This window comes from Erpetoichthys calabaricus, chromosome 16 (genome assembly GCF_900747795.2).
Source record: "Erpetoichthys calabaricus chromosome 16, fErpCal1.3, whole genome shotgun sequence".
Taxonomy (NCBI): Eukaryota; Metazoa; Chordata; class Cladistia; order Polypteriformes; family Polypteridae; genus Erpetoichthys; species Erpetoichthys calabaricus.
In genome coordinates, this window is record NC_041409.2 from 39,577,809 (window position 1) to 40,154,524 (window position 576,716).

Below are 576,716 nucleotides of genomic sequence, written 5' to 3' on the forward strand. Positions count from 1 at the left end.
TTAGATAACATTTCTTGAATGACATGTGAGACTTAATTATGCACACAGTTTTTTATTTATTTATTTGTATGTTTCTTACTGTGCCAGCTGGCACCCTGTCCAGCATTAGTTTCTCCTCTTAATACTGCTAGGATAAATGGTTTTTCTCTGTCTTTCAGATCAATGAAGAATTTCAGAGGATCACAACTCTACGTTTAGAACCATCATTTATGCTGATGTTGGACCAATATACTCCAAAATTATTATTCATGTTTCATAGCAAGGGAGGAGCACTTGGACAAAGATTACAGATCCAAATGGCAAAACTTCATCAGGTACTCTTACATTAAACACTTTGAAAGATTTACTTAAAATTTAGGAGTTTGCATGTTCTCCCTGTGTCTGCGTGGGTTTCCTCCCACAGTCCAAAGACATGCAGGTTAGGTGCATTGGCGATCCTAAATTGTCCCTAGTGTGTGTTGGTGTGTGTGTGTGTGTGCCCTGCGGTGGGCTGGCGCCCTGCCCTGGGTTTGTTTCCTGCCTTGCACCCTGTGCTGGTTGGGATTGGGTCCAGCAGACCCCCGTGACCCTGTGTTGGGATATAGCAGGTTGGGAAATGACTGACTGACTGACTGACTTAAAACTTACCTAAAATGACAAAATATAAAAATGCTTTTTGCAGGAAAAATCCGAAAAAAGAAAATCTGTTCTGTTAAAAATTGCATAGTTTGTTTTCTAATTGACTATATGAATAAAATAGCAAATAACAAAATAATATGTATTTAGTCCAATAGGAAAATATGAGGTGTATATATTTGTTTCTCATTCACTAGTTCTTTATAAAATGTACTGTCAATTTGAAAAAACTGAATTGCATGTAGTTGAGTTAAATATTCTGTCTTATTCTAGATTTCAAACAATTCTCCCATTGAGAGGAAGCGAGAAGTGGTTTTATGTTGTTTGGTTGATTATCTGGGTGAGAAAGTAGATGACCTCATTAAATACTACCAAGTAAGTTGAAAGCTGTGGGATCACTGGGGATTGTACATAGTAGTTTGCTGTTTTCCATTACAGTATAATAGCTCCTTCTAACCGGCAACATATAAAATATGTATTGTACCTTAAACTGAAGATAAACCACTGTGTATTCAGCTGGCAAGTATGGAAACTTAATGAACCATTGAATATTATTGAATATTGTGCATCCTTATATTAATTACAGTATGTCAATTTAAAATGCATATGTCCCATTTAATTTTCACACATTTTCAAAAGCTGTTTCCTGATTTTTTTTTTTTTTTTTTATAGGATGCTGAAAGAACCAGTATATTGCAGGACCTCACCCAGCATGTGATGAAAATATATGTGATCAAAGAGGGTGAAAGCCCAGAGGACGTCGGCATTGTCCTGGAGGGTACCCAGGTTATGACTAATCTTGGAAGTGTGGCCAAGGCTTCCTCCATACTTCTAGGTTTGACTTATGCACTAAACCTCAGCTACCCAAAAGAGCTTAAATATACTTTTGAGGTGTTTCAGAAGCTCTTTTTGAATCTGGACAATTCAAAGCTCTCCTCCAAAATGCAGGCTCTTAAGAACAAACGTTTAGTCTAAAAGTATTGTATTGACTATTTCTTGCCTTTGTTATGACTTCTGTGCCCAGTTCAGTACCAATTAACATTAATGTGTTTATGGAGAAGTAATACTCTTATTTTGTTATAAAGAGTTGTGCAATAGGATTATTTCATTCAAAATGTCTGAAATGTGTTCTGTTCTGAAATGTGTATGTGTGATTTTATATCACATGGTACTTCAAGAAAATGCTGCTTAAAATTTTTGTTGACACAAAGTCCTGCTCCATTTAATCAAGTTGACATAGTTTTTAATCAGGTAAAGAAACCTGTCTTACAACTATACAGTGGCAGACCCTATCAAGATCTACCAAGACCCTAGTTTTTCTTAAATTACATTACATATGGGGTTTCAAGGGATTTTTGATTTTTCTGATTAGCCAAATAAGCTCTGCTAGTGGTTGTGGAAAATTGTGGGCCATTCGGGCACTTCTAATACAAGTTTGGTAGTAATTGTGTTATTTAGGATGATTCTTTGGATATTAAGTTATCCATTTTGTCATTTTTCTTATGTTCAATTTGAAAAGGAGTGTTAAGTTTAATGGATAGTTTTTTCACTGAAATGTTCAACTAATCAACACCAATTTAATGTATCATTGAATGTATAGGTTTTAGGAGGATGGAAAGATAAATTTGTCATATTATAACGTTAAAGTTGCTAAACATCTATTACCAAAACAGTGGTTAATACACAGAAAATTGAAGAAATTTTAAAAAGTCATGCAATCTCCTTAAAGATAAAAGTTTAATTTCAAAAGAGATTTCTGGCAAAGGTTCCTGGTGCTCAAGTATCAAATGTTTAAATTTGAAAATATAACTCAGTTTGTTTGACTATCTGGGTATGTTTGAATAAATCAAGATATATACAATTTTATCATTTGTTTGTTGTAGTCATTAATGTCGAGCACAGAATGTTGGATTATTACTCATTTTTTTTGTGTAACTCAAATGAAAATCTGAGTAAAAAAACTTATTTTTGCTACTACTTATGTTTAGTCAAACTCATTTATTTTAGGTAAATTTGAGTAAATTAATATATTAAGTTTACTCAATAGTGCAGTAGATTAAATCTACTCAAAAATATTGCTTATAATTTGTTGCCTTATTTTTTTTAAGTAATTTTAACACACTACTTTTTACAGTGCATGTTTAGAAGGCGCTGATTGGCTGAAACTGTGTATAGCGAATTGGAAGTGCCGATCAGAAACGAAAAGACACATTTAGGCATGCTGGACAGTAGTTTGTTTTTCTACAATACAAATTCAGTACGACACCAGGGTCTCCAAACACACAAATATGAACCTTATTACGTTTTACAGTGAAACTCTTTACATACACAATATAATTAGGGACGTGTACCCCCTGGCCGACTACGGCTGCCCAACCTTCCCTTGATAGCTCGATTTGCTCGCTATCCGTCCAAGTTGGAAATTTTTGTTAAATGGAGGAATTGAAAAAAAAACTTTTCACAACAGGAGAATCAACGACGTGAACCCCTGGTGTTTTTACTGAGGGACAGTTGCAATACCATTGAGCCACCTAATCGGGATAATTAATGAGCTCCACACAACTGAACTACTATACTGTTCGTACTGCAGCGGATGTAGACAATATATGTTGTTTGACGCAGAATGACAGTGTGAACCTTTATTGTTGCTTCACAGCATCTTCGTTTCAGTCAGTCATTGTCCTGTTAGACGATTTACTGTTAAGTGTTGCTTGAGCTACCGTTTATAGTACAACAGGAGGCCTACGGAGTTCTTAAATCGATATTGAAATGCACACACAAGCCTCCTAAATTATTTATTGAAATGCTTACGTTTACAGTGTCCGTTTTAGGAAGTCGTATTTTTTACTTGTTCCCGTTATCAGGAATTATAATTTCTTAGTGTCACATATTATTCGTTACTACTCGCGAGTCCCGCATCATTGAGATTCTATTTTATATTCTATATATGCAACATTTTTAAAAGGAGCGTTAATTGAACTGAGTATAGCAGCCTTGTCATCTTCGATCTTAAAATGATATTTGATATTGACAATTAATCATAAGGTCAAAAATCAAGGAGGATATAAATTTGCATGGACTGTGCTGTTTCCTTTTTTTTTTTGTGGTGTCAGTAGAGAGTGCGTGACATTAACATTATGTGAATTTCCCCCTGGGATTAATAAAGTATCTATCTATCTATCTATCTATCTATCTATCTATCTATCTATCTATCTATCTATCTATCTATCTATCTATCTATCTATCTATCTATCTTAACAATGCATTCTGTCCTAAATGACAGTGCACACGGTTTTTTATATTTCCTAAAGGCCAATGTGTCACAATTTTCTCATTAACATATTTTGACAGTGTATTTTAATGAGAATGATTATAAACATATTACCCATGTTCATTTCCCATGTAGATATGTAACGTTTGGTGAGAATAAATAAAAAAGTAACAATACATGTAATAGTTATGTTGCATTGTTTATGATTAACAGAACTCATCATTTATCTGAAATGCTCTACTCATACAGTCGATTTATTCCACTTCTTGCATACCAGGAGAAGGTGGGAGCGGAGGATGCCATCATCTATATGCTACACCGATCCCTCTCCCACTTGGACAGAGGCAGTGGTGCTGTAAGAATTATGTTTCTGGACTTCTCTAGCGCCTTCAACACCATCCAACCGCTGCTCCTTAAGGACAAGCTGACAGAGATGGGAGTAGATTCATACCTGGTGGCATGGATCGTGGACTATCTTACAAACAGACCTCAGCATGTGTGTCTCGGGAACTGCAGGTCTGACATTGTGGTCAGCAACACAGGGGCGCCGCAGGGGGCTGTACTTTCTCCGGTCCTGTTCAGCCTATATACATCGGACTTCCAATACAATTCGGAGTCCTGCCACGTGCAAAAGTTCGCTGACGACACTGCTATCGTGGGCTGCATCAGGAGTGGGCAGGAGGAGGAGTATAGGAACCTCATAAAGGACTTTGTTAAATGGTGCGACTCAAACCACTTACACTTGAACACCAGCAAAACCAAGGAGCTGGTGGTGGATTTTAGGAGACCCAGGCCCCTCCTGGACACCGTGATTATTAGAGGTGACTGTGTGCAGAGGGTGCAGACCTATAAATACCTGGGAGTGCAGCTGGATGATAAATTGGACTGGACTACCAATACTGATTCTCTGTGCAAGAGAGGACAGAGCCGGTTATACTTCCTTAGAAGACTGGCATCCTTCAACATCTGCAATAAGATGCTGCAGATGTTCTATCAGATGGTTGTGGTGAGTGCCCTCTTTGCTGGGGAGGCAGCATTAAGAAGAACGACGCCTCATGCCTGGACAAACTGGTGAGGAAGGCAGGCTCTATTGTAGGCATGGAGCTGGACAGTTTGACATCCGTGGCAGAGCGACGGGCGCTGAGCAGGCTCCTGTCAATAATGGAGAATCCACTGCATCCACTAAACAGTATCATCTCCAGACAGAGGAGCAGCTTCAGCGACAGACTGCTGTCACTGTCCTGCTCCACTGACAGACTGAGGAGATTGTTCCTCCCCCAAACTATGCGACTCTTCAATTCCACCCGGGGGGGTAAACGTTAACATTATTCAAAGTTATTGTCTGTTTTTACCTGCATTTTTATTACTCTTTAATTTAATATTGTTTTTTTGTATCAGTATTCTGCTGCTGGAGAATGTGAATTTCCCCTTGGGATTAATAAAGTATCTATCTATCTATCTATCTATCTATCTATCTATCTATCTATCTATCTATCTATCTATCTATCTATCTATCTATCTATCTATCTATCTATCTATCTTAACAATGCATTCTGTCCTAAATGACAGTGCACACGGTTTTTTATATTTCCTAAAGGCCAATGTGTCACAATTTTCTCATTAACATATTTTGACAGTGTATTTTAATGAGAATGATTATAAACATATTACCCATGTTCATTTCCCATGTAGATATGTAACGTTTGGTGAGAATAAATAAAAAAGTAACAATACATGTAATAGTTATGTTGCATTGTTTATGATTAACAGAACTCATCATTTATCTGAAATGCTCTACTCATACAGTCGATTTATTCCACTTCTGAAGGTGTACATTGTCGGTATTCTCCATTGCATTTTCCCCCAGTGTAACGTGTGCCAGTGCAACTGAGGGGCGGCAGACGAGCTCACGTAATGGGAGACAAGGCACCTGCCAGTTTACTATTATTATTGGACACGTATGTAGAGGAAATGTGTGTCTTATTTTATGTGTATGAAAGGAAGGACGGTAAAGCCTTGAATGAAACTGAGTGTTGATGCTTTGGGTAACAAGACAGGTTACGGAGCAGGGAACGTTAATTGTGAGTGACTGCGGAAGATTGTGTAACTGGAAGATAGTTTAAGAATACAGAAACGACAAAAGCTTAGTCTTTCAATAATTCTATTTACATCAATGATTTACTCTGTTGCGCTGCAGTTGGGAAGATTACTTATTTACCCCCCACCGCAGCCTTTGATAAGACGCATTCACAAGGAAAGGATGTTGCTGACCAGTGGCGTAGGAAGGCAGGTGCGGTGGGTGCGGCCCGCACCAGGTACCAACTCTGAGGGGGTGACAAAAAATTGCCGGTTTTGTATTAATGCGTCTTTTTGTTACATAAAATAACATGTCAAATAATTTACATGGGATTTAACAATCCCTAATTGCAGCAAATTGCGGGTGAACGATGTGAAGCTGTAATGATTTAGTATTATTGTGTGGTGCGTGGGGGGGGGGGGGGGGGGGGGGGGGGGGGTTCTGTCTTGTTTCTTTTGAACTGTGCTGGTGCGCAAGTAAACAAACAACCGGTCCTGTGACTCATTGTCTCATCCCTGCCACAAATATATCATCGCCCCAAGTCGTTCTGTGCAACAAGATGATATTTTTAACCCGAACATCACAATAATATAGTCGGCGCGAAACGTTTTAGACAGTGGGGTGGGTAGGTATTGTCCGCTCTAGAACTGACCATAATGTATCGTTCTACGAGCGAACGGACAATATCTCCCTCCCCATCCCACTATCTTAAGGCCCCTATATATACGAGCCGGGACACACGACGAAATCATGTGTCACAATTCTGGTTAATTGGCGATTTGGCGTAATTTTTGGCGACAAATCAGAGGCCACGAAGGGGCAGTATTGGGAAATTATCATTGGCGTTCTCTTGATCTGTTCTGTTGCATCATGTGAGAGGAGTTTTTCGAAACTCAAACTAATTAAGAATTATCTCAGATCCACTATGAACCAAGCACGACTCTCTAGCTTAGCCATTTTGTCAACTGAAAATAGTGTAGCTGAAGGTATCGATTTTGATGACGCAATTTCAAAATTTGCAGAACAAAAAGTTAGAAAGAAGAGATTCTAAGTATCATGTTAAAGTACAGTTTGTTGGATTAGAGCCTAGAGAACGAAACTTGTAAACAATTGACTTTTCATTAAATTGTATTATAATAATAATAAAGTTATGCACTAGGTACTATCACTATGAAAAAAGATTTCTTACATTGTACATTAAACTGGCTTATTAATAAAAACGCATTTTACTTTTTTTTATTCATAAAATATTGTTTACAAAATAATTAACATTATTGAATGTTACTTGTATTGAATATTGAATTGTATTGAATATTGAATTTACTTAACCAATTGAATAAAAAAATTGCTTTCTCAATAAATTTCATTTTATATTTTGGTGGACATGGGGGTGACAAGTTTAAACTCCGCACCGGGTGCCACCAGACCTTGCTACGCCACTATTGCTGACAAAGTCAGGTGTTTTTTTGAAAGTTTGGGTCCAGATGTGTTTAGCTGTTCATTCTTGTTAGTACTTGAGTGATCTTTATGTCCACCTCTGGATGAATTCGCAAAGTTTCTTTACAACTTTTTTGTCTCATTAACACAGAAAACCCGATCCTTTCCCTAAATTGCAGAAGACGCTGTTGATGGCGCTGATTCTGTTTTAAAGACAGTTGTGATTAGTTATGCAGCACACGCTTTTACTCACATTGCTTTTTGGAAATCAATAATACATATCAGCTACAGATCTGGAAATCACTGAATAGTAAAAACGTTTAATGAGGAGTAACTCGCGCATATACTGGTGTAATGACCACGTCGGCTTTAGTGAAGCGTTTCTTAGCCTCTCTGATATGATCGACATGGGGTAGAATAGATTCTGGATTGTTACGTTCTACCTTAAGCAAAATATGCTCATCAATTTGTTACAGATTCTAGGTGGACACGATTCCACACCAAGGAAAAAGGTGCCCCATGTAAATCGTTCATAATGTCTCCAAAATATATTTGTTAACTTACAGACAAGTACTACATAAGTGTTTTTCACAAAGTCCTTATTTTAACTTTAAGCAAGAACCATCCGCGAGCCCCAATTAGGACTGTAACTCGCTTCAGCGAACCTTACCGATACAGCAGGTACAACTGCTTTTACGCTTTGAGCCAAAGCAATTCGGCAGACAAATGAGTGACCAATCCGGCTGCTGACTGCGCGAATATCAATGACGTCATTACGCTAGCGTGCCTCAAAATCACGTGACGGGCGCTTTTGAAACAAGCCTCGAAGCGGCGTTTCAAGCTCCAGTGCTTCGAAAGCTAGACACAGTGTTGGTTGGATAATGGATAAATGGAATTTTTCAAACCTCTGTAATGTATAATTAAATGAAGTGATGGAGAATACAAAAACAGCATGGTATTTTCCATCCTTGAGGTATTCTTGTGGTCTCCCTTTGTGACTTTTTCTCCCACATTGACGTTTGTATTTAACTTTAATTTGACCGGCGGTGGGGTGCCCCGTCTTACTTTGCCCAAAACTATTAGAATAACTGGATTGAAAACGATTGGGTTTTAATAAGCACATCCCACCGTGCAACTATTTTCATGGACAATCACACACTTCTTCCACCATGCTATTATTCGTTTTACTTGGTCTATTTGTGTACATTTACATGCATATTAACATATTTTCTCCCCTTGAACATCCATTATTACCTTGCATAGACAGGCTTCTCAGCGAGTGCCCATCCGCGCTCCCGAGGAGGAGGAGCGCGCCGTTCGCGTCAATGAGAACGCAGTGTTTATGTAGCCAGCGCCACGCATGCGCACAGCGCTGCCTGTGTCATAGCAACCGGACAGAGCAACATGGTGAGTTACAACAGTCAATACTACTGCTATAAAATGAACGTTTAATCTCTGATTAAAACTGTATTAGTTGTATACAATTTCATTTCATCGTGTGCGTACTTTAATAAGTAGCTAGCAGTAAAAATGGAGACAACGGCTGAGCAGCCTTCCATAACTTATGTATTTGGGTTACTTCGCTTGAGAATCGAAGTGCCCCTTACGTCGCACACGCTGTCCGGCACAATTTAAAAAGGCCACTGGTACCATTAGAAATACAAAATAAACGAGTAGTTGATCTGCCAAATCAAAAGCAGATCTTATAGCGTTTAGTAATGTCGGCTGATTGGCGGGTGCGATTAGTCCGATCACTTTTATGTTCTTGCACATTTGGATGGTCTGACGTTATGATTTGTACATTTCATAGATCGTTACGTTCGTTGTATTGTTGCGCTGTTTCTGTGTCGGTACTCGTCGAAGGAGGTTCCAAATAAAGTGATTAATTCTGCTATTTTTGTGGATGCGACAATAAGTGAATCACATGCTATAGTATAGAAAACATAATGACCTGGGCAGACTTGTGTAATAATTTGATAACCAAAAAGTCAAGGTCTATACGATTTTTATTCGAAGAATTTCTAATCACGTCCTCATAGTCAATAAGGTTATGTCTCATACAAACGAGGAGCCAATTTTTCCTTTATGTGATTACTGTCGAATAAACCTGAAGTGTCTGAAATAGTTCAAATGATTTAATGGTTATTGAGCCATGCTGCCTCTCACCACCATCGTCTAGGGCAGGGGTAGGCAACGTCGGTCCTGGAGTGCCACAGTATGTGCAGGTTTTTGTTCCAACCCAGTTCCTTAACGAGAACTCAATTATTGCTGATGAAGCACATATTGCTTAAGTGACATTTTAATGCTTCATTTTAGTGGTCTCGCTTGTTAAGGTTCTCCAACCTTAATTGCTTATTTCAATCTTAAACTGCTGCATTCAGTGTTTTAATTGCTCCTTATTAGCAATAAGATGTAAAACAGGGGTAGGCAATGTCGGTCCTGGTGAGCCGCAGTGGCTACAGGTTTTCATTCCAACCCAATTGCTTAATTAGAAACCAATCATTGCCAATCTCAGACCTTATTTAATTTTATGGCTTGTTAGTCTGTGCAATGTTAGGCTTTTATATCGTAGATTTTTTTCCTTTCCAAGGATAACATCCAAATGATTTGAAGCCTAAAACAGATCATTTTCAGTCTGTCACATTTTTCTATTAAGTGTTTTATTAAATCAAACCGTGCATGATGAATACACACAGATGTAATTGGAAAAAAGCTAGCTGGAGAACTGCTGGCTGCTTTGTCTTTTACATCTTATTGCTAATAAGGAGCAATTAAAACACTGAATGCAGCAGTTTAAGATTGAAATAAGCAATTAAGGTTAGAGAACCTTAACAAGCGAGACCACTAAAATGAAGCATTAAAATGTCACTTAAGCAATATGTGCTTCATCAGCAATAATTGAGTTCTCGTTAAGGAACTGGGTTGGAACAAAAACCTGCACATACTGTGGCACTCCAGGACCGATGTTGCCTACCCCTGGTCTAGGGTTCAAATCCCAGGCCATGCACTGACTATTTTAACTTTTCATCTTCACCCAATGTCGCTGTGTCGGTGTTCTCTGGTGGCATCTTAAACAGGTGCCTGCTAGCTGATTTCGCATCTCTTAAGTGGTCTAACCCAAATGTGTGCCCCACAGTGGACTTCAACCCATTCAGGACCGGTGACTCTGCATTGCAATGAGAGGCTTTAGCTGTGCCGTTTTAAACATTTTACATTGCGTTTTCCAAACGTGTACAGTACTGTGCAAAAGGTTTAGGCAGATGTGAAAAAATGCTGTAAACAAAGAATGCTTTCAAAAATAGAAGTGTTAATCATTTATTTTCATTAATCAACAAAATGCAGTGAATGAACAAAAGAGAAATCTAAATCAAATCAATATTTGGTGTGACTACCCTTTGCCTTCAAAACAGCATCAATTCTTCTAGGTACACTTGCACACAGTTTTTGAAGGAACTCGGCTGGTAGGTTGTTCCAAACATCTTGGAGAACTAACCACAGATCTTCTGTGGATGTAGTCTTCCTCACATCCTTCTGTCTCTTCATGTAATCCCAGACACACTCGATGATATTGAGATCAGGGCTCTGTGGGGGCCATACCATCACTTTCAGGACTTCTTGTTTTTCTTTACGCTGAAGACAGTTCTTAATGACTTTGGCTGTATGTTTGGGGTCGTTGTCCTGCTGCAGAATAAATTTGGGGCCAATCATACGCCTCCCTGATGGTATTGCATGATGGATAAGTATCTGGCTGTATTTTTCAGCATTGAGAACACCATTAATCCTGACCAAATCTCCAACTCCATTTGCAGAAATGCAGCCCCAAACATTCAAGGAACCTCCTCCACGCTTCACTGTTGCCTGCAGACACTCATTATTGTACCGCTCTCCAGCCCTTCGACGAACAAACTGTCTTCTGCTACAGCCAACTATTTCAAATTTTAACTCATCAGTCCAGAGCACCTGCTGCCATTTTTCTGCACCCCAGTTCCTATGTTTTCGTGCATACTTGAGTCGCTTGGCCTTGTTTCCACGTCGGAAGTATGGCTTTTTGGCTGTAACTCTTCCATGAAGACCACTTCTGGCCAGACTTCTCCGGACATTAGATGGGTGTACCTGGGTCCCACTGGTTTCTACCAGTTGTGAGCTGATGGCACTGCTGGACATCTTCCGATTTCGAAGGGTAATAAGCTTGATGTGTCTTTCATCTGCTGCACTAAGTTTCCTTGGCCGACCACTGCGTCTACGATTCTTTGTGCTTCTTCAAAAGAGCTTGAACAGCACATCTTGAAACCCCAGTCTGCTTTGAAATCTTTGTCTGGGAGAGACCTTGCTGATGCAGTATAACTACCTTGTGTCTTGTTGCTGTGCTCAATCTTGCCATGACATGAAACTGTCTTCCACAACCTCACCTTGATAGCAGAGTTTGGCTGTTCCTCACCCAGTTTTAAGCCTCCTACACAGCTGTTTCTGTTTCAGTTAATGACTGTGTTTCAACCTACGTGTGACATTGATGATCATTAGCACCTGTTTGGTATAATTGGTTGATCATACACCTGACTAGAATCCTACAAAATCCCTGACTTAGTGCATGTGTACCTATAAGAATTGATGCTGGTTTGAAGGCAAAAGGTAGTAACACCAAATATTGATTTGGTTTAGATTTTTGTTTTGTTCGCTCACTTTGTATTTTGTAAATTGATAACAATAAACAATCATTATTTATATTTCTGAAAGCATTCATTGTTTACAGCATTTTTTCACACCTGCCTAAAACTTTTGCACAGTATTGTATATCTAGAGTAGTGTCATGGGGAAGCTGAAGCCTACCCCAGCAAGCATCAGGTAGAAGGCAGGTACTCTCTGTATGGAGTGCCAGTCTAACACAGGGTGAACAACCTCATACACAAACACACAGCAGAATCATCTGCAGTCCACCTTCTCTGCATGTCTTTGGACTGTGAGAAGAAACCCACATGGATACAGGGAGAACATCCAAACACCAGTATGGGACCACTAGGGACTTGAACCCTAGTCTCTGTGTTGTGAGGCACTTCCACTGTACCACCACGCTACCCATTTTAATAAATAATATTTTCACTTCCATTCATTTTGAAATTCATTTTTAGAAACTTTGTTAAACTTTTGTTAATTTTATCACGTAGTGCACATCTAGTACATGTAATACATGGATGAGGCAGAACTTCCTTCCACAAAAAATCAGTAGGTACACAGGCAAAGCTCTGATAATAATTAAGTTACCTTCTTAAACTCACTTAATTCAATGCAAAATCATTAGGGAGTCACATCCTTTCTTGGCAACGTCAGGCACAATGCAGGAACCAACCCTTAATGGGGCGAAGTACAAAATGAAATCTGTGCAGGCTGAAGAAAAAAAAACACCACGTATAAGGAGAATATGCACATCCTATACAGCTTAGGCTTCAAACCCAGGGTGCTGAATCTGTCAAAAACAACAGACAATTGTAGTAGGAAAACAAGTTGACTGTTTGTAATTGGGTATGACATCTGGGCTTATAAATAACATAAACAAGCGGAAGATAATCAATTAATAAAGCTCACAACAGAGGTAACCAGGAAGAAGTGATTAAAGAATATATATGAAGATAGGAAGATGGATAGATAGACAGATAGATGGAACTTCATTTGTATCCAGGGGGAATTTGGCTTTTTACAGAAGCTCTTTAAATAAATAAGTACATAAATAGATATAAATATATTTTATATATATATACGTGTGTGTGTATATATATATATATATATATAATATAATATATAAATATATATACACACAGTTTAAATTAAAAAGTATGTGAACCCCTAGGAATTATCTGTATTTATGTCTAATTCCCATATAGAACATGGTCCTATCTTCATGTCAGTCACAATAATGAACAAACACAGTCTCCTATAACTAAAGATACACAGATTTTCAGAGAATTTTTGCCCATATTGAATAAATCATTCAAACTGTGAAACTGAAGGTTGGAAAAAGTAAGTGAACCCTAAGCTAATGACTTTTTAAAAAGCTTATTGCAGTCAGAATTTAGCACACCTGGAGTCCATTTGATGAAACGAATTCAGAGGTGTGGTCTAGAATTACTTTGATTGATAAAAAACACTATACAGTTTGAGTTTGAGCTTTTGACAAGAAGCATATCCAGATGGGAATCATGCCTCACACAAAAGAGCTGTCTGAAGAGCTACGATCAAGAATTGTTAATCTATATAAGGCTGGAAAGGGTTACAAAGTCATCTCAAAGATTTTAGATATTCATCAGTCTACTGTTAGGCAAGTTGTCTATAAATGGAGACAATTTGGTATTGTGGCTACTCTACCTAGAAGTGGGCGCCCTGCCAAAATGACCCCAAGAGCACAACGCAAAGTCAGCAGTGAGGTAAAGAAGAACCCTAGAGTGACAGCAAAGGACTTGAAAAAGTCATTAGAACTGGCTAACATCTCTGTTCATGAGTCAACTATATGCAAAACATTGAACAAGAAAAGAATCTATGGCAGGATACCAAGAAGGAAGCCACTGCTATCAAAAAAGAATATTGCTGAACGCCTGAAGTTTGCAAAAGAGCACTTGAACACTCCACAATGGTACTGGGAAAATGTTTTGTGGAGTGATGAAACCAAAATTCAACTATTTGGGAGGAACAAGCAGAACTTCATTTGGCGTAATAAGTGCACTGCATATCAACATCAAAACGTCATCCCTACAGTAAAGTATGGTGGCGGGAACATCATGATTTGGGCCTGCTTTGCTGCATCAGGGCCTGGACAGCTTGCCATCATTGAGGGGAAATTAAATTCACAAGATTATCAACAAATTCTCCAGGATAATGTGAGGGTGTCTGTCTATCAACTTAAGCTCAGAAGAAGCTGGGTGATGCAACAGGACAATGACCCCAAACATTGCAGCAAATCCACAGAACAATGGTTTCAGAAGAACAAACTCCGCCTTTTGGAGTGGCCAAGATCTCAGTACTATTGAGATGCTGTGGAATGACTTGAAGAGAGCCATACACAGAAGATAACCAAAGAATAAGGCAGAGTTAAGGCAGTTCTGTAGGGAAGAATGGGCTAAAATTCCCCCCGCACGATGTGCAGGTCTGATATGCAGTTACAGGAAGTGCCTGGTTGAGGTAACTGCTGCCAAATGAGGGTCAACCAGTTATTAAATCCCAAGGTTCATTTACTTTTTTCCACTACCATTGTGAACGTTGAATGCGCTTTGTAAAATAAAGACATGAAAGAGTAGAATTCTTTGTGTATCATTGGCTTAAGCCCATTGTGTATATCAGTACCTGTGACTTAGATGAAGATCAGATCACTTTTTATGACCAATTCATGCAGTAAACCAGATAATTCCAAAGGGTTCACATACTTTTTACTTTGACTGTATATATTATATATACATATACAGTGGTGTGAAAAACTATTTGCCCCCTTCCTGATTTCTTATTCTTTTGCATGTTTGTCACACAAAATGTTTCTGATCATCAAACACATTTAACCATTAGTCAAATATAACACAAGTAAACACAAAATGCAGTTTGTAAATGGTGGTTTTTATTATTTAGGGAGAAAAAAAAATCCAAACCTACATGGCCCTGTGTGAAAAAGTAATTGCCCCCTGAACCTAATAACTGGTTGGGCCACCCTTAGCAGCAATAACTGCAATCAAGCGTTTGCGATAACTTGCAATGAGTCTATTACAGCGCTCTGGAGGAATTTTGGCCCACTCATCTTTGCAAAATTGTTGTAATTCAGCTTTATTTGAGGGTTTTCTAGCATGAACCGCCTTTTTAAGGTCATGCCATAGCATCTCAATTGGATTCAGGTCAGGACTTTGACTAGGCCACTCCAAAGTCTTCATTTTGTTTTTCTTCAGCCATTCAGAGGTGGATTTGCTGGTGTGTTTTGGGTCATTGTCCTGTTGCAGCACCCAAGATCGCTTCAGCTTGAGTTGACGAACAGATGGCCGGACATTCTCCTTCAGGATGTTTTGGTAGACAGTAGAATTCATGGTTCCATCTATCACAGCAAGCCTTCCAGGTCCTGAAGCAGCAAAACAACCCCAGACCATCACACTACCACCACCATATTTTACTGTTGGTATGATGTTCTTTTTCTGAAATGCTGTGTTCCTTTTACGCCAGATGTAACGGGACATTTGCCTTCCAAAAAGTTCAACTTTTGTCTCATCAGTACACAAGGTATTTTCCCAAAAGTCTTGGCAATCATTGAGATGTTTCTTAGCAAAATTGAGACGAGCCCTAATGTTCTTTTTGCTTAACAGTGGTTTGCGTCTTGGAAATCTGCCATGCAGGCCATTTTTGCCCAGTCTCTTTCTTATGATGGAGTCGTGAACACTGACCTTAATTGAGGCAAGTGAGGCCTGCAGTTCTTTAGACGTTGTCCTGGGGTCTTTTATGACCTCTCGGATGAGTCGTCTCTGCGCTCTTGGGGTAATTTTGGTCGGCCGGCCACTCCTGGGAAGGTTCACCACTGTTCCATGTTTTTGCCATTTGTGGATAATGGCTCTCACTGTGGTTCGCTGGAGTCCCAAAGCTTTAGAAATGGCTTTATAACCTTTACCAGACTGATAGATCTCAATTACTTCTGTTCTCATTTGTTCCTGAATTTCTTTGGATCTTGGCATGATGTCTAGCTTTTGAGGTGCTTTTGGTCTACTTCTCTGTGTCAGGCAGCTCCTATTTAAGTGATTTCTTGATTGAAACAGGTGTGGCAGTAATCAGGCCTGGGGGTGGCTACGGAAATTGAACTCAGGTGTGATACACCACAGTTAGGTTATTTTTTAACAAGGGGGCAATTACTTTTTCACACAGGGCCATGTAGGTTTGGATTTTTTTTCTCCCTAAATAATAAAAACCATCATTTAAAAACTGCATTTTGTGTTTACTTGTGTTATATTTGACTAATGGTTAAATGTGTTTGATGATCAGAAACATTTTGTGTGACAAACATGCAAAAGAATAAGAAATCAGGAAGGGGGCAAATAGTTTTTCACACCACTGTATATTGGGAGAGAGAGAGAAGAAGAAAGCAAAGTAGGACGAAGTGGTGGCTCTGCAGCTAAGGATCTATGCTGGTATCCAGGAGGTTGCCGGATTTGAATCCCCATCATTGCCAAAAGAGATCCTACTCTGCTGGGCCCTTGAACAAGACCCTTAACCTGTAATTGACGCCAGGGGCGCTGTACAATGGCTGACCCTGCGCTCTGACCCCAAGGGGTATGCAAAAACTAACAAATTCCTAATACAAGAAATTGTATAAGGTGAAATAAAGAACAAAAAAAAAATATATATATATTTATATAGGGAGGGAGGGAGGGAGAGAGAGAGAAGAAGAAAGCAAATTTCTGTCTTGGCAGTTCCAGTCCCAGTTATGTGTTCATTATGCAGATGTATTGCTGTTGGTATAAAGGAGCTCGCGTAGTGTTTCTTGACACACTTGTGATAAATAATTTGTTGGCTTCTCTCTGACAGAGTCAGTTTTGTTTTAATTCTCTTGCTACTTGCAAAGAGGCCAACTAGGGGTTATCTTTCTCTTTTGCGTCTGAAACTCTAATATTTATTACAGTTAATTAAAATTTCATTTGTAATTGTTTAGCGTGCTGTACCAAGTTCAAAAGTAAAATGCAATCACGACTTTACAAATTACTATGTATTTGCAGAAAGACAAAGATTAGTTTAAACACACAATAAAACCAAGCAGTTTCAAACTGAACCAAATAATATCTGTCCATTAAATTCATTGTTGAACTAAAAGCTCCAGTCAACAGCATCAGTAGGGAAGATAAACCTCTGGGTGGCCATTAAGAAGGCGAACAGAATGTTAGGTTATATAGCACAATGTGTGGAGTACTAGTCCAAGGAGGTTCTGCTCAAGCTTTATAATGCACTGGTGAGGCCTCATCTGGAGTACTGTGTTGTGTCAGTTTTGGTCTCCAGGCTACAAAAAGGACATAGCAGCACTAGATAAGGTTCAGAGAAGAGCGACTAGGCTGAATAGAGGGCTACAGGGGATGAGTTATGTGGAAAAATTAAAAAAGCTGAGCCTTTACAGTTTAAGCAAAAGGAGATTAAGAGGTGACATGATGTAAGTGTTTAAAATTATGAAGGGAATTAGTACAGTGGATAGAGACTATTATTTTAACTCTTTGAGGGCTGAATATTTTTTCCAGTTTTCAGAAAAGCACACAAACCAATGGTTTCACACATAAATCAATATAAAATGTCTTTTGCTGCATGCTGTGGCTGCTGTCAGCGCCCGTTCGGCGTCTCTGGCAGCACTTGGCGGCATGGGGGCAGCTCAGTGACCAGCAGGAATACGTGATGAGCAGGCTGCCTGACTGTCTTTGCGTTGCAGCAGCATTCGCAGTGTGACGCAATCTGGTTTATACCTCTTGTCATAGTAGGAGGCAGTCCTCCCAGGTGAACGTTGGTGTAGGTGCATTAGCTACACGGACATGTTCAGCACCACTATCAGCTGACGCTGGCCCCTCACTTTCGTTTTCAATCTCCAGATCAGTTACATCAAAATCCGACAACTCAGAGTCTGACTCAGCAATATGATATGCAAAACATCATCCATTTTGCTTTGCGCCTTCGCTTTGGTGTTTCGCCAGATGTCGATGCTATTTGAGGGGTTGTTTGCTCTTTGCTACTCATGCACGTGCAGGAAATCACCATCAGATCAACAAAGCTAACTTTAAAGAGAATTAAACTAAGACATAATGGAGAGTTTTGTCACCGTTTACAGCTGATTACCGTCCTCTACCCCTGAATATCGACAAAAGTCGACATCCGCCCTGAAAGAGTTAAAATGAGTTCATCAAGAACACAGGAGCACAGTTGGAAACTTGTTAAGGGTGAATTTCGCACAAACATTAGGAAACTTTTCTTTACATAAAGAACAATAGACACTTGGAATAAGCTACCAAGTAGTGTGGTAGACTGTCAGACTTCAGGGACTTTATAAACTTAACTTGATGGGTTTTTTTGGAAGAAATAAGTGGATAGGACTGGTGAGCTTTGTTGGGCTGAATGGCCTGTTCTCGTCTAAATTGTTCTAATGTTAGTTAGAACAGACACAGTCAGAGCCCTATTCAGGTCACACTATAGAAGTTGTCAGTGTCAGGCTGTCTAATCTGATGGCAAAATCTTTCAGTTTTTGATTCAAAAACGTCCAATGTCTCCAGTGTCTTTCCATGACCAGGAAAACAGCTTGGAGGCAAAGTAGTGGTACATCAGGAAACCAACAAAGACAGTGGGATTACCATTTCTGGAAATGAAATCTATGTGTTTTTTACTTTTTTTTAACACCATATTTAGTATTTGAAAATGAAAAAAACTCAATGTCTTTGTTTGTTTTTTTTCTTTTTTGTAGGCCAAATCGACCACAATAAAAGAAGCCCTAGTAAAATGGGTAAGTTTAAAAATAAAAAGAAAAAAAAAGAAATCAGTTTGACATTTATAACAAGTAAACAATGTGTTTCTTCTTATTGCCAAGTGAATAATGGGCAATAAAAACAATATTGAATATAAATAGACTATGTTAACTTGGACTTTAATGCTGTGCTACTGTCTGCCAGGCCATACAAGTGCCAACAATTTATAGTCAAGGTGGCTGTTGTCCCATATAGGGCACAGACCTCATTACACCAGTGTTTCGGTGTAGCTCCCCATAGCTGATTCAGGTTCAAGATTAGTTTTATGCAGATACCAAGAATTTTCTTAGTCTACGAATATACAGTTGGAAGCATTTGCTAACCTTCCCTGCATTCCCACAAGCTCACCAACAGAAAAGGAAGCCGTGGTTGTTATGCCAGGGCCCTGAAGATTTGTATCCCAGAAAATCTGAACCAGCTGATGACATCCACACTCACTTCACTGTTGCCTGGTTTGGTGTGACTATTCCTATGTCTGATAAAGTGTAACATGGCTTCTTTTGTGTCATTGATATGCAGGGAAATATTGGTGACACTACATTCCTTGATGAGATGTTTAATCTCATTTCTTGCTGAGTTACTGCAGCATTCAGAAAATGTGATGGTATAGTCTGGGAAGTCATATTTTAAGTGGATGAGGTCCTGTGATCTGCAGACTGGAAATTCTGGTATCATGTTGTAGCTGGTGAAGATGGTGTAGACCAGGGGTATCAAACTTAGATCCTGGAGGGATGCATTGTCTGCAGGTTTTCATTCCAGGTTGCAGAGACAGAGAGTGAATTTCACCAGTGTTAATGGATCAGACTTGTGTCTTCATTTTAAATGATTTCCTTTTTATGATACAGAACCGTTAAGTGTTACCTTTTTGAAGCAGATAATTGAGACATGTTGTCCTGTGCTGGTTACCAAACATTTTGATGGTTCTTTCAGAAAAAAATGAACAGTTCTGGAAAAGTCTGGTGTGGGAAAAAGCAAGCACAAAGAAGCCATTTGAATTAAATAAAAGGAATTGATATCATTTGGCTCACTTGGCTGCTGTTTAAGTAAAAAAGAATTAATTGAGGGATCTGGATATTAAAAAGCAACTGAGGATGTTTCATTAGCAGCAGTAATTAACAGCTAATTAAGAAAAGTGGTTGGAATGAACAACCACACAAAGTTTAGAAATGTCTACAGAGGGAATGCTGGGCCTTCAATTAAAGTTTGAACTAAAAGATTATTTTTATAAATTATTAGGTAGATGGGTTACATATTTGTTTACATGTCATTCGGAAATCTACCACAAGTTTATAGTCAAATGGCAAAGAGACAGAGACACCACCATTTTATAACCAGTCGGTAAAGTTGTGAATTTCAATTTTATATGCACTTGGCAAAAAAACACTATCTATGGGAGTGTGTTACATTTAAATATTTATATATTTCCCAGCTTTTAAGGTTATGGGTTATAATGATGGTAGCCTTTGTATCTCTTCCTGGTGCTATGCATGTGTGAAGGAAGTCCTCTCTTCTGCTCTGTTTTATAAATGAGGTGGAATAAAAATGAGGATGTTACTACTATGAAGCAGTGTCCCTTATTGGCACACCCCAGGAATGAAAAGGGCTTGTTAGAATATTTAATGGATTATTGGAAATTCATATACCTGCATTTTAATTTAAAATTTTGCAAGTAGAATTTAAAAATGTTAAGCTGAAAAATTAACATTTATTAAAATCTGCTTATGGTAAATGTGATCTCAAACTGCATATAATCTGTATGGAACTGTATGATTAAGAAGTACATTTGACAATAATTATACTGTATTTAAAAAATCATGCACTTGTTATTATCCCTAACTGTGCTTTTCACTCTTCGAATTAATTCATTTCATTCTTTTTCTGATGTATCAATTTCTATTTAATACTGTAGGAGGAGAAGTCAGGGCAGAAAGCGGCCGAGGCCAAAGAAGTTAAACTCTATGCACAGATCCCTCCTATTGAAAAGATGGATGCATCTTTATATACACTAGTTAACTGCGAGTAAGTAAAAAAGAAAGTTTGGTTTTATTGTTGTGTACTCGGTACAATAAAATTCTTACTTATACAGTATATCTCTTTAGAAAAATAACAACAAAGACACATACACACACATAAAATTATACATATCCTGCAACATATATGTATTGTATACTAGGGGGCTTCGCTCGTCAACCCCCTGGCCTGTGCTAAGTGCTAGCTTCTTTGCGTTTCTGCAGCTCGCATATGGGGATGTGGATGTACAATTTAAACAGATTTTTATTTTCATGGGAATTTTTACATATGCATCAACGCAATTTATAACTGCTCATGATTGAATTTTGTTTCTTTCTCTCTATTTCTGGCTATGAGATTCGTTAATTGTCTTTGCAAAAGCCATTCTAACCAGAAACTGTTAACGTTTTAATACGAATGGCATGTCAAGATCTCCTTTGTTGTCTAATGTTATCCGTGGAAGATGTACTACATTACCTTTCTTGGATACATCTTTCTTTCTACAGTAATTTGTGCCTTGCAAGACTGGACGTTGTTAATGGTTGTAGATACTCTTTGGGATATTGTAAGTTGTTTTCGTCTTCTGCACGATCACCGCAAACTGTTTCAGCATAGTCTATTGATACACATTTAACCAATTTGCCATGTAACCATTCGACATTTTTGGATGCATTTAACCAATTTGATGTGTAACCGATCAACATTTTTGCCGTTAATTCATTTGACTTCCTCATTTCTTGGTGCTAGGATTGTGCATGTACTCATTTTTTATGTTGATAATCCTTCATGATGAAATTCTTCAATAAGATTTGGACATAATACGTCTTCTTTAATTGGGAACTTAAAGTAAGGAAAACATTAAAATGTATAAGAGCTGAGGGCTCAGGAAGTGTGTCTGACAAAAGCATTCACACGAATGCGTGTTAAGGTCTTGTTTGAAAATGTTTTAGAGGAGAGCGTGATTTGAAAAAATTTCAATGTAAAAGTCTCGGCTCGTGGGAATTGAAAAAAAATCTCTCTTCCAAAAAGTCTCGTCGCATTGGAAGATTTTTTTTATATAATAGAGAGATATATAATTATGTAGAACACATATATCTGCAGGGTGGCACTGTGGCACAGTGGTAGCGCTGCTGTCTCGCAGTAAGGAGACCAGAGTTCATTTCTTGGGTCCTCTTTGTATGGAGTTTGCATGTTCTCCCCGTGTCTGCATGGGTTTCCTCACATGGTCCAAAGACATGCAGGTTAGGTGCATTGGCGATCCAGATTGTCCCTGGTGTATGCTTGGTGTGTGTGTCTGGGGTTTGTTCCTGCCTTGCGCCCTGTGCTGGCTGGGATTGGCTCCAGCAGACCCCCTTTGACCCTGTGTTAGGATATCGTGGGTTGGACAATGACTGGCTGACTGACATATATTTGGAAGTATATAATATAATATATAATATAATAGTGTTTGTAATGTTGCAGGCAAAATTTTTTCCTCTCTGTTTTATATATAAGTCTCTCAAGAAGCAATTTAGTAGAAGCACCATCCCTCAAGTTCCACTCATTCTCACATCTCCTTTCATCCATGATTACTCTGTACTTTAAAACATCAGTTGCTTATTCTGTCCTTACATGTCTTACTTTTCTCCTATACTGACAAGAAACCCAAAGGACCAACTTCAGAGTAATCATGGCATTACCAAAATGATCTGTGGTATTACATTTGACACCACAACTTTTTTGATTTCATTTTTTTCTTTGTCTCATAGTTTTGTAGTAGCTTTCACTTTGCCAGCCTCCCATGAAGCCCAGCTTAACTAATCACTCAGCAATTGTATTGTGTAGCTTCCTGAATTAAAGCTGCGGAAGACTGTAATTCCTCTACAGTTTCCATAAGCCACTTAGCTGCCTCTTGGACTAGTGCTTTTATCACTTGGATATTCAATCTCGATTAACAATGTAGTCGTCCTCTCTGCATTTCTTTACAATGGACTCTGCCCTGAGGAAGTTCAATGCATTGGCTATTTTTTTTTTCTACCTTCCATTTAGTGCTTCTTTTTAGTAACCTTCGTCTTGATTTGCTTTGAATGATTTAAGTCTTTACACTGTAGTTTTTGTTTGCATCTATGCTAAACAGGTATGCCCTTTCAGGTGGTCAGTTTCATTAGCCTTAGCCACTATATAATATTTCCAGAGTGCAGAAATGATACACAACTAAAACATAACTGGTTATATCAGGGCATACTGTATTCATATATACCACAAAAACAGGAACGAAAATCTCTAATATAATGTAACAATTGCATGTACATTTATATGTACACAAGGCTTCGACTCAAATACATTTCTTGTACATCAATGATACAAGTAAAATGGACTCGACCCCCATTTGTAAAGACATATTATTGTAAGAATGCAGTTGTTTTATTATTTATATTGTTAAAAAAACAGTGACTTTATTTTCCGTATTTTTTATTTTCAACAGGAAACTTTCTCTTTCAACAAACTGTATAGAAAAAATAGCAAATCTCAATGGACTCAGTAAGTATTGACTTTATGCAAATTATACATAACTTTAGGAACAGGCATAATAATAGCTTTGTGTCACATTGCGGGCCCTTCATGTTTCATTTAAGTGTTGACTTTCAAGTGATAAAAACTAAAGGTCTGATGATTATACTTAATATCTGAACATCTTCCACAAGATACGTTGGCTCAAGTAAGATGGTATGCTATATATCAGCTTGACTGCCTGTAATTAAAGATGTACTGTTGCAGTGACACAGACATGGCCCATTTAACAACTACAGAAACTAGGCACATGTAATTTTAAACAATTTTAATGACAGTAACAGCTAACATGTTAAATATTTTTTCTTCCTTTAATAGAAAACCTTCGGATTCTGTCACTTGGCCGGAACAATATCAAAAATTTAAATGGACTGGTAATTTTTGGCTTTCTTATAGAGAATTGACAGAGAAGTTATTTTGTTAAATCTATGCCTGTTTGTGTTTTTTAGTAACTTTCAACACAAATACACTAAAAAAATACTGATGTATGCATTCTTGTTCCAGTCAATTTAAGTGTGTTTTTATAATACCAACTACTGTATTTTATAGACATAAAATATAAGTATTTTGATATACCCAAATGATAACTGCAAAATCTATTTAGCAAGATCCTGATAACACAGGAGCATGGCTTAAAGATAAATGTGTTTCTCACTTCAGTAGCAAATAATTTATCTGTATTATCATACTCACTATAGTAGATATGTAAAAAAGGAATCTACTTCAAATATACTTTAGAAAAAATTTTAAAAAAGATTATTTTTATAGAAGACTTTTGCTTATGCTGTAGAATACAAAGCACATAAGCATTACATTCAAGCACAAAATCTTTACAAGATAACTGAAAAAGATACAGAAATATGAAAAAAACTTGCTTTTGACAATTTCTTTTTTAAAGACTTTTCTTAACAACCATAATGGGGTAACTTTATGGAGGGATCAAAAGGGATCTGGACACTGGGGTCTGTTTTATACTCACAAATGCTTAAACCAAACTGTGACACTGGCATCAGGCCCCATTTTTAGTTAAGTCAGTCTACTTGCTTAGGTCAGCTCATGTTCTTATTTCTATACATTATTAAAGAGAAATATGTTTTGAACTGCCTGCTCAAGTTCCAATTTCCAGGTTGACATAGTGGTGCAGAGCTTGGTGTTGCTTCCATAGAGTTCAATTCCTAGCCCAGTTACTGTCTGGCTGGACTTTGCACGTTCTTCATGTACCTGTAGGGATCTGCTTAGTTGTCATTTCCTTCATTCCTCACCCCAAACACATTTTCAGTTAATTGGCAAGCCTCAGTTGGCTTTGTATGCGTTAATGTGAGCGTGTGGCCTATTTACACGCCACACTATGTCCATACTGCTGCATTTTTAAGCTAAAATGATCTCTGTCCACAATAATATTTTCACATTGTTTATGAAAGTATCTGCACAATAGAATGGCTGGAAATGCGCAAGATGTAGACATTCGCCTACACTGGGCATGCATGCGTCGGTGGAAAAATCCTTGAAGGGACAGTAGCACTGCCTGCCACATGAATTATGGCAAAACTTTAGAAGTGGTAAATTGCTTTTCGCACGTGTATGCAGCATTTAGACTGTACAAAACCCAATTTAGATGCGTGCAGGTCTTTTATGTTCACTCTCTTGGAATATGTTTTTTTTATGTGAAAGGTGACCATTCAGGGAATGAGCGGTTGAAATGAGTAGTTGAAATGAGTAGAACCCAATTAGGGAAGAGTTGCATAAGAAGCGGAAAAAAATATCAGAGTGCGATAAGAGTCTATGTTTTTGAAAAAATGTGCGTTTCCATCTTTCTACATTATAATGCTGAGGTTGTGTTTTCAGAAGTATATGACTACAGAGAAAGCTTTGTCAAAATTCTTACTTTTAGGGGGTTGAAAAACACCATGATAGTGTGCACGAAAGACAATCTTGGAGACCAATGTCTATGTTTATTAACAGAAACATAGTGGTGTGGACAGAACCACAACATAGGCTTCAACTCATCATGACATAGATGTGGATTAACACACCTTCACAGTGAGCTGAAATAAATTGACAGATGCCTTATTTTTTTCACAAGTAAAATGGAAGTATAAGGAATATATTGCATGACAAATGTAAACGCCAACATTCAGTGCAAAAAGGGCAAACCTGGCATCATTCTACTGAATGTTTTTGTCTGTGCATTTACACCTGCTGTCAATGTGAATTTATTTTGTCTGTTTGTTTAGTACACAATTTAATTAGAAGAATCGCTGTTTGACTGAGTTACCCTGCTCAAGGTCTATAATTTTATGAATTTCAATTTCTTCACAGTAAATTTATATGCATCATTATGGTTAACTTACCTATCACGAGTAACTATCCAGACATATTCTCCAAGTTCAGTAAAGTTGTTACATGATTTCTTTGTACTGCTTGCAGCTATGAAATGATAGATAAAAGTAAGTACCAATAAATTAACTTGGGAATAAGAGATATACATTCTAGACTATTACTATAACACTTTTTTTTATTTCCCTCACAGGAGGCAGTTGGGGATTCACTAGAGGAGTTGTGGATTTCCTATAATCAGATTGAGAAGCTTAAAGGGATCAATGTGATGAAGAAGCTCAAAATTCTTTATATGTCTAATAATCTTGTCAAAGAATGGGGTAGGTTTAGTGTTTATTTTTTTTCTTATCCAAGTCAAATAAAATATATTATAAACATTTGGAATTGGACAATTTCGGATTAAGTGACTTACCATGTCACGTGGAGATTTGCTAATAGAGATAAAAACCTTTAAGTTTAATTTACATCCATCTTATTACTTGGCTAAATTGTAATTAAGTCTTGCAGATTTGGTTATGGTACTTGTTTGAAATGGTTTTCATAACATCACAAATGACAACCATCAGGACACTGCTAAAAGATATCAAACTTGGATGAGGATACGTAATGAAATTCTGCCCTGTGATCAAAGTGACGCATGAACTGTTAAGTCTCTTGGGATTTCTGAATTTGTAATTTTAGGCAAAATCCCCACATAATTCCCTCTCCACTTATTGTTACTATTGGGGGCCATCAGATTTCTAGAGTACTCTTTCAGAAAACAACACAAACACATTCATTTTACGAATTAAAATACTGTAATATGGTTTCATTTTTTTGTGCAATAAAGAAGCTCTGATAAATGAAAATGCAAGATAATGAACAAAACATAGAAAAACACAAACTATGAACTGTCTGGTTTTCTTTCTATACTTTTTTCTCTCAAGATGGTACAATCTTATTTACTTCCCTTTAATTCTAACTTATAAAATTAAACCATTCTGCAAATACTGATCAGGATCAGGCTAGAATCTTGTTACTAAATTTCTGATATATTTGCTCATAACTGTTGCTTAAGTTCGTTTTTACAATTTAATGCATTTAAGATTCGGTTGCGGTGTTATGTTGAATAAAGAGGAAACATCAGTTTAACAAGAGGAATAAGACAAAAAATTAAAAATTTAAACAGAACACGTGGAGTGCATTTACATGCACACACAAAATCCGGATAAGGTGAGTAGTCCTATTAAAAGAAAAACCTGACTTTTTTTTTAAAAACCACTGTTTACATGCGCAAATCCACTTATGGAGTTCTCCCTTGTCAAAACACTCCAGCGTCATTAAGCTGCAGAGTTAAAATGTCACCATCGGCCACCAAGCGTCCAAAAATAAGGATGGAGCCTTTTGTTTTCCAAAACAGTACATTCAGCTCATCAATTTAATATTAATCCATCCATTTTCCAACCTGCTGAATCCAAACACAGGGTCACAGGGGTCTGCTGGAGCCAATCCCAGGGCACAAGGCAGGAACCAATCCCGGGCAGGGTGCCAACCCACCGCAGGACACACACAACCACAACCACACACCAAGCACACACTAGGGCCAATTTAGAATTGCCAATCCACCTAACCAGCATGTCTTTGGACTGTGGGAGGAAACCCACGCAGACACGGGGAGAACATGCAAACTCCACGCAGGGAGGACCCGGGAAGTGAACCCGGGTCTCCTAACTGCGAGGCAGCAGCGCTACCACTGCACCACCGTGCCGCCTAAGTGAAAACTATGCCAATTTAAACTGAATCTTGTATAAGTTGTAAGTCACCGTGCCAAAAAAAAGGACAGAGAGCATCTCTGTTGCTAACAAACACTGACCCAATGATGTGTTATATTGCAGGTGAATTTGTAAAACTGGCAGACCTCCCCTGTTTAGCTGATCTTGTATTTGTTGGAAATCCCCTAGAGGAGAAGCATTCAGCTGAGGGCAACTGGAGTGAAGAGGCAACAAGACGTCTTCCAAAATTGAAAAAACTCGACGGTAGGTCAAAATGTTGTCTTATGTGAGGTGTATTTTACTACAACAAAGGTACACTACAAAAAAAAAAAAATCAGGTTTGGATATGCATTTTTAATTTGCTAATTTCTGAATTGTAATAGTTACATTTACAAATAGTTCTATAATAATGGCTAATCATGCTACAGTACCTCATATTTCCAGGGACCTCATTATGAGCACTTGCCCTGCTTCTGTGTGGAGTTAGCTTTTTCTCAAGATACTGCATTTTCCTTTCACATTCAAAAGAAATGTACATTATAGGGCTCAAAAACTTTTTAATCAATTGAATTTACTTACTTACAATTTATTTCCTTGATTAATGTCATACTATTAGACAAACTTGAGTCATATTTACACATTTTGCTTACAAGCTGCATGAGTCTGGCTCACAACTGACTTTGTGACGTCTGTTTAACTCAAAATCCATCCTATCAGCACCCACACTACAGAAATGTATTTTCTTCAACACAAAGAAAACTTAAATGTAGCATTTTATACTTGCTATAAATAAGCTAAGCTTTTGGATCAATGCTGTTAATCTAAAGGAATATTTACAGCTTTTGGAAGTTAAAATGGATTATTTCAATCGGGAGAAAAGCATTCGTGCCAAGTCTGGTAGATGGGAATTTAAATAAATAACCACCCACCTGTTGCCCTCAGTAACAGTGCCCACAGTATACACAGGCATCAGTCGTTGTTGAATTTAACAGAGGGGTTGTTTGAGGACTTAGCTCCATTGCGTAACTTTTTTTTTTTTTAAATCATTATGAGTGCACACAAATAACATGCCACACAAAACGCTTAACATTGAGTGTTGATTGGTATTGTGAACTTAGTATTGATACACAGGTGGACAATAGTGTTGGCATTTTCTGAAATACAGGGCTTTCCCTGGATAAAAAAACATAATCAGTTAATTTCAAATTTATTATCATGTGAACACTGTACAAAGAAACTCCAGTTGCTACGCTTGACCCACAGGCATTGCGTCACCACTTTTCTTAACCGACGGCCTGAGTCTTGCTCTGTAGGTTATGTAAAATGTAATGTAACAAAATATATAAGGGGAGGAAAACAGCCTGACTTCGCATACAGTTTTGAGAAATTGATGCTAAAATTCATTTTGTATGTGATTTTTGCCATTGTGAATGTAGTTAATAAGTGTTTTTTTTCTTGAAGGGGTGGAAAGAAAGGAACATTAGGCCCATATATTTATTTCAAAAGGGTCAGATCAAAATGAACCAGGGACAAGTGTCTTTTGGAAATACGACATGGCTGAACACAACCCATGATGAAAAAAAATGTACTCTTAAACAAAAACTGCAGTCTAGCAAGGCAACGAAAGTGATATACAAAGTGGTTGAGAAAAACACTATACCTGCAGCCTTAGATGAGACCCCGCTTTTGCAAGTGCTCATATTTAAACTTTATGTGTACTGAAGATGTCCACCCATCAGCCACAGTGCACACCTTCTGCCAGATAGTAATTGTAGTCCCCACATGAGTGCTGTTGCAAGGTTGCAGTTGAGATGAAAGTAGTTACAGAAAGGTTTCTGTATATATACTAAACACATCTCTTTCTCCGTCAATGGAGCAAATTTCACTAGTTGCAAAATGCCATGAAGTTTCCTGCAAATTCAATTTCACTGGATTCGCTGGTTCATCACTAATAGTAGACTAAACGTAACCTGGGGTTGGATGGCCCCTTTCATTCCAAAGTATACAAATGGGTGAGAAACAACTTATTTGCCTGTAGTATCTGCTCTGCTTTACATTGTCCAAAGGACACACTGCCTACTTTTTGCAGTAAAGTCACAGATTTAGTAAAGAAGCTCAATTGGATTATGTTTTGCCTGTACTCTCACTAACGCAGTTATATCATTTTACTATGAAGTCTCCCTCAGTCCATCCTGGCACATTTTAGAACATTTCACTTAGGGTCACAGTCTTGCTTTCTTTATAGTTTCTCTGTTCATTAAAGTGCTCTTCTTATTTGTCATACTAGTATTTATTTCGGTCATGCATACCTAATTAACCCAACTTGCCCTAATATGATCAACAGTGGGTTTTCCTACCAAGGACTCCATCGCAGGCTGATGGAAAATCCCATGTCACAGGATGGGTAAAAGCTATACTCTACTTTAAAAAGTAAGGTGGCACGGTGGCTCAGTAATAACGCTGCTGCCTCGCAGTAAGGAGAACAGAGATTGCGGACAATTTTACTAGTAAACAAATGAAAGTAGAGCTTGCATAGGTCCCTTGATACTTGCTCTTAAAAATACTGAAAACATAGGCAGTGCAAATGTATGTTGACTGACGGATAAATGGACAGATGGACAAAACTGCGCTGTAATAGCTGCATGATGGAAAAATGCAATTTCCATCTCAGACCAGTCACTGTGGAGAAAAGTACACAAATTTAACTTTATGCACACTTACATGTGCATGTTTAAATGTTATTAGTTTATGTTTTGCACCATGAAAGGACATGTTCCCTGCTTTTGTAGGGCTTGTGGATGTGTCAGTAATTGTATGACCTGGCATACTGGATGCAGTTCTTCTTGTGGTATGAATTTGGAAACATTTTACCAGAAGGCTTTAGAATATGAACTCTGTGTCAAAGAGCTATAAGGCAGCAGCCCTACAAACTAGCCTACCATGCTTTGTAAAGGTAAATCCTACTCTGTATATTCCATAGCCTCTCCAAGATTTATAAAACTACATGAGATAGTGTGTTGAAAAAAAATCCTCCATTATATTTTAACAACTCCAATATGAATAGAATTAAGTATCAGTAATATTAAAATAGTCATGTATTTTATTTAGTATAACTTTTTTTCACAAAAATTTAAAGTAAGGCCATTTTTAAGATCTTATATGAGATTATCTGAATTTTCTTCCTCCAGTTTATTATTTTATCCAACTCATGAAGTTAACTTCACATGTATCTTAATTTTCTGCTGCCATACACAGTGCTCCTTTTCAGCAGATGGCTGGAAAGAGACTATCAAACAAATCTGCTTGATGCAGAGAATTGTCCCTCTTTACTAATAAAATTTAGTGTTTCATTACCTTTTTGTATTCTTTGTGGTCCCTTCCAATTTCTGCACACCTTAGAACACAACGGGAGGAAGTTGCTCCTCTTTAGCATTCTGTGTCTGCACTAATTTTCAGTATATGAATCCAGTTAAGCAATCAAATCCCACCTAAAAACGTTAATATTTATAGCTATGGCAAAAACGCATATCTCTTGAGTTTATTTCAAATGTAAATATCATACTGGCACATTTTTCTGAAGGCAAAATGAGAAAAAAAGACATTTCAAGTGATTGAACAATTAAGTCAATTAGAAGTAAGACTGACCTATTGATCTGTTAAACTGTTAGCAATGAAAATCTGCAGCTACAGTGGGTCAAATTTGGAGGCTGAACTAGCAGCCTAGATTTTAAGCCCAATACCCTTTCCTTTGGGCTACAGTGACTGTCCAAGTTCTTCATCAATGCAGTTGAACAAATTTTCTTAAAACTATGTTGTGGATTGCTGCTGTTGGGTCTTGAGTCACTGTTGTATTTAATGGAAATGGCTCTTGTATGCTTTGCATAGCATGTCGTGTTGGGTAGCTACAGATTGATTAAGCCAGTGGTGCCCAACCTTTCATAATATGGGGGCCAAACTTGACTTTGCTGTGAATTTCGCGGGCCACAACGTATGCAAAAATTAAATATGGATATTTAAAATTATTCTAGTTACCGAAACGTGAGAAAAGAAAAGAAATGAAAAATCAATAATTGGTGGACTCACCATCCGATGCTTATTTTATTAGTGCGATGTCTGCAGTTGTTTTTCAGAAACCAGTTTCGGAATGTTTGGGTCAAGATTTGTCACATTGATCCTTAGCACAGAATGAAGATGATCGTCTGTAATGCGAGAACGTGACCCGGTTTTTGCTCTCTTCATCACGGAGAAAGTTTGTTCACAAACATATGTGCTCGCAAACGCCGTGGTCATTTTCAGTCCTTCCTTTCGCAAATTTGGAAAGTTCACTGGTAACAGTTCAGCATAAAACTCTGGTAGAGATTTTTCTCTAAATTTATCCTTCAGAGACGTATTGCATTGTAACTCGATCAGTTCCAGTTGTAAATCAGTTGGCGCAGTGGGAACATCAACTGAAAACGGATTTTCAAACAAACGGATTTCACTCCCGAGGTCATGGAAATCTGCAAATCTCTCCTCAAAATTGTCACTCAGCAGCTTCAGAAGTTGGACCATTCTTCTTTTTGGGAAGTGAACATTCATCTGTGCCTGTCATAGTGCAGTACACGTCAGAAAATGCACCAATTGCTCCCTTTCAGTGTGTTGCATGAAAAGTCTCAATTTAGCTTGAAATGCACTTATATCTGCATACACATGGCAGATAAGCTTGTTTTTTCCTTTCAGTTTTATATTGAGTTTGTTCAAATATTGCGTTAAATCGCACAAAATTGCTAAATCCCATAGCCACGAGGGATCGCTAAGCTCAGGAAGTTGCTTTGATTTTTCAGTCATGAAGATATCTATCTCATGCCACAGGTCAAAAAACCATTTTAACACTTTGCCTCGACTCAACCAATGAACTTCACTGTGATATACAACGTCATTATACTCAGATTCAATTTCGTTGAGAAATTCTCTGAAAGTCCTGTGATTAAGCGTGTGCGATCTTATGAAGTTCACAGTTTTAACAACGACCTTCATAACATGTTTTAAGTTCAATTGCTTTCCACAGAGATTCTGCTGGTGAATTATGCAGTGGAGCTGTAATGGTCGGGAACCATTTGATGCAAGCACTTTTTGACTTATTCTGGAAGCCAACCCATTGTGCTGTCCAACCATGCTTTTTGCACCATCCGTAGTCACTCCTACAAGTTTACTCCAGTCGAGCCCAAGGACGTCGATCACTTGTGATACTTCTCTGAACAAGTCTTCCCCAGTAGTTGTTCCACTCATACTTTTCATTGCTGCCAGCTCCTCAGTAATTTGAAAAGTAGTGTTTATACCACAAATAAACACCAACAATTGAGCAGTGTCTGTCACATCTGTAGATTCATCAGCAGCAATTGAAAACATTTCAAATTGACCCGCCTTCGTCTTCAGTTGCAGCTGAAGATTGCTTCCCAAATCTTCAACTCATCTTGTGATTGTCATTCGAGACAAACTAACAGTCTCAATTGCACTCTTTTTCTCTGGGCACAGTTCTTCTACCACTGCAAGAATGTTCTTTTTCACACATTCACCTTCGGAAAATGGTTTGGCTTCCTTACTCAATATGTGAGCAACCCGAAAACTCGCTCGAACTGCTGCTTCGTTTTCTTTTCTTCTTTTATTAAACAGTTTTGTTAATCCACCAACCTCTTCACGCAACTTGGCAATCTTCTCTTCACGCGGCAAACCAACATATTGATCATACTTAGTTTTGTGTTTAGTTTCATAGTGTCTTTTAATATTGTGCTCCTTGAATACTGCAACCGTCTCCTTGCAGATGAGACACAGTGGTTTCTCATCTTGTTGTACAAAAAAATACAAATTTGTCCACTTCTCCTGAAAATTTCTGCACTTCGAGTCAACCTTTTGTTTCCTCCTTTCTGGCATTTTCCACGGCTACACTGATAGCACCATCCACTCAAATCAAATGCCGAAGGCGAACTGTCTGACACGGGGAAATATCGCAATTACGATGACCCGTAGTATTTCTTGTAAGGCGCAGGGGGACGCCATACATGTTACGACGCGAGTTTCTGCTCCGTTCCTCAACATTCCTCAACGACGTTGAGTCAACGTGATTGGTCATTATTCGAAGGTAGGAGGGGCGTGGGGTGGGGGCTGACATTCCAGACCACATTAGCACCACAGATCAGAAAGAATTAACAAAATTTGTTCGTCTGGCTTCTGAAAACAGTTAGGGTTAAATAAAGAGCGACCCTCTGGCGCCATCAGGGATCATCTCCGACTGAAAGTTATTCTAATATTAGTGTACAGTCATAAATCACTAAATAACTATGTGAATATAGGAATAAAAGAGCGGGCCATATGTAACACCTTCACGGGCCGGATATGGCCCGGGGGCCGTAGGTTGGGCATCACTGGATTAAGCAATCACTGCTATGTTGATTGATGGCGATTCTCTGAGATTCCATTCAGCATGCAATGGGTTTCAAAGATACTAAAGAAGGGCAAGATCAGGTGTGAGAAAAAGTTTTAGAAACCCTGCCATAGAACATCCATCCATTCATTATCCAACCTGCTATATCCTAACACAGGGTCACGGGGGGTCTGCTGGAGCCAATCCCAGCCAACACAGGGCGCAAGGCAGGAACCAATCCTGGGCAGGTTGCCAGCCCACCGCAGTGTCATAGAACAATCCATCTCCATTGAGAAAGTATTCTAGTCACAGTTTACCTTGTGATGTAACCCAAGTGATGGCAAAAGCCACCAACAACATCTTCTGAAAAAAATTTAACATTCTCAAACCAGTTTAATCTCTTTAATTAAGGGTCTTGGGGTTCTGGTCTCTCCATAAGGCAGAAAACAATGCAGAAAGGGCACCAGTCCATTGCACTTTCACAACCATCACACTCTTAAATTTATAAGGCCTTTTAAAACCGGCATTGACTGTATAGGAGAGTATATTTTTACAGTATATACAGTATTTGCTACCAATCTCCTTCCATTAATTTATGAAGTTTGCAGTGCCATATACCATTGTTCATGTGTGTGTTTGATATTCATTTATTTATTGAGCTTCCGTAATATATGCAAATGTATGGAATACAATGTTGATTTCTGTATTTTTTTTTCTCTTTAGGGAACCCAATTATCAAACAAGAAGATGAAGAGGGAGAATAAAATGCCTTCAAATGACAATTTCAGTCTTCCGTATTTAAGAATTATGAAACAAAGTTCTTTTTTGTTCTTTTTTATATAAAAATGATAGTTTTGTCTTCAAGCATCGATTTATTGTACATGACCCTTTTAAATCCTTAGTCTTTTTTATTTTATTTATAATCTTGGTGCTTTCTTCTCATTCTACCTGTACCCAAACTAGCACAACAAAACAGCACAAATCATTGGATATCCTATTACAGAAAAAGGAGAATATTTTATTGTGAAAACAGTATTTGTAAAGTGATTATAATGTCTTGCAATAAATTATTAGAATTATATATATATATATATATATATTTATAATTTGTACATTATCTCACTAGAATAATCTATGTTGACATTAAAAAAGTAATGAATTCCATTTCATGCTTAGTTTGTTATTCATCTTTTCTAATTTTCATCAGACTCTCATAATATTACAATGATATGGTATAATGCAGAGCTGCCCCACACTGTTAAGACCCCATGTCATATGCAGCCTGGAATTGTTTTTGAATTGCCAATTGCAAATTCTATCCATTCCTGATTTTCCTTCCACTAACTACATTAACTATCCAAAGACTGACGATGAACAGGGCTTGAAATTCATTTTTGAATTCTTGGGGGAATCCCCCACTAAATCTAACACAAGATGGAACTTCATACTCCATGGGGGAATGTAAGAGTATTGGGGGTTCTAAAACCCACATTTTAACTTCCTTAGCGTTAAGCATAAATCGGGCTCTGAATTATACAAAAGTACAGTAATTCCTGAGTCAGATTCTAGGTGATGTGTAAGGCACAAATAACCTTTAGAAAAGTATTATGCTATTTTCAGCAAAAACATCATGAATATCTCTATGCATTTTGTCACTCTATGGTAACTCATCAATATTCATGACTGGGACAGAACCTTCAGTTAAAAAAAATGGTGTGCAAATGAGAAGAACAAACTAAAACTGAACCATTAGTTAAATCAAGAGATAGTGAAGACAATGTGAATTGGTCATCAGATGTTGATATGGATAGTAAAACTGATGTATATAGCACTGTATGACTGAACCACCGTAATATGCCTGGAGAATTCAGTCACATGAAGCTTTACCATGGTGTGATGGTAGCTGCGTGAGAAAAAGGTAAAATTATTGGAATCAAAAGAAAGGATAAGAAAGACATCAACTTTCTGTTCACAATGCAGCAGTTGTCAATATTCATGTCAGAGGAAACATGGAAATCACTAAAGTCTTGTGCCTACAATAACACATGGGGTGCATTGATTGTGTGGGTCAGGTACCAACATTCTACCCTTTCATGTGTAAGCAACGGAAAAAATATAAGAAAAGTGAGCAAACAAACACGCATCTACTGTCCTGATTGCAACATCGAGCTGTGCATTGGCAACTGTCTCAAAACATATCACACATGAAGGATGCCTAGTAAATCTGCATCTGAACAGCAGTGGACACCAGACAGACCATTCCTAATGGAGTTATGTAGATATTTGGGCATTTAAATGTTTCTATTACACTTTTTTTCTAGCAGAAAAAAAAATCAATGTTTTGTGTTAATAGGCGGATTGGAGGTGTATTTCTCTGATGGATTAATGAAATCACATTAATTCTGCTCTCTTGCTAAAATGATTAATAATAAAAATGGAAAAACAATAATTGCACTATGCCATTTATCAGTTTTAATCTATTACTGCATTATGCAGTATAATTTTGTGAAATGCATGATTCATTTTTATTTCTTCATGAATTGCATCATGGAGGGAGGCAAGGTGCATGGACCTGTAATGACATTTCAACATGTTTCTTAACAATATAGCAACAGGCAGATCTGAAAGAGAAAGTGCCAGAGCAGAGGAAAGGTATACATCATGTAGTGTAGAGCAGGCATGTCAAACACGCGGCCCCCCGGCCGCATGCGGCCCGCAACAGAAATCTGTGCAGCCCGCATGACAGATCCTAGTTAGCACTGAACTTGTACAAAATGATTACTATCGTTTGTGATTGAATCATTCTGCATCTTCGGTGTTACTTATTGACTTTTCTTACTTCTGCCTTCTGACAAAAGCGCGTTTTCCTATGGCATTACGGTACCGGAAACGTCATCTACAAGTATAGCCACGAGCCTTGACCAAAGTTAATGAGCCGCAGCGTTACAACTGAAGTGCTAGGCTGCAGCAGCGGGCAGCAGGGGTGGCCTTAGGCATGTGCAAACTGTGCACCTGCACAGTGCCGCCAAATCCCAGGGGCCGCCACGCCAATATATATTGAATATAAAACAGAAAGAGAAAATAACGACACAGCTGACGGCAATGTGGCTGAAAAACATTGCATTTCTTGTTAATTAGTATGCTGTATTTACAAATGTCGCTAGAGTCGGAGCAGTAAGCTATATGTAGTATTATAACGTTCTGCCATAATGAGAATATCATAGACCGCCACTTGGTTTTCAAGTTACGGGCATGCGTATATAGAAGCATGTCATGAGCACGAGGCGGCTATGCAGTATCCGCAACGGATGTGGCCACTGGCCATCCGGCATGCATAAGATACCGTATTGACATTGCCAGGCGAAGGGGCCACCGATTCTTTCTCTGCCCAGGGCCGCCACGAGCCGCCCCTGCTAAGGCTACACTACTGACTGGGCTGCTGAGACTGGCCACTGGGCAGAACTGACCATCACGAGTAGTAATAGCCCGCATATTTTCATGTTTTTTTGCTCTAGTTTCATGTAATTTTGTGCTAGTATTGTAACGAACAGTTAGTGCAGACTACAGCTGAAGATCTGAAGTGGACGCAAGAAGTTGGTGAGTTGTTTATTAACATATTTTTGTGATTTTGAGTTTGTAAAATTATTGTAGGTCAGGTGGCTTTTTGCATATCGGCTTATTTTACAATATAAACTTTGAAGTAAACTTAGTAAAGTAAAATTTGATTTTTGAAGGATTTGTTTTCCAACTTGAATTACTGAGCAATGAATTCAGTGAGCATTTTCTTGATTTCAGTTCGCACAAACAGGGCATTGCGCTGTTCTCTTACAATGTTGAGAATGCACCTGAGAATATCCAAATTTAATTGACTGAAGTGAAGTCAGATTCTATTCTGAAGGCAAAATACAACGAAGTTGGTGTGCCAGGCTATGTGCAGATCCGTAAGTTGGCATCGAGAGTACTGTCAATGTTCGGAAGCACTTACCTTTGTGAGCAATTGTTTTCGTTAATGAAAGCTACGAAAACCCCACATCGCTTAAGACTTACCATTGAGCACCTTTCATCCCTCATAAAAGTTGCAGCTGCACAAGGTTTCAAGCCTGATATTGACGAACTGGTTACTAACAAGAGATGCCAAGTGTTTTCAGAAAGGTCTGCAAATTTATTAAACATCAGAAATTGAAATCTCTCATTTACAGTATATAAGTATTCAGACCGTTCATTCAGTACTTGGCAGAAGCCCCTTTGGCAGTCCACTTGCTAAGTCTCTACAGGTGTTGCACACCTGGATTGGGCAGTTTATCCCATTCTTTCTTGTAGATCCTCTCAAGCTCATTTGATTGTATGAGAAGCATCTGTAAGCTGCCATTTTCAGGTTTTACCACATGTGTTTTATAGGGCTTAAGTCTGGGCTTTGGCTAGACCACTCATGTACACTCAAAGACCTGTCCTTAAGCCATCCATCATTGTCTTGGCTGTATGCTTTGGGTCATTGTCATGCTGAAAGGTGAGCCATCACCCCAGTCTGAAGTGGCTTGCAGGTTTTCTTCAAGGAACTCTCTGCATTTGACTGCATTCATCCTCCCTTAAATTCTGATCAACCTCCCTGTTCCCATTGCATGATGCTGCCACCACCATGCTTCATCATAGGGATCATATTAGGCAGGTGGTGAGCAGCGCCTCGTCTTAACCAGACACAATGCCATGAGTTTTGTTCCAAGAGTTCAATTTTTGTCTCATCAGACCAGAAAGTCTTTTTCCTCATACTCTCTGAGTCCAAGCAGTCTGTCATATGTCTTTTCCTCAAGAGTGGCTTCCACCTATCCATTCTACCATAAACACTGTTGTGATGGTTGTCTTACTGACAAGTTCTCCCATGTCAGCTGAGAACTTCTGTTAGAGTGACCATTGTGTTCTCAGTCAATCCCTGACTAAAGTCCTTCTTGTCCAGTTACTCAGCTGGGCAGCCACCTCTAGGAAGAGTCATGTTAGTTCCAAACTTACATTTCTTAATTCTTGAGGCCACTGAGCTCCTGGGAACACTGAATATTTTTAGAAATGGTTTGATCCCCTTGCCCTGAATTTTGCTTCACCACTATTTGATTGCAAAGGTCTACAGAAAGTTCCTTAGACTTCATGGCTTGAATTTTGTCCTGACATGCAGCATGAATTGCAGTTTTATACACAGGTTCATGGGTGACATTCTAAATGATGTCCAATTAGTTCAGTTTGCCACAGGTGGTCTCCAGTCAGGTTCCAAAACATCTCAGGGAGAATTGAAGCAAACAAAATGTGCCTGAGTACAATGTGGACTACCACAGCTGTCTGAATACTTAAAAGGAATGAGAGATTCAGTTTTTGATTTTTAATAAATCTGCAAAACTTTCTGGAAACATGTTTTCACTTTGTCATTATGGATTTCTGAGTGCAGATTGATGGGCAAAAATGGCAAATGCATCCATTTACAATTCAATCTACAACTCAATAAAATGTGGAGAAAGTGAAAGAGTCTGAGTACTTTGAATCCACAGTACAATAGAACTAATGAAAGCATTTCATTAAAAGAAATATGTATTTTGATATGCTATTTCCACTTTCTGTTTCCTTTTCTAATAATACTTCTGTGATCACCCTGCAGCTTTTGGGACATCTTTCTTTTCTTTTAACTTATTAGGAGTATCGACATGTTTGTTTTGGGAGACCATTTGTTTATCAATAAGATTCTGTGTATTCATCATATAGACTTATCCATAACTAATATGTCCATCTGTTTTAAACAATTGGAAGCACATTACAAGTGTTCTTAAATTAAGCTTCTCAATTTTAGAGAAAATGGTCTTAAAGCACAGAGGTAGGTTGAATTTATTAAGTCAAAGTTGGATTCCAGGTAACCAAATGTTTTAGTAAAAAAAAAAACAATCAAGAAAGGTTTGTTTAAGTTGGTTTACCCTATCCAAATGTTTTGTAGAATCAGCATGTTAATTCCTATGTCTGTAATCCTTTACTCCAGTCTCATCCTTAAAATATTTCCATATTCAAGATAGTCTTCTTGTCCTGGGTTATGACAATATGATATTACACATGTTTCACCTTCTTTATTGGTGGTGTCTGGGTGTTTCTGGCATTGCGATCATTATCACTGTCATTATAATTATCTGAACTGCAAAGCATGGTCACAACTCACAGGACTCACAATGTTAAAAATTAAATAAAAACTAGTACTATCTCTATGCAAAGGTCAACCCTTTAAGAATGAATAAGAGTCTGCCTGTTAACAGTCGTTGGACCCGCTATAACAATGGTCTTAATCTGAAATGACAGCGTGATGCAAAAATGGGCAACCTTTAAAATTGACAAATACTCACTGTTGCAAACCATGATAACAAATTGTGTGATTTTTATGGTGATCCTTTTGACTTCAAAAACAGCACTGATTTCAGTCTCTGTATTTTATTTTTAAAGCCACCGAATGTGGAATACCTTTAACCAAATAAACAGACCATAAAGCAAATTGAACAACTGTCCATAACCAGACTTCATTGTGAACTTCTCCCTCTGTTTACATAAACTGAAAACAAGGCATGGCTCCCTCAGGGAGTGTACACATAAACTAAAATGTAATACAGATGTTACATTTCCTTTCACACACTTTGAAGAAGTCCTGGATAGGTTTGACCAGGATATGGGATTTTGAGTGTCCAAAGTAGGATAATTGGTCACACTAAGAAAAAAATGCCAGGCCGAATATCGGATCCTCCTGGACAAATGGAAAATCACTGGCGGAAACAGCTTCTGAAATGCAAGCCTTGAACTGGACAATTCAGGAGAAGCAATGCTATTCAAATCCTCCGAGTTGTAACTTCATCCTTTAATTGCCTCAGTCAGCATTATAAAAACAAAAATAAAAAACTGGCTTAGCCAGAAATGGAGTTTTAGTGCTCAAATTGTACTGGGAATGGTAAACTTTTAATGCTGGTACTTTATTTCATGTAGAAGTTAATCTTATTTTATATGCTTTTTCTGCAGACTAATTTGCAAATCAGCAGCAACTGTTGAAATATATGACCGGAAATTCATGTGAAGGCAATACATCACAAGTGGTAACTCTGTAAACTCTCATATCAGACGAATGCAGCCCACGGCCAAGCATGGAGTGGCAACTAACTCCTCAAATGTCTTTAATTACACCATTTTGTCTCTCTCTTTGATGTGATACTCGTATAAGCCTTTACAATCTTTCTTCTTTATATTTTGACAGAAACAGGTACACCTGATTTTTCCTGCCCTGGCCACCTTCTCACCTCCAAAACAAACCTTTACTCAAAATCCTTGTTAAATGTTGTGTTATGCCAGCAGAACATTTCCATGCTGAGTAAGTCTTTGCAGAACAGGACTGGACCACATTTCTCTACATGTCTACAAGAATTCCCATTCTGCTCTGTTGGGTCAAAATGTAGAGAACATAAGACATGCTACACTCAGATTAACCTACAAGCTCCTTTACTTGGCAAAGGCACTTTTTACATCTGAGTGTATTTTAAATTATCAGATATTTTTAAGTGATTACATTGGGGTTTCATCATCAGGTGGTTTCTGCTGTGTGCACAATGCTGCCGAGTAGTAACATGGAGGCTTATACAAGAGCGATCTGGCAGCAGCTTTCTCTTGAAATTCTTGCTTTTATGTGGAGTTTCATTCTTTGCTTTCAAAATACTCTTGCCCAAAATCTGCCAGCTCTTTAGCCAAAGATTTTAGTGACATTTAAGTTTGCGTATAACCTATATTGCATCTATTAGTCACATGCTGTTATGTAATTAGACATTAATAAAGGCTTCTTTTGGTCTTCACACTTACAAATCATCAGTAAAGTGATCATTTATTTCTCTGCAATGCTGCCTAGTAAAATAACTTTGGTGGTATAAATGGCTGATAATTTGTCTCTTGATTTTGCATGCTTCAATATAAGACCTGTAAATCCATAATTAATGCTTAATAAGAGCAAAGGAATCACTGATATTTACAAGTAACTTTACTTGAATATCACAAGCTGCACAGAGACGAATAATCACTTTGCTGATGCTTCAAAAGTGTGAAGACCAAGAAGAAGCCCTTATTAAGGTCTTATTTTACAATAGTATGTGACTAATAGATGCATCATACGTAGTACCTAAAGTGTTGCCAAAGTCTTAATTATCTGTCTTGTTCTCACCCATAAACTTTCTGAACTGTTGTAGCATACTACCTATAAAACCATAATTCTGTTTTCTCTCAGTCCAGATGCCTAACAAAATCCCTGTCAACCCCAGTGTGAAGGGACATAATCCATCATAGATTTGTGGGCCTAAACTCAACCTCAAGTGACAACAATAATCCCTAAAGAAGAAGACCATATATCTGGATTGTAAAAATTTTGAATTATCTCTAGAAATAGACACCTTGGAACAAATAAAAACACTAATAAAAACCACTGCTATGAAAGATGCTAAGGGATAGCTCAAGAGGATTAAGTTATCAGTACCAAGGCTAAAGCCAGGGATATACTTAACTTTACGCAACGCGTGCGCCTGAGGATGTTGTGAGCTGAGGGAAGAAAGACGTTTCCAGGGCAAGATCCAACCTGCATTCCATCATTCTGGATGAAAATTTTTAAATGCCTATCAGACAGTCTTGGTGTCACAATCCATCCTAATCCACTAACAGGTGTGTTTGGTAGACTCCCAGATGGGCTTATAGTGGAGAAGGACAAAAAAACTGTGATTTGCCTTTACTACACTATTGGCATGTAGACTTATCTTGCTCAACTGCAAGAATCCTAACACTCCTATTTTAAGTCAGTGGATAACTGATGTTTTATACTAATTGAAACTGGAAAAAATCAAATTCTCGCGTAGAGGATCTTTTCAAAACTATTTTAAAAACCTAGCAGGACCTAATCAATAACATTTTAGAATAAACATTTATATTGTGGGAAAAGACTCCTTTCTCTCTTTACTACTCAGCTTTGCTGTAGTTGTTGGCCTTCCTCTGTTTCTCATGGGTGCGGGTTGATTTGATTTTAGTTTTGTTAAATTTGACTTGATTGTATGGAATGTTATATGCTTTAAATAAGTTCAATTAAAAACAATAAAGATAAAAATTCTACATCATTACAATGGGAAATATGTGACGCTTGCATTGTATATGTGAGAAATGGATGAAGAAAAGCACCATGAATACAATTTCATGTCTGCATTTAAGTTTGATTATTTGCTTCAATGCATCAAACCATTCATCAAACAATGAAGCACGCAGATTGATCCTGTTGGAGCTGCAATGCAGCTTTCTGACACATGTTGATAATAAACAACAGTGCTGACATGATATACCAAAAGTTGAACACATACGCCACCCATATTTTTACTGCTACTGCAACCCGTGCACATGTCTCTTTAATATCTGATGCTCAGAAGACGCATCAAAAGAATATTGGGAATGTGTGGCAGGCATGATGCACGCGCGTAAGCATTCTGAGCATGAAGTACAGTATACACTGGCCCTAACAGGAACAGTCTCACCCCTGTTATCATGGATACTGAAAGCCTGGTTACTGAAGCATGCAATGTTATCCTCTCAGTTGAAAGAGTGAAAAATCCTGTCCTGCAGTAATATACAACAAAAACAAGGTCAGCAAAAAATGTAAGATGCTGACTGTTCAGAAACAAAATCAAAAACAAGAAACATACCAATAAAATTAAAAATTATGGTCAAAAAGAGAAGCAAAATCAGACTAAGCAACAGAAACCAAGAATACAGTAACTGAGAGTCTGGAAAATGTGATTTAAATGGAAGTAATATGCACAGAAATTGGCTTTAGGTGATAACAGTGTAATTACTGTTAGCACTTAATGAAAAGCAGAGTGTGGCTAGTATTCTTTTTTTTAACAGGTGAATTGTAGAACCAAACTGCAAATTAGCATGCAGTCCATGGACTTTGAGCCTTTCTAGATGTCTGAATTTGCTGAAAGTTAACCTGATTATACTCATCCCATCCATCTAGCCACTGTCAAACCTGTTTCACTTTCAGTTATGGGGATGAGAATCTACCTCAGTAGAATCAGGAATTATGGCTCCACCATCTCTGGATTCCCACAGCATGGTAAATGTTTATTGATCCCTGTTGTTGAGAACCAGGGCTACAGGGGATGCACAAACCAGTGTGTTTCTTCATGCCAGTCCCAAGCCCGGATAAATGGGGAGGGATACTGAAAGCCTGGTTACCGAAGCATGTGATGTTATCCTCTCAGTTGAAGGAGTGAAAATTCCTGTCCTGCAGTAGTATACAACAAAAACTGGAAAAGTGTGCCTGGAGGTAGGAGGAGAGAAGGAAGGTTAGGAGAGTGGAAATGAGGGTAGGAACTATGAATGTTGGCAGTATGACTGGTAAAAGGAGACAGTTAACCAATATAATGGAGAGAAGAACAGTTGATACATTGTGTGTGCAAGAGAGCAGATAGAAGGGGAATGAGGACAGGTGTATTGGAGGCGGCTTCAAATTGTTCTACCATAATGTGGATGGGAGGAGAAATGGGGTAGGGGTTATCCTGCAGGAACAGTATTTTAAGAGTGTTTTGGAGGTGAAAAGAGTGTCAGACAGAGTGTTGATTGTGAAGCTGGAAATTGAAAGTGTGATGATGAATGTTATTGGTGTATATGCCCCGCAAGTTGGGTGTGCGATGGATGAGAAAGAAAATTTCTAGATTGATTTGGATGAAGTGGTAGAGAGTGTACCCAAGGGAGAGAGAGTAGTGATTGGAGGGGATTTCAATAGACATGTTGGAGAAGGAAACAGAGGAGACAAGGAGGTAATGGATTGGTATGGTGTCAAGGAGGATCAGCAAGCAGGAAGTAAGGACAGCTATGAAGAGGATGAAGAGTGGGAAGGTTGTTGGTCCAGATGACATACCTGTGGAAGCATGGAGAAGTTTAGGAGAGATTGCAGTGGAGTTTTTAACAAGATTATTTAATGCAATCTTGGAAAATGAGAGGATGCCCGAGGAGTGGAGAAGAAGTGCACTGGTACCGATTTTTAAGAATAAAGGGAAAGTGCAGAGCTGTAGCAATTGCAAAGGGATAAAACTGATGTGGCACAGCATGAAGTTTTGGAAAAGAGTAGTGGAAGCTAGGTTAAGAAGGGAGGTGATGATTAGTGAGCAGCAGTATGGTTTCATTCTGGGAAGGAGCACCTCAGATGTGATGTTTGCTATGAGGATGTTGAAGCAGAAGTATAGAGAAGGCCAAAAGGAGTTGCATTGTGTCTTTGTGGACTTGGAGAAAGCATATGATGTGGTGCCTAGAGGGTTGTGGTATTGTATGAGGAAGTTGTTAGTGGCAAAAATGTATGTAAGAGTAGTACAGGATATGATCAAGGGAAATGAGACAGTTTTGAAGTCTGTAGTAGGATTAATGGTGTTTAAGGTTGAGGTGGGATTACATCAGAAATCAGCTCTGAGCCCTTTCTTATTTGCAATGGCTATGGACAGGTTGACAGATGAGATTAGACAGGAGTCCCCGTGGACTATGGTGTTTGCTGATGACATTGTGATCTGTAGAGAGAGAAGGGAGTAGGCTGAGGTGACCTTGGAGAGGTGGAGATATGCTCTAGAGAGAAGAAGGATGAAGAACAGTAGGACCTAATGGGATCAGCCAAAAAAAGAAGAAAGTCGGTGAGAACATGAGCTTATTCCAGTTACATTGGGCATATGTTAGGAAGTAGGCCATCATAGGGCACCCTCATGTACCCATCATACTGGAATAATTTAGAGTGGCCAGTATGTGATTGGGGTTGTGGAACAAAGACTTACACAGCCACTAGGAGAGTATGAAAGCTCCACACAGATGGTGAGTAAACTGCTGCAGCACTAATCACTGTGCCACTTTGAAACTGTAAACAACACTGGCCAAACTGTTTAATTGCTCCTAAATAAATGCATTCTTTTTCAAACTGGCATATTCCAGTAAATGGTCATAGTAGAGCCAAAACATATGTCTGCAGCATTCATACCATTCTTATTCATTCATCTTGCTTTGGCTTTGTCATTCTGGGGTAACATAAAATAAAGTAAAAAAGTGAAGGGGTCTGAATGCTTTCTGAACCTACTTTATGTTGCATGGGGATAATTTACTGTTTTTTGTTTTTTTTAACTTGTTTTTTTTTAATTTTCTTCCTCCCCAGGTGTACTTTTCCAGGTGTTCCGGTTATTTAAAACAGTCATTTACTAAACATGTTAGTGGGTCTGACATTAATGTAGTTGCATTGTTTGAGCATTCAGTGTCATTTGCTCTGGTGTCAGCTCTGCTTGTTTCTAATTGATATTATTAGGATACAACTAAGGGAGAAAACCTCACAGGAAAAAGGCAAAGGAACAGGAAAATAACAAACATTAAAGATATAGCAAAAATACAAATATTTCTAAATGTCTTACAAATGTAAACATCCTGCTGCTGTGCTTTTGTAGATACAAAATAAGAGGAAAATACAAACAGACCAACAAATTAATTGTGATCAGTTAGAGGAAAAATGACTAACTGCTTGTGAAATTCATTGTAACTAAAACCTGCATCAACATGGGGGCAACAGGACTAAGCTTGAAAAGCACTGCTGTGACCCTATAAACCTATAAATGGATGGATATATAGATGCTTTGCTAAAAGTGGTCTGCCAATAAAAATTGTGAAAATTTAGGATTGTAAACGGACTGGAAGATGGTTTATAAATCTAAATACCAGAATATAGATGTAACCAGAAAGTCTGAATAACCATCACCAAAGCCCAAACTTTAACCTGAAATTGATGTTATAAGAGAATGCTGTATTATTGACCAGAATTAATAAAAAAACACAACACTCTTTAGTTTATCCACACTCTAGAATGACACATATTCTTTGATAGTGCTTTTTATATGTTTGTGACGTGATGTCATGCATCTTTCAGAGAGACACAGCTAGAAATGGACCGTCTCATCTAGACAATGGCACCACAAAATGTGATGTCCATAAGAAAATAAAATGGCGATGTGGTATACATCTAATGATATGAAAATAAAGTTTGGCTTTGATAAAGCCACATCTAATGCAGAAAATAAAGAGACTTACTGTAATTTTCCATATTTAAAACTCCCCAAAATCAGTTCCGAAGATGGAAGAAAAATTTATGTATAGATAGGTGAATTTTTAAAGTGCCATGAATTATAACAAAAAGGAATTCATGTTAACCAACTATATATTATATATGTAAAAGCACACCAAAATGGTAGAAAAGGTAGCAAAACATCAATGTGAGAAAAAGCTTCAGCACTACTGCATTCAATACAGATTATTGGACTATTTTTTTATAATATATAAAAATGTTATTACATTTGTCATAGTAGAAAAATATTCTTATACCTTTAAGGCATTTTATACCTCTTTTTATATTGTGAGAATTAAGAATATTTTTAACTTTTAGTATTTCTAGATTATTTTATTATGTTTTTCATAATCTACTACATTTAGTAAAAATACTGTGTATTTTCTAAAATCTTTAATGTCTGGGTGTACATTATTTAATTTAAAGTGCTAATTATGCAGTAACCGAATTAACTAGGTCTGATGAGATGGTGAGATGAATGGATGTATGAATGCATATAATACAGTTTACAAACATTTATGGCAGGTAATATCTAGAATCTTTTAAAATAATATTTAGTACATTTAACACAGATCGTACAATTTTTTTCTTACATGTTTCATAGTTTAAAAAAACATTTCTCACTATTTATTTTACCTTTTAAAAATGTGACTCTCTTAACAACATTTAAATCCTTCTTTTATAACATCTACCTTGCAATACTATAAAAAAATACTTTTGTCAGTCAAACTTTTACCCCGGTCATTTTTTCTGTAGATATGGAGGTCATTCACTTTTAGAGCAGCAGACCTGTCCACTATTGTATCCCATCATCCTCAGGTATGGCCAGAAGCCACCTTTAATCTCATTGGACCAATTTCTCTTATGACTGCATTCTGGCCTGCTACTTTACAATAAGAGCAGAAATCATAAGTGCTGGAAAAACTTACAGTACTTTTAACTTATGACACCATCCGTTCATAACACCTGAAAATCACAATGAAGACAAGAGCCTCCGCAGTCTGGAAAAGCAGGTAAATAAATGGAAAGAGAAACAAACTCCCTATCACATGTGGTGGGAAGGCCACCTTGAGGACAGCCGTGCAGAGTTGGATGTTTTGACAGCCGGTCTCCATAGCCACTGTTCTTTTGCACCTGGACATTGAAGCAAGAAAAAGTTATCAGCATATATTTTAGACCACCTATCCAACCATTTTATCAATTTCATTGTGGAACGACTTAAATAAAATCAGTCTTGGTTTATCTTCTGTCTGCCACATTTGTTATTTTTTTCATTTCACCATATCCCAATATATAATACACTCATCTTTACAAGATTAAAGTTCTGTGAACATCCATCCATCCATCTTGCTTACTTACGTATCCAGGATATTTGCATATATAACTAAAACAAATAAATAAAACAACATGTATTAAAAACACAACATGCACTATGCAATATGCATATACCCTAAGGTACAGAAGGAGTGCACTGGGCAACTGTGTGTAGTTTTTCAGGGTAAGGATACTGATTTTTGACTTCTCTAGTGCATTCAACATCATAATGCTGAGGAAGAAACTCTGGTCAATGAGGGTTGATACTACGACTGTGTCCTGAATAGAGGACTACATAACTGGTAGAGCACAGTCTGTGCAGCATAAGAATGCTGCATTGGACATGGACAGGAGCAACACAGGGGTTTCACAGGGAACTATACAGACTCCTATCCTGTTTATCCTGTCTTCCTCAGACTTTGGATGCAATACTGAATCCGATTATCTACATATATTTTCTGATGACACTACTATAGTTGGGTGTATCAGCAGTGAGTAGGAGAACAAATTCTTCACACTTGTGGAGGACTTTGTTGAATGGTGCAAAATGAAACCACTTACAGCTCAACATAAGTAAGACAAAGGAGATAATCATAGACTTTGTCAAGTTCACTCTGCCTCCTCTTCTCAATAATCCTCTCTTACATGTTTTTAACCAGTCTGTGTTGGCTAGCATCATTTTCTACATGGTAGCGTGCTGGGGAAATGGCATTGGTGCACATGATGCCAACAGATTACATACACTGATTAAAAATGCTGGTTCAATCTTGGGCGTCAAGATGGACTCACTGCAGGAAGTGGTAGAACAGATGGCTAGTCACTCAGGAGGCTGCTTTCTATCCTGGGCAATGACTCTCACCTCCTTCTATGAGGTCTTGTCTTAGCAGAGGAGCACCTTCAGTAAGAAGCTAAGAAAACTTTGTTAGTCTAAGAATTGTTTGTATCCTCAGTTATCAGGCTCTATAATGAATCACCCTATGGCCTAGGTGGTCTTGTTCCTTGTTTGTTGAATGGTACTAAGTGGGACTAGCAGACATCTTAACAAACAATAATGCCATGCGCAATATACAGTGATAATGATGGACATCGTGTACTGCGAAATTGTAACTTTTAAGTATTTGCAATGCTAATCACCTAGTCATCATTACTTATATATAATTTTCATAAACTGGTGTCTCAAAGCTCCTACTAATATAGTGATTTAGTACTAGTTTTTGTTTTTTTTGTATTTTTTTGTGTCACCTTGGTGATTAAGTCATTGTGTTCAGTCAAACTTTGCTGTGGGGCTTTTACACATTCATTAAATGATGAAGTTCCTGACATTATTTTATTTAACTGCAAAGGACTGCAGTCTTGTCTGAACTTGACCAAAAACAAAAGCAAACATTTCCATAAAGCAATGACTAAGTATGGATTTGTTGAAGAATTACAGATTTGTGATTGTACTCTCCGATTCTTTTTTTAGCCCAAATATAACAGTTCACTCATTTATTCTATGGTTAACAAATCTCTGCCACCAAAAAAAAATAATTTAATAAAACTACCAGCACTGGTTTTCATTTTTGAAAATGCTCTCAGGTTTCACAAATATATTTCTTTACACACTAGGTAATTAAGTATGTATGTTGTTTGGTATCTTTTTATCAATCAGATGCTACATACATTATAGCTGTATGTGGAAGCTTACTACTAACTGGTGATTATTATTCACGTTGCACCATGCCTCAATGTATGCATATTCATGTAGAGTTAATTCTATATGAGCAAATGCATTATAAATATTTGTACACTGAAGTGAACAGCAGTGCAGAAAAAAAAGCTGCATGAAATCAACATAGCTGTTGTTGGCATTGAACAAAACGCACAACAGTCAGTATTCATCACACCACAACAACACATTCTGAAAGCAGCAATCGTTTTCAACCTCCACTTCTTCAAATCCTCATCCCCTGCTTCGTGTAATTCCTTGGAATCAGCTGACACCTCTGCAGTATATTAACCTGCAGTGATCTTGGGAATGTTTTTTAATGAATTATTTATGACTTAAACTCCATTTTTACAATTATTATAATTAATTTTAATTTTGTTTCTGACATTTCAACACCACCATTTTGTGCATTGTTTTGGGTCACAGTCACCATTTTGTATTCTGTGCAGCAGCCAAGACTGTATTTAGAGTAAACTAATCCAGATAGGTGTACCTATATATAGGTGTCTGCAAGTGGGTTTTGAGCTTCTTGTCGGGTAGGAAGCAGTATGTGAGACTGGGCCCTTATATGCCAGATCTAATTGCAATTAGCATAGGCTCCCCCCAAGACTCTGTTCTTTATCCCCTCCTGTTTTCATTTTATTCAAATGACTGTAGATCCATGGACATATCTGTAAAAATCCTAAAGTTTGCAGATGACACCACCGTAGTGGGTCTAATTTCTAATAATGTCATCTTTCTATCAAAGAGAGGCATGCCATCTTGTAAAATCCAAATCATATTATGTGATATCATCTACTGTTAAATTCTGCTCCTACTTGTAAATTTTTTATTTTTATACTGTATTGAGGATTTGTTCTGTTCTGTGTATTGTATTACAATCATTGAAAGGAGTGACATCGGACACTATCGGAAGAAGCCAACCTGCTACAGCAACAGCTACTTCCCGAGTATGACAGCCATCACAGCGACCAGACCAATAAAAGGTGTTTCCACCTACAGAGATCTGGCCAGTCCCCGGTCTGCGCACCTAGGAGAGTACCGCCACTAAAATGTGGAGTTTATGCAGCTCCTCCGACAGCAGAGGAAGATGATCATTTTGCCGGAGAGACAAGACATTCCATGTGCCTACCCATATGGGCCACCTCAAATTGGGACCCAAATGCTGCCGTACAGCGGGCGATGCCTCAGCACCACACCAGTTCTGATCCCCAACAGACCTGACCCCATTGGCTTTTCAACGGTTTCGACTCTTCCGGGGATGGAGCTCCCAAGGGCTTCCCCCATTCCCTTCATAATGCGAGCAACCTTCCTATGGGCGGCTGCAGCAGAGCTACTCCTGCGAGTAGTTGCGAGTGTCCTGAAAAAAAACCAAGATCCAGGCCTTTAATGACCTCTTGGGCACAGCCATCAGCAGTGTGTCTGTTTTGCAGAGAGAGTGTCAACCTTGTCGAGAGGTTTACTTACCTTGGCAGTGACATTCATGTATCTGGGGACTCTTCTTATGTAGTCAGTAGACGGATTGGGAGAGCATGGATGGGTCATGAGGTCACTTGGAAGGCATGTGTGGTACTCCCAATATCTATGCAAAAGGACGAAGGTCTAAGTCTTTAGAGTCCTGGTACTTCCTGTCTTGCTATATGGTTGCAAGACATGGACACCATCCAGTGACCTGAGACGAAGACTGGACTCCTTTGGTAATGTGTTTCTCCGGAAAATTCTTGGGTACCACTGGTTTGACTTTTTGTAGAATGAGCGGTCGCTCATGGAGTCCCAAATGAGGCACATTACCTGCATTGTGAGGGAGCGTCAGTTACGGCATTATGGCCATGTGGCGCGTTTCCCTGATGGTGATCCAGCTGGTAAGATCCTCATTGTTTGGGACCCGAGCGGCTGGACCAGGCCAAGGGGTCGCCCACGTAACACCTGGCTGTGGCAGATAAAGGGTCATTTCCGGAGGGTGGGACTGGACCGCGTGTCTACCTGAGGGGTTGCTAACCGGGATCCCAAGTTGTTTCGTCGTGTAGTGTACCAGTGCATGCTCCCCAACTTGATTTGACTTGACTTGTGTATTGTATTGTATTGACCTCCTTCTTTTTGACACCCACTCCACGCCCAACCTACCTGGAAAGGGATCTCTTTTTGAACTGCCTTTCCCAAGGTTTCTTCCATTTTTTCCCTACAAGGGTTTTTTTGGGAGTTTTTCCTTGTCTTCTTAGAGAGTCAAGGCTGGGGGGCTGTCAAGAGGCAGGGCCTGTTAAAGCCCATTGTGGCACTTCTTGTGTGATTTTGGGCTATACAAAAATAAATTGTATTGTATTGTGTTAAGACAGTGGAAATGAGGATTGATTTCTGCCAACACGTCACTAATGGTCAACCTTTGCAAATTAATGGCCAGATTGTGTCTGTGGTTCAGTTGTTTAACATTCCTGGGTACTACTTTCACTAATATATTGAAATGGGACAAGCACATCACATTCATCATCAAGAAAGCCAGGTAGAAATTGTTCTTCCTTTTCTAGCTTAAGAAGCTTTGCATATTGAGGTGTATATTGTTAAATTTTTACTTGGCCATCACTAAGAGCATTGTGACCTCCTCCATCACTGATTGGTTTCCTTCTGTCTTCTCACTTTCTAAGACTCGGTTACAGCAGGTGATTTGTTCAGCTGAGAAAATCATTGGCTGTTGTCTCCCAACATTAAAAGATCTCTTCATCGCCAGAGCGAAAAAAGAGAGCAAGAAAGATTGTAGCTGACTCCATCCACCTCAGCAGCCATCTGTTCATTAAATTGCCATCATAGAGGAGGTACAGACATTCCTTCCTCAAATTATTCAGATTCTAAATAAACTTACATAGGGTTACTTCTGTTTTTGCAACATATAACTGTGCTGTTTGTCTATTTGTAAATACTCACACTTGTCTTGTATCCCATGTTTTGCACCTAAGCAAAGTCAATTCTGGTATGTTTCACATGCTACGGTAGCAATACAGTGATTCTGATTCTAGCAGTTTAATAGTGTATTTAATCTAAAATGAGTACATGATTCTTAAGAAAAACTGTATACTTCTGGAATTTATTTATTTATGATGGTATTCCTTAATAAAAAGACATATGACACTGGAGAGAAAGGAATTTCTGGAGCAATTTGTGTGGGTTTTAGAGTGAATAACCACACTGATTTACTAAACTTATCATCTGTATATCATGAATGTCTGTCATCAATTCAGGTGATTTTCAGGTTTTTCGATATGACCCTCTGACACACACTTACCAAATCATCTATGTCAGCTGCAATACATTTATCTGCATGTCTGTTAATCATCTGAAGCTTTTTTTAAAGTTTAAAGTTTGGTTTGTCAGCCACTAAACCAGGCAATAAAGCTGAAAGTGATGACAGACTGGATGATGCTGTGATAAAAGGAGATTATTTAAGATTATTATCTAGGAAAGGCATGTCAAACTCACTACCATTGGTGGGCCGCTTCAACTGCCATACATGCGTCAGCAGGCCGCACTATAACAAATACTATTATACTATTATACAAAGTTACTGTAGCTTTCTTTCCAATACTGAAAACTTTAAAAAATGTAACACTTAAAGTTTAAAGAAAAGCTATTTATTTCCATACAATTGCTGTACAACAGCGTACAATTAAAGTCTTAGTCTCTTAGCTAGGTCCTTATATAGGAGTCTTACAGTCTGAGATCTATTTCTTTTGTCCTGACACTTGGCATCTCTTGTTAGTAACCAGTTTGTCAATATCAGGCTTGAAATCTTGTGCAGCTGCAACTTTTATGAGGGATGAGAGGTGCTCGACACTAAGTCTTGAGCGATGTGGGGTTTTGGTAGCTTTCATTAACGAAAACAATTGCTCACAAAGGTAAGTGCTTCCGAACATAGACAGTACTCTCGATGCCAACTTACGGATCTGCACATACGAGGGTGGCAGGTAAGCATACAAGCCTGGCACACCAACTTCATTGTATTTTGCCTTCAGAATAGAATCTGACTGCAGTTCAATCAACTCCATTTGGATATTCTCAGGCGCATTCTCAACGTTGTAAGAGTATGGTGACGTAAACAGCACAAAGTCATATTCGTGTGAACTGAAATCACAAAAACAGTCACTGAATTCATTGCTCAGTAATTCAAGTTGGAAAACAAATCCTCCAAAAATCAAATTTTACTTTATAAGTTTACTTCAAAGTTTATATTGTAAAATAAGCCGATATGCAAAAATCCCTCTGACCTACAGTAATTTTACAAACTCAAAATCACAAAAGTTTGTTAATAAACAACTCACCAACTTCTCACATCCACTTCAGATCTTCAGCTGTAGTCTGCACTAACTGTTCGTTACAATACTAGCACAAAATTAACATAAAACTAGAGCAAAAAAACATGAAAATATGCGAGCTATTACTACTCGTGATGGTCAGTTCTGCCCAGTGGCCAGTCTCAGCAGCCCAGCCAGTAGTGTAGCCTGTGACGTTGCAACTCATTAACTTTGGTCAAGGCTCGTGTTTGGCGGTGGGGCAGTGTCATGCCTAGGGTATCAAGGAGCTGACGCCGCAGCTGCAACTATACTAGCAGATGACGTTTCCGGTACCGTAATGCCATGGGAAAACACGCTTTTGTCAGAAGGTGGAAGTAAGGAAAGTCAAAAAGTAACGCCGAAGATACAGAATGATTCAATCACAAACGATAGTAATCATTTTAGGTCAGTTTAGTGCTAACTAGGATCTGTCATGCGGGCCACACAGATTTCATGCGGCCCGCAGGCTGCGTGTTTAACATGCCTGATCTAGGGTATATCCTGATATATTTAGTCACTATTTCTACTTCCTCCCAAAGAACTATGATGGGTGAACTTGCAGACTTTTGATTCTTTTATGATGTTCAGAGTAAGATTCTTCTTATTGCACCAGTTTACCAAACAGTCCACATGATTTCAGTAATGGCTTTCATCATCCACATGTATGAGTCCTATCAACAAGGTGTCATCCACATACTTGATAGAGCAGTAGTCATTGGTGATAAAAACACATCCTTGGGGACTTTCTGTGTTTGAATGAATGTTGTAAGGTTTCTAAACTCTTCTGGGACTCCCCCCAATGGGACAATACGCTGAAGTGTGTCCCGAAACGTGATCACTGTGTCTGTGGAAGAAAGCCTATTAGTTGCTGGGGCAACTGAAGCATATCCGAAAAGACTGTGGTCACACTATAAACGCATGCCATCAATGGGTGATGCAAGGAGCATTGTAAATGCAGGGAGCAGTATTACTTGGTGTTGTGATGTGAGATTTTACATATAACTTGATGAATATTTTGTACTGTATATCTTTATTTGTAATTTAGACAAAGCAGTGTAATTTAGTGTTTACCCCCCCTACCCCCCCCTGCCCCCTTAGGAATATTTGAATTTTACGACAGGATTTGGGGGATGTGTGTTTTAAACCAGTTTGGCAAGTGTTTCCTTGCTAAAGTCATTTCTACCCCCGCAAATGGGCTAAGGTGTACTTTAACATATGGTTTGGGGGCAGGTGTTAAGATGTTCTATTTCCCCCATTGGTCTGAAGTATGGCTGTTTGGAATTGGCTTGGTTCAGAAGCCTTTAAGTACCATGATGTGCTATTGGCTCTCGGGGTTGGACAGAACATCTATAAATGTATGTGTTTAACCTCAGTATCTCTCTCTTACGAACCAATATATGATGAAGAAGCATCTCTCTTGCTAACCTGATGATGAAGACCACACAATGAAGAGAACAGCTCAGCAGCCATTTTGAACAGACATGTGGCTGAAAGCTGAGCACCAATGATGCCTTAACTAGAGACATTTAAGTAACTACAAGCCTGTGCCGCCTGAACTACATATCACCATTTAATCAGGTTGTATGGTTGCCAATATTCAAATATACTTTGCATTTTGTTATTATTTATGAATATTATCAATAATACTAATACACTGTTTAATCTGTAACTTAACTTCTGCTTGTTTTTTACTGCATCTAATTGCCTGAGGTTATAGATATAGAAGGGAAGGTAGGGATAAGTTATATACAATAATACCTTATAAACAGTGGTAAGTCTGTGAGATTAGGCATTCTAAGGCTACATATTAATAATACAATAGAGGAAAGTAGAGCAATATATATTACTCTACCAAGACAAAACACTTGGCCACTAACCTGACCACGACCCTGCCTGATTGCTGTGACTGTGAATGGGTAGATCCCACTGCAATAAATAACCGTGCTGTTCCTGATTCAAGCTGAATAAAGCTAGTTTTGCTACAGTACTGAGACTCAGCCTTGTGTTTTGGGGTGCAAGACAGGGACTTACACATCACAATATCTTTTGAAAAAGTGTCCTGTACTATGAAAATTTAAAAAAACGTCTTGAATCCATTATGTAATAAATGGGTTAACATTCACACTGTTCAGTTTCTCAACCAGTATGTGAGGCTAGATGGTATGGAACATTGAAGAAAAATTGCCAACTCCATCCCTTCAGCTTCCTACATAACCAGAATTGATACAGAAAGGCAGCATTAATTTGGGACATGGCTTCCAACAAGGATAGAGATAGCCCTCAGCTCCCTCTGGAAGTTATTCAAAGGCTAAAGAAGCCAATTACATATCACACATAAACTTTGCAACATTCTTCTTATTTTTTATTTCTCGTATATGAAGTATAGGGGAAAGTATTGTAATCGTCCAAAGATTTGATGTTGAGATTTTGATGAATCTCAACATTTTAGACCTCCCTGAGTCCTAAAATACCATTTTTGGAATTATGTCTGAGTGTCTGTCTGTGTGTGTGTAAACACAATAACTTGATTACGCTTTCACTTAGGTCAACCAAATTTTGCATACAAGTATTAGGTATAAAACGTAGATTTCTTTCAACTTTTGGGCGATTTCCGTTAACCAGAAGTGGTACTTTACTTTTTATTCATGCAGCTATAGAGTCTGATTTATTCAAGTTTACTTTTATAATAATCATTCAATTTAGTATTAATTTGATTTGATTTGTTGTTGATGGTTCTTTACTGTAGATAATATAAAAATATAATCATTGTCTTGTGGTTTACTCCTCAAATATCCATCCCCATATCTGAGTAAACGAGAAAGTCTAGGCGAGACCACTCCCGATTTTTTCAACATATTTTCTTATTCTCTCTTTCTGATTTGTTCACAGAAGCTATATAGGGAAAGGATAATCAGTTAGAAGTCAATTTTTTTATCTTTGTCTTAAGACCTTCAAGTACAACATATTTACAAATATACATTCTGTGTCTTCCTAAAAGGAAAGAATCATAACAGTTTATTACATTCTGAAACAAAAGCATACATCTTAATGTGCTAGAGAGTAAGATGTGTTACATTGCTCTAATACATAATTTTACCATGGAATCGGACTTTCAATTAGCAGACTTTCCACCCCTTGTGGTTCAACAGATACAAATATGGAGTTTATGTTTTAAGATCAAACTCTTTGATCAAAGCATCATGCTACTGAATTCAACAAACAGTGAAACTTTTGTATGTGAAAAAATCCTTTCTTATAACAAACAAAAATAGGTAATTCATTTCTTCCATTTCCAAGCATTAGAGACTCTGCTTCACATACGTTGTGGCTGCACCACCGTAAAAAAAAGCGTAATTTCAGACTTACTCCTCATTCAGGCAGAGCAGGCTGGACAGGATGTAGCCCAGCAGGTATCCAATGAGGGGCATCAGGGTGCATGTACTAATCAGTCGGGGTGAAAGTAATGTCCAGACTTCTTGACCAATTTTCATGGCTGCAATTATACCTACAGCCGTGGAAGCCAGGAGCATTATTGTCAGTCCAACCTAGTAAAAGAAAAAGATTCAGATTGTTAGAGTAGCTTAAAATTCAAATGTTATTGAAAAATATGAACTTTACCTTTTCATTAGATCAAAAGTGACTGCTTAAATTTTATTTCCACATTATGCTTACAGTCATATGAAAAAGTTTGGGAACCCCTCTTAATTCTTTGGATTTTTGTTTATCATTGGCTGAGTTTTCAAAGTAGCAACTTCCTTTTAATAGATGACATGCCTTATGGAAACAGTAGTATTTCAGCAGTGACATTAAGTTTATTGGATTAACAGAAAATATGCAATATGCATCATAACAAAATTAGACAGGTGCATATATTTAGGCACCCAACAGAGATATTACATCAATACTTAGTTGAGCCTCCTTTTGCAAATATAACAGCCTCTAGACACCTCCTATAGCCTTTGATGAGTGTCTGGATTCTGGATGGGGGTATTTTTGACCATTCTTCCATACAAAATTTCTCCAGTTCAGTTAAACTTGATGGCTGCCGCGCATGGACAGCCTGTTACAAATCATCCCATAGATTTTCGATGATATTCATGTCAGGGGACTGTGACGGCCATTACAGAACATTGTACTTCTCCCTCTGCATGAATGCCTTTGTAGATTTCGAACTGTGTTTTGGGTCATTGTCTTGTTGGAATATGCAACCCCTGTGTAACTTCAACTTTGTGACTGATTCTTGAACATTATCCTGAAGAAGTTGTTGATATTGGGTTGAATTCATCCGACCTTCAACTTTAACAAGGGTCCCAGTCCCTGAACTAGCCACACAGACCCACAGCATGATGGAACATCCACCAAATTTGACAGTAGGTAGCAGGTGTTTTTCTTGGAATGCGGTGTTCTTAACTTCTGCCATGCAAAGTGCTTTTTGTTATGACCAAATAACTCCATTTTTGTCTCATCAGTCCAAAGCACTTTGTTCCAAAATGAATCTGGCTTGTCTAAATGAGCATTTGCATACAACAAGCGACTCTGTTTGTGACGTGAGTGCAGAAAGGGCTTCTTTCTCATCACCCTGCCATACAGATGTTCTTTGTGCAAATTGCGCTGAATTGTAGAACAATGTACAGATACACCATCTGCAGCAAGATGTTCTTGCAGGTCTCTGGAGGTGATTTGTGGGTTGTCTGTACCCATTCTCACAATCCTCTGCATATGCCGCTCCTGTATTTTTCTTGGCCTGGGTTTAACAGCAACTGTGCCTGTGGCCTTCCATTTCCTGATTACATTCCTTACAGTTGAAACTGACAGTTTAAACCTCTGAGATAGCTTTTTGTAGCCTTCCCCTAAACCATGATACTGTACAATCTTTGTTTTCAGATCTTTTGAGAATTTCTTTGAGGATCCCATGCTGTCACTCTTCAGAGTAGAGTCAAAGGGAAGCACATCTTGCAATTGATCACCTTAAATACATTTTCTCATGATCAGACACACCTGTCTATGATCTATAATCCAACCAATTTGGTGTTGCAAGTAATCGGTATTGAGCAGTTACATGCATTCAAATCAGCAAAATTACAAGGGGACCCAAATTTTTGCACAGCCAGTTTTTCACATATGATTTAATTTCATACAACTAAATACTGCCTCTCTAAAAATCTTTGTTCGGAAAACACCCCAGTACTCAGATGTTTCTAGGAAATGAAAGACATACCACTGTTATCTTTTTTGTTGGAAGTAGAGTAAATTATTATGTAGGCTGAGAGGGGTTCCCAAACATTTTCATATAACATGTGTAACAGTTCAGAATGATCTTGTAAGTTCAGTTTGGTGCTCATGTAACTATTTGCCTGACAAAGTTACTTGGCACATTGAAGTGTCCGGTTATCCCTACAATTCTGACGATAAGGTTAGCGTACTGCCTACTGAAAAGAAAATGACAACATGCTAGAAAAAGAAAGCAAAAATATGGAACAGAAAAACAGATTAACATGCTGTTCAGTGCTCACCTTTGTGATGATCTTGGAGTAGCGTGGAGTCTTGGCATTGATGAAGATCCCAATTGCACATGGCACTATCGTCATGATGAGTGCAATAACAATGCCATTGTAAGGAATGGCATTCTTCGTGTTAGGAATGAGAGCTTTGCAGTAAAGGTACAAGAGCAGTGGCATCATGACCAAAGCCAGGGTACTGGAGCATGTGGTCATGACAATGCTGCAAAAGAAACACAAATTGAGCAGCTTTACTGGTTAAGGAGAGCCAAGGACAAAATGCATACTCCAAAAAAAAGAAGTATTATTTCTGTTATTTTTTTTGTTCTGAAAGTCTGCTGTGTTAAATTAGAAAGCAGGGCTGTCAAATAGTTTTGCATGCCGTTTCATGTTTAAGTGAACTGGACTACCTTTCATAGAACTGTTTTAAGGGAAGGAGGGATAGAGTGCATGCCACGTGCAGAACATAAGAGATGGGAGTTGTGAAAGGGTAGGAAAAAAGCTTTAAAAGAGTGAGAGAGGATTCCAATTGCTGCGTACGCACACTCATTATGTGGCTTTACAAAAGTGAGCGTGGGTGTGCATGTGAATGATGCCTGCATTACCCGTTGTTAATTCCTGCCTTGCACCCACTACCAGGATAGGCTCCTGTCCAAGCAACCTTGACCTGGATAAGGAAATGAAGATGGGTGAATGCAGATGCATGGATTAATGAGTTCATTAGCATACATGTCTGCTTCAGATGTTGTGATTTAGGTAAAGTTCTGCTTGTTTGGAATTCACTAGGATCTTTTGGATTTCATTGTATTTTATTATTGTACACAATTATTTTACTGTTTTGTGTGTTGCTTTGAATTGGCACTGCTGTCTTATCCTGTAGTGCTTAAGGGTAACTAGTGAGTGCAAATTTAGAAATTCGCTGTACACTAGTGTTGAATCGATACCAAAATGTTGACTGACACCAGCTTTCACACCTCAGTACCCACAGGGCCATCTTAATGCATGGGCACAGTGGGCAGTTGCGTGGGGGCCCCATGCTAATCTATATATGATGTGACTTGCTGAGTGGTTGTGTAGGTATGGGCCCCAGTGTACTGGGCCTATAATACTGTTAGGACAGCCCTCAATACCGATACCAAAATGATACGTAAGCAAATAATGGATAACTGTCCCCCCACCAAACCCCAGATTCCAGCTGCCTTGTCCTCTGACCCACAGGGGTCAGAGGCAACCCAACTACCACCCTATCCCCCAGTTCTGCCAGAGTCCACTCCAGTCTCACCGGTGGCTGTGTTCACAGCCCAATAGGTCTCAGAAATGGGGAGGCATGTATTAAAGTGGTTCTCACTGTGCTGGATCTACTGTACAGCTTCATGGTCAACGTGTCCCTCTCAGGTCCTCCTCAGATTTTTGAGCTTGTTATTATTTACAGTATATATTGTTTTTCGCTCCCTTGGAGTTTTGGGAATGCTTACATACACATATTATAGCAGTGTCTCCCTTAGGAATTTTAAGTGTGCTAATATTCAATTATTTCTTCGAAGAGCAGGGTGTGGAGTGGGCTTTAATATATTTTGTGCCACTATACCACACAACACTACTATACACTGGAGAAATTCCTAAGGACTTGAAGTTATCAAATGATATTCCAATATTTAAAAAGAGATTGAGCTGATCCAAGTAACTACAGGCAGGTAAGCTTTACCTGCATCACAAGTAAATCAACAGAAGGAATTATTTAGCTGCACGTGTCAAAAAATGATGTTATATAGTCAGTATGAGTTCACACATTGAACATTCAAATCTAACATTTTTACTTCGTACATGTAATACTTTACATTTATTTATATTAAATTTCTTCTGTCACAAATTTGACCAAGTCTTTATACTGTCCAAGTCCCTCTGTAATGAATTAACTGATTCTAGATGATCTGCCAATCCAAGTGGCTTGGTATCCTCTGTAAAACTTAACCAGCTTGTCATGTACAGTATATTCTTTTGTAGATCACTTGCTGTCTGTACATTAAATAGAGTAGCGGCCCCAGCACCGACCCCAGAGGGACATCATCTAGTTCTAAAAAAGTTTCTCTCAACATAATCCTCTGTTCTCCGTGTGTCAGCCAATTCTGACCCCATCTACACACCATACCCCAAATACCCACTTTTTTAGCATCAAGCATAGCCTCTTAAGAGGTAAATTATCAAAGGCTTTCTGAAATGCAAGCCTCACTGGCCGACAGTTACTTGATCTGCCTGATCACCTTTTTAAAAAAGTGACACAACATTTGCTGACATCCATTTCTTAGGAATTTCATCTCTGTGCAGAAGGACAATTTATGCTACAGGAATTATTTTGATCAAATTCTCAAAACATGACCTACTGATGCAGGCACTTGATGACAAATGCCTAAAGGCTGATTATTATTTTCATTATCATTTTACATGACACATGCATGATTGAAGATTATTTTGTTTATTAAATTATGGCATGTTGGTGCATATTGAACTAGAATGTATATCATGAATATGTAAATATTTTCTTCCAGAAAGGAAATGGCAGAAAAAAAATAGTTAGCATACCAGAAGGAATCCTAAGCAGTTAAGCTGGTTCACAGCATAGGCAAACCCACCTGCCTTTTTAAACCCAAACATATTAAAAGACCCTTAGCTTCCCTAACAGGAGGGTGGACAAGTGGCCTCTGAGCCAAACCTCTAAACCAGAGTCAAAAAACAGGTCAAGATAGTCATAAATCAGAGTTCTTTACAAATCTCAAGCACCGTGGGTCAAAGAAGTATCCACCTTTATGGATAAAGAACCAGGCACAACTCCAGCTTTGATAGCATCATGCTAATAACATTGCATGACACAATGATTGAGAGTGTGGCGAAGCACCCGAGGCCCGCTGCATACTAACCATTACCCAAAATGGGAACAACCATAGAGAAAAGAAAATGGCAAGATTTTCAAAACATAATGGTAAAATAGTAACTCTTAATAGAACTTGAAGGTACCATGAGATATTCCATGTTTCAAAACTAGAATATAAACATAGAACAGACAAAAGAAAAATGTATTCAGCCCAAAATAAATTTAAAAACATGCACTAACCTAATACAAAGTACTAATAATTTCTTGCATCCTGAAAATTTCTTTATGTCATGAGTCCAGTCGTGTGCATGATTAGTTTTATTAACACTAGATTAATATGATGCTGATTTCTGTTTCATACGAATCTGACTGCTAGGTCATATCTCTCTATTATAATTAAAAAATCTTGGGTCGAGACGTGATTTTCTCAGAGACACTTTAACATCCCGCGAGACAAGGAAGTGAGACAAAAGGACAGTTGCTGTACAGGCTTTTAAATGATCAACGCACAGTGCGACATGCAGATCACGCAGCACAGCATAAGCAGCAGCAGCAGCAGCAAGCCAGCTGATCCAGCATAGAGGAGGTAAAAAAAATATATTTGTTTCCCATTGTATCACCGTTTAAGAGAAGGTTTCGGAGCAGTGTCTTCTTAGTGTGCGTTCAGCCCCCCTCTTCACAACGCGAGAGGCAGAGATGCGAAGTGGCTGGCGCTTAGCGTGCTCCATTGGGGAGGGGGAATAACTCATTCACTACAGCTTTATTACTGGCAAATATCAAGAAATAAAAAATGAATGAAATGAAAATAACAATCTCTTTAAATTGTATATCCGGTTAACCAAACCCAGGGGTGGGTGAGCGAAGCATGCAGGGGGCAGAGCCCCCTAGTGACTCAGATAGTCAAGCTGCCAAATATAATGAACATGCACTGCTACATATCAATCAATTGCAACCAGTTTACTTGCCATTATTTAGATAGATAGATAGATATTTAACACACTGCTATGGCAAATCACTATTTTGTTTGCATGTTACCCCACCAGGCCTCTCATGCTCCACAGCATCTCAAAGCACTTTATTTTTTTTGCGCAAGACTTGTTGTATAATGACTCACACTTGCTTTACAGTGTGATTTAATTCTGCAAAGTTGTGGTTACACATCTGACACTTTGGCTACAAGACTGCCCATAATTAATCTTGTAATTAAATATACTGCGCTGCCTTGTGGGACTTTTGCTTTCAGATTTCTTTTCATTGAATCAATGATTTGCCCAGATGTCATCATTTAATTACTTTGTGTTTGCTAAAGTTACATGAAAATTGTGAATCCAATTGCCATGGTTACCTATCTTGCAAGAATCTCCACTTTTGATTCTTGATCATCTGTAGCATCATATTTTAGATAACACTTTGAAATCATTTGACAGCAGTATTGCATATATTTACCTGAGGTTCATGTCTCCTTTGAGGGCCAGAGAGAAGATATTTGACAAGTTGCCTCCGGGGCAGCACCCACAGATCAGCACTGCCACAGATTCAATGTCTTTAAGCTGAAAGAGCTTCGCCAGCAAAAAGGCAGAAAGTGGCATAACACCATACTGGGCCAGAACAGCAATGACTATTCCCTTTGGTTTAACTATATGGATTTTGATCTTGGAGAGCTCCATGGTGCACCCCAGTGACACCATAGTAATGAACAGGATGAGGATGGTGATGCCATTAACAATTTTGTCCAGGAGTGGAGGAAATAAAGAAATGGTGGAGTTATTCATGACAGTGAAACTGGGAAATTCTGTAGAGTTCATAGCTGAGAATGCAATCATTTGGTAGATGCCTATATTAAAACAAAAGATTCAGTTATTACCAGTTCCCAGATTTCAAAGAATAAGGCAGTCAAAATTGTCAAGAGATAAAAATGAAATATATAAAATAATTTAAATACTGTAATATAAAAATATCACATATTCTAATGAGGACTATCAACCTCAGCTTTCATTGTCCCTAAAACAGTAACACATCTATATTATGGATGATGTTTAGCTTATATGTTAGTGCATTTCACACATGTTACTTTTTTTTTGTAATACAGTTGGCACATAAATCAACAAAATTACAGTAAGCACCAAAAATGGAACAAAGAGACAAAACAAGATAGAAACATAACATAAAAACCTTGTAAGATCTTTGTACCAGTCATTGGAAGAGGAACTAATAGTTTTGACCTTACTGGAGAGCCCATATAGCTTGGATTGGCCAGCTGCATTGCTATGGACACACCCCAGAAACTGCATCACATGATATCATTGGTGCAATGCTTTTTAAGTCGGCACCATGTGGGATCTCGGCATCCTCTAAGCATTTTGTGTTCCAAATCTCCAAGGTCATTTCTGCTTAGGCTTTTTGTTTTTTTGTTATTTGCTTATATTCCCGGCTTTGGAGATTTTCTTTTGAGCTCCTATTTTTGACCTTAGCCCATTTCTTGACTTTGTTTTTATCCCCTGGTCCTTGTTCCTTGGCCTTATGGCCTGCCATTCTCCATTATTGTGGCAGAACAGCATACATTTTGAGAATCAGGCTAGAACTGTCACAGTACTTGACTTCAAGTCTGAGAGCATATCACACTCAATGACTGCAGTCCTGGATCTTGTTACCTTGAGAATGTTGGATTATATTATTGGTAATCACAGATGTCCTGGAGGGCTAAAGTCATCATTTTGGGATGGAAGGCATGCCAAGGCAGGCGGCTTTAGTGCTGTTCAGACAAGCTAGGAAGAACTGTATTTGAACAGTAGAGATTTACTGAAAATTTTTTTCAGAGGGAGAAGCGCTGTGAGACCCTGTGAGTAGCACTGTAAGAATATGTTTTCTTGTTGTTTGTGTTTTCAATTGTATGTATTTTGTCTATTTTTTTTTTACGCTATCTAAGTGTTTCTTGACATAAAGAATGGAAAGCCTGAAGGTGAGAGAGAGACTCCATTCACCTGGATGTCTATGACTGAATATCACTGAAACGTTGTATAGTGTGACACTGGCTTAATGTTGCTTTTGGTTACCTTTCCCTGATTTCTGTTAATGTAGAAACCAGTAGCGGCGTACTGAAGTGAATACACTTGATTTATTGTTTTCATCCTCTTTCTCTGTACATTTAGCATTCATTTGCTCAGAGGTTGATGCACTTGCTGCTTTCTGAGCAGCTCTTCTTTTCTCCACTCTAGCGGCCCGCTTCTTCTCTTCTTCCGTCGGCATCTTTCAGGTTAAAACTGATTAAGTCAGTGTTTGTGTTGCAATTACTTAGTACATTTTACTTAATTTTTCACTTAAGCTGGGACTTAAGATTTCAATCTGCCTCAAGAATGATTTAAGATATGAAGAGGTAGAGGAAGTATGCATGCGGCGCGCGGCTGCCCTGCTGGCTGCTGCCGAGAGTTGATTCTACAATAAAATAAAATAAAAATAAAAAGAATAATAAAAATCATCACCCCAAAAGTGGATAAAAGACGTCATGTAGTATATGTGTACCGAATTTCAGGTCAAATGGAATCAGAACCACCTGTAAAGAAAATCTCTGTTAGCCATTTGCAGATCTTTGCTATGATGCGTTTTTTCTTGTAATAACCTTCATTAAAGAGTATTGGTCAAACAGATTTTTCAGAAGAAGGTTCTCATTTTTCTCATTTCTTTTTTTTTTTTAAATTTCTGTTTTTCCCTTTAAATTTCGGTGAACATTTTACCAGGTTCATTGTTTAAAATCTTGGTAACTACAGTTTTCTGGTTTTACACTGAAAAGAAAGACCTCATGTTTTACACCGCTCATTTCAATATTTGTCTGTCACTCTTCTGCCATACTGGTTACAGTAGAAACTTTTGAACTTTATTCCTGTTTTAAAGCAGCCTTGTTTAACATGGATTGGCTTGTGTTTCTTTATCAGCTTTCAAGGTGTTGTAAGCACATTTGAATACCCAAAGATTGTTGTGAGTCTAGAAACAGTAAAGGATATGATACAGTAAATAGGAATAAAAAAATCATAGAGAAAGAGGTCAACACCAAGACGACATGACAACAAAGTAAAGGACCAAACAGAACCAAACAGAAAAGTCTTCAAACACAAAACCAAAGTCACAACCCAAAACAAACCTCTCTGCTTGAATCAAGAAGGTAAACTACTGAGACACGCAATGACAAAATTTTATCCACTGAGGGCTAACTCTGCATATTATTGTCATGATATTTATTTTGTAACTTCTGTTATAGCCTCAACACAATGATCTCAGTCAAGGTGACAAATTAAGATGGCTTTGCATAAACAAACTGAAGCACAAGGTTAACAGAAATTAACATTATGAAAATGACACAAAAGCAAATGCCTGAATTGAATTATCCATGACAAAAATATGAAAGGGTAAAGAAAATCCATATACTAGTAACACAACTGCCAGAAAATAAATAAAAACAAACCAGAATCATCGCAGGCTCATGACTGGCTGACTTCAAGCTGGCCACCCTCCAAACCATCCCTTCAGACTGCCTCAGATTTTAGAATTTAAATAGCTTTGTAAACATTATTCAATGTTTAAAGTTTACTTAACTTTGTTTAAACTTAACAATGTTTAAAGTTTATTTAACTTTATTTGTTAAGTAAAATAGTTGGTTAATAGTAATCAGTTGTACTCAGTTGTACAAAAAAACAAATGAGATCAATCAAAGTACTTTAAAACCCATGAGAGCTTCAGTTGCTGAATAAAGTTGGAATCCTAAAAGATCTGTAAAGTTCTTGTGAGAAATGCCATACTAGTTTACATTCAGCAGAAATACATTAAAACGTTACTTAGCCAAACTGTAGAGCCTGGGTTTCCTGTTGCTGAAACATTTACCAGTAGCACTCCATTCCGATCACCTCAGGTTGTGTGACTTTGTTCCCGTTTCCAGGGTACAGACAATCTTTGGCATCCTGGCATTGCTCTACTGGAACTGTCAGTAAGTGTTTGAAAGGCATTTTTCTCATCCAATCAGAAGCCCCCCCTCCAAACCCACAATTATTTCAAAGGCCCAGTGGTAACAAAGCTCCAGTGTGTTTGGAGCACTGGGTAAAGCCTGAGGCCTGGCAGACACTTTCATTTTTAAGGAACGGTGGGTATTGTGTATGTGTCTGGGCACTTCAATGGTGTGGAATTTTATTCATCCGTTAAAAAAAAAGGGTTATCAGTTTGAATCAACTCATTCTAACTTACTGAAAAGAGTAATAACAAGTAATATGTAGTGCAGCAAGATCACTTTAAAAAGAAAATTAATGATTGATAGAAATAAGCAAATAAACCCAAAGAGCTAAAGGGAAGCAGTCTTTTAAAATCAGTCCGTGATATAGCCATACCATTACAATTATTTCTTATCATAATGTGGCTTTAATGTTTTCCTCTGTAATCTGGCCTCTAAAAATGTTTTAACTATAGTTTTTGGGGTTTCTGAGGCAAGTAAATCTAGTGGTTATATGCATCTTTTGCTTCTTTGTGTTTTTAGCATTGTTTAAAAAGATGCTCATGTTCTCCCAACGGTGTCTTGTTATGCTTATGGGCGCCACCGTGTTAGAGACTGATTCTTAGGATACAGTGCCCCATTGCTAGGAGCCATTCCAGGAAGGTTTATAAAAATCTGAAGCTTCATGTCCCTTATCATCCAAGATTTGGATTTGTAAGAGACAAAACAAAACTATTTGCATCATTTGTATTGTTTGTTTTTTAATTTACTGCTTACGACACCTTTTTCTGCCCTCCGAGTTACAATTTACAGTAGGTCTCGTGTTTTTTGGCTCTGGTTTTGTGTACCTTTTTCGCCTTACGACTTACCATTCTGTTCTCTGACTACAAATCTAGCAACAAGTTCCGAGATTTGTTAATTAACAATTCTCTTCCCAGTTACGAATTCTGTGTGAATTCTGATTTCCATCCCAATTCCACTTTCTCACTAAACTGCGGCTGCCTTGCACAAACCATACATTTCTAGATAATCTCTTTTTACAATCCTCACAGTTGCCTTGAAATATGTGTCTGCTTTCCTTAGTTGGAAAATGTATGCCAAACATAACCATTTTAAACAAAAACCATGGTAACAAATCACAGAATCACATAGATATTTTTTCAACTCTGGTTTCATTGACCCCCTCCATTTTGTGTGTAGTCATCTGGCCATCTGTATTCAAGACTTAAAAGATATTGGGACAACTTAGCTGTCAGCTAACCAAAGAAGCTTAGCCTCCTTTCTTTTGTCATAAATGGCTTACATTCTTATTTTTTCTTGCTCAAAATGGTTCATTTTTTTCAATTACAATTTGTTTTATTATTTATTTTTATGATGGTGACATCTTTTTGCTGCCATTTTGTCTTTTGGTTTCATAGACACTGCCATGTTATTTACAGTTTTGAAGACCATTATGATCCACACTTTTGCTACCGGGTCACTGTTGGTCACATGACATTTAGTGGTTAGTACTTTATGAATGGGAGCTCATGAGTCACAATACAGAATATGACATTAAAGTTTCATTTTTCACTACCTAAGCTGTTCCTTGTCATTGTGTTAGGTACACTGCGTCTATCAAGTTAGTGCTTTGTGGAAGAATGGATTTGGCTGGTTTAAAGCTGATGTCACATTATGTGACTTCTAGTTGTAGGGTATTTCAGACATGTTTACAAATGACTACAGGAGTTCACACAAGGACAGACAAATCCTTAAATGTGCAGATGACTGTCATGGTGAGTCTTCTGCAAGATAAGGAGGTCAGATGTGAACCTGTGGTTGATGAATTTGTTCAGTTGTGTTCCTTTGTACAGCTAACTATCTCAGACAAAGGATATGGTTATAGATTTTAGGTGATCTCCTCCTTCCACTTTCTCAACATTAACTAAAGGGGACATTATGGACATGGTAGTACACTACAAATATCTGGGGGCAATCATTAATAACAGGTGTCACACGTGTGCAATTAGGAGGAAGCTGAGTAGACCAAGTGATGGTAATTACCTGCCAGGCCAGGGGGTGACAGGGTGCACTAAACCTACTTCTATTGTCTCTGCAGGCCAAATATGGGAAAACCTATCTGATTCAACATTGGCGATGTCACTTCCGGTTCCAGTGCTAAGACTGACGGCACTTCTGGTCTTGGCACATAGAACAACATCACTTCCGGTTCCGGCCATAAGATGACGCCACTTTCGATTTTGGCTTTTAAAGCTGCCATCATTTAACCAATCAAGTTAGTTCAGTCTGGAACTCAACGCATGCACATCAGTGCCTATTTCCAACCCTGTTTGCAGCCAGGGACAATATACAGGTGGATGCCCCAAATATTTTTCGACTGATTCTTTTACAGTGGCGTAGTCAGCAGGATATGGCCTCCTTTTGGAACCGGAAGTGACGTCGTCAATGTTGAATCAGATAGGTTTTCCCGTATTTGGCCAGCAGAGACAACAGAAGTAGGTTTAGCGCACCCTGCCACCTCCTGGCCTGGCAGGTAATTACCTTCACTTGGTCCACTCAGTTTCCTCCTAATCGCACACTTGTGTGACACAGGATAAACTTTAATCTCAACACAGAGCAAATTTTCAAGAAGGGACAGATAACAGCTTTTGAATCTGTTGTTATATTTGCTTTTATACTGTATGTTGGTTTGGCAACCTCAGCATTAAGAATATAAACCATCCTAACAACACAGTAAACAATCAGCAGCAAAATCATTGATTTTCAGCAGACCTCCGTCACCAAGCTGTGTCACAAACAAGTTAGAAATAAAGCCAACTCCTAAATTTCAGCTGTGACCATGAAGCTGCAGATTTAGGGTCCTGAGGGTAAAGAGCAGCAGATTTAAGAACTCTTGTAGTCGTAGAGCCAAGAGCATTTTGAATTCTATTACTTGTGGGGATGCTTCTAAATTCTGAATTATTATTTTGTGTATGGTTAAAGGTAATTAATCATCTTGTACTGATCTTGAACATGTGTACATACTGGTTGTCAGTTGGGGTGTCTTGGCTTATTTTCTTCTATTTGTGTAACAATATTTTATGTGTTTGTACTTTCCTATTGGAAACAAGTTTCTTCCTGGGATAATAAAGTCTACCCAACTTAGTCTATCCATGAATAATATCAAGGGGTTTATCTGTGCACATACTGAAAATTGTTTTTGACTTCACACTTGTGCTTCTGTATCCTGTTGCAGGTTCCTTTGGGTTTAACTTTCAGAAGACAATGATAAATGTGCCTGTGTGTTTTTGACGGCGTGAGACTCAATATTTACTTTATACAGTATCATTAACAGCGCACAACATCACTTGGCTTTTTATTAACAAGAGAGGCTAAATTATAGCATGAAGTAAAAAAAAATGACTGAAACAAGAAGAATAAAAAACAAAAACACACAGTGCTGAAGGAGACACAAGGAGGGCTGAAAAGTACAGAGGATTCAGAAATTATTCAGAGCCATGCACTTTCTGCACACGTTATTGTTATTGCCATTCAGTCTACACTCAATAATCCATAATGACAAAGTGAAAACATGTTTTCAGAAAGGTTTGCAAAATCATTACAAATGAGAAACTGAAATGACTCATTCATGGACATATTCAGACTCCTAAATTTAGAACTTTGTAGAAGATCCTTTGGCAGCTTAAAGCCTTCTTGGGTAATTCCCTACAAGCTTTGCCCCCCTTTGTAACACAGAAAGAAGACCTTGTATGCCATACAACATGCTTTACTAGCCAGCATCCTACAAGGATTTTTAGGTAGCTTGTTTCTGCTCAGACTGCCGGTTTCTTGTCACCTTTTACTGTTATTACTAGATCTGCTTGCTGCATACAAACAATAACATTTTAATTTCACTTTGCTGCATAAAAAGCAACTTTACTCTTGTACATATGTTAGACATACATCAAACATGTATTTCCTGTATATAACAATAGTCATTTCTTTAAATACAGTAAATATAATGGCGCAAACAGTTAGATACAAAAAAATGTGGTCTTACAAATTTCTTCAAATTCCAGACTGTACTGTATATTGCTAATCTGACTATCATAATCTCTTTTTTGTATCATTTTTCCTTTCCTTTGTGAAGACAAACCTGGCACCCGATCCATACTTGGCTTCTGCCATTAGTTACGCTTGCACACTGCTCTATACAAGAAGATGGCATGGCCATTTTTACAAAAAAAGGGAAGTTATTTTTGCATGTTCTCAGAATAATAGTAGGAATTTTGAAGAGCACCGTACGTTCCATGAGCTTCAGAGTTGCATTTGTTATTTTTAATTACTTAAAAGGTTCATGCCACCTGACTGTAGAAATTCCAAGTAAGTATTCAACAGTGTCAAATTTGAAATAACCTGCAATGCCAAAAGCTTGATTTTGTGAAAAATAAAAACACTTGTGAACGCGACCATAACAATGTACCAGACTAAACAGATGTCCTTATTCCCCAAATTTTCAGCACTGAACTTTTGTGAAAACTTTACAGTCTGGCTGACTCTTGGTGGCCTATGAGCGTAGCGCCTCTCTACCGCTTCTAAACACATTATGAAGTGCTGGCTTAAAGCCTGGTCTGGGTGTACTTTATCTGATGGTCAACATGATGCCTGCCATACTTAGAAATGAGATCTTAGCTTTTGGGGCAGACCAGTTAAAGCCAATTTATTATAATTGTACATTATTAATAAGCCAAGTATATTTTCTTCAGGTGCTCACTTCGTTAAAGTGCTATCCAATGTAGTACAGGTCAGTATATTCTTGCACTGTTTCGATTCTTCTCTCCGTGTTCTGCAAGAAAGTGGTAAAGGCTTCTTTCATGGAGGGTGAGGCAGCAGGGCATCTTGATTCAGATGACAAATTTTATGGAACTTGCAGAAGAGCAAGATTTTGGCTGCTTTTCTGCCTTTAAATCAAGGCATGGCCACACAATGCATTCTAATTTGGAGGAAGGGTTTAAGATCACAATGTTCAATTGGAACTTTTTGTGTATTGTTTTCCACTGGCATTGAAAGGACATTACTTCTCCTCTACTTGAGCTTTGGATGGGGTGTTGACATTGAGACAGTACTCCAAGTAGCTGAACAGTTAACCCTTGTGTACTGTAGAGTCAACTCTTAGAGATGAGTGAGGCCCAGGCCTCATCCGGTGCACCAGTAATGTACCTGTTTGGATGCAGAGTTGCTAGGTGGCATACAGTTTGCCTTGAATACCAGTTTTTAAAGGATATGAAGCAGGAACTGATGATAGTTACAAACCAATCTGTCTCCAGCACCTTCTATTCTTTTTCTGGCTTTATTTCTCTATTAAATGTTGCACCAGATTGACTTCCTTCAGCTTGTTGTCCGCATTGGTTTTTGGATCTAGGAAAGAAAAAAAAAACAATGATTTAACCAGCAGAAATCATGGCATTAGAGGATACAGTTTGTGTCGTAAGCTGAGGCGACTTCTTATCTAATTTACCTGTTTAGAAAAAAGAAGTGCTTGTGATTGTGTGAGGCTATGTTAAAGTTAAAAAATGCTTCATGTGCTAGCCAGTCATAACTTGTTTGGTCAGGCTGCTGTAGTTCAGGGGCCTCAAGTATAAAATCCACTTACGCTCGTAAACATGCATAAGCTATTTGTTCAGCAGGAGTTGGAATACATAAAACACAAACTTGGCATGGATATTGGCTTAAAGTTACAGAGAGCCTGACCATCCCTAAGTCCTACACATACTTTTTCGGTGTTGGCATTTTAGCAATTCCAGGTGGCAGGACAATGAAGTACAAAGAGAATCTTGTTTAATTGCACATTTCAGTGACGTGTCTGTCACATTCTGATATCCATGTATCAATTTTCTAAACCCAGTTGTACTAAACCTGTAACAGAACAGAGACTGTGTGATTTCTAAGTGGCTCCAGTTCAGCACACAACTCTAAAAGGACAGCTCCAGAACATCTAAATTGGTTTATAAGTCAGTCATCATCACAGAAAAGGACACAAATACCATTGACCATATTCAAATCACATTGTGTTTTTAAGTTTGTTTGTCTATGTATTTTAATTGTGGCAAAATATGTAATTTCTTATTTCAAGAAGTTAGAGAATGTACTGTACATATAGCGTAACATTCAGGCGCAACTTAACTGATTTGAAAGTTGGAGTTTTCCTGTTATTTATTTGCTTCATCAAAGAGAGAGATATCAAATTTTTGTTTTTTAAATATTTAGTAACAGGGGTGCATGTGACATGTGATGGAGATTTTCTCCAGACTGTTACTCTGCTGTTTGTATAGGCTGGCATTGGATGCAGCTACATGTACAGATCCTCTATGTCCTCACAGGTGGCGCAGTGGTAGTGCTGCTGCTTTGCAGTAAGGAGACTGTGGAAGATTGTGGGTTCGGTTCCTCCCTGTGTGGATAGCGCTTTGAGTACTGAGAAAAGTGCTATATAAATGTAATGAATTATTATTATTACATGTATTACCGTTTGAATCACTCATACTGACTCCTGAGGCAGCAGAAAGGAAACAAAACCTAACACTTGGCCTGCTTGTTTAGAAACTAACTACTCTAAAGTCGTCATTTGTTTATCCAAATGAGGGATACTTCAACATGGAAATTCTGCCTTCTTTATAATAATAATAATAATAATAATAATACATTTTATTCATTTAGCGCCTCTCCCATTCTCAAGGTGCTTAAGATACAAATATTTTCTGCACAGAACAATAAACAAATAAATACAGGATAAACAAAGAATTAAACAAAATAAAAGAAAGAAATAATCAGAGTATAATACTAAATTCAATAACAAAAGAAATGCCTGAACAAATCAATTCATTTGTGATATAACACACACAGAAGTTATCCTGAGCTTCTGGACAGAAAGGTTACCTGAAAGGGGCAGAATGTTTGGTTAGCTTAAAAGCCTTCCTGAACAGATGAGTTTTAAGTTGTTTTTTAAAAGAATGAATGGAGTCAGCTGATCTCATTAATTTCAGGAGGTCATGCCAAAGTCTGGGCGCTATACATCTGAAGGCCCTGAGGTCACCCACTGGGTGTAGGTTAGTGTGGGGCACAACAAGATGGCCAGAATCAGAGGACCTTAATGAGTGAACAGGAGCAGAGTGATGGAGAAAGTCACTGATGTAGTCCAGTGAGGCCATTTAAAGCTTTGTAGTTTATTAATAGAATTTTATAGTCAATCCTGTAAGGCACAGGGAGCCAGTGAAGGAGAAGCAGGATGGGTGTCATGTGCTCGCTGTTGCTGGTCTGTGTAAGGACTCTGGCAGCAGAGCTTTGAATTAACTGGAGATGTGATATAAGATTTGAAGGGGCACCTGCCAGTAGGGAGTTGCAATAATCGATACAGGATGTGATAACCGCATGGACAAGTCTCTCAGCATTAGAAAAGAAGAGGAATAAGTGAAAATGGAATATGTTACAGAGGTGGAAGTAAGAAAGTTTCTTAATGTGGTTAAAGTGGGTGGAGTAAGAAAGGGAGGAATCAAAAATCACACCAAGATTTGTTGCATTAGAAGAAGGTCTGATGAGATCACCGTCAAGAGTGACTGAGAAGGAGCTCATTCTCTTAAGTTGCGCTTTAGTGCCAATTTGCAGGAGTTTAGTTTTGTTGCAATTTCATTTAAAGAGTTACACTCAATCCAGGTTTTAATTTCACTGAGACAAATTATGAGCTGAGAAAGCCCTGATGAAGTTTCACTTTTAACATTGAAATAGAGTTGAGTATTATCGGCATACAATAATAACCCAGTCCAAAACTACGAATAATATGGCCGAGGGGAAGCATATAAATACAGAAGAGAAGAGGGCCGAGGACAGAACCCTGAGGAACTCCTTGTGAGACTGGCGCTGAGCTGGACCTGCTGTTGCCAAGACTAACAAACTCTGAAACCAGACTGAAAGGGTTCCATCAAATTATTAGAAGTTAAGTAATTGGTGAGTTGGGAGGCTACAACATGCTGAAGAGCTTTAGACAGAAAAAGTAAGTAAGAGAAAACTGTTAAGATTGTCAGCATCAAGACCAGACTTTTTTAACAATGGGGTTACAGAAGCGATTTTAAAATTGGCCGGCACAAAGCCAGTGTCAAGAGATGTATTTATTATTGTCGTAACATTCGGGATTATGGCATGAAGGCAGGATTTAAGAAGTGTGATGGGGATGGGATTCAGTACACACATAGTTTGCCTCATCTCACAAAGCAGGTCATTAACAAATGTAGGTGTAACTGGTGAAATTTTAGAAAAGGAGCTGGATGGAGTGGGAAGACAGTCGAAAATATAAATTGATTAAGGATTTTTGTTAGTTGAATTATTTAGATCTTTAATTTTATTGCGGAAGAAGTGGAGGAATTTTTCACAGACTTCAGTTGAGGAGGTAGTTGGGCCAGATGTGGGTTGAAGTAGTTTATTAACTACAGAGAACAAAACCCTCAGGTTATCATGGCCACTTTCTTTTATTCTGCCAAAATGTGTGTTCTTGGCTGCAGTTAGTGCATCCCTGTAAGCTCTTTGATGGTCAGAGAAAGCCTGGATGTGAACAGTGAGGCCAGACTTATGTGACATTCTCTCAAGGCATTGGCCAGCTGGCGTAGACCATTAATTCTAAATTATACCATGGAGCCAAATGCTTAAAGGAAACTTCCTTATGTTTTAATGGAGCTGTATTATCTACTGCTGAATTAAGGGCTGAGTTATAGTGGTCAACAAGACTATCTAGTGTGGATGGAATAAAGGAAGACAGAAAAAGATCAGAAATGGATCCAGCAAGGATAGAGGGACGGATATTTTTAAGTTTTCTGAAAGAAATTTGACTTTTACAGGTAAGAGGAGGGAGAGGTCATGAAACAGTGAAAAGTACTGTTTCATGGTCAGAGAGTCCCAAATCACTGCTATTAAGTATTGCAGACAGATAAGCCAGATGTGCAGATCAGGTCCAGTATATGACCACCAGAGTAGATAGGAAAATCAACATGGTCCATCACGTCAAAACAGTCCAGCAAGGACAGGAATTCTTTCCTCAGTTTACTTGTAGGGGTGTCAATATGGGTGTTGAAATCGCCAAGAGCAATGACCCTCTGGGAGAGGGAATTTAAGTGGGTTAAAAGATCAGTCAGATCAAATAAGAAAGACCAACTGTATTTTGGGGGACAATAGACAACAATAAATAAGGCAGCACCAGATTTCGTTATTAGTTTAAAATCCACACACTTGACAGACAATGGCCAGTCAATTGGAATTCTTTTAAAGTTTAATTCTGATCTAACAATTACTGCAATCCCTCCACCTTGTCTTGAGCTGCGAGCCCTTCATGAGGAAAATGTATCCAGATGGTGTCGCCCCCATCAGAGACGTAAAGTCATTCATTTTTTGCCAGATTTCTGTTCTGCATATCACATCAAGGTTGGCATCTATAATAAATTATGATTGCACCAATGCTTTGCCATTAAGAGATCTTGGGTTAAACAATGCAATTTTAGCTGATGAGGGTTTGTTGTGCACAGATCCATAGCCAGAGATTATTTAACATATTGAAAACTTGGCACACTGACTCTCTTATTTCCAAAGCCATGAGTAGGATGGCATATTCCTGTGCAAGTGCTGCTGGAAAACTTTTCCTTCGCAGCCCTGTGGTGATGTAAATATTTCAGGCTCTGCCCAATACCAGTGTCTTTCAGGACATTCCAGTCTGACCAGTCACATTAGAAACAGTCTAATGGGAAGGAGTTTGTCACGAGAATATTTCAGTATAGTTTAGAGCGATGCATATCTAATAGCAGCAAAGATACGGAGCAGCACAGCAGAGAAGGTGAGACGAGCAGGGTGGGATGGCGCAAATGAGCAAAGATAGAAATGCAGCAAAAATCCAGCAGAAGCATAGTAGGTTATATTACAAGATGCACATGAAAGACAGCTACCAGAATTCGCACATTCCAACATACAACCATATGCATACAGCACTGAGTATTACAGGTGTGATCATCTCAAGGCCACAAGCCGCAGTCATTCCTAGTCGAAGCACGCACAGAAGCAATCAACAGCAATTCAGCATATGCATCATAATCAAGGAGACAGAACATCTCCAGCTGCAAAGATCTCTAAGGTGCAAAGAAAAAATGTTTGGAGATCAAGCATCAGGCAGGAGGGGGCAATCAAAAGAAAGCCTCATCCAACAAACCATGGAAAAATTCAGTTGCTGCACACCCAGTCAAGGCAAAGTCTATAAAAATAAATCCAAAATCAATACTAATCCAATAGATTGCATCCATGAACTATACATACAATAAAAGAAAATGAAAGAAGTGCAAAAAGTGCAAAGTTAATGTGAATTTTAATGAAAAATCCTGTTAACAGGGAGGAGCGGCAGCAACGTGCATGTGCCAGTGTCTTTTCACCTGAGTCACTACCTTTGACATAAGGAACATGATGATTATGGTCACATGACTCAAGTCCCCTATCATATAAACAAGAAACAAAAACAAAATTAAACTTTGTAAAAATATTTAAAAATGGATATAAATCTCCATAAAAAGCACTAAATAACACAAAATGCAGGTTCAATCATGTACAATTACACCAAAGTATGTAACATCTTAAATTAAAATGACAGCTGACTGGGAGAGCACATAATCATGCTCATGCATTTTTATTTTTGTACCAATCCTATAAATGAATAAAAGTGTCAGTTATAAAAGCTTTTATTCTTTTTTTGCTTTGAAAATGTATCAGAATTTTCCTGGTTTATTAAGGTCATTCATGCAGGGGTTTTTACATAACACACGATTCCCACAATCCTGAATCAAAGTTCAACTTTGTGCTTTACAAACACACCAATAGAGAGAAGTAACAATGTTAACAATAGTATAAATATAAAAAAGGCAGTATAAACATACAGCACTTAGAATTTTAAGCTATATTTGAATATATTATTTTTAATATGAATACTCAAACTTTAATTTCCTGATCATATGATGACCCAACTGTGGACATAACACAGACACATAAACAAGGAAAAATGGACTTTGTTAACAGTCGCCATGGTACACAACCTCACTGCCTTTAGCCTCTGGTTCAAGGCCACACGTTCACATTTGTTCCTCTAAATGAAAACAATGCAAAAGGTCTAATACCAGAATACATTAAGACAACCACACACCACCAGGATTTTGTATTAAAATCCTCAAACTCAGATGTCCAGGAAATATTTAGCACTGACCTTTATACAAGCGCACAACTGATATTACGCACAGTGCACTTCTGGCCAATGTATCATAGGAATGCCAACAAATTAGCAACATCTGTAGTGCAAATAATAAGAATCCTGAGAAAGATGTTAAAAATATTCCACCAGTAACTCACTGGCACATAATTCAACATAGTTACTCTCATTGAACTCTCAGAGTATTAAAACTCTTACAGAACTCACAAAATAACAAAGACAACACAGAAAAGGGGGTAAAGATATAAACAAAACAAGATCATAAAATGGGAGTGTGCTGTAATAGACTGACTTCCCACCTGCAGTTTCGTCCTGCCATCTACCCAATGCTGCCAGCATAACCCCTGACTTTCACTGACTATTTACTTGAGAGAGATCAGAGATCTGATGGAAAACTGTTTGGATTTGGCAGTATATTGGAATTTTTTACCTAGCAACTATCTGTGCTACTTGTCTAAGATGGGTTGAAATCTAAGTAATCAACATAGACCTCAGTGTTTTAAGCATTAATGTTTGCAGTGCAACATTTATTGGAATTTATTTTGTAAAGCATGTAATAAAATGCAATTGATGTTTCATTTAAACTGACTGTGCATCACAGGTTCTATTCAATAAGGGCGCGCACAAAAAGGCGACCTTGAAAAGGGAGACCTGAATTGGGTGCGGAGAATAAAAGCGCACATAAATAAAAGCGATCTTCAAAAGGGCGACCTCAATTGAGCGCTGAATAAAGGCGCGCGTAAATAAAGGAGCGCTTCAAAAGGATGACCTTCGGAGCGAATTAAATTAATTGTCCTTGATTATGCTAATAGACCGCATCTCGAATATCTACGTGGCATTGCACATAATCTATAGCTTCAAGTGTAACTTACTTTCACCTTTTTATACATTCAGTCATTGCCTTAATCTAATTTTCTGTAATTTTGAAAACAACGAAATATGTTCAGTCATTGCCTTAATCGAATTTTATGTAATTTTGAAAACAACGAAATATAGAGAGCTTTAGAAATAGTTCGTTAGAAGTAGTTCGTTAGAAGTTCATGCATTAATTAATTGGATGTTTTAATATTCTTGCTTTCACCTTTTTATACGTTCAATCATTGCCTTTATCTAATAAATTTTCTGTAACTTTGTTGCGTTTGCCTTTATTCGCTGCGCCCAATTGACGTCACCCTTTTGAAGCACTCCTTTATTTATGCGCGCAGTTATTCGGCGCTCAATTGAGGTCTGCCTTTTGAAGCTCGCCTTTATTTGCGCGCGCCTTTATTCGGCGCTCAATTGAGGTCGCCCTTTTGAAGATCGCTTTTATTTATGTGCGCTTTTATTCGCCGTGCCCAATTGAGGTCGCCCTTTTGAAGGTCGCCTTTATGTGCGCGCCCTTATTGACGGATACCGCAAAAACCTCAGCATCGCTTTTATGTATCCCATTCCAAATGGCATATAACAGAGACACAGCACCTGGATGGACACACAGTTACACAGATACTTGTCCTTTTGTTAAGGTGGAAGTGTTGGATTATTAAATACAGTATACTGTGACCATGCTCTGGGTAAGAGGGGTTTAGAAATTTTATGGATGGATTTAACTTGGCTGTCACTTTTACCAAAAGCAACTTAGAAGATAACTATACATTAAAGTTTTTCATAGTTTGAGCACAGGCAGTTTAAGTGACTTATTCAGGGCCATGTGATGAGCTGAAAACTGTATTTGAACTAGGCGCCTTGGAGGTCAAAGTCCAATACAACCAATAGAGATTATGCTCATCATACCTAACAATTTGCAGAGTGAGTTAATATTGGAGTTCCTGATAGGATCTGAACCAGTCTCTTGCAGTTGTGGGGCAGCCGCAATCATCACTGTGCCATTGTTACAGAATTGTGTTCTGTAGTCTGTAATAAAACTATTACCATACGCATTGTGTAGCATCATGTGTGTGTATCGTTATGCTGCTAAATGTGAAATTTCAGTGATTACCATACTTCTGACCACTCACTCAACCCATGACAAATTCTAAGTTTCATTATGAAATTGCTTTTTATTTAACAAATGGCTCCAACACATTTGCAAATAGAGAAAAAAAACCCACTTACTATTCATTTTTGACTTGATCTTTTCATAACATCGGAACACCACAATAAATATCAGAGCTTCCACTGCCTGGAACAGGATGTAGATGAGCGGAAAGAGAAACAAACTGCCAATCAGCTCTGGCGGGAAGGCCACCTTGAGGATTGCCGTGCACAGCTGGGTGTTTTGACAGCCGGTCTCCATGGAAACTGTCCTCTTGCACCTGAACATAAAAGAAAGGCCAAGATACCCGCATTACACTTTCAGGATTTTTTTTCTTCTAAGCCCCATCAACCACATATTACAGCTGTGATGAAACCAAAATTGTTTAGATGATTCATCTTTACCCGTCATTATCCCTTTGTGCCACCGCTGATTCCTGATAAGCTGGAGTTATAACTGAAGTTAGTCCTTACCTGTTGTGAGTGCATCTGCTTATTTATGACCGATTCCAGAAAGATGCCATATACATGGTCAGTGGAGCATTCATTATGTTCAACTATCTCAGAACTTGTATGATTCTCTTTTGCCTCCCTCCACAGCAACCTGAGTTCTCAGAGGTATCTCTTGAACATGTCTGCATGGTATACTTATTAAAGTGTAGCCAACATGATTGCAAGGGTAGAAAATTTCTGATAATGAGCAGGTGGATATCATAAAGTGGAAGCTGAGAGCTTTTAAAAAATACAGTTAAATATGTGGCTAGGAAAGCAGATTACCTACGGTGCTGGAGACCTTAGAAATTTTGATTCCATAGCATTGCCCAATTCTTTCAGATCTTTTTGGCCACACAACCATGCTGTAAATCTTTTGTTTCACCTTATCCCAAATGCACTTTATTAGATTAAGTTATTATTTGTTATATACTTAACATGAGCAAGAAAGATATTAGAAATGTAGGCCTGGGATACTATAAATGATCTGATATGCTGCATGCAGATGATATAACATTAATTGCAATAAGTGAGCAATAGTTGGAAAGGAAATTAATAACATAAGTTGGTAAGACCAAGCTAGAAGCAAAAAGTATGATAATAAATTTAGAGAAAAGTAAAGCAATGAAAATAACGGGAAGAACAAGAAGAAAAATGGCAAAAGTGCATACAGATTGATGGAAAACAAGTACAGTATGTGTTACTGTATGAGTACCTGGGAATAACCATAAGCGAAGATAGAAAGATAGATGAAGAATTAATAAACCAAATAAAAAAAACAAATAATGTATGTTATCAAATTAACCATATCCAATTGGGGGAAGAAAGAATTAAGTATAATGGTGAGAATGCCTCTATATAAAACCATATACAGTATGTACCAACAACATCATATGTTGCAGAATCTTTGGCAATACTGCATAAACAACGATGCAAAATAACAGCAGCTGAAATTAAGTATTCAAGATGAGTAGAAGGTAAACCAAAAAGAGACAGGATAAGAAATAACATAATCCATAAACAACTGTAAATGCAACCACTCGTGGAAAGCACAGAGATAAAACAGCTACAGTGGTATGGCCATGTAGTAAGGTTGAGTGAAACAAGAAATCCCAAAAAAGGTATTTGAAATGAAGAGTGAAGGAAAAAAGACTGAGGGGAAGACCTAGAAGGGTATGGGGTTGACCATGAAACAAATGAAGATCCTGGCAAAAGACAAAAAAAATAATCAATGGCTCCACATAGTGCTGTATAATGGGAGAACACTAACCAAGTGGAGTGACAACTGAGCAGTCCAGTGCAGTAAATTGAAGTCATAGTCACAATAATAGACCAGCTTGGGAATATGTGTGCCTTTTGACATGATGCATTACTACACTGTGGCAGAACGGGAAGATCTGCAACAACAATGCTTAATACACCATGGAAGTCATATGACATTTAGCTTATATTAATAAGTGTGTTTGTCAATAAAACATTCTTCACAACCTTATAGCACCACCAGCAGCCTGTACCACTGTCCACATCAAATGTTAACCCCAGCACCTTCGTGTTCCAGTAAAAAAATAAACTCCTCATCGTACTGAATTTTACCAACCATTTTACACATCAGACAAACCTCAAATATATATAATTCTCCAATTCAAAGTTGACCAAATTAGAGATAGACCAGGGGACCTCATGTATAAACGGTGCATACGCATAAAAATGTTGCGTAAGCCCATTTCCATGCTCAAATCGCGATATATAAAACCTAAATTTTGCATAAAGCCACACACATTTTCACTGTAGCTAAAACCCTGGCGTACGCAAGTTCTCCATTTGGTTTTGCAAACTGGCGGCACCCAGCGTCAAAGCAGTGCTTTTGTTCAAGTGTGGTTTCCCTTTCTTTTTTAGATGCACATCCCTGACGCGGCTAAAATTAAATTAAATACACTGAAATTAACCGCATATTGTTTATTAGTTTAAGGCATCTGATTATAATTAACCTGTGTCACAGGTGGCTGGGGGGGGTGACCTGGCCGGGACGCCCCGGAAGGACCGGAGGAGGGCTTAGGCCTCCCCCAGACCACGTGGGGACGACCGCTCTGGTGGCTATGGGGACCACGGTTACAGAGCTTTGAAGCTCAACCCTGTAGGGGCCCGTGGTCACCGCCAGGGGGCGCCCCAATGCCTGGAGAGCCCTGGTCCTCAGCACTTCTGCCACACTCGGAAGTGCTGGGGGGAAGGGGATCAGGGACACCTGGAGTGCTTCCGGGTGCGGAGCCGGTACTTCCGCCACACTGGGGAGTGCCGGCGGAAGCTCATCGGAAGACAACTGGAGCACACCTTGGGTGTGTATAAAAGGGGCTGCCTCCCTCCATTCAATGGCTGGAGTCGGGTGGAAGAGGACGGAGCTCGGTGGAGAGGAGTGGAGGCAGTCAGGAGAAGCGAAAGGCATTGTCTTGAGGGCCTGGACTGAGGGTGATTGGTGCTGTGGCACTGGGTTGTGTTTGCACATTGTAAACAGTAATCTGTAAATAAACATGTGTTGGGTGACAAAATGATGTCTGCCTGTCTGTGTCTGGGCTGTTCCCCACACCTGTAACAATATAATGGTCCACAGAATGGCCAAACTATTCCAAATACCATAGCTGCTTTAGCGTTGTTACTCTCACTGCATCTTCTTCTTCTTTAAGCTGCTCCCGTTAGGGGTTGCCACAGTGGATCATTTTTTTCCATATTACTCTCACTGCACCACTCAGAGTATTTATATCACTGTGTCTGAGTGTGGAGTCACAGATCTACAGCAGCTGATTGGAAAGAGAATTATCGATATACAGCATCAAGCACACGCTGCCTCAGCCATGCTGTCTATTGAACTGCTCTAATACAACAAATGCTTCAGAGCCTTTCCTGTACAGACTTCACGGTTCAGAAACAGTTTCATCCCAAGAACTATAAATGCACTCAATCAGTCCATCAAGTGCTCCTTTTAGAACTGTTTGTATTTATAAGTACAATTACCTCACTGTAAACTTGTGATACAGTTATAATATTGCACAACCTGAGCCACTTTATAAATCGTGTATTTACATATGATGAAGACGGTATAATTTTTAAGATGAAATGCAGCAAAATATGTTTATTACATTATACAGGTAAAATGTTAACTTCATTTAAATAATCGATATTGTTAATAATTAAACATGATGACACGGTGTTGCAGTGCTAACTAGTTCAGGGATTGTTCTTGCCTCACGCTGTGTTCTCACTGGTGCTGGTGTGACACTGGAAGGATAGATGGATGGAATAATTAAACATGTACTACAAAGATATTTCAATGTTCCTTAAAAGTTTTGAAGAATCAGTGTTCTAAACTTACAGATGGCTTAACGTCTATTACAGAGCTGATTGTGTGGCGATTGGTTACTTGGAGAACGAAAAGGAAGGACAGGAATTGGAGGTTAGTATGTTTGAGAGACAGTACTGCTGCAATAAATTATTTCATCGAATGTCACACACAGCACAGCAAGCATCTTGCCGGAGGCAGGAAAAATCTCTGGACAGGACGCCAGCTCATCACTATCACTGTGCCACTGTGTTCCCATGTTTAATAACATACTTTAACTCCTATCATCTTGAAAATTATATCAAGTATACCTCTCAGTATTTTAATTATTCAGAGAGCTGTAATATCATGAATGTAATGGGTTCTGTGTCCAGTCGGAGGAAGAGAAAGCCTGTTTAAAAAGCATGTAGTGATTCACACACATAGAACACATACAATACAAAGCATTTAATGTGCTACTTTAGTTACAATGGTATTTGAGAAACTAGTAAATTAAATGATTTTAAGATAAAGTTTATGATGTTCTACTTTAATGACAAAATAAACTACTTGATTAAAGTGGAAATTTCGAGAATAAAATTGACATTTTGTGCTTTTTTATCACTATGTCCCTATTTTTTATCTTTTCTCTGTACCCTAATAAGCTTTCATATGACACTCAGACAGTGGGCTACGACTCTCCTTTTCATGGTGACTTTGATATCTGACTGCTTCTTTCTTATTCCGGGCACTGTGCGACTTTGTGAACTTGAGCTTTCAAGTTTCTCAGACACTATATGTCACTCGATCAACTATCTTTTGTTGCTTATATCACTGTTTAAACCAACAAATAATATGTTTTTCCGTGTCTCCACTTGGTATTTGCTGAAATTCTTCTGTTTTACCCTGTGCTTTTGCCATTGCCTTTTCACAGAACGCTGAGCTTAAGGGCTATTTATATTCATTTGCATATTCAAAGAGGCGTAATTCTGGGAGGAGTTTGGATGGGACAGCAGGCGCGTGCATGTGCATTAATTTTCACGCTGACCGGGATTTATGGAGCGGAAGAACGTGGAAGTTGGCGAACGCACAGATTTATGCATCTGGATTTTTTTCTGTATATGCACATTTCCGCTTTTGTCCTTACACCATGTATAGGTATGAATTCTACGCACGGTGTTATGCATGAGGCCCCAAGACTTTTTTTCTTGTCTTCAAATTATAATTTTTTGGGCCTTTTACAGGTGTGTATTGTGGTGCTTTGTCATAAAAATTCTGTTTGTATGATTTATTTTTCATTTTGATTTGATCTGATAAAGTTCTTTTTCGCTTTCTTGATTTGCTATTTTAGGCAAAGTTGTTTGGAAGTTGCATGTGACCACAGATGTTGCACTGGTGACATCATGGTGTTAACGTTAAGTTTAATTCTCTTTTTGTATAGTTAGATTCCTTTTCAAGCAGGCCCTAATGTCAGGTTTCTGCTTTTGGTTTTGACTTTTATTTTACTTACAACTTTTGAATTATGACTATGATGTCATCAAACAGGGCAAACAGTCCTGTAGGGCCACAGTGTCTGCAACTTTTCATTTCAGCCACTTTCTTAATTAATTCATTAATGTTTTAATTTTACTAATGCTTGCCTTCATTTTAGTTGACTTACTGTTCAAGATTCTGAACCCTTCCTTGTTTCTGTTTTTCCTTAACCAGCAACCAAACAATAAAGTGAGTGAGAAAACAGATGACTGGCTAACTTGGTCCCATTTGCACCTGCATGCTAACCATAAAACATCAATTTCACTAAAACATTTGGAAAGGAAAAGGTGTAGGTGTAGGAAATACTTATCTGTTCTGGTCTTAACAAATAATAATCTCAGGAAAAAAAGCAAATCAGCAGAAAAAAAGAAAAAACTGAGGGTTCTTAAAAAGCAAGACAATCAATCTCAATACAAAACAAGAATGCTCTGTTGGCAGCAGTCCTTAGCTGCTAAATAATAAATTGGCTGAAACAAAAACCCACAGCCACTGCAGATCTCCGGGATCTGAGTTTATCGGTCTCTGTTACCACATGTAAAGTTTACAGTGATATGCTTACAACGTGCAACACATCACCATTCTCTGTAGACATCATTAGCCTACCTTGAAACTTCAGTGTTCCTTTACTGAAATCATTACCTTCTGTCAAAGTTATAATACAAGTTTGATACCCATGTTGGGAAGACGTGGTTAATATTAGGCTTACTGGTCATTCAAGCAGAGCAGGCCTGACAGGAAGTAGCCCAGGAAGTATCCAATGAGTGGCATGAAGGCAGAGGTACCGATCAGTCGAGGAGAAAGCAATGTCCAGACTTCTGCACCAATATTCATTCCAGCAATGACACCAATGACAACTGTGGCTATCAACATCAGGATCACTCCAATCTGGAAACAGCAAAGGAAGAATTAATGAAGTAACACTGCTCCATATTTTATCCCATCATGACTACACTCAAGGCAGGAACCAGTAGACAAACTCTCTCAAACTAGGAAAACTTAGAGTAGCTAATTCACCTATGGGCATTGCAATGCCAGAGACACATTCCTGCTTTGCACCCTATGTGCTAGAGAGTAGAATAAGCTGAGAATGGTAGGGTATGTTTTGTATGTAATTTGCCTATCTTGCATATCCTTGGGATAAGAGAAAAAAAAAATGATCTTAAACAGGGAAGAAAACATGCAAACTCCACATAATCACTGACAAGGCTGAAATTTGAACTACGTATCCACAGTGCTGCCCATAAACTACATCAGACTTTTGCCTTTTTATGAAATATTTGTGACAAAGTAATTCTCCAAACGAAGTGATACTCCAAAATCAAAAATGATTATAAAAATGCCAAATAGGGTTTAAAAATAAGAAATCAGACTTTTTGGCCTATTCTGTTGTACGCAGCATTTACAATTTTTTTATAGCTGTAATGCTGACCCCTTGCAAAAGCGGACAACACTCCTTCCAGTTAGACAGAAGCAACTCTAAATACATAATGTTGAGATCTGGTGATTTGGTCTGTTAGTCTGGATATACAGGGTGCCCACAAAAACACTCCCTGATTTTAAATGGTTACAAAATCAAAATTTATTGCAATATTCTTTCACCTTTGAGGGTACAGTTTCATCAACTCATAAAGTTTCATATGGTATCTGTTGATTACATACACTCGATGTGCACCCCACCTGTTACTCGGCAAACATCGATGTGATAATCGAGCTCAAACCAGACTCTCTGAAGCATATCCGGCATGATCGTGTTTATAGCTTCAGTGATGCGTTCCTGAAGATCATCCATAGTTGCGGGTAGTGGAGGTGCGTATACTCTGTCTTTCATGTACCCCCAAAGGAAAAAGTCACAAACAGTAATGTCCGGTGATCTTGGGGGCCACTGGAGGAACACCTGGGGCCTCATGTATAATGCCGTGCATAGAACTCACACTATGACATGGCGTAAGCACAAAAACGGGAATGTGCATATGCACAGAAAAATCCAGATGCATAAATCTGTGCGTTCGTCAACTTCCACGTTCTTCCGCTACATAAATCCCGATCAGCGTGAAAAGTAACTCACATGCATGCGCCTGCTGCCCCACCCCAACTCCTCCCAGAATTACACCTCTTTGAAAATGCAAATCAATATAAATAACCCTTAAGCTCAGCATTCTGTGAAAAGACAATGGGAAAAGCATGGGGGAAAATAGAATAATTTCAGCAAATACCAAGTGGAGGCAAGGAAAAACTTACTATTCGTTATTTTAACAGTGATATAATCAACAAAAGGAAGTTGATCGAGTGACATAGAGTGTCGGAGAAACTCGAAAGCTCAAGTTCACAAAGTCGCACAGTGCCCAAAATAAAAAAGAAGCAGTCAGATATCAAAGTCGCCGTGAAAAGGCGAGTCGTAGCCCACCGTCTGAGTGTCATATGAAAGCTTATTAGGGTACAGAGAAAAGAAAAAAAAATAGGGACACAGTGTGAAAAAAGCACAAAATGTCAACTTTAATCTTGAAATTTCCATTTTAATCACATAGTTTATTTTGTCATTAAAGTAGAACATCATAAACTTCATCTTAAAATCGTTTAATTTACTAGTTTCTTATATCTCATCATAACTAAAGTAGCATGTTAAATGCTTTGTTTTGTATTTGATATTCTATGTGCTCTATGTGTGTGAATCACTACGTGCTTCTGGGCTTTCTCTTCCTCCGACAGGACACAGAATCCATTGCATTCGTGATATTACAGCTCTCTGAATAATTAAAATACTGAGATGTATATGTGATATCTTTTTCATGATGATAGGAATGAAAGCATGTTATTAAACATGGGAACATGGTGGCGCAGTGATTGTTCATGTCTCACACTAGATGCTTGCTACGCTGTGCACGACCTTCGATGAAATAATTTATTGCAGCAGTACTGTCTCTTTCAAATGTACTAATCCCCAATTCCTGTCCTTACTTTTCTTTCTCCAAATACCCAATCGCCACACAATCAGCTCTGTAATAGACATTAAGCCGTCTGTAAGCTTAGAACGACAATACTTCAAAACGTTTAAGGAACATTGAAATATCTTCGTAGTACATGTTTAATTACTCTATCCATCTATCCTTCCAGTGTCACGCCAGCCCAGCAAGAATACAGCACGAGGTAGGAAAAATCCGTGAACTAGCTAGGGCTGCGGCACCGTGTCCTCACATGTTTAATTATTAACAATATAGATTTTTTAAATGAAGTTAAAGTTTTATCTGTATAATATAATCAACATATTTTGCTGCATTTCATCTTAAAAATGATATCGTCATCATATGTAAATACATGCTTTATAAAGTGGCGCAGGTTGTGCAATATTATAACTGTAGTGCAAGTTTACAGTGAGGTAATTGTACTTATAAGTACAAACAGTTCTACAAGGAGCACTTGATGGACTGATTGAGTGCGTTTAAAGTTCTTGGGATGAAACTGTTTCTGAACCACGAAGTCCGTACAGGAAAGGCTCTGAAGTGTTTTGCCATGGCTGAGGCAGTGTGTGCTTGATGCTGTATACCGATAATTCTCTTTCCGATTAGCTGCTGCTGTGATTCCAAACTCAGATACAGTGATATTAATACTCCGAGTGGTGCAGTGAGAGGTAATATGGATAAAGATGATCCGCTGTGGCAACCCTTAATGGGAGCAGCTGAAAGAAGAAAAAGAAGATGCAGTGAGAGTAACAAGCAGTTATGGTATTTGGAATACTATGGCTATTCCCTGGACTATTATATTGTTGCAGGTTAATTACAATCAGATGCATTACACTAATAAACAAAATGCAGTTTGTTTCAGTGTATTTATAAAGCTGTGTCAGGAATGTGGATCTAAGAAAGAAAGGGTAACCACACAGGAACAGTAGCACTGCTTTGACACTGGGTGCCGCCAGTCTGCAAAACCGAACAGAGAACTTGCGTATGCCAGGGTATGAGGTACCGTGGAAATGTGCGTGGCTTTATGACAAGTTTAGGTTTTATACATCACGATTTGAACATGGAAACATTCGTATGCAACATTTCTGTGCGTACACACCGTTTATACATGAGCCCCCTGGTCATTTTGCCCAGCGTGACCAATTCATCCGTTTGACAGGCGCTTGTTGAGAAAATTACAGACAGCAAATTGCCAGTGCGGTTGTGCCCCATTTTCATGAAAAAAGTAGTCATCTACCTCACTAAGTTGAGGAAAAGAAGAAATGTTTTGAGTTAATGTATTTGCTGTCATCTTATTTATAAATATATTCCAATAAGTTTTGATTTTGTAGCCATTTAAAATCAAGGAGTGTTTTTGTGGGCACCCTGTAGTCTGTTCAGGTGTGTCACTTGCTGTAACCAAACAGGTGGAAATGGTGTGCAAACTGTAGCACATGGGAAAAAAAACACTGAGATCCCTACTGTCTAAATTTTAGGTTTCAAAGTAGTCTGTCTTGTCTGTATGGCCCAAGAGAGCAACTGTGCAAAATTTGGTCCAGATCAGTCAAAGGGTGAAGGATCATATAATCAGATAGACATTCTATTTTACATTTATAGATTGTAATGGTGTCAGCACCTCAACACTCTTCTGTGTTGTTATTTAGTGTGGGTGCTGCCACTTTATGTCTATCTTTGCATGGCAGTGGGCATGTTATTTAGTGTCACTTCCTAGTCACATTATGCACAGCGACATCAGGCTTCACCTATATAAGATGGAATTGGCCAGCAGTATTCAGTACGGGGATGCATTCAAACAATGATTTTGCTATGATCTGGTATCTGTTTACATTTTTAGTGGGAATTTTAGAGACCTTTTTTGATATTTATGCAATCATTTTGAAATATACTTTTGATGTCTGTTTGTATTATGAGACATGTAGTCTCTAAGGATTATAGCAAGCAGAGTGACTAGACGAGGAACTGTGAAATGAGATTGAAAATACGTAGTCAATGGTAGGCAGATGTCAGAGCTGGTTAATCAGAGAGAACAAGCAAAACAAAACAAAAATGGGCAAGACAAGAATCGGAAGTCGGCTACAAAAAGGTGTTCAAAATCTAACATTAAGGCCTGTTTCTTAAGAAAACAAACTGATGCTAAGAGATCTGAGATTCAAGAATTGTATCCACCAAGAGATAGCAAAAGCATACTTATAATGTAACTAGACAAAGAGCCCATTTCGACAACGTAAAATGAAACAGGCACGAGTTTGTGTCAGCAGTGTATGAAGAACAAATGATAAGTAACGATGAAGTTGTTTTGTAATGATTGTAGTCCACTTTACTCATTACTGTACAGGCTTGTACTGTTAGTTGATGAATTTTCCAGGCCTATAGTATAATATTGAATGATGAATGTTCCAGTACAATATGGAATAGTAATAAGTATAAGCAGCACAAACCTGATATAGGTGTATTGAATGAATGCGTAATTGAATCAGAATGCATAATTAGGCCTCGAGCTGTAGTCGAAATCGCCTTTCAGGCCTCTAGAGCTTTAATCAAAGTAGCCTTTCTCTTTGAATTTTTGCGGCCGTAAATCCGCCGCCTACCACGATGTTGGGGTTGGATGTCGATCTCGTAAGGTTTTTCGGGCAGCTGCGCATTTGGCGACTGCGCATTCGGCTTCGGACGGATGTGAGTGAGTGAGTGAGTGAGGAGGCAGGCGAATTATGTATTAAGATAGTCTGTGATGTCAGAAATGCAACTGAAGAAATCACGTGTTTCTACTTAGAGCATTGCATAAATAAATACAAATTAGATGAAAACAAAAATTAAATTCTTCAAAATACATTAAAAGGAATAATAATCCCCCAAAAAAGTAGTCAACTGGGTAAAAAAAACTAATATACAAATGATAATACACAAATAAAACATGCTTAATGTTAATTTTTTTCCCCAAAAGTTTCTGAAAATATTTGTGTTTTTATCATTCTATCGCACTGCTATGTTCTGCACATTGATGGTGTGTGATGTCACCAATACAACTGTATAAAGGGTGGCACAAGCATCTCTTGAATAAGATTGGATAAACTTTACGTGGATTAGTGAATTTCTAGTTCTTTTTTTGTGTTCCATGAAAAAAGTTTCTGGGTTATTGACTTTGATTGTTGATTAGTGTTTTGGATTGACGAATGATATTGTAGCGTCCCAGCCAGGTTGAAGCCTTTTTTTTTTGGAGTGACTGTTGGGTCCGATTGAGGAAGGGTGGAGTACAGTGTGGAAGACTGACAGTGGGGTATTGAAGTGTGCGGTAAGGGGGGGGCGGGACCAGGGACGGGAGGAGGGTGGAGAGGGAGCGAGAAGAGGTGTGTTGGGGTTACGAAGTCGGCGTTCTCTTCTTTATTGTTCAAGTAAACTTTTGTGAGACTTTACTACGTCTGTCTGGTTTTTTTTTTCTTACTTCTTCTCTTTTCGTACCTGATGCGTAGGTCGCTACAATATTATTGACTGCCTGGTAAATGAAATCAGCTTCACTTTCAACTTCATACACCTCCCAATTTTCTCTTTCAATCACAAGTCATAACAGACTTGTAGTGTGAGTAAGAGGGAAGCAAATCAAGCTGGAGTTAGTAATTGGAGCAAAGTTTTCTTGATATTTATTTTTTCTGTGTTTTGTTTTTGATATCTGGCACAAACAGCTCTTTTGATGTTTACACCTCGGCTTGTTCTCTGACTTCGACTTTGTGTTGACCCTTTAAATTGCAACCGCCGCCTGTTTCTTTTCCTATGGTTCATAATTTTTTGAAGATGGTACCTCTGTTAGGCTGTGCCTTTGCCTTTGTCTTGCTGTGCTCATTGCGGTTGTGGGATATTTTTGTGTTTTTTGTTTATTTTGTGACACTAGTCGTAGTATACGGTCGAATTTCATTGATCAACATTAGATCAGGAATGGAAAATTTTTCCTAGCATTACAACTATACCTTTTTCCCCCTCCCGTTTGTGAATGCTGCATTGGTTAACAGTGCCCATGTCAACCTGGGAGCCCGTCGGAGGAAACATGGAAAAAGGGCAGTTGTGCAAGCGAGGTTTCGGCATTTATGGTGCTGTGCTTTTGGTGTGGACTCGCAATCTCTGTTTGATTACCAGACCAGGCCGGCGTGTTTGAGATCTGTTCTGCCTGCCTGGATTACCCAATGTGTTGGTGTTCTGCCCCCCCGTCCGAGACGCCGAGTTCGCCGAGAGAGTAATCCCGGACTGCTCTGCACTATCTCTTGTATTCCAGGCAATGCTACTTTGACGGATGCTATTTTTATGACTCTACCAGCTAAGGTAGCACTGATTAATGCACACTCTATCACAAACACGTTATTTATTTTGAATGACTTTTTTACTAGTCATAAATTGGATTTCATGTTCCTGACGGAGATTTGGCAGCGCGATTCTGATTTTCCTAATCTGATAGAATTGTGCCCTGAGGACTGCTCTTTCATTAGCACACTGTGGCTCTCCAGCCATGGAGGAGGGATCGCCATGGTTTTTAAGAAGTTATTTTTATGTCATTCTGTTACTACCATTTCCTATTAGACTATTGAACTTCAGATTGTTAAAGTTGGCCGTGTAACCCCAATACATTGTATTTTAATTTATTGTCCACCTGGTACGATTAGTCCTTTTCTTGCTGATTTTCAAGACTTTGTATCCACCATTATTAAGCTGCATAGAATAATAATAATGCTTGGTGACTTTAACATCCATGTGGATGATATTTTATGTAGTGTGGCTTCCAAATTTTTGTGTATCACCAACTCTTTTAATTTTATACATATTGTTGGCCCTACCCACAGTGGTGGGGGGACACACATTGGATTTGTTTTTTTCATATGGAGTTACCTTGAATGATGTTACTATTTGTGATGTAACCTTTAGTGATCATTAGTGCGTTTTGTTTGACTTGTCACCTTCTGTTAACTCTAGGCATACTCGTTTCATTAATGAGTCAGTAATTAATCAGTTTGTTGATTTGTTTTTGGTATCTGATGCCGGTACTAATGTTGATAATGTTGAGTTAGCAGTTCAATGTTTTAATGACCATTGTACTGATATTTTGAATAATGATTGTTCCTTTTAAAATCAGGCAGTGTTCTTTACCCACTCAGTTCCTTGGATGAATGACTCCATTCGTGATCTTAGGCGTTCTTGTCGAAAAGCGGAGCGCCTATGGAAGTCTCCTATTCTGAAAGTTCATCATTCTTACTTAAAGCAATTACTTCTTTTAATTCTTTGGTTAAGGATGTTAGAACATCTTATTTTTCTAATCTTATTCAGACTCACAAGTGTAATCCCAAAGTGCTATTTGATACTATTCACAATATTATTTCCTCAACTCGATCTATTATTCAGGTTTTTTCTGATACTGACTGTAATAATTTTCTTAAATGTTTTTATTGGCAAGGTTAATGCTGTTTGGGATGATATTGTTCCAGTTGTCTTATCTAGTGATCTCATTCACTCACGTTCTGAGTTTTTTGTGTTCTCAGAAGTTTAACTTTCTGATCTTCCCAACTTGCTCAGAAAGATGAAATCTTCATCATGTCCCTTGCCAACGTCATTAATGTTAAAAACTTTGAGTTTTATAGGTCTGTGCCTTTTGAATGTCCTCCTTGAGATCTGGTGTGGTTCCATCGTATTTTAGCAGCTGTAATTCAACCACTGTTGAAAAAATCCAATTCTGATCCCTCTATTTTGAGTAATTACAGGCCAATTTCAAAACTGCCTTTTATTGCAAAGTTTTGGGAAAGGTGGTTGAACAGCAACTCTGTGCCTTCTTAGAGGAGCAGCGGTTCTTTGATTCTTTTCAATCTGGTTTTCGGAGCTGACATTCCACAGAAACAGCTCTTCTTAAAGTTTTTAATGATCTTTTAATTGCTGCTGATGCAGGCCAGTGAGCTGTGCTTGTACTGTTAAATCTTACCGCAGCCTTTGATACAGTGGACCATTGGATTTTAATTAATCGATCAGAGTGGTTAAGTGTCTCTGGCTTTGCTTTGGACTGGTTCTCCTCTTATTTGTTGAATAGGAGTTTCTCAGTCGGTGTGGCTGGCTTTTCACCTGACTTCTGCTCCTTTGACATATAGAGTGCCGCAGGGCTCGGTTCTTGGACCTTTTTTATTTTCCTCTTTATATATTCTTCTCTTATCACAGATTCTTAACTCTTTTAAGGTTATCTCGTATCATCTTTATGCATATGATATACAGCTTTATTTTTCATTTCAAACTAACCAAATTAATACTTTGGTCACTTTGGTTGATTGTCTGTCTCAGGTTAACAACTGGCTCAGTAGTAATTACCTGCAGTTCGGGAAAGACTGAGGTACTAATTGTTGCTCCTCTTGTTCTTTATTCTGAGATTATCTTAAAATTATCTTCTGACTCTCCTGTGATTAAGTCAAGTTTACGTAACCTTGGGGTTATTTTTGACCAGTCCCTGACACTTGATGAATATGTAAGATCAGTCAGCCGCTTGTGTTTCTTTCATTTAAGAAATCTTTCTAAACTAGGAAATGCTGTTTCAAAGTCAGAATTGGAGATGCTTGTTCATTCTTTTATTTCCACACGACTTGATTACTGTAATGCTCTTTATACGGGTCTGAGCAAGTCTTCTCTCTCACGTCTTCAGTTAGTCCAAAATGCAGCTGCCATGCTCCTAACTCGCCCTAGCCAGAGTGATCATATCACCCCCATTTTGCACACACTGCACTGGCTCCCAGTGTTTTATAGAATTAATTTTAAAGTTTTTGTACAAGCTCCTTTTTTCCACGTCCCAAGAGCCAGCTTCTGTAGCCAAGGATCGGACCGCCAAGGTCCCCGCCTTCGGCCACCACCCAACTCACACTGCACCCGACCTCCTTGGCCCCTCCCATAGGTGGTGAGCCCATGGGAAGGGGGACCCACGTTGCCTCTTCGGGCTGTGCCCGGCCGAGCCCCATGGGTGCAGGCCCGGCCACCAGGCGCTCGCCATCGAGCCCCACCTCCAGGCCTGGCTCCAGAGTGGGGCCCCGGTGACCCGCGTCCGGGCAAGGGAAAATGCCGTCCAAAATTGTTTTCCATCATAGGAGGTTTGTTTAAGTATCAAGAGTTCAAGTATCTCGGGGTCTTGTTCACGAGTGAGGGAAGAATGGAGCGTGAGATCGACAGGCGGATCGGTGCGGCATCCGCAGTAATGCGGGCGTTGCATCGGTCTGTCATGGTGAAAAAGGAGCTGAGCCGCAAGGCGAAGCTCTCAATTTGCCAGTCGATCTATGTTCCTACCCTCACCTATGGTCATGAGCTATGGGTAGTGACCGAAAGAACGAGATCGCGAATACAAGCGGCTGAAATGAGTTTCGTCCGCAGGGTGTCTGGGCTTTCCCTTAAAGATAGGGTGAGAAGCTCAGTCATCCAGGAGGGGCTCAGAGTAGAGCCACTGCTCCTCCGCATCGAGAGGAGTCAGATGAGGTGGCTCGGGCATCTGATCAGGATGCCTCATGGACGCCTCCCTGGTGAGGTGTTCCGGGCACGTCTAACCGGGAGGAGGCCCCAGGGAAGACCCAAGACACGTTGGAGGGACTATGTCTCTCGACTGGCCTGGGAACGCCTTGGGATTCTCCCGGAAGAGCTAGAAGAAGTGGCCAGGGAGAGGGAAGTCTGGGCATCTCTGCTCAAGCTGCTGCCCCCGCGACCCGACCTCGGATAAGCGGGAGACAATGGATGGATGGATGGTACAAGCTCCTGAGTACCTAACCAGCCTGTACTAACTCTATACAGCTCGTCGGACTCTTAGATCTGGGTAACAGAGCCTTTTAGTTGCTCCACGCACTCGGCTAAAAACCCGTGAGGATTGTGCCTTTCAGTCTGTGGCACCAAGACTATGGAATAGCCTGCCTTGTGGTCTGCGCACATCTGAGTCTTTTAAAAACAACTGAAAACATTTCTTTTTAAACAGACTTTTAATCAGTGCTGGGTAGATACTGTTTGTTTATTTATTATTTGTATTGGTTTTGCTTATGTTTTGTTTAACTGTTGTATTTGTATTGTATTGCTGTTCAGCACTCTGTGACCTTTTGTCTGTGAAGGGCGCTATCTAAATAAACTACTACTACCTGTACCATCCAGGGTGTTCATAACTCAATTAAAGTTCAGTTCTATTTTCCACGATGACAATGAACTTGTAATGATTTTGGGTTTCTATACTCTATTAAAAAATCACATGCACTAGTTTTTCTTTCTTTTATCCAAATGTTTTACTACCATGTTTATAATTTTTTCTGTGCCATCATTTGTTTTGCATTGTAAATTGCAATTGCCGCTGTTTTTTGTGCTTCTGCATGGACAAAGCCCTATGTTTATGGCCGCTAGTAATGTGCCTCAGGAAGGTCACAGGCATTTTAATTCTTGACTTTCCACCTCTGTTAGATGGCAGAACACTACCCCCTGTGTCCAAGTTAGTCCATACACTTTAAAATACCTGTTAGTAGTTAGTTCTTTGTCCTCTTCATTGTAAAGAGTTCCTGTGCATTCTCTTTCAACTTTGATTCTTGCTTTTTATATTCGGCAATTTTTTTTTTATTGTTTAAACTGTTTGGTTTTGACCTCTTTTTCTGTCTAAGATTTATGAAATGTTTGTCTGTCTCACTGTTTAGTGTGATAATCTTCCATCTTTAGGTGGAAATGCCTTGTTGATGTGAGAGGTCTGAGGAGAACAGCCATACTGGTTGTAGCTGACAGAAAGGCTATGCTAATGCAGAAAAACACTCTATATAATCGCAGAAAAACATCTCAGAATGTATTGTAAGTATGTCAGACGTTGAGGTGGATGGGCTATGACAGCAGGAGACCAGTTTGGATTCCACTCCTGTCAGCCAAGAATAAATAAAGCTAAGGCCTTAATGGCCACAAGTTCACTAAAACTGGACACATGAAAACTGGAAAAAACGTAGCCTAGCCTGATGAATCTCAATTTCTGCTGAGGCACACAGAGGATATGGTCAGAATGTGGCACAGACAGCATGAATCCATGAAGTCCAGACTGGTAGTGGTGGCTTAATGGTGCGGGGAATGATTTCTTGACACACTTTAGTCCTGTTAATACCAATCAGTCATTGCTTCAATGCCATGGCCTATTTGAGTATTGTTGCTAACCATGTGTATCCCTTAATGACCACAATTTGCACCATGTCACAAAGAACATTAGTTTCATGAACATAACTACGAGTTCAGTGTTCTTCAGTGGCCTTCCCAGTCCCCGGAGCTAAATCTGATAGAACTGGATGGCTTTTGTGGCTACAGATTTTCATTCTAACCCTTCTCTTTATTAGTGACCAGTTTTTTGCTTCTAATTAACTATTTTGCTGTAATTTTAATTTAAGCAAGTCTATTTTTCTTAATTAGCACCCAAACAATAATGAGGTACAAAATGAGCCTCCAACACATGACCACATAACCTGTGTCCATCATTTAATATCTGAGAACAGAGGAAGGTGAAGGTCTTAGTAATGTTCGTCTGCTCAGGTCCACAAGACATTTTGACGTTGCCCTCAGAAAAAAGAAAATGAACAGTTTTGGAAATGCCTGCTATGGCAGAATGAGAGCACCAGCAAGTCATGGAATTAAATAACATGTTTAATTTAACAATAATAATCGGCTTCTAATTAAGAAACTGGTTGGAGTGAACTTGGTTGGAGTTTGAGGCCCTGACTTGGCTGGTCATCTGTTGGCTCACTTTTTTGGGTGCCATTTAAGGTAAAAATGAAGCAATTCAACAAGTGAATTAAAATGAAGGAAATAGAAGCAGCAGAAAAAATGATCAGTAATTAAAAAAGGTTTACAATGAAAACCTACAGCAACAGTAGCACTCCATATCCGGAGCTGAGAACACCTTTGAGATGTGGTGGAATGGGAGATTGGCAACATGAATGTGCAGCTGACAAACCTGCAGAAACTGTGTGACGCAATCATGCCAACAGGGACCAGATTCTCAAAGGAATGTTTTCAGGGTCTGGAATCCATGCCACGAATCACTGAGGCTGTTTTGAGAACAAAAGTAGGCCCTTCCCTGTATCAGTATAATAACATTTCCTAATAATTTGCTTAGTGTATGTATTTCTTAAGATCATGGTTTTAGATGCCATGGTATCACAGAACTTAGCAGTGATGTCTTGCAATTGCAGAGCCCAGGATTCAAATCCCAATGCAGTCACTTTGTTTTTTTTCTCTAGGCTGTCTGCTCTTCTAGAACATTCCAAACACGCAGAGGTTACACTGGATGGTAATTGTAAGTGAGGCTGTCATGAGTGAGCTAGAGAGCTTTGCAAAGGCCTAGTGCCTCATTTTGAGTTAGGCTTTGACTTAGTGCAACTCTAAACCTGGAAGGGATGAATGGATATCATGGTTTGAAAACTTTTATTGCACAGACTACTGTTGACTTTTTTATGTTCCTTTCTTCTAATTACTTTGCATCTATTTTCTTTTGGTATGATATTCAATATGGTCAGTTAATGCTGGGTTGTCAAATAAGGATCTTTACACTGAGAAGGTTGCTTGCTATTCTAATAAGAGGAATATTATAGCCACAAGCAGTCCACGAGTTCAGAAACTACACCAGGCATGTACTATGATGGAAAACATGTAGGTGACTAAGGCTACTCCCAGCTTCCATCACTTCACCAGTTTTGGAAGGCACGTACCTTTGTAATGATCTTGGAGTAGCGTGGAACCTTGGCATTGATGAAGATCCCAATTGCACATGGGACTATCGTCATGAGGAGAGCGACGATGATGCCTGTGTAGGGAATGACACTCTCTGCGTTAGGAATGAGAGCTTTGCAGTACAGATAGAGAAGGAGCGGCATCATTCCTAAAGCCAGCACGGTGGAGCAGGTGGTCATGACAATGCTGCAAAGAAAACACAAAGGGCCGAGGTGAGCAACTCAACAGCCAGTCCTTTAGATAATGTCAGAAAGACAAATCACCTATTTGAAAAGGCGAGGAAGCCTTCGACAGATTTTCATGAGCATTTGCTCTCTTGAAGCTGGCACCTTCATTTACAAACCAAACATTTCCAGCATTTTCTCAGTTTCAAAAACCCATCTTTCTACCTGTGCTTTATTCTGTGTACTCAACTTCCTTCAGCACTGCCTTTCCAAGCCCCATATTACTGCTTTTGTGGGGTTTGTGTTCTTACCATAAGTCATCCAACTGCAACTCTGCTCAGTGACATTTTACATTTAACACTCAACCGAATTTTATGATATGATTGTGATGAACATTTTTTCTGAATTTTCTGTCACATTTTTTTCATGTGACATTTTTCTGGCATATATTTGGTTTTGAATTAAATAGCATATATGTTTTTCACTTAAAATGTGTTTATTATAGATGAATTATTTTTTGAGTCTTTTTTTGGATGCCATTTTGCTTATCACAGGCAACACAATTTTATTGCTACTGCATTGCTAAGCTCTTTAAGTCACATCATCAGCAAGGTGCACTTCCTCATCATCTGACTTTACATAGTGAAAAAAAGAAGATGTTAGTGTGTAATTCTTTAGATTGTGTTCTTGCCAAACAAATCCATGCAAAACAAATATTGATATACAGTACTGATTTTAGACTTGACAGCTGTGTGTTTGACTTCCTGGAGAGATTTGCCTGTTTTCTGGTTCACATATTATCTTCCACTGCTATTCTAAATTTTTTCTTCTTTACATTGTTATGATTATGTTTCATTTTAATTCTTAAACTTTGTGCATGCATTTTGCATATCTTGACTTCTAGTTTCTGGCGAGAACTTTGAGTTTAGTTGAGGGTTTTATTCTTGTTTTGGCTATCAGTTAGAACTAATGCTTAAAACCTTGTCATGTTATTTGACACATATTTATTCATTTGGTCACATCATTTTGGTAACGTCCATGTGCTCTGCAGAACACTACGTGGAGGACCTTGGGAGAAGAATCAGACTCTGGAGGGTGTCAGCAGTGTCGGACATTAAAATCCAGTCAAAACCACAGGAATTCAGGAACACAGAACAGTGTTCATTTTTCATGTTACATGCCCACACTGTTGCTATGTGGATTTTGCACATTATCTCTGTGTTATTTTTCATCAGTACTCCACTTTTCCTGTTTCATCCCAAGGATGTGTGTGTTAGGGTTAACTGGCGACTCAGACTTGGGAATGTGGGTGTGTGCGTGTAGGCAGTGAAGATCAATGATAATCAGTGCTGCATCACTGTGGACTAAGTATTCAGTAACGCCTACAAATGAAATATTATTCTTTCATATAGTATATATTATTTCTACTTGTTGTCAATATGTTACATCACGTAATGTTCCTTTCTGTTGTGCATTGTTTTAATTTTTTCACTATATAATTCCTGAACTCTGCCAGGAGAGGCATTAAGAAGATTCTGTGTTTACAGATGTTTTTATTATGCTGCATGATTAAGCTCCTAGTTAGATACTAATGTGATATAACTGATATAAGATTACAATATTATTATTTGACATTTGAGAACATCACCACTGCCGGACCTGCTTTTGAATTGTGTCCCTCCAAAGCCATCCACCCTCCGGACTTCTCAGGTGCTGTCAGTGCATGCAGGGAAAAACAAACCAAAACAGCAAGGGCATCAAACACACCTCAGTTAACAAAGAGAGGACGGCAGAGAGACAGTGAGGAGGGGCATTTTGACCACAGAAACATTTAGCCTGCTGTTATTCAAATGGAGTTTTCACGGCTGAGCCTGATGTGGGTAGCAAAATATCAGCTGGAATAAACTGTGTAAATAATTAACAAATTCTATTAACAGCTATAAAAGAGGACAAGTTTGAGACCCCCATGGCTAGACCATCAGTGTGACAGTGAATAAGCACCAATAAGATTAGCACTTTCTCTATCAGCCTGTTCTTTTTCCAATTATTTGTTTCTGTTTAAAATATCCTTGTATGTACTTTCAAATGGAGTGAAAAATACAATGCATTTTATTACTATATGCAACAATTGCCTTGGAATGGGCATGTTGAGAGTGATACCCCTGAGTGACAACATAGGTGTTGTGGCCTACTTTCCTACTCTGTTAACTTCATTTCAATTAGCTAATGTTTCTACACTCATATTTTTAGTGCTAGACCAACAATGATTTATCATAGACTGGGCCTGCTAATAACTGCTGTATTTACCTGAGGTTCATGTCTCCTTTGAGGGCCAGAGAGAAGATATTTGACAAGTTGCCCCCAGGGCAGCACCCACATATCAGCACTGCCACAGATTCAATGTCTTTAAGCTGAAAGAGCTTTGCCAAAAAAAATGCAGTAAGTGGCATAACTCCATACTGAGCCAGAACAGCAATGGCCACTCCCTTTGGCCTGACAATATGAACTTTGATCTTGGAGATCTCCATGGTGCACCCCAGTGACACCATAGTAATGAACAAGATGAGGAGGGTGATGCCATTAACAATTTTGTCCACAAGTGGAGGAAACAAAACCATGGTGGAGTTACTACTAACATTGACATTGGGAAAGTCGGTGGAGTTCATGGCAGAGTGTATTGGCTGATGGGTACCTGAAATGAGAAAACATCTTTAGTTATCAGTTGTCAGGGAAATGAGTGCATACATTTTAAAATGAATCTGTTTTCTTTTTATGCACAGATTCATGAGGCACCTGAGATAAGCACTGTGAACAAAGCCAGGATCAGCAGTGGACAGGCGGTGATCTTACCACCATCCCCACGTTCACTCCCATTGATTTGTCATAAGAAGCGCAAACAGACACAGGGAACATGTAAGCTCCACATAGAAGACACCCTGACGGAAATCAAAACTGGAGTCCAAGTAAGGTCCAAAGTACTTTTCAGAACTTTTACTTAGTAGAAAATTGTGGTGGGTTTTTGTCTGCACTGGGTTGTGTTTTCCTTCCTACACATGCTGTTGGCTTTAAAAGGTTTTTGATAGTTCACCATATGAGTTTTACCAACCATATTATACATCAGACGATTTTCAAATATACAACTCTCTTAAAGTTAAACCTGACCAAGTTAGAATGTCACAATATTCATTAATGATATGTAAACATCAGGAGGCCTCCAACTAAATCGGCTGGCTGAATCGGAGAAGCTAAGCTCTGTGAAGTGGTGGATTACTTTAGTCAGGCCTGATGCTGCACTGGCCAAAAATACTGCAAATACACAAAGAAAGTGAAATATTTAACTTAGCTGTGTGTGTGTAGTACTGCAACCTGATCACTCGGGTTGTTCTGCTTATCAGGATTTACCTTTACTGTCCACTTTCTAATGAACCCAAAGGCATGTGTGACTGATAGCATAACTGATAGTGTCAAGGACATGTTTGCTAAGCGTTATAATCAGTGGACTGTAGGCTGAGCAGGGTTGTCCTTCTGAATATCTGTTTGTACATTTTCATAATGTGTTGGCACAGCGCTATAAAGGGCTAAATGACCTGAGATGTTCTGATAAAGAGAGTTTTATTAAATATACCTAACGGGAGAATCTGCTGGCTCATCACTTAGAAACTCCAAAAGAGGACAGCTGCTAAAACTACATTTACAACTATTACCGTAGGTGTCTGTTAGAACCTTCTACATTATATGAACAGTATATACAGTATGCTCAGAATGTCCAGGCAGTGCTGTGTAAGGGAGCGTGAAATATCTGCTTTCTATTTGAAAGACACGGTATGTTAAGCTGAGCTCAAAATGTATGCTCAATTCAGGGCTGACATATCATGAGGGCGCATATTAAAATCCCACTGCTGACTTCCAGTATAATCTGAAACAAGCCAGTTAAAATGCAGCAGCTCTCAGAGGTAACAGTAAGCATCATAATAAATAATGTGGTGATCTGAAAGGTGCTATATAGTATCAAAGTGGGCAACAAACAACATTTACAGTATTTTAAAGTTTTGGTTAACATATACATTTGTTAACAGAAAAAAAACCAGAAAGATAGATGGATATGTAATGCACTATATAACAACAAACAGATATGAAAGGCACTATATAACAGATAGATATAGCTACATATGAAATTCACTATATATCATAGGAATGAAAGGAACTATATATGAAATAAACAGATAAATATGAAAGTATATAAAAGGTATAGCTAGATATCAAAATCACTGCTGTAACGGACTAACATGAAAGGCATTGTATAACAGAGAGATATGAAAAGCAATGTATATCAGGCAGATATAGCCAGCTATGAAAAACACTACATAGCATAGATATGAAAAGTACTGTATAAGAAATACGCAAAGAAATAAATATGAAAGACATTACAGATAGATAGACATCAAAGGCATTATATAACAAATAGAGATAGATATCAGAGGTAGTGTGTAAAAAACAAATATGAAAGACACTGAATAAGAACTGCAAAGAAAAATAGGAAAGGCACTATATATCAGGTGGATAGAGCCAGATATGAAAGATGACGTATGACGTAGATATGAAAGGCATTATATAACAACTATAGCTAGACATCAAAACCACTGCTTAACAGGCAGTTAATATGAAAGAAATTATATGATACAGTCAAACTGAAAAACAGAAAGATTGTAGAGGTGCTATCTAACAAACAGGTAGATCTGAAAGGTACTATTTTACAATGTAGATACTGCACTCGCAACAGATAAACATATGAAAGGCACTATATACAGTGCAGAAGGAGATGAGCGACACATTATACAGGATAGACAAGATAGATTTGAAAATACAAAGCAGTATGTGAACCCTCAGAGCCTGACACTTACTGTACTCACTTTGAATTTCATGTACCCCACAGCCTCTCTCATATACATTCTCCCCATTTTTGACATCAAATGTATATTTCTGCATTTATTTATTTTTAAGGGAGAAATGACTCCTGTTGTTATTTCTCAGTTCAGTATCCCTTTAGGTGCTCTAAATGTTTTTCCTATTCAATTTTTGCCCTACTAGTGACAGAACTCTGTTTTTTTATGAAATACAAAAGAATTAAAAAATAAACTAGTCATAATAATCAATCACTCTTTAAAAAAATCTTGCTTTGACATTTGCCATCCTTCCATTAAAACTTTCAATTCAATCACATCTGTAATCTTTCTCCAACAGCAGCATAAGCAGACATATTTGAATGAGGAGACTAGAAGGTGAATATTCCATCCCATAACTAATTTTTTAATAATTTCCAGATTTATTTTGTTATACACACACCCCCTCGTCCCTTTCAGCCGTTTAGACTGTCCAATCACATAGTTCAGTCATTTACCTTTAGTCTTTCGCCGTGTTCAGTAGCACTGAGGGTTGGTGCACTCTGAATCCCCCCTTTAAATAACTTTATTTTGCAAGGTGAGCACTAATTGATCGGGGTTAAACACCAGGCAGGAGTACAGCCAAGGTGCTATTAGCCTTTGCACTTAACTTTATATGCTCTGTTTATTTTTGCCCTAAATACTAGAACACAAGAAAGTATGCCTGACTGACTACTTATTTGTGTTATTTATGTTTTTTGTCAGATTATGATAAGGGCACACCTACATGACAGGTTATAAAGCTTGGACATTGGAGATTAGAGCAAAATCTGACTAGCAGGAGGCTGTTCACTTGATGGCAGCTACTGGATTAACAGTAACCTTCTGAGACTGCTGGTACTCTTTTGCTTATTAAACTGTTGTCTCCTGGAGGACAACATGTCTTGAAGGTGCCAATGCTAATCCTAGTTCTAGATGTCCAGTACTGAAGTGTTGTGATGCATTTGGGAACTTTGACTGTTGACAGTAGCAGTCCTTCACTGTCCTGTCACCCAGAAGGACATGCTTCAGCTTTCTGCTTTAGCTATTTTGATCAACCTCTCATTTGCTTGCTTTAATGACAAACACTACAGAAAGTAACTCAGACTTAAAAATACTGACATGAATTGGATCTTCTAATCTCTTGTAAAGAGGGTAATCTACTCAGATCTTCGAGCACAATAGAAGGGTATCGGTTTATGAGGCATTGGGACCTGTACAACCATGGCAGGTTACATTTGAACAGAAGGGGTTCCAATGTATTTGGGAGGTGTATCAGTAGGTTTGTTGAGTATATGAAAGGCCAGGTTTACAACTTTACATGAAGGAATGAACAGTAATATAATATCAAATATACATGATAACCTTTGGCACAAAGAGAAAGTCAGTCAGTCAGTCCTTCTCCAAACCGCTATATCCTAACACAGGGTCATGGGGGTCTGCTGGAGACAATCCCAGCCAACACAGAGCGCAAGGCAGGAACAAACCCCAGGCAGGGCGCTAGCCCACTGCAGAAAAAGAGAAAGTCCATCCATCCATCCATTTTCCAACCCGCTGAATCCGAACAGGGTCACGGGGGCCTGCTGGAGCCAATCCCAGCCAACACAGGGCACAAGGCAGGAAACAATCCTGGGCAGGGTGCCAACCCACCGCAGGAAAAAAGAGAAAGTGTAAAGGTAAAATAAGCAATACATTGAAGATTGCTTGCCTTAATGATAGGAGTATTAAAAAAAATAAGCTAAATGTATGTGGCTACACACTTCAAATAACAGTTATAACAGAAACATGGCTAAATATTAGAGATGGGCAGGAGTGTAACATAGACAGGTACACATTATTTAGGAAAGATGGGCAAAACCAAAAAGGTGGGGGAGTTGCTATTTATGGTTAACATAATTTAAATGCAAGGCTTCCTCAAGTAGATGGTGGGCCACACCTTAGTGAGGCTGTTTGGGTCCAACAAGACAGCACCAATTATCAAGGCCTCATATTAGGAGTGTGTTATAGATGCCCCAGTGTAGTAAATCATTTAAAGTTACATCTTTTTAACAATATTAAAAGACAAATTTAGAGGGGACATTATAGTCATGGTGGACTTCAATTTCCAAAATATTAACTAGGTTAGCCTTACAAAAAGAACAGGAGTGTTTAGATGTAATCAGTGACTGTTTTTTTAGTACAATATGTTACAGCACCAATGAGTAGTTAAATTGTTTAGATGTATTATTCTGTAATTATCAGAAGGGGTCAAGGCAATTAATCCGTTAGGGTCAAGTGACCATAATATGATAGATTTCAGTGTTTTGGTAAAGTGCATCATTTTAGTAAGGCAAACCTTCAGCAGATTTGGCAAGGCCTCAGTAAGATAAATTGGGATTGTCTTTTAAGTGTGGAGACAGTTGAGAAGATGTAGGGCAGGTTTTTACATATAATGCAGGACAAGTTCATTCCAACATTTAGAAACATTAAGAAATTAAATAGAACTCTATGATAGATAAGTAAGGAGCCAAAGAGGAAAAAAAAACTGCTGTATAAGGCATATAAGATTAGTGTCTCTATCACAAACTGCATATGAGAACATGAGATGAAAGGTTTAAAGTGATATTAGGAAGGCTAAAAAACCATTGGAGAGAAATATTACAGAAAAGGTGAAAGATAACCCATAGAAGATTTTTTTCAGTATTTTAGTAGTCAAAAAACAGTATTCAGAATGGTAAAGGTGAGCTCAAATATATGGAGAGTGATAATAGCAACTGCGGTGGGTTGGCACCCTGCCCGGGATTGGTTCCTGCCTTGTGCCCTGTGTTGGCTGGGATTGGCTCCAGCAGACCCCCGTGACCCTGTGTTCTGATTCAGCGGGTTGGAAAATGGATGGATGGATGGATGATAATAGCAAATGCTATTTGCAAATACATTTTCTTGAAGTTTGAAAAAGTTGATAAGCTCCAACAGTAACAGGGACTATTAAGGTTGTTGCAAGTTCAGCTTGAACATAAGGACATGGTTGGAAACCTGTTAAAAATAGATTTTGCACAAATGTTAGAATGTTTTTCTTCATGCAAAGAACCATAGATAGATGGAATACCAAATAGTGTGGTGGAAAGTAGGACTTCATGGACCTTCAAAACGTGAATTGATTTAGAGAAATTAAGGTAATAAGATTGGTGAACTTTGTTGGACTGAATGCCCTGTTCTTGTCAAACATTTTCCAGTGTTCACTATATCACTGAGCAAGCCATAAGGAGTCATCTGACCAGCCTTGCCTCCCAAAATGTTGAAAACACCAATATGACCTGAGTTAAAATGTTGCTGGACCATAATTTCTATGTGACATTTAACAGTTTAGATGGCATTATCCCTACATGTCATTCACACACATGCTTGTTTAGCTGAGAAGGCCACAAGATATTCAGAATCCTGCTGGAAAGGGTGAGATAGACAACACTCATCTCCAAGTAACACTAACCTGCCTTCTGAGGGGGTCACGACAGCCATAAACCTTCACTGTTCTGTTGGACTGAAGCATCCCAACCTTCTTCTGAATTGTCACAGCACTGGTGAAGCACATTATCAACATGATGACTGCTCACTAGTCCATTGTTCCTGTTGTTCTTACTATAGAGGTTAACTGGCAGGTGACATGTGCACGATATCTCAGCTGGTCATTCCCTAAAGCATTCAATTGATGAGATTTCTTTAGCCTTACATCTGGAAGAAATAGGACATAGCACAGCCAAAAGTATTTCTGGGTAGCAAAAGACTGGAAGTCTGAAATACGTCTTTTGAAATTCTCTAGGTAGTAACTTCTCTGAAATGAAATAGTTTTAGACCCTGGTAGATCTGACACCAGGCTCCTGTTGCTTATGGAGTCAGAACAAGGCTGTTATTCCAGGGTAGCCATTCAACTTCAGCCAGTCAGCTTTAAGGTTACCCCCTAACATCTTTAAGCAGGGGCCATATTTTTAAACAATATGCAATTTGAATGATGATCGATATGTTCTCTTCATAGTTTTTTTCATTCATATTATGGAATAATGAAAGTTTTTTTTTTTTTTAATTTTATATGTCTTTTAATAGGGCGGCACGGTGGCGCAGTGGGTAGCGCTGCTGCCTCGCAGTTGGGAGATCTGGGGACCCGGGTTCACTTCCCGGGTCCTCCCTGCGTGGAGTTTGCATGTTCTCCCCGTGTCTGCGTGGGTTTCCTCCGGGCGCTCCGGTTTCCTCCCACAGTCCAAAGACATGCAGGTTAGGTGGATTGGCGATTCTCAATTGGCCCTACTGTGTGCTTGGTGTGTGGGTGTATTTGTGTGTGTCCTGCGGTGGGTTGGCACCCTGCCCGGGATTGGTTCCCTGCCTTGTGCCCTGTGTTGGCTGGGATTGGCTCCAGCAGACCCCCGTGACCCTGTGTTCGGATTCAGCGGGTTGGAAAATGGATGGATGGATGGATGTCTTTTAATAATATCTGCGGCTTGATGTCAAAGACACATTTTAAATCTAATTGGCTTTATGAGTGACTGCCCAGAAAGGGCAACTTTGATGTGATTCCAGGAACAACAGAAACCCAGCAATATCAGATCCAATATCATCATTACTTATTACATATGTATACACCTTGAGGACTTTCATCTTGGAAAAACATCAGTGGTCACTCACCTTAGAGAGCAAGGCACACGATCCTGGTACTGTTGCATTTGCCTTAAATGGCTTTGTCTGAATTCATGATGATCTCTTCATCACTGGTTGGTTATGCATCAGTGTGGTTGACAATGGCAAATGCAAAAGCAATATGTACACTTCTCATACAGTATTTACTAGTCCATCCCACCCATTTTCCATTTCTGTGTCACAGAGTTGTAGCCTATCCCACTAGCAGGATCCATAGAGCAGAATGCAAACCTTGAAGGGACACAAGTCATTGTTCACATCAAGTCCTATTCAAATTCCACACAAACAGTGACTGGGATGGGAGTAGAGCCTAGGTCTGTGAATGCTGAAGTGTGGCAACCATTATGGCATTTTCAAATGTATTATAAAGGACATTTCATCATCTTAAAATCAAACTTTAAAGTCTAGTGAGTGAAAGGCTCATTCATGCACTAACGTGGTGTCACTTTAGATGCCATTTTATCTTTGCTTAAGCCTGTTCTTCTCCAAAGTGATCCAATGGTAGTTTTTATTCATTATTTTCTGGTTGTATTTGGATTTTTCATTTTGAGCTCCTCCACCTTACTATCCACAGGTTTCCTCCATCTAGGTTAAGCTCCTTAGTGTTAGACCCAAGCATCACTCGGGCTGTAAAAACAGTGCTAAAAGCATTAGTCCCAAGGGCAATGGTATAAACGCATGTTACGTAAGACCCGAAAATTACTCGGGGTGTAAAAGTGGCAACAATGTTAGTGCCAAGTGTTAATCGGGCAATGGTGTAGATCAGGGGTATCGAACTCCGGGCCTGGAGGGCTGCAGTGGCTACAGGTTTTCATTCTAACCCTTTTCCTAATCAGTGAGTAGTTTTCACTGCTAATTAACTCCTTTTCCCTTCATTTCAATATCCCTGTTTTTAAGGAGTCAGTCCTCTGAATTGATTCCTTTCTTCATTAAACTCTGATGGAACACAATGGAGAGAAGATTGCCTGGTTTTCCAGCAGGCATGGTGATATATCAGCCCCATTTAAAGACACAGAAAGGTTTGAACATGCCAACTCCAGCTAGAACAAAGGGTCAAGAATCTCCTGAGCGCAGCAGCTAAGCCTGTAAATGTGTAGGTTGGAATGAAGTAGGGTTGTTGTGTTGTTGTAACTCAGAATCTAGTCAAGTCAGCTGTGTGACCAGAGATATCATTCAGGTTGATCACAAGGCGCAGGTGACATAAATTTCTATGGCCAGCAGATCCACTCATTTTCTGAACCCATTAAATCCTTTATAGGACCTTAAGGAGCAGCAGCCTGTTTGCACTAAAGTGAGCACCAGCAAGTATCCTGTCAACAGAACAGAAGTTAATCACAGGGGGCCCACACTGTGGCAGTTTACATTTGCTAATTAACCTAATGTGTAGGTTTGGAAGATCATGCCACATCATAAAAGCTTTTTCCTTTGGGGCCAAGTAAACTCCTTACCTTTTGGATTTTCTGAAATACAAATTGAAGAAGTCCGTAATTCCATCCTGGAAACAAAAATACAGTTTGTTCTGCCTCAGTGAGTGGCAGTGCATAGTCAGAGCGCTGATAGTCTCTCAACCCTCCTCTATTTGCACACTCAAAAGGTCAGAGAACTTAAAAGTGCCTTGTGAAAGCTGATAAAAGTGTTAATATCAGTATAATGCTGTCCTGAACTACCGTTCAGTGACCTGACGCTTATCACCCATGGACAGATGCATTTTACTGGAGAGGGCAGACAGAAAGAATTATGGTGCCAGACCCACCACAGTGAGCCACCCATGTCAGAAATGGATGGACTGAGTTTTGATAAGGGAAAAGATACATTGGTCTGAAAGTGACCCATTCTGGAGATATTCTGGGCAATTTGGATTCTGCAAGAAAAAAAAAGCTTTATTCAGTAAAGAAAATATACAAATTGACAGAATGACACTACTAGTATAAAATAATAAATGACACCACCAAAGAAGAGCTAGCCTTGGCACAAATGAAACAAAGCGGTCATACTCTGTGAAAATGCATCTTTTTCAATTTAGAGAACACAATATTAAAATAAAGTACAATTTAAAAAAGTTAGCAGGTATAAAATATTCCAAAGACTTTCCATACAACAGAAACCTGGGCTTGGTACAACTCTGAGAGCCACACAACATTTGAGTGAAACTGAAGTGATGCTTTATAAACATTTTAAAAATGAAGCACAAAGTGGTGTATATGCCACCTCTGTTCATCCATCAGTTTTTGTTTTTTATTTTGCAGAGATCCAGAACCACATGCCCTGTCTAACTCAGAGCCATCTTCAATGTACCTATAAACCTATCCTGCATATCTATTTTTATAAACTAATTGGGGGTTTCAAAGTTTAATCAAAGACAGCTCTGTTGCAACGTGAAATATGGCAATGCCTCAAGGTAGCGTGTCAGTTTCAGGCTCCCATAGCTTTTTAGTGCACAATGATGATGCCATTGAGCATGTAGCCAGAACCAAGCCTGGATGGGAAAGTGAACAGTCAGTTTCAGTTACCTTAACATGGGAAAAGATTACAGTAACTGGGAGAAGACAAGTCACAGGGAAACCGAGAAAGTGCAGACCCCAAGCGGGCAGCTGGAGATGTTAGGCAATAACCCCAGCATCATCTTGCCACCCACCTATCAATCAATCTGTCATTTTTTATTTAAACTAATGTCCTGAAATGTGGCAACACCCTGCAGTATGGTAATGCAACTAAGAAAGTTGGCACAACTCTACAGAAAGTCATATGAGATGCCCTACAATCAGCTGACAAGCACTACAACAATAATAAAACACTTCCTGTGTCATAAAAACAGATGTATTCTTTATTTGCATTACTGCCACACTATTATTGATGAGAAAACACACAAACTAAGAAGTAAATCACATACCATTCTCATGAGTAAAATAACACTACAATATCCGGTTTACAGTCACAGCAATATGCCACCTTAAGGTATGCAAGAACACATGAGTTCAAGTTCAGACTCAACATCGCGTGCACTCAGAAAGATAAAATTCAGATTGGCATGACTCCTTAGAACAAGAACAAGAAAATGCTACCAAAAAAAAGATGCACAAGCATAAAAAAAGATAGCATGTGTACTTAAAATGAAACACATACAGTGGATTTAGAAAGTCTCAGACCCCTTCACTTTTCCCATTTTGTTGTTTTGCAGCTTTATGCTTAAATCATTTACGTTCATTTTTTCCCCTCATCAAGCAACACTCCATAGCCCTTTGGCAGCCATTACAGCCTGCAGTATTCTTGGGTCCGATGTGACAAGCTTCACACACACCTTCTCTACAGATTCATTGAAACTCTTTGAGGTTGGATGGAGGCTGTGAGTGGACAGCTGTGTTCAGGTCACTCCTGAGGTGGTCGAATGGCTTCAAGTCCTGGCTCTGGCTTGGCTACTCAAGGACATTCACAGAGTTACCTATAAGCCACTCCTGTATTGTCTTTGCTTTGTCTGCTGTCAGAGTTTGAACCTTTGGCCTAAATCTGAAGCGTTGAGTGTTCTGAGGAGGTTTTCATTAAGGATATCACCGTTCAGCTTTCCTTCACTCCTGTCTAGTCTTCTAGTCCCTGATGCTACCACCACCATGGTTCATTATTGGAATGGTATTGCGCAGGTGACAAGCGCTACCTGGTTTCCTGCAGGCACGTTGATAGTTTTGATTTCATCAGACCAGAGAATCTTGTTTTTCACAGGCCGAGTCCTCTAGTTTCCTTGCTGCAAACACACTTTGGTGTGTCTTTTACTGAGGAGAGGCTTCTCTCTGACCACTCTCTCATAAAGCCAAGATCACTGGAGTTTTGCAGTGATGTTTGTCCTTCTGGAAGTTTCCCTCACCTCCACACAGGTTTTCCAAAGCTCAACCAGAGTGATCATCAGGTTCTTGGTCACCTTTCTTAACAGTGCCCACCCACTCCGATTGTTTAGTTTAGCTAGGTGGTGTAATAAGTTTATATGTTTAATATGTCACTGTGCTCTGTATAAAAAATATTTTATAAATCTGCTTCTTCTCACATGTACAGCTAACACAAGGCCAGATTTAGCACAGGGGCTCATCATTTAGAACTGCTAGGCAAGCATTAGAAGACAAGAAAGGAACAACTAAAAAAATGGGCATTGTACTATTTCTGTGTGTTAGAGTCAGCATGACATTGGATCTTCTTTTCCTTGTTTGGAATGGCATGATTTACCTAAGTGGGGGCCTGCACATGGAGAAAGGGTATAAAACCTTGGAACATTGCCCGGCACACCTTTGAAGCCGATGGACGAACGGGAGATTACGTCATCCGATCCTGAAAATCCTTCCAACTCAGTGACGAAAATGGCAGACTCTACACAAGGTTTTGTCATGGCTTCCCGTCTGTTATGCCGCATAAGCCGTCATTAAAGAAGGCTAAGTTATTTCTCCTATGTGATTTCTTACCGCTTATCACTAAGGGAGGAGTATGGCCTTTTTATATATCTATATCGTTTCGGGTTATATAACATGTCGCAATTACAAAAGAACTTATTCCAACCAAGGAGTTAGCTCCCCCTGCTGGATAGAAGTGGCCAGCTCTAGGAAGAGTTGTGGTTGTTCCAAACTTCTTTTGTTTAAAAATGATGGAGGCCATTGTGTTCTTGGGAGCCTTCAATGCTGCAGGAAGTTTTCTGTAGTCTTCCTCAGATCTGAGCCTCAACACAACCCTGTCTCTGGGCTCTGCAGGCAATTCTGTTGACCTCATGGCTTGGCTTATCACTGAACTGGGAGTCTTTTTATAGACAGGTGTGCACCTTTCCCAGTCTGTCCAATGTATTTAACTGACCACAGGTGGACTCCAAACAAGGTGCAGCCACATCTTAGTGAGGATCAATAGAATGGGATGCACCTAAGCCAAATGTCAAATGTCATAACAACTGGTCTGAGGACTTCAGGAGTCAATGGGAGATTGCAAGGTTTTTTTTTTAATTTTTAAGATATTTGCAAACATTTTTAAAATCCTGTTTTTGCTGGGTCATTCTGGGGTTATTTAGTCTTTTGTGATGAGGGAAAACATGAATTGATTTTAGCAGAAGACATACAATGTGAAAGGGTCTGAATACTTTATGAATCCACAGCATACAGTATATATGTAAATAATCATATACCTTATATTATACATGTATATGAAAAAACATATCTTGTATTTGTTATTACAACTAACTTTTTAATGGTACTTTTGTCAATTGTTTTGAGGATACATATAAGCACAAAGTTCCTTGTACTATTTACAGGACATGCGCCAGTCAGCCTGACTTGACCTGTAGATAGAAGCTGTCCCTGAATCTACTGGACTGAGGGAGTACGCAATGCTACAATGAATGTCAGGACTCAAACTGGCAATACGCACACTCAGTTGCTTTCTACAAGTCTTTTAATTCAGTTTGTTTATTTATACAACTAGCATGTGGTGGTTGTATGTGGGAGAAAAACTGAAATACATGGAAGAAACCCACATTGCACTTTCAGACTCCATGCAAACAACGACTAGGGGTGGGTTTCGAAGATTCTGTATCTGTGCAGTGGCAGAGCTTCCCACTGCACCATTATACCGCCTAACATCCAAATTGTTATATTGTTTCAGAGGAGTTTGCCTGATACACAACATTCTGTTTCCACATCAGTCCATCCACTTTCTGAACCCTTTGCTGATGTGGTGGATGTTACAATTATAGATCAGACTCGCACTCCAAGCCAGTCATCATCTTGCAAGTATTTCTGGATGTGGACAGAAAATCCAGGCCCACACAGGAAGATTGTTCATCTCCTGTAGAATGACCAGGGCGGGCAATACTATCCACCTGCAGAGCCACAGCACCATACGTCACTGCAGTTTTAGACCCGCAGATGTAGACCCGCAGTTACAGACCCGGAAGTGGCGTCACCTTCGTTTCAGGACTGACTTCGTAAAATTACTTTTGGAAGGTTTCGACAGGTCTCGGCAAAGCCCGGAAAGTAATTTCGGGTCAAAGACCCGTTTAGAAACCAAATAATACGCATCATTGTGAAGTTCAGAAGGTTTCTGCCATCACGTCGTGTCATACATCAAACTAAACAATACGGATCGTTTCTGTGAAATACACTATTAACATTTACATTGTGTTCGGGTCTGTGGGAACCATTTAACATGTCAACAAAATTAAAATCATCAAGATCTGTGTTAATTGAAAATAGTTTTTCGTTTACATTCATGAAACGAAGTATACAATATAATTATAATGTTTATACCACGTTAGAGTTTAGTAAAACGTTAATAATAAAAGTGATTACGTTTTTTAAAATGTACTATGCATGTGTGCAATATTATTCTAAACCAATTTAGAATAAACATTTAAGCCAATCTAATATTTTTAAACATGTATGTGAAGAAAACGGCAATACATATTCTACACTGAATTATGCTATATATTAATTGCCTTATATAAGAACTGCTCTAGTTTTTGTCACTTATTATTATAAACAATGGGCCATCAAAAGAAAAAAATAAAAATAATAATAAGAACACAATTTATTTATATAGCACCCTGCCCAAAATTCAAAAAGAACAACAGGACCTGTATAACATTGGCTACAAATAATATCCTCACTAAATAAAGATAAATACAGGCTATAAAAAACATTCAAATAGAATAAAAGACAATAATGCAGACTAAAATACAACACATAATACTAGAAAAGAATCTTGAACAAATAACATAAATTGTGATAAAAATTCAAACCCTGAGTACCTGGACAGATAGAGGGGGTAAACTGAAAGAAAGGGCAGAATGTCAGGTCAGTTTAATGTCTTCTTAAACACGTGAGTTAAAACAAATGAATGGAGTCAGCTGATGTCATTAATTTCGGGAGGTCCTTCCACAGTCAGGGCGCTATATACAGCTGAAGGCGCTGCTGTCACCCACAGAGTGAAGGTTAGTGGGGGGCACAGAATGAGAGGACCTTAGTGGGCAGGTCAATAACAGAATTTGATATTCAGTCCTGTAAGACACAGGGAGTAGTGAAGGTGCAGCAGGATGGCTGTGATGTGCTCGCTGTTGTTGGTTCGTGTCAGGACTCTTGCAGTTGAGTTTTGAATCAGCTGGAGCTGTGATATAAGATTATATTATTATAAAATTAAGATAACTTAATTATTATATTATAAATTAAGGCATGAGGGTTGCCCTGGACATGACATAAGCTACATAGGGTCTTACAATGGGTTCAAGGATTTTATTCCGATACCTAATGGTAGTCCAGGTGTTGTGGTCTACCCTGTAGAGGTCTTTGTGTCCCTCCATAGATATGCCTCCCCAGACCATCACTGACCCACCACCAAACTGATCATGCTGAACGATGTTACAGGCAGAATAACGTTCTCCACGGCTTCTCCAGACCATTTCACATCTGTCACATGTGCTCAGGGTGAACCTGCTCTCATCTGTGAAAAGCACAGGGCGCCCACCAGTGGTGCACCTGCCAATTCTGGTATTGTATGGCAAATGCCAATCAAGCTCCACAGGACCCACTAAAGGATGTTGGGCCCTCAGGCCACCCTCATGAAGTCTGTTTCTTTTTGTCAGAGGTCAGAGACATTCACACCAGTGGCCTGCCTGCTGGAGGTCATTTTGTATGCTCTGGCAGTGCTCATCCTGTTCCTCCAGTCCTACTGATGGGTTAAGGACCTTCTCTGGCCCTGTCCAGCTCTCCTGGAGTAACTACCTGTCTCTTGGAATCTCCTCAATGCCCTTGAGACTGTGCTGGGAGACACAGCAAAACTTCTGGCAACTGCACGTGTTGGTGTGCCATCCTGGAGAAGTTGGACTACCTGTGCCAGCTCTGTAGGGTCTGGGTATGGCATCAGTAGTGACACTGACTGTAGCCAAATGCAAAACAAGTGACAAAACAGATGAGGAGGGAAAAATGTCAGTGGGCTCCCTCCACCTGTTAAACCATTCAATCCTGTTTTGGGGGTCGTCTCATTGTTGCCTCTCTAGTGCACCAAAGCAGCTGAAACAAGCCCCTCTGCTACTTAACTGACCAGATCAATAGTCCACAAGTTTCATTGACTTGATACTATACTCTCATTAAAAAGTGTTCCTTTAATTTTTGAGCAGTGTATTTTAATGTAATATTGTGGTTTTATAAGTCACTACACAAATTACTGAAATACACTCAAAGATAGTTTAGACAGCCCCCCACAATTCACAAATGCAGTAGTTTACAAACATCATATTTTAATTTTTCTTTGAGAAGCATGAAAAATAATTGTGTTGAATCTCAACTTATGATTCCATTTTTGCTACGTATGTACTATTGAGGGACTTTTTTTTTAAATCAGATGGTCACTTTATTTTAACAAGCAATGTAAATAACCTGATAACTCTTTACTCTCAGATCACATTCTATTTGTTTATCAAGCAGAACTGAATATTTTCATTTTCTACACAATACTGTAATAGCTGTACAGTTCACACAGTGAGACACACAAACACACACTCACTATGTATACATACTATTGGTGCCGTCATTGGTTCCCCTGTGGATTGGACTGTTGAATTGACACAATGGCTGTACATGCTGGGGTCTTTGGCACATGTTGTCCCAGTAGAATGCGAGGTGTCACCAATGGTTTACCCAGCTCCTCACGAAGGCTCCGTCTCCTTCTCCCTGTTCCAGTCTCGGTTCAAGGTTGTCGAGATGACAAAAGTATTTTTTTCTGAGATGTTCAATATGTTGAAAAAATTGCCTGTGGCCAGCATCCAGCGTAATGTTTTGTCTAAATTCTCCATTCCTCCTTATGTAGCATTATAGTCCATTATCATTTCTGGCCATGGCATCTCCTATCCCTGTGCAGATCACACTGTGCACCAAGTATGTGTCATTTGTTTAGACAAACTTTAATGTCTTCACTGGCCTATTCTGTGTGGCCAGCAGTTGAGATGAGAGCTCTGGCTTATTTTTCCTTATTGTGCTAAGCATTGTTACCTTCCTCTTGAGGAGCTACTGTCCCAGTTTGTGTAAAAGATATTGCATATGGCGTTGTGGCCATGCAGCTTATGTCATGTCCAGAGTAACCCTCACACCTTAATTTCTCACAGGAGTTCCTCCATCTGACTTCCCTTTGTTAATGAAATGACATCCTCTGCTCTTCTGTATCTCTTTGCTTCCCCTTGAGCAAGTTATTCGTAGCTTTGGTCTGGGTTATCATTTTTATGTAGATGATGCTTAGATCTATTTCAGTGTTAAAAATTACTCTTCATCACAGCTTTCTCAGCTCACAACTTGCCTCCGTGAAATTAAAGTAACATTAAAACCTGAACAGAGCAAAACTCTTTAAAATGAAATTGCAACATAACTGAACTCCTGCAAAGTGGCACTAAAGTGCAACTTAACAAAACAAGCTCCTCTTCAACCATTCTTGGTGATGATCTCATCAGACCTTCTTCTGCTGCAAAGAATCTCAGTGTCACTCTGATTCCACCTTTTCTTATTTCACCCATGTAAACCATATTAAGAAACTTTCTTACTTCCACCTGTGTCACATTTCTTATGTTTGCTCATTCCTCTCCTTTTCTAATGCTGAGAATCGTGTCCCTGCTTTTATCACATCCTGCATTGATTATTGAAAGTCACTACTACTTCATTACTCCCCGTGTCTTACAGGATTGAATATCAAATTCTGTTATTGACCTGCCCACTAAGGTCCTCTCATTCTGTGCCCCCCACTAACCTGCACTCTGTGGGTGACAGCAGGGCCATCAGCTGTATATAGCGCCCTGACTGTGGAATGACCTCCCAACATTAATGACATCAGCGGACTCCATTCATTTGTTTTAACTCATTTGTTTAGGAAGACATTAAACAGACCTGACATTTGGCCCCTTCTTTCAGTTTACCCCCTCTATCTGTCCAGGTACTCAGGGTTTGAATTTTTATCACAATTTAGGTTATTTGTTCAAGATTTTTTGTAGTATTGTAGTATTATATAGGGTGCTATATAAATAAATTGTGTTCTTATTAGTATTTTTATTTTTTTCTTTTGATGGCCCAGTGTTTATAATAATAAGTGACAAAAACTAGAGCAGTTCTATATAAGGCAATTAATATATAGCATAATTCAGTGTAGAATATGTATTGCCGTTTTCTTCACATACATGTTTAAAAATATTAGACTGGCTTAAATGTTTATTCTAAACTGGTTTAGAACAATATTGCACACATGCAAAGTGCATTTTAAAAAAACGTAATCGCTTTTATTATTAACGTTTTACTAAACTCTAACGTGGTGTAAACATTATAATTATATTGTATATGTCGTTTAATGAATGTAAATGAAAAACAATTTTCAATTAACACCGATCTTGATGACTTTAATTTTGTCGACATGTTAAATGGTTCTCACAGACCCAAACACAACGTAAATGTTAACAGTGTATTTCACAGAAACGATCTGTATTGTTTAGTTTGATGTATGACACGACGTGATGGCAGAAACCCTCCGAACTTCACAATGATTCGTATTATTTGGTTTCTGAATGGGTCTTTGACCCGACGTTACTTTCCGAGCTTTTCCGAGACCTGCCAAAACCTTCCAAAAGAAATTTTACGAAGTCAGTCCTGAAACGAAGGTGACGCCACTTCCGGGTCTAAAGCTGCGGGTCTAAAACTGCGGTGACGTATGGTGCTGTGGCTCTGCAAGTGGATGCTACTCAGGTCAGGACTAAGAGGCAGGATTTTTTTTGGAAGCATATTATTAAAAGTACTTCCCACAATCTGATGGGGACAAAAGGTAGGGTAAAGTAAAACCAATACAAATGCAGGCCAACTGAAGCACAAGGCAGCATTTAATGCAGCAATACCTAAAATATGCACTACATACCATACAATTCATTATTTAACAAACACAAGTGGTCAACATAAACACAGTCACTACACTTCTACAACTGACGCACAAATTTTAAGACATTACTTTGTGTTAAAATAAATTCTTAAACGTCAGCACTGTCGAAGTGCTCTGAATTGCACTTTACAGAAGGTTTGTAGTATTTCCATATACAAAATGGGGCTGTTGAATGGTAGATTTTGTTGCAGTCCCCACTGAATATCACTGGAGCACCAACTTGTTGTTTTCCGAGTGCATGTGGTAAACACCTTGTGATATACAAACATCCCATCAGTTCATCTTTGCTGGTGCCCGTTGATTCCTGCCTTGTGCTGCTAAGATGGGATCCCATCCACCTTGACTTGATTATGTTAGTTTGAAAATGGGTGGAGTAGTGCCAATTTCAGAGGCATGGGTGCAAACCCAGGAACATTCATTGTGTGATATTCTCCCTTGTCTGTCATCATTTTCTCTTCCCAAGCACAAGCTAGAAATAATCTGGGGCCTCGTATATAATGCCGTGCGTAGAACTCACACTGTAACATGGCGGGAATGTGCGTACGCATAGAAAAATCCAGATGTAGGAATCTGTACGTACGCAAACTTTCACGTTCTTCCACTACATAAATCCTGATCAGCGTGAAAAGTAACGTACGTGCACGCGCATTCTGTCCCGCCCCAACTCCTCCCAGAATTATGCCTCTTTGAATATGCAAATCAATATAAATAGCCTTCTGTGAAAAGACAATGGGAAAAGCACGGGGGAAATATAAGAATTTCAGCGAATACCAAGTGAGGCAAAGGAAAAACATACTGTTTGTTGGTTTAAACAGTGGTATAATCAACAAAAGGAAGTTGATCGAGTGACAGAGTGTCGGAGAAACTCGAAGGCTCAAGTTCACAAAGTCGCACAGTGCCCAAAATAAAAAAGAAATCACATATCAAAGTCGCCGTGAAAAGGCGAGTCGTAGCCCACCGTCTGAGTGTCATATGAAAGCTTATTAGGGTACAGACAAAAAAAATAGACACACAGTGGGAAAAAAACACGAAATGTCAACTTTAATCTCAAAATTTCCACTTTAATCACTTAGTTTATTTTGCCATTAAAGTATAACATCATAAACTTCATCTTAAAATCGTTTAATTTACTAGTTTCTCAAATCCCATTGTAACTAAAGTGGCACATTAAATGCTTTGTTCTGTATTTGATCTTCTATGTGCTCTACATGTGTGAATCACTACCTGCTTCTTAAACAGGCTTTCTCTTTCTCCGACAGGACACATAATCCATTACATTCGTGATATTACAGCTCTCTGAATAATTAAAATACTAAGATGTATACGTGATATCTTTTTCATGATGATAGGAATGAAAGCATGTTATTAAACATGGGAACACGGTGACGCAGTGCTTGTTCATGTCTCACGCAGGAGGCTTGCGACGCCATGCGCAACCTTCAATGAAATAATTTATTACAGAAGTACTGTCTCTTTCAAACGTACTAACCTCCAATTCCTGTCCTTACTTTTCTTTCTCCAAAAACCCAATCGCCACACAATCAGCTATGTAATAGACGTGAAGCCATCTGTAAGCTTAAAACGCCGATTCTTCAAAACTTTTGAGGAACATTGAAATATCTTCGTAGTACATGTTTAATTATTATATCCGTCTATCCTTCCATTGTCGCGTCAGCACCAGCAAGAATACAACGCAATGCAGGAACAATCCCTGAACTAGCTAGCGCTGCGGCACCGTGTCCTCCCATGTTTAATTATTAACAATAAAGATTATTTAAATGAAGTTAAAGTTTTATCTGTATAATATAATCAACATATTTTGCTGCATTTCATCTTAAAAATGGTATCATCATTTGTAAATACGCGCTTCATAAAGTGGCGCAGGTTGTGCAATATTATAACTGTAGTGCAAGTTTAAAGTGAGGTGATTGTACTTATAAGTACAAACAGTTCTACAAGGAGCACTTGATGGACTGATTGAGTGCGTTTATAGTTCTTGGGATGAAACTTTTTCTAAACCGCGAAGTCCATACAGGGAAGTCTCTGAAGCGTTTTGCCTTGACTCAGGCAGCGTCTGCTTCATGCTGTGTACCGATAATTCTCTTTCCGATCAGCTGCTGCTGTGATTCCCCACTCAGATACAGTGATATAAATACTCTGAGTGGTGCAGTGAGAGTAATATGGAAAAAGATGATCTGCTGTGGCAACACCTAACGGGAGCAGCTGAAAGAAGAAGAAGATGCAGTGAGAGTTACAATGCTAAAGCAGTTATGGTATTTGGAATACTATGGCTATTTCCTGGACCATTATATTGCTGCAGGTTAATTACAATCAGATGCATTACACTAATAAACAATATGCAGTTAGTTTCAGTGTATTTATAAAGCCGCATAAGGAATGTGGAGCTAAGAAAGAAAGGGTGACCACACAGGAACAGTAGCACTGCTTTGACGCTGGGTGCCGCCAGTCTGCAAAACTGAGCGGAGAAATTGCGTACGCCAAGGTATGAGTTACCGTGGAAATGTGCATGGCTTTACACCAAGTTTAGGTTTAATACATCGCGATTTGAGCGTGGAAACGTTCATACGCAACATCTCTGTGCGTACGCACCGTTTATACATGAGGCCCCTGGTCTGTACTGGTTCCTTCCTTGTCACAAGGCTCTAGCTCCCCACGACAATACATTTTTAAAAAACAATGAGTAAATTATTGGCTTTGCGATGTTTAGAGGAAAACAAAAATGAAAAACCTAAGGATTGGACTCTATTGGTTCAGAAAGCTACAGTTCTGTATCCACATGCTCCGTGTGCTCATATATTTCATTGCTTGGACTGGGTTATCATTATCATGTGGATGATATGCAGATATATTTCATTGTTAAAAGCGGTTCCTGAAGTGGTCCGGTAGTCACCAGTATTAGTAGTTATCTCAGTTTCAAGACAGAATGTCAACTTCGCTGGCTTGCTGTCTCTTACAGGACTGAATACAAAATTGTATTAATAACCTATAAAGCAGTGGACTACATCAGTAACCTCCTCCATCACTAGGCTCCTGTCCACCAATTCTGGCCATTTTGTGGTCCCCCAAACTAACCTGAGTTCTGTGGGTGACTGCCCCTTCAGCTCTATAGCACCCAGACTTTGAAACAACTTTACTAAATTAACGAGATCAGCTGATTGAATCCATTCCTTTAAAAACAACTTCACACTCATTTGTTCAAGGTGGCATTGAATTGACCTGACATTCTGAGCCTTCTTTCAGTTTACTGTCTGTCCAGGGGCTCAGGAAGATTTGTGTTTCTATCACACATCATGTTATTTGTTCAGGGTTTTCTTGTAGTATTTTTATTTTTGTATTTTATTATGTTTTTTGCCACTTTCACAAATTCTAGGCTTTGCCTATCCAGAATTTATCTTAATTTAGTGTTTTAAGCAGATGTCATTTCTACCCTGTTGTTCTTTCTGAATTACTGTGAAGTGCTTTAAGCATGTGAAAGGTACTATATAAATAAAATACCTGTATATTATTATTATTTCAATTAGAATACAGCTGACTATTGGTCATCTGGTTTATTGAAGCTCAGAGTTTGTCCAGTAGAGGGCAGTCATAGCTCATCAAAAGTAAGTAAAGGCGCTCAGAATCCCAACTCTAGAGGAGGGAGGCAGAAACATAAGGGAGAAACCGGAGATTCCCCACAGCACAGAGATAATGAAAATTGTTCTAACAGGATGAACTGTAACAACGGCAAAGTAAAAAACCAAGGGAGGCATTATTATGGGAACTTAATAAGTTACTATATTTAACAGGTAGGGAGAAATTATATGACAACAGTACAAGGACTGTGACTATGTAATAACCTCAGGTAATCAGAGCACAAATGGACACAGGTGTGAGGCCTGCAGACTTGTGGGACCCAATGCCAGCACGTCTGTTGTTATGATAGTTGGTGGAAGGCGGATGTAATTATAAATAATTGATGGGAGATTTATTAAAGATGATTTGAAGCAGCCTTATTATTCTAATGAGCAGGTGGTGTGCTGGGTGTACCTCAGCCAGTTTTAAAACTGTTGCAGTCACAGTGTCTTCCTTCCTGTTTAGCCTAAAAGAAGATTCTGTCCCAGAGAAGTCTTTATACATTAAGGCCTCTTTCCCTTAGAGTTTCCAGCACTTAGAATGATGGTGCATAATTCAAGTGGAATTTAAGAAAGGAGTTTCTAGGAAGTGAAGCTTTGGAGCTGAGTGCACAAAAAGCTGCAGTTAAATGACCATTGAACCTCAGAATGCCAGCCAAGTCATTCTGGCCAGTGATTAGGACCATTGTGAAGGTGCGACAGTTTTATACAGTCCATTCACCCATTTAGCATTTCTTGTTTCCTTTAAAGCCATCTTGGCAGTATCTAGAACAGGGGTGGGCAAACTTTTTGGCTCAGGGGCCACATTGACTTGTAAAATTTGACAGATGGGCTGGGCCAGCACTAGATGCATACATATCAAACATAAACATAAAAAAGGCATTACAGTGTTAATATTTACATTCAATTTTAGTTTGAACAGTATTGTTGATCACCCTTTTTTGCCAGTGCATCAAAGTCTGGTGTTAGTTTTGTTGTGGCAATTCTCAGAACAGATCTGAGGTGTTTATTGCTCAACTGGGATCTGTGGGGTGCAGACTAAAAGTCTGTTCACACACATACGTAGAGCCAAACAACACCAGCATCCTCTGTGACATCTTCTGGATGTTTGGAAATTTGGCTGCGCTTAATGAAGTTGTCCTCCTTCACCCTCTCCTGGATTCTTTTGAGCAACCCAACGTTTTTTCCAGTCAGATTTGGCGATCCATCTGTGGTAACGTTGGCGAGCGTACTCCAAGGTAGCTTGTGCCTATTTATGACCCCCGACACGCTGTCATACAAGTCCTCTCCCCGCGTTTCCCCTTTAGGGATTCCATGGGCAAAAACTCCTCCGTTATCTCAAAATTGTCATTAATCCCTCTGATAAAAATTAAAAGCTGAGCGGTGTCCTTTATGTCATTACTTTCGTCCAGTGCCAAGGAATATAATGTAAATGACTCTGCTTTTTTGTTTAACTTGCTAGCTAAGTCTTCGTCAATTAGCTCAACACGGCGAGTCACTGTCCTGCGTAATAAGCTAATTTTTTCAAATTTGTTCTTGCTCTCAGGACACAAGATGCCTGCTGTCTCTACCATGCACTCTTTGAGAAACTCCCCTTCGGAGAAAGGCTTGCTGGTCTTTGCTAATTTGAATGCCGGCACATAACTTGCCTTCATGCTTGATTCTTGGATGGCAGTTTGTCAGATAAAGGTGTTTTGCTGAGCCTGCAAACTAGCTGCCAACCTCTGTGCAGAAGCTGTCCGTTCCTGCGTTGACTGGTTGTTAGCGTAATTAGCATGCTTGGTGGAAAAGTGACGGCTGATGTTGTATTCCTTTAAAACCGCAACGGTTTCTTGGCGAATAAGACATACAGCCTTTGACCGGACTTCAGTGAAAAAGTATTTAATTGTCCATTCCTTATTAAATATCACTGTCGACTTTTCTTTTCTTTGGCCACTCGTTGTTGCAGATGGGTTCAGAGCAGTAGCAGAGTAATAACAGAGAGTAACCCGGGCTCCGCAAAATCAAGTCAATGTATCACTGCACCTAATGCGCCACCTGGCGGAACGCCAGGTATTACAGGACAAGGTCAAATGAATGCAGTCATAATTATGATATGATTTGATTTGGGCAATTTTGTACCAATCTTCTGCGGGCCGGATTAAAAAGACCAACGGGCCGGATGTGGCCCGCGGGCCGTAGTTTGCCCACCCCTGATGATTCTAGAACAAGACAGGAACCAACCTGGGATATTTTTCTATTTCAAGGCCTACTTCCCTCTCAATGTACCAGTTTTGTGTGGCCACTAAAATAAACCTACCTGTCATCAAGATGTGGGGGAAAATCAGAGCATCCAGACAGAAACTCCTGCAGACACAAGTTTCATGTCTGGTACGATGGCAGTGTTCCATCAGTAGATTACGTTGAAGAATTATAAAAACTGAGACTGTGAACATGCTGCAGGGAATAAATGGAACAGGCCCACTGCCAAGAGGAGACATCTTTACAGTCAATGGCCTGATTAGTTGCTTGAGGTCATGGGGCTCCACTTTGGCTAAGACGCTAAAGACATGAGGAGTGGACACGAGTTTGGGTCCCAGTTTGAATCCAGTGTGGAAGCATTGAGCAGGGGAGGCCTGATTGCATGAAATAGACTTGTGTACAATGGTGCTATTATTAGTAGGACTTCAGTTCATCAGTCTGGTCTGCATGCATGCAAAGTTATGGTCAAATGGTTCTATCCTGGTGTAATGGGCTAGAATTCAGTATTCTAAAGAAAATGACATTTCGGTGTGTTGCTTAGTGTAATGGGCTGTAAACCAGTGTTTTAAAGAAAAGGCAGAATTTCTAGAAAATTCTGCTACAGGTTATTGCTGATGGCTATCTACAGGACATAAATATTTACCTGTCTTGCTAAAGAGTCACCTGCTTTGAATAGTCAGACTGCTTTGATTTAGTATCTCATCTACACACAATGTGGGGATACAGAACTTTTCTGCTATACAGAGGAAATTGGCTTGCACCGTTGTTTTCACTGATTACCATGTTGATCTATGCAGAAATTGAAGCATATATATATTTATGGGAAAAGGAGAATAAAAAAGGAAGAGAACAGAGAAATATGGTCTGAGACTCGGGACTGCTGTCTGTTTCTTTCATGCTTTACACCAATGGTTCCCAAAGTTGACTGGGCTCCAACCCACCTAACAAAAACTGCCAAATTCAGGACCCACCTCTTAGCCGTCTTAAAAAGGGGGCATAAAATAATGGTAACGCTCAGATTCCCTAGTAGCGAGTCGCGGAACTACTTAACTCTTTCAGGGCTGATGTCAACTTTTGTCAAAAGGAGGAGTTGACGATGGTAATCGAATGTAAGCTTTGACAAAACCAACCGTTATGTTTTAGTTGGACGCTTGTTGCTAGAAGGAAAATTAGATTCATTGGTTTGACCGAGATTTCCTGCCCTCATGTGAGTAGTAAGGCGTAAACAATGGCAAAAATGGCACTGACATTTGGCAAGAGATCAAAAAGCAAAACACTCTGTGGAAGACGTTTTGCCTGTTATCTCTGAACTGGACATGTCGGACTCAGATTTTGATACAAGTGATTGGAAACGAATGTCAGGTTCCAGCTTCAGCTAATTGGTCCCCAGCTAATCGTTGTACTGACAATGTTCGCTACAGAGGACTGCCACTTAACAATGATAAGAGGTAGAAACCAGATTGCAATGCACTGTGACTTTGACTCAGCCATGCAAAGACAGCCTGGCAGCAAGCCTGACGCATATTCTTGGCAAACTGGAAGCCGCAGCATGCAGCAACAGATGTTTTATGTTGATTTCTGTGTGAAACCATTGCTTTTCAGAAACTGTTTTTTGGAGAAAATATTCAGCCCTCAAAGAGTTAATGGTGTCTTATTTGTTCGGGCTGTTTATTTTGTTTAAAGTATTTTTTTCATTTGACATTAATTTGTTATCATCACAGACAACATATATTGTACTTTAGCTCACAAACAGTCACTATGGAAATTTAAGCGTCACCAATATGAATGAAGGACTTTTCAAATAAGAAAAAAAACAACTTTAAGTTACAATTTTTTATTACTTAAATACCTACAAGGACTGTTATTTCAATGAGAAGGGTGTATTTGTTTCCTATTTTTTTGTCATTACAGCTTTAGCATCAACTTCAATTTTAGTTACTTTTAATTGCAGTGAGTTTGATACGTCCAATTTATTTCGGTATTTAGTTTTAATGCTGATCATAGCTGAAAATCCGGCCTCACATAGATATGAGGTACTGAAGGGGAGGAGGACTTTTATAGCTTCATCAAACAGGCAAGGATAGTTCCCAGCAACTGAGAGCCAGAATTTCGTTAACTGCTTGCGATTGAAACTATTTTTCAGTGACGTATCTTCTGATAAATCATTGAGTTCTTCACTTGCTTTTGTTGACATACTACTTGGTAGGCGGTCTTGAAATGGGTTACAAATCCAATTCAACGAGTCGAGCTTTTTCATCTCTTCCCCGAAATAGGTGTCAAAGTTATTTTTTAACAATGATAAATGAGTGGAAATTGCAGACAGTACGTTCGTCTTTGGCTGCACTTGGTTTTCTATAATACAAAGTTTCAAGAGTTTCAAAACAATCATACTTGCCATCCTCAATACAACTTTTCCACAACATAAGCTTTTTCATAAACGCTCGAATTCTATCGTGAACTGCAAAAATGTCTGATTCGTTTGAACCTTGCAAATACAAATTGAGTTCGTTTAATTTCGAAAAAATATCTGGCAAGTATGTGAGCTTGAGAATGAATTCTTTGTCCAGTAGAGATTCAATATATTCAGTTTTTCCTTCCAAGTAAATTGTAACTTCATTGCGTAATTCCACTAATCGTGTCAGTACTTTCCCCCTGGATAACCAACGTACCTCCGTATGCAGAAGAAGAGATGTATGAAGACTACCCATTTCTTCACACAGCTTTTGAAATAAACGTGCTTGTAAGGGTTTTGTTTTAATATAATTTACAATTTTCACAGCTGTATTTAGTACTGTTTTGAAATCATTAGGTGATGCTTTTGAAACCAGTGCTTCTCTGTGAAGGCTACAGTGTGTCCACAAAACACAGGGGCTTTGTTTAAGAACTCTTGTAACGACACTGCTATTTTTCCCGCACATAGCCCGTCAGTGCATATACCGAAACAGTTCTTCCACTGTAAACCTTTCTCTTTTATATAGGAATCAATTGCATTGAAAATTTCCTCGGCCGTTCCACGACTAATTGGCTTGCAGAACAAGATATCTTCATGCGCGTCGTTTTGCCATATATAACGCACAAAAACAAGTAGTTGAGATAGGCCTTGCACGTCAGTAGACTCATCTAGTTGTAGCGTATAATATTTACTACAAACTACCCTCCGGATTAATTCGTCCTCTGCCCATTCAGCCATTTCGTCGATTCGTCGTGCAACAGTATTATTGGACAGTGGTATGCGCTCGATTTCCTTTACTTCTTTTTCTCCAAACATCGCTCCAACAGCATCTTTAATCGATGGTAACACTAAATCTTCGCCAATGGTATGAGGCTTTCCTGCCCTGGCGATCCTTAAGCTAATGAGGTGCGAGGCATATACAGCATTTTCATTAATATTAATGAAATGTGAAACAATATTTTTTGAAGATTTCATATCCAACAATTTTCTTTGAAAAAAATCTACTGGCTTATTCGTAAAATGGGAATGCTTCGTTTCTATATGACGCGTCAACTTACTTGGGTGCATACTTTCGTTCGCTAATATTTCGTAGCAAATCACGCATTGAGGACGCGGATCTATCGTACCATGATTCCAAGTGAATCCTAGTTTTAGATATTCAGGGTCATATTTCCTTACAACTTTCCGTCGTTTCGATTCATGCGAACTCGTTGAGGGAGCTTGGAAGTCAGCCTCAGTGCCACTTTTGTCATTTATAAGAACATTAATAAAGTATCTATCTATCTATCTATCTATCTATCTATCTATCTATCTATCTATCTATCTATCTATCTATCTATCTATCTATCTATCTATCTATCTATCTTCTGTCTTTTCATCACAATCAACCGGCGGCGGCGACGTAGTTTTTGCTATCCGTTTCAACCACTTTTCCATTATTATATTCAAACGTTAATAATTGTTTTTAAAAGGATTATAAGGGCGTACGCTAATGAACAAAACACAACGCGATAAAGAATGTCACAAAAACAAAAGACGTCCGGCTGTTAGCCCGATCGGTTGGAATATCGTCTTATGTTTCAGGGCCCACTCAATATTCGCTCAGATTGGGAATTGCTGCTTTACACCATATCGCTGTGGCTATACCCTGTAGTGGCTTGTACCTGGCCCAGGTTCCTCTAGGCCTGAGGTCGGCAATACTGGCATCAGCTGGCACCATACTGGAATCCTGCCTGCTTGGGACTTCATTCCAGCTGATCAGATTACACACATTCACACATTTTATGTAAATTTCATGTGTTAATACCTGTTGCTGGAAACTTAAATACATGCATGTAAATATATCCATCCACCCATCTTCTAAACCCACTCATCAAGGGCATGTTCATGCGAGAGCTGGCACCTATCCCATGTAAATAAAGAGCTTGACTATTAAACAGAATTCTGTTTTTAATATGGCTGCTTTAATAGCTTGCACCATCACCAGGTGCCTTGCAGCCCAAGCAAGAACACAATAAAGCATTGCACTGGCAAACTACGTATTAAAGTAAAACAACTTGGTGCACACAAACAATGTGGCATTAACAAAACCAAACTGCATTATGGGAGGGCTCACTGCTCTGTACACTAATGCTCTCAACTAATGCAGACAATAAATGCAGTAAACCTGTTTCTCACTCACAGTGAGGCTTTTACTGGCAAATCGTTTGTTCTTGGTTGTAAACCTACAAATACACAATATAGAGGGTACAAAGCTCATACCAATCAATATAGAAATACATTTCTGTATAAGTTAGTTAACTCTGTCAGTTCAATGTCTTGACAGACAATTTTAAAATAACTGGTAACAGCACACTGCACGATAACGTGCAGTGAATACACTTGACTTCTAGTTTTCATCCTCTTTCTTTCTCTGTACCTTTAGCACTTGTTTGCTCAGCGTTTGATGCGCTTGCTGCTTCCTGAGCAGCTCTTCTTTTCTCCACCCTAGCGGCCCGCTTCTTCTCTTCTTGTGTCACCATCTTTTCACGTTAAAACTGATCAAGTCAGTGTTTGTGTTGCAATTACTTATTATGTTTTCTTTAATTTTTCACTTAAGCTGGCATTTAAGTCTTCAATCTGCCTCAAAAATGATTTAAGATATGAAGAGGTAGGGGAAGTGACAGCGAAGGAGGTAGGGATGAGAACGGCGCATGCACGGTTGCCGTGCTAGCCGCTGCCAAGAGTTGATTCTACAATAAAATAAAACAAAAATAAAAAGAGGAATAACCTTGGAGGTCAATCATTACACTGAAAGCAGATAGTACATGTCACATAGCACATGTGTACCAAATTTCAGGTCAATAGGTCAAATGGTTTGCGAGCTACAGGTGATTTAAAATCCTGGACAGACAAATGAATAGCTGCGGTAGCGTATTATACAAGAAGCTTATTTAAATGAGAACCACACAGGCATATCTTCGCCAAGGCTTAATGTGAAAGAATGGGTGGTACACTGAGTCTGGAATTTCACTAAACTTGCTTTGTAAGAATAGCGGATTGAACATACAAAGTTAACACTTGATATAATCACTTGGTGGCAAGTGTCAGAGAAAAGTGTCAACACAATGCTTTAACTTATTGATCTCATTTCTATACAGTAATCCCTCCTCCATCGCGGGGGTTGCGTTCCAGAGCCACCCGCGAAATAAGAAAATCCGCGAAGTAGAAACCATATGTTTATATGGTTATTTTTATATTGTCATGCTTGGGTCACAGATTTGCGCAGAAACACAGGAGGTTGTAGAGAGACAGGAACGTTATTCAAACACTGCAAACAAACATTTGTCTCTTTTTCAAAAGTTTAAACTGTGCTCCATGACAAGACAGAGATCACAGTTCCGTCTCACAATTAAAAGAATGCAAACATATCTTCCTCTTCAAAGGAGTGCGTGTCAGGAGCACAGAATGTCACATAGATAGAGAAAACAATCTCTAGCAAACAAATTAATAGGGTTGTTTGGCTTAAGTATGCGAAGCACCGCGGCACAAAGCTGTTGAAGGCAGCAGCTCACACCCCCTCCGTCAGGAGCAGACAAAGAGAGAGAGAGAGATAGAGAGAGACAGAGTTTGTTTTTCAAGCACAAATCAATACGTGCCCTTCGAGCTTTTAAGTATGCGAAGCACCAGCTGCACAAAAGATAGCAACGTGAAGATAATCTTTCAGCATTTTTAGACGAGCGTCCGTATCGTCTAGGTGTGCGAACAGCCCCCCTGCTCAAGCCCCCTACGTCAGGATCAGAGAAAGTCAACGCAAGAGAAAGAGAAAAGTAAGCTGGGTAGCTTCTCAGCCATCTGCCAATAGCGTCCCTTGTATGAAATCAACTGGGCAAACCAACTGAGGAAGCATGTACTAGAAATTAAAAGACCCATTGTCCGCAGAAACCCGCGAAGCAGCGAAAAATCCGTGATATATATTTAAATATGCTTACATATAAAATCCGCGATGGAGTGAAGCCGCGAAAGGCGAAGCGCGATATAGCGAGGGATTACTGTACACACTTAATCATGGTTGGTTTGCATTTAACATGTAATGCACAGAGGAGTCTGAAGAGGGCGCTACATCAGAGCACACACTCTGTTTTGCACAGCAAGCACAACCTGAGGCAAATTTCAACAACAACAACATTTATTTATATAGCATATTTTCATACAAAAAAATAGCTCAAAGTGCTTTACATAATGAAGAAAAGAAAAATAAAAGACAAAATAAGAAATTAAAATAAGACAACATTAGTTAACATAGAAAAAGAGTAAGATCCGATGGCCAAGGGGGACAGAAAAAACAAAAAAAAACTCCAGACGGCTGGAGAAAAAATAAAATCTGCTGGGGTTCCAGGCCACGAGACCGCCCAGTCCCCTCTGGGCATTCTACCTTATCCTCACAGGTGGTAGTGCTGCTGCTTTGCAGTAAGGAGACTGTGGAAGATTGTGGGTTCGCTTCCCGGTTCCTCCCTGTGTGGATAGCGCTTTGAGTACTGAGAAAAGCGCTATATAAATGTAATGAATTATTATTATTACCTAACATAAATGAAATAGTCCTCTTTGTATTTAGGGTTCTCATGGAAGGACTTGATGATAATGGTCATGCAGACTTCTGGCTTTTATTCCATCACTGTTGGAACATTACGGTGCTTTGAGTTGCGCCACCACCAAAAGGACACCGGAAAAGGAAACAGAAGAGAGAGTAGGGGTTAGTACAGATTTTAGAGTCACCATGAATAGTTATTATAATGAATTGGATATACAGAGTATCAGGATTAAATTACAGTGAAGTTATGAGAAGGCCATGTTAAAATAATGTGTTTTCAGCAGTTTTTTAAAGTGTTCCACTGTATTAGCCTGGCGAATTCCTATTGGCAGGCTATTCCAGATTTTAGGTGCATAACAGCAGAAGTTCGCCTCACCACTTTTTTTAAGTTTTGCTCTTGGAATTCTAAGGAGACACTCATTTGAGGATCTGAGGTTACGATTTGGAATATAAGATGTCAGACATTCCGATATATAAAATAGGGCGAGATTATTTAAGGCTTTATAAACCATAAGCAGAATTTTAAAGTCAATCCTGAATGACACAGGTAACCAGTGTAGTGACATCAAAACTGGAGAAATGTGCTCAGATTTTCTTTTCCTGGTTAGGATTCTAGCAGCTGCATTCTACACTAGTTGCAAACGATTTATGTCTTTTTTGGGTGTTCCTGAAAGGATTGCGTTACAGTAATCTAGTCGACTGAAAACAAACGTGTGAACTAATTTCTCAGCATCTTTCAATGACATAAGAGATCACTAAGATTTCATTTTTCTCTTTATTTAGCTTGAGAAAGTTACTATTCATCCATTCAGAAATACAAGTCAGACATTGTGTTAGTGAATCAAGAGAATCTGGGTCATCAGGTGCTATTGATAAATACAGCTGTGTGTCATTAGCATAGCTGTGGTAGCTCACGTTGTGCCATGAGATAATCTGACCTAACGGAAGCATGTAGATTGAGAAGAGCAGCGGACCCAGGATAGAGCCTTGTGGAACACCATATAGGATATCATGTGTCTTTGAGTTGTAATTACCACAATTAACAAAGAATTTTCTCCCTGCCAGGTAAGATTCAAACCAATTTAAGACACTGCCAGAGAGGCCCACCCATTGACTAAGGCGAATTCTAAGAATAGTATGATCAATGGTGTCAAATGCGGCACTCAGATCTAAGAGGATGAGAATAGATAAATGGCCTCTGTCTGCATTTACCCGCAAGTCATTTACTACTTTAACGAGTGCAGTTTCTGTGCTGTGATTTGTTCTAAAACCTGACTGAAATTTATCAAGAAAAGTATGTTTATTGAGGTGGTCATTTAACTGCATAATGACTGCCTTCTCTAGAATTTTACTTAAGAAAGGCAGGTTAGAGATGGGTCTAAAATTTTCAAGAGCAGAGGGGTCAAGATTATTTTTCTTAAGTAGGGGTTTAACTACAGCAGTCTTAAGACAGCCTGGGAAGACCCCTGTATCTAATGATGAATTTACTATGTCAAGAATATTATCAATTAGCACGCTTGATACTTCTTTGAAAAAATTTGTTGGTATTGGGTTAAGGACGCAGGTGGAGGGTTTCAGTTGAGAAATTATTTTATGTAAATCAGGTAAATCTATCCTAGTGAAAGAGTTTAATTTGTTTATAACGGAGTACTGGGATTTAGGAGGATCCTTAGTGTTGGGCATATATAAGACTCTGGGATTACTAGCATTGTTATTTATAATCTTAGAGAAATAACAGCGTCTCTCAAGACAGACTGTGTTATTGTATTCTGTTATTTTAACTTTTAATATTTCATAGTCGATAGTTAGTTTAGTCTTCCTCCATTTACGCTCAGCTCTACAGCATGTTCTCTTTAAATCAGACACTCTTTGGGTCTTCCATGGTATAACAATGCTAGAAGATTTTTTAACTGTCTTTTCAGGTGCAACTATGTCAACAGCAGCTCTCACTTTAGTATTAAAAATCTTTCCACCTTATTATTTACATTCTCCTCGCTATTATAGTTGGCACTATAAACGGACTGATTGCTTAGAATGTTTGTAAGTTTTAAAGGTGCTGATGAGTCAAAGAAGCGTTTTTTAACAATATGCTTCTCATGAGTGTTTTCTATCATTATTTCTGTATTAAAAAGTAGAAGAAAATGGTCTGATAGACCAATATCAATGACCTGCTTTATATCAACTTTTAGTCCTTTAGTAATCACTAAGTCTAACGTATGACCTGCTTTATGTGTAGGCTGATTAACAAGCTGTCTCAAATCAAAAGAGTTCAGGAGGTTCATTAATTCTTTTACTTTTTGGTCACACTGATTATCTATATGAAAATTAAAGTCGCCGACTATTAAGAGTGTGTCATAGTTCGTAATTAAAATTGACATTAAGTCAGAGAATTCCTCAAAGAAAGACGCGTTAAATTTAGGAGATCTATACACGGATAATACTAGAATGTGAGAATCTCCATGAATAACAACAGAGAGATACTCAAAGGATTTGAATTTACCAAAACTGACATCTTTACATTTTAACCGGCTTGAGTAAATGTTTGCTAGTCTGCCGCCTCTCTTTCCTTGGCGATCAGCACGAGTAAAACTGTAATCCAGAGGCACAGATTTGATTAAAACAGCTGCGCCATCTGAGCTAAGCCACATTTCACTTAGTGCAATAAAATCAATTTTTCTATCACTAATAAGATCGTTGATAAAAAACGTCTTGTTAGTTAAAGCTCTAATATTTAATAGTGCCATATTTAATGTTTCAGAGGGGCAGAGATGAATACTATGTGCGTTATTGATATTTGGAACAGGAACTAAGTTATTTTTATTAGCGCCGCTCTGTGTGTATTTTTTGTTTAATCTATAGTCTGTTTTTATAGTTTTAATACATTGTTCATCTAAAGTAGTAATTTTAATTAAATTATTGGTGTTTATGCCATATTGCCTAGATTTTCTATGTGCGTTGAGATTGGTTATTAGAGTGTTAATGTTGAGCACTTTTATGGAAGATTTTATTAAACAATTATCATGTCCTAGCACAGCAATAGCATTTCGGAAGGGGTTAAGAGTAGAGATAGATAGTCAAGATAAACAAATTACCTTAGATATGTTTTCGGAGAGGACCCGGGCGCTGAAACTGTTCGGATGCAGGCCATCTCTCTTGAAGAAACGCGGCCTTTCCCAAAAGAGGTCCCAGTTGTTGATGAATCTGATGTCTTGATTCTTGCAGAAGCCTTGCAGCCAGTTGTTTAATCCTAGCAGACGACTGTAGTACTCATTTGATCATCTGACGAGAGATAGTGGACCCAAAATGAAGATCTTTGCCAATGGGGTCCTCTCCTTCGTGTTTTTAATTAGTGCTGCGAAGTCAGCCTTGAGGATTTCCGACTGTCGGTGCCTTATGTCGTTCACACCGGCGTGCAATACAATCGCTCCAATTGACCTCTTCTTGTGTTTCTCGTAGATTGCCAGCGCATGTCTCATCACATCTCGGACATGAGCACCGGGAAAACAAGAAACAAAAGATTTTCAATTAGGGCATGCGATATTGAGGTTTCTAACAATCGAATCACCTACCACTATTACATCACAAGGGGTTGAAGGCAAACTGGGGACGTGGAGAGGGTCGAACCGGTTCTGAGTCGAGATGCTCTCCTGTGTCGATGGAGGTGTTCTAGCTTTGAACCCTCGCCTGCATAGCTGGAATACGCAGAGGTCTTCATCGGTGTCGTCATCGCTCCTATGAAGCACGGTGGTGAAGTTTACTTGAGTGGCACAACGCGGGGTTGATGTTACGCCGATTTCAGATGGCGAGGATGGTTTATCCAGCAGCCGAGCCTTCAGATCCCCAAGGTATCTTCGTCTGGACAGGAGTTTCTGAATCTGTTCGTCGAGTGCCTGGAGTTCTTCTACGACGACGGCAAAGCGATTCATCTCACTGTCGGCCATTGTCTGCTTCTGCTACCGCTTCGTGCCAATACTGTGTGAAGAAACAGCCACCATCAACCCTACTGGCATTCTTAGGACTGCAGCAGAACACCACACTATCTGTAAAGTCTCCATGTAGAACACATCAGGCTTATGTGAAGTCCACGCCACCAGATGCCGGGACTCATACTGGTCCATCGGAGAGTATTCAGTAGCAGTGGCTGTCACACTTACAGAGGAAAGGACAAATTCTTACAACATGCATAACGTCATCAGTTTCCAACATAATGAGAAACAAGAAGGCACTAAATCACAGAAGTTCATTTCATTTAATAGAAAATGTAATTCAGCTTATCACATATTTGAAAAGTAGGAGGAAACACTCAAAGTCATAGTGAAAATATTCAGATATATCCCAGCCATCAAATAAACTTGGGAGCACATGCATGGCGAACTACACACTACATGCTTGTCTCTTTTGACACTATCAAGTGTTTAGTATGTCATAACTCTGAAAGCCGCTGCACTGTCTTTTACTTTGCCATTTGATCGGCAATGATGAGTTTAATTTTTATTGACCTTTCTTCACTTAGTAGACACTTTTATCCAAATAAAATTACAAAAGCGGTCACCGTAAGTTAAGTAAACATCAGTCTGATGGACTGTTTAGGAAAAGTGTTACAAGACAAAGGTACAAAATTGATCATCACAGGTGAAGAAATTTAAACCAACTTATCTTAGCCTCTAAGAAGCTGGCGCCAAAGCCATGATCAATTTGACAGATATTCACAGAACAAGTGTGTGAAACACACTGAGGAACGCAGCTGTTCAGATGGAGGTGGGCAGCTCATTCCACAAGCTACACATGAAGACTTTGAAATGAGATTTGATGCCATGCATAGGGGGCATCACCAGACACTGTTCACTAGCAGACCTAAGTGAGTAAGAAGGAGCAGAGGACCTCACAAGTGGCCCCATATACATAGGTGCTGACCCACTGACTGCTCTTTGGCCAGGCATCAAGAATCTGAAGTTAATGTGTGCTGCTTCCACCTGGACGACAATATAGTGAACTGAAAACTAAAGTGACACCTGCCTGCCTCAGACAGTTGAACGCAAGACGTGCTTCTCAATTATGAATCATCTGCAGCGACTTGGTAGCACATGTAGGGAATCCGGACAGCAGAGAGCTGCAGTAGTGACAAGACCAAAGCCTGGACCAGGAGATATGGTCAGATATTGAGAATATTATACAGAGTGAATCTATGAGACAGAGGTACAGTTGTAGCATGGTCAGTGAAGGATAGCCGGTCATCCATCACCAGCCCACAGTCGCTTATTGACTTGGCAAGTGTTAGCTAGTGTAAGCCAAGCTGATCAGATATAGGGTGTTGATTGGAGGGGCTGGCTGGAGAACAAGGAACTCCAGCATTGTTAAGTTGACCTGGAGATGGTGTTCATTCTTCCATGTTGACATATAAGTGAGACAAGCCGAGATTCTAATGGAGACTATGTAGTCCTCAGGTACAGCTGCACATCATCAGCATAGCACTGATATAAGAAACCAAGGGACTGGATGATGGGGCCCAGTGACAAGGTCTACAGAGAGAAGTGGAGAGGACCCAGCACCGATTCTTGGGGCACCCCTGTGCTTGCCGTCTCTCCTCTCCAGGACACAGTTTTCATTTGGTGACCACATGTTCCAACTATTTTCTAAACCTGCCTTTCCATTACATGGGAAGCCAAATTCCACCCTGGCACTTTTCTGTGAAAGACAGGAAGCAACCCTGAACTAAGCTTCAAAGCATCACAGTTTACTCTCACGCACACACTCACCTTCCTTCCATCTCTGGAGTGCAGAAGTGGACCCACAACCAATGGAAAACAGGGAGTGACCAGGCCGAGATGATCCACATTCTCTAAAACATACAGGATGGCACTGCCAAGCTGCAGAATGAGCCTTACATGATCGACCAAACTGCTTGCCATCTACTGAAATAAAGGGGCTTCTTGAAAATGTGTCTATATTTATAATATATTGGGCCAGGTTAGACCCCCTGCTTCTCTGCTTTCCTTCTTAACCATCAAGCAGGTTGGGCTTTGAGTTCCAATTTCCCACTGAGGTAGTGTTACCGCTTGTTTGAATTTTGCTCTTTACTGCTAGTTAACTTTGCAGTTTCAAAACACTCAAATTTACTGAATTGCATTGAGTAAAGGCACCAGCTAAACAAAGCACAACAACAGTTTACTGTATGTAATTCAAATCTCTATAAAGAAGTCTCCATGTTTGGCATCTGAAAGTTTGCCCAGTCTTGTAAATTCCTCACTCACTCACCTTTTGTTTCACCAGTTAACCAAAATATATCTTTGGATGGATGGGAATACAATTAGAACACTGGGAGGGCATGCAAATGTCACACAGCCTAATTTAGATAAGTAGGAGTTTTCACTTGACATAATAGCACTTCTTGCTGTGGGAAGAAACCCACCGAACAAAGCAGAACAGCAGGGAATTAAGAGTGAAACTCGAGTGCTGTTTGGTAGCACTGCAACTGCTGTGTCACTTTGTGCTCTGCTGTTAAAAAAGATCCAATGGTGTGAAGGCAAAGCAACACATCTGATGTTAGTAAAAAGCTTGTATGAGTGGGCGAGGGCATTAAAAGGATGGATGGCATCCACAAGCCCACATTTCACCTGCAGACTCCTTTGAATGATCAACTTGGCGTGTCACCTGACTTACTTGTAGAGACGTGTCACTATTGCTCATATTGGCTTCAATTGCACTGACATCTGTGCACAAGCACTTCACAAGACATCACCAGCTGAGGCCAAGGGCCCATTAAAAGACAATAAAATGATTCCTTCGACCCAACTCAAAGACTCCCGTGATAACTCATTCAGCTAATAAAATGATAGGTGGGAACTTTTTTTTTTTTTTTTTTGGCAGATGTGGCTCAGTGCCAGCGAGCTCAGTCACAATTCTTTTGGCCTGTAGTCAGAATGAAGCCAAATTCACCCTGCAAATGATAGATTTTCACGCAAAGCTGTCAAGTAATGTAATCCAGACCCAGATAAAAGAGTTATCAGCGATTACTCCCTTGATGGCGGGGGGTGGTAAGAGTCGCAGATGTAGCTCGGTAGAAGCTCTCTTTGAGATTTCTTCCAGATTGTGGGTTCTCAACGGGGAGTTGGAGGGGCTGCCTTTCCACTGGAGGAAAGCCAGATGAGTAAGTCGTCTTCTTTTGTTTTCCCATCCATATGGTGGAAGGATTTCTGATAGGGTACGCTATCCTTTGGAATGATCTGAAGTGACCTTTGATTGTGCAATGATAATTGCCTTTTTATAACTTACCTAAAGATCGAAAAGTCTTTCTAGGTCATATCTGATGAAAATGTATCGTGTGAAGGAGGCTACATGTGTGATTGAAATGAACAGAAACTCAAGGAGCAAATCTGGCTACAGTGTTGGGTCTCTCCATAACAATAACAGTTTTGCAATTGTTGAGCCAATCCTAGCTACTTTTCAATTTGTGGACCACCTTCTTCTTCTTCTTCTTCTCAAAATGTGGGCTGTATTCTGCATTCCTTCATAAACTGTAGTGCTTTGTCATGTTACAAGAGGGTCCAGGGGTAAATCACTGTTTATTCAATTGCTCATTTGTACCAAAATAGCAAAATAATGGTATGGTGTTCAGCTACAGCTATGGGGTTCTCTAATTCTTTCTATTCTGTGTGTGTTCTCTGCATGTACTGTAACTTGCAAAGTGCATGTCATATGTCAACACACAGTCCAAATCCTGGATTTGCTATTTGTTGAGGGAATGATACACATCAAAACAATGACCTGTAACTCTTTAACTCATTAGGCCTACGCATTAGTTTTACAGAACTGGCAGGAAACTTAGGTTTTAATATAGTATTATAATGTATGCTTTAAAATACACTCTAGTTTCAAAAATATCGTCTGTTTATTTCAGCTTCAGAATACCGTATATACTCTCGTTTAAGTTCTCCTGCGTATAAGTCGGGACTTGGTTTTACTGTAATTTCTAGTATTTTTATAATGTCAGTCGTATAAGTTGAATGCAGAAAACTCATGGTATTGGTCCAAGATATTATGATATGCTAACGCCCGCCTGAGAGAGTAACCACTGAGCATGCTGCCTTTTTTCTTCTATGTATTGTGCCTACATGACCACACAGTAATACCCAAACTATTCTGAATCGATATTTGCACTGATTTGTGTTTTTTGTATCTCACACCCTCATACATCTTTATCGTAAGAGCATCCCTTATCTACAATGGAGTGTTCAAACAGAAGAAAATATGACGCTGGTTTTAAATTAAACGTTGTTGACGTATCGAAAGAAACTGGTAACTGTAACAAATTTTGATGCGTCTGAGAAACTGGTGCAGATTGGAGCAGGCAAGAAGATGTAAAAAAATTTTTTTTTAATTTAAGTATCACATTTTTGAATGGGCGTATAAGTCAGGTTTTGCTTTTATGATCAATTTTTCCAGTTTCAAGACCTGACTTATACGAACCAGAAGAAGTGCATAAAAATTAAACCAAAACAAATACAAATAAACCTAACAACAAATTTCCTAATGAGAGATAAGGATCAAAAGAAAGAGGCAAAGAGGTCAAACCAAGCAATATTCATGAGAAGCACTATCACAAAAGATTTCAAGAATATTCTTAGAAGGTTTGTATCTGTAGATTGGATAACAAAAGGAACCCCCAGTGAACCTTTCATTCTGTCACAAGACTAAAAGCCACACCCTTAGCAACATGGGAAGCGGCACCAATGACAGCTCTCCAAAAGGCAGTGGTAGAAGGACCTAAAGAAATAGCATTTAAGGCATTAGAAAACACCAAATAAATTCACACAAAACCTTCTAAAGCATATCAGTGTAGTGCAAGGTCAAGCAAAATGACACCTTTTATTGGCTAACTAAAACGATTACAATATGCAAGCTTTCGAGGCAACTCAGGCCCCTTCTTCAGGCAAGATGTAAAGCATATCAAGAAATTCATTCAAATTATTTTTTCCCCAGTAGGATTGACTATTAATTTTATTCACAAACTGTTCAAGCCATTCTCTATGCAACTTTCAGTTCATTCAAAACACTGCAGCAAGAATCATTACAAGAACTGCCATATCTGACCACATAACTCCTGTCCTTAAGCTGTTGCACTGGCTTCTAATTAGATGAAGAGCAGATTTCAAAATCTTTCTTCTTACTTATAAAGTTTTAAATGGCCAACGTCCTACTTAACTCACTGCAGATATCATTACTTATAAATCGGAGCATGCATTAAAATCTCATGATGCTAGACTACTAAACAGGCCAAGGATTAATAGAATTAACGCAGGAGATTTTGCTTTGAGCTACAGGGTCCCAAAGCTGTCTGCCGGGTTATATGGTATAGGAGAGGCCCATTCTGTCTCCGCTTGTAAATTCAGGTCGATGCCTCACTCCGTTAGTTTGCCATACCAGATTAGAGCTGCATATTAGCTGTGTATCCTGCATCTCTGTTAGTCATTAGTGCAAAAAATACAAGTAATGCAATATCACAAAACCCTTACCAACCCTTCTCTTCTCTGTCCCCTTCTGTGTTTCATTCACATTGTGCCATTACTCTACTTCCAAGCTGCTTGGAATAAAGAATCACTGTAGTGATTTGTAAAGTTAGCAATTGCATTTTAACCGTGAACCCATTATAGTACTCTGAACCTGCACTCCCTGAAGGGCACTACACAAAAATGAACAGTCACTTATGAATATAATCTCCCTCACTGAGCCACACACTGACAGACTTACTTGCTGGTAGTGAAGTTTTGTTCAGCTTGAATGAACCTTTAATCACGATTTCTGCTTGAAACTAGATGTCAGGATTTAATGATATCACAATGTATAGGTAGGTTCCATTTAGTACATTTGACAACAGCAAAAACTGATGTCACATTACTGAAATTTGAAAATGAGCAGCAAGTTAGAAGTAGCCAGTTAAAACATTATGAGAAGGTCCAAAATCAAGAACGCTGAGCGAGCACACGGTGCCTGCTGATTTGGGCACTTAAGGGGACAAGAACACCTCTACCTCCGTAATGGAAGAGCAGAATGTCAGTTAATTCATAATAGCTGTGAGGTCTTGTAAGAGCTTGTGTTTTGTTTTGAGCTCTTCACTTGTGATAAATGATTTTGTCTCCTTGTCTTATCACGCTTGTTCCTAAACAGACCTCCAGATTGATATTACTCAATTATGTTGACATTTTTCTAAGTTGCTTTGGATAAAAGTGTCTGCTAAACAAATAATTGTAAATGTAAGCAAGGCTGAGAGAGTAAATGCCAGCTGCTATACAAGTGGTGTCCTTGCAGTTAACAGCTGGTTGTTATACCTCACAGAATGACTGAGAAATGGAAACGTTAACCAAAGCCAATATCGAAACCAGAGATCTGTCCAATTGTTTTTCACAACCAAATTGCAAATCAAAGAATCATAGCAAGGAAAACAGAAGCAAAAGTCTGGAACTGGGAAACCTAAAGCTCTTAAACAATACAGACATGAAAGGCACTTTTTAAAGGATATTCTGCAAACTTGCAAGATGACATTTCTGATATGTCATTTTTTTATATAGCATCACGTCAATTATGTTAACTGCGTCACTTCTGGAGATGCGCTCAGTTGTAATCAACTCAACATGGTGGTGCCTCGAGAAAACCAAAATGGCGATGGGCATAACTGAAAGCACTGGGCCCCCTTTGTGTGCAGAGACACTGCCATTTGGACAGGCACCGGAGGCTCTCCTCCATGAGTAGATTGTAGGACCAAGCTAACTGCTGCAGCAGCGTGTTTGTTCTCTTAGACTTTGGCTCCTTTTCTCTCACTTATTTGGATTGTGTTAGCTATCAATGAAGAATCTATTAACTAAGATAAAAAAATAACAAAAATGCTTAAGAGTGCAAAAAAAGCTATGCCTATAAGACAATGTGAAGCTAATAAGTCTTCATACATTCATCTAACGTCAAAATCTAGAAAACAAAGCAACAAGTCACAGAAAATCGAAAGGAATTGCAAAACTTAAAACTCTAAACAGACACTCAGAGCACCACTGCTCAATCCGTCTCTCTGGTCAACACACAAAGCTTAGAGGGAGGAGCCAGCAGCAGTTACATCAGGGTGGTCCTGCCTTTTGGGGCTCCACCCAAAGTACAGGGAATGAAGGCAAATTTAAATATACAATATACTAAATCATGGACAAACATAACAAAAACAATCATTAAACACAGAGTAAATATCAGCCAAGGGAAAAAAAAGCCTGCAACACAATTGATTCCCTGTCCACGTATTTCATCAGGGATTCCACATCTTCTTGAAAATTTTCCAGTCTCAGAAATTGAGAATAATGTCATGTTCCACGGAACACCTGGGAATTATTGAATTAATAAAATAAAACGAGTTGTTTCTGAAATTATTTCAGTTTCTGACACAGCAAAACAAAATGAGTGATTGTATGGATGAACTAAAATACGGCAGGATGGTGAGGCTATGGCACAAACTGTAGAGGGGTCTGCCTTTGTCCTGCAAGACTTCCAGACACTCCCATTAACAGCAATACAGTGGTAAGTAAGAATGGAAAAAAATATCTGGAAAGTGGTGGGAGATGGTGTAGTCATAAAATGTGCAAAAGGTCAAGAATGGGGAGATCAAAATGAAAGAAATTGTAGTCTGAAGCTGGCAGGGGTCAAAACCTTAAAAATCAATAAACTGAGAGAAACCAAGCCAAATATATAAATCAAAGATTAAATTAATAATCACTAGCTATGTTCACACAGTAACCACCGACAACACCAAAAATATGACATTTTCAAGAGCCCAGAATCATGGGATACCAAAAACAGACCCTAAGTTGATGACATCGCAATGTCATGTCAAGAGATGGTGATTGCATGGACCTAAACGGCAGCCAAACATAGAAATAAAATTGTAATAAAACACAAAATAATCTACGATAACAATGTGAAAATGTTGCAAATTACAATAAAATTACTGCTCTTATACTACAATAAGATGCAGCCTAGTAATAATATTAGTAATGTTTGTGATAGACTCTTGACTTGTACCTGCGCTCTGGGTTTGTGGTGAGAGATGCCCGGTTTAGAGTAGCCAAGTGAGATGAGATATGCAATGAAAGGACATATGTGATCACTTAGGATGTAATCGCAGCCTATTGTCTGCCATCAGACTCCTCAGACTCCTCTGCTGTGTGCTTATAAAATAACATTTAGTTATGTTAGGCTGCAGAAGATTGAAAGTGATTTAGGTAATGCCTCCAGGAGCGTTTCCATTGATCTGGGAGGACTCAGTTGTGAAATGAAGGGCTAATCTTGACATCTAATTGTTCTGCAGTGTAAGAATTTTGTTAAAGGGGGGTCTGAGATTCAGAAGAAATTAAAAAAAAATCAAAGGAGAATGGAAGAGAGTTTGGTGGGGGGCAGCTGGGGTTGATTCAGAAACTGCAAAGAGTCTTCAAAGAGAGCAGACTGACTTGAGCCACATACTTTAAAAAAGATGAAGTGCATGCTGGTAAGATAATTGCCCCATCACAGTGACTTTTGTTAAACTCCTCCTGTTGCTTGTGGCAGAAGTTTTCCTTTGTTCATTTGTTCCAAGGCTGTGCATTTCAGCGTTGTTTTTATTGCTCAGTGGTATATCAATAAAACTTTTTGTTAAGCTGCCACTGTCAAATCATGGAGACAGCAAATACTTCGATCACTGTACTCACTCAGGTTTTGAAGACTGAAGAAAGATTTGTGCAGTTAATCATAACCTATGTGGGAAGGCAAAATGAAAGACAGTGTTGTCAAGTGCAGAGAACAGGGAACGTCTTACTGTACATGTACCAGTCAACATGAGCCCATCGCCACTCTCCAGCACCACTGATGGCAGCGCCGACTACATTGCCCTCTAGTGGTTTATAGATTGACAGGATTAGTAAACTTCTTACATTTGCTAATCAACATATAGCACTTCTCCACTCTAAGCCACCATGATTAGTGATTAGATCTACCTTACCTCAAAACATCTGTCTTCCACACCTGAAAAACCTCATAACATACATTATTTTATATCAACAGACATTTAAAAATATCCAAAGACAAGAACAAGCAAAAGGGTATGTAACAGGATATGCCTAAAAGGTCAAAAATATTCTTAAGACAGTTTAACAAACTTCTGTGTAGAAGCCCAGAGCACATATATTCACAGCATAAGGATAATTTACAGGTGGTAAAAGTAAAACACAATATTTGTGTGTGTGTGTATTTATATTTATATATATATATATATATTGTGACCACTAGGGGGTGTAGCTCCCCAGACACTCTTCCGGTATCACAGCACTGCACCCTGGAAGCACTCCTGGGTCGCATGGAAGGTTATAATGATCCCCTGCACCTCCTCCTGGTGATACCCAAGAACTTCAACAGGGCTGTCCCATGGGATTGCAATTCACGGCCTGCCCTGCGGGTATTCTTATGGATGTCTCACCTGTGGGATGCTGCCATCGTGTGCACAGTAAAAGAATGTAACTTTGGAAGGCAGACACTTCCTCTCCTTCCATTGTGGCCTCCTTTCCTTGCCAGAAACTAACTTCCATCCTGGCTGAGACGCCCCTCTATCTAACATGGCCTTCACAATAAACACACACACACGCACACACCCTAGCTGTGTTACCCAGCTTCACATAGGACAATTTCTAAGCCATCTGTTATAGTGCCATTGGTTGAAGGATGTATCAAAAACAACTAAATATTTTTCTGCATACAATATACTGCGTATATATATATATATATATATATATATATATATATATATATATATATATATATATATATATATATATATATATATACACACATTTGTACTGTATATACAAACAAAATTTTTAATATTTTTTTTAATTAGTTGCTAATATTTGTAGTTCATTTTAGCTGCTTACTGCTGGGCAGCCCTTGGTGGTGTTGGCTTGAAAGAGATTATAGCAGCACTCTGTATTCAAGCACAAAGCAGGAATGGTGCAAAGGTGATTTAAAACTGAGTCATTCAAAGCTTAAAACTACTACAAATATCAACTGTCTATTAGCATCACAGCCTAAAATGAGTCCTGCCTCAGTATACAGTGGGTATGAATAAATGTCTGCCAAGAAAAAAAAAGCCACTAATTATTTTTACTCACTCAAAAGCACTCACTCTTCTTCTCACATTCTGTAACAGAGCATCTCCATTAGCTGGAGAAAAAATAAAAATCACACTTTATTCTTCTCATTCATGGCTTGGCTCCATCAGGAACCTCAATGACCCCCCCCCCCCCCGCCCCCCATTAAATGCTGTCTGTGGTTCATCAAGAAACTTAAAAAGGTAAAACTGGGTCCCAAGGCCCTAGAGTTCACAAAGTCGCACAATGCCCAAAATAAAAAAGAAGCTGTCAGATATTAAAGTCGCCGTGAAAAGGCGAGTCGTAGCCCACCGTCTGAGTGTCATATGAAAGCTTATTAGAGTACAGAGAAAACAAAAAAAAAATAGGGACACAGTGGAAAAACGCTCAAAATGTCAAGTTTGATCTCGAAATTTCCACTTTAATCACGTAGTTTATTTTGTCATTAAAGTAGAACATCATAAACTTCATCTTAAAATCGTTTAATTTACTAGTTCCTCAAATCCCATCATAACTAAAGTAGCATGTTAAATACTTTGTTTTGCATGTGTTCTTCTATGTGCGCTATGTGTGTGAATCACTACGTGCTTCATAAACGGGCTTTCTCTTCCTCCGATAGGAGACAGAATCCATTACATTCATGATATTACAGCTCTCTGAATAATTAAAATATTGAGATGTATATGTGATATCATTTTCATGATGATTGTAATTAAAGCATGTATTAAACATGGGAACATGGTGGCGCAGTGATTTTTCATGCCTTCCGCAAGATGCTTGCTGCACAGTGCACAACCTTCAATGAAATAATTTATTGCAGCAGTACTGTCTCTTTCAAACGTACTAATCCCCAATTCCTGTCCTTCCTTTTCTTTCTGCAAATACCCAATCGCCACAATCAGCTCTGTAATAGAAGTTAAGCCATCTGTAAGCTAAGAACGCAGATTCTTCAAAACTTTTATGGAACATTGAAACATCTTCTTAGTACATGTTTAATTATTCTATCTATCCTTCCAGTGTCGCACCAGCCCCATCAAGAAAACAGCACGAGGCAGGAATCAATCCCTGAACCGCCAGCTCCTTGCTAGCGCTGCGACACCGTGTCCTCACATGTTTACTTATTAAAAATATAGATTATTTAAATGAAGTTAAAGTTTTATCTGTATAATGTAATAACATATTTTGCTGCATTTCATCTTAAAAATGATATCATCATCATATGTAAATACTCGCTTTATAAAGTGGCACAGGTTGTGCAATATTATAACTGTATCGCAAGTTTACAGTGAGTAATTGTGCTTATAAGTGCAAACAGTTCTACAAGGAGCACCTGATGGACTGATTGAGTGCGTTTATAGTTCTTGGGATGAAACTGTTTCTGAACCGCGAGGTACTTACAGGAAATGCTCTGAAGTGTTTGTCGAATGAGAGCAGTTCAAATAGACAACATGGCTAAGGCAGCGTGTGCTAGATGCTGTATACCAATAATTCTCTTTCCAATCATCTGCTGTAGATCCACACTCAGATACAGGGATATAAATACTCCGAGTGGTGCAGTGAGGAGTATATGGAAGAAGATGATCCACTGTGGCAACCCCTAACGGGAGCAGCTGAAAGAAGAGGAAGAAGGTGCAGTGAGAGCAACAACGCTACAGCAGCTATGGTATTTGGAATAGTTTGGCTATTCTGTGGACCATTATATTGTTACAGGTTAATTATAATCAGATGCCTTAAACTAATAAACAATATGCAGTTAATTTCAGTGTATATGATAAAGCTGCATCAGGGATGTGCATCTAAAAAAGCAAGGGAAACCACACTGAAACAGTAGCACTGCTTTGATGCTGGGTGCTTGGTTTGCAAAACCAAGAAGAGAATTTGCGTACGCCAGGGTTTGAGCTACCGTGAATATGTGTGTGGCTTTACGCCAAGTTTAGATTTTATACTTTGCAATTTGAGCGTGAAAACGGGGGTATGCAATATTTTTGTGCGTACGCACCATTTATACATGAGGCCCCAGGTGACAGGTGGTGCAAGATTCTGTTTGTCTGTTGTGAAAGTTATTTATGATTTGAAATGGATGTTCTGGAAGATGAAGGGATGGTAGACATGATTTGAACAAACTTTTGGACTGATCACCTGCTTGAATTTCACTGCCAAAAGGAAGATTAGATTTAGATATGCAACAACAAGATAAACTGGACACTGTAAGATGACCACATTTGACTGTCTGGTGCCCTATTTAGACTTGGTTTCTGGGTGTACTACGTTTAAGAGTTGGGACTCTGTGAATAGTGGAATCTTGTGAGGAGTCTTCTCATTCTTCTCCAGTCCTGGAGGGGCTCCTCATATATTCCAGAGATTTGTGCATTAGGCCAACTGGCGATGAACTCTAAACTGTTCTCTTTAGCTCAAGGATTCCTATAAAAGCACTGTCAGTAAATTTCTTGTCTCAGCAGTTTATACGATAACCATGTAATTGGATTAAAGCTGGCTGCTCTTGGGTGCCTGGTATAAACTCGATGGCAGGAAGGCAAGCTTGGCGAGCATGCTTACGGTGTTCTTATGCTGATGTTATCCTAACAAATGAATGCCAGCACGTAGCACTTTAGCAGTAGAACAACCTTTGTAAATGTCGCTGGCAGGTGACAAATTTCAGCACAATTCTGGGTACATGAGGTGAATATGATTTGTCACCTGTGTCAGACTTCATGGCCTGTATATGTCTTTATAGGATAATAAATTGAGTAACAAATTACCAGTCAAAATCTAACCCAATACTTTTAATTTAATTACATATTACTCAATTAAAGATTAGACTATTTTAAAAAAAGACAAGTGGAGTGAATTCAAAAAAGCCAAGGATCCAAAACTCAATAATCTGATTACCAAACTAATAATCAGAAAACCAGAGAGACCGAAAACCTTCACAAATGGGAGCCGAAGAACATGGTCAGAAAGTAACTACTGCCACAACAAAGTAGCAGAGGCAACAAGGGCAAGAGATGCTGATCAGGAGATAGGGACATGAATGATTCAGGTCAGAAGTGAAGATGAAAGACGACCTGGAGTGAGCATACCGAGGCAGACAAAGCCGATCGCCGGAACTACAATCTGCCTTCACACCTTTTGGTTTTGAATGCTAAAGAAGGTTTCTTATTCTTGTTCTTGGTGAATGACATTAGCCTAATTATTTTTTTCTATCATTGTAACTACAAAAAACAGATTAACTCAAACCTATTTAAAAAAAATAGTCAAAGTCAACAGCAATAGGAGCCCTTGGGTAACTACAGCCTACTGGCCTCATTTGAGGGCTGTAATTTAATTAACAGGCCACATCACAGAGCAGGAGCTCATGGCATGGGGATGACAAACACAAAGGAGAACTAAAGCAGAGCTGCGGTACAGCAACACCCCGGAAAAGATGCCGGTCACATTTTCCTTACTGTGCAGATCATTTCCATTTATGGAAATATGCAAATGGCCATGATATTATCCAATCAGCTCTTTGTTTTTACAGCCCTCCTCAGGAGGGTTATAGCAGTGCCTGCCATCTGGAGACACAATTGTGAGTTACACCTTGTACAAAGAAACAGATACAGTACGTGCCCTACTTTAAACTGTGTAACTGTGGTAGATAAAAGACAAATATGGCCCAGCCCCATCTATTTTATGGCTTTTTACAGTAATATAAAGCATGCCAACCAGACACAAGCACACAATTGTTAGGGTCGTCAGCAAGGCCTTTTAGCACTTGCTATTGTGCAGGTTGGCAGCTTGGTATGAGGTTTGGCAGCACAAACTAAGACTGGGGAGCAGATCTGGACAGGCAAGAACCAACAAAGACGCTCTGCAAAAGTATGAAATAAAAATGAATGGCACTTATTCAACTCAGCAAAAGTCAAAAAACAGGGTCAGAAAGAAAAGCACAGGTATCCAAACCACAAGCAAAAATGAGAAAAATTACAAAAAATCTAGCAAATAGGTCAAGGACACTAAACTCGGGGGCAAATTTACCTCAAAGTATTCCCAAAACACAAAGTCCAGGAGGTAGCTTTTTCCTGGCATCTGCCAAACTCCGATTCAGCAGTCAGACTGCCAGATTGGGAAGCACTTGATACATCACTCCAGAGAACTCGTTCCTGCTGCTCTACAGTCGAATCATGGCCTGCTTTCACCACAATGTGATCTTAGGCTTGTGTACAGCAGATTGATCAACTCAAAGTCTAACAGGTATAAGAGGAATTGCTAAAGATTCAAAACCAGAACACTAACACACCAAACTCTCTACATCCCGGATGAAGACTGTTTCATTGACTCTGGCTTTATACCAGGGGTCCCCAAGTTCAGTCCTGGGGGGCCGCAGTGGCTGCAGGTTTTCATTCTGACCCTTTTCTTAATTAGTGACCTGTTTTTGCTGCTAATTAACTTGTTTTGAATTAATTTTAATTGACTTGCTCTTGAAAACTCAGTCCCCTCAATTAACAGCCAAACAATAATGAGATACAATATGAGCCAAAACAGGACCAGCAAACTGTGTCCATCATACAAAATCTGAAAATAAAGAAAGATGAAGGTCTCAGGAATGTTGATCTGCTCAGGACCCCAGTGCTCTTAAAAAAGAGAAAATCAGCAATTTTGAAGATATCTGCTGTTGCATAATGACAGCAGCAACAAGCCATGGAATTAAAGAACGAGTTAAATTAACAAAAAGACACAGCGCCTAAGTAAGCAACTGGTTGGAGTGAAATTGGTTGGAGTTTGAGGCCCTGACTTAGGTGGCCTTCTGTTGGCTCACTCACTTCACGTTTCATTTCTGTTTGGGTGTCATTTAAGGAAAGAAATGAAGCAATTCAGAGGAACGATGAAGAAATTTAGGGGAACAAAAAAGAAAAAAGCAAGTAAATTAAAATTAATTCAAAAGAAGTTAATTAGCAGCAAAAACAGGTCACTAATTAAGAAAAGGGTTAGAATGAAAACCTGCAGCCACTGAGGCCCTTCAGGACCAGAGTCGGAGACCCCTGTTTTATACTGTCATGTTAACGATACAATCAAGCGCCTTCCAAAGTGACACCCTTAACAACAGATCATCATGTCCTGATGACAGTCCCACAGAATGATAGCATTAATGGTGGGATGCACAAAAATATTTAATGAAATGAAAATAAATTAATTCTCCATAGTAGATAAAAAAAACTTTTCTAAAGTGGGGAGAATAAAATTAAACATTATAAATCATAACAGTCATAAATCATCTTAGAAGTAGGACCCTTTGCTTGACTTCTCTGACCACTCTTTCAGTTTATCCCAAAAAAAAAACTGCGTTACAATAGCTGTAGTCTCAAGTAGGTTTGGAGTTGCCACCATATTAAAAAATTCAACACATCGTTGTTCATAACGACACAGCACATCTTCATAGAAAGAAACAGTGAAGCAAAGAAGTAAAGAATTACAATTACAAAGGAGATAGATAGATAGATAGATAGATAGATAGATAGATAGATAGATAGATAGATAGATAGATAGATAGATAGATAGATAGATAGATAGATAGATAGACTTACTGACCACCAGGGGGCATTTTAAACCCCCAAGCCTTGACACAACTACAAACATACAGTGCCAGGTTCAAATAAACAATGCTTAATTAAGTAAATAGCTTTTCACAGGCTCTTCACAAACAATTTCCCTCCTCCGTCTTTATTCATTCTTTCTTTTTCTCCTCCACTCCTCTGATTCCCCTGGAGGAGACAGCACAGTTTCTATTCAATCTGGACCCAGGAGTGTTTCCAGTGCATAAACATTGCCACCAAGTTGTACTTCTGGCTCAGGCAGAACTTCCCTTCTGCCATCTCCCACTGGCTGCACCAAAGTACCCCCAACAGGACCTCCAATCGGGACTACATTCACCATGCTGCCCTGTATCAGCATAAATGGAAGCTCCATCAGAGGGATGTACAGGGGGGCATGTCTCTGGGAGGCTGTCTCCAACTGTGCTTCCATTAGAAAGATCTCCTGACCAGGTAAGGGACCACCATTCACCCCAGCCAGGATGCATAGTGGTTCAACACAGATAGATAGACATACAGACAATATAAATAAATAGACGTATCCATTAAAGAAATGTATCCCTGACAAAATGACACATACTGTAACTTTAATTGTGTTTAAATTCACACAATCTTCAAGTCCCTAAGTGTTAAAAGCCGGGGATGATGATGGCAGGATGCTGAGGAAAATAAATATGTTGGGGTTCAAAACCAAGTAACTGCTCAGTCTCTTCTGGGCATCCCACAATACATAGATAGGAAATAAGACACAAGAAGAATCAACATGGACATAAATAAACAAACATGCAAGAGTTCAGCCTAGAATGGTGCCAGGAAAATGAAAGGAAGAGCTCAGTCTGACACTGACTTCCAAATAAGACAGTAGGTAACTGGGCGCATATCACCACTGCATCATAAATGAGAAGGGTCTACTTTTGCACTGCCATTTGATTTCTGCTAAATCCATGTGCAAAAAGAGAAAAACACAACATGCTGCATCATTTAGGAGATCCTTGTCACGTGTTACTCTGCTGCTGGCTCAGGCAGGACTGCAATTTTCAAAGGCTGCCATGCTTGAGGCTCATTACAGCACCAAAATTGCAGGCTTTATCAGATGACACGCGGCTAATTAGACTGAACGCCAGTTCCAACAATCAGGAAAATTGCCCAAATCAAGAGTGCTTTTGATTTAACTAAAGCGCAGGAGAAGAAAAAAGTCTGCTGTTCATCTGGAACTGACAGCTGTGAAGTTAAACCCTTCTCATGTCCCCAGACGATTAAAGAAAAAATGTTTTTTTGCACTATTATAAGATGGAGAAGGATGACTCAAGTGTAAATATACTGTGGGTCAGGCCGAGAATAACATTAAACCAATAACTTACAAAGTAATTAAAAAAATAATAAAATAAAACCGCAAATGAGGTCAAAAGTGTTGTGCAGAATGAACCACAAGGGGACCGCGTCCTCTGCATTTTCAATTGCTGTGTTCTTATCTGAGCTGATGGACGTAACCTTTGTATGTGCAGAAGAAGCTCCAACAAAACTGAAATGGCTCTTTGAACTTGTGTGCATTTTGAAAAGTTTAAGTTTTTAATTTACGTTTATACCTATATTGGGTTTTGAAGGATGCAGAATTCAAATTTGAAAAATCTTTTTGAATGTAACATTGCAAAAAAAATTTGTTCTTTGACATTATTTTGTTTTTCATGGTTGCCACCATGTTTTGAGCAGTTGGTACATCACTGGGGAAATGCATTGTTAGTGCTCAGTGTGTGAAGTCCGTGCCATGATGGGATAAAGATCAGCATCAGCACTTCCAGATCACCCAAGGTTACAGATAAAACCTCACGTTGGTGCAAAAAAATCTTTTAATGTTTTCTGGGAAAAAAAAAAAACTAGTAAAGCAATGGTTTGTCAGTTAAAAATTATGAGTTATCCATTAGGTTGTTTTGAATTCCTGGTTTCAAGAATCATCTTCAGGCCCTTTTCCCTTTTTCTCTGCTAGTTCCTCCCATCTAGCAGTTCGAGTGTGCATGCTGCTTTACAGGTCTCTCCAGAGATGTTCAGTTGGGTTCAAGTCTGGGCCCTGGCGGAGCCACTCAAGGACATTCACACAGTTGTCCCCCAGTGTCTTGTCTTTGTTTTAACCCGATGGAAGGCGAACCAATCAGAGGTCCAGAGCACTCAGGGGAAGGTTTTCATGAAGGATGCCTACTGTACTTTGCTCCATTCCCTCCCCCTCAATTCTGTCTAGTCTCCCAGTCCCTGATGCCATTGCCACCACCATGCTTCACTGTTAGAATGGGAATTGTGCAGGAGATGAGCGGTGCCCACCAGACATGAAGCTAATCTTGGTTTCGACAGACCAGAGAATCTTGTTTCTCATGGCCAGAGAGTCCTTTAGTTGCATTTTGCATACTCTAGCTAGGTCTTCATGTGTCATCTTTGACTCTCATTTTCACCCAATGTCCCAGATTCTGTTCCTTAACCTTTCTTTTATGGCAAATGTTCACATTTTCAGTCTTATGTCAACAGAATGGAAATCTTAAAGACTGCTGCTTTTTTTGCAGCAATGATAACAATACCTTGGCCTCATGGAAATTTACCTGTTATAGACACCTTGAAAAAAGCATGGCCAGGATTAGGAAAAAAGGAATGAAAAGACAAACAAAAGATGAACTCAAGCTAACTGGAACAGCATGGATAATGACAAAGACAGACCTAACTGATCATTGAAGCCAGAAACGCAGACCTAAAATTGTAGTTAAAACTGAGGCTGAAGAAAGTCCTGAGTCGCACTTAAGTTGAAACATCCTCAGTCGTCCCTTGAATTAGAAGAAGACGTAGTTCACATGCAAATCCAAAAGCTTGGAGGACCAAAGCCGTGGGCAGCCATCTTAAACAAGTAGGGAGCAATGGCATAATGCTTTGTGAGACTGGTGAGCAGCAACATCAATAGCAGAGCCTTGACCCTGCAAGAATAGACACAAAATGGCAACAACCATACCAAAGCTAGGCAAACAAAATGACATCCCTAAAATAAGAATAACAATTATAAACCAACACAAAACCACAAGCTAATAATAACTGAATACTGAGACCACAAAACCCCAAATTTAGTATGTGATGAATAAAAATAGGGAGTACCCAAAAAACTCCAGCAAAAAGCCTCACTGGAAGGCGTCACCCGACTGCACAGCAAAACCAAACCAAAGGACTCTTATCCCTGAATTGAAAAAAAGACTTTATGATGTTAAAAAACACTCATGAAAGATCTACATAAAACCAAATAGTGGCAAAAATGTAAAATATGAAAAAAAAAATCCAAAACCAACAAAACAAACAATAAAATCAACTTAAATAACGGGCACACAGTCTCTGTTGTGAGCAGGCAGACTAATGGTGACCTGAAAATGAGGGAATGTATAAACATGAGGCGGAGATGGAGACAAAATGCGGGCAAATCTACTGGGCTCTTAAATTTTTGGGCCTGCCAGTCGATTGTGTGCTTTGACTGTTAAACTGTGCATGTGTCATATCCTAATCCCTGGTAAAGCAGATGAAGCAGACCAGAATTATAACAGAATGAGTCAGTTAACCATCAGACATTTTCAAAGAAGGATCTTTTGCAATGCCTTGTAAGGCTAAATATTTATTCGCAGTCATGTGTGGTTTCTGAAACAGAGCAAATATTATAACATTAAATAACTCGCAAAAATAAATGCCTACAGAATACTGAACAGGTAATGCCCTAAAAGACCAGTAGATGGCGGCAGAAATTAACAGAGCTCTATGGTGTGCTGTCGTTGGCAAAGACACTGAAAAGAAGTTACTAAATGTGCTAAGGCCATATGGACATGCAGCGTAGTCACTTCTTAAACAGCGACCACCGTGTCGGTTTTCCTAGAAGTGTATCTATATGAATAAAGAAACAACAGTTAGCTGCACAGTTTTAAACATTAAACTGAGCACACTTCAACATTAAAGGTGGCCTGAACACTTTAGTAAAACATTGTTAGAAGGGGCCTGAGCTGCCTTGAAAGCTTGCATATTATAATCTTTTTTAGTTAGCCAATAAAAGGTGTCATTTTGCTCAACTTCTCACACCATCACTTACAGGAAAAATTGTGTTTTATTTCTAATGGAGCAAACAACAAAACAAGTAACTTACAGCAAAACTGACGCACACAAGTAAAACAAATAAACAAATGAGACAACCGTGCAAGCTCCAGGGAGAACTGCGTTTCAGGCCCAAAGCTAACACGTGCACGTGCTCACACGTAACCAGAATGTGTGATGACCAGGGGCCTCATGCATAACGCTGTGCATAGAATTCACACTAAAACATGGCGTAAGGACAAAGCGGAAATGTGCGTATGCACAAAAAAATCCAGATGTATAAATCTGTGCGTTCGCCAACTTCCATGTTCTTCCGCTCCATAAATCATGGTCAGCGTGAAAAGTAACGCATGTGCATGCGCCTGTCGCCACTCCCAAACTCCTCCCAGAATTACGCCTCTTTGAATATGCAAATCAATATAAACAGCCCTTAAGCTCAGGGTTCTGTGAAAAGAAAATGGCAAAAGCACGGGGGAAAATAGAAGAACTTCAGAGAATACCAAGTGGAGGCAAGGAAAAACTTACTATTTGTTGGTTTAAACAGTGGTATAAACAACAAAAAGAAGTTGATCGAGTGACATAGAGTGTTGGAGAAACTCAAATTCACAAAGTTGCACAGTGTCCGAAATAAAAAAGAAGCAGTCAGATATCAAAGTCGCCGTGAAAAGGTGAGTCGTAGCCCACCGTCTGAGTGTCGTATGAAAGTTTAAAAGGGTACAGAGAAAAGAAAAAAAATAAAATAGGGACACAGTGAGAAAAAAGCTCGAAATGTTAACTTTAATCTTGAAATTTCCAATTTAATCACGTAGTTTATTTTGTCATTAAAGTAGAACATCATAAATGTCATCTTTAAATCGTTTAATTTACTAGTTTCTCAAATACTATCGTTAACTATAGTAGCACATTAAATGCTTTGTTTTGTATGTGTTCTTCTATCTGCTCTATGTGTGTGAATCACTAAGTGCTTCTTAAATGACTGAATACAGAATCCTTTACATTCGTGATATTACAGCTCTCTGAATAATTAAAATGCTGAGATGTATACTTGATATAATTTTCATGATGATAGGAGTTAAAGCATGTTATTAAACATGGGAACACGGTGGCGCAGTGATAGTGACGAACTGGCGTGTAGTATGTTGAATGTTTGTGTTCTACCTTATTTCTTCTTATCCTTTCTTATCCTTTTTTTAAATTATAGTTTATTTATATTTTGACACCGCAGGGACTGCACCTAATTTTGTTGTATTTGTTACAATGACAATAAAGATATTTTGATTCTGATAGTACATGTTTAATTATTCTATCCTTCTATCCTTCCAGTGTCCCTGAACAAGGCACCAGATCGTCGCTAGCGCTGCACCACCGTGTCCTCACATGTTTAATTATTAACAATATAGATTATTTAAATGATGTTAACATTTTATCTGTATAATGTAATGAACATATTTTGGCTGCATTTCATCTTAAAAATGATATCGTCATCATATGTAAATATGTGCTTTATAAAGTGGCTCAGGTTGTGCAATATTATAACTGTATCGCAAGTTTACAGTGATATAATTGTACTAATAAATACAAGCAGTTCTACAAGGAGCACTTGATGGACTGATTGAGTGCATTTATAGTTCTTGGGATAAAACTGTTTCTGAACCGCGATGTCCCTACAGGAAAGGTTCTGAAGCATTTGCCGTTTGAGAGCAGTTCAATAGACAGCATGGCTGAGGCAGCGTGTGCTAGATGCTGTACAGTATACTGATAATTCTCTTTCCAATTAGATTGCACACTCAGATACAGTGGGATAAATAGTCTGAGTGGAGCATTGAGAGGAACAATGCTAAAGCAGCTATGGTATTTGGAATAGTTTGGCCATTCTGTGGATCATTATATTGTTACGGGTTAATTACAATCAGATGCCTTAAACTAATAAACAATATGCAGTTAATTTCAGTGTATTTAATTTAATTTCAGCCGCGTCAGGGATGTGGATCTAAAAAAGCAAGGGAAACCACACTGGAACAGTAGCACTGCTTTGACGCTGGGTACCTCCAGTTTGCAAAACCGAGCAGAGAACTTGCATATGCCAAGCATTTATCTAGCATGAAAATGTGCGTGGCTTTACGCCAAGTTTAGGTTTTATACATCGAGATTTGTGTGTGGAAATGGGAGGACGCAACATTTTTGTGCGTACGCACTGTTTATACATGAGGCCCCTGGAGACAGCACGTGCCAATGTTTGTACCTTCACCCTTGGCCTGTTTGCTGACTAGGGTTTAATCTTTGACCTTCTCTTGCCAGTCGGTGCACAAAACATAACGTTAAAAATATTTGTTAACTCTACCCACAAAAGACACAATGTAAAACTAATAACCCAGAGATTGTCTGACATTACAAACTCCACGCAGTGTAGAAGGAATTGTAAGAAAACAATAAAAAAATAAAAAATAATTTCCTTTGTGAAACAGTGTTCTGGAGGTTTTTTTATTTTAAAAAAACTGAACTAGATAAAGGAGAAATCATTAGATGAAGTATTTTTATGGATTTCCTAGTTATCCCACTGCGTATGGTTAAGATTCAACTTTCGTTTTGTAGAATTGTTCATTTTTTCTACGTTTGGTACACTTTCCCACTTCCTCATTTGTTGTTCGTTTCTGCTTTTGCTCATTCACTGCCGTCCCTGCTGATAGCTGGGCTATCTGTGCTCTTCAGTTGTCTGTCATGCTTTTCATATGTTTGTTGGTCTCTTCACTGTTGTCGTTTTGCTCTTGGCTTTTTCTTTGGATGGTTGAGATGGTAATTACATATTTTTTTGCTTATTTAGTATTTAATAGTTATGTTTTGTTATTTTGAGATTAAGATAGATAGATAGATAGATAGATAGATAGATAGATAGATAGATAGATAGATAGATAGATAGATAGATAGATCTTTATTGTCATTATCACTTTAACAAAGGAACAACGAAATTGAAGGTGCAGTCAACTCAGTGTGAGGCATAAGAGTTAAAAAGACAAGAAGAGAGAAAATAATGACAAACTGAATAGTAATTAAAGTACTTTGCAAAATATACAAATTGCACTTGTTAAATGTACAAATTGCACTGGTTGACTTAAGGTCTATATTGCACATTGGGAGAATGATAAGGAGCAGTTTTATTTGAGTTCAGGGCCATGATTACTTTTAGATAAAAGGTGGTTTGTCCTGGTTTTCATTGCTCTGTATCTCTTGCCCGATGGCAAAAGCTGGAAGAGGCAATGACCGGAATGTGATGAATCCTGCAAAATGTCTATTGCTTTTTTGCTGCATCGGGAGGTGTAGATTTGTTCCAGAGTGGGGAGGGTACAACCAATGCCCAGAAACCTGAACACCGGGGCCCTCTCCACACAGGCCCCACCAATGATGAGTGGATGATTAAGTCTTGGGCGGCACGGTGGCGCAGTGGGTAGCGCTGCTGCCTTGCAGTTGGGAGACCTGGGGACCTGGGTTCGCTTCCTGGGTCCTCCATACGTGGAGTTTGCATGTTCTCCCCGTGTCTCCTTCGGTTTCCTCCGGGCGCTCCGGTTTCCTCCCACAGTCCAAAGACATGCAGGTTAGGTGAATTGGCGATTCTAAATTGGCCCTTATGTGTGCTTGGTGTGTGGGTGTGTTTGTGTGTGTTCTGCGGTGGATTGGCACCCTTCCCGGGATTGGTTCCTGCCCTGTGTTGGCTGGGATTGGCTCCAGCAGACCCCCGTGACCCTGTGTTCGGATTCAGCGGGTTGGAAGATGGATGGATGATTAAGTCTTTTCCTTTGGAATATATGATTACTTTCAGTTTTGTGGTTGTCTGGAGATTTTTTGCATTCTTTTGTTTAGTTGGATTTTTCTTTATTTAATAAATTAAAGGTTTTTGTAACTTTATTTTTTTGCCAATTACCATTTATTTTCAAGCCCTTCTGAGTTGTCAGGCCCCTAAATGGGGTCTGCTGGAACTTTAGATAACTTCTCTTTTTCATTTAATTTTTTACGCCCTGGTACAGAAACTGTCCAACCATTTTATGCTGAAGAGCAGGGTCATGAGTCGCCAGAACAGTTGCCTTCATGTTTTGTTTTGGTTGTCAGTCTGCTCCCGTTTCCACCCTCACCACTTTCACATCTGTTCCATAGTGAGTCCCTTGTCCAAGGATGTCACATCAAAGTGTGCAGCCTTGTCTTTGTCAGATGCCTCAGGACACCTGCTGGACCGCTTCGCCTCCCAGTCAAACTCCAGCACTGAATTGACAGCCAAACAGAGAGCTGACCTTCGGCCTGCATGCCTGTGCAGATCACACCGACAGATGACTTTAACTCATTTACTGCTTCAACTTGAAACAACACCATGTGTGAGTACAGCCAAGCAGCGCAGAGCCTCCTACGCCACACCACGCCACCTACTAATGTTTCAAGTTGATGTCTGTGATGCAGCAGTGGCCATTTTGAACCCCAACTGTCATCTTATCAGCAGCACAAAGGCCGCAGAAAGGAGTTCACAAATGCAGGACATCTGAAGGAAAAAACTGAAAGTCAGGCATAAGAGAGCCCAATGACCATGTGGGGCTGGATGCCTACACAGGACCCATTAGTAAGTAAGCACCAGCACCTCTGTGCTGTCTCAGTTCAACACTTGTTTGTCAAACTGAGGAGAGATCAGAACTCACCTGATGCTGCTGGGAACCTAAACTTGGATTAAGTGGACAGAAAAGCACCCATCTGTGTAGGTGTAAAGAGCTGTTAGCAAGTGGGCTGTGTAAAAGCTCACAAACACAGGAGATATGGTGGCAGTGGCTAATGCCACTGTCACAATGGCAAGGACTTGGGTACAATTATATGACTATTCACTGTTTGGCTCCATGTTCCTTCCCCATCTATAGAGTCTTCATCTGTAATCCCATCCCAGTGTCACACGTCATCAGAAGCCCCTAAATCAGTTTGAATGGTGGAGGGGGTGCCCTCCTTGCAGTCATGACCAGAGGGTCAGAACTTCATGGGCCACACATGAAATGGCACCACATCCCTCCCTGTCATGTTTACCAAACTCCGCTGTCCACTTTAGATACACACACACACAAGATCTGATTGAGGAAATGTTTGTTGCTATTCCATCAGTCCAGTTGGGCCTAATGGATGTTTTAAGTGTAGGAAAGACAGGCAAAGAAATCGAGAGATGGGGCTGGACTCCATTGCTCACCAAAGTCCAAACCCAATTTCAAAAACAAAACCAATACTATAAGTGTCTTAAACTTGTACCTCCATCTGTATCAGGGCTACAGCACAGTGTCAGAGCAACCTGACATAATAATAGAAGTTTGGGGGTTGGGGAGGGGGAAGAGAGAAAGAGAACGAAACTAAAAATGTCCAGCTGTAGTAACCAATGCATTCTGATGTCTGCAGCTGTAAGGATTATGAACCTCCATTTGGCATTGTTGGGCTGCAGGGGCACAACCTCTCTTGGATGAGTGGTTCACACTACCATCCTGGTCTTGGGGATGATACATGGTGCAAAGTATGCCAACTCCAGACTGCCAACAAATAGACCAGGGTTTGAACTTGGACTCGGGAGCTTTGAAGTTAATCAGGCTGAAATGGCAGAACTGTCATTGGCAGGCATGTCTTTCCGACTGAAATCAGAGTGGAGGTGACCTTCAAACTCACTGCAGATATCCAGACTGGACCTCATTTCTGGATGTCCTTGCAGTTTCTCAGCACCCTGTTCACTGTCTTTATAAAGCACCTTTCACTCTTTCAAGCCACCTTCCAATGTATATCTAGCACCTTTCCCAGTGAACCCTATCAAAAACACAGCTTCACACACAGCTCTGGGGCCCTGGTCTAGAAATTTGCCTCAGTCAGACAGAGTGGATCAACCTGTGGACAAACTAGTAAAGGTGCTGTATCAGTTTAGCTCGACCATTAAAAAGAATCTACCCGACATTATTCCTTTTTGTTCCCATAGGAATGCATCGACAGCCCGGCCCACACAAACGCAGACACGCCAGGCACACGTGCGCTTCCCGTATCCCCAAGGAGCTGCACCATTAGAAGAGGCTTTTGAACTTCACACTTGATGTCAAATGCCACATGTGGCGACAGATGTGCTCCAGCTGTTCTGAGCTCTTACCGGTTAGTGGGAGGCTGGACTTCTTTTAACTGCTGCTCGAATCCCAGATGTGCATCAGAAGCACCACACGGCTCAAATGGCACAATTTGGCTTTCTAATGAAATCAGTGGTCCATTCGGAGAAATGGAGAGGGTTCTCCACCCCAAATACAGGGCGAGTAAACATTATTTTATCACTAATAGATTAGTTTTATCTCGACCACACCTTTCCAGGTCGATGGACCACTGCCATGGCCTCCACACTCCCCTGATTTGACACCCTGTGATTTCTGGTTATGGGGTATGGTGAAGGAACAAGTGTATAGCAGGAAAATTCGTGATATCAATGACCTGAAGGGGAGAATACGGACTGTGGTATTATCTATTCCCCACAAAATGCGTGTCCGGGCTTTAAATGGTACTGTTGCTCGTTGGTTTTTGTGTGTTGAACATGATGGCAAATAGATTGAAACATTCCTGTAAATCATCTTCCACATATGAAGTATGTTTTGTGAATAAATTGTTTCTGCCATTCAAATGTTAACATAATTTTGACTGGTACTGGTAGAAGGGGAAATCACACTATAGGACTGGGCAATAAGAAATCATCCTGGAAGGCCTTAGAGCTTCAAGGTCCCAGGCTCAGTCTCGGGAGGTCTCCCAAATGTGAAGTGGTGCCTCTGAAGCAGTTCAGTAGAAGTAGCGGAGTTCTGACACCCTCTTAGCGGGAACCTCACTCATACCTGATGACAGGCATGGGCATAGACTCTCTTCAGCCTTTTCTGAACAAAACAAACAAGCATACCAAGTCTGCAAATCCTCTTGTGCATGTGGGTTTTCAGTAGGATGTCCACACCCTGTCCTCTGGCAGCCATCTTTGTGTATGAGTGAGTGAGTTTGCCCAGATTTGACCCCCTCTCGAGTCTCATTTTGATGGGACAGGCCCCAAACTCCTTGTACTGTACTGAAGTAAGCTGCTTCATGTTATAAACAGAAGACATGCAATGAGACAGAGAGTAGCTCTCGAGTGGTCTTTTATGATTTTATCCCCAACAGATGGAAGTAACCGGACATCTCTTTTTGGGACATTTTCAGAAAATACTAAGGTGAGGTGTGGTGGATGCCTCTGCAATAATTGGGCAGCACAGAGAAGACATCTTGGGAGCTTCTTGTGTGGCACGATGGTCTTAGAAGCACTTATGAATTTGAACTGCAGCCTACCTGTAACTGTAAGAGCACTCATACCTGTCAATACTTCCATAGCACCTTTACTATCTGCAGTACATATAAAGTGTGGTGGATTGTTATTTAGCCCACACATTGTTCATTGTTAAATGGAGATAGAGAGCAGAGGTCACCAACAGTGAACTTGAGCTCTAATGAGAGAATTTATCACTGAGCTTTAAACAACAGCATAAACACAACAAACTGCAACAAATTTGCACAAAGAAGCAAATACAGACTGACCAGGTGGAAGGACAAACGTGCAAACTCTTAAAAGGCCTCTTAAACTGAATGCTACAAAATAAGGCTGTGAGGCCTTTCAACCCGTAAAAAGCCACACATTACTGACTGACCGGCAAGGATATAAGCAGACAGTCTAAGGACAAAATGGTATTCATTAATGACTCAATCTTGTGGTCCTGAGGCCCAATAAGTTAACCAAATCATGGAAAGAGAGAGAAAAAAAAAACACAGTAAAGTTCTTGATTTAATAGTCAGAGATGGCAAATTTAACGCTGATCTACAACATCATTGATGGTAGCAAGTCCAAATATACAGCAAAACTACCAAGGTTCGAGTCCTGATTGTATCCTTTTTAATCCTCATCGTAATTATGTTTTTTAGTGAAATATGTAAGCTGATGAAAACCTTTATCAAGAGTACGTAAGTGACATCAAAAACTGATCATAACTAGAAAATAATCTCTTACAGAATAAATATTGTTGAGCATTGTTCTAAACATTTGAAGATATTCACACTGTTAAGTCTTTAGTTCAATTCTGACAGCAGAAGCCATAGGCAGCTTCTTTTTGACTCCTGTTGCTTCCATCATTTGTAATATACAGTTTAAGTTCTACACAACAGAACTGAGGTCATTCAACTAGTAATGCATGGCAATACTGGCTGTCCACTATATGGTGCCTCTTACATCTATCAATCTGCAGTATGTACTTTATAGTACCTTTCCTCTGTCTGTCCATAATATACTGTTCCTTCATCTACACTACCAATCAAAACTTTTAAAACATTCCATTCGTTTAATTTATATTGAAATGTAAGCAGTTCAAATCTAATGATTAATCCAAAATGGTACAAATGGAAGTGGTAAACTAGAGAGGTTTAACAAAAAGTTCAAGTTACCAGAAGCTGAAAACAAATGTAATTTCCAGAGTTATACAAAAAGGCCTTTTTCACGGACAAATACAGGTGGAATCTCTTTATAATGAAAGTCAAGGGATCATAAAAACATTGTCATAACGGAAGGACAGCTCCACAGCTGCTCTGCTGCATCTGGTAAACAGTAAACCAAGGGCAAAGTGATTGGCTGTTCCCTGCAGGATCAGGTTTATCACGTACCATGCTTGTCACACAATGTTTATAACTTTTAACATCGGGATTTGACCTGCTTTTCCTCACACTCTCCTGGTCTACCACAGCGGTGACTCCAAGCCAGTGGTGTTCTAATCTGAAGATGGAAGCTAAAAGCAGGACGATCGCCTGTGCCACAGCTCCTAACAGCCCCTATTCTGAATGAAGCCTTTAGACTGCATCTGCCTTCTCTATACAGTAATAAAGTACCTGTATGTTCCTTAAAAACCTGGACTCCCCTTCCTGTCTCTTGTGTGACTCTGTAACCCAAGCTTGACAATACCTGTATAAAAAAAGCGCTTCTTAGACAGCATAAAACATTTTATTTGAAAACGAGACGTTAGATGTAACTTTTTTTTTTTAAATAGAAATAATGGGATTTGACCTGTACTGTATTAACAACTTACATCTTTTGTGCAGCAAGGGAAGGTGATGAAGACTTAAAGATCAATGCAAACAATTCCTACAGGCATCCCAACTACTTACAAACCCTCAGTCAGTATAAAAACAGTGATGGAACAAATGTGTATGGCTCCACCCCCTGAACTGCATGTTGCAATCATTATGGTGGGAAAAAGGCAATTAAAAGAAAACTGACAGACAGACAAGACCATTACAATCATTGAAAGTGTAGGTGTTGCCTTTACAGAAACTGCAAAGAAAGCTAAAGTGTCAGCAAGTGTAGGGTCCTACTCCATTAAAACAAACTCGCAGTCCAGAGGAAACTCTGACAGGTACAGGTTGGGTGGATCCAAAGCCACAGCATAATCAGAGGACAAGTTTGTGAGAGGCGTTTCACAGGACACCAGCCTAAGAGCTATGCAGTATCAATACCTATATTGTCTACTTGTTCAGTGCTTTAATTTCGGTGTACGCCGAGACTGGTCATGGCTCCTGGTCCAGGAAGGCCTCCCTGAAATTTTACCAATGGCTTTCTTACAGCCACTCAACCTGCCAAACCTGCAACTTCAAGTCTCTTGTGCAGAGCTGACGGTGACAGAAGACTATACTCATGGACACTTTGGCTTTCTGTGCAATTTTTCTATAATGTACCATCTCAGGTTATTCACTGGACTTCAACTGCTTAAATGCCCATAAAAACTTAAAAGATCTATACACTTCCAGTCAGAAGTTTTACAACACCCTCAGTTTTTAATTATTCATCATATAGCACCTCTCACATCCACCAATCCACATTCTAAATCAGTGCCTGGAGTTGGAATTGACAGGAGAATGACAGGAACATGAATTAAATTCCACTGAATCCAGTGAAATTCCAACTCAAGGAGAGGTGTCTTGATGTAAACATTACTAAACAAACATTATGAATCAAAGACAGTTCAACACAGTGAAACATTCAGGTTTAAGATGTGAATTGCAATTACATGATTTGCAAGATTCATTCTCCGCTCATTTTAACTTGTTTATTGTTCACTCTGAACAATTATTCTCCTGAGTAATTCTGTTGTTTGGAATTTGAATAAAACAACATTATACAAAATTACACACAATTACAAAGAACACTCAAGGTTCAGGAGTTTACACAACCATCTGTGTGCTGAACCTGTGAGATGTGTGAGACGGACTTGGACAGGACTGACTGATCGACATTTGTACTGGCATCCTAGTACCTGGCCATTCTGTGCAGGGCATTTTCAGTACAGCAGCCAATGATGAGAAATTTGAAAATGTAAGGAACAGAACAATATACATTTATCAATTTAAAAATATTTGATTGTATTTTAAACTTTGAGCCATCAGATTCTACAGTATAGTACAAAGGCAGCACACATTTTCACTACTTTACTGTATGTGGTAACTTTCATTTAAATGTTAAACTACTATATTTTTTTTAAATATTCACACAAGCAGTCTAATGAAGTCCAAACCCTCTACCAGTGTGTCCAGTGTACCGTAACACCATTCACTCCTCATTTCACAACTTCAGATTGTCATTTCCTTTTAATTCACTTTACATCTGCTGTTCTTCATATCACATGAAAGAGACCTTAAACATTTCACAACAGTCATTATCTGCAATCTCAGATGTGTGCTAATAGATCACAAAGACTGTACAGAATTTTGCCAAGTTCAATTCAAACTTCTGAAATTCAGATTCAATTCCAAATCCGATTCTGGAAGGTTTTTAAAATGTCCTTAGTCAAACTTGAACTGTGGAGTTCAGTCACAACTACACGGTAATACGACTGCTGTGATGGAAGAAAACTGTGAATTTGGAAAGCAGCATCAATGTTACATAATTGTATTAGGACAAGAACAAAAAAAATCAGGACAATTGGTTCCTTTTTTGACAACCTAAAGCAAAAATGCAGAGATGCTTTCATCTCTTTTAAGCCTAATACAGTACAACATCGCTCCTTTTATGTGTCTATTTAGACTTATGAGTGCTGGACATGAAGTACATTTTGCATTTCAGAACAGAGACAGCACGTCTGTTTTTTATTCATCACTGAAACTTTCGTGACTCAGTCAGCACAATATAAACACACACACATTTTCTGGAAGTATAAAGCAAACCTGGATTTCAACAGTGAGAGAGTAAGAGAAGGACAGGGGAGTAAAACGCATGCAGTGCAAAACAGAAAACCCTACAGGCCTACGATGTCAATGGGAAAAGGAGCGATGCTTCAATGGTCTAGGGAACAAGCCCACATGGGCCTGCTGCTTTCATTGGTCCTATATAGTCTAACTAGTTCTTATTAGGCAAAATTAAATAATGCAAAGACAAAAAATAAAGTGCAAGGCACAAGGAGTCTTGCCTTTTAAATTATATCTGGGAAGATCCAACAAACCCTTTGTGTCTACTTGCCCTCCTTTAGTATATGCAAAAACGCTGAAGTACACAGGCATGTCCATTGAATAAAGCCATGGCAATCTGGAACCCTAAGAAGTAATGAAAAGTAAAACCTATAACAAAAAAATGAAAAAATCACAGTAATACAATTTGACAGGAACAATTTTTCTCATGTGTCTATTTGAAAAAGAAATAAACAAAAGATAAACATTTAAACAGTATGCGAACATGGTAAAGCAAAAGCTGAACCTGGCAACACAACAGCTTTGTTTTCTTCTGAAGAAACTGCATCAACAAAGGGTATCACCTTGTCACAATGCTACCGGCACAGCCTGCAAGGTCAACTTATTTTGGATTACCTTTTCTGTCTTTTTGTTACCTTAATTACTGCATCACTTTTGTCCTTTCGTTGCTATGTTGATGCCACCTTTGACATCCTGGGATGCTTTCCTTGTGCCACCTGCTTGGTTGCTACCCTCTTGGCAACTGGTTATACATCTGCTGATATCTTGCTTAATAATTCATCTAACATGGCTTAAAAAGAAATAATAAACATTTTAGGAATTCAGTATATCTCCAACAATTTGGACTTTGTACTCTTTGAAAATGTCCTTTAAAGAACTGCCAATTTTAATTTCCCCTTGGGGACAAATAAAATATAATTTAATCTACTATGAAAAAGTCCCACAGTATTGACAGTTACCAATAGTCTGCCATGTGTTGAGATGTGCATTTATATTACCTCATTGTCTAGAAATTGAACATCTTCTTTTGATTTGCTTTGAATATTCTCTTCCCTTTTTGTGTATTCTGCCATTTACACTGACAACACTGTCCGTGTTTCTTTACATCGCCATCTTTATCTGTCCTGCACCGTTCTTCACAAGTTCACATGTCTGACTTGTTCCTGCCTGATTATTTTGCAGGGAGTTTAAAATTAAAACTCCTGTTTAGAAGTGCATCTTTAATCTCTTTTACAGTTTTATGTTCCTGCATTTTCTATCATGCACACTGGTTTTCCACTCCAAAAGAAAAATGACTGGGCTTGCAGAAAATGAGCTTGAATTACTGGGATTAAAGACATAAAGAAGTGTGGTTGTGTTTAAGGATCAGAGGTTCTCTTGTCACTGCAATTCATTGTTGTACAAATATGTACAGACACTCAAATTGTTCAAGTGCAGTTTTGTTCTATGATTAAAATTCCAAACCATTACCACCTGGGCAGTTAAATAAAACTACCAGCAAGTTGTTTGTGTGTAGACATTCAGACCCATCACAAAACTTTCGGTGGTCTCTGAAACCAAGTGATGTGTGCCTTATGGTAGCCTTTTTTACAATGAAAATACAGTTAGGTCCATAAATATTTGGACAGAGACAACTTCTTTCTAATTTTGGTTCTGTACATTACCACAATGAATTTTAAATGAAACAACTCAGATGCAGTTGAAGTGCAGACTTTCAGCTTCAATTCAGTGGGATGAACAAAATGATTGCATAAAAATGTGAGGCAACTAAAGCATTTTTTTTAACACAATCCCTTCATTTCAGGGGCTCAAAAGTAATTGGACAATTGACTCAAAGGCTATTTCATGAGCAGGTGTGGGCAAGTCCGTCGTTATGTCATTATCAATTAAGCAGATAAAAGGCCTGGAGTTGATTTGAGGTGTGGTGCTTGCATGTGGAAGATTTTGCTGTGAACAGACAACATGCGGTCAAAGGAGCTCTCCATGCAGGTGAAAGAAGCCATCCTTAAGCTGCGAAAACAGAAAAAACCCATCCGAGAAATTGCTACAATATTATGAGTGGCAAAATCTACAGATTGCTACATCCTAAGAAAGAAAGCAAGCACTGATGAACTCAGCAATGCAAAAAGACCTGGACGTCCATGGAAGACAACAGTGGTGGATGATCGCAGAATCATTTCCATAGCGAAGAGAAACCCCTTCACAACAGCCAACCAAGTGAACAACACTCTCCAGGGTGTAGGCGTATCGATATCCAAGTCTACCATAAAGAGAAGACTGCATGAAAGTAAATACAGAGGGTGCACTGCAAGGTGCAAGCCACTCATAAGCCTCAAGAATAGAAAGGCTAGATTGGACTTTGCTAAACAACATCTAAAAAAGCCAGCACAGTTCTGGAAAAACATTCTTTGGACAGATGAAACCAAGATCAACCTCTATCAGAATGATGGCAAGAAAAAAAGTATGGAGAAGGCGTGGAACAGCTCATTATCCAAAGCATACCACATCATCTGTAAAACATGGTGGAGGCCCTGTGATGGCTTGGGCGTGCATGGCTGCCAGTGGCACTGGGACACTAGTGTTTATTGATGATGTGACACAGGACAGAAGCAGCCGAATGAATTCTGAGGTGTTCAGAGACATACTGTCTGCTCAAATCCAGCTAAATGCAGTCAAATTGATTGGACAGAGTTTCATGATACAGATGGACAATGACCCAAAACATACAGCCAAAGCAACCCAGGAGTTTATTAAAGCAAAGAAGTGGAAAATTATTGAATGGCCAAGTCAGTCACCTGATCTTAACCCAATTGAGCATGAATTTCACTTGTTGAAGACTAAACTTCAGACAGAAAGGCCCACAAACAAACAGCAACTGAAAGCCACTGCAGTAAAGGCCTGGCAGAGCATTAAAAAGGAGGAAACCCAGCATCTGGTGATGTCCATGAGTTCAAGACTTCAGGCTGTCATTGCCAGCAAAGGGTTTTCAACCGAGTATTAGAAATGAACATTTTATTTCCAGTTATTTAATTTGTCCAATTACTTTTGAGCCCCTGAAATGAAGGGATTGTGTTAAAAAAAATGCTTTAGTTGCCTCACATTTTTATGCAATTGTTTTGTTCACCCCACTGAATTAAAGCTGAAAGTCTGCACTTCAACTGCATCTGAGTTGTTTCATTTAAAATTCATTGTGGTAATGTACAGAACCAAAATTAGAAAAAAGTTGTCTAAGTCCAAATATTTATGTAACCTTTCGACCCAAAATGAAAAGACAGCACACATTAAGATATAAAGCATTCCAAGAAGGTGAACCAAAAACAGAAAGGGGAGGATAAAGTCACAGCAGAAAGACACATACATGTGCGAACATTTACAAAGAACATAGGCTTATAGCAGTCTATAGGTACAGCAATTTTATTTATAATAAAAAAGCACAACCTTTACATTACAAAAAAGTCTAATGGTGAAACTGACAAACTGCAACTCCTCTTCAAACAAATCTATTTCGGTTTACACTTGACCTTCACATTTCCGGTACGCCCTATGGCTCCCAAAGGCCAGAGGATTTACCACTCAAGAACGTGGACTTGGAGCAAAGGGACAGAGCTGGCCTCTTGAGAAGTTTTAGAGAAGGTGATGAAGATGTAGTCTTTAACATTCTTCCTCAAGTCCTTCTTCCTGAATGGGGTTTTCATTTGGCACAGGAGGAAGCATGGGAAAAGGGTCGATGTCCGAGCCCCAAAACATTTCATTCATGGTAAGCCACCTCTGGGGTAACAGCTCTGAAACTTCTGCAGATTCCTCCTGGGGTGTTAGAAACGAGTAAGACTGGTGGCAGGCTCCCTTGTGAACCTCCCACCCATCATACAAAGGTCTAGAAGACTAATAGAAATCTATTTCTTTACAAAGAGTTATAAAAACATATTTGAAAGAGAAAAAAAAAAAGCAACATGCTTCATGGCCCTTCCTCATAACAGCAGGCAGTGCAGCATCAATGCAAATGGAGCTAAGCAATCAATTAGTTCTTCCTTCTTTTAAAGTGCAAAAGGTTTGACGCCTCTCCTTTTTAAGGCCTTGATTTTTCTTCTTTTTTTTTTTTTTTTTGTTTGGAGTGTCTACAGTTTGAAACCTGTGATCTCCTACGTTTCCTCTGCTCCTTCCTTCCATCACTCCATTCTCCTTGTTGCTGCTCAGAGGCCAGTTCTTCACACCAGACGTCCTACTGGAGTTGGGGAATGGGACAAGAGAAAGACACTGTCATTAGAGGCTCATGCACATTTAAGTCATTTAGCAGGACAAATTAGGCAGTTTGATGACACAGGGAGGAGAGGAGTGATGTATCACACAGGTGCAGGATTGAGGAGACTGAAATAATGGGAGGAGGGCAGGAAGTGGATCAGGTATGGCATGGGACTCACAAGGGTGGAAGCGGCATGGCATAGCCAAAATAAGAGCCAAGTATTTGCCAGATACAAAAAATAATACAATTGAGTAACTAACTATGATTTCCTTCTAAGACTTTACAAGTAAAGAAGATCGAGGTCTTAAGGTAAGTTAGTTCATGGCACCAAGACAGTTGAACTGTCAAACAACAATTTCTGTGGACCCTACAAACCCATGAGCTTATTAAAAGGCCTTCACTATCAAAGGGGGATTTCAGGAGTGGACATAGGTTCCATCCTTTTACCTCCAGTTTACCACAGGCCCCAAATCAGGCATCAGTGTCATGATGGAAAGAGTAATTCCTGCTTCTGTAAAGCCTCTTCTCAAGCCCCTTCTGTAACATTTGGATACATTTTTGGGGCTATTTTTGGATTTCCTATTTACCTCACATTTTACTTCCTTCTGTTTATTCTGATTGTGTATGACTATCCAATTATTTACTTTTGACTATACTTTATGATCAAGGACTACCTTATAAACATTAATGGCCTACTTTTGCATTAGGTCATCTAGATCTGTGTACCAACCAAGAATTCCACAATTCTGTCCTGCAGGAACTCTAGATGCGCCCATGATGCACTGTACTATTTCCATGGGCACATCTGATAGGCTTCAGCCTGACTGAGGAAATCCTCTACATTCGGTGTGGGTAGGTGCCAGTCTATGAGGCGAGTGCTTTCAGTACTCCAACATAAGATAGGCAATGAAGGTCAAGCAGAACTCCTCCTGTCAAAAAGGGGACAGCAAAGGCATGGCACCTCACAGGGAAACCTGCCTCTTGGAAAAGATAGGGACTCAGGTGTCAATTTCTGAAGGGACCTGTCCTGAAATGATTAGGATAGCAAAAGTAGGGTTTAAAGGACACTCAAACCCAGGGCATTGTTAAGGCTAAATTTAGGAGATGAGTTGAGCAACAGCCCACTAGCATGGAAGAAAAAGAAAGGGCCGAGGAAGCAAAAAATTAGAAAGATGAAATGGGAGAGGGAGAATTTTGTGTCATATTTACAAATGATGCTGTTGGAGAGCCAGCCCCCTTACCTGGCCGGGCAAACACCTCATGAAAACAGACCCAGTAGTGATGTAGGACTCGCTCAGTCTACTGTTTACTGCCCTCCCTCTATGCATGGTTACAAAAATAATCTTAACATTTTCTGGTTTCTATGTCATTTAATTTCTAGACTAGACTAATCAATCATTGCAGCTACCTCTCACTAAGTTAAAGCTCATGCCAATGCCCAAAATGCAGTACTTATAATCATAAGCCATGTAGAAAGAGACCAATGTTGTTTTGCAAAGGAGGAATCTTCAAGATACCAAAGAGGATGCCATCCAAGCCTCCACTGTGCCTTGACACCCAATCCATTAAAACACAGGAAGAAGCAAAGACGAGATGCACCGCTGGCAGTGCCCAATTTAAACTTTTTGCAAACCTAACCTTTACTCCAAACACTGGAGCTGACTGTCACACTTGCGAGTCCGGTCCAGTTCAAGCAGGCCAGGGTGGTAGAATTTGGGCCCAGTGTTGTATTCATTACAGTAAAGGACACTAAACTCGTACTCTTAAATTAAACGATTTAAGGAAAAGTGTGACTTGCAACTTCCAAGTAATTTTTCCAATAATTTTACAAATAAGCAGAGAACCAAGTGGCTTATCCTTAATGACTTTCCTCTCACTCAGAACACAAGGTGTGCTGCAGTGAGTAACCATTTGGCATGCGGCCTGTGCTGTTTTTAAAGTGCCCGTCTGTTTATGCTGGCAGGCCAGTGTACAATGGCTACTGAAAGACTTGATGCTTTACCCATCAGTGCTCATTAGTCACTTCAGACATGCAATGCCAAGGTCAACAAGTGAGCTCAGAAGCTCAAACTGGCACTGCCTGTGTTTATGGGTAAGCATACACCACGGCTGCATCTTTTAAGAGGGCCTTTGCAGAATTAAAGGTTTAATTAAATGGTCCTGCACTGGACCTGATGTGGTGAGGATAGGCTTGGCTCGCCAAAAAAATTACAAATAGATAAAGAGTAGATGGATTATGTGAACTTGAGCTATGTGCAACACAGCGTAAAAGCATACAAGACCTTTCATTAAAGATCTCTCAGGCAAAACCGTCCTAAGAAAAGTCAAAGAAAAGGCAAACAATAAAAAGCAGACGGAGGATATTTCAATATGTGATTTTGTTTTCCTTTTCCTCCTCTCAAAATTCAAGGAATTCAATTCAGTTAACTCTTAACTATCATGTAACGGACTGCATGCTTCCACATCAGCACGAATTTAAACAGCATGAGACATTTGTAAAGTGCTTGTATGGCAGAGAGTAGTTTTTTAAGAAATCTAAAGCTCTACAAAATTTTTGTTTGAAAAGCTTCAAAAAGTAAGAGGTAAGGAAACAAAAGCAAAAGTTCAGCAGAAGAAATTGGGCAGCTCAGCTCCAGGAGACATAGTGTAAAAGAAGGTGAACTGCAGACTGTGTGGAATTGTCTAAAGCAGTGGCCCTATGGCTACAGGTTTTTGTTCCAGCCAGAAACACAATGAGGGTCCCATTTTCCCCCTAATTGTTCTCTTGTTTTACTTTGCAGCTCCTTTAATTATTCTTCCTGTATTCCACTTTCAGAAAACTGCAACAGAGTGATATTTACATTTGTAATAAATTTAGTAATGTCTGTATTTTTACCACAGCACTAAGCTCTTTTATAATTTTCCAAACAATTTACTTTTTTCTGCTCCCTAAATTGTATTGTAATAATGAAAGCAAGTAGAATAGACATGGGGGCTTCTTGAAGAAACGCAGCAGCTCTCCAAGTGTCAGAGCCACTAACATTCATTAGGAAACTGAACAACTGGAACAGTGGAATGAAAATGAGGTTAGTAAAAACGAAAATAATTTAACAGTCATTCTTTTTTTAAAAAAAAACCTCTAATTTAACTTACACAAATGCCTGCAAAATTCCAATACAAATGAAGAAAGCCATGTTTCTCATTTTTATGTTGACACCAAAATACAGAAATTAGGAAACTGCATCTTGCTTAATTAAGGCAGGAACCCCAATAAAATCAGAAATTCGTGAAGAAGAAAATCGGAATCAACAAGGGTCCCCAAGACTGAACATGTGAACCACTGGTGGAAATGATTCTATCATGGAAGACCAAATCACAAAAAGGTTTTCTTATTAAAAATAGCCAATGAAAATGTATTGTACTTATGCAGCTCACAAGGACACCATGCTAGACTAAGTTGGTCAAAAACAGAAATAAGAGCCCAGATTAAAACAGCATGTGAGGAGAAAAAGCTGCTCCTTTATGCAGACAGAGTAAAAATAATAATTTAGCATGTTTTATTCTGAGCTGTAAGTCATTTCCATTCACAGTTACATGGCTGTTCGGAAAGCTCCAAGAATTGAGTACGATCAAACTTCACTTTCACACAAATCTAGCTTTTATTTTCAGGACTGAATACACATATGCATGGATACTTCTTGTATTTAAAACATGGACCTGTCACTCGGTCCCCTTCATAAGCTGACTGCCCCAGAAGTGATCAAGGTTGTTAAACAATGCAGTTTTCAAGCTTCAAGACAACATGTGAGTGGAGAAGTAAAATGTTTCTATTAATTGAGAAGAAAGAACTGTGTGCCTGTTTTCAAATAAAATAAATACAGTTCTGTTATTCAAAGCATGCACAGAGCCAGAAGGCTGTGAATAAAAAAAAAAAATTGGCACACTCATCTCACTCTCTTTTAATGCTCTGATTTCCTACTAACAGAAGAAAAATTATTTGGCTTAATTAGTATACCAATAAGAAAGTAGGGCAGCCAGTAGTTACAGTAATATGAAATAACATGGCTGTATTCAAGTGGCATTGAGCTCTGGGATGGTTCCTGACCTGTGCCCAGTGCTGTTGGGAAAGTCTGTGGCACCTGGTATGCACGATGTATACATGTGAACTGTAAATGCTGTGGAGTTTATAGAAAAAACAGTATGCGCTGCCAATTTTAAAAAGAATAAAACAGAAAAATTATCAGACAATTGACTGTTTTTCACTGCAACTCTGGGCAATTTTAATAGCTGTAGGTAAACTATTTGTGTCCCATAATAAACAGTTAAAATAAAAAAACAGGAAAACCCTGAGTTACATTACCTGTCAGTGAGAAAAAATGGAAGTGATTAAAACAGACAAGAGTGAGGAGAGACAGTGCAAAAGAACAGTGTGGCCTGATGGACAGCACACCAAAAGGACTCTGTGTGCCAACCGACCCACCAGTGCTCACTCGTAAAATAAAGTCTGTTTGAGCATCAGTTCACATGGCTTTAGGCAGGAGAGACTGCATTTTACTAATATTGAGATTTTATAAGGAAGCAGCAACAGCGTCAATACTGTTGACATCCTTTGGGACAAAGAGAGAGAGTTGGTCAAAATGACTGGGACTGCTCTGCAGAACACTAAATCCCAACAGTCAAATCTGGACACAGAGTTGAAGCGGGCAGCATTTGATAAGTGAATGTTAATGTCAATAAATCTAATCAATAATCTAATAAGTCTAGACTAGAGTTAGTAAAAAGATTCAATATCTTTTACATAAAACTTCTCCACATATTGTATAATAGAGATGCTAGTTAACACTCGATTCCCTGAAGCATATGAAAAAAGCCATAAAGCTGGGCCACCTTAAATTCCTTCGCACCTCTCCATCAGCGTCTTTTGTTTTGTAAATGTGTTGATCAGCACAAGCAGACCACTATCCCATCCTCCCCACCGCTGCAGCTCAACTCAGGCAAAAAGTTTTCCCAGCTCAAGTGTGTTTATCTGCGTGTGAGGTGCCTGCAGTTGTATAGGGTAAATAATATATCCCAATCTGGATAAATGCAGGATGACAGGAAATGCAAGGCAAGAAACGCATACCTAAAAGAGAATATTTTTCATGTTACAGTAAAAATTAATGTGTGAAGACTGAAGTCCAAATATCAAACACTTTCACAAAAGGTATAACAAAACAAGTGTGCCTTTATTCAAAAATATAACCAAAGAAAAAGTTATTATTCAATTTACATGTTGCTGGCAATATGTAAAAACCAAAGCCCATACACCAATTGCATTGGTGGGTTAGAAGTAAGAACGGCTGCTTCTAAATCAAGAGGTTGCAGGTTTGATCCTGGGTTGCTGTTTAGGTATGTGGTCAGCATTTCTTGCCTTGCATTTCCTGTAGAACACACATGAAATGCATATGTTCTACATAACGATACATTATTTACTCCAAGCACCTCACACCCAGATAAACAGACTTGATCTGGGAAAACTTCAGTTGCGTGAAGACTGAAGAGGTCAAATGGGCACATGCCAGTCAGTATTTTAAAATCAGAGAACAAGAAGTAAAGGCGGACCCCGGTGAAGAGTTTAGACTAATTTACTGTGGTTGACAGTGGCATGCTGAACACCATCAAATGTTGATGCATAAACATGTATTAAAAATGTAAAACAGAAAGGTATGTTTTAATCAGGCTGACTTAGGCTATGTCCACACTACTACACTTTCATTTAAAAATGGTGCTTTGATTACCACAATAAAACGACAAACAATGCATATGACTTAGGTGTTTGCCTACTACAGGCATGCACACTTACTTTGAAACAGGAAGAGGAAGCGTCCTCCTTAAGTGGAGAGTTATGCAGCTGGCCACAGGATTTATCTTAAAAAATCGTAGCTGCTGGTAAATTTGCCTTTTGCACATGCATGCAGCATTCAGTGTAAGCAACACAACAGGCACAATGGAAAGCAACTTCTCTACGTCCACCATGTTGGAATAGATTTTTCTTCTGGGAATGGTGGCCAATCAGTCAATGAGCTGGATCTAAGCATGAACCAATCACAGCACAATGTGAGTCAACATTTGTACCCATCCACACTCCAGTTTAAACTCTGAATTTTTGTAGAAATACACAGCTGCGAAGAGCATTTTCAGAAGTCTCCGTTTTTGAATGCTAGAAACTTGAGGAGTGTAGACAAAAGGCAAATACAAAAACTAATATGTGTTTTTAAGTGAAAAATTTAGTGGTGTGGATGTAGCCTTAATAAACAGAGCAGTATAGTAACAGATTAAAATGAAATTATTTAGGTAGAAAACAAGTAATAATGCCAGATTGGAGCTTCAGAGATTAAAGGCAGACTAGACTAGAGTAAATCATTCTGGTGTAGCCTAAGAACAGACAGTGAAAAATTAATCATATACAGGTTAAAAAATAATGGAAAACACCATCATCACCATCAGGATTTTTGATATACTGTAGATCAACAATGAAAAATGCTTTGTTTTTAAGTTTCATTTCATTTTTCAGCCCAATATAAACCTTTTTTTTCTTTTTGCAGATGCACACTAATTCTGCCCTTCTCTAACAAGACTAGAAAGACGATCAAATGCAGAAGAAATCTAAAACAGAAGGTTATAGCTGCTGCGTAATTAACAATAATCAGAAAACAAGGACAGATAAAGACTTTTAAATGGGTCATATGGAAGGACGAGTTAAATTATGACCAGGTTGTTAATCCTGACCTAAGAGATCAACACAATCAGCTGTGTGCAGAAATGTCTGTCATTATTCTTCATTATCTATTATCACTAGCAATTACCACAAACCCTAAATTGGCATGCCTGTGTAATGATCACCTGTGGAGAAGCAGGTGCTCAGAAATATTTCCTTTTTTATTATTATGAGCAACTGAAACATCAGGAGATTGAGCAAGCTAGCCAAAGTAAAAACCAAAGAACTGTCAGAGTTAATTGACAAAACCAAAACATTAAAGCCAAAAGTATATTTAAAAGAGACACAGCAGTTGGTCTTTTGTCTTTAATCCAGTAATCAAATAAACTGTAGGATGCAGCCATATTAAAGTCGTGTGTGATGACATAACTGATCATATGATCAACAACAAGAGTATCCAGACATGGCCATGAAGCAAACATTACAAAATGGTGGTGACACCAGAACAACAATAAAATGAACAAACAGAGAAGAAAAGAAGTAGCAAGTCCAGAAATGTCACAAATTGAACCAGAGAAGTTCACAATGTGGAGTGATAGCCGCCAATGTCTCACAACAATATCCTACTAAAGCAGTCTGCTCTTTGTGGGAGGGGGTCACGGTGGTTAACTGGTGGACTCTGTTTCACAGTACCTAGAACCCCAGTTCAATTCATTGCCCAGTCAATGGCCATGCAGTCCACGTCAAATTTTGTTGGTTACTTCATTCCATGTTAGTTTCATACTCAGTGTGACTGAATGTGCCCAGCAGTGGACTGGCATGCTGCCATGCTCTTCAAGGTCACTTCCTGCTCTCTGAGACACTTCTTTGCACCTGCTGTTTCCAGTGAACTGAATTTGTTGTAATTAGTTCCAATAAAGCACATTTACAGTTAAAAGTACCTCACACATTTATGAACATAGTATACTTAAACTACAAATAACAAGCAGCACCACACAGAAACAGCTTGCTGAACACCACATCTCCATGCAATATGCAGGCAAATAAGTAAACATACCAGTAATAGAAAAAGGTCAGATGAATAAACTAATGCCTAAAATACAAGCATTCATTATTTCCTTTTTAATGAGTATGGTCAAGTTGCTTTGCAGTCTCATTACCTTAATAACGTCTTTAAAATTCAAATGAATCCTCTGGTAACTCTATGGCACAAGACATTAAATGAACAGTAAAATGTTACCAGAAAGTGTTACTGTTGTGTGCCTATGAAATAACTACCTGGCATGTATTAACTTATCTGGGCAGACTTTACAAATTAGCTGACGTTCATGGCTACATCATTAAGGCATACAGACAACTAACGTTTGTTAATATTGTGGGAAGCCATGCTGGGCGAGTAGGTGGCTTTGTGCTTGTTTTTACGAGGGCACAGCAGTGGAGCATTTAGGGTGTTTTCAACTATAAAAGCGTAAAGAACGCTGGTTTAAGTTGTACTACCCAGTTACTGTGTAACATCGAGGGAGTACCTCGACAAACACATCAGACAACAACTTAACGTCTTGTGACGTTGTAGTTTGCCTGGGGTGAGGGTAAACATGCAATAATACAAAACAACAGAGAAATAATGGCACTGAAAGTGCCTCATCTCAATCCTTATTAAGACATACGCATTGGATTGTCAGGCAAAAACTGATTGCATTTTTGAATTTTATTAAATCGTTTTTGGGGAGGCAGCATTTCTGGTTATACTTGACGTTCGTTTTAATGTCAATATGAATTAGTAATATAATTTCTATCCTCAACATGGAAAACAGTTCGATAATTTATTTTTTAATGTTTAAAATATTACTAAAAATTTGTGATCTGTTTTGACTCAGGAGGTGTGTAAATTAAAAATTAATGATTAACCTGTAAAAAAACATTCAGGTCCAAATTTTGTTTTGTCATGTGGACAAATTCCAACGAAATCCTCATGTGTGTGTCTCCCACTGACTAGTAGAACATCAACAATGGACAAACACATACAAAGCCACACCATGAACACAACAGAAGACACGCACATCAGGTTCATGCAGGCAAACTGTCCTCGGATATGGCAGTGCAAGTGGAAAAGAAAGAAAAGTGACTGTGCAGGATGACAAAAGTCCTTCATAATACTACCTGCCTATTATCAGTTTGGGAAGTTTGAATATTGCAGAATTTATTTTTACTTTCAGTTTGTTTCTCTCCTGTCATTTTTCATTTACCATTTTGCTATTTTTTTGTTTTTTTCTTTTTGCCATTTGGACGTTCATGTATGTCACCACTTTGTGTGTCAGAAGCATTACTGTTGCTGTTAATGACAGCCAGAGGTCGTGAGGTGTGACACCCTTACTGCGATGACATTTATGCAGGTGTTGTGGTATGAGACAACCCAAGATTGTGCGCATTGTGAGGAAACCTTCTGTGGCATCAATTTAACCAAAATCTATTCAGGGAGTCAGGGCTTTGCCCATTTTCTAGTATGATTGTTGAGTTGCATATTAGGCTTTGATATTTGGGTTCACTTTAATTTGGGGGGGGCTGTACTGTTGCATGTCACGATTTTGGATCTTTATTTCCCAGTCTTTTTTAAACTTTACTCTTGCCGTTTTCACTTAGGCAGAACACAGCAATTTACAAGATGGGTTAGATACTGTATGTCCTGTTCTGCTGTTTGCTTCTAATGAGGTGTGTAAAACTTATCAATACAAAAACAAAGTACAGTAGACTGAAAATGAACTGTTTGTAAGAAATGATAACGGAGAAAGCTTTCTACAGCCAAATAATAAACATTTTTGACCCATTAACTAAAATAAGAAATGTCAATGGTTGTGTCTAAAGGACAATAGGACCGATCTAAGGGAGCAAAGATCAGGAAATGAAGAACACAAAAACTGATGGGATTAATGACAAAATCTGGAACTGCATTTAGAAAGGAGGCAAGCAAGAGGTCCTAACTATAACTGCTCATCCTTTTCTTTCATAACTACCACAGCACCCCCTATTATAATGATGGCACAATGACAACAGTCATCATAGTGTTGATAATCTTACTACTTATCCAAGAATGGCGTTAACACCTGGGATACCGTCAAGAAAATGGCAAGTGCCATGGTTTGACCATTCCTCTGTCCCTTTCTTTAGTTTATTTATTTTGCTAATTTTCATGAATTCTTGTGTAACTGAATGTTTCCTTCCATTTTGCATTGTTTTAATGAGTATTACCTCAATTGTTAACCTTCTTGGCATTAATGCCAAGCGTGACTTGGGCTCAATAGTCTGTGCAATTAACACTAGAATTCCTGAAGCCTACGAAAAAATATGTAATCCCAGCCCACCTTAAATTCCTTTACACCTCTCAATCAGCGTCCTGTAAATATGTCGATCAGCACAAGCAGCAAGCAGCCTGCTGTCCCAACCCCCCTTGATGGCGCTCAACTTGGACAAAATGTTCTCCCAGCTCAAGCCAAGGCACCTTATCTGTGTGTGAGGTGCCTGGAGTTGTATAGGGTAAATAATACAGTATATCATTAGAACAGCGATGACCACAGTTGGTACTGTGCTTAATTCTGCTCAGAACTATTCTGCTCAGTACTATTTGTTGTACCGACAATCAAAGATAAGACGTTAGACCCCTAAGCTCAATGACTGTGTCCTGGGAAATGTGGAAGTCACTAAGCCTTGTGCTGTGGTAGACAACAACAACACAAGGGGCACATCAATTGTACAAATAAGAAACTGACATTCTATTTTCTCATGCTCAAGAAACGAAAAATATTAGGAAAACGGCACAAAGAAACATGCATCTACTGTCCTGATTGTGAAGTCCGGCTGTGTATTGGTAACTGTCTCAAAACATGTCACATGATGGAAGTATACTAAATTCGCATCAGTACAGCAGTGGACACTGGACAGACCTTTCCTACCGGATTTATATGACATTTTCATATTTACATCTTTCTGTTACAAATAACATTTTTTTCTTGTTGAAAAATGTCAGTGTTTTCGGAACATTTTTTCCGGGGGTAAACATAACATTTAGGAGGGTAACTACTTTGTATTGTCTTCTTGTACTACTTATTGTAACCGTGTTTCATACAGTATGTTGAGCCAAAGGGTACAAGGTCCCCAGACACTGCAGATGTGGGACTGAATTTGCTAGTATAAGGTCTGTGACACCTCAGGTTTTGTATTAGTTATTCTGCTCATGTTCTTTGGCTCCCATTTTCATTAAAATGATTGCTGATCTTGCTGATCTTTTGACCATTGTCTTCATGTTATGGTTTCTAATATATATATATATATATATATTTTACATTTTATTTATTAATTTTATTGTAATCATTCAATACAAATAGATCAATTTATACAAAAAAGAATTGAAGTCAAATCAAACCCCACCCTTGAGAAGAAGAGCATGGCTAAAGGAGAATTGCTTAGGGCTTTTTAATAGGGCAAAAATAAACAAAAGAAAGAAAAATATATATATAGGTAGATAAAAAATGGAGAAGGGAAAGAAATGCGAAAATAATTATTTCTTCTTATTCTAAAATATTATTGATTAGATCCTGCCAGGTTTTGAAAAAATTCTGTAGGGATCCTCTAACTGAGAATTTGATTTTTTCCACTGACTTATCATAGGGGAATTAGGATTCTTCCAATTTAACAAAATAAGTCTGCATGCCAAAAGTGTAGTGAATGCAATCACCGTTTGCTTGTCCTTCTCCAGTACAAGTCCATCTGGAAGAACACCGAACACAGTTGTTAATGGGTTAGGAGGGATTGTGTCTGAAAGGCACTTAAACATTTTGGTCCAAAATGATGTTAATTTGGTGCAGGCCCAAAACATGTGACCCAGTGAGGCAGGAGCTTGGTTGCAGCGTTCGCAGGTTGGATCTTGCCATGGAAACATTTTGGACAGTTTTAAGCGAGACAGATGAGCTTGATATATAATTTTTAGTTGAATAATTCTATACTTTGCGCATATGGAGCTCGAGTGAATTCTCTGCAATGCTACCTTCCACTCCTTTTCTGATATATTGATTAAGAGATCTTTTTCCCAATATCCTCTTGGATCTTTGAAAGGAAGGGACTCTAATAAGATTTTATATAATGCGGAAATGGTGCCTAATTCCTCAAAATTGAGCAGTATTTTTTCCAGAATGGTGGAGGGTACAAGATGAGGAAAATCGGGCAGTTTCTGTTTAACAAAATTTCTAATTTGAAGATAGTGAAAGAAATGTGTAGCTTGGAGGTTGAATTTGGAACATAATTGTTCAAAGGATGCAAAGATATTGTCTATATAAAGATCTCTGAGCAATTTAATCCCAAATATTTTCCAGGTATTAAAAACTGGATACAGTATGTTTGCGAGGGTTGAAAGAGGTGGTTCTCTTGCAGAGGTGCCACAGATAAAAGATTTTCCATCTTAAAATGCTTTCTAAGTTGGTTCCATATTCTGAGTGAGTAAAGCACAATTGGGTTATTAGTATATTTGCGATAACTTGCATTTATTGGAGCGCAGAGCAGGGAGTATAAAGAAGTACTACAGGATTTTACTTCTATTGCGGGCCAGGCCTGTGTATGTTCATTTTTTGTGCCAGGTTTTTATGGCTTGTATGTTTGCTGCCCATTAATAAAACTGAAAATTAGGTAAAGCCATGCCACCTTCTGCCTGAGGTCTTTGTAGGGTCGCTCTTCGGATACGTGAGTGTTTTGAGTTCCAAATAAATGAGGTTATAGTTGAATCTAATTGCTTAAAAAATGATTTATTGATATATATTGGAATGTTTTGAAATAAAAAAAGAAGTTTAGGAAGGATATTCATCTTAACAACATTAATTCTTCCGGCTAGAGTGAGATGAAGGGTTGACCATCTATGCAAGTCTTGCTTAATTTTTTCCATACAAACGGCAAAATTTTGTTGATAAAGAGCTTTATGTTTACTTGTGATATTTACCCCTAGGTATTTAAACTGATCTGCTATGGTAAAAGGTAGGGTGTCCAATCTAATATTATTTGCTTGTGAATTCACTGGAAAGAGTATACTTTTATTCAGATTAATTCTGAGACCAGATATCTTTTGAAATTCTGTAAGTGCTGTTAAAACTGCAGGCACAGTGTTTTCTGAGTCTGATATATATAAAACCATATCATCTGCATATAGAGAAATTTTCTGTTCCAGTCCTTCTCTGATAATCCCCTTTATCTGATATGAATTTCGACAATGAACCGCCAGTGGTTCAATGGCGATTGCAAACAGCAGTGGTGACAAGGGGCATCCTTGTCTGGTGCCACGTTCTAGCTTAGTCTGAACAAATGTTGTTAATACAAACTGAAGCTTCTGGATTGGTATACAGTAGTTTGATCCATGCACAAATATTCGGGCCAAACCCAAATTTCTCCAATGCAGTGAAAAGGTAGTTCCATTCAATCATACTGTATCAAATGCTTTTTCTGCATCTAATGATAGTAATATCTCTGGGGTGTTTGACTTTGCTGGTGAATATATTACATTAAACAGGCGTCGGAGGTTGGAAGATAAGTGTCGGCCTTTAATAAATCCAGTTTGATCCTGTGATATTACTGAGGGCAGCACTTTCTCCAACCTTCTAGCTATAATTTTTGAGAGTATCTTAACATCATTATTCAGGAGTGAAATTGGTCTGCATGATGCACATTGTAACAAGTCCTTATTTTGTTTAGGAAAGACGGTGATTAATGCTTGATGAAAAGTTTGAGGTAGAATTTGATTGTCTCTAGCTTCTGTAAATGTTGCCAATAAGAGGGGAGCTAGCTGTGTGGAGAATTTCTTATAAAATTCTACGGGGTAACCATCAGGGCCTGCTGATTTCCCGCTTTGAAGTGACTTTATAGCATCTAGTAATTCTGATAGGGTCAGAGGTTTATCCAGTTCCTCAGCACTTGAAGCATCTATTTGTGGTGTCTGTAATGTATCCAGAAATGCATTAGATTGTGTGTTGTCTTCTTTGAACTCAGTAGAATATAAGGATTTATAATAATCTCTAAATGTGTGCATTATATTTTTATGGTTAATGATTTCTTCTCCATTCCATGTTGGTGATTACTGGGATTGCATTGCGAACTTCTTTTTGTGAAATTGTTGAGCTAAAAGCTTATTAGCTTTCTCTCCGTGTTCATAGTAATGATGTCTTGACTTGTAAATAAGTTGTTTAGTTTCTTTAGTTGTCAAGATGTTGAGTTCTGTATGCAGAGCCTGCCTTTTCCTATGAAGAGTTTTACTTGGATGCCTGGCTTGGTCTTCATCTATTCTAGTAATTTCGCTTCTTAGCTCTCACGCTTTCTTGGTTTCTAATTTATTTCTGTGGGAAAGATATAAAATAATCTGTCCTCTTAAGAAGGCCTTTAGAGTTTCCCCAGAGTGTTCCTGTAAAAACCTCTGAGGGTGTGTTTTTCTCTAGGAAGAAGCTGATTTGTTTGGATATAAATTCTGTGCAGTTCTCGTCTGCTAATAGAAGAGGGTTAAGATGCCATCTGCGAGGTGAGTGTGAGGGGCTTAATGATTTTAGCTCCAAGACTAGAGGGGCATGGTCGGAGATAACAATTGTGTCGTATTTGCATGATTTAATCGTAGGCAAGAAATTATTATCTATAAAAAAATAATGAATTCTTGAGTAGCTATGATGCACTGGTGAGTAGAACGAATATGTTCTTGAGTTTGGGTTAAGAAACCTCCAGGGGTCTGATAAGTTGTGGTCAGTTACAAACTGTGTAATTGTCTTTGCAGTGTTAGATGTCGTCCCCCCGTCACAGGAGTCCTATCTAAGAGTGGATTTAAAACAAAATTAAAATCCCCAGCCGTTATAATTTTATGAGCGTTCACATTGGGAATGGATGCAAATACATTTTGCATGAATTCCTTATCATCGACATTGGGTGCATAAATATTTATCAAAATCATATACTGTTAAATAAGTTGCCCATGACCATCACATATCTCCCTTCAGGATCCGATACTACATCTGGTGCTACAAATGGGACTGTTCTGTGTATGAGAACTCCCACACCTCTAGTTTTCTTTGTAAAGCTAGAATGGAACATTTGGCCAGTCCAGTCTTTTTGTAGTCAGGACTGATCCTTGCTTAGTAAGTGGGTCTCCTGTAAAAATACTATTTTAGCATTTAAGCCTGTTAGGTGAGAGCATACTTTCTTTCTCTTTAATTCATGATTCAGGCCTTTAGCATTCCAGCTCACAAAGTTAACTGTCCCTTCATGGAGATATTGATTCTGAGTTTTTAATGTCATTTTATAGTCTTAACTGGTAGTGAGGCAGTTTTAATCTTAATTTCACATTTCCCCACGAGTTATTGCCACATAGCCTATTGTTACGTTGATATTTATAGTTATAAGGTATATAGTTATAAGTTAGAAGAATAGATTAGATATAGCCTGCTCTCCTTCTCTCCCCCCTTTATCCCCCCCCCCATTTTGCCTCCCAGCATGAGGTTTGATCCCACTTCGCAGTGTCCCAGTCCTCTGACATACAAAGAGACAGAGCACATCCAAAACAAAACAAGCCCCCCATACACACACAGCGGTGTTTGAGAATTAAAACAAAGTAGAGATATCTATTGCAGCTGAAGTCTAAATACTATCTCCCAAAAATATAATCATTAACAGTCCATAAGCTTAAAATAATCTTCAGCAATTTTAAGATATTAAGATAATAAAATAATGAACCCTGGGAATGATTTTAAAAAGTGGTCTAGGATAAACATAGTAGATCCTAATGCAATAGTCAAAATAGCGATAAACCAAGGTATGATGTTAAACAGTCTACTTCAGGGTAGTAAAAAAAAAAAAACCCCTACTTTAATTACTTCCACACTTCCACACACTCATGTCTATAACTGTAATTAAGACATAAACATATTGTGTCCAAGTAAAGAAAAGGATGTATAATTATAATACCAGTCTCTTTAAAAGTGGATCCGACAGCAAATGATAGGTCCTTCCCATGCCATGACAGAATATGTCTCCTTATTGACTTTCAAAAGAGTGTCGGGAACAGCTTCTTTAATTTCTTTTCAGCTTCCTCCTTGCTTGAAAATACATAATATTGGTCTTGAACTTCCACTTTCAGTTTGGCGGGATACAAGAGGCTGTATTTGATATCGGCTTTCTGTAGCAGCTTTTTAATGTTAAAGTAGGCTGCGCGTTTTGCAGCTGTTAATGGTGAGAAGTCGGGGAAAATACGAATAAGATTATTTTCAAATATAATCTCTTGCTTGTGTCTGAGAAGTGCCATCACATCAAGCTTACATCGTAATCGCTCGAAGTAGACAATAAAAGACCTAGGTTTAAAGGTGCTTGATCTGAGTATGCGATAAGCTGCTGCTATCTTGGTATCTGGCTTAAAGTCATCTCCAATTATTTTAGAGAGTAATTCTACTGCAAATTTCACTGGGTTTGAGCTTTCTCGTTTCTCAGGTATACCTTCAATTCTTATATTACTTCTTCTGCATCCATCTTCCAGGGCCGCAAGTCTGTCTCCAAGTTTTTTGCATTCGGAATTCGCAGCTGTAGCTTTTTCATCGGCGTTAGATGCCAGTTGTTCCGCTGTTTCAACTCGAGCCATGAATGCCTGCTTAACGTCCTCCACCTGATCTCTAACGTCATTTATCTGATCGGCAAGTTTTTTCTGTTTGGATCTATTTTCTTCAATGTGTTCCTCTAGTTTCTCCACTAAGCCTTTAAAGGTCACGTCAAAACATTTAAAAAGATGCATTTCCCGGTCTTTGTTATCCTTCTTAAGCTCCTTCTTAAGCTCACTTATGGCTGTAGCAGTGGCCAGTGTAGAGATCATCTCTTTCATCATCTCTCTCAGTTCAGACAGTGACCTGTATCACTTGCACCTTCGCTCCTATTTTCACTCTCGACTGGAGACTGTACAGTGGAGCGGGGTCCTAGGAAATCTGCGCATTCATCTGCCTGTTCCAATCCGAGAGGCCATACCTCGCACTCAGGCCGGATGTCTGTCCAGACTTTGATGCAGTTTTAAGTTTCTTTTCCGGTTCTTTCTGACTTCTCTTCTTGTTACTCATGCTTATATATTGTAGTGGAAGTTCCTTGGGTTGGGTTAAATACAGGATACCTCTACATAATATGAAATACGTGGGAAAATTAAGCCGCTGCTAGCGGAGCTCTGCGTCAGACGTCCATCTCCTATAACAGACGGGACCAAAGTCAACGGACGAGACCAAAGCTTTGGTTTCTAATATTTTTGACTCTAGTTTTACAAACTTTTTAGTTGCCTTTTTAGAAGGTGTATTTTATTCTCTGAATTATTTTTGGTTAATTTCGTGAGTTTTGAATATCTGAATCTTTGAACTTTATTTTTTGAATTTTTGGTTTTTGAACTTTAATTTATTTTTTTTCTAGAAACTGTTTTTGTTCTTGGGCCATGGGTTTTAGCGTTCTTCTCTCCTGTTTGTAATTTATAGGCTTGGTCTGTGTGAGGATTGCAGGCCCAGACCTGCCTTGAAATTCTGGACCAAACCTAATTAATTTTTTTAGGCCTGTGTGGTAGTTTCGTCTTTTCTCGAATTTCATGGACAAAACATTACAAAAGTAATGCCCATGAGAACAATAACAAAAATATTAAAAAAAACTTTATGATAAATGAATATAATGGTTGAAAGGGTTTCTAAAGTGGCAGCTTGTACTCTTTTGACAGAAATACTGTAACTATTAATTATGGCAGAAGTATAACCATGCATCATTACAAACATAACAGACAGCAGAGTTACTGCTATTAGGCTATCTAAGGAATATCAGCTTGCATTTTATGAAAATGACTTAGAAATTGTAAATGAAAATATACTTTACAAAAGTAAAAAGGAAGTAAAGCTCTAATTGTAATTAACTTCTCCCTCTAGTTTTCTGAATTACAGAGTAGTAATAAAGTGTACTGAACTTATAATAAGATAGCAACACATAACACAACTCTCTCACCTTGACCTTTTTTCCTTTGCCTAGCAATTTATCGGTGCTTGTTCTTTTTTTTGACTTTCCTCAAACCAGGCTTCTGGATGTTGGCAGTGGGTCAGCTTTTTCCACTTGCCTCACTTTCTACTTTAAACCACTTGGAAACCTCAGATCCTCACATTGACACCCCACTGACTTGTGGGTGATGACCTTGCAACATACATGGTAATTACTGAATACACTAGCCATACTTAATTTCATTGAGTTTCTGAATGTGTGTACTGTAGTTACCGTACAATAATTATTACCACCTTTATTTAGTACACTTGAAAACTAAAAACCTGAGGTGTATTTATTTTTCCAATTTCAGGTCAAAGTGAATCAAAACTTAACCCTGGAGGCATTGTATAACCAGGCATTTATTTTGGATGGGAAGTTCAAAAGTAAAGTCATCAATCAATCCAAACATAAGACTGTAGGCTTAAAAGTTGTGACAAATCTATCATTGTTATCAACAAATGCATGATTAACTCCTATGATCTCAACAACAATACAAATCTTTGCTAATGTTTTTTTTTGAGATAGCCAAAGTTTACCCCCCCTACTAACAGATACGCAAGAAGAAGAATTATACAAAAGATGTTTCTTACAGCTCCAATGATATATTGGATTGGCTAAGGAAAAAATAGACTGAGGAAAGGAGGATTACCCCTCACAAACACAAGTAGTACAAGCAGCCACCATGCAGAAGGCCACTCTACCTTCATAACAACCTTTATTATATAGCACTCATCATTCATGAGCAGCATGGTGGTATGGTGGTTTGAACTGCTACTTTACATTTCTGGAGTCACAGGGTTGATTCTGGGCCTAGTCCCTGTCTGTCTGTGCATGGCTTTACCCCGGGTACTAATGTCTCCAATGACATACATTTTAGCATAGTTGTTCACTTTAATTTTGCCCAATAGGGCGTGCTGATATAAATGTGCTCTAATAATAAGGAGCATCCCTTCTGGTAATCGTTAACACCTAAGACAAGAAATTGCTGGGATAAACCCCATAATCACAAAAAATGGATGATCAAATGGATAAACAATGTATTAACAATAAATTCAGCAAAATAAACATTATTAAAAATTGTCAGTTATTTAAAGTTGTTCAAGTGTAAAAATGGCATGTCAAAGCAACAATTACCCTAAGTTCTTGTCAATAAGCCGCGGCTTATCTAAGGAAAAAAGTTGTGAAAATGAAAAAATAGAATATCGGCTTATACATAAGTCCGGCTTATACATCCATCGCGGGGGTTGCGTTCCAGAGCCACCCGCGAAATAAGAATATCCGCGAAGTAGAAACCATATGTTTATATGGTTATTTTTATATTGTCATGCTTGGGTCACAGATTTGCGCAGAAACACAGGAGGTTGTAGAGAGACAGGAACGTTATTCAAACACTGCAAACAAACATTTGTCTCTTTTTCAAAAGTTTAAACTGTGCTCCATGACAAGACAGAGATGACAGTTCCGTCTCACAATTAAAAGAATGCAAACATATCTTCCTCTTCAAAGGAGTGAAGCAAACAAATCAATAGGGCTGTTTGGCTTTTAAGTATGCGAAGCACCGCGGCACAAAGCTGTTGAAGGCGGCAGCTCACACCCCCTCCGTCAGGAGCAGACAAAGAGAGAGAGAGGGAGAGTTTGTTTTTCAGTCAAAAATCAATACGTGCCCTTCGAGCTTTTAAGTATGCGAAGCACTGTGCAGCATGTCTTTTCAGGAATCAGCTTTACAAAAGATAGCAACGTGAAGATAATCTTTCAGCATTTTTAGACGAGCGTCCGTATCGTCTAGGTGTGCAAACAGCCCCCCTGCTCAATCCCCCTACGTCAGGATCACAGATAGTCAGCGCAAGAGAGAGAGAACAGTAAGCCGGGTAGCTTCTCAGCCATCTGCCAATAGCGTCCCTTGTATGAAATCAACTGGGCAAACCAACTGAGGAAGCATGTACCAGAAATTAAAAGACCCATTGTCCGCAGAAATCCGCGATATATATTTAAATATGCTTACATATAAAATCACAATTTAAATGACCGCTACGCGCTCGTGTTGACTCGGCGACGCCCAGAGCAGAAAGAACGCGCTCCGGCCGCTCCAACCGCGCCATGCGGGGAGTGAGAGAGACGGCAATATCTCACACTCTCTCCCCCCTTAAAGAAATTAAATGGGCGCGAGTGAGACCACTGACCTCCCTCCCTTCTATTAGTTATAGGTTATAGTACGTTCGGCTTATCCATGAGTCCGGCTTATCTATGATACGATTTTATTTTAAAAATTCGTATGATTTTTGGTCTCCGGCTAATACATGAGTCCGGCTTATAGACAAGAACTTAGGGTACTGGGAAATTTTAAAACCTGCTTAAATCAGCTTAAGAACCAGCTGCCTGGGTCACTGGAATATAGAGCATGTCTGTTACAGGGTCTCTGACAATCATGTGTCCCATTTAAAATCGTCAAGCAACACAATACATGCCTTTCTGAAAAGGGGAGTGGGGGTGGCAAGTGGAGCATTAGAAAGGAAGACCTATGCAGACATAGGGGGGAAAAAAATCAGTTCAATGACCACATTTACTAGGAAGCCACCATGCTGCAACAATAACTTGAACTTGAACTCAAATTCCATAAAAGGCCAAGTTAACTCTTAAGGTTTACTTTTCTTACAACAAAAAAACTTTGTGAAATATTTTGTAATACGGGCATTACATTTTATAATGTGAACACACAATTACCATCAACTTATACCACAATTTGAAGTTTTTCTAGTCCCAAAATTACTCCATTTTTGCTTATATACAGTTATAAAAAAGAACATGTGAAACTTGACAGAATTAGTGTAATAACTCTAACGTGTCATTTTCCCTTTTTTAAATAATGTTTAATAAGACGACCGTCTTATACTTTATTCCATCAGGTGTTACCAAGTAATAGCCTTTCAGTCTTTCTTGGGCTTTTCAATCTCTTTGAATTAGATAAAGATAAAGTGAGCACCACACTTGTAAAGCACATGAACGCGGCTTCAGCTGTGAGAATGACAGAGACTGAGACTGAGACTGCGTCTTTCCAACATAAAGCCCCATGCTGAGTCCTTGGAATGACTGCTTAGTTGTTTGTGCAGGTTCGGTCTTTGCAACCACAAAAATTCAGCTTTATTTTGGTTCTTCGGATGTTAAGAGACCATTTTGGTGTACCTGAATTTTTCACATATTCTAATGCAAAAATCACAAGGAGTCAAAACCTTACCAATAACCTTAAGTCAATGAAGGAGCAAACCATGGAAGGAACAAAAGACCACTGCAAGACACCCTCTCTTACAAAGGGCTAAAATTAGCACCAGCGATTAAACTAAGGCCAGCATTAGACTGCAGGACCCAACCTGACGTCAACTTTTCATCACAGTTGCAAATCTCATACTGCACAATAAAAGTACAGTACCACCATTTCACCTCATTTTGGAAGTAAGTCAACATACAGATCATCAAAATAAGCCTATGGATAATGGAAGAACATGAAAGCTCAACACAAACCGTGACTGGGCAGAGAATTTAATCCAGGGGGCAGAAGTGCAAGCCACTTTGCCAAAACTCCTCTGTTTATGAGGCTTTATGTTGATTGCATCATGGTGCATGTTTTTTGTATTTAAGACTCGTCTTGGCTTTATTGGAGATGTTGTACTTGTAAACTGCATTGTATTATAACCTGCTGGAAATGTTTACATTGTAGCACACTTTGCCCCAAATCAGTTAGGAGTGAGTACTCAGAAATATTTTCTTATGAAGTGTAAACTTAAAAAATGTTCTCTGTTGGGGTACAAGGATAATTCTCAAATATGCTGCAGCATTTCAACAGCACAACACAAGCCAAGTTTTTAAACTCTAAGAAACAAACCTTTCAACTTTTTGTCCCACAAAGTGTGGAGCATTTTACAAGTCCCACATGTGGTTCAAAGTTAGTGTTTGGAAACAACGAAGCCCAGTACATAAGGCAGCGAGTCGCCTATTACCACAATGAAAAGTCATCTCCATTTCAGTGCTGATGTGGAGCCCATATATGTGAGGCAATCTGCTACCTGATACCCAAATAAACTACATTCCTTCTGGCATTAAGCAAACATTAACTCTGTCAAAATGCACTCCTCTGCCATAGCTCTTTCTTGAGCATATAAATCTGTGTAATATTTTCATAGGCACTAACCCAAAAACTGCATGCCACAGAATAAACGGTCTGCAGGCATTTCGTGCTGTCATCTCCTTGACCACAACTTTTCTTTATCTGGCCTTCTGCTTCGATTCATGGCATATTCACAGAACAGAAAACAGTTCCTTGCAAAAACAAAGCCACAAAAGAAATTATATTTCAAGTAATGTATTTATTTATTGTTAGTTTTCAATGTCATTCAAGTTCAGTGCTGTATTAGTGCTGTGTGATGGGAACTTTTTCAAAAAGAGAGGACCTTATTATGGATGTAAATCCCACTTGAGTCTTGCTGAGTCCCTAACACAGAGCCATGCCTATAATGAACTACAGTATGTTAAAACGCAAAATGGGCAATATGTCATTGCAATGTTCAATTTCTTGAATATGTGGAGTTGTCATGCTCTTCTTGTCTTTGTAAGGATCTTTTCTCCTTGAACTAACAGTTTTGCACTGTTCTGCCAAGTCATGCAATAGTAAATGACTGACATAAGCCTGTTTCATACATATAGACTTTCCCAGAAACGTATAGGTAGAATACTAGGTCAAGAATATATGTGAACAAAAGCTGGAGTCAAACCAGAAAACACAGTATGATTCAGAGAAATGTAATATTGGCATTTGTGTCCACAAAGCCAGAAACTGAGTTAAGCAGGTAAAACCTCACCACTACCTTAGCCTAATGCCAGTATGTATACCAATCATAGTTCTATGGATTTGTTTAATAAGGTGTAGTATTATAATCCTGAAACCAGTATGGGAGTTTTCATAAAAGCACAACACTTCAAGGTTTCCTGGTTTTGCAGCTTTTTGGAAAACATCTAGAAACCAAAAGGACACTGAAAAAAAGATACTATACCTATCTAAACTAAGAAGGACACCACTACAAAATGTCTGAAAATTCTGAAAAAAATATGCTCCAATGACAAACCCTGAAACACACATACCATAGTTAGGAAAAAGACAATAGGTTATTTAGTACAAGCAAAGTGTGATTCAGTTATATCATGCCTAGAAAATCTGATAATTAAACAAATGCAGCACTGGGCTGCTGCTGACTCAACTAACTAATATAATGTGAGAGGTCACAGAACATTTAAACTACTTTGAGAATCCTCTCACTATATTTGGGAATATAATGTCGGAATGCCATCAGACCTGAAATAAAAAGTGTTTTCTCAGTAAGTGTTCAACTATGGTATTGACTAGTACAGTACCAGAGGGTCTCGTTGAATGTCAGGATACACATCAGTATAGCTACCAAGGTAGCAGACACACACCTTTTTGCCAAGCTTTGCTACATGGATGGCTCCTGTCAGTACATCATCTGCTTTGCTCATTAAGATTCTTACCTTTGGTTTGCTCTGCTTGTCAAAGGCATGTTTCCGGTCTTACATACTGACATTTCTATGTGGCCTACGGCTGCTTTTTAGGGCCTGTTCTCTTTAAGTACTTACAGTAATGAATTCATTTATTCAATCATATTATAACTTGCAAAATGCAGTGAATTTCTCTAAAATAAACATGAAGATATATATATATATATATATATATATAATTATATACAGTACAATATATAATTAATTTAATATTTTCTTTATCAGTATGCTGCTGCTGGAGTATGTGAATTTCCCCTTGGGATTAATAAAGTATCTATCTATCTATCTATCTATCTATCTATCTATCTATCTATCTATCTATCTATCTATCTATCTATCTATCTATCTATCTATCTATCTATCTATCTATCTATCTATCTATCTATCTATCTATCTATCTATCTATCAGCAATGACAGCCCTTTCTCAAAGGTGATTTTGCTCAAAGCTAAGTCCCATAATCCTCCCAAACCACATAATCCCTGTCTGCTCAGAAAATGATACATTCTGTCACCCCTTCACTCTATAAAGAAAGAAATAAAAAACTGGGTCTTACGGAAGGAACTCACTCCTTGTCTCTTTCCTTGCTGACCACCTCCATTTGTGCTGCCTAGAGAAGGAAGGAAGAAACAAGAATATCAGCAGCTGAAATGCTGGTAAAAAAAGGGACTGCAGTGTTTTTGAGGGTTTTTGTCCCCTTGTTTTGAAACTGCTATGCATTTCAGTTTCCAGGTATCAAAAGACAGAGCATGATATCTAAATTAGTCAAAATAAATCATATTCCAAGAGAAGAAGACAGGTGACAACAAATATAGGTAATGTTGAAGGCTGCTTCTCTTCTATCACAAAAGGATGGTACACTGAAATGTAAAGTGGCATCAAATAAACAATAAGATGCTTCCTAATTCTATTTTTTATCTGGGTATCCAAAACTGAGTGCATGAAGAACTTTAATACATGGCTTATAAACTTACCTTAAATATCTGTATTGGATAAAAGGTACTCCATAAGGCATTGAACTTATTGATAAGAAAAGTAGTTGCCATACCCTGTTGATAGCTGTCTGCCATTTAATTAAAAATTCCACCCAGTCTTGTTCCAAACCAAGCCACTAGTATACGGATGTACACACAAAAATTCAGAAACAGAAAAGAAATCCATTTATGTTCCTGTTGACGCACAGATGAATCTTCTGATAAAAATGATATGCTTGTCTCTTGGTCTGTTTGTGCCTGTAACATTATATTGACATTAAAACTCAAGCTTAGTGCTATTTTCAACTGTAACATTTGAGTGTTTTGTCATTCAGGGCCCCATTTGAGGTGCCATTTGTATGTGTTTGTAGGCTTGCAGTTGGGTATAAATAAAAGAGCCCATGCTTTGGGGAATGTGTGCACCCTGAAAAATACACAGATATGCACAAACACAGGTGTATTGGAGATTTTAACAGCCCACTAGGCAGAAGATCTCCAAACGCTTTGGCAAAAAAAGGTGGGAGAGAAAACTGGAGAATGTTAGTAATGACATCAGAAAATGCAGCAATTCTATACTTTGAAAGAAGGAAAAATACCAACAAGACTAATTACCATCAAGCTTACAGTATCTACATTACTAAACGAAGGTTGTATATATATATATATATATATATATATATATATATATATATATATATATATATATATATATATATATATATATATATATGCACGGATGCTAGACACCAGAAGCAAGCCATGCCGAAAGCGCACGCGCACAGCGCCTCAGCGCCCCAGAGTCAAGCAGAATGCACGGATGCCAGACGGCAGAAGTAAGCTGTGTCGAAAGCGCACGTGCACAGCGCCTCAGCACCCCACAGTCAAACAGATGCCAGACGACAGAAGCAAGTCAGTGTGGCAGCTGTCAGTGTCGCTTATTTGAATCACATTAGGGTAATTCAGTGTTAAAAGAACGTTCAATTATGATTCCTAACAGCAAACGACTTCTAGCTAACAACACAGCCACAGAAAAACAAAAACGAGACCGCATGGATAAAAACAATGAACGAAGGCGCCTACAACCCCTCTTCTGAAACACCAGAAGCAAAGGAGTCACGGCTCCAAAACGAAAGAGCTCAACAATCGGAAATACAATAGTCATGCTATTAAGAAACCTTAATACTAAACAAGGTTTATGCAACGGTACACAGTTGGTCATGAACAGCATGAGACAAAATGTTATTGTTTTAATTCCCAGAATTGACCTTACAAGTTCTGACCTGGAATTACCTTTTAAACTTAAACGACGCCAATTTCCCATTAAGGCTGCATTTGCCATGACGATCAACAAATCCCAAGGACAAACCATGGACAAACTAGGGATTTACCTATCTGAGCCTGTATTTGAACATGGACAACTTTATGTTGCCTTTTCAAGAGTCCAGCGTTCGTATGACGTTAAAGTGAAGGTTTTAACTACTCCATACCAGGGACAGCTGATTCAAGGACAGGAAACCATCTTTACCAAAAATATTGTTTATAAGGAAATTTTTGATTAACTATTTTGAATTTACCATTTTATTAATTTTTTGTTTCCAATTTACTTCATTTAAACCTTTGCACTCCGATATTTTTTTTACTTATGAGTGCAGCAACTCAAAGACATTTTGAACTAAAATGATATAAACAATTAAATTTCAATTTTACTTTTAATAAATTGGTTAAAATTAGTACAAATATATTTATTTAATTAAATGAAAACTTTCCCAGGACACTCCCACCCTCCATGATTTTTCATCCCTCCAAAGATCGGAGGGAACAGAAAGTGATTGCCATTCTTGGATTTGCGATTCTTTAGAGAATCGGGGGTTTACTGGTGTAATTTATAATAATGGCTTACCTATTTATCATAAGACACTGGGTTACTCAAAGTACAACACCAAACTGACATTGCAGAGTCATTTCCTACTACACTTGAGTTTCCTGAGACATGTTGTTGCTGTTCTAAATATAAAGAAATTTGGCTTGCTGTTCATTGCCTAAAAATACTCACAAACACAGACGTATGCACCATGAATTTTGAATACTGGAAGACATGACAAGTGTGGCAGGAGACTGGGGGGCAGACCCAGCCGGGACACCTGGAAGGAGGTCTATACGTCCCCCGGGCCACGAGGGGGCAACCTCCCTGGATAAAGAGGGGAGCACGGGGACGGAGCAAGGAGGCTCAAATCCATTGGAGCCCGTGGCTGCCACCAGGGGCCGCCCCGAGCTTCGTGGAGCCTGGGAGATCAGCACTTCCGCCACACCTGGGAAGGTGAAAGAAGGACCTTCCAGGGACGCCCGTGGTGCTTCTGGGTGCTCATGCAGCACTTCCGCCACACCAGGAAGTGCCGCAGGAAGCTCATCAACAAGCACGTGGAGCACATCCGGGTGACAATAAAAGGGGCCGCCTTCCTACAGTCGAGGAGCTAGAGTTGGGAACTGGAGGTGGACGAAGCTCCAGCGACAGGAGGAAGAGAAGCGGCCCACGGACATTGAAGGCCCATAGAAGGGTATTGTGGTGCTGGAAGCACTGTGTATGTGCGGGACTTGGGTGTTGGGACCTTTGTTATAATACACGTGTATGTTTAGAACTGCCGGTGTCCGTTTGGTTTGTGTCCAGGCTGGTTATCTCACACAAGGTAGTCAGTATGTTGACTGGCAATTCTTTGCTCACTCACCATCCACAAGTCTGTATATCCAGCTATCCATACACACACCACTTTTTTCTGGCCTTCCTTTAGAGCTGCTGTCTCTTTTGCGAAATGAACACAAAAACTGTACATAAAACTCCACATTAGCCTCACAAATATATTGCATTGTCTTGTACGCTACACACTATGCTAGATAATCTGCCATCCTGTTAACCTTCCCTTTCTACCATTTTGGTTTTGGTTTGGTTTTTCCCGTTTAACCTCTACCACTGAGATTGGCAAAAAAATCACGAATAAAATGACCTTTCTTAAGTGTTCTATCACCAGTTCTGATACTGTCCACTGCAGCCTGTATTTTTGTAGTAAGACAGTGTCCTCTTCTTACACCCTAAAAGGATTAAGCTGCTTTAATTTTAACAAGAAAACATTGTCACAGTACAAAATTCAAAGGTATCTGCTCTGCCTGCTTATGCTAAACTGCTAAATAGGAAAGACCTTAGGGGAAAGACTGAGAATTCTAAATGCCAGAAGTCAATTCAGATCTCAGAAAGGCTACAAGAAATTCAGGGAGCTAAACTCTGTTCAAAAAGGTAAAATCACCTTCAGAGCATCACCTCTTCTGGTTACGCTTGCAAATAAACAAAATGGACTCCTAGCGAACACTGCATTGATAAAGTAGCATTCTTTCATTTACATACTAAATTGTAATATTGACCACACGTAAAACCGTAAAACAGGACATGCATTCAAAACGGAAACCAAGAAAAAAGTCTTTACACTAGAGGTGGTGGAAATCTCCAACAAACTACCAAGTCATATAGTTAAAGCAGCAAAATATCTGAGTGACATGTAAAAGCGACTTAGGTATTAGCCAACCAAATGAGACTGATGGAATGAATAGTCCCGTCTCATTGGTAGAAGTTCCCGTTCATATTTATTTTTGTGTTTACATAGAAAATAGTTCATATAAAAATTCTTACATGTCTCCTCAGAGCAATACCAATAATATGATGCCAACAAAGACACACAGACACAAAAATTAAACATATCATGCAGTTTTCTATATAGCATTTTATATACACACAGACACACACATGCACATTTATGTATAAGATGGGCTAACTTGCCCTAAGCGTGTTCTGTGACATTCTTACAGAAGACTGTTCTGTCTGACAAATGTACATCCTTTGGTACTTAATGATCACAAGAATGACAGGACATTCTAATTTTTCCTCCTTGTATCTTTCTTCACTTCTGAATAAATATGTATTATTTGCTTTGCTTTAGGAGTGTATGCCCTTTGATTTCTTTGATTTTTATTTTGTTACTGCCCAATCTGGAAAATGTGCTTCTGCGATGTCCCTAAATCGGCCTCATATGAGTATTGCCAATAAAGAACTGGCATCTCATCCAGAGTTAATTCCTGCCTTACTCTTGAGGATACCAGAAAGGGCTTCAATGCACAGCGACTGTAATAAAAAGGCAGTGCCAAACATTTGTACATAAGTTAAAAAGTATTACAAAAAAGGTGTCAAATGGTCCTTCAAGTCTCTGTAACTGCTAATTCCTAGTAAGTCTCAAAATCTCATGCAGATTTTTGTGTTATTTTACAGGTGCTAGAGGCTCCACTTCAAGTACATGACTCAATAGCTTGCTTCAGAATTCCCATGTCCCTTTGTTTGAAGAACTGCATAATAACATCTCTCATTTTCTATTAGGTATCTTTCAATAGTTGCAGTATTTAACAAAACCAGTATAGCCTTAGTGTTGTCTTTAATAATCTTCAAGACTTGAATAAGGTCCTTGAATATACTTATTTAACACTAAACAGGTCCAGAACCCACCAAGCACTACATGACATGCTTTTTACTTCGAGTTGCTATTCCGGGCACAGAAATGTAGTCAAAGGTCAGTTTAACTTCCATTTCTCTGTGGTACTTAGCATTAAATTCAGAAATACGCTTTAACTGGAGAAATATCTTGCTGAATGTTTGCAGTTTGCTCTGTGGAGCCACCTATGAATCTGATCCATGTTAGAATCCCCATTGTCACTACTATGTCTCAGCATTAGGGTTTTTTGATTTTCTGAATATAACTTTCTAAATCTGGCAAGTTTCCTTCTGTGATAGTTGTTCACTTTTGAGTGTCTTATTTTTTTAGACCTTGTGTTAAATTTCAAAGTGCCAATCTAGCTCTTTTCTATGGCACTCAGAAATTAAACTACATTACTTCTTTGAGATTAACTGGGAGCACACGGTCTTCAGCTGCTCTGATAGACATTTTTCATTCAACTTTGAACAATATTAGTTTTACTGTAAGCCATTGTTAGGGAATTCTGTTTAGATCAATATATGTTATGAGGTGGGAGTAAAAATATTTTTCATGGAGGATCCCCCTCCTTGTCAACAGGGACAGCTAATCACGTGCCTTTGGAACTCTCCTACACTAACATGCATTTGGCTTTGCATCTTTCATGCGTGTCTTTCTGCTCGTTTTCATTTGTACATCAATTTGTGAATAATGGGGAGTGAATTTCTCAAGGCGAGAGACCGAGTCATACACTGCCCACAGTGTTTTAATGGGTCAGTTGCTTTTTTTGGCTCACTGGGATGGAACAACTCCCTTGGCTCTCTCAGTTTACTGGCTGATGAACTACTGTAGTAGGTGTGTCCTTATTTTCAGGTTGATTTACATTGAAATTCCTTACTTCATGATTTAATGTCTGCACCCCTTCATGATTTAATGTGTGTAATCCCCATCCAGCACCTATAATCAGGTGAGCCTGCTTTATATCTCCTGCACTTTCCATACAGAAGAACTGCTGTGCTGTGGTGGTGGATCATCTGCAGAACAGTGAAGTGATGAACATTCAAACTGTCAGAGATCAGTCGTTAATTTCAAGGCATATGTTGTTATATATTAATTCATATTACAGACAACTCACCTCCATCCCTGCTCACACCCAGGCATCCTTTCAGTTCCATCAGAGAGATTGCTTTGTCCTTGTTCAAATCGCAGTAGTCTATGAACTTGCGAGCACATTTCTTTGGCTTAGCTTTCTTCTTGACATAACGTTTGAAAGGCTTCAGCTCCTTTTTGTTGATGTCTTGACTGCCATTGATGTCGAGCTGCCGAAAATACCAAAACACCACTCTCTCTTCAAGTGTGTGGCTGGGATCTGGCTCATAGAACCTGGCAAAAGGATGAGCAGAAGGGAAAAAGTAATTGAGTCTCATTTCAGAACGTCTTACACCACAAGTTACTGGAATTCTAACTAACTGGCTTTCCCTACCTCAGTCCCCAAGAAGCATGAATTTTGAATTGTCTTCTATGCGGGGAGATGGTATGTGTGACCTATGACAAAATCTTTACATTAACAAATGTATTTTTAGATTTGTTTTCTGATTGGTAGAGGCTTCAAACACATAACCAGAAGCTGAAACCTAAAGACAAGTGTGGTGGTCGATTGTTCAGTTGATTGATAAGTTTTACAAAGGATCCAAGGCAAAAATTATAATAAATACTTAACATAGGAAACTGAAATTCTGAAACAGTAACTTTACATTTTTATAACAGGAATTTGTAATGTAATTTTTGCAGTAACAGATGACAACCTCTCATCCTTAAATAAAATTAAACCTATCATGTCAGCAGCAGAGCCACAACAAAAAACTACAAACTACCACAATGCTAAGATGAAGTGATATCAACAACATGATAAAAAAATAACTGTTACAACATTATGGTTTTTAAGAAATCAAAACAAAGAAGAAAAATCCAAGATTCTTCAAATTGATTTGAAAACTAAACTGTAGAAGATCCTAATAGAGCAAACTGTAACTGCCTTTACTTGATGAAAAATGAATAAAGGAATGTGAAAAACTGCTAAAATTATTAAACAACAAGTGACAAGTCTGAAGTTGGGAGGAAATAATGCAAACTTGTGGCAGATATTATAAAAAAAACAAACAAACAAATGATTGAACAACTAAGCAGCTATCACCACAACTCTCAGCAACAGGCAGCACTTGTCTGTTAGGAACACAAGGGACCGGGAAATTAAATGAAAAAGGACTGAAACCAAGGAGTCCAAAGACACTTTTACAGAAGTCAAAACGTTAAATCAGAAATTACAGTTAAGTGTAGAAATGTGTTGCAACCAGTAACACTGTTAGAGACATGCATGTGCATTTTTAGTTTTACAGGTCTGAACCCCAAGTCATGGATGAGGAGTTCAGCATTGCACCAGCATTTAAACTGTTGTGAAATTGATATCAGACACTGCACTGTAAGAGTCACTGTAGAGAAACTAGGAGCAGCGTCCTAGCAAAAGAGTTCACGAAATGACAGAATCCACAAAATAAACAAAATGGTATTTGCAAAAAAGTAAAATATATAAAAATTTAACCCAGTATATTTTTTACTAGAACACACAGAAATAAACCAGGTTTGAAATATTCTGAGACAGAAAACAAAAATATCCATTACTCACAGAGTTCACAAAAAACTGGGGCAACACAGAAAAAAAAAAAAAAAATTAATAAATAATAAGACTGTCACTCTTAACAATTCTGAGCAGATTCTTGCCTTAGTCACTGCTTCATCTAACTCATTTGTATTTCCATCTTCTTGTTTACTCTCAGCGTTGCAATCTCTAACTCACAACTGGGATTTTGTCTCTTGCTTCTTCAAATTTTCTGTTTGTTCATATTTTGAACCATTTTCAATCTGTGCCCACAGAAGAACAGCTGATAGACCCATATATTTATGAATTTTTAATAATAAAAAAATACTCTTGTAAAGAAAAGAAAAAAAAACATTTTTGTGAATTTCCAAAGAATGGAAGAGACAACTTTGGAACAAGTATGGTTACTGTACATTTTCTACTCTGACTGGTTAGTTGGTGCTGGCACTAACTCCAAATGACCTTAGATGGAAGCTTGTACTTATGTCCAAAGTTGTCAATCTAGATTGTTGATAATTACAAAGGAGACCATATATTTTTTGAAAAATGACACTATGGATACTCGAAAATGGTTGAAACCCCTCACTGCTACTAATCTCTCAAATAGAAAATGAAGCAAAAATCCCATGCCCTGTACGGTTGGTGACAGAATGCAGCAACCACAAAGAAAGCACTGTGCAGAGTGGTTCATGTGCCATTTTCATTCATGGTTGATGACAATAGCACAGACAATCCTAAATAAGTTATAATGAATAAAGATTGATGCCACTCCATTCAGGGAAAGTTAATATTTTCATCTTTATCACCAATTTGGTGTGTGAGTACTTGTCCTAAACCTAACATAGTGTTTCTGTTACTTGTACCATATGTACACATGTTGTCTGCCCCAGTGCAGCTCTGTTCTGGTGCTGAGTGTATCTATTTTTATATTATGTGTACAGCACACACCATTAAGTCCAAAGCTTTCAGTGCATTTGTTGGCTTGCTGAGTTTTTCTTTTGCTGGTTTGGGCTTAGTGCTGTTTGTAAGTTAAACTTACTTTTTCTACCAACCAAGATGCCTCTGTTTTGATACAAGTTCTTTTGCTGGAGTGTGGGATGTAGGGTTGCACCTTATTTCAGTACTGAAAAAGTACAGAAAATCCTAATTTGTAAAATAGTATGGTATCAGCATTTCGGTATCAGAAGTAAACAGTAGTTTTGAAAGACCTTGTGCTCAGCTCTTTGTTCTTCTGCTCTCCAATGGCAGTGATATTTCAGTTCTGATATTCATTGTAGTTTTAGTTTTATTTTATTCAATTAATTTTTATTTCGTTCTAGTTTTCAGTGGAATCAACAATTTTTATTTTTATTTAGTTCTCTGTTTAAAATTTTTGTTTTTATTTTATTTAGTTCTGGCCTTTTTATATAATATTAGTACAATTTTATTTTTTTTTTCTGTTACAAGACCACAAATGCTGGTTTACACATATTGCAATGCAATTTATGCTTTGGTCAACAAAATACACTCACAGTTCATAATGCCGTTAAACACGACTTGACTATCAATGAGCAAACAGATGAAGTGGCCTAATGAGTACAGTCAGCAAGATAAAATGTTTTAACCTAAGAAACCAGTCTGTGCAGCATGTTGCTGTTAAGCTTTAAACAAGCAGACATTTTGAGGGATTTGTTCATGTTGCAACGACATCCATTGCACAGATAGCCACACAGTGAAAATATTCGCTTGACAAGCGCCTGTAATGCAGGTGCACAGACAAGGTCCTCGGCACTATGAAGGGCACCTGTAAGACTGTATGTTAACAATTTCTGCTGCCAGTATGGAAGCAGTGACGTGCGGTGAGGTTCATGAGGCACTGACTCCTTCAGAATCAGATTTACAAATATATGAACCCATATCTTATTCAATATTTGATTGGCAGCATGCACATTGACTACTGGTTATGTTTAATATCTCATCAGCATTTTTTACACACATATTTGGCTAAGAAAGAACGTTACATTTATAGCAGCAAGAGAGAGCAGAGAAAGCACATTTGCTCTGCACCCTCCATATGTTCTAAATTTTCCGTTGCAATTTCACAATTTATACTCATTCAATACAAATGAAAGACTGTTCAGCAAAAGGATAACAAGAAAAGCAAACATATTTTATTTAACGTCAAAATTTAGTCTTTAAATATTGGATTTTTTTTCTTAGTCTGATCCCATTTTTTATAAAGTTGAAAACCGTTTATGGTCTTACCTTTATTTGTAAACGAAGTCCATACGCCTATCCTTCTCCACGAAAATCTCCATCACTTTCTTGTAAAAGTCCTCCTTATTTTCCTTTAGTTTTAAAAGTCTTAATCTTCCATTTTGAAGTTGGAAGAAAAAATGAAAATAAACGGACCGCTGCTGTGCAGTTGACTTTCTGATATCTTATTGGCATGTCTGTGTAGAAGAACAGCGGAAGCAAGCACCCATTGGTTTCACATCCGCCCCCTCCAGTGAGGCACGGTCTGCCTTACCATGTGCGTTTTCACTGCGGTTTTATGTCCGATCAGTAAGACTAAATATGTCACACAAATTCATTAAAGATATTAGCCAGACTGTGGGTGTATAATAAATGTGTTTGCAAACATTATATTGGCGACACACAGAGAGGCAGCAGCAGCTATGCGCCAATTGCATGCATCAACCCAGTGTGTGAGGGAGAGCGCAGTCTGAGCCGAGGCTCCGCTTGTTGCTACCGCACCTTACATTTTCCCCTTGTATTTGATCAGGAAATGCGAAAATTCAGCGATTTTGATGGAAAAAAAGATAATAATTGGAAACATACAGAAAACAAATTTATAGCACAGACCAGTGGACAAATTTATTTTATGTTAGCATTATTAGTTTTTTTTTTTTTTTTTTTTACTTTTCATGCCTCCCCCGATTGCATGTCCCAGTAGTGAAGTGCAGTCATGGTGCCAGAGAAGTGCTGGACTTCCACTAAGTACTGATCCAGTTGGTCCTGCACTGAAACTCCGAGACTCTTTTCTTTTTCTCATACGCTACATTTGCTTTTATTATCATCTGCGCTGTAATTAAATTATTTCCACACGTTACTTACTTTCTGCCCCTACTCGAACCGCCGCCTTACCGTGGTGGAGGGGTTTGCGTGTCCCAATGATCCTAGGAGCTCTGTTGTCCGGGGCTTTATGCCCCTGGTAGGGCCACCCAAGACAAACTGGTCCTAGGTGAGGGATGAGATAAAGTGCGGTTCAACAGACCTCCTATTACGAATAAAAAATTTGGACGGCGTTTTCCCTCACCCGGATGCGGGTCACCGGGGCCCCTCTCTGGAGCCAGGCCTGGAGGTGGGACTCGATGGCGAGCACCTGGTGGCCAGGCTTGCACCCATGGGGCTCGGCCGGGCACAGCCTGAAGAGGCAACGTGGGTCCCCCTTCCCATGGGCTCACCACCTATGGGAGGGGCCAAGGAGGTCGGGTGCAGTGTGAGTTGAGTGGTGGCCAAAGGCGGGGACCTTGGCGGTCCAATCCTCGGCTACAGAAGCTGGCTCTTGGGACGTGGAATGTCACCTCTCTGAAGGGGAAGGAGCCTGAGCTTGTGCGCGAGGTTGAAAGGTTCCGGCTAGATATAGTCGGGCTCACCTCGACGCACAGCTTGGACTCTGGAACCAATCACCTTGAGAGGGGCTGGACTCTGTACCACTCTGGAGTTGCCCCTGGTGAGAGGCGCCTAGCGGGTGTGGGCGTACTTATTGCCCCCCGACTTGGAGCCTGTACATTGGAGTTTACCCCGGTAGACGAGAGGGTAGCCTCCCTCTGCCTTCGGGTGGGGGGACGGGTCCTAACTGTTGTTTGTGCGTATGCACCGAACAGCAGTTCGGAGTTCCCACCCCTTTTGGAGTCCCTGGAGGGGGTGCTAGAGGGCATACCTTCTGGGGACTCCCTCGTACTGCTGGGAGACTTCAATGCTCACGTGGGCAATGACAGTGAGACCTGGAAGGGCGTGATTGGGAGGAATGGCCCCCCCGATCTGAACCCGAGAGGTGTTCTGTTATTGGACTTCTGTGCTCGTCACGGATTGTCCATAACAAACACCATGTTCAAGCATAGGGGTGTTCATATGTGCACTTGGCACCAGGACACCCTAGGCCTCAGTTCGATGATTGACTTTGTGGTCGTGTCGTCGGACTTGTGGCCACATGTCTTGGACACTCGGGTGAAGAGAGGGGTAAAGCTATCAACTGATCACCACCTGGTGGTGAGTTGGCTTCAATGGTGAGGGAGGATGGCGGTCAGGCCTGGTAGGCCCAAACGTGTTGTGAGGGTCTGCTGGGAACATCTGGCAGAGCCCCTTGTCAGAAGTAGCTTCAACTCCCACCTCCGGCAGAACTTCGACCATGTCCCGAGGGAGGTGGGGGACATTGAGTCCGAATGGGCCATGTTCCATGCCTCTATTGTTGAGGCGGCTGACCGGAGCTGTGGCCGGTGGTCGGTGCCTGTCGTGGCGGCAATCCCCGAACCCGTTGGTGGACAGCGGCGGTGAGGGATGCTGTCAAGCTGAAGAAGGAGTCCTACCAGTCCCTTTTGTCCTGTGGGACTCTGGAGGCAGCTAATAGGTACCAGCAGGCCAAGCGGAATGCAGCTTCGGTGGTTGCTGAGGCAAAAACTCGGGCATGGGAGGAGTTTGGGGAGGCCATGGAGAACGACTTTCGGATGGCTTCGAGGAGATTCTGGTCCACCGTCCGGCGTCTCAGGAGGGGGAAGCAGTGCAGTGTCAACACTGTATATGGTGGGGATGGTGCACTGCTGACCTCGACTCGGGACGTTGTGGGTCGGTGGGGGGAGTACTTCGAAGACCTCCTCAATCCCATTAACATGCCTTCCAATGAGGAAGCTGAGCCTGGGGACTCAGAGGTGGGCTCCCCCATCTCTGGGACTGAGGTCACCGAGGTGGTCAAAAAACTCCTTGGTGGCAGGGCCCCGGGGGTGGATGAGATACGCCCGGAGTTCCTCAAGGCTCTGGATGTTGTAGGGCTGTCTTGGTTGACACGTCTCTACAACATCGCATGGACATCAGGGACAGTGCCTCTGGATTGGCAGACCGGGGTGGTGGTCCCCCTCTTTAAGAAGGGGGACCGGAGGGTGTGTTCCAACAACAGAGGGATCACACTCCTCAGCCTCCCTGGAAAAGTCTATTCGGGGGTTCTGGAGAGGAGGGTCCGTCGGATAGTTGAACCTCGGATTCAGGAGGAACAGTGTGGTTTTCGTCCTGGCTGCGGAACAGTGGACCAGCTCTACACCCTTAGCAGAGTCCTGGAGGGTGCATGGGAGTTCGCCCAACCAGTCTACATGTGTTTTGTGGACTTGGAAAAGGCGTTCGACCATGTCCCTCGGGGAATCCTGTGGGGGGTGCTCCAGGAGTATGGGGTACCGAACCCCTTGATAAGGGCTGTTCGGTCCCTGTACAACCGGTGTCAGAGCTTGGTCCGCATTGCTGGCAGTAAGTCGAACCTGTTTCCAGTGAGAGTTGGACTCCGCCAGGGCTGCCCTTTGTCACAGATTCTGTTCATAACTTTTATGGACAGAATTTCTAGGCGCAGCCAGGGTGTTGAGGGGGTCCGGTTTGGTGGACTCAGGATTGGGTCACTGCTTTTTGCAGATGATGTTGTCTTGTTTGCTTCATCAGGCCGTGATCTTCAGCTCTCTCTGGATCGGTTCGCAGCTGAGTGTGAAGCGGCTGGGATGGGAATCAGCCCCTCCAAATCCGAGACCATGGTCCTCAGCCGGAAAAGGGTGGAGTGCCCTCTCAGGGTTGGGAGCGAGATCCTGCCTCAAGTGGAGGAGTTCAAGTATCTCTGGGTCTTGTTCACGAGTGAGGGAAGAATGGAGCGTGAGATCGACAGGCGGATCGGTGCGGTGTCCGCAGTGATGCGGGCTCTGCATCGGTCTGTCGTGGTGAAAAAGGAGCTGAGCCGTAAGACAAAACTCTCAATTTACCGGTCGATCTATGTTCCTACCCTCACCTATGGTCATGAGCTATGGGTAGTGACTGAAAGAACGAGATCACGAATACAAGCGGCTGAAATGAGTTTCCTCTGCAGGGTGTCTGGGCTCTCCCTTAAAGATAGGGTGAGAAGCTCAGTCATCCGAGAGGGGCTCAGAGTAGAGCCGCTGCTCCTCCGCATCGAGAAGAGTCAGATGAGGTGGCTCGGGCATCTGATCAGGATGCCTTCTGGACGCCTCCCTGGTGAGGTGTTCCGGGCACGTCCAACCGGGAGGAGGCCCCGGGGAAGACCCAGGACACGCTGGAGGGACTATGTCTCCCGGCTGGCCTGGGAACGCCTCGGGATTCTCCCAGAAGAGCTAGAAGAAGTGGCCGGGGTGAGGGAAGTCTGGGTATCTCTGCTCAAGCTGCTGCCCCCGCGACCCGACCTCGGATAAGCAGAAGAGGATAGATGGATGGATGGACGTTACTTTCTTGCTTTCTACCCGCAACCATCTGTGCAAAACTCGCCATCGGCAAACACATGTGTTTACTGCTTCAACCCGAGGAACCAAATGTACTCAACAAACAAACAACGGTTCTTTACGGAAGTTATGCCACATGACTATAGTAAGCCCAAGGTACAAAATCACTGCATAGTGAACAGGGAAACTTAACTGAACGCTCAATGCGACTGAACCGGATTGAGCGAAAATGCTATTGCTGTTTTTTTCGTTTTAACTCAATTTTCATTCTCGTTTTAGTTCGTTCACATATAACTAGTTTTTATTTTTATTTAGTTTTAGTTTCTCTGTTTGCCTTAATTTCAGTTCTCGTTCTTGTAAAACAAAAAACAATACTTTTAGCTCTAGTTCTCGTTTTCGTTATGAAAATATCACTAATTGCACTGTAGACTCTGTGGGGTACAAACCCTCCACTCACCCTTTAGATGTGCTAGGTGAGAGTTTCTTAAATTATGGCTTACCACATGATTGTGTGAAAAATTAGAAAAGTTCTAGCAATTGTCCAAATCTGTGCTGAGTGATATGCTTGCAATTTATTGTGGTAGTATGTGAAATACCACCACTGACACATCACATAGCTTTCATTTCTGTGGCACAAAAACCTAATAGGTTTTCCTCAACTCCAATCTCAACACCTAATAAGCATTCAATTTGAGTAGACTGACAGCAAAGAGGTGTATAAGAAAGGGATAGACAGGAGTAATGGACAGATGGGCTTATGAGGTGAAAAGACTATGGCGCTAGATTGATAATGAAGGAAAACATTTTTTAACATAACAGGCATAAAAGAGTTGCTTTCCATGGTGCTCGCTGTGCTTCTTACCTGTGTGCATCTAGATTGCATTTTGTGAAAAATGAATGCTATATATGTTTATAAAACACTATTTATCAGGCACTACAATTTTCTGATAAATCCTATGGACGATGGCATTACAGTTGAAGAGAAAAATTCAGAGCTCCATAAAAATCAAATTATAAAAAAATCAGTTGATGGCTTCTAATCAATGTTCATTACATAACAGAGGGAGACCCAAAAGCACAGTACAGTAAAGATATATAAGATATAGACACACACAGTCATTTATTTATTTATTTGTGCTTCCCCATTTAGTTAGTTTTACAAATATTTGGTACAAGATGCACTCCGTTTGCTGTGGAATCCTTGTCAATCTTCTAACAAATAAACATTAATCTAAACACTAAATGCCACTTTAACATTTTCAGTGTTTTCATGTAATACAAGACAATCGGCACCAGTTCTGAAGATTGTTACTTTCAACTCTAATCAGCACAATAATATGACATGGGTGGTAATTCACCACGGCAATTTAAATAATTTTCTTCTCTGCTGTGAATGTGCTATCAGAGTCCTGCCTATGCTGATAATTTTGAAAGCACGTGGCTCTGAAATTTTCACTATGCAGTCCCTTCACAGAGTTTGCTTCAGATGCATGCATGAACAGTGTGGACGAAGTTCTATGTCATTTTCCTTTTCAGGAATATTAGCATGGACAGGAACCCTTTTGAAAACAATGCTAGCAACCAGTGTGGATGGATATAGTTTTTAAATCTAAGCACGGTGGCTCAGTGTGGGACAATCCCTCTAAACCACTGCTAAGTCTAAAGCATGTCAAACCACCATCCACACCTTCCTTTCTCTCTGACGTGTTGTGGACTCTGCACGGGACAACAAATTCTGATGTACTGAAAAATTCAAAGAGAAACCATAGTTTGGAGGGAAATAGGGAGGCACATTTTTATGTGCCACAACAGGGGCAACGTAACATTTGGGGGCGATGTTTAGGATGTGGTTATTGGGAATTAGCAGTTATGTGATTCAGTGTCCTCTCAGTACAGGTACTTAGATCCGAAAGCTGGATACCAATTTAAAATTTTAGTATTGATTAGGGCAGAGGCAATAGTCGATGATATGGTTCATCACCGAATAGCTGACCACATTGTTGATGTAAATAAAAATTGATGATTGGCTCCAAACATTTGCAGAAATTTTTTCCAAGTGTCAAACTGCACCTGTCACCTTTTCTTTTATTATTTGTTTTAACCATGTCCGCCTTGCAAGAAAGCTTTGAAGAAGTCAAATTCACAGCAGAAGGTGTGCAAGTTTCCTGTGCTGTGCATCCTGGCTTTCCCCACTCCAAACTCCCCACCTGGAGTTAATGGAGGGCAAGAGTAGCAAAAGACTCGATATAGTGACATGGGACTGGCTGACATATTCCTTACACAGACGCCCAGTCTGAGAAGTAATGAATCGCTAGTTCACAGCCACAGCTCCGTGATTAAAGGTGACTTTTCTCTGTCTTGAGGAGTCATTTATATTTTGTTTGTAGGAGTATGTAACAGGGATCAGAGCACAAACCGCACATCTGGGGGCCACCCAGCCAAGGCTACTTTTAACCTAATATCAATGATGAGCCAGCAACTTGAACAAAATTGAATTTGTTTTTCTTCATAAAAATAATTGCGAAATTATGCCACGAAGCGGCCAATTAAATTTACACCACAGAGACAGGAAGAATCATTTTTAAGGTTAGGAATGCACCAATACAGGAATTCTTGGCCAATGCCAATATTCGATAATATCTATGTACTTATCTGCCGAAACCGACGCCAAAATGCAGACTTATAAGACAAAGGGAAAAATGAGACTTGATCTCTCTGGATGAAAATTACAGAGAAATGTAACATTTATTTGTATAACAGTTTCACTGAACAAGTTCAATCATTAAAAATAAATAACATCTTCCACATTTGGCTGGCTACCTTTTGGTTATATGGGAAATAGTTCTGCAGGCTGCTGCTTTAAATAACATTTTTCTCTTTATTTTTAATGGAACAAATTCAACAATAATTGAAAAAATGTAAATTGAAAATGGGTAAAATGACACAATGATGATGGAATAAGCAATACCATTTAAGAATACAATAACTTTTGAAGGTTATTTGCAATAATTAAATAAATAATAATAATCCTCTTTAATAAAATCCCTGTGTGAGTCCAGGTGTCCATGTGTGTGTCTTCTGGTGAAGTGCACATGCTCGGGGCATGGTGCGATGCGCGATATTACTGTCAGAGAAAGTTACAGGAAATACAAACCAGTATTACTGCGAGAGGAAATTAAAGGTACACAATACAGTGACGCATATTACAGCCACATACAAACATGTATTACTGTCTGAGGAGATTAAAGGCATATTACTGACACGCACGCCTGTATTACCGCCAGAGAAAATTAAAGGTATATTAAGGACGTTCAAGCCACCGGACGTACAAGACAGTATTACTGTCACAGAAAATTAAAGACACAAAATACACGGCAGCAGCCCACGAAGAACGGTCAGCTCAGCAAGTAAACATCAACAAAAGAAAGGCTGAAAGAAAGAAAAATATGACCAACAAAAAGAATGAGGTCAAAGTCCCTTGCCATTAAATATAGACTGTTCCTACTAATGTTTATGCACTACTGTTCTAGCGCCCGTTATTGTAACGGGCTAAATGACTAGTTAATAATAATTCTTTACATTTATATAGCACTTTTCTCACTACTCAAAGCGCTCTCCACACAAGGACCCGGGAAATGAACCCACGGTCTCCTTACTGCAAAGCAGCAGCACTATAACTGCGCCACATTCTGCGCTACCATATTTAGCTGGCTATCTGTTATATGATGCTGAGGTTAGTGCGAGGTAAAACCTGTAAAACTTTTATACTTGATTGCTATTGTTTTTTCCTTGATTTCCAAGATTGTTTATACATTCGAAATATATTAGAATAATGATATTCCTTCTGATGGCTATAGTTATTACTTATTACTTACTATAATAATGCTGTAAAGATCTACCCAGAGCTATTTACAGAGTTTATTTATTAAAAAAAAACCAACTGATCTCTGCTGCTATCTGGCTGTTTTCCCGAGGCTGTCAATGTGCTCTCTTCAAGAAAATCATTGTACACACAAATCCCCTCGTCATTTATCTTGGCCTTTTTCTGTTGTGGACAATCTACAACTGCTTGTATGCATTTTGTTCAATGCAAGTTCCATCTGAGCTTGCAACACTGAGTGCCAGTGATTTAACCTTTGCATCGAAATAGTGGTCCTTGTATCTCTGGTCAACAACAATAGTGACACAGAACAAGACAGCAAGTACATGGGTTCTGTGTGAATCTCAATTAAATTATTGTTTACAGCCTCCAAAAGAGCGCTTTTAGTGGTTTGACTCTGAAGTCGGTATGAACGCCATTAGTCAACAGTTGTTTTAATACACCAGCTGAGGAAATAACTTTAGAAGCCAAGGCTTCAATTTGGCAAATTTCTTTTGTCAGTTGTTCAAATGGAACAAGGAGTTTGATTATGTTTTCCACCAAACCCCACTGAGTAGGCATTAGATTTTCAAGTAACTCAAAATCAAGGGCTCTTTTCTGCTCCAGCAAGGTTTGCTGCACATAGAATGCTCTATTCCATCTAGTTGAATTGTTTTGTTGAAGCATTTTCGTCTGCATACCAAGTTCAGCTTGTATAGTTTTGAGACAAGAGTTGGTAAATTGTGAATGTTTAAAATGTCAGACTATTTTTCTGCCGATAACTATTATATCAAAGACACTACGCTGGGAGAATACACTGTTAAGGATAGCTGTGAAGGTACAGTAGCTGTTAAGGATGAGCCATACATGGCAAACTTGGGAACCTGGCATTCCTCCATAGCATAGGTTCTCAACCTTTTTTGGATCAGAGCCCACTTTTCAAAGAGTGATTTGATAGCGCCCCCCCTTGGGTGAACTATACCAGGGGTACTCAATCACGGTCCTGGAGGTCCGCAGTGGCTGCAGGTTTTTGTTCTAACCCGGCTGCTTAATTAGAAAGCAATTCTTGCCAATAATTTAATTCCATGGCTCGTTAGTGCTTTTACTCTGCTATGTCAGGTCATTCTCATATCCTGGATTTTCTTCCTTTTTCTAAGGATATCATCCGAATGATTTGAATGCTAAAATGGATGAGTGATTCTTAGTCCTTCACTTTTTTCTCTTCACTTTCCTTCCAAATATTTAATTAAACCAATTAGTGCACGATAAATACAGAGGTGTAAATGGTAACAAGCTAAATGGAGAAATGCTGGTCTCTTTTGTCATTTGCATGTTACTGCTAATAAGGAGCAATTAAAAACCAAGACTACAGCTGTTTAAGACTAAAATAAGCAATAAGGGTTCAACATCTTAACGAGCGAGACAACTAAAGTGAAGCAGAAGTGTTACTTGAGCAGTAAGTGCTTCTTATTAAGCAATTGGGTTGGAGAAAAAACCTGCAGCCACTGCGGACCTCCAGAACCATGATTGAGTACCCCTGAACTATACTATACTACAGTATATACTGAAAAACAAGGACAGATTTTTAAAATGATTTTATTAGAAGATATTAACAATATTGGTATATTACTCAAAGTATGATTAAAAAATATTTATTATTAAAAAAATGAATATAATAATATTAGTGAGAGGGCTGAGCCTTGGTGTGATGACACTAATTTTTCGATGTTTGGTGCCATTTTGCCATCAGCAATCTTAAATTGCTGCATTCCATTATTGACAATCTGTTTCTTTTCTTTGTTAATAGATTGTTGACCATGCTAAATCCTCTTTCGGCTAAATATGATGATGGAAGACTTGTAGATTATGTAATTCGTGTTGCCATCAGGGAAAAGTAGAGTTTCTTCCCAATGAAGAGGCCTATCCACGAGAATTAAAAGATTTGTTGTTTGGTGAAAGTGAAATCCACATACGTGAGCAGCAGAAACGTGAAGTGGCTGGTGTGTAGCACAGGCCGGGGGGTTGGCGAGCGAAGTGAGCAGGGGGCGAAGTTTTTAAAAAGTAGGTCCACGTAAGTTTTCCTTTGAATGTGATCTGTAGATACCGCACTGTAATTTTAGGTTTACACTTGTTCTGAAGGAATTCCGAAACAATCAGGTATTGATAAAAAACTTCTCATGTATTTATAGTAATGTTCAATGAACCTGTCAAACCATGCATAGATTCAGTCCTCTGCACGTGCATTAATCTTGTAAGGACTTGCATGATCTGAGAATGTATGACTTGTGCAAACTTGTAAATATAATGTACCAATACCAACTATTTAATATGGACGGGTCTTTCTTAATGGACATTTAGAATAATTGGTTGAAACATGCGTTCGATGATTTTTAGTATTAATCAAACTTTTCAGCGCGTTCTTGCGAGTATTGCCCAAGGAGACGGCAGTTGGTCCTCAACTCCCCCTTAATATGTCTTGGTCCAGAAATGCCCCTTAGATTTCTTCAGCGACAACCAGTGGGAGGTACTGCCCCCGCTGGGAACCTTAGCTCCATAGCCTTTGCAATATGACACGCATTGTCTCGTAGTGCCACATAAACATTCTCTTTGGGTATTTCCCATATTTCAAACCTTCTTTTGAACATCACAGAGAGTGCAGCACCCATGTGCGATCCAGAGCATTCTTGGGTATGCAAGATTGCTTTCTGTAATTCAATTAAACTAAGCATACTTATAGGACTCATATCAGACGTCCATATATAAGTGGCAAAATCTATGGCAGTGACATCGTCAACAAGGAGTTTGTGCACAGGACTTTTCATAATATTATGTAGCTCAGAGAAATAACGACGATTGGCTTTGAAATCCTGTATCTTCTACAAAAGAAAATGGTTGATTGTCTAAAGTAATAACTTCCATCACCTTTGCAGTAATTGTTTGAGCTTTAGGGTTATCTTTATCAGATTTCTTTGATTTTTCAAGAAACTGATCAACAGGTTAAGCAACTGCAGTTTATGATTTTGTGTGTGATGGCACAGGATTCCCCTCTTTTGTTCTGAGAAATTCTGTATATTTGTCAGGATGGCAAATCTTCAAGTGTGAAGTTAAGTTGGTGGTACTGATATTTCGCACTTTGGTCCCTCTGCACAAGACATTAATTGAACAAGTGTTACAAATGGTATTTTTTATGAAAACTTCGAAAAAGGAAACATTTTCATGCAGTAGCTCAGCGTTGCCTTGCTTGCTTGTCTTGCTCATCTGGAACACAGTGAATGCGTCATCAAATACTGGTTTAAATTATCAGTCAAATCTAGTCATCTGTCTGATACAGATACCGTTATTTGAACCCATTATCTTCCAACACAGATATTAATCCGATATCACTGTGCATACCTATTTAATATATATAAAAACTTTTAAGGACGAGGGGATACACTTCTCACCAAGCATCAGGAGTGCTTTCTGCAGTCTTATCAGTGTGTCACTCACAATGTCTCAATGGGAGGAACGCTGGCATATTTATGATGCCGCTGCGCTTTGGTGCTCAGAGGCTCCGGCAACTTCTTCCAATTTACATCGCTCTTTTAGCTCGGTCACTATCCTTAAAATGACTGTTTGCTCTGAAGATAGTCATTTACATTATGAAATACCAGCTCAAATTGTGGATCGTGGATCCCCAGCCTAATGATACTTGTCAGCAACATTACGCTTTTTTGCAGCATGTCGTTTGCATGCACGATTAGAAAAGGTAACATATGTGCTAACAAGCTATGATGAAACAGAACAAAGTATGCATCCCAAGCTTTTTTGCAGTACATGGGTAGAGTAGCTAACTATTGTTAATCCACAACCTTCTCTCCGTTGCCAGATCCCCTGACTCTATCAAAGGCTTTGGCATTGTTTATTGCCGATGTTTTGAAATGACGATGTGAACATTTAAATAGCCCTAGTACAGATCCAGCACTAGGTGGGTATCATCTCATGGTGGCACTGACCTCTTGTTATGAATTCTCTCTTCAATCTATTGCTTGATCATCTACAGCATAAGAATGTGTGCCCTTCCTTTTAATTGTTTTGATATTAATGCTTTATTGAAATAGTTTACATACCCAAGACCAGGGTTAATTCAACTTTACATTGGAAATTCACACTGACCAGTGCCTGCCTCAAGATTTGGTTTTGGAAAATGGATCTGCTTCTTTCTAATATGTTTCTTTATATCACAAAGTTTGTCCATTTGATAGTTTCACTTTTCCTTATACATTGATATGCTTTCACATCAGTTTTGCAAAACTGAAACTACATCCCCTGCAGATTTCATCATCCTACATCTGAAGCTCCAACATCAACATGCAGCACAAGTTTGTTTTTGAAAAGGTTATATGAGGAGATGATATGTCATTGTCAGGGAGCTTAACTTAGGGCTAACTGTCTGTTGATGGCAATGCCTTTCAAAAGGAACTTGGTCAGAATGGATTACACTATCATTGTCCAACTAAATTATCCAAACATCATCCAAGTGTTACTCAACAGACACAACAGTGAACACTAGAAGTGCACACTAACTGCACCAACCCACACAGTTGCTAGGTGACAGCCATAATAAATAATTTCACAGGTCACACCATCACATTACATTTTAAAAAGCGAACCAGAATACAACACAGAAAGGTTTAGTGGGATGAGACTAGTAGTTTTGTACATACTGAGTCACTGTATAGTAAATGCCCCAGACAAGAGCTCATACATCACTGTGAAAACTGTTCAAATTTACAGTAAATTTTTCTCTTACTGGTCTCTCTTATGTAGAAGGTGAATATACTAGGACCACTTTGGGGCAGGGGGTATCCATTCCTCTTGAGCTTATATCATGGCACATGCTGGCTATACAATTATGATAATACAGTAAATCAATGCAGGTTATGGTGGTGGCAGGAAGGCTCTTGGGCTGGCCCAGAAATTTCTGAGATGCCCAGAGGGCTGACACATTGTGATGACTAGAAAATTGCAGCTGCAGAGAGAGAGCTTCAAATTGTGGCCAAGCCACTATATGAGCATCCTGCAAATTTCCATACATATCCAAAAAGTTATGTACTTTAGAATATTTAAATGAGGGTCTGTGTTGCTTCATGCCTTGTACCTGATCCTACCACGTTTACAGAAAATGCTTTTTGAGGCTTTGGGATGTGGAATTTACACACACCAGAGTACTCAGAAAAACTCACATGGACCCAAAAAAGTATGCAGGCTTCACACTCCTAGATGAGACATTAACACTAATCACTGTGCCACGATGCTACACATCTCCTGCTTATGCCCTTTCTCCTATGACAAGGAGTCCCCTAATGACATTTGCTGCAGTTACTCAAACAGTTTCCAAATGCATAAAGATCAATCAAATATATGTGATATAATAGTAAACAAATCTTATCTGTCAGGTAAAATCATGTGCTTTTTATTCATTTTTCAACAGTGTATGTCAAGCCAGTATTTTAGAATTTCAGTTTGCTCCATTTGTAACTGAATGGATGTATGATGTTTCACTTTTATATTTTTTCATTGCCACCAGGATGTTTTTTTCCTTTGAATATTTTCCTTGACTGAAAACAATCTTCTTCAATTACTGAAAATTTAAAAAAAAATTAATGAAGAGTAGATGTTACAGTTACCCACTGAGCCTACTTGTTTTCAGGACCTAGCAATTCCCTAAAGACAGCAACACTTTATCTGTGATTAGATCCCTGCAAATTGTGGGGCAGAGCTGAAAGCAAGCAAATTGGAGTAAATTATGCACCGAAATGCTCAAATGTCAGTTTAGAGGAAAGATGTATCTTACCCCCCCACCCCACCCCACTGACTTTTTGATGTGAGAAGCTGAAGACAATACCACCAAGACCTTTCCAGGTGGCAGCTGTGTTTTTGCAGCTGGTAATGTTATAAATTAACCGCTTTGCCCTGTCCAGCAGGCAACAGGTCAGCCATGGAACTGAACACACCTTGCAGTGGGTTAGCATTCCTCAGTTTCCTCAAGGAGTTATTCCAAGTAGCATAAAAGTAGTACTACAGAATTATCCGTAACCTTACGGGGGAAAATGAAGGAAAACTAGAAGCATTTATGAAGCTCCTATGTAGGTGTGATATGGTTTTCATTTTAGCAGAACGAACATTTTGTCACGGCCCGAGCCTTTTTGTCACGGCCTTTGAAAGAGAAGCATGTTGCATTCCAAAAAAAAAAAAATCGGGCATAGGGATCAAGGAGGGCTACCCTTTAAAAGGAGCAATGATGACTTAGGGAGTATTGTAAGCAGTCATTTAGTAAACATAAAGTAGTAAGTACTCTAACAATGTAGGACTTTTGCGCTCATAGGAGAGGTGTATATTTGCACCTCTGTTTGACCTTTACTTTTGAATAGATCTTCACAGGAGAGAAGCTCCAAAAGTCTGCATGGGATGCAAATTTAAATCCAAGTATGTCCATTACGAAGTGTCCCAGTAGCTAGAATAGACATTTGTCAGGTTGCTTGTTGCAGGCCATTTCTTTTATCACATTATATGAATGCCTTTACGGACAGCCCAAAAACTCCTGCTCCAGTCCCCATTTGACTTCATATAAGTGAGTTTCGATTAAATGAAGTAGTAAATTCCACATTTGAAGGAAATCATGATGGCCTAAAATGTTATAGGGCTGCCCCTTGCGCACACTGCATTTCTTATGCCTGGCTATGTCCTGTGGTAGTGGTATTATCTGATCAGTGCTGCTGCTGAGGCCTGCTGCTGAGCCTACCAAGGTGGTAGACACCTATCCTTTGAACGGGACATATATGCGTATTCACAAATGGACATTAAACCACCAACCTGATAAGTTATCTTTGAATTGGAAACCATGGAGGGCAGTCAGAGCCCACACAAGAGGTGTGTACATTTAAAATGCCTCCTTTGAAATAATAAATTCAAAAGTCCTATATTTATATAAGATTCATCCATCTATCCATCTATTTCTTACACCTGCATAGTATTTGATGGAGCCCATCCCAGCAAGCACTGGGCACAAGTCAGAAACAATTCCTTGACATTACTCCAGTCCATTGCATTCACGCACATATCAGGGAACTAATTTAGCAACAATTCATCTAACCTGCATGTCCTTGGACTGTGTAAGGAAACCAGAGCACCCGCAAAGACACCCATTGAGACATGTGGAAAAGACACAAACTCCACACAGGAAGCATGCAGAACCTTAAACCTAGCGTCTTAGTTGACAGACAACAGCACAACCACTTCATCACTGCACCAGCATACCATCTATTTACATAGCAATTGTGAATTCAAATATCAACACTGCATGCCTTTGTTACCCAATCATATTTGCATAATTTATTCCATTGAAGTGCATATAGTGAAGTTTGTTAAGGCTAAATCCTTACATGTAACATGGTGAATAATCTTTCAGTGCATTTTTTTCTGCACTGTATAAATAGAGAGATACATTATCACTGTTCACTGACACTGCAAATGGAGCACTGTGGGCCTGGCAGTTTGCCCAGAGTCAGGTGGAGTCTGAGCAGGAAGACTTTTGGTTTAATGGTCCATTTGCTTGGCCACAAGGGGGCCACAGTGCGTTGTATATTAAAAGCTTTGGGTGATCACTATGAAAACTTCAATAAAAAGATATAGGAATAATAATTTATTTACTGATTCTATATTGGCCCTAGTGTGTGCTTGGTGTGTGGGTGTGTTTGTGTGTGTCCTGCGGTAGGTTGGCACCCTGCCCAGGATTGGTTCCTGCCTTGTGCCCTGTGTTGGCTGGGATTGGCTCCAGCAGACCCCCGTGACCCTGTGTTCAGATTCAGCGGGTTGGAAAATGGATGGATGGAAACAAAAAAACCTGCAGGGGTTTACCACCTCTCTTATTAAAGCAAGCTGTTATTCAATTTCCCAGTTTCTATGTTTTGGTGTCAATCCTAACAAAACTGTGTTTGCCAATTTTTTATTAGATAGATAGATAGATAGATAGATAGATAGATAGATAGATAGATAGATAGATAGATAGATAGATAGATAGATAGATAGATAGATACTTTATTAATCTCCAAGGGGAAATGACAGTGTATTTATGCACATTACATACAGTGTAATCATTGCCATGATTTTCATTCTACTTTTCCTGGTGTTGTAAGCCCTTAATTATTATTGAGCCCGGTGGCAGACATGGCAAGGTGGAGCCCTTCAATATTCTAATTTGTTTGCCCACTGTGTCAGTCTTCTCACTTTTAATTGTCATCGTCACTGACCTTGAATTGGATTAAATGGCTTCACAAATGCAGTGTGAGGAGATATCATACTGAGCTACTGTTTTTACATTTTTCATTTTTTCAACATTAGTACTTTGGGAAGCACTATTCCATCTCACATGATTCGTGTACACATTTATATTAGTAATTAGCTCTTCAATTTCCTGCTATATTGATAAGTAAGAACTTTTATTTTTTACTTAATTGCTTTTAAACTCATTGACTGAAATGCAGTTTTTTTACTAGAGCCTATTCTTTCATCTCAATTCAGTTTTATACAAAGTAAACACAGCATGAAGGCAAAACAAATTTTAATTCACGATCCATTTTAATCTGTGTTACACTGGGATAGGACAGAAGACACAGTTCTTTGCAGGAAAGCAAAATCATTTACTGTACACTACCATGAGCGGTGAGCACTATGGACCAAACTGTGACAAGCAGTTCTGTTCTATTGGGTTGAGTACTCCTTTAATATACATTCATTTATTTTAGCAATGCTTCACAAGTGAATTTCAGCTAATTGGTGCCTGTACTCATTCTAGTTAAAATTAGTATAAGCATATAATGGATATTTTATTATTATATACATATACTACATATACACTTTTTATTAAAGGGTTTTCCAGCTGCTAAGGAGTTGATAGGGTATTCACATCACCAAAGTGGTATAAGCCAAGGTGAAGTCCTGCATAAGACATTTGCAGCAGCAGGAAAGGTCATGCACACAAACATATGGTACAGTATGGGCCACTAGACATCTGTAATCTAACTAGAAATGGGGCACTAGTACAGGAGAGGGAGACATGTGACATGACATTACACAGACAAGATTCCTCTGCATCGGCATTATGAACATGGGGTTTTAGGTTTCCTTTCATCCTATGAATTTTTCATCTTAAAATCTTTCTACTGTTAGATGGCCCTTTACAGGGTGAAAGTCTCCTTTTTGATCGAGGTTGAAGCATCCATTTTATAATTTTGAGAGCTTGGCAAGTCATAATAAAATGTACACTTTTGGAACACCTTGTATACTTCAGAGTATACACAGTTAGCAGCCCTAATGTCTCAGTTTGGAATGAGATATAACAATAGATTACTGTAGATTTAAACCTGTAAATTAAAAGAGCACTACTGAAATGCACTTTTTAGAACATGCATTACTAACCTCGCAGCACCCGAAGGAGCAGGTGAGTTTATAGCTTGTACCATATCAGTAGTAAGGGCGTCTAGTAGGCTTGTGATAAACTCATGTTTCTTTCCATCCTGACAACCTGAAAGAGTACATAAAAGTCATGAGTTAGAACATGTGCTTTTGTTTCATCCTTTTCTCTAAATACTGAAACAAGTCAGGCAACTGGAAGAAATAAAAGACGAACTAGAAGGTATGAGTTTTCTTCTTGGAAACTCAATTTAATTGCTGGCCAAACACAAAGCATACTTTTATATAAACATCGCACTGTACCTATAGTGGTACATAACAGTTAAATATGGACGACTCAAAACAAATCCTAGAATGCAATAGTCCTGCAAACTGAAAATGCAGCTGGTATGTTAAAGAGTGCAAGAGCACCTCTAGATCCTCCCTCTAAACATTAAGAAGAAAGCAATGCTAGACCACCATCTAGAGAGCTGTTGGTTTTAACCTCATGAAGCATAATGGGTGATGGACTGAATGGCAAATGAAAATCAACAGACTTGGTTTTGCTAAAGTCTTAATTCAGAATACCAAGTCAAGAGTTCTCACCTAAACAAATCCTTGTGCTTTGGTCATGTTCCTCCTGTTTAGAAATACTTTGTCATGGGGTGATGTAAACAAATAAAATACAACACATTTCAAAATGTGGTGGATTTTTAATACAAAGCCTGTTCATTCAGCTGATAAAAGTACATTTGCATGTTTATATCTTTTTCAATAATTCTATACATATCAATTTACATGGTAAATTACAAGAAAGAAAGAAAATTATATTAATATTAATGCATATTATTATTATTTCATGTATTATTAATTTTTCTTCTGTCTTGCACCCACAGATTAATTGCAGTGGTCTATGAGCTCGGGACGATCCCCTGCTGATCTGGTCTTAGTGCACATTCCCAGTAACAAGATGAACTTTCAGGATTAGCGGTATTGCAGTATGCCCCGGTGCTGTGGACTAGCAGTGGGCTGTTTGGAGTCAGAGAACGGTAACAAACTTGTGTACTAACCTGGACCACTTCATCAGAAGGTTTAAAGGACTTGGTAAGGTAGGAAATGTGGTTATGTTACAAAATGAATTCTGAATGTATCAGAGAGGCTGCTATGGACATGAAAAATAACTTTTATGTCGTTAAAAAATAATGGAAAACATATTTTACATTTAGAGCAGCTACTTTGCCCATCTTCACCAAAGAAATATCCTACTTTTCTGTAAACAATTCTTTTTGTCCCCCCACCAGGGCTATTATTAGTTCACTGGAGCTGCTTACTCTTGAATTTGCTAGATACACTTAGCCATGAGTAAAACATTACTTCTATAGAGCAATTCTTGCTTTTTGCAGTGACTTGGACTTTGCTGATGGTCACTGCAAAACACAACTTTACAGGAAAATGTATTGATTTGAATTCAAATACGTAGTCAGTAGGAATAATGGGAATTCTGTGTAGAAATATAATTTCACTCTGTAGCACATCCTGTAAAAATAGTAGCTTCAATCAGATTTGAATGTAACAGTTTGATTTGTAAACTAGTACTATTCTAAAATTTTGGAGGGGTTAGATTAAAAGCAGTATACACTGAATTGTGGTTTATTTTAACATATTAGATACAGCTTTGATGTTTATAGACTGCACATTTGTGTGGGCCAGGTTAATAATTAAACTTTTTAAGCACTGTACAGAAAAGAACAGGTAAAAACAAATGTTCAATGTTTACCTCCTCCTCATTTTGTCCGTGGCAAGCTCCTTTACTGAGTTGCACAAGTGTTTAACGTGAGCAAGGCACTGCGTCGCTCCTGCTGTGAGTTCTACCCAGGATGCAGGGTAGCTGCCCTTTTTCTCTCATTAGCATGAACCCCATTACACTGTGTGACCACAGCAGAGGTGAAAAGGGGTACACTGCCTAGGAATACCCCACTCACTACATCTTTTATTACCAACAAATACAGAAATAAAATTAAAAAAAAAAACACAGGTCGACTACTTTTTCTGTAACACCACCAAACCTCAATCACATTAGTCAGCATTTGAGATTTTACGGTATTTAGTTTTTCTATGTGGCAGTTTTTTTACCTCTAAATATTAGTATATTGATATATAGAAAAAGAAGAGAAAAACAGAAATAGTTACATGGTGTAAGAAATAGAAAAATATGAATCAACATAAATTTTAGGGTTAATCTTCAGTAAAAAGAAATCAATGTTAGGCCCCTAATTATGTATAGCAGCACTCCATTAAATAATTGCTGGCGCACCTTCATTTAAGGGGCAATGAATCATATGGCCAGCTGAGGAAACCAAGGAGAAACATAGGGCTGAAAAAAAGACTAGCTGCAGATTAGTTAAACTTGGTATTGATCTTGTTTAACCGTTTACTGCAACAGCACTTCGACCAGAGGATCAGCTCCTCTTAGTAGCGTACTACGCAGTCTGGTCTTGATCTGCTGCTATGTGAGGCACATTGCAGCTGACACCACCTTTCAGCTACTCTGTATCTGCATAAAATGGTGAATAAAAATGCATTAAAATACATAGGAAAGTGTACCTACACAAGTCATCTGTCAAGATGTCACAAAGCTCACAGACACTAACATTTGTAAGATTGAACTTTTTTAAAAAAAACCTATAAATCCAATATTTTCCTAATCTATAGCCTCTTTCAAACCACTGACACAAAGGTTGATGGAAATATACAGCACATAAAAATAGAGACAAGCCTCCAGCAAAGGACACATTAAATCATTGATCACACCGAAAAAATAACAGAAATTAGACAAAATGTAGTTTAACAAATGCAAGTCCTGATTAATAATGTTCATAAACCTTATCCATCCACTGTTCTATTGCATGGTCCTTGTCTCTAAATATTAATATTTGTTGTTCCCTTGAGTCTTACTTCCCTGAGTCAGGTATTTTCAGGCTTTTAACAGATCAATGGACAAACTCACAAACTTTATCAGTAACAATAATAATAAATATTAGTAGGTGAGTCTAAATTGGCCCCAGGTAAGTGGCCAGAGAGTTCCTGCCTTGCACCCCAGCAATATTAGCCATATAAGATTTGGCAGTTCACCTACCTAGCAGAAGCTTGAAAAGCACAAGCCTCTTTATTTTATATATACTTTATTGTACTTTGGGCAGTGAGAGGTAAACTCTGCTTTCCTCCCACATTCCAAAGACAAAAAAGGTTATATAAAATAAAAAAGAAGCTTGTGTTTGAGAAGCCTCAGCTGTCTGCACTCTTGACATCTGAAGTGGCACTTCTGTTCAGCTCTGCGGCATTGTCAGCCAAACAGGAAGGAGCACAGTTATGATTTACACTGCTCTACTCTCACAGCACATCACCCATACTGCTGATTCAGCAAATAAATTAGGAGGAAAAAAATTCCTCCTAATGCATGCATAACACTACAAGGTGACATCAAGAGGCTCTAGCTAAAGGTACACAGGCCTTTAACTTTAACTTTTACGACTTGTGACACTGAACACCTACACTAGCACCTTTTAAGTGTCCAGATGGGAGGCTTTAACAGGCAGGTGAGAATTCAACCAGTGAATTTTTCTGCTCTAATTGTGTCGGCAAATAAGAACTTCAAAAGGCACAATCTAATAAGCCCAATCTCACCCCTCAAGTTTGGCTCACGGTGAGTGGAAGAAGGGTCCGTGGGACACCAGGTGAATGCAATTAGTGCTGCTGATACAGCAGATGCCTACAATGAATGTGTCACTGCATCTGCAATTGAGTGTTAAACTGGATGTCCTTACATGGAAATGCTCAAACATTCCCAGCTCCAAATGTTTGTGCAGGGAACTGAAACATTCTCAGCCTTTGATTTGCTTTAAATTGAGGTTACGAACATCTATTGGATGGGCCACTTAAAAATAAGACAGTCAAAAGACGGCAGTCTAAAATGCAAAAGCAGTAAAACCTATGATGGGCAGTGTGCTTGTGATTTTTACTCCTTGAGTGGCAAAGTAAAGGAAAAAATGAAGGCTGGCATCTGGCCAGAAGGCAAAAGAGGAAAACTCTTTATGAACTCAGCAGTTCAGACTTCAGAGCAGTATTTTTACTTTACAAGCAGTTTTATACTCTGAGAGGTAGCCATTCTCCTATAACTGTAATTCTATAATTACTTTCAATCTTTCCAAATTCTCCTTGTTAATTTTTGCCATATTTAGGAGAACCATGTAAACTGCAAGGAAAGCACCAGTATTGAAAACTAATTTATGATTTTTTTTTAATGAATAACCTAAATACCGGGCAGCATGGTGGCGCAGTGGTAGCATTGCTGCCCTACAGTAAGGAGACCTGGGTTCACTTCCCGGGTCCTCCCTGCATGGAGTTTGCATGTTCTCCCCGTGTCTGTGTGGGTTTTCTCCGGGTGCTCTGGTTTCCTCCCACAGTCCAAAGACATGCTGGTTAGGTGCATTGTCCCTAGTGTGTGCTTGGTGTGTGTGTGTGTGTGTGTGTGCGTGTGTGTGTGTGTGCCCTGCGGTGGGCTGGCGCCCTGCCCGGGGTTTGTTCCTGCCTTGCGCCCTGTGCTGGCTGGGACTGGCTCCAGCAGAACCCCATGACCCTGTTTTAGGATATAGCGGGTTGGAGAATGACTGACCTAAATACCCTCAGAGTATGATTTTAATCATACTTTACTGAAAGTATTGCTGCACAAAATTGACAAAAGGAACCACAGAGAGGGGTGCAAACTCAACTGAAAGCAGGCACTTCTGTAATGATATGGTTGTTGATGGGATCTTGTTAGCCTTAGAGTCTCATGCTTAAGGTAATGTGTAGAAATGCTGGGCAGCCCCCTTATGTTCACTACAACATTAATCAGCAAGAGATCATTCTGAGAGCTGATGTTCATATGGTTGGATTTCGAGGCAAAGGACAACCTGGATATACAGTGGTGTGAAAAACTATTTGCCCCCTTCCTGATTTCTTATTCTTTTGCATGTTTGTCACACAAAATGTTTCTGATCATCAAACACATTTAACCATTAGTCAAATATAACACAAGTAAACACAAAATGCAGTTTGTAAATGGTGGTTTTTATTATTTAGGGAGAAAAAAAAATCCAAACCTACATGGCCCTGTGTGAAAAAGTAATTGCCCCCTTTGAACCTAATAACTGGTTGGGCCACCCTTAGCAGCAATAACTGCAATCAAGCGTTTGCGATAACTTGCAATGAGTCTATTACAGCGCCTGGAGGAATTTTGGCCCACTCATCTTTGCAAAATTGTTGTAATTCAGCTTTATTTGAGGGTTTTCTAGCATGAACCGCCTTTTTAAGGTCATGCCATAGCATCTCAATTGGATTCAGGTCAGGACTTTGACTAGGCCACTCCAAAGTCTTCATTTTGTTTTTCTTCAGCCATTCAGAGGTGGATTTGCTGGTGTGTTTTGGGTAATTGTCCTGTTGCAGCACCCAAGATCGCTTCAGCTTGAGTTGACGAACAGATGGCCGGACATTCTCCTTCAGGATTTTTTGGTAGACAGTAGAATTCATGGTTCCATCTATCACAGCAAGCCTTCCAGGTCCTGAAGCAGCAAAACAACCCCAGACCATCACACTACCACCACCATATTTTACTGTTGGTATGATGTTCTTTTTCTGAAATGCTGTGTTCCTTTTACGCCAGATGTAACGTGACATTTGCCTTCCAAAAAGTTCAACTTTTGTCTCATCAGTCCACAAGGTATTTTCCCAAAAGTCTTGGCAATCATTGAGATGTTTCTTAGCAAAATTGAGATGAGCCCTAATGTTCTTTTTGCTTAACAGTGGTTTGCGTCTTGGAAATCTGCCATGCAGGCCGTTTTTGCCCAGTCTCTTTCTTATGGTGGAGTCGTGAACACTGACCTTAAGTGAGGCAAGTGAGGCCTGCAGTTCTTTAGACGTTGTCCTGGGGTCTTTTGTGACCTCTCGGATGAGTCGTCTCTGCGCTCTTGGGGTAATTTTGGTCGGCCGGCCACTCCTGGGAAGGTTCACCACTGTTCCATGTTTTTGCCATTTGTGGATAATGGCTCTCACTGTGGTTCGCTGGAGTCCCAAAGCTTTAGAAATGGCTTTATAACCTTTACCAGACTGATAGATCTCAATTACTTCTGTTCTAATTTGTTCCTGAATTTCTTTGGATCTTGGCATGATGTCTAGCTTTTGAGGTGCTTTTGGTCTACTTCTCTGTGTCAGGCAGCTCCTATTTAAGTGATTTCTTGATTGAAACAGGTGTGGCAGTAATCAGGCTTGGGGGTGGCTACGGAAATTGAACTCAGGTGTGATACACCACAGTTAGGTTATTTTTTAACAAGGGGGCAATTACTTTTTCACACAGGGCCATGTAGGTTTGGATTTTTTTTCTCCCTAAATAATAAAAACCATCATTTAAAAACTGCATTTTGTGTTTACTTGTGTTATATTTGACTAATGGTTAAATGTGTTTGATGATCAGAAACATTTTGTGTGACAAACATGCAAAAGAATAAGAAATCAGGAAGGGGGCAAATAGTTTTTCACACCACTGTATAACTAAAACAAAAAGGCAGAGACAGATTCACAGTTAGTAGCCTTGCAAAGGTCAGATACAAAAATATAATTTTTACTGGGTACCAAAGCCAAAACGCAAGCTAGAAGTCATAATTCAGATAAGATGACACTGTAACCATCAATGGGCACTGTAAAGACATTTACAAAAATTCAGTGAATAAGAAAAAAAGCTTAATCAAAACAACAATAAAAGAAAAAAGCAGCTGATAGAAACATACAAAAATTTCAGAAAGGTACATTTGGAATCCATCACAAAATGAGAGATGAATGTTGAGTCAAGCGTGTCAGAATTCTCAGAGTTATGTTTTATAAGGCAACCATGAGAGTTGCTGGGGAGTGAGATGCAAAGACATTGTTAGCTGGTGCTACTGTGAATGAAAGTGCAAACTCACTGAAAGTTAAGTCTGTGCTGCCCTGATTCAACTTGTAAGGAAAGTAAGACAAACAACTCTGGATTCACTAAACTCAAATGTTAACTTTAGGAGGGAGCAGTAAGTGGACACTCCATTAAGCTTTGCCAAGGATACTATGGCTGGGTTGTAGCTCTGGGTTAAAGCTCTTACTGGACCTAAAAGAGCAGTATTCAAGATAAGAAGGTGAGGTAAATAACAAAATATACACAGATTGCTTTCTTCCTCTGGTGAAGCCTTTTTTTCTTGGTGGAAGTTGGACCTTTTCAGGATGAAAATGGCATAAGTGGGCAGTGGGCTATACAAACGAGTGATGTAAACCACAAAACAATGTTTAAAGTAATTTAAACTAGCTGAGCACTTATGACTGACCTAGTGACAGTGTTTGACACAACATGCTCTACTATTTTATTCAAGATAGCTAATTTCTAATGAGAGTAGTGTGTTCTACTCCTTTAAAACCATGTTAAGAATCTTGACAAACACTCGCTATGACAGTTTCAAAGGTGTTTCCTTTATTTGGTTAGATACCTGAATATCACAGTGCGACAGCTGACAGACACTTTAATATCAGCTTCTGCCTGACTGGGCCCTTCTTTAGGATGCTGCCTCCGCATCTTATCTGATAAAATGATTAATCACAAGTCAAGGGACATCCCAGAGATCAGTCACCTAGCTACCATCTAATTACCTAAACTCAAACAAAGAGCTGTAACTCAAAGACTGGCAACCTTGATGGACAAAAAGCATTGGTTTATGTACACATAAGAAACCAATAGCAAAACCTCTCTGTCTTCCTTTAACACAAGAATTACCAAAGCCTACGAAAAAAACTCATAATCCAAGGCCACCTTAAATCCCTTCACACCTCTCCGTCAGCATCTTTTGTGTTGTAAATATGTCGATCAGCAAAAGCAGCCTGCTATCCCATCTCCCCACCAACACAGAAAGGGCAGAAAGTTCTCTCAGCTCAGGACTGTTTACCTGCATGTGAGTTGCCTTGAGTTGTGTAGGGTAAATAATATATCGTTATTTGGAATACATGCATTTCATGTGTGTTCCGGGTCTACAACAATCTATGTAAACACATCATTAAAACAGAAACGTTTTTCATATTTTAGTAATAATTGACAAAATGCAGAAATGAAGCGTATAATGTGTGAAGCCTGAAGTCCAAATATCAAATCAACACTTTCACAAAAGGTACAAGTATAACAAAACAAGTGCACTTTTATTCAAGAATATAACCGAAGAAAAAGAACTCGCGTTGGGTGCAGTATTGACACGCTCTTAATACAACCACTTTGGTGGTGCAGCAGTAAGAACTACCAGCTCGTAATCAAGACATTCATGGTTCAATCCCAGACACCTCCGTTTTGAGAAGTGAACTGCTCTTATTCTTACTATTATAGAATAAAAACATACATTTGATTTAAGTCTGTAACAGTCGATGTAAATTTATGGTACTTGTAAAGGTGAGCATTATTTTTTTTAATATTCAGTTTTATTCTCACAGTCACGTTCACCCCAATCTGACACTGCTGTTTTCAGATAAAGACAAGCTATAGCAGAGGTGAATTCAGATGAGAGCAAGGGTTTGAATATCCACTCACATATAATAACAACGCAGCTGCATCTGGTGTAAAGGCAAAAGACGGCACCAATTGGATGTAGCAACAGGTCTGTCCTGCCAGTCAGTCTGCCCCATATCTGTTCTTCAAAGAAAAAGCAGGGCTTTCAGAGCTCAACAAGGTATCGTGAAAAGTCCTGTTTGTGACTATGGTTTGTGATGGTCTTTACAGTGCATCCGGAAAGTATTCAGAACACATCACTTTTTCCATATTTTGTTATGTTACAGCCTTATTCCAAAATGGATTAAATTTATTTTTTTTCCTCAGAATTCTACACACAACACCCCATAATGACAACATGAAAAAAGTTTACTTGAGGTTTTTGCAAATTTATTAAAAATAAAAAAACTGAGAAATCACATGTACATAAGTATTCACAGCCTTTGCTCAATACTTTGTCGATGCACCTTTGGCAGCAATTACAGCTGCAAATCTTTTTGAATATGATGCCACAAGCTTGGCACACCTATCCTTGGCCAGTTTCACCCATTCCTCTTTACAGCACTTCTCAAGCTCCATCAGGTTGGATGGGAAGCATCGGTGCACAGCCATTTTAAGATCTCTCCAGAGATGTTCAATCAGATTCAAGTCTGGGCTCTGGCTGGGCCACTCAAGGACATTCACAGAGTTGTCCTGAAGCCACTCCTTTGATATCTTGGCTGTGTGCTTAGGGTTGTTGTCCTGCTGAAAGGTAAACCGTTGCCCCAGTCTGAGGTCAAGAGTGCTCTGGAGAAGGTTTTCATCCAGGATGTCTCTGTACATTGCTGCAGTCAACTTTCCCTTTATCCTGACTAGTCTCCCAATTCCTGCCACTGAAAAACATCCCCACAGCATGATGCTGCCACCACCATGCTTCACTGTAGGGATGGTATTGGCCTGGTGATGAGCAGTGCCTGGTTTCCTCCAAACGTGACGCCTGGCATTCACACCAAAGAGTTCAATCTTTGTCTCATCAGACCAGAAAATTTTCTTTCTCATGGTCTGAGAGTCCTTCAGGTGCCTTTTGGCAAACTCCAGGCGGGCTGCCATGTGCCTTTTACTAAGGAGTGGCTTCCGTCTGGCCACTCTACCATACAGGCCTGATTGGTGGATTGCTGCAGAGATGGTTGTCCTTCTGGAAGGTTCTCCTCTCTCCACAGAGGTCCTCTAGAGCTCTGACAGAGTGACCATTGGGTTCTTGGTCACCTCCCTGACTAAGGCCCTTCTCCCCCGATCACTCAGTTTAGATGGCCGGCCAGCTCCAAGAAGAGTCCTGGTGGTTTCAAACTTCTTCCACTTACGGATGATGGAGGCCACTGTGCTCATTGGGACCTTCAAAGCAGCAGAAATTTTTCTGTAACCTTCCCCAGATTTGTGCCTCAAGACAATCCTGTCTCGGAGGTCTACAGACAATTCCTTTGACATCATTCTTGGTTTGTGCTCTGACATGAACTGTCAACTGTGTGACCTTATATAGACAGGTGTGTGCCTTTCCAAATCATGTCCAATCGACTGAATTTACCACAGGTGGACTCCAATTAAGCTGCAGAAACATCTCAAGGATGATCAGGGGAAACAGGATGCACCTGAGCTCAATTTTGAGCTTCGTGGCAAAGGCTGTGAATATTTATGTACATGTGCTTTCTCAGTTTTTTTATTTTTAATAAATTTGCAAAAACCTCAAGTAAACTTTTTTCACGTTGTCATTATGGGGTGTTGTGTGTAGAATTCTGAGGAAAAAAATTAATTTAATCCATTTAGGAATAAGGCCGTAACATAACAAAATGTGGAAAAAGTGATGCGCTGTGAATACTTTCCGGATGCACTGTATATAAAAAACATTTATATGTTACTTATATAAAAGCCAGATCGAATCGAATGGTATTTACCTTGATTCATTTAGTTATCTTCCTACAGCGTAAAGTCACAAGTAGACTGCAGAGCTTCCTCTGTTTGATCAACACGGGCATGCTGCCAAAGTACACGCGTAAGTGACTTTAGCTGCAGAAAATAACACATTGTTAAAGTTCTGATTATATGATTTGGCTTGGTCTCTTGTGTGACTGGATTGACATTTGCTTGATTTCTTAAAAATCTGAAGATGCAAAAGAGCTTTGGGTGTAAAGTAGGAAAATCCCAATTGGTACATGAGTACAAAGTTGATATCAAAATTACAAAAATGTAATGGTACTAGCTTTTTTTACAATATTAAGGAGTGAAAGTCAGTACTGCATTTATATGTAACTGCAAGTAGACAAATTACTCTGGAAAGTATAATAATACATACGTGAGAAAAACCTGAGTATGAACTGCATATTAAAATGGCTGATGGTGGTGATGGTACAGCATTACATCAACACATGTTAAAAAGAAAAATGCCAGGAGTCATGTCTGGACAGGTTTGGGTTTGAAGCAGAAGAGGTTCAGTGTGCATTGCAGGAATTATGCCTTTTATTTTAAAAAAGTCAGACCCCACACATACTTTCATCATTGCCATTTTTAAGTTATTATGAAGAGAGTTTAAAAACAGATTTGTAAGAGTAAGATTTGAGAGTGCAGTAATACAGACACTGTTGAGTATAGTGTCCTACATAATATGAAAAAGGGATTGGAGCCTTTGCAGGTTTGGAGTAAGAGATTTTACTTGCCTGGTCAGCATTTTCTGGCAAGTGAAGTGATCTTCAGCGCACTTTTCCTTGTTTGCCTTGGTTGCAGCTTCTGGTTGCAGGTGGTACAGCAGTATTCTCTTTTACATTTTTACATACAATGTCCACAGCTACTAGCAAAAGTCACCCCTGCTGGGTCAGCCATTGATCAGTCAGTCTTTGCAAAGTGAACTTGCGGCTTTTATGTACACTCTCTCTTACTCTATCTCTCTCTGTCAGTCAGTCAGTCAGTCAGTCAGTCACTCAGTCACTCAGTCACTCACTCACTCACTATGCTTTTGCAGTTGCTTTCCTTAACAAGGAAAGAGTATGGCAGAGATGTCTTTTCAGAATTCTTAAATGATACAATTTTCAAAAAAGCAAAGCCATCCATACCACTAGAATATACAACATGAGACACACCTGGAAGCTCTCTTTCCCGGAAGGGATCTTCTATCTCTGAATTCCTAGATCTGGCTGCATTATCACACTCAGGGGTTTGGTACCTATGAGAAGAGAATATTACATAAATAGTCTTTCAATAAAACTCTAAGTTTTGACACAGGACTTAGGGTGAACCAGATTTCACTTAAGCCATTTTTTCAGACAACTCCAAAGTCACCAGAAAATAAACGATCAGTAACTTAATGTGTGTTTAACCTACTTAAAAAGGGATAGTTTGTGATGGTTCCACTCTAAATTGAACTAAAAACCTGTAATTTTTTGCTTAAAACTGCAGTACAATTTGTTTTAAAACAATGCAAGTGTGACTCTGCTCCAAAATCCAACTACTGAGATGAAGCTTTCAAATACAAATGTTTTGTGTGTGTCTGGCATCCAGATTAGTTGTCACACAGGTTGCACATTCAGTCTCTTGTGTGAAAACTGCCAGAAGCGAAGGACTCGTAATGTTCCCATTTTAAAATTTTGAAGGTTGGTGTTTTGCACTCCCTGGCTGTCCAAGCTTACGGGTACTTTTAACAAACAGTGTGCTTTCCTAATTAGTTTCTGGGTCTCAATCCTCTTGATTACTGACAGTGATTTAGCTAAGCATTTTGGTTTTGACTTGATTTATTGATCTCCCAGGTTTTGAATTTTCATGACTTCTTGACCTCGTGACATCTCCTGGTCCTCTTTTCACTTGCCTGACATATTTTCTGCCTTAAACTGAATGCAGCTGCTGCTTGTTCCATATCTGCCCAGGTTCAAAATTATTTGTCAAATCCAATGAGATACTTGTGAGACTGCAAACCACTTCTTGTACATAAATGCCTAATTTTTCCCTATTAAAATAACGAAGAATTTATCTTTTGCCTAGACTATTTTTTTCTGAAGAAACAGGTTTCTCGCAGTATATTTTGAGGTACAACAATTTACTTAAAATATGTTGCCATTGATGAAATCATGAATATGTGAATTATTCTGGTAGAGGTCAAGCTTTAAATCATTCCTCAGTGGTTAGATTCTGGACTTACCGAGTGGAAGTGCCAGGAATTGGCCGGCCAGTGTCTACCAAAACACACCAACAGTATCCTGTAGACTGGTGGCACTGAACTGACTGGTACAGGCCACCAGCAGCACATTCAGGTATGAAGATGGCTTCTCGGGGGTTTTGATGTGCTTCATCCAGAGCACTCTGCCTCTCCTGGTCACAAGAGGGAATTTTTTCTAAAATGATAATAAATATTAACTATTTAATGACACAAGACAGTAAACATTCATATTATGCAACATTTAAATTAACTTTATATATCTTGCATTTTAAATTATAAGCCACAACTCAAGGTTACACCTTTTGTAGTTCTTACTATGTGCATTAAATTATCGAAAACAAATTAGATCATTTGTCTGTGTGCTTTTTTTTTTTTTTTAAATCAGACCATGGGAATACAAGAAATAATCAGAAATCACTTTTTCTCTATAAAATGCATCTTGGCAATAAGCAGCTAAAAAAATACACAAGGTCTGGGAAAAACACTCTGTAAAAATTGTTTGCTTTTATAGACTTATAGGATATTCATCATCACTTTCATTGTGCTCATCCAGATGAAGGCTTTTGTAACAACAAAAGTGAAAACACTCTCTCTCCTACACAAACCTGTAGCTTCTCACTTCCTTCCAACCAAGGCCTAAATTAGGATAGAAGTCATCAGATTTCAGAACATTGTAGGTCAAGTTAATATAAATAGCCAAAACACTTACATGGCTAACATCTGACCACATCTCTTTGATCACACTTCTGCCCTACAGACAACTGCTAAAATGAGTCAGAATAACATCAACTTTGTATGTTAGGAAATGCATTTCTAATGTTTTAATAAACCAAGAAATAAAGACACTGGCTAATAAGAAGCATGGTTAAAGTTTGTTTTCTTCTCAAAACCTGTGATGCAACCCTTTAATCTGGCAACAGAGCAACAGCTATAGCAGCCAGGAGAAACCTCAAATATGGCAACAAAACAGCAAAAAACTACAACATGCATGTAACAACTGAACTTGGTAACAAACCAGAATCATGGCAAGTGTGGCAAGGCATTTATGTAAAAACAGGCAATATGAGAAAGTTACCTGTGCATCAGCCCCAGTGTTTTTCTTAACACCTTCATTGGAACAAGTTCAGATTGAGCAACACATAAAGGCATAGGCACCTCCTCAGCCAAATGACTGTGATTCTCAAACTGCCTGGTCCACAGACAAAGAAAGATTTTGATGAGACTGAGTGCCTGTAAAGTATCTCACTCTGAACACTGTAGCACCCCCCAAGCCCAGGTGATGTGCCGATTGGACTTTTCCATCTCTAAGCAAGGCTGGGTCACTAAACATGACAACAATTCATCAAAAAAATGTGTTGACACCACCATGGATGGGAGTCTCTTTATCAACAACAAGCCTTTTCAGGGGAAGTTATACTTCTCAAAGAATGGAACAAGGACAAAATTTTGTCCCTCAAGTAGAACTGGGTGATAAAATGATAATGAATTATCGCGAAGTAACCTTTACTCAACAGAAACATAAGACATGGCTGATAGAAATAATTCATTCCATCCATGTTTTGACAGAGAACAAATGTGACGAACCAGTCATGTGGCTGGAACAGAGTTGCAGCCATGTCAGGTTAGGCTGACCCACACAGCATGGAGTGTAACAGCTGGCAGTAGCGTTTGGGTTGCAGCGGCCGTGCACACCAGCACCTCAGGAGTGGGAGCAAGATAAAAGGGAAAATGGCAAAAGAAAATGTTAACGAATAGTCTGACAAGAAGCACACTAGAGTGCACTTCAAATTGTGACAGGTAATCCCACTAATCGTTTCTACCATCTGTAGTAGTGCCATCCTTGCACAATGCAAGGCTTTACAATCCCAGACCCAAGCAAGTGCTGCACTTATGGGGATTTCTTGTGCCTTTTTTATTTTTACCTTGGAGCATAAACTGACCACAATTAAGTGAATCTGCCAATTTTGTTTATGTTCTGAATATTGAATTTGTGCTGAAAATACATACAGAGTGTTTTTTGTCTATTTGTGGATTTATTTCCCAACCATTTAAACCAGTTTGAGTCTATACAAAGGAAAGGATACAGTATATAGGTAGTTTTTTGAGATTTTACTTTGTATTACTATCTACAGTACTTTATTTATTTGGAATTGACCAAAAGAATTTAGTTGTGCATTTTGTTTGTGTTCTCCTGTAATACTTGAAGTTTTTGGTCAGAATTAAGATTGTTGTTTATTATATACATCTATTTTATTCTTCCGAAATACAGTTGTATAATTTTCTACAGTACATTTGTCATGTTTAACGTCTCACACAATATACATAATATTTAGCCAAAATTAACCTTATGATATCTTCACATCTCACTTAGGAGTAAAAACAAATCATTAAGCTTGACAGAAATAGTGATTTGATTTATATTATAATATATATAGATAGACTGATATGAAGAAAATTATTGAGATAAAATTGTTTTTCATATCATCCTGGCCTACCCTCAACATCTCCAAAACTAGTTGTGTTACTTTTTTATTGCACTGAGCAGCTTTGGTTTCTTAGAGATGCCATTCATGGTCTTTCAACACCACATTTCTGGTTAAGAAAGCACAACAGCCCATTCAGTTTTTAAAAGTTAATTTTTCTCCAAAGATTCTCACTAAAATTTATAAATTAACAGTAAGCCAGATCAAGAGTGATATGACAACTGCAATGTACCAGAACACAAGACCCTGAAGTGTAACTGGCACTCTATTGCCACCCATAATGACAAGAGATGCATGAAGAAAGACCTTGCTTTTGTCTTGAAACCAACACACCCCAATAAAAACAGACTGCCTGTAACAAGTGACTTCACAGTATTAACTGTGGCCCTAGCGGATGGTAACAAAGATTCCTGTCTCCAGAGGTGACTACTCTAAGACAACAAGGGAAGCTCCTCCTCCTATAAAAAGTCACGAAAAAAAATTGTCAAATATGTATTATTGTATTTACATTGCTATTACAAAGAGCATGCTAGAACATGTTCAACTTCATGGCTAGTTCAGTCAGAATCAGCAATAATTTCTTGCAGGTTGTCTGATGTGATTTTTTCCCCCCATATACATTCATTCCCATGGCAACATGATCAATTAAAACCCACTTAAGTGCAGCTTCCCTGGACTCCAATGGCACTTCAGAATATGCTTTGTTTTCAGTGCAACAAAGCTAGATGTTTATTGAAGAAATGCTTCAAAACGTCATTTCCACGGAACCTCATTGTCTCTGGGAGTAAATGTGGCAGTGGGCTGGCAGGACACTGGGTGGCTGCATGATGATCAGAGGGACTGTCAAAGTGGCTGGACCTCTTTTTGATTGACAGTGTTTTGGCATTGGAGCATTTCATGTTCAGTCCCATGCAGATTTTAGGCAAGTGAAGCTGCTGCTTGTAGTCTGTTATTTGCTAGCGATATAGTCCACTATTTTTATTTGTACATATCTTACTGTAAATAAAACCAGTGTTCTTCAGTTTGATTCTTCTTTCAGTTTAGTAAATTTCGTTCATTTATTTCAAACTAGGTTGTGGATTTTGGACTAGTGCATCAGGAGTAAGCTATGTGATTTCTTGGTATTTTTTAAAGACAGTGTTGGACAGTGCAATGCCTCAGCGATAAAAGCTATTGTCTTTAGTTGCAGCAACTGGATATACATCAGCAGGTGTAGAGAGGAGGTACTCCTGCTTAACACTAGAACCCCTGAAACATACGAATAAAGTTGTAATCCCGGGCCACCTTAAATTCCTTCGCACCTGTCCGGCAGCGTCTTTTGTTTAGCAAATGTGTCGATCAGCACAAGCAGCAAGCAGCCTGCTATCTCATCCTCCCCACATATATATAGTGATTTGGAACACATGCATTTCATGTGTGTTACATGTCAACAGTGATCTATGTAAATGTAGGATGAGTGGAAATGCGAGGCAAGAAATGTTGAAAACATACCTAGAACAGAAACTCTTTTCATGTTATGCTACTAATGACAACATTTTGATATGAACTGTATAATGTGTGAAGACTGAAGTCCAAATATCAAATAAGCACTTTCACAAAAGGTACAAGTATAACAAAACAGAGATCACTTTCATTCAAGAATATAACCGTAGAAAAAGAAATCAGGCTAGTGTATGATGCTGACACGACCACTTGGGTGGTGCAATGGAAAGAACTGCTGGCTCATAATCAAGAAGTTGCGGGTTTGATTCCAGGCCCTTCCTAGATTCAATATTTTGAGTAGTGAGCTGCTGTTTTTGTTACTATAGAATAAAAACATACACTTGATTTGAGTCTGTAACAGCTGGTGTAAATTTATGGTACTTGTAAAGTTTTGTTCTCTCAGTCGTGTTCACGCTCCCCCCGATCTGACACTGCTGCTTTCAAATAAAGACGTGTTATAGCAGAGGTGAACTCAGAGGAGGATGAGGGTTCTACAGCAGAGAAAGAGAACAGAAGCTCTCCCTGCAAGAAATGTCCACTCACATATAAGAACGCAGCTGTAACAGGTGTAAAGGTGAAAGATGGTACTATTTGGATGCAGCAACAGGTTGGGTGTCATCCTGACAGTGAATCTGACCCACATCTGTCCTACAACGAAACAGCACGGCTTACAGAGCTCGCCAAGGTCTTGTGCAAAGTCCTGTATATGATTATGTTTTGTGATGGTCTTTATATTAAAAAAAACACATTTAATGTTAAAAGCCACCTTGAATGTTGTTTACCTATATTTATTTACTTATCTAATAAAGTCAGTGTAAAGCCACAAGTAGACTGCAGAGCTTCCTGTGTTTGATTGATATAGGCATGCTGACAGATCAGTTACGTAAAGTGCAACGGCAGCTTCCACCTGCAGTTATAGACACTTCAGTAAGTGAACAATGGTACCAAGAATGAAGTCAGACTTCTTTTTTGGGCACATACACTATCAGCATGGCACTTCCAGATCTAAATACTAGCAAAGAGAGTTGCTGGCATATTGAAGTGTTTATAGCTGCAGGTGGAACAAGCTGTCACACTTTAAAAAAAACGGATCTTTTCCTAAATAAAGAGTGGCATTGCACATGCACTTTGTCAGCATGCCTAATACCATAACATGAAAAAAGTTTCTGTTTTAGGTATGTGTTCAACATTTCTTGCTATGCATTACCTGTCATCCTGCATTTACCCAGATTTTTGTAGGCACAGAACACACATGAAACGCATGTGTTCCAAATAACGATATATCATTCACCCTATACAACTCCTGGTACCTCACACCCAGATAAACAGACATGAGCTGGGAGAACGTTTTGTCCGACTTGAGCTGCAGTGATGGGGGGATGGGATAGCAGGCTGCTTATGCTGATTGACACATTTGCAAAACAAAAGACGCTATAGGAGAAGTGCAAAGGAATTTAAGGAGGCCCTGGATTACCACCTTGTTCGTAGTCTTCAGGGATTTTAGTGTTAAAACTAGTCAAGTTGTACAGCTGCAAAACAATGGGCCAAAACCATTTAAAAACCTTTTTCTGGTGGCCATTGAGAGGAAACTGATCAAGTCTCTGGAAAAAACTCCTTGTTGGTTTGACAGGGTCACAGACCATTTTCTACAAAAAAAGAAAGGAGAGCAGAATTTACATATAAATAACATGATGCAGTAATTAATTTTATGATGTAGGCCTAACATGTGCTTCATCTGTTAGAAAGACCACCAACTGTCACTGTCTTGTCTCTGATCTATTATATATTTCTATAGAGTCATATATTTCACCTGTGACTAGAACCCATTATATAAACACCTGCATGACCAATCAATATATACTGATTCAATGCTACAGACAGTCCTCAGCTCCTATTACTTCACTGCCTACTTATTTACCAATTTTGACTGATTATATGGTATATATTTTAATTCTCTTCAGTGTTTATGGATATTTAGGGTTCTGTCTCAAGCTCACTGTAAATCGTTTCAAGGCATAAATCTAACAGCGCCAAAAATCAAATGCATTCCCATAATTCTCACTCTTTTCAATAAGTGAACTTCCAATACAAACAAAACAGCAGAGTTCTGACCTCATACTTACTATCACAAGTTAGAAAATCCACAAAGAGCATCCTGAAGTGGTGTCTCAATGAAGGCCTTTGTCCAGAAACCCCGCCACCCGTAATTTTGTGCCTAAATTTCTGGAGCAGCACTGACGTTGTTGGCTTCAGGCCTGTCATAAAGAATGAAGTCAGACTTTGGTCTCCCAGGGAGCAAGCTCTCACTGGCACAGCACATGGCGCCTTTCTCCTGGACACCGAGTCCTTTTGGTCTGTTCTGCACTCCAACAACCTGTCGATCTCCAATGACGCCTAACCTCTGAAGGCTCAAAGCCAAGAAGGCTGACCAGAGCAACACAAAAATTGTGAAGCTTTAAGTGGCAAAACATAGTAATGGAAAAAAAATAATCTAAAACTAAGGGCACTGTGTTCAAGTAATCCCAGTTTACAGGCCATCCTGAACAGCAGTACAGAATATCAGAGACTCCTATACAGTATCTCTCAATGACTTGTATGCCTGCAAGTTAGACAGAAGTGAAAAATGAACCTCAATTCACTTCCATGTACAAAAAAAGCACCATGAGTACTAACATCTCCCATCACCTGGCTTTCTGTCACTCACAGAAACAAATCCCCTGCACCAGAATGGAGATGACAAAAATGTTACCCCCACTCTGCAATATTTCTTTAGCCAGACTCATATGCAGCCCTGGAGATGATGAGAGTTATTCAAACTGTGAAGATGCAGAGAATGTAAAAAGCAGGTCCTGTCAACAAAGCACCTTTAGAGGACTGTTCTGAAACACATCTAAATATCTGCAGAGACTAGGAGTGTTTTTCTGAGACCATGAAAAGGCACTTGGGTATGTTCATACAGCAGTACCAATTGGGATATCTGACATGGAACCTTTCAGTCCTGACTGGAAGAGTGGAGGAAAAGGATGCTAGGAGAGATGAACTGGAGTAGCTTTATTAGCTGCAGAGAACAGTTTTGTAACTATATCAAAGACTCCCCAGATGAGTGAACATAAACCTGATAAAGAAGATCCTCTTTTTATGTGGGCATTAAGTATGATAAAGAGCTTCAGTGGTTCTCCACTTTGTAAATAGTAGGCATCTGCACCCTCCATATTTGATATAAAGATATCTTCTTTTCACTGTCACTGGCTGACATGTAAAGGGGTGTCCAAAATAGTACACTAGGCCAATTTCTTACCACTGCTTAAGATTTCTTTTAGATAATTTTATTAGCACAGCTGTGTGATGATGCGGGTTAGCTGCACACTCCTATCATCCTTCCGGGAGCCCTGAACCCGATACCGTTGGTAATGTCACTGATGAGCTTGGCAGTGAGGCATAACAATGAAGCAAGGGGATGGTGTACAAATGCCAAGTGCTTTTATTAAAAACAACAAAACAAAACAGTGTTCAAACAAAGTGCAGTGCCTCAAATATCCATAAATAAATAATTCCATAAAACGAGTCAAAGGTGGAGGTTAAAAAAAACCAATAGAAAAACTCTTTAAAAACAACAAGGTTAAAACAATGGCTGTAAGCAGTCCTTTAAAAACACAAAGCCCGGTGTCTTCTTTTTACCTGGCAGCTCCCCTGCTTCTCCCATTGGGCTTTGCAACAGGAGTGTCGCCCTACCTGCAGCTGACCTTCTTTCCACTCGACTGATCTGGAGGCTTCCTGATCCCTGGCTTCGGTTCTGCTCTCTCCACACCAAGACTTGGCTTCCCCCAACGGCCAGGACGCTCACGTTGAGGAATCCACCTTCCAAGCCTCCCGACTCCTGCTGTCTTCCGGGGCGAGCCATCCTCCTTCCGGTCACTCCCATTCCTCTCAATGCTCAGTGGGAGCGACCACTACCAACTGCTCAAGGTGTCGGCCAAACACCCCACTACGGCTCACTGTCCAGCTGCCTGCGAGCGCTCACTCACTCACTCACTCACTCGCTCTCTCTCTCACACACACCAGCTTTCTCCTTACTGCTTCTTGCCTTTTTTCTCACTCCTGCAACCTCAGTTTGTTTCTTTTTCTTTTCCTTTTTTTTCCTTCCTAGCTGCCTCACGCTTCTGTTTATTACGGGGACGTGGATCAGCTGTGGCAATCAGCAGCTCCCGGGAACAATTACGGATGCGGACGACTCCTCACCTGTACACTTAAGCAAGGTTCGCCCGCATCATGAATTCCCCAGGAACCGCTCAGCCACACACCACCACACCCCCTTGCTAAGCCGCGAGTTTGCCGATCATTTATTTTAAAAATTGGCCCTTTTGACATGACCTGTGGACCTGCTATACCACAAGCTGCTGGTCTAAAAAAAGTTAAAGTCAAGCATATTAAAATTTTTCTATAAATTATAAATAACTCTAATAAAAATGTTTCAACATTCACTTGCCTATACATATTAAATTATTTCAGTTAGTTTATTGAGAAGTTTTGTGCAATAGAACCAATGACCAAAAAACACCACTGGGGGTTGCCCTAATATTTTGGAAAAGCAATAGATATAGTTTGGACTGGAGCAATTAAGAGACACCATCAGAGCTCCAATAAGGTAAGCGGCACCACTCCATGCCAAGAGGGGGTACAGATGCCAATGTCTTCTCCTACTGAGGTCACTTCACCTCCCTACACTTTATAAGATAACTTGACCACTTGAAGAGGTTTTTCATTCTTGGACCAGAGAGGACACGAGATGAAGCTCGTATTCTGTGCATTACATGAGGCGGATGTTGTAGCTGAGGCTATTCGATTCCTTTATGTTTCACTCTCACAACTCATATTTTGCTTTTCCTTCAATTAAACAGTGTTTCACTGTGGAGGTGCCCCATCTCTTCCTTTTTGTTTTGTCTCATAGTGTTACAATATATAATTTAAGGTAAAAGGTCTTATTTTCTTTGGTGTAAAACACAAAAACAAAATGCATGAAATGTACAGACATATAGCCATACACTTGAAAAACTTCTGTCATATCACAAACATTGTTAAGTTCCCAACATTGTTCATATGAATTAAATTTCAGACTAAAGATTGCATTACCTGGACTCCTTGAACTTGAACTGTTCTGTTTATTCTCTTTAATGACCAACTGTTTGATCCACAGGGTTGGAGCTGTGATTTCTGGAGAAGAAAAACAAAAACCCCCAAAGTAAGAATGGCTCTTAGAGCTCAGCCTTTTTCACTTGTAGCTAACCACAGTTTGAAAAACAGAATTTGATGTTCTAATTGTCCTTTATTTTTTCATAATAAAAATCCAACCTAGAGAATTTTTGTTGCATTTTGTACAAAATGGATTTTCACTTAATAAAATTTACTAAGCTTTCATTATAGCTATGGAGGAAGATACTACACAAGTACACTGTGAACTATACACTCATTATGTTCTAATAACAATGAAAACTTTTGGAAAGCTACACAAAATAACACAGAACTTTAAATACCTAAAATTGGAAACCATCTTAAGGGTTTATCCTGTACCAGCTGTAGGTAATCCACCCACAGACTGCAGGCCTATACACTACAGCCTGTACTGTGAAGTGCAAAAACGAGCCATCTGTCTGCTGGGCTGAATGAATATTCCGTTAATCTAGAAAGCTTTTCTCAATTTTAGGAATAAGGGCTGAAATATCATCACTTAACCATCTTACATGGATCAAAACCAGCCAAACTTTCTGAATCCAAGGAATTACCAATCAATGTTAATAAAGATAAAGATAAACATAAAGATTAACATCCGGCGCCGCCGAGAGTGGCAGCCTTTTCAGCAGCTCCGTGTATGACTGTATGTGTATGTGTATGTGTATTTTTCTACTTTTATTTTTCTATTTTTATTTATTGATCACTCCTACCACTTTATTTTATGTGGATTTGTTCCCTGGACACACTTACTTTTACAACGTGGGCATGGATTTTTACACGCCGAGACTCGCCTATTCAAGTACTCAACTTCGAGCGCTGAGAACAAATGCCAGTGCCGGCGTGGTTCCCTATTAAAGTATCTATCTATCTATTTACCTGATGAGGTAAGAAGGTGGTATCGTGGCAGCAGAGTGGGCACTAAGCTAAAAATGAAGCGGCTTGCGAGAAAGTGCCGTTTTAAGCCTTCGGTGCCTTCTGTTATTCTGGGGAATGTGAACTCAATCTCAAATAAGATCGACGAACTGGCTGCGCTGGTGAAAAATGTCAGAACCTACAGTGAATGCAGTTTGTTGTGTTTTTGCGAAACGTGGCTAACTAACACCATCCCAGATGCTAATGTGGAGCTACCCGGGTTTAGCACAGTTAGAGCGGACAGAGATGCAAGTACCTGTGGGAAGCACAAAGGAGGAGGACTCGCTCTCTATGTTAATACACGGTGGTGTAACTCTGGACATGTTAAAGTCAAAATCTCCACTTGCTGCAGGGACATCGAACTGTTGGCCGTAAGTCTGCGTCCCTATTACTTGCCCGGAGAGTTTGGACACGTCATTTTTGTTATTGTATACATTCCTCCTCGGGCGGACGTGGAGACAGCGAGTGACCTCATCCATTCTGCTGTTGCTAAGTTACAAACGCAGCACCCTGAGGAAATTGTGCTACTCGCTGGAGACATTAACCATGTGATGCTGGACAAAACATTACCTGCCTTCTCTCAGTATGTGGACTGTAACACCTGGGGAAATAAGACTATTGATTTACTGTATGCAAACATTAAAGACGCATACAGTGCCACCCCATTGCCTGCGCTTGGGAAAGCAGATCATAACGTGGTTCTGCTTCAGCCTCACTACAAAGCAAGAGTGAGGGAGCTACCTACAACCACACGCTCATTCAGGAAGTGGTCCCCTGAGGCAGAACAGGCTCTGAGAGACTGTATTGAAACTATGGACTAGGATATCCTGCAAGGGTCACAAAGTGAGAACATTGAGGAGGTTGTTGACTGCACGACTGACTACATCAACTTCTGTATGGACATTGTAGTTCCAGTAAGAACAGTACGCTGCTATGCTAACAACAAGCCATGGATTACAAGTGACATAAAGGGCCTTTTGAACCAGAAGGAGCTCAAGCGCGTGCAGAAGGAACTCGGAGTCCAGCTCTGGGTGGCGAAGGATCAGTACAGGAGAAAACTGGAGCAAAAGTTGCAGAATAACAGCATGAAGGAAGTGTGGGATGGGATGAAGATCATCACTGGCTGCAGCTCGAAGTGGGGTGCCTCCATCAAGAGAGACAGGGAGAAAGCAAACCTGATGAACAACTTATTTAGCACGTTTGGCCACCCTAACCCACTCTCACTTTCACCTCAGTGTACTGCACCCTCCACCCATCCTTCTGCTGATACCAGCATAGGAGAGAGTTTTCCCCCACCCACAATTACAGCAGCCTAGGTAAGCAGAGAGCTGAGGAGACTTCGTGCCAGCAAAGCAGTGGGTCCTGATAAAGTATCGCCACAACTGTTGAAGGCCTGTGTTGGAGTTGGGGAGTCCTCTACAGCACATCTTCAACCAGAGCCAGGAACAGGGGAGAGTCCCGAGGCTTTAGAAAAAATCTTGCATCACCCCAGTCCCAAATGTATCACATCCTAGTGAGCTGAATGACTTCAGGCCTGTCGCTCTGACGTCACATGTGATGAAGACCATGGAGCGGCTGCTGCTTTACCACCTGAGGCCACAGGTCTGCCACGCCCTCGACCCTCTGCAGTTTGCATACCAGGAGAGGGTGGGAGCGGAAGATGCCTTCATCTACATGCTACACCGATCCCTCTCCCACTTGGACAGAGGCATTAGTGCAGTAATATTTATGTTTCTGGACTTCTCTAGTGCCTTCAACACCATCCAACCTCTGCTCCTTAAGGATAAGCTGACAGAGATGGGAGTAGATTCATACCTGGTGGCATGGATCGTGAACTATCTTACAGACAGACCTCAGTATGTGCGTCTCGGGAACTGCAGGTCTGACATTGTGGTCAGCAGCACAGGAGCGCCGCAGGGGACTGTGCTTTCTCCAGTCCTGTTCAGCCTATATACATCGGACTTCCAATACAACTCGGAGTCCTGCCACGTGCAAAAGTTCGCTGACGACACTGCTATCGTGGGCTGCATCAGAAGTGGGCAGGAGGAGGAGTATAGGAACCTAATCAAGGACTTTGTTAAATGGTGCGACTCAAACCACATACAACTGAACACCAGCAAAACCAAACAGCTGGTGGTGGATTTTAGGAGGACCAGGCCCCTCACGGACCCTGTGATCATCAGAGGTGACTGTGTGCAGAGGGTGCAGACCTATAAATACCTGGGAGTGCAGCTGGATGATAAACTGGACTGGACTGCCAATACTGATACTCTGTGCAAGAGAGGACAGAGCCGACTATACTTGCTTAGAAGGCTGGCGTCTTTCAACATCAGCAATAAGATGCTGAAGATGTTTTATGAAATGGTTGTGGCAAGCGCCTGGACAAACTGGTGAGGAAGGCAGGCTCTATTGTAGGCACGGAGCTGGACATCTGTGGCGGAGCGACATGTGCTGAGCAGGCTCCTGCCAATCATGGAGAATCCACTGCATCCACATCTCCAGACAGAGGAGCAGCTTCAGCGACAGACTGCTGTCACTGTCCTGCTCTACTGACAGACTGGAGATATCGTTCCTCCCCCACACTATGCGACTCTTCAATTCCACCGGGGGGGGGGTTTGGGGGTTATGGGGGGGGTCGGGGGAAGAGAGATATTGGTAAACGTTAACATTATACAAAGTTATTGTCTGTTATACCTGCCTCGCACTCTCCACCTTGCACTTTTTAACTTGCACTGTGTTTTTAGCCCTCTTTAATTAATATTGTTTTTATCAGCACTGCTGCTGGAGTATGTGAATTTCCCCTTGGGGATTAATAAAGTATCTATCTATCTATCTATCTATCTATCTATCTATCTATCTATCTATCTATCTATCTATCTATCTATCTATCTATCTATCTATCTATCTATCTATCTATCTAACAGTTTTAAACATAAAAAATAAAATCTGTTAATATCAGCTGCTTTAAAAATAAGCCCAGTGCTTACATTAATGCCAAACAAATGATAATATATACGGATATACATGTTTGGAGTGATGGAAAAACCATAATAATGGCCTAAAAATACACAGTGCTTACAGAGCATGAATAATGTGAGCAGCCCATTACAAAAGCTGATGATGCTTTAAAAGGATCCATATAAAAAAAAAACACACAATTAAAAAAAACATATGAAGTGGGTGTTCATTTTCTGCTAAAAAGTGTATCATTAGTATCCAAAAATACAGAAAAGTGTTTGTTTAAATGTACATATCCTAAAACATCCAGTTTAAAATAAAACTGGCCGCGCTCAGGTCCTAATTTGGGATCCTCAGGTGGTTTGTCGTGTGATGGGTTAAGCAACACCCTGTACAAGCGCATGCTCCCAACCATGAGTATAAAATACAGTATATACATACATGCTGTGTTTGTAAATTAGGATCCTAAAATATATTATTAATATTATTGATATGATTGATCGATCGTAGAGATAAAATGGGGTTTTCTATTTTAATATGTTCTTTTTATCACTATGCCAGAGAGAGGCAGCATGGTGAACATACAGTACAAGTAAGAATTTCACTATACTCTTTACATGTGACAACAATGACCTTAAAAACCTGTAATTGTCTTCTACTACTACTATTACTTTCAATGTACTTTGTCTTCCATAGCTGACTGTTCATCACTTGGATAGACAATGTGTTTTAAACTGGAAAAGGGCTGTTTGAATGTACAGTGTAGAGAGAATGGGTAAAACCTAATGATTTGAGAATGTGAGAGAAAGCAACATTTTCCAATGTTACAGTTTTATCAGAAATGAGATATTTTAAGAAAAATAAACAAGCCTATGGCAGTCCTGTGGACAAAATCTAACTACTTCTGAAAAACATGAATGGTATTAAGTACAACACTGGTGCTAAAGCAGCACAGAGGAATGCAAAAATTATCATACCTTTTCACTCTTTGAACCTAAAAAAACAAGACAGTGCAGTTGCAGTGAATGAATGGCCAATTAATTCCTACTAGCCAACCCGCGGCGTACCATACGCCGCATAATCAGGCCACTTTTTTAATGATTTTTAAGCACAGGGAGAAAATTAACATTTGAAAAATCGGTAATGTAATAAATCACCAAGAAAAGTAAAATTTCATGTGCCCACCCTCAACGCGTCACCTGAGTCGTTTTCCTCTTTGCACAGTCCACATGCACGTGTGAGTCACGTAGACTTTTCATTGTTGTTTGCGGTTTTGGCTGCTTTTATACATATAATCCAACAAGTCACCCGACCATGGTAGTACCGAGGGGGGGGTGTACAAAGGGCAGGGACGCAGTCAGTGTGAGTGTATGACCCGCTAGCCATGTTTTTGAAAGTTTGACCCTGTGCCTTATCCGTAACGCTGCTTTCAGTAAGTACAATGCACACGCGTTTAATTTGTCAGCCACTTTTTGCCAGCCGTCTTTTCTGGTTTGGGCTGCTTTTACAGTGTTACCGCTTGTGCATATTAAATCTTGAAATCCTTCGAGTAACTAATTAACTAACTAACACCCACCCACCCAGCTTGTGTGAAAAAAATGCGCCCGTTCTTTCATCATTTTGTTGCAGCCTATCAAAGACTTGCTGATCATGTTTTTTAGACTCAATATACATTGGCTTTTCACTCAGCGCGAGGGCGCACATTCATTTCGGATTATTAACTTTTTTAGTGTCATTTAAGCACAGGGAAAAAAATGAACATGTGAAACACAAATACAATGTAATAAGCCACCAAGAAAAGTAACATTGCAACAATGCTATCTATGACCCGATCGGTGTAACCCACTGTGACCTGATCGCTGTGCACCGGTCATGCAACTGTCGTCTGTGCACCTCTGAGCCACGTTGTCCTTTCATTGTTCTTTGCGGTACTGGCTGCTTTTCTATATATAATCCACCAAGTCACCCGACCATGGTAGTAGCGAGGGGGGGAGGGGGGGTGGGGGTTGGGGGGTGCGTACATAGGGCAGGGACGTATTCAGAGGGAGTGTATGACCCGCACTTACTGGGTATTCCTCGTTCATGGGGAACAATTGCAAGCCCCGGTGCCCATTATGAATGGGGTTCAACGGTTTACCCATGCCTGTCGGCGCCGGGTAGACACACGTTGATCCATTCAGTGTAGAGCGCGTGCAGAACCGGACATCACATACCTGTTAATGCTCAATCTCACGTGGCTGAAAGCCACTTGTCCCTCTAAGAAGTTGGACGCCTACCGCTTGGCGATCGCCTAACTATTAAGCAGGAGGGAGTCTCATTCATTTTCGGAATTAACCAGACTAATCGCTCCACCAACTAAGTACGGCCATGCAACACCATGCACAGAATCGAGAAAGAGCTATCAATCTGTCAATCCTCTCCGTGTCCGGGCAGGGTGAGGTTTCCCGTGTTGAGTCAAATTAAGCAAGATTTGTGTGTGGCGAGTTGTTGCGTCTGGGCACATGAGCAGGCACTGTGAATGCCTTGAGAGCGTGGGTGGACGCGTGCCAGGGAATAATGAGTATCTATATATCTTCTTAGATATAGATAGCGTCTGATAGTTGTGATGGTTTTACACTCCAGTACATTGCGGTGAACGCTGGTAACAGTCAGGCAGGCAGGCGTATTAGAGTTGGTGCTCTTAGAGTTGGTGGGTGTGTCTCTCTAGCGGTTCGAGTTCTTGGGCGGTGCTCTGTCGTTTGTATCCCACGGTCGGACGACTTGGTGGATTATATATGGAAATGCAGCCGAAATCGAAAAGAATAATGAAAAGTCAACGTGGCTCAGTGGTGCATGTGGAACAAAACCCTGCATCCACAGGGGTTCACCAGGACTGAGTTTGGGAAACACTGCTGAACACAGACGAAACCGACTCAGGTGAGGAGTTGGGGCAGGCAAAGTGGTTGCAGCTATTGATTATTCAGTGTTGTTTGCTTGGGTGTCTGATCTGCTCGACAGGATCAGAAATAAAAGGAAAACAATGTGAAGGCAATGTCACAGGTGATCCTGTGGTATAGCGGGTCCACAGCTCCCCTTCAAAAGGCCATTTTTAAATAAATATTAATCGCACTCACAGCGTAGCGAGGGGCGTGGAAGTGTGGCTGAAACGGTTTCTGGGTGGAGTCATGCTGCAGGCATTTCTCCCCTGTGCAGTGTGCGAGCGAGTGAGGAGAGAGAGAAAGCCGGTACGTTACAGTGAGCGAGAGCAGGCCCGAAGGCAATGTGTTCCTGTGGTATAGCGGGTCCATAGCTCCCCTTCAAAAGGCCATTTTTAATCAGGCGACTGACAGTAGTGGAGTCAGGCACAGAGAAGGTCAGCTGGTGAGAGAGCGTCTCGACTGTTGCAGGGCCTGCATCGGTGAAGCAGGTGAGACGCTAATGAAAAAGAGGCACAGGGCTTATTGGTTTTTAAAGACTGCTTCCTTCATTGTGTTTTAACCTCAGTTTTAAAGGATTGCGCGGCTCTCTGTCTCACGCTGCCTGTGTGTGCCTCTGTCTCTCTCTTGCGCTGCCTGTGTGTGTGCGCGACTCTCTCTCTCACGCTGCCTGTGTGTATGCCTCTGTCTCTCTCTGGCGCTGCCTGTGTGTGTGCGCAGCTCTCTCTCTCGGGCTGCCTGTGTGTGCCTCTGTCTCTCTCTGGCACTGCGTCTGTGTGAACCAAGGTTCCACTGAGGTTGACTAATGAAAAGTCAACGTCGCCCAGAGCTGCAAGTGGACTGTGGCACAGACAAACAGAAATGACGGCATGTTTTCCGAGGTGTTGCGTCCGAGTTGGTGGGCGTGGCTCTGCGAGTTTTCGTCGTATCCAATGGTCTAAGAGTTGGTGGGCGTGGCTCCTTCCTGTGTGCGCCATAGGCGTCTTACTTGTCGGCGGTTTAGTGAATCCACGCCCCTTCCTGGTGTGCTTTCCATGGGTGGCTACTTGTCGGCGGCTTAATGAATTATATATATAGATTCTTGTTGATTAATGCTGGAGGGAGAACCAAGATATGGTGAAAACCTAGAACTCATCCATTCAGCCTTTTCTTAAATTACATACTCGGTGGTTGTCATTAGCTGAAGCAAGTATTCATGTCAAACATGCATTGGGTCACTTGACTGAACTTTCAATTGCTACAGGATACCTAAAAACTATTACCAATCAATACATTTGTCATGACAGTAGAGTGCCCATCCTTGAATGTATTTCTGTAGCAGAATAATACTGCATGCCACAAGTTTTGCAACATCCAGGAATGATTCAGAAACACAACAGTGAACTCAGCTTCATTCAGCAGCTGCATCGGCCACCAGATCTCTAGTCAATCAAGCATCTGAGTATTGAGATTTACAAACTATCGACAGTAAAGATGCACCAGCTATAGTGCCATGGAACACTGTTCAATGCTTTTGACAGATCATCTCATTCAAGAACATGTCAGGCTACTCTGAGAAACATTTGGGAACCAGCTTGGCATTAGCTACATTAACCTAACAAAATGGTCACTCAATATGCATTTTAAAAGCGGTTGACAAAGCCAGAACAAAAAAACTAACAAAAAACAATGGTGAAATGGGGTAGGGCAGGAGTATAACAGGCCATGTGTAGCAAGAGAGAAAGCACCTCTTAGAAGCTACCGGGGCAGACAGGAACTACTGGGAAACAATAAGTCGTTCATGTGCGGAGACTGCACCCAAACAACAGAAGCTGTGATCACAACACTAGAAAACATGCTGCCAAATTTCAAGAAAACCAAAATGACTTTCAGCATGCTAGATGACAGCAAAGGGTACAGTTGGAGTCTTTCTGTTAACAGAAGAGGGAAGGAAGACTGCAAACAGTAATGGTATCGGTGACCAGATAATTACAGTAATGAAGACAGAGAGGAAAGTAAAGAGGAGAAGTGACATGTTTATTATTTGAATTGCAAAGGTGGACACTTAGGTGAATGGTGGTTTTATTTTGTGCTCTTCCTATTATGACCTTTTTAGTCTAACACTAGATCATTGTCCCCAACTTTCCTCTACCTGCCAGCCCCCTGTGTGCCAATGTGCTCTGAGAGGTTTATTACACACACATCATTTTATAGCCATACAAACTAGCTGGCTGGATGAACCTGACAGGCAGATGAGATGAGCTCAGTGTTACACAATGCTGAAGTACTGATGTGACCTATTTGGTAATGATCAATATTCTGGCCAGGGTCATCAGGGTCGATAGCCATTTCATGGTTTCCCAAGCAAGCAACCTCTGCAGTAACCATAGTCATGCTTTTAAGCAAGCCAAATGTTCCCATGTTTGGAGATTGCATGTTCAAAGAGAAGGTATAAAAATTGAACAACTTCATGGAATTCCAGAAGTTACCTACAGACAGACTGAAGTCATGTCTGTGCCTAGGAAAATGCTTTCCAACCCTCTATCAGGAAAATGCTTTCCAACCCTCTATCAAAGACTGGTGAAGTGCCGATTGCAGGAAACCCTGACTGCATCATTCTTTGGTCAAGTATAGCTTTCCTTTGACTAAATATATATATACACCTGTGACCTCCTTCACCCCTTTGTGGCACCAAGATCATTGAGGTCATCGGGACAACTTCTACTTGTAGTTCCAAGATCTCGGCTTATGTCTAGGGGAGACAGAGCTTTCTCAATTGTTTAGGCTTTGGAATGACTTGCTTTTTCACATCAGGTCTTCATCCTCTATCGAGGTTTTTAAAAAACTTCTGCATGATTGTTTGCATTGTGTTTACTTTAATGCTTCTTTGTACAGCACTTTGGCGCAACCTTTGTTTTAAATGTGCTTTTATAATTAAATAACCTAAATAATCTAATTATATCAGTGTGAGTGTTACAGTGTGAACACCAACTGTGGTCATTGCTGCTCTTGTGAAAAGAATGAAGATAAACGCCATCAACTCAGAGAGGGAGAGGCAAGTTTGTTGTACCACGTGAACGTCACAGACAGAATAAAATTGAATAATAAAAAAAGTGCTAACTTTTACAAGTAGCCAAAATGTACACAGAGTGTTATAGACTCTAATCAAATGTATGTTTTATTCTATAATAGATAACAATATGAGTAGCTCACTACTCAAAACTGTAAATCTTGAACCCGCAACCTCTTGGATATGAGTTAGCAGTTCTTACCTCTGCACTATCGAAGAAATCATATCAACTTTCTGTCAATTGACAGTTGAGCTTGGGTTTTTAACTCATTGACAGCAACATGTAAATTGAATGATTTTTTTTCCTTTGGTTATATTCTTAAATAAAAGCGCACGTGTTTACAGTAATCCCTCGCTATATCGCGCTTCGACTTTCGCGGCTTCACTCTATCGCGGATTTTATATGTAAGCATATCTAAATATATAACGCAGATTTTCCGCTGCTTCGCGGGTTTCTGCGGACAATGGGTCTTTTTACTTCTGGTACTTGCTTCCTCAGTTGGTTTGCCCAGTTGATTTCATACAAGAGATGCTATTGGCGGATGGCTGAGAAGCTACCCAATCAGAGCACGCAGTTAAGTTCCTGTGTGCTGCTGATTGGCTCAGCGACGGAGTGCTGCATTAACCAGGAAGTCTCATCTCACTCATTCAGCATTAATGTGCTCCTGCTACTGCTTCAGGGACCGTGTCCAAGCGCCAACAGAAGATGCAAATGATTGCAGAAAAGGTAAAAGTTTTGGAAATGTTGAAGGAAGGGAACAGCTACACCGCTGCAGGACACCATTACAGCATCAATGAGTCCACAATTCTTTTTATTTAAAAAGGAGGAAAAGCATATAAGATCTACGGCCGCAGTGTCCTTTAACCAGGACGCAAAACGAGTTGCAAGTGGACGTGATAAGGCAGTAGTCTGCATGGAATCTGCTTTAGGGATTTGGATTGAAGAGTGCTGGAAGAAGAACAACGGCAGTGCTACACAGTAGCCTGAAGAGGCTCCTTTAGAAGAGCTGTAATGCTATCCTTTGTTGTGCAGTAAAATTAAACTCATCGTTATCGGACAAGTCGTCGTGTCATTGTTGGTGAGTAACCATAATTAATTATCTACGTACAGTACTTATTACATGTACATGTACATGTTTAGTGTCACTGTATACACATTTTACTGTATACAATTTTTCTTGCATTGTACGTATTTATTGCTGGTGGCCTGTCGTAATGGCTGTAACATATGTGATATCGGAGACGCTCGATATCTTTAAAATAATATTTAGGTTTTACTGTATATAAACTGTGTTTACATACATAATTTCAACGAATCTTACCTAATATCTAAGAGAATACAAAGGGTTTATGCTGTATAATTGTGCGGGAAATGTTTATAATAGTGTGGGAGAGTTTATAAGGGCTTAAAATATACAAAAATAACCATATGAACATATGGTTTCTACTTCGCGAGATTTTCACCTTTCGCGGGGGGTTCTGGAACGCAACCCCCGTGATGGAGGAGGGATTACTGTATTTGATATTTGGACCAAAATCTTCACACATTATACATTTCATGTCATTATTAGTATAACATAGAAAAACTTCCTGATTTAGGTATGTGTTCAGCATTTCTTTCCTTGCATTTCCTGTCATCTTACATTTTCCCAGATCGTGGTAGACACGAAACACACATGAAACGTATGTATTACAAATAATGATATATTATTTACCCTATACAACTCCAGGTACCTCACACCCAGATAAACAGGCTTGAGCTGGGAGAATTTTTTGCCCGAGTTGAGCTGTGTCATTGGGGGATGGGATAGCAGGCTGCCTGCTGCTTGTGCTGTTCCGAAGGAATTTAAGGTGGTCCGGGATTACAAGTTTTTTCGTAAGCTTGAGGGATTCTAGTGTTAAACCAATATTAAACAGAAGCAAGTATAATTTTCTGTTAGTGTTACTGATTCATTCCATCACTGCTGTACCACATATACATACACACACACCAGAGGCATAGCTAGGGTTTTCAGCGCCCGGGGACAACTGAAGCTTTCGCGCCCCCTCCTGTTTGCCAAAATGCAATGGGGAACATCAATTCGGCGCCCCCTGGATGCTGCGCCCGGGGACAGATGTCCCCCCTTGCCCCCCCCCCAGCTACGCCACTGACACACACACACACACACACACGCACACCTTCCCTGTTGGATACACTCCATTTCGTCCCTCACTCTCTTGCTGCCCATCTGTTTCAAGTTCAATGAGCCAGCTGGATTAAACTTAATTCTGGAATTACTTCTGAGCAGGGGCAGTCCTTTATAGTTACAGGACACCAGACAAGAGCGCCCTCTAGTGAACCCTGGTTTCTACACACTGTGCTCCTGGATATTTTAAAAAGCTGAAATTTTTTCCCTCAAAGTAGCATGAACTCCCTCAACTGTAAGTAGTGTACCATTTGTCCCAGCTGGGAACAACCGGTTGTCATCAGTCAGTGGTATTTATAGCAATAAATGAACATAAGAACAAATTTTATGAAAGCTCCTTCAAAGCTTGTCAATTCTATTCACCTAATTTCTCCAAATAACACTGATTCTAGGTTTTGAAGGCCCCCAAAGACCTACTTGCTGCAACACTACTTGGTCACTTACTCCATGTATACAGTATATGGTCCCTGTGTAAAGAAAAGTATTCTAACATTGCCGTAAAATCTCTCATAAGTTTCAATAATAATAATAAGGACTGCTATCTACCGTACTAATTCATTCATATTGTAATTTTAAACTATCCAACCATATCACCTCTTAATCTCTGTCTGATTTCACTGCAATAGTCCTAGAAGTATTGTCATATGTACTGAATATTTGGTGAAATTCATACTTACATGTACAAACAACATGCAATACATTGCCAGTCTCTGGCATGATGCTAAACAAGAATTTAATGGGGAAACAGACAGTAGAAAAAAATCAGTCCTCCAGATGCACTCAACAGCCTAAATTACCTCATCAGGTTTGTAAAATTAGCACAGTATGGAAAGTTTTCAGTGAACTGCTAACATCCCCCATCACCTAACCTTCTCTTTTTCTTTTTCTCTCAGGGGAACAGGCAACACACTGACATATGCCAAGCTACCTGTCCTCTGACATCACCAAGATGATGAACTACCTGCTATGCTCTACTGTCCCGAAAAAATCCCACAAGCATTCAACCCACCTACCATTACATGTTCTCACATGCTGATGTTCTTTGAGGTATTGCCTCTATTGCCCCACTCACAGTGAGAGGACACAATGCCTCCTCAGGGTTGCCCAGATGATTGAGTTACCCTTTCCTAGTCTGCAGCAACAGAAACTCTTGGGTAGGTTGCTTTGTTATGAGTTTGGCAAAATTGTGGAAATTTTTGGGAACTTCACAAAACTCAAAAATGCATTGAAATTAACAAAGGAGGAGGAGCTGAACTATTTTTGAGTGATTTGTAATTGTGCAATAGTCTTTGAAGTGCTTGAGGGCTAGGGAATAGTCTGCCAACTATGCTGCAGCAATTACAACCAAAAATGTGAACTGAGCTGTGAGGCAGCAGTGCTAACCATGGCTGTGGAGTTGGTACACATCATTTTGACTCTGACTACTCAATGGCACCACCAACTCAGACTCCTCCATTTGTAATTACACGAACTTATTTAGCACGTTGACTGAAAGCACAAATAAAAGATACAAGGCATTGTCATTACTGCCACCGTGAATCATCAGGTTACTTTTTAGCACCCTTGCATGCTAAAGTTTGGGTTTAAAGGCCATAGTGATGCTGTTGTGGCTTTTTTTATATTATCTATTCATTACTACCTACACAATTAAAAAACAGGCTATATTTTTACTAGAAGAAAAAAATGTTTCGTTAAATTAGTACATTCAATGAATTTGGAAATTTTCACACATATTACAATGTACATTTAGTAGGAGAATGTACATTTTTACTGACTCCATCTCCTGTAACCCAATAATTGCTTACGACTCTGACTCCACAGTCCTGGTGCTAACTACTGCGTCTCTGTGCCAAAAAAAACACAGAACAATTATAAAAAATAAAACACACTGAACTGTTGCTAACGTTTAATAAGTAAAAAGAAAACAGACATGAAAAAAGAGAAAAATTGAACTGTAATCAAAAGGACTTTCACCAAGACCATATCCACTGACCACATGTGTTATACAGTATGCCTAACCTTTAAAGAAAATAAGCAGAAACCAAGCTGGCCCTTGGTGTTCACTGGTGTACATTTGTTCACTATAGAATTTTTTTAATTCTGTTTACACTGCTAATTTGCCTCATGGGTGGCCAGCACAATTTTACGGCTTTAATTTTGAAATTGGTTCTCAGTTGATTTAAAATGATCTCATTATCCCACACGTTGAAAGTCTTTAACATACAAGTATTTCCACATTTTATTTGTGGTTAACTATAAGCAAAATACTTTATGTTCCTGTAAAATAATTGAAAATTTTCACTGAAGTGATAGAGAATAACCATACACTTTGATGTTGGTATGGATTGAAAGATCTGATGAGACTTTGAAATCCATCTCTGACCAATTAAATTCTCAAAGTCATTTAATTTTTTCCAGAAGAAACGGACTACAGTGTATTTTGAGAAGGAGGTATTTTTGTGCTATTAATCAAATCCTTGGCCTTTCGGTTATAATTTTCATACACAGTAACTACAATCACAGCAAATTAAAGAATTCATGAATTTTCTAAAAGGGCTGAAGCAGTACAAGAAGGTCATGATGCAAATGACACCGAAGAGGGAAAGACAAGGCCAAGGTACAAGATTAAATATTATAATGTCAGTTGCAGAAAACAAAAGAAAGAAAAGACAGCGCTACACACTGGATATTTATGTCATAAAAAGGTGCTATATGGATGTGATAAAGAGCGGGCATCGAAAAGGATAGATTATCTTTTATCAAGTGAAAATTTAAATACTGTACCACTTAAATCAAAGTATTTTAAAAACAAACATATTTTGCCAGTAAAAGTTATACAACATGCCATAGATTGTGAATTAAAAGCTCCAATATTCCAAGTCTATTCTTTGATTGGAAATGATGTCTCTTCATTAATTGTTTAGTTGCAACTCTTGCAAACAATTGTCTCTGTGGTTTTTATAATGGTGATTTGAAATAAAGAGTGATCTACTGGTACATTAATAGCAGCAGCAGTATTATTGTCACAAGAACAGAGTACAGTGAAATAATTCAATCAACATTCAACCAGCAATCAGCAGTGTTGCTGCATGGCACTTAACTCCCATTTCCTATATAGCGTCTGCATGTTCTCCCACATATGTTTGGCTTCCCTTCAAAGTCCATGAAATTGCTACTAGAATGACTGCTGACTCAAATCTGGCTTTTGTTCTTACACTGTGTTACTAAATTTCTCTTGTTTTACAGTAATGAAAATCTCACTTCAGCTCCAACAGGAAAGATATGAATTACATTTATTTAAACAAAGACAAGACATGTGATGGAGTTACAGTAAACTCACTAGTGGTGATATCACATGCTTGAAAAGCCTGCTTTGTACTGAAATGAATTCTACTATCAAGAAGAGACCAAAAAAGCTCAAAATGGGACTGAAAGTATGCATATCAATAACAGAGAAGAGGAAAACTAAAATAAATTGAAAATACTTGGAGCAGAGAAACTTTAGATTGTAAATGAGCTTGCCATAAATCGTAAATGTTAACATGTGAAACTACAAACTTGTCTACAAAGCTTCCAAGTACAGAGTTGGCTCTATATAGTTGCTAGGGCCGTCTTAACGCATAGGCATGCCGGGCAGTTGCCCAGGGGCCCCATGCTAATCTATGTATGTTGTGACTTGCTGAGTAGTTGTGTAGGTAGGGGGACCTATTGCCCGGGCACCTATAATGCTGTTAAGACGGCCCTGATGGTTGCATGGATGATATTATATGACATCACTTCCAGGACACATTCCCTGACAACCAGCCATCACTTGTGGTAACAACAAAATGACCATCATATAAAAAATCCAAAACAAATTCCCATAACACTAAAACAACAATTAATAACAAAAGAAATCAAATATTTAAAATCTCTATATTAGAAAACGTAGCTAGGCCTTAAACTAAGGAAGAAAAAATTCTGAAACCTGGAAAAAATTATCAGAGTCCTGAAAATCCTAACAATAAGGAAGTAAAAAGAATCTTAACCATGAAATATGTATTACACAAAAGACAAATACTAATTTCTTTACAGAATCCACAATCTCGGACAAATAGGAATTACTGTGGCAACTGCACCACAAAATGGTGGCACCCATGGAAAACAAAAATGCTGTTGGAAAAAGGCACAGAAAATTTCTGCCTATTGGAAAACAAAACCAAAGTCAAAGACTAATAATAAAAATGCATCCAGCAACCCAAAAAACCTTTCTAAGCCTCTAAACCACTAGGGAAATAAGTAAAAATGATCAATTTAACACATTCATATTTGGCACACTCTTTTTTTTTTATACTTCTATTGTATTGTATTTTTACTGGCCTCAGAATATTTTGCCTGCCTGTTTAGAAGACCTGTATTGTGGTTTTGTCTCCCATCATACCTTGGTGTTACTGACAAGTACCTGTTGGCCCATATTTGTTATCTATAGTTCCTTGCAGAAATTTATTTACAGTGAATAAAACTGTCCTTAACAAAGCAGTACATAACATCCTCAACTCCAGAACACTAAGAGCACATTTTGCATTTACTAAAATTACTTTTGTAATTTTGAACAATTCATGAAATTTCTGGCATTCTTTTTGCTTTTCAAATTTGTTATTTTGTGATGTCACTGTGTTAGCACTTTGTAGACAGTTTTTCCTTAAAGATGCTGCAAACTCTGTGCATTTTTGCATTGTTGTGGTCCTATTGTTGGCAATGATGTCTGTCGCCAACCATATGACTATCATACCTCACAACCCGTGATGTTACCACATTGCTATTATATAAGGTGGTGGTACATTTAGTTCAATATCTAACATTTAAATCTGCTTACTAAACGTACTGTGGATTCTATTTTTGAACATCTTACCCGTATTCCAACTATGAACTTGCATGATTCCTTAACACCATCTGCTATGTTCTAGTTTTCCCTTCTATCAACAAATATTTCTACATTAACTGTTCACAACAAATACAAACGTTTGATTACAGACCTGCTCACTGACTCTGCCAAGTCTGCACATTCCTCCCATGTGTTTTTAGGAGTTTTTGTTCTGGTTAAGCCCAGATTCCAAAAATGTGTGCATTACATTGAATGACCATCCCACATACATTTGAAATGTGGCAGAGAGCCTAAACACCAGAAGAAATCCCAACCAGAGTTCAAAGATGCAGCGAAACAGGGACATAAACCTAGATTCTAGAGCTGTGAGAGAGCAGCAGTAGCAAGAACATAATCTGTTTACCTCATCAAACTTGTATTGACTACACAATCAAGACAAAATCACATGCAGTGCTGTAATTAATCGTTGCATGCATTCCTTCTTTCATTGTAAGCCTTACGAAATACAACATATGCTGTGAGCATAACAGAACTCATACCCAGTAGTGATTTGAGCTGCCTACTAAATTACAGATTTCAGGTTACAACTGGTCTTCTTAGATCTGAATTTCTATCTCTACTTGTTTTAGTTTCATTCACTGAACACTCTTAACTCTCCATCGCTTTAAGGCTTTTCAGCATAAGCTCTGCTTACCTTCTCCATCAAAAATAAGTGGTGTCTCCAAGGTAGGTGTTGGCTTTGATCCATCATCTGGATTGAGAGTCAAAAAGAAACGAAAAGAAACTACCATTATTGAGGTTAATACAATCTACTCTACAGCACTTTTGAATGAATGGGATTTGCACATGGCCCGGCCATAGAGAAAGGAAGAGATCAGACAGATAGACAGACAGACAGAAAGACAAATAGGTACAAAAGCAAAACAAAAACATAGCAAGTAAAATCATTGCTTTGAACATTGTTTTAGTATTACACTGGTGATTACTGCTAGCTTTGTTGTCATTTATGTTCATATATAATTGTTCCGAGAGTTTCTATTATTGGACTGTCCACTTATATCCTGTGTCCTAAACACTCCCATCTTTTGTCATGTCACGCCAACAGTTTCCAGTTTTTTTCTTTATTCTTTTCTTTGAACACTAATTTAAGATGGGGACTGGGTGGTTGAAGAGACAAAAAATAAAATACATACAAGCTTCAGAAATTAGGTTTCCACACCGATTTCTAGACTTCATCACTTTTTGGTCTAATACAGGTGTGTCTAACTCAGATCATGGAGGGTCAAAGTGGGCCAAACAATAATGAGAAGCTTTTAGAGTCAACAAATGGCCAGCTCACTTCATCCCTATTGAACCTGTGTGTCCACTATACAATATCTGTTTGAACAAAACATTTGAAAAGGAAAGTGTGAATGCCCGAGAAAAAATTAAAATCAACAGCTTATCAAAAATCTGGTGCTGCACAATGAGAGCACAAAGAAGCCACAGAATCAAATAATACGATTCCTGAACAGAACAGAAATGCCTTTTATTTAAGAAATTACTTATATGGAAAATGACAGCTCTCCAGGAACTAAGTTTCAGACCCCTGAGTTAGTTGGTCATCTTTTGGCCCCTGGTACATCCCATTGCTTTTTTGGCTGCTGGTTAAGGGAAAATAAACAAAGCATTCTGAGTTTTAAAAAACAAGTCAACCTAAACAAAGGCAAAGGTATTGTCATCCTTAAACAGCAGTAATTGGTAAGTGGCCAGGATGAATCTCTACAGTCACTGTGGCTCTCCGGGATCAGAGTTTGGCAGCCCTGGTCTATTGGTGTTAAACAGTTGTACTTTAGTAGCTAGGTATTTAAAGGCAGAGGGTGAATAAGGAGAAGGATTGACCAAAATCCTGCCATAGTAACATGTTATTTTACAAAAAGAACTATTTAACTTATGCTTCTAAAAACAGTCAGAGTCCACTCCCAATCCTAATGCTGACCATTTGTAATTGTTGCACAGATTAAAACTTTTTCAAACTGAAAAGAACCTCACCTTCCATTTGTTGCAATTAAAGAAATTGCCCACTGTGACATCACAACAATGCACAAAAGGCACATGTTTAGAAAGACCATCACTGGTAAAGGATGTCCAAGATACAAACATTTTTTTAATATACACTGCATTTCACCCGTATAACAAAAAACAAAGCAAAGGTGATCCATGTCCAGATCCTCACAATATCTGGGAAAGAAGCAGTAGCAACTGGCATCTGGTAGAAGATTACAGCCCTAGGATCCAGACCTACATCTCACCAAGTCCACTTAAACTTACCACTGGCCCATGTACTATCTTTCCACATGTATACACATGAAGTGTTTCACATGTCTGAAAGAGCATTACTAAGAGTACAGCATTCAAAGTTTGATACCTCAGTTGTATTTTTAGTAAAGCTCTTTTAATGTCGGCATGGTCGACTTGTTTAAATATTTTTAGATGTATAGATAGCTGGTACTTTACTGATGGCCAAATGCTAATTGACTAAATAAAGTTAAAATTTAATGTATAGCCAGAGGTTTCAATTTTATATTTATTAATGGATACAGAGTAGGGTTTGCCCTATTTTTCTGAAACAACAGTCTTGCTGGATCGAAGTGTACAGTGGCTCTAATTTGTCTAAATTCTCCTACATAGACGATTTAGACTATTTAAAGGAAGGAAAGACATTTATTGTAATGTTGACTCCATTAATTGTATCCAAATGCAGACAACAGTAAATTCTTAAGGGGAGCAATGACTTTACTGTCATATTTAACAGCCAGTAACGGCGTATTGCACAATAACATGCAGTGAATACACTTGACTTGAGCATTCACAGTTTTCATCCTTTTTCTTTCTCTGTACATTTAGCATTTGTTTGCTCAAAGGTTGATACGCTTGCTGCTTCCTGAGCAGCTCTTCTTTTCTCCACCCTAGACGCCCGCTTCTTCTCTTGCGTTGGCAACTTTTTCCGTTAAAACTGATTAAGTCAGTGGTTGTGTTGCAATTACTTAGTGTGTTTTCCTTAATTTTTCATTTAACCTGGCACTTAAGTCTTCAATCTGCCTCAAGAATGATTCAAGATATGAAGAGGTAGGGGAAGGTGGTAGGGTTTAGAACGGCACCCGTATACATGCGCCACACAGCCACCCTGCTGGTTAATTCTACAATAAAATAAAAAAAAAGAGGAATAACCTTGGAGGTCAATCACCACAACGAAAGCGGATAGTAGATGTCACGTAGCATATGTGTACCAAATTTCAGGTCAACAGTTCAAATGGTTTGCGAGCTACAGGTGATTTAATATCCTGAACAGACAAATGAACAGCCACAGTAACATATTATATACAGTTTAAAGATCTGCCCATTTCTTAGAAATATGTCTTAGTAAGCAGACAAGTTAAAATAGCCTGTCATATAACTGCTGTCCTTCAGCATTTAACACTGACTGCACCCTTGTCTGTAGTGCTCACTGCTAATCATTAGGGTACAGACTATACTGTACAACAGGCATGTCAAACTCACTACCATTGGTGGGCCGCTTCGACTGCCATACGTGCGTCAGCGGGCGGTACTGTAACAAATACTATTATACTATTATACAAAGTTACTGTAGCTTTCTTTCCAATACTGAAAACTTTAAAAAATGTAACACTTAAAGTTTAAAGAAAAGCAATTTATTTCCATGCAGTCTCCATACAACAGTGTAGAATTAGAGTCTTAACCTCTTAGCTAGGTCCTTATTATATTACTAGGCTCACCCTCCTTTTAAGGCGACCGACTTTTATCCTCAATTTGTGTGCGCTCCATATGTACATCAGGCATGTAAGTGTAGGGAATGAGAACATCAAAGTGCCCATTCATAACATCTCCCGAAAACCTAAGTTTTTTTATCCCCTCGAGTGCCTGTCCAAACTTGGAGTGTAGGACTCCATAATAATATACTTGAAACTCATAGTGGAACAACTCTCCCGCTGCCATTAGCTCAGAAATGGTACCATAAGTTTGAGACTTTGACATTTCAGTGAGATACTGAAGCTCATTTGTATAAGAGATTCCTGACGGCATCATTGTAAATGGCTGAAACCTTGACCAATTACTTAAAACATGTCGTACAATGTCAGCCCGAATCTGTACCGCTAAAGACGGGAGTTTCATGCACTAAATAAGCTATAGATGAGAATAAGCAAGCACCATCTCCCCTGATATTTACTATGCGGTGAGGCATTTGTACTCCATCAACATTAATTATTTCCAGAGACATAATTTTGTCTATTTTTCCAGCGCATCGCGCACAACAGCAAGGGAACGATGGGAGCACCAGAACTCTGCTCACATCGCGTCGCTTCGTACCGCAAGCCGCAAGTACTAAGTCTGTGATAAGCGGATTACCGCTACGCTTTGCACTCACGGGACGGAAGGACAATCCCGACCGCTTTTATATAGTGTCTTGATGATTTATATTCATTATATTATATTCATTGCTTATATAGGAGCCTTACAGTGTGAGATTTATTTCTTTTGTCCCGACACTTGGCATCTCTTGTTAGTAACCAGTTCGTCAATATCAGGCTTGAAATCTTGTGAAGCTGCAACTTTTATGAAGGATGAAAGGTGCTCGACGGTAACGCTTGAGCGATGTGGGGTTTTGGTAGCTTTCATTAACAAAAACAATTGCTCACAAAGGTATGTGCTTCCGAAAACAGACAGTACTCTCGATGCCAACTTACGGATCTGCACATACGAGGGTGGCAGGTAAGCATGCAAGCCTAGCACACCAACTTCGTTGTATTGTTCCATCAGAATAGAATCTGACTGCACTTCAATCAATTCCATTTGGATATTCTCAGGCGCATTCTCAACGTTGTAAGAGAACAGCGCAATGCCCTGTTTGTGAGAACTGCAATCACGAAAACGCTCACTGAATTCATTGCTCAGTAATTCAAGTTGGAAAACAAATCCACCAAAAATCAAATTTTACTTTACTAAGTTTACTTCAAAGTTTATATTGTAAAATAAGCCGATATGCAAAAAGCCACCTGACCTACAATAATTTTACAAACTCAAAATCACAAAAATGTTAATAAACAACTCACCAACTTCTCACGTCCACTGCAGATCTTCAGCTGTAGTCTGCACTAACTGTTCGTTACAATACTAGCACAAAATTACATGAAACTAGAGCAAAAAAACGTGAAAATATGCGGGCTATTACTACTCGTGATGGTCAGTTCTGCCCAGTGGCCAGTCTCAGCAACCCAGTCAGTAGTGTAGCCTTAGCAGGCGCGGCTCTAGGCTCGTGGCGGCCCTGGGCAGAGAAAGAATCAGTGGCCCCTTCGCCTGGCCATGTCAATACGGTATCTTATGCACAGCGGATGGTCACATCCGTTGCGGACACTGCATAGCCGCCTCGTGCTCATGACATGCTTCTAAATACTCGTGTCTGTAACTTGAAAACCAAGTGGCGACCCATGATATTCTCATTACGGCAAAACATTATAATACTATATATAGCTTACTGCTCCGACTCTAGCGACATTTGTAAATACAGCGTATTAATTAACAAGAAACAGAATGTTTTTTTGGCCACATTGCCGTCAGCTGTGTCGTTATTTTCTCTTTCTGTTTTATATTCAATATATATTAGCGCGGCGGCCCCTGGGATTTGGTAGCACTGTGCAGGTGCACAGTTTGCACATGCCTAAGGCCACCCCTGCTGCAGCCTAGCACTTCAGTTGTGACGCTGCGGCTCATTAACTTGTCAAGGCTCGTGGCTATAAAAGCAAATGACGTTTCCGGTACCGTAATGCCATGGGAAAATGCGCTTTTGTCAGAAGGCAGAAGTAAGAAAAGTCAATAAGTAACACCGAAGATGCAGAATACTGTCGTTTGTGATTGAATCAATCATTTTGTACAAGTTCAGTGCTAACTAGGATCTGTCATGCGGGCCGCACAGATTTCTGTTGCGGGCCGCATGCTGCCCGGGGGCCGCGTGTTTGACATGCCTGCTGTACAAGATACTGTTGTGCCAGACAGACATGGTATCCAAAGAGGATCTGTTGGATGGTAGCAAAGATAAAGTCCAACAGCTTTTTATTTTTTTAATTTCCAGGCAAAAGAATACTGACAACCATAATATGATAGAAAGGAGATGTGCATGTATTCAAGAAACTGTACTCTGAGTAGATGTTTGTAACTCTGAGAATCTAGTGTCAAAGACTGGAGAACTCACCCATAAGCAAAGCTTTTCAAAGAAAAAAAAAACAAAATTAGCTAGAAAACATGCTGTTACCAAAACTAAGACACCCTAACCTTAAAGTGGAAAAGTGGAATACTATGAGTTAAAAACATTAAGTACAAAGCAAATGCAAAGACAGAAGTTGTTTGAGGAATGGATCTGTAATCTTGGACGCACCACAAAACACACATCGGGTTATATAGTGAAGCATCCTTGACATTGCACATGGTGTCCTATGGGAGACAGCCCTAATAGTACACTGAATTTGAGCATCACACTCACAAAACACTGAAGCTCGTGCTTTGACTCTTGTCTGTTCTCTGGCTTTATTTCTTACCTAGTGTCTTTTAACAATCTCTACCACCGTCAATAGACAAACATTGTTAAAGATGGCTTTAAAGATCATGGCATATTAGTTCACATTGTAATCTCATAGATGTTTTGGGTTCATAAAACACCATAATCTTAAGGGAAAGAGAAAGAACATGTCTAGAATGCTTTAAGTTGCAAGAAATGTATTTAGATGACATAACTACCAAGACTCCTACGATCAAAGCAGCTTGAAAAACAAATGGAAGGATGGACTGTGTTTTTCATTGCATTTTCAGAAAAGAGTTATCATTATTTCATATGATCTGATTATCCCATTGTACCACTAAAGCCTTTGCTTTCATTTACATAGCCTTAGAGTTGTGGATAGTTGCACAGTGTTGACCACTAGTCATGTAGTGTGACATCCCACTAACTCGATGTTAGCACAATGCAACTTGCCATGATAAAATCTTAATCTTGTTTTAATCATCTTCAGTGCTTTGACAATCTCCACTTTGACAGACTCCTGTTCATGACTTGTACTTCTTATTAAAGAATGTGCTGGAGTAGAAAGGTTTATCGAGATACTCTTTCTTTGTGCCAACCTCCAGTAATTACCTTTTATAAGATGCATGGGGGACGGTGACCTTATTCTAACCCCAGGTATTAGTGTACACAAGCCTAATTAAAAGTAAATATTTAACCATAAAATGAAAACTCTGTGTTCAGATTCAGCGGGTTGGAAAATGGATGGATGGATGAAAACTTACACAAAAAATTATTGAGCATTTTCTTTACTGCTTGTTTTGACGAGAACCATCTAATTCATTATTCAATGACTAAACTGTTAAATAAGCACAGATTAGCATTTACCATAAAATAACTTTTTTCATTAGGCAGCACACTGGCACAGTGGTAGCACTTCTGCCTCGCAGTAAAGAGAACGGGGTTTACGTCCATAGTGTTCCCTGTGTGGAGTTGACATGTTCTCTTCATGTCAATGTTGATTTCCTTCAGGTGCTTCAGTTTCCTCCAACAGTCCAAAGACATGCAGGGTAAGTAAGTTGATGTTGCTAAGCTGGCCCTGATGAGTGAGTGAGTGAGTGAGTGAGTGAGTGAGTGAGTGAGTGAGTGAGTGAGTGAGTGAGTGAGTGAGTGAGTGAGTGAGTGTGTGTTCACCCTGCGATACACTGGCACCATATCCAGGAACGGTTTCTACCTTGCACCATGTGATCACTGGCAGCTGCCGCCGACTCTGCTTTGAATAAGCAGGTTAGAAAGATGGCTGGATGAATAACTTAATTAGTTTATGTATTCAATCAATCAATCAATCAATCAATCAATCAATCAATCAATCAATTAATTAATTATACACTGAATAATATATATCCAGTTATTTTATAAACAAAATTATACAGTAGCAGCAGGGAGCAACCAGCATTGACCAGAAGGCAAGAACAAATCCTGGATCAAGACACCAAACTATACCAGAAAGAGAAAAGGTAATAATACTCATAATAAAATGCACTTTGATTAAAATTCTGTGTATTTTTCTAAGTAATTTAGGAGTAACAACCACTGATTTTCAGTTTGTCATCAGGCTCATTCATGTGCCTAACATCCACAAAAATTCCATTTGTTAGATAACATAGCACACATAGTTTTGGGATAAGAAGATATACTGAATCATCCAACAGAAAAACCCCTGATAATACAAACATTTCTAAGAAAGTCTGAACTGCTAGGAGCCAGGGTGAGAACCACATTTTAAATTGAAATTTTAAATCAATTAATGTAAAAGACTAAATCAGCCTGCATTATTCAATTCCTACTTTATTCTGTCAACAATAATTCAAACTATTTTTCTTGCAAATACTTCACCCAATATGTTTGTATATCTTAGGTTTAAATGCTATGTGGCAGCCAGGATAATTTTCCATGTACTCTAAAGAAGTTATAGTAGGTCACAGACTACACAAACTGGATCTGAATAAAGAAAAAATAAAGAAAAAGAACCACTTAGGGGTAAAAAAAAAAGAGAAATGAAACCTTCCATCACATTATCTACCAGCAAGCTCTAAAATGGTGGGAGCTCAGCTGAGGAAGCCAGCTGGAGATGACCGTGAATCACATCCATTCAGACTTTCCTTTTCTACTCAGGTTTCCTGATTGACAAGGTGCCTCCTGAACAGGGGTTAAAGAAGAACTGAAATAAAAAGCGACAGAGGTGGGGGAAGCCACTGTTCAGCTTTGGCTTTTATTATTTTACTTTAAAAAAAAGAAAAGAAAAAAGAAAACAAAACAAGAAAAAAATAAAGCGTTGTTGTGCTTCTGCATATAAGATGGAGTGTCAAAGAACTGGCAGTCCATTCAGGAGTTAATTGTCCCGGCCAGACAATGACTGCATTCTGTAGCCAGACAAAGGACTTCCTCTACTGTGATGTGCACAATGCCATTCTGCTCTTCACTTTCAAGAGTACATCAAGTGCATCTCCCATATAGACCAGTGAGGCAGGGGTGAGTGCCTGGGAGAAACAAACTAAGCTACAAGATTAAATATATTTGAGTCCAAGCAGGCCAGTGTAAAGCATATTGTTTCACTTTCAGTGCTATTCACAGAATTCATATTTGTTTAATTTCTTCATGCAAAGACCTACCAATGTTTATATGTTATATCTATATTGAACTTATCTTTTTACATCCTTGCTGCCAATAAAAATACTTTTGTCCTCAAAAGAAGTTCTATATATTTAGTGGCTGGATAGCTTAACATGGACCATGGTTCCAGAAAAGAAGACCACCAGATCCAAGCACACTTTTGAAAAACTCAAAAGCAAAGATTTCCGTATCCATTTTCTGAATCTGCTTATTCTTAGTCTTTCCCAGCAGTATCAACCAAAAAAATATGTACAAACTAGTTAATCGCAGAGCTTACCAATGAACCTAAAATACAACTGCTGTAATGAAGGAAATACAAGAGAACTTACAGAAAGTCAATAAAAATATGCCTGTGAAATTCAATGCAGACAACAATGTAATCACAACATCTATCCACAAGATATCCGAATGTAAGGCTGCAGGAGGACAGAACAAATAGCAGCTCTGGAAGAAGCACCAGTTACAGCCAACAACAACAGTAAATGTCCCTTCTTCTTTATAGCTTGGCTTCGTCTGGATAGGTGCACTGAGGAGCACCTAGAACACATGGAATCAAAAATGAACCTCTAAAAAATCCTTTTAGAAATGATAGCAGATAGCACAGCAGCAAACAACACTGTGAGTACTGCTGTAACTTCATTTTAGTGGTCTTGCTTGTTAAAGTTTCCCATCTTAATTGTTTATTTCAGTTTTAAACAGCTGCATTCAGTGTTTTATTGGCTCCTTATTAGCAATAAGATGCAAATTACAAAGAAGCCAGCAGTTCTCCCTCTAAGCTGTTCCTGTTTGCACCTGGGTGGATTCATCATGCACTATTTGGTTTAATAAAAGGAAGAGGACTAACAATCACTCGCCTGTTTTAGGCTTAAAATCATTTGGATGATGGAAAGGAAAGAAAAAAAAACTACACTGTAAGAACCTAATATTGCAGACTAACAAGCTATAAAATTAAATAAGGTCTGAAACCAGCAAGGATTGGTTTCTAATTAAGCAATTGGGTGGGAACAAAAACCTGTAGCCACAGCGGCCCTCCAGGACTGATGTTGCCCACCCCTGTGTAGCTTCTTAGCTCCAGACTTCTGGGGTCAAATCCTAGCACTGGTCAGAGTCTGTGTAACTTTCTTCTTCCCTCTTCATACAATAATGGCAGGAACTCTAAATGAAAGTGCATCAGTTTGATCTGTGACTCTGAACTACCCAAGTATAGGTAGGATAAACTACTTTCTGCACCCAGCAAGAGAGAATAGGGTTCAAAAAACAAATAGCTGAACACTGAATGTGTTCCTACATTCTGACAACACACAAAATTGCTGCATCATTATTTAAAATCTAAAACTATACTAAAAGACATATTTGGAAATGTCATGTGGTAGTTAGCAATGAAAGTTATGATCTGTGTTGCATTCAATGTTTATTTCAGCAAGGGTGAAATATACAAGAATATGCAATTTTAATACTTTTGACTTCGAAAAGGCAATATGAGGTAAGCAAACAGATACAAAAGACCTCCACAGTTGTTATATCTCCAACATCTCAGACAAAAGACAATCTATATAGCTGCCAGTTTATCTTAAGTGTGGCCTTATTTTACACAATTTTATTTTTTTTCTTCTTTCCTTTTCTTTTTTAATTTTACAAGCTTCTAAATGAAGCAAACCTTCTGACAACTCAGCATGTTGATATAAAACATTGGCTTTGGTTGACTATCTAATTAAACGTAGGGGTGAAACGTGAAATATGGTCCTAAAGCAATTAAGTGCAGGTTTTGACAAGACTCTTGCATAACTGGGCAAAATTCCTTTTTCTGTTAACTCTCTCCCTAAAGACAATCAGCATTTCTTGGACCTGAATTAAAGAACACAGAATGTTCTTGGAGACCTAAAATATGTGAAAGCACAACAAAGCTTTGGAAAGCTAGTTTTTTTTTTTCTTTAGTAGCTGACTACTTAATCTCATGGCTTTTCCTCTATTTTGCCAAGTTTTCATTTGAATCCAAGCAAAAAAAAAAAAGAGTAACAATAAAATAACACCACCACTAATGTCCACATTCAATTACCCCATGAAGCTTTATGATGCGATTCTTTCAGTTTGTGTGACATACATTCTCTGGGAAACTATTTCCTAAAAGCAGATATCACTTTTAACATTGAAAATCCTAGGAGCAGCAAGTTTTGTAAGCATGGCAGGAATTCTACTCTGAGTGCATTACCATTTTAAATACATACTACAATAAAAAGGAACAAAAACAGCATCTAGCTTTTGAAAACTCACTGACAGTTAGTGGAAGCCCACAAATGGCTCAGTGTTATGAGATGTGTCCCAACTTCCATTCAAGCGTCATTAATAAACTAAAGTTAAAAAAAAAAAGTGTAAACACTGCAGCTCCTATAGAGTGAATGAGGGTGTGCCGTGTCAAATTGGTACAGATATACCCCACAGTTTACTTTAAGAAATGGAGCCTACAGTCTAAACAGCTTACATCACTCTGACTACACCTACGGTATTAAACCACAGAGATCATCCAGTGCTGGATTTCTACAGTCAAAGCCCTAACACCTACTTCTCAGCCCCTTCATAATATTCTCCCAAGAGAACTATAACTGTACTAATTTCAAGTGCAGATTTTCTTCACTTGTTAAAAATTTTATTTTACATGTACAGCTACAACCACAGTATGAGACACAAAAGGAGTCTTAACCAACCATGCATCACTACTCTTCTTCACAACGTTTGGGACTGCTTCCTGTCTCCATCCTTTGGTCCAACATTTCTTACTCAGTTTTTCATTCCAGGGTTCTATTTAATGTAAGGTGTTGAATTCATTGTTTGTCATTGAAAGTATTCTAAATTCACTGGTAAAAATCATAACTTTGCAACAGTTTTGATGAGAACAGGCCACAATGTAATTTAATAGAAAAGCTCACTGATTACACTCCACTACACCTAAAATAAGGCACAGAAAGAGCCCAAATGCACATAAAATTGTGGTTTTTTTTTGACAAAACAACCATCAGAAAGATATAGATGGGCCCAATAAAAAGGAAAATGATAACAAATGTAAAACAAAAACTATTCTGACATTCCAAGTCTTAAAGAGTTTTGGACCAACTCTATCAGTGCCAACCTTAAAAATACTACCAAACACTCTCATATACTGTTTTACTCCTCATTCCACTCAAGGCTATGTCACATTAGATGACTTTTGGAGCAATTTTATGTTGTATCCTTCCTTTACATAATGTTAGGGAGTTAGAGGCAGTCGGCGGCATGCTCCTGTGAAGCCAGTCACATAATATGGCATACCCCGTCGACTCGCTCCAAACAATCCACAACTCACACTGACCAAATTAAACAGGTTTTATCTGGACTTTAGTAGTAGGAGTAGCCTGTGTGCATATGAGAGATGAAGACCAATGAATGCTCATCAATGCATATAACGTAGGTGTTTTAGATCTCACAAAAAGAAGTTCATCTATCTGATGCGTTTTATGTGCTATGACAGAATGTAAAAGAAGAAGAAACAAAAAAAAGATGGTAGCTGAACTTGCCATATCTGTTAACCCTTCATACAGCACCCTGCTTCATCAGGCAGCATGATATTGGCTGTCAGAAAAAGGGGTGAACATGACTATACTGTAAGATCGGCATGCAGTCACTAAATTGGACATGCCCAGTGATTTTAAGTCAAGTAAACTGACACGGTCCAGTAAGAAGATCAGCAACTGCAATAGGAAAATCTGACATAACATACGCCTAGCAGTTCCATCATGTGACATCAGCTTTATGTATTAGCTTAAATACTAATTTTGACTGAGTTAGACAATATTGCAGGTTTTAAATGCCCTAATGTGGTTATTTTCAGCCAAACCCCAAAAATGGGACAGCAGAAATAACCACTTTTGCCAGTCCCCAACGGTATATTGCCCATTTTATTCAGGAGGGCCTGCTGCCTCCTTCAAACTCCCCATGGCCCTGCTTTCCTCACAAAAAGGTAGTCAGCACTTCTTTAATCTGAAGGATTGCTTTGCCCTCTAAGTGTCTTGGGGACTGTTACATGTTTTCACAAGGGTACTGCAGCTCACTACCACCTAGACTCAACCATCTCCCACACTGGTATGCCAATTTGTTCTCTGCTTGTTAAAGTCTAATTCTGTTGTTCACTCTCTCTCTCTCTGCACACCAATCAAGGTCTTCTTATAGAACTACTAACTTCTTATAGAATGACCTGTGCTGTCCAGGTGCTGCCACCATTACTACTAACCTTTTCACAGTGAGCACCCACTCACAATAGCATAAGTCGAAGAAGATGTGCCATCCTCCCACTTCATTAGCCTATGGCTATAACCTCAGCAGATACCTTGGCACAATGTTCATACGTATTCAGAGACTTCTTGTCAATCCATACCTTTTCCACATCTTCTCATAATTTCTTGGGTAGAAAGCTGTAGTGTTTGTTTTGCAAATTTGTATTTCACAGTTACATTTAGATTATTACATTATCATTACTGCTACCACTTACCTTTCAGTCTTGTGAATTGTATGGTATTATAATCTTGATAGCTTTGTAAAGCACCTTGTAATGGTGCTTGCTGAGAAAAGCAGTACATAACAAGATAGAAGTACAAGACAGAGTAAGTGATTAATAAAACACAAATTAAACAGCACACATTTAGAAAAATCTTTACTATAAAATTAAAGACAGCCAGACATACTGGTTTAATCTATCTGTTTATCCCTCTCAGACTTCTGTGTGACTAGTTTGCATTTCTAAAGCAAAAGACAACTTCTAAAGGTGCTTTTGGACAATTTCTACTGTATGATGGCTACTTCTGGAAAATCAACTTTTCTTACACAAGCTATTGCTAACAAGGCAGATTATTAAATCAGTCCACAATTAAAAAATAAGGAGATGAACTCACCTTTTTTCCCTGCACTCGGCTGCCCAGATGGTTTGTCAGTTACTGAACCTTCAAGACAAGAGCAGAACGTTTTACATATAACAATGGGCAACAATGTTCATGTACAATACAGTATGTAAAAAGTGTCCAGTTACTGAAAGAATGCTCTGTAGAAACCTGTACTGCACGCCATAAAGTTTAATGATCTATTTTTTATATATAGTCCAGGTGTACTACATCACAGCAGAGATCTAAGCGACAGGTCCAGCAGAGCCAGATGCTTTTTACATAGCTGCATTAATTTCTGCAGTAGCAAATGTTTATATATAAATCATAATCAGTTATTAAAGCACTGTTGATACAGCTTCAGAACAGATTTATGTGAGTACCTAAACAACAAACTGTGGTCTCTGCTCTAAAAAATAAGAATGACACTTTGGTGCCCTTGTGCAAGGTTGATTTTATATTATCAAAACAATTTTACTTTCTTTAGATCAAAGGAAACTATGGGCTCAATATTCAAGGCAATTAACATATACTGTATGTTCCAGAAAAACAATTCTGTGAAGAAGCAGCAGACCATAGGCTGACAAAACAACAACAGAAATCATTACAGGAACAAGGAGTCATGATAGCAATCTAGCCTACATCAACTGACATGGTGAAAATCACCATGTAAAACAAAACAAAAATCACATTAACACTACAGGCAAGGGAAAAAACAAAACATCACCAGACAGTGAGGCCACTCAAACAACATCAACTACACCACCAAACAAAACTTTGTGGGTAACTTAGCAGATGCGAGAGATTTGTGTTTCAACTTCTAGCCGGAATTCCAGAAATATGAAGAGATCTGTGTAATTTATGAACAAGGTTCCTAAACTTGCAGAAGTCTAGATTAAATACTTTCACTTTCTCTGTTGTAGTTCGAATGGGATGATCAGACTTATTTTCAACAAACAACAAACATGTTGCTGCAATAAACCAAATACAATTTATTCATAACAGAAGGATAATAGAGACGGTTACATACTAGTATATAACATGAATTCAGACTTCTCAATGCCATCTGCGGATTCCATTTTCATTCCAAAAGACTTTGTCACATGGACATCTTTTCTTCTTCAGCCAGGGCGTCTGCCTTGCCACTCTTCTATAAAGCACCTATTTGTCCAGTGCCTTAGAGATTGCAGAGACATGAACATCCTCCCCAGTCACTAACATCAACTTCTGAAGCTCAATCAGAGTGACAAGTAATGTCACGGAAGCCTCTCTGATAAGTGACGATCGTGGTCACACCTTGTCATTGTGGTTGTAGTTTTCTATTGTTCCCCACTACCGTTAGATGAACTTCACTGAGAACCAAGAACTTTTCGATGCCTTTGAGGTGGCCTTGCACCCTTTTCTGGATCTTTGCTTCTCTACAATTATGTCCTTGACTAAATGCAGTTTTGTCTTCATTTGGTTTTCTCTGTGGACATACTCTACGTTACTGTTGGTCCTCAGAGACAGTGGGGGATTTATCATTACTAATGAACTGAGAACAAAAGAGCCACCAGGAGGAAACCACCAGCAAACTTGGGAAGTTGGTCAGGTAAGGTACTGCACTTGAGCAATTTTAGCCTGGTATTTATAATGGGTAGAAGTACTATTTAAACATGATAGTTTAGATGTTTAATTTTCAGCAAACTGTTGAAGGTTTTTTATTTCTATTTATTTGGCATTGGAGCTGCAATGAAACTTCTTGAGTAACAAAAGAAGGATACAAGGTGTTTGACAGGATGTAACATAAAATCCTTAAATCCAGAGAATCCTAATTTGAGTTACAGGGAGCCAGGACTTGTTTCAGCAGCATCAGGCACAAATCAGCCCTGTGGAAGTCATCAGTCAATCACTGCGTCACCAACACACACACCTTCTCTCACACTTTTGTCAGACCAGTTTGGAGTCGTCAATACACCTCATAGATGTCTGCTTTTCTTCCCATGTCTCCACAAGGTGCCAGGTGGCCAAATCCATGTAGACATTGAAGATTACACTAACTCCAACACAGACAATGACTGGGCATTGATTCAAACCCAGAAACTGTCAGGAAACAGCTCTACCCACTAGGCCGCATATGGGAGGATTACCTAAAGATCAATTAACACTAGAATTACCAAAGCCTATGAAAAAACTTGTAAATCCGGCCCACCTTAAATCGCTTTGCACCTCTCCGTCAGTATCTTTTGTCTTGTAAATGTATCGATCAAGACAAGCAGCAAGCAGCCTACTATTATTCCATCCCCCCAGCGCCACAGAACGGGCACAAAGTTCTCCCAGTTCCAGCCTTCATTATCTGGGAGTCAGGTACCTAGAGTTGTATAGGGAAATAACAGATCATTATTTGGAACACATGCAATTCATGTGTGTTCCGTTTCTACAATAATCTGTACATTGTTAAAACAGAAACGTTTTTCATATTTTAGTAATAAATGACAAAATGTAGACATAAACTGTATAATATGTGAAGACTGAAGTCCAAAGATCAAATAAACACTTTCACAAAAGGTTCAAGGGATGATACAACAGCTTCCGTGGTGCACTGGTAAGAATTGCTTACTTGTAACCAAGAGTCCCGCCATTCCATCCTGACTGCCTTGTGTATTTACCATTTTGAGTAGTGAACTGCTCTTACTGCACAGTACATGTGTGTTGATCGCCGCTAGGTCAAGCTTGTTATAGCACAAGCAAGGCATGTACAGGGCCCACTGAAAAAAGAAGAGTGTTCATGGCTCACATTGCAGAGGAACTTCGTCGTCATTTCTTACAAGAAAAGGCAATGGAAAAAGAAAAGGAGAATGCAACATCGACAAGCTTCTGTTCCAAGACAGCTGCTTCCCCCAGGAAAGCAAACTGAGTCAGTGTCAGCTGCCCCTTCAATGTAATAGGAATTACAGCATAGAGAGAAGTGTGTGTATATTGTAACAGGTGTACATGTTGTAAATATATGAAGGATGGTCCTTGGGTGTGTGGGAACTGTTAACATTTGAATTTGATGATTGCATATAGTGCGGAACTGACCTCTCTGTACTATTCTTTCTTCTGCATGTCCTGGAGTACAAAAGAAACACCACCATGCACCAAAATGTGGAGACTGGGCAAGATCGAAAAAAAAAACACGTGGTCACTGATTACAACGGCAAGAAGGTATGCAAATGAATATGAACAATATGAATAATGTTGCATCCATGCCACAATGTTTTCCAAAATGTACTATATGGGTCATAAAATTAATAATTCCAAATATCATATATACCTATGTCTCTGTGTTTTTGTCAGTGCAGCTTTGACATCATGGACCATGAAGGTGCATACTAATTCAGCGTGAGCAGGAACACTCAATAAAACTGAATAAAAAAAAATCAAGTGACAATGAGATAGGAAGAAGGCAGATTCACCAACATTTGTGTGTCAGCGTTTATCTATCCAGGTCAGAGAATTTCCAGTTCCATTGTCTCAAAACACCACTCACATCTACAGTTATTCCCAGTTTCAAATAAAAACTAACAGCGCCAGATTCCTGGGGGGTCGGTAGTATGTATTGTGATTGTGACTGAGGGAATAAAAGTGAAAAAAAAACCGCTAACTTTTACAAGTACAGTAATCCCTCCTCCATCGCGGGGGTTGCGTTCCAGAGCCACCCGCGAAATAGGAAAATCCGCGAAGTAGAAACCACATGTTTATATGGTTATTTTTAGAATGTCATGCTTGGGTCACAGATTTGCGCAGAAACACAGGAGGTTGTAGAGAGACAGGAACGTTATTCAAACACTGCAAACAAACATTTGTGTCTTTTTCAAAAGTTTAAACTGTGCTCCATGACAAGACAGAGATGACAGTTCTGTCTCACAATTAAAAGAATGCAAACATATCTTCCTTTTCAAAGGAGTGCAAAGCAAGCAGTCAAAAAAAAAAATCAATAGGGCTTTTAAGTATGCGAAGCACCGCCGGTACAAAGCTGTTGAAGGCGGCAGCTCACACCCCCTCTGTCAGGAGCAGAGAGAGAGTTAGAGAGAGATAGAGAGAGAGATAAAAAATCAATACGTGCCCTTTGAGCTTTTAAGTATGCGAAGCTCCGTGCAGCACAGCATGTCGTTTCAGGAAGCAGCTGCACACAGCCCCCCTGCTCACACCCCCCTACATCAGCGCAAGAGAGAGAGAGAGAAAGTAAGTTGGGTAGCTTCTCAGCCATCTGCCAATAGCGTCCCTTGTATGAAATCAACTGGGCAAACCAACTGAGGAAGCATGTACCAGAAATTAAAAGACCCATTGTCCGCAGAAACCCGCGAAGCAGCGAAAAATCCGCGATATATATTTAAATATGCTTACATATAAAATCCGCGATGGAGTGAAGCCGCGAAAGGCGAAGCGCGATATAGCGAGGGATCACTGTACTATAAATTTACACTGGCTGTTACAGATGCAAACCAAAAGTATGTTTTTATTGTATAATATTAACAATAAGAGCAGCTCACTACTCAAAACGGTAAATACACGAGGCAGTCAGGATCGAACCAGGGGACTCTTGGTTACAAAGCAGCAAATCTTACCGCTGCGCCACGGAAACTGTTTGCTATCCTTGAACCTTTTCTGAAAGTGTTTGTTTGATCTTTGGACTTTAGGCTTCACACATTATATAATTTATGTTTACATTTTGTCATTTACTTACTAAAATATGAAAAACGTTTCTGTTTTAACAAAGTGTTTACACAGATTATTGTAGAAACAGAACACACATGAAATGCATGTGTTCCAAATAACGATCTATTATTTCCACTCTAAAACTCCAGCACTTCACTCCCAGATAATGAAGGCTGGAACTGGGAGAATTTTGTGCCCGTTCTGCGGCGGTGGGGGAATGAAATAGTAGGCTGCTTGCTGCTTGTCTTGATCAGCACATTTGCAAGACAAAAGACGCTGATGGAGAGGTGCGAAGGGATTTAAGGTGGGCCTGGATTTACGAGTTTTTCATAGGCTTTGGTAATTCTAGTGTTAACATAGAATGTTTATTGGTGTTTAAAACCCAAACAGCACTCTATGTGTTTTACTTTATTAAAGTTACTTCCATGAACCAACAGTTTAATAAATTGAAAAACCAAGATTAGTGATATGTAAAACTATGGTTTTTACTGGCATTTTTATTGAGTTATGTTATATACTGTATTGGGTATTGACTTTAAATACTTTTCTTTGTATCACATCAAAGATTGAAGTTTTGGTATCATGATTCCCTGCTTCATACAGAAATAAACATTTATGAACCGCCAAAACATTTGACTTGCATTAATATAAATAAACAAATACATTTTAAGCAGGAATATTCTAACCTTCATTATTAATTGAAATCCATGCTAAAAGTACAATTGTAAATGTTCACCTTGAAATGTATCTTACATATTTAATTTTAGAGGACATACCAATGTACGTGTTATATACCTAAATATATCTAAATAATCCTGGTTTGCTTCTGGAGAATGCTCTAACACTTAAAAATCATTACCACTACTAAAACAGATTTAATTAAAAATAATTTGTCACAGATGTTTGAATGAGGTGCAAAAGACTGAGACATTTATGCTTACAGCAGGGAAAAAAATTGCATATTGAACTGTAATTTTGATACTGCATTTGATTTCCTTAATATCAGTTTCTCCTCAGTGACAATCAGCCAAACTGGACAAACGAGACCATCCAATTCTAAGTAAGATTTTCCAGTGTTATTGTACTATGACCCAAGAATGGTGATAATATCATATCTTTCTTTCAATGATATTTTCCACCCCTAATATATACCTATTTAATATATTCTGCGAATGCGGTGCCAGAAGAGGACTGGTGTTGTAAGCAATAATTAACTAAACGATAAAGGAGCACCACCGATGGAATATGGATTATATGTCTACATTAAGTGCCTCGAAATAATAACTAACAGCATGGAAATTTGTAAAGGCCAATGAAAAAGACAGTTAAACTTTAGGAGTCTCCCATTTATGGCTGGGTGATATGACAATTTTATCCACAAAATACTTCTCAGAAATACTGAAAGAAGGCAGTGACAGCTCTGCTGTACATACTGTTACAACAACAGTGCTGAGGTCTGACAGTTGAAATGAAAGTTCCCTAAAACATTGGGGGTCTTGCATCAAAACATGAGTAGGCATTTATTTGAAGGAGTTACAAAGTTTAGGACTGTCCAACAATTAAAATGTTTAATTGTGATTAATCACAACCTGTCACTCAACTGATCTTGATTAATCATATATTTAATCAAGGAGATACAGCAATGTCCCTGTGACTGCTGTAGAATTTCTTAGCTACCCAAACTATGAAGGCTTGTGTCTTTCATAAAAATCCTTAATATGCGACAAAAATGACCCATGTGAAAGTAATGCGTACGAACTGTCAGACTTTGTTGAATGAGGTGTTTTTGCCAGTATCTTCAACAGTCTAATGCGATCCATTCTGCAAGAAATAGTGATGCTTAATGCTCAAGATTTTTTTTTATTCAGGGATATAAGTTGAGTTGTATATTCATGGATTATAGCCTGATGTAGATTGTGATGACTAACATTAGTTGTTAACAGCTGCATCTTGCAGGTTGAACTCTTAAATAATAAGCCATGCACAATGTATTTGTGTGATATACAAATTTGCCCACACTAAGTTTAAAAGTATCAACAAATTGTGCAATCTGGGATATATTTAAATCATAATTGAGCATCATAAATTTCATCTTTCTCAACCATCGTTAACGGAATAGCTTAGGTCAGGGGTTCACAAACATTAGATCTAGGCCCCCAAATGTTGGACCATCTGGTCAAAGCCACCAAAGAATTAAGCCTAATGCAATAAGCATGATCTTGGATCTCTGTTACTGCTAACAGCAGTCGCACAGCGTGATTTTGCATAATAGAAGACCTATTAATCAAAGCAAATACTTAACCAAAGCAGATCATTGTCATATCTATATCTATATCTATCTATCTATATAAAATCCAACATCTGTCTGCATGTCTGTCCACTCTTCACGAGAGAACTACTTTAGAACGGGTTTTTTGTATAATTTGCTTGAACATTCCGTTTGATTTTGATACTTCTCTCATCTTGCTAAGTGTCATAGTTCAACCCGATTTATTAGCGCGAATCCGAGAGAGAGGCAGCTGGCCAAGGGGAGGGGGGTGAGGCCCCCCTCACTCACGCGCCAGTCTCCGTTTGAGTCAGTCTACCTCTCACCACATGTGGGAGTGTACCTTGCCTCCGCTTAGCTAGCGATACCTGTTTGCTCAATAGACATTATCATCTATAGATTATTAAGGAGTAATGTTTGATGTTTTTGAGAGAGATAGAGAGAGAGACAGAGAGATATCGCAGATACGTGTGTTTTAGAGTGTAGCTGCTGATTGCCAGAGATATCACGGCCACATGCTCTTCTCCCCACACGGGAGGCCTCTCTCCCGTCACAGCTAAACATGTTCAGATACACTGCCAGTGTTTGAGTTAGAGCGTACCTGCCTACCGCTTGGCCAGAATTACATTTTTTAATTGATTTTTAAAGTTTGTCCTGTTTCACTACTACGTGGGCGGAGCCGCGGGGGACAGCTAATATTGGATAAAATGGTATCTCTAGACCAGTGGTTACATCCTTTTGCTGGCCAAACCACCTCCAGGAATAGAAATGTTTTGAAGTAACCACATTTTCTTTCAGTCTTAACAAGTACTGAATTCTTGCCTGGCACAATTAAAAGTGAGATTTCTGAAATCCTAGCAATCCACATAATATTCCATTTGGGGATTTTAGCAATTAATTACAGAGTTTTATCTGTGGGTCTGTATGTCTTTTGATTGTTCTTATGCACATCCAATACTTCTTTAATGAATTATTTTTTCAATGTAAGCAATAAAATGGACAAAATTAGAAATCCTAAAATTTCCATGTTTTTAATTTACAAAAATGATAGTTATATATGAGATCAAAATAGATCAAAAATAGCACAAAAATAACTCAAGTTCCATATTACTATAGGCACAAAAAGAAAGAAAAATAAACTCAGTTGTGAAGGTCAAGTGTCTTCGTGTTTTAGTGTTATTACTGTCAAGTTTCAGTTTTAATAACTTTAAGCATAGTTCTGCTTCTAGATTGAGCTTATTTCTGTATTTATTTATAAAGGAAGGATGAACACTGTTGATTAATATTAATAACACTATAGTGAAATGTTAGATATGTGCATTATTAACAATTGTTAAAATTAATTTTAATTGTGTCATTTTGTGCTTTATTCTGCCAATTTGTAAAACTGTTCCAAAAAGAATAACACAAAAAAACAAGTTCACCAAAGCTTAAAATCTTGTAAGACTAGAAAACTGAATCTAAGAGAGACACACAGACAGACAGACATGCTGTGAAGCCTGCTTGTGAGGTGGTGGTTAGGAGGGGACTTGAAAATGAGAGCACACACCTGAGATGCTCACATTCACAGAAATCCATCAGCTTTGGTACTGTGTGTGGAAACCAGAGGGTGCTGTTCTCTCCGAGACAATGTCAAACTTCAAATGACTTTGAATTGGAAAGCCCAGAGTCACAGCAGGAGCACCACAGGATGGAGTGGTGAAATCACAGCCAAGGGTGAAGATTCATCTTCAGATCCTGTTTAACCATCGGTCCTTTCAAGTCCCACTTTTTACCTTTTTTTTTTTCCCCTGCATACCACCTGGCTGCTGGTTGTGATTGAAAGAGGCTGCTCTAGTGTATCAATACCTTGACACAAAACTACTTTTATGTAACAACCAAAGAACATCTTCAGTTACCTGTATGCTTATTTAAAAACTAGGCAACTGAAAGACAAATTTGAAAAATAAGTGACTGACTTTTTAAAAATAATGTCAGTCTCACCGGGGCCATCGTCTTGATGTTTCAAAACTACTGGCTTAGATAGAAAGTGGTGTTGAACAAAACGATTAAGAAAAATAATGCATTACACCTTTAAAAATTAATCGCATGTTAACGTTGACAGCCCTAAAAAATACCAAATATAAATATATGACTGAATATAAATGCACTACTGTATCTAATAATCCAACCCAATTAGACATTTAAATAATAATAGTAATTAGATGTTTACATAGGGTGGCATGGTGGCGCAGTGGTAGCGCTGCTGCCTCGCAGACCTGGGTTCGCTTCCCAGGTCCTCCCTGAGTGGAGTTTGCGTGTTCTCCCCATGTCCCCGAAATTCCTCTGGGTGCTCAGGTTTCCTCCCACAGTCCAAAGACATGCAGATTAGGTGCATTGGCGATCCTAAACTGTCCCTAGTGGGTGTGTGTGCCCTGTGGTGGGCTTGCCCCCTGCCTGGGGTTTGTTTCCTGCCTTGTGCCCTGTGTTGGCTGGGATTGGCTCTAGCAGAGCCCCGTGACCCTGTAGTAAGGATGGATGTTTACATGACTCTTCTTCCTATACCCGCTAACTAGGCTGTAGCATGACTGAGCAACGCATTTTTTAGCAATAAAAAAAAGTTTCACTTTGCATAGATGTGGTTTTGATTTTTGAAATTCAACTTAAACAAATCCTCTGTAATTTTCAGAGATGACCTATGATTTAAGCCACTGGAAATGAAAGCACCCCAAACAGTGCGTGCAGTGGTAACAGCCACAGTTTCATCTACACATTCTGAGGTAATCAAAAGACCTAAGCAAACACTTTTAATCAAAGCATCTCAGAGACTTATGGTGTATGATCACTCAAGTGCTGCAACAGTCTAACCTGTCCAAAGACATGGTCTCATTCAAAACAGTTAAAACCAGAGCTTTAGAACATACAGTAGGTTCAAACTATTAATTTGTGTCAGGACATTCTCAGCCACAAACATTTTTCAAATACAAAACATGGACTTTTCTTGGGATTTATGGTGAACTCCTACATCAATTCCCTATTTGAGTTTCACACTCCATTTCATTTACAATTGGAGGTATGGTCCAATCTCTAAATACATTTCTTTCCTGAAGAATCTACTAGGGAGCCGATTGCCCAAAACAGAGAAAGAAGCACTTATGCCTGCGACTTAACTAGAAGAAAAAATGACATGCATGACCAGAGACAATGGTGTGATCATGGTGGACACCTTGGAATTAAACAGGCAAACTTATCTACAGTGCTTGGGCATAGACCCCACCTACTCACTGATGAATGATGGGGCAAAACAAAAGCCAAATATTGGAAGGACAGTAGGCCTATCAACTCAGTTATATTGATACAAACAGTGCTAATTACTGGCAGAGCACAACCAACCCAGTTAAGAGATCATGTAATGTTTAGCAGACATACATGAACAAAATGTGAACAATGTAATGTAGGTTTAATCCTTCCATTTTTTTCTTTGAAAAAGTACCAAAGACTCTCTTGTTGACTGTGTGACTTCTCTCTGCAAGAACATAATGAGCACATTCATTTTCTGTTAAAGGAAATGAAGGGATTTGACTAGAGACCAGAGTTCAAACTGCCCGAGTAAAAGCCAATTATTGAATCACCAACTCCATTGGGCTTCAGACTGAAGATGTTGGAAAGAGTATTGAATGATGAAGTGAAAATTACTTAGATATTAAAGGCAGACAGAAAGGCTGGGCTCTTGGGGCCAATAGTGACAGATATTTACATAAAGGAATCTGTGAAGAAGACCATCAGGCTTACTAATGAATAGGCAGGAGTCAAAATTTCATAGAATTTCACAATACAAAATATCAGCATTATGAAATGTGGTTTTGTATTGTGCATTGTATGACATTACCACTTGACTGAAGTGAAACACAAAGGCAAATAATAACGTCTTTGGCTGAAAGCAGGGAGTTAAAAAAAAATGATTAAAAAGCTAGAACCAAGGTATAATATGACAAGCTGACTTCACTTTGGCAGAACCGTTATTCACGGTTCATATAATAGAGTGAAGCTCGAAATTGTTCGTGCACAACAGAGACACCACTGTACGTGAAAGGGGACTAGGACCTGACTGAAGGTTAAGTGTTTAATACACACAAGTGAGCTGCACACTCAAATAAGTATATAAATTACAATATTGTATCATAAATGCACTATGTCATCTGCAGGCTTATCTTCAAATCAAACTCTACTGAGACTGGAAAATCACATATTCATCATATTGAAACAGTTGTCATAATATATTTAAAATGCTACTGTTAGCAGAAACAAACAATTATCGGCAGAGTTTCTTTGCAGCCTTTTTTAATTTTCGTAAAGCGTTCAACTAAGTTGATTAAGCTTCCCTGTGGGACATCTTGAGACTTCACGGAATCCCCTCAAAGTTTCTGGATATCACAGCTGGTTTGTCCACTGGTACTGTGAGTGTTGTGCAGAGTGAAGGCGGAACCTCTGTGTTTTTCCCAGTTGATTCTGGGGTTCATCAGGGGTGTGTTCTTGCTCCTACTCTGTTCAATGCTTGTATGGACTGGGTGTTGGGCAAGATCGTGGGGTCCAGCGGCTGTGGGACATCTGTTGGCAAAGAAAGATTCACTGATCTTGACATTGAGTCAACGGAGGCTCTGATAGGGGCCCTCGAGAAACTGAGCAAGGAGTCTGAGTGTCTGGATTGCGAGAGTCCTGGTTAAAAACCAAGATCCAGGCCTTTAATGACCTCTTGGGTACAGCCATCAGCAGTCTGTCTGTCTGCACAGAGAGTGTCGACCTTGTCTAGAGGTTTATTTACCTCGGCAGTGACATTCATGTCTCTGGTGATTCTTCCTATGAAGTCAGTAAACAGATTGGGAGAGCATGGGGGTCATGAGGTCACTGGAAAGGGGTGTGTGGCGCTCCTGATATCTATGCAAAAGTACGAAGGTCCAAGTCTTCAGAGCCCTGGTGGTTCCTGTTTTGCTATATGGTTATGAGACATTGATGCTATCCAGTGACCGGAGACGAAGACTGGACTTCTTTGGTACTGTGTCTCTTGAGAGAATCCTTGGGTACCGTTGGTTTGACTTTGTGACGAATGAGCAGTTGCTCATGGAGTTCTGCATTTGGAACAAGTTTCAGTTACAGCTCTATGGCCATGTGGCATGATTCCCCAAGGGTGATCCAGCTCGCAGGATCCTCATTGTTGAGGACCCGAGTGACTGGACCAGGCCAAGGGGACGCCCATGTAATATCTGCCTGTGGCAGATAGAGGGTCATTTATGGAGGGTGGGACTGGACCGCGTGTCTGCCTGGGAGGTTGCCAACCAGGATCCCAAGCTGTTTTGTCGTGTGGTGGGTGTGTAACGCGTTGTATCAGTGCATGCTCTCCAACCTGACCTGACAAGAAAGCTGCATTTACAACAGCTATCATGGTGCACTGATATGGATATAGAAACAGGGCCAGATTTATAGAGCAATGGATCTTGCATTGTACTCAAGGAAGTCCTCCAGCACTGGTGGAGAGAGAATACAGCCAAATGCACAATGCTTACCTTTCTGGTCAAATTACACGTCTGCCCCTTGTACGTCATACTCAGGGAGTGAGGGTTTCAACTGCAGGGGATACTGTCATAGTGGTGAGGTCTTAGAACCATGCAGAGTGTTGACATTCTCATTTTACATAAAAGGAAATATAAGTTCATAGATCCAGTCAAGACTCACAAGTTATGGCATTTAAGCAGGAAATAAAAGAAAAGCCATTTTAGAAGTAATGTTTAGTGGGAACTCAAAAACAAAGAAATTTATATTTGAGTTTGAATGGTTTTGTAATGCAGAAACTTTATATTACAGGTTTGTTATTGTCAACTGTACTAAGTACAGTGAAATTCTTACTTGTGCATCTAGCTGAAGTGTAAATATTTTTTGTTAAATATTTAAGATTTTGTTATTTTAATAAAAAAGACATAACACAAAAACATGTTAATACATCAGCATTTTTATTTTTTACTTCTCAGTGTTTCAGTTTATAAATGTGTAATAATAAGTAACACTAAACATACAGTACATTTCCTTAATGTAAATTTTATATCATGGGAGTACTGTTATCGTGAAGGCCAGGGATATGGAGTCTGTACACAAAACCTTTAACTCCAACTTCTCAATTTATGGCACCACCAACTCTGACTGCTCTATTTGTAATTAGACTGATCACTGTCAACGTGAATCATCAGCACCCTAATCTGTTAAAGTTTGTGCTGAAAGGCTGGAGCAATGTCATTGTGGCTTTTTTATATTATTTACTAAAGAGGTTATGAACATTGAGTAACATTAAACAAAAGACTAAACTTACAAAATTAAAAAAGAAGCCATATTTTTTATCAAAAGATTAGAAGAAAAATAGTTTACTCCAATTAGTATATGTGAAATTTGACATTTGAGTACATTATATTACAGTTTACACTTATTCATAGTTCCATACATTTTCTCCATCTATGACTCCAGTAACTCAATAATTGCCTATGATTCCGACTCCACAGCCCTAGTGAAGGTTGAACCTCAATACGAGTTGTGTTGTGGGATACGTATATTGTCTCATGCCTATAAGGAACTTTACAAATGCACTTTCAGTTGAGGATTACATATTTAAAAGATGTCCTACTAAAGTCAGTGTTCACTTTTTGAAAGTAAGCATCTTAAATCTGTATGATGATGAAACTGTGCTTACTAAAATAATGAAAATGACCATTTCGTCTACCTACACAAAAAATATCAGGATCCTACAACAGATGACCTGCTGGATATGACTTCTGTGATTAGAAAGAGGGGATACAATCCAGTGTTGTCTCCAAGCTGAAGCCTCATCTGACAATACAGAGTCCAAAAGTTACCCAGCCAAGAACCAGCGGCTCAACTTCACAAAACACAAGGCAGAAGAAAGTACTAGTGGGCTTACTGAAAACGTCAGGTCTCTAAAGCTGACACATTTGCTTCTCTATCTTTATACAGACATTAATACTTAAATATACTGTATATTAGAAAACACCATAATAATATACAGTAAGTTACAATATAGCACAGGCAGTAATACCTAATTGCAACTATAAAGCCAGATAAAGTCAATAGACTGATCTTCCCGGATAAAAATCTCTAACTGTAGACTGTGATGTGAACTTCATGAACTTTTCAGGAAGGAAACTGAGGTTTTTATTTGTTTTTTCACAGCATTTTGAATTGTATTGCGCCTTTTAAACATACATCTTCTATTTTTATATTTGTTACTGGAATATTTGTATAAAGCACTGCTACAGTACAGCTTCAAAAGTGACACTGAATAGGCTTTAGATTTAAATTTCTAAAGTCTGATACAGCACCCATGCAGTGAAAATGTATTGCAGGTATGAACTTTACTGCTGTTTACATTCAAAAACTCAAGTGAGTTTGTGAGAATTTTCCAATATTCTTTATTACTTGAATATAAGATAACTATTCAATCCTTTTAGAAACCAGTTTAATATATTTTAATTAATTACAAGTACTTTTGCTAGTCTTGAAGGTCTTTCAGGTATACTTTTACTATCCATCCATCCATTTTCCAACCCGCTGAATCCGAACACAGGGTCACGGGGGTCTGCTGGAGCCAATCCCAGCCAACACAGGGCACAAGGCAGGGAACCAATCCTGGGCAGGGTGCCAAGCCACCGCAGGACACACACAAACACACCCACACAACAAGCACACACTAGGGCCAATTTTGAATCGCCAATCCACCTAACCTGCATGTCTTTGGACTGTGGGAGGAAACCGGAGCGCCCAGAGGAAACCCACGCAGACAACATGCAAACTCCACGCAGGGAGGACCCGGGAAGCGAACCCAGGTCCCCAGATCTCCCAACTGTGAGGCAGCAGCGCTACCCACTGCGCCACCATGCCGCCCTACTTTTACTATTATTTTAAATTCATTAATGTTATGACCAATGTTTCTTGTAAGGGTTTAATACATCATTTCTAGTCTGGTTGGTCTACAAACTGTCAGACAAATGTGAACATCACCACAGATCACAATACTAACTAAAATATTGTGATATAATAAATTGGCCCAGCCCTACTCCTATTCCAATAGGTGGCAGCAGTGAGCCCCAATTCATTACTCATGCTCCTCTTATATGTATTGTGGTGGAGAAGCGGACAGTTGCCTGGCCCTATACAAATGACCTGGGGACCCAGGATGCAGGAAAAGTTATGACCAATAGGCAGAGCTCAAGAATAATTGCTCCAGAAATGTAGAAGGGTATTCCTGACCCAAGAAGACATTCAGGGATAATCCAGAAAGGAGCATCTGACCAGACAAGTCTTTTCATCCAGCTCATCAGTCACTCTGGAGTCAAAAGATATGTCAGGACGAGGGTTACACTGAGGTGTAGCTGAGGTCAGGTAGTGTTAAGGCATAGTGGTGGAAGAAGGAGGAGTACTTGACGGTATTACTTACACAAGGAGAAGCGTGTCAGACACCCCATCAAGCAGACATGCATTCAAAGGCATGTAATTAGGTACTCTTGGAAAAGTAGCAGGATTTTATTTTCTTTGGTTTATTTTGTATTTTGTCACTGCTTTTGTCAGCCCCTTTTCAAGTGTCATATTCTGTTAATAAAGATACCCATTTTTGGGAATTTTACCTTTGTCTGGAGTACTGGAAAGGATCAAGAGCTAACATAACCAGACTTGGGGCAGTTACTCAAAGAAAGTACTGATTACCTCTCAAATAAGTAGTAATTATAGTCCCGTTACTAATTACTTCATGCTTACTCTCTGATGCAAATCTATACTATATTAAAAGTGCATGGTATAACATGTCCTTTTAGTATTTTAATAAGAAGGAAAAAACAGCAAAATTGGGCTGTGAAATAAGCAACATAACTGACATCAGCACTGGGCCATTTCAAACATTTGAACCAGCACCATCAGCTCACAAAAAGAATTTATAATGAAAAACAGATCTCAATAATTAAAAACAGAACAATTAAACCACTCAATCTCTTTAACACTAGAATCACTGAAGCTAACGATTTTTTTCATTGTCCCAGACCTCCATAAATTTTCCTGACATATGCCAAGAAGCTCATACTCCTTATCACTGGGCTAATAGGCCACTTTTGTTTTGCAAATGTGTGAATTAGCAGAACGCAGGCTGCTACACTTCAGTCAGATGAAGGCATCACCCTGCTGCAGTCCTCACAATATATACGTTTGTGTGTGTTCCATGTCTACAACGATCTGTGTAAATATAGAATGACAGAGCAAATGTGAGGCAAGAAATGCTGAACACACAGCTAAAACAGAAAATGTTTTCATATGTTATAGTAATAATTACATAATTTTGATGTGAAGTGTAGGATGTTTGAAGCCCTAATATCCAAGAAACACTTTCACAAAAGGTATATAAACAAGTATTCTTTTATTCAAGAATAAAACCGAAGAAAAAGAAACTGCTCAATTGACATGTTGCTGAAGCCCAACTATTAGTTGGTATTAAGTAAAAGACATTCGCATACCTGTGTGTTTGTGCATTTCATTTTCAACCAGTTGTCACACTGGTAACCCTACTCCGTCACGGATCTACAAAGATGGTGCAGTTGATACACTTTATTAATCCCAGAGGGGAAGTTGTCTTTTCACATGCCCTTTTAGTGGTCAGAGGGCAGGATCAGCCATTATACAGTACCCCGGAGCTATTTGCTGGTTTAAGGGCCTTGCTCAAGGGCCCAAAAGAGTAGGATCCCTTCTGACAGTAACAGGTTTTGAACTGGCAACCTTCCAGATAAAAGCACAGATCCTTAGCCAGAGAGCCACGACTCAGAGAGTCACCAAAGACAAGAAGTATGAAAGTGGACAGGAGGTGAAAAAGGCACTTTAAAAATAAAGACAGAGTCTGGGACTTTACAGGCACATGCTCAAGAGAGGGAGCGCTGGTGAAGAGATGTTCACACACACAGAGGAAAGGCGCCACAGGTACATGTAGGGCACGAGACAGCAAATATGATTTAATTATTCTATTACCTGTCTTTGACAGGTACTTTCAATAGTATATACTGTACATATTTAGCTAAAGCTAAATTCTATACATAAAACTGGAATAAAATTATAAAATCCTAGACAGTTAGGAAAGAAATGCAGACACTTTTAACCTGATGTATGATAAACTGGAATTTTGCTGCAAGATGTATTTTTTCTGAGGTGAACTAAGGTTACTGAAGGGGCAGAATGCCCAACCACTTGCTGGTAACTAGAAGAGACAATGAACAGAAATAGACAGTTGAAAGATTAAAATATTGTTAGCATGAGTTATGAAACTTGAAGCCTGTCTAAGGTAAAACAGCAAGTCATCTCTGCAGCTGTTGCCTAGAGCAGTGCTTTCTGTTCTAGTTAAAAGTTTAACACATACATACATGCATACATATATAGTGTTCATTTCTCTGTTTTTATCTGGCAATGTAAGCTAGTATAAAACTAATCTAAGTGCATTCTTTCTTAATGGTGTATTCTTTTGTTTCAGTATTTCTAACGTGGGCACCAAGCGAATTGATCTGTTGGTTGAAATTATGAAGTGACTTTTCCAAGGATCATTTAATCCCAGTGGACACAGTAATAAAGCCTTAATAAACTAGACGTCATAATAATACGACTTTTTCAAGGTTTTGATTTAACATATGATTCTTCAAGTTCATGTATTCTGGTGGTTGTTTGTAATGTAAAAGTTTGTTCCAGTGTAAAATACAAATTAATTTCAAAACTTTGGAGGACAGTTCTGCTTACTGTTCTCCATACACAATGATATTTGGATAGCACATGAATTCTAGCATTATGTACTAAGCAGTTATAAACATGCACTTTAACTTTAAAAATCCTTACTCTTGTATAGCTATTACTAAAGAAACTGTGTCAAAACTGGCCCACTGCTAAACAATAACTAGTTTTAATATCACAAACCTTGGAATAAAGCCAACAAGCAAAAAATCTTATTGTGTGAAGTTTTGCTACCCCAGCTACAATAGCAGTAAAAAAATATCCACTGAATGAGACCCATAATAAGATAAATAAAGGTTCCTAGACCACTTATATTATTTTGATGACTACATTTACACAAAGTTAACAGCACTGAAAAGGCTTTTTTTTTCTCTGAAGTGTATAATTTTACACTTAATGAAATTATAGAATACAGTCATGCACCAACTGAAGGCTCCATTCAGGACTGGTCATTTGGCTGTGTGTCAAAGTGTACAGGTCATTGCAAATTAAGGCTCTGTGGGTCTAGTGTGGGTCAGCAGTATGCATACTTTAACTTAAGGTACAGAGCTGCACAAACCTTGCCTGTCACACAACTTGCCCATGTAAGTGAAAGCAGTGAGGGAATAATGCATAAGGATTAGCCATAGAGCAGCATGGATTAAAACAAACCATAAGGGGCCCTCTAATGAGTTGGAAAACAGCATTATTTCACAAGGCCTCATAACAAAAGATTTATTCTTATTTACAAGGTGTTTTGGTCTGCACAGATTAGAAACAAAAGAGGATGTGCCAGCTGGGTGAACTGGTGGTTCAATGGCTAAGAATCTACTCTGGTATCTGGAGGGTTGCTGGTTCAGGTCCCGTTACTGCCAGAAGGGATCATACTCCACTGGGCTCTTATCTAAGGCATTTAACCTGTAAAATCGCTCTGGAGTGCTGTACAATGACCCTGTGCTCTGCCCCAAGGTCATGCAAAAAAGACAATTTCTCCCTCTGGGATTAACAAAGCATATAAAAAATGCTTGATGTTTTTGTGACTATTCCCTGCAGTGGTCTGGCATTAGCTGTAACGCTGGCCCTTACCTTACGCTGTATGATGCTGAAGTAATTTTTGGAACCCCATAACATAAAAAGTCTGCTCGGATACAGGATTTTAAATAGAATTAAGTATAGTCGAGCAATGTTTTATGGCTGACTGAGTTGAGGCCATTCATACTTGCACCTGAGGGCCATAGGAAAACAACAGGGTAATAATGTTATAGAAATCACCAGTCACTACATTTTCAGCAGTGCTAACAGTTACAGAATGATATGATTTGCACAGAAGCAGTGAGAGAAGCAGTGGTGGACCTGCAGAGCTAACAATATCTTACTAAGGCACATACAGTATATCAAGGGTGAACTTAAGTCCACAGTGCTTAACCCATAGAACACATACAGAAGCTGTTATTGTAGTTGAAAAGCTCATTTTAATGTGTTGAAATTGTAGAGTTCTCTAACCAACATACACAGCTGGGAAAAGGCTACAGAGGTAAAATGCAAACTTTAGTCAAATTTCTAGATTCTTCTGACTTAATTCACTTATTTATGGAACCTGCTTTTTACAACTACAGCTTAGTGAGGATGAGAGCCTATTCAGACAGTATCAGATGCAAAACAAAGACAACACGCCCTACACACTCTCATGCAGTGCAAAAAAAGAAAAAAAAAAAGAGCTGAGCTGCCAATTACCCAAACTGCCTTAAAGCCCATCTTCTGGAATTGGAGTTCTTAGGAGTAAAAGCACACAGATTGAATTGGCAAACTGCTCGTAGACAATGACCAAGTTGGAAGTAAAATCCTGGACCATGTAGCAGTGAGGTTGCACTGCTAACCACAAGCCACGGTGCCAACTTAGACTACTTCACCAATTATAATTTCTGTATTTTCTGGTACCTCAGTGCTACCTATACACCGTATTGTGTACTCTGGTCTTCTCTGGTCTCATGACATTTTGTCCTTTTGGTTTGGCATTCAATCCACTATTATCAAATAACGGTGTGTCACACATGTGCAAGTAGGAGGCAGCTAAAGGGCTTAAGTATTGATAATACCATATCATACCAGGGGGCAGCAGAGTGTGCTGACTGTCTTTCTCAGTTTCTTGCATACCATTCCCAGGAAATCCCACCAGGTTTCCGGTCCCATTGATGTCATCACTTCTGGGCCTTTTGATGACATCACTTCCGGCTCTGAACCTGATGACATCACTTCCTGTTCTGAACCTGATGACATCACTTCCTGTTCTGGGCCTTTTGATGATGTCACTTCCTCTCTGGGCCTTTAAAGCCGCCATCTTAACTCCAAGTTATCAGTTATATTTTGGACTCAGTCGTGTGAAAATCTCTCTTCGAACTTTTTTCAAACTTTTACAGCCAGGATATTAAACTTTTTTTATAAACTGCCCCAAACTTTTATAATGTCTGAAGTCTCGTCCTTGACACAGTGGCGTAGTCGGTAGGATGGTGGTTCCCTGAAGAAAATGGGACAGGACCAAAGAATTAATCAGGTGGGAAAGTACTGAGGCTGAGTTTCCTGGTGGGGAGTTTGTGCAGGGGTCAGGGGTAACTTGGTGCAGTCTACACTTCCTAAATAAGAAAACGGGCTAGTATTTTCTCAAAGGAAGAATATGGATGAGATTTACAGACGTGCACTGGTTCCTATGGAAGAAACGAAGGGGGCTCATTATGTTCTCTCAGAGGAGAGAGCTGAGCTGCCCATTGGGGTTTTGATCCCAGATAAATATGGGCTTTCCCCAGGCCAGCAGATAAAGAACCTCAAAAACTGTGAGTTAGATTCTGAGCGATCTACCTGGGAGCAGGCAGAAGCTCTCTGGGAGCAAACAGCCCATTGGCTAAGACCATTTGAGCTGACGTCATTTCAAATAGTGCAGCAGGTTGCCTGCTTGCTGTTATTAAAAGGGCTCCCCAAAAATTTTGCCCAGCCAGCCTGGAGAGAATTTCTTACCATGGAGGAGCTTATAAAGCTCCTAGAAACATTGAGCCAGCCTCACAATCTGAGGGAGTCCTCTAGTGGATTCCATGGGGATTACGTCACACAAACTAGGTCTCTTTCATATAAACTGGAGCCTGTTCCAACGTTCCCGGGCCTCAGAGCGTACAAACTGCCAGGGGAAGAGGAGGGATGCAGGTGGACGGGGAGAGGAGGTTTATGTGCACTTGTCAACCCCCTATCACTAACTCATACGGGAGTGGTAATAGTTAATGGATATAGTCAAAGCACTCCTCGATACCGGAAGCAACATTTCCATTGTTGCATGCCAATATGTATTACCGCGACAGTGGATAAAAATAAAGACCAGTATTACCTGTATACATGGGGAAAGTATAAAAAGTATAAAGCCACCCTATGTTTCATTAGCTATGGAGGATCGCTGAAAAATATCCCCGTGGCGGTCCTCCCGATTCCACCTTTCGCTGTGATTCTGGGGTGGGACTGGTCAGACAATAAAAGCGGTGTATCAATTACTACTCCCAAACAAAACTTAGGCCTAGCTGTAGATGGGGATGACTCGACTCCAGTTGTCTCCACGCCGTGTAACCAGCCGGCGGAGAGAGATACAAAAGTCCAAGAGGTAGATGGGGAGATTCCTGGGCCATTGCAGGCGGACACGTCATCACCCCCGCCCCTTGAGGCCTGACCGGACCCTCTCTCTGAAATGCATTTTTAGTTCAGAGAAACGCCGGCTTCTTTCAAAAGGGAGCAGTGGAATGACGACTCCCTGAAACATGAGAAAAATGCAGCAGTACTTGTCAATGGCCAACACATTCATCAGCCCATGCCACAGGGTCCTCACTTTGTGATAGAGAATGACCTATTATATCGAATAGCTGAGCATAAGGGGGAGGTGAGAAAGTTGTTGTTAATCCCACAAATTTACTGGCGGCAAGTCTGTGAATTTGCACACACCCACCTCCTAGGAGCCCATTTGGCCACCGAGAAAACTTTAGAGCAGATTAAGTTCAGATTTTTTTGGCCGGGAATTAATGAGGAGGTTCGCCATTTTTGCGTCTCTTGTCCAGACTGTCAATTACAGCTAATTCCTAGGAGGGGTCGAGCTCCTCTCGTTCCCCTTCCCCTGATTGATATTCCCTTTGAGTGAATTGGGGTTGACATTGTAGGAACCCTAGAGCCCACAGCTTGAGGACATAAATATATCTTAGTCCTCGTTGATTATGCTACTCGATATCCCGAGGCTGTTCCCCTGCGCAATCGCACAAGAACTTGTAGAGGTCTTTGCACGTTTCAACATTCCTAAAGAAGTCCTTACGGATCAAGGGACGCCATTCACCTCTGAGACATTCAGGGAAGTTGCCAAGATACTTAAAATAAAGCACTTAAAGACCGCAGTGTATCATCCTCAAACCGGCGATCTAGTGGAGAGATTTAATCAAACTCTCAAGCAAATGTTTTGTAAGGTGGTCAGCGGGGACAGGAGGAAATGGGATCAGCTCCTCCTCCTCATAGTCTTTGCCTATCGGGAAGTCCCACAAGCCCCTACAGGGTTTTCACCATTTGAATTATTATATGGACAACAACCTCGGGGATTATTAGATATTTTTAAAGAAGGATGGGAAGGAGAGGCTCTTCCCTCTACCAATATATTAGAGTATATCGCGCAGTTACACGATCAATTTGGAAAAATTCGGCCTGTTCAAAAAAGTCACTTGGAAGAAGCGCAAGCAGCACAGGCCCGCTATTATGATCGTGGTATGACCCTCTGAGAAGTCCATCTGGGATATTGTGTATGGTTTTGGTTCCATGAGAAAGGGCTCGTCGATTATTTGGTAAAACAACCCAATCGTCGACTGAGCGAGCGGGTTTATCATGTAAATTTGCAGAAGCTGTGGAAGGAGAGGGATCCTGATCCCACCCCCGCTCATTCTTTGCTTGTACAGTCAACCTTAATTTCAGAGCAGATTTAAATTCCAGACAGAGACAGGAGCTTGAAACAGCTATCCGTTCCGTCCCAGAGGTGGTGAGTGAGAAACCCGGGAGGACCTCTCTGATTGCGCATGACATAGTGACAGCGCCCGGGGTTATCGTTAGAGAGAGACCCTATCGACTTCCCGAGGCAAAGAAAGTAGAAGTGGAGCTTGAAATCAAGCGTATGCCGGAACTAGGAGTAATAGAGGAAAGTTATAGTCTCTGGTCCAGTATGATCGTCTTGTTTAGTAAGCCTGAAGGGAGCTGGAGATTTTGCAATAACTTCCGTCGGCTTAATCAAGTCTCCTAATTTGACCCTTATCCAATGCCTCGAGTGGACAAGCTCCTCGAAAGGCTTGGCCAAGCAAAGTTTTTGATTACACTTGATATGACTAAGGGGCACTGGAAAATTCTTTTAACGGCGTCCGCTAAGGTTAAGACTGCGTTTAGTACCCCTAGCGAACATTGGCAGTATTGTGTCCTTCCATTCAGGTTACACGGGGCTCCTGCGACTTTTCAACGTCTGGTGGACAAAGTGCTCCAACCCCATAATGTGTATAGTGCTGCATATCTAGACAACGTTGTCATCTATTCCAGCACATGGAAGGATCATGTACAGCAGGTGAAAGCGGTATTGTGGATGCTAGCCGAAGCCGGGCTTCGAATCAATCCTAAGAAGTGTTTCTTTGGATTGAAAGAAGCTAAATATTTAGGCTACCTAGTGGGTCGGGATACCGTCAAACCACAATGTAAAAAGGTAGAAGCCATTCTGAAATGGCCCTGTCTGAGAACCAAGCGGCAGGTCCAAGCATGATTTTATGAACCTGTTAACACTGAAAAACCTGAATTCAATAATCTTGAGGTGTATTGGCATACATTTGGCCATACTGTATACAGATATCCACTGGCATATTTCCAATCTACTAATGCCTGATCATACTTGTGTCCAAGGTTCATATCTGTCTTATATCTGTTCTATCATCCGTTCAAACATATGTACAATGGCAATATTTATCTTCCTGCACCCTGTATGTTCTAAACAAAACCAATTGTGCCGCCAGTTGTGTAAGGGTACAGTATATATCTAATTTATAATACATACATACACTTAACAGTTATGATAAACAGATATATGTATGTACTCTTTAGTATTTATGCTAATGTTTACTTTCTCTACATATTAAGATAAAAAAAATACTACGTCTAACATTTGCTACCAGCCTTGTTATCTTATCAGGCACCAACAAAATGCACCAGCCTCTTGAATACAATCTTGTTCACTCACATCTCCTGCGTATGTTTTTAATTTCATGGCTGTCATATTTTCACAAAATCAACTGCATTACACTTAAACACCATAAGGTTGAAAACTGGTGCAATGAACAGCAAAGCAGGTTGGAAGACTGCCTTGGTGTGATTTCCCCTTGATGAACCTGGTGTGAACATTAGCTATCATCATGAGTGATTCAGTCACGCTCATAAAACCAAGAACATTCTGTGTTAGTCCACCTTGATGGGACGATCAGCAATGTAGAATCCTTAGGTCCCTTTGTAGCTTACTTCCCACCAGCAGCAACCTGCGGCCCACTGTTTGAGCAAAACTGCTTTGAGGTAGCCCCTCAAAACATTGCACAGTAAAAGTTACATCATTTACAGAAACATAATGAAATATAATGAAATCCTGAGGTTTTTGCCTCAGTCATTTTACCGATCACATAGAAGGATGAGAAAAAGCAAAATTTTGCTTACATTATTGTAAGATAATTATCAATTAGAACATGCACAGAGTCCTTTAAGCTACAAATCAAAATTCACAATCACTATGGCATGGATGTAAAGGTAAGCCCTTTATTTGCTTATGTTTTGATGAGGTGTTTTAGAATTATACCATGGGTGAAGGAGCTTGATGCAGTGAAACACAAAAGCCAACAAAAAGCAAGAAAGTGCTAAGGAAACCTCCTGCACATGATGGCTTCATCAGATACACCATCTAAAATTTGACTACACATATTCCATACCTCATTTCCTTCATAAAACCCACTCTGTAAACCACCTTGCTCTGCAAACTTTTAGACAGCACTAAAATTGCAAACTTCACCTGAAAAATCATTAGTTTAACAATAAGTGACATTTAAGGCTTACGAATCCAGTTAATATGAAACACAGAAAATAATGGCTATTTGCACACTAAGTGCTGTAAAGTCTGAAGCATTTAAAAGTTTATCAGGTATGATGTCCATGGGTTTTCAATGCTAATACTAAAGGACAGCAGTCTGGTTATATAGGGCTCCAGTTTTCAACATACACTTTAACTTAATCCCTAGAGCAAACTGTATTTACAATCATGTGTAAAAACAGCTATTCATGGAGAACTTTAACTAGCTCTAAAGTGTCGGCCAATGCATTACATTATATGATTTATAGAGAGTTGCTTCTAACAGGTAAATGGACCCACTGTCCTCTCATACAGAGTACCTGTGCAAACCGGAGTCTTGTTCTGCACAGAAGAGCCGCTCACAGGCTTTCCATCAGCGGTGACGCACCAGCAGTATCCAGTCAGTGTGTGACATTGCACCTGAGGGAATGGAACACAGTTTGACTTCACTACACTCAGAAACCCACATAAAGAAAGAAAGCATTTCTCATGAAAGGAAAATTCATATCATGGAAAGATTCCAATGCCACCTGCTGACACTTTTTGCACTGACTAAATTGCAAGAAAGCTAGCTACCACTTAACTTTGCAATAAAGTTTCTTTAATGAACTGTGTGTTGTATGAATTTGCACAAAATTTGACATGCAAAAGACAATGAAAAAAGACAAAGTCTCTCAGAAGTACAAAATCCAAAAGCATTTTTTCCTCTTACCTACCATATACCAGGGAGACAAAGTGCAAATCAAGCTTATTAAATGGTCATAGATTTGTGCAAATGTCTAACAGATTAATCTAAGTTTATAAAATTTTTAGAGTTTAAAAAATATTTAAATTCATTGACATATTAAATATGTAAGTAACTTTTTACTTCATACAAATTCATGATACGTTCTAAAATACTCATATTTAATTTTTAACCCTCATAGAACAACTTTTCACTTGTCTTTTTTAATGGCTGGAGTATTGTTAAGTAAGTGACTTGCTGAGGATCATATTGTGAATCAAAAATAAGGTTGACCCAAATGTTTTAAAGATTTATATAATTTATGTTCAAGAAACATGCTGGGCTAAACCATTAGAAAACATCCACATTGGGACTAGCAACAAACGTTCAGTCCATTTACTTGAAAGTGCTTTTCTGCATACTATCTAGTAGGAGAAGGGGACTAAATGCTAAAAAGGGGTCACCCTATGGGTTAGCATGGGTGTGCATTCATACAGTAGGTCTCTGCATGTTGATACACCTGGTAATTAATATATTTTTTAGAAAAGATGGCTTACTCTCTTTGAATAAAAGCAACTACCCACAATATTACATTATATATGGTAATTGAATACATGCACATAATATACATTCATACATATACATAATATATATTATATAAATATGAATCCCTCCCACATTCAGGTCTACAACCTTGAAATGAACAGTGCTGCCACAAACCAACAAAATCAACTGTGCAAGTAAAATTACTAGCCGATGTCACCCAGAAAGGGATTCTTACTACTCATCAGTTAAGGATGCTCATATGATGAAACATACAATAGAACCTCCATATCCATTAATTCCTTTTTTCCACGGTTTACTGTGTCCTGAAAATAGTGAATTCCACGCACGGGAAAAACCTAACATGTGCCAGCAGTACGTGCAACTGTGTGTCTACTTTATGGATGGCATCCCTTTCGCCTCACTGACGGGTTCAGAACAGTATAAACCAGCCTTTACCTTTCTCGCAGTATTGTTGTGAAAATAACAGTACCTGTTGTGATACTAGTGCTTCCCATCAGAGAAAAATAACAGTTAGTGAGAACCCAAAATAGGCAAAGATATTTTTTAGGAAAGGAATTTAAAAATGTGTTTAAACTGTGTATATGTGCAAGACGTTCTTTATTACTCCATAACCCCTTGAAGATTAAGCTAACACATTAAAATCCTGTAGTTGCAACACACCCTCCGGTGTGAGGGATCACACTCCTCAGCCTCCCTGGAAAAGTCTATTCGGGGATCCTGGAGAGGAGGGTCCATCGGATAGTCGAACCTCGGATTCAGGAGGAACAGTGTGGTTTTCGTCCTGGTCGCGGAACAGTGGACCAGCTCTACACCCTTAGCAGGGTCCTGGAGGGTGCATGGGAGTTCACCCAACCAGTCTACATGTGTTTTGTGGACTTGGAAAAGGCGTTCGACCGTGTCCCTCGGGGAATCCTGCGGGGGGTGCTCCGGGAGTATGGAGTACCGGACCCCCTGATAAGGGCTGTTCGGTCCCTGTACAACCGGTGTCAGAGCTTGGTCCGCATTGCCGGCAGTAAGTCGAACCCGTTTCCAGTGAGAGTTGGACTCCGCCAGGGCTGCCCATTGTCACCGATTCTGTTCATAACTTTTATGGACAGAATTTCTAGGCGCAGCCAGGGTGTTGAGGGGGTCCGGTTTGGTGGACTCAGGATTGGGTCACTGCTTTTTGCAGATGATGTTGTCCTGTTTGCTTCATCAGGCCGTGATCTTCAGCTCTCTCTGGATCAGTTCGCAGCTGAGTGTGAAGCGGCTGGGATGGGAATCAGCACCTCCAAATCCGAGACCATGGTCCTCAGCCAGAAAAGGGTGGAGTGCCCTCTCAGGGTTGGGAGCGAGATCCTGCCTCAAGTGGAGGAGTTCAAGTATCTCGGGGTCTTGCTCACGAGTGAAGGAAGAATGGAGCGTGAGATCGACAGGCGGATCGGTGCGGCGTCCGCAGTGATGCGGGCTCTGCATCGGTCTGTCGTGGTGAAAAAGGAGCTGAGCCATAAGGCAAAGCTCTCAATTTACCGGTCGATCTATGTTCCTACCCTCACCTATGGTCATGAGCTATGGGTAGTGACCGAAAGAACGAGATCGCGAATACAAGCGGCTGAAATGAGTTTCCTCCGCAGGGTGTCTGGGCTTTCCCTTAAAGATAGGGTGAGAAGCTCAGTCATCCGGGAGGGGCTCAGAGTAGAGCCGCTGCTCCTCCGCATCGAGAGGAGTCAGATGAGGTGGCTCGGGCATCTGATCAGGATGCCTCCTGGACGCCTCCCTTGTGAGGTGTTCTGGGCACGTCCAACCGGGAGGAGGCCCCGGGGAAGACCCAGGACACGCTGGAGGGACTATGTCTCCCGGCTGGCCTGGGAACGCCTCGGGATTCTCCCGGAAGAGCTAGAAGAAGTGGCCGGGGAGAGGGAAGTCTGGGCATCTCTGCTCAAGCTGCTGCCCCCGCGACCCGACCTCGGATAAGCGGAAGAGGATGGAGGATGGTTAAAATCCTGGTCATTTGAGAGAAAGAGAGAGAGGGAAATAACAAGTATAATAACATAAAATGTGTTTTATTATTATTTCATTTTGGTAATGTCTCGTTGTGAGTAATTTATCACAGGTATGTACTATATGTAAACGAAAGACAACTTATATGTAGAGTTCACAATTACTCATGATCTCAGGCATACACAGTAGGTCTTGGAACATATCAATGGATACAGTGGTTCCTATGCACTATATACTGATCATACAGCTCAAAGTCAGTTAATATGAAAACTGCATTTATAAATTAAAAAAATACATAAATTTCCACTTTCTCTAGCTAACATCTGGTGAAATTACAGGAGACAGATATGCCAGGTTACATGTGAAATGCATATAAAATATTGTCATTCTTCACCTAACCAAAATGTATTTTACTTACATCATGGTTTTCTTTGTTTATATATTACAGTACAATGGTTAAATCAGAATCATTCTCATTTATATATTACAGTACAATGGTTACATCAGAATGAATGCTTCAAGTTCTACAGCATTTGTGATTTATTTTCTTTTTGTTTTGTTTGCTGAATACAAGTCATGTCATTAGGACGTGTTAGTGAAGCTTGTGAAAGAAACTCTCAGTCCCATCTGTTTGTATGACAGAAGCAGCACCCTCAGGTAGCCTACTTCTGTATTCTCCAGGTCTCTTGTCCAAACATACATGTTAAAAGCACTCTTATCGGTATGTTAAGTAATCCACCAAAGGATTTCTCTTACACCTGGGATGTAGTCTTTCAAAATGACTGCAAGCTACTCTTACCTACGTTGTTTTTACATGCTGGCAGGTGGGTTATGAACCATTCCTGCAGTGACACCTTCTAAGTATTTAGTTTAAGTTAATTTTAAATACTTTAAGCATTTGGTTTGCCTCAAGAAAGGATCGACATTATTACTGACATAAAATAGGGCTGAGCTCTTACATGTTTTTACATATCATCAGTTTCCTAAAAGCACCAAGTGTGCGGTAGGGACAAGCACTGGACAGGACACAAGTCATAACAGACCATCAAGCAGGATGGTGTAGTGGTTAAAGCTTTGGACTTCAAATCCTGAGGCTGTGGGTTCAAATCCTGCTACTGACATTCTGTGACCATGATCAAGTCACTTCACCTGCCTGGGCTCAGACAGGAGAAACATAACCTGTGACACCTCAAATGTTGTAACTTGCCTTGCACGAACATATCAGTCAAAAATAATAGTAATAAGGCCTGTCACACTCATATCTGAACTTCAGATCTATTTAAATGACCAGTACAATTCTAAAGTGAAATGAAAATGTCTAAATCCTCTAATCTACAGTGTCAGCTATGCAGCTATGTGGGATTGTTATGATAACTATTGCGTATCTGAACGTCATTTCCAGTGGCAGCTTATTCATATTTTTGGTTAGATAGCTGATATTTTCATCAATGAAGTAGAAAAGCTTTGGTCCACTCACAAAGAGTAGTTTTCATCCATCCATCCATTTTCCAACCCGCTGAATCCGAACACAGGGTCACGGGGGTCTGCTGGAGCCAATCCCAGCCATCACAGGGCACAAGGCAGGAACCAATCCCGGGCAGGGTGCCAACCCACCGCAGGACACACACTCACACCAAGCACACACTAGGGCCAATTTAGAATCGCCAATCCACCTAACCTACATGTCTTTGGAATGTGGGAGGAAACAGGAGCGCCCGGAGGAAACCCACGCAGACACGGGGAGAACATGCAAACTCCACGCAGGGAGGACCCGGGAATCGAACCCAGGTCCCCAGGTCTCCCAACTGCGAGGCAGCAGCGCTACCCACTGCGCCACCGTGCCGCCCGCAAAGAGTAGTTTTCCTTTTTATAAATGCAGGGTAGTTCAAAAAGTTTTTTTCACCCCCAAAGTTTTTTGGAGGGACTGGCCTGTGTGCAATACCTAAGGTCAAGCTGACAAGTGCCCCCAGGTGTAGGTGTTCTTCAATGATGGCAAAATTTCAGATTCTCTGTACTAACAAGATGACACAACCAAAGAGAAAGATGAACAGCTTATACTTCATGCTATACACCTTGGTCTGCATGTCATATGCAGTGAAGCTGCAGGAATATAAAAAGTGATATTAATGAAATGAAGGGAAAAAAGAAGCCAGGCAAAAAAGATGGGCCATTACACGCATATTCATTTGTCATTGGGAGCTGTCTGACTCCCAGACAATCCTTTCATTACAGAACCTATTTAAACCAATCAGGGGTCAACATTGTTGTACAAGAGTGGAATTGGCCTTGTCATCAAATGGATTTGACATTGGGCCAAATAATTGGAAAGCAAGTACTCTTCTTCTCGGGCTGAACTTAACTATTCTCCTCACCAGACACACATAAAAAATAAATAAATAAACCTCCGTTCTTTGGTCACTCTAGGACACTCCAAACCACACAAATGTTATGTCAGTAAAAACCTGCCAAGTTTTAATCTATGCAAGATAAGGAATCATCAAGCGCTTGTGGCAATAATTTCATTTTGGTGTCATATGGATGCAGGAATATTTGGGTTGAAACACAGTAGTGCTAAAATTTGGGATTTTAAAAATCCTTCCAGTTTAATTGATACTTCAATGTATTATTAATAATTTATATCCAATTTCCTCAGACACTGACCTTCCTTAACAGGTTAACAACAAAACTTTGGTATTTTTAAAATCATTATGAATATCATATCTCTTTTAAGATCTAAATCTGTGTTTTATTTCCATACCATACTGATCATTCAATGAGTGTAATTAATGTCTGCTGTAAGTGACAGAAGATGCAAAATATAAACCACATGGGCACTGCAACAGTAACACTGGAAAAGGCTTGTCAGTGCTTATTATTGCAATCTGCACTTTAAAGTAAAATTGACAATCTTGCCAGTTCGCATTGCTATAAACTGTTGCTTGTTTGTACACACCAAAGTGGCTTAAGAGTTTTCCGATAATATATTTTGAGATGTCCTCTGGTATTTAAACACACATACACAGTAATGAAAGAAGAACTGAAAAATCAAAAAATGCAAAACACCTCTAATACACTGAATTCTAAAAGGCAAAGCCTTTGCTCAAGCTTAGAAAAAGAAGCATTCCAAGGTGGGTGAATAAGCAGGACAGGAATGCAGGGAGACTGAAATGATTTACGGTAAGTCTACCGCAAGACAGCTCCCGAGTCCCCCTAAATTCATTCCCTGCTGGAACAGAGTGTTGAAAATTACCGCATGTCCCGATTAAGTCAGTTTGGAAAAAATCTGCCACAAATAGCACCTTCTGCAGAGTGGTCGAGTCAGCAGTTACATTACATAAAACCCAGGACCATGACTTAGACATTATTTTTCATTACTGAGTCATCTTGTTGTTTTTAACAAATTCTTTTTTTACTGTTCTCAACTGACCTGTAGTAAAGTACATCATCAACAGAGTAGCTTTAACTTAGATATACTGTAGGCATAAGAATGGCAACATAAGTGTTCTGGCCAGAAAAAAGAGTTTATGTCCTACGTGGGTGCATTTATCTACAGTGCATCCGGAAAGTAACATTTTGTTATGTTACAGCCTTATTCCAAAATGGATTAAATTCATTTTTTTCCTCAGAATTCTACACCCAATCGGATTCAAGTCTGGGCTCTGGCTGGGCCACTCAAGGACATTCACAGAGTTGTCCTGAAGCCACTCCTTTGATATCTTGGCTGTGTGCTTAGGGTCGTTGTCCTGCTGAAAGATGAACCGTCGCCCCAGTCTGAGGTCAAGAGGTTTTCATCCAGGATGTCTCTGTACATTGCTGCAGTCATCTTTCCCTTTATCCTGACTAGTCTCCCAGTTCCTGCCACTGAAAAACATCCCCACAGCATGATGCTGCCACCACCATGCTTCACTGTAGGGATGGTATTGGCCTGGTGATGAGCGGTGCCTGGTTTCCTCCAAATGTGATGCCTGGCATTCACACCAAAGAGTTCAATCTTTGTCTCATCAGACCAGAAAATTTTCTTTCTCATGGTCTGAGAGTCCTTCAGGTGCCTTTTGTCAAACTCCAGGAAGGCTGCCATGTGCCTTTTACTAAGGAGTGGCTTCCGTTTGGCCACTCTACCACACAGGCCTGATTGGTGGATTGCTGCAGAGATGGTTGTCCTTCTGGAAGGTACTCCTCTCTCCACAGAGGACCTCTGGAGCTCTGATAGAGTGACTATCGGATTCTTGGTCACCTCCCTGACTAAGGCCCTTCTCCCCCGATCGCTCAGTTTAGATGGCCGGCCAGCTCTAGGAAGAGTCCTGGTGGTTTCGAACTTCTTCCACTTACGGATGATGGAGGCCACTGTGCTCATTGGGACCTTCAAAGCAGCAGAAATTTTTCTGTAACCATCCCCAGATTTGTGCCTTGAGACAATCCTGTCTCGGAGGTCTGCAGACAATTCCTTTGACTTCATGCTTGGTTTGTGCTCTGACATGAACTGTCAAATGTGGGACCTTATATAGACAGGTGTGTGCTTTTCCAAATCATGTCCAATCAACTGAATATACCACAGGTGGACTCCAATTAAGCTGCAGAAACATCTCAAGGATGATCAGGGGAAACAGGGGTGCACCTGAGCTCAATTTTGAGCTTCATGGCAAAGGCTGTGAATACTGATGTACATGTGCTTTATCAATTTTTTAATTTTTAATAAATATTGCAAAAATCTCAAGTAAACTTTGTCATTATGGGGTGTTATGTGTAGAATTCTGAGGAAAAAAATGAATTTAATCCATTTTGGAATAAGGCTGTAACATAACAAAATGTGGAAAAAGTGATGCGCTGTGAATACTTTCCCGATGCACTGTATAATAGCAAAAACCTGTCAGAATCAACCTTATTTCTGTGTTGTCATAAAAGTGAAAAGAAAAAAAAAACACATGCAGACTGTTATAAAACTAAAAGCTAAAATATGTCCTTAAAGCCTAACAAAGTTTTTCAAAAAGTGCTAACTACTAAAGGGTGCAACAGGACAAGACTTAAGTACCAAAAGACTGAAAGTGCAGGGGACAAACAGCACAAAGGTTACAGCAGCAAAAGGGGAAGAAGGCTGGCATCAACATGACAGACAATAGCAACTGGCCTACATTAAAACTGTCAAAGCAAGATAAATTGCCGGCACCAAAAAAAAGGCACAACACAAAATAAGCTGCAATATAAAGTACATATGGTAGACATCCCCACACACTACATACAGTACCCATTGATTTTTGTAGCCCAGGTGTAAAGAAACCGAAACTAACACTTTTAATGCCAATTACTGGGGGATACAGCCAATCCTGGCATTTTCAAGACCCAAGCAGGATGGGGTGCCAGGCTACACCATGGTCCACTCAAACTCACTTGTGTCTTTGGGAAATGTGCAATCCCCAGCAGTATGACTAGATGAAATATTTACACCTGCAAGACACCCAAGCACTAACCTCTGTGGTAACCTGAAATAAGTGTCCACTCCAAAACCAGAATACATCGGTTTGACTTTGATAAGGAACAGAAGATTTAAATAAATAAATCAATAAAATCCACTGAACTTGATAAGACAAATGTCAACATGAAAAAGGGCAAACACTAACGGGAGTTTGATTATATAAGGAAGGAAAATCCTTGCATCAACAGGAGGAACCAATGAAGTTGGGTTGTATGAAAACAAGTGTAGACCAAATAAAAAGGTCTACTTAAAAACAGGCAAAGACATCCTGATTAAAAATGGTAGGGGGTGATGAACAGTCAAGTATATGTAAGAGGACTACAAACAAAGCAGATGCAGTCACATCGTAAAGGACAGATATCAGGCACCAATGATGGAGATTATCACATAGAAGAAACAACTTAAGCTGCAGCAAAAAAGGGAAAATGGGTAAGACAGTACCTAGTCCCGAGTATGCCAAGATTGCTTCAACAGCTTCCACACAGTACAGAGGGCTTGATGCAGCTTACCTGAGTTTCAGACACCATGATCCAGACACACAGGGTTATATCGTGTCAAGGAATAACCATGCTTCTGCACCAGCCCTGAGATGTCAAACACCATCTGTGGAGGCAATGTCTCTCTGCACTTCAAATTATGATCAACTGTGAGAAAATGGGGCTTCATGGTCCTGACTTTCCAGATGTTTTATCACCATATTACAGAAAATAAATGGAAGCATACACAATGGCAATTATATGCTAATTTATGACCAATAAAAAAAGGAGACTTCACCTGTGCAAAAGAGCCATCCTCATTGCACTCAGGGATAAAGACAGACTCCTGTGGTCTCTTGGCTTGTTCCAGTGCCTGGGATCTCTCAGCCCGACATTTTGTCACCCCAGAGTCTAAGATGAAAAAAAAGGGGAAAAAAATCCACACTGACTCACGTGGTACATACAGTATATAAAGAGCTACACACTGCTCAAAGAGTCTCAGTATGTAGTGAGCACATGCATTATGGATTAAAAAAAAGGGTAAAAATTCATCATTCACACAACACCACAAAGTAATAAAAAGAGAAGCCACCACTAGTCTATTTGTACAGGAACTGACAAATAATTTGGCAGCAACCAGTATATGAATATATGAAAATGAAGAATTATACTGCCATTTGGATCTTCACAAAAAAAAAAAAAAAACCTCTTCTATCATGTCACCCTTTTACACATACCTGAAATGCTTACACTAGTCTAGGTGCTCTTCTCAGTCTCTTTAAAAAGGGTATGCAGTCTTCTAGTGTGTTACACAACTTAAACAGAACCTTTTCAGACTCAGTTCTATTATCCAAGCAGATTTGTTAGCCTATACCTTCTCCATAAATATACAAGATTAATTAATTATGAATACATTGATGACACAAATTACTATTGTCAAATTTTTAGTCAACTGCTTCACATTTTGACATTCAAATATGGAAAATATGGAAAACTTGGGGGATAGACAAAGAACTCCATATCGTTTTTTTACTTTTTTCAGAAGCGTTTTTAAAATTGCTTGTGAAGGCCACTTCTAATATGGGAATCCGAGGTATCTAATGTTATGTGTTCTGTCTTTCAAGAATTTATTACGTAATTTCTAGTTTTTGACTAAATGTAAATCGATTATTGGACTTTAAAACAAAGAGACTGTGAATATGAGGTTTGCTTTTCTGGTACATTCACCTTAACAAAGCTCAAAAATAATTTATGTTTTACTACATTGCTACTTCATCTTTTCTCTCAGACGCCACCATTTTTTGTTACAATGGAACACCTTGAAATCCTTTCAAATGGTTAGGCACGTCTGGATGATGCCATCAATGAAATAAGGCTCAAATGTGTGATGTTGTGTTCATGGATTTTTACAATATGGTGTGAAAAGCCAATATGAATGAGTAGCAGAAGTATATAAAGGTCAGTCAGTCAGTCTTAGTCCAACCCGCTATATCCTAACACAGGGTCACGAGGGTCTGCTGGAGCCAATCCCAGCCAGCACAGGGCGCAAGGCAGGAAGAAATCCCGGGCAGGGCGCCAGCCCACGACAAGTATGCAAAGGTTCACAAGATTTTTTCTTATACATTATATTTCTCACATACTATTTTAGAATATATAGGATATCCAGAACAATTTTAAAGAGTTCACAATTCTATCGATATTTGTTTCAGAAAGCTATATGGTTGTACTCTGACCCACTGTCTAAGAATGGGTAAGGACAAACAATTCAATTTTATTTTCTTTCCAAACTACAGTTTAATATGCACAATGACATGCAATGCAAACTGTACATTAAAAGAAAAAAGAAAAATAAGTTAGTGATTAAAGATTTACCTGTCTTCTGTTATTATTTAGTTTTCTTGAATGAACTGTAATGGGAAATATAAAGACAACTGCTTGGCAGAAAAGCTGTATTAGCTGTTTTTCAGTGTTTGATTTATGAAAGTGCTTATGGCTGAAATGTCATATACAATAAAATATAGATTGACTGATGATTAGTAGAATGTTAATGATGTGGTAATGATGTGTTAATTAACTGTTAGATACCACACTTGACTTGTGACTTTTTTCTGTTTTTTTAACACATAAAAACCACAAGTAGTGGTAGCTACATTTTACATATCTCCATTTGGGTGGCACTTTGGTGGGTAAGGAAACAGACTGTCGTTTGAAGCTGCAGATTGAGTCACCACCTCTGAACGGGTCGCTTTACCTATAAACATACACTGAAACAGCTATGGATGTGGACTTGGGAAAGCGGCACTCAAACTAAAAGCTGTTTATATGGCAGGCAGTTAAACAGCTATGGGCAAACAATCACTTAGTGTAAATGCATGGTTACCTGAATGTGTATCACAGCAGCCATTCCCTTCAACTACCACTTAACATGAAGCACCTTATTGAGACATTGTTTCACTGATTTTGTGACCACTAGAATTAATACCATCTTACAACTTGCATTTTAATATTTATAGCACCCTGATGCACTTATAAAGTGTTTGGTAAAAGCATTCATTAAAAAGATGCTAGTTTAAAAGTATAAAGACTGAAAGTGCATTTCACAGATTCCAGAATGGTAACAGCCAATGCTTTACAGAAGAGATTAGTCTGTTGAATTAAAATGTAATAAAATTTAACTTGAATGAAATGTGTGAATGTCATCTTTGCCTATTTCTGTCATAGAGCTCAAAACTAGGATTTAAATGCAATGATACATTGAGTGCATATACTGTACATGAATTTGAATAACCCAGATATTCACAGACACCTGCATTCTAAAATGCTATGTATACCCTTATTATAGTTCACAGCAAATGAAGGACTAAACATATTTATAAAAACAAGAAAAACACCACAGGCTTTATGATTGTTTTCAGATTTGTGGTGGCAAATGACATTCAACTCTTTTTTTGTACAGATCATTAATATTGTGCACATCAATAGGGGTTTTTAAGAAAGCAAGTTTCTGCCTTAACCAACCAGGTTACTCACCTTATCCCAGTTTTATGTGTGCAAGTAAACAAAGTCTGTGATAGCCACTGCATTCATTGCTTTCTGTTACAAATTCAGTCTTTAATTCTTTAGTAAAATGCAGAGTTACATCTATATAAAAGGCCAGATTAGTTAGTTTGTCAAACTGTGTTTTTACATCACTACAGTTATTCTCTACCTGTTGAAGAATCCATGCTTCCATTTCCTTAATTCACTTATTCACATATAAATTAATTTAACACACATCTCTGAAATATAAATACAGTTTGAATCTCTCAAATGACATCACACCATGCTCCTTTATATAAAAATATGGTCACTTCGTAAGCTTGAATGTGTTTTCTTATTGTATATTTGTGACTATACCCATAGCTGTAGTGGTGAGGAACTAGGCACGACATATAGAGAATTTATTTTTGCCTCTCTGACAATTTAACAAGCTCAGATTATCGATGTACTACAGATATGATAAAAAAGTCTCCCCTCTAGTCCACAACTTTCTGCACTGCAGCCCCCCTTTAATATAAACACATTTCCTAGTCCACATAGTCAGTGAAGTTTGTCTGAGTCACTAATTATGAATTTTGATTTCATCACGTTTTGACTGGAATATGCAAACTATGAGGATAAATACAGAATTTGGTAATCTTTTGGTCATAGTGAGCTTAGGTTAGTGCTGCTGCTGCTTGCCTTGCTGACCAGGTGTGCTAAACAGGAGAGACAGATGGCTTATGTCAGATCAGACATAAATCATACAACAAATAAAATACCTGGCTCCTACAGTCATTATTGTGACATGCAAGAGTACAGAGGGATTTTTTATATGCATGTGCTCATCCACATGCAACAAGTCACCACTCTCCTGCACCAGAGTTAGAGACTTTGACACCTTACCTCGTAACTTTCTTCCTTACCTAAAAAATCTCAACAACACGATTCCAACATGATACCAAATACACAACTCTGTCTGGGTCAATCAGCTCAAGGTCACTTTAGTAGTCATTATTAGATTAGAGGTTAAACAAAATGACCAGGTAAAACATAATTACAGGGCTACAACATTCATTTTCATGTGTCCGTCTGGTCAGCCTACACAAACTGCGTTATTGTTACTCCAGGTTGTCAGCAGCACTAACCGCATCTTGCTCTAAAGTATGTACTGTACATTTATTTCACTCAGAACCTCTGCTTGAAGGTGCTAACAATTTATTGACCTATTAAAAGTAAATTACTTCTGAAATTTTACAATAAATTCAAATTTTAGAACTACCATGCATTGATAGGTCATTACTTCCTATACTTTAAACTGTATACATTTTTAATTAGTGGTTTAATAGGTATGCATAAATGATTTTACAAATGTACACTGAATTTTAATTTCCATGGACATGGACCAGGTGAAGTGACATGCTCAGGGTCACACAGTATCGGTGGCAGCATTTGAACCCACAATATCAGGGTTAGAAGTCCAAAGCCTTAACCACTACACCACACTGCCCTTGCATCTTCTTCCCCCTTGGAGTTTGGGAAATTGGGACTGAGTCAATAGGATTTTTTTCTGAATATTCCCACACCCTCTGGGTTTCCAAGAGAGAAATTACCACCAAATTTGGCATTACAATATAGCTGGATATACTATACTATTCAATCTTTGATCCCCACAACTGGAGGTGTACCTTTGCATCTGCCACGATATGCAACAGTGAGAGAAGGATCTCTGCAGCGTACCCTGTGGAAGTCACAGGCAGTATCATAGCTGCGTCCATCAGAGCCACACAATGGCTTGGCCGGAGTCCGTGGGCAATGAACATTGCACTGTCCATCCCTATCTCGATCCCTGTCTCCAATCAACCACTACAAGGGAAAAAACAAACAAAAATAGATTGTTATTTTTATACACCTTTCAGAGGGAAGGTTAAGACATACAGTATCTAGGGAAAGGATTATGCAACAGTTTCATAAAAAAAGCAGAACAGCCCTGTGCAGCATCATTACTAATAAACCAGATTGACTCAAGGAGCAGATTTATTGTGAAATACAGAATTAAAACTTTACATTGAAATGCTCTGACAGCACTGTTAAAACTGAAGAAGCCCATTTATGGGGTAAAGATCCCACATAACGCAGACAGCCAGCATGCAACATCAGCAGAGCTACTCTCAGTTCACTTCAAGAACTAAACCAAACATAAATGTCAACTAGAAGTGTCTGTTTCAAAAACGGAGCAAAACAGTTATAATTGAACCCATTTTAAATCACCTGAAGTTGCACAACTGTATGAGTACCCCTCATGGTCCACAGTCAGTAAGAGTCATGTCTAAACTGAACGAACACAGGCCCACATCATTTTTTTCAAGCTAGGTAGCCCTCCGTATGAATTGTGAATGTTCTCCCTGGGCTCCATTGTGTTTCTATTAGAAACTGACAGTATGTACAGATTTGCATGTTATCCCCAGTTCAGTGAAGATGTTTGTGTGTGTTAATGTTACCTAACTGAATACAGTTCTACTCCAGGATGATTTTTGCCCTGTGATAACTGATATCCCCTTTAATCATGAATTAGACAGCGGGTGAATGGAATGGATAGACATTTTCAATTTTTAATTGTGTCAAACTATTAATAATGACACAAGCACAAATATAGAAATGATAAAACTTGGAAGTTAAGGACAATGTCCATTTTGAGTAGACAGAGTCTGCAATAAGAAATTATGCAAATGATTTATTTTTGTTTTTTCTCCCCTGGGCACCAATGTCAGGGACATACAGTATCAGTAGTACCAAGTGTAAGTCAATGCTGGACTGCAAGCAAATTACTCAGAAAGGCACAAAAATAAATGAGAAAAACCACACATGACAATGACTCGCAGTGTGATGATACAGCACCCACCACTCAGACGCATGTCGAAAACAAAACCAGCACAAGTCTGGAAATGCTTTGTGTTTGAGGCAGGAGAATTTCACCAAGAAACTGCAAAAATTGTGCGTATTATTAAAAGAAAAAAAGCAATAAAATAAAAGCAAAAACACACATGTGCTTTCATTATTGCTACTTTTATTCCATTATGGAGATAGTTCAGAAATAGTTTTGTGCATACTTTTAAAGCACAACAATGTGACTGATGAGTTGTAACCATTTAACTTTTAGGGTTTCATGAATTTGTAAAAGGAGTAAAAATGATGGCGAGATGAACTGCTTTCTAATATAGTGCCCTTCAAAGTCCCTAAAAGAAACACAGGCTTCAAATTCTTTCTCTGATTGTATCAAGCAAATCTACAGATGTCCACTTAAGTATCCGTCCATTGTCTAAACCAGGGGTGGGCAGATTCAGTCCTGGAGGGCCGCAGTGGCTGCAGGTTTTTGCTCCAAACCAGTTACTTAATAAGAAGCCCTTATTGCTCAAGTAACACTTCAGCTTCACTTTAGTTGTCTCGCTCATTAAGATTTTGAACCCTTATTGCTTATTTTAGTCTTAAACAGCTGTATTCTTGGTTTTTAATTGCTCCTAATTAGCAATACCATGCAAATGACAAAAGAGACCAGCATTTCTCCATTTAGCTTGTTTTCATTTACACCTGTGTGTATTTATCACACACTATTTGGTTTAATTAAATACTTGGAAGGAAAGTGAAGAGAAAAAAGTGAAGCACTGAGAATTACTCATCTGTCTTAGACTTCAAATCATTTGGACAATATCCTTAGAAAGGAAAATAAATCTAGGATATGAGAATGACCTGACATGGCAGAGTTAAAGCACTAACAAGCCATGCAATTAAATAATTGACAAGGATTGTTTTTTAATTAAGCAACTGGGTTGGAACAAAAACCTGCAACCACTGCGGCCCTCCAGGACTGAATCTGCCCACCCCTGGTCTAAACTGTTTATACAGTTCAGGGTCACCTGGAAAACCTTGCATGCATCCACCATTAGGCATAAAAGACTATGCATCCTGGCAGAGTAGCAACAGTTGTAGCAAGTAAAACTTGAGGCAGGTTTCAAACCAAGTGGCTATCTGGACTGCCAAAACTGGCAATTACATGAGCTGATCTATTTGTTAAGAGCAAAATTAAATTAATTTGGTACTTCGAAGCAGAAAGCAGTCTGATTATCCCAGTTAGCAGGACAGATAAAATGTCATAATTCTTGCTAAATGTAAATATACAAATGCTAACTTTGTGTCATTGTTTTGGATTTTAAAGTCACTCTGATGTTCATCTGTAAAACCCTAAAATGTGATGAACACTGTGAAAGCCCATGTGTCACATATTTGAAAGGTTTGTCTATGGATTTATTCTGGTCTCCCAGTTACACTGTTGGTACGTCAATCAAGTTAATTTTCTAATTCTGGATTAGTACACAGGCTAGTGTGATCAGTTTTACAGGGATTCAGAAACAGAGGATTAATGTAAAACTAATAACTTTGATTTCACACAGGAAACTAAAGTTTACACAAATGTAAAAAAAAAAAGACAGAGAGATACAGATTTGCATAAATAAGCCTCAGGAGTTTGTGACATTTGAAATTTGAATTAATTGATCTTATCCATGAAATATTATGCTTTAGTTATCCAGCAAATAAACAAATATAAAAGCAGAGTGATTGCAGAGTAATTCACTGATAAACCAGGTTTTAAAAGCATGTAAAGCATGTTGTTTTAAAGAGTTTAATTGAAAATAGGCTAAATTATCATGGAATTCACTAATTTAATAGTACAGATATAATGATGTTTGAATTTTTTAGTTTTACTTTTAAGCAGTACTTGAGAAAATTTCAGGGAATGAGCACAATTAAGATAAATCAGGTAGCCCATAAAGATATGATGCTTTATAAACCCTACGCAGAAACCCCTAAATCTATTGTTACACAGGAGAACTCTCCATGTCTTTCACACAGTAAAATCCAAACCTTGCATTGTATTTTGATATTCAAGAATGCCAGTACAATTTTAAATGACAGTTGGGTAACTACTTGATGAGATACTGTATCTCAGTATTGTAAAGTTGGTGTTACTATCAATATTTCTACATTTTTTATTCTATTATAGAAAAAAGCACAATATTGTTCACTTGATAAGTATTGTTCCTTTAATAAGAAGCCACTGAATGAAACTTTTGTTTTAATGTGACACTAAATAGGCATCAAGTATAGTGAAATTTCACTGGTATTGGAAATGTATATAAAAATCCTGGCAATAATGAAATCCCTAGCTCCAAAAGCGATCCTTTATATGAGTGAGATTAGATGCTTGCTGGTTCTATGATCGAGGAATGACCTCAGAAGAGGAGTTGACAAGGCATGTAGAGAATTAAAGTGAACCTGATATCAGCAGAGGAATTATCTCAGGGTCTTGCTCACAACTGAGTACTGGCCACGAGCTTTGGGCAGTGACCGAAAGAATTAAATAATGGATGTAAGCGACAGAAATTAACTTCCTTCGCAGGGTGTCGGAGTTCAGCCTTAGAGAAAGGGAAGGAATGCAGTCATTCAGGAGGATCGTAGTTGTGTGGGTCGCTGTTCCTCCACATTGAATACAGCTAGTTGAGGTGGTTTGATCAGATGCCCCCGGGGATGCCACCCTGAAGGACGCATGTCAGGACTGTCCATTCGGGTGGAAACCAAAGGGCAGACCCAGGAAAGCTGAAGAGATTATATCACTTATCTAGCCTTTGGATGCCTTGGTATCCCCACGGAGGGGTTGGAGGTGGTGATGGGAAAAGGGGACATCTGGGCATCACTACTCAGACTGCTGCCCCTGTGACTCAGAACCACAGAAATTTCTGAAAATGGAACTGAAGGAAGATATCAGCTAAAATAATAGCAATGTAGACAAAATATTAAACAGATCAGACTGGGCTTATTTAAAGTAAGCTCTGAATTTCATTTTCACCATTAGTCCATCATCAATAAACTGTTTATCAACTTGTCCAATAAGTTAGTGTTTGACATTATAGTCATATGGAAGGTCTGTGTTGTAACTAGTTCTAGAACCACTGAACATTAACTATTCCATTAATCAAACCTCACAGTCATTTTAAGGGTCCATCAAACCTCTTGAATAGAAATTGCATTCTGAATAAGTTTCAGTTAGGTTTTAGTCTCAGTCATAGCACAGAAACTGCATGGATTAAAGTACCGTATATACTCGCGGAAAAGTTCTCCCGCTGATAAGTCGGGACTTGATTTTACTGTATAATTTCTGGTATTTTATCATGTCGGTCATATAAGTTGAATGTGGAAAACTCACGCTATTCGTCCAAGAGATTATGATATGCTAACGCCCAACTGAGAGAATAACCACGGAGCACACTGCCTTTTTTTTCTGTGTGGGCACGGCAATGCGCTGTATCAGCGTGTGCTCCTAACCTCTCTCTCTCTCTCTCTATTCTGCCTACATGACTGCACGGTAATACCCAAACTATTCCGAAGCGACGTTTGCACTGATTTCTGTTTTTTGTATCTCACAACCTCATACTCCTTTTATCGTAAGAGCATCCCTTATCTACGATGGAGTATTCGATCAGAAGAAAATATGAAGCTGGTTTTAAATTAAACGTCATTGAAGTAGCGAAAGAAATTGGTAATTGCGCTGCTGCAACAAAATTTGATGCGTCTGAGAAAATATTAATTGTCGCATTTTTGAACGGGCGTACAAGTCAGGGTCTGATTTTATGATTGATTTTTCGGGTTTCAAGACCTGACTTATACGTGAGCATATACGGTAGTTAATGACTTGTAAGGTAATGATGATGTAAACAAAATACATCTGTTCTTGTTCTCTTAGACTTAAGCACAGCATTCAACACTATCGGCCACATTTTCAATAACTACCTTTGGGCCTTAAACTGCTTCAGTCTAATATAATAGGTGGAAACATCTTTGTAAATTGAGGCGCTCGTATGTATTTAATACTGCGTACTGCAAAGATCAGTTCTGGGCCCACTGTTACACTCAATCTATATGCTCTTACTGGGCCAACAAGGTGAATTACTACAGCCACGCAAATAACAGACATCTTTACTTCTCAGTAGCACCGAATGGCCCACTGATACAAAGTGATATTAGCATTACAGAATTGATGAGTAATAATTTTCTTAAGGTAAACAAGGAAAAAAATTGAAATAATAGTTATTGACAAGGATTGAAAAAAGCGAGGGTCACAGAAATAAACTTTACCACCTACCCATATAAATCAAGCTAGAAGTCAAAAATTGAGACATTATGATGAACACAGATCTAAACTTCAAATCACATATTATTAACAAGGTTACTATGATAATGCTTTTCATTGGCGAAACACTGAGGGAACTAGAGCTCTTATAACTTCTCAAGATTTTAAAGAATTTAACAGACACTTGTTTTTAACCAATTAGATTACTGTAATGCCCTCATAACAGGACTACATAGAGAAGAGTTAAAAATACAACATTATGAATCCCAAACAGTAACAGAAAATCTGAGCACAATTCAATTGTTGTACACTCCTTAGCATTACATTATTCCTCGAAAAAACGTAAAAAGTGTTGCATTTTTTGTCTTGAAAAATTACATATTTATTAAATCGCATCTTTCTTCTGTAAAACATGAAAAACACTAAAAGTATAAAGTCAGAAGTGTAGAAAGTATACTAATGATACAAATTATAATAATGAATAATAATAACTAGGGGACTGCGCCCCCTGCTTGTTTCGCAAGTTCGCACTGAGAGTGTCACTGGGTGGTAAAGATAGAGTATGTGCACAGTAGGAGTAATGATTGGGTGAGCGGTTCAGAGAAGAGTATTCAAGGCTGAATGCAGACACCGCAGAAAACTTTTTTTAATACAATAGAAAGATAAAAAATACTAATACCATACACACAGTCAAAATTTGTCGTTTGTGTGGTATATCTTGATGCACAATGAAATGCTTTGCTTGAAGACAGATTCATCATCACTGCTCGTTTCACTGTCAAGAGCGTGCAACACCTACGGTGCTGAAAAACGTTTCTTTTGAGATACCATTATGAAGCTGGGAGAAGACGTGTCTGCACCGTTGCCTAGGTAACACTCAGGCCTGTCACTTACGGAAGAGATTCCTACGTCATTTCCTAAGCAACGCTTGGCACTAAAGCTGTTGGCACCTTTACAGCCCAAGTAATCCTCGGGTCTAACGCTTATGGGAAACGCGTCTATACAGGTACCAGAGTGACACTCGGGGCTAACGCTTTTAGCACTGTTGTAACAACCTGAGCGATGCTTGGGTCTAACACTAAGAAGGTTAACATCACTACATTGGTTACCTGTATCCTTTAGAATTTATTTCAAAACACTCTTCATTATATATAAGGTTCATAAGGTTCCTCTGTCCAATGTTTTAGAGTTGCTGTCCCTTTACATTCCCAGTCGTAATTTTGTTTGCTTATTATTTCAAGAGCCATGCATACAGAAGTGGTGAGGGAGCCTTTTGCTGTTATGACTTACCAACAGAGGTAACACCATGGAATATTTTTTAAAAATTCTTTTAAACCTAGTTGTTTTTTTTTTTTGTTTTTTTTTAATAGACCTTTGAATAAATCCTTTTTTTGCACTGGTTCTTTTTGACTTTAATAAAAGGACAACTGCCTGTGCATGTGCAGGATTACGAAGAAAAACTTTTTTAAAAAATCGAAACATGTAGAAAGGTAAAAAAATAAAACATAAAAATGACAACAGAAATACCAGACAGCTGTCTAAAAATAACAAAATTGTTTTTATTAGCTTATTCTGTTGTCCGACGTTATGCACCAGCAACAGCAATGTGGTAGCGACTTTCTTGCACCCACGTGAACTAGATTTATGTGATTTTATCTTCTGCCTTGCTACCAAGTACTTCTCTTCTGAATGCCATCCACCAAAAAACTTTACAAATTATTCTCCAGCAAGTCACATGAGCAAACTGCAATCTTGTATTTTCCTCTGACAAAACATCAAGATAAGATACAGTGTGCAAAGTACTTAAGTTGGATCATTTCTAATGGAGGATTTTGTCTTCAGATGAAGAAAAGGGACTTTGAATACTGTTATTGTTTGACTTTGATTTTCCACTTCACTACTGTTATTGATTTTATTTATTTGTGTGATTATCTTAAATATTAATGATTTACACTGATTTATGTTTTCCCCAAATTCGGCTGGCCAGAGCTCTTTAAATTTCCTTTTAGTTTAAATAAAGGTGGGAGATGTTTGGTGTCTAAGCTAATAACATCTTGGGATGGGCAATGTCTGAGTAAAAATAAATCACCACGCACGTCAAGGAAACCAAAGCCCCAAAACAACTAGGCTAAAGTCGTTAAATCAGGCCAATGCTGTAGCGACTACTGCCACATTTTTCCAGCAAAACACTTCAACTATAAGTGTAGTCAGTTTGATGAGCAGCGAAAATGGGCAACTCTATCCATAGAAGAAATGGATGCCACAAGGGAAGGGATCAGGTACCTATTGCAGTACTAGAATAATTCCAGTCTCTCTCGTAGCACAGCAACCCTCTTTTATTCTTTGTTTTGTTTTCTGTGGTGGCATTTTGTGCCACTGCCACCTAATCAAAGCAGTCTGTAGCCACCTGGGAAGTTGGAAGAAATGTGGACACTACAATTTTTGATGAGGCCCACTGCATCAAATCTTCCAGGAGTATGCATCATAATAAAAATTAAATGCTCTAGCATATTAATGTCTGATAGAAAGCACAGTGGGAGCTGGTCAATCTTTTGGTCCTTGAGCATCTATCGATTTGTAGTCTCCATAACCTTGCCAGCCAAAGTCTGTATTTTCCTCTACTCCTTGGACATCTGCTCATAGAATCAGACTAAATGTGAAAACCACTACAGTCTTTAAAAAGGAGTTTGGACAGTAGCCATATAAACCATGCTTAAGAACTCTTTCATTTCTATTATTTAGCTGATTGTCTGTATTTTTATTTATTTTTAGACATTATTTTATTTCATTCTTTGAAAGTACTGTAATATGTTCTTCATGTAAAGTACTTTGAGATATGTGTTTTGTATGCTGTTGACTGAGCAGTTCACTGACAATCACTATTCTACACTAGTCACTCCTTGCTCACCCTATTTACATGACTTACAAGACACTTAGAAACCCTGTCGAGAGCAGCACGATACCGTAAGGAGCCAAGTTTCAATCCTGCCAATGCCTCTGAAGCCCTATTCACTTGACATTGAATACTGAGCTGCCAGGAAAACAAAGTTGAAAGAGCTGAAGCAGGGTAAGGAGGGATGGCTCTCCCCAGTACAATAGACAGCCAGGCTTCCTTCATTGGCCTGCATATAGTAGGCCAGACATCAAACGAGTATGCTAACAGCTGTCTAATGTCCGAGCATGAAGGTGTTGGACAGCAGCCTATCTCTGTGTTTATAATGTGATATGGAGAACAGCACAACCACTGCTGACTCAAGACTACAAATGACAATGTGACTAATCCATTAGGAAAGCAGCCACAAAGTAAACACAATGTATTTTATTAAATAAAGAGCCTCCAAGAAATAAAATTCAGGCAGGCCTGTAATTCACTCTGCCACAGTCATCATGCAAATGACATTGTGCTTTATTGAAATTAGTGATACCTACAACTGTTTACTCTGACTCTTTTTAATATGCTGCACTGCCAACGTATACTGCCAGTCCTCTTATCCACATACTGTATAGAAGTCTCCACAACCACAACCTTAGATCTTGGGCATAAGGTAGGAGACAGCCATGGATACAGCAACAGTCCATTGCACCCCACAGTTCAGGGTACTACTCAGGGGTGTGCGATACTGACAAAAAATTATATCTCCATATTTTCTGGGACGTCAACAACAACAATATTTTTAAAGTATATTTTGCATCCTTGAAAAATTTATATATATAAAATTCTTTTTGTGTTTGAAACGGAAATTACGTATGACCACACGATATGGAAATTACGTATGATATGGAAATTACATATGACCACACGATATGGAAATTACGTATGACCACAGAACATATTATAATACAGGAACTAATCACTTCGTTTGTGGACGCCATTTTTATATCGTATTTACGAATTGTTATTATTTGTGTGATAGTTATTTTACTGATATTGAAAAGAAGTAAACACAAACACGCCGATTTATTTACGCCGACCTTTAAACATTGTGAAGACAAGACCGACTTCAGCGGCAAGCGGTCGTGAGAACAAAGTGGATGCTGGGAGGCGCGGAATGACGGGCTGCTCCGCCGGGTCGAGAGCTTCGCAGTTTCGAGCAGCGTCCTCTCTTCTCGCACTGTTTGTGACACTTCAAGTGCCCCGTCGGCTCCTGGGAGAGTGGAAATCTTTGCAAATGAGTGTAATCACCACCATCGGAGCAGGACTCTGTTTGTAAATTGCTCTGCACGACTACTTACTGTCCCTAAGGTGAGTTTGGGTCACTAAAACCCCGCAACATTCAAGGTTGCTTTTGTGATGAATTATTTTAAGAAGTAAATCACAGGCACGTAGTGCAAGGTTGTCAGGCAGAAATTTTGACAATCACATAGAAAATGTAATTTCTATACCACAGTGGTTATGTAGCGCCTTTCACAAGGTATCTACTACCGAGAAATGATCCAAATACATTTTAGCTGCTGTTAGTACTACTTACCTGTAGTGTTATAGCACCTTTAAAATGTAGTTTACCCGAAACCACTCCAGTAGTGCTCAATGTATCTTTACTTCTTAAATGTTAATGTTTTACTGTTTAATAACTTACAGACTACATTTTATTTTTTTCCCTTGCACTCAGTGAGCGAAGCCACTGGGTGATCAGCTAGTGTATTTATAAAAGTCTTATTGATCTAGCTTGGACTTGTTAATAGGATATTAACTGTAACATACTAATGAGATTAATGGAAACAACAGTCAAGAAAAACGTCTTCTTTATTTACTTAAAACTTAAGTAAAATACAAAAGCATTAATATCACCAGTCAAAGTATTATGGAGACTAAACAGTGCAAGTCTGAGTAAACCATTTCACAGTGGCCTACAGGATTTACACAAAAGACCAACAAAACCACTATATTGAAAGCATTTTATATAAACACTTACCCTTAATGTGAACAAGATATAAATCCAAAGGGAATACTAATCATAACTGAACAACAGGGCATGAATATTACAGCCTGGATAATCAAACTGCTCTGCTGTAAGGTGAACTGTGCAATATACAAGCAAGAACAAAAATCTAACCTACTGTACTATGATGTAAAAATACAAAGTACTATCAAATACTGCACAGGAAAGAAAAAAAAGTATAGCATGTGCAAGCAACTGCTTGAATTGGCACCATATATTTGGCGACGTAACTGGTGACAGTGTTTGTTATGTCATGCCATCTGTTGCTTTTATTGTCGTATGGCACTTTTTTTGAAGAATGATTCCACAAATGTGTTTTTGTGCTAGCACATTGGGTGATTTAGACCTGTTGGGGATGCAGCCTCCTGAAGCTTTTCGTATTCTTCATATTCTATGCAATGGTTAGTTCGCAGATGGTGAAAGAAGTTAGTTGTCGAGCTGCCTTTAAAGGTTGATTTCTAACATTAGTTTGCAGGTTGCTGTCTTTTGAGCAACATCAGTCTTTTTAAGGCCAAACCATCTCCATGTGAGTGAAGATGATCCATGTCTTGCAATTAAATCTAACGATGTAGATTGTGAGGCTGTTTTATCCCCTAGCACTGTTTGCTCACTCATTTTTAGGCAGCTATGCTAGCTTAACTTGTAGTGTGCTGACCAATCACTCGCTTTGCACATGCACAGTAGTCTATCCTGTCAGGTTACATGAGATAGTGAATGTGTGGACTCTCAAGGCGTGTTTTTGATAGTTTTTTGCAAAGTGAGTGACACAGTCAATAATTTCAGTGAGCACATTGTTAAAACAATAATTAAGGTAGTATTGGTAGGCAATACATATTGCACACTCCCACTCCTAGTGCAACTTATCCTAAAACATACATGCTGAGGCTGTAGAATGAAAACCAGAGTGTCCAGGGAAAAGCTCATGCAGACATGAGGTGAACCCCATACAGAAAAAGACGCCCGGATGTTAGATCTGCGAGGTAGGTACAATAAAACATTATCTGTGTTTCTTTGCATCATATAGTGTATTTATCTATAAAAATGTGTTAAAGACAGCAACAGTTTGATATAGTTATATAGTACCTTTATTTATCTAGCTATGAAGATCATTAATGTTTATCCCCAGGTATATGTACTGTAGAGTCAGGGTTTTATTCTGTGATATGGGAGTGGGAGTAGGCTATAACAGGTAAGTGGAGTCATGTTTTCTGCTTATTAAAGTGAAGTTCTCCCTTTTAATAGCTTCTAGTCTATCATTGTGGAGGAGAGAGGCAATGTGTTGCATATTGGAGAGACATGCACCTAAGAATTCTACTCTACTCAATACACAGAACAATAAGACTACTCCTTCTACTTTATACAGCTACTTGATCTGAAGATTCCACATGAAAACACTTATTATGAATATTGCTACACTAAGAAAAATGTATTTTACCTTATTACTTACAACTGAATTGTACTTCTTTACTTTTTTAATGAGCATTGAGATGTTGTGATTTTGGTAAAATAAAGAGTAATGCAGAGAGTAAAGTGCAGTACTTCTGCATTAGTTATAAAAATTTCACTTCTTTTATTTAGTAAAAACAAATACAGTAAATAAAGTGCAATTACCTGCCAAACTGTAAACATGACAATATTTATTTACCTGTTCAGTTAAGTTCATTAAGAGTTCAAATTAGTAGCTCTATTAGAAACTAACCATGAGCTTATTAAGATGGGTACTCCATATGACCAAGCCAATTTTTGACATTGGGCTTGGTTTAGTAAAAACACCCTTGTTTTGGGGCACTGGTGTCTTCATTTAATCCTTGAGTGCATCCCAAATCACTGAAGCCCCAATCACTCCTATTCCATCCCACAAATCAGCCTTTGTTATTAACAGTTCACACCCGTGTTTGTTGGTTTAGTGGACAAATCACAGCGCCAGTTTGCTTACAATGCCATTTATGTCAGGCCACAGTTCACAGTGGCTACATTTAAAAGATTTTTTTAGCAAATTCTATACAGGTCACTTCATTTGTTATTATAACAATGTGAATATTACTTATCAAACTATTTTGGTTATTGACTCAGTATGTTCGCTTTACTATAAAGTCTGCTGCACACCAATAACAGCAATGGCTGTCTAGTCCTCTAGCTGGCAAATCAACTGGAATGTTAAGAAATTTTTGACACTTCATTAAAACATTAGGTTCATTAACCCTTGTCTGAACCCACTTATTCCAGTACTGGGCTGTGGGGACCTGGAGAAAATCACAGCAGCATTAGGTGTGTGGCCGGAGCCCCAGCTGGGTGTCATAGCTGGACACATTCACACTCAAACCACATACTTTAACATGCACATTTTTTCCATGTGGAAGGAAATTGGAGAAAGCTCAAAGATTTTAATTGATATTGCTTTGGATTCAAGTTTTTCATCCAGCATAGTGGCTAGCAGGGACTACACTTCTTGTGCTTAAATTTGAACTTTTGTTCTCTATTACTTTTAACTTTGTAATTATTCAAGATGCTATGCATTATAATTTTCTTTTGCAAAATGTTTTTCAAAATGGATTTAAAATGAGAATATTAAAAACTAAAAAATATGCGGAACACAGCGCACTTGTTCTGTTAGATTTGTACCTTTTGTTAAAGTGTTTATTTGATATTTGGAATTCAGGCTTAACACATTACACATTTCATGTCTAAATTTTGTCAATTATTACTAAAGCAATAAAAAACGTTTCTGTTTTAACAATGTGTTTACTGTACATAGATTGTTGTAGACACGGAACACACATGAAATGCATGTGTTCCAAATAACGATATAATATTTATAAAAGGTGTCACTTTGCTTGACTTCTCACTCTATACAGCTCCAAGCAACTGACACACAGGTAAACAGACTTGAGCTGAGAAAACTGTGCAGCGCTTGGGGATGAGATAGCAGGCTGCTTGCTGCGTATTGACACATTTACAGGACAAAAGACGCTGATGGAGAGGTGCGAAGCGATTTAAGGTGGGACGGATCTACGAGTTATTTCGTAGGCTCTGGTAATTCTAGTGTTAATTACTCTTCATTTTATGCATACAAACAAACATGCCCCCCTGGTTGCAAGTGTTAAGGAAATCAGGAGTGTCTGTAGAGAACAAACATTATAAGGAACTTTCACCCAGACAGAATCAAACCCATGTGCCTTCACTCACTAACCACTGCACCATCACCCTAGTTGAAAAAGTATTACTTTTGGGGATGCTGTAGAACAGGGGTCTGTAAAGTCAGTGCCAGAGGGCTTTTTCATACAAACTGACTGCTCAATTATAAACCAATTCTCTCCATTAACAGAACATATTTAATTTAATGGCTCATCAGAGTTTTCATTTTGCCATATTGTTGCTTATATTGTAGACAAACATAATCTGATCGATCAACTGCCGATCTAAATCGGCCAGCATAAGTAGGCTTACAGTTGTGAGTACACAAAACACAGAGACCACTCTTGTATCATTACTTATTTATTAATTAGTGTATTATTTAATTGTATTTGTTGTCTTCTTCTTCTTATTATTATTATTAAAGTGTGTTTGAGTGTAGCAATCATAACCTGCATGTCTTTTTTCATTCGAACAACTGTAAACCCACTTTTGCCCACCCCGAATATATATTTCTTTTGCTAGTGAAATGGTGAAATGCCTTATATCAGATAGGTACATTACAGAAAAACAAAAATCAAACAAATGAGAAGCATTTTATTTTCTTTTATGCCATTTTATGTATTTGGATAAATACTTTTGTATATTTTATTAATATGTATTTTAAGAAAAATTATTTATTTTAGAACTTTTTGGTCACTAAAAAATAAGCCTACAGGATTTCATTCTGTTAATAAAAAATTAACAGTTAACTCCTGCAGTCTATAATTTAATTGTAAAAATACACTTTAATATAGGACATACGGCTTCTATGCGCCTAATTATGCAGGAGGTTAGTATAAAAAGTTTTTTTAGAGAGATCAAGGAAAAAAAATATTTGAATCCCCCACTCAAATAACATGAAATCTGTGATCGGTATTGGCCTTAAAAAACCTGATCAGAGCATCCTTCATTGGAGATTATTTCCTTTCCAAGGATTTCATGCAAATAATTTGTAGCCTGGAGTGGACAAGTAATCCTCAGTTCTTCACTTTGTCTTTTGAGTTTCTTTCCAAACTTTATTAAACTAGACAGTTCAAGATGGATACATGAAAGGAAACATGGAAACAACTTAGATAGAAAACTGCTGGTTCCTTTGTCATTTGTATTTTATTGCTAATAATGACCAATTGAAAGAAGTGAATGTAGCTGTTTAAGACTAAAAAAAACAATTAAGGGTTGGGAATCTGAACAATCAAGACAACTCAAATTAAGTACTAATATATTGCTTGATCTACAAGTGCTTCAACAGTAAAAATGGACTTCTTAGGAAACTGGGTTGGAACACAAATCTGCAGTCACTATGGATTTCCAGGACTGATTCTGCAGACTACTACTGGAAAATATATAGAATTAGCATCAGCCAAGTGGTGAAGGGTCTAACCCATGGAAGCAGAATCCACTATAAACTCTTCTTTCGTTCTAACAGAACTCCAGCTTGAAATGGCATTACCCTGGTTAGGTACTCAAAGAATACAGCTGCTTGAACATGCATCAATGCCTGCATTACTACTACACTTTCCGTTACTTTAGCGGTAAAAACACTGTGAATGGTGAAACTAAAGTACTTTTTTGAAAAAAAGGAAATTTACCTTATTTTCAACTGAAATTACCTGTATATCAAAACAATTATGTTTTGCAACCAAGTTCAGTAAAATCAATATTTTTCTACCTTTACAATATGCTAGATAGCATTAAATTGTGAATAATTAGTCCCTGTGAATGCTTGTATATGGTGGGCACAGATTAGAATGTTCACAAGTGTTTCTTGTTTCAAAATCGTTCTGTAAGTGAGCTTTGGATAGTAACATCTAATAAGAGTAGTTATTTTAATGTGTAGACAATATGGTTATTTATTAAGATAGATATCAGTATGTGTTTTCTTTTTTGAAGTGCTTTGCATTTTTTGTTAATTCACTTGTGTTCACTTCGGTCCTTATTAATAAAATAAGTTGTGAGTTGGCGCTAAAGTAATCTCGGTTTTAATAAACTATTATTTCTAAATATAGTATAGCTTTTTCCATCCATCATCCAACCCGCTATATCCTAACTAACAGGGTCACGGGGGTCTGCTGGAGCCAATCCCAGCCAACACAGGGTGCAAGGCAGGAAACAACCCTGGGCAGGGCACCAGCCCACCACAGGGCACACACACTAGGGACAATTTCGGATCGCCAATGCACCTAACCTGCATGTCTTTGGACTGTGGGAGGAAACCAGAGCACCCGGAGGAAACCCACGCAGACACGGGGAGAACATGCAAACTCCACACAAGGAGGACCTGGGAAGCGAACCTGGATCTCCTAACTGCGAGGCAGCAGCGCTACCACTGCGCCACCATGCCGCCCATATAGTTTTTTAAAGTACTTTATTTTTAATTACAGTATTTTTGTTTGCCAAAGGAACCAAAACAATTTTTTGTTTTATTTTTTTTGTAGTGTTTTTGACGACTTTGGGAAATATAGGAGGACATTCAGTTTACTTCATTAACTGTCACCAGCAACAAGTACATTTTTAATTGTTAAGTGTGCTTGTTGTTGATCTTGGGGAGAAAGAAATTGATTGTGATACATACTGTACATCTCTTGAACCATCTCTTATAGCGAACCATCTACTCATAAAACATACACGTGCAGACTCTGTAGTGAGTCTTTATAAACTGTGAATGGATATGTATCCCACTGCAGATTACACCGAAATAAACCAGGCCATATGTTCACATGAATAGCAACAGGTTGCAAGCAAACATTTTTAACATATGTAGCTTTAAAGTCCAATGTTTATAGACAGCACAGCGATCCCATGTGTAAAATGTGTTTTAAAAAGATTAAGACACTAAAATGTTGTAATTCTTTATGTGAAAAAGATTTCCTTTGTCATTTAAAAGAACATTTAGTCGAGGGTGGCACAAAGTTCCCTGCCCTATGAAAGACTGTAATAAAGCATTTAGTATTAAATCATCATTTACAGCTCATGTTCCCAAAAAGCATTGACACTGGTCAGTAAATGATGGGTCCGATGCATATTCAGGTAGGAACTCATCCACAGTTACGTCAGAAGGTGGCGCTTCTATATCATGCATATTTCCTACTGAGTCATTCACTGAAGATGAAATATCATATAATTTCAATGACTTGGATCTTAGGAATGTTTCTCTTTTACATGAAGCTTTTACCATCCTCCACTATTCAGATTATAGTATAGGAGATGCAGAATATACATGAATTAGGCCAGACATATGTGAGAAACAAAACTGAGTTGTCTGCTCAAAAATGAATTGCCATTGTCAAATGGAGAGAACCTCAAAATCTGTAACAGAATGAGAGAGTGTGATCTGTTCACAGCATGCCATTCAGGTCCAATGAGGATCAGTTATTCAAGGATTCAGTCATTTAAAAGTCTGTTCAGTTATGTACAACCTCTAAGCATACATCTTGGCAGAGATGAAAACGGACAAGATAGATGTGTGTATTATATACTTATCAATCAAACTTTGACAAATTCAGAAGTGTGGCAAGAATATATGTCAGGCATGCTGGAGAGGTACATAATGATGTGTTCTGTGACATAAATGATGCTCACATATATAAATGTAACATTTTATTTCAGCAATTTCCATCATGTCTTAAGATTATTTTATAGCAGGGGGCATTTGAAGTTGTTAACCCTTTAGGGTCTGCAAAAAAACACAATGTGTTAGCTGTCTACTTTTTCCTTGCTAATGTTTCACCACATCATGTGCTCAAAAACAGCTCAAATGCAACTTGTTTTCCTTTCTAAGGAGAAAGACTTTAAGCATTTTGGCCACAACAAAGTTTTCTCAAGACTGCTCCTTGAAAGATTTAGAGGATAAAGGAATTGCTGTTTGTGAAGATAAATTTATAAAAGGGACACACTACTGCATCACTGGTGATAAATTAGGTTCACACTGTATCGAGGGCTTCACTGAAAATTTTACTTGCTCATAATATTTCTGTAGATACTGTCTAATAATTTGAGGAGAACTTCAGAAAAATGGTTCAGCTGCTCATGGAGAACTAAGAACCAGTGCAGGATACAATTCTGCTGTTGGATTTATTGCAGTCTGAAGAAATATCAGAGGAGGGACAAATAAAATTCAACTCTGTGCTTAATTCCATCCATCCATCCATTAGATAGATAGATAGATAGATAGATAGATAGATAGATAGATAGATAGATAGATAGATAGATAGATAGATAGATAGATAGATAGATAGATAGATAGATAGATAGATAGATAGATAGATAGATAGATAGATACTTTATTAATCCCGATGGGAAATTCATATCCAACCCGCTGAATTCTAACACAGGGTCACTGGGGCTTAATTCCTTAAAATATTTTAAAATTTGTCAGCTGGGTTTGCCTCCTTGTCTTGGCCATGACATTTTTAAAAGGTGTCCTTTCTTATGATGTCACTGTTTACCTTATGTACTTCATAAAAACAAAAAATTGGTTTACTTATACAGTTATGAATATACGTACCAAACAGTTCAATATGATGCTTCTGATGCTGTCATAAAGCCCTGCAAGGTTAATCCACAAGGAATTAAGCTTGGGGATCAAACTGTACAGAATTGGACTTTCTTGAGACTTTTGCCCCTGTTAATTGAGGACAAGTGTCTGATCCAGATGATGATGTGCAGCAACTGCTACTTCAGCAAAAAATATTGTAGAATTGATTTGTTCTCATAATATATCTGTATCACAGGTTGCCTATTTGGATGTTCTTATTCAAGAATACATTATTTATATAGTAGAAAAAAACTGTTTCCACACAATAAGCTAAAACCCAAACATCATTATTTAAGGCATTATCCTGAACTAATACTGAAGATTGGCCCACTCATTAGATTATGGACCATGCACTTTGAATGCAAACATTCTTACTTTAAGAGATGTGCAAAACATTTGAAAAGTTTTAAAAACCTCTACCAAACACTTGCTGAAAAGCATCAAATATTCCACACTCCCATCTCAGTTGGTTCACTGTTTTTGCCTATTTTACAAGCAAAACATTGTTCTCCATTTTATTCTGAGATTTACAATAAAAAATAAAGAATGCAGTTAAAGACTTTAGCTTCAATGAGTCTGACATAAAGATGTGTGTGGAAGTAAATTTCAAGGAACAACATACAAGAAAGGCCTATTGGTACTGATCAAGGCTGATGCTCTTTGGTGAAATTATCCATCCATCATCCAACCCGCTATATCCTAACACAAGATCATGGGGGTCTGCTGGAGCCAATCCCAACCAACACGGGGCACAAGGCAGGAAGCAAACCCCAGGCAGGGCACCAGCCCGCCACAGGGCACCTAACCAGCATGTCTTTGGACTGTGGGAGGAAACTGGAGCACCCGGAGGAAACCCACTCAGACACGGGGAGAACATGTAAACTCCACTCAGGAAGGTCCTGGGAAGCGAACTCAGGTCTTCTTACTGCGAGGCAGCAGCGCTACCACTGAGCCACCGTGCCGCCCACTTGGTGAAATTATTCTAATTTTGATTAAAAACGATTGCTTATTATTTCTTGTGACAAGGATTCTTATATCAGAGTTTCTTCCTCATTTCCATATGAACTCATTAAGGATTGCATTGACTTTTATCTGTTACCTTTCTATATGTTTGATGGGTCTCGGGTAACTCCATTAAAGCACAGCATACTCTCATAAACATGTATACTATACTGTAGATGCATGTTCTAGTTTGATTTGTACAAAGCAGGGTTTTGTAAATACTATATATAGTTAATGTTTATTGTTATTTTGTTTGTAAAACATGAAACTGTTGATTATTTCCTTACCATTTTAGACATAGATCTGTACAAAGTAGTGTAGGAATGGCTATTAGTAAGGTACTACCTGACCTTCCAAGCTCCATCCAAAGCTCACTTGTGGAGATGCTGAAAGCCTTGGGGTGGAAAACACAGAAGATCTAAAATATGCTCAAGAAAAGAACCTGCTGTCTGTTTTGAAGTCTATTCAAGCAAGGAGACTGGTAAGTTCATGTGAAAATTACAAGTAAGAACTATATTTCTCTCTATTATAAAAAAAAATCCTGGAGAGAAACAGTAGGGGTGTCGAGACGTGATATTCACGTTAAGATCACGGAAGACAGTTAAAAGACCCGCGAGGACCTTAAACATGAGACATTGTGCCAAGAGATTGACCCAGGACCGTCTTGCGATGACGTAGAACATGAGATTCTTGCAAGACACACCCTACTTTCAATCAATATCAAATAAGACAATGGGCCAGGAAAACATTCAGTCTTGTGAAGGATTTGAGCACACGCAGATCCAGGGGCTCGGCGTATATAAAGCGTATAAGGATAATATGCTATAAATGAAACGTCGACGACTAAGCAAAGAAGAAAGCAGTGCAGAGAAAAGAGACGTTGGAGAGAAAAAAAGAGCAAAAAAGAAAAAATAATCTATGTGCAAATTCAGAAAATAAGGAAAGTAATTATCAGCCCGTAACAAGTGGAACTGAAACAAAGCATGTCCAATCGGTCTCAGAATTAAAAGACAGAGTAAAAGACAAAGTAGAACTTCATAAAGACGTTCACAAACGTTGGCGCTATACACATGCAGAGCAGATTATGAAAGAAGTGGAATTCGAAAGGCTCAAAAAAAAAATATGCGCGATGCAAATGTGGAAAAAGTTAAAGAATATGAAAGTAGGAAAATTAGGAAGTATAAAAAAAAGAAAGTAAAGATCACAGTAGCGCAAACAAACGGAAATTATTACTTGAAAAAGGGAAAATAATCACCACGGACCAGGTGTCATTAAGGAAAAAAAAGCAGGACAAAGCGAGGTCAGAAATAAAAGGCAGAGCAGAAAACAAAGTAAAACGTCATAAAGAGGTTACAAAACAAAGGGGGACAAACACATGCAGAGCAGATTAGAGATAATGAAAACTGGAATTCAAAAGACTCAAAAAAAACGTAGGCGCGAAACACATGCAGAGCAAGATACAGAATATGAAAGCAGAAAAAAATGACAGTGTCAAAAAAAGAAAGTAAACATCGCATTAGCGCAAAAAAAGAGAAATTATTACTCGAAGAAATAACTAAAAGGCAAATAGAGATCAAATATATGGACACAGGTGATATGTCAGAAGTATGTAAATATTGTAAGGCTTTGAAGTTTAAGTCAGAGAATTTCAAAAACGTGTTTTACCTCACATGTATTTATTGGCTACTTTGCAAAAAAAAAATTATTAACTGCTGATGATGTAGATTGTTTTGTCTGTATTGAAATTCCAAACAGAGAAAGCTATCCTGAATTATGGTACAAAGTCATTAAACACATACATGTCTCACTGACCTCATTTAAAAGATTCAGCACATTGGGACTCAAAAGATTCCAAATATTGTTTTTACATAAGTTCTGAAATAAAAGTGAAACTAATGAAATAGCAACAATTCAAAGAAAAAAAAAATCTTAAAAGTGTGTATCCGGAAAACCAAACGCGGGGGTTGGTGAGCGAAGTGAGCAGCGGTCAAAGCCCCCTAGTTTTAAATAAAGAATACAATTGCAGTTAGTGAAATTTTAAAAGATTTTCTAGTTTACAGATAGTTGCCCTTTGACTATCTCAGTATTTTAGAAATACCCATGGTAAGCATTAATATTACTGTATTTGTTTTGATTAAGAAAAATCCTAGGAATGTATGTGCCTGTAGTATAAGTAAAATACAGTGTTCAGATGAACTACAGTAGTTTATATATTTGATTTCTTTTTAGGAGACAGCAATGGAAGTTGTTGCTCTGCATCCATCATGGCTTCCCCTTCACCATCATCTTAAAGTTCTACTTCTTCATGTCAGCTGTATACCATTACAATCCCAAACTTGACTGATTTGAAATTCCCAGAAGATTTAATACAATCCCTGGAAAGGGGCAAAAGACCAAGTCCACATTTACACCATGAAATGATCAGAATAGTCAAAGAAATAATGGAAGTAGGTCCTAACCCTTCAAAAAGCAGTATAACTGAAGTTGCTAAAAAATGGTTACAAAATACCATGAATCTCTTCAAGATGTAATTGATGGAGAGGTTACAGGCACTGGATATGACTCCTTGTTGAAACAACTTCAGGCCTGGGTTGAAAATGTAAAGTTATTCAGTCATCAGAAGATCAGGAAGAGAACACCGCAATCTGATAATGATACAAAAGTAACGTCCCCTGAATAAAGAGCCACGATGCAAGACACATATGGACGCATCAGATAGAAGTTGCCCATATACCTCTTCATGAAACAACAGAAAGTTTGTAAGAGAAAAAATGACTCTCAGAAACACTTACATAGAAGCTAAGTAGAATATGGATGAAGTACAGAAAGATATGCAGTCAAGTTATTGGTCTCAGAGAAAATAAAAGCAGGGCTCCAGCAATTGTAAACTTTTAGCGGACTGGCCTTTTCTGTTTAAAGATATTGGCATGGCAATTCATTTTAAAGAACTCATAGCTTTGCAGCTTAAAGAAACCTTTCTTAGTAGTCTTGACAAAAAAAGGAAAACAACTCCTCAACCATGTGACATGGCTGCTGAAAAAACAGACGGATCCATCAGACCTTGGGAAAGCTAGATGTTGCTCATAGTCATCTCTGAGGCTGTTCGGCTGACATAACAAATGTGAACCTGTTCATCCTGGCTTACTTTGATAAGAAGGAAGAACACATGACTCACTATGTTGAAAAAGCAGATCTGTCCCAGGAATTACAAACAGAACAGCTTCCTTTTACACTCTACACTATCATCTGTGGTAAGAACATTTCATTTTAAAGATTCTGTACATGCTCAATTAATGTCCATACATATTTTAGTTTAATGTTATATTCACACTACTTTTATATATAATGAAAATACCACATTGCAATTGCAAATAGTATATAAAGTTACATATTAAATGACTCTAAAAATTAGAAAACTCTGAAAACCTAACGCAATAATAAAAAAAGCATGAATGCTGTTACTGTTTTTAAGTGACTGGTTAATGTAACACGTGTGTTCTAACTTGCTTAATGCTTATTTTATGTTTTCAGGACTGGAAGTTCATTCATACTGAGCATTGACAAAACAGTTGTGAATGACAGCATAACTACATTTATATCTGCACTTTGTATGATGTTTGCAAGTTACTTCTGTTTCAACATACATTAACCAATGGAAATGCACTCTATTCTCGAGTTTAAGTCTTGAAGTAAATATTATTTACTTGACTAGATAGGAAATATTCTATGTAGTTTTAGAAATACAACAGCTAATGCTAATGCATTAGGAGAAGACACGTGCTAAGATACTAGAAGCACTATTAGTATTTCCATCCATCCATTTTCCAACCCGCTGAATCTGAACACAGGATCACGGGGGTCTGCTGGAGCCAATCCCAGCCAACACAGGGCACAAGGCAGGAACCAATCCCAGGCAGGGTGCCAACCCACCGCAGGACACTATTATTATTTAAAACATTAAAATGTAATTTACAAATATATAGAAACTTATCTTCTTTCCAAAAGATTTACATCTTTAGAACATAATATTGCATGTTGTAATAATTTTTTATGGAAGTATATTAGTTTCCATCCATCCATCCATTATCCAACCCGCTGAATCCGAACACAGGGTCATGGGGGTCTACTGGAGCCAATCCCAGCCAACACAGGGCACAAGGCAGGAACCAATCCCGGGCAGGGTGCCAACCCACCGCAGGACACTATTATTATTTAAAACATTAAAATGTAATTTACAAATATATAGAAACTTATCTTCTTTCCAAAAGATTTACATCTTTAGAACATAATATTGCATGTTGTAATAATTTTTTATGGAAGTATATTAGTTTCCATCCATCCATCCATTATCCAACCCGCTGAATCCGAACACAGGGTCATGGGGGTCTACTGGAGCCAATCCCAGCCAACACAGGGCACAAGGCAGGAACCAATCCCGGGCAGGGTGCCAACCCACCGCAGGACACTATTATTATTTAAAACATTAAAATGTAATTTACAAATATATAGAAACTTATCTTCTTTCCAAAAGATTTACATCTTTAGAACATAATATTGCATGTTGTAATAATTTTTTATGGAAGTATATTAGTTTCCATCCATCCATCCATTATCCAACCCGCTGAATCTGAACACAGGGTCACGGGGGTCTGCTGGAGCCAATCCCAGCCAACACAAGGCACAAGGCAGGAACCAATCCCGGGCAGGGTGCCAACCCACTGCAGGACACTATTATTATTTAAAACATTAAAATGAAATTTACAAATATATAGAAACTTATCTTCTTTCCAAAAGATTTACATCTTTAGTACATAATATTGCATGTTGAAATAATTTTTTATGGAAGTATATTAGTTTGACTTTGCTATTGTTATTTTACTTTCATCTTGATAGGTGTTTCTTCAAAATCAATCCTGAAAAAGGAACAAAAGCAGAATGGAAAATGTCCAGGAAGCAGTATTCTGTGAATCCAAGAGTGCCGCCACTCAATTCAGTTCTTGATGATTATGAATGTAAATAGTAAAGCATTTGATATGCATGACACAAACGCTTGTACATTTAGAGGAAAAGACAGACATCTTATTAAAACTACACCACATCTGGGGACTTTGTTAATTGTAGCTTAATTTTATTCCCCCAGGTGTTTTCACAGTGACAAAGCTGCAAGTGGAATGACAAAGTTATTCAAGAGTTTATAGGTTTACATAACAACCACTCATGTTTTTCTGAATGATTGTTAAAATAAATAATCTTTCATCAATATTATTGTTTAAAACAAGTATTATTGTTTTGTTAATAAAATACAGCTTTTGTACTGCAAAAAAAAAAAAAAGAGGAAGATGACCAGAAGCACAGAGGCATTTTTTTGCAACTTCTAATCTTGAGAAAGTTGATAAAACACAGGGGCCTCTGGTGTCACCTCAACTGAATCTAACAGCAATTCACCGCGTGCTAACTGTGCCTGTCTGCAGATGTATAGTGGAAAGGAGCACAACAAACCTGCTGCATTTACCAGCAGTGTAGATCTATTACTGGTTCTACAATAAACATTACATTCATCATCTGTTATTACTTATTAATTAATTGACTGATACCTTTATGCAAGGTGACTTACAACATCTAAGATATCACTGGTTCCATTTCTTTTGTTTTTCCAATGTGAACACAGACAGTGTGAGGATTGGCCGGCAGTTTATCCCGGCCAACACCCCCAGGCCACTAGAGGGAATCCTCCCTGCAGCATAGAGGTGCCCCGAATTCCCGCAGGGCTTTATGGACAATGGAGTTCGGCTGCACAGCCCTGCTGGATGCCATGGGGGCCGCCAGGGGACACTGCAGGGAGGCACAACTGTGTTTATTATAGCCCAGAAGTACTACTTCGTCACGGGGACAGAAGAAATTAAGTACTTCCGGGCTGAAGGAAAAAAAGAGTTCATCTGACCCAGAAGTGAAGGACAGAAGAACTTCTGGGTCAAGGACTATAAAAAGGACTGTGGGAAACCCAGCAGACTGAGCTGGAGTTGGGAGGGAGTGCAACAGAGCTGCTGGGTGGAGTGGTGGATTTGGTTATTGATTATTGTGGATTACAGTTTATTATTGATTTATCTGAGTATAGTGGAGGTGGAGGTGCTTGGTGCACACTTTTGTAATAATAAATTTAATTACTGGACTTTTACCTGGTGTTTTGGCGTATTGCCTGAGGGTTCAAGGTGTTGACAGCGTCCCCTACTGTCACAACAGGTAAAGTGAGTGGCTCATGGTCAGTAACAGGATTCAAACCAACAGCCTTTAAGCTTCAAACACCGAGGTTGTGGGTTTGAATCCATGAGCAAGTCACTTTACCTGTATGTATTCCAATTGGAAAGACAAAAGAAATTGAACCAATTGTATATCAAATGTTGTAAGTCGCCCTGGATAAGAGCATCAGTCAAATATGTAAATAACAATAGACAGTTGTACTTTGTGCAAAAAGCTACTTTTGGAATTTTCTAATAGAAATATGTATAACAATGAATTAAACTTTTGCAAATAAATGAACATTTCTATAATGGGATTTTTTAATACATACACATGATGTTAGATTTTTTTACATTTGCTTTTTATCACATTTTTAAAATGTTTTTCAAGAAGTGTGTTGCTTTTTCTATCCATATGCCAAATGCATTTTTCCAAGGCAGGGTTGTGGGGTAGCTGAAGCTTTTCCCAGCAATCACTGGGCACAAAGCAGTAACAACCCGTGGTTGGTCTGCCAGCCCATCACTGGGTGAAAACACTCAGGGCCAACTTGGCATCACCAAATCACTTAACCTGTATGTCTTCTGGCTGTGGGAGGAAACCGGATTGGACATGGGGAGAACATGCAAACTCTATGCAGGGAGCTGTTGTGGCGTGAACACTGGTCTATTTACTGCAAAGTAGCAGCCACTGTGCCACCTTGTAATATACTGTAATTTTTAGTTTATCTACAAAGCAGGTGCATATTTTTAATTTTAACACAGCACTTCCTACTAATTACAGTAAAATGCTATAAATTATCCATTTATGTAGTTATACATTTGATGGATTTCTTTTACCATAAATTTGTGAAGGTTTTTAACATTTCAATACCATAGTGAGAATTAAAATGATTCAGTTTCTTGTACGGTATATTAATGACAACATGCCAGCTGGGTTACAGTTTATTTCTGTAATGTGGTATACTGGACAACCTTAGTTGATATGGTAATTTACTGTCAATAGATTATATTTGTATACTGTTAAATTGACAGTTTCTGTCAAATAGATATGTTAATATAATTTACAAAATTAGTTTTTTATGGTATATTACTGGTAACGCAGCTGCTAGTTTTTCTTCTGTAAAAAATAGATTGTTGTTTACAGTGTATGATAGGCAGAAACTTCCGGCTTGTGCTGCTTCATGTCTTGATCTACGAGGGGGGACCCAAAAATAACCGGAAATAAATAAATAACCTAACAACAACAAAATTCCGGTTATTTTTGGGTCCCCCCTCATATTTGTTGATTAGGATCATTAATTTAATCTCAGCAGGTATGAAAACTAATTAAAAAATTTATGGATGCTTCAAAATTTTTAAAATGGGACCATGTTAGTAAACCATGAATAATAACACCATAACAGTGCATTATAACAATGAGGTCTGGATATGTGAATACCAATATTATCATAGGCGCAGTGGTTAGCGCTGCTGCCTTGCAGTAAGGAGACCTGGGTTCGCTTCCCGGGTCTTCCTTGCATGGAGTTTGCATGTTCTCCCCGTGTCTGCGTGGGTTTCCTCCGGGTACTCCGGTTTCATCCCACAGTCCAAAGACATGCTGGTTAGGTGCATTGGCGATTCTAAATTGTCCCTAGTGTGTGCTTGGTGTGTGGGTGTGTGTGTGTGTGTGTGTGTGTGAGCGCCCTGCGGTGGGCTGCCGCCCTGCCCGGGGTTTGCTTCCTGCCTTGTGCCCTGTGTTGGCTGGGATTGGCTCCAGCAGACCCCCCTGACCCTGTAGTTAGGATATAGCAAGTTGGATAATGGATGGATGGATGAATATTATTATAGTAAATAATGCAATGATAGAGCTGTGAAAAAACAATACACTCTTTTTCTCTACAACCCAGCCACAGGGGATGCACAAACCAGTGTTGGTCCCAGGCCTGGATAAATGGGAACGGTTATGTCAGGAAGGGCATCCGGTGTAAACTTTTGCCAGTTCAATATGCAGACAAAAATACACATGTTCCAGTTGTATTCTTGGGACGAATGATAACAGAAAAGAAACAACATTCTGAAAATGGATGGACATATGAGAGACATGCCCCTTACTTTCATTCAAATAACCTCTCAAAAATTATCTGTACAGCACACTTGTGGGATGGGTATGTTATTAAAGAAGATGCTTGGCAATAGATGTTAAATTATACACGGAGTGTGCAATGTCATTTAGCTTAGTATGATGGATACAGTTGCTGCTTCGCAGTTCCAGCATTCCAAGGTTAAATTTTGTGCCCATTTGCTGTCTACAGCAACTATGTATATAACCTCTACATGTAGCGGTTAAAATTTGGTTTTGCAGCCAATCCCTCAAAATAATGCGCACATCAGTTAAACAGTGTCTCCAAAAAGCTATGTGAGAGTGAAATGGACTTGTGGCAGATCAGTTGACCCATCAGGAATTAATTTCTTCCTTTTGCCTGATAGGTTCTGACCCGCCACAAATGGATGAAGCTGGTATGGGAATATATATATATATATACAGTCATGTATATAAGTACATGCACTTCATGACTTTTTTTCTTTATTAACATATATGAAAATATCAAGATTTGATCTTCATTTAAACAGAACCGATAGATAGATAGATAGATAGATAGATAGATAGATAGATAGATAGATAGATAGATAGATAGATAGATAGATAGATAGATAGATAGATAGATAGATATGACATAACAAACATCATGCCACTCTTACATTTTGTAGTCCACTTTATAATTTAAGTAAACATACATAATACATTTTGTATGTAACAAAGCAAGTTTTACATTTACCATTACCTCAAATACCTTAAATTAGAATCAGGTGTACCAGATCAGGCACAAATGACTAGAACATCATCAGAGAGGATCGGGTCTAACCCAGGCTTATTTAATCCTCAGACACTTAGTTTGGTTTGTTGTAACTGCTTCTTTAATTTGTAGTAAAGCACCATAAGCTACAACCTTTGTTTGAAAATTTGCAATCAAAATAACTTGCTGTTGTTGTTTCATGGGAGGTGTCAGTAGTAAAACTTTGTTGTCCAGAAAGAGCACCAGGTGAAGAATAACATTCATAAATAAACACCAAGGAAAACGTCAAGAACTTCTAGCACAATATGCACTGGATTAGGCAAAGGAGGAGTCATTTGGCCAAAATACCAGAAGATATGCTTGGTGAAAACCAAGAACAGCATTTGACCAAAAGAACCTGGCACCAACTGTAAAGCGTGGTGGTGGAAATGTTCAGGTTTGGGGATGTTTTAATGCAACAGAGACTGGGCAGCCCAACATCACAAAATCCACTAGAGAGCCTTTCATTGTGAGTATAATGTGAGACCATCTGACAGACAACTGAACCTCAAGCAAAAGTGGACCTTGCCACATGACAATGGCCATAAATATACCAGTAAATGCACAAAGCAATGGCTGAAAAGAGAGACTCTGCTGGGGGACTGTAAACACCTCAAACATCAAACAGAAGATAAGTTTTCCCACTACTCCATGCAGAGTTATTTATTTTAGTCAACATCAGAGACTACTAGGAGGTTCTGAGAAACACCGGCAATTGTAAGCGGGGTAGACTTGGTTTTTCCACAGACAGAAAAACTATCAGTTCATTTCGTATTGAATATGTTTTCATTTTTTCCAATTACATCATCTTTATCTAAATAAAAGATAGAATTTTCTTATGTCTGTATACATTAAAAAAGAAAAACAGTATGCTTACTTTTTCACATGACCATGTGTGTTGTCATTATTCACAGTATTTTTGATGTATTTAATGTTTGGTGTTGGACTAATTGTCGGCTGATGGATTTATTTAGTAAGTGACTTGTTACACTGCTCTAACTAGTCTGCAGGAAACAAGCAACTGGGAAGCTCCTTGTACTTCCTGTACACACCTGACAAAGTGTACGTAGACAAAACATGGTTTCTTGAACCTTCTTTTCTATTTTATTAACAACATAACACTATTTAACTTTTCTTTCTTTTACAAATGCACACCCACACTGCCCTACAGGCACTCCTTCATAAAACAACTGTGCCAGCAATCTCAATACTTTGCAACGATCTGCCCCAAAGCCATCATTCCCATCCACTTGCAGGATGCCTAACTCTTCCTTTTCTTCCTAAAGAGGTCACAAGTTAAAAAAAAAAAACATTGCACAATTAAGGGCAGGTTTGTGGTCATCCACCAAAAAGTGGAGATCTGGGGCCTCATGTATAAACGGTGCGTACGCACAAAAATGTTGCATACTCCCATTTCCATGCTAAAATCGCAATGTATAAAACCTAAACTTGGCATAAAGCCACGCACATTTTCACGGAAGCTAAATGCTTGGCGTACACAAGTTCTCTGCTTGGTTTTGCAAACTAGTGGCACCCAGCGTCAAAGCAGTACTTTTGTTCCAGTGTGGTTTCCCTTTCTTTTTCAGATCCACATCCCTGACGTGGCTTTATCATATACACTAAAATTAACCGCATATTGTTTATTAGTTTAAGGCATCTGATTGTAATTAACCTGTAACAATATAATTGTCCACGGAATGGCCAAACTATTCCAAATACCATAGCTGCTTTAGCGTTGTTACTCTCACTGCACCTTCTTCTTCTTTTAGCTACTCCCGTTAGGGGCTGCCACAGCAGATTATCTTTTTCCATATTACTCTCACTGCACCACTCAGAGTATCAGAGTATCACTGTATCTGAGTGTGGAATCACAGCTCTACAGCAGCTGATCGGAAAGAGAATTATCGATATACAGCATCAAGCACACGCTGCCTCAGCCATGCTGCCTATTTGAACTGCTCTCATACGGCAAACACTTCAGAGCCTTTCATGTACTGACCTTGCGTTTCAGAAACAGTTTCATCCCAAGAACTATAAACGCAATCAATCAGTCCATCAAGTGCTCCATGTAGAATTGTTTGTACTTATAAGTACAATTACCTCACTGTAAACTTGCAAAAGTTATTGCACAACTTGCACCACTTTATAAAGCGCATATTTACATATGATGACGATATCATTTTTAAGATGATGACGTCACTATCACTGCGCCACCGTGTTCCCATGTTTAATAACATGCTTTAATTCCTATCATCATGAAAATGATATCAAGTATTCATCTCAGTATTTTAATTATTCAGAGAGCTATAATATCACATAATGGATTCTGTGTCCAGTCGGAGGAAGAGAAAGCCCGTTTAAGAAGCACATAGTGATTCACACACATAGAGCACATAGAAGAACATATATGTACAAACAAAGCATTTAACGTGTTATTTTAGTTACGATGGGATTGAGAAACTAGTAAATTAAACAATTTTAAGATGAAGTTTAAGATGTTCTACTTTAATGACAAAATAAACTACATGATTAAAGTGGAAATTTCAAGATTAAAGTTGACATTTCAAGCTTTTTTCCCCACTGTGTCTCTATTTTTATTCTTTTCTCTGTACCCTAATAAGCTTTCATATGACACTCAGTTGGTGGGCTACAACTCGCCTTTTCACGGTGACTTTGATATCTGACTTCTTTTTTATTTTGGGCACTGTGTGACTTAATGAACTTCAGCTTTCGAATTTCTCTGACACTCTCTGTCACTCGATCAACTTCCTTTTGTTATTTATACCACTGTTTAAACCAACAAATAGTATGTTTTTCCTTGCTCCCACTTGGTATTTGCTGAAATTCTTCTATTTCCCCCGTGCTTTTGCCATTACCTTTTCACAGAACACTGAGCTTAAGGGCTATTTATATTCATTTGCATAATCAAACAGGCGTAATTCTGGGAGGAGTTTGGGAGTGACAGCAGGCAGGTGCACGTGCGTTATTTTTCACGCTGACCAGGATTGATGAAGCGGAAGAAAGTGGAAGTTGACGAACGCACAGATTTATGCATCTGGATTTTTTTGTGCATACGCACATTTCCGCTTTTGTCCTTACACCATGTTTTAGTGTGAATTCTACGCACGGCGTTATGCATGAGGCCCCTGCTGTACAATTTCAGGTTTGTGTGCTTCTTACAAATTGGGACCTTATAAAATGTGTCGTCCCCAAGGCAGACATTGCACAAAAGTGCTCGACTCATTTCAGCCATCACGTCATTACAGAACAGTATGTTAATACACACCAAATCAGAGCTTTAAGACATTTAGCTTCTTACCCGGAGTTAGTTATTACAAGCCCATTGCCAGGGAGTGTCAGAGGATGAGGTAACGTCTCCCGTCAGTTTCATGCGGGGGAGCTTGGTCCCAAGAGGGCGTACCGGTACTTTCGATGTAGACTACGTACAGTCTATAACGGAAAGCTCATTGTATCGACCAGGTATTCATTCCATTTGTTACGATGATCACGGTGTCGGCACCTGTGCAAAATTCTAGAAGCTTCATTTATTTTATTCAAGTTGGTGCATTTACTCCTAAATACACTGTAGGAATTATCAGTGAGTTGCGCATCTGCATCCATGTGCTTACTCTTTCAATACAAGCAGCAACGACTACATTAAAGTAAAGAGATGGATAATTGCGTACTTACTTTCAAAGCAGATATGCACCAGATTACTGCACTACCATTTGTTTTGTATCCTGTTTTAGTTCGAACATATTTTTAGCAGAGTAAGATGACATTTTTCTTCAGTGTCTATAAGAAGTTAACTTTTTAATGGGCATTAAACTTACACGTCTTCAATAAGTACCGTCTCTCTGTCTTCCTTGCTATCAGCCAGAAACCACATAACTAAGGTGGCTTTGCAAAAAAAATGGTGGGCTTTGTGCTAATGATACAGCCAGTCAGTGAGCGCCACGTCACCAGGGCTTCATGCACGTGATCCCATCGGCCATACAAATACCAGGAGGCCGGCGAGAAGTGATATATAAGTTTATTTAAAGCCTTAAGTATGCACTGATACAGTGTGTTGCCGTACCCACAGAGAAAGGAATAATACATTCTACATGATTAAGTAATTGTAAGCAAAATAGGTAAATAAAGTTGGATCCTTCTTCCAGTAGTTGGCAGTAATGGATCATAATTTATGATTCCAGTCTTCCATCATCCAAAAAATAAATAAATGAAGAAGAAATTGCAATGTTCTCCTGGAAATAGGTTTGGCTGGTTAATTAACAAATTAGTTCAAGAATGCAATATTGGAACATGAATTTTCGCCTGACAGTGGCTTGGCCAGTAACTCCACCGTGGACATTTACAGAGCTTGAAATAAATTTACATTTGATGCCAAAAGTGTAGACTACATGAGTACTGGCATTATGAATAAAGAAATAGTATATTTGCCCAAGAGATATTATTAATATCTACAAATATACACCACAAAATTGTTAGCTACAATCCCATCTTTGTGATGCTGACTGCATGTTGGAAAATAAATGGAGCCAATTGCAATGTGCCCTCAGCTTATAAGTTGCCTTGAAAAGGGGCATTTGCTAAATATAATAACACTACTAATAATACTTGTGCATTTAGCATGTATGAGCTGTCAGCTTATCTAACCAACTCCTGAAAGAGTGTAGTCCACTTCAGGGTGACAGGGACAGCAAAGTAGGAGCCAGCACTGAAGCACATGCAACAGTCTATTGTAAAATACTTACAGTCAGCAAACTCAGGTCTTTATTTATTTATTTATTTGTACACTGTACACCACAAGGAGCTGCGAAAGGTGCTGCATGGATGACAGGCATTATGTAACGAACAGACAGAGACACAGAGACAGAGGGGTACTTAATTATGTAGGCGGACTAGCTTAGAACACTGGGCTCTGCTGGGGCATCTTATATCTAAATCCTTAGCATTTCTGGAAATGTGAAAATGAAACAATAACATTCAATTTAATTCACTGGTATTGAATTTAATAAATCATATAGTGCATCATTTTGTTCTTCTATACTAAGTACATACAGTATATGAATTGCAATATGACTAATTAATTAATGTAATGTTTTGCAATAAACAGTATTTATAGTTTTCCTCTCCACAGCATAAATGTGTAATTTTGTGTAATATACTGCAGCTGACCATAGGAAAAGTATGGACTTTTTTTTTTCTTTATTAATGCCTGCTACCCTGAGTGATTGTTCTTGAGCTTAATTTATAGTCATGACAAATGCAAGTTGCAGTGGATATTGCAGTCATTTAAAATTGAAAGGCATGTCAGTGGGTATCACAGGTATGTCTGGAATGGACACATCTTCTCCTTTAGCATTGCCAGGTACAATAAGTTACGACTCCAATACAGTACCTACATTTTTCATGTGGAAACATTTTGGTCCACCATATTGAATTGAAAAAAAAACAATTTCAGATGTGTAATCTGCAAAACAGAATACTTCGAGGTATCAATTTTGGTTGAAAATGGTTAATAAAGAAATAGTACTGACTTTTTTCATATGCCAAGGGGAGGAAATCAGGGGGTTTGGGTAGAGTGTCCAGGTTTCATGGTAGCATATCTTGTTTGTAGGGTCCTAGAGAGTAGCTATTTAAAATGTTTTCCAGATCAGTCAAAGGGTTTAAGATTGTACAGGGAACATGCACACGTTCTATTTAATATATACCCTGTATACAGATGTACACAATTAAAATTATTCTGGTGCTCCTAAAAGCCATAAGATAGAAAATCTATATAATGCATAGATAAATTAAAATGTTACAGTAGATATAAACATAGAGAAATGGGTGAAAAAAATTTTAAGATTCCTGTTGCTGCCTCAGGTGCAGATAGATAGATAGATAGATAGATAGATAGATAGATAGATAGATAGATAGATAGATAGATAGATAGATAGATAGATAGATAGATAGATAGATAGATAGATAGATAGATAGATAGATAGATAGATAGATAGATAGATAGATAGATAGATAGATAGATAGATAGAAGGCAGCCCCTACATAACAGACAGATAGACTGGTCATTGGCTCTCTAGTAAATATAGAGACATAAACAATAGGTTGGTAAAGTCATAGTATAACAGATAGATGGATAGTGTCACCAGAGTGGTTACCTGGTTGGAAGGAAAAATAGAAGGGTAAGACTGTTAGACCGTCCTTTCCTAACCCCCTATTTGTTTCCCTCAGACTGGAAGACAACTTGCACAGCAAACAATGACGCTACTTCCAGTTCTGTGACATTGGCTCCACCCCTCCAGCCCAAGACTTATATAAGATAGAACGTGACCAGAAGTCCGTCCTCATTACCTGCTCTGCTCTCACCTTTGAGAAGTACTGTACTTGAAGACTCTCTAGCAGACCACTGGTTTCATGTCATATTTCCTTTAAGTGCCCCCGTGGGGCTGAATGTCATTGCTGATTAAAAAGGGTGCTAGCAAACATCCCAAACTGCTGAGGTTGTCTTTTAATTGTCTCCCACAATAGCTAAGAAGAGATGGAATCATGCAAACCTCTGTACTCTACAGTAGCCGTGGAGTTTATTGGGATATTGTTCACTGCACAAAATTGTTTTATAACATACAGCTTTCTTGTCTGAGTGACGTTGGTTGCCATGATTCTTTCTCATGTCAGTTTATGTTTAAACCATATACTGTACAGTAATTACTTCAATTATAGTAAATAATGAGGTTGACTTCATCATTGTGCCTATCACACCAATACCTGTTGTTTATTGATCCAGTTTGAGTTTGAACTGTGATTAACTTTTAAGAGATTGTCTATCCTCAAAAGTAAAAAAATGGAAAGAGGCAACTCCAAACCCCAGCTTCCCTTCTGCAATTTTGAAATGCACTCCTCTCATTCCTTTTCTCTCTTTCAGACTTGGCTGCTGTGCTTCCAAATGCTTCAGACGCCATTGATATTCATCTCCCCTCGGTACGTGTAGTTCTTGTGAAATGTGGCTATAGAAATAATAAACAGGAAACAACTTCAGGATTCCCTGACTTGATCAAAGTCAAGAGTCACAATGAGCCCTGGAATGCGCTCCTGGGACTGAACTCATCTCGTGCTTAGCAGAAGTCTGTGAGTATTACAGATTGGTGGCCTGCTAAAAAGGAATCTGGCAGTGTGTCAAGTCAGCGTAATGCCAAGGAACACAGACACGATAAAGCGGAAAAAAGAAAGACTTTGCAAAGCTGTCAGCCTGATCATACCCTGTATTCCCTGAAAACGATTTATGGGTCAGACTCTGGCTGTCTGGCTCTGAAATGGAAGGTACTGGGAAGGATAAGTGTGTTACACTGTCCTTAACTAACCCCTCTTGTGTCCTTTGGAGCAGAGGATGACTTTTTGCAACAAACGGTGTCACAACTTCCGTCCATGCCCCTTCCACCTGGAACCTATATAAGAAGAGAAGTCAGCAGTTATTGTGGACCCTACGTTTGTCAGACAAGGAGAATTACAAGAAGCATAACAAATGGGCCGTTTCTCCTATCCCTTGTTTATTTGTTCTTTGTTTTTCAAAGAAAAATTCCTGCTCCAATATTGGCTGGTTGAGTTCTTTTAAACCCCTTTCCTGTTGTCTTTAAGATAACTCAAATATTGTGAGCTGCACGCACACTGTCATCCCCGAGTTTATGTGTCTTTAGAAGCTGTTGGTCCGCATTTGTGGTCACAGGGCAAGCTGAATACAAATGGCCAAAACATAAAGCATGTGAAGAAGATAATAGTGACTGTTCTTCAGCAATGGCCAGTAACAGCATCATAAGTACTAGTTCTAGTAAAGGTGAAGAATATGAGGGTGAGGATTTTGCTCAAGTAAAATTAGAATGCCACTTCTGAACTCCTGCTGAGTGCCCAGGGAGCAAGAGTGACCAACCACTCTGAGAGATTCACGTGAACACCAAATGACAGAGGTGGAAGAAGGCAGCAGGTTACTGCAGATGCCAAGGGTTAGCAGTAAGAACATGAGCCAGTTTAAGGGTTGACTGTGCTTGCTAAGAAGACCGTATTACTAAGATATGAACTAAGCAATTTTGTGAACTCTTGTAAATTGCTTGAAACACTTGTACTAAGCAGATTATTAGTTTCCAACATTATCTCGTTCCAGTGGCACCTGTGAAGTGGTGGGATGTATTAGGCAGTAAGTGAACAGTCAGATCTTGAAGATGATGTGTTGGGCGAGCGTAACGATCAGAGTGATTTTGACAAGGGCCAAATTGTGATGGCTTGATGACTGGTTCAGAGTGTCTCCAGAACGGAAGGTCTTGCGGGGTGTTCCCAATATGCAATGGTCAGTACCTACCAGAAGTGGTCCATGAAAGGACAACCAGTGAACCATCAACACAGTCATAGGTGCCCAAGGCCTAATGATGTACATGGGGAGAAAAGGCTAGTTCATCTGGTCTGATCTCACAGAAGAGTTACTGCAGTACAAACTGCTCAAAAACGTAATACTGGCCAAGAGAGTAAGGCGTCAGAACGCACAGTGCATTGCAGCTTGCTACAAAGCCACAGACCAGTCAGAGTCACCATGCTGACCCCTGTCCACTACGTAAAGCACCTGCAATGGGAGTCAGACCTAGACCATGGAGCAATGGACGAAGGTGGCCTGGTCTAACCTTCCTCTTGTGTTAGGGTCAGCACCAACCCGTTTTACTTTTTAAATGCATAAAACTACTACCTAATTTTGTTTATTGCATCAAGGCTTTTTGACTTTGTCAGGAATCTGTATTTAATTAAAAAAAAAAAAAAAAAAAAAAACAATTGTACTAAATTATAAAATGCTCTGGTGAAAATTATTACCTTTGTGTTGGTAGGGTCAGTTTTGACCCAGTTATAATTTAAGGTTATGAAACAATAGTTAGGGTCAAAACAAAAATCATAAACACACTTTGAGGGGCTTCTCTCTTTGCCTGTGTGTCTCCCTACCTGAACAAACAAAACAAACAAACAAAGACAGACAGACATGTAAAGACATGTAAGGCTTGCATAAGACAAATTTATTTTAGCGTTGGTGACCTGCAGAGTACACATCTCCTGTTTGCAGCAGTCAAAAATGAGAAGAAGATTTACAGTAAGCCAAGCTCTGGATCATATCTTTTCTGAAAATGAGGCAGAGGACACAGAACAGCATAGTGATACAGATGAGCAGGTTTCTGAGGAGGAAGACATTGTAGAGTATCTACCAGAAGTCACAGACACATCTGATGAGTCTGATGAGGAGGTCACCGATGCTGAAGCTGCACTCAGTCCTGCTGAAACGTTCAAATCCAAAAGTGGTAACATCTGTTGGAGCTCAGTACCTCCTGACTTACATGGCAGGGCAGCTGCTGCAAATGTCATCAAAATGACCCCTGGAATCACAAGGTTTGCTGTGACGAGAGTAAGTGACATCAAGACATGTTTTGATCTGTTTATGCCATTGTCACTAAAGAAAGTCATGATTGCTATGACAAACCTTGAAAGAAAAAAGGTTCATGGCGACATGTGGAATGACACTGATGAGGAATACCTGGATGCTTATATTGGTGTTCTTCTTCTTGCTGGTGTTTACAAATCCAGCAATGAGGCCACTGATAGTCTCTGGGATGCATCGACAGGCAGAAATATTTTCTGGGCAACAATGTCACTTCAGTCATTTCGAATGATATCAAGAGTCCTTAGATTTGACAACAGAGAAACTAGAGAAAAATCTGACAAGCTTGCTCCCATCAGGGATGTCTGGGAAAGGTGGGTGCAGCTCCTTCCACTGATGTTCAACCCAGAGCCAGAGGTAACAGTAGATGAACGTTTTGTCCCTTTCCGTGGAAAATGCCCTTTCCGGCAGTACATGCCTAGTAAGCCAGGGAAATACGGCATAACAATTTGGGCAGCCTGTGATGCAAAAACCAGCTATGCATGGAATCTGCAGATTTACACAGGCAAACATGCAAGTGGCATTCCTGAGAAAAATCAAGGAAAACATGTAGTCCTCGATATGACTACTGGACTGCGGGGTCACAATATCACATGTGACAATTTCTTTACCAGCTATGTCCTTGGACAAGAACTTCTCAGGTGGAAACTTACCATGGTGGGCACAGTAAAAAAAAATAAACCTGAGCTGCCTGCCGAAATTTTGCAGGTGAAGGACAGGGCTCCACTTTCTTCAAAATTTGCTTTTACAGACATCACCACGGTTGTTTCATATTGTCCAAAAAAAACACCGGAGTGTGATACTTATGTCCACTTTTCACAAAGACGCAGCTGTGTCATCAACAAGTGATAAAAAGCCCAGAATTATCTTGGACTATAATAAAAACAAAGGTGGAGTGGACAACCTGGACAAGCTGACTGCCACCTACACTTGCCAGAGAATGACCAGGAGATGGCCAATGGTTGTGTTTTATAACATTCTAGATGTGTCTGCATACAATGCATTTGTGTTGTGGACCCACATTCACCTAGGGTGGAACTCAACCAGAAAAAACAAGCGGAGAATGTTTCTTGAGGAGTTAGGAAGTTCCCTTGTCAAGGCACACATTGAGCAAAGGAAACGGGTGCCCCGGGACCCAGCCGCTGCAGCCTTGGTCAGACAGCTGCAGAGCTCACGTAGCACTCCTTCCACACCATCAGCAACACAAAGAGCATCAGTGCCAGCATCCTCTTCGTCCAGCACTGCCTCAACATCAACCTACACAGCCACAGCCACAACCCCACTGAGGCCACCTGATTCTAAAAGAAAGGTGTCAGGTCTGCCCTAGCAATAAAGACAGAAAGACAAACGTACTCTGCTTCTACTGCAAAAAATATATTTGCAAAGAACACACTAAAAGTGTCACTTTTTGCCACACATGCATCTAAATGCACATGCATGTTCTTGCACACAAAGAGGTTTTTTGGAACTAGTGCCTCATTTCTATTGGTTTGATTTGCTTGATTGTTCGTTGTTTGTTTGACCTTGCAAATCCACATTTTGAGATTTACTTGTTTAGCTTTCCATTTATATTAAAGTTATTTTATGAAAATACTTTTTTGCCTTTTTCTTTGAAATAAATATATATGGGTCAAATTTGACCCGTAACACCATAGATGTTACTATAGTAATTAATATTATAATAAAATATATATATAACAAATTTATTTAAGAGATGTGTTCTAATACCCCTCAGTAATAGTCAGGTAACATAACAACCTTTTATTTATTTAAATAATTCTCCTGAGGTTCATTTAATCATTTTTTTAAATTGAAAACGAGAGGTATGCTGTTAAAGTAAAAGCTCATGAGGTCACAGCAAAAATATTAAAAACATTCTTTTAATGGACAAGGAAGCGTAACAAAGTAACCAAGAGGTAAGGAAAAAAATTGGATGATAAATAATTGTTTTGAGGGTAATATGGCTGATTAAAGACACGGGTCAAAACCGACCCGTTAACATAAGAGATAGTAACAGAAAGCTAACATAAGAGGAAGGCTAATGGAACATGTTTTCTTCTAGATCCTGTGAACAGCCAGGTGCATATGCATTGTTTACCTGGGGAGGAGATGACAGCAGGATGCACTGTGGAAAGAAGGGGCAATGTTCTGCTGAGAAACCTTGGGTCCTGAAATTTGTGTGGATGATAATTTGATACCTACCTAAAGATGGTTGCAGACCACATACACCCCTTCATGGTAACAGTACACCCTGATGGCAGTTGCCTCTTTCAGCAGGATAATGTACACTGCAAAAATTGTTCAGGAATGATTTGAGGAACATGTTAAAGAAGTCAAGGCATTTACTTGGCCACCAAATATGGCACATCTCAGTCCAATCGGGCATCTGTGGGATGTGCTAGGAAAACAAGTCCAATTCATGGAGACCCCACACTTACAGGACTTAAAGGATCTGCTGCTAAAGTTTTGGTGCACAGATACCACAGGATGCCTACAGAGGTCTTGTGGAGTCCATGCCCCGATGGGTTAGCATGGGGGGAACCTATGTAATAAAGGGCAGGTTGTTTAAATGTTGTGGCTGATAGGTGTATACTACATTTAATATTGTATATTTGTGCTTTAATAAAATTAATTTGGTCTTATATCTTTCTGGCGTCATAGGTTCAGGTGGGGGTGTTGTCACCTTAGGGGTTTCATTGAAGGGCTAAGTTACAGATGTTAAATACAGGTCTGTGAGACAATGGCCTGCAACAGGGGATCAAGTCTCCACACCAGGTGCTCGGACCAGAGATATGAATGACCCCAAGGTCATCACTGCCTCCACATCTCTCACCCCTTAGCCTAGGAAAGAGGGACAGATAACCTTGGTAACACCCTCCTGGTCCAGATCTAGACACTCTGTATAAAAAATAAAATAGGAAAGCCTTTGTGAAATAAAAAATAAACAAAAATTAAATAGACAGCATAAAGCCTAACTGAAGCTAAAGTGAATTTCCAAGTAAGATCAGAAATAATATAGTAATAAAAACGATTATAAAAAGTCAGAAGTTTAATAATTTTGCTGCACACGTCTGTGTGGATTTTCCTGCAGGCACCTTCATGTCAGGTTAGTAGCCAAGTCTTTGTACTTTTTTTGTGGGTGAGTGTGCTCTGCAGTGTGCAACAAGCAAGGTTCATTTTTAACTAAGCTTTTAAAACACCTATTTTTAGTTCTAAAAATCCCTTTTCTTTTTAATAGTTTTACGGTTGCTTGACGCATTCTATTCCTGGATGACAGTGCTTTGAGCTGACTTGTGCGAGTGAAGTCGACATGTCAGATGAGGTGTGTCCAGTTCAATGCACACCACAGTCCCAAGGTGAAATTCAACATGGTGACATGAAGTGAGACAGTTTTGCCACACACTCACTCTGTGGGCATTTCTTCATTTGAAAAGCAGCCTATGAAATGGGGGAGACGGCAGACCTTTTCTGTTTATCATCTGAACAGGATGGTCACTACAGACAGGTGGTCTTTGTGCTGAGGTGGTCCTCCACACAGCACACTCTGTGTTTTTGCTATGGCTTCTGTGTGCAGAAGGAAATAGCCAAATATGTTTCCCAAAGTCGAGAAAGACTGCGTTTTAATTTGCTCTGTGATTTACAGCATGTCTGCATTCATAAATGCCTTTCTAGCTACAAATGAAAAATGAAATTTAGTACAGCAGAGGGGGCATTAGTGGTCGATGCTGGAAGGGGCTCATGACCTTGAGTTCCCTTCTCCCCGGTCTACATGAGTAGTAGAAGTAGCCTAAATTTAGATGTACAAATGATCTGTGAGCAAATCTTTGTGGCCTAAATGTTTCAGGCTACATCCACACTGCTACTGTATGTTTTCATTTAAAAATGGTGTTTTTAATCAAAAATGCCCACACATCGTTTACGAAGGTATCTCCACATGCACTAAAATGGATGAAAACACATATGACGTAGCCATTTGCCTGCAATCGACATGTATGCATCTGCAGAGGCAGCAAGAGGAAGTGTCCTCCATGAAGGGATTATGCTTTGGAATTTATTGCAAAAATGTATATTTTTTGCCTTTTGCGCATTCATGCGGCGTTCTAACTATACAAAATATGCACTTTAGATGCATACAGGCAAGTAACACAACAAGTGTTGTGAAAAGCAACCACTCTATGTCCTCTATGTTGGAATATGGTGAAGGGTGGTCAGCCAGGGCCTGAGACATAGTAATGAGCAGGATCCAATCAGGAAATGGCCACGTAATAAGAACAAACAAATTAGAGTTGGATTTAACGTTTTAACCCTTCAGCACTGAAACACCAATCCTGCATTTTCACAAGTACACGGTGCTGGAGATCGTTTTCATAAGTTTCCATTTTTGTGACATTAAAAGCACCCGGGTAGCATCCGCGAAAGCCAAAAATGGAGACTAATGTCTGCGTTTTTAAACAAAAACAAAGTAGTGTGGACGTAGCCTTTTTGAACCAATGTCCCTTTCAGGCAGTGCTCTAGGCCTAGCAACAGTTCTCTAGAAACCTGACTTTATTAAGCCATGCCTCTTCAGTGGGCCCGGTTCTGTATTGTCTATGGTGTGCTTATTCACAAAAGGCCACTGGGACTGAGCACAAGAGCAACAGCAGAGAACGTTGAGTCCTAGATGAGTCCATCACCACCCAGCTCAAGCGACTTTACCCCAGCTGCCTTTGAGACCTCATTCAGTGAAGAAAGGGACATGTGTTAGGACCGCAAATGCACAAGGGCCTGTTGTTTTTCCTATTTTCTGATTCAAATTCCTCATCACCATCACTACTGGAGATTTTTGACACTAGAATTACAACCCTTCCTCCTGTTTCGTCTTGTGTTTCATGCCATGGAAAAGTAATAAGTAATCTTCTGAAATTCTGTCTTTGCAGTTCTCTTCCATTTGTGTTCTTCTGGTTAAATGATGTGATTGTACTGGTCTGAAAATGAATGGATGTGGGCCCCATTTTGAGATGGCACCTACTTTTGACCAAAGTCCTGCCAGGATAAACGAACTACATTAAAAAAAAAAAAATGGGGGTTGGTCTCGTCTGTTACGGGAGATGGACTGTCTGAAGTGAAACTCCATTAGCAGCTTTTTTTTATCATCCCAATGTATCCTGCTTTTACTCAACCCGAGGAGGGTCAATTACAGTATATGCAAGCATATAAGGCTGAAAAAGGGTTCAGAAAAATGGAAAAGACAGCTAAAACTTCATCCAAACCTAGACAGGCATCAAGTCCAAGTTAAAGATACAGCCTTTCAGAAACTGTCCTGGGACCTGACACAACTGTATCGTCTCCAGCTGAGAGTGAAAGTAGGAGCGCTTGTACAAGTGAATCGGGCCAGGATAGCTCATCAATTTCAGAAGATTCATTGAAACTGAAAATGGCCTTACCTTCCATGTTGTTAATCACTCCTCGCGAGCCGGAATCATTGACTTCAACTGGGTTTGCCACTTCATACACAGAGCACAGGGAGACTGAAATGATCTGTTCAAGCTGAAGGTAATGATCGCCGCAATGGCCACCACCACCGCTCAAGACATAAAGGAGCTCAAGAATGATTTAAAGAAAGATATAAAGAAAGAAATGAATGATATAAGGAAGGAAATAAAACGCTTCAGGATATTAAAGACCAAGAAAAATGTTTAAATAATCACTTTGAAGCTGCCTTTAAAAGGTATGCTAGAAGAAATTGAGGAACAAATACAGGAAAATGTGTCTAAGTTTGAGAAGAAACTGAGAGCACTTGGCGCTCAGTTGGAAGATGTTAAGCAAACACTCACAACTCATATTGAAACAGCTGAACAACTGGCATCTACCACTGACAGAAAAGCAACGGCTGCAAATTCTGAATACAAAGTACTCGGAGACAGACTTGCTGCACTGGAAGATGGATGCAGAAGAAATAATATTATAATCAAAAGTCTCCCTGAGAATCATGAAAGTTCAAACCCGGTGAAATTCGTAGCTGAACTATTCTCTAAAATAACTGGAGAGGACTTCAAATCAGACACTGAGATAGCAGCAGCTTATTACATATGGGGATCACGGGGATCAAATTCCTCTAAACCTAGGACTCTCATTGTGCATTTTGAAAAATTACAATTTGAACTACATATAATGTTACTTCTCAGAGAGAAACATGAGATTATATTGGAAAATAACCACATTCGTATTTTCCTGGATCTCTCACCCTCAAGAGCTGCTAAATGTGCAGCATTTTACAACATTATACAGAGCTTACAGAAAGCCGAGATCAGATACAGCCTCTTGCATCCTGCCAAATTGAAAGTGGACATTCAAAGCAAGATCTATTTGTACGGAGGAAGCAGACAAAGAGCTAAGAAAACTGATCCCAACACTTGAGAAACACGATTGTGGTTATTGTCATGACATGGCAAAGAAGACCTTACTGGCTGTTTGACCTGCTGCAATGATACTGGTACCATAATTATACATCCTATTTACTTATCGGCCACTTTTTGTTAATGTTTTAATTACAATTATATGCGTATGTGTATGTACTGTATGTATATGTATGTATGTGTACCTTTTATTTTTTAAGGAGATTGTTTAACATCATACCCTTGGTTTATTGCATTAGGGCTTACTATACTTATCCAGGACTACTGTTTAAAATCATTCCCTGGGTTTACTCTCTCAAGACTGTTTAAGATTATATTTTATTCTTATGCTTATAGTATTTGGACTGTATTGTCAATAGATATCTCAATTTTATTCCTTATGCGCCGCTGCTGGGGGGCTTGTTTTGTTTTGGACGTGCTCTGTCTCTAGGTATTTCAGAGGATTGGGACTTTGTGAAGTGTGGTCCAGCCTCATGTGGGGAGGCAAAATGGTGGGGCGGGGGAGACTGGGGGGGAGAGAAAGAGAGCAAGCTATTTCTAATCTATCCTTTTAATCCTTATAATTATAAGTGCCAATGTAACAATAGGCTTCATGGAAATAACTGAAAGCTGTCTTATTTATTTTAAGTTAAGACTACAAAATGACAGCAAAAGCTCAGAAGCAAGATCTTCATGACCAAACAGTTAACTTTGTGAGCTGGAATGTTAAAGGTCTGAATCATAAATTAAAGAGAAAGAAACTATTTTCTCATCCAGCAGGTCTAAATGCTAAAATAGTATTTTTACAGGAGACCCACTTATTAAGCAAGGACCAGTTTCAGCTGCACAAAGACTTGACTGGCCAAAAATTCCATTCCAGCTTTACAAAGAAAACTAGAGGTGTGGGAATTCTTGTACATAGAACAATAACATTTGTACTAACAGATGTAGTATCTGATCCTGAAGGGAGATATGTGATTTTCAAAGGTAATTTATTTAACTGTAAAGTGGTTTTGATTTAAAAAAAAATTAATGACTGCAAACGTACAATGATGCAAAGATCTGTGCAGTCTGGACAGTTGGGTTGGCCTATGCCTTGTAGTCAGCACTGTTAAGATGGACTCCTGACAAACTATAAACTCATGTATGCAATATGTATGGCGGTATCACATTGGACAGTATACACTGATCATCAGTTGTGTGACAGTTATAAATAAACTGTCAATGCATGTGCACATTGGGGACAGTTTAAAAGCTTGAGTGATGGTAATTTCCCTCCAGAACACAGGGCGGTGCTGTTTACTAACACTTCATCTCTTCCTCCCTCTGCAGACCGATTGATGGCTTAACATCCCTGACGTGACGTCATCCACTAGGACCCGCCTCTTCCTGCTGGAAGGCCTTATCACTAGAAGGTCTTCCATCTTGGAGCAGTCTCCTTTGAGACTATTATCTGCAAAGATGCTTCTTTTTCATTTTTAACACATTTATAATCTGTGCTTTGCTTCAGTTATATGTGCTTTCCCTATGAGTGGCCCAGCACTTCACGGCTGGTGATGCTGCAAGCGGTGATCCGGTTGTGGCTGAACGGAGGCCATTGAGGGTGAATGGGGTGGCAGAGGGTAGCATTGTAGTGTGCCTCGGGTGGCTGCCTGTTGAATGGGGGTGGTGGTGGGCGATTCATTACCCACCTTTGGCCGCACCCTGTTTGCTCTTGGTGGGCTGATGCTGCAGGCAGCATACTGTATGCAAGTGGAGGTGACTATGTGCTGGGTGGGTGGTGAACCACCCCTTGCTGCCTCCATTCATTCTCAATAGTAAGCCTGCTTGTACTGCTACATACATAGCAGGAAGTTGTCTCTCGTCAGTACACCAGACGTGCTGACGAGGGGTGCCTTACTGCTGTGATAGCTGTACAGTGCTGTGCAGAAGAGCTCATCTTCACTTTTTGTCTTGACCCTTCAACAATATCTCTGAAACACAAATCTGATGCAAGTGCTGGTGATACAGTAATGAAGAGAAAAACCATCACCATGGAAAATAAAGTAGAAATAATAAAAAGGTCAGAGAGAGGTGAAACTCCATCATTCATTAGCAGAGCACTTGGCTACAGCTGGTCAACAATAGCATTTATTAAAATAATGTACCTGTTCCGACTTACATACAAATTCAACTTAAGAACAAACCTACAGTCCCTATCTCATACATAACCCGGGGACTGCCTGTCTATCGTTATCTGAAATACATGCATTTCATGTGTGTTCCGTGTCTACAAAGATCTGGGTAACTGTAGGATGAAAGAAAATGTGAGGCAAGAAATGCTGAACATATACCTAAAGCAGAAACTTTTTCCATTTTATACTAATAATGACATAAAGTGTATAATTTGTGAAGACTTTAGTCCAAATATCAAATAAACACATGCACTTTTACTCAAGAATATAACTAAAGAAAAAATAAGCATTCAATTACCATGTGGCTGTCAATGAGTTAAAAACTCAAGCTCAAATGTCAAGCGACAGGGAGTTTACATGTATTCGTGAATGGTGCTGAGGTAAGAACTGCTGCTTTATAAACCAAAGGTCCCAGGTTTGAGATCAAGCGCTCTGCATTTTGAGTAGTGAGCTGCTATTATTATTATTATTTCTACAATATAATAAAAACACACATTTGATTTGAGTCTGTAACACCTAGTGTAAATTTTGGCTACTTGTAAAAGTTAGTGCTTGTTTTTTTATTATTCAGTTTTATTCTCTCAGTGACTTTCATGCAGTACAACAACATTGCATCTCCCTCTTTGAGTTTGTGGGAATTATCTCCACAAGAGCACCACTGAGGCTGATGCCTGCTCAGAATTGTTTTTCTTGTACCGGCAATCAAAGATACAATGTCCCGTGACAGCTATCAGACTGGACAAAGGCAGGACTGTAGCAACAGGTGAGGGATGGGACAGCATTTACAAAACAAAAGACGCCGATGGTAGAGATGTGAAGGGATTTACAGTAAGGTGAGCCGGGATTAAGAGTTTTTTGTAGGCTTCAGGAATTCTAATGTTAAAGGTCACACATACCATCTTCTGTGTCGCTGTTTCCATCATTTTTATTTTGGCACCTTCGCCACAGAATGAGAATGCAAATAATTTTTTACTTTTACATCTTTCTTCCCTCAACACAGTGAAACTGGATGTTGTTTCCACACTGCAATGATTTTTTGCACAGCCACCTGGTGAAATCCACCAGATTTACTTAATGTATAGTCAGCACATGGCTTGCAAAGCAGCAGCATCCACAAGCGCAGGTATCATGTAGCATTAAGTATATCCCAGCAGTAAGTTACCATTAAGGACCTAAATCCAAAAGCACAAGCAGACCTGCTAAATTAAGAAATGAGCTTCATTTTATGAAACTCTCATTTAACCTCCAAATCAAGCAACAGCCACTTTTAGAGTAAAAAGCCAAAACTAAAGTGCCAGGTGTCAGGTTTTTTACAACATGAGCCTCAAAGCCATTTTACAGAATAGTTCACCAACATACTGTCAGTATAATAATAAACTTCATGGTTTATTCCCTGTTTTCCAGGGAGTGTCATAAACACATCACCATCTTGTGTGGTAACTCATACTCCATTTCCGTTTCCATTTCTTTGCTTGGCAGACCCTTTTATCCAAAACAACTTACAACATAGGTAAACACATCCGAGTAACATTAGGCCACGGCCTGTTTGTTCAGAAAGTGTAATAGGACAGGTAACAAAAGTTGACTGCCACAAGTGAAAAGATTCAATTGATATATATAAAAGCCAAATACCACTGACTCACTCATCACAAAATCTATGAGGACTTGAGGCTTGAAATTTGGAATGTAGGTTACCCTTGGCTCATAGGTGCTTGCTAAGAAGTAGTTTTAAAAATTTTGTGGTCCAAGCGCAAAATTTCTTATAGTTTTTTAGACCTGTTTGTATGTCTGTCTGTTTTTCACGAGAGAACTTCTTAACAGATTTAAATCGGGTTTTTTTCTATAATTTGCTTGAACATTCTGGTTGATTTTGCAACTTCTGTCATCGCACTAAGTATCAAAGTTCGCTTGCGGCACCGATGTATTAGCGCGAATCTGAGAGAGACTCATCGGGCTGTGGGAAGGGGGGCAGGGACCCTCCTCACTCATACGTCTGCTACAGGACGTAACCTTAACTCCGCTTAGTTAGCGAACGAGAGAACTACTTAACGGATTTAGATCTTTTTTTTTTCTATAATTTGCTTGAACATTCTGGTTGTTTCTCTCATTGCACTAAGAATCATAGTTTGCTTGCAGGAGCGATATATTCTTGCTAATCCGAGACAGAGGCTGCGGGCTGAGGGGAGGGGGAAGAGTGACATCAGGAGTAGAGAGCTGGGCCAGGCCCACCTCACTATTCTGTTTCACTAATACGTGGGCGAAGCTGTGGGGGATGGCTAGTAACTAATAAATTACAACCATAGATTATAATTGATAAGGCAATCAAACATAGTCTAAAAACAAATCAACCAACAATGTAAAATATCACAGAGCAAAGTTTGTTTTTTTTTAATCTTGATCAAAACATGTAGGCCAGACTAAGCTACTCCAGTTTCAAAGTGTGGACGCCATTTTTGTTCTGCCATTTGGAGTATTTTCACACCCGAACGGCCATATTGTTGTTAACATTGTACATGACACCTTATAAGCTACAGCCCCACGTGTACTGACTAGAGGATTAGTTACTATTTTTTTTATGAAAGGACCAGGAGAAAGGTAAGTACCAGAAGAGAAAGGAAAAGCCCAATGCTAACTGCAAGAATCATTGTCAAAGAGCACAAGCAGGGGTCAAAAACAAAGTCAGAAGGATGTCACACATACTCGCTAGGTGTTTATCCAAACCTTGGACAGAGAGGAAACTCTTGCGGTGACAAATGATAACATCACCAATAGTGTATCCCCAAAGGATTATGGGAAATCAGCGATAGAGCATGCTAACCTCTCAAAAAGGTGACGCGAAAAAATCATAATAAAAACAATTAACTTTTAAATAAAGTGCTAAATCACAGAATAGATAGATAGATAAATAGATGGCAGAAGTGAATTACCTGAATTGAGAAATTCCCAAAATTAAATGGTTTCATGGTTTATTGTTATATATAAGCAGTGGCATAGCTAGGGGCGGACGGAGGGTGCGGTCCAGTCCTAGCGGCACATTTTTGGCGGCAGTATTATTGTCCAAAAGGTTAAGTACAACTTGTGTGTAAGCAGCAGGGTTCGGAAAAATGTCACTCATGAATGAAAAAAGTTAAATTCTCTGATTTTTATCCACAAATGCTTCAAAAATAATTTTCAAACTGTCCTTCTGTGACGGAATCAGACACAGCAGTTGAAATTTATGAGGCAATAACAAAAATAAACATAAACATTACACCGATAATAATTTGTAGGAAGATAAGCAACTAATTTACAATTTATAATTTCATTTTGTTATCAATCCGAATGCGTTCTTGCCCTGCGCAGAAATCATCCCCACCTATCACTTGTACACTATGCTGGTTCTGGTTGTCGCAGCGTAATTATATTAAACTAATAATTAAAACACGGCTTATCAGTGCGTCAATACTATATTCTTGTCTAGTTGGTGCTTATAAATAATTATATATGAAAAATTATTGCTGTTTCTCTATATGTCATTTTAATTTTCTATTTAAATAGGTTAACATATTCAGATATGTTGGAGACTGGAAAATTGAAGCACCATCCTGCCATGTGCGGCATGAACTCGAGTAAACACCCAGAAAAAAATAAAGAAGACTGCAAATCATAACATCGTGTTAGTCAAATCCTTGTGCAAAATATCTTGTGCAAATCTTTTTTTTGTAAAATTTTTTAATGATTTTAAAGAGGGATGGGAAAAGACAAATGATAAATGTCAAAAACATCAAAAAAAGATGTAAAGTAAAGTCCCTCATCCCTACACCCCACCTGGAGATGACTGAGAAAGAGGAATTTCAGAAAGCATTGCGCTGATGCCACACTACCCTGATTATGTGATTTTCTTGAATGTTTCTCTGCTTTTTGTATTCTGGTTGGCTTATTATTTACATGCATTTTGATTTTGGTAAAAGATCGTTTTCTTTCTGCTTTTGACCCTTGCATGTTATTTTGGAAAATGTGCATCTCTCAGTTCTTTATATTTGCCCGTATGGTCTGCCACTCTTATTTGCTAAAAATTTGTAAACCTCGGACTTCTTGATGAAAAAAAAATTTCATTTCATTTGTTACAGAAAGATATTAATATTTCTTTATTTAATTTTAAGTGCTTCACACCGCCAGTTTAGAGTCTCATCATTTTGTTGGTGTATTGCGCATCACATCACATAACAGCTCTGTGTCCAAGATTACAGATTTAAATTCTGAACAGTGTTAGTCTTGAGCTGACAATGTTAGGTATTCTGGTGAACGACTCCTAGCATCTTACTTCTCGATGTGGTTCATGGTCTTAGTGTTTTGGCTCTGGTGATATTCTTGTGTTTTTGGTAATGACTCCTGGCTATTCTTATTTTGACTTTGCTTACAGTTTAGCTCTCTGGATTTTGGTTGTGATAGGAATACTTCAGAAAACTACTTTTGGTCAAGTTTCTAAAAAAAAAAACACAGACATCTCCCGGTTCATTTTTTTGCAACATCTTTGCATGATCCACTGTGCCAGCAGGCAATACGAAGATAGCAGCTGGAATTAAAAAGTAGTCCTGCCTAGACGCTTTGAGTATTTGTGATTGGTATAACATCTGCCTTTTCACAGAACTGTGCTGAAGTCCAAGTTTTTAAATACAAAAAAATATTTTTCTTATTAGTTGATCAGAATCGGTTAACATTTTGGGCTTGATCATTTTGGTAGCTTTGACCTTCTGTCTGTGACCCCGGCTTTGTTGTTGACTTTCTTTTCCTGGCTCTGGTCTTTGCGGCCTGCCATTTTCTGCTGCTGGCAGCACAGAATGCAAGCACCTCTGGTGTCCTCCCGAGTAATAGGCATGTGGTTTATTTAATGAGCTAAACTGGGTAAAGCACTTAAAAATGAAATCAAAACAATAAAAATATATCAGCTATCAAATCCTAACAAGAGACAAAAACTGAATTAGAAATAATAGGCAAATGGGTCAAACCAAACAAAATTAATGAGAAGTACAACAACAAAAGACTCTTTTTGGATGTGTGTATCCCATCCCATCATGCCAATTACCCATGGGTCATGACCCTAGAAGCCTGTTATGTATATTGTGTTACTGGATCTACTTTTTTGTGGTGTATGTATACTGTTAACCATTATGTGTGTATGCACACAGATATAAGTTCTCTGGGTAATACAACAAGTCAATACAAAAGAAAAACATGGAATGCGGTTATGATACAGTGTTTCTCAATTTTATATAAGGTAGACTGTTGTAAGACACAACAACTGGCGACGAGGTTTACATGCACCTTTGTTTTCACCATACTATTGAACCAAAAACTGAATTTGTATGGAGCTATTTGAGAGCTATTTCAAGAAAGATATGTCTGGTGGCCTGGCATTAATCACCACCTGGAAGACCTCACAAAGACATGTAATGGGTGCCAGCAGACTCAAAGGTCACCACTACACCACTTCACCCCTGGGAATGGCCCACCACACCATGGCAGCGCATACACATTGACTATGGTGGCGCAGTGGTAGTGCTGCTGCTTTGCAGTAAGGAGACTGTGGAAGATTGTGGGTTTGCTTCCCGGTTCCTCCCTGTGTGGATAGCGCTTTGAGTACTGAGAAAAGCGCTATATAAATGTAATGAATTATTATTATTATTATGCAGGCCCATTCTTTCATAAGATGTTTCTTATTGTTGTAGATGCCCACTCTAAGTGGCCAGAAGTTTTCTGTACCACTAAAGCAAACCATAAAGACTGTGGAACTCCTACATAACTTGTTCTCGCGTACAGGAGTACCAGAACAAATAGTAAGTGATAATGGTAGCCAGTTCTTATCTGAGGAGTTTAAAACCTTCCTCAGGAAAAATGGAATACAACACATTACCACAGAACCATACCACCCTGCAACGAATGGTCTTGCTGAGCATTTTGTGCAGTCCTTCAAACAGTCCATTAAGGCAATGTTATCTGAAGGAATATCACTACAGCACAAAGCGTTCAAGTTTTATCTGGCTTATCGCAACAGCACCCATTCAACTACCAGACAAACACCTGCAATTCTTTTTCTAGGCCGTCCCCTGAGATCCGGCCTGGACTTGATGAAACCTGACCTACGTAGACATGTCCAACAGAAGCAGGCCACCTGGAATCAGAGTCAAAAGTCACAAACCCTGCATACCTTTTGTGTGGGTCAGAGAGTTTTGGCTTGCAATTATCGTAACAATGGCCAGTCATGGCAGCAAGGTGTCATTACCTCACAGACAGGACCACTGACTTATACTGTAGACATTGGGGATGATGTTGTCTGGCGTCAACATACAGATCAATTGGTAGACACTACTCCTTCTGACAACCACCACCACAGCCAACTTCATCGCAGGACATGGCCGCACCAGAAGTGTGATGGTCAGGAGTCCACCATCACCACAGACAACCAGGAAACACCGCAACCTGAGAGTTATGACTCAGTTGGTAGTTCTAGCTCAACATGCAATAGACGTTACCCTGACAGAGTTAGGAAACCTCCCAAAAGATGTGAATGTTAAATTTTGTATGCTGTTATAGTTAAAAATATTTGTGTGAATATATATATATATATATATTTGATATAGCTTCAGTGCTGTGTGGGAGGAGTTGTTATGTATATTGTGTTAGTGGATCTACTTTTTTGTGGTGTATGTATACTGTTAACCATTATGTGTGCATATGCATACAGATATAAGTTCTCTGGGTAATACAAGTCAATAAAAAAGAAAAACATGGAAAGCAGTTATGATACAGCGTTTCTCAATTTTATATAAGGTAGAATGTTGTAAGTCACATCAAAGCCACACCCCTAGAAATGCAGGAAGCGATGGCAATGACAGCTCTCAAAACAGCAGTGATGGAAGGACCTTATAAATAGCATTCAAGACAAGAAAAAACCAAATGAATGAATACGAAACCTAATCATGATAAGTGGGATCTGCTTTGTGTTCATCAAGGTGTTCTTCACTAAACCACATATCTGAAATTTTCTCCATCTCACCATCAGAATCAGGTTCCAGACTATTCCACGAGACCCTTCAAAAAGAAAAGGGTAGAAATACGATTGACTCTCCATGCTGACATTCATCTCAAGATAACTTAAGAATCTTCAATGGAGGGTTCTATTCCCAAATCATTCATCTGACTCAAGAATGATTCTAGTCCATTTGCATTTTGGAGTGGACCAGTGGTCTGACCAGGTGGGCTTATACCTTAGTGTGATGTCTGGTTATGGTACCTCCTTTGTGGAGTTTGCAGCTTCTCCACGTATTCCCCTCACAGCCCATTGAAATGGATTTGTACAACACTGTTTCCTCCCATGCCGAAGCTGCTGCTACAACATTTGGCACTTCGCCATCAACTGGCAATGGATAAAGTATGTTAATAAGTGGCAAGAGGCCCTTGTATTTTTGCACAAGAAAGTGGTGCATTTTTAGTATCCAGTTTGCTCCACCACTATCACATGATTGCCAAATTTGCAATTAAAGAAAATCAACACACCTGAAATGTATCTCAACATTAGCACTAGTACTCCAAAACACTCCTGTTCTCCAAAATGCAGCCTTAACTGTATGTATGCAATTCTAGTGGTCACTGACCTGAAGAGAGAAATGGACCTGTTTCTTGAAGATGACCCCATGTGGGAAGACACAACTAGTGTGAGAGGTCATTGCATTGAGTGCAGTCAATTGACCTGCACAACTATGAATCATTGGCCAGTGATTAATAGATCCTTCCCACAGATTCATTGTCCTATGTCCCTCTAAAAAATAAACTGCAATTTCACATTTTTGTCTCCAAGTCAATAAGAAGTCATGATGTTGAATCAACTAAGGAAAAGTGCCTGGTGAGATAGAATGGCATTCTCATCTATCAGACTATTTAGTCTATCAGTCTATCTAGTCTATTCAGACATTTAGCACTCTTTATGGACAAAGTTTTTATGATCTGTAAAGATAATGAAATAAAATTTCACTCCCTTGAGCCAGAGTCTCAATTTGTCAAATGCCAGTTCAATGGCTGACAAGTCTCTGTCAACAACCTCGAAGCTCTGCTCAGCAGATGTTAATTTTTTTGTGGGACCAGAAGGAAAAATGTAACCGAGAGTCAAACCTAATTTGAGAACCAAAAGTCTGTCCTATCTTTTGTCAAACCAATATTTGCAACTATTGTAATGATTGCAAAGTTTTGTTTACCCAGAATTCCTTATGAAGCACACACTAAATGGACAGACTTTTGTTTTCGATCAAATCTCAGATAATCCAGCATTTCTTGTGGCTGACCTTGAAGCGGTTGCATCATTGATGTCACACATTGTGCTTCTCAGGCTGCTTTCCAAGGCGAGCAGCCCACAATTTGTTGGCGCCCAAAACAAAAACAAATGGGAAAAATGTGCAAAAATATTAACATCTTAAAAAGCCAATCCAAAAAATATTTGAACAACAGAGATGAATTCTGCATGTTTCCAAGCTATAATATGAAAGTAAAAAAAAAAAAACAACAATAAAAAATACATGCAGAATTAACTCTATGAAGATCCTGAACAAAACATGCCCATCTTCCAAATGCCCGTGTGAGTCTTCCTCTGGTTTCTCCTGCCACATCTCAAAGATGGTCCTATGTGAATGATAGTGGGTGTGAGTGAGGGAGCCCTGTGATGGACTGGTGGGTGGCACACTGATGCCAGGATAGGCTCCAGCAAATCTGACTAATATATGCAGATTATGTATTTGACTTTAGCTAGATCTTTCTCTTGTGTTACAACAATGAGCAACCAGTTGGCAGCACTATAGCACGATTTCTTTATGAACCTAAACTTAAAGGCACAAGTAGACTTTTGGATTTGCTTAATTAAGATATGGACTTCATTTTTTGGAGGTCCTATGCACTTACCCATGGCATCTGGCATGGCTGGACTACTACACAGGCTAACCTGGCCTGCAGTCCAAAGTTCCATGTGCTACAGGCCCCCGAAATTAACCAAGATGTATGAAAACACTTTTTCTTTTTTTTAAGAACTATGCCTCCTGCTAGACTGGTTGATCCAGTCCACCTCTTCACACTATCCCTGTGGTGACTCGTCCACCGCTAGTCGCACGCACACTGTGATCTTCCAGTTTATGTGTCTCCAGTGAACTGCATGTAGTGATGGAAGGCAGCAGTTAGACACCATTTGAAACAGCAGGAAGGCTGAATATGAGCTGAATTACTGTAAAATAGGGAGGCACGATGGCACAGTGGTAGCGCTGCTGCCTCGCAGTAAGGAGACCTGGGTTCACTTCCCGGCTCCTCCTTCCGTGGAGTTTGCATGTTCTCTCTGTGTCTGCGTGGGCTTCCTCTGGGTGCTCCGGTTTCCTCCCACAGTCCAAAGACATACAGGTTAGGTGCATTGGTGATCCTAAATTGTCCCTAGTGTGTGCTTGGTGTGTGTGTGTGTCCTGTGGTGGGCTGGCGCCCTGCCCGGGATTTGTTCCTGCCTTGCGCCCTGTGTTGGCTGGGATTGGCTCCAGCAGACCCCCGTGACCCTGTGTAAGGATATAGCAGGTTGGACAATGACTGACTGACTGTAAAATAAGTGAAGAAGAAAGCAATTTCTATTGTTATAAGATTAACAGTTCTTCAGCAATGGCCAGTGACAGCATTATTGAAGACACTGGGCAACAGATTACTTCAAACATGTTGCTACTTGAAAAATCTGGTGATGAATATGATAAACAGCTTCAAGCTGAGCACATACTGTATATAATTTTAGAATGACTGTATGTTTTGCAGAAACTTGACATTAACTTTTATTAAAATTAGTGTGTTTAATTGCTTAATGATGTATTAGTTCAACTGAGCTAAAAATGTTTTGCTGAATTTCGTTGGTTTTCAGCAGCTGAAGCTTCTCATTTCAGTGTCCAACAGTAGTCCTCTGGCACTGATAGATTTCACTTTCTTTGATCCCTCTTTTCCATCTTCTGGTGAAACATTTCACCATATTCGTCACTGACTACACTAAGATTAGCAGAAAAGAAGTCCACATGTGAATGAAGAAAATGATTCTTTAGCACCGTAATGCACTTCATGGTGCTGTGGGCTTGAAGCCTGTTGTCAATCAGCTGGACATAGTCTGGTGTCTCTGTAATTGCCAGGAAAACTTGCAACAACATCCTTGATTGTCTTTCATGAGATTTCCTCTAGCCCTACCATGCCTTGGTGTCAGTTACTCGTTGGAAACATCTGTCTCAAGTATCGAAATCCTTCACCTTCCTTAATCACCACTTTCATTAAAGTTTTCTTCAGTCAAAGAATGGCAAAAATGTCTTTGTTGGGTGCACAAGTGGTTTATCTGCCAAACTTGTCTGTCCTGGAACCAAATGCTTACGGAGTTGCTAGTTGTTTTGAATGAACTCTTTAGCACGACTGTCCCATTTGCAAATAAAACCAAAGAACACCCATGCACCAATTTACATCTGACTAAGTTAAGGCCATTTGTACTTGTGGATGAAGGTCACAGGAAAACAATGGAGGGTAATAATGTTCTAGAAATAGCTAAATCAAGCCGCTACAAACTGCAAAGGCCACACGCATTCTGTTTATCGGGTATTTGCAGCAACACTGCCAGCCATAGAATAATACATCTAGCACAAAAACAGTGAGAGAAGCGGTGGTGGAGGTGCAGAGGTAGCAGTCTCTCTGCTGTCTGTCCAAATCGTCTGTGAGCAGTTTCTCAGGGCTTTGGGAGACAAAGAAGACAATATCGTCTGTGACAGTGCCCCCTCATGTCCTGAAATGTTAATGCTTATCCTCCGATGAACTCGGAAAGCGAATCTCAGACGTGCATGCATGACAATAGTTAATGGATTAGTCTTTGCCATATTTGACATGGCAGACTGTGCTGTGACTTCTGTCAAGTAGAACTGTAAGCTTTGCCCTTGCACACGTCGCCCCTCTTTCTCTATTGCTCATAATGTCAGGTGTTGTTCTATGGTTTTTGCTGCTCTCCCTACACCTCCTTCATGCTCTCAAATACTCCTTGCCATTGTTAAGTATTCAAGTCTCAATGACTCCCAACCATTGATATTACACAACCAGTTTTTCTGTGGTTCCTTCACAATGTCTATGGAGACCCCAAACAATGGTTCAAGCCCAGGGCCCCACCCTGCTAAGTCTGCCCCTGGTGTCTGGACTACTAGGCCATAGCCAGAGAATGTAAATTTCATATCATATTTGCACCTGCCATCACAATATCAGGGTTACACTCTCAAAAAGCAAACAGCAGCTCTCAGCCAGACCACCACACTACTGTTCAAGACCACAAGGATGCCAATGACACTGCGCTGGCCGCTTGCTTTCTTGACCATTGGAAGCCTCTACAGAGTATCACACGGGAAAGAAACTTCACCAAATAAACAGAAGGCGACCTCCTTGTTTTTTTAAGTTCCATGTGATTCCGGTAGTTCTTTCACTTCCTGGGCTTTATCAGTGACCAAATGCTTCAGACGCAGCCAAAATGGCGTGGCGGCTCTGATTTATTTTATAATTAAAATATTTACAAAGGGATAAGTTGCCAAAGATTGCAGAACTGGCTTGTCTGCCTCAGAGGCAGACTTGAGTCAGAGCACATAGTGTTACTGACAGATGATTATGACATCAGATGATGAATACTCTTAAAAAGGTGGAGAGAACAGAAAAAAACAAGAAGATATGTGAGGTCAGTCGTGTCCACTGTGGATTAGCTGGCCATGCACAGCAGGGTTTGAAGTCACAGTAAACAAAATGGAAAAAACGGAAAGATAAAAGATGTCACATCTACATTCCCTGAAAACAAGAAACACATTATTTTGGCAGTGTGGTTATAAAGTATATAGTGCCTTTCACAGCAAACACCCTTATGGAGTTGTTTACATGCACCTTATTTTACAATTCACAGAGCATAAGCAGGGCACAAGCAAGCGTTGTGACTTGAACTTTGTGCTTCAAAGGAGCTTCAAGAGACATGGCTTGAATCTGAGTCCCCATAACTGGGTCTGTGTGGAGTCTGCATGCTTTCCCTTAAGTCCCAAAAAATTTAATTTTGGTGCATCAAAGAATCTAAGTGAATTTGCCCTTTGACGGACTGTCCTTCTGTACAGGGATGATTTCTGCCTTAAGCACAATGCTGCTGGTGTCAGCTCTGGATTAAGGAGATTTGAAAATGGGTGGATGAGAAGATGGGTATGTTTTAATGTTCATCTCCCTTGATAGACTACAAGTCTGGTGTCATGAAATCCAAGCTGGCAAACTACGAAATAGTGCCAACCAAGCCGCCCTGATTGCAAATGGAGCACTCGACATTCTGTAAAGCTCATCTAAAGATGTTAAAATGATCCCATTGGGTGGGAAAGGCCTGAAAAACCACAAAGAAATGGAAGAAGAGTGACAATGAGGGATAATTGTATCATGGCAGCAGGAAGACAGCACCCAATCTCACACACAAGATTTTTAAGTGTTTTGAGGGGGTCACTGTGAGGAAGCTGTGTGTACAAGGGAGCAAGGACCTGGGGTAAAAGCAGTGCTGGGGTAACAGACAAGATCCCAGTTTGAGTAGGTCTGCACCAGGGATCTTCTTAAAGTTTTTACCTCTTTGATCTGGTTAGGGATGTGTTGATCAATGGGAAAAAAGACCTCTTCCCCTATTGCAGACTTCTTGCTGATGACATTTTGCTGATGTACTGTCATATAGTAATATTATTCCTTGTGCTGGATGTTAGTTTTTATTATGGAGAATTCATTTTATGGTATTTTGAGGTAAATTTATTATTTGGGCAAAGTTTAATTTTTTTTTTTTTTTTTGGTTATTGCCATTTTTTGTGTCATGTGATCGCAAGCGGCACATCAATGACATTTGCAGATGTTCCACTAGAAATATGAAGCTCCACAGCTTAGCGTCATCCCTCGGTGGATAAATTTCTTCAGCTCAAACATATGAGAAAAGTTTATCTCCAAGAAGGTCTGTTGGTCATTACTTGCCTACCTGATGTCACATTTTCTGGCCTGCCTGTTTCTCACAATAATTTGTGGAGATTGAGAAGTTAGCCTGCAGGAAGTGCTATTGAAAAGAGTGGATACATTTAAATATCAACTGCAGGATCAGTGGTAGCCCAAGATGGAACACTAGATGCAGCAATATCCAACAGAGTGTAGCCTGTTGGATGGACGGAACAATTGGAAGAAGCTATCAGGAGTATTGTGTTTTTAAGAATGTGGTAAGATCAACAATGATGTTTGGAACTGAGACATGGACAGTAAAGGTACCACAGGAGGAGAAGTTAGATGTTGAGCTGGATGTGTGGTGTTACAAAGTGGACAAAATAAGAAATGAGACAATCAGAGATACAACAAAAGTGTGAGGGGTATCTAAAAAAGTACAGAAAAGTACAGTGAAGTGGTATGGACATGGGATGAGAAGAGATAAGAAGATGTGGGCAAAAGAGTGATATGAATGGAAGTACAGGGGAAGAAACAGTGAGTGCAGGTGGATGGATAAAGTAAAAGAAGACAGAAGGAAAAGATTTGACTAGGAAGTAAGTGTAGGACTGAGCTGTATGGTGATGGCACATCAACCTTACATAGAAGTGGGAGAAGATAAAGATAAAGAAGAAGACTGTATGGGACACAGAAGACCAGAGGAAGGAAAGCCTCCTGGCCAGTAACCTAAACTCATCTGTTTACTTTTCTGTCTGGAGGGAAACATTCCCAGGTGACATTTGATGATGAGTTCAATGACATTTAAATAAGAAGGCATCATTTGGTGGACCACTTTCACGGAGTAAACAAGCCAACTAAAGTCGTTTTCTCCTGCACCTTCAGCCTTTTCCCCTGCAGCAAATACTGTAAATGGCATCCCAACTCTTTTAACATTAGTCTTCTTCCGCAGTCACAATATAAAAACCATATTCTACTTTTGCCCCCTGGTATAATTGTGATGGGGGGGGGGGGGGGATTATCTCTAGTGGTGGGATTTTAGTTAGCAGAACAGAGGGGTATCTGCGCTCAGGCCAGCAATGAAACATGAAAAACAAAATCTGCAACAACATTCTGTCACTCTTCAACTCAGTTGGAATCACCATTAGTTCACTATTAACGCAATCCGGGTGCTATCTTTGACACTAGCATGTCAAACACACATTACAAAACTATCCAAAACCTGTTTTTCCATCTTAAAAATGTTGGAAGATGAAGACATTTTCTAAATATGCAAGATACTGAGAAATTAATTCATACATTTATTTCTAGTAGGATTGACTACTGCAATACAGTATTCACTGGCTTTTCAAATTATTCTTTTTCCAGCTTTTACTTAATTCAAAATTCTGCTGCAAGAATTTTTATACAAACTAGAAAGTATGAACACATAACTCCAGTTCTCAAGTCCTCACACAGCTCCTTATTAAGCTAAGGGATGATTTCAAAATCCTCCTTTTAACTTATAAAACCTTAACCTGAAATGTATCATTATTCACAAACCAGAGAGCATATTGAGAACTCAAGATGTCGGCCTGCTTAACATTCCAAAGATTAACAAAATGACAGTGGGAGGCCGAGCTTTTACTCAAATGACCAAAAAGCCATGGAATGTTCTGCCTGCTAATATAAGAGATGGCCCTTCGGTCTCAACTTTTAAATCAGGTTAAGGACTCACACCTGAGGTGGGCTGGCTCCCTGCCCGGAGTTTGTTTCCTGCCTTGCACCCTATATTGGCTGGGATTGGCTCCAGCAGACCCCCGTGACCCTGTGTTGGGATATAGCAGGTTGGATAATGGATGGACTCACACCTTTAGTCTAGCATACCCTGACTAGAGCTGCTGCTCAGCTGTGCATGCTGCATTTGTGTGTGTTATTCATTTGTACAGAAATAGAAGTATGACAATATTTGTAACCTGTATTCTGTTTCTCTTCCCTGTATCTTGATGTGGCACTTGGTGCCACTGTTCTACTGCCAAGCTGCTCTCCTGCGTATGGAAAAGTCATCTCGGATAAAGGAGTGCTGAGTACAGACTCAACTACAGAGAGCCCAGGAGTGGGTAGGTGGCTGTCCTCCAAACTTATAAGAGGATTGATTGGAGTTCTCAAAATTCTTTTTTCTTCTTTTTATTTTTTCAGGTTTTTCACTATTCCTTTTGTTATTTGTTTGACCTTTCTTCATGTGCCACCATTTGGGAACTGGTTGTTATTATATGACGCATTAGAAAGCTGCAGAGGTATGTATCTCTTTATGGATTAGTGAAGAGAACAGCCACGGTGGTTGCTCTGGGTTTCACCAAAACTCAGACATAAAACCCGAATCAGTGAAAATCACAACCTTGATTTGTTTCTTCTTTGACTGCTCTGGCCCTAGCATCTCTTTGTTATGCACATGGAAGGAGGCAGCCAGAAGGCAGTTTTTAATAAGACCAGGAGTTAAAATAGTAAATGTGGTCAAAAACAGGAAGGGGGTAATAACTGACAGATCAAAATAAACCAGAAACTCCTAACCCTGAAAGTAATCCAGAAATCTAAAATCAGATAAGACAGGCCAGATGTCTAAATGCCCGAGTCTCCCTGCAATAACACACTGCAAAGATTGTTTTCAGTATCTAGCATACTAGAGAGGGTATGCAGTAATCTGAAATAACAGCAGCACGAACAGGACTGTCTGCCATGTGGTAGCTGCAATGGGGTGCCATCACTACCGACAATACAGTTGTGACAATACAAATAACATACAAAATGGTGGCATGTTTGAGAAGAAATGATGAACAAAAAGGCATTAGGGCAATATCACCAAAACAACAATAAACTACTATAACAATATGTGACTGGGGGTCATCTTCCGGGCTCTACTGAGGTAAGCAACACCTCTCCAAGGTAAAAGGGGGTGCTTTCGCTAACGGTACCTTCTCTTACCCTCACAGCTCTGAGCTCATGACACCCAGAGCAAAAAAGTGGACAGCCCCAAAAGGTGGCACTTGATTCAAGACCATTAAAGACCTGGAGTCGATCGCAAACAAGCTCCCGTGTGAGATTCAGAACCCAATGATCAAAGCAGATGGAATCTGTGAGGGCTGCTTTTGTGATCAGTGTCTTTCATGTTGTGCTGTTGTGCACCATTTTGTTTTTCTTTTCAACAGAATTAAACAGGGCTACTGGGCTGGTACCCCGATGATTCTTATTACTTCACTCTGGATACTCACCACTGGTCACAATGGTTAAATCAAAATATAAATACAAAACTCCCAAAAATGGCTTCTCTATGGTACAAACCTTAAAAATTGTAACACTCAGTGTATTTCCTTTCCTTTCCTCAAATATCATGGCCACCATGATGATATAGATCGCATATCTAAATATCATAGAAAAGATGTCATAAGAACTGATGCTTCAGTACCAGGTTGATACTGAAAGTCTGAAAACATAACAGTACAATAGGGGCAGTACTGACTAAAAGTCGGCACTCTACTTATGCATGACTGGAAGCAAACACATCACCCTGGAAGGTACAATAACACGTGAGATAAACATGAGTAAAAATACATATAAAAATGGCTGACAGTGGTGATTATATGGCATCGTGTAAACACATGTCAAAACGAAAAACAGCAGAGGTTACATTTGGAAACGGTTTGTGTTCTAGTCAGGCGAAGCTTAGTGCAGGATTATAGATATGATGCTTAGTAAAAGGCCAAGCCACACACACAAACACATAGGCCTTTGTTATTGTCATTTTCTCTCATTATGGAGTTAGTTCAAAAACATATTTGTTCATGCTTTGAGAGTGCAGTGATGTGACCAATGTGATGTGAGGGGGTGTGACAATACAGGTTCGTCACATGCTCCCATCTTCTGTCTGGGAGCCCTTCAACCCGTCACCGTTGGTAATGTTACCGATGAGCTAAGCAGTGAGGCAACAACATAGCAAGGGGATGGTGAAAAAGTACAAAGTGCTTTTATTAAAACAATCAACAAAACAAAGTGTTCAAATTAAAGTGCAGTGCATTCAAAAACGTCTTCAAATAGATAATCCATAAAAACAGATGTGCAACGTGGAGGTTAAAACAAATAGAAAAATCTTCTAAAAACAACGAGGTTAAAATAGCACAGGAAGCAATCCTTTACAACAACAAAGCCCTGTGTCTTGTTTTTACCATGGCGACTCCCCTGCTACTCCCATCTGGGCTACTCAACAGGAGAGTCGCCTACCTGCAGGAACAACTGCCTTTCACTCTGGTCTGGTAGCCCTCCGATCCCTGGCTATGTCGGGCTCCAAACCGGACCGAGACGTGGGTTATTTCCCCAGCGGCCAAGGTGCTCACACTGGGGCTAAACCAGCCCAAAGCCTCCTCGACTCCCGCTCCTTTCGACGGTCAGTCATCTCCTCTACTGGTCACTCTAGCTCCTAAATCGCTCAACTGGAGCAACCGCTTCCTTCAGCCCCACCGAGTGTTGGCCAAACACTACCCTGGTGGGCTCACCTCCCAGCTGCCTGCTTTCTCTCATTCGAGCCTGCTCTTGCTCGCTCGCTTGCTCTCCTTCTTCCTCACACCAGCTCTCTCCACCTGCTTCCTGCCTTCTCTTGCTACCTCCCGTTCTCTTCTTTCTTTCCTTTTCTTTTTCTTTTTCCCTCAGCCGGCTCGCACTTCTATATATCAAGAGGGCATGGCAGCTGCAGCAAATTAGCAGCCCCAGAAACAATCACAGATGCGGGTGGTCTCTCACCTGTGCACTTAGGTGAGAAACGCCCACACCGCAAATCGCCCTGAGAATTGCTTCAGCCACACAACCGCTAAGCCGCGAGCGCGGTGATTATTTATTTTAAAAACTGCCCTTTGATGAGAGCTGTGGACCCACTATACCACAGGGGGAGGCACACAACGACTGACAATGTGATAGGCTAGCAGCACTGGGGATGATAAAATGTCAGCTGAATAATCCCATTTAAAAAAATCACATAAAAAATATAATAACATATTGTCAAACACTGCAGCAAAGATTGAAAGATATCTTGACATCAGATGCAGAAATGCAAATGAATATACATAAATTTACATTTTTTGTTCAGTCTGCACAGGCTACATTGTATTGTATTGTACATGTGACGTAATGATGATGACAACACTAAACGAGGGAGATGTTCAAGTTAACCCACTCTTTAAATTGCGCCACAAAAAAGTTAACCAATAGGTCACTTATAAAGGCTCGAGCTTTCAAGCCCCAAGGCATAACTGGAAAGATGAGTCTGCACCTGTGCACACCTGAGCAAAGTAATGGAGAGAACACCGAGGGTCTAAGGGTCAGTCCGAGCAACCCAAAAAAAAAGCCAGTGGTGTCCGATATTTGAAAAATGTCTCAAACTATAAAAAGAAATATTTTTGTAGGTATGAAATTGCATAGGGGACATCTTAGAAAAAATTGGGAAAATTTGTTCCTAACGACTATATTGAGTTTTGCCATAAACATTTTAATGACTACTGAGGCAGGTTTATGGTTTATCTAATTTTAGCACAGTAACACCATCTGCAGGAGGACGGGATAGTGCCCTACTAGTCCTTATTGCAGGGACGCCACTTTCATTTCTTAATTCATTTCTTAATTTCATTTCTTTCATTGGTGAGGTGGCCTTCTGCTGTTATGCACCTAAAATCTGGAATAGCCTGCCAGTAGGAATTCGCCAGGCTAATACAGTGGAGCACTTTAAAAAACTGCTGAAAGCACATTATTTTAACATGGCCTTCTCATAAATTCACTTTAATTTAATCCTGATACTCTGTATATCCAATTCGTTATAATAACTATTCATGGTGGCTCTAAAATCTGTACTAACTCCTACTCTCTTTTCTGTTTCCTTTTCCGATGTCCTTTTGGTGGTGGCGTACTCAAAGCACTGTGATGTTCCAACAATGATGGATGGATTAAAAGCCAGAAGTCTGTATGACCATCAGCATCAAGTGACTCCGTGAGAACCCTAACTACAAAGAGGACTATTTCATTTATGTTAGGTAGAATGCACAGAGGGGACTGGGCGGTCTCGTGGCCTGGAACCCTTACAGATTTTATTTTTTTCTCCAGCCTTCTGGAGTTTTTTTTTGTTTTTTCTGTCCACCCTGACCATCAGACCTTACTATTTTTCTATGTTAACTAATGTTGTCTTATTTTAATTTCTTATTTTGTTTTTTATTTTTATTTTCTTCATTATGTAAAGCACTTTGAGCTACTTTTTGTATGAAAATATGCTATATAAATAAATGTTGTTGTTGTTGTTGTAATGTTTTATCTATCCCTTGGCTGTTATGAAGCTGGAGTTCTCCCTAGATGAAATCCACAAGGCCTTACACTGGCTGGTTAGCTGGCCAGACTCTCCACTGGTGCACCCAGCAGAGACACACTTTACTCGGCCAGGGAAGATGGGCTGGCCCCAATACTATAAGTCCCAAAAATACTTAGCAAATGCCATTAGCAGAGAAATGATGATCATTAACCTTTGGCTGTATGTAAGGGGCAGATGAAGATCCTTTACAAAGTAAAAGATTTATTTTTTTGTCAAAAGCTCTGCAACAAAGAACTGCTCTGAAGAGTGAAAAAGGCATAAAGGATATCCCCAAAAGGGAATCCACAAAGCAAACAGTGTCCCGAAACAGAAATCCAAAGAGAGTCATAAAAAACAGAGCAAAAGGGACGAAATCCAGAGAATCACTGTGAAATATCACAAAACACAAGAGAACCAAGAAATACAAATGAGCCGCACCTGAATAGCAGGCATCCTCAGCCTTTACGGGGCTGGGAGACAGACAGGTGGCCTTGCCTCCTGGAGAACCACCCACAAAGCACAAGGGACCTGACAATCCATGTGACAATATGGAGAAACAACTACATAAGAAAGAAATTTTAAACACAAAACATAAATACATCTAATACACATATGAAAAAGCAAACAAAAAAGACTAACAAAAGTATAGACATAAAATACAAAACATAAACTGGTCAACGTTAGTTTTACACTTAATAATAAAATTAAGCTTTCTAACTTGCCCGTTTTCCTCCTGGCTATGCCCTGTTTCCAGTGTCACCTTTTCCTTTCCTTTTTTTTGGTCCTACATGAACAGTCAGTAAGAATGAAAAATACTGATGTATTTAAAAATAAGTTCTATACCACAGACAGTTACTCGGAGTATACTCCCCTGCAAAAGAGAGGAAGTGGATGATGCAGTTGAGGTAGAGGAAAGTATTAAGAGTTCCAAAGCACAAAGCCCTGAAATATTAGAAAAATCCCCAGTAGAGGGAGAACCTATCAAAACCCAGCTAGTGCCAAAGTACAGAATCTTTATATATAAAATGATTTATTATTCAAAAAGCTTGGAAAAAAAAGTAAGCTCACAAAAGATAAAAAGGAGTTGCCTGAAAACACAAAGAAATTCAAGTGAAGAAGTCCCAAAGCAGAATCCAGGAGGCACAGTTGAGAAAATCAGAGCAAAATGGTCAAACATTCCCACAAATCACAAAAGGCACGGAAAAAAACAAGAATCACTCACCAACTCCCAAGCGCATTTGAATGAGCTGCAAGGGACTGTAGGATTACCTAAGCCCTTATAGGGCTGAAGGGAGCCCCCGGCAGTGGCCATGCCTCTTCGGAAATGAACAGCACACATGGAAATAATAGAAGTAGCTTATACACGAAGAAACCAAGCAAGTAAAAAAACATAATCAATGTCATATTTCTAATGTAATTAACAACAGTAATGTAAACAAAAGAATCAAACATGAACAGCAAAGCCATTAAAATGGTATTTGAACTGCAGCTGAAATATAACAATGATGACCAGCTCAATAACTTTTAATATAACAAGTTTCTGCACATCACAGATTGATCTCAGCTGGACTTGGAGACTAGCTGTAGTAGTCGTACTGCCCCAAGTACAGAGTACAGTGCAGTTCTTACATGCATGTCCAACCAACATGCAATGTGTCCCCACTCTCTAGTGCCATGTTCAACAATAATTCATGAAAATACAAAACTTCATGTTATTGAACAGAAAGCACAAAACATCTTACTCTTTTTTCCATACTACTAGTCCGTTCATCGAACCAACCATTTTTTGACTTCACTTTAGGTATTATGGCCTGTGTTTCACACAAACACAAATTTGAGCTGCCATTCAGTCTGATTGCATGTTTTTGAAGTGTGGAGGGAAAAAATAAATGAAAATGAGAAGATCATGGAAACTCCACACAGGAGACATCCCAACAAACAATGGAAAATAAACATGAAACTTGAGCCCTCACATCCCATGACTTCCTCAAGCTACATTTGTGCCAGTGGTTCAACCACTTCATTCCTCAGACGTGTTGCATCAATTTACACTCAAAACGTGGGCACACATTACTGTGCCTGGCATGACACACCAGTTGCTGGGGGCCATTTGATTACATACTCAGTGATTTTGTGTCTTGAGTAAGGAGAGTGTTTGCCACCATTTGTTAACACTGCTTTTCTACTTCTGGCCTGGCTGTAGGTGACTTAATTAACATGGTGAATGTCTTAAAAAATAAACCAAAGTGACAAAGTAATTGTTTTTGAACAGGTGGTGACAAGCCTGTGACAGCACAGCACTTGACAAGCATGTTTGTCTCACAGAAGCGGTGTGATGTTTGTGCTTTTTGATGGCCAGTGCTCTGGGCCATGTCATGTTTTTAATAAACGCCGATGACTTAAGACAACTTATGAGCAGTGAGAGCTGTAAGTCTGACAGGCAATCTGTCATTCCCTAATGGTGTAATTTACACACACGTGGGCGCAAGTGTGTTTTTGTGTGCTATTTTTGCTTAAAACACAGGCTCACACACATGACTCAATGTTTTTACAGTTCTCCATCGCAGAGAGCAGCACTGAGGCGTCTAGTGTGCCAGCGCAGTCATCAGGGACGTAGGTGAGCACATGTTTAGGTTTCTCACTTAACGCAAACAGTACAGCGAACAGGCCACTAAAGCCGCACATAATGAGCAAAGCACATTTCTGGCACTGTTCGAGACTCCCATGTTTCAGAGCGTTCTAATCTGTCAGCAAAAGCCGTCGACCAAGAGACTATAAATGAGGTCAGCTTTCAAGATCTGGAAAACAAAAGCCTGCCTTTTGAAATTGCATCCCATAAAAAAGTTTGCAAGTTTGTAAAAAAGGATTCCCTAGGACCAACGTTTCCATCAGAGGTTTCAAATAAACGACTAAATATGGCCAGTCTCCAAGCTAAAATGTATAAAACGGCCCAACCGAGATTCCACTAGTGTCGTTTAAATGATTTGCCTCATGTTCATTGATCTGGACCCAGCTCGGTAAAATACATGAGAACGATTCACCAAGAGGCACTGAGGAAAATGAAGCATAAGTGTGAACCATAGACACCAGCTTTTTCATGTCAGCATAGACTACTAAATCTCATTCTCATATCATATGATGCCATGTCAATATCATTATCAAATCAATGTAGACTGTTAAAGACATCTGCAACTTGTTTAGTGAATTATGTTTAAAACAAAATAACTTCTGTCTCTCTGTAAAATGAACCACAAGCCAAGAGCTTCCTGATGTGAATGAAGACATCTAGAAGTAATGCATTTGTGTTAAGAAGTCTTACTTGCTGTAAAATGTTTTGTGATAGTGTTGAGCGAACTGCAGTTTAAATTATTATTTATCTTTATGGTTATTTTGTGCACCTCAAAAGTTTTGAACCAACGACCCCAGTTTTAGTGAATCACATGCCCATACTGTCAACATAACTTGTCTATCTATTAGATAGTGTCACATTCAGGAGTTTGTCCAGTCTTTAGATCGAAGAATCAAAAAAACATCAAAGGTTAGCTTTGACAGGATTTTGGCTTTACTATATGACTTTTGAATTTCACCGACATTTGGGCTTTGGTGGTTGATTTGGTAGAAATAGATGTTAAACGCCCCTTTCTGGCCCTGACCTCTACTTTTTTATATCTTCCCTATCCTTTGGCCTTTTGGACAATTTGTTCTTTTTCATTGGGAAATCATAACAATTTTATTTCATATGAAATATAACAAAGGCCCAACACTGACATCATATTCTTTCAGCGTAAAAGAAACATGTTAATTTGTGAGCAGATGCAAAGATATTAAGGATCTCTTCATCGGCCCTTTGCTTACATGAAGGCACCAATAATTCCCAAATCCATGGACTCTCCTTCCCAATCTCTACTTCCTGCTAGAAAGAAACCTATAGACACGTCAAACAAAAGTGCATTATTCAACCAAATGCGATGTTTACTTGTATCTATCGGACATCGAACACTGTGGAGTAACTTCACTACACTCTCTGAGTTGATTGCACAAGCTATATAATTTACAAAAATACTATACTATGTCAGTTGGGTTTAGTTACTGAGATTCAGCTAGTTACATTTTCAAGAGGATCCCCTGACCTTTGACCTAGGAGTCTGAGCCCAACAGGCCTCTTTATAGATCAATGTATGTAACCCAGGTGTTAGTTGAAATAGCTTACTTTACATGGTGTCAATACATAGGAGCGTGAGGAATGATTGTCTCACAGGTTTGTTTCGTGGGGAAGAAAACGGGTAATGCACTAAAACTGACATGGTTTCTGTTTTCTCTAAAGTGAAAAGAAGAAGCTGACAAATAAGTGACTTCATTTCCCTTATGGTCACCACAAGCCCTGGTCCTTCCTGTCCCCTGACTGCTTAAACTGCATCACAACAAGTTAGCCTTCTTTACTGGACTTACTTTAAAAGAGGACAGAGCTCCACATCGAAAGTACCTCACTTTACAGAATCAGGGCAAAGAAAAGCCCTTCAACCAGTGACTCATGTGCAGTCGTGCACCATTCTGCCAATTTTCTCGTTAGCACATTGGGGTCTGTGATTGTGGCACCTATGCCCAACTTTAGTATAATATGGGAACTTGAGCAGGAAGGAAAGGAGAAACAGAAATGAAGAAAACTGATCAGGTGATAAAACAGAGGAAAACAAAGTAAAAAGAAAGGAAATGAAGAATCAAAGCAGAGCTGGTGCTAATGAAGAGAAGAGGAAAATGGTCAGAAAAGTGGCCCAGAAGAGATATGTGTTGCTGGCGCTCAAGGGGGGCAGAGGTCGATCCTATTGACCATAACAGGAGTAGGAGCAACCATCCACATCCCAGCAAAGAACAGTGACGGGAGCAGGGCTTTTGGAGTCCAACGCTGAATGCCTGCAGTGGTAGTAGGGACCTAAGCCTTTTTTTTTCATGACCCCTGCTAGTGTTTTGGATTTTGATTTTAGCTCCTGGTTCTTTGTTCACTACCCTCATGGCCTAGCAATCTTTGCATCTGTGATATCACACCTTCCTGACTGTGAGTTTTGGTTTTGGCTTTGTTATTTTGGTTTTCTTGATCATTTAGGCTTAGACCCCTGCACATTTATCAACTATAGGTTTGGCCTTCTGTCTCCTGGTCTTTTGTTTTTAAGCTTTTTTGCCAAATTTCACTTACTGTTTATCATTTCCCCCTATTCACATTTTCTTCTATTACTGTGGATCTTCATGTACCTGGGCTCATGCCCCAGGTTCTGGTGCTCCCAATTATATTATGAGCGACCAAAAGAGTACACTATGGACGAGTGTCTAGCATTGCTTTTATATGTGTGGGCAGTGCCATCATGGCCAAAAATCAATTTCAGTTTCACCAAGTGAAATTCATGGACAGATCATTTCAATTTAATTTTATGTTGCATTCTTTACAAAAGTAACAATATTCAAACAAATTACAGAGCATCATGCAGATAATGTCTATGGTGTCCCCTGTTTGGACAGTATTAGACCACCCTGTTCTTCACAGTCACACCTTAATTGCAACCTAAGCTAAAGAGGCAGACTGTGTGCCAACTGTGGTGTCCAATTGCATGACATGACAAGTGGTAAATGCTGGGCTCTTTCGACCACTTGGTTATCCCAGTATCAGGACGTCTACTTGTAAGTAGAAGCAGTAATATTAGTAATAGTAGTCATTGCATTGTCACATGTTAGGAGCTCAGTTTTTTCCCCACAGAAGACTCTGACAGCATCACTGAGGAAAGTGAAACTAAGTGTCAGAAAGACCCCAATGGTTTCAGTGTTAAAGGTTGTCAAGCACATGTGCTTAGGAGGCATCTTCAGGGCTGCAGTCACGTAAGCAGTTCCACCCCAGGTCGACAGGGGGCACTGTCGCTAATGCAATCTCTTATTGGACTCCAGAAAGAGGACAAGTGATTTCACTTCCTCTCTGACCCAGGAAGCCTGGCTGCTATAAAACCTCACAAGTCATAGGAATCAGGCATTCACTTTAGGACCTGCAACCAAGGAAGATGGAGCTCCAACTCAGAAGTGTTTTTCTCTTTCCTTCCTTTGTATTTCTGCACCCTCACATGCTATTTATTTTCAAACTGTTACAAGTTCCACTATTAAATTAGGGATACCAGGGTGGTATCCCAACTATTTGCCTTTCTTTTATTTATACAGGGGTTAGTAGTACAAATTACAGTTCTGACTTGTATCTGCAACCAACATGCAATATGTCAGCACTGGCAGGCACCATGGTAAATAAGAATTATTTAAATAGAAAACCTGATTTTATTGAACAGAACACACAAATCAGCTCACCCGATGGACTCCTTAACCCTGTTTCTATACCACTTATTTGGGTCCCTGATCACAATGGAATCCCACTTAACAAAAGCGGCAATGTAGCAAACTGAATGCCTTCTAATGATTTAAAGTTAACAGTTTACGATCTTCTCATTAAAGAACAACTTGCTTTCACTGATGGGCTGGCATCACCCCTCACTTAATCATTTCAGTCATTGCCATGGCTGAAGCTTGGCACATGGCCAAGGCAGGCCTGGTTCCCCTAAAATCTCCCTGAGCTCCTCCGTACCTCCCTTGGCTAGTGCTATAGTTTAATTAGGTTGTGCTTTCCATCTTAAATAATACACAAACTGCAAGTGCCAACTCCACAGGAGTTCTAGTCTACAGCAGCCAGAAATAGTTGTGCAAATTCGAGTGACGCAAATGACTTGCAGGCTGAAGTATGGCTGTCTTAACCCTTTAATGTTGGCTTCTTTTCATTTTTCTTATAAAATCTGTTATTTCTTCTTGCCCATGGCCTAGAACTGGATGGCATGGACATAGAACATCTGTACAGTAGAGAAATAGCTGAATGCTTTCCTTCACATGGAGGATTCAGGAATGTGGAAATGATGAAGAGGAGACCTACAGAGTTTTAACAAAATATCCGGATGAGGAAAAATTCATTATTAGCCTTCCAAATGCACCTGATGGACTGAATGTGTGTAACATTTCCATAAACTAGTCTGGTGTGAGTGAGTGTAACCTTATAATTGTATTAAACAGGTTTAAATATGGATAACATAAAACACATGCATCCATCCTTCAATCTTCCAAACCTGCTTTATCATGAGCAGGGTCATGGGTAGCTGAAGCCAAACCCATCAAGCAAAGTCCACAAAGCAGCAACAAACCTTAGACAGGGCACCAGGCAATTGCAGGGTGAACACAAACACACAAACATACACACACACGCGCGTGCATGCCACACATCAGGGGCCACTAAAAGTATGATCAGCTATCAGTTAAGGAACTACAGTAAGTAACCAAGGGGGCTATGGGGCTCTTTACCTGGCCTTGACGCCCAATAGCAGTATTGACAATAACACAATCGTCATCAGAAACCACATTACAAAAAATAAAACTGGCACGACGATCACATGAACAAAATTTTTAAAAAGTAAAATAATAACCCAATTGTGCTTCACTCACTCAGAATATGGAACCAATGTAGAAAGCATTTTAAGATGGAAAATCTTTTATCTGTGGCACTTGTGCTTGAGAACCACCTTTTTCAACCCTCGCAAACATATGAAGTTTTTAATATCTGGAAAACATTTGGGATTAGATTGCTTAGAGATCTTTATATAGACAACATCTTTGAATCCTATGAACAATTACATTCCAAATTAAATTTTCCAGCAACACATTCCTTTCACTATCTTCAAATTAAAAACTTTGTCAAACAGAACCTGCCCGATTTTCCCCATCTCCCACCTTCCTCTATGCTGGAAAAAATATTGCTCAGTCTCGAGGATTCAGACAGCATTTCTGCAATATATAAAAATATTTTACAGTCCCTCCCTTTCAAAGATCCAAGAGGACAATGGGAAAAGGATTTCTCACTCAACATATCAGAAAAGGAGTAGAAGGTAGCAATGCAGAGAATTCATTCGAGCTCCACATGCGCAAAGCATACAATTATTCAACTCAAAATTATATATCGAGCACATCTGTCTCTCTTGAAATTGTCCAAAATGTTTCCAAGGCAAGATCCAACTTGTGATCCAACAGATGGGCTTTAATTGGAGAAGGACAAACAAACTGTGATTGCCTTCACTATATTTTTGGCACGCAGACTTATTTTGCTAAACTGGAAGAATCCTAACTCTCCTCTTTTAAGTCAGTGGGTAACTGATGTTTTATATTATTCGAAATTGGAAAAAATCAAATTCTCACTTAGAGGATCTGTGCAGAACTTTTTCAAAACCCGGCAGGATCTAATCAATAATATTTTAGAATAAGCTCTTAAAGCACTGAGGAAGTAGATTCTCTCCCCATTTCTTTTTCTTTCCCATTTATCTGTATCCGCCTATTAAACTCATCAATTTATTTATTTTCACTATTTTTAAGTTTTATTCCGTTGGCCATGCTCTCTTTCTCAGGGGTGGGGTTGATTTGTTTTGAATCCTATTTTTTTTTTAAAATTGATCTATTTGTATGGAATGATTACAATACAATTTTTTAAAAAATTAATAAATGACTGTAACTATTAATAATTTCTGAACAGCAGAGGATGACTTTGTCAGACACAAGGTAAAAAGGACCCAACTCTAGACAGGCTGCCAATATGTCACAGTGGACACTTGTGCACACATCCACACTCATTTGTTAAATGGACAACTTTAAGTCAAATGTAAAAGTAAAACAAACGTCTTAAAGGTGATGGAGGAAAACCAACACAAACAGAGGGAGAACATGGACACTCTGTAGAGATAATGTGCTGGGATTTGAACACGGTCTGCTGGGCATGGTTTGAGGGAGCACTGCTAAAAATTGTGCCACACTGACACCAATATAATAGTTTATCGGGTCATTATTGTCACATGTGCACAGAACAGTGAAGTGCTAATCAACTTGCACATCACCATGATTAGTAAGTACAACTGCCTTACCCCGACAGTGGTTTAAACTACTTACACCCGGGAAAAGCCTGGGTAGCTGCTGGAAGAAGAGTTTGAGAGGCCAGCAGGAGGTGCATACCTTCTGGTCTGTGTCTGAATCCTAATGCCCCAGTACAGTGACGGGTACACTGTGCTATAAAAACTGGTGCTGTCCTTCAGATAAAACCGATACCTGGGCATCCTTAGAGTAGGGTGTTTCCCAATGTCCTGGCTAAATTGCCCACCACATCCTGGTCATTCTGGCTTTGTCTCTAACCGTCTACTATCTCTCTCACCCCTTAACCACCTAATAGCTAATATGTGGTGAGCACACTGGAGCATAAATGGCTGCCATCACATCATCCAGGCAAATGCTACTCAGTGGTGGTGGTTGATGTTGCCTCCCACTGTTTATGTAAAGCACTTGGAGAAGGTTAGGAAAGCATTATATAAATGTAATTAATTAATTTATTTATTAAAAAGTATAAAGGGCTATTTGAAGACAAAGTAACTATTCCTATTCAAACTTACAGAGGCTCAGCGCCTAATCCAGTGTGTCACAGGGCCCACTCACACACACATGACCTTTAGGCTATTTTAGTATGGCGGACATCTTTCAGATTTCAGAGGTAAAACAAAGTTTCATGAGAAAATTCAAGGAGTCATGGGGAGAACATGCAAGCTCCAAACTAACAGGGTATTGGGTTTTGAAACCAGGATATAGGACCCAGGATGCAACTCACCCACAGCCACAATTTCACTCTCAAAGGGCCAATTTGAAATTGCCATTAACATGATATACATATCTTTTGGGATAACTGGAGGACCACATGAAAAACCAGAACTCAGGGGTCCACTGCTCCTCTGTGCCACCCTGCCATGTTATATAATATTTACTGTTCCTAACAACAACAGGAGCAAGCCAGGAACCAACCCAGGAAGAAAGGTTGATGCTTGAGTAGCATAGAGACACCAAGCATCCTGGCAATTTATCTTTTGAATGTATAACAAAAAACAACTTAAACTTTACTAAAAGGATAGAAAAACACAATAACTTTGTAAATAATTCAACAAATGTTTGTACAAAAAGGTCTGTTAAACTCTTTGGTATTAATCCTAAGTGACTTCTTTGCTGGGAATTCTGTGGAAATATGGTTAATCCTGAGTCCTATTTGGGTTAATCTGCTTTGATGAGTTAAGGAGTGCTAAGCTTGTGGAATGCACTTCCATCTTGTGGATGAAAAAACATGATAATGCCAAAAAAATGATGAATTTTTTACTCATTCTGCCACTCTATGGTAACTCATCAATATTCATGAGTGGATTGGGGCCTTTAACAAAAAAATACAGTGACGTGTAAGTGAGAAGCCGTAAAGGCAGTTTTCGAACAAGCAGAAACTGAGACCTTGCTTAAAACTGATGCCTATGGCACTGTACGACCAAAGCACCGTAACATGCCTGGTGAAGCTTCAAAAAGGCAAAATGACTGCGATCAAGTGGAAGGACAAGAAAGGCAGTAACCCCCTAAGCACTGTTCACAATGCAATAACTCTTGTTTCAGAAGAAATGTGGACATCACTAAGCCTTGTGCTGTGGTAGCCAACAATAACACAAGGAATACATTGATTGTGAGAATCAGGCACAGACATTATACCCTCTCATGTGCAAGAAACAGAAAAATTTTACAAGAAAATCAAATCAAAGAATCACACAGGTCTCCTGTCACAATTGTGATTTGGTGACTGTCTCAAAGCAAGTCACAGAAATGATGTGTACTAAATCTGCATCAGTACAGCAGTGGATCCTCGACAGACCTTTCCTTTGATATTTTGGTATTTGCAGGTTTCTGTTACACATAATAACATCTTTCATTGTTGATAAAATGTAACATTGTTGGCTCATTTTTCCGGGGATACACATAACAGTAAGAAGGCTATGCGGATTATAGAGCTTTGCCACTTTTTGTGAGCCTGGTTTGGAGAGAATAAACCATCTTTGTATTACCTGTCTCTCCACAGACAATTAAACTAAATATATCTGACCTGAAATGGCCGGTCTGTGAAGAGCTGGGAAGCAGCAGCAACATCTGCTTTGCTCTCAAATGTTCTGCCTTGTAACCTGAAAGAGTTAAGTGGCACTTCAGCGTAGCATGTGCAAATTCAAACAATAAGGGGTTAATGCCAGGTGCATAAACTTTGTGAAAACTACAATTACTCATAAAAGCTCTTCACAGTTTTAAGTTAAAAAAGGTGTCGTCATGCCATGGCTGCGGTACACCCTCCCTCTTAACTGCAGGTGGGCATACCTCATTCGCTGTGGTAATCAAATGAGAGTCGCCTCACAAGGTTGTGCTGAGCCTGACTACGAAATGAGACAGAGCCCAAGGGGGCACTTGGTGATTACTTTAAAGAGATAATTAGTTTTCATATGTGTTAATACCTCAGTGCTTAATTAAATAACCATCATTTTAATGACTCTTTGATGGATCATTTATTTAATAGCTTATTATTTCATTACCCAGGTTAAGCAGTGGTCATTACCTATTGTCATATTGTAATGTTGACAAGAGCTGGTTGATGGGCCAGTAAATGCAGTGCTAAACCTTAACGTGTACCGGGTCATCATGAAGTCTTACAGGGTGGCTCTGCCGCCACACTGTCTTTGCCTCCAGGTTCAGTTCCCACTATCTGTACACACCCTGGGTTGGCCTGTGTGCCGTGAGTGCCAGTATGTTCAAAACCCTGACTGTCCTAAGACATTTTAAAGACATAAAGGTTAACTTGGTTGGTGGTCATGTACACATGAATGGGGGTTTTATGCAGGAACTGAGAGCCCATCCTGGCTTGGTTCCAGCTTTGTGCCCAGTGCAATGTGGCTAGATTAAGAAAAGAGATGGATGAATGCGTTGAACTCAAATAAGTAAAGAAGAGATTTCAGACACTACACTTAAGAGCTGCTATCCTTTATTTTACTTTGAGTGCCTGACTTTGGTATCATTTATATACAAGGCTACAGGCTTATAACTTTCCCTCTATAAATCAGTAATTTGTACACCATAAATAAATTCAAATGGTAAGGGAAATGCATCTTCAAATTGGACGACTATGTCAAGCTTACAAGATGACATAATTAAAGAACAATAATAACCTAAAAAATAAAATAAAAGTAGTATACTTAGAAATCTGTTATAACTAAATCACTGGAGTGATCTGCTTTTTTACCACCATATCACCAAAAATATAAAAAGGATTTAAAAAATGATGAAAAGTCTCATTATGGAGGTAAGAATCCAGTCAGGTGTAAATTAGGATGGTTGTGCTTGCCACCTTGAGATGACTAAGCACTTCTGCTGTGTGCCAAAGCTGCGCTGTTTAGAGATGGGTGTCTGCTTTGGCAATAACAAATGGAAAACCAGCCGGAATCTCAGTTTTTGGTAAAGAAAAATCACAATAGCCGTGCAGTTTGTTACAAATAGTGAGCCCTAAAGGCTTTTCTTGCTTGGCTCTTATATATGTGTCTGTTTTTTTTAGAAAACCTTGCATGTGATGCTAGTTTACAGGATCTTTAAACAGTTTAAAATATGTATGAGAAGACGATTACACGGAATGGGCAACATGCAAATTGGAAAGGAGGAGAGTAGCCATGGGCACTTGTTCTGTGAATCTCTAAGTCATCACAAAAATAAGAATTCTGGATTAAAAATGAGTTGGAAGTGAAATGAAGACGTAACTACAAACAAATGTGTGCTTGTAGCAAATTATACATGTGTTTCATGTGTTACAAATTACAACAGAAATGTCTCATCTCATCTATTCTTCTCCACCACTTTTCCTGTTGAGGCTATAATAGAAATGTATAGTATACTAGCCACGCCATCTGTCAAAGACAGGTAATAGAATCAAATAGTTGATGTCTCTTGTGCACCTTTCCTCCAAGTCCGTTTGTGACTGAAGCTCTCTTGACCGGTGCTCCCTCTGTCGACTGCAGTCCTATAAAACTCGCTTCTCAGACCCTGAGGTGCCTTGCTCGCATCCTGTCTGTTTTTATACTTCCCATCCTTGAAGGTGACTCTCAGGGTGCCTCCTACGCCTCCATGCCCCCTCGTGTGTCTCAGCCTCACTTGCCCAGCACTTCCTGTGTTGATTGCATCACCAAAGCCAAACTAACCAATCAGACTGCATGGAGGAACTGGACACATGCACACACACAGACAGACATTAGCATTTTATTATACAGTAGATAAAAGATAATATCATTGCCATTTTAAGTATTTGTTCCTTTCTTGAAGACAGAACATCCTGTAGGGTTATTTTTAAGAGCCAGGGTGCTGGGTTAGGATGCCAGCCTTGGCCCTATTATTTTATGCTTTTTTTGCACTGTTTTTACAGCTGACATTAGCACTGCAAATTTCTGCCAACTCTGTGGTAATAAGAGGACTGTTGTGGTCCAGTCTCAACAAAAATAAACAATTTAGTCCAGTCTGCTTTATTTGTACGAGTGTTAAACGTCCAGTTATAAGTCACATGTCAGATGTAGCCAGCCAATATAATACTAGCCATAGCAGCATGTCCTGCTGTTCGTGGAAAGAAGGCTGGAGAACTGAATGGCTGCACAACATTTACTTAAGCTGTTAGTGTAAAGGAAGGATGAAGAAATGGAATAATAACCTGAAGGTGTACATACAGTATATAATTGTATGCTTAAAAGCTTCTTGTATTTGTTCTTGTATGCTTATGTAACTCCTTATTGAATCAGATAGCATGTTTAAGCAGAAAATATGCAATGTGCACAGAGCACAGTGAAATTCTCACTCACATGTTATTAAGACTAAGTAAAATAAGTGCTAAGGCCTGCTAATAGCCACAACAAAATTACAAAGGGTGGAAGGTATGCCAATTATACACTGTCTATCAGCTCACCTTAGATGTGCTGCATATTAGCTGGATGTGAAAGTAACCATTTCCCTGTAGTCTGCGTTCATGTCAGTACTACTGCTTCTACCGTTTTAAGTCATTCTACCACTGCTGTCCAGTCTAATTAAAGGAAGGGTTACAGTCCATGTAGTTTAGGGACAACAGCTGTCCACTCTCAACAGTCCAGTCTAATAAGGCTATTACACCCGTCTCTGTCTGCCTTCTAGAAATTAATACTACAGGCCACTGTGAGTAAAACAGTCCAGTCTGCAGTAGGAGCAGTACAGTCCAGCCTATCATATTAACACCTGAAACATTCACAGTGGAGTCCAGCTTATTTAAGGCTGGCACCTTGCTTACCAATATTATTCATACAGTCCAGTCATTGTTCTAGTTATTAATATAAATACTAATCTACTCCAAGATGGCCTTTGTGAATTTAACACTATCGGTCAGTGCAGGTCCAGGCTAAGCAGGATCAGAAGTCCACCATATTAGTATTAGGACTAAGGAAGGGCACTTCACTCCTTCACAGACGCATTAACGCTCTGACCCATTTTTTTAATATTAACACTGCAGCCAAAGGCTTTCTTATTAATATTACTGTGTGCCATCTTGCTATCATCTAAGTTAATGGACAGTGATTGATATGAGTAAGGCAGTACAGTCTAATCACCCACCCATGTCAATCAACATTGGTATACTGTCCTGCAATTACTACAGGCCATCTAAGATGTAGGAATATGAACTCTACTGTCCACTTTAAGAACTACTTAAAGTATTATCTAGTCTGACACACTAAACAAACTTTTACTTAATTTATTTTATTTCGGTCTGACCTTGCATCCTTCATGTTTTAACATGCAATACAATATATGCTGCTCTAAGACGCAAGTAAGAATTTCACTGTACTCTGGACTGGTGAAAATCAACATGAACATAATAATGATAACAATTCAATGATATTGTGGGCGGCACGGTGGCGCAGTGGGTAGTGCTGCTGCCTCGCAGTTGGGAGACCTGGGGACCTGGGTTCGCTTCCCGGGTCCTCCCTGCGTGGAGTTTGCATGTTCTCCCCGTGTCTGCGTGGGTTTCCGCCGGGCGCTCCGGTTTCCTCCCACAGTCCAAAGACATGCTGGTTAGGTGGATTGGCGATTGTAAATTGGCCCTAGTGTATGCTTGGAGTGTGGGTGGGTGTGTTTGTGTGTGTCCTGCGGTGGGTTGGCACCCTGCCCGGGATTGGTTCCTGCCTTGTGCCCTGTGTTGGCTGGGATTGGCTCCAGCAGACCCCTGTGACCCTGTGTTCGGATTCAGCGGGTTGGAAAATGGATGGATGGATGGATGGATGATATTGTCATTGTACAAGTACAACAAAATGTAGTTATCCCATACTCCTTGGGGTCAGAGCACAGGGTCAGCCATTGTACTTCACCCCTAGAGCAATTGCAGGTTAAGGGACTTGCTCAAGGGCCCTTCTGGCAGTAATGGGATTTGAACCAGCAACCTTCCTGTAGATCCTTAGCCTCAGAGCCACCGCTCTGCCACTTGAATCACTTTTGACAAGCTGACATATGTAACAAAGGCCTGTTTGTGGCCAATAGGAAAGTTGAGACTTCTATAAAACATTTACCTAAGTAGCAGTGTAACATTGTTGCCACTTTTCCAAGGGTCTTGTCATCTGCCACCAACCATCTCTGTTCACTGGATTAGTATCTGATTTTTATTCTGCCAAGTCTCATCATTCAGAATTCTTGTAATTTTTGTCCTTGTGCCTGAGCTTGTAATAAATATTAGTTGTACTCGAGACTGGACCCTGGGATAGACTGGTGCTCTGCTTATGGCTTCATCCTGACTTGTGCCCAATGCTGCTGTGATAAGTGCCAACCCTCCACACCCTGAAATGAATGAAGTGAGTTGAGGATATGTTGTTATTTTAGAATTCGTTGTTGTGTGAACTGAACCATCAACCACGTTCTCAAGGACAGGACAGTGAGAGCTGCTGTACTTCAAGGTGCCACTGGCACTGGCATCAGTCACACTTACAGGTTTGTAGCTCTGTGATGTAGATGCAAGTTGAAAAACCACTCCTGGATTATTCTTTCTGTGCCACTTGGACTGGACTACTACCTGCATGGTATTTTATGCCTTTCTGGAGTGAGCGCTCCTCCATATGTAAGTTTAAAAAAATAATCTGATGGGAAAGGATGAATTTCATACTGACAAAGTGGGATAAAGACTCTGTGGTGGGAATCTCAAAACTTGTGTCTTTCCCCTATAAAGTCTTGAAAGCAAAGACAAAGAAGTGACACGAGTGAGCTTTAACACTATAAGTGCTGGGTACTTTCAAAAAACTTTCTATGCCTTAATTTGCAGTCTGATAAGTCAAGTGTCTTGGATCAGGTACAGACAGGCGACAAATCCACAGCATGGCAAATCCTCACAGAGACGTTCACACACCGGTGACTGATTGGCAATACAATGTGTTCCTAAGCGTGCATTCAAAACTCAGAAAAGTTTGAGAATTCCTGGCAGCTGCACCTCTGGCTATAATTACAATTATTATTTTTATTATTATGTTTGCTTTTTGGCAGGCTATGAAATAATCCTTCCAAGTCTCCAGTCGGACTACTGTAACAAGCAGCCCAGGACATTGCGAAATGCCTTGAAAAGCCCAGGGTATGTACTATGTGTTTGTTTAATCTAATGAGGCAGGTCAATGTGTTAATATCTGAAGAGACAGCCAGGGGATGAATTACAACCAGGGATAAAGAATATGAGCACAGTATGGGCAACGGTGCATGTTATAAGATAAGTTATGGGCATGAACGACTCACAAAATTCACACAACTACCACATTTATAGTGTAGTAATGACTGGGACTGTGGGCTACTTGGTGCTTTCAAATTAAAACTAGCAACCTTTATCTTATATAGTGCCTTTCTATACTACACATGTTTATGTGTATTTTTTACCAATGAACCACAAGCGTATTAATTGACTTGAAGTAAAGACTGTACAGACAAACTTGGGGTGAAACTTGACCACACCACCACGGTACTATGACCCAATGTAACTGCAATGAGGGTACCTATTTGATCAGCTCCCTCTGTTTATCATGCTATGTGTCATTTTTTTATGCTCACAGCCAAGATAATTTAATGCACCACAAAGAGTTTTATTTTTGTTGTCAACAAGAGATTAATGTTTTAGAATGTCCAACAAGCTCGGTGACTGGTTTCCCTGAAGCTGCTCTTTACCTTTTGATGCTATTTATTTTCATGAGGGACACTCTGAATTTTGTTTAGGATCCTAACACCTTAATTATCAACCTATATTGTGATTTTCATGCACAGCTCATCTATCTCCCTGTCTATATAGATAGATAGATAGATAGATAGATAGATAGATAGATAGATAGATAGATAGATAGATAGATAGATAGATAGATAGATAGATAGATAGATAGATAGGAAAGGCACTGTATAAGTGGTGATATGATGCACTGTAGTTTGTACATGTGAAAATAATGGCTCTATACATATATATCCATATAAAGTAATTTCAGCACTGAGTTTACCTACTTACACTCAGTCACAGTTCAAGACTACATCATTTGAAAACCTGATTATCCAAAACTGTTTAGGAAAGTAATAGAATTTAAATTGCATTATTATTACTAAGTTAATTAATAAAATACAAATACACTGCAAACAGGACTCTTTTGAGATCCATGTTATCGTGGGCTGTGAAAAGTGCAATATTCTAAATTATAAAATTGTTGTGATGTGCTACTGTATATATAATATTACAGATCATTCTATAGATAGATAGATAGATAGATAGATAGATAGATAGATAGATAGATAGATAGATAGATAGATAGATAGATAGATAGATCACGATAGCTGAAGACTGATTACTCACTTGTCGTAATTCTCCCTATCTCCCCGTTCAGCCTATATTATCATAATATCACTAACAAAGTGTAAGCCCCTCACGGTTTTTCAGGACGACAGAAAATGTTTTGGTTTTTTTAAAGTTTTAGCAGGATACTAAATTAACGTCTCTACCAAGGTAGTAAACAATAAAAGTTGGCTTGATCTCAGTTAGCGACAAAGTGCTTTGGCTTTTGCCACCGTTCTTTTTTCAAATAAATTTTCCTCGGAGTGGGTTTATGAATCGAAATTAAGTTTAAAGTGACAGTCTAAGTAATCCTCACCATTTAGTGACCCTGGACTCTGTAGTGAAGTAAGTTTTAAAAGAAGCCTGGCTTATGTCATGATGATGTGCGCAGTAAAGGTATTACAGTAATTACCAGGAGTCCCGTTATTATATCACTGGCTTTGAGGTACAAAAGATTACAAAAAATAAGCGCTACCCAGACATATTTTATCTGAAAGACGTTGTGAAGCAACAAAAAAGGGACAACTTCAAAGCGAAATGGGACTCGTGGTGCCCACTTCTGCGCTTTCCTTGGTCTCAGACTCAGAGATAAAAGGCATCGCGGCTGAAACAGTAAAACACGCAGATAAAACAGCAAGTTCATTCTTTATAAAATGATTACAAAGAAATTCGACTTACCCTGGGCATCGATGACCTCTGACAGCTACTGCCAGGAAGATATGACAAAAATAAACCAACAGAAAATAATAAAGTACAAGCTGCCAGTTGCCTTAAAAACATTTTAGGATTTTTCAAACTTGCTATATTTAAACTCTAAAAACGAATCTTGTAGCGATAGTATTAACTATATTGGACTTTAAAATCCAGTGTAATATTAAAATCAAAATCCTTCCGTGCAGAGGCAGCGACACATTAGCCGTTAATTATAAAACTTTGAAGCAATGAAAGGAAGGCAGCGACACACTGCAGATGTTTAACTCCTTTGAGGTTCAGACCCCGCAGTAGGTTTGATCATCGAACTGCCATTGGATTTCTTGTTATAAACCGTGGGGGAGACGCACATTGCCAAACGGACACGCGACTGACCCAATAAAAGCCAAACATCTCCTAGCTGACCAATAAAAGGAGAGGGGGCGGGGTCTCCAGCCACTTTTTCAGGCGAGTACTTCATTTGAAGTTGAAGACAATGAAGATATGGCACTGCAATTCATTACCTCGGCTTAAGAGCTGCAGTTTGTGCATTGTTGCCAAAATCTAGAAGAATGCTCTTTTACACGCGGAGACTTTTTAAATGACTGACAATATTTATGGAAATACAGTAGAGGAATGGATGTACTTTCTGACGAAAGGTCTTTATTGGTTTTAGTTAAAACGCAGAGGGAAAAAATCTTCCTAAATGAAAATATGCAGGTTTCATCCGTGAGTCTTTAACATGTTTAGCGCCCTTCACGTTAGGCTTGATTATTAATCTAAGTGAAGTTAAATTAATACGAGGTTGGGAAGGGATGAAGTTGCGGTTTAGCGACTTTCCAATTTCTTTTGCCACTACGTCCAGACAAGCCACACCTTTCTGGAATTACAAACGAAATATTTTAGGTATTACGTGCCCATTATGTGGGCACAGCATTTGTCGCTCCGGGGTCCTGCATTGACCCCTGGCCTGGTCATTGCCGGTGTAGACGGTGCGTGTTTTACTCACACCTGCATATTTGGGTGGGATGGCTGTGCGCTTGATGGTGGTCGTTTGTGGAATCACAGAAATCCTTACTTTGATCGTGTGTTACGTGCTGAATGGAAAATCCTTTCTTTTACTTATACTGTATGATTGTTGTTTCAAAACAATAAAATATTGACAAAAAATCGCGAAGTGCTGCACTTTTCTTTTCACACCACAAAGACAAGCAGATTAAGGCACTTAAAGATTTTACAGGTTTCTAGAGTCATTATTGTCATAAGTGTAGAGCATAGTGAAATTCCTACTTGTGTGGACTGACAACCACTCTAAATGGGACGCATAAGAAATGAACTTGCACTGAGATTGAAATTGCAACCCCTAATGTTTTAGAAAAGGGACTTTAGAAGTGGAACGTTTCTGAATCAATAATTGCCACGAAACATGATCTTATCAAATCCTGCTTTGGGTCCTATATACAGCAAGAGTTACAAATTATCAATAGCAAAACTTCCATAATTAGGCTACCTGTTGAGATTTAGTCTACATTATACTGACACTATAAACCTCCTGTTCTTTTGATAGCCACTTATTGCCACATAACAAGTTCTTAACAGAAGCTTTGTTTGTTTTAGATAATAAGTGGATAACTGATGCACTATAACAAGTCCTTCAAGTCCCTGTTTTGATGTGTTATTTGGTAGACCTGTAACAGCCATCCCAGATGGAGGATCGCAGGAATCGTGGGAAAGAGGGGTCCTTTCATCGGATTGGCTGGCCCAGCACTGTTTCAGCCGTGGAATGGCCAAATGGGGGAGGCAGCTTGAAGGATGAGGTCTCCAGGACTCTACACAAATCCAAATCTTATTATGGGATATATCATCTACTGTTAAATTCTGCTCTGTACTTCTAAAATTTATATTTTTTATTTCTTACTATATTGAGAAATTGTTCTGTTCTGCATTGTATTGTATTGACCTCCTTCTTTTGACACCCACTGCACGCTCAACCTACCTGTAAAGGGGTCTCTCTTGAACTGCCTTTCCCAAGATTTCTTCCATTTTTTCCCTACAAGGTTTTTTTGGGAGTTTTTCCTTGTCTTCTTAAAGAGTCAAGGCTGGGGGGCTGTCAAGAGGCAGGGTCTGTTAAAGCCCATTGCGGCACTTCCTGTGTGATTTTGGGCTATACAAAAATAAACTGTATTGTATTGTATTGTTTAAGAGACAGGGGAACGGCATGAGTAATCTGACATTTCTGGTGATGGCTGGCCTTTAAAGTTTCTTCATCAGCCACACCTCCACACCACTCAGGTCTTTTGCTGTTCCACATGCTCATGGCTGCTTCGTCCCTGTGCCCACACATACAAAGCTCCAACCATGCCTAACATAGTTCACCCATGGTCAGAGACCACTCATATGCTACAGTCTCCCAAGATCCAAGGCTAGGGTCCAAACTTGAGGCCGACTAGTAGTCGCATGGTGGTAGTCGCATGGTCAGGCTGATGGACTTCAGTACCAGGCGGGCATGACTATAGTATTTTTTAAAGTACTGTATTCCCCCACCATTTTCAGGAGCTGTTTTTATGGCAGTTTCTCCAAGTAGTCAAGCCCCATATGGATAGTCCACAGCCACCTGAGAAATGTTTCACTCTTAGGTGCAGACCAAGGACATTACTGACATATCCAGGAATGGTTCCTACCTTGAATCCAATGCTGCAGAAACAGGCCATGGCCCCAGCCGGCTATCAAGCTGGTTAACTTTTTTTTTGTTTTCTTCCTCTTCAATTTATTCAAAATTATGATCTATGTTATTTAAAGTTGCTCTGAGTTGTGCCAAGTGCTGCTGGCATATGCACAGGCTCACTGTGAAGCTGAGCTGGTTTAGCAAGTAAGATGAGCGATAGATGCATATATTATTTTAAGTGAAGCTTGAATTAATTTTAGGTATGAAGTTATTTTTAAACATTTAAAAGCAATTTGCTAAGTTTAGTCTATAGTGCCTAGTGGCATTTCTGCATTAAGGGCCAGTGGGCACAGTCCTTACAGATGTGCAAAAATAAGTAAAAATCGCTCCTCAGTAATCTGACTTATTATTAAAATGGTAATAGTAACCCTCAGATTTGTCTTCTTAAGTTTTATTTTTCAGTTTTCTGTCACATGTTCAGTGTTGTCACTTATCCTCTTGTAATGTGTGACATTGTTTTTGGGCCAAGTCCTGCAATTCTGCTTCTGGTAGAAGGGCTGACAGATTGGCCCTGCAGTGTTCTCTGTACTCTTGGCTGTGTGTGCACATGCGCAACCTAACCTTTCATGTTTAGCATGGGGCTTCCAGCTTGAGATTTTCACTGTCTCCAGTAAAGAGGTATAAAAAGGTCAGGACATTTGCTCCCATGAAAGTAGCCACAGTAATACAAGGAATGCATCAAGCACAAGACATCTTGATTTTCACACTCCACTGTGGATGGCCATACTAAATTTGAAAACATTTGGGCACTTGTGATGAGAACAGGTCATTCACTCCAACAAGCTTGTCCATTGCTGTTTCCCTAGACTGTCCAAAATGACATCAAGTTGAGTTTGTTTAAGGTCCCCAAAGTAGTCCTGCTATCAGCTATTCTACTTCTTAATTTTTTCAGTGTGTTTGTAGTTCAGGAAGAAAAGAAGTTTATGTGGACTCCTCCAACTTTTAACAAAAGAAGCCAGAAGTGTGATGCTCATGTTTCAAAGAAGTACAGAGTCCCAGTGAGGAAAGAATAGCCCTATATGTTGAAAATTATTTTTTCATTTGTCTGGTGGCCTTGCGCTGACCATCAAGCACTTGACCACACCAGTCATAAAGTGTGCAGTTTCAGTTGTGCAGAGTGTGTAGTCTGCGTGTTCATCCCATGCTATTGCTGCCTCATATGAAAAAAGCTTTGAATCTTAAATCAGTTAAACAATTGGATAAAACTGGTAATTCACTCCAGTCTCATACTCCCAAAATTACATATTTTTAAAATACATTGTGATTTTGATTGCAAGAAGCGGCCAGAAAAACCCTAAGATTCCCATGCTGCCACAATTTATGCCCTTTCTGGAAGGGATTAGGGGTGCACAAGCAAGTTCAAAGCAAAAGATGAGTAAGTTTGGTGTTTGGATTCGTCCAGCCCAGCCACAGTCTGCATGCATGTGAAGTATGCCTAATGACACCTAAAACGAAATTGCCTAATATGTTCAAAATTTGATACATTTGACCCCCAAGTGAGACTGAACTCTGCTTCTCACGCTCACAGCCACATTATGGCTGAGTAAAAGAACGCCTTTAGCTTGACCGGCCAGCATCCAAACAAACAATTAACACTGAGACTGTAGGTGACACTTTCTTTACTTAGTCAACAAACCTTAGAAAGCAGAAGTCGTCTGTGCATCAGGTACACAAGGATGATGATTTTTGTTTGTTTGAAAGAGTAAGAGTCAAAGCAGAGAATTCAAATGAGACCAGAAGAAGAAACGCTCCCTCAATTAACCAAAAGGTCTGAAGGCTTAAAACAGGTAGAAAGAAAGGAAACATCCAAGTTATAAACAAGTTACAAACTCTTCATAATGCATGGACAAAAAGCACAGTTAAGGGTTCAGTTACTGTTCTTAAGACTTTCTGTATATACATCACTAACTTTGTTTAGTTTTGTTTTATAACCAAAAGAAAGACAACAAAATTAGCACAGTGACAATTGATATTTATATACATTTTCTATAATGTGGCCTCTTGTTTCAAAAATTCACATGACTGCAAATGGGATCTATAACATAAAACTGCACACTTTTGGTGGAGCTATGCATTTCTGTATTTGTTTTTTAAGCTTTTGAACCATTTTTGAATGTCATTGTTACTTTTGGAAGTTTTTCTTTTTTATTTTATGTTGCAAGTCATATGACAAGGTGCGAGTTGTCTTGTAATCAAGAATTGCGTCTCACATGTCCATAGTTGTTGCCAGTCATGTGTCAGTGATCGTCACATGTCTTCTGACCTCAGCAGACAATCAGTTTTCTTAGAGGTAGTTAGTTTCCCTTCTAAGTAGGCAAAATGATAGGTTCATTTCGTGGTTCTTGAATCCTTTCTTGAAAAATGAATAGTGAGAGTATTTTACATTTTTTAAAACAATGGCAACAGATCATTTATGAGTAATAAACACTTTTTGATAGCACTTAGGTATTGTTGATAGTTGTTCTTCTGTATATTTTTTGCATGTGAAACATAAATGAGATCAAGACAAAAGCAAAGGACACAGGCAGGACTCAAATCAGAGAGCCACTGACTTGCAGTTGGACATCCTAACATCTGTGGTATTCTGTAATTACCTTTTCCTATGACAAAATGTAAAACATCGTCCTGATTTTTCTCTGATTTTCTTCTCTGATTAAATTACCTTTTAGATGAAATTGAATGTTTGTTGTTTTCAGTCTCATCAGTGTGATCCATTTCTTTAAGTCATTTAGAAATAGTTTAGAATTTGTTGTCAGTCAGTGAGTGACAGTGAATGAGTCAAGGAGATGTGGCAGAAATTGCAAAAAGAAACATTTGTCAAACGATTCTTCAGTACATGGTCATTAAGCTCAAAATCATGACACACAAAACAGGGAGATTAGCCGGATAATTCAAGAACAGATTGAAGTGCCTAGCTTCACAAAAAGATGAGAATCTTGGCATAGTTTGGTCTAACTGAATGGTGTGTGCTAACACAGCCTGTCAACATTTGAAACATTTCTCTAAGACTTCAAAAGAAAGAATGGTGATGCCCATGTATCTGCAAGGAGTTACAAAACAATTTCAAAGAAATACAAAGTCAGTCAAACATGGTGCTTGCGAAGAAAATTCTGAGCCCACTAAATTTGGCCAATGTCATAATTGAAGATAGTCAAAGTAATCAGCAAGAGTTTGAAGTTAAGGGTATAAATTCATCTTAATCACCGTCAATGCTAAGGTTTAAGAATCACCTGTTTGAAAGAAATTGGACAAATGTGATCTACAAATGAGATCAGGTATTAAACCACTGTGCACTTAAAAAAATAAAAAAATAAACAAAACGTAAAAGTATGGCTTAAATTTGCTAGAAATCATTTATATTCATGCCAAGATCTTGACAATGTAATCTGGACTGTTATGCCAGGCTGGAATTAGGCAGATAAAAATGTTTAAAGGACCAGGAGTATGGACCAGTGAGAAATCGAAGTCAAAAACAAGTTGTAATCAAAATGACAGCAAAATCACACCTAAAAGTTGTGACGGATGGCACGGTGCCCATGTACGGCCAGGATGCCCCTGCAGCATATGTTCCAGGGGAGCAAGCATGGGAACCACAATATCTGCCCCTGGATGCCAGATGGCAGCCTCCCTGGGTTGCAGTGGTGCCTCGGACTCCCGCAGGGCTTCATGGGGAGTTTGGTGTAGCCCTGTTGGGTACCGCAGGCACCACCAGGGGGTGCTACAGCAGGAGCTGCTAGCCCCTTTTGGGCACTAGTTTCGGCAATCAAGCACCTGGAGCACTTCTGGGTACCTAATAAAAGAAGCCAGCAACCACCACTCATTTGCCAGAGTCGGTTGGGTGAGGACGAAGCTTAGAGAAGGAGTGGTGGTGCCGGAAGAGAGAAGTGTGTGGTGTGTTTTGAAGTGCTTATTTGTACACTTGGGACTGTGTTGTGCCTGTGGGGATTATGGGGAAGACGTACCCCACAGGTGAAGAACAATAAAAGTTTGTTGGTTTTTATACATATGTGTCCATCTGTGTCCGGTCAGGTGCCTATATAGCACCTTTGTTACAACGTAAACCTAAATCTTAGCTAAAACAGAATGCTAAATTCTATAAACGTTAGACACAATCTGCACCTTGAAACACAATTACATTTTCTGATAGTTAATCCATAATCTCAGATGCCAACAAACTAATGATGCCAATTTATAAAGTATCACTTGTGTGATGTGTGAGGTTGCTAAGCTACAAAGTTTCAGCACTCACCAAAAAACAAAATGGTGAAGCGATGAACAGAAAATATAACTTGAAACAAAACTGAGATTATTCTAAAGTATGAGTGAAATAATCATCACAAAACATTCTCTGAGGTTCATAACCCGCCACAGACCATAACTGAAGAGTAAAATAATGTATAAAAACAGAAAAATATACAGAATATGCCACATCACAAAACAGACATGTAAATCCAAATTCTAGTTATATTTCTGTAATGGCAAAGGTGATATTTGGTGGAACCACAAAACTACAGCTGAAGAGACGAACCTCATCTCAGATGCAAAGCATGTTGTTGGGGGCTTTATGGTCCATGGTTGGTCAGGTGATTCTGGGCCTGGGTGGTTTATAGGCACTGAGATGACAAGGAATTCCAAAGTAGGCAGATTGCACACTAAATACCACCAAGAAAGTTTTTGTTATATGGAATCTAAAATCTTGGACAACCAGATAGTGCACAATGTTGACCGTTATAGTGTAGTGATAAAGATAGTAACCATCAGTGCTTGTTTTGTAAACAAAAAGTTGGTGGTACACATAGGTTGTATTTGGATCAAGTTGGAGGTACTGTGAAGGTATGTAGAGTCCTAGTGAGAGTCCTAGTGCTACATGTTTTGTTTATTTGGTGGAACAAAAGGTTTAAAATTTGAAATTGATAAATCATCAAGTGTACCATACTGTATAATATTGTGCTTGACAGTTTAAAATTACAAACAGAATTTCCAAAATCAAAGAACATCAACTTCAAGTTGATAACAAGCTCTACATTCTACAAAAAAGTTATTACGTAGTCCCACAAAGTAATCAGTGCTTAAATTGATTGAGTTTGGAAGAAAATACGAAACTTTTTGTATGTTTTCATCAAATGTAGTCTTCCTAATTTGTTCTTTGCTTTGAATGTCAATGGCCTCGTAACAGCCATAAATTAATCTATCTCGCAAGGTCAAAGCGTGTGAGTGAGGGACTAACCATTCGTATGAAGAGAAGTGCGGGGACAGTGATTATCAGTAACAAGGCTCTCATTGGAGTAACAACTTGATTCATTTGTAAAAACCCACTTTTGCACTCACTTGATGACACTAAGAGCATGACATCCATAGTAATGCAAAAATGGTGTTGACATATAACAGTAACTTCAAAAAAACTTCTAGAAAAAAATAAAATGAAAAGTTCATTTCTTGAGCAAAAACAAACAAAATACATGCATAGGTGCCAAAAGCAGACTCTACAAACACCACAGAAATGTAAATGATTATCAGATCATAAAAATGTGGAATGAACCAGGAGAAAATGTAAAACCTATTAAAAATACCCCCAGATCTACATCCATTAGAATGTCTTTGGGAAGAAGTGAAATGGAAGGTTTGCAGACAAGGCTATTGGGTCAGCATGAATGAAAACCCATAATGAGTGTTTTGAGGACTTTGTTGAAGCCATCCCCTCAGAGGCAAAAGGTGGTTCTACCTGATAGGGCGGACACAGTAACTGACCCTAAGAAAGGTGATAATGTGTATGTATGATACATGATATATATGTATATATTTTTTCTGCACCCAGAAAAAAGTGAAAAAAGGGTACAAGAATTGTGTCTTTATTAGACAAAATAAACAAAGGGTAACCTATGTGAAAAGGAGAACACAAAGTATAAACAAGGAAAAGGGAAAATGTCAAATCAGATGCCCTACTTGGCTTGACTAAACAGGCTTTGAATGTTTGCGTACCCAGTATGGTCACTTGGCTATTTGCCCATCAATGTACTTCTTCAACATACTGCTTTTCTCACCTCTTACACTTCTCTTTGTCTCAGACCCTAGGCTCTCCCGTCCTGGCATTGAAGTGTTTGCCCACTTTCTCCCTGACTCTGCAGTTTTTCTATGGAGGTGACTTTAAAGTCCAACCTGGGATCAACGCTGACCAAGCCCTAGAACCAGGTTCAGGGTTGGTGGTAGCCTTCCATTTGTTACAAGGACACCAGACTAGATTGCCTTCTAGTGGCATGTGGTGTCCGTGAATCACTGCCAGTTCTCCAGGCTGGTTTCCCAGCTAGGGAGGAGGTTGTGTTGCCTCCTGTGGTATTTCCTCATTGGTCTCACTCTATCTACTGGAGCAGGGTTAGGAAAGGCTGCTACCCCTCTAGAGTCCTGGAAGACCAATAGATGTCCCAGACTGTCACTATTTCTCTCTCTTGCATGCTAATGCCCCTGTATGTTACACTTCTGAGGTACTCAGCAGACATGCAAGGCTTATTGCCCCCAGTCACCTTTGCATTGCCACACTGGTATGTATATATCATGAGGCATGAAGGGATCATTTTCTGGGCTCTACTGAGGTAAGGGGTACCACCCCAGGACAAGAGGGGTGCTGTTGCTAACACTGTCTTCCTTTTTTGCATGCAGTGAAAAAGCGAGGCAGCCCAAGGAAGGAGCCTAGCCCTGCCTTCAGCCCCAAGCAGGCTTCTCCTTTTCCAGTCAGGTCACAATAAAAATGACTAGCAACGGAGAAGGAGCTCTCACTGACAAAACCACTTATTTTGTTAAGATTAGCATGCTGACTGAATATTGCGCTTAAACTGCCTTCCTTTTCATTTGTTTCTTTGGCTCAATGCCTACAGTTAAACAGAGTAGTCCGGTTGGTGCTCCAACTATTTTCCTGGCTCCTTTGCAGTCTTCCCACTGGCCACAATATACACATAATATATATATATATATATATATATATATATATATATATATATATATATATATATATATAGATAGATAGATAGATAGATAGATAGATAGATAGATAGATAGATAGATAGATAGATAGATAGATAGATAGATAGATAGATAGATAGATAAAATCATTAATGTTGCTACTGTATCAATTTAAAATATATTTTCCCAAGCTAAAGTTCTCATTCCCTTTAAAAGTATAGGCAAAGTGCTGTAAGAAATAGCTTACAATTACTTAATTTCATGTGAATTACAAAACATCATGCATCTTTTTATGAGGTGGTTAAAAAAAAGTGATAAGCTCCAAGAATCAACTGCCTGAAATTCTGACTTGGCCCAATTCTCTGACTTAGTCAGTTTTGTGGTCAGTCATGTCCCTCTCTGCTGCCATGGTGCATATTAAAGATGAGGCACAGCTGTTTGTCAACAGGGTTTATTACTGAGTGGGCCTCATCAGATTCTGTGTACAGATAAGGCCGATGTGAGGATGACATGTCCACCACCAGCAGCAGCTCTTTGGTGTCCTGAAACCAGACGTAAACCTTAGAGGTTACTTCTTTTCTAGCAGAACCATCACTGAGCAAATGCTGTCAAAAATGTATGGTCAGATTTGACCAAATTCAATATACTGTTTTTTTTAAGAAACAGGAAAATGATTACTCACACTTCATTTTGTGAATAAATAATATTTCAAGGCACTCAGGTTATTTAGACATGTCCACATTGTCTATGTCAGCAGGTGAAATGGCACATTCACTGTGTCAGTGTTGTTAAACTGGCATCCTTTTGATTTACTGTGCAGTAACTGCTATGATTAAGGCATACAAACTGATGACAGTAACCCTTTGTGATACACTGTTGGATGTGCCTTTTTTGAGGGTAGCTGGGGGTCTTCAACAAATATTTTGATTTGTAATCAGGTTGGCAGAAGCACTAGGCAAGGAATTTAGTCTCTCAACATTTCAATGTAATCAGTAGGTTTTTGTCCCTGGATTTTAAACTGCTGTTTTAGTGACACCTACTTGGAAATATGCAACACCTTGGCTCTGTCCAACTAGCAACCTGTTGTTATGGACAACATTGACTGATTTTACCTCATTTAAAGACTTTAAGCTTGTTATTTACAGAACACTGAAAATAGTTCGCTTTCCAACCCCCATTCGGGCCCTATGCGCTAGTCATTTCCCAGATCTGCCACTTGCGACAAATCGTGCTGTGCTTTTGGATAAACACGAATATCAACTCTATCTTTGATATCTCCGTCTTTTGAAACTATTATCACTGACAATTTGTCACGTGTTGATTTATTATATATGCGAGCGTGGCCTTTCGGATTCATACAGAAATCCAAGAAAACTTATTTTTCCGTATTTTTCAGATAAATTTTGTGTAAAGTGCATTACTTTTGGACGTATGGGTTTGTATCCATTATTGGGTGTCGAATTTCTAATACGTCCAATTGTTTAACTCTTTCGATTCTATGTTGCAGCTTTAATTGTTGCGGGACCACAGATTCTCATAGCGTATGGTCCTGAATTGTGTAAATCTACGTTTTGAGCATTGAATGATGAGAACGTGAACAGATTATTGTACATTCGGATATTTTGCCTGTATTGTTTGTGGATTTCACTTTCACCAAATAACAAATCTTTTATTTCTCACGGATTCGCCTCTTCATTGGCAAGAAACATTACTTTTCCCTGATGGCAACACGAATCAGACAATTTACAAGTCTCTGACTTAAACTTTAAAGCCGAACAATATCTATATACTTCAGTCATATTCATCTATGTCCATATATTCAATCTTTTTTCTCTTTTTCTCAATCTCTGTTCCTTTATTTCACAGAGTAATAATTTCCATTTGTTAGCACTAATGCAATCTTTACTGTCAGTTTTTGGAGACTTTCGAATTTTATTACTTTCATAACCTGCTCTGCATGTGTAACACGCTAACATTTTTTAACCTCTTTACAATGTTCTACTTTGTCTTCTACTCTTTGTCTTTTCTTCTTCTACTGTTTGTCTTTTATTTCTGCCCCCGCTTGGACCTGTTAGGTTTTGAATTCATCTCTTGGCACAAAGTCTTGTCTTGCGGGACTTGAAATTATCTCTCTGAAAATGTCTCGTCTATTATATATATATATATATATATATATATATATATATATATATATATATATATATTAGGATCGCCAATGCACCTAACCTGCATGTCTTTGGACTGTGGGAGGAAACCAGAGCACACAGACACGGGGAGAGCATGCAAACTCCACGCAGGGAGGAACCGGGAAGCGAACCCAGGAAGCGAACCCAGGTCTTTATATATATATATATATATATATATATATATATATATATATATATATATATATATATATATATATATACTGTATATATAATGTGAGGGGTGGCCAGGTTCTTATCTGGCTAGGATGCCTCTGCAATGGAAGGACTGGTCAAGAGAGCATGCACAGGGCCTCTTCCGGGTCTGATAACATGGGATTTTTACTTCTTAGGGCTTCCGCCTCTCCCGGAAGTGCTTTCGACTATGTGTATGGAACACCAGAGAGGACTCTGAGAGCCAGAGTCAGGAGGACGAAGGACAAAGTTTGCTGGAAGGAGCGGAGAAGGCAGTGATGGAGAGAGAAAGAAGACAGAGTTACATGGTGTGTATCATTGTGCTTAACTGTACTTGTAGTTGTGGTGTGGGAAATGCCTGAAGGAAGTGTTTCAGACAATAAAGACTCTTTGTGTTTTTATACCTGTATCTAAACCTTTGTGTTAGGTGTTTGGGGAGCTGGAGTACCTCCTGTGGCCACAACACATATATTCTGCCTTCAGAAAGTACTCCCTAAACTTATTTCACACAGGGTCATGGGGGTCTCTTGGAGCCAATCCCAGCCAACACAGAGCTCAAGGCAGGAACCAATCCCAGGCAGGGTGCCAACCCACCGCAGGACACACACACACACACCCACACACCAAGCACACACTTGGGCCAATTTGGAATCGCCAATGCACCTAACCTGCATGTCTTTGGACTGTGGAAGGAAACCAGAGCACCCGGAGGAAACCCACGTTATTTTATAGTAATAACTAGTTAATTCTTGATTTTTTATCTAACTCAGTGCACAGTTTTAATAATCATTCTTCTGCATATATTTTATTTACAAAACATAAATAACAATAATAATTTTAAAGAATAAAACAAATAACATTAGCAGGATGATGCTGCTGATCTGAAATCTGACATGCTGTCATCTGCACAGCTCTTTCTAACTTATACAAGCAAAACCTCATCTGAATTTTATCTTATTTTTTTCAATATTAAATTAACTCTTCAGTGAGGCTGGATTTTTTTTGTGGGCCTCAGGGCCACTAGATTACTGAAAACTGTTTCTGAAAAATGTCAATTTCTTGCCAGTCAGTGAGTAAGCCAATCGTGGATATGTTTCTCACTTTCTATATATTTTTTATTTTTATTATTTCTAATAATTGACTGAACATAATTGAAATAATTTGAATCAAACCTTTGAATAGATGCTATATCACTGCTTGCAGTTATTTAGTGTTCTAGACATTTTAAATTACAATCCAACCCTGGAGGAGGTGCCAGTGTACAGCTGGAAACATTTGTTGATACAGTTGTCCAGTGTGGAGTTGCCAATCAAACAAACTGACATGTCTTTTGAATATGGCAAGAAAACCACAGTATCCCTACCATGGGGAGAAACACCACAAAGACAGTGACCAAGCAAGGATTTCAGCCCAGTTTTCTAGAGCAAACTACTATGCCACCTCAGTGCAATTCCTAAGTTTACTCAGGGGTTGAGCAAAGCATACAGCACCACAACTCGAAATACATCAATCACTGCTAGGCTGATGAACAGTGAGAGGTGTTTAAAATAATATTTTCTGACCTTTTTCATTTTGCAAAAAAATAAAAGTGAAGAACAAAACTGTGTTTGAACTAATGAAATAGCACTGAGGTAATGTGGTCTTGATAGCCATCACATCAAATGAGGAAAAGAGTTTCAAGGTATCTAAATGTTTAAAGGTAACCTTAGCAGGGTAGTGTGACTACTAGAGTCACCAGGAGGCAGCATTGCATACAGTTTACATATTGTTAAACATGTCATCTAGTCTCCTTGGGTATCAGTGGATATAGAGACTACAGGTATGGTGACTCTTCCTGGCTCTGTTTCCTTATGAATGCCACCTGGGGGTTCTGTTGTTCACAGGTAAAAAGAGAAGACCAATGTCAAGTTCACTGGAGGCTTCACATTCACATAAGGAAGTGTAAGGATAGTATTGGAGGTCCTTATATGTTGGGGCTGCAGAGACACAGGACTCCTCGGAGGCTTCACTCCTGATTTCAGATCATGAAGATGGACTTAGGGCTATGCCTGTGAGCACAAGACACTTCTTACCAGGATTCGGATATTTGTAGGTAGAAGTTTCACAAAGGTGGTAATTTTGTGGTTTACTCTGAAGAAGTCAAAAAGAGAAAACATGTTCACATGACTGTGGTGGGCTGGTGCCCTGCCCGGGGTTTTTTTCCTGCCTTGCGCCCTGTGTTGGCTGGGATTGGCTCCAGTAGACCCCCGTGACCCTGTAGATAGGATATAACGGGTTGGATAATGGATGGATGGATGGATGTTCACATGAACATATACAGTAGCTTCAGATTATTTTGAGCTTAATTAGTATGTATGAATGAGTGTGTGTATACACTAGAGGTACCAATATGTTGACACAAGATGACACCAAATGCAATAGAGGTCTGAGAAGTCTACATGGTTGTTTGCAGAGAAGCAGTAGGAGCAAAAATTGAATTCCAGGATGCTAGAGGTTAGCATGCACATTCCAAATGAGAAAGGTAGGGTTTAACTGGAGTTAAACAAGAATAAACAAGTAGTAAGGAAACACACATGTCTGCAGAGATATTAAGTACAGATAAGGGACTGTAGGATAATATGGTCTGGTGTCTCATGACCTACAGGATATTCTTGGGACTGCCAGTCACTAACTTTTAAGTGAGCTAAGGGCACAAACAGTCTGACAAGGAGGTAGTGAGGTCGGAATACTAAACAACTGAGAAGCCACTATAATTGAAAAATAGTCACCAGGCTAGAACTCTACCAAGTGACCCTAGTGGCTGTCCACCCGTCATTTTCAATTGCAGACAATATGTCAACAAGTCAGAGGCAATCAAGAAGTACTCTGGTGACCAGCAATTGTGTAGTTTAACACCCCTGCCAACTCAGGCAGGCCTGCTACTTGCCCAACACAATCAAACCTGATTTTGTCTGGAATGGTAGAGGTGGGCTTGTGTGTGTGTCCATGAGAGTTGACAACCAAGGAGTGTCCACCCAGGAAAACATTGCATACAATGCGGTCCTGAGAAAAGAAACATGGCTGTTTTCGACAACACAAACAGAAGAGAGGCATGTCTCACGTTTGCTGTACTATGAAACAACTGAAAAAGTAAAAACAAGTGAATGATTGTTAACAAGTATTTAGGTGTTGTGATAAATGGCCAGCAGCTCAATCCAACCAGGACGCCCCTGAAGTAGAAAGATCGGGGAAGGCAGCTTTTTCAGGACAGTGCCTCCCTTAAAACGCTAGATGGCAGATTCCCTGGAGTGTAGCTGTGCCCCGGATTCCCGCAGGGCATCCTGAGACTCGGAGTCCAGTTTGTCATTGATTTATTGTTTCTTTATTTGTATGTGGTGGTTGTGGTGCTTAAAAGGCACTTTAAAGAAAGAAGAATAATTAAAAGAACTTCTTTGTGCTTTTACTCTGTGTCTGCGTATCTGCCTGTTGTGTTCACAGGGTAACAGCACCCGTTAGCGTTCTTACAGTGTATCTAAGAAAGGATTTATTTCACATTGCCATTCAAGTTCACTCTCAGAATTCTAATGGTTCTCTCTGGAGTTGCAGATCTATCAACTCCCACTGACTTTATGAGAATTTTTCTTTCTCCAGTAATAATTGTTTTTGGAAAAGTGTGGCCATTACAACACTAAATGTAGCCATATTATAACTGTTCATTCAGTTTCCTAGTGCCAACAGTTAACTAGGTGTGACATTTATGTTCCCATTGTTTTGTTAACAAAACCACACCATTTTTCTCAGTTATACTGTATCTTGACACTTGTAAGGTAATGATTTGTGTCAAATGGCCAGTGTTTTCTTAGTCATCCAGCACAGGGGCGCATGGCACAATGGCTCATGAGGGATCAGTATTTGAATGCAAACAGGCTGAACTGTCTTTTCCTTTCAGAATGTGAGTATTACGTGGTAAACCATTTGAAAGAGAAATGCTCCTCATGCTTTTTATCCAATAATTTGCCCATTACCTCAATGGCAGGGGGACTGAAAGGAAACTCCACATGTAGTGTACACTCCAGAGTCCACTGTTAGCCATGCAATCGTATTCATTAAAGAGCTTTCAAAATAGCCTGGAGTGGAGGTGACACATTCAGTGGGCTTACTTCAAGGCATCAGCTTGAGCAACTATATGCTGTCATTCAGGAACAATGGTCAGTTTGCACAAGATTTTAAATCAAAGATACTGCAATTAACTATGTTTTTTAAATGTGCAGATTAAAAGGTTGTCTGCTGAAAATACTATTTATTTTTATATGCAATAGCCCTTATTTTAATTAAATATAAGAATTATAAATATAAGAATTAAAAATAAAATTAAAGTTTGTTACCATTTAACCATGTAGATGTTGCATATTGTTCTAAATCCCTCCATTGATTTGCTGTACTGAATCAAGGCAAGATAGTAAAAATTTAAGAAAGGGATCGGGAGAAAAGCCATAGAGAAAGACAGGCAGAGGACAACACAAAAAAAGGCTGCTGATCAGTTGCCAAAAATCCAAACCCTAACCCAAATATTAAAGCCTAAAGACAGAAAAAATATTTTGTTTGAAAAACCACTAAGTCAGTCAGAGAAAATAGCTAAATAAAAATTAATAGATATAGCTGCTTCTTTCCCAGGTTCCCAAAATCAAGCAGCTACTGAGTTGGTAAGGTAAGGTCCAGTATGAGACAAACACGTAACAAAAGAAATTTCTCAACTCAATAAAGTTCACTTTAAAAGGGTTTAGTGATCATCTCACTCTAGCTGGAAGAATTAACATTGTTAAGATGAATATCCTTCCTAAGCTTCTTTTTTTATTTCAAAACATTCCAATATACATCAATAAATCATTTTTAAGCAATTAGATTCAACCATAACCTCATTTATTTGGAACTCAAAACACCCACGTATCCGAAGAGCGACCCTACAAAGACCTCAGGCAGAAGGTGGCATGGCTCTACCTAATTTTCAGTTTTATTACTGGGCAGCAAACATACAAGCTATAAAAACCTGGACACAAATAAATGAACATACACAGGCCTGGTCCACAATAGAAATAAAATCCTGCACTACTTCTTTATATTCCCTGCTCTGCGCCCCAATAAATGCAAGTTATCGCAAATATACTAATAACCCAATTGTGCTTCATTCACTCAGAACATGGAATCAATTTAGAAAGCATTTTAAGATGGAGAATCTTTTATCTGTGGCACCTGTGAAGGAGAACCACCTCTTTCAACCCTCACAAACATATCTAGTTTTTAATATCTGGAAAAGATCTGGGATTAAATTGCTCAGAGATCTTTATATAGACAATATCTTTGCATCCTATGGACAATTACATTCCAAATTTAACCTTCCAGCTAAACATTTCTTTCACTATTTTCAAATTAGAAACTTTGTTAAACAGAACCTGCCCGATTTTCCTCATCTCGTACCCTCCACCATGCTGGAAAAAATACTGCTCAATTTCGAGGACTTAGACACCATTTCTGCAATATATAAAATGTTATTAGAGTCCCTTCCTTTCAAAGATCCAAGAGGACAATGGGAAAAAGATCTCTTAATTAATATATCAGAAAAGGAGTGGAAGGTAGCAATGCAGAGAATTCACTCGAGCTCCATATTCCCAAAGCATAGAATTATTTAACTCAAAATTATATATCGAGCTCATCTGTCTCGCTTAAAACTGTCCAAAATATTTCCAGGGCAAGATCCAACCTGCGAACACTGCAACCAAGCTTCTGCCTCACTAGGTCACATGTTCTGGGCCTGCACCAAATTAACATCATTTTGGACCAAAATTTTTAACTGCCTTTCAGACAGCCTTGGTGTCACAATCCCTCCTAACCCATTAACAGCTGTGTTTGGTGTTCTTCCAGATGGATTTGAAGTGGAGAAGGACAAGCAAACTGTGATTACATTCACTACACTTTTGGCACGCAGACTTATTTTGTTAAATTGGAAGAATCCTAACTTTCCTCTTATAAGTCAGTGGGAAACCGATGTTTTATATTATTTGAAATTGGAAAAAATCTAATTCTCAGTTAGAGGATCTGTACAGAACTTTTTCAGAACCTGGCAGGATTTAATCTAATAATATTTTAGAATAAGAAGAAATAATTATCTTCATATTTCTTTTTCTTCTCCATTCATCTTTATTGCCCTATTAAACTCAACAATTTAGGTATGTTTACAAGCTTTAAGTATTGCTCCTTTGACAATGCTCTCCTTCTCAGGGGTGGGGTTTGATTTGTTTTTAATCCTATTTTTTGTAAAAATGGATCTATTTGTACGGAATGACTACAACAAAATTAATAAAATATAAAAATAAATAAATAAATAAAAGGGTTTAGTGAAAAGTCCTAAATGTAAAGCCAAAGCCTTAGTCAAAAATACAAAGCTAAAGATTCTTAGCATAAATACAGTGTCAGCAAAATTGCATCCTAAATTAGTCTTTTGAGACATCAACAATGGCAGTCTCCAACTCCAGTCCTGGAGCGCTATTATGGTTTCAGGTTTTCATTCTAACCCTTTTCTTAATTAGTGACAACTGTTTGCTGCTAATTAACTCTTTTGCCTTAATTTTAATTGACTTGCTATTTAAGACACAGACCCTTTACTGTTTTTTTTTCCTTATTAACAGCCAAACAATGATGAGATACAAAACAAGGCAACACATGACCAGCAACCTGTATCCATCATACAAAATAAAGAAAGGTGAAGGTCCCAGTAATGCTGAACTGTTCAGGTTCACAAAACATTTTGGTGGTGTTCTTAGAAAAAATCAACAGTTTTGGAAATGTCTGCTGTGGTAGAAAGAATGTGGTAGAAACATGAATTGTCTTCCAATTAATATATCGGTTGGAGTGAAATTGATTGGAGTTTGAGGCCCCGACTTAGCTGGTCATGTGTTTGCTTGCTTCATATATCCTTTCTGTTTTGGTGCCATTTAAGGAAATAATAAAGAAGTTTAGAAGGCTGAATGGTAAAAAAAAACGTGAATTAAAATGAAGGGAAAAGATGTTAATTAGCAGGAAAAACTGGTCACTAATTAAGAAAAGAGTTACAATGAAAACCTTTAGGCACAGTAGCTCTTCAGGACTGGAGCTGGAGACCCCTGACATAGAGTCACACTGATGACATCATGTGTCACAACCCCAATACGCATGAACATGAAAACAGGCAACTGTTATAATATCCTTTTGTAAACTTTTTACTTGCTTTCTGAACTATCTTTTATAGTTACAGTATTATAGTTTTGAGAGCTGCTTAATTAATTTCAGATATAGAATGTCATGTTTTGGTTTTGCTTTCTAATAGTTACAAGTTTTTCCTTGTATCATTTAGTGGTGTTGTTGCTTCTTCATTGCTACTAAGAATTAGACCAGAAGGGCACTGCATGTGACATCATGCTCATGATGGGATAAAAGATAATGCATTTCATGGCCATCGGATCATTGTGGTGAGAATCTGTCTATGTTTGAATAAATAACTTTCTTGTAAATTAATTATTGGTTGGGATTTAACAACTATGTGTTTGGGATTGTGTTTCTCTTTTGATGAAAGGTTGATTTGACCTCCTGGTAATAAACTAATCTGGCATTTAGACTACATTTCCTATTCTGTTTCTCAGTCAGTCATTATCCAACCTGCTCAGAGTAGGTTTGTTCTACGTAAACAAGGATTAGCTCACACACGTAATCAGTGTCCGTGCATGGAATTCATTCAGTCATGGCTCCACCGTTCATGAATGAGCAACCAATTGATATCGGTACGCAAATTATAAGAAGAGAATTTCATATAGAGAGGGGTTTGCACAATCGGCAAGATCCTTTATTGCTCCCAGAGGAAATTCTTTTCGAAAGATACCGCTTTAGTCGAGGGGGAAAATTGTACCTTAAAAATGTATTAGGACCTTATATTCGAAGTCAAACTCGGCGAAGTCGGGCTCTCACAACCACACAGACAGTATGCATTGCTTTGAGGTTTTTTGCAAGCGGCACTTTTTTATATATTGTAGGTGATGCGGAAAATGTAACTAAAAGTGCAGTTTGCCAGGCAATTCGTAAAGTCTGTTTGGCTCTGAAATAGTTCCTTCAGGTTTTCATAGTGTTTCCTGGACACCTGCGTGTGCAGACAATAAAAGAGGCGTTTCATGCCATTGCAGGTATGGGGAATACACAGGTAAAAACACCTACAGTTACATAAAGAATTTCACAATCAGCCTAACATTCTCATTACCCAGGATTTCCAAATGTGATTGGGGCACATGGGACTGATCACACTGGAGTTTGATCAAACATTATTTGGAAAATGTACCTCTCCTCCTGTTGAATAGTCAGACACAGTGTCTTCATCAAATATTTGACCTTTGTCAATATCTCATTGGTCAGACACAGGTTCTAGGGATATGACATTCCCTGCAACTGACCCAAAAAAAAGAGGGCTATAAGGAACATACCTATAGCACACATGGAGGACAAATATATGCAATGACCATCCTTTACCTGAAATGAAATGACCACTGCATCCTGCCACTGGTTCTGGGGAGGAGTTTCCCCCTGGAATGCTCTCAGAAACAGGGCGATGGGCATTTTGCTGGATAGCCAACTCTTCTGCAGGGGTTAGGTCTGGACCGCGTGGACTTCCACCTGTTTTTTGCTTGTCTGACTTCTTATTAGGTTTAAAATTAATGTTTTTTTTATATTATATATGATTATTTATATCAACAATTCTTTAAATTGTTATATACCAATATTTACCAGCTTGAAGTATATTCTTGTACTTCACTTTAACCTGTTCCCATGTTCTCCTTGTGCTCACGTTTGATCTGGAATTATGACATATTAAATAATAATTAATCTGACACATAGGAAATGAAACGCTGCATTAAGTAAGTACAATGCACACTACTTAGTGTTTAATTTGTTGGCCAATTTTTGCCAGCCGTTTTTTCTGGTTTGGGCTGCTATTGCAGTGTTACTCCTTGTGCATATTAAATCTTGAAATTCTTTATGTTCTTCTTTGGAGTCCCTGGAGGGGGTGCTAGAGGGCATACCTTCTGGGGACTCCCTCGTACTGCTGGGAGACTTCAATGCTCACGTGGGCAATGACAGTGAGGCCTGGAAGGGCGTGATTGGGAGGAATGGCCCCCCCGATCTGAACCCAAGTGATGTTTTGTTATTGGACTTCTGCGCTTGTCACGGATTGTCCATAACAAACACCATGTTCAAGCATAGGGGTGTTCATATGTGCACTTGGCACCAGGACACCCTAGGCCTCAGTTCGATGATCGACTTTGTGGTCGTGTCGTCGGACTTGCGGCCACATGTCTTGGACACTCGGGTGAAGAGAGGGGCAGAGCTGTGAACTGATCACCACCTGGTGGTGAGTTGGTTTTGATGGTGGGGGAGGATGCCAGTCAGGCCTGGTATGCCCAAACGTGTTGTGAGGGTCTGCTGGGAACGTCTGGCAGAGCCCCCTGTCAGAAGTAGCTTCAACTCCCACCTCCGGCAGAACTTTGACCACGTCCCAAGGGAGGTGGAGGACATTGAGTCTGAATGGGCCATGTTCTGTGCCTCTATTGTTGAGGCGGCTGACCGGAGCTGTGGCCGTAAGGTGGTCGGTGCCTGTCGTGGCAGCAATCCCCGAACCCGTTGGTGGACACCGGCGGTGAGGGATGCTGTCAAGTTGAAGAAGGAGTCCTACCGGTCCCTTTTGTCCTGTGGGACTCTGGAGGCAGCTAATAGGTACCGGCAGGCCAAGCGGAATGCGGCTTCGGTGGTTGCTGAGGCAAAAACTCGGGCATGGGAGGAGTTTGGGGAGGCCATGGAGAACGACTTTCGGACGGCTTCGAGGAGATTCTGGTCCACCGTCCGGCATCTCAGGAGGGGGAAGCAGTGCAGTGTCAGCACTGTATATGGTGGGGATGGTGCGCTGCTGACCTCAACTCGGGACGTTGTGGGTCGATGGGGGGAGTACTTCAAAGACCTCCTCAATCCCACTAACATGCCTTCCAATGAGGAAGCAGAGCCTGGGGAACTCAGAGGTGGGATCCCCCATCTCTGGGACTGAGGTCACCGAGGTGGCCAAAAAACTCCTTGGTGGCAGGGCCCCGGGGGTGGATGAGATACACTCAGAGTTCCTCAAGGCTCTGGATGTTGTAGGGCTGTCTTGGTTGAAACATCTCTGCAACATCGCATGGACATCAGGGACAGTGCCTCTGGATTGGCAGACCGGGATGGTGGTCCCCCTCTTTAAGAAGGGGGACCGGAGGGTGTGTTCCAACTACAGAGGGATCACACTCCTCAGCCTCCCTGGAAAAGTCTATTCGGGGGTTCTGGAGAGGATAGTCTCGTCGGATAGTCGAACCTAGGATTCAGGAGGAACAGTGTGGTTTTCGTCCTGGTCGCGGAACAGTGGACCAGGTCTGCACCCTTAGCGGAGTCCTGGAGGGTGCATGGGAGTTCGCCCAACCAGTCTACATGTGTTTTGTGGGCTTGGAAAAGGCATTCGACCGTGTCCCTCAGGGAATCCTGTGGGGGGTGCTCCGGGAGTATGGGGTACCGGACCCCCTGATAATTGCTGTTTGGTCCCTGTACAACCGGTGTCAGAGCTTGGTCCGCATTGCCGGCAGTAAGTCAAACTCGTTTCCAGTGAGAATTGGACTCCACCAGGACTGCCCTTTGTCATCGATTCTGTTCATAACTTTTATGGACAGAATTTCTAGGCGCAGCCAGGGTGTTGAGGGGATCCGGTTTGGTGGACTCAGGATTGGGTCACTGCTTTTTGCAGATGATGTTGTCCTGTTTGCTTCATCAGGCCATGATCTTCAGCTCTCTCTGGATCAGTTCGCAGCTGAGTGTGAAGCGGCTGGGATGGGAATCAGCACCTAAAAAATCCGATACCATGGCCCTCAGCCGGAAAAGGGTGGAGTGCCCTCTCAGGGTTGGGAGAGAGATCCTGCCTCAAGTGGAGGAGTTCAAGTATCTCGGGGTCTTGTTCATGAATGAGGGAAGAATGGAACGTGAGATCGACAGTCGGACCGGTGCGGCATCCACAGTGATGCGGGCTCTGCATCGGTCTGTTGTGGTGAAAAAGGAGCTGAGCCATAAGGCAAAGCTCTCAATTTACCAGTCGATCTATGTTCCTACCCTCACCTATGGTCATGAGCTATGGGTAGTGACCGAAAGAACGAGATTGCGAATACAAGCGGCTGAAATGAATTTCCTCCTCAGGGTGTCTGGGCTTTCCCTTAAAGATAGGGTGAGAAGCTCAGTCATCTGGGAGGGGCTCAGAGTAGAGCTGCTGCTCCTTCACATCGAAAGGAGTCAGATGAGGTGGCTCGAGCATCTGATCAGGATGCCTCCTGGACGCCCCCCTGGTGAGGTATTCCGGGCACGTCCAACCAGGAGGAGGACCCAGGGAAGAGCCAGGACACGCTGGAGGTACTATGTCTCCCGGCTGGCCTGGGAACGCCTTGGGATTCTCCCGGAAGAGCTAGAAGAAGTGGCCGGGGAGAGGGAAGTCTGGGCATCTCTTCTCAAGCTGCTGCCCCTGCGACCCGACCTCGGATAAGCAGAAGAGGATGGAATTCTTCATGTCCTTCGAATAGACTAATCTACTACACGGCTGCGTTTGAAAAACCAACTTATCCCTGATGAGTTTCACCGGCATTAACTCATCCAAGATGAGGTATCTGATCTCGGATGATTTAAGCAACGTACAGAAAATACCCCCCCAGGTCACACTGAACATCAAAACAAACATGACAATGCTGATGTGTCTATGGAAAAGCATCAGGAAAAAAGACGTCTGGAAATATGGCGCACTCAAAACTACATTTTGCACTTTGTGAGTACACCTCATACAAACACATACACTGCATTGTCAGTTTGAGAGTTTTTAATCAAAAACAATGTGGTTGTTGTTTTGCACCCCAGAAAATAAGATGGATCTCATTCCATGTGACTTCTGTTTTTACTCAAATTAAAATAGAGACTTATGAGAAGATTATTTTCTAACGTGTAAGAAATCCAGAAATAAAATCGAGGGAGGCTCCAGACAAAAAGACTGAATATGAGTACAGGAAATGTTTCAAGGAATGGACGAAGTGCTGGCACAAGAGTATTGCATTTCAAGGAGAGCATTTTGACAGTGAGTAAAATGGAATTGCTGTAAGTTGTATAATAAAGGTTTTTTTTTTTATTTTTGGGTCCACCCTTGTATTATGCCTGCAACAATAAACCAATTTAAAAAGAAAGTGAAACCAAATTCAGAATGACATAAAGATATTAAAAGAAAATATTAGATAGGTGTAAAATATATGCTACACTGGGAAAAAAATAATAAAGATTCACAAATTCATCTATGACTCAAGGTATAACTGCACAAGTAGCACCCATTTAATTCAAATCAAATTACCATCTTGTGACTCCATGAATCTGTTCGCCCAAGATGAGACTGACAAATATTATACTATGGCTGAATTCACCTCCAGAGACCTGGGTGCTGGGTCAAACCAAGCCACCATCTCCGTGAAGCTGGCAGGTTCTGCCCGCACTCCACAACTTTTCTCCTGGAACTCTGCATTCCTCCCTCATCCCTCTGGGCAAGTTGGTGACTGTAAATTGGCCTAAGTGTAGTGAAGGGTGCCCTGCAATAGACTGATGTTCTATCCAGGGCTGATTTCTGGTTTGTGCACAGGACAGATTCTGGTTTCTAATAACCCTAAAACTGTTTAAGCTGGTTCAGTAAAAAGATGGATCATTCAGTGTAGTAATTACATACTGTATTCATCTCAATCAGTCAAAGCCCTTTTCCCAAGGAGTTCATTTCAGGCAGACAAATACTGAATTCAGCTTCCCTCCTTTATACTTACAACCTCCACATCAGACTTGATGACTAAATATCATACTGAATTTATTCTTTCTACACTTCCATATATTGTTACTCTGAATAACATCACCATCTTCACTCATGACATAGTGGCAGTCCATCTCAGAACACACTGAATAATATCTGGCGAATATGAAGTCATAAATTAACCAAACCTGCATTTCAAAGGCACATGCATACTCTACATGGCAGACAAGAATCAAACCAAGGTCCAACCCTGGTGAAGCTGCCGGATGGCTGCTCCACTGCCAGAAGTGAGATCCATTGTATATTTATGCCAACATGCCCTGTAATAGACTGGCAGTCATCCGGACAGGTTCCTGACTTGTGACTGATGGTGCTAGAATATGTTCTGGTTTCTCACAATCCTGTATTACATAAATAAGTTGAAAAATGATGGATGGATGGCAATGATGATTTCAGCCTCAGTAGACGCCGAAGCAGGGCTTTTCTACAGATGTTTACCAAGGGAGCTGTTATAAGCATCAAAATGCAGGCATTCAGTTCATTTGGCAAGGCTCACTTCCTGACCACCTACCTACATGGGCGGGTGGATATGGATTACGACAGCTTGTTTATTCATTCTGATGGGTGTTTATTTATGTCCCTTCTAAAATGTGACAGTTTCTCCCCCCAGCTTGAAGCCATTGAATTGGAAAGAAGCACACAATGAAGTGCCTTGGATTTCCTTGTTATCTTGACCATGTCACACCAATGCTGCTTTATAGTCCTATGCCAGCCATTTCTCTTTTTTATTTACACTTTCAGATACCACACTGTGTTTTTTTTTTTGAAGCTGAGGTAAAAAAAAAAAACCAAAAAAAAAAACCAAAACCATACATTTCATACGATGGCTGCTAATTTAAGCACACATACAGATGGGGTGGTGGAATACTAATGGCTGAATGCAACATTTCTCAATGAAAATATTTAAGTGATTTTAAATGTTACTAGGAGATTTGATCCCTGCAGTAGACTGGCACCACGCCCATGGCTGATTCCTGATGCTGCTAACATAAAAGGGATAAATAGTGCACGTACATCAAAACTGGAAATAGAAATGAGGAGCCTAGGTATTTTTGCTAAATTGATTTTTTTTTTCTAAAGCTAAATAGGAGTTTACTGGTCCATTAACTCTTAGTTGGCCTGTGTGCACTGGTCAATCCTCATCTTTAAAGAGTTTTTTGTGTTGAATGATGCAGTTGAGCACAGTCACACCACAGCAGCACAAGATGATGCTACACAATTTTTTAGCAGTGTCAGATTCTTAGCTATAAAAATAATTAGCTTGAACTCAGAAAACCACCTGAAATAGCTCCTCCTGAAATTCAGACATATCTGGAGGAAGTTAGGCAGGGTGATTTTACTGGCACACCTGCGCAGTTTGTGCAAGCCAGAGTGGCTGTGCATCCTAAACTTACCCCATGTGGCTTTGGATATTGTGTGTGCCTCTGCATCACAAGCACTTCGTAAACACATATTCTCAGCTTTTGGATGGATGTCATCATCTGGATTGCAAAACAGAATGGCCACTGGAGCACAGAAAGAAATGTAACCACACTAACAATCAGGCTCTGTTTTGTATCAGTCTTATGGTGGCACTGTAGTAAAGTACATTGTGCAATGTATGAAACTAAACTAGTATTTGATGTTTGCCTTATACAATTTAAATTTGGAATGCTAATTTGCATGCAAAAGTGACATTTGTTCCACACAAATGATCAGAAAATACAAGCATCTTAGAAAATTATTCATGGTTTATTTTGTTTGATTTTACCATGACATGCATCTATTGACCTTAAACAAATAATATTTCCAAGCCTATTAAGTCTGCAGTTCTCTCAATGCACCACACAATTAGCCTTCATGACACAGCTTTAAAAATACCATTATTACTCAAATGAAAACTGACACTAATATTTTATATATATATATATATATATATATATATATATATATATATATATATATATATATATATATATATATATATATATATAAAATCGAAATGTCTTTGTGAAATAAAAAGTAAACTAAAATGAAAAATATGGCATGAATGCTGACTAAAACTAAATTGAAAGCAAAAAGTAAAAAATTAGTGTAGAAAGGCAAAACTATAAATAGACTTGCTTCCAACAAATGCAAAAAGTGCCCTAATTTCAAGCAGGTCTTAAACAATTACTATCCTGTAATGTGAGGTGCAAAGTGATTAGTCTTAACCTGTCCAATTTACTAACAGACCAGTCAGAGGCATGTCGGCTTCAAATTCTAAATATGTAATAATCCGTATTTACAACTCCATATCCTTTTGTGTAGTGTGGGAATATATATTTTTTTAATATGTAGTTCATCTTGATGTCAGTTATGGGCGACCAATAGACAAAGTGATATGAGTGGAAGAAACTAAAAGAACATGGTGGCAAAGGAGGGAGCCTCTTTCTTCCAAGCAAGATAGGCTTTTCTTTTTATTTTTCAATTTTCTCTACAAAATAAAGCATAAACTATGAGTCTCATTTGCCTTGTTTCTTTAGAAGTCATGTCTTTGTTCTCAAGAAATTCTGCACGATTCCAGGTTCATAGAGTAAGAACTCTCTGAATTATGAGTGTAAATCTGTTAATGTGCACATAATCTTCTAGTGTGTTCTTTGGTAATTCATGAGAAATTAGAGGTCAAAAAGTCTGTTGATATGTGTGAAATCTCTCAGATTTTCAACATCGGTACAATTTAAGAAAATCTTCTAGCCAGTTGACAGTGTCTTTCTCTCACTGCAGTAGGTAAGACAGACACTGAGAAACAAATACTAATTAATTAAGCGGCGCAAATTGTGCAAGGACAGCAATGAATCAGATAAATTATGTGAGAGACGTGGCTTCAGGAGACAAACTGGTTTACTCCCAAATTTTACAACTTCTCGCTACTTTATTACCAAGGCCCAGTCTGTAAAATCCAAATAACTCATTACATAGTTTTAGAATTAGGAGCTAAGTGGCACCATTCCTGCATTCTGGTTCAGCTCATGGCTGGGGTAACTATAGAAGACTTGGTATGGTACCCCCTTGTCCATATGGAATCCCTCCAGACAAGCTAAAGCTCTAAACTAGTGCTATTCAAAGTGATTTGGACTGAAGGCTAGTTTCATTTGTGAGTGAGAGACACCAGTTAGCAAAATTCGGTGTTACATTTCCCAAATTTACTTTATGAAAGGCATTAAATAATACAAACAGAAGAGAGACCTGCGCCAATGACCGAGATCAGCTGGACTGGAGAGAAGCTGAGGTTGAAGAAGGATTGAATGTAAGACAAAGAGAGAAAGACAGATAGATGGTAGACCACAACATACAAACTGGAGCAGAGCAGGGAGGCATGGAATTGAAGTAAAAGTTGTTACTGTCCACAGACTTTGTGTTTTATGCTAGTAGTTTTATAGAAATTTCTTATGTGTCTTACTATATTGCTTAAGTATCCTCAATATCGCCCTTGAATGTTACAAATAAGTGCTCAACTAAGTATATAACAGACGAATCTGAGTGATTTAAAAGTCAGTGTAATCTGCCCTGATGACTGACAGCTTGTGGATCACTTGACTCACACTTTGGGACCATTAGCGGTGTGTGGGTCACACTTTGAGAAAGACTGACCTAAGCAAATGGTTCTAGTATGAAACATAACACTAATAAAACTTGACATTAAAGAGAAATATAGTGTGTATGTGTGTTTAGTCTTTGTGGTCTATGTTGTCCTGAATGAAGATCAGATAGGTTAGATAGGCATGACAGGCACAGAATAGATAGAAAACGAAGGAATTCATACAACACCTACAGACATAACTAAAAATGAATATGTCCGGCCACTCTCAATATCTGGGTCCATTTTTCCAAAGATATGCAGATTACAGCTAAAGATTGATGCTAAACTGACCTGTGGTGAATGTGATGGTCCGTGCCTGAGAGCCTAGTGATGGATACACATTTGATTCAAGCCTTTCACTCAGTGCTATCAGGGTTAGCTCCAGCACCTGTAAAAGGTGATCCAGAAGATGAATAAATTAATGAAATAATATGCTAAAAATATTATATACACCAAAATATTGTAACATCCTTGATCTGAACATGAGAGGTACAAGGATAAGGTAAGGTTCTTTCATGGGGCTGAGATATGGGCAGTAAAGGGGAGAAGATGTCGGATGTGTCAGAAATGAGAGTGTTTAGATGAATGTGTGGAGATGCAAAAATGGACAGAATAGGAAATGATAGAAATAGAAACACAACAAAACTGGGAGAAATATCCAAGAAAGTGAAGGAAAGTAGACTGAAGTGGTATGAACATTTGATAAGGACACATGTGGAATATGTAGGCAAAAAGGTCATGGACGTGGAAGTACAGGGACGAGAAAGGAAGTAAGGCTGAGGACTGAGGTGGATAGATAAAGTAAAGGAAGATTTGAAGGAAAAGGGATTGACTGGGGAGGAGGTGCAGGACAGAGCTGTATGGAGAAGGTTAATCAGTTACATCAACCCCATATAGAAGTGGGATAACATGAAGAGAAGAAAGAAGATACTGATGGTAGATGGCAATTCATAATGCACTGCCACTCATGTGCCCAGTGCTCTATACGATACTACACAACTATGCTAAGATCAGCAATTAATTCATGATGCATATTAAGAGCACCTGAAGGACATGCACTGACAAAAGGCCAAACGTTTACAAATAGTGCCATATTCTCCTAGATTAGCCCTTAATGTTAGGCTAGTAAAGGAATATGATGGCATTCTAAGGGAGTCCACCTGAAAAAACATGTGCAAGGTAAATTAACTACCTAAATCAGCCCACCTTGACACATGTCTTGAGCCCAGCCTTTCATGGCTCTAGGTAACTAGTTTGTCATTTTATGCCAGCTCACCAGGCATTCCCTTCCATACACTGCCATGCAAAGCTGCATGTCGACACATGTTTTTTCCTCTCTGCTAGCACAGCAGCATAGACACTACATGGAAACCATTCCTGCTCTTCCACCAAAATTTGGACTGTCCCATAGTCTGCAAATTTATCCATTTCTCCCTCTCTTTCTTTCTTTGTATCTGCTCCCTTGGCATGTTACAAATTAATTTCTTTAACGTTGACCTAACAGAAAAAGAAGACAAAAATATGCAACCAATTAATGTAATTATGCTGTTACAGACAGAGAACAGGAAACCCTGAGAAAGCGGCACTCACTGGCTCTCAGAGGCTCGTCTTAAGAGCTGCATGTCACAGATGTTGGAAGGCAGCGTGTCTCGAGTCACCCTGTGCAGGTGTGTGGCTGCATTTTGAGCGGGTTCAAGTCACTCTGAGAGGGAGAGGTGAGACTTTTGCAAACCTTGGCTATTTACCCAAAAACGGAAAGTCTGTCCCCTTTGATTCATCTGTGACCTATAATGAAAGAGGAAAGAAAAGGAAACAACCAAAGAGAAAAAAAAATAATAAAGACAGCTAGAAGCCCCCTTCTCCCCCTCCATTTATGGGGATATTATTTCACTGTTTCCTATGACAGGTTTGTTACTCCTAGAAGGCCAGATGATGAGGATTTTAATTAGAGCTATTGAGAGTGTCGAATTGGCACAATTAGGGTCAGCATTAATGATTTCTGTATGCGCTGCTTTGAACACTGGATTCTTTTTATTACCTAGGGTTTGGGGAGCGTTAAAGACACACAGAGCTAAAGAGAATGAGGGAGAAAAAGAGAAAGGGAAAAGGGTTTTTGAGGACTGAGAAGGTGTGGTATAGGAACAGCTATGTTCTCCATGGCAAATCCATGAGAAATGAGAAACCTAAAATAATATCAAAGAAGGGAAGAAACAATTTAATCACAAATGTTTTCAAGTAAGGCCAGGGAAAGAAAAGACATTCTGCATAAACAAACATAGTTAAAGAAAAGAAAAATTCACTACAACATGAATGGATCACTAAATTATTAAAACAAAACATGACATAAATAAACACATATCTTATAACTACTGTATATAACAAAAAGTGAAGGCACTTACTCACTTCTATACAATTAACATCTCATCTTATTTATCACTTACCTTTTTGTATTCATGGTGGCGAGTAGACCAGGAAACCTCTCTCTGCTCCCATCTACAATCTCCAGGTACGTCTAGAACATAAGAACATGAGAAATTTGGTAAATGAGAGGTCACCATTTCGTCCATCAGGCACATTTGTTTATCTGATAACTAAGCTGTCTCAATATCTCATCCATACATCTTAAAGGTTGTCATTGTTTCTGTTTCAACTCCATGTCTCGGTAGTTTTTTCCAGATTCCCCCCAACTCTTTAAGTAAAGAACTGCTGTCTGGCTCCAGTCCTAAATGATTTTTCCCTTAATTACCACTGATGTCCTCGGTTACGTGATTCACTGTTAAGTAGAAAGAATTCTGCCTGATCTATTTTATTAATGCCTTTAAGGATTTTGAAGACGTGAATTAGATCCCCATCCAGTCTCCTTTGCTAATGACTAAACTGGTTTTATTCTGAATCTTTCACAATAGTACATGTTTTTAGGTCCCATGATGCACTTGGCTGCTTTCCTCTGCACATCTACAAGTGCTACTCTGTTTTTCTTGTACGGTGGTGACCACAGCATCACAAAATACTCCATATGTGGTCTCACTAGTGCGTTATATCGTCTGATCATAACCGGTATGAGAAACCCCCCACATATGATGTACTATTAGACTCTTCTTGATGTCTAGCTTTTGCTGCTCTAGACTGAAAAACCCTCATTTTTGGACCATGTTTTGTGTGGGAAATTACACCCTTAGGATAAAGAGCAAACCAATGAGTGTCTTCAGCAAAAATGATCTGAAGGGCTTGAAGTTGTGCATAACACATCAATTGACCCCAGAGGTTCACCCACTGATGGGACACGAGGGGTCAAATGTACTCCTTTTCACAAAATATTGAAAAAATGGTATCAGTTATAAAGGGCATGAGGAGTGTCACTTTATTCTATTTCGAGATTGATGTTCACAAATACAATAATATTTTTGTGATTTGATTCTTTACTGGTAGTCCTACACCTCTAAGAGCCACTCCTGAAAGGTTAAAAATTACACAGTTCAAACTTAAGCATGTGGTGTTCGTTTTAGACTTTTTTAAGGTCAGTGGTTATGAATATGATGCCATTTTTGATCCTTTACTAGGGATCTATTCTACTGTGGACCTCTGTCAATGTGTAAATAATGACACATTTCTATTACAATCAAGAATATTTAGACTTCAAACATTTAAACTGAAGGACACATTTTAATATTTTAAACAGCTGAGGCAATTAATCGTGTATATTATATACTAGGTATGTACCTCATAAAGTAAATCATTTCATTTCTTATGAACACCTCGAATTAGGACAGCTTACTCTAATTTTGACTTTTTTGAACTTATATTTATTTATTTAGCTAGTAGCTTTATGCAAATTCAGATAATAAGGTTTATTTGTGTGCTATAAATAACTACAACACTCCCTCTTACTCCACAGCAGAGGATGAAGTTTTCCCACCATTCGTTATCTTTAAATGACAGTACTCTTAAAGTACAGTGTAAAAATTTAATCAGAGGCAGAGGTTAAAATGTCCTGTTACGCTGGCCAGAACTCAATGGCAGAGGCAAGGCTTGTAAGAATAATAAATGTCCCACTCCCACATTCCTGCGATCGCCAGGCCGGGGTTAACGGTCATCATTCTTCCATGCACCAGGCCTTGTTTATTACCCTGCCAGTTTGTAGTCATCTTAGCAGATGGAAAAATAACTGAGGCTTGAATTAGAGGCCCTTATTTAAACAGGTGGAGCAGACTCCCCTTCTTTTCACCCTTTAATAACTGTAATGTGTAGGTGCTCTCACTGACCTCTGGTCACAGTGCTCTGCTCAGGTGGTATCTGTTAGTCATCCTACTCATCTGTCTCCTTCAGGTTTTTGGACTAACCACTGATATCGGGCACTGCTGTAACATACTCAGTCCCCAGTTCTGTTTATCTGTTCACTTTCATCCTAACTAGGGTCACCGTGTGGCACAGTGGGTCATGGCTAGCTATGCACAGAAAGCAACAGCTATGCTGTAAAACCTATGCACTTCTGGAGCTGTTTCTACATTGGTGTCTAGGTCCCGAACTGATAAGAATGAACATATGCGCTACCATCAAAGGTGAAAATGTTTAGTTGCTTAAATGGAAAAATATAAATTAAAGTTTCATGTACAACTTCTGGGTAGATAATGCCCATGGACCTAAAAATTTTAAGGCAGAAAAGATGATTTGGACAGTACAGGCTTTAAAATATTTTACAGCTAATGCTTCAGTCTGCAAGCTGTGTTTAGCTGTCACAAGAAAACAAACATTAGACTGTCTTATTGTAATTCATGTATAATAAATTCATAAATTTTCCTGATCTAAATAAATTTAGAACTCATTTAATTAAGAGATGAAGTCAATTTGCACCAAATTTCCTGCTTCACTTTGAGAAAATCTAAGATTTGAGGAAGTCGCACGAGTTATCAGCCTCCACAAGTGAATATCTCAATGAGTTACAGGTCAGGTGGATGGGCAGATGAATATCCAGATGTGCAAGGCGGTATCTTCCAACATCTAACCTTTCCTCTGGATATTTTGCTTTCCTCCATCATCCACAAATGCATGTGGTTACATTAATCAATTTGGCCCAGTGATGGACAGTTCCTTTTCATGAATGTTTCCTACCTTACTCATGATGCTGCCAAGGAAGGCTCAGAGTTTTGTGACCTGAACTGAATTCAGCAGGTTTGAAAAATGTAATGTATGATGCTAGGCCCTGTCTTCTGTATGAACTTTGCGTGTCCATCTCATTCTTCTATATTTTTCTTCTCCAGCAGTCCAAAGACATGCTGCTAGACTGATTACTGAGTAGTGTAAATGAGTATGAGTGTATAGTTGAATGTGCCTTATGATAGTTTTTCACTGGGACCTTCCCTCAACATTGGATATGCATTAATTGTACTACTACAATTATTGAGGGTAAGTAAATAATTATATACACTTGAGATTATTTTTTTTGGGTATGCTGTACAGCTTTCCCCTCGTAAATGTGGACACATTTAGTGTATCTATAGTCACAGTCACAGTATTCTTGATCTTGATCAGTCAGTTTCACTTGTTGTTTTCTAGTAGTAAACATGAGAAGGGCAGTGAACACTGGTCCTCTTTTTATGGATGGAAGGTGTACCAGGTTTTCTGCAAAACACTGTGACAATATTTTATGGAGTGTTTCCGAATAGAGAAAGCTGTAGAGCCAACCCAAACAAAATTATTACAAAAGTACAAATAATTATTGACCTACCCTCATACTACTCCTCCTCTTCTACTGCCCTTTGATGCAGGCTGTGTGTAGTAGTAGTGTAGTTTGAAAATGAATTCATGTATGGCGTGTTAGAAAAACAATCAATTTAATTATATAAGAAAATTTCAGTGTGGATCTCATTGAATGAAGAAATAAATATGGAATATCATATATGTTTCTTAGTATTGCCATAGATTATTCTGTTGGTATTATTAGGAAATAATGGTTAATCATTTGTATTCAAACAAAAATATCTAAAATATTTGAAACACAATACTTTAAGTAATTGTACTGCTTATGTGCCACTTTAATTAGTCACGTAAAATTTAAAATGATTAATTTATTATTAATTTAGTGGTGTATTTTAGATTGTGATACTAGCAGCAGATTCCTACTAAAACACATCTGCACTTCAATTTTATAAATCTTCATTTTCCTCATTAGAATGGTGGAGAACCAGAACCTATCCCTGTTAAGGAATACAAGAGAGAAGGACATTGCATCTTCATTTATTTTAAGAGCTGTATAGGTTGTCATTTAAAATACTGGGAAATGAAGACACTTTTCATTCTGTCTATCATAAACACTTTATACAGGAGGTCTTCACTCACTTCACACACTTAACTGTGCTTCATGTTGGCACTTCTCTTTCATACAACAGGTACACTACAAAACAGAATTTTTCTAGAAATCCACTTGGTGGAGCTATTAGCCTCTGACTGACTTTTTCATTTTATGTCCCAAATTCTTTGGAACAACCCACTGTTGATTTATATTATTGTTTGAAAGGTAATTCAAACATGGTTTACGAAAATGTATGTATTTTGTACTTCTTAAAGAACTATAAATTCCTTCTGTTGACCAGAATACTATATCCTCAGTTGTCAAAAATGCTATCATTCAATATTCTATTTGTATTTGACAAGAAACATACAGTATTCAGTAAAGCAACCACAAATCTTTATGACATAAGTTGAGAACCAAATTCAAAAGTGTCACAGTGATGTCAGCATCACTGTACTGAAGAAATATAGCAATAATCAGCAAGGGTCAAGGAAGGCAATAAAATGTGTCTTCCCAACACCTGGAGAGAGCAACCTGGGCAGGATGATGAACTCGTTACAATTTTTCCACACTTGCTAGTATGGAATTTACTTGGAACAGTGAAGAAAACGAACTGTGAAGAAAACAGAATTTTGCTGTAGTGAAAATAGAGTGTAGCGTTCCATAGCACTTATAGCAAGAGTGAGAATTCACCTAGAGGGTCTTTACAGGCATTGAAAAAGAGCTTCTAGACTTTAAAAAATTACATTGTCACAGAGTTGCTGTAGAGCTGAATGTGCCTTTGGTACTGTGTTGTGTCTGTCAGAGATGGGTGCAGAGAATACCTTCTGACTGCTGTACTAAAGGTGACTTCTCTGGTTTTCAGGAGGAAATGACACTCGATTTACTGATATATTACCAATAAATATGGTGATAAATACAGTACCAGAGTTAATCTAATTCCTGAAGGATTTGTATATCATTAAAGGGAAACATAATGAACTATTGGTATAATTGTTTAAATGTATGGTTTATGTAAAACAAGTGCCTTCCAAAACACACTAAATGCCTGACCCGGAGTATAAAGGCAACACTTTTCAAAAAATACAATGTGCAGCATAATTTCCAATCTAGTATTTAAAAAGCCATATGGATGCCATAAAATAGTTTTTAAAAATGGAGATTTACAGATAATACAGGTACAGAGATGTATAATTTTTGTGATTTGGGTGAAATGATGTTTATTCTTATACATGTATGCATATATACTGTACATGTGAGTGCATATGCAGTATAAATATATATATATTATAATAATACAAAAGACAAGGCATAAAGGTTTGGGGTTTTAGTCCTGTATACTGTAAAGAAAAGCAAGGTCAAACTTTTTCCAACGAAAAGATCAGACATACAAGGATGGGTGGATGGACATTATAAAGAGGCAGACCGGAAATTAAGAATGTGGAACACTGGGAAGGCATGGTGGTGTATGGGTAGTGGACGTCATCAGTGGGGGACCAGAGGAGAGAAGGGAACCCGGAAGTGCTGTTTTCTTGTTTGTCTGGGGGGAATTACGGCAGCAGCACTTCATCTTTTCTATGGGAAGAGAGAGAAAACGGTTAGTACCCTGCCTGTGTCCCCTGGCATGGTTTGTTGCATTGCGCGTTGAGTCCTTAAGCTGCTCCCCATGTGCTCTTGCATGACAATATATATATATATATATATATATATATATATATATATATATATATATATATATATATATATATATATATATATATATATACAGCATTTATGTAGCAGATTTCTGTTCTGAACTGGTATCTCCATCTCATTCCATAAATGGGGTCATTGGCATGTGCAATGAACCACATTTAATCTCTCTATGATCCTTGGACCATCCTTTGACATTCCCAGCCTTGTGGCATTGAGCAAAAACTCCAATAAAATGAAGCTCAGTTTTTTTAATACATTCTTATTTGTCGGGGCACCACAGAGTATTACATGTTGGTTGGATGTGTACATAACAATTTCACTGTACTCTGTACACATGACAACGCTACTAGTACTGCCTATGTAACAAAAAAATTCATCTACACTGGCAGTGATGCTAAACTAGTTTCACAGGCTCATTCCAGAGTAGAAAAGTAAAATATTACATTTATGAGTAAACTCTATAATTGCAGTGGATTTTTCTTGATTAAATAGGCTTAGTTGTGCACGGCAGCGATATGCTCATTCTGTGGTGCTCTCATTTGAATGAACTGAAAGGGAAACAACCACTACAGATGCAAAACACACAACTTCAAAAGATTGTTTGAAAATGATTATCTGTACCACTTTTGATTGTGAAATTGTTCTAATCAGTATTTTTGACTATAAAGTATTTTTGTAGATTTAGTAATGCAGTATTTTTTCTAGTATCCCAAACTCATTGTCATGTCTCACTATTTAACGATGATCTGGTCCTACTTAGGTTTTATAATTGTCAGTCATCATGTACTCTGCATAGGGTTTGTGTGCCAACTATTTTACTTAGCTTCCTTTCTTCTATACACACTCATATACTCCCCTCCAAATCCATCAACTGTCTTTATAAGTGCAGACCATCATACAGAATGATCTAGGATCCACCACCAATGAAGATGAAAATATAGCCATTGGTTTCTATGTGTTGATTAGCATGTGCAAGTAAGAATTTCACTGTACTCTGGACATGTAACAATAATGACCCAATAAACCTTGTTCATAGGGAAAAATGTTTTTTATTTTATTTCCCCCTACCTCTTTCTACTACATATAAATAATTTTATATTACCTATATTTTAAATTAATTTCCTTTTTTTGGTATTTGAGTAGTTCCTCGAATGTTTGTTCCTTCATTAAAATAAACTTTAAAAAATTGTTTACAAAAAAACAACTAAACTATATTTTAAAACGACAGCATGGTGTTTCAGAATATTGCCTCCTAGATCCAGCGTCCTTGCCTCCACAAAACTCTGTACCCAGTTAGTGTGTGGACCTTGCATGTTCATCCCATGTCCATTCTTTGTTTTACCTCTAAAATCTGAAAGACCTGCATATTCGATTATCCAGTCACATTAACCTGACCTATTGTGGATAAGTGTGTGAATGTGCCTGAGATGGGCTGGTGCCCTGTCCAGGGCTGGCTGCTGCCTTGAGCCGATGGACTCTGTACTGAACTAAGTAGGCCTGAGAATGTTGTGTTTTATTATATATTAAATTTTATAAGATAATTACAGATAAAACACAGTTATAATTATTTGCAAGTAGATGCATTAGATGTAGCCTGTTAAGCTGGTAATAGCAAAACAAGCTTCATTGTCATATTCTCTGAATTTACATTAATTAACACAAAGAGCAGAATGATGGAGACCTGGAATTATTGCATTGGAGCCATACTAGCTATTAGCTTAATTGACTAAATTGGTTCTTTTAATCTGTTAATTATATATATTTTATTTTTATATTCTTATTCCACCTAAAAAGCAAGAATATGCACTATTACCTGGAGTCAGTAGTATTTAAAATACAGTACACAAAGAACCTCTTAGCTGACTCCCCTGAACATTATAGAACATTTTCAGCACAGCACTGGTGACTACAGAAGAGTTGAGAGCAAAAGAGTTTTTTGCACTAAAAAAAAAGTTAAGACAGTTTTGAAAAACGCTGGCAAGTTACAGTATGAGACTAGAGCAAGAAAGACATTGGAACTGATAAAAGGGAAAGAAGAATCCTAAAACACTTATGCCATAGAATAAATCTGTATCTGGCTAATCATTTACCAACACCTTGACTCCACAGGGTTCACTGCAAAAAGGCAAAGTAAGATTTGTTTCATGCAACATCGCTTTTTTTTGGAATCTCCTCTGTCCTTTTCATGAAGGTCCAGGTGCTAAAAATGTAAGGTGTCACCTAGATGTGACATCAAAACCTTTAGATGAGATATCTACCGTATGACATCTATGTGCTAATTGACCATTCCTGTCTCTGGAGCTTGAGCCCCTGAACCTCCCCCACCACTACTGTGTGTGTTTTCCTTCAGATGGAAAATAATCTGATGATCCCACCTTTTACTCCAGAGCATTTTTGCAATCAGTAAAATTATGTGCATCTTCAAATAACACATTAGGTATATCTGTAAAATTTAAATTATTGCATTTATGCTTTGCTTACACTTTCTTCACCTACATTTGACCCCTTCTGCCAAAGTGCAGTTAAATTTCCATTTGCTTTTCCTGATGAGGATCACTGTGACAAATTCAGGATCAACTGGTTGGAGGATGTCATTTATACTTCACAGTATTCACACACACATACTGTATGTATACGGCTTTACTGAAGGAAGTGGTCTTAACAGTGCCTTGCAGGAGGAAACCAATGTGTCCAGAAGAGCTGTTGACTCTTTTTGCAAGACAGAAAGTTAAAGGTGGCAAGTAACCAAGACAGTAACCAAACATCTCTAGAGAACATCTGCTCTTCATATAATCTACATAACATAGAGGAAATGTACAAACTGCACACAGAGGACAGCCCATCTGCAATAAAAGCAGAAGTTAAGAATTGACACACAGTGACACCATGCACCAGCAAAGTGGTGGGTGTGAAAGATTAGACTCGACACACTTACAAAGGTTTGGGGCAGCCACCCATATATTATCCCTTGCTGCAATGGGTTGATTTTGAATACAGTAGTATCTTGGTTGGAGTCCAGACATGAACTGATTGAGGTTTGGGAAAATGGTGGTTTTAAGTGGGATGATCGGAAGTGACACAGGGGAATCGGAAGTGACCTTCTTCTGACGTCATCATATGGGCTGGAACCGGAAGTGACCTCCGCCTGGGTACCAGAACCAGAAGTGGCCTCAGCCTAGGCATAAGGATCAGAAGTGACATTGGCATGGGTGCCAGAAACCGGAAGTGACATCATCTCAGGTGCCGGGACTGGAAGTGACATCTTCAAGGATGGGTCAGACAGGTTTTCCTGTGGCTGATCTGCTAAGACAACAGAAGAAGGTTTAGTGCACCCCATCACCCCTAGCCTGTCGTGGAATTACCTTCACTTAGTCCATACAATGTCCCCCTACTCGCACATGCATGACATGGGATACTCTGAAATGATCATGATGGAGGCAATTGAAAATTTTGAGGATGGTATAATAACAGGAGAACCACTACTAGAAATATAGAGATGATTAAGGAGTTCAAATAGTGCTAAAAATGAAAACAATAATGTGAAGATCAACCTAAAAGATGCAAAACTCATGAGAGTAGATGGGGGGTAGGTTTGTAGAGCAAACACATCAGAATGAAACGCAGGATTTCAAACTGGGTGTCACTGTGAATTAAAGCGCAAATAATATGTCTATATATTGACTTGAGACACAAAGATAAACAGACTAGCAATTAGATAGATAGACTTGGCAGGCCCAGCCCCAGTGAGGCAGTATACAGGCATACTGCTGTTGTTAAAAAGGAAACCCAGTCGCATTTCTTGACACACTTCTGCTGAATGGTTTGTTGGCTGAAAATCCTGTGTTTCAGAAAGAGAATGTGCAGTGTTGCTCATAATGCACCCAGTTTTGTTTTAATTCTCTCCTTTGTTACGACGACCAGGGGTTCCAGAGTACATTTTATAACTGAGCTTGCCCTTTTAATTGGTTTGTTGATTCAGTGGGCATTCTTTGAAGTGACGTTACATGCCTTAGCACACCACACATCACCAAGTGGTAGAAGATTTTAAGGATGTCTTTACCAAAATTAAAGGAAGATAGTCTTCTAAGACAAAAGAGTCTGCTCTGCTCTTACTTATATAGTTCTTCTGTGTGACAAGACCAGCCCAACCAGTCATTAATGTGGACCCTTAAGTACTTGAAGGAGTGTACCATCACTTGAATTCCCGATCATTTGATCTCAAAAAGCAAAAATGCTGAGCTTAGGTTGCAATGTCAAGAGTACCTTATTGCACCATTTTGGGAAATAAGTGTCACACATACTCAGATAACAGCAACAGCAGTTTGTTGTCAGATTTTTTCAGGCTAGGAAGACAGAAGTTGCAAGGTAAGGTATCTCTATTCACTGATTATGGAGAGAGAGAGTGATGACATGTTGCATTTTGATTAGTACACGCTAGTAAGAATTTCACTGTACTCTGTGCATGTGACAATAAGGAACCTAAAAAACTACAATGAATAAAGAATGGTACCAAAACATCCTCTGAAAGCAACTTCACCCAACCATCCAAGAACAGTTTGGTGATGAACAATGCCTTTTCCAGCATGATGGAGCATAAGGCAAAAGTGATAACTAAGTGGCTTGGGGAACAAAACATCGAAATTTTGGGTGGACAGGAAACTTCCCAGACTTTAATCCCAATTTAGAATTTGTGGTCAGTCCTAAAGAGGTGGGTTGGCAAACAGAAACACACAAATTCTGACAAACTCCAAGCATTGATTATGCAAGAATGGGCTGCCATCAGTCAGGATTTGGCCCACAAGTTGATTGACAGCATGACAGTGCAAATTGCAGAGGTCTTGAAAAAGAAAGAAAGGCCAACACTGCAAATATTTACTCTTTGCATAAACTTCATGTAATTGTCAATAAAAGCCTTTGAAACTTACGAAATGCTTGTAATTCAACTTCAGTATACCACAGAAATATCTGACAAAAAGATCTAAAAACACTGATGCAGCACCTTTATGAAAACCAATACCAAACTTTTGGCCACAACTCTATAAACCTATAAACAACATTTTGGAGTGTCATGATGCAGGTTGAGGGATGTTATGAAAGTAATGCTCAAATTTGATTTTTATTTTTCAATTTCAGTTTAGATTTTTAATATAAAATTAACAAATCAGCAGTATGAAATGTAAAATTAAGTAATTACTTATGCTGTATTAAAAAGTAGTATACTGTATATTCAGATATATCGAATATAGCCTATTTTCTGCATATACTACTCAACATAGGATGCCCACCAGTTGACTGCTGTGCACTGGGGCCAGTGGTCAATAAATAACAGATAGAATATTACATTTAGTTTTTCTTTTTCCTCCTTTGCAGACATAGTAAACTGTAATACAAGTTACTTGAATATTTATTTTTCACAATACCTATTTTTAACGCACCCTGTTTCAAGCGATCAGCCCCCTAAGATCCACACTCTGTGTTGTTAAGTGCCTGTTGGCTTAGTAGATAAGTATGAATAAGCATTCATAAGCAAGGCTTTTTAAAATTGTGACTTTAAAGCTATTATAAAAACAAAAAGAAAATTAGAAATATAGTACTGGTATAAAAACTTTAAAATGAAGAAAGCATGCAAATGCTTGCAAGTTAACTTGTGCCACATATTACTGAACATTAAAGAAATTTGAAAAAATCAGTCATGTGTGAATGACTAACTGTAGAAAATGTTTCACAAATAAATTTGTTTGCATACATAAACATGGCTTTTCTTCTTTGATTAATAAAGCAAATGAGACAGATTAAGGGTTGGGGAGCCTCCCCGTATACTGGTTGTTGGTTCCAGTACACAGCAACAAGGTCAAGTTTACAACAAAAAGTTCGAGACATTTGACAAAAAAACTCAGGGGTCAGGAGGCTTTTTATAGAGGGTCAAATCAAATTAACGGAAGTGACGAAGAGGGATGGAGATGCAAATGACGTCAGGAGCTGAGGGACGGAACTGAAGTCATCAGGAAGGGACTGGAAGTGAGATGATTCCCTGGGCCGGAACGGAGCGTTTTCTTCAGGGTACGGAAATGCGGTGGAGATCGGTATACTTGTTGAGGTATGGACTTTTTCTTCAGGCATCTTTCTGTAGGTGAAAGGGAGAGAAAAGCATTAATACCGTGATCCGGATCCCCATTTCTTGTAGTTTCACGCGCGATAGAGCCTGCTGACTGTCCCCTAATCGCGTGTGTCTGACATATGCAATCAAGTAAAAAGAACTGAACAGAAGTTATAAGTATACATTAAATCCTGCATGTTATAAGGGGTGATTATCATAGATCCATTTGGTATATGGCAAGAAGTAAACATAGTGGATGGTATGTCAGTCCTTTGCAGGGTACAATCACATACAGTAGCTAAGCAGGAAAGATTTTGCTGCATGCAATCCAATAAGAGAAGCCTATTATTATAGTGTTGGTTTAGTATTTATCCTGCTGTTTACTATAGCTTGTGACAGACAGCTGGGGACTTGTCTGGCCAGGGCGCCCCTCTGATGGAAGGACCGTGAAAGGAGACATGTTCATGGCAATATCTCCCCTGAAACACGAGAGGGCAAACCCCCGGGATTACATCGGGTCATGGGTTTCGAGCTTAGAAGCTCAACCCTGCTGGGGCCCGTGTCCACCACAAGGGGGTGCCTGCAAAGTTCCGGAGCCCAGGACTGTAGCACTGTCTGACTGTCCCCTAATTGCATGTGTGTGACATTCTTTACTATTTTTTCTAAAATCTAGCTGTGTGTATATTGTATTGTCATTCATGTGAGTACGAGGAGTATTTCACTGGTAATGGCTTGAGTTGTTCCAGGAGGAAAAAAGAAAGAAATGCACCAGAATTAATATAGTTTCCGTTTCGTCTACAATTGAATAAAGGACAACTGACTCACTTCCAGTGATAATCACCATAAGCTCCACATCTTCCGCTCATCTGCATGTTTAAACAGCTCCTTAACCAGAAAACAGTGTTCATTAGCGGACCTGCTTTATATGAGAAAATAGCTCTTTAGCAAAAGTACAAATATTGAAGACTTAGAAAACATCACAATGAACTATTCTTCATCACTAACTTTATGTTTCTTCATTGCAATTTATGAAATTAAACAGGGCCTCCGGACAGAGCCTCAACTCTTTTTGTGGTATTATGCAGAAACTTTGAAGATCTTGTTAGGAAAGTTTGGAAATCATTGCAGAAGAGGAAGTAAAAAATCAAGTTTTATGCCATGTCGTGTAAATCATTTTATGTGATAAGAACTTTAGCCCTAAATCAAAGTTAAAATTAAAAGCAAAAGCCATTTCACTTGAAAGCTCAAATAGATACAGAAATAAACCACAGGTTTAAAAAACCTAAAGCAATTTTTAACAACAAAAATCATGAGATATTGGCTTTTAAAGCATTGTGCTAGTGAAGTTGAAAAGTGTTGAAATGAATTCCAGGAACCACACCCCACACCAAAAACTGCATTTTGTCTTAGCAATGAAGCTCCAAAATGGTGCCGCATATTAAGAACAAGATGGCAGTGTGCTAAATACAAAATATAATGTAAATAAAAACTGACAATGCCACAGACAACAAAAAGTTGATAGATATGATATCAGTTGTTCTTTGGAATAAATAACAATCAAAATACTTACTTTAAATAACTAAACATTTTATTCAAATAGTCAAAATATGAAAAACGTTATCTGACTCATCAGAGCAAACAAGGAACAAATGGTACCTAAGATCGTTCCTTGGGACCACTTTACACCAATGTACAAAGTATTCCACCTGGGTACCTCTCATGAAAAAAAACTAATAAAAGGTCTCTGTCAAGAGTTCAAGATGTGTTGGACTTCAAATTCTTCACCACCTTCCACTTGTACAGGAAGTGCTAGCTAAAGAAGCTTTAAGTAAAGACAGGATGGAACTGGTTTTAACCTGGATATGCAAAATAATGAGTGAATCTTCACATGCATTGGAAAAGCCAGTTTATATGTTACAAGACCTATGTGCTTTGATGTAGTGTTGTAACCTGTGATTTGTGGAGCTGGTTTTCAGGAAGGTAGAATCCAAAGACTGATGTCTCACATAGTGAGCCAAACCTGCTGCAAAGCCCTAAATACTGTGGTCCTTGAACTGCTTGGCAGCAGTTTCCTCTTTCTGCAAGTCCTATCACATGATTCCTAAAAGGTAATTGGTCAGACAGGAATGGCTAAAGAGACCAAATTCAAATAGCAACAACCCATGTTTGAAACCATACAAGTACTCAAATGGTCACATCCCAACAGATGAATAATAAAGCACATTTGTAGTGAATTGAGCTAGTGGTACATACATTTCATGGTTTGACCTAATCACGAATGTCATGTGACATCCTTTGCCACCAGAAATAATGTTGAAGTAGTCCTAATATTTTTTTTATTTCAGGATGACCAAAAATCTTAGTCTGATGTTCTCGACTTAATACTATACTTCAAAGCCCAAGTGAAATGAAACACTGATGTGCTGGCTTTTCAATAAGTTTTATAAGGATACCTACTAAAATGATACTCAAAAATCGTTCAAGAGGCAATATATATTCTAAGAAATCCTCAGGCACATGTGGGTCAAATTTACAGGACAATAACATCAGCCTTCTAATGTTTATTACAGTTTTTTTTGGTGTTTTTTTGTTGGTAGGCATTTATTCAATTCTATTGTATATTGAGGCAGTACTAATTTTAGGCTCTGATACTAAAGTCAAGAATTTTAGTAGTTTTTAGCTTTGAATAAATCAATTATAAATCACCTTTGGGCCATTACCAAATAAAGCTTTAATACAGACTTCTGCTGCAATCTTGTTCACACAAACACCACCAAGGGCTGTATGTAGCATATACAACTGTTAGGAGCTCTAAAGAATTAATAATATAAGTCCCTGTTAAAACAAAAAAATCACACAAATATTGAATACAGAAAAGTACTTAGTTACTTGGTACTTTGGATAACACCAGATTAATCAATGGTACAATAACTAAGGCCTCTTGACCTTAAAAGTTTCAACATACTGTAGCTTGTTAATGATAAAAAACTTTTCACTTAATTTTTAAGCACATAGAAAATCACAAAAAAAAAGATTATGTGAATATAATATAACCTCTAAAACACAGTTAAAGGAATACTCCCCTGAAAAATGATAATTTGTGTAAGTATAAGTGCTACTTACCACATGTTTTATATATATTACGACTGTGAAACATTTTTAACTTCATGTTTTCATCCAGAAAGGAGATTTCTGATTCAAAAACTATGTAGGTGACCAATGCAGGACAACAGCAAACAATATTAAAATGCCCATGAAAAAAGTAAAGTAAATGGGGTAAGTAACATTTAGGGAAAATATCGTTTTTGGGTGGGGCATTCCTATAAACCATAAGTGAAAAAGAAAACCGACTTTGCAGTTCAGTAGAGCTGATACTGAGATTCGGTCTTTTCATCTATCTTCAAAGGAGGAATCTGCCTTTACTTGACCATTCTGTACAAATACCTGACTTCTGAAGATGTCTATGAAATCTTTTTTCTGTTTTATATTTTAAACTTTAACATTCTGTTTAAAACATTTTGTGATAACACTACTAGATATATAAAATGTATATATAAAGAATGCCTTTTACTGTATATTTACTTAGTTTAATTGCTTTTTTGGCTTAACTAATTTTGGTTTACTTTAAAAAATATTTATTGTATGACTTAAAAATCTCATGATATTAGACTGGGGAGCATAACACGTCTGAAGTTTTGAGATTACTTTATTTCTTTATCAGACAATGTAGGCCACAAATGAGGGTACATTATCTTTGAGGTTTTACATAGTTTTCTGTCGGAAATTTCTTAGTGATCTGGCTTGGCAGGCGTTTTCTTAATTCTTCACCTTTTCAACTGAACTTCCAAACAAAAAATGTGCAATGTTTTGGTTTGTTTTGTGTTTTTTCTGACTATTTCTGCACCTAATAAGGCTGGTTTTGGCTTTATGTATGGTTTTTAAGTATGTGGTGAGTGCAGCAATGCACCGTAACAGTGCATGTTCCTAACCTCTCCTCTCCTCCTCCTTTTAACTATGGAGAACCCAAATCTTATATTTATTTTCACCATCAAAGAATTTTGATGTTGTCTACAAACTTTCTGGTTTTCTGTACACTTTCTGGTTATCAGAACTGAAGAGAGAACCTTCAAACCTAAGTAAGTGTGTTTTGCTGACTGATCACAGGAAAACTAATTTGTGCTTAGTGATTTTCAATTAGGAGTTTTAGTACTTTAAATCTTAATAAAGATTTAAAAAAAGAAGTTGCAAAGGAAAAAACTGCTTTATAAGGCATATAAGACTGATGACTGCAAAGTGAATTGTAGAACGTATGAGAACATGAAGGCAACCATTAAGAAGGATACCAGGGAGGCTAAAAGACTGTTGAAGAAGAATATAGCACATAAGGTGAAAGAAGACCCTAAGAGATTCTTTCAGTATTTTAGTAGTAAAAGAACAGTCAAGGAGGAGGTCAAGGGCATCAGAAATAGTAAAGGGGAATTAAAAGATACAGACAATGAAATAGCGGATGCCCTAAACTTACATTTTTCCGAGGTGTTTACAAGTGAGCAAGTGGATAAACTCCCAGAGGTAAACGAGACTACTAAGGAGGTACTGAGGGATTTGGAAATTGTAGAGGGAGAAGTGCTGCTCAGATTAAATAGGCTGAAATCAAACAAATCACCAGAAACAGATAATATTTACCCTCGAGTTCTTAAGGAGGCTAGTGAGTACAAATATAAACTTTTGACACATATATTTTGGAAGTCACTACGCACTGCAGAGATTCCAAAGGACTGGAAAATGGCAAATATCATCCCATTATATAAAAAGGGTGACAGGGCAGATCCAAGCAATTACAGGCCAGTAAGCTTAACATGCATCACAGGAAAATGAATGGAAGGAATTATTAAGGATAAGATTGAGCAACACCTGGCAAGTACAGGAGTTATTCTGAACAATCAGCAAGGGTTCAGAAGAGGGAGGTCGTGTTTTACTAACTTGCTGGAATTCTATGAGGAGGCAACAAAAGGATATGATCAAAGTGGAGCTTATGATATTATTTATCTTGACTTTCAGAAAGCATTTGATAAGGTGCCACATGAGAGGTTGGGCATCAAATTAAAAGAAGTGGGAGTTGAGGGTGATTTTTTTTTAGATGGGTGCAGAATTGGCTCAGACACAGGAAGCAAAGGGTGATGGTACGAGGAACTTCTTCAGAATTGGCCGATGTTAAGAGTGGTGTTCCACAGGGGTCAGTGCTAGGGCCGCTGCTATTTTTAATATATATAAATGATTTAGATAGGAATACGTATAAGTAACAAGCTGGTTAAGTTTGCAGATGATACCAAGATAGGTGGATTAGCAGATAATTTTGAATCCGTTATATCATTACAGAAGGACTTGGATAGCATACAGGCTTGGGCAGATTTGTGGCAGCTGAAATTTAATGTCAGTAAATGTAAAGTATTACACCTAGGAAGTAAAAATGTTAGGCTTGAATACACAACGGGCGGTCAGAAAATCGAGAGTACGACTTATGAGAAGGATTTAGGAGTCATAGTGAATTCTAAGATATCGACTTTTTCGACAGTGTTCAGAAGCAATTAAGAAGGCTAACAGAATGTCAGGGTATATAGCACGGTGTGTGGAGTACAAATCCAAGGAGGTTATGCGCAACCTTTATAATGTACTAGTGAGGCCTCATCTTGAGTACGGGGTGCAGTTTTGGTCTCCAGGCTACAAAAAGGACCTAGCAGTGCTAGAAAAGGTCAAGAGAAGAGTGACTAGGCTGATTACAGGGCTAAAGGGGATGAATTATGAAGAAAGATTAAAAGAGCTGAGCTTTTTCAGTTTAAGCAAAAGAAGATTAAGAGGTGACATGATTGTTTAAGTGTTTAAAATTATGAAGGGAATTAGTACAGTGCATCAAGACTGTTATTTTAAAATGAGTTCATCAAGAACACGGGAACACAGTTGGAAACTTGTTAAGGGTAAATTTCACGCAAACATTAGGACGTTTTTCTTTACACAAAGAACGATAGACACTTGGAATAAGCTACCAAGTAGTGTGGTAGACAGTAAGACTTTAAGGACTTTCGGATATCGACTTGATGTTTTTTTGGAAGAAATAAGTGGATAGGACTGGCGACCTTTGTTGGGCTGAATGGTCTGATCTCATCTAGAGTGTTCTAATGTTCTACTGTACTGACCACAGATAGGATTGATTTTCTAGTTTCAGTCTTGGCTAGTATTGCCAATCAATTTTTGACCTGTATAGGTTCCAGTGGCGACTGCTCTAAGACTACAAGTGAAGCTCCGCTTCCTCTACTATGTCAGAAAATAAATGCTCATATATGCACTGTTGTATTTATATTAGTTTTAATAAAAGTGTGCTAGAACACGTTCAACTTCATGACTAGCTCGTTCAGAATCAGGTATTTATTGTAGATTGTTTGACGCGATTTTCTTGTCATACATTTCCGTGCAGCACAGCACGTTAAACCCTCCTGAAGCCCAGCTTCACTGGAGCTCTATGGGCAAGCACAGAGGAGCTTTTTTCACTGCAGAAAAGCTGGACGGTAATTGGATAACTGCACCAAAATCGTCACTTCCAGGGAAGCTCAGCTTCTCTGGGAGTGAATGGAGTAGTGGGCGGGCCAGGACGCTGGGCCGCTGCTTGATGATTGGAGGAGCTGTTTAAAAGGTGGAACCCCTTTTTTGATTGACAGCATGTCTTAAGTATACATCAGCACTACAGAGATTCGAGTTCAGTCCCATGCGGATTTGCAGGTGAAGTCGTACGACAAACTGCTGCACTCTGTATTGTTTGCTGGTGATATAAACCATTTTTGTTTGTACAAATCATTCTTTAAATAATTAAAAAAAAACATATTATAGCATTCTTGACTTTGCTCCTTGTTTCAGCATTGTAAAGTTAGTTCGTTCATATAATTAAAGTAGCTCGTGGAAGGGGAAACTAGCCAGCTAGCAAGCTGTGCATAATGGCAGACGCAGACGGTGCCAATATTGTTGACCTGCTTTTGGCAAAACCATTTAGTAGTCTTCCTTACGAGGAGAGACTCAGAATTAAACGGCAGGACAGACCAACGCCCAAGATTGATCTGGTGCAAAAATCAGGAAAAAATAACAGGTCTTTTCAGCTCTCCTGGTATGACAAGGTGAACTGGCTGACTGAAAGTGCTGTGACAAAGAAAATGTACTGTTGGCCATGCCTCTTGACGAAACCTTCTCAGGGAATGGGATGTGTTTGGTCAAACATGGGTTTTGGGGATCTGGGTAACTTTGACAGGGCATACAAAAGGCATGAAAACTGCAAAGAACATGTGAGTTCATGTGCAAGGTTAAGTTGTCTGAGCAGGGTCAGGGTTGAACATGCAATCAATGAAGGTCTTCGCATTCAGGTGGCAAAACATAATGAAACAGTAAAAAAAAACAGGGCCTTCCTAAACCGTCTAATTGATGTGACTTCCTTGCTTGGCCGTCAGGAGCTGGCATTCAGGGGGCATGATGAGAGTAGTGAATCAGCAAATAAGGGGAATTACAGGGAATTTACAGAAACATTAGCTAAATATGACTCTGTCTTGGCCACACAATTTCAGTCATCAGCTGTGTTTTCTGGTATGTCCCACTCAATCCAAAATGACTTGATCTCTGCTCTCGCAGCCACTGTTTCTGATCATATAAAAGGTGAAATTCAGACTGCTCCTTTTTTTGCATGGCAGGTGGATGAAGCAACTGACATATCTTGCCCTGCCCAACTGTCTGTCATTGTTAGATATGTGGATAGTGCAGGTAAAATTCAAGAGTGCTTCATTGGATTTTTGGATGTGTCAGGGGGTCGCAATGCTCAGTCTGTGTTTGAAGTTTTAAACGAGAACATGCTGGGCTACAGTTTTAGAGAAAAACTTGTGGCACAAACCTACGATGGGGCTGCTGTCTTTGCTTCATCTCTCAATGGCCTACAGGCCAAAGTTAAAGTAATAGCCCCTAGTGCAGTGTTTGTGCATTGCTATGCACACAGACTAAACCTGGTGTTGTCCCAGGGTGCTAAATGCTTGCCTGAGTCAAGAATATTTTTTGCATCTCTCTCTGGGTTCACCACATTTTTTTCAAAGTCCACAAAAAGGATGTCTTTTCTTGAGTCTGCAGGGTCTTCAAGATTGCCCAGAAACGCTCCTACTCGATGGAATTTCACATCACGGATAGTGAGCACTGTGGCAAACAATTATGATGGCCTCCTGCAGACTTTTGACAAGATTACCCAGGATGAGAGCATGGATGATGACACATTAGATGCTGCCAAAGGCTTCATAATGAAACTGGAGGATTTTGAGTTTGTGTTCATGTTGTACACATATGAACAAATATTCTCTGAGACAGATGTTGTCTTTGATATTGTCCAGCAAAGGGCTATGGATGTTCTTTACTGCAAAAAAAGAACTGGGTCTCTCCTTGCTTTTGTCAAGGAGAAGAGGTCAGAGGAGGCTTATCAAGCAGTTTATGCAAAAGCAGCAAATCTCACATAAGACCCTCGAGATGAACCTATTAGAAAGCGAAGTCTGTCACAATTACAGGATCCCCAGGACCGCTACAGAAATTTGTACATGGCCATCCTAGACAATCTCATGGAGCAGATTTCTCAGCGTTTTTCAAATTTGGAAAGCATGAGCTTCTTAGAATTAATCAATCCAGGGAAATTTGATGAAATGAGACAAGTGTTTCCAGAGGAGGCATTTGAAAGTGTGCTGAAAAGTTATGGCCATTTCTTTGACTCAGGGAGACTGAGATCTGAACTTCAAGAACTATATTCAGATCATGACTTACAGGGGAGCAGGGGTAAGCTGTGTGATTTCTTGGTGTTTTTTAAAGACATGGAGTTGGATAGTGCAATACCTCAGCTATACAAGCTGTTGTCGTTAGTGGCAACAATTGGCGCTACATCAGCAGGTGTAGAGAGGAGCTTCTCTTGTTTAAAATGGGTCAAGTCATACACCCGTAACACGATGGGCCAAGATCGTTTGAGCAACCTTGCTCTCCTAGCCATTCAGAGGAAACTGGTTAAGTCCCTGGAAAAGACGGCCAATTGGTACGACAGGGTCACAAACCATTTTCTGCAAAAGGAACGGAGGGCAGAATTTACGTACAAATAACATAATGAATTTTATGATGAAGGCCTAATATGAGCTTCCCCTGTTTCAAAAGCTAGCAGCCGCCACTGATAGGTTCATAGGCAGATATTTTACTAGTGAGCCATGGTGGCTTGTCTTTCCTTTTTCTATGCTTATCTGTACTAACCCCTACTTTCTCTTCTGTTCCTTTTCCAGATTTTTGTGGTGGCGAACTGTGCCACCACCACCTGATCAAGGCACCATGCAGTCCTGACATTGATGGATCGAAGGCCAGATGTTCACATGTCCATCATCATTTAATTCTTGCGAAACCTGATTTTGGAACCCCTGCAGATTTTGGTCTTTTTTTTCTTCAGCCCTCTGAAGTTTTTTTTTTTTTTTCCTGTCCTCCTGGCCTTCAGACCTTACTTTATTCTATGTTAATTAGTATTGCTTGATCATATTTTTATATTTTTCTTTTTTCTTTCTTCATCTTGTAAAGCACTTTGAGCTACATCATTTGTATGAAATTGTGCTATATAAATAAATGTTGTTGTTACGCTTATTGCTCTGCTTTATTAGGAAAGTTTGAGTGACCAACTAATCCTCTCTTGGCTGTATGCTTAAGGTAATGGTGAGTGTATTTGAACCTCAACCACATGGGGAAATAAAAATGCTACCAACTATAGTCATTTGTAATAGAAAGATGCACTTTTGTTCACAGTGACATTTTTTCTAGTACAAATATTTCTGAGCTCACACATCAGCACACACCTGCTTGTCATGTACCCACTAAGTGTGTATATACCTGTGACTTACTACTTATGAAAGTATGGCAATCACCAAGTTGAAAGGCAGAATAACTATATAGGACTGCTAAACAGAAATACCATAGGAAGATAAGCGAACAAATATAAAAACATTCAGAAACAGTATGAAAATCTGCTCAAAGGGCTCTTGAACCTGATACAGCCTTTATGTGGTCATGATGTCAGAAAAAGTGGCATGTAGTTAATCACTAAGGGAAACTCTCTGTTTTTGGAACCCTGTCAGTTTTGTTGTGGTGGTTTAATTTTTTTATTTCAACATTCTTAAATGTTAATTACATTAAAGCATTTAAAACAATTAACTTTTAATTTGCTATATAATTAAAATCACTGGTGTTCCAAAAGCATTATAAGTGTTGTTCGTTATCTACTCTTGACTAAAGCTCTTATTTTCTTCTAGGGGTTTAAAATCCCAGGATAATTTTCTTTTGGCTGTTTCAATAAACCCATTTTTGAAGTTTACGAGCCAGAATGGTTTATTGGAAATTGGGGTATTAGGAATTTTTTGGAGATGAGACACAACAGCTCAGGCTATTTATAGGGATAATTTTAATAAAATCATAACAGCGTGTTAAAAAAAAAAGATTTAATTACAGTTATAGACGTGTGTGTGGAAAAAATTAATAGTAGTGGTGCAGCGGTAGCGTTGCCACTCCATGATAAGGTTTGCGTGGGTTCGGGTCCCACGTCCACCCGTTGTGAATTATGACCCAACCGAGTCTGTTTTTTTAATCCTAGCCTTAAAGACTGAACAGTCGTAGACTACTAAGCACTGTTGTAAGTCGCTCTGGATAAGAGCGTCTGCTAAATGTTGTAAATGTAAATGTAAATGTAATGTTTTATTTTTTTTTACTACCCTAAAGGAGACTGTTTAACATCATATCCTTGGTTTATTGTTATTGTCATTATTGCATTAGCAGTTACTATGCTTATCTAAGGCCACTTTTTAACACCATTCCCTGGGTTTATTACCTTAATACTTTAAGATTGCTGAAGATTATACTTTATGCTTATAGTTGGTTAATGATTATATTTTAGGTTGGTCTCGTCCGTTTATAGGAGATGGACATCTGAAGCAGAGCTCCGCTAGCAGCGGCTTTATTTTCCCACGTATTTCATATTATTTAGAGGTATCCTGTATTTAACCCGATCCACTACAATATACAAGCATGAGTAACAAGAAGAAAAGTCAGAAAGAACCGGAAAAGAAACTTAAAGCTGCATCAAAGTCTGGACAGACATCCGGCCCGAGTGCAAGGTATGGTCTCTTGGAGACTGACCTAGAACAGGCAGACGAATGCGCAGATTTCCTGGGACCCCGCTCCATTGTATCGTCTCCAGTCAAGAGTGAAAATGGGAGCAAAGGTGCAAGTGATACAGGTCGCAATGGATCGCCGATTTCTGAGGATCATTCGAGACTAAAAAAGGCCCTGCAGGATGTGCTCTCATCTACTCATCGCAAGCCCACAGCACCTGCTGTAACAGGAGCTGCATTTCCACTCGCGGAGCACGAAAGCTGAAGCGAACTGTCCGAACTGAAAGAGTTGATCGCTACACTGGCCACTGCCATGGTTAGGGCCATAAATGAGCTTAAGAAAGATAACAAGAATGATCTTAAGAAGGCGACCATTGAGCTTAAGAACAAGCTTAAGAAGGATAACAAAGATAAGGAAACGCGTCTGTTTAAACGTTTTGACGTGAACTTTAAAGGCATGTTGGAGAAATTAGTGGAACACATCGAAGAAACTAAATCCAAACTGAAAATGCTTGCCGACCAGATTAATGACGTTACAGATCAGCTGGAAGACGTTAAACAGGCATTCACGGCTCGAGTTGAAACAGCGGAACAACTGGCGTTTAACGCCGATGAAAAAGCCACAGCTGCGAATTCCAAATGCAAAAAACTTGGAGACAGACTTGCAGTCCTGGAGGATGGGTGCAGAAGAAACAATATAAGAATTGAGGGTATACCTAAGAAACAAGAAAGTTCAAGCCCAGTGAAATTTGCAGTAGAATTACTGTCTAAAATAATTGGAGATGACTTTAAACTCGACATTGAGATAGCAGCGGCTTATCGCACAAACAGACCAAGCACCTTTAAACCTAAGTCTTTTATTGTCCGCTTCGAGCGACTACAATGTAAGCTTGATGTGATGGCACTTCTCAGACACAAGCAAGAGATTATATTTGAAAATAATCTTATTCGTATTTTCCCCGACTTCTCACCATCAACAACTGCAAAACGTGCAGCCTACATTGACATTAAAAAGTTGCTACGGAAAGCCGATATCAAATACAGCCTCTTGTATCCCGCCAAACTGAAAGTGGAAGTTCAAGATCAATATTATATTTTCTTAAGCAAAGAAGAAGCTGAAAAGGATTAAAGAAGCTGTTTCCGACACTTTTTTGAAAGTTAATAAGGAGCCGTATTCTATCAAGGCATGGGAAGGACCTATGATCTGCTCTCTGGATCCATGTTTAAAGAGACTGGTATTATAATTATACATCCTTTTCTTTATCTGGACTTTATATGTTTATGTTTTAATTAGAGTTATAGAGTTATAGACGTGAGTGTGAAAGTGTGGAAGTAATTAAAGTAGGATTTGTTTTTTTTTTGGTTTTTTTATTTATTTATTCTACTATACCGTAAAGTAGACTGTTTAACATCATACCCTTGGTTTATTGCTTTTTCTACTATTTATACTATTACCATTATACTATTACAGTAGGAATTACCAGGTTTATCCTAGACTAGTTTTAAAATCATTCCCAGGGTTGATTCTTTTTTTTTTTTTTTATCTTAATATCTTAATAACTTAAAAGCACTGAAGATTATTTCAAGCTTAAAGACTGTTAATGATAATATTTTCGGCAGATAGTATTAAGAATTTAGCTGTAAAAGATATCTCTGTTTTAATTCTCTAACGCTGCTGCAGGGTGGGGTTTGTTTTGTTTTGGACGTGCTCTGTCTCTTCGTATGTCAGAGGACCGGGACATCGCGAAGTGGGATCTAGCCTCATGTGGGGAGGCAAAATGGGGGGGGGGGGGGGGGATAAAGGGGAGAGAGAAGGAGAGCAGGCTATATCTAATCTATTCTTGTAATCCTTATAATTATAAATATCAATGCAACAATAGGCTATGTGGCAATAACTCATGGGGAATCTTGAAACTAAGATTAAAACTGCCTCATTACCAATTAAAACTATAAAATGACATTAAAAACTCAGAATCAATGTCTCCATGATGGGACAGTTAACTTTGTGAGCTGGAATGTGAAAGGCCTGAATCATGAATTAAAGAGAAAGAAAGTATGCTCTCACCTAACAGGCTTAAACGCTAAAATAGTATTTTTACTGGAGACCCACTTACTAACCAAGGATCAGTTCAGACTACAAAAAGAATGGACTGGCCAAATGTTCCATTCTAGCTTTATAAAGAAAACTAGAGGGGTGGAAATTCTCATACACAGAACAGCTCCATTTGTAGCATCAGATGTAGTATCGGACCCTGAAAGGAGATATGTGATGGTCATGGGCAACTTATATAACAGTAAAATGATTTTGATAAATGTTTATGCACCCAATGTTGATGATAAGGAATTCATGCAAAATCTATTTGCATCCATTCCCAATGTGAACATTCATAAAATTATAATGGCTGGGGACTTTAATTGTGTTCTAAATCCACTCTTAGATAGGACCCCTGTGACAGGGGGGATGACATCTAATACTGCAAAGACAATTACACAGTTTTTAAATGATCACAACTTATCAGACCCCTGGAGGTTTCTTAACCCAAACTCAAGAACATATTCGTTCTACTCACCAGTGCATTATAGCTACTCAAGAATTGATTATTTTTTTATAGATAATAATTACCTGCCTACAATTAAATCATGCAAATATGACACAATTGTTATCTCTGACCATGCCCCTCTAGTCTTGGAGCTAAAATCATTAAGCCCCTCACACTCACCTTGTAGATGGCATCTCAACCCTCTTTTATTGGCAGACGAGAACTGCACAGAATTTATATCCAAACAAATTAGCTTCTTCCTAGAGACAAACACGTCCACAGAGGTTTCTGCAGGAACACTCTGGGAAACTCTAAAGGCCTTCTTAAGAGGACAGATTATTTCATATCTTTCCCACAGAAATAAATTACAAACCAAGAAAGTGTCAGAGCTAAGAAGTGAAATTACTACAATGGATGAAGAACAAGCCAGGCGTCCAAATGAAGTTCTCCACAGGAAAAGGCAGGCCCTGCATACAGAACTTAACATCTTAACAACTAAAGAAACTGAACAACTTATTTATAAGTCTAGACATCATTACTATGAACACGGATAGAAAGCTAATAAGCTTTTAGCTCAACAAATTCACAAACAAGAAGTTCGCAATGCAATACCAGTAATCACCAACAAGAATGGAGAAGAAATTATTGACCATAAAAATATAATGCACACATTTAGAGACTACTATAAATCCATATATATTACAGTGAGTTTAAAGAAGACAACACACAATCTAATGCATTTCTGGATACATTACAGATACCACAAATAGATACTTTTAGTGCGGAGGAACTGGATAAACCTCTAGCGCTATCAGAATTACTAGATGCTATAAAGTCACTTCAAGGCGGGAAAGCAGTAGGCCCTGATGACTACCCTGCAGAATTTTATAAGAAATTCTCCATTCAGCTAGTTCCCCTCCTATTAGCAACATTTACAGAAGCTAGAGACAATCAAATTCTACATCAAACCTTTCGCCAAGCATTAATCACCGTCTTTCCTAAACAAAATAAGGACTTATTACAATGTGCATCATACAGACCAATTTCACTTCTGAATAATGATGGTAAGATACTCTCAAAAATCATAGCTAGAAGGATGGAGAAAGTGCTGCCTTCGGTAATATCACAAGATCAAACGGGATTTATCAAGGGTCGACACTTAGCTTCCAATCTTCGACGCCTGTTTAATGTAATATACTCACCAGCAAAGTCAAACACCCCATAAATATCATTATCATTGGTTGCAGAAAAAGCATATGATATGATTGAATGGAAATTTGGGTTTGGCCTGAACATTTGTGCATGGATCAAACTACTGTATACCAATCCAGAAGCTTCAGTTTGTATTAACAACATTTGTTCAGACTACTTTAAACTAGAACGTGGTATCAGACAAGGATGCCCCTTGTCACCACTGCTATTTGCAATCGCCATTGAACCACTGGTGGTCCACTGTCGAAATGCTTATCAGATAAAGGGGATTATCAGAGAATGACTGGAACAAAAAATTTCTCTATATGCAAATGATATGGTACTGTATAAATCAGACCCACAAAATTCTGTGCCTTCAGTCTTAACAGCACTTACAGAATTGCAAAAGATCTCTGGTCTCAGAATTAATCTGAATAAAAGTGTACTTTTTCCAGTGAATCCTCAAGCATATAATATTAGATTGGACACCCTACCTTTTATCATTGCAGATCAGTTTAAATACCTAGGGGTAAATATCACAAGTAAACACAAAGCTCTTATCAACAAAATTTCGCCCGTCTGTATGGAAAAAATTAAGCAAGACTTGCATAGATGGTTAACCCTTCATCTCACTCTAGCTGGAAGAATTAATGTTGTTAAGATGAATATTCTTCCTAAGTTTCTTTTTTTATTTCAAAACATTCCAACATACATCAATAAATCATTTTTAAGCAATTTGTGAATTTCCCCTTGGGATTAATAAAGTATCTATCTATCTATCTATCTATCTATCTATCTATCTATCTATCTATCTATCTATCTATCTATCTATCTATCTATCTATCTATCTATCTATCTAATTAGATTCAACAATAACCTCATTTATTTGGAACTCAAAACATCCACGTATCCAAAGAGCGACCCTACAAAGACCTAAGGCAGAAGGTGGCATGGCTCTACCCAAGTTTCAGTTTTATTACTGGGCAGCAAACATACAAGCTATAAACTCCTGGACACAAATAGATGAACATACACAGGCCTGGTTCGCAATAGAAGTAAAATCCTGCAGTACTTCTTTATATTCCCTGCTTTGTGCCCCAATAAATGCAAGTTATCGCCAATATACTAATAACGCAATTGTGCTTCACTCACTCAGAACATGGAAACAATGTAGAAAGCATTTTAAGATGGAGAATCTTTTATCTGTGGCACCTCTGCAAGAGAACCACCTCTTTCGACCCTTGCAAACATATGCAGTTTTTAATATCTGGAAAATATTTGAGATTAAATTGCTTAGAGGTCTTTATATAGACAACATCTTTGTATCCTATGAACAATTACATTCCAAATTTAACTTTTCAGCTATACATTTCTTTCACTATCTTCAAATTAGGAACTTTGTTAAACAGAATCTGCCCAATTTTCCTCAACTTGCACATTCCTCCATGCCGGAAAATATATTGCTCAATTTCGAGGACTTAAACACCATCTCTGCAACATATAAAATTATTTTACAGTCTCTCCCTTTCAAAGATCCAAGAGGACATTGGGAAAAAGATCTCTTAATCAATATATCAGAAAAGGAGAGGAAATTAGCAATGCAGAGAATTCACTCGACCTCCATATGCGCAAAGCATACAATTATTCAATTCAAAATTATATATCAAGCACATCTGTCTCGCTTAAAACTGTCCAAAATGTTCCCATGGCAAGATCCAACCTGCGAATGCTGCAATCATGTCCCAGCCTCACTGGGTCACATGTTTTGGGCCTGCACCAAATTAACATAATTTTGGACCAACATTTTTAAGTGCCTCTCAGACAGCCTTGGTGTCACAATCCCTCCTAACCCATTAACAGCTGTGTTTGGTGTTCTTCCAGATGGGTTTAAAGTGGAGAAGGACAAATAAACTATGATTGCATTCACTACACTTTTGGCATGCAGACTTATTTTGCTAAACTGGAAGAATCCTAACTCTCCTCTTTTAAGTCAGTGGGAAACCGATGTTTTATACTATTTGAATTTGGAAAAAATCAAATTCTTAGTTAGAGGATCTGTACAGAACTTTTTCAAAACCTGGCAGGATCTAATCAATAATATTTTAGAATAAGCTCTTAAAGCACAGAGGAAGCAATTCTCTCAAGACATCTCCGCATTTCTTTCTCTTCTCCATTCAACTCTCTATTGCCCTATTAAACTAATCAATTTAGGTATGTTTATAAGCTTTAAGGTTTACCCCCTTGGCCATGCTCTCTTTCTCAGGTGTGGGGGTCAATTTGTTTTCAATCCTATTTTTTGTAAAAATTGATCTATTTGTATGGAATGATTATGATAAAATTAATAAAATTAAAAAAAAACAAAAAACACACAAACACAGTAAAGCATAGCCTGGCATCTATTCTGTGCTCATTCAATAAATAAAACCTGTTTCCTGAAAATATACCAAAACTCCATATTTTTACACAATAACCAATCTGCATAATATTGTGTATGTCTGGACACTGGTGCAACAAGAATTTAATGGTTTCTAGTCTGAAAAAATAAATTAGGCCCCTTATGTGAAATTAAATGAAATTTAATTAAAAAAAATGACCGCCATCACTGAGATACGTCAAGCATGTAGTTTAAATATCAGTTTTGGTAAATTCAAGTCTTTTGAGTATCTCGCCATTATTATTCAGGGAGATTCTCACGTTCTAGTATTATCCGTGTATAGACCTCCAAAATTCAACGCGTCTTTCTTTGAGGAATTCTCTGACTTGATGTCAATCTTAATTACGAACTATGACACACTCTTAATAGTCGGCGACTTTAATTTTTATATAGATAATCAATGTGACCAAAAAGTAAAAGAATTTATGAACCTCCTGGACTCTTTTGATTTGAGACAGCTCGTTAATCAGCCTACACATAAAGCAGGTCATACGTTAGACTTAGTAATTACTAAAGGACTAAAAGTTGATATAAAGCAGGTCATTGATATTGGTCTATCAGACCATTTTCTTCTACTCTTTAATATAGAAATAATGATAGAAAACACTCATGAGAAGCATATTGTTAAAAAACGCTTCTTTGACTCCTCAGCAGCTTTAAAACTTTCAAACATTCTAACCAATCAGTCCGTTTATAGTGCCAACTATAATAGCGAGGAGAATGTAAATAGTAAGGTGGAAAGATTTAATACTAAAGTGAGGGCTGCTGTTGACTTAGTTGCACCTGAAAAGACAGTTAAAAAATCTTCTAGCATTGTTATACCATGGAAGACCCAAAGAGTGTCTGATTTAAAGAGAACATGCCGTAGAGCTGAGCGTAAATGGAGGAAAACTAAACTAACTATTGACTACGAAATATTAAAAGTTAAAATAACAGAATACAATAACACAGTCCATCTTGAGAGGCGCTGCTATTTCTCTAAGATTATAAATAACAATGCTAGTAATCCCAGAGTCTTATTTTCGACGATTGATCGTCTGTTAAACCCAGGTAACTCAAAGGAATGCCTCCTAAGTACTTCCAGTAAAACCTGTGAGGCTATCGCTGTATTTTTCAATCAAAAAATTAATGATATTAGAAATAACATAGTATATCTCCCCAACACTAAGGATCCTCCTAAACCCCAGTACCCCATAATAAACAAATTAAAGTCTTTCACTAGGATAGATTTACCTGATTTACATAAAATAATTTCTCAAATGAAACCCTCCACCTGTGCCCTTGACCCAATACCAACAAATTTTTTCAAAGAAGTATCGGGCATGCTTATTGATAATGTTCTTGACATAGTAAATTCGTCATTAGATACGGGGGTCTTCCCAGACTGTCTTAAAACTGCGGTAGTTAAACCCCTACTTAAGAAAAATAATCTCGATCCCTCTGCTCTTGAAAATTATAGACCCATCTCTAACCTGCCTTTCTTAAGTAAAATTCTAGAGAAGGCAGTCATTATACAGTTAAATGAGCACCTCAATAAACATGCTATTCTTGATAAATTTCAGTCAGGTTTTAGAACAAATCACAGCACAGAAACTGCACTCGTTAAAGTAGTAAATGACTTGCGGGTAAATGCAGACAGAGGCCATTTATCTGTTCTCATCCTCTTAGATCTGAGTGCCGCATTTGACACCATTGATCATAATATTCTTAGGAATCGCCTTAGTCAATGGGTGGGCCTCTCTGGCAGTATCTTAAATTGGTTTGAATCCTACCTGGCAGGGAGAAAATTCTTTGTTAGTTGTGGTAATTATAACTCAAAGACACATGATATTCTATATGGTGTTCCACAAGGCTCTATCCTGTGTCCACTGCTCTTCTCAATCTACATGCTTCCATTAGGTCAGATTATCTCAGGGCACAACGTGAGCTACCACAGCTATGCTGATGACACACAGCTGTATTTATCAATAGCACCTGATGACCCCAAATCTCTTGCTTCGCTAACACAATGTCTAACTTGTATCTCAGAATGGATGAATAGTAACTTTCTCAAATTAAATAAAGAAAAAACCGAAATCTTAGTGATTGGCAATAATGGATACAATGAGGCTATTAGAAATAAACTGGATGCATTAGGATTAAAAGTCAAATCGGAGGTAAAAAGCTTAGGGGTAACCGTTGATTGTAATCTGAATTTTAAATCGCATATTAATCAGATCACTAGGACAGCATTTTTTCACCTAAGAAACATAGCAAAAGTTAGACCTCTTATATCATCGAAAGATGCAGAGAAATTAGTTCATGCGTTTGTTTTCAGTCGGCTAGATTACTGTAACGCACTCCTCTCAGGTCTACCCAAAAAAGACATCAATCGTTTGCAACTAGTGCAGAATGCAGCTGCTAGAATCCTAACCAGGAAAAGAAAATCCGAACACATTTCTCCAGTTTTGATGCCACTACACTGGTTACCTGTGTCATTCAGAATTGACTTTAAAATTCTGCTTATGGTTTATAAAGCTTTAAATAATCTCGCCCCGGCTTATATATCGGAATGTCTGACTCCTTATATTCCAAATCGTAACCTCAGATCCTCAACTGAGTGTCTCCTTAGAATTCCAAGAGCAAAACTTAAAAGAAGTGGTGAGGCGGCCTTCTGCTGTTATGCACCTAAAATCTGGAATAGCCTGCCAGTAGGAATTCGCCAGGCTAATACAGTGGAGCACTTTAAAAAACTACTGAAAACACATTATTTTAACATGGCCTTCTCATAACTTCACTGTAATTTATTCCTGATACTCTATATATCCAATTCATTATAATAACTATTCATTCAAAATCTGTACTAACCCCTACTCTCTCTTCTGTTTCCTTTTCCGGTGTCCTGTTGGTGGTGGCGTGTGCCACCACCATCTACCCAAAGCACCATGATGTTCCAACAATGATGGATGGATTAAAAGCCAGAAGTCTGTATGACCATCGGCATCAAGTGACTCCGTGAAAAACCCGAATTACAAAGAGGACTATTTCATTTATGTTAGGTAGAATGCCCAGAGGGGACTGGGCATTCTCGTGGCCTGGAACCCCTACAGATTTTATTTTTTTCTCCAGCCTTCTGGAGTTTTTTTTTTGTTTTTTCTGTCCACCCTGGCCATCGGACCTTACTCCTTTCTATGTTAACTAATGTTGTCTTATTTTAATTTCTTATTTTGTCTTTTATTTTTCTTCTCTTCATTATGTAAAGCACTTTGAGCTACTTTTTGTATGAAAATGTGCTATATAAATAAATGTCGTTGTTGTTGTTGTAAATCAAAAGTCAATAGTCATAATTAAGCTTTGTCAAGATGTGGGGATGAAAACACCATTAGCCTTTTTATTCTGATATCAAGTTGACAAGCACTCTAATAACAAAGCCTTGTAAAACAACAAGCATACATTCACCATGTGCCTCCTGGCCCCATGCGACCCCAGTGCAACTCACCTGCTTGCACTGCATGTTGTCACAACACTGCAATTTGAGAATGAACAAGGTACACAGTGACAGTCCATCAAGAAAGATTTGACCCTGTGTTCCTAATGCTGTAAGGCTAATCATAGGGCCACAGTGTTACACCATTATTGACCACCACAAGGGTCAATCTTGGGCCCCACTTCTACCTACTATATACTGTACATAAATTACTTTATGCTTCCTCTAAGACACTGTACTACACATGCTTATGTAGATGATACAGTTTTATATTCTACTACTTAGGCCATTGGATACCTACACCTTGCTTTTCGATATCTACTCTTCAAAGAACATTTCTTAGTTTGAAACTTATAATAAAATCAAGCAAAATAATATGTAAAATCAAGATTATCTGGTAATTTAAACTTGATGATATATACAGTTTGTAGAACCTGTATTGATTGAGTGTATGAATGCATAAACATTGGCAGCTGGCTTGATAATAAATGGTCTTTCAAAAATCATGTAGCTGCACTGATTGACAAATTAAGTGTGAGGCCAAGTTATTTATATAGAAATAAGCTCTGTTTTTCTGGATCTTGCAAAGTTCGACTAGTGGAGTCAATTGTTCTTTCAGTTCTTGATAACAGAAATGTCATATTTTGTGCATGTGTTTGCTTCCATACTAAACCCTATAGATGCAATATATCATTCTATTGTTAGTAAAGAAAACCTTCACTATCTGCAGAATCTGTTCCTGCAGATTCATTTACCCACTATTACAAAAGTGTAACCCATTTTACAACACCCACATTCTAATCACACCAACTCATGGCCATGCACAGCACAAAAAAAATTCTGAGAGGCCTCAGTCAAACATGAGATTGAGTAATGGCAAGTCTGGGATGCCCTTAGAGGTCTAAATTCTGCACACGAGCCTCATTCAATGGGTCTACATGGAACCAAGATGTGTGGAGAAGCCATTAAACACCATTCATGAAGGGGACCACAGATTGCAATAGTTTGCCACAAACAAGGAATTCTCAGTAAATGTGGGACACTTAAGCTTGCACTGATTAAAAACTTCCACTTTGTACACACCACCTATTGCTACTACCGATTGGATGACTTAGTGAGTACTTTGGATCGGCCCTGTTGAGAAGATATTCAAAGTTGTCTGTCTAGAGCAGCAGTTCTCAACCTGTGGTATGCAGCAGACTGGTTGGGGGTACACGAAAATAATATTGGTAAAATAAAGTTATAGAGTTTTGGTTTACAAAGAGAGACTTAAGTGAAAGTTGTCACTAGACCCGCCCACCACTAGTCATGTCACACGATTGCGCATGTGTCCTCTCCCTCTTTGCTAAAACTGTCACTGTGATTGAAAGTGGTTCATCATTTTAGTGTTCGATTGGGCATCAGGTGAGTAACGTGTACCAATAGGCTTGGATCATTCCTTTTTAATGAGTGCTTAATTTGAAGTGTTTAGCTATTATTTATTGTTTTGAGTGACTTTCTATTGATATTGTTTTGTGCCCCAAAATGGATAAGTGGTTGAAAACTGGAACTCTCAAGAGAGCTGCAGTTAGCATTGATATTTAACCTGCTGATTTGGCAGCTGCAAGTACTTCGAAGCAGTCTGATGATTTACAAGCTCAAGGGGACCAGGGTGCAGTGATTGATAGGCCTGAGGGGTATTTTTCATACATGAATTACTCGTTTAGTCAGATGTAATTGTTGATGATTTGGCCTGATCCTGGATCTGTCGGTTTTTCGAAACTCTTGCTGGAAGTGTTGTCATAGCAACACATCCTTATCCTCAAACCTGCTCAGAGCAGGTTTGTTCTACGTAAACAAGGATTAGCTCACACACGTAATCAGTGTCCGTGCGTGGAATTCATTCAGTCATGACTTCGCCGTTCATGAATGAGCGACCAATTGATATCGGTACGCAAATTATAAGAAGAGAATTTCATATAGAGAGGGGTTTACGCGATCGGCAAGATCCTTTATTGCTCCCGTAGGAAATTCTTTTCGAAAGATGCCGCTTTAGCCGAGGGGGAATATTGTACCTCAAAATTTTATTAGGACCTTATATTCGAAGTTAAACTCAGCAAAGTCGGGCTCTCACAACCACACAGACAGTATGCATTGCTTTGAGGTTTTTTGCAAGCGGCACTTTTTTATATACTGTAGGCGATGCGGAAAATCTATCTAAAAGTGCAGTTTGCCAGGCAATTCGTAAAGTCTGTTTGGCTCTGAAATATTTCCTTCGGGTTTTCATAGTGTTTCCTGGACACCTGCGTGTGCAGACAATAAAAGAGGCATTTCATGCCATTGCAGGTAGGTAATACACAGGCAAAAACACCCACAGTTCCATAAAGAATCTCACAATCAGCCTAACATTCTCATTACCCAGGATTTCCAAATGTGATTGGGGCACATGGGACTGATCACAGTGGAGTTTGATCAAACATTATTTGGAAAATGTACCTCTCCTCCTGATGAATAATCAGACACAGTGTTTTCATCAAATATTTGACCTTTGTCAATATCTCATTGGTCAGACACAGGTTCTAGGGATATGACATTCCCTGCAACTGACCCAAAAAAAAGAGGGCTATAAGGAACATACCTATGGCACACACGGAGGACAAATATATGCAATGACCATCCTTTACCTGAAATGAAATGACCACTGCATCCTGCCACTGGTTCTGGGGAGGAGTTTCCCCCTGGAATGCCCTCAGAAACAGGGTGATGGGCATTTTGCTGGATAGCCAACTCTTCTGCAGGGGTTAGGTCTGGACCGCGTGGACTTCCACCTGTTTTTTGCTTGTCTGACTTCTTATTAGGTTTAAAATTAATGTTTTTTTATATTATATATGATTATTTATATCAACAATTCTTTAAATTGTTATATACCAATATTTACCAGCTTGAAGTATATTCTTGTACTTCACTTTAACCTGTTCCCATGTTCTCCTTGTGCTCACGTTTGATCTGGAATTATGACATATTAAATAATAATTAATCTGACACATAGGAAATGAAACGCTGCATTAAGTAAGTACAATGCACACTACTTAGTGTTTAATTTGTCGGCCAAGTTTTGCCAGCCGTTTTTTCTGGTTTGGGCTCCTTTTGCAGTGTTACTCAATGTGCATATTAAATCTTGAAATTCTTCAAGTTCTTCTTTGGAGTCCCTGGAGGGGGTGCTAGAGGGCATACCTTCTGGGGACTCCCTCGTACTGCTGGGAGACTTCAATGCTCACGTGGGCAATGACAGTGAGACCTGGAAGGGCGTGATTGGGAGGAATGGCCCCCCCCGATCTGAACCCAAGTGGTGTTTTGTTATTGGACTTCTGTGCTTGTCACGGATTGTCCATAACAAACACCATGTTCAAGCATAGCAGTGTTCATATGTGCACTTGGCACCAGGACACCCTAGGCCACAGTTCGATGATCGACTTTGTGGTCGTGTCGTCGGACTTGCGGCTACATGTCTTGGACACTCGGGTGAAGAGAGGGGCAGAGCTGTGAACTGATCACCACCTGGTGGTGAGTTGGTTTCGATGGTGGGGGAGGATGCCAGTCAGGCCTGGTATGCCCAAACGTGTTGTGAGGGTCTGCTGGGAACATCTGGCAGAGTCCCCTGTCAGAAGTAGCTTCAACTCCCACCTCCGGGAGTTGGGTTCTAGGGGTATGACATTCCCTGCAACTGACCCAACAAAAAAAGAGGGCTATATGAAATCTACCTATGGCACACATTGAGGACAAATATATGCAATAACCATCCTTTACCTGAAATGAAGTGACCACTGCATCCTCTCACTGGTTCTGAGGAGGAGCTTCCCCATGGAATGCCCTCAGAAACAGGCCGATGGGCATTTTGCTGGAGAGTCAACTCTTCTGCAGGGGTTAGGTCTGGACCGCATGGACCTCCACCTGTTTTTTGCTTGTCTGCCTTCTTATTAGCTTTAAAATTAATGTTCTTTACATTATATATGATTCTTTATGTCATCAATTCTTCAAGTAGTTATATACCAATATTTACCAGTTTGAAGTATATTCTTGTACTTCACTTTAACCTGTTCCCGTGTTCTCTTTGTGCTCATGTTTGATCTGGAATTATGACATATTAAATAATAATTAATCTGACACATAGGAAATGAAATGCTGCTTTCAGTAAGTACAATGCACGCGCATTTAATTTGTTGGCCACTTTTTGGCAGCCGTCTTTTCTGGTTTGGGCTGCTTTTGCAGTGTTACCTCTTGTGCATATTAAATCTTGAAATTCTTCATGTCCTTTGAATAAAAGGTCTTGCTCCGCTTGTGTGAAAAAAAAATGCACCCGTTCTTTCGTCATTTTGTTATAACCTATCAAAGACTGATCCTGTTTTCTAGACTCAATATATATGGGCTTTTCAATCAGCGCGGGTGCGCGCATTCATCTCGGATGATTAGATCCAGCTAGACTAATCTACTACAAGGCTGAGTTTGAAAAACCGACTTATCCCGGATGAATTACACTGGCATTAACTCATCCAAGATGAGGCATCTGATCTCGGATGATTTAAGCGACGTACGGAAAATAACCCCCAGTTCTTGCAAGAGATAAAGTTAACACAATTAAAAAAACTCAAAACATCAGTGCTCCACTAAAGAAGAGAAAAACCTCTGTTGAATACTTGAGATATGGATTTTCATTCACAGTAGATGAAGACTGTCCGAAACCACTGTGCATTGTTTGTGGAGAGATATTGTCTAACGGTAGCATGATACCATCTTTACTGATGTGCCATTTAGAGACAAAACATCCAATTCATAAACAACTCTATGTTTTTTTTTTCCAGCGACTATCAAACAGCCCTAGTCTAACTTCTTGTTTCTTATCTGCAAACAAAGTCAATGAGAATGCGGTTGACGCTTTGTACAGAATAAGTTACTGTATTGCTAACAGCAGTAAAAATCATACAATCGCTGACAATTTGATATATCCTTGTACTGTATTAAAGATGCTGTTGAATGTATGTTGGATGAAGACCATGTCCGAAAAATTAACAATATTCCCTTCTCAAACAATACAGTTTCTCAGAGAATTAAAGACATGTCTGACGACATTGAATCTACAGTAATGGAAAGAATAAAAAGGAGTCCCTTCTTTTCAATACAGGTGGATGAAAGCACTGATGTTTTCAGTCTGTCAATTGTGCTTGTTATTGTAAGATATTTAAATGATAGCATGCTTGAAGATAATCTTTTACTTTTCTATTCTTTCACTAAAAGATGTAAAGGTGAGGACATATTTAATGTCATTCGGTGTTATTTCTGTAAAAAAGAAATTGATTGGGCCAATTGCTGTGGTGTTTGCATGGATGGTGGAAAATCTATGTCTGGCTATTATACAGGTTTACACGGTCGCATCAAAGAAGTCGCTCCCCATTGTTACAGGTGGCTGGGGGGACGACCCAGCCGGGACGCCTCGGTGGACCGGAAGAGGGCTTACACCCGCTGCAGACCACGTGGGGGTGACCACCCTGGTTGCTATGGGGACCACAGGTACAGAGCTTTGAAGCTTGACCCTGTAGGGCCCCGTGGTCACCGCCAGGGGGTGCCCTGATACCTTGGGAGCCCTGGACCTCAGCACTTCCGCCACACCCGAAAATGCTGGGGGGAAGAGAAGCAGGGACACCCGGAGTGCTTCTGGGTACGCAGCCGGCACTTCCGCCACATTGGGGAGTGCCGGTGGAAGATTGCCGGGAAGCACCTGGAGCACATCCGGGTGCATATAAAAGGGGCCGCCTCCCTTCATATAGAGACTTGAGTCGGGAGTGAAGAGAGAACGAAGTCTCTGGAGGAGAGAAGGAGGCAGCCTGAAGAGAAGGCATTGTGTGTGTTGGCCAGGACTTTGGGGACTTTTGGGGTTTCAGCACTTGTACATAATGGAGCACGTTGTAAATAAATGTGTGTGGGGTGATTCAAACGTGTCTGCCTGTCTGTGTCAGGGGCAAGTTCCACACCATTTAGCTTGGAGTCATTGCTGTATTCACAGACAAAGTCTAGCATCCAAACCCCCGCCAGATTCATTGAAGGAAATGCTCAATCAATCTGTGAAAGATGTTAATTGTATTAAGGCCAATTCAACAAATTCCAGACTATTCAAATCTTTGTGTGAAGAGATGGACAGCCTACATACTACTTTTACACACAGAAGTGAGGTGGCTTTCACGAGGAAAAGTAATCACAAGATTGTTTGAATTGAGACATAAAGTTCAAGTTTTTTTTAAAGACCATCCTTTTGAGTTGAGGTCTAAGTTTCATGAAAGTGAATGGCTTCAACAGTTTGCGTACTTATCTGATATTTTTTCAGAAAGAAATAAACTAAACTTAGGATTACAGAACAGTTCCATAACCATCTTTAAGGACTATATGATCAAAAAATTGGATTTTTGAGAATCATTTATCAAAAAAGACCAGTATGAAGTTTTTGAAACACTTCACATTTTCTTATCTGAGAATGAGCTGAAATTGTCAAAAGTAGTAAAAAGTAGTATAATTGCTCACTTAAAAGGACTTAAGGTGTTGTTCAGACACTGAAACGAAATAGTGAAGATAACAGGATTTTAAATCCATTCAACGAATTGTTTTTTCAACAAGCCGAAAAACCATTAGTTTCTGAAAAAGAAAATTGATTGAACTTTTGACTGATTCTTCTTTACAATCTGGTTTCAAAAAAAGAAATGTCATTGACTTCTGGGCAGCAGTGAAAGATGAGTACCATGAACTTGGTGATAAAGAAATAAAATATTTATTACCTTTCACGAACACAGAGCTTGTCGAAAGAACATTCTTGTCTTATGCATACATTAAGAATAAATATCGCAACAAGCTTGGTGCAGCTCCTGATTTGAGGTTATATCTGTCTTCATTTGAACCTGATTTTAAAAAACTCGGATCCCAAGCTCAAGGATTGCATTCAGATTTTTAAGAGCCACGTTGGAAGACTTGTATATCAAGATGGTTAATTGTTATGTACTTTCATAATAAGTTAATGTGGGTAAAAAATATTTTAATGCTGTTTTTGTTTGTTTTGATCTTATGTTAGGCTGCTATTGAAATAAATTGTAAAATGTAAAATCAAAAATAAAAGCCTATAAATGTCATTAGGTTAATTTGAGTTGTTTGATTATTTAGCTAACCTAAGAAATAAAAAAAAAACTTTTTCGAGGGATGGATGGGGTAATGAAAAGAGGGGGTACTCATAAATGAAAAGCCTAATCAAGGGGTACGGGAGAGAAAAAAGGTTGGGAACTGCTGGTCTAGAGGAAGTAAAAGTCTTAGCCAGGTTTCTGTACGTAAATCAGTGAAAGGATCATTTCTGAGTCTTGAGTTGCGAAAGGGGAGGGCTGACATGTCCACTCAAGCCTATCTTAACCCACCAGTCCTTCTACAGAGTCAGCATCCTATGAACCTAACAACATTTAATGCTTCGCTACCCACAGTTTTCATATCTGCACTGTTTTCCAGAGCTGTAACCTCTGAGAATAATAACAATTGACTGTATTTATACTCCATGACTTTTATTGAACACACCACTGCACTTTTATTAGAATTTAAACTAGCGGTATTGCTTCTTGTTCATTTACAGAGCTGCACTAAAAAAACACAAAGTTTTCTTACTTCTCTTCTAATTTGGGAATCTGAAACTTATCAGACTTGCTTTCAAGTTAGATTTTAATGCAGGGTTCCTAGACTAAACAAGGATCTTGGTAGGATGGCATCAAGATGTGGCATTCTTAACCTTAACCTGCACCAACTGTAAATTGTTTTTGTGTTAAATGCATACATTTAATCACACATACATTATGAATAAATTGTACTATACATATAAATTTGTAAATCACCTATAGGACTGTGTTCACTAAATAAAGTTGCTATTGCATATAATTCAAAGTTGTGAATTCTTGATTCTCACTTCCTCATATGAAGAAGCTTAAAAGAAAAACAAGTATGAAGTCATTAAGCAACTTAAAATGAAAGGATGTTTACATCAATAAGAAGGGTTACATACCAAGACAACTAGATAAAGTGGTAGCCTGAACCTCTGTTTGGACAAGAGACATGAAATTGTATGTACTGATGAAAATCCTTAGAACACACTAAGATTATCAGGGCAAGGAATAGATTCAATAAATTAACTATTGCATGGAGTCAATCGCGATTAATTGAACATTAAAGCATGCAGTCATAAAATATATACATAAATCATTAAATAAATATACATCCATCCATTATCCAACCCGCTATATCCTAACTACAGGGACACGGGGGTCTGCTGGAGCCAATCCCAGCCAACACAGGGTGCAAGGCAGGAAACAAACCCCGGGCAGGGCGCCAGCCCACCGCAGGACAAACACCCACACGCACACACCAAGCACACACTAGGGACAATTTAGGATAGCCAATGCACCTAACCTGCATGTCTTTGGACTGTGGGAGGAAATCCACACAGACACGGGGAGAACATGCAAACTCCATGCAGGGAGGACCCGGGAAGCAAACCCAGGTCTCCTTACAGCAAGGCAGCAGCGCTACCACTCTGCCACCATGCCACCCAATAAATATGCACTGAATCACAATTTTAATGTACACAAAGGAATTTTAAAAAAATTAATGTCATAGTTTAAACATAAATGAAGACCTGAAACTTAACCTTTAAACAAAATACTACTAAAAGGCAAGCTGAAAAGAAGGCAACAAAAAACAAGGCCAAAGAAGTTTCAAAAGCAAAATTAACTACAACTGTAGACTTTGAATGCACTCCTAAAGAATGATTTAATTGAAACATGCATCTCTTAAATGGGCATACATTAAAACTTTTCTTAAAACTCTGCACATGCCATCCTCAATTGGTCGTCACCATCAATAACTTTATAATTGTACTCCAATCAGGTGTTTTTCAGCTGGTGTGCAATGAGAGCTACCCAGGTGTTCCATATTGGAGTGCCTGCATGAGTGGGCAAAGGGACAAAGCAGCTGGGAAAATGCATCCAAAGTGCTCACTAAGTGCTGTGTCTGTGAACACCAACCTCCAAGCTGCTTTTTTTTGATAGCATCTCTGATAGTCCTGCCCCTTCGGACAGTTAAGCAAGTGTATAGATTTAATACTTTTGTGGTTTAGTAGAATCATGGTGTGCCTTGGGATATTTTGGGTTATAAAAAGTTTGCCACCACAGAAAAACCATTGTAAGACACTGCTCTACCCACACCTTTGCTCCTGGCATGCTAAAAAAGTTCTCTGTACCAGCTGTCTCACTTAAAAACTGACACCGTGCATTACTTGTGTAGTTATGTTGTGCTCTTTGCATAAATTAGCAAAGATAATGCAAACTGAAAAAATGGGTATGGATAATAATAATAATTCATTACATTTATATAGCGCTTTTCTCAGTACTCAAAGCACTATCCACACAGGGAGGAACCGGGAAACGAACCCACAATCTTCCACAGTGTCCTTACTGGAAAGCAGCAGCACTACCATCGCGCCACCTGTGAGGACAATCACTACACTTCTGTTTCATAGAGATGGAGGTATGTAATTAAACATGTACCACCCTCCAACAAGAAAGATTGTTGGGACTGTCCCAGTTATTACTTCTGTTACACCTTGATGGTGATAATGAAAATTTCTTTCAAATATTTGAATGCACCATTACCTGTCATTACTGAGAATGTGTGGAATGGGCACACACACTGGCACTGTTTTTGAGGGGACTGACACAGTGGGCCTTTTATGACCTCAATGAGCAGGCTGCTGGTGAGTATGACCAACTGAAAGCAGAGATGCTGCTACAATACGTTGTCAGCCCAGATTAGCGGGTAAGGGCCTGTAAGGGAGTGGTGTTTTGACCATAAGTGTCCATCATGCTCTCAAGTTTTTGAGCTATGGGGCCGAATCGGGTGTGGTTTGAGACCAGAAACAAATAACTCTAAAAAGATCATGGATGAAGTACTTTGGCACTACTTAATAAGCTCTCTCCCCAATTTTCTCACCCAGCCAATCTGTAGGCTAGAAATAAAGTCCCTGGTACAGCTAGTAGCAGCACCATACAGCTTTTTGACTCAGCATTCAGAAAAGCCTGCTGATTGCCGCAAATCTCTGGTGGAAGCACTTCTAAGCCTACACAGCAAAACAGATCCAGCAGTCAGACCACAGGAGAGGTGCAGAGTCTCCCCATGCTGCTACAAGTGTGGGGAGATGGGACACATCATCACCTATTGCCCCTGTTTCAGTGAGCTGATGAACTAGGGCCAACCCTCTGCCTATTACTTTCATAAAGCTGGTTATAATAAATGGACACAAAGTCACTGTACCTATTGTACAGCAGGCTCCTATCAATTATGAAGAATCCACTGCACCCACTAAACAGTGTCATCTCAAGACACTCAAGACATCTATCTATCTATCTATCTATTGATTCTGGCACTATCATATCCATTTTTGTTTGCTGTGACATGCTTCTGCGACATTGGGAATCTGGAGTAACTCTGACCTCAATTCATGGGGAAACTCGGTGGTACAGGTCTTCCTCCTGTATCATCTTCAACCAGGGAATAACTCGATAACTCAGGGTGGCTGTCATTCATAGCCCACCGTATCCAGTGATATAGAGGCGAGACTGGTCACATAAAAAACAGAGTGAAATGAACCACCCCAGATAAACCTCATTATAGACAGTGAGGCACAGTCTGAACCTGTTCCTATGCTACATCAGCAACCATCAGCAGAGCACGATCACATTGCGACTCTAGTGTGACATAAGCAATATAATGCCGTCTCAAGCAGACATCTCTATGGAGACTGATGATGAGATTTTGCAGAATAAATTGAACACACATGCGCTTGGGAAGCAGTCGATGGGTTTGACTAAGAGTGTGATAATGCCAGACCAAGGGTTGACAGGGTGCAATAATGCCTCTCATTCTTCTTCTGCAGATCCCCAGAAGCCAAACCCACCTAAAATCACTTCTGGTTCCTCCACAGAGTGACCTGCCTCCAGAGAACTCCCATCAACTACCAAGCCTCTTATCACTTCCGCTTCCGGCCTCAGAGACACACCTCTTACCCATGACTGTCTATAAAACCAATATGCTCCTGTCATTAGTCAGTCAATGTATGTTAGGCTCAGTCTTAAGAGGTTACTATGTTACACTGCAACCTTATCATTTTTTCTGTCAAGTATGCGGGGTGGATCCCCATATCTTTCTCTGGTTTTCTTGTTGCGGAGTGGTGGCTCTGAGGCTAGGGATATGCACTGGCAATCGGAAGGTTGCCGGTTCGAATCCTGTAAATGCCAAAAGGGACTCTGCTCTGTTGGGCCCTTCAGCAAGGCCCTTAACCTGCAATTGCTGAGCGCTTTGAGTAGTGAGAAAAGCGCTATATAAATGCAAAGAATTATTATTATATATATATATATATATATATATATATATATATATATATATATATATATACATATATATACTAGCCGACACCTGCCATAGCATATGACAGTGTAAGAATAGGAATGGAAGGAAAGGAATTCAGAAATCAAGAAGAAATTAATACTTCTTGAAAGACGCAGTGTGTTGTAAATGTGTTGTTGATGTTGTAAATCTTTGTGCCAGCCAATGTCTCCATAAGGGAATAAAAGTAGGTAAACCATAGGATCACAATTCATATTGAGCGTGGAAATCTGTTTACAGGAATTGCCTATGGGATAGATGCAAATGTCCCTTTCGGCAGGCGTTTTGCCATCTTCTCCAACAAAAATCGCTGCAACATCGGTGTGACATGTCAGGGCATTGTATCATCATAAATCCTGCCTAGGATTTTCCTTGAAAACCATTCATACAGATGCTGTTGGATTGGACTGAGCGATTTCATGCATGTGTTTGTATGATTTAGCGAAGGGGTTGATGGTTCTAAGCATGGAATCTAGATGGAGAAGTAAATTTCCGCTGCATGCAGAGTTTGCTTTATTTTGTAAGCGTACTTCAGTAGCTTGCGCTGTGTCAAAAACATACAACTGTCCATATCCTGGACAGGTAGAAGTGTTAGCGTATAGTGGAGAGATTTGGTGATAAATTTGCCCGTGTATTTTTAAACAGTATGGTCCGAGGCCAGGAGGTTGAGTTATCTGTGTACCCATTGAAGCAAACGCTAGAGAAGAGTTGTATTCTCGAATGTGTTCACAATAATTTTTAGCTTCTGATGTTTGCTGTGTAAGAAGCTGTTGTAAAGACACAGGTGTACATGGGATTTCTCAGTTTTTTTATTTTTAATAAATTTGCAAAAACCTCAAGTAAACTTTTTTCACGTTGTCATTATGGGGTGTTGTGTGTAGAATTCTGAGGAAGAAAATGAATTTAATCCATTTTGGAATAAGGCTGTAACATAACAAAATGTGGAAAAAGTGATGCGCTGTGAATACTTTCTGGATGCTCTGTAAATAAATAAATGGAGAAAGAAAAGAAGTGCGGAAATAATTATTTCTTCTTATTCTAAAATATTATTGATTAGATCCTGTCAGATTTTGAAAAAATTCTGTACAGATCCTCTAACTGAGAATTAGATTTTTTCCAATTTCAAACAGTAAAAAACATCGGTTTCCCACTGACTTATCAGAGGAGATTTAGGATTCCTCCAATTTAACAAAATAAGTCTGTGTGCCAAAAGTGTAGTGAATGCAATCACAGTTTGCTTGTCCTTCTCCACTACATGTCCATCTGGAAGAACACCGAACACAGCTGTTAATGGGTTAGGAGGGATTGTGATACCAAGGCTGTCTGAAAGGCACTTAAAAATTTTGGTCCAGAATGATGTTAATTTGGTGCAGGCCCAAAACATGTGACCCAGTGAGGCAGGAGCTTGGTTGCAGCGTTCGCAGGTTGGATCTTGCCCTGGAAACATTCTGGACTGTTTTAAGCGAGACAGATGAACTCGATATATAATTTTTAGTTGAATAATTCTATGCTTTGTGCATATGGAGCTCGAGTGAATTCTCTGCAATGCTACCTTCCACTCCTTTACTGATATATTAATTAAGAGATCTTTTTCCCATTGTCCTCTTGAATCTTTGAAAGGAAGGGACTCTAATAAAATTTTATATAATGCAGAAATGGTGTCTAATTCCTCGAAATTGAGCAATATTTTTTCCAGCAAGATGGAGGGTACGAGATGAGGAAAATCGGGCAGTTTCTGTTTAACAAAGTTTCTAATTTGAAGATAGTGAAAGAAATGTGTAGCTTGGAGGTTGAATTTGGAATGTAATTGTTCAAAGGATGCAAAGATATTGTCTATATAAAGATCTCTGAGCAATTTAATCCCAAATCTTTTCCAGATATTAAAAACTGGATATATTTGCGAGGGTTGAAAGAGGTGGTTCTCCTGCAGGTGTGCCACAGATAAAAGATTTTCCATCTTAAAATGCTTTCTAATTTGGTTCCATATTCTGAGTGAGTAAAGCACAATTGCGATAACTTGCATTTATTGGAGCGCAGAGCAGGGAGTATAAAGAAGTACTACAGGATTTTATTTCTATTGCGGACCAGGCCTGTGTATGTTCATTTATTTGTGTCCAGGTTTTTATGGCTTGTATGTTTGCTGGCCAGTAATAAAACTGAAAATTAGGTAGAGCCATCTTCTGCCTGAGGTCTCTGTAGGGTCGCTCTTCGGATATGCGAGTGTTTTGAGTTCCAAATAAATGATGTTATAGTTGAATCTAATTGCTTAAAAAATGATTTATTGATATATATTGGAATGTTTTGAAATAAAAAAAGATGTTTAGGAAGGATATTCATCTTAACAATGTTAATTCTTCAGGCTAGAGTGAGATGAAGGGTTGACCATCTATGCAAGTCTTGCTTAATTTTTTCCATACAGACGGCAAAATTTTGTTGATAAAGAGCTTTATGTTTACTCATGATGTTTACCCATAGGTATTTAAACTGATCTGCTATGGTAAAAGGTAGGGTGTCCAATCTAATATTATATGCTTGTGAATTCACTGGAAAGAGGATACTTTTATTTAGATTGATTTTGAGACCAGATATCTACACTCTTTATGCTTTTCAAATTCTTCTTATCTAAATTAAGAGTGACATGTGAGAATAAAGCCTGCAATTTATAAAATGACAGATTTAACCCATAGACAAAAATATAAAACTGCTTCATCATTCTCAGTTTAATTGAGAATCATTGTGAAAAACAATAAAAATATTTATTCTTAGATGTGTACCAATATGAGGAGACCTCTACTGAGCAGGTGTTGCAAGACCCAGAACTATGCATAATGTTTACTGTATTAACAATTACTTAATTAAAAAAAAAACACACAAAGGAATGGCTAATTAATCTGGGGCTCATTAAACAGCATGCGAGTGGTGGTTAAGGAAAGCTTTAATAAAGTGCTAACAAATATTCAAGAATTCCTGCACTATTTATTAAGGGTAAATTTCGCAACAAACATTAGAACATTTTTCTTTACACAAAGAATAATAGACAATTGGACTAAGCTACTAAGTAGTGTGGTAGACAGTAAAACTTTAGGGACTTTCAAAACTCGACTTGATGTTTTTTCGGAAGAAATAAGTGGATAGGACTGGCGAGCGTTGCTGGGCTGAATGGCCAGTTCTCATCTAGAGTGTTCTAATTTCTTGATAAGTAAAATTTTCTTTCTAGCATCAAACAGTAGAACACATCTCACTCCCAATAAAATACAGACAAGGGAATGCCAATTAAAGATATAGAGCTAATGCTCTTTGAGCAGGCCTGTTTACTTGTGTTATATTTCCAAAAATGACTATAAAAGTGTGTGACTGAAATGATGTCCAACACATCAGTGAAAATAATGGTAAAGTTTTGTGCAAGCCAAAGATGTAGCCATAGCAGTCAGACAAGAGCTAGCATCTCTCATAAACAGCGGTCTAATCCATTCATTTCTGAGTAAGTGATCTACAAATTGATGTGAACTTGCCCAAATCTGACAACTATTTAAGACTGTAATATGCCAATGGTTGACTGCCTTCAAGTCTGAACATTGCAGAATATTAATACATAATTTGTGAAGCAGTTTCAAGAACCCAACTGTAAAACCTCAAGTCACATGTAAAAGGTTATAAAATGAGGAACTGTAGCATGAATGTACGTGTATGTGAAGTTCTCCTATAACAGGTCAGTCTTCTCTGGACCTCTTAACTAAACAGCAGCGATAAATCCTCTAAACAGGGTTTATTTACATACCCATTTCCTATGACTGACTTTTTGATCCCAGAGAAACTTTACTTATGAGCGTTTTAGCTTTCACTCAGGCTTGAATTGTTCATCTGGTCTAAAAATTACCCAAACTTCAGAACACAGTTTTCTCCATGGCAACACGACTAACAGTACACAGGAGGGCACCAGGCTGAAAAGGCTCATCTGGCAGCATCCCACCAACCAGGCAATCTCTCTGTGGCCAGGCAATGGTGCTCCACAAGCCTTAAAGGTTGCTTTTCTCAGCACTAGCTGTGCTACTGAATGGGAGGTTAGTCTCAGACACAAAACCCCTATCCTCCCACACAGAGCGCACTGAAAGAGTGAGCAGGTCAGCGCTTGTGTGAAAAGAGTCTTTGAGAGGGCTTGTGGTGTCTTGCACCTGCACTGTCTATTCAGCTCCTCTGTTTACATACTGTCATCCTCAATTAATGCTTCCCATGTACCTCTGCAGAGCTGGCCTTTCCCTGGGTTGGGACCCCATCCTGAGTTGTTGTGCCTGCTTAATTCAGCATACTCAGCTCTTGATTAAATTAGTGCACCATTTCTCTCTTTCTCTCCCCACATCTCCAAATGAGTGGAATTATCTGTGAATTGGTGGTGTCAGCCAGGCAATTGGAGCCAGCGCCTCTGAGAGCCAGAGTCGTAAGGTGAACATGTCCCCTTCTGTGAAGGAGCGCATGCTGGAAATGTGAACTGAGGGCAACTGGAGGTCCCGGCCTCCACAGGGAATGGCAGCTTCCCTGGGTCTTGAACAACCAACCCCCATCAAACTCACTTATTCTTCATAGCCAATTGTCAGCTGCCTGACCCAAAAAGAAGCACAATGAATATGTCAGGGAAGGCTGCTTTACTTCATTGCAAGCAAGGATTGATGAATATGACTCCATAAAAGATATACGTTTCACACAATTCCTATAACTTTTCCGAAATTCTAATATAGTATTTGGTATTTCATTTTGTTATTTTTTGCTGGTTGATCTCTTATAGTGCTACATCTGGTTGTCTCCTACTAACTAATGAATACTTTATTTTCATTTTCCTCTTTTAAAAGTAAACAAACAGTGCAAGCCATAAAGAACACTAATCTCAGTATTCTCTCATTCCAATTCGAAAGTCTCTGGAAAAATATCAAGTGCACATGAGCCACTGCATGAATTACATAAACATCACATAATGTCAAGCCTGCATCCATTTATCCACTTTGTGACACTACTTATAGAATTATAGGGCTCTAGGGAGCTATCATGGTAGCAAATGGTACATTGCAGAATCCAAATATAGATGGGGCTCCAGTATATCACCAGGTACACTCAGCACATGCCTAAAATGGACCAATTTTGGGCTACCAATCAACCTAACCTGTACATATTAGGGATGTGTGAGGAAGGAAACCAGAGTTGGCAAAGAAAAACAGATGTAAGCAGTGAGTACATCATACAAACCCCACACAGACAATGACATTTCCAGGATTTTAATCCAGTTGACGATGAACAGTGATAACTACTGTTCACGTCACCCAAGTAACAAGCAGATTGAGATAATGTAGCACCCAGGGTTGGGTCTATTTTGTGCCCAATGATTCATATAATCCTTAATTGAATTAAGCTGGTTTGAAACTGGATAGGTGGAAACCTACTGGATTGACTATTTTATATTCTTCTTTTGAGTATGGAATATTTAGTCAGGGTATACAGGCTATCCATGTCTCTTTTTACAGGTTAAAATATGGAGATAGCAGACACCCAGTATATCATTCACCAACAAATCTACAAGTGATATATGAAAAAATAAAAATAAAATTAAAAATTGTCAATAAGAAAGTAAGGTTTTGTAATATGAACGATGCTCCCCTAAAGGCCACTGCAAACATTTTATAACATACAGAGTAGCTAATCACAAGGAGTTTATGAGGAGCTTATTCTTTGTGGTGCGTAGCCCTGGGATTGGCCAGATCTCTGTAGGTGAGTACACTTTTTATTGGTCTGGTGGCTCTGATGGCTGTCATACTCAGGTAGTAACTGTTGCTGTGGCGGATCAGCTCTTTCTAATGGTGTCTGATGTCGCTCCTTTCAACGAGCGTATTATGAGACTATGACACTCTCTGGGTGCCTTGTCTTTTATCTCAGTGTATGCTCCAACCATGGTGAGTGATTTCTCAGTGAGGGAGACATTTTATTCGCAACTTCACTCGGTGGCTAATGGGTACCTGCGAGATGACACTCCTCTTGTCATGGGTGACTTCAATACAACCACTGGCGCTGACAGGGCTGCCTATGACGATTGTGTCAGGAGTATGAGATACATTGAGTCATTGCAGAGAATATCTAAATGTTACCATAGTGCACCTCCTACTTTTTAAGATTGTGGATATTCAAATAAACCATAACATGTTCTTGTGATTAGTTATTGGGTTGGAACCTTTTGACGTAGATTTTTGTTAAGCGTTTTGGTCTCGATTGATTGACTAATCTACTGGTTTAGACTTCCCCCCTTCTTTGACTATGTTTTCATCTGCTGGTTCTCTACCTCTGTGGTTTGTTGTCTCAACATCTATTATTGTTATGCCCTGCAGGCATGAGATTTCAGAGCATGACTAGAAGACAAGGACATAGTCAAAAAATTGAAGCAAGGGTCAGAACCAGAAGAACATCTATCAGTAACCAAAGCTGAGCATCATGAGACAAAACAAAGTCAAGAAGGATTGCAGAGAGTTTAAAAAATAGAGAAATAACACAAAGTAAATAGTTCTAAAGTTTTGGAAAAGGTTAATAATTATGCTCATTTTGGATATTTTTAGACATTGTTTATATATAGTATTATTGAACTTTTGAAGCCAAAGCCCCATTTGACATGGTGTAGGTTGAAGAACAGTCACTTAGCCTGCCATAGAATGTACCTTATCTGGGTAGGCTAGTCAGGATTCTAGCCTGCTTTGTCACTCACATCTTTGTTATTATTGTGTGCTGTTAAATCACAACAAAAGCTTTAGGAGTACAGAGTCTAAATATAAAAAAGAAGTCCATGCTGTATCTAAAACTTCAATGAATATATCATAAGAGTTTGGCTCTGTCGGGATTAAGTAAAAATTTCTCTTTGTTTTATTATTTATCATTTTTACTTTTATTTCAGAGACATTATTTAATTGCCACTTTCTGTGTTTGTTTGTTCAATAGCACCGCCATTTTGTGTGTCTATTTGCTATGAATTACTGGTTGCTTGAGATGGGATACACATGCCATGTGATCCATGACAAAATGGCATTCATGTTATATAAGATGGCTGATTACATTAAAATGTGTCCAATTTTTTATTTTATTAAATAAAGCTTTAGCAAAAATCTTAAAATCTTTAGAGCAATCTTGAAATAAAATATTTCTCATTTCAAATCTAGTTTTATTTACGGTTTTGGATTGAGCTTGATTAGCAATCTCTCATCAAGGGGCATTATCCTACAAACCAAAAACAAGATGGGTAAGGGTTTGGAGCATGATTAAACATGCATAATATAATGTAAATGAACAACAAGCAAAGAACTGAGAAGAAAAAAAAATACTGGAAAAATGGACAAAGCACGGTTGAAATTCTAAAACTAATACTGCTTTTGTCTCCCTTCCCTTTTGCAACCTCCTTAAATTCTCTTCAACTCAGTAAGTAATTCAGTTTGTCTGGATATTTAACATAGCTCCTAATGGGTCTTAAGAGCATGGAGTCATTTCTGGAGACAAGTATATGAAGTATAAAATATTACTTTTGCTAGGTCATATTATCATTCAGTTACCATTGGAAATATTGCAACCTTTATCCTATTCGTATGTCTACCGTAATGGTAGCCCTTAAGTAATTATAAGCTACTGGCGATATGTAATCAGTAGATGGGATGCGTAAGTAAGTAGGACTCCTCTACTATCAATTGTTCAAATGCAAAACCTTTCTTTGTATGCAATGTTTTTGGTAAACTGTCTTCATTCTCTGTTAGCTGGATGTAATGCACATTATGATAAATTGCACCATTAATTCTAAAAGAAACAGAGGCAAAAAATCTGCTAAAGATGTGATTCTGGCACCCATAGATACAAATGCTAAGGATTGACATAATGTTTTCTATAAACTTTTTTGAATATATTTGGAGTCCACTCATTAACTGTCACTAGCCCTTATATCTGTCTTTCTTTGTGCTTCTCACTGACACTGCTCATTCAACATTCTTGCTTGTCTTTTCTTCTTTTTTCATTCTTCCCATTGTATTTTAACTTCTCTGCTCTAATCGCTCTCCATCTGGAGAAGAATTCATTTTATGTTGTATGAATTTCCAATGTGAATAATTCAAAGTACAGTAACTACTTTTTAAAAGATATTCTTGTGGATGACATGGGCAATGCTGACACATGTAAATGTTGCTATGTTAAGCGCAGATATGTACAGATGCCAGACGGAGAACCATAGTGTATTTCAATAGGTATGAAGAAAGAATGAACCCTGGAGCATCACAGGGCACATCTAAGTATCCAAGGCCACTATAGAGATACAGTACTAATTCATTTAACCTGCTGTTAGGATTATATCTTTATATGATAATGTTTTTCTTGAATGTAGTCATTTTCCCTCTTTTGTTTGCTTTTTGTTCATGTTTTTTGCTTTGTACCCTCCCCTATCATAACATGTTATCAAAAATTTCGATCTCTGTTTTTTGACAGATCTCAGTGTTTTAGGGTCCCCTGATACCGAAAACATCAATATCTCGATAATAGATGTCTAAAGCTAAAACAGCTGCATGGAAAAATACCAAACTCGAAACTTAAGCCTGTTATGAGATGACAATGTGCTGATTAGTTTTTGAGCCAAATTGTGCAAGAGAAACAGGCATTCTAGCAGAACCCACAAATACCGTAATTCTGCACATAATTATGAATTCTTCTTGTCAATTGTTATTGTTATTGACCTATTTTATGATCAGAAAGATCAGCATCAGAGTAGTAAATAATTACTGAAATATTATAGAATAGTTTGGGTAACTTGGTTCCTAGGGGGCTAAGCCTACTGACCCTTGCGTCCAAACTTTTGCATTACAGTACTTGTACTTTTACCTCAGTCCCACTCTCACCTCAGGGGTCACATGTATTGCCCTAGATATTGAAACTCATTGTTTTTGATGTTTATGCTTTCTGGAAGCCTGCTCTGGTTTTAGATTTGGACTCTACTGGCATTTGGATTGTTGTTCTTAAGCAAAATGTTATCATTATTTCTGGTCTTTTTCAATGCTCTTTTGATTTAGTTTTTTTATTTTTCTCATTTTGAATAAACCTTTTTATTATAAGGAAAACATTTTGTACTTTTTAACCAGGGTGTTCTACCACTAAGATGTGAAAATATGGCAGTCAGCATGGATAAAGATCCAGTGAGACATAGTCAAACGTAAAGGCAAAGATTGAAACTGTCAAAAGATATTTTGTCAAACTTTAAAGATGATTCAAAAATCAAAGTCAAAGAAATGTGCCTTTTAATTCAAGGAGATCAAAAATAAGAACTTCACTATACTAAAGACTTAGGGATTTATCTTGCAGTAGACAATATAACAAATGGCAGCACTAATAAGAAACCAATTACAGTAATTATATTAACAACATTAAAGAAATGTTGAAATTGGAAACTGCTTTAAAACACATATTTATCTATACTCTCCATCATTTAAAACCATTAATGGGTAATACAAAACTGAGAAAAACATTTATGAAACGTCACAGACATTTTTTTTAAGTTATAAGCTTGGCCTTGTTGTAGTGTTTGTACAGGCCGTAAGGCCATAATTTCAGGTCCAGACTTACTGAATGTTTCTGATTTAAAGAGTTTTTTGATTTTTCTCAAACTGGTAATTCATAAGACAATGTCTAAGATATTTAAAAACTCTAAATTTAAGTTGCAGTGTTAATCATTATAACACATACATACTATACAGCGGGGAAAATAAGTATTGAACATGTCAATGTTTTCTCAGTAAATATATTTCAGATGGAGCTACTGACATGAAATTTTCACCAGATGTCGGTGACAGCCCAAGTAATCCACACATACAAAGAAACCAAAACAAGTAAGTCCATAAATTAAGTTATGTGTAATAAAGTGGAATGACATAGGGAATAAGTATTGAACACGCTTACTGAAATTTATTTAATACCTAGCAGAAAAGCCTTTCTTGGTAATGACAGTTTCAAGACGTGTCCTGTATGGAGAAACTAGTCGCATGCATTACTGAGGTGTGATTTTGGCCCATTCTTCCACACAAACTGTCTTCAAATCCTGAAGGTCCCGGGGGCTTCTTCTGTGAACTCTGATCTTCTGTTCTTTCTATAGATTTTCCATTGGATTCAAGTTGGGTGATTGACTGGGCCATTCTAGCATCTTTATTCTCTTTCTTTGAAACCAACTGAGAGTTTCCTTGGCTGTGTGTCTGGGATCATTGTCTTGCTGAAATTTCCACCCTTGTTTCATCTTCAGCATCCTGGTAGATGGCAGCAGACTCTTATCAAGAATGTCCCGGTATAGTTCTCCATTCATCCTTCCTTCAATTATATGAAGTCTGCCAGTACCATATGCTGAAAAACAGCGCCACACCATGATGATGTGCAATGCCATTTCTCCTCCAAACATGGTGTGTGCATTGACAACCAAAGAGTTCAATTTTGGTCTCATCTGACCAGACTATATTCTCCCATTATTTCATTGGCTTGTCCAAATGTTGTGCAACAAAATTTTAAACAAGCTTCAACATACTCTTTCTTCAGCAGTGGAATCTTGCACAGTGAGCATGCATAGAGCCCATGGTGGTTGAGTGCATTACTTATTATTTTGTTTGAAACAACTGTACCTGCTAATTCCAGGTCTTTCTGAAGCTCTCCGTAAGTGGTCCTTCGGTCTTGGGCAACTCTTCTGATTATTCTTTTGACTTCTCTGTTAGAAATCTTGCAAGGAACGCTTGGTCATGGCTGGTTTATGGTGAAATTATGTTCTTTCCACTTTCGGATTATGGCTCCAATGGTGCTCACTGGAATATTCGGAAATTTAGAAATATGTCTGTAACCAATGCCATCAGTATGTTTTGCAACAATAATTTTGCGAAGGTCTTGAGAGAGCTCTTTGCTTTTACCCATCATGAGATGCTTCTTGTGTGACACCTTGGTAATGAAAAACCTTTTTATAGGCCATCGATTAGGACTAAACCAGCTGACATTAATTTGCACTGATAGGGGTCAGGATTGTTTTCTAAATACTGACAGATTTCAGCTGGTTTATTGGCTTTCCATGCCTTTTTGCACTTCCTTTTCTTCATGTGTTCAATACTTATTCACTATGTCACTAAACATTATTACACATACTTAATTTATGGACTTATTTGTTTTGATTTCTTTGTATGTGTGGATTACTTGGGTTGTTACCGACATCTGGTGAAAATTTCATGTCAATAGCCCCTTTAAAAATATATTTACTGTGAAAAACATTGATGTGTTCAATACTTATGCTCCCCGCTGTATATGTACATACTCCTATGACTCAAATGTTTGGACACTCTTGTGAAATTATTGTCTTTTAATGGAAATTGATATCTTCTTTATCAAGATACCATTAAATTTATTTGAAAATACAGCCAAGGCATTACTAGTGGGTCTTTTTTCTGCTGCAGACAACACTGTTGGTACATATTCAATGAAGAAGTCAAATGAGAACGTGTAAGGCATTTGTTTCTAAAACTACATCCTCTCATGTCCTTTTCCTCTTATGCAGTTGTCCATCTGGGCTTTCCCCTTCTTTTTCTGTCCTGGTCAGATCCAGTGTGCCCTCTTCTCTTAGACAGTACTAGACACCTTTGTATGGCATCTTCAGTTTCTTGGCAATGTGTCACGTGGAATAACCTTGTTTTGCAAAAACACAATAGACTGACATAATTCTTGAGAAAGATGTTTAATTTTGGCCATTCTGGAAACTAGAACTGAACTTTAAGAATGCCACTACCTTGTAACCTAAGTGATCAGAATAACAGGTTTCAGCAGTGCTTATGCAATGAAAAATGTTTAACAAATTACAATTTAAACATGACTAATTAAGGATAAACTAAGATAGTTTACCACTGGGACACTGAAGAAATGGCAGCAGAAAATGGAGCTTTGCAGTCCTATGTGAGCAATAAGTTAAAAATCAGTTATTTTAAGCAGTGAGGGCCATTTCACATTTCTGGTTGTGTCCAAACTTTTGACTGATAGTGTATAATGCAAACTGTTTTGAGATCAATGAAACAAAACCTACCAAAAATACCACAGTGGGTACTTTGACAGTTTCCTCTAATGGTAGCCCCAGGCTCTTTCTTTTCACCTTGCTATGACCCTGCTTTCAGCAATGGCAACCAGCCTTCCATAAGTCCTATTTGTCACTGAAAATGTGTTCTACAGTAGCATGACTGCAAGACTACAAAGGCTATAATTACACTGTGCCATTATCATGTGGCACCATTGTGCTTGTAAAAAAAAAAAAAAACTGCACCATGTTGCCAATTAAAACCGCACTCCTGCCGAAGACAGTTCAAAAGTTCACAAGGTCATCCAAGTGAAATCATTTCTTTACACCATAGTTAACACTTTTCATAAAGCTTATGATATAAGGAAGATAGAGAAGCCTTACTGATTTTCTTGAATATCAATACAAATAAAACTTCAGATATTTTGACATAAAATAATTGTGTGATATTCTTTGTTACAAAAGGATTCCTGATTGTGTGGAGTGCAGACTAATAGGAGAAACGCCAACAGTAGATGAAAGCAGCAGTGTTATAGGAACTGGGATTGGGGGAATTTCAATGAGCAGTGCATTTAATTAGAGAAATTAATTTTGTAATGATTATACTTATGTGAATAAGTGAAAAATAATTGCATCTGACAATTTTCAGCACATTTGTGTTTTATGAAATATGGGTGAACTCTTGCAACTGTTGTTGAACCCAAATGAAAAAGAGTCATTATTATTATTGCTTTTAAACTACTTCTCATTAAACTTTCAGAAATTGAATGTGCAAGAATACATGAATGTGTTTTTGTTTCACCAAATTATGAAAATGTTTTTCAGTTTAGGGATTTGAAATTAAGATGTGTGACTGTTGTTGCTTTTAGAGAGGCTTTTATTCCAACTTCATCAACAATCCAAACAGCAACCCATTCATCTTCTGATTTTGCTTTAAACAGTACAGGCCAACTATTCATCTAATTATAGATCTTGATAAACACAGTTTTGTATCAATGGGAGACACCGTTAATCCAGCAGCACTGGGGTAAAGAAGGAATAAGTCCCAGATGGGGTACAACTGTATTCTAGTTTAGAGTAAGGAGTAGCCAGTTGACATATTTGAGGAATGGATTTTAGAGTACACAGAGATGAAAGGAGGCTATATGAAGACCAATCAGACCTTGACCTGGAGCTATGTATTTAAGTGGATTTCATTTGTTCTCCTAAAACTTTACAGTATTTCTCTTTTTACTTTTTGCAAAAGTACAAAACTAAATTGTTCTTATTCTTTATTACTTTTAATATATAAGAAATCCCATTTGATCACAGCTCTAATGAAGTATTATTTTAGCCCATTGGATTTTTTTAATTGGCCTCCCATTTTTTCTGTCCTCTCTTATGATTATGCACTGGAACCAGTGTTCAACTTAATAATTAATAATAATTCTTTACATTTATATAGCAATTTTCTCACTACTCAAAGCACTCAGCAATTGCAGGTTAAGGGCCCAACAGAGCAGAGTCCCTATTGGCATTTATGGGATACAGTAAAAGTATTACTTGGATGTTTGACATGAAAGCTAATTCATATCAGAAAAACCAAGGAGGCGGTCACAGGCTTCAGGAGGCAGATCACTCTGATATCTACATTATAGGGGATGCTGCAAAATTGCAAAACTTTCTAAAATCTTGTTTCTGGTTTGTCATTCTGAGGTATTGACTGTCAGTTGATGATGATCTTAAATGATTTTACCGCAATGGTGCAAGATAACACAATGGGTCTGAAAATTGAAAATACACTTTATGAGAAGGATTTAGGAGTCATAGTGGACTTGAGCACTATCAGCTGCCAGACAGTGTTCAGAAGTCATTAAGAAGGCTCACAAAATGTTAGGTTGCATAGCACCCTGATGTGTGGAGTGCAAGTCCATGAATGTTATGCTTAAGCTTTATAATGCAGAGGTGAGGCCTCACCTGGAGTACTGTGTGCAGGTTTGGTCTCCAGGCTACAAAAATAACATAACAGAACTAGAAAAGGTTCAGATAAGAGCAACTAGGCTGATTCCAGGGCTACAGGTGATGAGCTATGAGGAAAGATTAAAACAGCTAAGCCTTTCAATTTTAAACAAAAGAAGAATAAAAGTGTTTAAAATTATGAAGGGAATTAGTCCACTGGATCAAGACTGTGACTTTAAAATGAGTTCAATGTGAACATGAGAACAAAATTGGAAACTTGTTAAGGGTAAATTTTGCACAAAATTATAAAGTTTTTCTTTACACAGAGAACTGCAGACACTTGGAAAAAGTGACCAAGTGATGTGGTTGACAGTAGGACTTTAGGGACTTTCAAAACTAGACTTGATATTATTTTGGAAGAATTAAGTGTATAGTACTGGCAAGCTTTGTAAGGGCTAAATGGCCTGTTCATGTCTACATTGTTCTATTGTTCAAATAACAAAATATGAAAACGTGAAGGTGTCTGAATAATTTCTGAATGCACTGTACAAAACTCAGGGGAGCAGTAGAGTGTGTACGCCTGATGAGCCCAAATGAGGGCGAAACACGTGTCACGTACTCTTTGCTTTATGTGACAGTAAACTATGCAACATTCCACGATCTGTTTCTCGCAACTGAAAGTGGGCACCGTGGCAGATGTTTGCTAAATTGCAGACCAACCACAAGTGTTACCTGGTAGGTAACCACCCACACAATTCAGGTCGTCAAGACTCAGACTACGAATGCAATAAATGTAATTACTCCGGACCTACAGGCTGTCAAATAAACGAACCACATGCCGTGGCGCAGCATAAAGGGGCTTTGTTTCTGACGCTGACATCCGAGGTTCGATTCCCTGAGAGGAGAGCAGTAGAGTGTGTACGTCTGATGAGCCCAAATGAGGGCGAAACACGTGTCACATACTCTTTGCTTTATTTGACAGTAAACTATGCTATATATACATATATATATAAAGCTGGGGTCCATGAAAGGCAGGGACGCCCCTTTTTTATATGCTCAGGGGGAGCAGCCATGGACGGTGCAATACCTCCCCCTGGATGCTAGATGGCCTCCCCCGGGATGGAGCGGTGACTTGGTTTCCCGCGGCGCAGTGGTTTTCACCACACCCGGAAGTGCAGCCGGAACTCGGAAATCAAGCATCTGGAGCACTTCTGGGACCAGTCGTGCCCCAGTATCACCAGAAACGGAGGGTTAGGCAACACTGCTACCAATAACGTTTTCAGAGTGCCCTCCCAGGTGATGACACATCTGGCGGTTCTATAATATCTTGTCTCCCCATGTATGCAAGTTAGACTTGTTCTTGATCTGTTAAACTGACAAAACGGCGAGCAACAACAGACATGTTACTCCCGGAGTCAAACATCGCAGTCACCCGGCGCCCATTCACTAATACCACTCCTGTATTGGGAAGAGAAAGGGGATTAGACACGGCACAATACTCTCTCCTTTTGCCCAGGTACAGTCCATTGGTTCTACGGAGAGCGGGCAGGTAATGATTATATGTCCCAGCTCCCCATACTTGAAACAGCGTGGGAGGCCAGGCACTTTCTCTTTAGGTCTAGCCGGAGGCTCAATGCTGCACCGGAGGGGCTCAGGAGTAGCAACACGCACCTGTTGGGCTAGGAGCTTTGGAGGCCGTCAGGTGACACTTGATTACCTCAATAAGAGTGTCCATGTTCTTAAATGACTCTCTTCGAACCTGCTGGGTGAGAAAGTCAGGCAGGACGTTCACAAGAACCTCGCACGAGATCTGTTCAACGACATGGCGAGCGTTGCTTACATCTGGCTGTAGTCAGCATCCTATTTTGCCCCAGATCTCAAAGGCCTGTACTTGTGCAGGTCTGTCTGGATTAAACCTACACTGTCTCCTTACACTCGCCTGCTGGTTCGCTGTGATGCCATAGCATTTCAGGATTTCTGCCTTAAGGGTATCATAATCGGCAGCCTCCTTCTCGGGAAGGTCATAATAGGCCCGCTGCGCGTCACCCTTCTGGTACAGTGCGAGTATGTTTGCCCACTCTGGCCTCGGCCATAAGTTGCGCACAACTCAAATATCATTAAATATGACTCGATATCGTCCCCTTCCACCAAAGCCACCAGCGGAAGGGGCAGAGGTCGTGCGGCCTCCGGCTTTACTGCTTTTGTAGCCAGAAGTCGGGCTTCGGTCTCCGCCAATTTCGTCCGTGTATCACCCAACTTGACAGTCTGCAACTTTGTAAGGATTGTCCCAAGCACTGTATTCAGGTCTTGTTCTTCCGACATCGTACGAACAATTTATCGTACGAACAATTTATCACCAATCTGTGATAAATACAGCAAATGAGACAGACTAAGGGCTGGGGAGCCTCTGCGTATACTGGTTGTTGGTTCCAGTACTCAGCAACAAGGGTCAAGGTTACAACAAAAAGTTCGACACATTTGACAAAAACTCAGGGGGTCAGGAGGCATTTTATAGAGGGACAAATGAAATTAATGGAATGACGAAGAGGGATGGAGCTGCAGATGATGCCAGGAGCGGAGGGACAGAACTGAATTCATCAGGTCGGGACCAGAAGTGATTCCCTGGGCTGGGACGAAGCCTTTTCTTTGGGATGCGGAAATGAGGTGGAGATCGATATACTCGTTGAGGTACGGGCTTATTATTCAGGCAACTTTCTGTAGGTGAAAGGGAGAGAAAAGCATTAATAACGTGATCCAAATCCCCATTTCTTGTAGTTTCGCGCACAATAGAGCTCGCTGACTGTCCCTTAATCGCGCATGTCTGACATACGCAATCAAGTAAAAAGAACTGAACATAAGTTATTAGTATATATTAAATTCTGCATGTTATGAGGGGTGATTATCATAGCTCCATTTGGTATATGGCAAGAAGCAAACATTGTGGATGTTATGTCAGTCCTTTGCAGGGTACAATCACATACAGTAGCTAAGCAGGAAAGATTTCGCTGCATGCAATCCAATAAGAGAAGCCTATTAATATAGTGTTGGTTTAGTATTTATCCTGCTGTTTACTATAGGTTGTGACGGACAGCTGGGGAGTTGTCTGGCCGGGGTGCCCCTCTGATGGAAGGACCAGGGGCTTATGTATAAACAGTGCGTACGCACAAAAATGTTACGTACGAATGTTTCCACACTCAAATCGTGATGTATAAAACCTAAACTTGGCGTAAAGCCATGCACATTTTCATGGTAGTTCATACCCTGGCGTACGCAAGTTCTCTGCTCGGTTTTGCAGACTGGCGGCACCCAGCATTATAGCAGTGCTACTGTTCCTGTGTGGTTACCCTTTCTTTTTTAGATCCACATCCCTGATGTGGCTTTATCATATACGCTGAAACTAATTGCATATTGTTTATTAGTTTAATGCATCTGATTGTAATTAACCTGTAACAATATAATGGTCCAGGGAATAGCCAAAGTATTCCAAATACCATAGCTGCTTTAGCGTTGTTACTCTCACTGCACCTTCTTTTTCTTCTTTCAGCTGCTCCTGTTAGCGGTTGCCACAGCGGATCATCTTTTTTTATTACTCTCACTGCACCACTCGGAGTATTTATATCACTATATCTGAGTGGGGAATCATAGATCTACAGCAGAGAATTATCGGTATACAGCATCAAATAGCCATGCTGCCTATTTGAACTGCTCTCACACGGCAAACGCTTCAAAGCCTTTCCTGTATGGAAACGGTTCAGAAACAGGTTCATTCCAAAAACTCTAAACGCACTCAATCAGTCCATCAAGTGCTCCTTGTAGAACTGTTTGTACTTATAAGTACAATTATCTCACTGTAAACTTGCGATACAGATATAATATTGCACAACCTGAGCCACTTTATAAAGCACATATTTACATATGATGATGATATCATTTTTAAGATGAAATGCAGCAAAATAAGTTTATTATATTATATAGATAAAACTTTAACTTCATTTAAATGATCTATACTGTTAATAATTAAACATGTGTGGACACGGTGTCGCTGCCCTAGCAAGGATCTGGTGCTCCGTTCATGGATTTTTCCTACCTCGTGCTGTATTCGCGCGATACTGAATGTATAGAATAATTAAACACGTACTACGAAGATATTTCAATGTTCCTTAAAAGTTTTGAAAAATCTGAGTTCTAAGCTTACAGATGGCTTAAGGTCTATTACAGAGCTGACTGTGTGGCGATTGGGTATTTGGAGAAAGAAAAGTAAGAACAGGAATTGGGGGTTAGTACGTTTGAAAGAGACAGTACTACTACAATTAAGTATTTCATCGGAGGTCTCGCAAAGCGCAGCAAGCATCTTGCGTGAGACATGAACAATCAATGCGCCTCTTATCATCATGAAAATGATATCACATATATACTGTACATCTCAGTATTTTAGTTATTCAGAGAGCTGTAATATTATGAATGTAATGGATTCTGTGCCCTGTCGGTGGAAGCATGTAGTGATTCACACACATAGAGCACATAAAAGATCAAATACAAAACAAAGCATTTAACGTGCTACTTTAGTTAGGATGGGATTTAAGAAACTAGTAAATTAAACGATTTTAAGATTAAGTTTATGATGTTCTACTTTAATGACAAAATAAACTACGAGATTAAAGTGGAAATTTCAAGATTAAAGTTGACATTTCGTGCTTTTTTCCCACAGTGTGCTTTTTTTTTTCTCTGTACCCTAATAAGCTTTCATATGACACTCAGACGGTGGGCTACAACTCACCTTTTCACGGTGACTTTGATATGTGACAACTTCTTTTTTATTTGAGGCACATGTGCGACTTTGTGAACTTGAGCTTTCGAGTTCCTCCGACACACTATGTCACTCGATCAACTTTCTTTTGTTGTTTATATCACTGTTTAAACCAACAAATAGTAAGTTTTCCTTGCCTCCACTTGGTATTCACTGAAATTCTTCTATTTCCCCCGTGCATTTGCTATTGTCTTTTCACAGAAGGCTGAGCTTAAGGGCTATTTATATTGATTTGCATATTCAAAGAGGCGTAATTCTGGGAGGAGTTGGGACGGGACAGCAGGCGTGTGCACGTGCGTTACTTTTCACGCTGACCGGGATTTATGTAGTGGAAGAACGTGGAAGCTGACGTACGCACAAATTTATGCATCTGGATTTTTTTGTGCATAAGCACACTTCCGCTTTTGTCCATACGCCATGTTACAGTGTGAATTCTACACATGGCGTTATACATGAGGCCCCAGGAAAGGGGACATGTTCACGGCATATCTCCCCTGAAACACGAGAGGGCAAACCCCCGGGATTATATCGGGCCATGGGTTTTGAGCACCTTTGTGGCCATCACAAGGGGGTGCCTGGAAAGTTCCGGAGTCCAGGACACCCCAAAGTGCTGCTGGAAGAGGAACACATGGAGCACTTCCGGGTGCAGTATAAAAGAGGCTGCCTCACTCTGTTTGGGTAGCCAGAGTTGGGAGGTGGAGGACAAAGCTTGCTGGGAGAGGAGTGCAGGCAGCAGAGGAGAAAGAAGGAAGAAAGAAAGAAAGAGAGAGAGAGAGAAAGGGTCTGCGCAGTAGTGTGTTTGCTAACTGTGTACTGTGCTCTGAAGTGGGGAGCAAGAAATAGAGCTGCCTCAACGAGAAATAAACAGTGTTATTTTGTACTTGTGTGTCTATGAGCTTGTCTGTGTCCGGGTTTGGGGAACTGTACGTCCCCGTGGCTTTCACAAGGTATATTGAAACAGTGTGATTTGGTGACCCAGTGGGCAGTGTTACAACTCTTTGAGGGCGCAGGTCAGGGTTTTAAAAAGGGGATGGATGTTATTTATAAAACACAAGAACATGACAAAATCTGGCTGTGTTTCTGATCAGTTTCAGGAAGGTTCATATAATGCATTTGAGGTTTTTAACTAACTACAAAGAGGACTATTTCATTTATGTTAGGTACAATGCCCAGAGGGGACTGGGCGGTCTCGTGGCCTGGAACCCCTACAGGTTTTATTCTTTTTCTCCAGCTTTCTGGAGTTTTTTTTTGTTTGTTCTGTCCACCCTGGCCATCGGACCTTACTCCTTTTCTATGTTAACTAATGTTGTCTTATTTTAATTTTGTATTTTGTCTGTTATTTTTCTTTTCTTCATTATGTAAAGCACTTTGAGCTACTTTTTGTATGAAAATGTGCTATATAAATAAATGTTGTTGTTGTTGTTGTAAATGCAATGCAGATTTTCATACAAGATGAAAAAGTAACGCAGAGGTAACACAGTTTATAATGCATTACACTTTATGACAAGTAACTACAGTATATAAAATATTTATTTACTTTTTTTGTGAGTAATGAGTAATGCAACTAACTCTTACATTTGCACTCCTAGTCTGAGAGACATTTTTAAACTGAAATTTCTTGAAATGACTACACCTCTGTTACTTGTGTAGTGTGTATGTGAGAGTGTAGTATTTGGGAGAAAGAGAGGTGCAGTATCAGTAGATATGAAGACCTGCCTGGGGCAGTGAGGATCTCTTTAAAATAGACATTAATATTTTCGGATTTGGTAACGTTTCATGCAGATTTAAAATGGAGAAAATGTGATTTGATCAGACATCTTGATGTGTTGAAAGACTGGCACATCAGTGACATACTGATAAAGCAGCAAATCTAAAATATTAAAAAGGTACTGAATGGACATGAAGAGCTGCTATTGAACAGGCTTATGTGGGTGTCTAAAGGAATATTATTCCATACAATGTATTTTTTTAACCAATTAACCAATATCACATTGAAACAAAATATCATGCAACATATTCATATATTTATACAACTACATAGTACAGATATATGAATTTCTAATCTACAAGCCTCCCACTCTATAAAATAAGGGTGCACAATGTTTGGAAAGTTAAAGCCATTTAGTAATGAAGGAGAAAAAAAAAAGAAAAAGTCTACAAATATCATGGAGAAAAGAATAACTGATGAGGGATGGTAGACCTACCCAAAAGGCAATGCATCCAGCTCCTCCCTAGGCATCCTACTATTTACTATGGTGAATGAGTGAAAGGAGGTCTGATACAGGACTTAACACTATGTGATTGATAGTTAAATAGACAGACAGATCGACATGAAAGACAGTTTAAAAATATATAATTCTTCTATTCATTCCTTTAACCATATTCATCTATATTAAACCGTGAGTGAAACACAGTAGCATACAGAAGTCCTTCTACATGGGCGGTATCCAAGCCCCTCCGGGTGGCCCCCTAATTCCCAGACAGTATTCAGGCAGGTGTTTCCAATTTTAGTAAAATCTCTTGCAGTTAAAGCTGAACCAGTGGCTAAGCTACTCCAGCGCAGCAACCATTGAGTGGTCTCTCTTGAGACCAGTATAACTCAGCTGTTGGCGTGCTAGCAGGTAGTGGTCTGTGTGAAATAATCCAGGTTTCATCTTGTGTACTGTGTAAATGCTATAAGTGACGGATTCCAGTGTTGGGTTTCCAAATGACTGTAGAAGCCAGAATGTTATGAAAGACACCACAGACTGTTTAAAGGCCACTTTGTATTATACCAAAAGTGATTAATTTATAGTTATAATGAACTCCTCCCAGATTGTTCTATGAACAGAATGAAACCATGGGTGTTCTTCCCATAAAGAAAAATATTATCTTCACAGTGAAAATCAAACATAAGTCATAGGCATATTTGACATGGAGATGAAGTTCAGCGACCACACCCCTGCACCCACTTCAAGGACTATTGTTTTGCACATATGCTTTAATACTAGCAGTTTATGTGAACATGCACCATGATAATAAAGAAGTAATTTTTTTCAAAAACAGAAATTACATGACTGTAATGAGAGAATTCTTAAATCAATTTAGATGGGAAAGTGTTTAAAAAATGGAACTGTTTTTTACATTATGAAATTTCCATATAAATATGATCATTATTATAGTTCTCTAAGCAGACAGCTAAGGCTGCCAATAAGGAATTTGGTGACTCTACATTTATTTTGTATGATTGATGTGTGTGTTTGTGTCCTGTCAGTGAATAGCATCTCATCCAGGGTGGAATCCTGCCTTAATTCTTTCCATAGATGGATAGATAGATGTGAAAGGCATTATATAATAGATAGATAGATAGATAGATAGATAGATAGATAGATAGATAGATAGATAGATAGATAGATAGATAGATAGATAGATAGATAGATAGATAGATAGATAGATAGATAGATAGATAGATAGATAGATAGATAGAAAGTTGGACAAGTAACTACCAATTTGTTACCCTTGTTTATGTCCCCCAAGCCACTAGAGCACGCTGGGGGTTAAATCTGCAGAAGTGTTGCAGAGGATAGTGTGATGGTGCAGGTCGGCTCCACACTCCCACTTCTGTTTTGGAAACCTCTTGAACCCGACACCATTGATAATATAACCGGATGAGCCAGGCAGATGAGAAGACTCATAGACAAGGCCAATAGGGTCAAGTGCTTTTATTAAAACAAGGCATAAAACAGTGTCCAAATTAAAGTGCATTGCAACCATCCATAAATAAATAATCCAGCAAAAATGAACAGCGTTCATGTGGAAGTTAAAATCCATCAAAGAAATAATTCATTAAAAATCAGGTAAAAACTCCAGCGGGCATTCCTTTTTTTTTGAAAACCTTTAAAGCGCAGTGCCCCTGTTCAACAACCATCTCCTTAGCTTACCCTAATGGGTTCTTGCAGCCCAAGGAGGCATTAACACCAACAGGCGCAGACTACCTTTATCTGGCTTGGGTCCTCTTCTGTCTGAGCCTGTCCCCCTCAGAATCTTGCTCTATCCTCCATCCCAATTTCCCAAGACAGAGGCTCCCACTGAGCCTTTCCAGACCTGGGTCCTCACTGCAGCCATGAGGTGCCCACTCTCCCAACACTGCCGAATGGCTCCACCCTGCGAGAGCACACAGTCCTCCCACCACTGCTAAGCCCTGGCTCCTCCTGGAGACAGCACTTCCTGAACACTATGGCCACTCCTGCTACACGGATGCTCAGCAGGATCGAAATTCTTCAAACCTGTCCGCCTACTTCACTCCCCTGCACTCCCTCTCTCACTCTCTTCCCATCTTTACTTTCTTTTCCCTTCCTTCTTTATCATCCATTTTTCTTTACATCTTTTCCCCTTTCTGTTGTGCATAGGCTCCTCACATATTACCTATTCAAATTCAATGAGACACCTGACTGACACATGCACTTTCCCTTGCAATCAGCCAGGCACCATGGAGCTAAGCATGTTATGAATCCTCCCACAACTGAATAGAATCTACAATTTATGGGGTGCAATTATTTAAAATCGGCACAGCACCACGAACCACACTTTACAGACAGATGGTCTGACCCTCCTCAATTACAGTCTGTACCTTGGGGAATGTGCAGGAAAAATCAAGTGCTGCTATGGGGACATCCTTAGGGGTACCTGCAGACCTTTGAGCACTGGCCAGGTAACCCGAAAACATTTATGAAAGCTTACCTGGAAGGGTTTAGTGATCTGGGGAAATGACCCCTGCACTCAGTATACAGGGGAGCTTGGAATTGGAAGGACACCATTGCTAAATGGCTGGACAAGTAAAGGAGGCTAGAGATGTACTATTAAGTACTTGGAGGACCAGAAGGCTCAGGATTTAATTATGTTTAAATCCCTATGGGTTTATGGGATAATTATTTTGACTATTCATCTGCTTTGATATTAAAATCCATTTTTTTGTTCATTTGGGTTTGGGGAAGTTGAAACAATATAAACCCTGGCGTAATTAACACATTTCCATGATAATTAAAGATTTTATAAGCAAAAGATTAAAAAGACTAAGGGCTGATTCACACCTGAGCACTGTAAATGTTTAGCAGTTGCTTTATTGTTTCATTCACATCCATTTAATCATGCATTGGCTGAAGGATAAATTTAATCTACCCTGTTTAGGGTCACTGGGAGCCACTGATTATCACAGTTGTTTGCTAAAGATATTTTTAAACAGTGTGATCTGGTGGCATGGCAAACAATGTTCACATGGGTGCTCAGACTGGGGATGAAAAAGGGGATAGATGTTATTTACTTCACAAAGGACTAAATGTATTGTCTTAATTCAGAAGTATCACTGGCACATTTTAAGTAGTGTTAAAACAGGTAATAATAATCCAGCTCAATATGCTCAATAATATTGATCAATCCAGAAATGCGTGACAGGCACATGCAAATCCCAAGTGGCACTGTGAGGAAGAGCTCTGTGCTACCAATCTATCTTTTTAAAACATTTGAACTAAACTTTAGTTCAATTAAAACTAAATGTAAATCTATGACTTGAATTATTGTCACTTGATTGCAAACTACGTACCAAATCTGTTCCTCTATAGCTGTCACTATGAAAACTGATGCCTGCACATGCATGACAACACTGGCATTTTTATTTTCCTAGTTTCAATGAGCTGCTTCATCCAGAAGAAGGCATTGACTTCCTGTAAAAACACAAAAAGCTTTTGTTTTCTTTTTCCAGAATTTTATGACCGGTATTATTGAGCAAGCAATACAGCAAGCATCTGGCTGAAAATGCTTGAAAAATTCTGTACTGCATCCGGACATTTCTGAAAGTATTCACTGCTAAAATGCTTAGGTGTGGATGCTCCCTAAATGTAAGTAAAAAGTAAATAAATGTTGTCTACAAAAGGTGAACAAACCCAACAAAAAACAAACCTGAATCTGCAATCCAAAATTCCATAATCCTAGACAAAAACAATATTTGAAAAAATACAGATTCAAAGATTAGCACTTATAAAACATAATTCAAATTGAGGCAAACAACAAGAGCAGTAGTGAATGCCTCAGTAATGATGCTAGTACTGACTGTGCAGGGGAGTGGCTGTTTAAAATAAGTCAGAATCAGAAGTCAGATAATTGTAATAACAAGCCAAGGCCATTACCCGGGAGGGCAGGAATTAAAAAAAAACAAAACCCAGGAAACGAGACAAAAATCATATATTGACATAGCAAGGGAGTCAATAACTAAAATATTTCAGAATATTTCACTTAACCTATGCCAAAATACAGGATATGAATCAACATTGAAGGACAGAAAATAATTTATAACCAGAGATATTCTTAGCAACAATAACGATAATAATGCAAGATTTTTATTTTGTTTTTATTTATCTGGAAGGTTGAACAGCCTGTAAATGTATGATACTGACCATTATACCGTTGCAGTAATGACACAAGTACTGGTCATGAGTGAAAGCACCTGTACCCACAAAGATAAATGGGATCTGAGTAGAGAACATCACTAAAAGGAAAACAGGAGACTACAATGAAAGCATTGGGTGATTGCCTCTGTGTGGAGGAGAGCAGGCAAGGCAGTTGGGTGGCCTCGTGAAAGAGCTGGAGAAATGCTTCTCCAGGGAGGGTTGCTCTTGTTGAACTCTTTAAGGTGTAGGAATGACCAAGTGCTCCAGGCATCCTGCTGGAACAAAGGCAGGTGGCAGGACAACAGAGGGCCAGCTCTGAGCATGTCAACGGTAAACAGTTGAGGAGGCTGGGATGAGAGCCAGCATCTTGACTTTGCTGAGAAGATCCAAAAGTGGTGGGGGTGAGCAGAGAAGATGGGAGAGTAAGGAACTGGAGGAATGATTTTAAATTTGACTTTTACACCTGATTTTAAAATGTATTCAGTGGATTAATTAATTGTTTTTTATCTGCACAAATGCACTATTTTTAAGACCTATTTATTTATTTAATTGAATTTATTAAAAGCAAGTAACAGAGGAAGGCCAACAGCCTTAAAATAAAACTTTAAGAGTAGAAAAGAGGGAAGAGAATCCTTTGCTCCAATATAAATGCTTATTCTATAATGTTATTAATTAGATCCTGCAATGTTTTAAAAAAGTTTTGAACAGATCTTCTAAGTGTGAATTAGATTTTTTCCAATTTCAAATATCATATAACATCAGTTACCCAACAACTTAAAGAGGTGGGCTAGAATTCTTCCAGTTGAGCAAGGTAAGTCTATGAGCTAGTAGTAAATGCGATTAGTTTGTTTGTCCTTCTCCACTTTAAATCCATCTGGGAGTCCACCAAACACAACTATTAGTGGATTAGGAGGGATTGCGACACCAAGGCTGTCTGAAAGCATTTAAAGACTTTTGGTCCAAAAAGATGTTAATTTGATGCACGGCCAAAACATATGGCCCAGTGAGGCTGGAACTTGATTGCAACGTTCGCGAGTTGGATCTTGCCCTGGAAACATTTTGGGCAATTTTAAACAAGATAGATATGCTTGATAAAAAATTTTAAGTTGAACAATTGTATGATTTGTGCATATGGAGCCAGAGTGAATTCTTTGAATGGTTGCCTTCCACTTCTTTTCTGAAATGCTGAGTAAGAGATCCTTTTCCACTGTACTCTGGGCTCTTTGAAAGGAAGCAATTTTAAAATGTTTTTATATATTATAGAAATGCTGTCTGAGTCCTCAAGACAGATCAACATTTCTTCTGAAATAGAAATAGGTGGGAGGTGAGGAAATGGGGCAGATTTCATTTAGTAAAGTTTCTAATTTGAAAATAGTGGAAAAATTGTGTTGATGGGAAGCTAAATTTGGTGTGTAATTGTTCATAGAATGCAAAGACATTATCTATGTATAAATCTCTAATCTTTAATCCTCCACATTTTCCAAAAATTAAAAACTTTGTATGTTTGACAGAGTGGAAAAAGGTGGTTATCGTGTAGAGCTGCCACAGATAAAAGCTTCTGTATCTTGAAGTGCTTCCTACATTGGTTCCATATTCTGAGTGAATGAAAGACACTTGGGTTGTTACTATATTGATGATAACTTGTATTTATTGGGGCACAAAGCAAAGAATATAAAGAAATACCGCAGGATTTTCTTTCCATTGTGGACCAAGCCTGAGTGTGTTCATCTATATCTATATGTAAATGTCCAGGTTTTTGTAGCTTGTATATTTCCCGCTCAGTAATAAAATTGAGAGTTAGGTACAGCCATGCCACCTTCTGCTTTAGGTCATTGTAGAGTCAAGCTTTAGATGCATGGATGTTTTGAATTCCAAATAAACAAGGTTATGATTGAATTTAACATATTAAAAAATGATTTGTTAATATATATGAGGTTGCCTTGAAATAGAAAAAGAAGCTTAGTAAGGATATTCATCTTGACAGTGTTACTTCTCCCTGCTAAAGTGAGATAGAGTGCTAGAGAGTTCACTGGAAAAAGCACACTTTTATTCAATTTTGAGTCCAGATATCTTTTGAAATACTATTGGACTTTTGATTATTTGTGAATACATGGACTTTTTTCAGCTGTACCTTTTGGCTTGTGTCCTTATTATCCTGGTCCATCCTCAGTTTATGACTATCAATGTCCCAGAAGATGGAGGATGCCAAGGCTGCGGGTACCCAGGGCATAACACACAGTTTCTCTGGCACCATTTTGTTTTTTCATGGACACTGACATTTTATAGAGTCTTTGTCTAATGTTGCTAGGGTGGTTTGATGTAATCAGCTCAACAGTATAACAGTCATTATCACACACAAAGCCTTTTTCTTATGTCTTTTTTTTTTGCTTAAGGTTTTCTGATTTGGATAATTTTGCTTTCTTTTCTCCATTATGTTTCAGGCTTAGCATTTTGGCTTCATTATTTGATTTAAGTGACATCCTGGTATCAACTTTGGCTTGTGTCTTGAATATGTCTTCTGGCCTCATAACAAATCCAAACTGCTTCTTGGTATACAGTGGCAGGACAGCAATGCACACTCCAGGTTGTTCTATCTAGCAACAACCTTTCAATCCTACATCAAAAACTGCCAATAATGGTGGTGACCATAATAAAAGCAAAACCGTGCAGCAGGAAGATATATTTCAAAAATAAGATCTTCAACAATAAAAAAAAAAAAAATCATGATTGGGGCATTCAATTCCCTGACTTCTAAAAACCCTAAAATGATATCTCCATTACTTTATAGATCAAGGAAAATGTTGAAAAAATATAAAATAAGACAATGAACTCAGTGTCTAATATAGGCCTAATACAGGCTGAAGGCAGTCCCCACAGCCATTAGGGAGCCACGCCAGCTTGGGCTCAACATACAAGAGCAGACATACAAAATACAAGGCAAGGACAAAAAAACATTAACACAGAAGAATAATTAAAGATCAGAAACCAGTGCAGTGAAGCCTGTTGCTGTGTTACTCAGTTATAGTGCTAGACTACAAATCAAGTATCTTTTACCAACAATTACACTTGACAAAGATGTTTTGTCAAGATGGAGTCTGGGTTCCAACTCTGGACCTTATTTGTACTTTTTGCATCTTGCTTCACAAATTGTACTCTTGATAAGCAGCATTAATTATGCTGAAGTCATGTGAGGGGTGAGGTTATTGAAACAAAAATGAAACATTGTGCATAATGCCTTTGGAACCAATTGTAGTATCAGTGAGGAGTGAACTCTGAAATACCCAGTTACCCTGATACATTTCAGAAGAGAAACACAGTAAACTGATTTAAGAGTTTAGGAAAACATGTCATAATTTAGTTTTGAGTTGTAATACCAGACAGCTGAAATGCCATATATCTCTATTATAAAAAAATCTTAGAAGGAAACGAGATGTGATTTTCTTGGACAGACACTTACACATCCCACGAGACGAGTCTTTGTGCCAAGAGATTTAACCATGCCTGGGGCCGGAAATAAAAGATAAAGAGTAGATGACAAAGTAGAATGTCGTAAAGAATTCAAAAATGTTGGTGTGGTACACTTGCAGAGCAAGTTAGAGATAATGGAAGTATGAAAATTCAAGAGTCTCAAAAAAAGGATAGGAAAGATCGCTTTACCACAAACAAACATAAATTATTACTCGGTGAAATAACGGAACAGTGAAAAGAGATCGAATATATTGTTTGGATTTAAGCTTTAAGTCAGAGACTTGTAGACCATCTAATTCGTGTTGACATCAGGAAAAAAAAAGTAGCGTTTCTTCCCAATGAAGAGGTGTATCTGCAAGAATTAAAAGATTCCAAAAATGTTGGTGCTGTACACATGCAGAGCAGGTTAGAGATAATGGAAGTACGAAAATTCGAAAGCCTCAAAAAAAGGATAGTAAAGATTGCATTATCGCAAACAAACGAAAATTATTACTCAGTGAAATAACGGAACAGTGAAAAGAGATCGAATATATTGTCCGAATTTAATCTTTTAGTCAGAGACTTGTAGATTGTCTAATTCATGCTGTCAGTGAGAATTAAAAGATTCCAAAAACTTTGGCGCGGTATGAAGACCCGTGAGACGGAGACTTTTAACATGAGATTCTTTCAAGTCACACCACACTTACAACCTTTGGAAGCAAGTCCTGTGAGACGGTGACTTTTGCCATTAGATTCTTTCAAGTCAAGCCCTACTTACAACTATTTTCAAGTAAGACCTCGGTCATCTAACCTCAGTCGTGTGAATAATGTCAGACACAGTTCCTTTGCTCTCAGCTCTTAGTCATGTGAATGCTTTTGGCAGCTCTCAGCTCTTAATAATTTTATCAGGACAATAATTTTATATGTTCTAGATGACACGTCAATAACTAAGCAAAGAAGAAAGAGCATGTACAAACATTCAAAAAAGTAATTTTATTTATTAGAGAGAAAGAAACGATATTCACTTGCAGTTATACGTTGTGTTGTCACGATGCAAGTCCAAAAATGGAATGAAAATTCCATGCGATCTTGAAGTTAATTCCAAATATTGTTTTTACTAAAGTTTTAAAGTAAAAGTGCAAATTATGCATACAGTATGTAACAATTCCCATGAAAATAATCTCTTTAAATTGTACATCCAATTAACCAAACCTGGGGATGGGCGAGCGAAGAATGCAGGGGGCAGAGTCCCCTAGTACAAGAAAAAATGATGTTACAGTAATGGTAATGGTGTCATCAATGAACTCAAAGCTGGGCACAGGAAACCATGTATTATTATTGTAGAAGAGCGAATGAAGTGGTGTGACATGGGAGATTATGCACCAGGCTGGACAGAGTTAGCAGGTATAAAATACTATATGGGAAATGACACATAAAAGAAAAAAACTGTATTAAAAAGTAAGCATGCAAGTCAGAATTCCCTGTACAGTATTAATATCTCATTAGAAGTGTATTTTAGCTCACTTTTATGGTAAAGAAATGGAGAATGCCTAGGAGTGTAGACCAGTGACTATGTCTGAAACAGAAAGTTGTATAATGGATTTAAACATACAAAAATTTTTAGAAAAATGAAGTTAAGAAACAAAGCAAAGGGCCTTTGAATATCTTATTTTTAAACTATTATAAACACTAAAGAAGATGTCTGAAGCAGCGCACCTCTATCTTTATAAGCCAGGAATGATAACTCAGTATGTCACAAAACCAGTGGCATCACTAGGGCTGGTGTCACCCAGTGGGGTAACCAAGGTTGGATTCAGACACCCAAAGGCCACCTGGGTGGCTTGATGTATAGAGTGCCTTTCCAGAGTCTTGATCATACTTTATTCAATGCAGTGCACAGATACCTGGCTGTTTAATGCAAAGCGGTAGTTACCACTATTAATGGTGTGCAGAAACCTGCAGATTTTATTTTTTTCTCCAGCTGTCTGAAGGTTTTTTTTTCTGTCCTCCCTGTCCAACGGACCTTACTTTTATTCTATGTTAATTAGTGTTCCCTAATTTTAATTCTTATTTATTTTGGTTTTTTTTCTCTTTCTTCATCATGTAAAGCACTTTGAGCTACATTATTTGTATGAAAATGTGCTATATAAATAAATGTTGTTGTTGTTGATTGTTTCATGGGGTTTTATGGGGTAGGGTTGTTCCCTCTTGGTGATTTAAGCCCTTGGACACTAGATCATTTCATTGAGCTGGGGGTGAACCCCATTGTTGATGTTGGCCCTAAAATACAGAACAAACATTTTACAGTCCACATCCCCCTAGTAATGCCAATGCACATGAACACAATGTCATGTGACTGGCAACAAGTATAGCGATAATAAACAATATGGATGGACTCCTGCAGTGGCATTTGTAAAACTGCTATGAACATAAAAAATGGTGCACAAAATGGTGTCATCATAATAACAATAAAATAATTTAGGTATTACAGAATGAAGTACAAATATACTCCAAATTCAACACTGAAAACAAAAGGCTTCAAAACAATGATTACATCCCATTGGAAGTACAATATACAAAGTCAATCATCAATACATGTGCAACAAAATCCACAAGATGCCGTTCTGTTCCTTAATTTTACACAAAAAGTATCTTAAGGCAACTGAAATTGGGAGGAAGTGCCAACAATACAAACAGCTTCACCTGCCAAAAGTGCTAAGTTAATTTAAAACAAAGACAGTGTGACATCTAGATTGCAATTCTGCTTCAAAATGTATAGATACTTTGAGTAAGTCAGACTTTGGAAAACCATTTAGATCAGTCAACTTCAAATGTAAACATGGAAAACAATTTAGATCAGCTAACAGCAAATTATAATATGATCTTGAGAGATGCTCTGGACACAACTAGTAAAAAGCACTATGGATATTCATGCAGCACCTATTCTTAGCATTACTAATAGTTCATTATTGCATGGCACAGTACCTGATGCACTAAAAGTGTCAGTCATTAAATCATTGCATAAAAAATCAGACGTAGACCCACACATACATAATAATTATAGACCCATATCAAACTAACCCTTTCTCTCTAAAAAACTTTAAAAAGTAGTCGCCAATCAGCTTCAGTCACACCTTATGCATCACAAATTATTTGAGAAATTCCAGTCTGGCTTCCACACTGATCATAGTACAGAAACAGCACTAATGGATGTTGTAAACGGCATACTGATATCCTCTGAAAATGTAATTACATTGTTAGACTTAAATGCAGTGTTTGGCACCATTGACCATTTTATTTTACTACACAGGCTGGAAAATAAAATTGGGCTTACAGGCAATGTCCTTGCCTGGTTTAGTTCCTGTTTATCAAATTGATTCTATTACTTACAGAAATGTGCTGACAGTATTCAATCATTATACACAGAAGTTCAATATGGTGTCCCGCAAGGCTCAGTACAGTACTGGGACCTTTACTGTTTTCACTCTGCATGCTTCAACTGGGATTTGTCATTGGAAAACATAATGTGAATTTTCACTTATACACATACACCCAGTTATACCTTTCTTTTAGACCAAAAGAAATTTCTCTGATGTTTCCTTTAAAGTGCATATTACAAAATTGTCCAAAACATGTTTCCCCCATCTTAAAAATATTGGGAAATTAAGGCATTTTCTAAATAAGCGGGATACTGAGAAAGTAATTCATGCATTTATTTCTAGTAGGACTGACTACTGCAATGCTGTGTTCACTGGATGTTCAGATTGTTCTTTATACAGCTTCCAGTTAATCCAAAATGTCGTTGCAAGAATTATTACAAGAACAAGAAAAAACGAACACATAACTACAGTTCTTAAATCTTTACACTAGCTCCCGCTTAAATTTCGGGCAGCTTTCAAAATCCTGCTTTTAACATATAAAGCCTTAAATGGCCAAGGTCCAGCTTACTTATCATTACATACAAACCAGAATGCACATTAAGTTCTCAAGATGCTGGTCTGCTTATGATTCCAAGGATTAATAAAATAACATTGGGAGGTCAGGTTTTTAGCTACAGGGCCCCTAAACTGTGGACTAGTCATAGTCTACATGGTGAAGGAGAAATTGGCAAATCCTTTCCTGGATGCCTCAATTCTCTCTCTACCTGGTACCCTTTTCTGGGACAATTTTCTTCACCCACCTGCTTTAATAAGTGTTTCTATCACTTGCTGGCTGGTGAGGTGGCTTAATCATTTGTCAACTATATATTATTACTATAGATTTGCATTCTTTCCCTCTTGTCTGTCTCCCTCTATCCTGCCCTCTTTTTCTTTCACCAGTGAGGCCTTGCAACAACTCAACTTTTCCTAGCAGCGATAAGTGTCAGAGGCTTAATTACTTCAGAGTCCATGGACAGGGGTTTTATTTTCTTTTTGTCTGTTTCCAGCTGGTCTTAGCTTACACATGTATTCTTGATTATAATATGCACCTATTAGGAGCCCTACAATTCTTATATACAGCATATGCTGTATAGTAATGCAAACAAGCACACGCATACTGTACATTGATTTGTGTTTTCTTTGACTTTCAGAATAGCATGAAATCACCTTCCATGTACTCTACAAGATGTCCAATGCATTATTCAGCCATCTGGAAATGACTGCTTTGCTCAGTTGCTGCAAACTTAGCTACACAACCTTGCTCTGAACAGCTCTTTATACCTCAGACCAAAATTTCTCAATAAGGTTGATATCTTGAGCCTAGATAGTCTACCGTAACAATGAAAACTGTCATGTTCCAAGGAATCATTTTGTCATGATACATACCTCTGTGTATTATCATGCTGGTACTACGTTTGTGAGTGGATAAACCAGTCATGAAGGGATTAACATGGTCAGCAACAATGTTCAGCTATGCCTTTCTAGTCAGAAATCAGGAGCCTTCGTGTGTGCCACACCGTAGCCTGCCAACAGCGACCAGTGCTGTTGACAACATATAGGATGACTCCAGAGACACAAATTCTGGTGACTGTTGAGTTCTGAGCTGACATTCTGCATTTTAAAGTTGAGCTCAGATGTGATCTACCTGGTTGTAACCCATCTATTTGCTTTTAAGATTCTTGATGTTTTGTTTTGACCCATCTGATCCACAAGCTGTTTTCGCCCACATAATCGGCTGTCACTGCTAGTTTTATCCTTTTCACACTTTTCAGTAAACCCTGGAAACAGTTGTGTGTGAAATGAGTGATTCTTGGACCGACACTCTTTGACCTGACTATCAGGAAAAATTCAAAGTCACTAGGGTCACTTGTTTTGCACATTCCAGTGCTCAGTTCTACACAAACTGATGTTAGAAATGCTGGCCTGCCTGATTTATACTACACACTGTGACAATGGAGAATTTATGTGAAGATGGAGGGTGTACCCAATTATCAGGCAACTCAGTGTAGCATGTATGTATATGTACATTTTATTTATTTATATTTATATACAAGTAATATTGCTGATTTCCTTTCTGGCAAAGGCCATCCTCCAAAAGAAAGCAATTCAGTGAATAAATTGATGAATTGAAGTTATTTGTTAAATATTTAACTTTGTATATTTAATATTGGTAAAGTGTGTGATGCTTCTAACTTGACAATTGATCTGAATAATCATTTTATATATATATATATATATATATATGTATATATATATATATTTATATATGTACTATTATAGATACGTACTGTTTATACATACATCTCCATGTCTGCAATTTGAAACATTTACAGGTAACACGTGAGCACAAGCTGCATTTTACATGGAAATACGAATCAATGTGGAGGTATATCGCCCTCATGTGGAAAATAACAAAATAACAATACTCCCTATCCACATGAATAAGGATACATGGAGCCCCAGCAGCTTCAGAAACGTAGTAGTATCTTGTTATTCACACATTTTATAGAATCAAATTTAAGTAAATAAATATTTTTTAAAAATCACTTATGTTTGTGTTTAACAAATCCTAAAGGGAATGACTTTGTACACTTACTGAAAATGTAACATTCTTAAAACAAGTAAAAGGCCACAGTCATTGGGTATTCATAAATGTACACAAATAAACCTGTACTCGCCGATCACTTTTCACAAAGATAAAGAGTCCTCACCCACATTAATCTGCTCCTTTCTAAACTCATAGGTTCTGTTATCAAGAAGATCCTCAGTTTGGCATTTCATTTGACTTCTTAGGTTTTCTGTATCTATTTTTTCTGTCCTGTGAACAGTGACCATGTACAGGCTTTTAATAAATATCTTATTTTCCTAATTTGATATTTATTTTCAGCTTTATAAGCAAAATTTTACTTTAACAAGGCAGCTTTATAAAGAATATAAAATTAAGTAAACATAATTTACTTGTCCTTTGTGGCTCCTACTAGGGAATCCTAGTCCAATCGGGAGCCCGGGATTCCCAGACATTTTTCATTCCCAGGAATGAAATTGCTGTAATTCCCGGGAAAACAGGAACGGCCAAGCTCACATATATAGCATGTAAAAGTGTAAAAATCGATCAAGAAATAACAGAGTTATAGTTGAAAATAATTAAGGTGGCGCCATTGCTGCAGCTTGCATTTCATCAGACAACAGCTTTGAACAGCAACTTGAAATTGCAATGCGTCAGTCTGTTGCATCCACATTATCTGTGCCAAGAAATCTGCCATCACAGAATGATGACAAGAAACTGGATGCCTCAGTAAAAGCTGAAATGGCGGTGTTTCAGCGCAACGGCAAGCGCGGGCATGGTTTAGAACAATTGTATCAGTATCTGATGATTGTGCCGCCTACTTCAGTGGAGGCAGAGCGTGCTTTCTCAGCGGCTGGTGTACTTCTGCACGAAGGTGCGGTCTCGCATGGAAGACCGCACGCTGGACACGTTAATAATAATAATTCATTACATTTATATAGCGCTTTTCTCAGTACTCAAAGCGCTATCCACACAGGGAGGAACCGGGAAGCGAACCCACAATCTTCCACAGTCTCCTTACTGCAAAGCAGCAGCACTATCACTGCGCCTCCTGTGAGGACGATGTGATTTCTATGCTCTTATTACCGCAACTTAAGATATATGTACTTCTATGACAGCATGAACTGCTTGTAGATAAGGTTAGTCTTTTATTTGTGTCAACATATTGCAGTAGTTTTATTAAAAATAAGTGTCGGTCGTTCTAAAACCGTTCACATGTGAGATGCCCGGGATTCCTGGGAATGAAATGCGGGATTCCTGAATTCCCGGGAATGGATAAACCCATCCGGCAATAGATTCCCTAGTTCCTACCTAGGAGTTGCATCAACCTTTCATTATGGTTGTTGTTCTGACACTGTTTACTTCTCTCCATCTCATTCACAGAGTTCCTTGGTGATACAGGGTAATTTCTCCAACTACTGAAGCACAAAGCTCTTTTGCAGATTTTAAAGAGTGCATACTTTTATATAATTTCTATCAATGGAGAAAATGCCAAAGGCTACCATATAGAATTATCTGTTATGAGCCTAGTCATAATAGTTTCTCTTACTGTTCTTTCCTTTTTAGGTTAATGGAGGAAGACACCAAGGAGAGTTCAGTACTGCCTGCCACAACAAAAAGCAGAAAACCTTCAATGAGTAACTAATAGAAGACCTAAAATGATCCCCCAGAACTGTTTAATGACACTTGCCCTTGCCCAAGGAAACAATATTAGGGCCCCTAGCTTATATTTCAGTGCCATATACATTCAGTAGTCAGCTCTCATGGATACCGCCTGGATCTCCAAATGCCTCCTCCAAGATACTCCCATAGCTCCAAAGTCTCCCTGAAGTTCATGCTGTTCTGTCCTAACCACCATGGTCTCTACTGAGAAGCATGTTACATATACTGCACTTCTAAACTTAAAATTACAGATAAAATTATAAGTACAGATCTAACTAAAATCTTTCTGTCATTCACTTTGGCATACATGATATTTGCAAAACATTTGTATACCCTGTGGCAGACAGCTGGGGCCCTTACCCAGCTGAATGTCTCAACAGTGGAAGGACCGGAAGGAGAGAGCTTATTCAGGGCATTACCTCCCCTGGAGTACTAGGTGGTAGCCCCCATGGGTTGCAGCGGTGCCTCAATCTCCTACAGGGCTCCATGGGAGTTAGAGTTTAACACAGCCCTTCCGAGCTCTGTGGGTGCTGCCAGGGGATGTTGCTGCAACTGATGAGCCCTTTATTGCAGCACTTCCTCCACACCTGGAAGTGCTGCCAGAAAAAGGTCAACGACACCTGGAGCACTTCCGGGTGCCAAACAAAAGCAACCAGCCACCTCTAGAGCCAGAGTTGGGAGGAGGTGGACAAAGCTTTCTGGAGGAGGAATGGAGGTGAAGAGAAAGAGAAAGAAACAGGAAGAAGAAATGTGTTGAACTTGTGTCCTGTGTCTATCTGTGTACTCAACCCGTACTTGTAATCATTTGCACTTATACTCTTTGGGGAGTGACTTGAAGGGCCCTGTCTTATACAGCATATACATCAGAAACCAGGTTTGGTCTTAGCAACTGAGTGTTGTGTAGATGCTTCAGACCAAGATCAAAAGAGCTAACTGAAGCAGTGTTGATGTCTGTGAGTTTGGGAAGGGTTTAAAAGCAATTTCTGGGCAATTTGCAGTCATTCAATCCACTGTCTGAAAAATCATTCACAAATGGAGAAAATTTCAATCCATTCAATCCATGTCAGACTGACTAATCAGTCATTATCAAAGTGCATAAGTCAACAGCACAGGTTTATCTTATACAGTGTATGCAAGTTTAGGAAGGAAGAAGCATCTGCTCTAAAAAAAGAATATAGATGCATGACAAAGGTTTGCCGAATAAGTCCAAAGTGGATGAATTGGACAAAGTAGACCGTTTTGACTGCAATGCCAAGTGATGTCCTTGGCAAAAACTAATAGATGGTTTTCTTTAAAAATACCGTCTGTAAAGCAACCATGAATTTCACATTGTACCAGAGAGTACTTGGAACAAGGCATTGACCCAAAACCCTTTAAAAAATTCCACCAGGCAATGTCTGAGAAAGAAGAAATGGCAAGATATGAAATAGCCAAATAAAAAGCCCAGGGGTCTCATGTTTAAATGGTGCGTATGCACAAAAATGCTGCGTATGCATAAAAAATTAACCTTAATTCTCACGCCAGCTCAAACCATTGTGTATGAAAGTTTTCGGCTCGGTTTTGCAAACTGGCGGCACCTAGTGTCAAAGCAGTGCTACTGTTCCTATGTGGTTTCCCTTTATTTATTAGATTCACATCCCTGACGTGGCTGTATCAAATACACTGAAATTAACTGCATATCGTTTTTCAGTTTATGGCATCTGATTGCATGGAATGGCCAAATACCACAGCTGCTTTAGTGTTGTTACTCTCAGTGCACCACTCAGAGTATTTTAACCCAGTGTATTTGAGTGTGGAATCACAGCTATACAGCAGCTGATCAGAAAGCTCTACAGCAGGTTGTGTCAAGGGCAGAGAGAATTATTGGGATACACCTTCTAGCACACGCTACCTCAGCCATAGGCACAGTCTATCTGTACTTCTCCCATTCGACAAATGCTTCAGAGTCTTTCCTGTATGGACCTTGTGGATCAGAAACAGTTTCACCCCAAGAGCTATAAACGCACTCAAGCAGTCCATCAAGTGTCTCTGGTATAACTGTTTGTACTTATAAGTACAATTACCTCACTGTAAACTTGCATTACAGTTGTAATACTGCACAACCTGAGCCACTTATGCTTTCATATTGTATATTTTTCATTGTTTTTTATCATGTTATTATTATTATTATTGTTATTATTATTATTGCTGCTGTTGTTATTTTACCATTTTATAGGAAAATAAGTTTATGGAGGATTTGCATATTCAATCTCATTGCACCATACAATAAAAAAGGAATTCAATTCAATTCAATAGAAGACAGTGCGTATTTACAGATGATGACTACTGGCTTCTAAGTCGATTTAGATTTCCAGGCACTATCTTCTTGGAGCCTGGATGGATAGATGGATGGAATAATTAAACATGAAGATATTTCAATGTCTGCGGTGGGCTGGCGCCCTGCCTGGGGTTTGTTTCCTGCCTTGCACCCTGTGTTGGCTGGGATTGGCTCCAGCAGACCCCCGTACCCCTGTAGTTAGGATATAGTGGGTTGGATAATGGATGGATATTTCAATGTTCCTTAAAAGTTCTGAAGAATCGGCATTCTAAGCTTACAAATGGCTTGACATTTAATAAAGAGCTGATTGTATGGCCATTGGTTATTTGGAGAAAGAAAAGGAAGGACAGGAATTGGGGGTTAGTACGTTTGAAAGAGACAGTACTGATGCAATAAATTATTTTTTTATCGAGGGTTGTGCACGGTGCAGCAAGCATCTTGTGGGAGGCAGAAACAATCTCTGGACAGGGTGCCAGCTCGTCACTAGCAATGCACCACCGTGCCCCCATGTTTTATACATCCTTTAATGCCTATTATCAAGGAAATGAACTAAAGAGTTTAGCTCTAAATGTTCAATACATAAATTAATTTCATTAATTTCATTCTGGCAATACTTTAATATTGTACATTTTAAGATTATGTTTCATTATAATCTCAAGTAATAATTTTAAAAAATGCTAGAAAGATGAGTTTTGATGCATTACTTTAAGAATTAAAATGTAGAACAGCAAGAATTACAGCAAGCGCTTCTTCCTTATACTGTATATCTTTAAGAGCTTGTGTTTGAGCAATTTCCTTTGGGTTGTTTATTGGAGTCATTTGGAACATTGTTTTTTTTTTCTTCATAGTAATGTTTTTAGTAATCCATTGTAAACTGTGTCTTGATGTTTATACTCGATTCTGTTCTGAGAGATGATAGCTGAGTCCCACCTTTGTCAGCCATTGGTCCATGGTCCGATTCACCCAGTTACCTAAGTATTTCTAAAAATGCTAGAAAGCAAACATAATCTGAACGACTCCTGATCTTCAACTATCTCTGCCTATATGATCATACAGTTAAATCTGGACAATCAAAATATGGTGACAGGTCTGTCTGACAACAAAGCCTAATGCAGACCACTCTAAGACTCACTTTGTTGGTAAACATTGACCAGGCATTTTCAGGGTGCTGTAGAGACAGGTCACTTGTCCTGTGGTCTCCATGATCTGGATTTTCTGTCTGACATTAATTTGTAGCCCTCAGGTGTTGGTCATTAGTGTAACAGGCATTTAAATAAAATAATTTGCATAAATAGTCTCCCATGCTGACTTCCTGCTAAACTGTAAGTGGTTCTGAATGCACACAAAGACGTTTCAAGATAAGATGCAGTAGTTCTCAGCTACAGGGGTGTCTCAGGCTCACCCAAATCATGAGACATTTTCCACCTGCTTTTATGATTACATGTTGTGATCAATGTTGAGTGAATACTGAAAGCCCATAGGTGATCATTTTGACATAATTATTTTAAGCAATCTAAACGCTCTTTGTAAAATCGGTCTGCTGAGCTCATCCTGTATATTAAACCCTGAAGCCAATGTAATCTGTGTAACCTAAAGGGAGATAGGACCTTCAATCGACCATCAATGAAGTGAGACAATCTAAATTTCAAAAGGGATCCCAAACCCTATTCATCTCCCCACCCGTAAGATTGAATTCCAGGTCACTCGATTTTGCAATTTCTGGCTTCACCTCTGGTAGTTCTATTCCCTAATCCTAGCTCTACAGTATAGAATTGTGTTTTATATTGATCAGCACATAAGTATGAATTTCATTGTACTCTGTACATGTAACATCAATGATTCAATAAATCTATATCTATTATACTGTATACATTATAAAGGCACTACAGAAATAAAATACATTATTTTTAAATGTAATGGAATACTTGTTCAATAGGTTTATTTTGATAAAGTAGACAACTTCTAGTAATCAAAGTAATGTACCTTTTTCCAAGCGATGAATCATTCTTCAGCATCTCAGAACTCCAATTTCACTGCCTTTAGCAAAACCATCTGAATTCAACGGCGGATCAAGCATGAAACTACAGTAGCCTTCTAGTGATGTTGTTTTCAAATTTATTATTAGTTGAAATTGTTTCCACGTTACCAAGTAACAGAAGAAAAATAAGTTAAAATAAATTAAATAAATTAAGGTGATCTCATGCAAAAAAATCCCTGAAATAAAAAGGCAGAATGTATTTGTATTAAATGATTTAAAAAGTGTGGCATTCAAACAATTAATCAGATTTGAATGATAAAGTTGAAAAGATGTCATGTTCTAGACAACTTGGATAGATGAAGCAGAAAATATCTCTTGACCAGCAGAGGGTGATAAGGTTTGACATCATGACAGACAACATATTTCATATAACCACCTTCACGGGTGACGCATTGCTTTAAACTTGTTATTATGTAAGCATTGAAAAAGACAACTTCCATGGTTTCAGTCTAGTTGCATATGTGAGCTACCAGCAGAGGTCAGCACAGTACTGTTGTAAGCATCAATAGTAAAACCAGACTATCTGCTGGTGGACCAAATTCCCTCTTTTGAAGTCAAAATGGTAGGCTGCTTCCCATTTCATTAAAAAATTAACACCACCCTAGAACCCAAATCATTCAATGAAGTTACCTTGAGAGGTGGAACCAAGCAACAAATAACAAGATGGCCAAGTGGAGGAGGACTGGGAAGCAGGTGTAACTTATTTAATTAAAAGAGAGCTGTTATGAAAGTTTTGGGAAACAAATATTGTTTGGGAATGACTAAAAAGAAGGAGGGTATAATAGGGTGAGGAATTATAAAAAAGCTTTTACACACAGTGAAGCCAATAAAAATAAAATCATGCTTAAGTACAAGGAGCTGCAGATAAAGAGCACCAGTATTTAGCACCAAGAATAATTAATACAAAAAAAAAATATTTTAAAAGTTTCATAATTGACAGTGGGGAGTCAAAGATTACACTGAACATTAATGTAACAGAATTACAAGTGCGTAGGTTGGTGTATTTGTATTATAAAGGTGAACGTGATAAGTTGGAAGAGCTAATGAGGACTTGTGCATGTGTTTGAGAAACAAGGCATCTGAGACCTTAGGCATGAGGGTGAAAAGCACAGGAACACCTACAAATGAATAAGGTGGTGAAAAGGACAACTTTGAGAGTGCAGTGAACACAGCAAATGCTAATCTATGAAGTGTGAGAAACTATGAAGCCTTCAGACATGACTGTGCAAAGGACGAGGGTGTGAGGGTAACAAAGTGCTTGTAATTGACCATGTGGCACTGGATCAAAAAGATGGCTAATTAGCAAATGTGAAGAGATATGAAGTCCTTATATTACGACTGTAAATTGGGGAAGAGATCTTGATGATGACATTAAAGTGATCAGTTGAAACTGTGGAGGACAAGCTAAAAATGGTGAAGAATTGTGAAGGGCTTGTCATAATGAGAGAAGATAAAGAGGGCTACTTCATAGTTATGAAGATTAAGTTTGAACAACAGTATTAGGTGACTTGAAACGCAGCTGGGAGATAAGTAGCTTTGTACATGACAACTAGGAAGAGGAGTGGCCCAAATTACTTTAATGTAAAAAACATGGTTCTGACAAATAAAAAAAATCATGAGGGCTTTTCAAGAGCATGAGAAATTGTTTTGAAGTTTCTCATGGCTGACAGGGCTCAAATAAGACTGCATTGTGACAAAAAGAAGCAGAAACTCAAAGTTAGATGCCATGAAGAGCCAACAAAACCGGGTGCATGACGTGAAGGAACTGTGGCAGGCTCATCTGTTCAGGTGAGTTATTTAAGATCAGCCATGGAACAGATGGCATGAAAGCAGCACACGGCTAGTTTCTGATTTGTGGCATGGCTCCAAGTCTCAGGAAAAGACCACATTATGGGGGACTTAAGTGCAGCTGGACTAATGCTGCTGCTCTCTTTTTAAAGAGTTCAGCCCACTGAAATATTTTGTTTATTTTAATATATCTTGTTTAGTCAAGGGACAGTGTTAACAATAAATTTAATGGACAGAAAATTTTGACTCATTCCTCACAGACTCAGTTATCATCACTGCTTGCTAACTTTAAGCCTTGTTTCTGGCAACACACCAGGAGGCCTCCAAAGACAAAGCATTCTGGGGAATGTCAGATCCCCCTTTGTCTTTCTACCTAGGTAAAAATGAGTCATGAATGGCTGGACGCTGCAAGAGAAGAAAAAAAAGCTGTGAAATGCAACAGGGAGTGAAAAACTGTTTGCAAAGCTCTAACTAATAACACACTACGAGACAACTGCATTGGCATTCCAGAGTGTAAGTGGTCATCCACTAGAAAGGCATGGGGACAGGTCATTATAGAAGAGTGCTGTCTAGTGTCTTCAGTTGTTCTGACTGTAAGTCAATCTGTGCAGCAGACTATTTTTCTGGATTCTGTATTAATGAAAAATTAAAACATATTCTTCTATGTTGATTTTTTTTTTCTGCTCCTGTTAGAAGACATTAAAACCAAAAATAAAATCCTAAACAGCACTCTACAATAGCAAAAACCATGAAAAGTGAAACTGGTTAATTACAAGTGGCACACTCTCAGGACACCAAGATTTTGATGTGTGGACACCTTGTGGCTGGTGGCAATTGCAGGTCTTCACGAGTCCGGTAACATTTATACCAATTAGCTTTGTTTAAGCAAAGTATATCAGTTTTTGATTTTTACAGTGAAAATATAAGAAACAAACAAAAAAATCACAACTATTATTCTGAGAAGTCCATAAACCTTTTTAAACAGTCTTATGAAAATAACATTTTCCTCTCTCTCTCTCTCTTTGTAGAAATGACCATTAATACAACACTTTGTCTGGGAGGATGGCAGGGCAGTCATTATTACTTTGCCTTTCCAGATCTGGTTTTCTTGTGGAAGTTTAAGACCCTTGTAGCATGAATTAGGAACAAAATACATCTGTCAACAGTTCTTTGAATGTGGAAAGATACAAGTTAGTAAAGAACAAACCTAAAGATGATCAACTGAAAAGCAAACAAGAGTAAAATGAGAGTTGCGTGGGCTTTTTGTTTAGTTTTTTTTTGGCGACCAGCAGTCTTGGGAAAGTAGCATGTGGAGGTGTTTGAGAGTGCCTAAGGGGCCCTGTCGCTCTAGATTGCTGCCAATTGTGTAGTATGTAGGATGTACATGAAGCAGCATCCTGTCTGTTCTGTGCTACTTTATGTGAAAGTGCTGAATGCTTGGTGGCTAAGAAAGAGGCAGATGTAACAGCTTGAAATCAAAAAAGCTAGGCGACAGCTAGACTCACTACCCAGAAAATCTACTCTGAAACACACAACACCTATGATACAGATGCTTTTTATAAGTGGTCGATTTGTTGTGGGTTCAAACAATTCGAACCCTTTTATTTAAAAAAAAAAAAAAGAGAATCTGCAAAAATGAGCCTGGATTGGCTTAATAGCATTGGCTAAGTATCAGAATAAAATAAAAATGAAATAGAAAAGTCCCCTTCTATTTGTTTCTGAAGGCAAAATTGAACACTATAGTTGGTTCAAGATGAACTTCTTCAGAGCTCAAAAATGTGTCAATTTCAATACCCTCTGTAGATGGCTAACTTAAACAATGTGCCTACTGTTTTGACAAAGCATAATATTTTACAGTAAAGACAATATACCATAGTTCGTATTGCTAACAATATTACATTCTAAAAAACAACCTTAGATTAACTTTCTTTCAGTTTGAACATATGATGGTCTTCACCCACTTAACACTTGAGGCGTAACCTTTGCTCTGGAAGGCTGTCTGTGTGTGGTTGGCATGACACATCAGCCAGTTGTTGTGCAAATGAAAACAAATCAGCACATTACATCATCTGGGTGTTTGTGCTCTTTTTGGTCTTACCCATCCTACATTTCTATATAGCTTTTAAACATTATAGAATTTTATAATTTAGGAACATTTATAATTAATATAATCTAATATCATGAACTTCATGAAAATAGTAAGTGTCCCCCATAAAGGATGATTAAGACTGTGAACAATGGAGGAAAATGATTTAGACTCAACTGACTAGAAACAGTTTGTATGGAGTCTGCCTATTCTCATCATGAGGTTTTGTAGGTCCTCTACCCTCAAACATCAAAGACATGTGTGTTAGTTTAAAATGATAGTAAATGTGCCCCATGAAGCATTAGCCATCCTTTCATTGTTGATTTGTCCCTTACTCACATATATGAGCCTGTTTTTTCTCTATATCATAAAATAACATTCTTCAGCCCATTAATTCAATTCAGGGTTGCAGGTATCTGAAACCATCTTGGAAACATCAAGCATATGTCAGGACCCAGCTGTGGACAGCACATGAGTCCATGACAGGGCCCACTCAAGGAAACACCTGTACTCATATGGACAAGAAAATTTAAATTCACCAATTTGCCTTTTCTTTATCCTTACAGATGTGACAGGAAAAACAGAGTCCCTGGAGGCAAACCCACTGAGAAACAAGGAGAACTCTATACGAATAATGTCAGAGTGTCCCATACCACCCCTTATATAATATTATACATTAGTCATGCCAGTCACAGTCCCTGCAGCTTCATTTGAAATGTGGAAACAAATCCTAAATGGAGTATCAGCCCATGTAAGAGCCTGCTCTCGCACATACAAAAAAAAAAAATTTGGAACTGCTTATTAATTAGACAGGAAAACCCATGTAAACACAATAAGAAAATGCAAACTCCACAGAGACTATATTCTTATATGTATTATTGATTGCTGTGAACGTTGATTAATAATGTATCATTTACTGAGTTATTGTAGCATTTTAGAGAATTTTTAACTTTATATTAGTGTTTGCCCATCAGAGAATCACTCCCTCACACCGCCTTCATATTGGCTGATGGCCAGTTTGTAAAAAAGCCCAAGCAACTCTCTATAGCCACTGCATGCAAAGTAACAGCCAGCAAACTCTGTACTGCATAATGCAAAAGAACCTGCTGTATAAGTTCCAAAAGAAAAGTCATATCAAAATATACAGAAATAGTGGAAATATACACACACTTCATATATATATATATATATATATATATATATATATATATATATATATATATATATATATATATAAATAAATAAAAGCCTTGTCCAGGGTTGCTTATGATTTGTGTCATTGCATTCCAAACTTTTTTCTTCAAAGATCCATAATTCTTTTCTGCTGGTTTATAATTAAAAAAGAAAGCAAACAAAAGAACATCAAAATAGAATCAGATGTAAAAAGCAGATAATTTCAGCTGTATGTCCCGATAATGCACAGTGTGCATCTAGCTGCTTCCAAAGATATGCAAACGATCATATCCACCCACCAAAGTTTTCATGTAATTTTTTTCATTCTTTTTTTTTATATATTTTTCATAAAAAAACGCAATTATTCTTTGACGAAAAAATAGACTTACTCTGTTTTCAAGACTTCTGTTAATGTTTTTTTCTTCAATATTTACCTCAATAGCATTTATATTAATATTTTTTAAACCCGTTTTGATGTTTCTTTGTGTATTTTTGGGCTTAGATAAATCATGAATCACAAATGCCCCTGTGCCAACCCACTCCTCCACCCCCAACACATATGTGTGTAGAGTCAGCATCCTCCAATATCCCAGCTCCCCTATCCATTGGTGCTTTGAAAGTGTTGCTGCTGTCAGGTTGACGGATACCTCAGTGAGGTGGTCCAAGGAGAGGTTCAAAGCCTGCCTCTCTCTTCCTCCCTCACATGCTTTTCCCCAAGGGTACCCGCTGGATTAAAATCCTTGTATATGACAATAGGCCTCCAAGCTAGAGAATAGGATGTAGAGAAGCCAGAGGGACACAAAGAATCCTGTAGTGATAAGTCTGTGGCCTCGTGGCCCACCCAGTTCACCTCCTATGTGTGCCCGCCGGCGGTACAGCAGCACTGTGATGCAGAGGAAGGCGAAAATGGTGAAGAGGGTAACAGAGAAGGCTAATGAGCCAGCCTGCACTTCAAAGTCCTTTCCCTGACTCTTCCAATAGATAGCTGCCACCGACCAGGCCAAGCCAATGCCCAGGAAAACATTGACTGCGTTGCTTCCTGTCACATTGCCGATAGAGGCGTCAGCATATGAGTCTTGTACAGCAGCCACTTTGCTGGCAAACGTATCTGTGAAAAAAGAAACAAAAAAATGGAAGGAGCTAATAAGATCAGGAAAGACTCCTGTGGCTCAAATTCTGTGTTTCAACAAATCAGCATGCCAAGTAGTGTGACTCCAGGCATGCTGAACAGTTAGATAGCTGATATGTTTAAGTGAACAGTCACAGCCATACAGTGATTATAGTTAGGCCTAGTTTGAATTGATGTGCAATTAAATCTTTCTGTGCATTGTGTTTGACTGCAAATTTTTATAGCATATTATTGTTTTACTATGTAAATCAAGTCCAGCACAACATTACTGACAAGCACATAAAGAAGGAGCAAGAGAATTAAGAAACATTTCAGTGATATATAAAAGACCATGATACAGATGCAGTTGACCCAGTCCTGTGTATTTTTACCTGAAAACAGAACCAGCTTCTTGAGACTTAGGGGAATGAAATGACGTCTTCATTGTGTGCAGACACACAACTCGCCATTTTCAGCTTTTCTACCATTTGTCAGGAAAACAGACTACCAAAAAGCATAAACCCAGTTGTGAGGCCTCAAGGCCAATGTAATATGTTTTTAGGAAGCTCATTTTTCTTAACATATTATTGTAGGAAGATGCAGTTGGGGGTAGAACAACTGTCAGACTTAAGTGATGCACGCAAATAACCAGTAAACAAAACACAATATACTTTAAAAATTAAATGTTACTTCCTTTTATAGAACACCAGTAAACCCCTGATTCTCTAAAGAATCACAAATCCAAGAATGGCAATCACTTTCTGTTCCCTCCGATCTTTGGAGGGATGAAAAATCATGGAGGGTGGGAGCGTCCTGGGAAAGTTTTCATTTAATTAAATAAATATATTTGTACTAAAGCTATTTCTTTTTGGAGCCATGACTCCTTTGGTTCTGGTGTTTCAGAAACGCGTTTTAGGCGCCTTCGTTCAATGTTTTTATCCATGTGATCTTGTTTTTGTTTTTCTATGGCTGTGTCGTTAGCTAGAAGTCGTTTGCTGTTAGGAATCATAATTGAACTTACTTATAACACTGAATTACCTTAATGTGATTCAAATAAGCCACACTGACAGCTGCCACACTGAGTGCTGGCACAGTGGATTAGAGCACACTGACTGCTGGCACTGTGTAGTGGAGTAGCTGCTGGCACCGTGGAGTGGAATATTTGTGGCACTGTGTAGTGGAGTAGATGCTGGCACTTTGGAGTGGAGAACACTGACTGCTGGCACTGTGGAGTGGAGTACTGCTGGCACTGTGGAATGGAGTACTGCTGGCACTGTGGAGTGCACAGTACTGCTGGCACTGTTGAGGCACACTGACTGTTGGCACTGAGTAGTGGAGTAGCTTCTGGCACTGTGGAGTGGAGAACACTGACTGCTGGCACTGTGGAGTACCTGACTGCTGGCACTGTCAGTAGTCACCATTACCTCAAGTTTAAATATGTCACCATGGCAACTAGTTGGCGTGCACGCTTTACCTCAAGTTTAGTTTACAGGTTGTGTTGTGTTGTTTGGGCTCCACCTACTGACTCTGGGAAGTTGCTGGGTTTGACTCTGGGCTGCTGAGGCGCTGTGCGTGTGCGGTTTCGGCAACACCTAGTTCCCTGATGGTGACGGTGGCGGATTCGCGTGCTGAAATGACCATGGCGGTGGATCCGGGCTTGGAGATCTACATTATTAAATGAAGGTTGTATATGCGGTGGTGTGCGCGTTCGGGTGGCAGTTGTATTGTGCACGGCTTGCTTCTGGCCTCTGGCATCCGTGCATATATACAACCTGCCGTGCACGCTTTACCTCAAGTTTAGTTTACAGGTTGTGTTGTGTTGCTTGGGCGCCACCTACTGACTCTGGGAAGCCACTGGGTTTGACTCTGGGGCGCTGAAGCGCTGTGCGCGTGCGCTTTCGGCATGGCTTGCTTCTGGAGTCTGGCATCCGTGCATATATACAACCTTCGTTTAGTAATGTAGATAATGTATTTTCTGGATCATTTGATCAGACAGAAGGGCCGGAGGTCCAAAATCCTGACCTTATGAATGTAAAGATCTGATTTTTCTTTTTCCCAGGCTAGAAAAAGGACCCAATGGGGAACAATTAATAATGAAATAAGATAAGGAACACATCCGGAAGCTATTGATAGAAAACAAAGGTGTAGCACAGGGAGGTAGGTATTATCATATACTGAATTATATTTCCAATGACAAATATATAATTGAGATACTAGGATAGTAGTGATGCTGAAGAAATGTTATGGTATCATTAATAGTACTTCAGCCTTCAGGTGTCAACAGAAGAATAAAACACGGGTGTATGGGGTCCAGATAAGGCAGGCACCTTGTCTTGAAAATTAGGGACGAAATAGAGGAGCAAAGTGCTTAGAAGGCCCCACAGAGCACTTTAGCATGGTGAGTGCCTTTTCACAGTAACTCCTGTACACAGTAAAGAATCTGAAGTTAACCTGAATGTGATCATGACATGAATCTGCAAGTTAGTTGATATACTGTAAGAATTAAGAAGTGTGATTAAAATAATACTGGCTTTAGAAAGGGCATCCAGGCTTAAATATATGGCACTAATAAACACAAAAGTAGTGAAACAAAGTCCATAAAAGAAATTTATACAGCCAGAAAGGGCTTTAAGGGGCATTTCAAAAACAAAGTGAGGATAGCAAAGTGGTTATATAGGATGATATTTTATTTTTAGATCTACAGAAGTCTTTATTGTATTGTATTGTATTTCATCCTCTGTTTTCTTTCTCTGCATGTGTTTGGTGTGTGTTTGTGTTTCTAACCAACAGATTAACACACAAAAAAGAAAAGATTGGTAGCTCCAGATATAAAGCACAGTGCCTGATTCCTCTATAAAGTACCACAACATATATTTTTTATTACTTAGTATCTGCAAGATTTACAAATGGTGCCGTAATAATTCACAATATTATTCACGTGAAAAAAACTCACAACTGATCTCAGCTTAACATACAGTAAATTCTTATGATGAGCCCAGTTCTTTTCTTATAACACTGTTTCTGCCCAGCTGTCCAAGAACCAACTACAGCAGATCAGACCACAACAGACAATGTACTTGAAAGAGAATTTTTAAGTGCAGGCCAATACTACTCCTATGCCCCATGGGCAGAATTGGTTGGGTGTGGGGGTTTCCGGATAAAAAGGAAGGTTAACTCTGAACCTATCAAAGTGAAATCTCTGGAGTGTTTGGCATGAATTGAAAATAGTTCCATTACTTTTTTGTATACCCTTATAAAGGGAAATCAAAGATAAACGAACCTGGAATGGAGGTGCCTAATGCCACAAAAACCACAGCGGTGACTGAATCCTTGAGGCCAATGGTGCAACCAAAATGTGAAGCCAAGTCGCCAATGACTGCTGTGAGTAACCCAATTATGATAATAGACACAGAGAAGCAGGCCCAACCATTCCAGTACTCTGTGGGAGGCACACAAGCAAAAAGGACTTTCCAGAAGACTGTCAGGAAGTGCATAACATAGTCGAAACAAGAAGGCAGCCTCTCCTCGCCTGTCTCTTCATCGTCCTCATCACCTGAAAGAATAGAGAGAAAAGCCAAATCATTCTCTGAACCCAACCATACGTACCATGAAACTGAAAGTAGGATTGATGAACTTGTTGGGCTGAATGGCCTGTTGTCATCCACAAGTTCTAAAGTGCCATATAAAAAACAATTGTGCCAATTCATGTAACTAGAGACTACTGTAGTAGTCTTAACATGCAAACATGAAAGTAATTATTAAGGAAAAGACTGAGCAACTCATGTCAAGAACAGATGTAATGGTATACATTCAGCATTAGTTAAGACTAATTTGCTGCAGTTCTATGAGGAAACAATGACAGCATACAATCGTAAAAGTGACTTATTTATCTTGATTTTCAGAAAGCTTTTGATAAGGTGACACATATTTATCAAAGTGACTTAAACTTCAAAAGCAAAGGATTAAAGTGTGAAGAACTTTTTCTAATTTAAGAGATATTAAAAGTGGCACTGAGGCTGGTGCTTTTACTAATACATATAAATTAAGGATCTTGATAAAAAATCTAATAACAAGCTGGTTTAGTCTGCAAATGATGCCAAATTAGATGGAATGACTCATGGCAAATTAAATTTGAATATAAATAAATAAAAAGTATTACACATAAAAAAATTGAAATAAAAAAGTTACATTGGAATATGCAAGGAGAATCTGAAACTTGAATGCACACCCTATTGGAAGGATCTACATCCAGGCACTGTACAGAAGAGGTTAAGAAAGTTAATGTGTTGTTAAGTTATATAGAGTCCTGATGTATACAAAACAAGTCAAAGGAGGTCATGTTTAAGTTATATATTTGAAATTTTTAACATTATGAAGGAAATTATTAGCATGATAAAAATTTGAATGAGTACATTTGAACAATCTAGATGAGAACAGGCCATTCAGGTCAACAAAGCTCACAAGTCCTATCCACTTAATTCTTCTAAAAAAACCATCAAATCGAGTTTTGAAAGTCCCTAAGGTCCTACTGTCTAATGCACTACTTGGTAGCTTATGCCATGTGTCTATGTTTGTCTGTGTCTCTATTTCATGATGAACTCATTTTAAAATAACAGTCTTGATCTGCTGGACAAAATTTTATTCATAATTTTAAACACTTTCATGTCTCCTCTTAATCTTCTTTTTTATATTTTTTATTTTATTAATTTTCATTGTAATCATTCCATACAAACAGATCAATTTATAACCCAACAAATTTGAAGACAAATCAAACCCCACCCCTGAGAAGGAGAGCTTAGCTAAAGGAAAATTGCTTAAGGCATTTTAATAAGGCAACATTAAACAAAAGAAAGGGAGAAGTAAATATATATGTAAATAAGAGATGGAGAAGGGAGTTAAATGCGGTAATAGTTATTTCTCTTATTCTAAAATAATATTGATTAAATCCTGCCAGGTTTTGAAAAAATTTTGTACAGATCCTCTAAATGAGAACTTGATTTTTTCCAATTTCAAATAATATAAAACATCGGTTTCCCACTGACTTATAAGAGGAGAATTAGGATTCTTCCAATTTAACAAAATAAGTCTGCGTGCCAAAAGTGTAGTGAATGCAATCACCGTTTGCTTGTCCTTCTCCAATTCAAGTCCATCTGGAAGAACACCGAACACAGCTGTTAATGGGTTAGGAGGGATTGTGATACCAAGGCTGTCTGAGAGGCACTTAAAAATTTTTGTCCAAAATGATGTTAGTTTGGTGCAGGCCCAGAACATGTGACCCAGTGAGGCAGGAGCTTGGTTGCAGCGTTCGCAGGTTGGATCCTGTCCTGGAAACATTTTGGACAGTTTTAAGCGAGACAGATGGGCTCGATATATAATTTTTAGTTGAATAATTCTATGCTTTGCGCATATAGAACTCGAGTGAATTCTCTGCTTTGCTACCTTCCACTCCTTTTCTGATATATTGATTAAGAGATCTTCTTCCCAATGTCCTCTTGGATCTTTGAAAGGTAGAGACTCTAATAAGATGTTATATATTGCGGAAACAGTGTTTATTTCCTCGAAATTGAGCAGTATTTTTTCCAGCATTGTGGAGGGTGCAAGGTGGGGGAAATCGGGCAATTTCTGTTTAACAAAATTTCTAATTTGAAGATAGTAAAAGAAATGTGTTGCTGGGAGGTTGAATTTGAACGTAATTGTTCAAAAGATGTAAATATGTTGTCTATATAAAGATCTCTGAGCATTTTAATCCCAAAACTTTTCCAGGTATTAAAAACTGGATATACTTGCGAAGGTTGAAAGAGGTGGTTCTCTTGCAGAGGAGCCACTGATAAAAGATTTTCCATCTTAAAATGCTTTCTAATTTGGTTCCATATTCTGAGTGAGTAAAGCACAATTGGGTTATTAGTATATTTGCGATAACTTTCATTTATTGGAGAGCAGAGCAGGGAGTATAAAGAAGTACTACAGGATTTTACTTCTATTGCGGACCAAGCCTGTGTATGTTCATTTATTTGTGTCCAGGTTTTTATGGCTTGTATGTTTGCTGCCCAGTAATAAAACTGAAAATTAGGTAAAGCCATGCCACCCTCCGCCTGTGGTCTTTGTAGGGTTGCTCTTCGGATACGTTGGTGTTTTGAGTTCCAAATGAATGAGGTTATTGTTGAATCTAACTGTTTAAAAAACGATTTATTGATATATATTGGAATGTTTTGAAATAAAAAGAGAAGTTTAGGAAGGATATTCATCTTAACAATGTTAATTCTTCCGGCTAGAGTGAGATGAAGGGTTGACCATCTATGCAAGTCTTGCTTAATTTTTTCCACACAGACGCCAAAATTTTGTCGATAAAGAGCTTTATGTTTATGTGAACCTATATACTATGTATTTTTATTTTTACACTATTGCTTGCTCCTTCATGTGCAATTCAAAACCTGACCTGTCCCCCTCACCCCCATACCTTACTTTAAAGAATCCACAACTAACCTACTCATACGCCTCCCCAACACATTCGTGTCTCTCTGGTTCATATGTAACCTGTAGTAACAGAACAGGCCCCATCTCTTCCAAAAGGAGTCCCAATGCCCCATAAACCTATACCCTTACACCTTACATCATGATTTGAGCCATGCATAAAGCCTTCTGATCTCCTCAATCTTACCTGGATTGGAATGTGGCACCGGTAGAACTTCATAGAAGACTACCTTGTAAGTTCTGCTCCTTAACCTGCCACCTAACTATTTAACTTTGGATCTCAGAACAGACAGACTACCTTATGTATGTCATTTGTTCCAATGTGGACAACTAGGTCCACCCCTGCTCTGGCAAAGAGGCTATAGACCTTTCCAGGGAGGTCTTCCACCTGTGCACCCGGAAGGACACACTCCATGCGAGTCCTCAACTATCACCATCTCTTTCTTTCTGGGAACTTATTTTTGAGGTGTCTTCTTCAACAAGAATATGTGGACACTAGAAATTAGATAAGGGTAAATTATTTATAAAAGTTTAAAAAAGTTTTCTTCACAGAGATAATCACAGACATATGGTGTAAGTTACTAAAGTTCTGTGATTGACAGTACAACTTTGAGGACCTTTAAAACTTGACTTGATATTTTCTTTGTAAGAACATTAGAACACTCTAGACGAGAACAGGCCATTCAGCCTAACAAAGCTTAGAGTCTACTATGACTCCTAAATCCTTCTCATAAGGTGTATGCTCGATTTTCCGACAGCCCGTTGTGTATTCAAACCTAACATTTTTACTTCTTATGTGTAATACTTTACATTTACTGACATTAAATTTCATCTGCCACAAATCTACCCAAGCATGTATGCTATCCAAGTCCTTCTGTAATGATATAACGGATTCCAAATTATCTGCTAATCCACCTATCTTGGTATCATCTGCAAACTTAACCAGCTTGTTACTTATATTCCTTTCTAAATCATTTATATATATTAAAAATAGCAGCGGCTCTAGCACTGACCCCTGTGGAACACCACTCTTAACACTGGCCAGTTCTGATGAGGTTCCTCGCACCATCACCCTGTACTTCCTTTGTCTGAGCCAATTCTGCACCCATCCACAAACATCACCAAGAGTTTGGTGAACTATTTTGGTTGAATGGCCTTTTTGTGTCATAATATTTTTAATGTTCCTAATATGTTCTTAACATGAAAATGGTCTAAAGCCTGTCTGAAAAGCTGTCATTCCATATGCCTTGTCTGTAAATCAGGTGAATTTAAAAACAACCTGTTATTTTTTATGCTTGAATTACCTGTAAGTAGGTGAGTAGATTAGACTTCCTTTAGTAAAAATTGATTAACTATGATTTTAAAAAGTATATGATCCTTAGCCCATTTTGCTTGCAACTTTCTAGTGTTTAACAAAATTACATTGATTAACATTATCATTATTATTATTTACAGTACATTTTTGTTTTCTTCCATTATATAATACATGGATTTCCTGTTATTGTTTTTATTTTTTCAGTTTTTACTGCATATGCATTCTTTGCTTTTTATTTTCTCCTGTTTGAATGATTACAACGCATATACTGTACATATATTTTGATGTTCTGTTACTACTTTATTGTGAATAAATACAATACTTCAAAAATAAAATACTTCAGTACTTTAACTATTATTCACTCCAAGTGTGACACTTTTGTCACTGATCTATCTTTGATCAAAATCAGACATATTTATGTGGCACCATTCATCTTACTGTTAATGCATCTCCACCCACTTTAGAAAACGTCAGTTGTACATATCCTGACAAATGAAGCAAGATGAATGCAAAAGTAAATTAATGTGAATTCAATGATGAATACATTTCTGAAATTTAAATGTTTTTTGAAAGTATATTAGGAAAAACACAAAACAAGAGAAACTCTACTTGTCAGACACTATAGTTACATAAAAAATAATTACGATTCCACACTAAAGAGTATGTTATGAAATTCTAGTAATTGGATGACACCACTTCTCCAGGAACATTACAAAACAAACATAACATGTTCAAACCAGATTAATCCAATTCAGCATCAGAGTGGGGAAAGCTTATTTCAGCAGTATCAGGCATAAGACTGTAGAAAAGGCACTATATAGCGCCCGACCCAGCACAGAATGACACAGAGGCACGTATAAAACACAAGGGCTTTATTTTCTTCTTCACCCATGGGTGCACGTCTTCCTCGTGACCCACAGGCAATACACAGTCCCAAAAGCACCTCTTTCTACACCACACAATAACACACTCTTCTCTCCCACCACTCCTCTGCAAGCTTCGTCTCCTTCCTCCCAACTCTGGCTCCTTGAGTGGTGGTGGCTGGCCCTTTTTATACCCCACCCGGAAGCGTTCCAGGTGCTTGACCACCTGGTCCTAATTGCATTTCCGGGTGGGGCTGCAGATTCGACCAGCCGGGCTGCAGACTCCATGCAGCTCCCCCTAGCGGCCATCCGAGCCCCCAACCTGGCTGTGGAAGACTCCATCTCCCATGGAGCCATGCGCCAGGTTGGAGAATCATCGTCCGCCAGGGAGGATGCCACCAAGCGTCCCGGGGGAGGTATTGAAGTGTCCATGGCTGCTCCCCCAGAACAGATGCAGCAGGGGTGTCCCTGCCGGGCATGGGACCCGGCTGTCCTTTACAAGACAAAAATCATTCCTTTGTAGGACCCACTCGCACAGGCCAATTTAAAATCACCAATTGACCCCTTACAATCTCAAGTTGGATTAAACAGGACTGATAATGTTATGTTTTTATGCTATCAACTGAATGCACATGTCTTTGGGATGTAAAAGGAATGCTGGAAAAGCCAGAGGAGAATCCTGGGAGTCATAGGGAGAACCATCCAACTTTAAAAAGAAAGAAGCCAGACACAAGGCTGAAGATGCTGAATATGCAAGGCAGCAGTGGTATGTTCTGTGCCACCATATTATATCCATTAAGCAAGTCCTTTAGATTATTTACTTTAGAACTGCTCTTACCTGCACTGACAGTAATTGCTTCCATGAACTGGTCCCTCCATGAGTGGGTGCCCACTACCAGGGCCAAGTTGGTCTTCTTTATCAGCTTGTCCACTGTGCTCTGTTCACCAATGAAGAAACTACAAATTAGTATGAAGATAAACAAAATGCTTCTGACAATTACATCAGAATGGCAGATTACCCTCTAGATCATAATAATAATTTATTAAATTCATATGATCAAAGAACTAAACACAAATCAATCAATCCATAAAAATGAATGAAGTAAAAAGTATTAATTAATTAGAAATTACAATAATACAATAATTTGTCCCATTGTGACCCTATATGTATACATAGGTATAGTACATGTTTACAATATGTATGAGAATAGAGATACAAATTTATGTACAAATATGTGAAAGTCCCAGTGGCTCTAGAAGATGTCCTAAATGAAATTTACAAGCAGAAACAACAGAAAGAAAAAGACAGGGGCTTGACAAGAGGCCACTCTACTTTTGGCTTCCAGGGTGCATGTCTTATTTTTTTTTTATCTTATTTTTGAGTCAATATTTAGTGTAGCCACCTGGCCTCTTTCTCATAGGTCTTAAATCTTTTTGTCAGACTTCAAAAATTCAAAAGAAATCTATATTCTATAATATAATCTATAATATATTCTATAATCTATATAGATTTTCAGGATTGTATATGAAGACATACAAAAGGCAGTACAGTATTGGATTCCCTGGTTCTAAAAAATTTGATACATAATAGAAAAATAATTTATTTGAAAAATGTTTACAAATGAAATGAGTCCATTATTCTATCCCAGGGCAAACCTAGCTTTCATTCCATGAAAGCACACTTGCTTTTCCTTACCTTAAACTCATAGGACTCCTCAATAATCACTTCCAGCTTTGGATGCTGTCCCAGGACTGGCTTCCCCATCTCTGCAATACGTTTGGCTTCCTCTTCCTCAACAGACAACTTCCTTTCTCCTGCCTCTGAGAAGATTAAAAGTGAGATACCAAGAAAAGTGAGCCACAGGAAGAAAATGAATGGACATTATGTGCTTAACTGCAAATGGTAGGCAGAAAAGCAGTGTGGCATCAATCCAGCAACTAGAAATATCTCAGTCAGTATCACCCTGTACAAAGCCTGTCAATGGTGAACATGAGGGTGTCAGGTGCTGTTACATTTTGTGGGTCATTAGGACACTTGTGATCAATCCTATCAAATGATAGTAAAAATGACCTGAATAACTAAGCCCAGTATTTATTAATCACATTAACAATAAACAGGAAAGTAGTGTGAATCAGAGACTTAAAACCTATACAAAATAAACATCAACAAATAAGAATCAAAAACCTCACAGTTTCATCCAGTGTTCTGGATTTAGACATGAGAAATAAAGATACTCATTTGGAAAGTGAGATGAAACAAAGGGCAAAAGGGAAAAACATGGTATATGCTCTCTCGGTGATATCTCTCAGATATGTTCACTTGCATATCTCATAACATCTCAAGATGTGTCTCATCAGTTATCTTCTGTCTACCTATTTAAATAACATTAGCCTCGTGCCAGGGACCCATTATCTCTCTGTGTCAGATGATAGAGTCCTGAGAGCAACTATCCTAGGAGCACCATTTACAATAAAGAGGTGTACTGTCATCTGGTGGCACCTTCTTTCAACCTGGCAGTTTGAGAGGCTCTCAGATCTTTAGTATGGATTCCTTCTGCTCTATGTATAGTTATTTTAAAGCCCTTCAATTGTGCCATGCCACAATGACTTTGGTACCTTATAACTCTATGACTACATTTGTATATATCCATCTAATGTGGGCTTACACTCAAAGTTGGTCATTAAACCTTATACCAGGACAATATATATAACCTAACATGCATGTCCATGGGATATGGGAGGCAACTATAGGATCCCAAGAAACCTGGATACTTGAAAAATGATAAGACCCCACACTGACACTGACATATAAAAGACTTTATATTCTTGGAGCTACAAAGCAGTAGCAATAACTATGATTTATATATATTAACTATGAACCTATAGGGTACAAAAAGAAACCTGCATCTGCCAAGTAACTTAAGCCCCAGTTTCAGAAAAGATTGTTGAACACCTCCCAATTTCAAATGCAGGAAATGTTTAAGAGTCATTGAGCAAGCTGTTAATTCAGACAATAGGAGGCACCTCTAGGGACACAAGGGAACAGAAAACATCACTCTGCAAACCACCCTCACTAAAACCCTCCATTCTTTTGCACCATAATGAATTAATTAAAGGATGACTTAATTAATTAAGCCCTCTTGGGATTCTCATTTGTTACCACTGCACTGCTGATAAGTGTGGAATGTCCCTGAATAAAAAAAGCTAATTTGGAAACATTATGAGTGTGTGTGTGACAAAGAGAGGGAAAGTGTAACAGGAAAAAAAAACTCACAGCCAGAGATACTAGGATGCAGTCGGCCTAAGGCTACTGCCTGTAGTTGGGTTGCATCAGCCACCTTGACATTAACAGAAAAAGGAAAGACAGGCAGAGGAACAGCCCTACCAATCAGTCTCTAGTGTTTAAACACTGTCTCTTATCTCTAATCCTGCTTGCTCAAAGCACAAAGTCAAAGCACTCTGTTTCTATACAACTTCTTAAAGTTGTATGACGCGGCTCCTTTGCAGAACTCAATTGAACAGCCAAGTAGAAAAGAATCTGCTGTGTGTAATCACACAAAGTGATGCCAGCTTTTCAAAATGCGTTTTATTTTTACCGTCTGCCTTTGATGCTCCTGGTGGCAGAATTGGTACGACAGCCACTATAAAAACCTCACATTGATCCCGGGTGGAGCTGCGGTGTCACCGTTTCATGGCGACTCTCACGTCCCATTCCGGGTGGTTCATCATGTGGTGGGTGCGGCAACGTGCTATAGTCAGTGCATGCTCCCAACCTCTCTTTTCTCTCTTTGATGCTACTGTGAAGGGCTCAGACACTCAATTGTCAGCATCCATAGTGCTACTAGGCAACCCTGAGCACTATACTTTAGGAAATACTCACTAAATGTTTGAGTAATGCAGACCACAACATTACTGTATCTATGACACTTACAAGAACCTTCACAGTTGTGCCAAAATGGGAAAAACATTTGTAGGCCACAAGGAAGGACAAAACCTGAAGATCTAAACTTGAACACCTGACCCAAAACACAAATAAAAACTTCCAGAAGGTTCTTTCAATCTTTTTAAGAAATTAGAAAAGCACACCTTGTATCCACAATCTTGGACAAAAATGTATGTCCACAATTCTGATGTTTACACCATTGTGCTAATGATGTCTCAACCAGCAAACTTTAAGGTGTCAAATGACAACAAAAGAAAACATTACCAGAAATGACATGTCTATTAGTGTGTTTGCCCAATTATTCACAGAAACCTGGTTTCTAAAAGGCTATATAAACCTTTATTCTAGTTAGAGAAACTGGGATATTAGTCTCAGAAACCAGATTAAAACATGTAGATTTCTCTGTGACTAACCCGACTATTTGGCCATAGCTGTACATTTCTGCTGCATTCTGTTTGTCTTTGCTCTGCACATGATTCCAGCAGCCATGGGAAGATAGTAAAAGCATCAACACAGATACATTTCCTGAGACAAATACTTGGGCAATTGCATTATTGCTTATCCTGGTTGAAATAATCTGTCTCAATATTACAGAAATCGCAAACTGTATGTTATACAATGCTGAGCTCAGTAGCACAATCTCAGGAGCAGTAGGGTAGTCCAACTACTTTTTAAAGTAATGGATAACCAAACACAATACTTATTTTACTGAAGTAAAAAATACCTACATTACTATTATCTCAGTGTATGTAAGCCAAGAAGCAAACATGCCACTACGTGGCTCCTTTGCAGGACTCAATTCCACAGCCAAGCAGAAAAGAATGTGATGTGTGCAATCCGTTAACACAAAACATATCAAACTGTCAATTCAGTTTCAATCAAGCTATTTGCTAGGGATATATTGAAACAATATGACTGGGTGATAGATCACCCAGTGTTTATACCGAGAACATCTGGGGGCTCAGGTCGGGGTTTTAAAAAAGGACTGGATGTTATTTTCATCACAGCACATGTAAAACTAACTGCATTCATAAAACACAAGAAAATGATCAAATTTGGCTGTGTTTCTGGTGAGTTTCATGAAGGTTCATATAATGGGTTTAGGACTTTATACTAAATGCTGGCCAGTGAAATGTGCAGTTTGTCGTACAAAAGAAGACAACAGTAACACATTACACTTTATGATCAGTAACTATATAACATATTTATTTAGTTTATTTTGTTAACTATTGAGTAATGTAGCTAAGTTACTTTCTATGACATTAGAGCATTTTGCCAATGGAGAAATCCGTAACGGGATTTGCACAAGTAAATGGGAGTTTTTAAGAAACCAGGCTTTTGCCTTAACTGTGTTACTCATAATACCTTATGCCTGTTTTGTATGTATGTAAATTTACTCAGTGCCAAGTTTCAAAATGACAGGGAGCAGAAAAAAATACTAAAAACAAAACGGAGTTGCTAAAACAATAAATTCGTAACATCAAAAAATAACATCCTCAAAAGAAACCGAAAGTAAAAAATACCTCTAAATTGAAATTCAGAAAGTAAAGGAACTTAAGAATATGAAGAAAACAAATCGGGTATTCATTAAGGTGAGAGAAAAATATAGTTCTCATGAAGACGTAACCACAGCAAGATTAATTCATCCTACTGGGGTTCTTTAATGTTTTCAATATATCTTTAAATGGATTAGTTTTAAAATTTGGAAATGTTCCGAGACTTAATGCACAATTTATCAACAGCTCACCCATGTCACCGGGTTTGTTTCTTGCACCTCATCTTAAAAACCTGCAGATGATACTGAGTGAAGTGGCTACAATGTCTTTCCATGACTGACAAGACTTCTGAAATACCACTGAGTCTACAAAGTGTGTTTTGATATTTTTTTTACCGGCTTAACAAAAGAATAAAAAATATTATAAGAGCAAGACATTGCACCTCTATTTAGGTAGTTACCAGATACTTATCCTAATACTTCTTGTCCTCTCAGGACAGACTGCTTACATTAGCTTGACAGGAACAAAGCCACTTGTTTCACTGATTTTACGAGGGGTAGCAGTTGCATGCCTAAATAGACACTCTATGATGCACAAAGGAAAAGTCCTTCTGGGGATGATTGTAAGTAGTATAAACTCTGTAACATACAACATCACTAATACGTAAATTACAGACCGACTGGCTCTATGCTGTCATTTGACATTATGTCACAATTCACATATATACAAACTATAGAAGTAATTAAGAATGTGAGGAAATGGCTGCAATATGATAATACTCTGGGTAACAGAACAGAACTAACCCGAGATCAAGCAGGTCCTCTGTCTGAATACCACATACTTTACTTTAAATACAAACAGAACTTTCTATGTGCCAAAGTATTACTAGTCTCTCTTCAGTTAAGCTATTATGTAAAAGAAAGAAAGAAGAACCCTAAACATCCTTCAGAAAACAGTAACTGGTCATTGGTTCATAAATGTGGATGACCGCTTAGGCAAGATCAGCCTTCAGTGAATTCATCAGCTTAGTAGACAGTAGGGTGTGCCTGTAGAGCACTTATCTTATTTGAATAACTGCCAAAATAAAAAAAAAACTGTAAATGGTTATACCACCATTGTCTGTGGGATGGGGGAGTGGTGGTAAAGGCACTATTGCAGTTGATTTTAAATGTGTTTTTATTTTTAAAAAAGTGCAATCTATACTAATAAAAGGCAAAGCCTTCACTGACTCACTCACTCACTCACTCACTCACTCACTCACTCACTCACTCACTCACTCACTCACTCACTCACTCACTCACCCACTCACTCACTCACTCACTCACTCACTCATCACTAATCACTAATTCTCCAACTTCCCATGTAGGTGAAAGGCTGAAATTTGGCAGGCTCATTCCTTACAGCTTACTTACAAAAGTTAGGCAGGTTTCATTTCGAAGTTGTACATATAATGGTCATAACTGGAACCTCTTTTTTGTCCATATACTGTAATGGAGTGCAGCTCGATGGCCGTGGGAGGCGGAGTCGCGTATCGCGTCATCACGCCTCCTACGTAATCACGTGAACTGAAAACAAGGAACAGCCACAAAGAGCGCTGAAGAAAACATTCATTACACAATTGAGAAGGCAGCGAAACAATAAGAAGCGAGCGAGTGACGCATATGTAAACCGTAAGTTTAAATTAAGTTTATAGAAACGCTCCCCCTGCCGTTTAAAATACCATATTCGCGAGATACAAGTTTAATGAGAAGACACGAGACTTTGGATCACTTTGAAACAGAGTTAAAATTGCTGTAGTGAGAAACTTTTAAGTGCCAGGTCTTAGCTAACATTAAATAAAGCCGTGGACATCGCAACATCACACAAGAGAGCGGCTCACGTGAAGTGACTGAATACAGCACGAGTGATCACTTCGATGAATCAAACCTGTTCAAAAAACACATTGCACAATTGATAAGGTACGAAAAGAATATGAAGCGACTGACGCATACAGGCATAAATTAAGTTCATAGACCTACAAAAGATTGCCATTTTTCTCCTGTACAACTATACGTTGCATTCTCAACAGTAAGCTTCCACGGCTTGGTCATATTCCAACCGGAGTGCTCAACTGACAACGTGGTATACAAAGACAACTATACCAATCGTAATAAACGAACAATGAAACAACGGAGAACCCGTGCATTAAATAAAAAGGCTGCTTCCTTGGCAAAGCAAGGAAAAAGGATGGCCTTATATGGCGTTCATTTATAAAACAGCGGAGAAGCTGTGTAAAGACTGCTTCACAAAAAAACAGCAGAGCGCCTTATATGAGCAGGCAGTCAGCTAAAGAAGGGAATCAATAAATAACTATAATCATAATAAACGAACAAAAAATAGCGGAGAATCCGCGGATTACATAAAGGAAATGGGTACCCGAACAGAAAAGTGAGTCACAAATACCTACACAATAACTATAACAATCGTAATAAACGAACAATAAAACAATACAGAACCGCTAAGCAAGGAGAAAGGACGGCCTTATATGGCGTTCATTTATAAAACAGCGTACAGGCTGTGTAAAGGCAGCTTCACAAAAAAACAGATCCTTAACAAATTGTTATTGGTATATTTAACCTCAATTTAAAAAGGTTTTCTTTTCTTCTTAATTAAAATTTAAAAGCAATACTTCACCGCTACGAAGCGTGGGAATTTGGCTATATGCAGTGAGTGTGTACGCCTGATGAGCCCAGAATTAGGGCGAAACACGTGTCGCGTACTCTTTGAATTATTTGACAGTAAACTATTTTCAACCATTCTATGATCTGCATCTCACAACTGAGGGCACAGTGGCGGATGTTAGCTGACTTGCTGGCCAACCACAAGCGTTACCTGGTAGGTAACCACCCATACAATCAGATTGTGATTCAGACTACGAATGCCGTGAATGTAATTACCCCGATCTACATGCTGTCAAATAAACGAACCACTCGCCGTGGTGCAATGTTAGGGGCTTCGCCTCTAGCGCTGACGTCCGAGGTTCGATTACTGTAAGGGAGTGCAGTAAGTGTGTACGCCTGATGAGCCCAGAATTAGGGCGAAACACGTGTTGCATACTCTTTGCATTATTTGACAGTAAACTATTTTCAACCATTCTATGATCTGCTTCTCACAACTGAAGGCACCGTGGCGGATGTTAGCTGACTTGCTGGCCGTTACCTGGTAACCATCTACACAATCAGATTGTGATTCAGACTATGAATGCCGTGAATATATATATATATATATATATATATATATATATATATATATATATATATATATATATATATATTATGTAGATATGTATATATATATATATATATATGTGAATGTATGTATGCATGTACTGTATATATGTATGTCTATATTTATATATATACAGTGGTGTGAAAAACTATTTGCCCCCTTCCTGATTTCTTATTCTTTTGCATGTTTGTCACACAAAATGTTTCTGATCATCAAACACATTTAACCATTAGTCAAATATAACACAAGTAAACACAAAATGCAGTTTGTAAATGGTGGTTTTTATTATTTAGGGAGAAAAAAAAATCCAAACCTACATGGCCCTGTGTGAAAAAGTAATTGCCCCCTTTGAACCTAATAACTGGTTGGGCCACCCTTAGCAGCAATAACTGCAATCAAGCGTTTGCGATAACTTGCAATGAGTCTATTACAGCGCCTGGAGGAATTTTGGCCCACTCATCTTTGCAAAATTGTTGTAATTCAGCTTTATTTGAGGGTTTTCTAGCATGAACCGCCTTTTTAAGGTCATGCCATAGCATCTCAATTGGATTCAGGTCAGGACTTTGACTAGGCCACTCCAAAGTCTTCATTTTGTTTTTCTTCAGCCATTCAGAGGTGGATTTGCTGGTGTGTTTTGGGTAATTGTCCTGTTGCAGCACCCAAGATCGCTTCAGCTTGAGTTGACGAACAGATGGCCGGACATTCTCCTTCAGGATTTTTTGGTAGACAGTAGAATTCATGGTTCCATCTATCACAGCAAGCCTTCCAGGTCCTGAAGCAGCAAAACAACCCCAGACCATCACACTACCACCACCATATTTTACTGTTGGTATGATGTTCTTTTTCTGAAATGCTGTGTTCCTTTTACGCCAGATGTAACGTGACATTTGCCTTCCAAAAAGTTCAACTTTTGTCTCATCAGTCCACAAGGTATTTTCCCAAAAGTCTTGGCAATCATTGAGATGTTTCTTAGCAAAATTGAGATGAGCCCTAATGTTCTTTTTGCTTAACAGTGGTTTGCGTCTTGGAAATCTGCCATGCAGGCCGTTTTTGCCCAGTCTCTTTCTTATGGTGGAGTCGTGAACACTGACCTTAAGTGAGGCAAGTGAGGCCTGCAGTTCTTTAGACGTTGTCCTGGGGTCTTTTGTGACCTCTCGGATGAGTCGTCTCTGCGCTCTTGGGGTAATTTTGGTCGGCCGGCCACTCCTGGGAAGGTTCACCACTGTTCCATGTTTTTGCCATTTGTGGATAATGGCTCTCACTGTGGTTCGCTGGAGTCCCAAAGCTTTAGAAATGGCTTTATAACCTTTACCAGACTGATAGATCTCAATTACTTCTGTTCTAATTTGTTCCTGAATTTCTTTGGATCTTGGCATGATGTCTAGCTTTTGAGGTGCTTTTGGTCTACTTCTCTGTGTCAGGCAGCTCCTATTTAAGTGATTTCTTGATTGAAACAGGTGTGGCAGTAATCAGGCTTGGGGGTGGCTACGGAAATTGAACTCAGGTGTGATACACCACAGTTAGGTTATTTTTTAACAAGGGGGCAATTACTTTTTCACACAGGGCCATGTAGGTTTGGATTTTTTTTCTCCCTAAATAATAAAAACCATCATTTAAAAACTGCATTTTGTGTTTACTTGTGTTATATTTGACTAATGGTTAAATGTGTTTGATGATCAGAAACATTTTGTGTGACAAACATGCAAAAGAATAAGAAATCAGGAAGGGGGCAAATAGTTTTTCACACCACTGTATATGTGCATATGTATATATATGTGTATATATATGTAGATATGTATACATTTCTGTGTATATATATATATGTACATATGTATATATATATGTAGATATGTAAATTTGTATATGTATATATATGTATATGTGGATGTGTATATGTATGTATATATATGTATATGTTGATATGTGTATATGTAGATATGTATATATATGTATATATGTATATGTATATATATGTTTACGTAACCTCTTTAACACACTACTTCTCCACTGCGAAGCGAGGGTATTTTGCTAGTTCTTTAATATATTGGTTATTTAACCAAACTGTGCACTGTTTTTCAATTAAACACTGCAAACTGCATTACTTCCAACAGTAGCTTATAGATTATGCAGTAGTATAAGGTATTTTTTTCATTTAAACGAACACTGCAATTTTATATTGTGAATAAGGGGGCTGTGCACACCCCTGGAGGACACGGTCGCTCCTCCGAAGCCCCCTCTTGAACGCTGTTGCATTGGGTACAAATACAGTATGCCTCCTCTTTGCTCTGTTAGATGCTCGGCTGCTGCTGCTGCTGTGTCACGTGATATGCTTCTCGCACAGCACTTCGTATATTTAAAAGCCTGTACAGCTCCTGTCCATTTTGCTCATTTATTTGTCTCTCTCTCCTCTTCCAGACGTCCTCTGCTTCTGTTTGGGATCCTGCTCCCAACACGCACCCCTTTGAAGAGGAAGATGTTTGTACATTCTTTTAATTGAGAGACAGAACTGTCCCCTCTGTCTACATATGCAGTTCGTTTTACTTCTGAAAGAGACAAATGTTCATTTGAAATGTTTGAATAAAGTTCCTGTCTCTACAATCTCTTGTGTTTCTGTAAACAAACATTGCACTGCAAATGGCAGGCTATTAATAAAATATTAAAAAGGCTAGCGTTCCGCAAGAGAATAAAAAAATATGGGAGTCACAATAGCAGAGCACAAAGGGACCAGGGACCTCATGCATAATGCCGTGCGTAGAACTCACACTATAACATGGCGTAAGCACAAAAGCAGGAATGTGCGTACGCACAGAAAAATCCAGATGCAGGAATCTGTACGTACGCAAACTTCCACGTTTTTCCGTTACATAAATTCCGATTAACGTAAAAAGTAACGCACGTGCATGCGCCTTCTGTCCCACTCCAACTCCTCCCAGAATTACGCCTCTTTGAATATGCAAATCAATATAAATAGCCCTTAAGCTCAGCCTTCTGTGAAAAGACAATGGGAAAAGCACGGGGGAAAATATAAGAATTTCAGCGAATACCAAATGGAGGCAAAGGAAAAACGTACTATTTTTTGGTTTAAATAGTGGTATAATCAACAGAATGAAGTTGATCAAGTGACAGAGTGTCGGAGAAACTCGAAAGCTCAAGTTCACAAAGTCGCACAGTGCCCGAAATAAAAGAGAAATCACATATCAAAGTCACCGTGAAAAGGCAAGTCGTAGCCCACCGTCTGAGTGTCATATGAAAGCTTATTAGGGTACAGACAAAAAAAAAATAGGCACACAGTGGGAAAAAAGCACGAAATGTCAATTTTAATCTCGAAATTTCCACTTTAATCACGTAGTTTATTTTGCCATTAAAGTAGAACATCATAAACTTCATCTTAAAATCGTTTAATTTACTAGTTTCTCAAATCTCATTGTAACTAAAGTAGCACATTAAATGCTTTGTTCTGTATTTGATCTTCTATGTGCTCTGTGTGTGAATCGCTACCTGCTTCTTAAACGGGCTTTCTTTTTCTCCGACAGGACACAGAATCCATTACATTCGTGATATTACAGCTCTCTGAATAATTAAAATACTGAGATGTATACGTGATATCTTTTTCATGATGATAGGAGTTAAAGCATGTTATTAAACATGGGAACACGGTGGTGCAGTGGTTGTTCATGTCTCACGCAAGAGGCTTGCTGCGCCATGCGTGACCTTCGATGAAATAATTTATTGCAGCAGTACTGTCTCTTTCAAACCTACTAACCTCCAATTCCTGTCCTTACTTTTCTTTCTCCAAATACCCAATCGCCAAATAATCAGCTCTGTAATAGACATGAAGCCGATTCTTCAAAACTTTTAAGGAACATTGAAATATCTACGTAGTACATGTTTAATTATTCTATCCGTCTAGCATTCCAGTGTCGCGTCAGCACGATTAAGAATACAATGCAATGAAGGAACAATCCATGAACTAGCTAGCGCTGCGGCACCGTGTCCTCACATGTTTAATTATTAACAATACAGATTATTTAAATGAAGTTAAAGTTTTATCTGTATAATATAATCAACATATTTTGCTGCATTTCATCTTAAAAATGATATCATCATCATATGTAAATACGCGCTTTATAAAGTGTTGCAGGTTGTGCAATATTATAACTGTATCCCAAGTTTACAGTGAGGTGATTGTACTTATAAGTCCAAACAGTTCTACAAGGAGCACTTGATGGACTGATTTAGTGCGTTCATAGTTCTTGGGATTAAACTTTTTCTAAACCGCGAAGTCCGTACAGGGAAGTCTCGGAAACGTTTTGCCGTAGCTGAGTCAGCGTCTGCTTCATGCTGTATACCGATAATTCTCTTTTTCCGATCAGCTGCTGCTGTGATTCCCCACTCAGATACAGTGATATAAATACTCCGAGTGGTGCAGTGAGAGTAATATGGAAAAAAATGATCTGCTGTGGCAACCCTTAACGGGAGCAGCTGAAAGAAGAAGAAGATGCAAGAAGAAGAAGATTGAGAGTAACAACGCTAAAGCAGTTATGGTATTTGGAATACTATGGCTATTCCCTGGACCATTATATTGCTGCAGGTTAATTACAATCAGATGCATTACACTAATAAACAATATGCAGTTAGTTTCAGTGTATTTATAAAGCCGCGTCAGGAATGTGGGTCTAAGAAAGAAAGGGTAACCACACAGGAACAGTAACACTGCTTTGACGCTGGGTGCCGCCAGTCTGCAAAACCGAGCGGAGAAATTGCGTACGCCAGGGCATGAGTTACCGTGGAAAAGTGCGTGGCTTTACGCTAAGTTTAGGTTTTATACATCGCGATTTGAGCGTGGAAACATTCGTACACAACATTTCTGTGCATACGCACCATTTATACATGAGGCCCCAGAAGAGAGAATATAAATCAAAAACTCAGGCCACAAGTCAAAACTGGGTTATCACAATACCAAGCATTAAACACAAAAACCTAGAAAAAAACTGAAGTCAAAAGGTAGAAGCTGGCTGGTAGAAAATGGCAGTGCCCATGAAAACAAAAAGTATAACTTTATTATTAACTTAGTCAAAACAAAACTAAAAGTAAAAATTAACAGCTGAATCAGATCATCAATAAAAGAAACCCCTTAATTAATCACAAAATGTGAAGCTAAACAAGGGGAATCACACATAAAAATGAAAACAGTATATAATCATATCAGCTGCAGGTTGTAACCATCCATCCATTATCCAACCTGCTATATCCTAACTACAGGGTCACGGGGGTCTGCTGGAGCCAATCCCAGCCAACACAGGGCACAAGGCAAGAAACAAACCCCGAGCAGGACGCCAGCCCACCACAGGGCACACACACACACACACACTAGGGACAATTTAGAATTGCCAATGCACCTAACCTGCATGTCTTTGGACTGTGGGAGGAAACCGGAGTACCCAGAGGAAACCCACGCAGACATGGGGAGAACATGCAAACTGGGACCTGGGAAGCGAACCTAGGTCTCCTAACTGCTAGGCAGCAGCGCTACCCACTGTGCCACCCAGGTTGTAGCCACTTATAGAAATATATCATAAAATAAGTACAATCATTCATTTTGAAAAACCGGTGGCTGATCGATGTGGTTGACGACAATGAAGTGGAGAGCATCAAGTTAGCAAAAGCTTTGCAGTAATTATGATTTAAGTGTGTGTGCAAATTGCTTGCATTTTGTCAATTTAATGACTACCTCTTTAAAGCAATGTTAGTTTTCTGGCTTTTCTTCATCATTCTGTTTTTAACTGATTTTTTTAACTGAAATAAGTCCAATATGCAGAAGTTGGATTTGAACTTGAAATAATATTTCTCCAACAATGTCACACATTTTTATTATTACTAACAGAGCAGCATATTTTAAGGCAGTTTTGCCAAAACCACTGTGACTGTAACTACTGTCAAATCATCATTTTTCATAATGTTCTACACTGAAATCAATTTTCAGAGCTTTGAAAAGCTTGTGGAACTTCACTGGTTCCAACAGATCCATCCTGATAGTGTGAGTTATTAAGTGTCATAGTGTTCTTGGGTTCTTCATACTCCTGTTTATTTTTAAATTAAACATTGTTAAACTGCTTGATTATCTCTCATCAATGCAGCATCCTCTGATTGAGTCCTCAAAATTTGCTATCCAAAACAACAAGTCCCCTGGTAAGTAAGATTCTTCATGAATCATGGGCAAGTCACCAAAGTGAGGAAGTTCACCTTCTCCATACACATGCCTATTGCAAAATAACATCAAATCCTTATGGAAAGATATACTGTATCTGATAACAAACTGCTCTTTCTGAACTGTGCAGCATCAAAAGTGTGGAAAAAGGGAAACGGAAGACTATGGGAAACTCGTTACGTTATTATTTGCTATTTGATTCACATCACCCACTTCAACATAAGCTTGGGTTTTATTAGAATGTCAAACTACTAGGGTGAGAATGTGCTAGCTAGGGCTGAGTCTAAAGACTTGGCAAACAATTGTCTCAGAGAGGCTTTGAAAGCTTACATCTACTCAGACAGGGATACCAGCAAAAAAGGAATATGGTCCAGGAGGAACATCTGATTGACAGGCAGAGGGGAGAAACAGATCAGAATGAACACCACAGTCAAGTCCCACTATCATATAACAACACACATAATGTAGCTGCAGTGTCAGAAACATTCAGGATTTTGTTTTTTATAACAAACTTTGCATTCCTATAGTATTCCAAACAAAGCAACATACACAACACTAGCAGCCAGCAGATGCAAGCCTTATATTCAAAAGTTGAAAGAGTTTATTCCTTGTACAATATCTTCCTTCACAGCAATAGTACAAGTACACTCCACAATTTCATCTGTCAAAAAAGTACATAACAACAGGTTTTGTTACTAACTGGCATGTCTAGCATAACCCTTTCAAGGCTGTTGTCGACATCAGCACTTTGGTCAGCGGCTGTTGTATGTAAAGTGCTTTATAAATAAAGTTGACTTGACTTGACTCAAGGGGGAAGAAGTCTGAAGCCACGGTTAATGATCAACAAGTGTTGCCTTGAGTATATTGTTTAATTTGATACAACAGATGGTATGAAACACTGCAAGATTTGGGGTGGAGTGGTGGTTCTGAGGCTAAGGATCTGCGCCGGTATCCCGAAGGTTGTCGGTTCGAATCCCCGTCACTGCCAAAAGAGATCCTACTCTGCTGGGCCCTTGAGCAAGGCCCTTAACCTGTAATTGCTCCAGGATCGCTGTACAGTGGTTGACCCTGCGCTCTGACCCCAAGGGGTATGCGAAAACTAACAAATTCCCAATACAAGAAATTGTGTAAGGTGAAATAAAGAACAAAAAAAAAAGATGAAATAAGTAGCTATTGCTATCATCAAAAGAAATCCTCAGTAAAGGAAATTTTGCATAGTGGTTCTCAAGTTCAACCCTGGCATCCCCAATGGGTATAGGCTTTTGTTATTGCAAGTTTCACAATCAGTCAGTTATTTTACCTTTATCTGACACTTTTAATTAGTTGTGTCTTTTATCATCAGCTCTTAATTTGTTTTAATAAAATCATATTAGTATCAGATTTACAGTTTTAAGAATTTTAGAAACGCTTGTACCTTTGCCATCACTTGAAATACTTAACACTATTGTTGTTTCCCAGTTAGTTTAGCCTTTTGCTGTGTAATTATGCTCACATAACTGTATATATTGACACTTAACAAGGAGCCAAGCAGACACCCAGGCAAACATCACTGAAATCTGACAGGCAGCAGTTACATCAGTGTCATACCCACTAGCATGGCCATTAGTAAATAGTAGAACAAATAACCAAAACATCTGGAAAAACGAAATGAAATCATGTGATGATATAAACTATTAAGGTCAAAATAAAAACACTTAATGGCGAAGAAGACCTTGTGTAGGTTTTATAAATTTAGGAAATGATAATAAACAGTACATACCTTTTGATGAGGAATATTCACAGGCAATGTCAAATGTGTGCTATTAGCAATCTTTTTTAATTCTAGAATAAATGAATTAGGGTTATTTATTATTTATTTACATATTTAGAGAAAAGATATTAAATGTTACCCCAGTTAAAACTCCAAATTACAACAGAACACTGGTCAGAATTATACTAGGCCTAAAATAACAAAATACTATGTGGGAATGATTTCTTTGCAACCGAGGAACCATGAGATGACATGAGCTCAGCTAAAAATAACACGGAGGCTGACCCTGTATTAAGTTTCTTGAATAAGTAGTTTGAATTCCAGAAGATTACCACTTAATAACTTTTGGGCATCCGCACAATTTATTTGTATCCACAACAGTGTTGCAATAAATTCTCTGCTTCCTATGGCTCAAGTTTGCAGCTGTGCTGTATTAGTAGGTACACTACTTCTAAAGCTGCCCCCTTGAGTTTATCTCAACGCAGCTTATGAGATCATCTAACAGATGGAAATGACTTTGTAGGCTAGTTGATTCTGTCATCTTTTTTGTATTTTCACTGCTCTGTATGCTGGAATAATTCAATCTCAGTTGTAGGTTGTCATTTCATTTAACATAAGCACCCTCCAACACAACCAACAGACTATCCACACAAGTAAAGGTTGAGAATTTTTGAGTAAAATATGTTTTCTGCTCGTTTCCTCTTTTAACAGACCATAAAGTCAGTCAGCTGATGCTTTGTAACCTCATAAACAACAGAAGACGGACTGTTACAGTCAAACTTATTCTTTGACAGACTAGTACAGATTACTCACTCTGCTTGGCACTTAGGGATGAGCAAACAATGGGTGGCAAACCACACTTGAGCTGACACTGGCAAAGCAGCTCTACTGGAAGCAGCATGGGCACAGTGTAATATATGTTATTGGCAAATTCATAAGAAGAATTAGATTAGCAACATTCTGAACAGTAGCCACAGAAAAGCAGGTCAGAAGCCAGAAGAAGTATTATAAAAGAAGAAAAAGCAACTGTATTACTCCACGAGACAAGGCAATCAAAAACATAACAAAGAAGGCAGCAATATGAATCAGAAAATCAATCAGAATCAAAGTCCATGAAAAGGCACATAATAAAAAAAGAAAAACTCTAGTAAAACAAGTAGGAACTGAAGGTCTTTTAAAGAAATGGAAGAAATAATACCAGGAGAAGCAACAAAAAGATAAGCTCTGCTTTTAACTCATACAAGCTCCTACAATCTTGTGACTCCTATATCATTAAGGGTGCCTGGAAACTTAACAAGATAGTGTGGGCTAGTCAGAGGTAAAAGGAGCATGATGTGTGTGGTCACTAGAAAGGGCAGCATATCCATGGAGGGATGAAAAATGTGTTAGGATTTCTGATTTTTTTGATGTTGTAGTTTTTGTCATTTTCCTGTTTCCCTTTGATTTTTCTTAGTTTTGTTGATTTATACCCACTCATTTACATTTGTCTTTATCAATTATGACACTCAGCTACTGTATTAATTAAATCAGCAGATACTTCAAAGTCCTATATCTCTCTATTATCATAAAAAAACCCTGCGACGAGACATGACTTTTTGAAGAGACTTTTTGGAAGGAAGTCCTGCGAATTGGAGACTTTTGCCATGAGATTCTTTCAAGTCACGCCCTAAGTATTTTCAAACAAGACCACGGTCATCAGGTGCATTCCGGCACTTAACCTGGACAGACACCAATCCATTAAAGGCCTTACTTATGAACACACACACGCACACTGACGAAGATCCAGTTTAGAATCATCCATTCATCTAAATATGGCAGTGAGAAACGATGAAGTCAAATGAATTAATGTGAAAATTGTCGATCAGTTACATAGCAAATTGATTAAATGCGTATCAATAGACTATGCTGAAGCAGTTGGTGGGGATCATGTGGAAGATGAAAACATCAATGTACAGTATCCCATAGAATATCTACAAGCGTTAACACCATCCAGTCTTCCACTGGCCGAATTACTTTTAAAAGAAAGATGCATCGTAATGTTATTGTGTAATTTATTTATGAATGATGGACACAAAAGAGATCTTGATATGCCATTTGTATTAAAATGTTTACAGTTTCCCATGAGAATAGCTTTTGCTATGACAATTAACAAATCACAGGGACAAACATTTGAAAAAGTCATTTTATTTATTAGAGAGAAAGAAACAATATTCACTCACGGGCAGTTATACGTTGCTGCGTTGTCACGATGTAAATCCAAACATGGAATCAAAATTCAACGAGATCTTGAAGAAAAGTTAATTCCAAATATTGTTTTAACTGAAGTTTTAAAGTAAATTGAAAATAATGCATATGTAACAATTCCCATGAAAATAACAATCTCTTTAAATTGTATATCCGGTTAACCAAACCCGGGGGTGGCCGTGCGAAGCAAAAAGGGGGCGGAGCCCCTTAGTGAGTAGCATGATTTAAAATGGACATATCTGCTTTCTTTAATGTCGTCAACACATAATTACATTCAACACATTGTGGCATTGTAGTGAAGTAAGGAACTGCAAGGTACCACGAAAAAATGTTGGGGTGCCGGTGTCTGGTTAATTCCAGTGCGAAACAAAAGTGAAAAATAAAGAAAATGGGCCACTAAGTGTGCCAATACAAGAAGATTGTACAAAAGCAAGAAAGCCATTAGGCTTGATTAAGTTTTGAAGGGAGTTGTGTCCTGCAATGCATTTGGTTCAAAAGTGATCACCTCCTTCCAGCTGCAGAATTTATAGGTGGGGTACAAGAAGTCGCGAATTCAGTTGCCCTCACTAGACATCCTCTCTGTGCTGCGGTGGGAATAAAAGAGGAGAAGGTTAGCACAAGCTCCCCCTCTTGACCCAGGGTGGTATTATATTCCTCCGATGTGCTTTGAAAATGATCAACAGACATGAATGCATGACAACATTTATAAATCAAAAAATATTCATCCAAGAAAATATGCTTATCCCAAATGAAAAACTTACTGGACATTTCTCATTTATAAAAGTATTCCATCAAGTACTTTAGATGTAATTAAAGCCGTGAGTCTTCTTGGCTATATGTGCATTGCTCATTTAGACTTGCAACTTTTGCTAATTTTTCAATTCAGATTTGTCCCAACATTGGCAAACTGCACAGAGAGGTTCAGTGGACAACACAAATTTCCAATGGAATTGAAGTCTGGGCTCTGGCTGGCCCACTCCAGAATACTAACCTTTTTTTCAAGCCGTTCCTTAGTAGTTTGTACTATGTTCTTAATATTTTCCCAAAATACTGAAAACTGGGTCCTTCTCAAGGATTTGCCTGTTTTTGGCTCTGTCTTTACTGCCCTTGGTAGCAACAGCCTATCTAGTTCCTCCTGTTAAAAAGCAACACCACAGCATGATGCTTCTACTACCATGATTGGCAGCAGGAATGGTGTTACCTGAATGTTGGACTGTATTTGGTTTGTGCAAAACACTGCACTTTGCTTTCAGGCTAAACAGATTAAATTTAGTCTCATCAGACCACAAAACTTTTCTTTGATAAGGCATCAGATTTTTACACAAGGCTTCTAGTAAACTCCAGGTCTGACTTAAAGTTGGTCTTTCAAAAAATTGGCCCCCTATTAGCCAACTCTCCCAAAGGGGCAAAATCTTAATGAAGTGCTCAAGAAATTGCTGATGCCTGGATAGTTTCACCCATTTGAGCTGAAGTGCTCTGCAATTCTGTTACTGTTATAGCTGGCCTCTCCATCACTTCTCCAAGAACTGCTACTCTTGTCCAGTTGCTCAGTTTGGTAAGATGTCTTGATCCTGGTTATGTTTGGGTTTTGCAATGTTTTTCTTACAATTGACTTCACTGTGCTCCTTGGAAGGTTAAAAGTTTTGCCATTCTTTTTATAACCTTCTCCACATTGTTTTCTCCTAACAACTTCATCACAAAGTTCCAAAGGCAGCTTGTTGGTCTTCATCCAGTCAAAGAGCTGAACACAGTTGGATTCCAAATGAACATATGCATATCTTGTCAATTCAATTGTTTGATCTCTCATTAAAATTGAAATATTACTCAATTAGGGTTGTACAGAATATGTATGAGGGAAGTGTGACAGTGTTGGGGTCTGCGGTAGGAGTGACGGATGCATTCAAGTTGGAGGTGGGATTACATCAGAGATTGGCTCTGAGCCCTTTTTTATTTGCAATGGTGATGGACAGGTTGACATACGAGATTAGACAGGAGTCCCCGTGGTCTATGATGTTTGCTGATGACATTGTGATCTGTAGCGATAGTAGGGAGCAGGTTGAGGAGACCCTGGAGAGGTGGAGATATGCTCTAGAGAGGAGAGGAATGAAGGTCAGTAGGAACAAGACAGAATACATGTGTGTAAATGAGAGGGAGGTCAGTGGAATGGTTAGGATGCAGGGAGTAGAGTTGGCAAAGTGGATGAGTTTAAATACTTGGGATCAACAGTACAGAGTAATGGGGATTGTGGAAGACAGGTGAAAAAGAAAGTGCAGGCAGGGTGGAATGGGTGGAGAAGAGAGTCAGGAGTGATTTGTGACAGATGAGTATCAGCAAGAGTAAAAGGGAAGGTCTACAGGACGGTAGTGAGACCAGCTATGTTATATGGGTTGGAGATGGTGGCACTGACCAGAAAGCAGGAGACAGAGCTGGAGGTGGCAGAGTTAAAGATGCTAAGATTTGCACTGGGTGTGATGAGGATGGATAGGATTAGAAATGAGTACATTAGAGGGTCAGCTCAAGTTGGACGGTTGGAAGACAAAGTCAGAGAGGCGAGATTGTGTTGGTTTGGATATGTGCAGAGGAGAGATGCTGGGTATATTGGGAAAAGGATGCTAAGGATAGAGCTGCCAGGGAAGAGGAAAAGAGGAAAGCCTAAGCGAAGGTTTATGGATGTGGTGAGAGAGGACATGCAGGTGATGGGTGTAACAGAACAAGATGGAGAGGACAGAAGAAAAAGAAGACTCAATTAGGGTTGTTAAAATAATGGGTGAGTACTTATCAGTTAAGACAGTCAGTCATTTTCTAACCTGAACAGGGTCACAGCGGGGTGCTGGAGCCTCTCCCAGCTAACATAGGGTGCAAGGCAGGAACAAACCTTTGACAGGGTACTAGCCCATTGCAGGGCATCAATTAAGTCATTTACAGATTTTTATGTTTAATATAACTAGCTGGGTAACTCAGATGAGAAAGTAGAAAGGTAAAAATTAAATACAAATTATATACAAATACAAATTACAGTACCAAACTTTATTACCCTTAAAACTACTGCATTTAGTAGTTTACTCTTGCTAGTACTGCAAATCTACTATGTATGAAATATTCTTGGTTTTTCCTTCTGATGCAAAGACCCCGAATTGCATTAAGTAACTCCACCAATAAAAATGACTCCCCTGTTTGGCTTTCCACCAATGGTTTGATCATCCCTGAGTGTCACAGAGCAGACATGACTGTACCAATCTGTTTTGTACTATACAGCAGAAAAAAAAATGTAACTTAAAAAAATCTTGTCACTAAATTGTGTAGATTTTCTATAAGTGAAATGTAATATGTTTGACATTGCTTATGTTAAATGATCATTGATATTCCAAAGTCCATTATTTTAGCTTAGTATGGCTGATGCCTTGTTTCATAAAATCCCACATCAGGCTAGAAGTGCTGTAGAAGTGGCTAGCACAAAGAAAAGAACACAAAAATCAACTGTCTTTCTAGTATTTCTTGTCACTTGCACCCAAATTAAGTCACTCTCTTGGAGGGGCAGCCATATAATGCATATCAACAACCTAACTTAAAATGAGAAGTTCTCCTGTGCTAAATTTAATGTTTGGGGCTTGAAAAGGACAGAGATTGTCCATTATTGATACGGAGATGGGGAAGACATCTGCTTCATTTCGTTTTAATATTAAAAAGAATTACTTCTACAGGACTGACTTTGCAACACAGAAAAATAAGAAAAAAATCAATGGAGTGTGACTACTTTCTGAAGGCACTGTATATGAAATTAGCTTGAGAATGTGTCACCTGTTTATCATATACAGTATACAAATGAAACTGCAATTCAATTTCTAATAAATCAATCACTATAAATTGTACCTTATTCACTACTCATCACAAAAGTCTTTCAGTGTTATAAAGGAAGCTTTGTGAACAGCATGCAGCATCGGAAAACCTAAGTTCTTTCACCTCTGCAATGCAAACATATACAAATGTAAGCATATATATTGTTAAGTCAAAAAGCACTGACATTTAATATACAGCCTTTTTTTACGGTATTCACCATGTAATAATAACACTTCCGCTGGAGCACTAAGCTTGTTTAAAAAGTGGAGTTACGGTCAGTGATAAGTGAAAGTGCATGCACTGAAAGTGATATAGTGATTTTGGTTACAGATTTTGCTAAGTATATTATGTACTTGAATACTGTCCTATATTCTTCCATCTATTTTCTTCACCCTTTTTTTCAAATAATAAATAATTAAGACTAACATTAAAGATATGTCCCCACTGAAGTTTGCCTGTCGTACAAAGACTGGAGTGGACCTATCTAGTCCACAAGGCTTTTTCTCACCTGCACAAAGCCATCAGGACAGTGAGGATGATGTTTTTTGATTTCTCCAGTGCCTTCAATACCATCCGGCCATCCCTGTTAAAGGGTAAACTCATAGAAATGCAGGTGAATGAGCCTATGTTGTCTTGTTAATGGACTATCTGTCAGGCAGACCATAGTTTGTGAGACTCATGGAATATGTTTCTTATATGGATGTAAGCAACACTGGAGCACCACAAGGAACAGTCCTGTCTGCTTTTCTCTTCACTCTGTACACCTCCGACTATAAATGTAACAGCAGGTCATGTCACTTGCAGAAATTCTCAGATGATTCTGCACTTATGGGATGTATTGACAAAGGAGATAAGACAGACAGTAGGGGTCAAGTGGAGATCTTTGTTTCTTGGTGCAAAGAGAATTGTCTGCATCTTAACATTAGCAAAAGCAAGACATGGATTATTGACTTTTGCCGCACCAAACAGCCTCTGTGTCTGGTCACTATTCAAGGAGTTGATGGTCAACTCATACAAGCACTTGGGGGTCCACATTAATGACAGGTTGGAATGGTCTAGGAACATAAATGAACTACATAAAAAAGGGCACAGCAGACTCTTTTGACTTAGGAGACAGTGTTTCTTTAATGTGGGAAGTGATGTCCTTCACATCTTCTATAACTCTATGATGGTGTGGTCTACCAGGCTGGCACCGCCACCTGAACCTGACACAGACATGCGTGGGACACAAGTTTAAAGCACACTCGGTTTATTTTGTTCTTTTACCCTTCTGGGAAACGTCTTCCCCATTCCCCACAAGTATGACACAGTCCAAGCACAAGCACAGCACAAACAATGAATCCCTTCTTTTACTCTTTTACTTTTCCTCCTTCACTCCTTCGTCGCTCCTCCTCCTGACACTGGCACCCCGAGTAGTGGCTGCTCGCTCCTTTTATAACGCACCCAGAAGTGCTCCAGGTGCTTGATTACTTGTTTCCGGTAGCACTTCCGGGTGTGGTGAAAGAACTGCCCATAAGGCAGGTGAAATCTGGGCTGCACCACACTCCAACTCCCATGAAGCCCTGTGGGAGGAGTCTGAGGTACCGCTGCAACCCAGGGGGGTTGCCATCTAGCATCCCAGGGGAGGTAACGCACTGGCCACGCTTGCTCCCTTGGTCCTCCCAGCGTGGAGGGGTTCTACCTTGGCAGAGCCCCGGCTGCATGCTACAGATGGCTAGTGCAATTTTCTATGGTGTGGTGTGCTGGGCTGATAACATTACTTCAAGAGAGGCCCACCGAAGCAAAAAGATAATTAAAAGTTCCAAGTTCAGCTATAGTATGCATTCTGGACCCCCTGGAGATAGTAGCAATGGAGAGAATTAAACCAAAACTGAGTGCCATTATAAACAATGCTGCACATCCCCACACTGACACAATAACACTGTGGACTTTCAGCCAACAAATTATTCAGCAGAAGTGTGACAAGAAATGCAACTGGGACTCCTTTATACCAACAGCAATACATATGCATAATGCCTCACTGTGAATGAGACAATCAAGTCAGAACTTTTCTTTTTTTTGAATTTTCTTGGTTTATAGTAATTCTGGTGTGTGTTCAAACCAAAGTGTGTGTTGTGATAGACAGCCAGCAGCTCAACAGAGACTGGAAGGATGGGGGAAGGCAAATGTTTTAGGCCATTGCCGTCCCCAAGACTCTAGATGGCAGCTTCCCTATAGTATAGCAGTGCCCCAGATTCCCTCTGAGCACTATGGGATATGGAGTTTGGTATCACAGCCCTACTGGGTACCATGGGTGCCGCCAGGAGATGCTGTAGGACACTAGGAGACATGGTTTTCATTGAGCTCGGAAGTACTAGTAGGTCATGAGGACGGAAGCCCTGAAGTACTTCCGGTCTGATTTAAAAACTTGAGTTCTCCATCTGACCCGGAAGTGCTGGCAGGTCACGTGGACAGAACAGAAGCATTTCCGGGTCAGGCACTATAAAAAGGACTGCTGGGAACACAGCCAGGAAGCCTGAGTTGGGAGGAGGTGGACAGCGCTTGTTGGGAGGTGTGGAGGAGGAGAAAAGAGAGAGAAAGAATTGTATGTTGTGCTGATTTACTTGCCTGTAAACCTGTGGCTGTGGTGCTTGTAGGCCACTGTACAAGAAGAAAATAATTAAAGAATACTTCTTAGTGCTTTTACCTGGTGTTCTGCATGTCTGTCTATTGGGTTTAAGGGGCAACAGTGAACCCTAGCATCCACAGTGTGTATATTTATTTATTTATTTAAAGAGCTTCTATAAAAAGCAATAACAAAATATCTATCTATCTATCTATCTATCTATCTATCTATCTATCTATCTATCTATCTATCTATCTATCTATCTATCTATCTATCTATCTATCTATCTATCTATCTATCTATCTATCTATTCCAAAATACTGTACACCCCACATTACTTATTGCAGATGGCACAACTGCCAATAAGTGTTAACTTTTGCCATCTTGTGGCAACACCTAAGTACCAAACAGAGCTTCCTGGGCCTCCTCAATACCCAAAGAACTATAAATAATGTCAAGTGTACAGCATCCTTTAGCAAAATTTGTATTCTTATTTTCTGTGAGGTGCTTGTGATGTGTACATTTAGGTCATCAAGGCTGTGACTTTATCTGCTCATATAAACTGATTACTTTAAACTTCTTTTTATAGTGAGAAGAAACATTTTATACAGCTACCACAAGGTCATATTAGAGGAAAGTAATACATGTTTAGTTTCAAAGGTCTTTGATTGGTTTAAACAAGAAAATATTTATGCATTTTGTACAAGATACTTTTATAAAAAAAAAAGAAACCTTTACTATATTAGAATAAATTATTTAATAAATTAGTTAATATATTTATCTTGAATGTCAATCCATCCATTGTTCATGAACTTCATTTAATAGTAGTATGCATTTATTCATTTTCTGAACTTGGGGCTGTGGGAGACAGAGCCTACTCTGGCTGCACTGACAGCCACCAGTTTCACACTAAATGTAAAAAAAAAAAAATTAATGTTGAAAATGTGATGAATTCAGCATGATAAGATTGAACAGAGGCTAAAATATACAGAAGACAGTATTCTATTTTGTGTTTTCTGATCAAGGGAAACTTTCCATGGGTCGTATTCATTTAAAAGAGTATTTAATACTGAGGACCGTATTAAAATTCGACAGGGCCCTTGGATATCAACACCTCCAGACCTCCTGTGGTTCCACTTCCAAACACAAAAAAGTGACAAATCAAATGCACTAAACTACAGTCAGGTCCATATGGGAGGAATGATGGCTCTGAGGCTAGGGATCTTCGCTAGCAATCGGAAGGTTGTTGGTTTGAATCCAATTTATATATGGTCTCCCTATTTTCAAGGGCTCAAAGGTATTTTTCAATTTTTGGTTGAAAAACCTTTAAAGTTAATGACTGCCTGAAGTCTGGAACCCAGGGCCATCTCCAAGTGCTGGGTTTCCACCCTAGTGATACTTTGTCAGGCCTTTACTGCAGCTGTCTTCAGGTGCTGCTTGTTCATTGAACTTTCTGCCATCTGTTTTGTCTTCAGCGAGTGAAATGCATGTCCAATTGGGTTGAGGTCAGCTGATTGATTTGGCCATTGAAGAGTATTCCACTTTGCCTTTAAAAGCACTTGGTTTGCTTTCACAGTATTTTTTGGCACTTTGTTCATCTGTACTGTGAAGTGTCATGGTATTAGTTTTGAAGCAGTTGTCTGAATCTGAGCAGATAGTATAGCCCTGTACACTTCAGAATTCATCCTACTTCTGCCAACAGTCATATAATCAATAAACACCAGTGACTGACTTCCATTCACAGTCATGCATCTTCATGCCATAACACTGCCTCCACCATGTTTCACAGTTGATGTGGTATTAATTCGATTATGAGCCATTTCTTCTCTTCTCCATACTCTTCTTTTTACGACATTCTGGTACATATTTCTATTAGTATCCATTGCCCAAAGATAATAGTTCCAGAACTGCACAAGCTTTTAAAAAATGTTTTTTAGCAAAGTCTAGTCTGTCTAATCTTCCTATGTGTGAGATTTACCAGTGGCTTACCAGTGGTTTGCATCTTGTGGTAAACCCTCTGTCTTTATTTTCATAAAGTCTTCTCTTGACTGTAGACGTTGGCAATGATAGGTCTACCTCCCATAGAGTGTTCTTGGTTTGGCTAAATGTTGTGAAGGGTTTCTTCTTCACCACGGGCAGAATTCTGCAATCATCAAGCACAGCTGTCTTCTACAGTTTTACAGATCTTCTGGTGCTGCTGAGTTCACCAGTGTGTTCCTTCTTTTTTTATGGTTAATTTGACCCTTCCTTGTGTTTTTCCAATCTATCTAAAGGGTTTGTTTTGTTTTCTCAACCTAATGATGGCCTGTTTTTACTTGAATAGAAAGTTCTTTAGACCTCATATTGAGAGTTCACAGTGACATCTTCCAGATGCAAATTTCACACTTGGAATCAGTTCCAGACCTTTTAGCTGCTTAATAGTTAATGCAATAATGAGAGAACTGCTTCCACCTGGCTGTGGAACATCTTGTCAGTTAAACATCCAAAAAAGGTTGAACCCCTGGAAATGGGGGGCTATACAGAAAAATGGCCTTCATTTCTAAACAGCTCAGACAATATTTTTGTTAATCCCCTTGAATTAAAGCTGAAAGTCTATACTTCAGCCACATCTTAATTGCTTTATTTCAAATCCATTATGTCACTGTCCAAATACTTATAGACCTGACTGTATATTCCAAATCAATTTAATAAACTAGTATTAGTAGTAAACTCATTTCCAAAAGACCTCCACAGGTTGTATAAAAAGAAGGTACCCAGGAGAAAACTTAACAGTTTTTTTTTTTTGTGAAACATTTGTTTAACATACTTTTCCCATGAGCGAATGCAATTTAGCAGACACAGCCATCTTGTGATACACGTGAAGGGTAAGTCTAAAACATATGTGATGGATGGCCGGGAATCGTGCCCTGTCAGGAAGCCTGGAGGTGCAGAGGACCGAGAGATGGCAAGCCATTCCCTGGGACATGAAGGGACAGCCACCCTGGGTTGCATCGGAGCCTGGAAGCCAAAACCTGTCGGGGTCCGTGGCCACCACCAGGGGGCGCTTGGGGAGCTCTGGAGCCTTGTCATGCAACACTTCCGCCACAACTGGAAATGCCGCCAGAAGAAGCAGCTGAATTCATGTGCAGCACTTCCGCCACACCCATAGGTGCTGCCGGATGTTAATTGGAGAACACCTTGAGCACTTCTGGGTGCAGTATAAAGGAGACCGCCTCACTCCACTTGGGGGCTGGAGTCGGGTAGAAGAGGACGGAGCTTGTATGTGAGGAGTTGGAGGCAACAGAAGAGAGAGCAAAAGGAGCTTTATTATTGCTATTTTGTGCACTGTGGTGTGGCCCTGTAAATAAACACTTGTGTTTTGGGACATTCTGTGTCTGCCTGTTTGTGTCCGGGTCCGAATATTTCACACATGACACAGAAAAAGAATATATTTGACTAAAAGCAATTATTAACAGAGTGATAAGAGTGCCAAGAAGACAGGGTATTAAAATAGGACTAATCTGCAGGACCTGGGTTTAACTATATGTGTGTAGTTTTAATGTTGTTCCCATATCCCTTTGGGTTTCTCCCACATTGCAAGGACACCTTATTAGAGAACTCTAAATTGACTTTATTCAGGGTTCTCCCAAGTCATATTGATGTAGTAGGTCACATGTGGTACGTTTACATAAAACTCATACCTGAAAACAAGCAGCCCATGTCAAAATATTTTTTTGCCATTGCCTAAGGCATGTCACCTTGAAGAGGGTATACAGGCAACATGTCAGTCTATGCCATAAGTAATTTATATAACAACATCTACTTTGGTGTATCAAAGGTCATAAGGGAGCACATTATGAGAGTCAGATAGGAGAGAGCTCACCTGGTGCTGCCTTTGGTCCCTGTCTTGCAATCAATGCTGTCGATAAAGGTTCCATCAACTCACAATATTATACAGTAACTGAAAAGGAGGATTAGAGAACTGGAAGAATGGACAACCTATGAACTAACTAAGTTGTTCTTTATATACAATATCAAGCCCTGGTTCAGAGATCAAGGGGTAATTATTAATACTGAATGTACTTAATTAATCATGATATAATCTCTAAGCTGCCATGGTTTTCATTCTTTTACTTTAGCCAAGTAAGTGCCATCCCATTACAATTTTATTGAACTGTGTTTCTCTGGGATGACACATTCTGGACTCCACTTTTCTTTACAAAAGCAAACAAAAGTGTGCAGAGAAAAGCTACACGGTCTAGACTTTGATGGTTGTAACGCCCATTGCTTTTTATTTCCTCTGTATCCTTAAATAACTTCTGCTATTTTGTAGGCAGAGCAGGTCAGATCAGTTGCATTATTTTAAAATCTTGGTAGCATTCAAAGTGAACAGATAGTTCCTTCCATCCATTAACTCACTTTTGTGCTTCTCCTAGTAAATGCTTTTAGAGACAATTAAGCCATCTGCACTAATTTAGAGTATACATTTGTGAAGATAACCTTTCTGGTTTTGGAGAAATTAATCTGCTTACCCAAAATTCACAAAACATTTGTAGTTTCCACTCATAATTACCCTAAGCTTGACCACTATGTCTGGATTCCAGTTGTTTCAGTCAATTAAGCAAGTTGTTCCATCAATACAGCCATTGAGGGGATTGAACAAAGACAAACTTCATGTGATATGCTAAGGTTAGTCAATGGATCTGCACCTACTGTATATATTTGGAGACATTTTTGAGGTCCTGTGCTGCTTCTCGACCTCTCAGGTCTGCTATTGAACAGTGTCTGGTGATGCCACCTCTGTGTCTATATCATATCTCATTCCAGATGATTTTCATGTATAGCTACTGGCTGGAGGAACGTCCTGCCCAACTCCATTTGAAATTCTGACTCCTTCAATGTGTTTGAGAACTGTCTGAAGGCTCTTTTGTCTGGTGAATTTCTGTCTAACTGATATTAGGTGTTAGGTTTTGTAATCTAGGAATTGTAATGAGCTTATATTTGGTTTTGAGCTCTTGACTTGTGGTGATCAATTGTTACACATTTGTCCTGAAATGCTAGTTCCCAAACAGTCCCCTAGACCATTGTTTTTCAACCAGTCTGCACAGTGATGTGCCATAACAGCTACCCAGGTGTGCCATGGAAAGAATAGGTGGAGCGCACCTGAGTCTGAGTCTGAGAGGGGCAAGCTCCACAGGTGGTTGAGACCTGTCTGAGGAGGACAGGCATAAAAGGTGTTGCAGACACTGCACTTAGAGCACTTTAGATGTGTTTCCAGGCTGCTGGAGTCCATCTAGCTGGATGTGTGATCTCCAGTGAGTCTGATGGGACCAGTGGATTGTTGGCATACAAATTGCCTCTGAGACAGAGAAGGATGAGCAAAGGGGCGAAGCAGCTGGGATGTGTCAGAAAAGTGGTTACTAAGTGCCATGTCTGATATCAGAGCTCATTTTTAACTGGCTTTTCCAGTGCTCCCGCCCCTTCGGGCAGTTGAGCACATGTATGAGATATAATGTGTTTGTGGTTAGTAAGATAATGGTGTGCTTTGGGATATTTTTGGAAATATTTTTAGAAAAAGCGTGCCCCCAAGGCAAAAAAAGTTGGGAAATACTGCCCTAGACTAATGTTTACTTGATTATGTTGACCTCTTTTGTAAGTTACTTTGGATGAAAGCATCTGCTAAGCAAATACATTCTATGCCATACCATTGTCTAAACCCGTATGATTTTGAGCAGGGTTGCAGAGGGCTGGAGCCTTTTCAGCAAGTATAGGGCGCAAGACATGAACAATTCCGAGACAGGGCACCAGTGCACTGCAGAAGCAAATAAATGTAAATTTAATATTTAAGAGAAGGCATGCTTCACATTGTTTTTACAATGGTAAAAAAAAAATTTAAAGTGTGGTATAAGAACATTTTTCTGGTAAAAAAACATACCTAATAGGAATTTCCAGGTTTGTCCACTTCCCTGGAGTTGAAAAAACTAATAATGAGCTGACAGCTTGGCCCTAGTTTTCAGTCTTATGCTAAAAACATTTAAGGCCTGAACTATGAAAACATGACCTAAAATCGATCACTGACGTTTGGCCTTCACATCAGGTTTCTGGATTTCAGCTTTGTTATTCTTTTCAAAAACTATGATAAGGGTCTGTGTTTATTGGTATTCATCCTGGATGCTCACATCAGGTTTATTAATCAAGATAGAACATATCAAAACAACAAGTCTCCTGACAGCATACGTCAAAGATCAGCTCCAAAATATCATCACAAAGTTAGACGCAAAGCCTACTCACTGAAAGGGAAACTATTAGGAAAATGATTTAACAGCATTTCCAGGCTTTAAAAGGCATAAGTGACAAAAAATTTACAAGTGAGATTAAGGTCACTTAAGTTCCTAAAATGACATCTGGCTAGTGTTTGGACAAGGTGGTATCCTCTGGAATTGCTAGGAGACAGCACTGGTCTGTGAAGATAACAATTGAGATGTTTAAGTCCTCCGTATATTTTCTAAGTTTTCTTGTCAAAAAGTTTTTGCTTCTGTATCAGTTCAATAAAAGATGACGATAAGTTGCATTTTTAAAACATGGATACAAGACCTCCAGAAAAGATGTGTCTTATCAATTTCAATTTTGATTTATGTGGACAGATGGCTACAATGAGGCTAAGGAGAGAGCATTGACTGGGAGTACTTGAGTGTGGCAGTTCTGTTGTTGTTTTTATCATTTTATGACATTTTCTTTTAATCTTATCTTACCATGATGTACAAAATGTGATATTAAAAACAGATATGGCTGGTGTGAGAGTCAACTTCACATACAGTGCATCCAGAAAGTATTCACAGCGCATCACTTTTCCACATTTTGTTATGTTACAGCCTTATTCCAAAATGGATTAAATTCATTGTTTTCCTCAGAATTCTACACACAACACTCCATAATGACAATGTGAAAAAAGTTTACTTGAGGTTTTTGCAAATTTATTAAAAATAAAAAAACTGAGAAATCACATGTACATAAGTATTCACAGCCTTTGCTCAATACTTTGTCGATGCACCTTTGGCAGCAATTTCAGCCTCAAGTCTTTTTGAATATGATGCCACAAGCTTGGCACACCTATCCTTGGCCAGTTTCGCCCATACCTCTTTGCAGCACCTCTCAAGCTCCATCAGGTTGGATGGGAAGCGTCGGTGCACAGCCATTTTAAGATCTCTCCAGAGATGTTCAATCGGATTCAAGTCTGGGCTCTGGCTGGGCCACTCAAGGACATTCACAGAGTTGTCCTGAAGCCACTCCTTTGATATCTTGGCTGTGTGCTTAGGGTCGTTGTCCTGCTGAAACATGAACCGTCGCCCCAGTCTGAGGTCAAGAGGGCTCTGGAGCAGGTTTTCATCCAGGATGTCTCTGTACATTGCTGCAGTCATCTTTCCCTTTATCCTGACTAGCCTCCCAGTTCCTGCCTCTGAAAAACATCCCCACAGCATGATGCTGCCACCACCATGCTTCACTGTAGGGATGGTGTCAGGTTTCCTCCAAACGTGATGCCTGGCATTCACACCAAAGAGCTCAATCTTTGTCTCATCAGACCAGAGAATTTTCTTTCTCATGGTCTGAGAGTCCTTCAGGTGCCTTTTGGCAAACTCCAGGCAGGCTGCCATGTGCCTTTAACTAAGGAGTGGCTTCCGTCTGGCCACTCTACCATACTGGCCTGATTGGTGGATTGCTGCAGAGATGATTGTCCTTCTGGAAGGTTCTCCTCTCTCCACAGAGGACCTCTGGAGCTCTGATAGAGTGACCATCAGGTTCTTGATCACCTCCCTGACTAAGGCCCTTCTCCCCCGATTGCTCAGTTTAGATGGCCGGCCAGCTCTAGGAAGAGTCCTGGTGGTTTCAAACTTCTTCCACTTACGGATGATGGAGGCCACTGTGCTCATTGGGACCTTCAAAGCAGCAGAAATTTTTCTGTAACCTTCCCCAGATTTGTGCATCGAGACAATCCTGTCTCGGAGGTCTACAGACAATTCCTTTGACTTCATGCTTGGTTTGTGCTCTGACATGAACTGTCAACTGTGGGACCTTATATAGACAGGTGTGTGCCTTTCCTAATCATGTCCAACCAACTGAATTTACCACAGGTGGACTCCAATTAAGCTGCAGAAACATCTCAAGGATGATCAGGGGAAACAGGATGCACCTGAGCTCAATTTTGAGCTTCACAGCAAAGGCTGTGAATACTTTATGTACATGTGCTTTCTCAATTTTTTTATTTTTAATAAATTTGCAAAAATCTCAAGTAAACTTTTTTCACATTGTCATTATGGAGTGTTGTGTATAGAATTCTGAGGAAAAAATGAATTTAATCCATTTTGGAATAAGGCTGTAACATAACAAAATGTGGAAAAAGTGATGCGCTGTGAATACTTTCCGGATGCACTGTATCTTCTTCTTTTCTAGCAACAAACTACAAACACCAATTTTGCAAACTGAAAACAACATATGGGGTTAAACAGCTGTATTTAGAATAAATATATATATATGGAAGCGAAGGTCTGTGATATGATTTGCATATTAGCAGCTGGAGATCCACAAAGGGAGAAAAATGAATCACGTATCATAAAGTAGTTTTTATTCCTGAGCTTTCAGCCCCTATCAGGAGCCTTCATCAGAGGATAATGCTTAGACTTACAAGAATCAAAGGCAAGATATAGCACAATTCATTGTGGGGGGTGGGTACAGGTCAGAATGTTTTATTCATTATGAACATGTTCTACTTAAGTTTGCATATGCTGGGTTTATGTCCAAATGTCTGTTAATGGCGTTTTTGTCTGATAGCCAAGATTCAGCCAGTTCTCTGGCACTTTTAGTACTGGCCTTAAATCTTACTTGTACATTGTCCCAGTTAAACGTATGTCCTGTTGATTTTGTGTGCATATAGATCTGTGATCATGAGTCCTTCCTTCTAACGGCAATGCAATGTTCCTGTATACAAATTACAATTCTTTTTGATGTTTGTCCTATGTATACCGCTGGGCAAGAACTGCATGGCATGCTATAAACTGCGTTTCGTGTTTCTGCTGTTGATTTCTTGTTTTTAGCGTTGAAAAGGACAATGCGCAGATTGTTCACGGGTTTGTGTGCAATTCTGATGCCTGATTTGGCCATGATGCGTTCAGCGCCTTCAGACACACCGTGTTGATAAGGAAGTGTGTACCAAGTGGGATGGGGGGTCTGGTTCGAGTCAATTGTATGCTGAGTTTTTTGGCGTCTTCTGTGTAGGCATTGTTTAATGAATGTCTTTGAGTATCCATTTGAAGTGAAAAGATGGAAAAGATAGCGTCTTTCGTTCATTTTTGTTTCCTTCATATTACAATGGGTGTGGACTATTCTGAATAATGTTTTAACCCAGCTAATATGCAAACCGTTTCACAGACCTTCGCTTCCATCCGTACAACCTTCGGGCAAGAAGCCCTCTAATGTATTAGATGATGGGAAACTTTGGCAATCTGTAAAGCACACAGCTATGAAAAACTTTTCTTCCTCCATAGTTGTATCAGGCACGATGTAACTCCAAAATGCTTACGATTCAAACCGCCAACGAACACTCCGAAGATGTCAATCATCATGCAACAATTCACAAAACAAGTTTTATACGAACTTATCACAGAAACACACCGCCAACGAAACCACTACAGATCTGTAACCATGAAGCAATGTTCTAAACTCCTCACAACATGTGGACAGACAATCACAGAGGAATGGACCAAAAGGATCCAGGACACAGCTTCCAAAAACCGCATTTCTAAATGGGACACACTCAACAAAAAATGAAATACACTCACTGGAAATAAACATTCTAACAAACCTCAATCCGGAGTATACAACTTATCCAAAAGACAGCTCTCCACCACAGAGCACAATATTCTCACCAGAGGAATGAAATTCAACCACAAAGACGCATCCGACATGAACTTCCTAGGTTCCCTGGAACACATCTTATTAACCGAGAAAATACAGACAGAAAACGCACAAGAAATAAGGTGCAACATTGCCAGCCAGTTAAACACAAGATGACCGACCACATGTATTTCGACAGAAGAACAAAAAGCGATTGCTACAGAACATTATCACACTAGCCGACAAAGGAGGACGCAACTGTCTTATTAGACAAGGAACTATACACCACAGCAATGGAAGAAATGCTTTCTAACACTGACACTTATCAACAGCTGAATAATGACCCAACTAAAACCAGGCTTAACAGAATAAACACCACTCTGACCAAGCTCCAAAATAACAACTGCCTAGATGCACAGAATTATTACAAAAAAATCCAGTGATGCTAATTGCCCTGAATTTTACAGACTCCCAAAAATACATAAAACACCACTGAAATTCAGACAAGTGGTCAGCCTAATAGGTGGACCAACTTACAACTTGTCAAAAAGACTTTTCCAGATACTCAAACATTTAACTTATGACTCGGAATATTTGGTGAACAGCGCCGAGTTGGCATTGCAATGCTTGAAAGATGTATCTATCGCCAAAGACGAGGTCATGGTCTCGTTCGATTTCGTGTCGCTATATACCATGATTCCGATTCATCTACAGAAACACTATTAATGAGACTGAATAGTGACCCCACTATACAGACAAGAACTAAGCTATCCACTGAAGACTTAATGCACCTAATATCACTTTGCCAAAAAACTCACTTTCATTTCAATGGCAAATACTACATTCAAAAAGAAGGCATGCCAATGGGATTGCCGCTATCAGGACTCCTAGAGGAACTGGTAATGCAGCGATTCGAAAATGTGACTCTATCCCATTTCACACCCAAAATTTGGATACGCTACGAAGACGACACATTCGTCATATTAAAAAATGACCAGCTGAACGAGTTATACAACCCAATCAACACAACATTCCCTGCAATCCAATTCACTATGGAACAAGAAATGAACCGACACATCAGCTTCCTGGACATCTCCATTGAAAGAAATAATGACGCCACCCTGACCACTAGTGTTTACCATAAGGAATGCTATGCAGACAAGATATTACACTTCGCCAGCAACCACCCATTGTCTCATAAATGGAGCTGGGTTAAAACTTTATTCAGAAGAGTCCACACCCATTGTAATGCGAAGGAAACAAAAATGAACGAAAGACGCTATCTTTTCCATCTTTTCACTTCAAACAGATACTCAAAGACATTCATTAAACAATGCCTACACAGAAGATGCCAAAAAAACTCGAACACAATTGACTCGAACCAGACCCCCATCCCACTTGGTATACACTTCCTTATCAACACGGTGTGTCTGAAGGAGCAGCACGCATCATGGCCAAATCAGGCATCAGAATTGCACACAAACCCACAAACAATCTGCACACTGTCCTTTTCAACGCTAAAAACAAGAAATCAACAGCAGAAACACAAAACGCAGTTTATAGCATTCCATGCAGTTCTTGCCCAGCGGTATACATAGGACAAACATCAAAAAGAATTGCAGCCCGCATATAGGATCATCGCAACGCCATTAGAAGGAAGGACTCACGATCACAGATCTATACGCACACAAAATCAACAGGACATACGTTTAACTGGGACAATGTACAAGTAAGATTTAAGGCCAGTACTAAAAGTGCCAGAGAACTGGCTGAATCTTGGTGAGCAGACAAAAGCGCCTTCAACAGACATTTGGACATAAACCCAGCATATGCAAACTTAAGTAGAACATGTTCATAACAAATAAAATGTTACGACCTGTACCCCTGAACGAATTGTGCTATATATTGCCTTTGATTCTTGTAAGTCTAAGCATTATTCTCTGATGAAGGCTCCTGGTAGGGGCTGAAAGATCAGGAATAAAAACTACTTTATGATACATATGATACATATTCATTTTTCATATATATATATTGTGACAACCAGGGCACTAAAACTGCCCCAAACACCTGAACACACCAGACCCAGGCACAAGTGTTGCACAGCACATGTTTTATTTTTAGTGGAAACGCTTCTCCAACCTGTCCCCACAAGCAGCACAGTATAATATAGAGCACACAGGACTATCTTTCCTTTTCTCTTCTTCCTTGGCTCTATCTCTTCCACTCTCGTTCTGCCTTCATTCCTGTGGCAAACTTTGACCTCTTTCTGCCTGCTCCTTCTGGCTGTGTATTGGAACCTCCAAATCCTGCTACCTCCTCCTGCTATGCTTTCTGCTGCTTTGCTATTGCCGCTCACCTACGCTACCACACTCACCTGTCCTACCGGTTCCGCAGTGCTGTGCTGCTTCTCCAGTGCTATTCAGATAAGTATTGCCCAGTATCATGCTAAAATACTCTCATGACAAACTCCTTCTTATTAAACAGTTTGTCCAGAACAAATGGTCTGACTGGAACATCCTAAAAGACGCCGGTATTTTGCAACGCCCGAAATATATACATCGCGGGTCAGGTCCCCGCCACCGCCGGGCTGCGAATGAAAAGACCACCGGCAGCATTTGCTCAGGAATACGCCGTCTTTCTCATGACCCTGGAAATAGGAGTGTCAGTGTGCCAAATTTACATTATGTGGAATTAAACCCTGATCGCGGCTCTGTGCAAAAAGAAGCCTCATTAACTAACATTGCACTATTTAACTCGAGGTCTCTTAATGGCAAAGCACTGACACCAAACTTGATATTCTGTGTTTAACGGAGACTTGGCAAAAACCAAACGAATTTGCGTCTCTCACAGAGGCGACTCCAATTGGTTTCACTTTCCACACAGAGCCTCGCAGCTCAAGACAAGGCGGTGGGCTTGCAGTAACTGTCAGAGCTGACTTAAACATTAAACGAATCCCGAATGACTGTCCATTGTCTTTTGAGTGCCTGGCTCTTAAACTAATAACGAAATCAGGTCCTGTTCTCACTCATTGTTCTTTATCGTCCCCCAAAATACAATGCATCCTTCTTATCCGATCTGATTGAACTTTTGACCCACCTAAGCTCTTACGCTCAGAGAATTATCCTTCTTGGTGATTTCAACATCCATATTGACATCCCCACATCTAAACTGAGGAATGAATTCCTATCCTTACTGTACTGCTTTGACTTGACACAACATGTTGATTTTCCAACCCACTCTGGCGGTCATATATTGGATGTGATCTGCACTTCTGGACTATCTGTTGCCAACATTTACAGCACTGATTTGGGACTCTCTGACCATAAAGCAGTATTTTTCACTGTTTCACTGCCTTTCCCTCCTCTTACCTGTAAACGACAAATTTCTTACAGAAACCTTAAAAATATCTGTCCCTCTATCCTTTCTGGATCCATTTCTGATCTTTTACTGTCTTCACCTATTCCACCAACACTAGATAGTCTTGTTGACCACTATAACTCAGCCCTTCATTCAGCATTAGATAAAACAGCTCCTTTAAAACATAAGCAGGTTTCCTTTAAACGTTCAGCTCCTTGGTATAACTCAGAATTGCAATCTATGAAAGCAGCTGGCCGACGCCTTGAGAGAATGTCACGTAAGACTGGCCTCACCGTGCACATCCAGGCTTTCTCTGACCACCAAAGAGCTTACAGAGAAGCACTAACTTCTGCCAAGAACACCCATTATGGCAGAATAATAGAAAGTGGCCACGATAACCCAAGGGTTCTGCTCTCTGTAGTTAATAAACTACTCGAACCCGCATCTGGTCCAACTACCTCTTCTACTGAAGTCTGTGAGGAATTCCTCCACTTTTTCCGTAACAAAATTAATGATCTAAATAATTCAACTAACATAAATACATCATCTGTTTATATCTCTCCCTGTTTTTCCACTCCATCCAGCTCCTTCTCTAAGTTCTCACCAGTCACATCTGCGTCTGTTAATAACCTGCTTTGTAAGATGAGGCCGACTACTTGTGTACTGGACCCCATCCCCACCACACTACTTAAATCCTGCCTTCATGCCATAATCCCGACTGTTACAACAATAATAAACTCATCCCTTGACACTGGCTCTGTGCCGCTCACTTTTAAAATTGCTTCTGTAACCCCAATGTTAAAAATGTCTGGTCTTGATGCTGACAATCTTAACAATTTCCGGCCTATTTCCCACTTACCTTTCCTGTCAAAAGTTCTTGAGCGTGTTGTAGCTTCCCAACTCACCAATTACCTAACCTCTAATAATTTGATGGAACCCTTTCAGTCTGGTTTCAGGGCGCGGCACAGCTGTGAAACTGCTCTGCTACAGGTAACCAATGATTTGCTTATGGCAGCAGACTCTGGACAAACCAGCATATTAATTCTGTTAGATCTCAGTGCAGCATGTGACACTGTCAGACATGACATCCTACTGTCCAGAATGGAGAACATGCTGGGTATCTCTGGCACTGCCCTCCAGTGGTTCAAGTCCTATCTGACTGATAGGCAAGAGTTTGTTAGTCTTGGCAAGAGCAGATCCAGCTCAGCGCCAGTCACACAAGGAGTCCCTCAAGGCTCTGTCCTTGGTCCTCTGCTTTTCTGTATTTTCATGCTTCCCCTTGGCCATATTATACATAGCTATGGACTGGGTTATCATTTTTATGCAGATGATACTCAACTCTATTTCAATGTTAAAAGTGGAACTTCATCAGAGCTTTCTCAGCTCACAACCTGTCTTAGTGAAATTAAAACCTGGATGGAGCATCCATCCATCCATCCATTTCCCAACCCGCTGAATCCGAACACAGGGTCACGGGGGTCTGCTGGAGCCAATCCCAGCCAACACAGGGCACAAGGCAGGAACCAATCCCGGGCAGGGTGCCAACCCACCGCAGGACACACACAAACACACCAAGCACACACTAGGGCCAATTTAGAATCGCCAATCCACCTAACCTGCATGTCTTTGGACTGTGGGAGGAAACCGGAGCGCCCGGAGGAAACCCACGCAGACACGGGGAGAACATGCAAACTCCACGCAGGGAGGACCCGGGAAGCGAACCCAGGTCCCCAGGTCTCCTAACTGCGAGGCAGCAGCGCTACCCACTGCGCCACCGTGCCGCTCCTGGATGGAGCAGAACTCTTTAAAATTAAATTGCAATAAAACTGAACTCCTGCAAATTGGGACTAAAATGCAACTTAATAAAATGAGCTCCTTCCCAGTCTATCTTGGCAGTGATCTCATCAGACCTGCCTCTACTGTAAAAAATCTTGGTGTCATTTTTGATTCCTCCCTCTCTTATTCCGCCCACATAAATCACATTAAGAAACTTTCTTACTTTCACCTCCGTAACATATCCCGTGTTCGCTCCTTCCTCTCCTTTTCTAACGCTGAGAAACTTGTCCATGCTTTTATCACATCCTGCATCGATTATTGTAATTCCCTACTGGCAGGTGCCCCTTCTAATCTTATATCACAGCTCCAGCTTATTCAAAACTCAGCTGCAAGAGTCCTTACTCGAACCAGCAGCAGCGAGCACATCACACCCATCCTGCTCCGTCTCCACTGGCTCCCTGTGTCTTACAGAATCGAATATAAAATCCTACTAATAACTTACAAAGCCTTAAATAACCTCGCACCAAACTACATCAGTGACCTTCTCCATCACTATGTGCCTGCCCGCCCACTAAGGTTCTCTGATTCCGGCAATCGTGTTGTGCCCCTCACTAATCTACACTCCATGGGTGACAGGACCTTCAGCTGTATAGCGCCCAGACTCTGGAATGACCTACCAAAATTAATCAGGTCAGCTGACTCCATGAATTCTTTTAAAAAACAACTCAAAACTCATCTGTTCAGGAAGGCTTTTAGCTCTATTTGACTTTATCACCCTTCTCTCAGTTTACTTCTCTGTCAAGATGCTAATGTAACCTGTGTGTGTGTGCGAGACCATCAATTATGTTGTCTGTTTCTTTTTTTTTCAGAATTCACTGTCTTAATCTTCTTTATTTATTTATCTGGTTTGTACAATGCTATATACTGTATACACTGCCATTCTTTATTATATTCTGTAAGTGCCTTGAGCATGGGAAAGGCGCTATATAAATAAAATGTATTATTATTATTATTACTCTGGCTCTCCAAGTGAAGTGAGGCGGCTCCTTTTATGCTACTCCTGGGAGTACTGGGGGTGGCTCATTAGTCGTGGTGCTGCTGCAACCCAGGGGGATTGCCATCTAGCACTTTGGGGGAGGCAGTGACCTGTGCACATTTGCTCTCCCAGTCCTTTAAATATATCGGCCTTCCGGTCGGGCAAGAACCCCAGCCACCCATCACTATATATATATCTATATATATATATATATTTTGTAGATGCTACACGGGCTGGACAGGCATCCCAGCCAGGAGAGGGACCAGACCTGGAATGAAGGTCTGGAAAGGGTTGCACATTAAAAAGATAAGAAGTTGCTGGAGGTTTTTTATTCCCCCAACACACTAGATGGCTGCAGCCCCGGAGGTCGGTACACAGTAAGAAGCCAGCAGGGCATGCCAGGATATGTAGTAAAGCAAAGCAGCCCTGCTGGGGTCACTGGGTGCCAGAAGCGGATGCTCTAGGGAGACAAGCTTGGACTTTAATGCATCCCGGATGTGCTTTCATCAGGCAGTCGCCCTGGTGCAGGAAGTACTCCTGGGTCTGTAATAAAAGGGGCCGCACTCCTTTATTCAAGCGAGTCGAAGCTGGGATGTAGTGGAGCAACACTTGCATGGAGGAGGGTAGTGCGATAGGAAGAATGGAGATATTGTGAGAGGAAGACCTGTATTTGCTTGTGCTTGGTTCACATTTGGAGGTATTTAAAATAAAAACCTTTTGATTATTTGAACCCGGGATTGTACAAGTGTGTTCATGTTGGGGTTTGGGGCTCACTGACACCCTGGGTTTATTACTATGTATATTGTGGCGGATGGCTGGGGCCCTTGCCCGGCCTGAAAGACCTCTTCTTTATATGGTCCGGGGGAACAAGTAGGGACTGCACAGTACCTTCCCCAGGATGATAGATGGCAGCCCTCCTGGGTAGTAGTGGTGCCTCAGATTCCTGCAGGGCTCCATGGGAGATGGAGTTCTCTACAACCCTGTTGGGATCCGGGGGCGCCACCAGGGTGTGCTGCAGTGGTTCCTGAGCCCGTGTGGGCAGCTCTTCCGCCACACCCGGAAGTGCAACCGGAAACAGGTCGTCAAATACCTGCAGCACTTATGGGCAGGATATAAAAGAAGCCAGCAGCCACCTCTCTGTGAGCCAGAGTTTGGTGGTAGTGGATGAAGCTTGCCGGAGAGGAGTGGTGGAGAAAAGAGAAAGACAATGAGAAGAATTGTATGGGCTTGTGCTTATTTGGGACTGTGTTGTGCCTGTGGAAACGGGGAAGGCATTGCCCACAGGCGAAAAAAAGAAAAATAAAACACTTATTTGTTTTATCAGTGTACTTCTGTTTGTCTGTGCTGGGTTGAGTGTTGGATTTAGCGCCTCTTGTCACTATCACGTCTATATATAGTGATAGATGGCAGGGGATCTTGCCCGGTTGGGACGCCCTTTTCAGAAGAGGACTGGGGGAGTGGACATATCACCAACTATACCTCCCCTGGGACACGAGAGGGCAGCCCCCCTGGTTTACATCGGGGCCTGTGGCCACCACCAGGGGGCACCTGGACAGTTCCGGAGCCATGGTCTGCAGTACTTAAGTGCTGCCAGAAGAGGAGCCGGATTCTCATGCAGCACTTCCACCACACCCGGAAGTGCTGCCGGAACTTGATCGAGGAGCACCTGGAACACTTTCAGGTCCAGTATAAAAGAGGCTGCCTCACTCCACTCAGAGAGCCGGAGTCGGGTGGAAGAAGACAGAGCTTGTGAGTAATGAGTGGAGGTGGCAGAAGAAAAGGGACAAAGGACAGTAAGAGAGATAAGGATGGTGCATTGTGGAGTTTGTGCACTGTGTTGTTGCACAGAACGTTAATGAATATATGTGTTTGTGGGACATTCTGAGTCTATGTCTGTCTGTATCCAGGTTCAAGTTCACTATATACAGCATATATATATATATATATATATATATATATATATATATATATAAATGGTAGACAGGACTGAGATCATAGCTACAGAAGAAATGGCAATATTCCATTTATCAATTAATGAAAGAATTATCTGGAAATAAATAATCCAGAGATGATCTATGAAAGGAATGTCCAGTCAGCAACCTTTTCCATTTACCTTTGTATGTATGCTGTCAACTGTAAGGACACCTTGGACAGCTGGGTGAACTCTGGAAGAACCATCTTCTGGAGTTCCCCTAGTCTGGGGCTTTAGCCCAGAACTGATACTAAAATAAGTTTTAAAGTAATTTTGGTTTTAAGTTCTAGGAGTTTGGAATAGAGTAATAGGTCTCTGTCGAGTTAAACAGTGGCCATAGTATTTGGAGGAGAAGGAATGGAGGTTCAGATGGACAGTTTCGGTGGTGTTAATCATAGTAGGAAATGGACCAGACTCCCCAGGGTTACCTAAGGACATTAAAACTCTTTAAGGCATAGGCCTCTGTTATTTTGTCTTTTTGCATTATTCTATTATTTTTCTTGTGCTACCTATCTCTGTAATTTATAGTTTTTGCTGAAGAACATGCTTTTTGTCTTTTATAGGGTCCTCTTGGGTATTTTTGTAGATGGCTTCAGAGCAACTCTCCCTTGTAATGTTAATTAGTGCAACAATATCTTTCTTTTGCGTTAGGTGGGTGGACATAGTGTCATTTAGTCAGTGAGTGAGTGGGTGTTTTTATTCAAGATGAAGACCTGTTGCATGACAGAGCAACTACTGTCCTCTTAGTGTTTCAAGAATGCTCTGAAGTTGGACCATTCCAACTCATAGGAGAAAATGCAGGGTGACAACATGAAGCTAAAATGCAACATTTATTAAGTTTGGGACAACACTCTACAAATATGTACCTTGGTTGTATTGCTGGCATGTAGAGTAGGTGGCAAACCTACATTTGACAATCATAAGATAGTATGATAAGGTTTGATCAGAGAAAATATAAAATAGCTCAGTATAACTACAAAACAGATGTAAGACAAATACAAATGAAATAAAACATTAAAGAATGGAATGGACTGGTCAAATACTGTTTTAACTTGTAAATGAAGCATCCCAACCCTGAGAGGTTCAGAGTGGAAGTAAGTAAAAATCATTTGAAAATAGCTTCTTAAAAGCACCCAAAAATCACAAGAAAAAATAAATCTTTAAATTCCTTTTTTTTAGTTTTAGCAACTAATAAAACACTTCTAAATCTTAGTTCCTTGCCATCATGGAAAGATGCTTTATTTCCTTTTATTCTGAAAAAGACAAAAATAAATTAAAGCAGCCTAAAAATTAAAAATGTGTCTTCTTGTTCAATAATGGCAAAGCCTGGATCTAATCTCTGTGATAAATAAATGAATGACTTGGTGACGTCACATGACACTTCCTTGTAGATTATGGAGGGACTGCTTGTGAGGTGGATGTGCTTTTCTGTCATGTGTCCACAATATTTAGCTTGTGCATACTGTTGAGGAACAGTAAGAGTGAGAAACTGGTGACAATACTTTTAACACCAAAAATGCATTAAGAATGGATCTAGTGGATGATTCACAGCTTCTTGTCTGTTAATTGTAGGAACCAAACAGATAGAATAATGTCTCACTGGTCTGTTTGCACCACAACGAGCTTCAGGAAGGTTTTGATGTGTTTTCTGTATACTTCACTGTATACACAATGCACTTACTGTTATTTTTGGAAGTTTGCCCTAGTAAGTGTTGCCATATTATCATTTTTAAAAGTAAGAAATTAACTTACCTTTGTATATTTGTTTATAATTTATAACAACTGCAACAACATTTATTTCTATGGCACATTTTTATACATATGTAACTCAAAGTGCTTTACAAGATGTCAAAAAAGAAAAGAAAAACAAGTTAAGAATAGTTAAGTATAATAGTGAAGAAGAATAATTAAAAATAAATCAGTACGAGCATACATAATGACAAATAAAAAAACTGAAGAAGTAGCCAAGTCTTTATGAAAGTGAGAATAACTGACCAATATAGTCAGGTATATAGATATATAACAAAAAGAATACCACAAGTTGGGTGTACAGTACATCATGTTTGTCAAGAAAAAAAGATAACAACACAGGTTTATGGTAATGATATGTCTGAACAATGCATTCATTTATCATATCAAGAAATGAGCACCTGCTGCCTGTATTGATGTGACAACAGAATGATGCTGGTAACAATGGCTGGTTGCTGTCTCTCTGAGTGGCCAAGAGGAACATTGACAAAGCGATGACTGGAGGATCGTGGACACAGGTAGTGCTTGTGTCACAATTTCCACCACCTACGTAGATATAGCGGATCACCACAAACGATACTGATCCATTGGCTAAAAACTCATAAGAGTTGAGACTAAAACATGTACTTTAGACTGCTTGTCATCATAAACAATGCCTGGACTTTGACCTGAGCAGCTTGGAATGCTATAATTTGGGATTATGACATTTTTGGCATCTGATTAACAAACGGAGATGAAATAGAATAAAAAAGCACACTGCTAGTAAAGAGAAGCTCTGTTTATGTAGCACACTATCATCTATGATAAACAGTTGTTCTGATGCTTTTTATACACAGTCTGATTGCACAAAGAAATCTTATCACTCATCATACATACCATGACTCTACTGGTGCACAAAACATAAGCCAAAAGAAACCACAATAATACATTCTATTTATTTACTTAAATTGCAGCTGTTCATGAATATTTACTGAAGACAATTATAGTATAAACATCTAGTTGACATTAGTAGCATGTTCAACTCAACAACCATGAGCACACTTGTCTAATTTATCACAGTGCTGCAAACAAAAACAAATACACTAATCACAAAATGAACATGTGAACATTAGATTGGACAAAGCTTTTTACCAAAGCATATTTAAAATAGAAACAGAGGAAAGTG

At 39.2% G+C, this 576,716-nt stretch overlaps 5 protein-coding genes and 1 long non-coding RNA gene across 10 annotated transcripts; 2 read left to right on the forward strand and 4 right to left on the reverse strand.

The window, feature by feature from the left end:
* The first annotated feature begins 246 nt into the window (after nucleotides 1-246).
* Nucleotides 247-1,380, forward strand: LOC127526070 (uncharacterized). The gene is made up of 3 exons (XR_007933690.1): nucleotides 247-314; nucleotides 889-990; nucleotides 1,288-1,380. It is a non-coding gene; the product is annotated as an uncharacterized LOC127526070 (long non-coding RNA).
* Nucleotides 1,381-8,749: 7,369 nt separating this feature from the next.
* dnal1 (dynein, axonemal, light chain 1) lies at nucleotides 8,750-35,110 on the forward strand. The gene is made up of 8 exons (XM_028822366.2): nucleotides 8,750-8,807; nucleotides 18,838-18,876; nucleotides 20,808-20,917; nucleotides 23,373-23,428; nucleotides 23,777-23,832; nucleotides 25,989-26,115; nucleotides 27,670-27,810; nucleotides 34,670-35,110. The coding sequence occupies exons 1-8, from the start codon at nucleotides 8,805-8,807 to the stop codon at nucleotides 34,708-34,710; spliced, it is 573 nt and encodes a 190-aa protein (XP_028678199.1). The 5' UTR covers nucleotides 8,750-8,804; the 3' UTR covers nucleotides 34,711-35,110.
* Nucleotides 35,111-47,523: 12,413 nt separating this feature from the next.
* On the reverse strand, nucleotides 47,524-70,978 carry LOC114667171 (hepatic sodium/bile acid cotransporter-like). The gene is made up of 5 exons (XM_028822362.2): nucleotides 67,633-70,978; nucleotides 64,266-64,653; nucleotides 59,966-60,173; nucleotides 57,819-57,997; nucleotides 47,524-48,245 (listed from the first exon to the last, which is right to left on the reverse strand). Exons 2-5 carry the CDS (start codon nucleotides 64,640-64,642, stop codon nucleotides 48,053-48,055), a joined length of 957 nt encoding a protein of 318 aa, XP_028678195.1. The 5' UTR covers nucleotides 64,643-64,653; nucleotides 67,633-70,978; the 3' UTR covers nucleotides 47,524-48,052.
* Nucleotides 70,979-71,115: 137 nt separating this feature from the next.
* LOC114666368 (hepatic sodium/bile acid cotransporter-like) lies at nucleotides 71,116-105,796 on the reverse strand. The gene is made up of 6 exons (XM_028821197.2): nucleotides 105,635-105,796; nucleotides 102,544-102,928; nucleotides 100,051-100,258; nucleotides 87,100-87,278; nucleotides 81,140-81,339; nucleotides 71,116-73,188 (listed from the first exon to the last, which is right to left on the reverse strand). The coding sequence occupies exons 2-6, from the start codon at nucleotides 102,900-102,902 to the stop codon at nucleotides 73,121-73,123; spliced, it is 1,014 nt and encodes a 337-aa protein (XP_028677030.1). The 5' UTR covers nucleotides 102,903-102,928; nucleotides 105,635-105,796; the 3' UTR covers nucleotides 71,116-73,120.
* A 66,309-nt stretch (nucleotides 105,797-172,105) lies between these two features.
* On the reverse strand, nucleotides 172,106-400,279 carry smoc1 (SPARC related modular calcium binding 1). 5 transcript variants are annotated; one of them, XM_051920077.1, is made up of 13 exons: nucleotides 399,942-400,279; nucleotides 315,872-316,049; nucleotides 311,464-311,576; nucleotides 302,269-302,368; nucleotides 277,107-277,154; nucleotides 263,659-263,715; nucleotides 245,982-246,062; nucleotides 236,869-237,061; nucleotides 235,817-235,899; nucleotides 224,153-224,258; nucleotides 202,850-203,097; nucleotides 196,805-196,845; nucleotides 172,106-172,928 (listed from the first exon to the last, which is right to left on the reverse strand). In XM_051920077.1, exons 1-13 carry the CDS (start codon nucleotides 400,041-400,043, stop codon nucleotides 172,776-172,778), a joined length of 1,503 nt encoding a protein of 500 aa, XP_051776037.1. In that variant the 5' UTR covers nucleotides 400,044-400,279; the 3' UTR covers nucleotides 172,106-172,775. The 5 variants fall into 5 exon arrangements, with proteins under 5 accessions (XP_051776037.1, XP_051776036.1, XP_028676981.1 ...); XM_051920076.1 differs by having other exon boundaries at nucleotides 263,659-263,748; XM_028821148.2 differs by having other exon boundaries at nucleotides 172,766-172,928; nucleotides 196,792-196,845; nucleotides 263,659-263,748.
* A 120,488-nt stretch (nucleotides 400,280-520,767) lies between these two features.
* On the reverse strand, nucleotides 520,768-534,512 carry LOC114666788 (sodium/calcium exchanger 3-like). The gene is made up of 4 exons (XM_028821787.2): nucleotides 532,141-534,512; nucleotides 531,283-531,382; nucleotides 525,076-525,348; nucleotides 520,768-521,795 (listed from the first exon to the last, which is right to left on the reverse strand). Exons 1-4 carry the CDS (start codon nucleotides 532,207-532,209, stop codon nucleotides 521,419-521,421), a joined length of 819 nt encoding a protein of 272 aa, XP_028677620.2. The 5' UTR covers nucleotides 532,210-534,512; the 3' UTR covers nucleotides 520,768-521,418.
* Nucleotides 534,513-576,716: the final 42,204 nt, after the last annotated feature.

Excerpts from the sequence above, each read along its gene's own strand:
- dnal1 (XM_028822366.2), top strand. Across the intron at positions 20,918-23,372 it reads TATACACTAGTTAACTGCGA|GAAACTTTCTCTTTCAACAA; the intron begins GTAAGTAAAAAA and ends TATTTTCAACAG. Across the intron at positions 26,116-27,669 it reads TAATCTTGTCAAAGAATGGG|GTGAATTTGTAAAACTGGCA; the intron begins GTAGGTTTAGTG and ends GTTATATTGCAG.
- LOC114667171 (XM_028822362.2), bottom strand. The coding sequence starts at position 64,642 with ATGATTGCATTCTCAGCTATGAACTCTACAGAATTTCCCAGTTTCACT. Across the intron at positions 60,174-64,265 it reads AAAGGAGACATGAACCTCAG|CATTGTCATGACCACATGCT; the intron begins GTAAATATATGC and ends TTTCTTTTGCAG. Across the intron at positions 57,998-59,965 it reads ACTCCAAGATCATCACAAAG|GTTGGACTGACAATAATGCT; the intron begins GTGAGCACTGAA and ends TTCTTTTACTAG.
- LOC114666368 (XM_028821197.2), bottom strand. The coding sequence starts at position 102,902 with ATGAACTCCACCGACTTTCCCAATGTCAATGTTAGTAGTAACTCCACC. Across the intron at positions 100,259-102,543 it reads AAAGGAGACATGAACCTCAG|CATTGTCATGACCACCTGCT; the intron begins GTAAATACAGCA and ends TTTTCTTTGCAG. Across the intron at positions 81,340-87,099 it reads CTGCTCTGCTTGAATGACCA|GTGCAAGAGGACAGTTTCCA; the intron begins GTAAGCCTAATA and ends TTTTATGTTCAG.
- smoc1 (XM_051920076.1), bottom strand. The coding sequence starts at position 400,043 with ATGTTTTTAAGGCAACTGGCAGCTTGTACTTTATTATTTTCTGTTGGT. Across the intron at positions 277,155-302,268 it reads CAAGACTCCGGTTTGCACAG|GTTCAGTAACTGACAAACCA; the intron begins GTACTCTGTATG and ends CTTGTCTTGAAG. Across the intron at positions 172,929-196,804 it reads AGCAAGGAAAGAGACAAGGA|GACGTCTGGTGTGAAGAACT; the intron begins GTGAGTTCCTTC and ends CAACTCCAGTAG.
- LOC114666788 (XM_028821787.2), bottom strand. The coding sequence starts at position 532,209 with ATGGGGAAGCCAGTCCTGGGACAGCATCCAAAGCTGGAAGTGATTATT. Across the intron at positions 525,349-531,282 it reads AGCAATTACTGTCAGTGCAG|GTGATGAGGACGATGAAGAG; the intron begins GTAAGAGCAGTT and ends CTATTCTTTCAG. Across the intron at positions 521,796-525,075 it reads ATTAGGCACCTCCATTCCAG|ATACGTTTGCCAGCAAAGTG; the intron begins GTTCGTTTATCT and ends CTTTTTTCACAG.